Consider the following 576,716-nt stretch of genomic DNA (forward strand, 5'->3'; position numbering starts at 1 on the left):
ATTCCTTCACAAGTCCTCCACATTAAACAACATTGGTTGAGGTCTGTTTAGGCACAAAAACGACTTGGTTAGTTTAAACGTCGTCACCTCACTTCGCCAACTATATATCTCTTCATACCAGCAGGTGGCGGTAGTCTCCATTCGTCATTCAAAGAGGAACCCAGCAGCGGGGGTTTTGGTTTGCCTCCTCTTGCTCGCATGGATTTGTAAAACAGCTGCTTCTAATCAAGAAACTGTCCGATAAGAAGTTGCAAACGATCCTTTCGGCCAATCAGAGTGATTTCTCTCACCAATAGCCTCTGCCACCGATTCAAAGCCACAGACGAGAGCCAATGATTGCCAACGGGCTACAGATGTTCATCGACCGCCTGACATTGGTAGATATCAGGTTCTTTAGATCAAAATGACTTTGTTAAAGTTAGGGGAGCTTTGCCATCATGTGGTTAACATGTGGTTAAGGTTAGGGAACAGGTTGAGGTTAGGGGTCATGCTTAAATATAATCAACACTGTCAGTTGGAAACAGGAGACTAATAGCAGTCTCCCATGTTACGGTCAAGGTTTTTTTTTACCAATCCATCAATGCTGACTTTGTCCCCTTTTAGGTTAATAAGGCCATCTTACTGCCTCATTTGCTCTTCACATAATTAGTATGGCTGCTTTGGGCCTTGTAAATTTCAGCTTAAGTCCTACTAAAGATTTGAAAGTTTGCGAGTCTGTTGAGAGAAAAAAATAACATCATCTTCCACCTAATTCCTAAGCAATAAAACAACATAATCATGTTTCTTCCTTCAGTTTTGTTGCTACAGATTTCATTGGCTATGACCTGTAGCTTACTTTAGAAAGATGCTGTGAAACTGAGATACTGAGTCAGTTTGCTAATAATTCTACATTCTACAAATTCTACAAAATTTCAATGGTTTATTACAAAAGTAAAATATGAAGTAAACAAACCATGATAATCTGTGACATGCTGAATTTAGTGCATCAGTAGTTCAAGCAAAGAAGAATAATAAAGTCAGCACAATATTGTATTTTATTGCTTATGAATTCTACTTTTCATTTGTAAGAAGAAGAATGTGTTATTTCTTTCTTTTAAAAGATACATAGTCTTGCTTTAAGTCCCCAGTGTATTTTATCAGCTCTTGGATTTTGTTTAAATGTCCTTATGGATAAAACACAAGATACATTGTGGTATATTTACTTTGATAAATGCAGTAGCTCCCTTATACCGTTCCAGTTTGAACATTTTATAGCATTCTGGTAATATCTGACATAAATATTGTAAAATGCAATTAACCACATGGGGTTGAAAGTGTAATATACTGTAACTTTCCCCATTATCCTGACTGTGTGACTCATGACTATTAAAAAGTCTTTCATTGTTCTTTTCCTTTCAAGGGGAAAATGTTTCATGGTTGCCGTGTAGTAACAGTACAGCTCATGATGAAATCCTCCCTGAAAATGATAGAATGAACTCAGGTGACTCAATGCAGCACTCTGTGGAAAACTCTGCTGACTTGACTTCTTTATTACATTTTCAACCAGCAAATATTTATACAACTACGGTGATGCACGAGTCGGAGATCTCTGCAGAGAGGCTCCCCTGAGCGAATAATGAAAGAGCAGAAAAGCATTTGGGGATAAGCTTCCTTCCTTTCCTCTATATTTTGACTGAATGGGGTCTAAATCTCACTGATGGTATGAAGGAAACAATAATAGCACTCATCTGAAGCATAATGGTAATGGTGAAAAGGACAGGAAGAGACCGACAAAACAAGAGCAGATTTGGAAAGAGGCTTAAACAGCCACGGTGTTACATAAAAAGGAAATAAACCGGGAAAAGTGGAATCAGTTCTGGGAATCTTTTCTCAGAGCATGCATACAGAAATATAAAATAAAAAAGATTCCCAAAGCAGAATTATGAATTTATGAACCTTGTGGTTGTTTTGACGAAGCAGAACAGAGCAACTGAAATATTTCTGCAGCTGAACACAAACACACGATATTCACAGTTACTAACTCTGAGCCTATAGCCACAACACACCCAGAAGCACAGAGCAGGTCTTTAATTGCATTAAATATTCAAATGTAGTCACATCAGCTTTCTTAAGCCTCACTATGACAGAAAACACAACCTGCTTTGCTTTTTTCAATGGGCATTGCATGCTAATAAACCATGTGCTGACTTTTGCATAACTCTCAGTCTCATAGGAGATGAATACAGGCCTCTTGTTATATTGCTATGATTTAAAGTATGCTTTGTATTCTGCACCCATGTGGATGTGCACTGAATGTGACACCCTTGAAGTTCGTTTGTCTTGTGCTTGCAGTGCAAACTGTTGAAGAGCTCTGCCTCAGTAGTGAAAGAAAGAGCAAATTTACATTTCAATTTAGCAGCGGGTAATTAAGCTACACAGCAAAGCTCCTCTGTAAAGTCTGACTCAAGTTAATTGTAGATTAAAAATAAAAGCACTCGCATTAATGGACCCCAAAACATTCTCTCAAACCACATTTGAGACCTTGCACGCCAAAAGAGAGGAGAGTTGATGCTCAAATATTAATGTCAGCACTGATTTAGTGTTCAGAAAGCATCGTCCTCTTTGTGGTGCTTTTGTTTTGTTATTTCAGTAACCTGCATCCCTGAAGTCAAGAAGGGATATTAGCTGCATGATGAAGGCAAGTTGGGTCTGTAATGAATCCTGTACAGCCTGTCATTTCTCTTGATGAACACTGTGCTTCATGCTGGTTGATGATGGCTTATTTATTTATTTATATGCCTCATAAAGTAAATTTCATAATCATTACTCTTCTAAACACAGTGTGACATGTCATTAAACAGAAACTTGTCTAGTTTCACTGCCTACTTATATTAATACTTTCTGATGAAACACCAATGTTGTGGTGTCAGTGAACAGACTCAAACAGGGTCCCTACGCGTCCAGGAATATCTGGAAAACCAAGAAATTTAGCTTTCCAGTCATGGAAACACCTCAGAATTGATTAAAATGACCAAATATCCTGGAAATTAACTATGTTGTCCTAGAAAATGGGAATTGTATTTTAGCCCCTCACTCAAAGTGCATTCGTTATTGTGGTTCACTTTTAATAAGCTAAGAATGTGAATTTTTCTGTAAAATAAAATCAATTCTGCTTCATTTGAACTGTTATTTATGCTCTGCTGAGGCTGTGGTGAGCCAAGCGTGCCATGAAAGCGAGCTAATGTGGAGTGTCCCATAAACGCTGACCACCGCTGTGAGCAAGTGCTGTCCTGTCCTGGAAAAGTCCTGGAAAATGATTCCTTAAAAGAGTGGGAACCCTGTCAAATATTTCAACAACTATGAGATGTATTGCCATGAAATTTTGTACATACATTCATGGCCAGCAGGATGAATCACATTGACTTTGTTGATCTTGGGATTTTTTTCTCATGAGCCACCAGCAGATTGACATGTTAGTTGTTTTGTGAAATATCTCAACGGCTATTAAATGGATTAACATGTACCTCAGTCATGATGACCAAACGCCTGCAAAACTAATGACATTCCCATCAGCTTCAGCTGCACTTTGTATTTAGTGCTAATTAATAAATATTATTATGCTAAACTAAGATGGATTACAAGGTAAATATTATGCCTGCTAAACATCAGCATGTTAGGATTGCCACTGTGAGCCTTTTAGCATTCTCATTCATCATTTGGCTCAAAGCACCACTGTGCCTATACGGCTGTGTTCATATAGGCAACTGCACTGCATGAAGAAAAAAACTCAGCATCCTCATTCATTTGAACGGGACCGCTGCCTTGGCTCAGTGCGGCTGCTGACAGTGAGAGGTCTGGCAACAAACGCAGAGTCATCTGGCAAAAAGTTTAACAGCTTTCACGCAATGCAGCATCATCCGGCAAAGGCCACATAGGTACACGCACATTCCCTAGTAGCGTAAACACTGTGTTTACACTGTTTACGTCGTGATTGATGAGACAAACGAAAAAATTATCAATGCCCTAATAACCATACAGGGTTGTTAAATCCTGTCTCAGAGTATAAAAGGCTTTTTGTTGTTTAATAAGCCTTCAAACTTACAAATATACAACTAAAACCATCCCTCTTTTGCTTTGTCTTAAACTAAAGCAAGTCTTAGTCTTGTTTTCATCTTTTCTGGGTTTGAGTTTGATCTTGTGTGAACTTCTGGTCGGGATTGAAACACACATTACACAACACTGCCATTAAAACACTTAGACATGTTTATGTGATATTTACTTTGCTTGATATAGAAGGTCTAATATCTCAACAGTGATGAAGTCAAACGTTGCAACCACACAAATGGAGTAAAAAACAAAAGGTACTTTATGTAAGTCACGCTCTTTCACCTTCATGATGTACAAGCACAAATGGAGCACTGATCCTGTTGTTAAATGACCCTCCGTGGGTTTCCACCAATTGTCCAGTTTCACAGGATAGACTTCCTATTAAAAAGCAGCAGCTGGAAAATGAGCAATCTGAGTGAGGGAGCCCAAGTGAGACATTAATGTAGAGAGTGGGAAAGAGAAATGGTTTGCAATTTTCTTCACCCACCTAACACATGCACATGCACATGCACAAACACACACGCTCAATACACAAGCTCCCTATACATAAGGGAGACCGTAACTCGTGTTTCAATCAGTGGTTGAACTATTAAAAAGATATTCAGTGTCCATAGGGGCAAGGAAAAGCTACTTCACTGTCTGACATTTGATACATCAACCCCATAGCAGTTAGAAATGTTAGTTAGGGACTCTCTGAACATTTTTGGGCAGAGTAATATTTTATTTCATTATTCTCTAACAAGATTTATTGTAATCATACAAAATTTTAAAAAAGAGATCAAAGAGATGTTTTTGTGTGAGACATAAAGGGGAGTTAGCAATCCTCTCTCTATATCAGGGCTTTATTTTCCTCATCAAAATCAACTAGCTAGAAGGACAAATATGTCAGTTCTGAAAACACAAAAGACATAAATCTTTTGTTATTAGCGGTTAAACCTGTCTCTCCAGGGAACGCATCATTTTTCATCAGCCTGCAGCTCCACTTTCATTTCATTCTGCCTCATAACAGAAAGCAGCGCACAGCTTTCTCTCTCTCCCTCTCTTGTCCCCACACTGGACTTTAATTTAACAGTGTTTTGATATCCAATGCCACTCCTCTTTGGATCAGTTGTCTGGAGGACAGTTCTGCAGCATACCTGGCCATGCGACTCTACAATTCATCATACAATTGGTTTCATTATGAGGGACAGTCAGACAGATTTGTTCGCTTTATTGGCCAGTTATGTGCACACATACAAGGAATTGGACTTTTTGTTAAGTTGCTCTCAATGTGCTTGCACTCTGTTCCAACAACAAGACAGATAGAAATGGGCATACAGTGAAAAACAAGAAAAACAAAACAGAGAGGTAAAAATAAACATGAGCTGTTATGTACATATAAATGGACAAAAAAATTTATTTATATATAAAGATATATAAATAAGATAAGACACTGTTTGTACCGCCCTCCAGATGCAAATTACTTTCATGCAGTCCCTTAAAGGCCCAGTGTGAAGGAATTAGTGGCATCTAGTTGTGTAGTTGCAGATTGTGACTCTGTCGCTTTACCCTTCCAAATGCAAAGGACAGACTACGGTGGCTACAAAATGCGCAACACCCCAATCTAGAGCTACTGCTTGGTTTGTCCCTTTTGGGCTTCTGTAGAAACATGGCGATCCAAGATGGTGGACTTTGTAGAAGAGGACCCTCTCCATCTGTAGATAAAAAAAGCTCATTCTAAGATAATAGAAGCACTAATGAAAACATACTTATCTGTCATTTACAGCTTTCAAAATCAATGTCCCAAATCTATACATACTAATTCTAAGCAGGAGTATGAATGTGTCATTTGTATGAGTACAGTATACGCAAAACAATAAATACACATACAAATAGATTTTTGTGTGATCAACACAATACTAAGGAAACGGAGGAGCTGCTCACAGCTGGCAATAAATTCCTATATATGTTTTATATTAAATGTGTTTTATATATATTAAATACATATAATTATGTAATTATAGACACAGAAATCTTCGGGAAATAGTTATTCTAAAGTCACAGTACGACTGACAAGTATTTGATCATTTTTTGTCATGCAAGTATGTTCATTTCTTGTATACCTACTTCAAAACAGTATACTTCAAAAAATAGTGTATAGTATATACTGTATACAGTCAGTTTATTGGAATCGAGAAAGAATTTATTGAGTTTATTCTTAGAAGAAAGTGATGCATTTGTGCTGTTACGTAATCCTGACGGTGATGCAAACATGTCTTGTTAGAAACAACAGTGTAAGTTTGTATAAACTACAACCTGATAAGTTAAAAGAAAAAAAGTTTTACATTGAGCCTTTGTAATAGGTTGCAGTGATGATGTATAGTCCCTCTGACCCAAATGATAAAGGATAATTGTAATGGAGAATGGGAACATAGCCAGAAGAGACTACTGGCTTTATCTTTCCGAGGGTAATATTTCTGTGGATTTGTCTGAAATGTGAGGAAGGTCATGCAGACACAAAGAATGCAGAGGAGAGAAAGAGAAGGTTACTTTAAACAGTAATAGAGTGGAAAACCAACTATCTTGATTCAGTATTGAGGACATGAACTGTTGTTTCTGCCAGAAAACATCCATTTGATGTAATGAAACACTTGAACAACTGACTCAAACTCATTTTGAGCTCGTCCAACAGACCTTTGTTTTTTCATGAATAAAAATCAGTGCAAATGTCTTCCTAGTGTATAGGGAACTTGGGTGAAAACAAGTTTCTGGGGGAGATCAGCTGCCAAAAGGAATCACTGTCTCTCTCACGAAAAAATATATTTTCTGAAACAGTAAGCCTTTTATTTAATTTATACTCGTCCATCCATACCCTTTGTTCTGTTTCAGCACATTTATATACGACAGCAGATTAAGAGAGTATCAAGGCTTTCTAGTGTGTTCACTGGGGACTTTAGGCTGAACCAGCAATATTCCACCAACTTCATATATCAGCACAGTGTGCGGCATTTAAAAGAAGACTACTGTAACATTGGCCTATCAGACAGCTTTTCCAATTAAAAAGACTGAGACCAGCAGGAGTTGGTTGCTTGGGGCTTGGATAAATTAAGTTGTCAGTGGCCACTCCGCGTGATTCATAGGTTTACAGGCCATTTGTTTGTAGTAACAGATGCTGCTTCTCTCAGGCCTCTCATAAAACACATGACATGTGAAGAAAGACCTTATAGTAAACACAGCATCCTCACAGCTACCACAGAGTATGATGAAAAGATATGATGCATTCGTGGATGCTTCCCAAGGGGGCCACAATTTTCCACTTAATGATGGCATTATGGCAGCTGGGGGTAAAGCCTTGGCATGAATTCAGTATCCACAGCAGATCAAACCGAACCCACATTGTAGCTGAACCATTAAAAACTAAATATATATATATATTGAAATATTTTCAAGTTGCTTTAGAAATATTACAAAATTGATCACAGAATTGTTTCATATCTGGAATATTGTTAGCAAGAAATCACTTTTATTACTTTTTTTAGATTATGATATTTAAAAGAACAACAACATCAGCATACAACATAGCTTAGCTTAGCATAAACACTGGAAACAGGGAAACAGTTATCAGCACTGCACGTACCATTATATCTCCACTGCTTGCCTGGCAGTATCACTGTGATGACATGCTGAGAGGATGTCACTGCACTCAGCTAAGATATAGTTCCAGCACACCCTGTAAGAAAAAGATTGCGTGTAATAGACCCACCGATCCAGTGGATACAGTCCATCTTTGCAGGAAGGATGAAACTAATGCACCACTTATATCCAGGAGACTGCTGTTCTAGTCTTGTGTGAGTCAATGATTTTGTCAGGTACGATTTTTCCTAAACCTAACCTAAGTTTTGTTGCCTGAACCTAAAGAAACTGCAACCTCAGGAAGCTTTTGAAAGTGTAGCCAGACATTAAATATTTTTTTATTGCTAACTTGACCACAGAATGAGCACGTCTTGAAACCGTGATCACGGATAGTCTTCATGCTAAGCTAAGCTAATTGGCTGCTGGTGTCAGCTCATAGCCCGTAGTGATATTGTCTGACTTTGCAAGAAAGCAAATAAATGTTTATTTTCCAAAATGTGAAACTATTCCTTTAAGGGAATAAACAGACAGCAGTTTAACATAATTTAGCTTAATCTACTACTCTATTTATTTAAATGTTCTATGTGTGTTGTAATGTAATATGTAATGTTTTAAATGGAGCACGTTTGAATTGACTGAAATAGCTACTTTAAAATGTAACTGATCTGACTTTAATCAAACCAGAAATGAACTAGATCAGAATTTATTCCAGTCTTAGGTACCAGCCCTCATCATGGGTACCCATGTCCACTGGCCATAGTGCACTTACTACATTTTAAAAGCTGACACAGATGGAGGTTTAAGTGCAGGGATGTTGGCTTGTTGTGGTGAAGACTCGTTAATCCTAATTAGTGCCCTTCACTAATGAAGCCATTAGCCCTCTTTTACAGCCAGAGGCACGATGGACCATGCTGCTCCTGCTGTTGCTGCTGCTACAGATGCACTTGTTTTCATCTTGTTCTGTTTTACCTTTACAAGTGGCCTCTAATAGACAATACATCTCAGTCCCATGCACTTTAATTTGGCATATAAATCTTGTTTTATAAACAACTGTTACGGATTATATGAACATTCAGGGTTTTAGCCTCATTACTCCACCACACTTTAACTGATTTCACATGCAACCAGTGCAGTCTGTGCATCCTTTAAAAACCGACTCTGAAAGCCACAAATTGATTCTTGAATTAGGCGACACCTCTGAATAGCAACTTTTGTAGCTGAGGTTTGCAAGGACGTTTGTTTGTACTTGTAAGGAAGGGCGACAGTTGGCCTGAAGGCTGAATACTTATTAATCTATTGGGGAACCTAAAATGCTAATGAATTAAAGGCTATCTTGGCAGTGAATCTGCCTATACTGCACGTTGCCGGAGAGTCACAGAATGAATTATTTGGTAATCAAGCATGATCATGAAGCGGCAGAGGGTGTTTCTAAATCAAACAGACGCCACAGCACAACAGAGTTATAATAATTAATCAGTAAATTATTAAATTATCTTTATGTAACGTTGTCATTTATGATGTTCCCACTGCTCTTCACTTATAAACATTTAATATATTCTGTTAACCAACCTGTGAAGCCAAAGGCAAATTATATCAATTATTATTATTATTATTATTATTATTAATATTATTATTAGTAGTAGTAGTAGTAGTAGTAGTATGACAGAAAACACAACCAAACACTAAAAGCATTAACGCAAGGTTTGTAGCACATATCTATAATAACTAATGTGACAGTAACTATGGCAACAACTTGTGTTTCCATCAGTTTTTCATGCTTCGGTTGTGTTTTCTGTGTTTGTTGTGTGAATTTGTATTTGTCTGTATTTTGTGTTTGTAACAGATTTTTTATTTGGCTGTTTTCCTCTTTCAGTATTTACTTGTGTTTTCTATATTTCTAGCAGTCTTTTGTATTTGTCCGTTTTCTGTTGTCATTGAAAAGTTTCTATATTTAATTGTTTTTTTTTTTATTAGTAGAACATTTTAGTCTTTGTTTGTTTTGACCGCATTTCTGTATTTGCTTGTGTTTTCTGTATCTGCAGCATGTCTCATTATGCTGCATACAGTATTCATTGTGACAGTGGTGAAGATGTTTCCTTTGCTTTTGTTTTGTCTATTTTTTTCTAAGCTGCAGTGTGTTGAGCTCCCAGCCAGATCACACCAAATCCAGTTTGACAACTCCTCTCAACTATTTTGATGCTCAAGACTATCATGACTTCAGTTGCACGGAGATTGCTCTCTTCCTGCCCTGATGCTCAAAGAAACTCCATCAAGTAAGAGCTTGTGCAAACCCGGGGGCCCTGAAGCCTCATAACACCTGTCTCTGTTTGAAATTGGCCAGACAGTAACGTGGATCTCTTTAGATCGGGCCCGTGCGCTCCAATATCCCATCAGTCTCTCTTTCTCAATATTGATCGCCACCCCTGCGAGTAATCACTGGATGGCAGCGAAGGGGGGGATGACAGCGGTTCTTACATTCTGCATACGGATGAGATGTAATCTGTCTGCCATCTCCAGCTGGAAGTGCTATCTGGCAGCCGCGGGCACAGGAGCGGAAATGACTCTGTTCTGTTCAATCATTGTTCTCTCTTGAACTGGGTCTCTTGGACATAGTTGAGAGCTGAAAGATTTTGCTTTCACACACACACACACGCCCACACACACACACACACACACACACACACACACACACACACACACACACAAGGAGGAGGCTGTCCCTCTTGTGAGCAGTATTCAGTGTATATAGTTTCAAGGCGGCAGTCTTTGCGACCGCTGACCTCTTGATGTCCATTTCTGGTCCTGCTTCATTTTCAGAGAGATCTTTTTTTTTATTTCATCACCCCTGACATTAGAGTTCTGCATAGAGCGAGCGAGACATCCTCCCTCAGGTTGGTAATCTGCAGAGAGTCGCATGATAAAAGCAGCTCAGACTCAGATGTGACATCGCGTGTGCTCTCTGACACAGAATCGAATGTAATTCTTTACAGTGAGACTAAAAAAGCTTGTTAAAGTAGCTTTTCTGTGTGGGGATTTATTGAAGATTCAGACTGTTTGCCAAGTCCATTTAAGATTCTGTCTGAGTGGTTCAACTTCAAAAAGAAATTCAGAGCCAATCCACAGCACACCCACCAATCACTGTCAAAGCCTCCCTTGCTTCTCTTTGCGCAACAGCTTTGGAGATCTCTTCTCCGTCTCCCTTCTAGATTTGGATGGAAGTGTGATTATGGTCTTTCCGGAGTGGCAGCAACTCTGCACAGTACAGCTTCAGAGGACATGAAGATTAATTGCTCCACTTTGCCCTCTTGCTACCTTTGCGTTACGCAATTTCAACTTTGTCTAGCTTTATAGATGTCAAAACAAAAGTCTCTTGGCACTGTTAACACAGGACTTTCTCTCTCACTTCCCACAATGTTGCTGCTGATCAAAACATTTCAATAGCTGTCGGAACACTTTACAGTTGTGCATTATTCAGTGTGGACGGGTGTTCTCATCTTCTGTGCAATGTGGCATGTACACTGGAGGCATGCGAAGTACACGCTGAGAGCAAGATGCGCAACAATGATGTTGCTGCCGTAGTTTGTTGTTACATAAAACAGCATGTTATTACAAGATCAGACAGGAGGCAGTGGATGTGAATTATAAAAGTAAAGGCAGTGACAGTAATTCACATGCAAAACACAACAAGCCTCATGGCTAATTTGAAAATTCTGTCAACTCTGATGGGATCAGATATTTAGTTTAATCCCCTCACATCGCCCCCTCTGTCACTTACTCCCTTCTTCTTCCACACACGTCCTCCATTCGCACCCCAAATGTTCTCTTTCCCACCATCTGACAGTGACATGTAACACAAGCAAGACATGAGTATCGCTTCTGCGTCTTCACTTATAATTATCTTCCACTGTCTGGACCAGCAATCAGGTTAATGTAGAATGTATGGTAGGCTATAAGAAGATGCTTTACTATAGTAAAAGTATTGATACCACAATGCAAATGTATTCTGTTACAAGTTAGTCATGCATTCAGAATTTTACTTTAATGTATTATCAACAAAGTACTCATTATGCAAAATTGTTTTACTGTTAATTGAATTAAATAATTGGATATTCGTTATAGGATACATCAGGCAGCACTGTTGAAAGCTGAAGTTGAGAAGACCTGGGAATGAGAACGGGCTGTGAAGTGTGTTGGAGAAACTGCGGTGGCTGAAACTCGTAAAAAACATGAACGGCCATTAACTCCCTGAAAGGCAACCCGTGGCACCTGTATTTAAGACAGCTCATTCTAAGGTAACAAAAAACCACTGAGTCTGTAACAAATCATCATATTTTATAAGTTGGTTGTAGGTTTTGTGTATAGCACATATCTGCGATCAGAATGTTACAAATTTCTGTTTGGTCGTGTTTTCTGTATTTGTTGTGCACTTTTGTATTTTGTTAGTTTTCTGTATTTCTTACACATTTTTTTATTTATTTCCTGCTTTTGTAGCACACTAGAAGTATTAGAAGTTGCATAAAATGTAAGTACAAGTACTGAAAAATGGTTCTCAATTATAGTACTTAGTAAATGTAGTACTTTAGTTACTTTCAGCCACTGAGGGGACAACAATTAAATCAACCATGACAATACACAAGTTAGGATGTTTTCACAAGTGAGTCTTGTTACAAGCTGGTAAAGAGGTGGGGGAGTAATGTTAGTGGGCTCTGATCTGAGGCTTCAGGGGGTTATCAGCAATATCTTTTCAACAGAACAAAGCACGGCCTCCCTTTGATGGCAGCCCTAAGTTAGGAAACATGATTAAAGTGCTCTACTTTCTGCTAATCCTCTAAGGGGAAACTTGATAAATCTACTGAGCAGTAAAAAGGACGTGAAAGGGAGCAGAGGCAAAAAAAAAAAGAAGGAGGTGGGGGTGTGGAAGCAGCATTTCAAAATCTGTCTTGTCAGTCAGTATTTACATGTTAAAGACCAAAACCAAAGATGCCTACTCTTGCTGGCATTTAGTAATTAATGAACAAATAAGCTCAGTGAAATGTTTTCAACTGTGAATCCAAAGAATTTCCTTCTAGACCGTCACCCTTCACTGTCTATAGGAATGAAAAGAGAGATGACACACTCCACATCTCTCTCATCCTCCGTGGTAAATGTCTTTCATGGAAACTGAAGTGCTGTTACTAGCAATTATCATCCCCATCCTGCGTCTCAATACTAATCATTCCCTATTTTCCTGTGCCTAAAACCATTTCAGGCTCTCTAAATCTGACATTTTTCATTGTACTTAAGCCTCAAATTCTTTTTGTAATTGTTTACCACTTACACTTGTTTTGTAGCTCAGCAGATGTATTTTGTCTCAGGATTTGCATGTTATGTAACGAAGATAAGCGCCTACATCTGGGTGGTCGGCAACTTGATGAGCTACACCTGCAATGGTGTTTCCAAATTACAAAGGCCCTGCACAGTAGTGATTAAAGACAGAGCCAACACAATGGCTCACTTTAAAGCATCACATTTATTATTCAGGGGACCAAATGGGCAGTGGCAAGCCTGATTTCATGAAACAAGAATGTATTGCACTATTTATTTGGCTCAGCTACAGTAACTGGATACGATGGTTTCAGGGGCAGATTTAGAGAACTATTTATGGGGTGGCAAGAGGTTGGCAGAAATATATGCTGATTTAACCACAAATAATCACATATGTGAACATTTTGTCCAAAAAGCCCCCAAATGAAGATATTTTTACTCAAAAACATTACATTGTTTTACATTACATTACGTTGTGTAAAGCATTGAACAGAAATATCTAAAGGTGGCATTAAAAATCAACACAAATTTTTCCAAATAGATGTCTTTTTTCAACAGACTTAAGCCTAATTAATCTAAATGAATGTATTAAATTTGACAGCATTCAACACTAACGTGGGGTGGCAGCTGGGGTGGCTGATTTATTTTTTTTTTTTTTTCTGCCACCCTTCTAGATCTGCCCCTGGATGTATTTCCTGCTCTTGTCATGCAGTGCCACATTCCTGACTCCATGTAGTGGTTTTTGATATTCAGCTGTGCTCTCTCAGGTGTTCACTGCCAAAACTGTCAGGATGTAACACCTGAGCTGTTCATCTCCATTTAGCCACAAACTCTTCTCAATAGACAGGGGGAAACAAATGACCCCATTTCAGACGTAATGGATTTTAGCGCTGACTGGTTGTAAAACCTCACAGCGTGACGGCCAAATTATGAGATAAGATAACTATTAAATTGAGGATTCTGTCTAATGCAATGAGAATCGACGACTTATTTTCTGTATTAGCTAATGGTTCGCTTTGTCTCAGGTTTGAAGCTTGCCAAGACAATTGAGTCTGAGTGCTGTGTTTTGTAATAGTCTGAACTCGAGTGGCTGATTCAGTCACTTAGCCCACTCATTATCACGTGGATCTGTCCTCCTGTGAGACCAGCATCTATATTTGGTGTCTAAAACAGCCATCAAGAATGCTATATATTATGAAAAGCAGCAAAAGAAAAGCTTGACTGCACAATAACAATGCAAAAGAATCAGAGAGGGGATATTTTTTGCTATTCCCTCTGTCCATTTCTCTTTAAAAGTTGCAGTAGTAAGGATTATCCTTTCTAATTTAAAAAAAGAAAAATCATATTTCAGCCATTTGCCTCTGAGCCAATTATTCCATCTTCTGCATATTTTACACATGCCTGTTGTCCCAGATTCAGGAAAAAGCCTCTTGGCTGGTGCCATGTCAAAGAATTAAGGAGAGAAATAGTAAAAAATGAAATAAAGTGCATTAATCTCTGCAGGGTTCAGAAGAGAAAGAAAGCAAAAAGCAAAAGGAGGGCTGTTTGTGAAGTTGAATGGCTCTTTGGTTTTGAAGAAAGGTCCGCACAATAATCTGGTCACGTTTTCATCTCAGCTTCTGTCATGCCTCGGAGCCTCCTGGCATCCCACTGAACTCAGACAGTTGTCTGGCCTCCAAGTCTCTGCACCTCGGCTATAATAAGTGTAGAGGACCATGCAGACAAACACTCTCCTCTCTATGTCCTGCCCCCCCTTCTCATTCTTCCTCTAATGAAGCCTCTCCAGCAGTGTAAAAACACTTGCTATATTTTTGTACATTCATCATCATTTTGATTCAAAAAGTATGATGTAATGTTTTCATGTGCAGACACAACACTTCAGAGGAAGGGCTTATTATAATCAAAGAGGAGGAAGTGCCAGCAGGCCTGCACCTCATCTGTTGTTTTTCTGCTCCTCATGCTTTGATGATCAAATGCCCCCTGGTGGTTCAAATCAGTGATGTGCATTTTCATCTTTTATCCTCCACTACTTCTTGTTGTGACATCTTTTGGAACCGTTATTATGTTTTCCTATCTATTAACAAAGCTTTCATCTTCAAAAAGTTACCTGAATAATAGGATGTCTTTTTTCAGCAGCAGGGGATTCACCAGGGGTGCCAGTAGATACCTAAACGCACTGGTGCACAGTTTCTAGTACAGTTTTGAGGTATTTGTGCTTTACTTGAGTATTTTCATCTTGTTCTACTTCACGATTCTATATGTTTCAATATTGTACATTTTTAATCCACTATATTTATCTTACGGCTACTTCAGATATTCAATATTTTGCATTAAAATGCACAAGATCAACCTATAAAATACAATGGCTTGTTAAATATTAAACCAGTGGTTACCAACCTCTTTGGCTTGTGACCTCTTTTAAAAAAAAAATATGCCTAGTTGGGGCCCCTTGTTACATTTCAGATGTCTATGACTTGTTGGGAGAGATATTTCCTCTCTAAACTTCTCAGATGTTTTCACTGAAATAATTATTTGACTCAAAAAGAGGTTAAATTATAAAATATTTCACAAAATTTAGTAGTAAGACTTTGTACAGCTGATGGGAACAACTGGACTAAACTACTTAACTGCATATAAAGTTGTTCAAACAGTCTCAATCAGCAGTAGGAGTTTTCCTGCAGAAATGGTACTTTTACTTTGAATACTTTAAGTACATTTTGCAGTTAACATTTCTATACATTTACTTCAACAGGATGTTAAATGCTAAGTTCTTAACTAAAAGATATGATGTACTTCTTCCACCACTGCCTGATTGTAAACAGTACTGTGCCACCCATACATCAAATGTCTGCCCGAGGCATGAAAGTAAACTTTGCTGTGTGACACATATTGGAAAATAATGGATGCTGGTGGCCTAGTTTGGGGAAAATAAGCCATTATAATTGTAAACCATGTTTTGTCTTCCGAGCTGCCACAAAGCAGAGTCCGCTGGGAGAAGCTGTTCGTGGAATGGTCACAATCAATATTCTTCTACATGAAACACACAAAAACCCGACAAGGGACGTATCCCTTTGTGAGCCAGTGAACATATAGGGAACTCTGAATCAACCATGTCAGGTGATATACTCTAACACTCCCCTGAGAGGCCTTCTCATGCCGGAACAAAAGAAATCAGCCCTTATGTAACCAAGCCTGTAAAATCAGAGGGATAAAAGCCCTGAAATCTATCAATCACACGGGACACTGACACACCCATCATCACAGAGCAAACAGGGCTGAGCAGGGCTGAGCAGGGAAACCAGAGAGGCCTCTAAAGTAGGCCATCAACTATTCATTCTGTTGTGATACACTGACACCTATCAGGTGTGACGCAGTCTGTACTGATTTCCCCTGCCTTAGCCTCTGCTCTTCTTTACGGGAATCACTGCTGGCTGAGGCAGCGGCGCCTCAGATTGCTCAGAGGGAAGACTGGCTCCATGCATATTTCATGAAGGTAGTCCAGTTTTGGGATAATTCATCAGCTGATTGAGGAAAGCTAGTGACAAGTGACCAAGAGTTACATTCTATACCAGAAGGGATCGCTGTAGTTTTTAAAAATTAATCAGTGTAGTGCCTTATTAATTGTCCCCCTGTAATGACTTTGCGAGTTATCTATCCAAACAACCTGTGTAATCCGTTGTTAAAAGTCTCCACTCAGGGGCAAAGAGCGGCAACAAGCCTGTAATTGCAAATAAAGAAGTCAGAGTGGGATGATCAGTACTTTATTAAAGTGTATAAAACAAGAAAACACTCCAGTTCACGTTGTTGTTTTAACACACTCACAATTTCTCTCTCTCTCTCTCTCTCTCTCTCTCTCTCTCTCTCTCTCTCTCTCTCTCTCTCTCTCTGTTAACCTAATCCCATGCATTTGCTCAACTCTCACACTTCAAGGTGCTTTATTCATAGTGCCAGGTTTATAACGCCACTCCATAAATAAACCCCATGAAATTGGCAGTAATCATTGACTCACTAATTAAACTGAGGACATGCTCAGAAAAGGCAGCTGTTTTGTCTTCCTCCACCACACACACACACACACACACACACACACACACACACACACACACACACACACACACACACACACAGTATATAGATTCTTAATCATTGTAAGTGCGATAGTTCACATTTAGATTGACGGAAATTCTGTATGCATTAATTATGGTCTTAAATTCATTAAATGCATCAGTAAGGAATAAATCAATCCATTTGTGTATTATTAAGCTTGCATTCAATATTAATAGAGAGGATGAAAAGCATGAATTTTACCATTCGATGTTTGTTTATTGCAATCCAATGCAGCAAACCCACAAACAACCCAACACTGCAATCTGCAACAAACACATTTTCATTATAAATTCATATTATTGTGTGGATTGATGATGATTATTCTCTTAACTGATTAATTGTTACATCGGTAAAATAATGAAAAAATGTCCACCGTGATTTCCTCGAGCCTGAGGTTATATATTCATATCCAAAACATATTCAGTTCAGCAAAGTCTGTACCCATCAAATGATGGCTGATTTTGCTAGAAAAATTTAAAATAGTTGTTTTCTAATCATTTCTGTACTAGTCTTAACAAAACAAAAAATTGCAAGCTTCACAAAGGTAGTGTTTTTGCAGAGCTACTGTATTGGATTACATTATATTGTACAGTTGTTGCTGTCACTGTGTCAATCAGCTGTTCACAAGCATTGAATGCTGGTGTGATGTTTGATGTTGTAGCACCGGTTAGACCTGCTTTATTGTGCATGCACTTATTTACAGCATTTCCAGTAGTTCTCAATGAGGCTTTGAAAGCACTGATTTTAAGCAATTTAAGCAATTATATGGCACCTCATTCTTGATGTTGTGGAAATGGTCAATATGTCCTGTTTTTGTTTTTACCAGAGGGTGTTGGTGGATTATCTATCACTTGTTTTTGAAATGCTGTCAACAGATCAACAACAGACATGATAAATATTCAAGCTTTAAAACTTAAAGGAATAGTTTGACATTTTGGATTAAGCACTTTTTAATTTCTTGTAGAGAGTTAGAGGGGGAGATGCCACTCTCATATCTGTCTGTTCAATATGAAGCTGCAGCATGGAAAAAGTTAGTTTAGCTTAGCACCAACAATACACATAACCCCTGTAAAACCACAACGTAAAATGGATGCAGTCTCTGTGACGTCACTCAAAGGTGATATAGGTGCTCTGAAGAGCTGTTGTGAAGGGCAGTGTGGCTGACTCTGGGTGTTGCCAACTTAGCTTCCGTCTCCGCTGCTAATCCAAAAATGGGCAAGGATGTAGAGCGTGGGGGACGGCCCAAATGACGCTTTTTTGCTGAAATCAGCTACCTGTAATAGCACCCACCTGTCACTCACAGCAGCCACGCTCTTAATTACGCATAACTTTAATTTGAAAACGGGTGGGTAATTAATCCACTGTACGGTTGTCATGAGCGAATTAGAGACCAAAACTGCTGTTTATACCAGGCTGTAAACATGTTTATTTCTGCTTTGAAGTTGGATCATAATAATTGATTTAAGTTATGGATATCGACTCGCTTTTGGAGCCAGCCTCACGTGGCCATGTGAGGAACTGTAGTCTTTGGCACTCCAGCGTTGGCTTCATTTCTCAGCCACAGAGGTTGCCGCTTGGTGTTAATTAGTGAACTTTAGAGGAACTGATTTTGTTACTATCGGTCAGAGCTTTTTCCTCTGGTTTCCAGGCTTTATGCTAAGCTAAGCTAACTGGCTGCTAGCTGGAGCTTAATGTAGCATACAGACTTGCGAGTGGTATAAATCTTCTCTTCTACTCTTAGCAAGAAGGCGATAAATCACATTTTCCAAAATGTCAAACTATTCCTTTAATACATTAACATATAACCAAATGTACACAAATTATAAAAATAACATCAGATCAAAGAACTGAAATGCAAATGAAGAAAGTCTTCACTTCTCTTTTTTTTTTTAAATCTCTGTACCACTGGGCTAATTGTTGTTACACCTGCGGTAGTAGCTAAATACAGTGTTGTCTATCCACCTGCGATACTTAGACACAGTTGTGTAGACTCCAGGAAACTGGGCATCAGCACATCCTTTCCCCCAGGACACCACACCGTAGACCCGGCCGTCACATACAAGCGGGCCCCCAGAATCTCCCTGAAACAGCATGAAAGAAGGAAACATCAGGGATGACTTCCAGACTTCCTACAAGAGTCACGTTTTACTGAACAAGAAACTTATTCTGTATTTATTTATTTTTTTTATTATTGTCAACAAATTCCATAAAAAGTCAACAGAATTGATACAACAATAGTATTGTTTGTGAAATAGTATGTTCCTCTGTGCCAAAGACCTCCATTGTTTGTTGCACTGGGTGACATGTTCCTTTATGTCCATGAACACACGCAGTGTAGTTTATTTAAACTCATTCCCACATACAACATCCTGCTGCTGTTCACTATTGCACTAAATGCTTATTTACTTAACAGCTGAAAATAACCTCCAACAAATGCAAATTTTACTCCTGTTGAGTAGCCTTTACTAAAAACTACAGTTCCCAGCTATTTTAGGCAATAACTGTATTACTTTATAAAATGACACTGTGTGCAAACTTAAGACCAGTGGTGGAAGAAATATTTAGATCCTTTGTTCTCCTTAAATACTGCACTTGAGTAAATGTACTTGGGTACATTCAACCGTTGTTTATTCACATTTTTAAAGATTTTCTAGAAGTAGAAAGAAATGCACTTTAAGCTGAGTGCAAGAGACACGGTAGCGAAGTCAGGATGAATTGAGAGACTATGTGAGCCTTATCCTTTACAAGGGGGTCATTTTGTAAATGTAGGAGAAAGGTCTTGTTTTAAAGACATAATAAAGTTGTATCTAAGAATACAAATTGAGGAAAATGTAAAATCAAAAACATGAATATTTAGACACTTATATATACTTATACAAAATCCCAATTGGGGCAGTTTCTTTCCTTTTAATCAGACAAATATCTAGTCCCAATTTAAAAATAAGCTGCTTTTATAAAACTGCTTTTATTAAAACGGTAACATATCCAAACACTGAGCCCCTCTCACCTGACAGGCGTCCTTTCCACCTGCACTGTAACCTGCACAGAGCATGTTTTCTGTGATGCTGCCGTTGAAGGATGTACTGCTGTTGCATTTTTCTGTGGTGACGATGGGGAGCTTGACAGTGCGGAGGGTGGAGGGGATCTGGCCTCCTTTGGGGTTGGTGTAACCCCAGCCTGACACTCGACACACTCTGCCCTCTGCTATTGTGGCGCCCTGCCTGGGCAGCAGAGCGATGGAAACGTATCCGTTCAGATAGACCGGGGCCTTCAGCTGGAGAAACGGTGGACAGTGTGATCAGTAAAAAGACTGATACAGAAGAAGAAGAATACTTTGTGTACTCTACCTTTATAAGCATAATGTCATTGTTGTTGGTGGTGCTGTTGTACTCGGGGTGGGGAACCAAAAGATGAGGCAGGATTTCTTGCTCTGTGCCCTCATAGATGGTCAGAGAGTAGTCCCCTGCCACTATCATCATTTTATTTACCCTGCAGAGATAAAAAGCAAATTAGAGTCACCATGTTGTAATGCTGTGATAATATGTTAGCTTAAAATAATTCTCATTTATCTTAATCTTTTTGGGATCTATGTGTATTTTTCCACATCTGATATACAAGAGAGAGCTGAAGGGAAACTGGAAGTTTGTTCCAGACGTAACAAAAACTCAAAATCCCATTGATATTAGGCTAATAACTAAGGGCGGTAGTTTCTTGAAAGACAATCTAGTATAATTGTTTGTTCTTTAATGAACACAATTTCCCATAAGGCCTAGACCTTCACAGGCTAAGTGTGATTTAATGTTGTTAAAATTAATGCAGGTTTCATTTACATGCGTTGGGCTAGCTCGCACTTGATGTCAGGACTATGACTCTCTACAAAACTTTGTCCAGAGTAAATCAAATATGGTCCAAGCACTGAATTAGAAGTAAATTGAGAAATACAGTTATAGCAGATCAAACTCCGAATAAACATTGGACCATGACAATCCAGAACAAACATACTTTTTATAACGTCCTTCAGTTATAAACCAACAACAAGCTGATGAGATTTTACTATCTAATCAACTACTGGATTTCCTGGCTACTGTAGATTATGTGTTGTAGTTGGAAAAAAAATTATTTTTAACATAATAAAATACATAAAAGATACAACAATATACTAAGAACAATATTATACATAAGAAACATACTAAAAAAGCAAGATACATGAAAAACTAAAACTAAAACAACTAAAAAAATGATATCATAATTTAACATAACTGTTTTCTATTTCTTTTATATATTTCCTTTTTCTAAGTGATGAATGCAACTGCAAAGTCCATATTTAATTTTGATCACTGCCATTCAGCTTCTTTCACTGCACACAATTTAACTTGTCATAGAAGGAAAAGCACTGGTGTAAGTACTGGCAGGTTAATGGTTCTGGCTCTGTTCCATTTAGGTGGTCCAGGAAGCTGTGAGAGTGAACCATCATGCACAATACCAGGTTCCTGGAACTGAAAAACCTCATTTGAATTCAGCCTTTATTAAAGTTAATAATTACACCTCCTTTTCTTTGCTATGATGTAAAAATGTCACAACAAAGGCCCACTGGGATGTCACTTGGTACTGTATATTCCAACAATACAATCTTAGCTTAACACATTGTCACCTTGTGAAGCTGTTGCAGGAAAGCTTGTTAGCCACCAGCTCACACACACACACACACACACACACACACACACACACACACACACACACACACACACACACACACACACACACACACACACACACACAGCAGGTATAAAGCAACATTAATCTTCATTTGAAGTCATGTTTTTTGCCACCTGACAAATATTAGTTCAATATTCTCTGTCCTTTGGCTCTGTTTTTCTCTAGCTATATGTTCCACTATGTTCCCCAGCTAGACACTAACTTCGTCTGGTTGAGAGCAGTGAGTGTGAGCCAAAACAGTAAAGTTGCGGGCTGTAAAACCAAAACAATGAGATGAAAGATGCTAAAATCCTGCATGGAGCTAATGGGAACTATGGAGTAATACATTCAGTCTGGCCCATTGTTAATATAGAGCTATTGAGTAGAGCAGCTTGAACTCTTCAGCATGTTTTTGTAGCAAATTACAAGCTAACACATACAAAACCATTGCAAACAATGGTAGATTTTCTTTTACCATGAAAGGATCATTTTTTTAATGCGCAGTGTGACACCATTGTATACTACATAATTGTTTGTAAACTTGGGGGTCTGGGGGCCCTCGGGGGTCCTTGATGGGGTTTCAGAGCATCTGCAGGGAAATGGGGAATATTTTAATCTTAATATTTTTTCATTGACTAGACATTATCCCAATGAGAGAATGTATAAAAATGACTATTCTGTTCATAGGTTGCACACTCTTCACTGTTAATCTGCCAATTTACACTATAGTTATGTAATAACTACATTTTATCAAACAGGGATTCCTGAGACCACCTCTTATCAATTATGGGTCAGTGTTTCAATTTCATCAATTTGAGGGTCCTTGACACCAAAAAGGTTGAGAAGGACTGTTCTTTATGACTTGTGTATGGACATAACAATGAATATGAATATTTTCCAAAAAAATACAAAGGACTCAATAGTTACACATCTCATCAGTCTACTCCGTGTCAGAAAATAGTGAAAAATGACCAACACTATTTCCAAGGTGATGTCTTCCAATGTTTTGATTTGTATAACCAACCTTTGTATGAAGTAATAAAGTAATCTGGACAATATTACTATTCCATCAAAACCTATTTTCTTATGCATATTAGTAGAATATATATACATAAAGATAAACTACTAACTACTGTTAAGTAGGAACTTGACTGACAATCCAGTATATGTCATACAATGAAAGGCCAGTATCAGTTTGTTGTAACCACAGAGTCTGGAACAAACGGCAAACAACATCGTCTGAAATTATTGCTTCCTTACGAGCCAAACTGTTTGTAATCTATACGAAAGTGTGTTGTCAGTGGGCCTTGAGACCATAATATGCTTGTGTCAGATTTCAGCACCACAGAGCTCCATTGTTACCGGTGAGCTTGTATCACTTTCTTGGGCTTTCTCTCAGCCCTGATAACTTGCACAGATGACTATCTGATATGGCTTGAAATTACTGGATCTTCTAATGCAATCCTTTATACACACATTTACACGCAGAGAAGTCAAGTTGAGGTCATCACATGTCAATAGGCCTTTTATTATCTGCTTACAACTTCCTTACAGAATGCTAAATCAGGACACAAAGGTGTACACTGTTATCTCGGGTTTGTTTTACCAAGTTTGTGCTTCTGCCTGAGGTTAACTTTTATACTCAGTAGAGGAAAATCAAAAGAAGAAGAATAAGCTCACCCAACGTTACAGTGTGCTGCTGTGACTACCCAGTATTTATTTATCAAGGAGCCTCCACAAAAGTGCCGACGCTCTGTTGTCTGTATCGACACAATGTACTTGATTGAATGTGGAACCGGTGCGTATCCTCCAACAATACGTGCCTGTGGCACATCTTGACCTGCGACACACACAGAGGGGAATAAAGATGAGCTTAGACGGGATTCGGAGAGACAAACACATAAAACAATCGATTAGTTTTTTGCAGGGAAAAACATACACTACTGCAGCTGCAGTGTCAGCAAGAACAACGCAAGTCATAAAGAAAACAACAACAGTCGACTTCACTGCACAGATGTTTCTCAGCAGATCAATGAAAAGCAATCTCATCTCTGAGGTACATTGATTCACAGTGAGGATGAGTCTGACCATCATTATCTATCTGATGTTAACACACAGTTTGGGGATGACACACTCACTTTATTTGGATCTAATAAAATAGTTAAAATTACCTTCAACTTAACTTAATACATCACTGAAAAATGTAAGTTTCGTCATACTAATAACTGAATCGTATAATGTACATAGTGTAACATTCACACGGGCCATTTTTCTGAATTTGTAAGTACTTACTGTTGCTGATAACACTTACATACTTTTACTTAAGTTATATTTTCAATGCAGGGATTTTACTTGTAAAGATTTTTAAATATATATATCACAGTATTGCTACTTTTATTTAAGTAAAGGATCTGAATACTTCTTCTGCCATTGCTGAATAGTGACTCTTACACTCTTACATTCAGTTAGGTTTAACCCTGACTGGGAGCGTCTTGTGATTGGTATCTTTTTAAGAGAAAAATGACAAGAGATGCAAAGGACTGACATGGATCAGCCCCTTAAAATGTGTTTTACTTAGACTAAAGCAGAATTAGACTGTTTTTTTTTTCTTCAGAATTTCTGACATCCTCCTGGCTATAGCTATCATTGATTAACCTGAGGTCACATCTTCTATATTCTCTCCAAGGAGTACTTTATGCTCTACAACTACACGTTTTATAGGCTGCTTGCAGTACAGACTGCAGACACAAGCGACCCAAATCAGATTTTTTTTTTCCATATGTGACTCAGATCTGTTTCTTTCATGACAGTGTGAACAGCACAAATTACATCGAATTTGATCTTTTCAGTTCTAATTTGGGTCACTTTCATGTGCGGTTCAAGTCAGACACAGGTCTGCTTTTCTGCAACTTGACCTCATTGTGATGAATCAGAATTCATGTGACTTTTACGTCACTCTAGACTGACATTGGTCATGAAATCTGACATGAGCCACATAAAGAAAAAATGAGTGAAATGAGTGCTGAGGCTTGCGGCGTGAACGCAACCTTGAACTAGGCAGCAGAGAGCAACAGACATTTACATTAGAAAAAAAAATTGCCAAACAGGCAAATTCTGTTAACAGAATAAAAAACATATGAACAACAATTAATTGAGGCACTTAGACTCAGTATTTAAAGATCTACATGGCAAACATTCATGTACATCACAGTGACTAAGAGCCATTTCAGACACAGACATGCTGTCAGGAATGAAACAATACCCTCTCATTACTGTCCTAGATTTTGATCCCAAGCCATAATTAGCAGCAGTGGTGTGTGTCAAGAGCAAAATAGTAACTCTATACAGTATTCTGGGTACCTCACGGACTTGGTGTGTGTGTGAGATAAACACACACACTAAATGAACATTAGAAAGCGTTATGTAATAACTTTGGAATTGAACCTTGAATAATTGGTCTCCTATTGTGTGTCCTATTGTGCTCGACTGTACATTGTAGCAGGTGACTGATATGTAATTTATAGCTTACTGCTAATGTAGTTAGCCATTAATGTAGGCATATCTATTTTTTTCCCCATAGACTGTCCATATTTTCAAAAACAAGCTAAAAGAAGGTCTCCAGCATTGTCCCAGATCCTAAACCTGTTTCAAGATGTTTATCAGAGTCTCCTTTCACCTTTTAGCTTTGCGACCAGCACAAAAGGGGGTGTTGGCCACAATTACTTATTGTTATTTTCTTCTTAGCCATCATCTGTTCCTGAGGTTTCAAATTCTTTTGGTGAATAAGCACACTTTTACTGCCCTTTTCATTTCAAAAGATCTTTATCTCAAAAAGATATCTTTGTTGTAACATTGTGCATGTTATCGGGACTTTAAACAATATCAGGAATTATACCGAAGTTTTAAATTAAACTTTAACATGTAAACAAGAAGATAAGCAAATTCAACAAACTGTAATCAGGTGTATTTGGCAGAATACAGCCTTTTATCACAGACGTGTCATTGCAAAGGACATCACAAAACCAAATTATGCTCTGTCCATCTTTTAATCTATGCCAAGTCTCCTTTTACCCTATTACTCTGCTAGTGTGATTTATGACTTAAAGCACGCAGAAGCTCTGTCATTGCCAGATGAAAATGGCTCTGAGTCACACTTTTAGTCAAAAGACTATCTCAGGGGAACATCAGGATCAGAAGCCACAGCTAAAAGGGATCTTTTAAAACATTGATAGAAGAGATACTAACAGGGGTGTAGTGTTAAATACAGTTTACTGTAGGGTTAGATCTAGATCTACAATTCCTGTGAATCAACTCTCATTTCAAATAGATGAATAAACTTTACTTGGGTTTACCCCCCACTACGTCCCTTGACGCTAATAACATATCAGACACACATTCAGCCCCTTTAAACTGAGAGTTTTTTGTTTTTCAGAATGTTAGACTGCATCCCAGCTTTCCTGTCACTGTAACCCATAGGCTTAACTTATCTTAAACCCCTTCCGTGCATACATAAATGAACCGTAAATTCAAGTTAAAGAGGCTTACTTACAGTTCACAGCCAGGACTTCGAACAATATACAAAGCAATAAAGATGGCAGGTCCATAGTGAGACAATGGGGAGGACAGTCTACACGCAAAGAGAGACCTCACCTGTGTGCTACTCGTCTAATCTTAATGGGAAGGCATCGCTGCACTCTCGGGTTTCTTTTAGTTCCTATTTCCGTTTCCATGGTCACCTCCTTGTCCTGGACCAATATATAATTGAAGCTTCTACAGCACGGCCCCTTGTCTCACCTCTTCCATGACTCAAGCTGCCCTATACCTCTATAATTGTTTATAGAATCACACAGTTTACAGAAGGCCCATTCACTGTAACGTAAAAGGTGAAGCATGCACTATGCATGCATTGCATTGTGTTGTCATCATTCTGAGTGTCAGGACCTTCTGTGGAGTTTATCATGTCATTGTGCCGCTACTCTGATGCCCTGTCAGCTATGTCTAATATCTGACATCTTTCAGCTTGTGATTGTAGCTCTTAATGTAGATCAAATGATACAGTAAGGGGTCTCTGCATCTCTTCATCATTGTACAATCTCCCCTCACTGATTTCCCAAGGAAGTATTAACAAGGGTTTTTTACTGATGACAAGCAGCAACACCTTCTTTGTACGTGACCAGGTCGAGGCAGCACTACACTCCACATCTATTCTAGAGCTGGGTGTCATTAAAAATGGAGCACAGCTCAGGCAGGTCTCATCACTGCTACCATCCCTCTGAGGAGTTCCTGACCTCAGCTGGCTAATAGCCCTCTCTGTTGCCCTCCATGCTGCTGATGGCTACAGCAGTGCTCTTGGTACCTCTCACATCCCCTGAGTGCTGACCACTGCCTTTTTTTCCACACGACCCACTCCTCAGTCCAAGAGCTGTCATCACTGCACATTACTGCCAGCTCTCACATTCATCTATCAGGCGCTGGAATGAAAAGTTATCTGTACATCACAAACCAGAATGCTCTAATCCCTAAAATCTCCTGTTTTAATACACTGACTTCTATATCATTTAAGTTCATTATCAATAGAGGTTTTCTTTGTATTGGTAAGTTGAGAGGCTTTTAATTTCTAACAGCACAGCAGTATTTGATGTTATTACATGTGAAGATTATCATGGTCGACACATTTCTTGAATGATTTAAAATGTACTTGAAGATTGAAAGTTGTCTGTTGTAGTTGTTTTAATTACTGACATGAGAAAACTGAAGTCACTTAGAAAATAACTAATTCATGACTTTGTAACGTGTTACACTGGACAGGAGACATTTAGATTGTGAGATAATCTTGGTTTACAGTCTTTAGACTGGGGTGTCACTGATGTCTTATCGGTGCCGGTATCAGTAATGGTCCCAGTGACTCAGCACAGGTTTCCTGATGAAATCTTATGCAGTTCCTTCTTGGAGAAAAGTTGATAGTTAAAGATCCAAATCTGTTCAGCTCGTCAAAAGGAGGATTCCCGTAATTGAATAGTTTTGCTCAATCTCATAATATTGGGTGTTATACCAGTATAGTATTACAGGAAAGTAATTCCAGTGAAGTTAACTGAAGTAAACGTGTCAATAACAGTGTAGAAATACACACGGTAGTCTTTATGCCGCCTCATTTCATTGATTTGAAGGGGAATCCGACTCAGTGGAGGAGCTCATGAATGAAAGTGTGAAATTGAAAGTACAAAACTACTAGCCTCAAAATATATATAAAGCACAAAATCAAAAGTACTAATGATCCAGAATGGCCCATTGATGCATTACTTTAATGTTGCAGCTGGTAACAGTGGGGACGTCAAGTCTTATTGTATCTTAACCAATAATAATAATACATCCATTCTTTGAATAATTTTGTATCAATAACCTAAATGCAAACTGATTGGTTACATAAATGATCAAATAAATGTAGTGGAGTAAAATGTTTAACAAGTAAGAAGTTAAGCTTCTGAAACAGTTAACATTATTTTGGACATTAGCATGTTTTGTAATTTCACATTTTTGTGAAATGTAATTTAAAATCTTCCACAGCATTTAATCAGATATAGGTTATCAACCTTATTCCAAGTTGTCTCTTTTACTCTTAACTGATTTCCCCCCCTCTACAATCAAAGTATATTGAATGTGTTGGTGGCTAGTTTGTCCACATTTTTATGTCAACACAACTCAAAAATGTTGCAACTTAAAAGGTTTATCTAAATGTGACCAGGGCATCTAAAAACCCTGACAGCAAGTGCAACAACACCACCCTGGGACTTTCACCCAGAGAATACCCACTTTCACAGGTTCTTATAGTACAGAGAAAAAAGGAGCAGAGATGTGAATTTCCAGTTTCAACCACTTATTTACACAGATTTAATTTCAGACTCATTAAATAATGAAATTCGGGACAGGTTAAAATTTAGGATTTATTACCAAAACATATTTGATTCAGTAAATAGATGCCACTACAGTAAGATGATTACCAGTGCAAGGGGGGGCTGTCAGGGAGGCCTACAGGAGTGAGGAAATGGGGGGGGGGTCACCACCACCAGTAGGTACAGGGAAGAGGTCACACACTGCCAAACAACAATAAAGCACATAGTTAGAATACACAGCAACTTAAGCATGCACATAGAACCCAGACAGGGGAAAACCCTTCACCTACTGACCCACCACCTGCAAGCATATGACAGCCCACCTGCACTAACACTAAAAAGAGCCCCACTATATCACAAGATTGGTTTATAAAAGAATGAATCAGACTAAATTGACTAAGAAAACACGGACCAGCTATCAAAAATTAGCAGTCTACACAATAAAACAAGGTAACCATATACAATAAATACATTTGTAGAAGGGCAAAAACAGCAGTAGCCAGAGGACTAGGTCATGGGAACGGACATAATTTTCTAGTTCCTATTGTAAAGAAAACACATTATACAAAGTATACAGTGACATCACATATACAATATATATATATATTAATCCAAAAACATATGCTTCAGTAGTTACAATCTAAAGACCACTGATGAGAATATTAAACAAAACATACAACTTAAAGATTAACATACCTGCAAGTTACATGAACAATTTATCCAACTAGGATCTGGCACATACACACCACACTCTTCTAGTGGAGGGAGCAGCAACTACCTTCAATTAGCTCCCATATTCCTGCAATTACACCTGCACAGATGTGAGGGAAAAACTTAATGCATGCATCCACTATATGACAGCCAATTCATAACTTAGTTGGACATCAGCCTCCCTCAAACAAATGTGGAGTCAGGATAGGGTGAGGCAAAACCTACTGCTGACTGCTACACAGCTACATTTAAGGACTGAGAAGTGATTAGCCTCACCTGCTGACAATCAATGATTGCAGGATGTGGCTAAACTAGAGTGGGGAGGGAACGCTACCCATCACATAAATCAATAAATGAGAACGTTTATCTTGCAAACATGCATTTAATTAAGTGGTGGTAGTAATGAGTCTTAGTTACGTAACAGTCACAGTTCAAGTTACTGGGTTTAAATATTTAGTAGAAACAATTCTCAAAAAGAAGTGAATCGTGTGCAACAATCCGTTTTAATTCAGTGATGTGTAATTCTCCACTTATGTAATCATTACATTACAACTAAAGCAACCAGCCCCTGCAGTGGCTGACGTCCCAGGCGGATTCGTTAGCGCTGGGTGTTGTCTGCTGGTGATTCCTGCAGGCTGTCACAGTGAAGAGGGAACTGCTGCTCCTCCCTATTAAAGAGGACCCAGCTGAGGTGATTCAGGCATGTGATCTCAATGCCTTCTGACACCTTATGTGTCTGTCACCTCGCTGTGGAGGAGGAGGAGGAGGAGGCGGCGGCAGACACAGACACAGAGCACACCAGAGGTATTACATATGTTCAGTGCCTGAATTGGCCTAAAAACCTAATTCAGTGATGTTTTCTTAGTGTTATGTGAGCTATGTGTTTACAAAGAGATGTGTTATGCGGGCATTAGGAGTACCTCACCAGTATTGATGTACGCAGGGTTTTAGAACCAAAAAACTGAACTTGTTGTGGTTGGTACTCAGTACTGGTGAGTACCGCCCCATTTCAGGCACTGCCTACGTTCTGGGGAATGCCTCAGGTCCCTCAGGATGACATAGACAGTGTGGATGTAGATCTCGGTTACCTTTTGTGAGTCTATGACCCTAACCAGATATATAACATGCAGTACAAAATGTTCAAAATTATGATTTATGATTACAACATAGGTCAACAGGCCAAGAATCTTTAGGGCCTACTTTTTGGTCCATAACAGTTTCTCATACTCTGCTATGAACACAATATAGTTGATCCTATGAAAGCATTGAGATTCAACAACATGTATCCCAGCAGGAGCATGTAACTCATGTTTTAACCAACATTTTACTGGCTCTTGTGTTACCCATTTTGCATGTGTCGTGCAATGTTCATCATTTTATAATATCATATACATAACATTATGTGCAGTATATACGTAAAGTAATATTGTATTCAGAATATAGTTAGTTCCGTGTTCTGAGATCAGATGAACCCTGTTGGGAGCTTAAAGCGACCAATTTTAAGTAGATATAAAGCATTCAGGATATTACATTTAATTAGAAAATATAAAGCTGCAAACATTTAAACACTTAAAAAACTTTATTTCAATTAATTATTTTAAAAGCTATTTAGAACTAGCAAAAAAGAATGATGAATAGATCATTAAAATAGGTAAACCTTACTAAATAGTAGAATCAGTTTAACAGGGTATAACAAAACCAGGGCGTACAGTAGAACTATTGCGTGTCAATTCCTGGCAGCCTATTGTAATGGGGAGAACAGAATGTACCGCAGTAAACCGAGAGCCATTAAGCTTAAATATCCTTTGAATTACCTATATGTGATTCATATTCATATAGATTTCAAAAGGTAGGTTAATCAAGGGATAACATCTTTTACCTGGTTTTAATCGGTGTTCTTTATTAAAACAAAGGAAAAAAGTATATATGCAAATAAAATTGTCACTCTGACTTTTCTTTATTATATACAGACACACAAGAATACTCTCATCATGGCAAATGAATCATCTGAATTTCATCCCATCAAATAGGTTCTAAACATTCATTCTGTACGTAGCCTGACTGTGTAGAGGCGTTCCCATCCCAAATACCTTCATATCCCAAGGTGCAAGCAGAAAAGTAGAGCTTAGAAACAAACATAATACAAGAGAACGCATCAGCTTTGTCATGTAGTAGGTCACTTTCATTGTTGCAGCGTGAGATGGTCACAGTACAAAACCAGACGAAAAGATAATTTAAACAAAAGATTTGGACAAGGATACAGTTACGCTATATAAGGCCACAGGAGAGCATTGAGGCCACCAGTTGCAGATACAGTGAAGGCTGCTGTTTGGGCTTACAGGTAAGTAGAAGGTGATTCTAACCCTTTTTGTTCAAAATTAATGATTATAATATTCAGTGGTCAGCCTGGATTTCAGGTTAAGATGGTGTTTTTCAACAACAACAACAGAAACAAAAACTTAACCATGTGTTGAAGTTGTATTAGAATATTCCTTTAGTACTCTTGTTTTAAAATGAAATGATGGTGCACTGACACATTACATTGAGACATTTCACACACTTAAAATTAGGCTGCAAAGTTGTACACGTGTATTCCAAAAACTCCATAATTTGGAATAATGCATTTTTACACAAATAGTCAGAGTAATTAAATTGCTTGCCACTTACTGTTTATAGAAGCTGCTAAAAGTAATGTTTCTGCATTACAGATGGCAACTAAAAATATGGCTACAATGCTATGTTCTACAATGCTGTTGCTTTTGTCTTTGGCAGTATCAGGTGAGTTCCTCGGTCCCAATATTTTAATTCTTGGGTGCTGATAAAATGTATGAAATCCTAGACTCAAGATATAAAACCATGTTGAAAGGGACTTTTACAGAGCGCTGGCTGAAACGAGGGCGAGAACAGAAATGTATCCACATGAGGAGTAATGGATATACTAAATCTTTGGTGACGTGGCCTTAAGACTGCCTTCAACCTCTCTTCTGCAGTGAATTAAGATTATTAAGACCATAGAGTGTGAAATATGGCAGAAATTTGACTTTTTTTTTGTAAACCGGAAGAAACACAAGACAGCTGTTTTAATTATTTTGCAGAGACATTTACAGCGAGGATCATTGGGGGTCAGGAGGTCCAGCCATACTCTATCAAATATCAGGCATCCCTGCAGACTGAGAAGTTCCAACACTACTGCGGAGCAACCTTAGTGCACCCTCAGTGGGTGGTGTCTGCTGCCCACTGCTGGAGGCCGTAAGTACTGACAGTTACAGTAATAACGTGGATGTTCTGAGCAGTGGTGGAGGAAGTATTCAGATCCTTTATTACTAACACCTCACTGTAAAAATACTCCATTACAAGTAAAAGTCCAGCACTGAAAATGTTAAGTAAAAGTATGTAAGTATAATCTGGAAAATGTACTTAAAGTATTAAAAGTACTCATTGCAGAAAAACCACCTCTGTGATTGATTACATCATTCTATTATTATGACTTGTGCATTAATTTGTAGTCGACTGACGTGGAGCTAATTTTGCACTATTTTGTAAACGACTGCTTCTAATTATTTTCATTATGAATTAATCTGCTGATTATTTTCTCCATTAATTGATTGTTTGGTTTGTAAAAATAGTGTCACAATTATTAAAGTAGTTGCCAATTAACTTTCTGTCAATTGCTTAATCAACTAATTACCTCAGTTGTTTTATTGTCATATCTTTTGTGTGCAAAAATCTTAATTTTAAAGGTCTAGCGTGTAACATTTAGGAGGATCTATCGGCAGAAATGGAATATAATATTTATATTAACTGGCTTGAGGCCACTGCTGGCCTTGTCATCATATTTCACAGTTAAAGGGTAAATTCTGAAGCACCTTATGTTTGTTTGTGGCCATCAGGAGCACTCTAATGAAGGTGGTGCTAAGTGAACACAACCTGGAGACAGAAGAAGGCTTTGAGCAGGTCTTTAATGTCTCAAAGATACATGTCCACAACTATAACTACAGGACTTTCAACAACGACATCATGTTCATCAAGGTAGGCAGAAGAATAGTGGCCTGAAATACAAGATATGGAGTTCTTGATACATACACTCTTCATGCTTGTTCATGGATGTACAGTGTGGATTTTTTGGTCAACATGTTTAAGCTATGGAGCTGTAACTTCTGTTACAGCTGAGTGAGCCTGCACAGATGAATGCCTATGTCCAGCCGGTTGCTCTGCCTGATGATAACACTCCTCAACTTTATAATAACGACTGCACAGTGAGCGGCTGGGGTGTGACACAGGTTTACAGTAACTACCTCTCCCCTGTGCTACGTGCCGTGGATGTGAAAATTATGCCTTACTGCTCTTATTACTACTGGGGGAGGATCACCTCAAACATGCTGTGTGCTGGATCCCAGATGGGTGGCAAAGACTCCTGCCAGGTACAGACTTTTTTTCCTTTGTTGTCTATTGTGTTGCATGCTTTGTGTGTTGAACGGTTGTGTTGACTACTTCAGTCAGTACCTAATAATGTTGTCTTGTATGTTACATATTATTTCATTATAATTGATATTTCCCTTTGTATTGCTCTGCATGCTGTGTATTGTATAAATGAAATTTAATGACAAATCTAGTTGTTGAGATATTTCAAACTGGACTTTTAACTAACTCTGGTACATTCATAGCAATGTGTATACCATTCAAAAGTGGAACTGAAAAGATCTTGTACCAAAATATGTGTGTTGGTGATCCACAGGGTGACTCTGGTGGTCCCCTTGTCTGTAATGGCAAGTTTGAGGGTATTGTCTCCTGGGGTATCAGCTGCGCAAATGCATACTATCCTGGAGTCTACACCAAAGTGCGGAACTACATCCAGTGGATCAACTGGGTTATGGAAAATGACACACCATGAACAGTCACCACAATCCTCGATGAGCAGCCCATTCACAACATTATTTTAAATTGCCTTTTTTTATTAATAATAACTTTACTTTGTTATTACTTTGTAAACTTTACACACTAAGTTTAATTGCAATTTATAATGTTGGGGTATGCTATATAGAGCCAGGGTTATCAGTCATTTCTAGATCTAATGTTTCCTGGAAATATGTTAACATGCTAATTATTAATTGCTTTTCATTCATTCATTCATTGCTCTGAAATGAGATACAGAAATAAACCCATTATTATTACCATTATTAGTAGTAGTAACAGGAATAGTAGTGGTAGTAGCAGTAGTTGTAGCACGATGTTAACGCTGCATTAATCAGTAGACCAGGGCAATATGGTTAAAATCAGTAATAATATCAAAGTATCACCAGGCCATATTCAGCATTTTTTTAAAATTTTATTTTACATTGAATGAAATGACATATTTATCTCAAAGTGACAAATCTGACGATCCCACAAGGAAATATCACCAGACTCTGCTGTTTATGTCAGCTCTACAGACTGTTTGTTTGTCAACACATTTCACATTACATCTCATTCACATTTACTCCAATGTAAATATCCGAGTATTGATTGGTGTAGCTTTAAGGACATCACACCAAAGTACTGGGTCAATAAGCTGACTAATTGTACCTCTTTATTCTGGTGTAACATTAGGAAAGTATCCCCAGTCAGTGAAATATTTATGCAGTTCAGCTGGGATAAGCTTTTCATTGTTACATATCTTAACAGGAATTTCAATATAATTTACATAACTGTTTTTTAAGGTATAATGTCATAATCTGACCTACTAACCATCAGGATCAGCAGGAGTGCTTGTAAAGGTGTTTGATTATAGTATGATTACACTAAACTCTCCTGTCCGCATACTTTGTGTACCCATCGTTTTGGATTTACATGTTCAACTATCAAAAATGAGTTTGAAATGTAGGTGTCCACATACTCTGACCCATGCAGTCTATGTTGAGTTTCAGTCTGTTTATTGTGGATTTAAAGTAATAAAACTGAGTAATTATCCATTACAGATTGTTTAAGTTGCACGGTATATGATGGTCGTTGAGATAATTGAATAAAGTCAAATATTAATGTAACTCATAACATTGCAAATTGACAATTGACGTCATACACACCAACACTAAACAAGTTAGTTGGGTATTCAAACTTCCCATCTGTTCATCAGATGTCATCAGATTTTTAGATGTCTCTAAAAATAAATGATGAAAGTTAATTTTATTGTTAAAAATGAAGATTATAAATGAACCAGAGATGATCGGAAAGGCAGAAGAAAATCCCCTGGCTTCAGGTGTTGTTAGTAACTTATTTAAATAAAGCTTGTAATAAAAGAAATGGGAAGAAAAAAATGTTTCTGAAGTTTTTAAACTGGGTCCTTGTGAGTCCAGAAGATAATTGAAGTTATTTATTTATTGATTTATTGATACTGACTGTTTACTGTAGCCTATTGAGTTTGTTTGGAGTCTTTCTGTCCCTACAGTGGTCCAAAACCACTGAAGCTTTGTATCACTAGTTTTAAAACGTCCATCATGAGCTGTTTATGCCAGGAAAAGCATATTTTTCCCCTTCTCCTCGCCCTTTCCTTCCTGTTTCATGGCGAATTGTTGAAACTGGACGCCACGTCTCGGGTGTTCAATGGAATGTCGCAAATTGCACAACTTTTAATCATGAATGTCTTTAGATTTCGCTGATTAACAAATGGAGAACAGACGTGTCACTCTGTTGTTCTTTTTATTAATGGTAAAAACACAGTGCGAAACTTAAAATGTGCACTACATTTGGATGGAAATAAAGTCTATATAAAACAAAACGCTAACCTGAAAGTGTCAGAAAAAGCCACAAAACACTGAGGGATGCACAATTATTCTGATGGAAAATGTCCATTTGTTTCTTCTTCAAAAACACACAAACATGGACAAATGTTTGCAAACACTTTTCTCATTCACCTGTTTATTATGTCACTAAAGACATAAAGAGACGATCATCACAGTGGAGCAATGTAACATACTTGTTAAAGCATTACAAATATTTCTTGCTTTTATCGTAACAAGAGCCACCCACACACACACACACACAAAGTGTCAGCAAGGAATATTTCCAGTGAAATTGAAATTCTTTGTACAAAGTTCATTGATGCATCAATTAAAAGCACCTGACCTCCACCTACAGAGAACACAGAGACACAGAGGAACCAGACCAGTAAGAACAGATTCCAAAGCCAAACCCAGGATAAAGTGGTTCAGTGAATGTGGTGTTGAAGGTGTGGAGGTGGATCAGTGTGTCAGAGGAGACTCTGTAAAAGGACAAAGTGCCAGCAGGACAGTCCACATACACTGCTACTCTGTTAGGGACAGAGGAGGAGGAGGGGGAGGAGAAGGGGGAGGAGGAAGAGGGTCTTCTGTCATTATGACAAACAGAGAAACGACCATCAGAGCAGTTCAGTCTCCAGGAATGATCATTCCTTCCAAACAAAGAGTCTTCACTGTCTCCTCTCCGCCTGATTACTCTGTAAGTCACTGATATAAAAACTCCTCCTGCCCATTCAACCTCCCAGTAACAGAGACCAGTCAGACCATTTCTACACAGCAGCTGAGGCCAGTAGTCAAATCTGTCTGGATGATCAGGATATGGCTGATCCTCCTCCACATATGTTATCTTCCTGTTGTTGTCAGACAGTTTGAGTTTTCTGTTCACTGTGTTTGTGTCGACTGTGAGTTCACAGGAATCTGATGGAGAGAACGAGACACAATACAGCTGCAGTTATTGATCTATCATCTGATCATTGATGGACACTTTGATGATGACATCAGAGCTCTGAATGAGTGATGTCACAGTGTGAAGATGGTTGAATGTGTGCTGCTTTGTTTTCACACTTACACTTCCTCAGACCTGCTCTCAACCATCGGACTCCAGCAGGCTCCACCCTGAAAGGAGGAGGGGGGTCAGACCAGCACATCCTCTTTCAGCATGCAAACATGGACATTACATCAGTGTCATACACAGATACACAATCTGTAAACTCTCCTCATACACAGAGTGAGCCACAAAGATGTTGGTGTGTGTGAAAGAAGGACAACATCCAACATTACCTCAACAACATGCACTGTTTGCCACTTTTGCATACAGCATAAAAACTGCATCCAGCAGTAACATGGCCTGCATGTAGTCGACTGATATGGAGAGCAGGGGACAGTATGTCAGAAGACATGAGAATTAACTGCTTTTTTATAATATAATATACATAACGCTAGCCAATAACTCTTTGGATGGGATTAAGAGTAAACATCTAGAAAAGAAGATGATGGGGACCATGGCTATCTGACTGATTGTCTGTGGCTGCAGCAGGCATCTTCCTACCTGAGAGTGTCCAGTCTCCAGTGTGGATCCTGCACTCCCTCAGACAACATCTTCACTCCTGAGTCTCCTGGATGATTGTAGCTCAGGTCCAGCTCTCTCAGATGGGAGGGGTTGGACCTCATAGCTGAGGCCAGAGAAGCACAGCCGTCCTCTGTGATCAGACAGCCTGACAGCCTGCAAAACACACAAAACAACACACACGGCAGAACATCTGAGGGTACTGCTGCGTCCAATACAAGCAGAGACCGTCTCAAAGTAAATGAATAAAAAATTCAGTAGTATTTAGTAGCTAAATACTAAGATCAACATGCTAAAAAGCTTACAGTGGGAATGCTAAAAATGTGTTATATAACATGTTGGTCATCAGTTGACTGGGTTGATGAATCCTGACCTGAGAGTTTCCAGTGTACAATGTGAACTCTCCAGTCCAGCAGACAGAAGCTTCACTCCTGAATCCTGCAGGTTGTTGTTACTCAGGTCCAGCTCTCTCAGACTAGAGGACTGGGAACTGAGAACTGAGGACAGAGCTTCACAGCTTCTCTCTGAGAGGTTACAGACACTCAGTCTGGAGGGGAAATAATGAAGAAGAGACATATAACATTTCTGTTAAAATGTCCAGTCTGGTGATACAGTATACATAAACTCTTATAACCATATTAAATCCTTGATGTTTGATTCAAAACATGTTGTATATGTAACAAATCATGAGGGAATACAGAATAAACAGACATCCAGTAATCAAAGTCACATGCAGGTCACCTAAACCACTGTCATACATAAGGACAGCAGTACCAGAACAGGCATACAGGGCATGACAGAGGAACAATTAACCCCATTAAAAGTCAATGTAGTATAAAAACAACAATCATATTAGCAGACACAATCCTACACACCATAGCTGTTTATGAACTCATGTTAATTAGACTTTAAGTCATTAGTTTACAGGGTTGATTAATCCTGACCTGAGACTTTCAAGTGTACAGAATAGACATTGTAGTCCAGACAACAGAAGCCTCACTCCTGAATCCTGCAGGTTGTTGTTACTCAGGTCCAGCTCTCTCAGACTAGAGGACTGGGAGCTAAGAACTGAGGACAGAGCTTCACAGCCTCTCTCTGAGAGGTTACAGCCACTCAGTCTGGAGAGGAAATAATGAACAAGAAGAGATATAATAATTGTCCTAAATGGTGAGTCTTGACTGTTTGTGATAAAGTATATACACTCTTCATAGGATATGTTAAAATCCTTACCTTTTTATTCTAAATATGTTGGAAACATAACAACAAATCATTCCTGAATCAGTATTAAACCTACATGCAATTATAAACCGCATGGTATGAAAACATAAAAAAGGTACTCCATCTGTTGATATTTTGTGCTGTACAATATGTGAATATAAATTTGAACAAAACACATTGAAAATTCAGATTTTCTGTGCTGTGAAATTTGAAATCTTGATATGAGAGTGGCTGTTCAACTTAAATTGAGATTAAAATTTAGAGAAATAACATAAATGTGACTTGATCTGACCTGAGAGTTTCCAGTGTACAATGTGGACTCTCCAGTCCAGCAGACAGAAGCTTCAGTCCTGAATCCTGCAGGTTGTTGTTACTCAGGTCCAGCTTTCTCAGACTAGAGGACTGGGAACTGAGAACTGAGGACAGAGCTTCACAGCTTCTCTCTGAGAGGTTACAGCCACTAAGACTGGAGAGTTGACAGGAAGGAAGTTGTTTATTCTTTTCTCCTGTGAAAGATCACTGTGTATTTATTGATGAAGAAATCCAATTCAGTTTTATTTATATAGCACCAAAACATAATAAAAATTATGTCAGGACATGTTTCATATCCACAATTCCCATTTCCCAATTTCCTTCCAACTAGCTTAATACATCCCACTTACAGAGCTTCGTCGGAGGCTTTGACCACTGGCAGCCCCAGTGTGTTTGGGTATGTCACCAACGCCTTAAATCATAAGCTATAGTTATTATAGCCTGTGCTATTAGTGAGCGAGATTGAGATTGCATAATGATTTTCTCAGTTGTTTATTTTGGAGACAAAACTGAAAACGGATACACAAGTATATGTACATGCCCTAGTTAAAGACAGATCTTTGAAGAAGTCAGAATTTAACTTGTGACTGTGACCCATTTAAGATAAATAAACCAATTGAAATAATGCAGGAAAAACAAAGATAAATGATCTGACCTGAGAGTTTCCAATGTACAATGTGGACTCTCCAGTCCAGCAGACAAAAGCCTCACTCCTGAATTGTGCAGGTTGTTGTTACTCAGGTCCAGCTCTCTCAGACTAGAGGACTGGGAACTGAGAACTGAAGACAGAGCTTCAAAGCTTCTCTCTGAGAGGTTACAGCCACTTAGTCTGGAGAGGAAATAATGAATAAGTATGAGAATATGGATATCAGGTGATACAGTAAAGACAATCTAGGCAAACAAAGACAGAATTGGTGAAGTACATTCATTTATTAAAAATGTTCAAAACCTTAATACTAACTTTAACTAGGTTAAAGACTTTCACTAAATAGTGAGTGTAAATAGTGAAACTCATCGGGGTAAGGCAGATAATCACACAGACAGGAAAACACACAAAGACAAGAAGTGAAGTTACTGACATAAGAGGAGAGGTAGGTGCTATAAAATAAAATAGAAAATACTGAATGAATAAGATGATACAAAGAAAAGCAGAAACTATGGAGCAGGGTAACTATAAAAAACTTAAATAATTTGAGACACACTGTGGCTTAATCTGACCTGACAGTTTCCAGTGTACACTGTGGACTCTTCAGTCTTGTAGAGAGCAGCTTCACTCCTGAATCCTGCAGGTTGTTGTTACTCAGGTCCAGCTCTCTCAGACTAGATGACTGGGAGCTGAGAACTGAGGACAGAGCTTCACAGCTTCTCTCTGAGAGGTTACAGCCACTCAGTCTGGAGGGCAACAGAAAGGAAACAAGTAATATGTTTTTTTTGGTCTTGTTAAAAGATAGCGCAGTGTATTTATTGATTAAGAAAATCCTATTTACAGAGGTTTGACCACTGCCACATTTTTGGGTATATCATCAAAACCATAAATAAGCTATGTTATAGCCTGCAATATTAGTGAGTAAACAAGATTGCATAATTATTTTTTCTGTTGTTTATTTTGGAGACAAAACTGAAAATGAATACACAAGTACATGTACATGCCCTAGATAGATCCTTGAAGAAGTCAGATTTTAACTTGTGACTGTGACCCATTTAAGATAAATAAACCAAATGAAACAATGCAGAAAAAACAAAGATAATTGATCTGACCTGACAGTTTCCAGTGTACACTGTGGACTCTTCAGTCTTGTAGAGAGCAGCATCACTCCTGAATCCTGCAGGTTGTTGTTACTCAGGTCCAGCTCTCTCAGACTAGAGGACTGGGAGCTGAGAACTGAGGACAGAGCTTCACAGCTTCTCTCTGAGAGGTTACAGACACTCAGTCTGGAGAGATGACAGGAAGAAACAAGTAATAAGTTGTTTATTGTATGCTCCTGTTTAAACATAGCAATGTAATTATTAGTAAATACAATTTACAGAGCTTTTTTGGAGGTTTTGACCACTGACAGCAGCCCTATGTTTGGGTATAGCACTAAAGCCAATAATCATGTCTTAACACAATGTTGTCTTGCAGCCGCCTCTCCTGGCAGGAGTTGCCTCCTGTGGCTTCTGTGAGACACTTGGCATAGTTGGCATCTTCCTAGGGCAGAGCCTTGTACTTCCAACCTTTTGTGAGTTTATTGGGCTATTTAAGTGGGCACCCCCCTCACCGGTGTTGTTTGTTTTCAGCTCAATAGTAGAACCAGCGTACTGGAACCATTGCTTAATCCCTTAGGTCTCAACACTTTGCTCTGCCCCCCTCTTCTCTGCCAGCCTGGGTGCACCTTTTCTCACTCCTATACTGAGGCTTTGACCACTGGCAGCAGCCAGATATGTATATCACCAAAGCCTTTAATCAAAACCTATGTCATAGCTATATAAATCAAATTACCAAAGTTCTCAGTTGCACAAAACTTAAAATTAATACATAGAGTCCATGTACATGCCCTAGATAAAGCCAGATCTTTGAAGCAGTCAGATTTTAACATGTGACAGTGGCACATTTAAGATAAATAAACCAATTCAAACAATGCAGGAAAAACAAAGATAGCTGATCAAACCTGACAGTTTCCAGCATACAGTGTGGACTCTCCAGTCCAGCAGACAGAAGCTTCACTCCTGAATCCTGCAGGTTGTTGTTACTCAGGTCCAGCTCTCTCAGACTAGAGGACTGGGAGCTGAGAACTGAGGACAGAGCTTCACAGCTTCTCTCTGAGAGGTTACAGCCACTAAGTCTGGAGAGGAAATAATGAGTAGACAAAGGGAAGATTCTTTGCATTTGAAACAATAACAGCACATTTAATTCTTTCTGAAATGAAAAAAAATTCTACACACTTACAGAGCTTTGTTGGAGGCTTTGACCACTGGCAGCAGCCTCAGAAGAGCCTCCTCTGAAGCAGAGTATTTCTTCAGGTCAAACACGTCCAGATCTTTTTCTGATGACAGTAAGATGAAGACCAGAGCTGACCACTGAGCAGGAGACAATTTAACTGTGGAGAGACTTCCTGATCTCAGGGATTGTTGGATTTGCTCCACTAGAGAATGATCATTCAGTTCATTCAGACAGTGGAACAGATTGATGCTTTTCTCTGCAGAGGGAGTATTTTTGATCTTCTTCTTTATGTACTCCACCAATACCTGATTGGTTTTTGAGCCACTTCCAGTCTGTGTCAGCAGACCTCGTAGAAGAGTCTGATTGGTCTGCAGTGAAAGTCCCAGGAGGAAGCGTAGGAACATGTCCAGGTGTCCATTTGGACTCTGTAAGGCCTTGTCCACAGCACTCTGGTAGAACTGTTGTTTAGGTTTGTCTCTGAAGAATTTATATTTGTGGGTTGTTGTTTGTTGTTCTGCCAGCAGATTGACTCCAGAGCGGATGAATGTCAGATGGACATGAAGAGCAGCCAGAAACTCCTGAATACTCAGATGGATGAAGCAGAAAAACTTGTCCTGGTACAGTCCACTCTCCTCTATAAAGACCAGTGTGAACACTCCTGAGTACACTGAGGCTTCTCTGACATCGATGCCACACTCTGTCAGGTCTGATTCATAGAAGATCAGGTTGCCTTTCTGCAGCTGCTCAAAAGCCAGTTTTCCCAGAGACTCAATCATCTTCCTTGTCTCTGGACTCCAGTGTGGATCCGTCTCAGCTCCTCCATTATACTTGATGTTCTTCCGTTTGGACTGAACCACCAAGAAGTGGATGTACAAGTCAGTCAGGGTCTTGGGCAGCTCTCCTGTTTTTCTGGTCTTCAACACTTTCTCCAGAACTGTAGAAGTGATCCAGCAGAAGACTGGGATGTGGCACATGATGCGGAGGCTTCGTGATGTCTTGATGTGGGAGATGATTCGGCTGGCCTGCTGCTCATCTGTGAACCTCTTCCTGAAGTACTCCTCCTTCTGTGGATCAGTGAACCCTCTCACTTCTGTCATCAAGCCAACACAGTGAGGAGGGATCTGATTGGCTGCTGTAGGTCTTGTGGTTATCCAGAGGCGAGCAGAGGGAAGCAGTTTCCCCCTGATGAGATTTGTCAGCAGAACACCCACTGAGGTGGACTCTGTAACATCATTCAGGATCTCAGTGTTGTGGAAGTCCAGAGGAAGTCGACACTCATCCAGACCGTCAAAGATGAACACAACCTGGAACTCTTCAAACCTGCAGATTCCTGCTTCTTTTGTTTCAGTAAAGAAGTGATGAACAAGTTCCACCAAGCTGTACTTTTTCTCTTTCAGCACATTCAGCTCTCTGAAAGTGAATGGAAACAGGAACTGTATGTCCTGGTTGGCTTTGTCTTCAGCCCAGTCCAGAGTGAACTTCTGTGTTAAGACTGTTTTCCCGATGCCAGCCACTCCCTTTGTCATCACTGTTCTGATTGGTTCATCTCTTCCAGGTGAGGGTTTAAAGATGTCTTCTTGTCTGATTGTTGTTTCTGGTCTGTCTGGTTTCCTGGATGCTGTTTCAATCTGTCTGACCTCATGTTCATCATTGACCTCTGCAGTCCCTCCGTCTGTGATGTAGAGCTCTGTGTAGATCTGGTTCAAAAGGGTTTGGTTTCCTGCCTTAGCAATCCCCTCAAACACACACCGGAAACTCTTCCTTAGGTTAGATTTGAGTTTATGTTGACAATCAGAGTCACTTTCTGAATAAAGACACAACAAAGATTATCAGAGTTGCTAGTATTTTATAGCATGAAATTTTACTTTTTCTCCTGTTTCTCCTGTCTGCTTCTCCAAAAAGTGTGACTGACCTGAACTGGTGTCTGGAAGACTCTGCACCAGATCGTTCCTGGGAATCTTCTTTAAAAGATTATTGGTCACCATCAGAGCTCCGTGAGGTTTAAAGGTGTTCAACATCAGATCCAATGTGTCCAACCTTTCTGCCTTCTCCAGCTTGGATGTTTTGATGGTTTGGTAGCCTTCAAGGATGCCAGGCTGCTTCAGATACCATTTGAATTTCTTGAATTCCTCGTCTGTTAAATCTTCTAGTGTTTTCAGCAGGTCGTCAGCCGTCATTGTGGTCCCCTTCTGAAGTCCGCCTGAAAAAGGAGTTCTGGTGGCCTAAACAGGAGGTGGTTTATTTCTGTGTTGCAGGTTTTACTGACTTTAGCATTTGTAATATTTGAGATTTTGATGTGTATATGTAACTCCCATTAACAGGCCATTAAAAAAACTATTAGAGTGAAATATTCATATCTCAATAACTGTAACCAATATCAAAAAGATGAATAATAGCTTGCAGCAATCCCATAAAAAGTAGCAAGTCAGCATTTTGAAAGGACTAACAGGAAACATTAGTATACTGCTGTGTGTGACCTCATGCTGGTGGAGACGGTTCAAAAAGCACAATGTAGTTAGTTTTCTAACAGCTGAATAAAGGAAACAAACATCAGCTGTTGATCATATTGTTTGATTCCAGTCAATCAATAATCAAACAACATGTAGATTTCTCTTCAAACACAACAGTTGAACTCTGTCCTGAAATAAGAGCTGAACAACTACTACAAACATTAAAGAGCATGCACCAAAGTCTAAAGTGAGTGAAGACAACCTTGTTGTTAAACTATCAAACATGCTAACTTACAGTTTCAGCAAAAAGTCCAAAGTGTTGATGAAGAAGAGTCTCACTCCACGACTCAGAGAAAAGACTTGACCAGCTGTTTTTGGGAACGAATCAGAGCCCTGCAGATAGGGAGTGGTTAATAAAAGAAACAGAAAACAAGCCTTATAAGTTATTAACTACAGTATATCCCTCCCACGACCCCCATCCCAATCCCATCCGTTCTCTCTCTCTCTCTCTCCCCCTATATTTATGCTGGTTTGACATTCGATTCAATATAGTGGGAATTCCGGCTCTTTTTAGAGAGTCGGTTCTTTTGGGTCGGCTCACTAAAAAGAGCCGGCTCTTTCGGCTCCAAAGTGGCTCCTCAGATTTTTTGTTGCTTAAATTAATTTATTACCAAATCATGTGTAAAATGGATTACTAACGTAAATACATACATTATATCAAATGTTTATTATTTATATGGCTTTATTAATATACTCAACATGGAACAGAGTGCTACAAAAATAAATTATAAAATACAAAAACAAAGACCCATCTCAAGACAAAAAGCTGCTCGATATGAAATTTTAACTTTGCACTCTACATTTCCTGTCACTCATTTTGTCATTTTTTTAAAGTGTTCAAAAATGGGAAGAAAAATAATAATAATTCCTACAATTACAATAGGTCTTAATAATAATAATAATAATAATAATAATAATAATAATGTGTTGTACATTCACGTAATTATTATTAAGTTTATATTAAGTTCGTCTGTAATAAATCTAAATAAAAATAAAATAAAGATATATAGGTCGCCTGTCACTCTCGCGCATGCCCAGTAGCAGCTGTTTTGTTTACATCATACTGCTAGAGACAGCTGAGGACTGCGGGACACCAGCGGACACAACAAACAGCTTAAATTACCTTTTCCGGGTAAATTATGTCTGTAAAACACGCCATTAGCCGGGGGCTCGAGTTGGGCCGGTCTGTCTTTCAGCTGGGTCTCCTTAAGTCGGGTGGCCGAGTCGTAGCAAAGCTCCGAGCTGACCGTTTTCGTGTAGGCCCGTCGGTCCGCACCGTTCAGCCTCAGGCTTTCCTGCCGTCTCGGTACCGCTACTATCGCACCTCGTTGAAGGGCCTGGCAGCCCAGCTTCAGTCCGCCGGCTTCAGGAGAAGGTTTGGCGGTGGCTCCCCGCGAAACAGGGCCGTGTTTCTGGCTTTTGGTCTCGGCGTGGGGCTCATCGAACAACAGCTTGAGGATGATCGAAAGAGTGCTGCGACCTGCCAGGAGATCCAGGTAAAGTTAGTGCATCAGATCAAGTGTTTTTAATAAAGTAAAGTTGTGTTGTACTACTTGTGCTTTGTGTATTTCCATTGTATGCTACTTATACTCTACTACATGTAACTTTTACTAGTTACTTGCTGATTTTACATACAAAACATGGTCCATTTATGACATTTTATACATTGTTTAGATTAAATTACCAAACAAAGCAGTTAAATGTTTTAATGCTGTACCAACCACAACACTAAAATGCTGTTTACATGTTATCAATAACAATAATCCAATATTAAATAAAATGTATTATTATGCAGCTGGCCTCATTAACAAGGCCCGAACCCCCCATTAACCCTGTATATATGCATAACATTAATGCACTCCCGTTTTCTGTACAGTTTTCTTATCTTTCTTATCTTTATTTATTTATATTTTAAAAGTACTTTATTTTTATGTGATTTTAATGCACCAAGACAAATTCCTTGTAGGTGTAAAAACTTACTTGGCAATAAACCTGATTCTGAATAGTAATATAACATTCTGCATAATATTGTTGCTACTTGAATATATTTAGCTGATAATAGCCTGTTTTTGTACTGTACCTAAATGTTTTTACAATGTGGTATAACCAGTTTTCTTTTATTACAGGATTTTAGTACTTTTCCCACCACTGGTAGTTCAATTATTGGGTCATATCATGGATTATGTGTCTATTAATAGATATAAGTTATCCACCTACTTTATATGAATCCTGTATATTTCCCTTTTACTTCTGACATGGTTAAACCATTGCAAAACATAATGCATTTGACTTTGGTTAACCTGACTTATTTACAAATATCTAATGATATATTATTACATTATCTACATCTTGCTCTTATGTATTAAGAAATATGTCTAGATTAAAGCTGCCAAAACTTTATTGTACTAAAAAAAAGGAAACAGTTTTGACTTTACTGAGTCTTTGTGAAATATTTAAAAACATATAATTTGATTGTAAAAAATGTTTTAGGGACTTTAATCCAGTGTGTGGATGCTCTCTATTGACTGAATTTGTCCTAAGGATATCCTAAGTTTGACCCTTAGGATGTGCACACAAACTTTCTGCATCTTAAAAAATATATTTACACGATCTACAGGCTGTGTTTAGCAAGAAAAGGTTCCAGACCCCACTCAAGCCCTTCACCTCTGGATATAAACTGGAGGATTACATTATTGGGAATCAGATTGGGAAAGGCTCCAACGCCGCCGTGTATGAGGCTGCAGCTCCGTTTGCCCCACCAAAGGGGGGGGAAAATGGATCCCTGGTGCAGCTTAGGGAAGATGAAGAGGAAGGGGAGACCAATCGGTCGCTGACGTGCTGCTCGCTAAAAAAATTCCCTCTGGCTATCAAGATGATGTGGAACTTTGGGGTGGGTGTTTTTACTATATCCTACACATTCCCCCACAATTTAAGGCGTTTGTCTTGTGGACGACCTCGAGTACACATCAGTACTTACAGGTGTTTTTTTGATTTGATTACAGGCAGGGTCGTCAAGCGAGGCAATATTAAAATCCATGTCACAGGAGTTGGTGCCTGCAGCTGCTCAGGCCTTAAAGCAAGAAAACGAACAAATCACTCTGGATGGGTAAGTATTATACATTCAGTGCACTCATAGTTCATTACTAGTCCTGAAGGATTGAACGTGTGTAGGAAAGTTGCCCATGAATGACTGTAATCTCTACACATGCAGACATTTTGGAGTCTTGCCCAAAAGAGTGTCAGCACACCCGAATGTGATCAGAGTGTACCGGGCTTTCACGGCGGATGTCCCATTGCTACCAGGTGCCGAGGAGGAGTATCCAGATGTGCTGCCAGCAAGGCTCAACCCTGATGGTCTGGGCAACAATCGCACCCTTTTCCTGGTGATGAAGAAGTAAGACAATGAAACAAAAGATGAAACACAGGACATGCTACATCATTTCCTGTGAATGCCTCGTCCGTGTGATTTGAATCCCGTGCGTAAATGGCGGACCCCACCACATAAATAGCATCAGAAACTGTCCTTGATTTCATGAAAATCTTAAAGATTAAAACTCTTAGCAGGTGTATGTGAGACAGCTGAAGGTATGCAGTTCAGTAGCACTAGCATCTTGTCCTCTTCTGTTATAGCTACCCTCGCACACTGCGACAGTACCTGGAAGGGTCCACACCAAGCCGCAGGCAGGGCTCTTTGATGATGCTACAGCTCCTTGAGGGGGTCGACCATCTGTGCAGACAGGGTGTTGCTCACAGGGATCTCAAATCAGACAACGTGCTGTTGGAGTTTGACTCTGGTCAGTGAAATATTTAATTATTTAGAGAACAGTTCAACATTTGATTCCATTAGTTCTGCGTAAAATTTCTATTAATTTTCGTTTTTTGCAGATGGTTGCCCTCGTTTGGTGATTACTGACTTTGGATGCTGCCTGGCCCAGAGTGACTCTAGTCTACAGCTCCCCTTCAACAGCATGTGGGTCAACAGAGGAGGAAATGCCTCCCTTATGGCCCCTGAGGTAGGCTTAAGTAGCTCTTTATTGTTGTTAAGTAAAAGAAAAATGTCAAAAAGAAAGGCTGTGTGTAATTTCTATTATTTTTATGACATGTCCGCCCAAAGGTGACCACTGCAGTTCCAGGGTCTGGTGTGGTGATTGATTACAGCAAGGCGGATGCCTGGGCTGTGGGTGCCATCTCCTATGAGATATTTGGACAGCATAACCCGTTCTATCGAGCCGTGGGACTGGAGAGCAGGAGCTACCAGGAGAAGCAGCTTCCTCCTCTGCCCGCCAGTGTTCCAGCTGATGTGCAGTTAGTGACACGACTGCTCCTCAGGAGGAACCCAAGCAAGGTATAGCAGGGACTGTGAAGGGTTTGTTAGGATACTGTGTGCTCGGTCAGTGATTGATAGGACCCAAGAGGGTAATCCAAGGTGGAAAATTCTTAAAAGCAGGTCATAAATTAGACAGTTATGTATACAATTAAATCAATAGCTATAAAAATAACTTTAACATCATTATTTATTTATTACTTTGGCCACTTGGGGGCAATGCAAGAAGCCGTAATCACAACATTGGCATATTATATATTGCTTATTTATATATCCAGCAGACATGGAAAGCAACATTTGCATTTATTTGATAAGATAGATAAGATAGTAAATTAGTAACTACAAGTAGCACTAAAACCCTGTTACTGTACAACAATTTTGAGAAAACACTCATAGTGGGAAACTTATAAGGTGATACGTCACTACCAGTGACTCCTTTCACATTACACATTTTTGCTAAATGTTAATACAAGAATATTACTCGGTGGAGCTAACCAAGTTTGCACTCACATATGTACACATGTAATAATTGCCCAATTGTTCTGTGTGGTAGTAGTCTACCAGCACTCTGGTTATATTAACAGTTGACTCTTTTGTGCTACAATTCTCATACATGTTATTGTTATTCTGCAGCGCCCCAGTGCCCGTGTGGCAGCTAACATGCTACATCTTAGCCTCTGGGGACGGAAGGCCCTGGCCAATCAGGACAGCATTGGCATGAAGAAGCTGGCTGATTGGTTGTTGTGCCAGTCTGCTGTGGTTCTCCTGAAAGGCTGCAGTGGACCCAGTGGGTACACGGTGGAGGCGGAGCTTCAGAGGAGCTTCCTGTCTAACCTGGACCTGGAGGACCTGCGCACCGCTGTGGGTTTCCTCCTGTATGGGCGAGAGCAGCGTCAGGCCTGCATTCTGTCAGCTTAGATCCACTCTCACTCATTCAGACACATAGTCATTGATATTGATAGTCTAGAGTTAAAACGTGCTCTGATATTCAGCCTGACGTCTGTATTTGTAATATGTATAGTCTTAGCCTTTACATCTAATGGCTATTAAAGGCAAACTCCACTGACACTGTACTCTTACACCGTTCTACATCCTCTGTGACATTTATTGTTAATTATCACATGGTGTAATTCACCTTTTCGGATTGCCCGATCTTTGTTAAACCAGGCTGCTGAAATTGCTGATCTGCATTTCCCAGATTGTGTTCTCCCAAACTCAGCATCACTACAGCACTACAGCATCAGCAGGAGTTAAAACAAACTGCTGCTAGTGTCCCTAGTGCAATGCAAAATGCAACAGGTCTTGTTGGTGCATTACATCATGAGGCTGCTGCTGAAAAAACCTTGTTATTGCTGTTTTCTATGATTATTTTTTCCTGAAATGAGTGTTGTTTGTTATCACCAAACAACTAAACTGGCCCAGAAATGCTAGGTACCAATGGTTACTGGTAATTCTGTTATAAGAGTTGGCATTTTCTTTAACATGCACTTTTTAGATATTTGATAAGGAAGACCCCACTCATACAGTAGTTGTTTGTTGTTGTTGTTGTTAGAGTAGAAAGTACACACTGTACTTGTCAGAACCTACAGTGTAGGGCTAAATTAAGTTTTACATATTCGCAAGTAACATGCAGCCTATAAACAGCTCGTACATGCATCAAACTGTCAGCAAAAAACAGATTGCCAGTGGGTGTCTGTGTAAGGTTGTGAGCCAAATAATCATATATTCACCCATTCTGCATAATGCAGTGCATGTAAAAACCTCTGCACAACCTACTACGCAGTTATCACAGTGATGATGGTAGATAGCATGGAACACGCAGACTATTGACCGACTTCTAGGATGTGATTGTGTTTTGTTCTCGTTCCTATGGTTTGCACTTTATGTCCATGTTTGCACTTGCTGGTGTTTGTTGGTTGCCAGGTTTCCTATAATACTTCCTATATCATTGTAAATTATAAAATAATTATGCCAAATCCATGATTTGAATAGAGTGGGTTAATCCCCCACACTTCACCATAATCGGTTCTCAAAACTAGTCACATTAAGTCTACAATTTTGACATCCTTACATGCATAAATAAATATAATCATGGGGTCAGTGAGGATTACAAGGGATATGTTTTCATACTAAAGATGGAGAGAAATATTTTGGATATATGTAGATTTTTCTGCTGTGAATAAATAAATCTATCTGAAAAAAACATTGAAAAGCATTCTTCCTGTTTATTTAACCCCTCTTGTTTCCATTGTAACAGCTCTGTTAATGATAAGATGATTTAGCAACAATAGTCAGGAGGAAAATTCAAGACATGCAAGGCAGCTGGACTTGTGAATCCTGCATGGCTCTGTGTAACAAACCATCTGGTGCAGTCCTGTTAGAAATGTACTAAAAACCTGTTAAATATAAACTACACTTTAAGCTATAATTAAAAATATCTATTTAATATGCAGTGGGCTCAAATATAATTGAAATGATGCTCACAGACCCACCCTGTCTCTCCTGTCAGAACTAAATGTTACAAGATACTGTTTTTATACATTTTAACTTTGGAGTTCAAGCTTTACTATTAATCTGAACTCTGAACCATTGGAAAAAGCTTATGCTAAAGCTAAAATAGGATGTCTATTTGAATAAGTACAACATACTTAAAAGTAGAATGCAAACATTGTGTGTACTGTACGCACTCTGCAAAACTTGACATGTAATGTACAATGTTTTCTGTTGGTCTTTGTCAAATTACTATTACCTACAGTTTCCCCATTCGATGTCTGATGATAGGGGATTTCATATAAGGTTTAGTTTAAAGGTTATGAAAGACAAATCACATGCAACTAATTCATGTAAAGTTCAAGTCAAAGTATTGTTTCATTAATAAAAAACACAAACGTTCAAAGTTCACATTACAGGAATTTTATTTAGGACAGAGCAAAACTGGCATTTTAAACTTTACTCTGAACAGCCAAACTGGTAACTAATAGACAAACATTTCTTGTATTGTATTTAAGAACTTTAGAAGTTTAGCTAATGCCTTTGTGTCCCTTTTAGTACTCCTCTCCTTCCTCCTCTCCCTCACCCTCAATGGAGTCGACTCCAACCTCCTCATAATCCTTCTCCAGAGCTGCCATGTCCTCTCTGGCCTCAGAGAACTCTCCCTCCTCCATACCCTCACCCACATACCAGTGAACAAAGGCACGCTTAGCGTACATCAGATCAAACTTGTGGTCGAGCCGAGCCCAGGCCTCTGCAATAGCAGTGGTGTTGCTCAGCATGCACACAGCCCTCTGGACCTTGGCCAGATCTCCACCAGGGACTACAGTGGGTGGCTGGTAGTTGATACCAACTTTGAAACCAGTGGGACACCAGTCCACAAACTGGATGGAGCGCTTGGTTTTGATAGTGGCAATGGCAGCATTCACATCTTTGGGCACCACATCACCACGATACAAAAGGCAGCAAGCCATGTACTTGCCGTGGCGAGGGTCGCATTTCACCATCTGATTGGCAGGCTCGAAGCAAGCATTGGTGATTTCAGCCACTGAGAGCTGCTCGTGGTAAGCCTTCTCAGCTGAGATAACAGGGGCATAGGTGGCAAGAGGGAAGTGGATACGGGGATATGGCACCAAGTTGGTCTGGAACTCTGTCAGATCAACATTGAGGGCACCATCGAAGCGAAGGGAAGCAGTGATGGAGGACACGATCTGACTGATCAACCTGTTCAAGTTGGTGTAAGTGGGGCGCTCGATATCGAGGTTCCTACGGCAGATATCGTAGATGGCCTCGTTATCCACCATGAAGGCACAGTCAGAGTGCTCCAGGGTGGTGTGGGTGGTCAGGATGGAGTTGTAGGGCTCCACCACAGCGGTGGACACCTGAGGAGCTGGGTAGATGGAGAACTCCAGCTTGGACTTCTTGCCGTAGTCGACAGACAGACGCTCCATCAGCAGGGAGGTGAAACCAGACCCGGTGCCACCTCCGAAGCTGTGGAAAACCAGGAAGCCCTGAAGGCCAGTGCACTGGTCAGCCTGAGGACAGAGAGGGAGAGACACATATTAGATCAAATACAATCATTTAGTTTGATATTTTCAATAAAAATTAGGAATGGATCCCTGGTATCAAGTTCCCCACCAGTTTGCGGATCCTGTCCAGCACCAGGTCGATGATCTCTTTGCCGATGGTGTAGTGTCCGCGGGCGTAGTTGTTGGCAGCATCCTCCTTGCCGGTGATCAGCTGCTCAGGGTGGAAGAGCTGACGGTAGGTCCCAGTGCGCACCTCATCTAAGGAGACAGGTTGAGTCACAAATGACTTAAAGGGTTTGACCAAATGAAATCAAGACAACTATGGCATCTATATTCAAAGAGAGTTTACCGATGACAGTGGGCTCCAGGTCCACAAAAACAGCCCTGGGGACGTGCTTTCCGGCTCCAGTCTCGCTGAAGAAGGTGTTGAAGGAATCGTCACCTCCACCGATGGCTTTGTCGCTGGGCATCTGTCCGTCCGGCTGGATCCCATGTTCCAGGCAGTAAAGCTCCCAGCAGGCATTTCCAATCTGGACACCGGCCTGACCCACGTGGATGGAGATACACTCACGCTGGGGTGCAGACAAAGAAGATTTGGATTAAACAAGCTGAATCTGACGAAGGAAACAGACCTTCCAAAGCAGCTGTTGCTAATTGAAGTTGAAGAATTAAACAGGGGCCAAAATTAAAACAACTGGGCCTTTCCTACGTGGATTTCTCCAAAAATCAGCATTTTTTCCTCCCATCCTTTAAATGAACTGCAAGATGCTGCAGATAATAACAAACGGCTTCAGATAATTCTCCCCACCTTGCATGAAAAGCATTTATTATTCCACCTCTGGTCTATTTCTGTGTTAGCTCAGTCTACCTTTCATTGTAAAGGGTGGGGTAGGGTGGGGGGACGCATTTTCTGCTGCGACATAAGACTGTGCCTATTGCGCACAGGATTACTGTAGGGAGAGAGGATTATCTAGGTCAGACATTTGCAGCGTGCTGTTTCTTTAAAAAGACACATACACATTCTCACTGAGGTTATTTTCCAATTTATATTTCTATTTTTATTATATTTTATTTTTTTCTATTTATTTCGAAATTATAGGTGGCTTTGTTTTATGTAGCACGTAGATCTGAGAAAAATCAGAGGGATTTATCATTTCTCACAAAATGATCTTTACAGCAAGAAGCAGTGAATTCTAATCTCATATATATATTTATATAAAGGCTGCATAAATGGCCAGAAAATCAGGTTGACGAACACAATGGGGTAAACGGTGTGGAACCAGTGGTCTAACGATGCTATCTAAGCTGATTTAGAAAGGTTATGCTGGAAGAGGATTAGAAGTGTTTAGTGCATTGCATTAATGCATTAGACTACGTGAAAACCTGCTATTTTTATTTATTTATTTTGTCCTACAGCATTAATAAAAACCATTTATAGTCACGAACGGCTACAGAATATAGCAGACAAAGGAGGCAGAGACAACTGGAGAAATCCCACAGGCACGACCTACTTTCCTCCCCATCCCTTCTGATACTGGATTAAGGTTAGACTCTCAAAGCAAGGCATTTGGATATACAATGCTAGAAATGATATTTAAAATCGCACTTACCATGATGGCTTGTCGATATTATGCAATGTAATGAGACAAGCTTGAGGAGTGTTTTGTGTCTGAGATGTGCGGGTGTCTGATGATCTGCTGATGCGCCACAGTCTGCCTCTTGAGGAGGACAGGTGAAGTGCGCACATTGAAAAAAAAACCCCTCCTCCGTCTGCCGCAGTAACTGTTTCACACCCAGAAGCAAACCGAGATGCTGCAATTCAGACAAAAAACCCCCCAAAAAACTCATGTGGAGGATGTGTTGATGACATGATACTGGTGTGGTGGCTGCAAGTGCATCAAATGCTGAAATAGGGGAGTTTAATTTATCCTGGTTAAATTGGGCTGAATTAAATATTGTGAATGGTGTTTGATGTATACTATTGACCCTGAGCTGTAAATAGAACTATAACTTTAACAAGAAACATTTTTGTACCGTTTTAAATCGAGGTTGCTACTTGTTATGCTATACTTTCTATTCCCTTTCAATAGCCTAATCTTTATTTCTAATACTTTAAATTACATGCAGGAGTAGAACATATTGTATGTCTAGGGGGGTATACAGACACACAAGTAAATAAAGAGATTATACACGCAAGTTGTGTCTGCTAGAGAGAATTTTAACAGACTTTTTGATCAAATTAGATATTTCCATACATACAAATCATCAATTACAAAAAACTGAAAATATGAAAAAAAAAAATTGTGGAAATACACAATTGATGTCTTGTGAATTTTATTTTTCAAGAATCTACAGAAGCCCTGAAAGATGTTTTTTTTCACATGTGAAAACTGGTGATTTTTCCCCCCTTTTGTTTGTAGTTGTAGTACTCATTTTGGCCACCATCCCATGTTCTAAACAGGAAGGTGAGTTTTAATTTCCCATACACTTTAAACACAAGGTACATACAGTCTGTTAGCAAGTTATGTAACTGTCATTATCTTCTGCCAATAAAATATATTTTAAGGGACCAGTGTGTAGGATTTAGTGGTAAAGTAGCACATTGCAACTATAACTGAACACTGCTCACATCTGTGTTTAACTAACAATTGGCAGACATTTGTCCAATCATAAGACAGTGGATTACAGTTTTGACTTATCACGAGTTTTTATTATTTCCATCATGCATGAGGCATAAGTTTTGAGGTACTTGTTGACAGAACTGGTCTTCCACAGTCCGCCCCTCCCACCTGTCCAGTTACTCACTGGACTATTGCACTGCTGCCTTCACGCTCACAACCGGGTCGGAACTTTGACAACCACGAGCACGATCCGACATGAAAAGTAGCAAATGTATCTCATATGAGTTCATGTGACACTTTGTAGCGTTTATGTGAAAAAAAACAGAGAGGTTGCATTAAACACAACAACGTATTGTCACTTAACTAAACCACAAATACTACACCTGGTGGACTTTACGGTTAAAGCGGTACACAATGTTACGAGCTTACGAGGAAACATTGAAGGTGTCAGCAGAAGTGAGTCCCACCGCAACTCACAGTGCTCCATGTTGCACGAATAAGTGTCAGCAAGTATGTTTTCGTTTTGGAGAAACCTGAACGTAACTCGCAGTGTTATTTCTACGTCTTACAATGGGGCTGCAGCGGACTTCCTCCTCTCTCTACGGCCAGCTGTGACTGTCTGCACAAATCCCAACAGGAATTCCTCAGGGAAACGCTACAATGTGCCCCCGAGCGCCGAGTTTGTTGCGAGGGTGTCAGGGATCCCCACCATGGCCAAGTTACCCTACCAGGAGACAGCGGACGGGCTTGATGCGGCGTTTATCGGCGTCCCGATTGATACCGGGACCTCCAACCGACCTGGAGCCAGGTGGAGTTTCTCTCTGCAGCTGCTGTCCAACACTGTGGGCTTGTTGCTGCTGGCTGTGAGAAGCCTGTGTCGTTGCAACAAGAGTCACTATTACATTACTCTTTTTAACAGTAGCGCAACCTAAGTTAAAGTACTAATGCCACACAAAAAATATTAGATTACAAGAAGAAAAGTCCTGCATTTAATTTCTAGATTGAGTAAAAGTATGTAAGTATGTGAGAATGAAAATGTACCTAAAGTATTAAAAGTACTCAACGCAAAATATTAGACAGCATTGGGCAGTAACTTATTACTAGTAATAATACTTTCTCTTGTAACTAGTAGTGTAACTAATTACTGATACATTTAAGTAATATTACAATTACCACCCAAAAAATATTAGTTACAACGTTACTTTTGGTGTCAACCCAACAATCCAACAGTCCAATCCCATCCTTGGATTCATTGTTTGTCATTGTGGAGGAAAGTAGCTTGGAAGGTGGAAACGCTGGAAACAAAACTTTAATCGTTATGAGTCTGAATTTTGGGGAGAAATGACACAATTACCAATTTTTGGGGGAATAGCAGAAAAGTGATTTAACTAGTAGAGTAAATAATTACTGTTGGCAGGGAGTAATAAGTAAAGTTATGCAATTACTTTTGAAAAGAGTAATGAGTTATACATTTTTTGAGTAACTAGCCCGACACTTTTATTCCACCATTATTAGTAAAGCATTAATGTAAAAGCAGCATTTCTTCTGCAGTAGTTGGTTTAAATGGAGCTACTTTTAAAGACCTGGGAACAAACATGTACGTCTGATTATTTCCACATTATAATCCATCTACTCCTTCTATATCATAAAAAATTCCCAAATCTAGAGAAATTGTATTCTTTCTAAGTTTTCCTGCTGGATACAAGATTGCCCCTGCTTCACTGTATGTGCACTGGTAACTTCAAGTTTCTTCATCACACAGTTAGACCACTACTAGACCAGGATTGACTTTCAGCTCTACTTTTATATACTGTTTGGTACTTTAATTTTTATCAAAGCCACATATTTTATAAGCTCTATATATGTTAAGTAATTTGCAACCAAATGCTGTCAAATTAATGTTAAAAAGTACAATATTTCCCTCTGAAAGTAATAAGTGAAGTACCTCAAATTTGTACTTAGTACTTGAGTAAATCTACTTACCGTAGTCACATTCCACCACTGTAATTCTCATGGTTGTAAAGATAAATTCAAACATAATTCATAAGGAGAATAATTCTAAATAGATATATGAGTCAGATGAACATGATTTGTACGTGAAAAGTAACTATTAGCCACTACTATCAGTTCCTCTCAAAATGTACAAATGTAGTCCAGAGTGTGAAGTGGCGTAAAATGGAAATACTCAAGTAAAGAACATCAAATCGGTACTGTAATGATAACAGTCCAAAACCAGTTTCCGTCACAGCTACACTGAAATGAAATGTATTTCCTCCACTACCACAGGTTTGGTCCCCGGCAGATCAGAGTGGAATCTGCCATGCTGAGAGCTTACAACAGTGGCACCAGGGCTGCACCGTACGAGTCCCTCATGGTGGCTGATATTGGGGACGTCAATGTGAATGTGTACGACCTGAAGGACACCTGCAAACGCATCAGGGAGGCCTACAGAAAGGTCCTGGCTACTGGCTGTATTCCTCTGACTATGGGTGAGAGTGACTGGCGGTGTTTACATTTTTTTTTTACTTCTAGACAGGTCAAGATAGCTCTGTGATTGTTTTATTACAATGAAACGAAGCTATGTCTGTACAATTATTACCCATTCAAATTGCCTCGATCAAAGGTCAGACATTAAGGAGTTCTTTATGTCTGCAGGTGGCGATCACACAATCGCATATCCAATCCTGCAGGCTGTTGCTGAGAAGTAAGTAGGCCATGAGTCATTCCTGTAAATCCTGACCAAGTTACCAAGTCATCGATTGGTCAGTTATCAGAATTGTTGCTGATTAACCTTCTTCGGCTCCAGTAACTAATGAATTGTTTCAGATCTAAAGCAGATATTTTCATATACACGTTGTTATGCATTAGTAATATTATTCTGCTAACTAAATAAACTGTATGGCTTTTTGCAGGACTGTTCATTTTTTGTAGATGTCTGCCTCCCCATGACAAATCAATCATTATCTAATTTCTCGGCTAAAACCTAGACAAATTCACATCTACATTAACTACCTCTTAACCAGTTCAAACACACTCAATCTATTTGGTAATAATTTGCCAGGCATGGCCCTGTGGGTCTGGTCCATGTGGATGCTCATGCGGACACCAGTGATGTGGTCCTGGGGGAGAAGATTGGACACGGGACTCCATTCAGACGTTGTGTGGAGGAGGGGCTACTGGACTGCAAGAGAGTGGTCCAGATCGGCCTGCGTGGTTCAGGCTACTCTGCAGATTCATATGAATGGAGCCGGGCGCAGGTACCTATTACCTACTACTGCTAGAATACTGTATGTGACATAAAGCAATGGCTCAGACGAATGCCAACAGTCTGGTTTTACTGCATAGCCCAAGCAAAGTACTGAGATGTAAGTAAGCCAAGTATGACAATTAGGTCACCATCCATTAATTACTCACCCCTGTGCTTTCCCTACTGCAACATGTCAAAAGGCATATTATGTGCTGACATTCTCAGATTACTGTGACTACTGTGAAGTAACTAATGACAATTCTAGAAACATTACAGCATCTAAGAAAAACGGACAAAACGGAAAAGGACACCGAGTAATCTGTGCCCATTATAAACCTCAACTGTAGCCTGTTAGCTTAGCTTAGTATAACGACTGGAAGAAGGTGGAAACAGCCAGCATGGCTTCTTCTTGGCCGGGTGCAGTGACTTAAAACTCTGTGTTTCCAGTCAGCTAAGCTAACTGGCTGCTGGCTCCGATTTTCGATTTTCTCAACCGACTCTCGGTGGTGAATGAGACCTGAAAATAAGTATCGTAGGGGCATTTTCTGCTCTTGGGAAGTAATGATGTTGCATATTGTCCCCTTTTAAGCAAAAACTCATGATTGTCTTTGAACCAGCAACCCTGACTTGTACATTGTGCAGGGTTTCCGTGTGGTGCAAGTGGAAGAGTGTTGGTTCAAATCTCTTGCACCTCTGATGGCTGAGGTCAGGGCTCAGATGGGCAGTGGTCCAGTGTATCTCAGTTTCGACATCGATGCTCTTGACCCGGGCTTTGCCCCTGGAACAGGCACACCAGAGATAGCCGGACTTACTCCCATACAGGTAAACATGGTGAAACAGGCTTTAATCCTTCTAAACTATTTTCTGTCTTCAATGAGTTTAATCTGACACAACATTGTCATGTTACAAGTCATATAAAGAATTTACTGGTATTGTCTTTTTGAATATTGATATATTTTTATTATCTGTGTTGGCTCTAGGGAGTTGAGATTATTCGGGGCTGTCGTGGTCTAAACCTTGTTGGATGTGATCTAGTGGAGGTGTCTCCACCCTATGACACCACAGGTACTTTTCACACTTTACTTTTCATCAAATTAGTTTTGATTTAAATACAACCATTATTTATATATATATAATTTTTTCTCCACAGGGAATACTGCACTGACTGGTGCCAACCTCCTTTTTGAAATGTTGTGTGTCCTTCCAAAAATTAAATACCTGTGATCGGTACAGACCACACAGAATGGGACAGGGAGTTGGTTAACAATGAATACAGGTACTTCAATGGAGGAAAAAAGAGCAGGCTGCCCTGCTGAATAAACTGCAACAATTACAATTTAATGTTTTAATCAATAAACATTAATCATTTTATTACATCCATCCAGATGATAAATGCATGGTTCTCATGTTGGAGAGGTTGGAAGAGTCGCCTTGTATACCGTGTTCTTGTGTACTAAAACTAAAACTGGGTGACATGTACTTCCAGATTAATGTATGTTTTGTGTTGACAACCAAAGAAAGATACATGTGAAGAAGAAAACAAGATGATAAATGCACTATTGACGAGTAATTGAAATGTCCAACTGTAGCAGACATGATGTACACTAAGTTGTAAATAAAATTTGGATTCAAACAAACACAAAACTCACCCACAACATTTTGATAAATCCATGTATCTTTAAAGTTACATACCATCAGGTCCTGATATGATTATGTACAATGTTTACAACTCCAAATACCAACAGAATTATATTAATTACATTTTTACAGTCATGTTGACTAAACAAATAAATAAATCAAGCACACAAAGTTTGACTTCATTTTCATGTATTTGCTTTGTCCATACTTCTTGCCATTTGGAAAACATTCAGAATTTGAAATTGATGGATTTATGTTAACTACATACAATATATCGAGCCTATACATATATATATTACAAATGAAGCAAACATTTATGTAGAACTGGCAGGCAGCTGTTTTGACATACATTATAAGGGGGGTTGTGGTGTTTACTGCACTGTCCTTCTCCAGAAGTCAGTGGTTGCTGCTGGTGGAACTCACAAGAAAATCTCAAAATTACTGAAAAACCACTAAAAAGAAAAGCCGAGGGTCTCTTACTTCCTTCATCTATGGTTCAACATGCACAGTTTTCTAGCATGCAGAGAACAAACATAACCATAGTGAGTAATTAGATCAAAATGAACGAAGAGCTCCCTATTGTTGTGATTTATGTCAACTAGCTTATCTGTGTTCACTTTAAAGACCAAGTGGCCTCTTAAAGGCCTACATAGCCTTAAGTATAAGCAGTCCTTATAAGCAAAACCTGTCAGCTGTGGAGATGTAGAGATAAATTATTGATGTTTGTGTTAGTAATGCAGTTACTGTGTCAGTGGCACCTAAGGTATATGAAAAATGCAATGCTTCAATGCCTGACCTGACAAAGGTTTTGAGTCAGTGTTCAGGCATTACACTTTTCATTAAAGCTAATTTCCAGTAGCCTTGCACCTACAAGTGATGTGTATACAACTTTTAAAATGCCTATACTATGGCTGCACGATGGTAAAAACATCTTATTGTGATTATTTTTTACAGATATTGCGATTGCTTAATGATTCATGATTAGTGTGGGAGTGATCATCTTAGCATCACAAATTTTCAATAGAAAATTTAAATCATGAAGATGTGGTTTGTTGGGGTCTGTAGATTTGTAGGACAGGGCATCTCTTCAGCACTACTGTTCTTCACACATTTGACCTTTATCAAAAAATTTCAGCTTCCTGCTATTTGCATATTGCACTTGACCATATTGTGATTTTGATAATATTGTGATTAATTGTGCAGCCTCAGTCTGTACACTGCTTTACTTTGGATATTCACCCACTCCATAAGTCTCTAAGGGAGAAGTTCTAGTACAAACGGTCCCTTGGCCTCCTTTGCCACAGCATCATGAAAAAACGTTATTTTGCCAGAGATGACTTTTAAGTATTGATGGGGTGCTATGAGCGCCAAGGTGACTGGCTACCCATCTGTCATCTACCCAAGACAGGGTATCTACAAACACACACGCATCAACCTTTTCAATTTACATAGAGGACAAGGCTGCTGAATAATTGTGGATGATTTACAGACTCTCCATCTCTGACACCACCTGTTTCCAGACAGGCTGGATATGGATGCAACATAAGGACCAGTCAGAGGAGATCTTTATCAGGTATGGTTTTGTCAGCCAAGTCCCTCTGATTCATGCTTCAGGAAGGAAAGTTGAAGAAAGACTTGTGGCAATGACTGCAGAATGTCACAAGTCAGTTGGCACATTGTCTTTATTGGATAAGATCTAAATGTTGAGTAGAACAGAAATCAATATGAGCAGCAGACATCCTCTTCTTGTGCATATATGTTGGGGATTTTGGCACAATGTAAAACTAAAGATTGCACACTACTTGCACAGCAGGTTGCTGAATAACAATTAAATGACTGACCTTCTAAGATTTAGTAATCTTGATGAAATGTTTCACTGGACAAGAAAGGTATGAAAAATTATAATCTGAAAAGGTAGTCAATTTCCTTTGAGATATAGTGGATTATAAGTATAATGTATAACATGTAAATACTCTACAAGTACCTCAAATTTGTATTTAAATACATTACTAGACATAATTCATAGTAGGTGTATTTATAAAATATATGTATTAAAACATGTTGCTAGTTTAAGGTTGTTCATACCTCCAAACCAAAACCTCCATGCCTTGTCATGGTAAAAACTAAATATGAGGAACGTAATTTGGCAAGCTAATTGAGTGGCAGCGGCGTGCGGCGAATAAAATCAAACGTACCCTGTTGCGTGCTCTTCAGTTGACCAATCACAGCAGGCGGCGATGTAAACACGGAAGTACTCATTCAGCATCGTACAGATGCACGTATCTTAAAGCAAACTTATAATATTTATACACGAACAAGGTGTTATTTCACTTTCACAAACGTGTAGTCAGTAATTTGGCCTGCATCAGAGCATACTAAACTGCTGGCAAATGCATATCATTTTTTTGTTTATTATTTTGAATATAGTATAAGTACTGCCCCAAAGACCCAGACCCTATGAAAGCCCCTTTTCTATTATGATCACTCACTATGGTGTGATTTGTTACTCATCAATGTGATCTTTATTTGTTTAAAATCCAGAGCACAATGCGATCTTATTTAGGTAAGCACCATTTATTGGGAATAAACTCACAATGGACAGAAAGACAAAGGCTGCTGTTGAAGAGAATGCAATTCAAAATACTTTATTCAAGCCAAGCGAGCACGTAACCAGAAGTACACACAGACAATGTAATTTACACACATAAAAAACTCATCTAAAACTACAAATATGACCCATGCTGTACACAGGGATAAGGTCAAAAGTGCAGGTGCAATAATCAGTCTATACACAAGGTAAACTGACCTTTTTTGTACTGCACCTGTTCACAAATCTAATGGACTCTGCAATTCTGCTTTGTTTAACCTTAAATTATGTATTATATGTAACTATAAAATGGATAATTGCCTAAGTGGAGCAGTGTCTTCATCATAAACCATGTGGCAAGCTGGAGAAAAGATCCACAACACATGAACTGGCAGCTTTACCTAAGAAGTATTGTTCCCAATATGACTGCTTTGTGGTTATCATGCTGTCTCATGGTACTGAGGGAATCCATAATGATTGCAATAAAGAGAGCCATTCACAATAAATGTTGTTACATCATCTGGTACGTTCCAAAGTCTATTTCATTGTGGTTATCTCAGCTTAAGCACGGAGACTACGAATGTATAAAAAAAGTCTGCTTTACAAACTGAGCACAGAGTATAGCAGAAGAGAAAGACATGGGTATTTATCAGGCAGGTGTAACAAATAACACTAGAAGTGTAGGATCTAGTCTTTTGGGGGGTTTGGAGACATATTAGGGACTATCCACTTCATTCACTGATAAGTAATTTTACTCTTGGTGTAATGTCCTGTCTTACTCCAGTAGAGGGCACTCAAGTGTATTGTGTTTAGCTACAGAGACCTCTTTTAATGAAGTCTACTTCAATAATGCAGCTTTTCTTAAAAACACCTGGAACTACGTTTCAGGAATGGAAGGATTTTGACAAATATTTGATTTGAGGGCATAAAAAGTTCAATCAAAGAAAAAAGACATATCACAGAGGATAAGATCTAGTCTTCTCTGTTTAACTCTGCTGTAGTGTTTTGGACCATTCTCTTTTAAACATTCCTAAGGAAAGTCCCTCAACTTTATAGGAGTGCAATACTAAATTGCTGGAGCATTCATAAAATGTATTCCATCTACTGACATAACACTGATGTAATAAAATCCCTCTCTGTCTCTCCCCAGTGACGTGGATGTGGACGAACAGCATGTCCCAGATCAGCACATCTGTAATGGAGGAAGCTTACAAAAAATAAAAAGTAATGAAGACAATACAGACTGAGTTACAGTAGTCTGGCAATAAGAGAGGGGCAGACCTGGCTGTGCTGTCTGATGAGGAAGCTGCTGAAACAGAATTACACTATTTCACACAATGTCAAACTTATAGAAACCTTAAGGAGGAATTCTTTCCGAAATTTTAAAAATGATTCCCTGTCTTTCAAAGTTTAACAGAACGGGAGACATGACCCTTCAATCTGAGGGAAAAGAAAGAATGTGCAGTGTTGGCTGCCAAATCTGTCACTTCCTGCCACAAAAGAACAGCCAACCAGTGGAAATAGATACATCTTCATTATCTAGTTATTTCCTTAACTTCTTCTATTCATATAGTTTTTGTTAATTTCATTAACATTGTTATTATAGTAGTTGTGCTTTGGCAAAAGATGTCAAATCATGCCAATTAGGCCAATAGAAATTAATTGAATTGAATAAAGCATGTGTAAAATACATCAATACCTACCAAACCTACTACTAAACCTACTACATTTGTTTTTAAAATTTGTGTTTGTCTTTGTGGTAAAAGAGACATTATGTTTAGAGGTTTCCCCCTGATGAGGATACACTATCCATTAGTGGACCAGACGCATGTCACTGCGATATCATCCAGCAGCAACTGTCTGAGCGCGTCCGATGAACCGGACAGAGCCATCCAGCTCACCCCGAGTGAGTGAGTTTGCGTTCGAATGTGTGTATGCGTGCATTGTGTTCATTCATCTGTATTTATTTTGGTTAATGCTGGCACAGTCTTTGGGAATCAAGTCACAGCTATAGATAGACTTGACATTTTATGTATGTCCTCCCAATGGCTCTTTGACCATGTGACAAACACAGGCAGTGTCTTGGAGAGATTCAGACTCAGGGCTCCTGATACATCAAGACACTGGACTGTATCTTTGAGAAAGATGCTGACACCAGTGACTTGATGACGTAGTTATGATAGTGAGCTCCTCTCATTATACCAGCATCATTAGTTAGAGCCCAACTGAACCCTCTTGACTATAGCACTTTTTATTTTACACATCTGATTGTTGACTGTGCTCATCTCCAGGTTAATCATGAAGTCTCCCAAAGCTCTGCAAAGAACTTTACAAGAAAATGCCCAGTTCCTTTAACTTCCTCTACAAACTTTCAAAATAAAGCAATCAGCTTGTCAGTACTCACTCTCATTTTTAGCTAATGAGTCAGTTTCACCTCATAGGTTGTGATTGGAATTTTCTTGGATTATGTATTTTATCAACTTTTCTGGTTTTTGATACCTAGTAGCTATCATTTTAATTCAATAAAATTCATTAGTTAATTAAATGTGTATTTGTGGAGAAAATGAGGGTGAGGCAAGGACAGATATGACCAATATAAGAGTTAAATTAAAAAAATAGGGGGTAAAAAAATATATCCTGTGTTGCTTAATGTGTACCACAGTCCAAGGGCGTTGAGCCCCACTGAGAGCGGAAGTATTTCATATTCTTTGGCTGATCTGTTGCTCATTGTCACAGCTGTTTTCTACAGCTGCACAGTCCAGCTCCAGTTGGCAACACACTCTGTGCTACAGTTATTCTAATGTAATACACAGAGCTAGCCAGCGCTACAGTGAGTCATCTGACATCTTCCCCACCATACCTCATGTCTGAATCTAATAACGTGTACAGAGTGCAAACACAGCAATAAAACTGGGAGTCAGTCAGATATGGCTTGTGCTCATAGACCGTTCCGTAACTTAAGATTATGCAGGATCAGCTGGATAAAGTTGTCTTTCAGTAGTGACATAAAGCTGTTAATAAGCCTGACAATAATATCAGGATTTGATTATTTGCTTCTATTATTTATTCAGCCCTCTACCCCAACATAAATCCTGTGCCAGCCAGAAAAATGAGTACATAAAGCTTTTGTTACGTTTAGTTATGTCTTACATTGTTCTGAGCATATCCTTCATATACTGTAAGCAAGCTCTAAACTCCAAACACTAATAGATGATGTTTGTAAGCCACAGAGGACTTGGTCAGTGTTGGCAACACACAAGTGGAGGATGCCGCGGTATCCTGAACATTCTGTTGAATGGTACATTGGTTTTGGGAGCTATAATAATGGGTTGAGACAGTTTATACTAAACATGTTTGACACAACTTTTCCAGGAACTTTTCTGCAGACAGGAGGCAAGGGAGGAGTCCCTAAATCACACCACTGTGGTCAGTGAGATGCTTCTAGCATGCATTTACAGTCAAAGAACAGAAATGATCTCTCTGTGGCATTGAAGAAGAGTCCAAAGAGCAAGGGAACAAACTTCTGCCCTGAGGCCTGCAGTTTACTTGTGATTCAGCCTCTGAGAAGGAGCTTGTCATTTGTATGTTGCGGTCTTGAATATCATATCAACTAAAAAAGCTCAACCTCCCATCCTCTTTGGCTTGTGACCCTTAAAAAAACATGCAATCCTTTCTTACCCCTTGCATATGTCTACCAGTTTCAATAATTATAGAAAAATGCTCTTGGAAACAGAAAATGATTCATCATTGTGAAATAAGTGGAGCTTTGGGTGGCAGATATAGTTTTCTTTTGCTTTTCTCTCTTATTAATCATCTTATGACCCACAAGATTTATCTTGCGAACCCTAGCAGAGCCTTCACCAATTTCCTGCTGTTGGCATGTGGAGTATCTGTCTAATCCCCTATGACTTCTCCTCATCATGTTTTGGCCGAGTCCAAATTTTACACATGCCACCCTCATTTATCCCTCACGTTACAGCATCCACCACCCACCTGGCTAATCATTCTTTTTCTCGTTTCCTTTTTATTATGCAGCTATCACACAGGACACAGAATTCAATTTGGATTGTAAGATTTCTTTTTACATCTTACTACTAATTTAAGCTTTAAATCTGACATATTTTTGTAATCTAATTAGACTGTAAAGTTTAGAAAAAGAAATGAAAAGTGCTGCATTCATAACATACCAACCGACTTGATAAGCCCATTCTGTTTATCTTCTTTTTAGACTATTTTGGGGAACAAATGAGAACATTTCTATTCAGGGTTCAGTTTTTAATTGGCAGCAGCTGTTCTCTCAAATCTCTGAGTGTTAAAGTATGCTCTTTACAGTAATTACATGAATAGACACAAAGATAGTCTTACTCACAGCTCCTGACTTCAGTCCTGATAACATATTTCTGTGTGTGTCTTACATTTAGGACATGTCTCTGACGGGACAGCAAGACAGGACAGTTCATTATGTTTTTATTTTTACTTGAGGCTTGAGTTGGTCCTTTGTATGGAGAAGTAATTTTTGTCTTAGGTGCAATTCCCCTTCTTTCTCCACCAGAGGGCACTTAATCCTCAAGTATGCTGTGTTAAGACAGAGTCTGCAACAGTAGTTCTATTATCTACCAAAAATAAGAGATTCTCAGTCTTTTAATAACCAAGAGCTTTCCATAAAAAAACAACAACATATAATTGGCATTATTTCTTCAGTAAAACACTGAGAGCGTGTTTCAGGAATGCCAGTAAGGACTTTAAAAAAAAATATGTGTCTTGAGGGCATGAAAAGCACACATGTGGAGCAGGTTTATTGCCCAATCGAAGAGAAAGCACACATCTCTGTGGATTACATGCAGTCTTCTTTGTTTAACTTTTTAGAACGATAAAGTTAGTTGACAGGATAGAAAAACCACAACCTTAATCTCCACAGTTACATAGTTACCCTGCAGATACATATATTGCACATTAACTGTATGATTCGTTTACAAAATAAATATGATGCACCATAAAATCAATAATCGAACAATACTGTCTTCCAAAATGTAGTGAAGTACCCAAACCTCTAAATATTACTTAAGTAAATGTACTTAGTTACTTCCCACCACTGCATATCTACACATAGTAACTATAAAACCTTTAAAATGATCACTCATAGAAACTCAATGAGTACTTGTGATAGTTTGGCTGCTGTGCTTTTACTCTCATTACACACATTTTTTCTTACTTTATCCTTACTAATACTTCCACTACTACAATAAACTCAACATTTAGTGCCACAGACAGACTTTACCTGATATGATATGAACACTACAATGCATATTTTCTCAGGAGGGGCCACGCGTGAGGAGAGTGTGGTCATGTAAAGCGCGATCATGAGTTTACTAGGTGGCGTCTCCCCACACTGGGATTAGCTGTCTTCTCTTTCAGCACTCCCTGAATTCCATTCCGCCTTTTACTTTTCCGGCAGCTCTCTTTCTCCCCTCTCTCTCTCCTCTCTCTCTCTCTCTCTCTCTCTCTTTGCTCTATCCCAGCACAGGACTTCCCAGTGACTTTGCAAAGGCTGCGTTTAGCCCACAACAAGTCCCAAGTTTCGGAGCGCACAGGAGGAGAAGCAAGTTTGGAGAGCCGAGTCGATATTTCCCAGCAGGCACGAAATAAAAACTAGAATAAAAATACATTTAAAGAAAAAAAAGCAAACAAACGCGAAAAAGGATCCGTGTTACCTGTTGATGAAGTCCCACCGGGTGTGGGACGCAGAGGAGCAGCCGGGTGCCTTCACGCAGAAGAAAAGTCTGAAAAAGGTGCAGACATCTCCGCGCTCCAGTGCCCAGGAGGAGTGAAGGACCTCGGGTTTTCCTTTTCCCCCAGCATTCTGCAGCCTGTGCTGGGTTGGTGGAAAATGGGCACCACTTCGATCTGTGGACTTATCCTGTCTTTGATACTCACATGCCAGCTGGTCACTGTAAGTGAGCCCGAACTTTACTCTCTTTACAATCTCTGTTCACTTTTTAAACTCTCCACTGTGGGGTTTGATGATTCATTCACTCTTAAAAAACAGACCTGTAAAAGTATGTATCCCCCCCCCCAGAGGTCAAGTCAGAGTTACAAATCAGTGCTTTTATGTCCTATTAAAGGCACAAAAAGAGAGGAGGTATGGGTTGATGGTACTATTTATGCTCAGTAAATAGTGTGGTCTGCTGGTGCAGGGCTGTTCGCATGCAAGTGGGGCTGTATAACAGATTCCAGCCCACACAGTCATATCAGGGTGTACTGTAAAGATGCTTTTAAAAGTAATATGACAAACTAGAACCTGCTGTTGAGTGAAGCTGGGCTAAGTTTGTCCATAGAAACAAGCTATTCATAGTCTCCCTGGAGTCCTTGACTCCTAAACCTTCTCAAACTTAGTCAGGCCACTGTTTGCATTGCCTACAGTGGCTCTTTTTTCTGGTATTACATTTGAATGGAGTTGCAAAACATATATGAAAATGTGGATTTATTATTAGTATGTGTTTGTCCTTTGTACTAGAACAGATTTCTTTGTCCTTCTTCTTTATGAAGCAGTGTTGGAAATCCTTTAGAATAAAAGTTGGGACTCATATGCAAAATATAGGCTTTAGGTTGTAAAAAAGAAAATAAAAAAGAAAACAAGTGTTGAATCCACTTGCCCCTTCCATTCACTGTAGTTGAGATAATGCACCATATTGGGAATTTCTTGCAAAGTTGCATCCTCTGGTTTTATTCATGCAGCCTTTATTACCGTGCAGTATACTATACAGGGCAGCAACCAACATTTATTTTATTATTGATTATTTTTGTCATTTTTGATTATTTTTTTTATTATTCGGTTAATAATTTAGTCCATAAAATGCCTCAGGGCAAAATGCTTGTTTTATCCAAAAACGGCTAAAAACTCAAATATTAATATTAATGATTTAATGTACAGTGATATACAACAGGGAACAGCGGCAAATAATCACATTGGAGAAGCTGAAAACATTTAATAAATGACTTTACCGCTTAATTAATTATCAAAATTGTTGCAGATTAGCTTTCTGTCTGTCAACTGGTCAATTAATTGTCTCAGCTCCAATGTACTGCCCATGCACTGTTGGGTATTTACTAATTAATTAATGATGTTTCAGTCTGAAATATGTTTTACTCTTCTATATCTGTAGTATGAATCATATAGAGGATGAACATTGCCTTGCTGCTGAGAATAGACCACCAGCCCCCCCACCCTTCAGAAATCCCGTCTGGTTTCTCACCTTTATGCCCTCCAATAAACAGAGCTGTCATGGTTGAGATATCTGTGACTCCTCTGTGTTGATTTGATCTGAAGCAAAGCCTTTTTGAATGATGGGACATAGTTGAGCCAGCAGACATAAATCTTTCACCTGCTGGATATAGAGTATATGAGCTGTAATATTCCAGACGTTTGAAAAGCTATAGTGTTGATGACTTCAAGGTATATTTAACATCCAGCGGTGACATGCTATCGAGCTCCGAGCCTTCCCTGTGGATGACATGATCCATCACTTTGTGCCGGTTCACAAAGCTGAGACAAAAGGTGCATTACCTGCATCCTGAAAGCCAAAAGTCATGTATCTTCAATAGCATCGATCCACAAACCCCAGTCCCCAGAGGGCTAACGCCGTGTGTTGTGCACTGATGCTGGAAGGTAATAGGAGATGGCCTCTACACTGTAACCACAGCCTTGATTGACTGCGAGGCCAACAATACCAACATAATTGAATTATCTGGAACCACTAGCATCTGTTTCTTGCATCATGACTTTGAACTACAACAGGCGGACTGTCTCTTGATTCAATTAAGCACACGTACTGGTGTTACTACGGGGGCCTCCTTTCTCCCCACTGGAATGTCAGGGTCATGCGCATCAACTCAAACAATCAAAGTCAATAAAAACTCACCGTGGGTAAGAGCTCTCCATCACAAATGAGTCCCCCATAACCTGCTGTGAACCACCACCAGCGGTACCAGAGTGAGAGCTGATTCGACTCAAGTTTTTACAGCTTAATATTCAATAAAACCTGTAAATACTTCTGCTCTCAAATCTGTTCTGGCTCATATTAGTGTTTTACAAGTGAAAATGAATTGATAAGGTCAGCGGTCTGTGTAACTTTCTGGTCTTACTCAGTCAGATAAAAGAAAGTGAGGCCACTTTGTTTTCTTATGTATGACATCAGACCTACTGTGAGCACCACCGCTGACAATTTTGGCTCAGAGATTTCTCCCAGTATAGACTGTCATAAGTGTCCCTTGACTTCATTGGGGGTTGGACTGGAGTTGGGGGAAGGGTGGCCTGGATTCCTATGACTATATAGTCTGCAGAGCATGTATCGCTCATGTAAATTGTTCTCCCTCTCTTCTGTGTGTACCTCAACCCCTTCCTTTGCTGCTAAACGCTATGCAGCGACAGTTTGATCTGATGATTTATTTAGTCTATGCCGGGTGATGTACTGATTAGGCGAGGTGGTTGGTCTCTCTGTGTGGCGCTTTGTCGTTTCAGCCCCGGCTACCTGGTGTTTAATTCCCATTCAGAGTCGATGACGACTCTATGGAGTTGCAAAGCACAGCAGTGCAAACACCAACTCCACTCCACAGTTTGAACAGTAGGGATGGGTCTGCCCCCACCAGACCCATTCACATAATTGCTTGAAGACTGGGTTCAGTAAACATTGCATTGTTGAATTATAGCCCCAGGAGAGAGGCCATCTTGGCTGATGGGACAATGGTGCACTGAAGTGGCTCGCCCCCTCCTCAAGCACATTGGCACATATGGAGTGCAGGCCGGCAGGCAGGCATTTGTTGACTCTGCAGTGAGGTGTGACTTGGGCCGGTATAGAGGTCAGAGAGGTGAGGACTCTGAACCTGACTCTGTTTCTCAGCTCAGCGGGGGTTCCTCGTGATTTATTCGCAGCACAGATTAGCTCCAACTGCACAGTTTCCTAAACTTTTCACTTTTAATTAGCGTATGCAGTTGCATGTCATGCTGCTCTTGTTTGAGTTCTCACCATTTGTATTTGCATGTACTAGGGGTGCACGATATTGTAAAAATAATCATTGTGATTATTTTGATGATATTTTACGATTGCTATATGATTCACGATTGATGGGAATGATAACTTTTGCATCACTGAAAATATGCTGATGTGACAGTTGCTGAGGTCTGTACCAAACAGAGAAGATTTGTTGGCCAGGGTAGCACACCAGTACTTCATTGGTATAGGTGGACGAGGGACTGTGCCTGACTTAAAGAAACATAGCCTATTTTTACACCACTTTCCTAATTTTATTACCTTCTTGGCAGCCATAGGCTTCCATTCGTTTAACCAAGGGCTGGAATTCAGTGCTCTTTTTCTGGTCTTCTTCTGATTCCATTTGCAGCTGCAGGCAATGCCACTGTCTATTGTCTTATTATTATAATTTAATCAATGCATACTATCTCTTAACCTTTGAGATCTGTGTGATATGTGTGCTGTGATGCAAAGTAGGAATTCATGTTGCAGAGATGCATCAAAGCCTTAAAGGTGGACAAAATATATTTGGGTTTTCCCCCCACCCTCGCATTGGACACACCCTGACACACACAAACGAATGTCTTCTTACAATAGTCCATGTTCTGCGGTTGCAGTAGCGTTGCGCTTTCATGCCCAACGTCTCGTCCGTGTCGGACAGAAGAGCCGACTCCAAACACAGCTGCACCTGAGCTGGTACAGCAGCAACGCGGTGCATGTGCTGACATGAGCAAGCATACTCTTGAGAATCGCCTGTTGTAACTAGAGTCCTACTCTTTCCATTCACACCTCTTCACACATTTACATTTTGCTCCTCTGAAGCATAGGTCCGGGGATGGCTTTTGTTTCAAGCCACAGTTTAACAGACTCTATGTATCATCCTCAGATCAGTCTGAAACTTGTCAGGCCTAGTGCCATTCTGTAATTAAATCTTCAAAGCTTTATGTGGGAGAAATGTTAAGTTTGAATGTACCTCATTTGGAGGGAATAAATTTGAAGCCATCAAACCTCTCCGATTACCACATCTTTTCTTTTATTTTCACTTTGATAACAGTACATTCAACACACCTCCAAACACAGAATAACATCAAACATTTTTTGATTATTTTTTTTTATCTTCAACAATACTATTATCAGTGTGGAAAAGTGTGGCTGAGTGATCAAAGTCATTCTTTAAAGTCCCAGTGTGTAACATTTAAGAAGATCTATTGGCAGAAATATAATGTAATGTTTTCATTAGTGTATAATCAACCGAATATAGTGTTGTTTGGATTAGAATTGTTTCTGTTACCTTGGAATAAGCTGTTTATATCCACAGACGCCATGTGTTGCCTTCCATGGAGTCTGCGTAGTTAAACTGCCAAACACTAGATAGGGGTGTTGTTGTTGTCTTACTGAAGTGCCTGCAATCAGGTAATTACAGCCAATTTCTGGATTTTCCTCGATAGTGAACCTTGTAATGTGACCCCATTACTGAGCAGCATCTACTCAAGTGACTTCCTGGCAAGAATCATTAAAATGGCATTTTCCCCGTCCATGTTGTGTGATATCTAATTGTTCATATTCAGACGTGGGGGAAAGAAAGATCGATAGCAGACAGTTAAGCGAGTGCCCTCGGCCTGTTTTTTGAGTAAAACATGCTAAGAACGGTTCATTCCTGTGTTAAGGAGTTCATGGTGAGGTCACAGGATGTCTTGAGGACACAAGCCAGTCGACACCACAAGCAATGAAAAACAGCTAATCGACAGAAACTATTTATGATGGCAAATGACAAATTGTCTCCCTGGCCAGTGCTTGTGTGAGGAATATTGAATTATCAATGATATTCATCTGAAAATTCAAAAAGAGACTTCTATGTTCAGTTGGAAAAAGGTTACGTTTTTTTTCTCCTTATTGCAAGATGAGTGGCTTGCAGGTCTTTCTTTGGATATACTTTAATGGCAACGGTCACTCTGCTCCACCAGAAATACTGAGCTTTAAACCTAACACAAGTCACTCAGCTTGATAAGAAGAACAAAAGACTGTAATAGACTGGTACAGACTCTGACTGATTTCCTCATCTTAAACAGCCTTCTTCAATCTTTTCACATTGTATTGCCGGGCTTTTTCCCAGGCTGTACCCCAGCTCGCGCTCATTAGAGATTCATTGAAATGCTAAGTTAACTGTATTGCACTTTCCCTTTGAAGGTGCTCTATAGTTGTCTGTGCCCTATTGAATCTGCCATTGTCTTCGCTAGCAGCATTGATGTGAAGTCACTTGGGCGTTCTGCTTTTTGCTCAAGGGAGCTGCTGCATTGTCTTGCATGGTCCCTCCCAACTTATACAGCTACTCTGATGGGGGTCGCTGCCCTTTTCACCAAAGACGTTTTTTGTGTGTTGTGAACAGATTTTTTTTTTTCAGGGTACTTAAGTTTGCGAAAGGAATGCTATCATTCTTTTTTCCTCCATTGTCTTTTAAAAACCAGGTTTGACCCTGACATCCTGTGACCACCACCACCACCACCCTGCTATCTTATCAGAAGAGATGATTTCTCACTCTCTGAGACTAGTAGCGCCCTGCCTCGCTTCCTCTTACTGTACAACAAGTCTCTACCTGTGAAACCGAAAGGCTTCCGTCATTGCGAGACTTTATTGTAACCTAAGAAGATGCAAATTCACCAAAGCTTTTGTTAAACCCTTAAGGTTCACAGAGGGAGGTCGGAAAGTGGATTTTTGCAGGCTTTAGGGTGTAATGGCTCAGTGAAAAGTAAATAGAGGGAAAAACAAGTCTTCCCCTTTCTGCTCGCTCTTATTTAATTCAACTTGTTCGAAGGCAGCCATACAAGTCTGCTGCTCTTCAGGAGCCCAATTAGATGACTCCACAAATTAAAGGTTTTGTATGTTTTGAACACCAGAGCTGAGGAGCAAGAGCTGACTGTGCAAATCTGAAAATCTGTGAAAACTAAAAATCAACTAAAAATCAATTCAATTAAGACAAGAATACAAACTAAATGCATAAAAAATGTATCTTTTCCTCATATTCTGGCATTAGACCAAAACGTGTTTTTTTCTATTTATTGGCTTTGGGAAAGTTAAAGTTGTTATCCTTTCTTATGTAATGTTAAAAGTGAAAACATACGGCTGTACAATACAAACAAGACTTTGAACCCACTATGAAAATGTATCCCATATTGCTTCTGGTTTATGGAAATGTTCAGTTCTCAGGTACTGGGCCCTCACTGTGCCCCTCACAGAGGCTGCGGAGGCCCTTAGGAGAGACAGGAGGAGAGCTGCACCAGTCTGGTCTGTGTTATCATGTCAGCTGCACCGTCCCAGGAGACATAACAACTCTTTTACTTTGTTATACACACAGACACGTACGTGCTTTGTGTTCTCACAGGAATTTTTCACCCTGTCCTTACCTCTTTCTGCTCACTTTTGCTAGTGGCTTTTATTGCTCTCTGAATCCTTCCACATTGTAAATGGGTGGTAAACCAATATCAATTTCTACCCACTGTCTATTCCTCCAGTGGCAAGGAAGGCAATTTTAACAAGTGATTGGCTCTGTGAGATATATATAGAGCTGAGAACCAAATGAATTTGTGGTCAAAAGGTTGCCGGCAGTCCATTGTTTTGGTGCAGTGGTTTGTGATGCTCTAAAACTTTTGTCCCTTGCTGAGTCACCATCCTGTTGGGGAAATGAAACCTGGAACTATCTACAGGGCAAGAGGACCCCACTTCCCCTGAAGCAAAGTTTATTCAGGCTTTCCTGTGTGCAGTTCAGATGTCCTGCTCTGTATATGCTGAAAGAAATAACCCAGTGTAGTTGTTGTTTTCCCAACCCCATACCAACTTTATTCCCTACTTAAATCTTTTTTCTCTCTGAAGTATGTTTAGACTTGAAAAGCCCCATAATCTGTAGTCATTCTAGTTTTTCATATCTCAACAAGTAAGACTTATTTAAACATCTCCCATGAAGTCTTTTTTTTCCTGCAGTTAAGATAGAGGCATTTATCACAGGTTTTTATATTTTGCACAGCGAGATCTCCTCCATTTCAGTGTCCGTCAGCTGGTCACAGAGTGGAGTTGCAAAACTGTGCAGAAGTTTTCACAAATCTTCATAACTTGGCAAGTAACGCGCTGGAACTACGGATTAATGAATTCCCCTGGACTTAATTATGCCAAAGTACAAGCCCTTGTTTTTATTTTCCTCTCTCAGCTAGAATGTGATATTTGAATTTCCATCACAGTGTGTTTCAGCTGAGCAGAAGTGCTTGGTTGGAAATATTTTCCATCCAGGTTTGCTGCTTTTGAAGATGTATGTTCCATGCCAAGAGCCAAACTGTGTTGTCATGGAAAAAGTCTTTGATTCAGACACACACTAATTTGCATACTGTATTTTTAATGAAAAGTAAATATTACACCAAATCATAGAGGCTCAGCAGCAAACTTGTATCCATCACCAGAGTTATGCAAATCTCAATCTTGGGTTGCATCAGAAGTGACACAGTAATCCATCCTTTCTGCTTATGATGATATATCAAATGATATAATATAATAATTAATGTTACATTAAATTTAATAAACATACACTGTTAGCATGACCTGTTGCTACTTGCTCACCTTGGTAATTGACCCTTCACTAAGCTCCTCCCCCCTTAGTTACTGTTGCTATGCCTGTCAAGCATTCCATTCTTACCGTACACAGCACTGCAGCTTACAGTGATAACGGTGGCAAACATTTACATTTTTTAAACAATGTTTCCGTAATTTCAGACAAAGACAGATAAAAGCAGGCTCCTCATTTCTAGTCGCCCTTCGATTTTGCAGCCGAAATGACGACAGCCGCTGGCAGATTGTATGAGCTGTAGCTAGCCAGCTGATGAACTCTGTGAGTTGGTTAAAAAACGCTGTTTCCACCTGACTTGTTTTAAAATGAGAACCCCGTCAAAGGGGTCTTAAATATGCATTTTATGAGTACATGATATTGTGCTAAAAGACTGGGAGGGAAGCTAGCAGATAATCCGTAGAACTAAAGGAGCAGCTTTTTTCTTATATTCCAGTGTAGTGCTAGTGTACGATAGGTTGAATGAAAGAAAAAAAAGTAAATTATAAACAGTGACATGTCAGACTACTCTTGCATATTTAGCTCACCCAAAAAAGGGCCAGCAGAAGCTGATGTGGTCTTCATGACCCTCGCGATCAAGAGATGCATTTTTTTGTGTGGAAGGTGTACAGCCGCACACTAGACCGTCACTACTGACTGAGAAGTTGTATGACTGAAAACCAAGCCACTGATAAGAGTGGAATGTGGACCCTGTTAGTGGTTGAGCGTTTCGCTAGATTAAAATCACAGTTTCTTGTATGCTGCCTGAAACCTTCATCATTGAATCTTCTGATCATTTGCAAATACACTGCGCTTGAAGCGGATCCAGAACACCCTCAGGGAGCAGCTGAGTGAAGGATTTCAGATTTTTATCTTTATTCTTGAAGAGTCTTGCCAACCAAATACAGAAAAATACAAAGACTCCTTAACCACCACGCTGACTAAAGTAGCTTAGCATTCATCATGTGCCCAGAGGCTTGACAGTATGCAAGTCTACCCAGTACCTGGCAGGCCTATTGAAGAGGAAGGTTGGCCTTGTAAAACAGTTGGTAAGGCAAGGGGAATTTTTTGTGGCTTTAGACTAAAGTGGCTGTATATAATTTTCTCTCCACCCAAACCATCTGTTGATCCCGTGGAATGAGGAGTCATCTAAATACTCAGCTTAAAGGCTTGTTTATATACTTCTGAAAGTTGCAGTTTACGGTTTGATCAGCAATGGCGCAGATAGAGACACCAACGGAGGAGGAGATCTATTGGATAAATACTATTTTGAAACCCCACCAAAAGTTCATCACTGTGTATGTGCCACATTTCTGACATAGCAATATTTGAGTTCCGTTGAAGCATGAGTCAGCCTGTATTCTCAGTTGAGACATACAGTTTACAGTAAGTAGCTGGTGACCACCAACAATGCCCTTACAAAACCACATCACTCAGGACCGAATTATGGGAACAGCAGCTGTCGAATATCGCTGATTTCCTTTTAAATCGATGCACAGCTGTTGGGATATTGGTCACATTTTGACACTCATGAGTACGTTTCGTAATTCGTTCCTCTTTTTATAACCATGTGAGGTACACATATGGGATTTGCTCATCGAAATTACAGATCATCTTTGACCTTGATGCCCTTCAGTAATCATCAGAGACAGTAAAGGCCTCACTTTTCTTTTCGTCTTCATGCTGGCAGCACCTCCAGCCAAGTCAGGCAATTATTGCTTTAAAAGGGGTAATTAAATGGTTCTTCCCCTGAACTGAGGGACTGCATGATTTATGTAGACCGTGAGCACATAGAGGAGGTTCTTTCAGCTGTGCCAGGATGAAGAGGCCCTGTCTTCTTTACCAGACTCCACCTGCTGAGGCTCTATTATGACCCTGTCATGGGTACAAGGGGTGTAGATGGGGGCTAAAATTTGGCAACTACACTAGACTGCAGACGGCAGTCAAATTCTCTGACACAGACATCAGTCTTGCCTTTTGGGCACATGGTTAACTTCAGTCTGTTGTTTCACCAGGGCTTTCCTGGTGCAGTGATAATGGAAAACAAGATTTGAGGGAGATAATAGAAGAATGAGAGCAGAGTTGTTTTTTCATGCCTATTTGTTATTTAGAACAGGCCGACCAGACAGAAGGAGATTAGGGTCTGATCATCCCCTCAGTGCTGTGTGTCTGAGGGCAAGTCAGCACTATTGCTGCAACCCAGAGGTGGAGTTTGTTCTTCTGATATCATATACCCAGCCATAATATACAACTAGTCCACAACAAAAATGTATTTAATATTTATTAAGATATCCTGCTGCAGACCTGTCTCTGTCTCGCTGCCTGTTGCTGATAGCGGTCGGGGTCAAAGGCCCCTGTAAATACATTTCAAACTGGAAAAGAATGTCTGTTGTACCTTCCTTTGCAAAGCATGGCACCTGAATCCACAGCGCGTATGCTCAATGTAAAACATGTGTATGGAAGTTGGCATTTAAAGTCTGACTTCAAAATGTGTCTGCGGCAACAGATATTTCCACTGAGTGGTGGAATGGCAAGAATGACCTGTTGTGTCCCTAAAACATTTTAAAGAATGCTGTAACAATGAAAAATAGTCAATAACAATAATCACAACTTTTCATCTATTTTCTTCAAAATACCGGTAAATGTATATTTCAAGCATAAACGTTTAATTTAGAACAGCATAATTGTCAATCATGGCTCATCCTGCTCCCATCCAGCCCCCTGGGCAGGAATACTTGGAGTTAAGCTGAGGAATGAGTGTTTGATGATGTGAATACCTTAAGTTTCACTTGAAAAAAATATAAGCCAATGAAATTACAATTCTTTTTTCTTTCTTTATTTGGGTAAAAATTGCAGTTATGTTCTTCCTCATTGTCTGAGACACAAAAATTTTGCCATGAAGAGAAGAACTGTCAGCAAGGTCAGACGGAGTGATGCAACCTCACTGGTGAAAGCTGAGTCTTAAATTATCTGCTTTCTGTTCTTTTTTCTTTGAAAGGTCATGAACTGGCCTGTGCTGGCTTGTCCATTAGCACAGTGATGAGTCAAAGATAGACTGCAGTTAGTTTCACGGCCTTCTCTCATATACCTGACTGGTTCACTTCGCTGATTAACCACCGGAGCTCGGTGTGTTTTCACACGAACACACAGAGCCCCTTGCCTATAATTACCTCTTATTATAGTAGGAAATGGATCCCTCACATCTGCTTCCAATGAATGGCCAGGTTAGCCCTCCTGCTTTCTTGTATTATTGCATAAACTCCTGGCAAACAGATGTCTTTGTAGGTGTGAGCACACCTTCAAATTAAAGCCTGTTGTTGAATTACGAGGACAGGTGAAATTTGTCTGTCAACTGTTGGGAGGAGGATGCTCCCAGACTTTGTTTATGGTTGTCAGATGTCGGCCCTCGGATTTGTTGGGTAGTTGGTACAAAGCCAACCACATTCTCTTATGTCTCTATATGAGTTGAACGTAGAGTGTTATTAAAATTAATTATCTGCTAAAGTGCTGTTCCCCCTGCAGCATTTGTTTAAAACTGGTCACTCTAGAAAGAACAAAATTACAAACATTCATGGTCCTGATCACAATTGCAGGCCATTAATAGTCATAGAACATGGGTTTCAACAGGAATACAGACCATGTAGACACTTGTGTTAAGGGCCTTAAATAATGATCATTTTTTATACTTGGGTGATCCATGATTCCTTAAAACTTCATCTCTAGTCAGGTATAATTAACAACTCAACAGCTAAATAAATGGAATAAATGCTCCTGTTTACTTGACCCTCCTTTTTTAGGTTAACTGCTGACTTTTATGCCTTCTCCTGGCTAATTGTAACATGAGCCTTTTACAAACAACAGGACCAGGATCGTTAAAAAGCCTCTGCTTGCAAGGTAAATGTCTGCAATGAAAGAACCTAATAAAGGTTTGTGGTTCCAATTAGCTTCCCAATGGTGAGATTATTACTGATGAGTTTAGACACAAACATAAAAGCACATTATGGGGTGTTTGCATTTCAGTCACTTTGAGAAAAAATCATTTAATAGCCATCTTGTCTATTGATTAAGATAGCAATTTACCCATCAGTGTCACTATATAAATATTGGCACTAGTACCTCTGCTAGAATGGCAGACTTACAGCTAAAATTATAGTCTATGTAGATGTAGGGACCACTCTCAGCACCTTATTGTACATCCGGGTCTGTCTGTATTGCTGCATCTCCCTATCTATAGAGAAAAGAAGAATACAAAAATAAGATCCAGGTTGTGTAAAGTCCTTCCAATTGTGTGTATAGTATAACTATTTAGCATTAAGTGTGCATCATTTTCTTCATAGTTACATATAATATTCACTAACTTAGAAATAGAGATGTGCTATATTTGCTGACATGCCATAAACTTATCATTCCTTGTGATCCAGTCTGTTTTCGTCTGTTTACTCTGTAGTGAAGGCTGTATTTGCATTTAGTTATTGTTCTTGTCTGAACATGAATGCAGTTTATTTTTGGGACTATCTTGTGGAGGAAGGGTAAGTGAAGTAAAGGAAGTGTTTAATTTAGCTTAGGGATTTTATCTAGCTCTCAAAGCGTAAGACCCAGCAGGCGTGGTCCGATCTGGGGGAATTCCTTACCCCCCCAAAGTCCATCAAGGAAAATGGGATAGCTGGAGTGCTCTTTTATCATACTTACTATCCAGACATACATGCTGGTGGATTTATCAGCATAGAAAAAGGATGCTTCCGGCTGTCTGGGGGGGATTTAAACCCGATGAGCTTTAAATTTTGAGATTTATAGATTCATTTTATGGATCTGTTTTTTTCGGAGGGGATCATTTGCTTTTTTAATCAATCTGTGAAACACGACAGCTGAAACCACATCAAAACCTGCTGTTATGTCTGCGATAGATAGACTAGTGAATGATCCCTGCAGGGAAACAGTCTAGACAGGAAGATTCCCAGTCTAGGTGAGTTAATATACTGTAGGTTATTTTGCTGACACAGCCAGTAACTAAATACAGAATGTTACAGCTTTTAAGCATTATCGCAAGTTAAACAGGATAAGTAGTGATGCTTAATGGAAAAACCATTAAAAGCAATAGCTTCAGCCATTGTGTTTGATGGGGTTATTGGTATATACTGTAGGTATAAATGTGGTTGTGTGTGATTGTTTCAGCATGTTTTACTAATCAATGGTAAGATACTGTGCCAGACGTCAGGCCTGCAAAACGGTAAATGATGCAGGAAAAGTCAGAGACATCTCAAGAGGCTCTTGTTGAGCCCCTTGTTGACCTTGGACAAAAGTAATGACGGGACTACTGTTTATCTCTCATCCAACAGCTTTTCCCCCGGCCCTCGTTCATGACCATATCTTCTTCCTGCACTCTCGCAGTTTGCTTATCCAAAGTCTGCTCTGAGACTGACTAAGGTTTTGGCTGGCTTGGATTTCCATACTTGTTTCTGAAGTTGGAGGCACTGCAGCAGTATAAGGAACTTCTTGTACAAGCCTTCAACTGTTAAAACAACAGCTGCCAAAACTTGTTAAAAGTTTTAGCCAAGTGATTTTCCCATAAATTCTTCCTATTAACAAGAGAGTGGCTGACTGCTTCTGTTCAGACAAATTAGATATAGATATAGAAGTTGTAAAATAGACATAGAAGTTGTAAAATACAGGAAGGATGAAAATGAAACTTGAGCTTAATGGAATGGCCAGTGGTTACCCCGAGTAATACAGGTAAGCTAATCCTATTTATAGGGTTGGAGTTTTCTGACCAGCCAAAACAAAAGGGCTTTACACCTGGAGAAATCCAACCTTCACATCGCTCAGATTCCCCAGATCCATCTCCTTGAACCATTCTCCAGAACATAATCTGGTTCTTTGCAAGTGTCTTGCCCCTTGATCCTTTGTCAGGAGGTGACAGAGGGAGTCTGAATCAAGGGTTTAAAACTATGAATGGAAAAGGTGAGAGCCAATCAGAATGAAGGCATTTTATGCCGACAAAGTGGGCACCTGATCCTCTCTCACATGCCGAACCCAATAATTGGCTTCAGGAATGTTCACATTTCTCTGCTTTAGGGTATCGTTAAAGAGGTAAAGCTTGCCGGCCTTTTGGAGGGTGGTTAAGATTTGCCTTGATCCTTGGATTGGGGAAAATAAATGACTTCCTACACCAAACATAGCAGACAACGTGCAGGAAAGTCCCTTGTTAGACTGAAGCTTAAGGTCACATCTCTGCTAGCCAGAGTGTGGGCGGATTTGCTTCAAAACATTCATGTCTATTTTTGGTCATTAAAAATTGGACACTGTCAAAACAAAATCGCTAAATCACTCTATTCTGGAAAGCGAAAAAAGCAAAGTTGAATGAAGTATAAACAGAGAGCAGTGTCTCTTCTAACTGAACCACATTTCCATAGACTCTAAAGTGCATGATCTTACCTAGTTTGAGGAAACTGAGAGTTGTGTGCTGCACAGTTGTGGGTGTGCCAGTATGCTGTGCAGCAGTTGGCTGTGCCTGCCACCACTCAGAGCATTTTCTGAAACATGGCTTTCTTCAGTGTTTATTGGTTTTTGTCCAGACCTAACCTCAATTGGGGAGGTGAGGGGCCACAGCAGCAGACGGCCTACTGTACTGAACCTCTCTGACGATAGATCTGGAAAATGCATGTGTAGAGTTTTACATTGGGGAGAGCCCTGCACAAAAGCATCTTTGAAAAAGTTGGCCAAATAGAATTCAAGTTAGTACGCACTAATGCAGTAGCTAGAAGCTCTGGGGAATGTGCAGTGACTTGCAGTCCCTGTCATTTAAACAGTGTGCGAGGTAGTAAGTGACTACAGTTTTTTTTAAGTATAGATGTTATTGCAATTTAAATCATGAGGAACTGAAGCAAACACGACTTGTCTGAAATGGTACAAAGGTCTGAAGACGTTTCCTCACTCGACCTTACCCCCTGTTCTGTCCTGCACCCACTCTGGCCACAGGGTCTCTGGAGGAGGGTGTAATAACACCTGCAGCTACGCAGCTCCTGAGGTATTTTTATCTCCCTCTAGAATTCCACCTCTGTTCTTCTCGTAGAGCTAAATGCATGGGAACTCAGTCGGTGGTGGCCCTTGACATAGATTTTTACAAGTCACCTGCCTTGCTACATTCTTGCTGACATCTTGCTTAAATCATCGTTGGACCCACTGCTGCCTTTGAGAATTGTTAATTGTGTTCACGAGCATACAAACAACTTTCCATGATCAAAATGAGAGCAGTGTTATATATTGGTATGATGTAAGCCGCCAGCAGTGGTTGAACTGCTGAGGCAAACACACCTCTGGATCGGAATTTCAGCTCCGAAGTTCTCCCAGAAGGCATGGGCAGTGTAGGGCTGTTCTGATCGCCAGAATAATGAAATATTTTTTTTGTGTGTTGTACGGTGTCCTCGAGTGCCCAGAGAGGCGCCTCTAATAATTTAATGTATTATTATTATTATTAAATACCGTGCTATTGAGAAGCCAACCATAGGGGATGGCGAGCATCACAGTATATTCAGTCTTCAGCACAACCTACAAGCACTACAATACCGCACAAGAAAAAGTCACATGGCCTCCGCCTCACTCGCTCTGGAAAAAGTCCCAACTGGAAACACCAATGGTCTTGTAGAAACGCTGACTGGTCTGCTAATTATCCCACTTTGCCATAGCTGTGGCATTTGTGTCCCACGGTTCGCCAGTGTCTCGGTTTAACGACTGACCCTAACTGGCGACTTTCAGACGAATATGTTAATTTACCGGCAACATCTCTCAGTGGGCGGGATGACTTGGAAAATAATATGCTGGCATTTGGAACGGAAATGGCAAATACATAAATGGCTCAGTGTTTGTTGCTGGTGATTTGGCATTGTTCTGCCAAAACCTGGCAACAGCTGAGGGCATTCATAATGAAGTTACTTGTAATAACTGTGACTACTTTAAATGAGGGTTCAGCCTTAGTACTTTCTCATGTCTGTTGTGAATAAATTCATTTTATCTGTAAGAGAAAGAAGAGCCAGTGTACTGTCTGGGGGTAGCCAGGGTCTTTGTAGTTAATACAGTATTCATACTTTCCCTTTGTGTTGTCCCTTTCAAAGGTGTAATTGTCTACAGCTGTACATGCTGTAAATTGTCTACTGTAGGAGTCGGTTGATATGGACATTAAACACAAAGAATAATTTACTCGACTCTTTCATCACTACCTTAATTAGTCACATCATGCATAATAAGAAAGCAGGAACACCAAATTATTCAAATAACAACCTACAGTAACGATGAATGTTGTCTTTTATGTCTGTAGACAAAAATTAGTCCATCTTCCTTTTCTTACTGTAATATCAAATGACCCTCCAGTGCAAACTACCCATTGTAAAGGGCTGTAAATATGTTTCAGATTTCTCCGTAATCGCTGACTGTAGGCAACTACCCATGATTCTCACATGGGTATTTTTTATCCGGCAATGTGAGATTGATGTTAAAGATTAGAGAACCCTTTTTATGCTCATCTGTGTGGGCTGTGATGAAAGCTGACCTCTTCTTGTTGCCCATGGATATTTTGTGCTGTTCTTCAAGTGAGGCCAGACCAGATCTGATTTCTCCTACTCTTACTCCCACATTCGCCTTTCCCGTGGTGCACAGGTTAGCGAAAAACAGCTGTCAGGTAATTTCCAGTGGGTAGGATGGAGGTGGCCCTTGAAGGACAAGGATAACCTCTGAATACCTTCTCTCCTTCCTCCCTTTGATGATTTTGTTAATATTAGACTGCACTGTCTTGTTTGTTTTGCAGTGCAGAACATCTGGAGGGGAGCATAGCCACCTTTCTGCTACAGCCCTATTATGTTTATATTAATGGCATAAACAGCTGAGAGAGAATATTTTTGTTCTCACAGAGCATCACTTCTGTGGACTTTTTTTTGGTCTTAGCTTTGGCAGAGAGAGTATTTTTGAAAAAGTTGTGGGAAAAAAGGAAAAAGACTTTGATGTGCAGATGGCGCCCAACAAAGAGTTCTGTTCAGTTAACAGCAGGTTTTGTTGTGATGTTATAAGCTCGAAGTTCATCTTGGGTTACCAAACAAAGACTGTTCAAGCCTCATGGTTTGAGATGCTCAACATGTTGGAACTGCTTTGCGTTCCAAAAGCTTCACCATGGTACCCTGCCAAATCCCAGTTAATTATGAGATTGCCATCACGGATAGCATGACCTTGGGAACTGGTGAAAAGTGGCTTTACCAGCATGAAATTATTCCCCCCGGCCAGGACGCCTAGAGAGTATTCTCTCCCTGGCCAAAGGGTCTGGATGCTATTCTGTTCTCACAAAGTCATCTCATGAGCAATCTGCTATTGTAAAGATGCAAATAATCATTTCTGCACCTCAGTGGAAAACTTTACATATGCTGCTACTCCAAGGATCCAATTAGTTCCAGAAATTGTTGCATGAGCTGCGTACTTAGAAAGATTTCGTCTACTTAGCCTACTTTTCCCACACAGTGTAACCATGGACTAATCGAATATGATACACAGGGGGGAAGTGAGTTGACAGACTGAGCTAGTTCTGGCCACTGATTATATGGGACAATGTGAGTGTGGCCAAGTCAACAGGTGGTGTCAGATTAGTTGGTCCTGAGGTGAGAATGAGCGAGAGAGGAAGAGAGGAGGGTAAATCTAACACTGCCGCTGCCACCAGCGTAGAGAAACCAGAGCTTTATCACAAAGCCATGAAACAGCTGCTGCTACTTCCTTTTCTAAAGCTGAACTGCCCACGGACCTTTAAATCAACTCAGCAGAATCTGTCGTTATGTTTAAAAAAAGATTGATAAAAAAAAATTGCATTTCACATACACATTAGCCATGTTAACAGCATGGCTCTTGTGAGTCTATTGGTCCACCACTTTGTTTCAGACTAATATATCTCAATAACTGTGGGATGGATTGTCATGAAGGTTTGTACAGATTTATGGTCCAAAGAGGATGAAGCATAATGACTTTGGTGATCCCTGACTTCTAGGGCCATCTTCTTTAACGAAATTTCTCAACAGTTGTTGGATAGATTAGTGAAACCCCTATGGTGTCCAGAGGATGAATCCTGATGACTTCCGTTATTCCCTGACTTTAAATCTAGTGCCACTGGCAGGTCAGAATCTACGAGGTGAACTGGCAGTGTTGCTGTAGGAATGGCAAAGTATGTTGGTTGGTCACCATTGTAATCCAGACTAAAATATGGCTGGACATAAATTAAATTTGGTTTAAATTTTTAGTTTGGCCAATAATTTGATTTATAATGACATTAGTGATGTTCCTGTCAGCTTCAGATGCACTCTGTGTTAAGTGAGATGATGAACATGTTAAACATTATACTTATATGCGATACGATACGATACAATACAATACAATACCATACAATACAACTTTATTAGTTAGTTTACAATCAGTTCATTTTGCATCCCTGGGCAACTCAGTTCAAGACATTTGTTCGTAGATTGAACATACAGTTACACATATGTCACTTTTAAAGACAAAAAAGAAAACACATCAAAGATCATGACGACATGACTACACCACAGAGTTGCAAGGCTGGCTGTAGATTTTTAGTCTTGTTATGATGTGGCTAAAAAGACTTGTAGATGATGTTCAGATTAAATCTAATGCAGTTTGTGCCGGAGATTTTGGAAACAATTTATACTTGTGTTGTATGCTTTCATTTGAAGTCATTTTTCAAAGCAATTTTCATGTAGAAATCCATTTTTGTGTAAATGTTTGTATAGTTAGTAACACAGTGCCATTGAGCATGAAATTATGAAGTATAATTTTTTTCTTCAGTGCCAGAAGCTTTACAGCTCAGGTCAGTCTTCGTCCTGAGGTGTTCCTGTAGTGCAGTGTCAGCTTAATCGTAGGGCACCTCAGATGCCTGATCCCTCTGAGTTCTCCAGTGGGAAGAAAAGCAGACATCTTAAGTGACACAGCAGCGCTTTCAAAGGGTCTCTTTCTGTTATAAATAAACAGGCCGGGGCTGGCCAACCCGGAGCTGCTCTTCCCCTCGGAGCTGCCACCAGTCTCCGCACCTCGCCTGTCAGCTGTCGTCTGGGGGAACTAGAGCTGGCCCCTCAGTCCCCTCCTCCCAGCAGGTCACTCTCTCAGAAATGTTACCGGAAACACACACACTATTTATAGGCCCTACGAATTACTCTCACAGTGTTTATGTTTGATGTGACATGCAGTTCAGGTGAGACAAGATTTGGTTGCATTTTTCCAGTTACACTTGTCATTTTTAACCATTCTGCTCTCTTTTTTGTCTTTGCTGTAAGACATTTTAGCTCTGCCTTGTTTTCCCCTGTTGGAGTAGAAACATTCATTGGGATTTCTTTCTCACAATAAGAGCACCAGTAGTTTTAAGAGCTAAACCTCCAATCCAGTAAATTGGCCTTTGCCACAAACCACAGAGCCCTATTAAAACAGAATAGGTTCATTCCTCGCTGAAACAGTCGGCTGATAACTGTGTGCCTGTTAACAAGGTGTGTTTCCAGTGTTTGTGTTCATGTGTGCAGCCGTCCGTGTGTGTGTGTGTGTGTGTGTGTGTGTGTGTGTGTGTGCATTTCTTAATACCTGCATGTGTAAATAAGGGGGTGGTTTCAGGGCTTTTGTTCATTGATGGTGGGGGCCTTCGCTGAACGAGCTGTGGCCATGATTCTAGGTGGTCTATTGACGCAAGGTCCTGCTGGGGCCCCTGCTGGGGTGATAATTGAAAAGACGGGGCTTCTGAGGGTGTCAACTGGGCCTTCACGCCTAGGGACGTTTGGGTGGAATGCGTTCATGCTTTATTATCCCACCCACAGTGTAAATGTGATACAGTATAGCTTTTAAAAACATTTTCAGCTACCTGTAAAGTAGCCTCAAGAATATTATTCACTGGAAAAAACATCATCCTCTGTGCTTCTTTGAAACTTCTAAAATTAGAAACACAGGAGAAGAAAAGAAACACAAATGAACGGACTCATGAGGCTTTGCTCTACTGCTCTTTACACAAATTCCAAGTCTTGTGATTCTGGTATCACTGAGGCTGAAAAAAGCCCATCAGAGATAGCATTTCAGTTAGTGTTAGGCCGGGGTGTCTTGTTTCACATCCCGCTTACGATCTCTGCTCTCTGTCTGGTCGTTGTGTCGCCAGGCTGTGACCTTTGGCCTGAAACACAAATATCGTGACTCACCCCCAGTTTGCAAATTGTGCTATTTGGAGCTGATTCATACAAGGGCAGAGATTACACACACATAAAGTACAGATTAATTTGAAATTACTCTAAGCCTTTGTTTTAATCAATGTGGGGTTTCTGACAAAGATTTACTAGGTGCATCAGGAGATTAGTCAGTCAGAGAAATGTATGCTAAATTGTTTCGAAAATACTTTTCTGTGACAATTTCAACATGTAGGAAATGTATGTATATTAAACACCCAACATCTAATGCACCAAGCATGAAAATCAAAGCTAGGGCTTGTTTTAATCAGGCCTGGTGTTAACTCACATTGCAACTTGCACGTACTTACCAGCATGTGCAGCCGTACATGTGTGTACATGGTAGGGATTCATTAATTCACCCTCCTGTTCCTTTGATCCCAGCCGCAGAGCGAGAAAAAAAAAAAAATCACCAACAAATTGCATTTCTCTTTTAAATTGTCTGTAGCCATCCTCTCTCACCCCGTGTTGCTGCACCACATACACAAGTCCGCACAGGCTTGATGCTTATTTTGACATGCCTCCCTAAACAGTGAGCTTTGTTATAAAGGGAGAGGAGTGTGTTGTGTTGCGATGCTTCGTAGCTGGAGGCACAGCTTTGTTTCCACTGAAAAGTTTTGAACCTGGTTGTACCTCACAGGGAGAGATGGGACTGATATAAAAACACAGACTATCTCATTGCTTTTTCAAGGTGTGGTGGGTATGATTTTCCATGCTTATATATAGCAACAGAAGTGATTTAGATCTGTCATAGTTTCAACTTTTTCCAAATAAAGGAGAAGTCCACTCGTTATACACATCAAAATGTGTTTACAGGTCTTTACAGAGTACTCCTGCGCATTTGCTCATAGCCGCTGCTAGCACAACACTCCTGAATCGCCCACTGAACTGTCTGTGATCAAGTTACATTGTAGGTATGCCATTGCAATGCACTCTGCTGCATCACATTACAGCAGAATATATCTAAAAAGGCATCATGCGTGTCAAGAAAGTGCGGGTTCGAGTCCCTGTTTCCAATGGGAGACCAAGCTTATTATAAAATGCATGGCATGAGCGTTGTGTGGGAGAGAGAATGAATGACCTGGGGGAAGATGGTTAGGCAGGCACTCCAAGCATGTGTTCAAAAATGCGGACATATTCTTCAATTTCTAGTCCCTGCCCCCTTTCCCCCCCCCCTTTTTTTTTCTGAGAAAATCCGACATGTTTGTTGCACCCACAGTATTAGTCATGGAACACTGTGAGAAGACAATCCGTGCACATTGTCAAAGAGTGTTTGTCTGTTGAATGAAGAGCCTCCTTCCACTTCCTCCCCGTCCAATCACTTTGGATTAAACCCTGTAGAAATGTCAAAGAGCTGCAGAGAGCAGAAGGGCCTCACTCATCGGGCCCTTTATGCACCAGGGGCCCAGGGAGAGGTTTAGTGTCAGAAATGGCAGTTTGTCAATTCACTGACCAAGCAAGGGTTAAACACATAGGAAACTCTGTCTGTCTCACACAAACAAACATACACAAAGCTGCTTTGTTGCCCCAGTTTTGTTAAAAACTTTGAGACGTCTGTGTCTCCTGTACCTGCAAGTGTGTGGAAAAGAAATATTTATTTTTCCTCCTTGTCTTTCATCACCCTTTTACAACAGAAGGCCAAGAACATAACAGCACCCCCCACCACACACAAACATGAAGAGCTGTAAAACATGCTATGGTATCAGTTAAAACCAACATTTTCTTACAATTGTACTAAAGGAATCTCAGAAATTGGGTACAATAGGAGTTTGCAATATAACGCTGTGTACACCTTACACCTATCTTGGGATTTGTACATCAAACTCCCTGTGTATACATGGGCACACATTATTTATTTTTACATTATCAAGGTGCTGTAATGGACCTGATTTAATGCAACCTTGCTAATACTCCTGCACCCACTCCACAGATAGCAGCGGGTCAAGTAAAGGGAGTGCTAGGGTTCTGCAGCTCAGTCCTTCTTGGTGCCTGGTAGTGCTTGGCAGGCTCTTTCTTTTCAGCCTATTCTACCTAAAGAGAAGACTATGTGTCAAGCTTTCATCCACTTAATGCTCTCTGCAGTTTACATTCCATTCCTGTTTAGTACATGCTGCTGCTTCAAGTCTAAGCAGATATTGTTAGTCTTTAAGAGGGGAGAGAGTAAAGGAGAGGGCAGGGTGGTTAGGGAGGGATGGAGGGTCAAGGAGGTTGGGAATTCATCTTGTGAAGGTTGTCCTGTGAGGGCATGTCCACTGCTTGCTTGAAAGGTCACAATTTGGTGTTTGAATCAATTTGATTGGGATGAGGAATACAGCGTCCTGCCTTTTTCAGCTTTCATCTTTCTGTGTTTGCCTATCATGGGGACAAAAGCAGATACGTTGTGTGATCTCAGGAGATGCTTTAAATGCTAAACCTTTGCAGCTGCTGTCAGAAACAGCACTACATATTTTCATAAGAGACCATCGCTCCTGGGAGACTCTTGTCTAGTCTGAACTCGGCCCAGCTTCTTATTTTCTGTAACACATTGGCTATGCCTTTAAGATGTTTCTCACAGATTGTCCTGCAGCTGCATCAGTGGGTTTATTAGCAGAGTGGGCGAATCAAGTCCCCTGAAGAATTCTTCTCACACTGCCTCTGACAGTCTCTGGCTGTCACAGAGATGTAACCAGGATGGGAATGCTGGAGTGTGGGTGTATAATAGTGTCTGTTTGTGGCTACCACATGTTAGTGTCTGTGTGTGTGTGTGGGTTTGTGGACACCTGCATTTTTATATTTATATGTTTGAATGATCAATCCGGTGGTTTTGGTTGTTTGGATCCATCACCTGCAAATCATTTTTCAAAGCATACCATAATCTTTAAACTCACTTTAAGTTCATTTGGTTTCATCATCTTCCACTAACTTACTATACTCACAACATGTAATACATTACAACAAACATTTAGTCACTTTTTATCAAAGTTACTGCATCATTTATGTGGGAATTTAGATGCGAGGCCTGTTTTTGAAAAGGTCATGCATCACAGGAAACTGCAACATTTATAAGTAGCAGTGGAAAAGCAAGAAACTATCAAAGTCATAGTATCCCTCATAGCCCTCACAAAATACATGCATCCTTATTACTTGTCCTCTGGATTCGATTTCCTGAAGAAATTGCTTGTGAACGTTTTTTAATAGCTTAATCGGAAATTTCTGATGTGAAGGCTTAAAGGATAAGACTGTATTTTTGATTTTTATCAACAAATCCCATGAAAAGACCAAAACCAACAATGAATAGATCCTGATAACAAGTGTTGCCTGTTAGTCCTCAAGGTGGGATCTGTTATGACAATGACAATAATTTTATGACAATAACACAAATATCAGATACAGAACAGATATGAGCAGCCTTACCTTTTAAATGACCTTTTAAATGTCCCACCAAGGAGCAATTTTCTAAACCCATGCAATATTCACTATGACTGAGAATCTTAGGAGAAACTGGTCTGACTCTAAAAACACACAGTCAACATTAATGGGATGAAAAATGCAACAACACCAGAAGAGTCCATAGTCCATCTTACTTTTCATTGACACTGTGAGTAACATGGTAGAACATTTGCCCCTCTGACAAATTGTGAATGATGCATACTGTTATCTATGTAGTTGTCTAAAACATCTATGAACAGGTGTAAAATATCAGTTTATGTATTGTTGTTAGTTGATAGTGGACACAGCCATTCTTAAGGCAGTTATGAGACATTTGTTCTTGCGGTCTCATAAATAAAAGCTGTGGAGAATTGGGAAGCTTTGAAGAGCTTTAAACAGCTTCTTATCCATTTCAGATAACAAAGAAGCATGTGAATCTGATTGGCTGTTAATAGCCAGTAACTGTGACATGAAACAAATGGGCTTGCAGTATAAATGTGCATGTTGAGGACACCGAATTTGTTTGGAAGTGGCGTCTCCAGCTGCAAGATGACAGCTGGTGGTAGTAGACTGATGAAAGGATCTTGGCTCAGTTATTTCAGCCCGATCAATGTTTTTCCAGAATTTACTGCGTCTGTCCCATTTCTTATTAATTGTTCACGGACCAGAACGCAGTTGTTTCTCTATGTCCTTCCAAACAACAGCTGGGCAAACATAAGGCCCTTCCGCAGGCTTCTGTATACTGTCACATGTCATTCCTTATCCATTTATTCGGTTGTTCCCTCTTTCTAGGGCTGCTACTACTTTGTCTCGCAAGGCAAACATTGTGCATTGTGAGCAGAGTAATTCATAAGTAAACAGTGGAATTCCTTTTGGTTGGAATGTGTGTGCTCGTCTGTGCGTCACATTGTGTGTATGATATTGATGTGTATGCACATGCACAAGTATATACCTGGTTGCCATATGTCCCAGTGGAAACTGCAACCAGTTACTAGAGTGAGGAGAGCTTCTGAGGCCGTGTCCTCTGGGTGGGGTGGAGTTCAAAGAATTAGAGAGTCCGTCAAGACGTTTATCTCGAGGGAGAGATAACTTTAACACAACGGACATGCCTCAACTCCTAGACTGAGAGTAAAGGTCACGGTAGACTTTTGAAGTAGAATGCAGTAGCATAGTGAGAAAGCAAATTCATATGTAGTTCCCAACTCTCCCCAAGATGAGGCCTAATCGACATTCTCAAAGAAGTGTAGCTTAACATGCTAGCTTTAACATGAGGCGCAAATATGGACTCGTCCATCATAGGCTACTCTGTAAGTTTGTGGTGGTTTTCGGCCAGATGCCATCCAGCATGTCCAGATGATACCCCATCCCAAGGGAGTGGGAAGCAGGAGATGATCACACCAATGGTTGGCTGGTCGGCACCACTGAAAAGAATTTCGTTAGTCAGCAGTTTCCCTTTGAAAATGGCCCGGGATTGTTGTTGTAAGGGTGTTCAGTCAGGGAAGAGAGGATTTGGGGGGATAGATCTAGTTATTTATTAGCTGGAACCATTTAAATGGGAAAACTACCATGACAGTGTTTGGTGGAAATACGAACTGGCGGGCCATGCCAACTGGAAATGCCAGGGATGGCATCGTGCCAGAGTCGTATCTAAACTTAAAGCCAGACTCTGGGCAGTCTGGATGCTGAGATGGTGAGAGCAGAGATAATAAACCCACAATGTGCTCCAGTCGGGCCGGCACACTGAACTTTATCAAGATAATCAGATATGAGAGTGGCTGGCTAAGCTTTGTGTTTCCTCATTGAGAGTGTGTATGTGTCTGTCAGGTGTGTTGTAAGAGGAGCGGTCTTTTTATTAATGTCATTTTCAGTGGTTTTGCAAGAATTTCCATTAGATAATGTTGTGATTGAAATCTGCACTCATATATTACTTCAGTAGATTCATACATTATTGCTCCACGCTGAGACTATCTTGCTATACTCTGCTTCTGAGTAGCGATTGGTGTCATGGAGTTTTGTGATTCCAAAACAACACTATAGAGGATTGTTAACTTGTTTCTCTGTTGGTCAAATTTCAACAACTATGGAACTATCTACTTAATGGATTTCCATGAAATTTGGTACAGATGTTCATATGCCTCTCAGGTTTAATCACATCTATGAGTCATTTAATGAGATTATCAGGTCTAATTTATAGGTACAATACTTTGTTTTCTGACCAAATTCGTTCACAACTTGCATGCTTACTCACATGCTAAACTTAGAAGCCACATTTTTCAAATTTTAAAAGTTGTCCTAACACAACTAATGGCTTTGCCTGAATAAAATTACACATTTACACATTATACATTTCGGTTTTTACCAAAAAAGTATCAAGGTCTAATTTTCAGCCCTACTGCTGCATATGCTCATAGTTTTAAATTTACCTTACTGTGGCCTGGGGCCAGACACTGCATTTTCAGGTTTACTCCCATCCTTCAGTCACACTCCTGCTGTTGTTCCATTCATATAACATGCTGAATGACATGATGATCACAGATTTTAAAGCAGCCTGTCCTCTGAGGTGCTGCATTTATTTGGGGTGTTTTTACTGCTGCTGCTGGTGACATAATGTTTCCGTGATAGACTCCTTCCTAATTCCAGAGCGAAGAGTTGGCCATAAAGGACGAGGACTGGTCGTGGTATGCTGGAAGGGACGACGTTTAAAGCATACTTAAATAGATTTGTGTCTTGCAGTCATTCTGATCTCAGCTTCACTCTGGCTTTGAGAGATTTGTGGAGTGTGCATGTGTGATTTGTGTGTTTGCTTGTACTTGTGTGTGTGTTCATATGTGGGTCATTGCAGTCAGCTGTGAATATCTGCTGCCAACTTCCACCATTAATATTAGAAATACGTACAACATCAAATAATTTCTTTGGACATTTGTGCAGTGAAAAAAGGTCCTAAATGAGCTACGTTCACTCTGGCGTCATGAACTTTTATTTGCATGTGAACTCTTAGGGCCTCTAAGAGATAATAAATGGTAAAAGTAAACACACCACAATGCCCCGTTTCCTGTCTCAGCTTTTGTTTTCCCTCCACCCTTCCAGGGTTGCTGTATAGCACTGGGTGTAACCTTTCTCAATGGAGACTTCAACCCCTATAAATCTCTTTATGTTTGCTGCAGGTGACTCAGGCCTCCAAGGTGTGGGGAGAGGTACCTTTGCCAGAAGACTTGGAGGCGGAGAAAGATGTCAAGGCGTCCCAGAGCTTACTGGATGACGACGAGGACTTTGCTGCTGATGAAGCTTCAGGAGGTGGGTTTGATAGAGGCTGGATATCCAGAAACCACAGCAACAGCTGCCCTTAATTCATGGGACATGCTTTTAATTATGCATTCCTTAGATTGTTAACCCATCCCCAAAATTGAAAATGAGGGAATGTTGCTCAGAGTCACATTATGAAATACTTATTCTTATGATTTCCACCTATATACTAACTTGCAGGATTCATGTTTTTTCAAGAGGAATATAGTGCTCCTGCTAAGTAAATCTAAGCATGGTTTTTTTTCTGACCATATTCCTGTACTTCTGTTTCTGTCTCCAAAGATCTGCCCAGTGGAGAGGATGATGGAAGCACACCGTGGCCTCCAGTCTCTGTGACCACAAGTAAGGGACAAAAAAATCTAGTGAATCTTACAGTTCTCTGTGACAGATTTTGTTTATGTGTGGCAGATCACTCAGCCCTCTAAAGCTCCCCCATCTGTGACTCTGACTTCAGTAAAGGCACGCAGCATTTGTGTGTGTGTGTGTGTGTGTGTGTGTGTGTGTGTGTGTGTGTGTGTGTGTGTGTGTGTGTGTGTGTGTGTGTTTGAGCATGATTTCTCTCTGTGCCTGAATGATGATGCCTTCACACCCTGCTACACCCTCTCCTCCCTCCTTGCCAGCTTGCCAGACTCTGGTCATAACACACACGGCTTCAGCTTTGTCTTTGAGACATAAACATCTCCTCTCCTCTTTCATCTTTTTAACCGGTGGCAGAGGTGACAGTACAATAAGATACATGAAAGCACGATGAACAATAAAACCTTCAGCAGGGCACCTCTGTATTGCGTTCCATTCGCTATCCATTCTCCATTTTTCTAACCTCTCTTATTTTGTGTAGGCTTAGGAAGCATTTAAATGCATGCCCCCAATATCTCACGTTGTGCAGTAGCCGGGCGAAAAAATATTTAAATAACAGATTGAAATGAAGGGTCTAACTCTTTAATCATGCCTGTGGTTTGCTGCTGCTAGATACGCTTCTGTTCTTGATCAATTTTTCTTGTTTTTGCCGTCCCTGGGTTTCTTTTTATTGCAGACAGCGTAATGACTAAGAGTTACTGACCTTTTCACTGAATATGTCTGCGTGCAACTTGGCCTTAGCCTCCAAGGATGCCTTAGGAGTACCAACTGGTAATAGTTTATTTGGATAGACCAATACTGATACTCCCCACCACATTGCATGATGGTATTGCAAGGGACCGGGCCATACCGTGCTTTAATTATAGTCCCCACAGTAGCTTTGTTTATACTTTTTCATTTACTTTGTCATATATGTGGTGGTGGGTTACACACATACTCATAGAACAGCATCCAGGCCATGTCTCATTAGTGAATAGTAGTAGTTGCTGCCTGTCTTTCTCTTTGATAGAGAGCAGTGATCCAGCAGAAGGTCTGCACTAAGGCTTTGCCAGATGTGTGTTACTGAAAAGGAGAATACAAGTGATTCTTTCTTCAACTTCCTTAATGTTGTCTTCACTATCGACCATCACCACAGCGTCAGAAACTTGTCACCCAAATCACAGTTGTTGCAGCCGACATGTAGTATGTCCCTAGTCATTCATTATAATACCTATCCCTTTTCCCTGAAGTAAATTATTTTAACAAAACAGATAAATGTTAATATTCTGACAGGTGAGATCATTTCCATTCTTAATAAAGACAAAGGCCTGGTAATAGCTGTTGCTTCTTATTTTGTCCTTGGTGCCAGACGCTGGCACTTGACAGGTTGGTGGATGTGGTTACATCATGGTAGAATAATTGTTTTGGAAGCGGCATTGCAGGCTGACATCAGAGCTGCGGCATATAGCATCATGTGCCTCGCTCACAGAAATAGCACTGCCGCGAGGCCTCGCTGCATTTGGGTGGTTAAAGGAGCCCATGAAGCTTTTAACACAGTTAATGCGTATGGTGTTGACAGCATGTGATTGTGACCTATTAAGGTTTAACTGCGGGCTGAGTTAATGAAGAAAATATTTAGTTAATACCGACAAAGAGTGATTGATTAAGGCATAGTTGTGAGAAGTCATTTGTTCTTGCAAACACAGCTTTGCAGATCATGAAAGTTTAATTTTAACCTCCTGCAGAAAAGAATGTGAAAGACTTAAAACACAAAGCCAGTTTGTGCTTTGTTGGCAGCACATTTTCTGTTAATGTGCTCACATTTTATGCCTGCGTTACTTTGTTTTATTGCTTCAGTTTCCATAAACTTCCTGACTTTTGTAACCACAAAAGGTCAATGTTGCTTTAATGTGGCAATGAAATAGGAGGCTGAGATTATGCAGTACTTTCTTTTATATATTGTCTTATCTCAGAGGTGGCTAGACATTTGTAGTCTCCTCAGTATGATCAAAGAGCTATGATTGGAGAAGGCAGGGGATTTCCTTATATAGATCTGAGCAGGACAGCAATGGGAAGGAAATTTGGTTTCCTGTGCTGAATGCTGAATAGTATTCTGAGTGTCTCTGTCCTGTTGGCTGTCCAGACTGTTCAACCAAACCTCTACCTTCCTTCCCTCTCCACTACTTTAAAGTGGGAGACGTACATGGCACAGTTGCCCCCATTATGCTTTGTATCCTGTTGTGTTACACTTAACCGATGGTTAAGGAATTCCCATTTCCTGATGTCTCAGCGTCATACGTTGGAGCTGTGGAAAAAAACATCTGAAGCCTAAACTGTTGCTGAGATGAGGCTATTTTGAACCTCTTTTGTTCATTGTTGTTCTTTGTTCCCCTTAATCATAGTCTGCAATCTTCTCAGGAGATATGGAAGTTGCGTCCAATGTCCTCCTAACCTCTTGTCTTGACCTACACACTCAGATCCCTGCAGAGATTTCTGGGAGACAAAACCCAGCTTATCTCATCTGTGAGAGCCTTTCCTTGTCCACAGGCTCAATTACAGACATTCCCATTGCACCAAGGATATTAGCCACTTTGTTTAGAAACCAAAGAACCAAAGGTTACCATGTCCACTTATTAATGGCGATGGTGGTTGGTAAGGGTTTGCTGGGGTTAATATCTTCCCAGTGCTAATTTTGGATGAAAATCATGAGAAATCATATCTCTGCACTAGTGTATACATTTAAAAAAGTTTCCCTGTGTTTAAAACAAGACATTTTGTGATAGTTTTCGAACATGACACAACAGAAGAAATATCATATCAGAACACAATTTTTTGGCCCATGGTTGCCAGTTATTGTAGTAACATAACTTTACGCAGCTTGTTAGTTTCCCAGATGCACAGCAGTCAGACATAGCGACTGTCAGAGCAAGCGATGGACAGATTTGTCAATGTAAACAAACCTCAAAGAAACGCTGATACATTGCAATCTTCAAAACGTATCAGTCTGTCTCAGTCAAAACATGAACCTGCCGGCCCAAAGAAATGCAACTTTATAATGAGCAGATATCATTTAAACATTGCATATCGAGTGAGAAGACGGACTAGACTAAATGTTTAAATTGAAATAAAATAAAGGACTTTTCAGTATATAGTGCCATAAACACCCTTTGAGTTACTCGGTGCTGTGCGACGTGTTGATTGGAGATTAAACATGCAGCTTGAAGTTTCTCAGTTGATTCGGGGAAAGGATGAGCAGAGAGTTCTGTGTTTAGTCTTCAGGGACGTTTGACTTAATCTCGAGGGTCAGGCTGTCCTTGATGCACTGGGTCTTGAGTAAAGGCTGACTCACAGACAGGTTGCTGCATTCCCGTGTAGCCTCAGCTGGTTTAATCACATCAATTGCTAGTGGGCGGCTGCTGAAAAAACACAATCCAGTTTCATATTCTTCCGTTATCTCTAGAGGAGAACAGATGTTGCAGCATAAGTGGACAATACATCAGGGTAATGTAGCCTGTCTGTCAGTCTGGCTTGGGCAGTGGACAGTCTGTGGCCAGGCCACCCACTCTGTATTTCTGCCTTTTTCACGGGCAGTTTTTGAGACGTGTGTTTCAGTGGCACTGCCTGTGTGTGTGTCCCTGTGTGTCATATACTGGGAGACTCTTGGGTAGTTACCCAGAGGGATGAGTGCTGGCAGCTGCAGTTATTTTAGTGAGGTCTTTGTTGTTGCACTGCTGGGGGCCCCTCAAGGTGGTCACACACCGACCCCAGAGTACAGGAGAAACTTGCCTCTCGTTATAATCAGATGGCTCACTCCCTTTTGTGGATAAGGCGGTTGTAACAGAGCAGACAAAACCACAGAGCTGTGTTGTTCAAGGACATGTTTGTCAGCCACTGATAAAAGCTTCCATTTTCAAACAGTTAATTGTCAGTATGACCGTACAATGCACTCAGGGTGGGCATTGTAGTGAAAGACTACTGCAGATAGGTCTTAGTCTCTGACTTGAGCCTTATTATTACACCAAGCCACATGATGATACACTCTGTTGTACCAACAACAAATGTGTTGCCTTGGAGAACTGGCTAGTGCCGCTCTGCTTTAGGAAAGAGATGTTGAGGGTTTCATTGAAAGAGAGCATGTGCAGCTGCATGAATTACCTCTTTTTCCTCACGGCAGTGTCAAAGACAGGGCTGGAAATGATACATCTATTTATTTTGATAACCTTCATGCTAATGTACGATGTAAAAGAAGAGAATACCTTAAATTGGTGAAGAAGAAAATGGTTTGTTTGGTTATAAAACGGATTCTGGATTAGATCTTGTGGTTTTTGGCAGGGTTTTTAGTTGTATCCTAGTTATTCCCAGATCAGAGAGTTTATTTGGATTAAGCTCCACAGTGACTTCCTCGTTGAACACTAGAGAGTATCTATATCAAATAATTCCTCTCCTGGGATTTGTTAAACTGTTCCGTAGGATAATACATTCAATACATTTGCTTACTTACCATATTACTCTTAACTTCTCTCCCGATGGGTAAGAGGTCCATCTTTGTTTAGTTCCTCTGTTGCTTTGTTTCAGTCAGTGATCCTGGCCTGATTAGCACATAAAAGAGTGGAGATTAATAATGAAGCTGTTACCCTCTTCCCTGTGGCACTAACTCCCGTTCTGACTCCGACAAGGATCACAACATTTCTGCATCCTTTGAAGTAGCGGATATTTCATTAGCTTTAATTAGTCTGGGTCAGTATTCTTGGGGGAGACCTCAGATGGTGTGGGTAGGGCAAGTTCTCTGGCAACGGTTTCCTGGCTGGACTTTGTAGACTTTAAATTGTTTTGCCCAGTTGGCAGTATTTAGTTCTGTGACTTAAAGGTCCAGTGTGTAGTATTTAGTGGAATCTGGCAGTGAAGTTGCAGATTGCTACTAACTGAACACACCTCGCATCTGTATTTGATGACCTGGGAATGAAAACGGGCTGTGAAGTGTGTAGGAGAAACTATGGTTGGTCCATTCTAGGCTACTGTAGAAATATGGGGGTTCACCATGCGGACTCAACACACAGTATCTATAGATAGAAACAGCTCATTCTAAAGTAACAAAAACGCAACAATTCCTATATTCAGGTTATTATACACTAATGAAAACATACCTATGAATATCATATTGCATTTCTGCCAATAGATCCTCCCAAATGTTACACACTGAACATTTCCCTGCTCTTCACCTGACTGTAGCACTAGGAAGTAGCAGCTACGGTCCATCTAAAAGCAAGACACCAAATCTGCGCTCCTCTGAAAGACATGCCACAGCTACAGTAATGATGTATTAGGCCATATGTTTTTTTGTGTGTGCAGCTGTAAAACAGCTGGATCCAGCACATTCACTTGATTGTGAAGGAGCTGTTGTTTTACTGCGGTCTGTATAGGTTTATGGAGTGGACTCCAGAATCTGGATCAGGGTATGATAAATCTGTGTTGTCAGTGTTTTACTGAATACTCTGACATGTACTCTGAAGACTTGTATCTCTTAAAACCCCTTGGTGTTGCAGAGCGATGGTAGAGGCCTTCCTCAGGTGACATTTCAGAGCATGCCCCACGCTGTAACTGCATCCAAAGTAGTGGAAGAATGAATGAGTCACCACAAAAGAGAACATGGTCATTGTTGCCCATGCCAGTGCAGAGGGCTTAACATTTGGTTAAAAAACCAGTTATAATAGTTCTCAGTTCTTTCCATTTAGGAGGGAAAACAGGAAGCAGCTCCTCCTTGCTTCGCTGCAAAGCCCCAGGGTGGATGTGAAGATATGTGAAGAGCAGGGCGCGGAAGTGTTCCAGTGTTCTTAGGATATCCTCTTTGTTCTGTTGGACTGAAGAGGAGTCATTACAAAAAGAGATGCCTCCTGACCTTTTCTCCTTGACGCTGTCATGCAAGCACACTCTCTTGTGTGTTTCCAGACAGACACTGCTTGGACTCATTAGTCAACAAAAACCACAGGATCCATTGTCCCATTCAGCATGAGTATCCACAGCATGCGGATGGTAATGATTAGTGGGACAGTTGATAATGCTTAAACAGAATTGATGTCGACATTTCTAGCTTCTCACGACATTGCGATGACATTCATTTCTTGCTGTTATCTTGGCTGCATTCTTATGTTTATTTCACTGATATTTTGAACAGATATATTCTATGTGCTGTGTTATTTAATTCTCACCAGCTCTGTTAATTTTCTTGATTTCCTGTTTCTGTGACAACTCTTATGGCAGTCCTCTTTCTGATTGTCACTTTCTGTTTTCTCTCCTCGCTTCCAATCATTTCCTTCCTAACTTTCCTGAAACGTTAACCTCTCTGCACCTGCCTGGCTAACTCGATACTTCTCCCTGGTCCTTGTGTCGCTTTTCTTGTCTGATCCTTGACCTTTGGCTCCTGTTTGTGCCCCATCGACCTCTGCACCACGTCTCTTCCCCCTGTCTCTTGCTCCTTGCTCCTTGCTCCTTGCTCCTCGCCCCTCATTGCTCGCCATAGCACGCTGGTTGGATTCTTCATATCTGGGGAACATACAGAGCCCAGTCGAACCAGAGGACAGTAAGTCTCCAAGAACTTCTTTCTTTTCTTATGCTGCTTCTCTCCTCTCTTGTCTTTGGCACACTCTCCTGTCACCTGCTTCGCTCAGTTATGCACTCTCATTTCCAAACACACTCTCAGATAACATTCCAAGGAAGACTCAGCTTGGGCATGCAGCGTTTGAGTCCAGCGACTCTGTTTTTCCAAGTGTCTCGCAGGCGTCTCCCATAGTGTTTTCTGATGCCAGTGGAAAATGATGAGATTGTTCCATCGAGTAATGTACTGTAGTTCATCGCACATGAATGACAACACTCGCATTTCCAGCTGAAAACATCTTTGTAAAGATATGTTGGAATTAAAAACAGTGTTCATCTCTGTGGACAACCAACACTTGGTTCCACGATATTATTAGAGAAGCGCTCATCCCAGTGATACGAACCAGCTGTTTCACGGAATCACTACAACATGAGTATTAAAAAAGTGCCTTTTTTATACACAATGGTGGGTTTTGATGCTTACATTGCAAGCCGTGGGAGAGCACAACAGGTCAAGCTTAATAGCGAAGCCAGAAGTTATTCTGAAGAGTTCCCCAGAGGGCAATGAGTGGACTTGGAGACAGAGTTGTTTGGCTGGCCACCAGCAAAAGGGTTAAGTAGCAGGGGTCCTGTCTACTAGAGTTAAGCTGAGAAAGAGGCAGCTGGCATATTAATAATTACACTAAGGGAGAGAGAGATTGAGAAAGAGAGGGCGACACTAGAGAGAGTAAGAGGAAAAGCCCAAGGAAAAGAAATACATGTATTATTAAACATTTTTGATGGGATAGCTGAGGCAATGTGGTTTGGACTTTGTTCTTATAGATTCTGGCTCTCCCTCACTCCCTCTCTAAATGGCTTTGGTGGTGTTGGGCCGATGCCGTGGGCGCTGCCTTGGGGGTTGAAGGTCAAACCCAATGCGGCTAGGCTTTAAAGGCCAGCCTGGGCTCACTACTCAATCAAGTCTTTGTCTTCTGTATAGGCCTCTATGTGTTCAGAGGGGGCCCATTGCACAAAGCCACCACAGTTCTACTGAACAGCTTTAATAGCAAAATAAGTTTGTGAATTAAGAGTGTGGAATGCTCCTGTTTTTTCATCCCATCCATCTTGTCTGCACTCTTGACAGTTTCATCACTCTTGATGGTAGCGGCGCTTGACGAGGGGATTTCCCCCCCACTGGAAACAGTGAGTGATGCACAAGAGATTGGGTCTTGGAGTAAAAGAGCCGCTCGTTAGCAGCAGGGCACAACCCGGCACTCTAATCAAAGGATCTCAGGCGGCGGCAGTCCCACACTCGCCAGTCCGTAACGTCAAAGGCGGCAAGCACAGAGAGAGTTGGGCCTACGAGCTGCTGTTGACCTGGCGGCGAGTACCCACTCAAGTGATTAGATTATATGCGGGTCAAATGAGGCGCTTTGATGACTAACTTTGATGTTGCCTGTCTTCTGGTTCTACATTCAGGCCGAACAATTATTCCTATAAGTCTGACAGTAACATTTTGCAAAGCAAGCACTCAGGCATCCTGCCAGGCTGTGCCGAACCCTGCAGTTCTGTTCTTACATGTTCACCTCACCGTGTGTTTTCATAGGCAGTGCTCAGTTTTTTTTGTCATAAATGAGGCCTTTCCTCACCAGGAATGGGATGTCTTGTAGTGCCAATGCTTGTTTAAGGAAAGAGAATTTAGCAGAGAGGACAGCTGTTTACCAGCCAAAGCTCAGGCAGTGGAGCATAAGGCAGCAAGGTTCCCCACAGGCCTTTAACACAGAGAACACACAGTGTGAGATGCAAAATCTTTACCTTTTAATTAAGTAGCTCCTGGTAAGCATGATAAATGTCTGCTGTCAGTGTCCACATGTCTAGAGATATGTAATTATCAAAGGAGAAGGGAAAGGGAGGAAGCGATATACACAGAGAGTGTTGATATTTTCTCTGCACACTGTAAATGTGTGTGTGTGTGTGTGTGTGTGTGTGTGCAGATTTATTCTTTTGCACATATTTGGGCATGCATGTTTGTAACTAGAGGCTCAGCAGATGCCTACTTAGAACATGACTCTTTGCTTTTGGCATGGCAAGTAGCATCTGACTGCAAGAAACAGTGCAAATATTGACTTCCTCCCTAAACTCACACTGCCAGTCTGAAATCAGAGGCTGGCAGGCCCATCCTAACAAAGTGTTGGCAGGAATGTGAGAACGGGGCACCCTGCGGGCCTGGGCTATTTTAAGTTTCATGGGCTAAGTCTGTGACATTGGAATTATAATAGTACAGCTGACATTTTCGTTGATAATGAGTTACTTATATAGCTCATCAATATGTTTTATATCGGCAGTTAGCAATAGAATTGAACAATGTTTTATAAGTCTATCTGTAACTGTAGTGGAAAAATTGATTAGTTGAATAAATCTTTTTGACATAATCCATGGAAGATTATAAGATAAAAATTATAAAGCTCCAAACTCAACACAACTTAGGAAACAGTTGATCCTGTGAAATGCCTGGCTTTTCAGATGTGGAATTGAAAATGGCAAGAAAGTGGAGTTGGTGCCACTGGTTGCTTACCAGTGAATTTAAATAAATCAGCATGACATCATGATACATGTCCTGTCCTAGCCCACATATGCGGCAGATGGGTGGGGTGTTTTTATGCAGAGCAATATGAGTCCTAGAAGAGAGGGGAAGAGAAAAATTCAAAAAGAAAGTGAACCTTGTCTTTTTTCGCTGGCTACAGTGATTAGAGGGGAAGGTCAGGCAGTGTAGCAACTTTCTGCCTTTATCAAGGACACATTAGCAGAGACAATGGGTACAGTAGATGTAAAATGAACCAGCTGCGAGTAAGGTTTAGAATGTGAATCAGTTTACCTGCAAAAAAATCTGGATTGCTCTAATGGAATCACCCCATTTCACCCATCACTCCAGGCAAGTTAGAACAAAGGGAACTGATAGCAGCTTAATATGGAGTGCCATACTTTCCACCATTTCACCGATATGTTTAATGACCAGTCAGACCAGTTATCTGTAGACCATTGATATAACCCCAGCTGCAACCCCCTCAGCTGCTCTCCTGCCTGCTTTATGTGTTTGACTTGATACATGTTGAGGGAGTGTTGAGGGCTCCTTCCATGGTCATTCACAGAGGATTTTCTTCTTCTTCCTCTGTAGCCTCTGGCACAGCAGCGATGCTGACTCAAACTCCCACTCACTCTCTGATATCATCATTCAATCAGGAGGTCTGGTGCAAACTTGTGGCCTTGCTATTTTGGCTGATATCCATGTACTGTGTATTTCAGTTTGCATTGATTAGGTTTCAGACAGTGCACTCACTTCTGTGTTTGCAACAAAGGGGCTTTATCAGCGTCTGTCTCCCACTATTTGTGACTATGTGTCTCCATGCCCATGACACATCCAGAGAGCAAGACAAGCCTAGATACTGTAAGTTATATTTGAGTGGGCGAGAGCGTTCCTGTGTCAGCGTGTGCCTCTTGTTGGTGCAACGCTGCAGTGGTTGGTTTTAGCACAGACCCGACCACAATTGAGATATGGAAATAGACGCCATAATTTGTATGTGGCTCTTATTTAAGCCACAGTCATGCTCTCCAGTTTTTACTCTCTGAAACATTCAACCAAAGGCTTTCCTAAGGGAAATAATTCCCAACACAGTATCCCATATCACATTGTCTTTAATAAACTTAACAGCTTGAATCGGGCTTATAATATCCAAACCCGGCAACAGATGGACATTAACGCTGAGCCTGTGGTCGTTGTCTGTTATTGTGTGGTTTAGCTGACAGGTTCTCCTCCCGTCTCTGTGTTTTTAGTTTATTACAGAGCTCTCGTCAACTTCACTGACTCCCTGGTATACACCCCAGACCTCGAGGACATCTTTTCAACAGCCTTTAATGAGGTCTCCGAAGCAGTGGTGGACACGGTATGTCCTTTTTTTCATGAAATAAACTCTAATAGTAGTCATGTACAGTACGCTAAGGCTACCCATGGTTCAGGCATGTAATTTATGACTTTGCTGATTTAAGTATGTGTGACCTTATGTCTAAAAATAAGGCCCAGGTTTGTTTATTTCATCTTAACCGAGTCTGATTTTCCCTCCACAGCTGGAGTCGGACTACAACAGGATTCCAGGTGTCCAGACAGTCAACGTGGTCCTCATTAAGTAAGAACACAACCCCTTTAAATCACGCCTTGTGACACCCAAAGTAGATACCCTACAGCTGTGTGCTGCTGCTGCCTGGGTGTCTTACTTTGGCCAGGTGATATTTCTTTTCCTTTTTCCAAACTGCTCAAGGCCAACAGTGTGGGCCTGTGGTCAGTAATTCGTCAACACTGACTACTTTCTCTAAGGCACACCCAAAGAGAAACGTTACCTCTAAAGAGCTTTCCTGTTGAACCATCTGCAGTGCACTCCACACGGTTTGTAGCCTCACCAGGTCTTTCTCGATCTTTACAGGAAGGTGATCAGAGACGATGGCGTGGACGTGTTTGTGGAGTTGGACGTGGGTTCTGACTACAACACCAATGATGAACAAATCCGCAGCGTGTTGTACAACGTGGTGAAGGAGGGAGCCATTGCTTCCTATGTCACATCAGTCCAGGGCTTTCAGTTCAGACGACTTGGGGAAGGTAAGATCTCAGGAAAGAGGAACAGCACTTATCACGGCTGCAAAGTGACGCAAGAGTTTGCTGCATGTTTACAGCAAATTAAGTTCCAGCCGGAGGCGGTTTCCTTAACATTTCCCTCTGGTTTCTAGTTCAACCTCTGCCTTCAGTGGAGCCTATAGCAGTGCCAGGTTTGTACTGTGCCATGTGTGGTGCATGGTGACTGAGCCGACTGTACTGTAGAAACTGTAGAATGACTGTAGTGCTGTAGAAAGGACAGTCGAGCATTTCCTTCTTTCTGATGTTGAAATTTTACAATGACCTTTACTTTGGCGTGTTCAAGCAAATGGTCATGTGGTCTGGAGGAATGTTTTGCATGGAAGCACCAATGTAAAGTAGATTTTGAAGTATGGTCCCCAAAGTCCAGTAGCGCACAGTGAATAAGAAGGATCTTTGCATGGCATGAGGTCTGATTAGGAATGCTGCTGTTCACTCTGATCTCTGATTTACCACAAACTCCGTACACATGCATTGCAACTGATAGGATAGGATACGATAATTATAACTATATTTTCAGTGTCAGTACTAAGATGACAGGGTCCCAATCTATTTGTCTGTCTAGTCTGTCTGTGTCTATCTGCCTTGTCTCGTCTTTTCTAGCCTGTGTGTCTTGGTTATTCTATACTAGGTTTTTCTAGTCTGTCCGGTGTTGTCTGTGTGTTTGACTATCTAGTCTGTGTGTCTCTCTTAGTCTGTATAATCTAGTCTGTTGAGTATAGTTTGCGTTTCTCTCCAGATTGTCTAAATAGTCTTTGTGTCTAGTTTGGTGAGTCTGTTCTAGGCTGTTTGGCAGTCTATTGTTGTCTGTGTGTCTATCTAGTCTGTCTATTATGTCTTGTCTTATTTATCTATCTATCCATATAGCTATCTATCTTTACCTATGACAGTTAGACAACATGCCTGAGTTACACTGACTCTAGTGACCTGATGGCTGAGGGGTCAGGGATGCTGTAGTTTCTCATCCGACTTTGTTTTATTCGTGCTGTGATATGACATTAGCGTAGTGTAGTGTGTTTGGCCGTACTGTAGCCTTGGCTTGCATGTCTGTGATCCTTCAACACCACTCCCCCCTCCTTTTTTACCCTTTGCATCTCTCATAGTAACCCCCAGCATCAGAGCCTGCATGCCAGATGAGCACAGGTGTGGTGATGGAACATGTATCCTGATGGAATACCTGTGTGACAACAGACCAGACTGCAGAGATATGAGTGATGAGATCAATTGTGGTGAGTGGCTTCAGTTTGGCCAGCAAGTTGTAACACGGTCGGCTATAGCATGGAAAACTGGCTGGATGTGAGATATGTTCACTTACAGTAACACAACTTTGCATGTTTGCTAAGTTTAATCAGAGATTTGTTTTAGACACAAAACGGACGGTTCCTCCAGTGTTCACCACCACTCCCACCACAACCACCACCGTTAAGAAACCTCCGCGGCCCGTCAGCCCCCCTGGACCTTGCAGAGCTGATCAGGCGACATGCCAGAGCGGAGAGTGCATCCCACGAGACTACATCTGTGACGGGGAGAGGGACTGCTCTGACGGAAGCGACGAATTCAGATGTGGTAAAAAACACAGCCTAGCACATGTGCACACCCTCAGGCAACAACATGCACTTATTGTCCTCTCATCTTTTCACAGGTACTCCATCTCCTTGTGAACCCAATGAGTTCAAGTGTAAAAATGGTCGATGCGCCCTCAAGCTTTGGCGTTGTGATGGAGACAACGACTGTGAGGATAATTCAGATGAAACAGACTGCCGTAAGTCTCCTTTTTTCTCAGCATTTCTGGATACACGCTTATTTGCTTTTTAGATTTGAAGCTACCGCCAGAAGACAGTTAGCTTAGTTTAGTATAAAGACTGAAAGCAGGGGAAAAAAACTGCTTCTGGCCAAGAAATAGTTCCAGCACATAACCCCCATAAAACCACAACTTGTCAGATGACATATGATATGGTCATTTTAAGTGAGTTTAGAGGTGTTAGTAGGCGTATTTGGTTACCTTTGGACGGAGCCAGAGTAACATTTCGACACTGCTTCCAGGCTTTATGCTAAGCTAAGCCAAATGACTACTGGCTTCATATTTAGCGTACACACATGAAAATGGTGTCTCAATTCTCAACCTTAAATTGATGCAAAATGATTTAAAGTCGCGGTAAATCTCCATTTTGTCGTAACTACAGCCACCAAGGGTCCTGGCGACAGGTGTGCTCCTGAGCAATTTGAATGCCTGAGCGATCGCACCTGCATCCCAGCCAGTTACCAGTGTGATGAAGAGCCAGACTGCCCTGACCGCTCTGATGAGTACGGCTGCAGTAAGTCTCACACCAACAGCTCTCTACAGCTCTCTGCTCCTGCAGTCTCTCTCTCTCTCTCTCTCTCTCTCTCTTTTCCACATTTCATCCACATTCTTTCTTACTTTTTACACTCTCTCTCTATGCTTCTTTGACTCTCCTCCATCGTCACCCTCTGAGTTCCTTTGTATGCTGTGACTAATTTGCTGTGAACCAGGCTCTTTTCACACATGTGTTGACTGAGACACAGAGCTTTTTGTGAACCATCCATTCCTGAGAACTGAAAGGGAATTGTCCATAGCAGAGAATTATGTTTCCTCTGACTGTCAGGCATTTATGAGCTTCACTGGATTGCCAAATTCCAGTCACATGCCAGTCTTTTTGTACATGTGCATTTATTATGAGGTTAAAGCAGTTGTCATGTTCTTGACACATTACAGCCCCTCCCTCTGTGACAAGCCCGCCAGAAGAGTCCGTTCAGGCAGCGCGGGGGGCGACGGTGACGTTCACCTGTCAGGCTGTTGGAGTGCCAACACCCATCATCACCTGGAGACTCAACTGGGGACACATTCCTGTCAGCGGCAGGTGGGTTTGATGAGAAATTGTCCACACTTCCTGACTTCTTATTACTGTAATTAAAATTAACGTACAAACTAAACTAACTGATTTTGACAGTATTACAAACTATTCATTGTTTATGGAAAATGCTGTCCAAATAATCTGACATCTTTGGAAGTGATATGTGCTGGATGTTAAATTGATTTTTGTTTGTTGCTACTTTCGGAAAAAAGATGTCTCAAACAAAACATCTGCAACTGGTGAAAGCCAGTCTTGCCTAATTGATTAATAGCAGACCATGAGGATTTGAAAATGACTATGAATTTGTCTCGCCTTCTTCTGTTTACACCTGACATGTGATGATTGCTCTTTGAGGCCACAGTATAACCGTCGACAGCCCTGTTAGATTAGTGTTTCTATGCTGACTCATAATTGTATTCAGACCTGTGATTTGTGGTGGTGAGATATTTGTGGTGTGCTCCAACTCCAAAAATTGCTGTTTCAGAATGTTCCTTCTTGGCGTAGTCTGTTGTGTGCATGATTTGACAATCACATAAATTTTACGTATTTTTGTGTAACAATATTTCTGCACATTGTTACAGTGAGAATCAGAAACAGAAGGGTTCCTTTTATGGTCCACGCCATAGCTGGCAAAGACCCTCAATTAATTACTGTAAAAATTATAATTTGAGCTGCATTTATGTGTTTCCCAGGATCTCCATGACCAGCGAGAACGGCCGTGGCACCCTGACCATTCGTGACGTGAAGGAGGCGGATCAGGGGGCGTACACCTGTGAGGCCATCAACGCTAAAGGCCTGGTGTTTGGTATCCCTGATGGAGTGCTAACTCTCACATCAAATCCAAATCAAGGTACTGACACATTAATCACCACAAGAAATACTTCAGTTTTTTACAACAAACTGTGTTTTAGTTACAATAAGAGTATACTGTATATTGACGTGTTTCCTGTGTCGTTTCTTGTTCTCTGGAGGCAACTGTCCTGATGGTCACTTCAGTGTGGAGGGCCGCTGTGTCTCCTGCTTCTGTGCTGGAACCACCAAGAACTGCAAGGGCACCGGTCGCTATCGCAACAGGATCAGCCTGCGTTTCACTGAGGAGGAAGACTTCAAAGGCACTGAAGTCATTGATGCTTATGAAACCGATAGACAGCTAGCAGAGCTAATTAACTATCAACTGAAATACCTTTAAAAGTTTGTATAGTTAGACACATTGAGATCATAAAATAGTCTAAGTGCGTGTTGTTTTCTTATTTCCAGGAGTGAATGTGACCTACCCCTCAAGGCCTGGCACGCCTCCTCTCTCGTCCACTCAGCTCCTCATTAACCCTGAGATGGAAGAGTTCCAGCTTGTCGACCTGTCTCGTCGTTTCCTCAACCTTGACTCTTTCTGGACCTTGCCTCGCCAGTTCCTGGGCAACAAGGTAAATTATTTACAGATTTTAGTTTACTTAACTAATTATCACACCTAAATATGAAAATAATTTAATCTATTTTTAGATTGACTCCTATGGAGGATCCCTGAAGTTCAAGGTGCGGTACACATTGGCCCGTGGTCTGTCTGAGGTTGTGGAGAAGCCGGATGTAATGCTGGTTGGAAATGGTCGCAGGCTTGTGTACCGCAGAGGCAGCACCACCCCTGCCCGAGTGGTCAACCAAAAGGAGATCAAATTCACTGAAGTAGGTTTTTGGTTAAGAAAAATTCTACTGGCAAAAACAAGTGCAGAATCTGCACAATCCTGTGGTGAAATCGTGATGATTATATGTAATTCTTCAAAAAGATAATAGAAAAATGCTGTAGAAGTTGTCTGCAAAACTGAAAGATGAAGAATAGAAATTTTGACCAGATTTTTACTTATTTGACTCATTGTAGCGTATTAATCCAGAGCTATATAGTCTCCTATTAAATTTGTAAATGTACACACAACAGTAAACCTGCTCGTTATTGTCTCAGGATAACTGGCAGCACTCCAATGGCCGCCCTGTGAGCAGGGAGGAGCTGATGATGACGCTGGCCAACATGGACAGCATCAGCATCCGCACCATCTACGACAACCACATGGTGAGCGTGGCACTAAGTGACATTGTCATGGATACCACCACTGTGGAGTTCAGCACTCTGGGTCATGCTAAGGATGTTGAAGAGTGCAGGTAAGAAAATACAAGCAAATCCTGAAGTAAAGATTCCAGCATGATACTGTGGGGTTGAGTAAGATGGGAGGTCCTTACAAGCCGTCAGTCACTAAAGTCTATAATCAAAGCAACCTGTTGGGACGTTTCCATCATGTGCATATTTAGAGTGAAAAGTGCTGCACAATAATACGGTTACATTCATATGTGTAATGTAATTAAATCAATACAAAGATTTTGAGGCACAGCTTGGTGTCCATGCCCCCAAAATATGACGTCCCAGGTTCAGTTGCATGTAATTCCCTTCTCTCTCTACTTGTGTTTTTTGGCATTTTCTCCACTGTTACTATCTAATAAAAGACAAAATGCAGAAAAAATGTTTAAAAATGTGGCTTTAGTCAGCTGTTTTTTATTTACGACATTAGCAAAGTTTGCAGTTTATGGTGTTGTAATTGGATTCGTCATAGTTGTGTCATCAAAACAGTTGGATTTAAACCCTGCTTGATGAGACCCATACTTATCATTCCCAGATGTCCCCCTGGATATTCAGGCCTGTCCTGTGAGATGTGTTCTGCTGGTTTCGAGCGTGTCCCCGGTGGCTCCTATCTTGGCACCTGTGCTGGTTGTAACTGCAATGGACATGCCAGCGCCTGTGATCCAATCAACGGACACTGTCTGGTAATAGCTAACTCCTTCTTGGCAAGAATGGCTGTCAGTCCCTTATGATAAAATTGGGATTTGTGGATAATCACGTCCTGACTGTACACCATTAAAAAGTTTTGTTTGTTAATCATAACAGATGTTTGTCATTTTAAAGGCAATACTCTTATTTGCCAAGAGTAAGTTGATGCTTGAGTTTGTACACCAAAAATGAAGTTAGAGCCAGCAGACGATTGGCTCAGCATGCAATAAAGACTGGGAACAGCTAGTCTGTAAAAACACAACTTGTTGTTTTCATATTTGTGTTTGTATGGATTACCAAAACAAGATATAACTTGTTAATTAATTAAATTTAGAGGTTAAGGCTAGCTGTTTCCCCTTGCTTCCAGTATTTATGCTAAGCTAAACTAAAGAACTCCTGGCTCCAGCTTCATATTTAGAGTACAGACATGAAAGAGGTAGAGATTTTCTCATCTAAGTCTCGGCAAGAAAGAAAATAATAAGTGTATATCCCAAAATTGCAACTATTCCTCTTAAACTATTTTGAGTGGAATGTAAGAGAATGACCATGGTGTTCTCCCTGCCACAGAGCTGCCAGCACAACACAGAGGGCCCTCAGTGTGACAAGTGTCGGTCAGGCTACTTTGGTGACCCGAGCAGAGGTCGCCCCGAAGACTGCAAGCCATGCCCCTGCCCGTACTATGAGACCACACGCCGGTAAGGTCACAGACCCATCCAGACCACACACACACACACACACAGTCACAAAACGGGCCGTACAGCCATGACAAAGAAGGGAGACGCACACAACCAAGCCAATTAGCTAATTATTTATTTAGGCAAAGATTAAAACTTAAACTGCAGTATGTGAAATCAGTGAGAGCAGTGGTGTAAGTGAGTGTATGAGTGCAGAAGCGTATGAGTGCTATGTTGTAAGTGCAGCAACATTAAACATATTAAACCGTCACACCAAAACCAAATCTCAGGGCGTAGAGGGTCGTCACAACACACGCATACAGTATTCACCTACATACCACACACAAGGCATCAGTGAGATGAAAGAATGAATGAATTTTTCGGTCAGATTTTTATTTCAAAAAGCTGAGCTCATTCAGATATTTCATTGCTGGTTTATTCATTCAGTGTGCTACTCATTTAACCACTGCTTTTCTTTTTCATTCGACTTTGTAGGTTTTCTGACACCTGCTTCCTGGATGTTGACCAACAACCAACATGTGACGCCTGCAGGCCCGGCTACACAGGAAGACGCTGTGAAAAGTGAGGAAACTGATATTGTTAACTGTGCCTTTGAGTTGCAGTTCAAATAGTTTGGAGATGGCAGTTATGTGGTTTATGAGAAATAGTAGACTAGGGATTTCCTGCACAACCTACTTCCAAAGTGCACAAAAAAAAGTCTGCAGAGGTCAATTTTGATGAATGAAGATTTATTGTAACAAGCAGAATCAGCAGAGCTATAACACATGCGTGTGGTAAATAGGTTAGTCATATTTCTTACATTTTTGTTGTATTTCAGGTGTGCCCCTGGTTACCAGGGTAACCCCCTTCTGCCTAATGGAAAGTGTGTTCCTAACCGTGAGTATACCTTTAACAACATTTTTGAAATTCTCATTACAAGGCATGAAATTGACAGAAACTGTACCTGGAGTGTTTTATCTGTTGTACTCTTCAGTCATCCAGTGATATGACTATGAGGAGGTCTTAACCCTGTGTAATGATTACTATAGCTTTCCCCCTGGTGTCACAGTAGGCTGTAGTATGTGATCATAGCTCAGGTATGCAGAATGGCTGGAACACTCCCAGGTGCACTTTCCTCCCCACATGTCATCTTCTTTCTACTGCTCTCTCCCTGCAGAAAACTCCAAGTGTGATAACAGAGGAGTTATCAGGTCCAACAGCAGGCCATGCAGCTGCAAGGTATACATGCAATATGGCAGATTGCTCACTGAAATGAAACAATTATATTATGATAATTTATTGTGAAATCTGTTGTTCATTTGTGGTTTGTGAGGCTGACGTGTCTTACTGTTTGTTTTTTCTTCGATGAAAGAAATGTGCTTGACAGGCAGATGGATTACATATGTGCATGTGTTTGTTTCTGTGTGTATGTGCAGAACAACGTGGTAGGCACTCTGTGTGACGAGTGTAAGCCCGGGTTCTTCCACCTATCAGAGGCCAATCCCGAGGGCTGTCTACGTTGTTTCTGTATGGGTGTCACCAAACAGTGCGCCAGTTCCACTTGGAACAGAGATCAGGTACGTTGCCAAGCTACTAATGGTAAATAGAGGGCAGAATATTTTTGGTATCAAGGTTTGACTCAGTGTTTGTGCAGTCATGCTGTATCAGCAAATCCTTTCAGATGGTAAATGCTGAAAAGCAATGTGCAAACATTGATTGTGCTCAAGTGCAAGGACATAAATCTCAGTTCATCTCATTCAGACAATTGTTTCTGTTTACCAGGTGCGAGGAGGGGTGAACGGGCAGCTCTTCTCCCTCTCCAACGGAGCCAACACTAAAACTATCTCTGAAGGCATCTCCCAGAGGGGCTCCTCTGAAGTTGTCTACCGCTCCTTCTCCAGTGTCCCTAAAGACATCTACTACTGGGTCCTGCCTGAAAGCTTCAGAGGAGATAAGGTGAGAGAAAAACAACAAAGTAGAGAGCAAGCAAGGGGAGAGGAGAGGGAAAAAAGTGAAGTGTTTGTCAAAATTGATTTCTCTGCCCTTTTTGTCGCACTCACTCATGCCTCAACATGTTGTCAAGTGAAAAGGCTGCACTTATCCACACAGCGAGCTTCCTTTGAACCTCTGGCTTGAATTCACAGTCAAGCCCAACATGGGTGTCTTGTGACTTCCCCCACATTATCATAGGGGTGAAATACCTTTCCACTGTTCACTTGTGTTGAGATGAGCTTCTCTTTTCACCATGTTGCTACCAGGTGACGGCCTATGGCGGGGAGCTTCGCTACACAGTACGCTTTGAACCGTTTCAGCGCTCGCTGGTGATTGACGGTCAGCCAGATGTGGTTCTCCAGGGCAATGGCATCTTCCTGGAACACTACTCTCAAACCAAGCCTCTCCCACGTGTCCCACAAACTGTCACTGTGACCTTCAGAGAGGTGTGTTTCACTGTTCATAGGGAAGTAATGCTCAGCTAAATCTGAATCCTCACACAATGTTAGTAGACTAACTTTTCTCTTTTCTCCATTCTCCATCCCTCTGGCTGACAGTCTGCATGGCGTCGTGCTGATGGGCAGCCGTGTACTCGCGAGCACCTGCTGATGGCTCTGGCTGATGTCACCGTCTTCATGATCAGGGCTAGTTATGCAGACAACATGGTTGAGAGCAGGTATGGTGAAAATTTACTCTGTCACCGCTCATTCATACACCTTTAAAATAATCCAAGATGGTTGCACTTAATGGTAAATATAAAGAATATTGTTCATTTTGTGTTTTTTGTGTTGAATAGTATCTCAGACATCAAGATGGACATTGCTGTTCCCCAATCCACTGGTAATGAACGTGCTCTGGAGGTGGAAGAGTGCGCCTGCCCTCAGGGATACAGAGGACCCTCTTGCCAGGTACACATGCAGATTTGGGAGAAGTAGTTTCATTAAAAAAATAAATAAACTCAATTTAAGGTCCACATAGCTTATTTGGAGCTCCATCACCAGATGGAGCCTGCACAGTTGTCGTTGCAATGGGTTATTTGTTATCAGTATGGTAGGATCACAACTGAGCTATCTCCATGACATTTGAGCAAACTCTATTTGCTGATGAAGACTAAGAGATTATGTTAAAAGCTAAGAAAAAAGCTAGAAAGTGTACTTGGGGGTAAGAATCTATTAGCAAGGTCAAAAATAAACCTTCATGCTCTAGATAAGTTTAATTTAGCTTTAGTTTGAAAAAGGAGTGTAAGGCACAGATATGCCTAATCTTGTTAAGAATAACACAGTTAAGACTTTTCCATTACAGTCCTTATAATTGCAGTCTGGCTCCCTGCTGCAGTGGAACAAAGACACTTCCTCTTCGTCATCACTTGTCTCTCACCTGAGGTGTTTTTCCACGTTGTTACAGGAGTGTGATGAAGGTTACACTCGGACCAGCTCTGGCCTTTACCTGGGCACTTGTGAGAGGTGCGATTGCAATGGTCACGCCAGCAGCTGTGACTCAGAGACCGGCAGGTGTCTGGTAAGTTTTATTCTCCTCTTCTTCTCTCTCAATTCTTTGACAACGGTGAACCTGCTTTGATCTCATGCATTGGAATGCACTAATGGTTTCTTGGCAAATCCCAACATGTGGAAACACACTGTCACTTGCAAGTACTGTATATTCAACTGTTCCATGGATCTAACCTTCCTTATTTGTGTATGTTCTGACCAAAAGCAATGTCTCCATAACACCGCCGGGCCAAGGTGTGAGCGCTGTCAGTCTGGTTTCTATGGAAACCCTGTAACGGGAGGTGCTCAGGCCTGCCAACCCTGCCCCTGTCCTGGAACAGCTTCCAGCAACCAGTGAGTTCATGTCTTAAAGTCTTTTCAACTTGTGTCAGTTTTATTAAGTCAAGTATAGACTGTTAACCATGTTGTTGCTTAATGCTAGACGAGGCAAAGTAAACTGTGTGCCCAGAGATCAAACTGTATATGAGTACTGCCAAAACGAGCATCCTGATGACCCACAGATTCTCCCCGACCTGTTATCTGGAGTCTGATGGTCAGCCGACCTGTGACAACTGTCCCCCTGGATACACTGGCCGACGCTGCGAAAGGTAAGCACACCTACTTCTGTTTCTGCGTTTACTTTTCTTCTTTCTTCCTCTCATGGTCCTCTGGACACTGCTCAGTGTTTGGGGTTACTGGGCAGGCCGGCAGCAAGGTTAGCAGGGGATGGCAGTAGCACCAAGTGGTTTCATTCACAGAAAAGGGATATAAGCATGTTTGTGGTTCGCATCTATCTTGTTTATTTCCCGGCAGTTGTGATAGAGTGGTGGCAGTTGAGGGATGGGAGATGCAAACTGGTGCCACCCATTCTGATGTACCTGTAAAGTTTAGGACTGTTTGGGACTTCTGTTTTTCCTGATCTGTTGGTAGATATTGTTTTCTTGAATTTATTGATTTGCAAAATGTGAGGTCATTTCTGGTGTGGAAGAACAATGTATCTTTGTTATAGGATAAGGGATCTTTGGTGGTACTGAGAATGTCATCACCCAGATTTTATTGTTCGTGGAAAATAAATTTGCCAAAGAGGCATAAAAGTGCTGTATGTCCTGTGGAAACCTTAAGTTTAGTTGGCTTTAGATCATACTTTTGCTTTCTTCTGTCCTTTGCTTTACTGCCAAAAGCCTTCTCAGAGGTGGCTTTCTGCTTCAGCTTTGTGCTTCGCTAGTAGTGAAATTTTAAGGTGTTGGCTCGTGTGATCTCTGTTTGTGCACAGACCAAATGTATTTTCTGGGTCTCTACAACATAAATGTAGATGTAACATTTATGAGGACACCTGTCTGGCTAATCAATCTTTGCCGCTCCAAGGGCAAAGATGACGAGGTGACTTGGGTGTAAGACGAAATATACAGATAGTTTATTGTTTGAACGTCTCTGCCTGCCTCATGCCTGATTCTACTGTTTTGACCTTAAGAGAAGAGAGACCGTCTGCAGACAGTTGTGGGGATCCCTTCCTGGAGAAGCCGATAGAAGGCCTTCTACCTGTGGGATGTGGAGCTGAAGCAGTATTCAATTTCAGCTGGGAGAAAGAGATAGTACAGTATGGCAGTGGAAATGATGATGATGATGACATTAACTACCAATGGCCTACCACTGCGGGATCAATCCTCATTACTACTAGGACTTTACTGTCTACTGCAGCTCACCGTCGCACTACCCGTTCCACTACAGCAGCTGGGGTGGGTATTGTTTCAATCGCCGCCAACAGATCAGCAACCAGACACCCACCACGTTTTACGCCCAGCCCAGAGAGCAGACATTCCAGCTTCCAGCAGCTGCTCAGGATTCACATGAACACCTTCAACCAGCGCCTGAGCATGCTAGAAAGAAACACGCTTGATATGAAGGAGAGCATTCACAGTATGGAGGACCAGCAGAGACATCTTAGCTCTCAGCTGAAGGAACTCATTGCTATCCAGTTGGCTGGGGAGAAGAGCAAGAAGGTTAGCGAGCTGGAGAAGAGCTACACAGACATGGATGCCCGTCTGAGCAGACTGGAGGGAAGGCTGGAGATCCTGATTGACGGCTTCACTGCCCTGGCTCAGGAGATGAACAAGATGAAACGTGCTAGACACACTTCCCGTTCGCCCCAAGAAAAGAGGGCTCTGCCTTCACTCGCCACAGTCCTTGCACTCCCAATGTACTCAACACCTCAGCCTCCAGTCAGAATTATACCTACTAAAAAACCATTCACCAGTAGAGCCACAGTACCCAAAAGCATACCTACCCCAGGCCTCCCCGCGAACAAACCTACTTCTGCTCCACAGAGAGAGAAAAAACTAAAATCAGCAGCCACCACTTCATCAGTAAAAAACAAGTTCCCATCAGTCACTAGGTCCTCCAAAGGTCAAGTCTCAACAAGGTCAACGATCAAGTTGAAGACCACCCAGAGCAAATATAGGACTACTTCAAAATCTAAATCGCAAGCTACGGTAAAGCCTCGAACAAAAAGGCCAGATGTTAAAAAGGCCACTGTGACAGCTAAACATGTTTCCCAGCCAAGCAAAACAAAACCACAGCAAGTTAAAAAAGAAGCAACAATCACAAAATTTCAACTGGAGCCACCGTCTCACAAATCAAAACCTTCAAAGCCTGACCAGGCTAATAAAAAGGGTTCTGCATTACCCATCAAAAACAATGGACGCGTCAAGGCATTTAGATCTGATGCACCAGTTCCACGAAAAGTTCAGGAGGGTGGAAGGTCTTCAGAAGGTGATTCAAAGAAATCGTCAAAGCAACACAAGGGTAACTTTAACCAAAATGAGAAAAAGACTGAACAGAACACATATAAGATAGTGTCTCACAAAACAAAGGATTCCACTAAGAACACAGTTACAACCACAAAACCTACCAAAACTTCTACTGCGAAGAAGTCTAACACAACAGTAAAAAGGAAATCAACTGCCCATAAAACCAAGGCTATTACTGCAAAGAGGAAGTCTAACACAACAGTAAAAAGGAAATCAACTCCCCCTAAAACCAAGGCTACCACTGTAAAGAAAGTTACCAAAAAAACCCATCAGAAAAAGAAGACAAACCATCATTCTGGTGTTTTGGAACTACTGCAGCTGTTAAATGGAAATCGCAAGACTGCAAAGCAGAAAAAGAATCAAGAGGGTTCTCTTCATGTTGTCTTGGGAAGGCTGGCCATTCCTATCAAAATTATCCCTGATGACTAGGGAATTATGTGTTGTTTCATTATTGTATTTTTTTCCTTTGTTTATGTCTTGTCTCTGATCCTGATATTTATATCTGCTACTGCAACCATGTCAATGGAAGTTTATGAAGGGACTGATTTAATGACACTGTGTTATTTTAGAGGGGCTTTCCAAATGTTAATGCCATCATGATGTGGTGCTATGACTTTGATACTAATGGCTTTTAAGGTGTATTTTATTATAATTAGAAACTATTGCACAAAATCCTGCTATGAAGAGTTAGCTTAGCAGTGGAACCTCTTATGTGTATACATTTTGTCCATTATGTTATGGCCAGACTACCTCAAGTTTTACAAGCATCACCCCCAAACATTTCATGCTCATCCTTGCTTCCTGCATTCATATGGGTATGTTTCTAATAGTATTTTCAATGATATGTGTTGGTGTCCGGAAACATTACATCTCCATGATTTTAAGGACAGAGTGACGTGTTATTTGCAGTGTATGCTTTCTGTGCTGAATGTTTTCAAAGAGCCCTAACATGTTCTACATTTTGGGTTTTATTTTTATATTGTCTTAAGAAGATTAGTTGAAATGTTAAATTGTATGGATGAAGAATCAGCACATAATAAACAAGACTAACAATCCAAAATCCTGCTACATGTTGCAATAATAATATTATATATATTATTATATATATGTTATATGCATCAATATGAAAAGTTTGAAAGAGAAAAAAACATATTCTTATCTCGTTATGTCAGTGTCAATCTGTTGATCCCCCAACTCGGTTCAGACTGATGGATTGCCATGAAAATTGTTACAGACATTTATGGTTCCCAGAGGAGAATTGTAATGATCTTGCTGATTCCCTAACTTAGTGGAAGGGGATCATCCTCTGTGGAACATGACATTTTACTGCAAATGGTGCATTCAATATTGATATTACTTATGTAGCTGTTAATATTTGGGTCCAATGGTGGCAGTAGAAGAAAGGCCAGATGCACCTGAAAGCAACTGGATTTATTTTGTGGGGACCATGAATATCCATAGTCAATTGCATGGCAATGTAAGACCAAAGCATTGGATGATTATTGCTCAGTATTTCCACTAGCCATATTTGGACTATCACCAAAGAACTGTCATTTCATCAGCATTTAGCGAGATGTTATTATACATAGACCCAGACCAAGATCTATATGATTTTAGAAAAGAAGTCCAAATTGTTTGTGAGACTGTTTAGTTTAATTGTAATGTGATAGGAAACCACATTGTTTTTCATGTTGTGTTTATCATGAGCTGTATGTCCTTTCTTAATAGCCTTTAGTTAGTCAATCTTTTTTGTTTTCACATGGTCATATCTATTTTTTTTATGTATTTTCTATTTCCCAAACAACACTGGCTGGAATGACCGAGTTAACCACACTTTAGAAACTACTGTACATCTCAGAAGTTAGTTTGAATAGGGTTTTCCAAAGCAAGTTGATAGCATGGAAGTTCTCTTGTTGGCTGTTGACCTGCGGACCTGCCAGAGGACAGGTGAGGTAAGACTGACAGCGGCTGTCCTCAGGGCAACCTGCACAGATCTGTGGTTGGATTAGCCTTTGCTCTGGTGGCAGTGGCGTTGTTTGCTTGGGCTAAAGGCATATTGCTTTGCTGTATCACAATATCAGAAATAACTTTACTCTTTAGCAACTTAGCATCTTCTTCTGCATCTCAGTATATCAACTCATTTCTGCCTTTCCTCATAACAGTCATGTATTTGTGAAGCTTCTATTTTATGGTGATATTTTCCTGATTCTCTGTTAATGTTAACATGTCTGTTCCTGTGCAAAGGTGTTTCTTAGTTTCAGCTGTATAACGCTCATGTGAGAGATGGAATCAACATTTGAGACATGTTGAGTGTTTTAGCAGTGGCTGTGCTTCATCCATCTTCCGTGCAAGCAATATTTCATGATCTTTTTTTTTCTGGGAAAAAAGCTTGGTGACAGATTTTTAGGTCAAGAACTTGCTAGATGGAATAACAGAATAGTTTGTATGTTCTTTGTTTGGATGACTCAGTCCTTTGTTCGTGGTTGATGTCTGCCTTGGGTCAAGAAGACTCCCAGAAGGACACGATTTATCAAATGTATCACCTCTTGCAGACTTCCCAGCTTCCTGCCTCATTGTGGTTTGGGGTTAAAACTTGTATCCTCCTTGACTGGAAATATTTACTCAAAAACATTGTGTATTTTTATTTCAGATGTGCTGCAGGATACACTGGCAACCCACTGCTTGGACAGAGATGTAGTGTTGGCAGCAATGAAGTCAATGGTACACACTTTATTTTGATTCAGGAACATGACAGATATTGCTCCATCTTCATATTATTATGTTATCAAAAGTTGCAAAGATTCCCTTCATGTTATTAATCTGGATTCAACAGTGTCATTAAATAGAGAACGGCTAGCAATATAAATCTTCTCTTTTGTCCTATTACAGGTAACTGCTATAACTGTGACCAAAGAGGAAGTGAAGGCTGCAGTGGTGGTGTGTGCCGCTGCAAGGTGATCAAACAAAGACACTTGGATTTTGCAGAGTAGAATGGATTGATTGCCTTGTATCTCATCCTTAATACTGTGTTGCAGATGAACGTTGAAGGCCCATCTTGCTCCAGCTGTAAGTCTGCAACCTTCCATCTCAGCTCGGAAAACAAGGATGGCTGCCTGTCCTGTTTCTGTATGGGCGTCACTCAGCAGTGCTCCAGCTCTACCTACTACAGAGACCTGGTAAGGCCTTTAAGTAGTACATGACACAGCAACAGTGCAATGGCTCATACCATTTAAACCTCTGAACAACCAAACCAAATGTAAGTTTGCACTGGATAAAGCATCTAGTATGCAGTAGTGAAGATTATATCAGCAAGTGAGTTAAACATTTACTTCAGAGAGAAAAGATGTGTGTGGTCTAAATTCAGGAAAGTTTAAATCCGCCCTCATCACACCAGCCTTAAGTGGTTCCAAGCCAGTAAAATCACATCCATCAGTGGGGTTGGCCAGAGATTGGCAGATATCCCCCCATGTAGGCAATTATTTCTGCGCACCCACTCTCTCCTGCTAAGCGAATATCAGGGTCACTTCTGACTTCTTGTCTCTCCAAAAACTTCCACAATACAAATGGGTGAAGAACATGAAGTCAATAACGGCCCATATAAACATCACAATTAGAGTAAGCCTTACACATGCAAATAAAATAAAAAACAGCTTAATGTGTTGGCAAGCAAAACACTGTTGCTTCTGCCTGCATTGAGAAATGAAGTGAGAATTATAACACTCTTTACATTAGTGGATAGTCACTTGCTAAAGAAATGATAAGTCAGTCATTATGACAGTCCGCACATTGTTAGAGGTCAGTCTGATAAATGCAAGTATACTTTTTGGAATTAGTTATTACATCATCTTTCTTAACACCACAATCACTTCAAGGTTTTGACTGTTGAACTTGAAGTCCCCGTGACATCACCTGCAGGTTTCTGAAAAGCTGTTTTGAGGTTCAGTGTGGTCAGCTCTGGTTGCCACCATCTTGGCAGTGCCCCCAGCTCCTGGCTAATCCAATTGGCAAAGACATGAAGCGTGGGTGGAGCTGAAGCAGGCCAAATGAAGCCTGGTTGCTGAAACTAGCCACCTGTGACAGCACCCACCTGGTACTCAAAGCGGTCACGCCCTTAATTATGCATAACTTTAAGCCTTACAAGCCCCCTTATACTGCTGTCACGGAAGAGGAAATTAGCTATAGAGACCTAACTGTTTTTTGAACCAGGCTGTAGACATGTTTATTTCTGCTTTGAAGTTGGGCATTTTAACATGGGGACTAATTGAGACTAATTCACTTGTGGAGCCATATTGCTTAAATTAGTGTTTTACTGTATCTTCTACTCGAGCTTGATGGCATTTCAAATGTGCTCTTGCAGGTGTCCTCAGTCTTTTCTCCAGGGAACTTCCAGGGATTTGCTCTGGTGAACCGTCAACGCACCAACCGCATCTCCACTGGTTTCACTGTGGAGGTTTCCACCGAAGGCACTCAGCTGTCCTACAGCAACTTTGACTACCTGGGACAGGAGCCTCATTACTGGCAGCTTCCAGGGGTCTACCAGGGAGACAAGGTCAGTGTCAAAGAACACATAGAGCTGCTAAATCAGTGGAAGTAGCTCAAGCAAGACCATGAACCCCTTAATGATGTATATAAGGGGCTGAGCAGCACTCATCAGAAACCGTAGACCACTCTTATTCTGTGGCTGTCTCCATTTTGCTGCTTTGTCTTACTTCAAACCTCAGCCAATCTCTCTTTTCAAGCAAACTTCTTTTCAGACTGCCTTTTCACTCTGTGTGCAACTTCTTTGCTGCCAATGCTACATTTTGTTTTCATCTTCTTGAGTCTGTGTTCACAGGGGAAAATGATGTGCACAGATTGAATGGCCCCAGTTTTCACTTACATAACATAGCTGTCCGTTTTTTGTGTTTACCCCTCCACTCTCTATAGAAAGATTCTTATTTTGCTCGCGTGAAACGAGCAGAGCAGGTACAGTAATGTCAATCAGGTTGTCATGTTGTGACTGTAGGTTTTGTTTGGAGTACAGTATTGTTTGGCATGTTTGAAATAACTATTGATATGGCATTGTGTGACATACTGGATGCCATATATTGTAATTTTTATGTGGCGCATATTCATATATCATGGATACACATTATGTGTGATGTTGATTGATGTTTACTGAATTATTTATTAGAAGCATGGTATTTTACAGCAGTGTATGAAGTTTGCAGCCGAAAGTCGCCATCGTAGTGCATATTGCAAACAGAAATTGCTTTCTGCTCCACATCACATGACCCTTGCAAATGGATTGATCATTAATGGTCCATTTAAGAGCTTCATACAGCTTAACTTTGCTCGAATAACACAGCCATAACACACCCAAATACCATCAGTTCAGTGATAAGGAAAGTGATCAAAGAGCTTGCTTTATCCACAACAATAGAGTGACTCGCATTTGCCAGAGGAGCAGCTAAGGAAGGATGCTTCTATTTGGACCCTAATGGCCTCTGGACGTAAAGACACCAACAGATCCAAAAGAGCTAGCCAGGTATTTGGTATGAACGTTGCAGTGAAGGCAAGACTCACACGTCTAATAAGAATAATCCATGCACATTGTCGTTATAAGCTAACACACTGAGAGTTTGTGGACATCTATGGAAATAAATCCCCACGGTTCATAGATGTAGCAGCATGGAGAATCACCTCGGTCTGATGAAGGTCGGAGCATGTTGTCAGACTCTGCGTGTGCGATTGCATGTGTGTGAATCACAAAGAGGTCTGAGTTGTTACGCAAAGTCACAGGAAAGTTTCTACAGTGCAACAAAGTGGTTGATTTAGGTGTTTTATCAGACTGTTGGATGTGAGAGCAATTCACCAGAGCCTTGTTGTACAGCACATCTGAGTATCATAGACTAGAAAGCATGATTCAGCATGTTCACCTTCTAACAGTGATGTACATCAATGTACATTGTGAAAGAACAAATTTCTAAACCCTGCCTCCTTCATTTTGACTGTTCCTGTGGTGACGTATCTTTTGTATCTGCGGTACCACACTTTTCCGGCTCCCCAGGGTGGTGTCAGACAGCTGGATGATGAGGTCTGGGCGCTCCTCTCTAACTTCTCCAATAGACAAGCTGGTCCCCCTCCGTTCTTTCCTTCCTCCTCCAAATCCTCCTCCTCTTTCTCGTCCTCTTCTTCTTCTCGTTCTTCTCGGGTCCCAACTTCTTCCTCCTCCTCTCACTGGTCTGGTTTGCGTAACCTGAGCCCCCCTTCTCCTCCATCTGGTATCTCCTCTTCAGTTAAACCAACCAGACCCCAACCCTTTTCCCCGGGCTACACTCCTCGTCTGCAGGTACATTCTGTCAGAGATTTCAAGAGGTTTACGAGCCTTTTTGTTTTTTCCTGGCCATATTGGTGACTTCTGGTATTTCTCTTTGGGGTCTGGCCCTGCTGTGGATCAACAGAGCAAGAACACACTGAGCAAGACTTCTTCTAGTGCTTCTGGGACAAGCAGCAAGGTAGACAGTGGCATGACTGACTGGCTGACATCGTTTTTTGGCCTTTTAGGAAACTCTAATGGTGTCTTTGACTTTAGCTTTAAAAGTTAATTAGATAGATGGATAGATACTTTATTTATCCCGAGGGAAATTCAATTAACAACCAACTGTTCTCAGTTTGTCCAGGGCAGTTAATGTGTAGTCCAGAACCTGACAGATTTAAATTATGATCTACTAAGTAGTGCAGAATATACTTAGTTTATTGTTACCATGAGTGGATAATTCACATAGTTCCAGTGCTTGACTGGGTGGTATTTTCCTTTGTTAGGCAAATAGCTCCCACTCAGTGCTGTCACTGTAATTGTCCACTTTGAGAGAAACACTGGTTTTACAATGGTCTGTCATTATACTGTTGTGTGGTTTTAAACAGCCTCTTAGTGAGGCACATCTTAAGCTGTCATTTTTTCATTATTGACAGTGGAAGTTGTTGTTTTAGTTGTCAGACAAAGCACTGTGCAACTTCTGTGCTGTTATCAAACTGTCAGCGGAGCCTTTAATAGCACTAGTACGAGAGAACATGTAGTTAAAAGAGTTTAGCTGCATGTCACACATTTGTCCCGAGATTCCTGTAGGGCTTTACTCTTGGCCATGCTTGCCTGCTTGTACTGCTTCTCTGCCTGCTTATGATTTAGTTTCGCTGCCTCTCTCTTCATCTGTGGCTTATTTTCTTATGCCTTTCCTTCCTCCTCTGCCTCTCAGTACACTCTGGTCTACAAAGGTTTCAGCTTGCACCAGGATGATCTGCTCTACTGGCAGCTCCCAGCGCAGTTCACAGGGGATAAGGTAACTGTGAAAACTTTGGGGTGATGTCCCCTCCTGACTTCTGGTCAACCCTTCTAGCTCACAGAAAAAACACCACCTTTAGTATCCCCCATCCTCCCCACTGTCCTTCAATCCTCATCCTCCCTTCCATCCAGGCCCTCCCATGCCCACACTCCCTGTGCCCTCTTAACTTTGTCCCAGCCCTCCCTCCAAGTGTCCTATTGACTTTCTACATTCCTCCTCTGTAGTAAGAGATGCTTGTGCTATGTTACCATGACAAGTTTTTTTTGTTCCACACACTTCATCTGTTACAATTAAATATAAAAACTACAAATAGTCCTTACAACTCTTGAGTTTCACCTGCTTGGCTGTCCATGGTTTGACGTTTAATCCAAGAACAGCTCAAATTACAAACGCCAGAAGTCTTATAATTGTATTCTGTCTCATTAAACGGTTTCTCCAGTGATGTGGTATTATTTAATAGTATTCAGCACAAATTTGGGGGACTATCTCTAGTATTGATCAAGCTCCAAAAACCTTGTGTCCTACAATTCCCATAATTCAGTGGGATAGCATTTTGAATGAGAACCCTCCTGCGTTCTAAATGCCCACTTCATTCAAACCCCACACCCCCAGTTTGTAACACAGGCTTTATGTCTAAGCCTGAACCCAAGCTCAGATAACCCCACTCAATGTCTGTATTTAGGCTTTAGAAAGCTTCCTTTTGAGTCACAGAAGACATTATACAACTGTTTCACAGGCTGAGTGGTACCCTCCATGACAAATAAACTAAATCCTGTTAACATGGTCACCCTCACATATGCATCGGATTTGATGCAACTGCACACACTGTGTTGCTCTAAGTAGCCATCTGGCATTGATGTTTGCTACGTTTAATGTTTCTGTTTCATCCTGGGAATTGCACCGCTGTTTGACCTGGCAAAAGATCTAAAGCCTCTTCCTTGCTAACCATGTTTTAGGTGGGTTCCTACGGCGGTAGGCTTAAATACACCATCTCCTATGTGGCTGGTCCAAGAGGAAGACTACTTGACGATGGTGACATCCAGATTATTGTGAGTCTGCCCTCATGCATAAATCACTGTTGTCTCCCGTGGTTACATGCATTTGTAGCACTTACTCATCTGTCAGTGTTGTTCTTGCAGGGTAATGACATCACTCTGGTAGCTCATCTGCCCTGGCAGAGGAGAGTGCAGGGCAGCAGAGAGACTCAGCAGTTTGAGATTGTCTTCAGAGAGGTGAGTAACAGCACTGCTGAACAGAAAGTGTTTCATCAAGCATCTGGTCTTTTGAAGTGGCCTGTGACCATACTTTCTTAGAGAAAGGCAAGCAAAACGAAGATTTTGCTGATGGAATAAATAAATTATAATGATAACTTAATGTTTGTATTGCAAAATACACTTCATCCAACAAAAAGCTTTCGTTTGGTTTCTCAGGAAAACTGGCGTCGTCCTGATGACATGCCCGCCACCCGAGAGCACCTGATGATGGTTTTGGCTGACCTTGACGACATCCTGATTCCAGCATCCTACTCCACAGAGATGCGGTCCTCCAGTATCTTTGATATCAGCATGGAAGTTGCTGTGCCTAACTACAGTGGCTTGGCTCAGGCCCTCGAGGTGGAGCAGTGCCGCTGCCCACCTGGATACCAGGGGCTCTCTTGCCAGGTAATTATTCATTCAGAATTTAGCAAAATTCTTCTTAATTGTTGACTTCACTGGAAGCATTGTGGGCCCATTGTGCTTCATTATAATCCATGTATCATTTTCTAAATCACAATGTCTCTTTAAGGACTGTGCACCTGGATATACTCGCACAGGAGGAGGTTTATACCTGGGCCACTGCGAGCTCTGTGAATGCAATGGCCACTCTGACTCCTGCCACCCTGAGACTGGCATCTGCACGGTATGAAGCACTAGACTGACATTGGTCTTGTATAGCACCCTGATGAGATGGACAGAGCTCTAAACACGATACGTTACTCCTTTCAGAGTTGCCTGCATAACACTCAGGGGGAGCTCTGTGAGCAGTGTGCTCCTGGCTTCTTTGGTGACCCCACTGTTGGCACTCCAGAGGACTGCCAGCCCTGTGCCTGCCCTCACACTGACCCAGACAACCAGTGAGTACTGGCACAGATACCAAGACATTCACATTCCACCTCCATTTATAGCTCAAGACAACTCTGTATCTGGCTCACTTGATCTTGTTTACAGCAAATTCTGCTGTCTTGTAAATCATGGAACCTTATTCATTTCTGTATCTGTATCCTGCCTACTAACTGAAATATTGTACATCCTGTTTCCTACTGAAATCATCGGATTTGGTATCCTCACTGAAAAGCTTCAGTATATTGAAGAAATCTTTCAGTAAAATGGGACTTTTCCAGGCAGTTGGTTTTAGTGCAAATCCACAGTTTTTTAATCAAGCGTCATAATTTGATTCCTTTACCCTACTCCGACGTGTCACAAAACATTTATAGTTGTGTCTCGGAAACTTCCGAAACACCTGAAATTGTCTTATATAGATTTTTTCCAGTCAATAAAAGATCAATGCGATACTAAATTACTTGTGAGGTTTGGTTGATATTAAACCACGTCTCTGCACCAGAATTTACCTTCTTGTTTGTGTGTGTCCCTCTTGTAATAGGTTCTCCCCCACCTGTGAGAGCCTTGGAAATGGAGGCTACCAGTGTACGGCCTGTCAGCCTGGGTACACTGGCCAGTACTGTGAACGGTAAGAAAACCCAACGTGTTCTCTTGATGTGGTGGTCACTGAAATTGTTCTAAGCAGTTCCTTTTGATAAATTGAACCTAGTGTCACAATAGGACAAACTGCAGTTTTCACTAGTTCACGAGTGCCATGACAAGAATTTCAATCAAAACCTGAGATGGATGAAACATTGTCATTGACTTAACTCTGTGGTTAAGTCTTGTTTCTGTGTCTGTTTTTACCTTCATCAGTTGTGCTCCTGGATATGTTGGCAACCCACAGGAAAGAGAGAAGTGTCGTCCATACGATGGTTAGGCTACATTTTGCTTTACAAATACTCCTCATGTTCATGATAGAAAATATGAAAAATGTCAAGATTGTGCTTTTGTTCCCAAGAGAAAATAAAATGCCTGTGCTGTGCTTCAAATATTTACTGTAGCACAGTGCTGCTGAAAATGAACCTGCCACAAGGGTATTTCACAAATGAGACTAAGAACTTAATTAATTGTGACTTCACACTCCTGTTTAGATCAGTTGCAGTAACCTGTGACTTATCCTGGTACAATTAATTAAGTTTGGCATGATTTTGCAGGACACGTGGTTCTGTAAAAGGCAGGCTTATTACGGGTACACAAAGAACTATCCAAGGCAGAAAACACCACAAACAAACATCCCTCACAGCAAAATAACAATGCAGTTTAATGAAGACAAGCAGCCAATCCAGGGATGCAACCTGGCAACCACAGAATCTTTACATTACAGTGAGGTTGCCAGTCAACCAGCAGAGACTCCAGGAAGTCATTGCACCTAAGAAATATTCCAGCACATAAACCTGAGTAAACCACAACTTCTAATGTTCATACTTTGGTTTTTGTACGGATTAAACAAATAAGATATTATGTGTTAATGTCTGAGCTTTAGAGGTGCTGGTAGTCGTATTTTTTACCTTTTGATACAGCCAGTTTAGTTATTTCACCCCATTTCCAATCTTCATGCTCAGCTAAGTCAACCCTCAACCGTAGCCGTAGCTTCATATTCAACAGAAAGATAAGGCAGTGTCAATCTTCTAATCTAACTCTCGGGAAGAAAGTGAATAGGAATAGTTCCCAAAATGTCTAACTATTCCTTTACACTTACCCCTTGACCAGGTTAGCTAAAAACACTAGTCACCATTAAATGGTGCCCAGCTTTGCTTTGTGAGAAAAAAAACTGTCTAAATACTGTCTAAACTGTAGTACAAACATTAATTTCTAACGTTTCGGTACTAGACCTTCATCAGACAAATTTATCTTTTCTACTTTTGGATGCTCATTCCACTCCTACGCACCTGCCTCATGAAATAGATGTGCAGAATTTTTGTGTCTGTTTTGAGAAATAAGAAGCGTAACTTTACTGTCTGAGCTCTCTCTAGCACTCTGATGCCATTAGTTTTGTTATTCTAAGAGTATTCCTGATGAGTTTGCTATGACCTTTGCACCTTGCAGCTGCAGCCTCCCTGGTGGTGAAGGTTTATCCAGAGAGGGTCCTGGCATCTCAGGGTGGCCCTGTCACTCTCCGGTGTCAGGTGTCCGGCAATCCTCCACACTATTTCTACTGGTCCAGAGAGGATGGACGACCTATCTCCGGCAGTGCTGACAGACGCAGACAAGGTATATCGCACACTTCAACAACATGACTAGTGTGGCATGGAAAGACATACATTAAAATTTCTCTTTCTTTTAGTTTGAAATACAGTTATAAAAGTTCTGACTTAACTGATCTGAACAAATTGCATATAATTCATATACATAGAATGACATGTTATGTGTGAATACGACACCTGTTGCTCATCTGTGCGTGCAGGAGCAGAGCTGTACTTCCCCAACGTCCAGCCGAGTGATGCCGGCGTCTACGTTTGTACCTGCAGAGACCAACGAAGCACCAACAGGAGCCGTGCTGAAATTGTTGTCACAAGTGTGTATGGGCTCACTGTTGGCGAATAGGCCTTTCTGTCGTGCAGCTTATTGCAGCACACTAAATAGAGACCATCCGTGGTTCAACACATGGGTTTGCTTATGCATGGATTATGTAAGACCTCATTCTTCAGTTTAGCTGACTGTGGTGTGGCTCATTCTTGTTATTTGGAGTTTTGAAGGTGCTGGGGATAATATATGCATAATAGAGCTAGCAGTAAGAAATTAACTGACGAATTAGACGTGACCTTAAGTTGTAATAAGGTTAATAAATAGATTTTTTACTAGTGTTATCCACACATAAAAATTATATAATATATATTAATATAATTATTATTATCATTAAAATTTTTGTTACAGGCTCTATAAGTGTTGGTCAGTTTGCTTTTACTTTGTAATTTGAAATACTATATATATATTTGTGAGCATAAGTATAAACTGGTCTCTGCATTTCACCAGGTCAATCCAAACCCATTGAGGTGACAGTTGAGGAGCCCAAAGCCCAGACTGTCAGGGTTGGGTCTACTGTCAGCTTCATCTGTACTGCAAAGAGCAAGGTAACACTAGTCGATGATTATTTTTTAATAAAAACACTTAGGAATAGTTTGACATTTTGGGAAATACTCTTTATTAATTTTCTTGCTGAGAGGCTAGTTTTAGTTTAACTTAACTAAATGTTTTGTATTATTACTAAAACTGTGGTGCATTGCGCTGAAGTTTATGTAGAATAGAAAGTACATGTTGGTAGTGTTGGTGCATGTTGCCATGATGCTGTAAGCAGATACAACAGAACATTTAAATTTGGTCTGCAGCTGAACAACAAGAACATTTTTCTCCCATGTTTGAGACTGCATGCATGTTGTGATTTATGCATCTTTGTCTGCTCATCCCCCCGACAGTCTCCAGCCTACACCCTGGTGTGGACCCGTATGGGTAACGGGAAGCTGCCCAACAGGGCCATGGACTTCAACGGCATTCTGACAATTCAGAATGTCCAGCCCGAGGATGCAGGCGTCTACGTTTGCACAGGCTCCAACATGTTTGCCATGGACGAGGGCAATGCCATCCTCTATGTGCCAGGTTCGTGATCCTCGGCACCGCATTCCGTTACCCATCACTCCATGCTACCCCACCAGCTATGGCTCCTGTAGTTTCCCTCCTCCCTAAACTTGAGTCTCCCTCCAGCTTGCAGTGGTGCATGCTTCTCTGTTTTACTGCATTTCTCATTATGCACTATAAACACTCAGCTCTGGGTTAACAGCATAATAAGCTTGCAATTCTAACTCCCAATGCTTTTGCCCTCTGCTCTCAGATACCAACATAAAAGCCATGTTTTACTCATATTGCCAATCCAGCTCTTCTTACTGCCTTTTTTTTTTAACTTGCTGTCTTGTATGTGTCTGATCAGTGTTTTTTTCTGGACTTCTTATGAAGAAATACAGCTTGTGGGTTTGGTTAAAACTAAAACTATAGGGTATAAAGATAACATATAGGGTCAAAAAAGCAGATTTAGATTTAACTAATGGGCACTCAAATTCATGACACATTCACTACACTTAGGCCAAATGAGCTCTCTTTTCGATCAGTGATTTGCGGGTAATGCTTTTCACCAACACTCTACTGAAGCTACTGCAGGCTTTCTTCTTTTTTATTTTGTTTTCACATGGGTAGAATTAATCGGTGGTGGTTTGGTTGCTTCTTGATCACTGGTAGAGTCGCTGGTTTCTGCTGTTAGAGGTTTCACAAACCGGGTGCTAAATTCTGGTGTCTGTAACTTTGTGCTCCTGGGGCCCCTTCCTGCCTGAGCTGTAGTTTGTAATGATGAGGAGGAATGTGGATGCCACGATTGGTGCTTAGTGACTCTGCGACTGACATTCAAAGAGGACTTCAGTGTATCTGGAAGAGGGGAGAAGTAGGAAGAACCCCACTACCCCGCCTTTGTTTGTTCTACTCCATAAAGTGTTCCCTCCTGAAATTACTACATCATCATGATCAATGAACAAAACGGTGCTATTAGCCATGCAGTAGGTTAAACCTATGGTTGGATCCACTTTCTCAACTTGCTGTAATACTGCTGTAATATCACTCCTTTATTCCTTTAGTGTCGGTAAAGGTTGGTCTTGTTTGTATCAGTTGTTACATGTCAAATTTAATTGGTAAAGTATTCGAGATATGACTTGAAATGCAGAAGAAAAAGGGAAAAAAATGTTTTTTTAATTCTAATTTTGTCAATAATCATCTAAAATTGTATATTATGGTCTTATTATTTACATCATATCAATGTTGTTGGCACATTCTCTTTTTTGATTGACTGAAATATGATATCCTGAAATGTTTCCATGAAATCAAATATATCAGAAATGTTAGAATTTCTTTTCTTTTTTTCAAAGGAATTGGCCATGTGAATGCAATTACCTTGCATGATGTGTGTTTACATTTAGGCAATTTCAAGTGTTTTTATAAGAAAATATTTTTTATATATCTATGAGAACATCTTACACCTCAACAATCACAGGTCACATTTAAAACCTTTTCTTTTTTAAACCTTTGGTCTTAACTACTTTACAATGGCTGTATTTTCTTTATTTGTTCATTCATGACTCAAAGGCTATATGATTGCAAATATACCCAAAGGTGCTTCTGTAAAGATTTTAAAACATTTAACATTTCTTTTTTAAAGAATACCTAACTGATGTAATGTACACATGTCACATTGTAATGTATTTATCTTAACTGTGAAAATATTTTGTGAAAGAGAAAAAATTGATTAAAATAACGACAATTGATCAGAGTGATTTGCTAATTCATGTACGGGGCTCATTTACACATTATCTTGGTCAGTTCAGGATTACCACAAGCTGTATGTCAGCTTTTTAACAGCTGAAATTAAACTAGTGTTGCAATGTTTAAAACTGCTTCTCGCTACTAACCTGCATGTCTCATGTGTGGCTACTCTGCATAACTTCATCCCTCCTTGTGCTCCTGCACAGTTTTCATGATCTGCGACTGTGTGTGTTGTGTGTGTGTGTGTGTGTGTGTGTGTATGTATTTTGAATTCACAGCATAAGAGGCATTTTGGAGTATTGTTGTTCTTTGTTTGGTTGATACTCTGTGAGATAAGCATGAACTGTTACAATGCTCATTCTAACAAAGGTAAGTGTGAAAGTTGAATGTGCATAACTGAATTAAATGGCACCAACTAACAGGATAAACAAAAATCATGAAGTAAGCAGGAAAAAAGAATCATGAGCTGAAATGGAATTTTAAAAAAAAGTTGGTGCCAGTTTAATTTTATTTTTAATAACGTGTGTGCTGCTTTTCGGAATCAATTGGACAACATCACGGCGGCCCACATTTGGAGAATGTGTCTCCGGGGAGATGGGAGGTAAACTGCTCTAACCCTGAAACCTGACCTGTCAGTTTACCTGTCCCCTCCCTCCCTCCCCTCCCTTCCTTCCACAACTCCAGAGGCCTCACAGACTCAGATGTTTTACACAGCCTATGAAATGTTTGAAGGACACAGAAAGCGTAAGTCCGCATGGGCATGGTTTCCTCTGTGCCGGGCTCCCTGGAGGGACCCGCCTCTCCTTCTCTATGTCATGCATGCACTCATCTTCCTCAGCATGGATATACTGGTGGCCTGGTAGCGCCCATGTACAATCAACCAAGCAGCAGCTGCAGAGACTGTCTACACCCACTCTCACACATGACAGCCCTGAGCATCCGTGCTGTCTTACATGCTGTTCGTAAGCATCTTTAGTTGAATTTAGATCTAAAGATGGTTATTAATTCTCACTATATCTACATTTTAAAGTCCTGTCTTTGTTAAGAGTCGATGGTTGGATTGTACATGAGCATTACTGGCTCCTACCAGGCTCTATGGGTTCATTGGGGTCCATCACTGCAGGAAAAAGTGCATGTTCATTCTTATGGGCAACTCCTCATGAATGTTGAGTCCTCAAGTTTCCATTATTAAAAAAGATCACAGTCAGTGTTGTATGGTAACTACAGGCCTCACTGTAAAAATAGATTTATATTTTTTAAATGCACTTATATATAATAACTGTTGGAAAATGCATTAATTGATATGAAAAAATATATATAACAAAAAAAATCACTTTAGATTAATGGAATTAAATTATCCAGCAACTTGCTGTATTACATAAGCAGGTTTAATTACCCTTTTTATTATATCTTGCCAATGATTTAGTCTGTTAGTTATTACATAATCTGTAGCTACAGGCTCACATATTTTCTGGATGACAGTGTCTCCACATTCAGAGACAAGAGATGTCCCTTTCTCTTTTTTTCCTCTTTGCACTTTACTTTTTCTCCTCAGGAAACATGCTGTACTGGGAAATAGCTGTCATCTGGGCTTCAAACATCATACTGTGCTTAATACATCCTATCACAATATCATTACATCATAGCTGGCTGTGGGTAGCAGACCTGTGCCCAGTGTGAGATGCCTAGTTTCAGTGCATCAAACAGATGGAAGGGTGCTTTAAATAACACAGTTAACGTGATATTATTAGATGGAAGTCAAACTATATTGCATATGTTATAAAGGAGTTCAAGATTTCATACATCCAAGGAAAAGAAAACACATTTTCCTTCCTTATCTATAGTGGTATCTAGCCATGATGATAGTTTTAGTTTTATCTTTCCAAATGTAGAGATATCTGAATTGTAACTTTGGTGGCTGATACTACCTAAAATAAAGACATTCCCATACTAATTAGCTAATGTTAGTATACCAACACAGTAAACTAAGACAGTGAACATATTAAACATTACACCTACTACAAGTCCTCATCGTAGCATTGTCATTAGCAAATGTTGCTGTGCAGTACATCCTCACAGAGCAACTAGCATAGCTGTAGACTCTTAGTCTTGTTTAAAGGGCCAGTGTTTAGAATTTAGGAGGCTCTATTGGCAGAAATGGAATATCATATTCATATGTTTTTATTATTGAACAATCATCTAAATATAGGAATCAGTTTTTATATCTACAGATGCTGCAGATCGTCTTCTATGGCGTCCGCCATGTTGGACCACTATATTTCTACAGTAGCCCAGAAGTGACACACCAAACACTGGCTCTAGATAGGGCTTTTTTTTTTACATGTTTCTCCTACACACTTGGGTAGGGTGAAACGAGGAAGTTGCAATCTGCAACTGCATCGCTAGATGCCACTAAATCCTACAAACTGGATCTTTAAACGTAGTTTTTCTCTTTTCGGCAGCACAAATGAAATTGCATCCACTTCCATTGTATTGTGGGGCTACCAAACAGACACCTGGACAGATGAAACTTAAGCTATCCTTTTGGAGAGATATCACTGGAGGCAGTGAAGCGAGAAATCATGTTTTTTCTTAATCTGGGTGAATTGGCCCTTTAAGTTTCATCTCCTGATGCACTGATTCTACCATAGATCATATTGTAGGAGTATTGGTGTCACTTAGGCCAGAGAGTCAAAGCTTGGCCCAAGCTACAACAGTCCTAGGGGTTTTCAGCCTGCTTAGATAGCCTCCTACTCCTCCCTCCCTACTGAATGGGGCCATTCTATTGCCCACTCTGGAATCATACAGGATTGAATAGAAAGTCTAGCAGCCAGCCAAACTGGCACAGACAGCAATATGCCCAGAGGCCATGCCAAGGTCTGCCTGCCACATCTCATCTGCTTCGTCTGCTCTGAGGATCCAGACTGCCAAGGGTGAGGGTGGGGGCACAGACAGCGGCCATCACTCTCTCTCTCTCTCTCTCTCTCTCTCTCTCTCTCTCTCTCTCTCTCTCTCTCTCTCTCTCTCTCAGTCCGATCAATTCGTTGTAATCAAAAGCATTCCCACAGCTTAATATAATGCCCAAGCTGCTGATGTAGACTCCTGACAAGGTTTCATATTACACTTCACTACCATACGAAGCTGCATTATCACGCTTTATTTCCCCATTTGCTTCTGGGAAGTCTCACTCTCTCCGTTTTGAGCTGTGTTTAACTGATGTGTCTCCTTCTGTAGCTGCAGAAGGGGCCCAGCCTGTGGCCACCGTCACTCCCTCAGTGCTGAATGTCCAGCAGGGCCAGCGGGCAGAGTTTCGCTGCACAGTCACTGGCAACCCAACCCCTGCCATTGAATGGATCGGTATGACCACTTAGACCGCAACTTTTTAAATGTTTAGTGCTGGCCTTGTTGGGCTATATATTTTCATAGTAATGTCAATGGAAAGGCCTGTTTCTCTATTTCTGTTGTATGATTTGGAGAAATTCAGTCCAGTACAAAGTACAACCCTAACCCTACAGGTCTCAGTGACAAGGTGTAACTTTGTGATTGTTACAGGAGGTCCAGGGAACAGATTGAGTCCCAGAGCTGTGATACGAGGTGGCATACTGACCTTCTCAGCAGTGGACCCAGCTGATGAGGGAGAGTACACCTGCAAAGGCCTTAACACTCATGGGGAGCACACAGCGCGGGTTTCCCTCTTTGTCCAAAGTATGTTTTGTGTTTATGTGTGTGCAAACCTGTTTACACACTTACATTGTGGAAACTCGTCTCCCTTTTGGGGACAAAATGCATTTCCCAGCAATGTATATCATTTGATTTTATGGTTAAGACATGGTTTAAGGTTCGGGGGTAGGTTAAGGTTAGGACAAGGTTTGGGGTTAGGAATGTAGTAATTATGGGTAAGGTTAGGTAGGTTGGGTTAAGTCTTCAGGGAGTTCTTGTGAGTCAATGCAATGTCCCTTTAAGTTATGAAAAAGGGTATAAGAGTGTTTTCTATTTTCTGTTCATTTTCAAAGTTACAAGGATTTTTTGAAAAACAAATAGCTTTATTATTAAAACATATACAGATATCAAATGAGGTTGATTAGCTTTAGCGGCACAGTGAGCCAGTTAATTTCCTTTTAGGATTCTTTTATATTTGCACTGCTGCAAGTCTACATTTTAGCCAGAAAACAACATCACAAAAGTAAAACAATAAGTTAACAACTAAATTGGTGAAAATTGAACTGTCAAGCTCAAGTTATATTAATGGTTATATTTTGTGTTTAAATGATCACAATGCATTTTTTTGGGTCAGAGTCTAACCCAAGTGGCCTAGGCACTCAGCCCCAAGTCCAAGTCAGTCCCCAAAATATTGGAGTCCATGAAGGCGACACCTTGAGGTTATACTGCCGAGCAACAGGATCACCCACCCCGAAGCTCACCTGGCTGAAAAACGGAGGACAAATCCCTCCACAGGTGAGACACCTCCTGGTGTGCCTGACTGATGACTTTAACACAGGTTGATGAAAACTGTATTTACATTTCTGCTGTCCCATATCTCTATCTTGTACTTCAAGGTGTGTCTGGTGCCGGTGGTATTTCATCATACTGTGTCAGTTTTTATGACTGTTTCAGCATTTTGACCATTTACCTTTATTTTTCCCTCCCTTCTGTTTGTCTCCTCCCCCCTTTTTTTTTTGATCCCACCCTGTTCTGACGTTTGCTCAGGCCATTCCCTCTCACGGTTTCCATCAGTTTAAAAGCAACAGTCTCGATGTGTTACAGAGACGTATTGAGGAGCTGCAGGTCTGTCCATCTGTCCGCTGTCTGTCTGTCCTGTCTCGTAGTTCACATAAATTGTCCTCTACTGACCTCGTCTTCACACATTGTCGACTAAATGCATGATCAAATGTGTCCTTGATTCACACCTTGTAAATCCTGTTAATTTACCACAGCTGCTCATTAAGTCCCTTTAGAGCTGATGCCAAATACATTAAAACCAACTAGCCTGAGTCTGGTTGACTTCTTAGTGTACTTGCATGCAGTACATGTTTTTATGTTGCGTTTTATTAATTAAAGTGTTCCATAGTCTTTCGTTTTGTACTGTCCACATCATACCATCCCTGACATGTTTGGGCTCTCAGCACCCAGTTGACGCTCATCATTCCATTGAGTGTATTAACAGGACTAAATATACAGTAGGTACTGTAGGTATTTCAGACATATTTTGCTCAGTGCCAGGCACAGCCCGCTGCCCCCCTGCCCAAAGGGGTATTGTGTTAGTCTGGTTTCTGCACAGCCCTCCTCGGCTTGTTGAGGGCTCCGGGGCCTGTTTAGTTCTGCCTCAGAGAGCCACTGCGTTGTGTCAGCCTTTCCCAGGGGGAGCTGGGCTCTGCCGTGCGACCACGCAGAAATTCTGTATGCTCTAGCAAACGGCTTGCTTTGAAAACTCGTCAATGGGTTCAGACACACATTGAGCCGAGGCCCGCCTCAGCCACTGCTCGGTTTAGCCTCCCTCACGGTTGAATGGGCTGGAGCTAAGCAGCTTTGTCCATGGATGCCCCAACACCCCCCGGATACAGTAATCCCTCCCCAGACCCTCCCCTCCTGATTCCCCTCCCCTCTGAGGTGTTTCCAAACTTTATGAAAGCTCATTTTCAGCCTTGCTGGGTCTCTGACTGCCATGTGGAGTAGTGTACAAACAAGTCATGTTGTTGATTGCTTATGAGTCAGAAAGTCATGAGAGTTCTGAGAGTGTTGAAAGTTCAGGTTTTGGTTCTTACTCAGTATTTGCTCTCAGATATTTGATGGTTGACTTTAACTTCCAGGGCACTGGTTAGTGATTATTCACTGATTTTGCTCTTAAGAACTGCTTTGCAATGCTTATCAAGTAACCTCCGGCTCAAATCAATGTATCACAAACTCTCCTAATCTTCCCATCATTTTGAAAATCATCAATCATAATCTTTTTTTTAGAAAAAAGATGATACTAAATGTAATCACCACTGATCATGATATATTAACAAATCACCAATCACCAATCATTGTAGAAATGTTGGCACTACTTCGTACACAATTTCATGTACAAAGTACAGTGTCATAGAAATCATAAACCAAAATCCATTCACAGAAAGACTGAACTGTAGCAATAACAACTCTTGTCTTGTCTTAAAGATCTACGCTGTAGTGCTTTTGTGTCGCTATTAGCTAGTATTGTCATAGTGTCAGCAATGTCATATTTGTGTAGTTTCAAGGGACATGAGACGGGTAAGTGATGTGCTTTGTCTTCAATAAACTGTATGAGTTATGTGTGTTTTTATACTGTACATATTAATAAAATCCTATCTTTGAAATGTAATGCACAGCAGTTTATATCAAGAAAGCCACAAGGTGGTGTATTTAAGATAAGTATCTAATCTCGTCACTTATTGGTGTGTCTTCTCCAGGCCCGCATGGACCGCACAGACATCGGCACTCTGCTCATCCCCAACATCAAGATGTCCGACTCAGGCACTTACATGTGTGTTGGTAGCAACAGCATTGGCTCAAATAGTGCTCCCATTAAAGTGACTGTGTTCAAAGGTGAGCCCTCACAGTAGCCAAATAGAATCAGCCCACCAAGTTTGGTTGATTCAGAGGTTGCAATATTACATTTGATTTTGTTGTCTGACCTTTGTTGGGTTGTTTCTGGTGTGGTGGATATATTGACATGAGAACATTTTATGTGTCATAGTTACATTGAATTAGAGAAAAAATACATAGATAAATAAAACACGCCAATGATAATAGTAATAGATAGATATGAACATACATACACATACAGGTGCAGGTATAATACATAAGTACCCATTTACAACTGACTTGTTCCTTTCCTGGAGAAATTTGGCATAATGATAATGGAGGTTATATTAAAATAAAACTTCCCTCCCTTCCAGACAAGCCATAACTTTCCCCCTCCATGCTTTCACCTTATCTACCAATACCCTGCCTCCTTAAGGTCACCCAGCAACTGAGAAACACAGTAACATGAACAGTAGTTTCACAGTAATAATGACCAGAGCACTTATAACTTTATAATACACCACAAAAAAGAAAAGAAATAAACAATCAGTACTTCCTGTAAAGTCATAAGATTCAGAGTGAATCTTTTACAGGAAAAACATTATGAGGTGCATCTGTTTGTGTTTGTGCAGCCGACCATAGCTCCTCAGTGGTCAGCATCCAGCCATCTATAGCTGATGTCCAGGAGGGCCAGAATCTGGAGCTCAACTGTTTTGCCCCTGGAAATCCTCCTCCCCAAGTCACCTGGACGAGAGCCAGTGGACGCCTCTCCTCTAACCACCAGGTAATCACACTAAGATGTGAAGGTGAAATCATTTTGCCCCAGTTTGATCAGACATCTGTCTTAAATGTTGGTAAAGGTAATTTCTTAATCTTTGAATGTGATGCAGCAGAGAAAAACCTTTCCAGACCCCTCAAAATTGTGGTAATTCCTAAAATCCATTTTTGTGCAGAATTCTCCCCCAACCATTTTAATATTAAATCCCTTATTCATATAGATTTCATGGGCAATATTGGGAAATATAAATATCATATGCCAGTAATAGTAGCAGTAGAGGTGATAGGAGTATTAATGTGTAAAGTATAAAGTATAATGATGATTTTACTTGTAAGATGAACTGAAGAGTCTCCATTCCTTGTCTGCTGTGTGCAGGTTCTGGGCAGTCAGCTGCGTATCCTGTCAGCCACTCCAGAGGACTCAGGGGAGTATGTTTGTCGGGTTCAGGGCAACACTGGGAACCCAGGATCTCACGTCCACCAGGCCTCTGTCTCTGTGTCTGTTACTTCATCTTCTTCACGTAAGTTTAGGACAGGTGGCATACTAACTGACATTGCAGACAGATCGAAAAAGTATTTTTCATATTAAAACAGAATAATAAAATAGAGCCAATTTTGATATTTGCTATTTTTTTCAAATGTTCCCGCTGTTCTTTTACTGTGCTTGATGTACGTCTGATTACACTTGACAGTCATTACCGTCTCACCAAGGAAATTACAGTTGATGGCAGCATCAGTCAGAGGCTGGGAAAAACACATTAAGGGCAGGGCATTACATGGCAGGGTGTTGTTCTCAGACTAACACTGCCTCACTTCATGAATGAACTTTCCAGTCGACTTTCCAGTAGAGCCCAACGTGACCTCAGATTGAATGATTTTCCTCGCTACTGTCCCATGATCTAATCCTCTTTCACTCCTTCCTGGACTTCTGCCAGTGAAGCCAATAGCCACATTGAATAGTAATTTGTTACTTCAGGTTTCTGTGAATAATAAGTCAGCTAAATGAAGTGAGATCATGAAGAATAATGTTCAAATAGAATCTGTCCGGATCCCAAACCGCTGGTTTCTGCTGCAGGTCTTCAGAGTCCAATCATCGCCATTGAGCCCCACAGTGCTGCGGTGCGTGTAGGGGAGTCTGCCAGCTTCAGGTGCAGGGTGTACAGCGGAGCCCAGCCTGTTAGACTGGAGTGGAAACTGGCCAATAACCAGCCGCTGCCAGGTAATTACCACACACACATTGAGGAATAAACCTGCTTAATGAGTTCTGATTTTATGATGTCATTATTTACAAGCATTTACAGCTGCAATCCACCCATGAATTACTCCTCTGTTACTTCATTTAATTTAAAACTCATTTTTTTCCCTTTTCTTTAGACTTTTGAGGTTTTTGCATTTCTAAAAGATTGTCGTTTAGCCTAGTAAAGTTACTGACATGATGGCTCTTTGAGACTTTGCTTCTCAAAACATATCAGTGCTTTGTGGTGTGTATTCAGTAAATAAATTAAATCTGTTTGTTTAAAAGAGTGAAAATACGATTGACTGAGCTAGGCTACTCATACTCACTCACACAAGATTTCTTTAGCTTTAGACATCTTACCCCTAATTATGAATATCTGCAAGGGGGTTCTTAAACTACTCAACATGTCTTACAGGGCTACCCCAGTGATTTGGTTTTGCTCTCCCATAAAATTGGGGGACTGACATGAGACAAATTAATGCAACTAAAAAGCATCTGTCATTAAATACCCTGCCTCCGAAATGCCCACTTCAGTTTAAATGTAGACTTTTCGTTAAACCAATTTAAGTCTGAAGCCCAAGCCAGGAATCTTTATGACAGGGTTATATTAAAACTTTAGAAAGCTCCCTCCAGAGGCAAAGAAGACATTATACAACTGTTTACAGAGGCTTAATAGTGCTAACCATGATGAGTGAACACACTTTTATATATAGAATTGGTGGACCTTTAAATTGCAGCATCTACAGCGGATTTAATGTTTCATTTTCTCCACGTTTCTGCAGATAATGTTAAAGTTGGACCTGATGGTTCGGTTATTACCATTGTCTCTGTCCGCCCTATGAACCATGGTGCCTACCGTTGTGTGGCTAGCAACCCGTTCGGCATCACCCACACCATCGTGTCTTTGATTGTCAAAGGTAAGCTACAAACAAGAACACATTCACACATTAATTTTTGCTACAGAAGGACTTTTCACATTTCAGTCCTTACACCCCCACCCCAAACCTGTAAATTAAGGGTTCCCTCTAGTGGCTCATCAGATAGAAAGCCATACCTGTACTTTGTGCCCTCAGAGTCTCCTGTGGCCACCGTCACTCCTGCTGGACCTGTGCGTGTTAGGGTGGGAGAGCCCATTAACCTGGAATGCCAGGCGTCAGGAGAGCCCCGCCCCACCGTCTCATGGCACAGGCTGGACAGCAACCGCAAGACCATGCTGAGCAGTCCTGTACCCATGGAGTCCAACGCAGTCATGCAGGTACTGATACATCTGACATCACTGTCAGCAACTGTAGAACAGTTTAAGTTATTTGAAATCAGCTTTGTTTGGAAACTCCATGTTTTTGTATGTTAAGGTAAATCCATTTTTCTTCTTGTGCAGATACTAGTAGCACGTCCGGAGGACAGTGGCACGTATGTATGCACAGCTCGCAACAATGAGGGCACTACTGAGACCAAGGTGGAGGTCACGGTTGAAGGAGGTTCTCAAGTGCCCACAGTGCCGAGGGCCTTTGTTCCTGAACCGCTGATGGTTATGGTGGAGGGACAGACTGCAACACTGCGCTGTGAGGCCCACGGTAATGATGGCTCATTTATACCACTGGAATTCATTTGAGGCTTTTTCTTTCTGTCCTGTTTGTGTGTGGCACTTTTTATGTTGCAGAACTTTACCAAAGACTGTCCAAAAACCCCTGTACAAACTATTTTAAATTAATGTTCTGATCTGCTATTTGCCTTTCTAGGTTTCCCGTCCCCGACGATCACCTGGTCCAAGCTGCGCTCTCCTCTGCCTTGGAGACACAAGGTGGTGAACAACAGCCTGGTGCTGCCCAACGTGGGTCGCCAAGACTCTGGAGAATACATCTGCAGTGCCACCAACAACATGGGCACCACTGAAGTCACCATCATGCTCGATGTAGAGAGTGAGTGTTTGTTGTTATATTTATTATTAATTAATTTTAAAGTATTCATCGACTGGATCTAGAATGGATGATAGACTACAGTGAGTACAAATTCCTAATATGTCTTGTTTTGCAATTATATCTCTCTTTTTATCCTCTCTCTAGCTCCTCCCTATGCCACTTCTATGCCTGATGATGTGGCTGTCCGGGTAGGGGAGGTGATCCGGTTGCAGTGCCTGGCTCACGGCACTCCTCCTCTGACGTACACTTGGGCCAAGCTGGATGGAAACCTGCCCCCGAGGGCCCAGGTTAGCGGCGGGGATCTTCAGATCAACCTGGCCACTGCTGAGGATGCTGGGAGTTACAAGTGCGTGGCCAGCAACAAAGTGGGCAACAGCGAAGTGGTTGCTAAAGTCACAGTCAGATGTAAGTTTGCTGATAACGTAATGATCTGACAAGGTTTTACATGTTATAAATAATTAAAAGCTCGATGTAGATAGCACATGTTTAGGAACATCTAAAGATTAGAATTGAAAAGAGATGTGTAGTAGTGATAATCTTTTACCACATCAAGGTTAAATCATGTCTCTATCCTTCCCCTCTGTAGCTCCCTTGGCAGTGCGTGTATCACCCCAGGTGGAAGTAAAGGCCCAGGGAAGCGCTGTGGAGTTCACTTGCTCTGCAGCAGGTGGTATAGAAACCAAAATTGAGTGGTTGAAGGAAGGAGGAGCTCTTCCACCCAACCACCACGTCAAGGATGGGGTGCTCAGGTGACTCATACGCACCATATGTATGGTATGATGTACATATGATGTTAAAGGAACGGCCATTTTTCCACATTTTACCCATTAACAAGTATTTATAACTGAGCCTATTCAACATATTTGGCGCAATTTGTAAATAATATGCACTTAAAGGATAATGGCAATCTACTTTATTTTATTGTCGACACATCACATGAGTCTGTCAATACTTTACGACTTCCACAGCTGTCTGTAGCTCTCAGAACCAAGTCTGTTTGTTCCCTCTGAAGATGTAAATCTTCTAAAAAGAGTCTTTTTTTTAAAGGCTAAATCATTTCTTAAAACAGCTGAGCACTGTCACTTTTGGCAAAAGTTGCTCAAACAGGACTAAATTTACTATTTTCAGCCATATACTTGGTGCTCTAGCAAGTATTTAAAGCAGCATAATGTGTTTTTATTCTTGATGGACAATAATGGCAGAGATCAATAGACTATATGAGAATGAATTTGTTGTCTTTTCATGGGAATCGATGACAATAAGATCTTTTCTGGTAAAAACCATACTGTGGCTTGTTTTCATGTGTGTAATTATTTTTTTTTATGCAGGATTGAGAACCTTGAGCAGAGCAATGAAGGTGTTTATATCTGCAGAGCCAGCAGTGGGTATGGTCAGGCTCAGGACACTGCCAGGTTGACCATCCAAGGTTTGTTACGATCCCAGCAAATACATTAGTATACACCCTGCTGCATCAAAGCCAAATATAACGTGTCATTTCTCTGCTCTTTTCTTTTCAACAGCCCTGCCGAAAGTGATGATCAATGTGCGTACCTCAGTGCAGACTGTGATGATAGGAAACTCAGTGGAGTTCGAGTGCCAGGCTGTTGGTGACCCAGAGCCCACGGTTCAGTGGAGTAAAGTCGGTGGGTCTCTGCCCGCTCATATCATGGTGAAGGGTGGCATGCTGAAGATCGAGCAGGTGACGGAGGCCGATGCCGGGCAGTACCGCTGTACGGCCACCAACGACGTAGGCTCAGTGCAGTCCCAGGTGGTCCTTAATGTCCAGTGTGAGTGCACAAAAAAACACCACATTAAGTTCCCTCCATCACACTTGCAGAAATGCATGCACACACACTGCTGCCATATGTTGTCAATTAAGCTGTTAACACCAGCCACATTGAAATCCTTTGCCTGTTTGCACAGCCCTTCCTCAAATTGCTGCGCTGCCCGAAACTAAGGAGGTGACAGTTGGGTCTGATGCAGTCATGCCCTGTGTGGCGTCAGGATACCCTGTACCTGAGATCAAATGGTCCAAGGTAACCAAGATATTATTGTTGTTCAATAAACTTAAAACTAAAACTAAAATATGGTCTCTTTTTAATACTCTTTGATGTCTGTAGTCTAAATGCCAACTCATCTGGCTTGAAGAGAGTAACTTTTTTATTACTGTTTATGTGTCCAGCTGGATGGAGAGCTTCCTCCTAAGTGTTTCCAGGAAGTCAACGTGCTGACAGTTCCTGGGGTGACCCATGAGGATTCTGGGACATATGTCTGCACTGCCTCTAACAAACAGGGAAAAGTGGAAGCCTTTACTACACTTGAAGTCCACGGTTAGTCTGCAGAGATGGGAATACTGTAGGAAGGGATGTTGATAAATAAAAGAAAAGCTTGAAGTATAAACTGTATTGTTACCTATATCTAACTATGAGATTAATTTTCTTTTTCAGAGAGAGTGATGCCATACTTTGCCCAGCAACCCTCGTCCTACCTCACCCTGCCCACCATCAAAAATGCCTACAAGGCTTTCAGCATTAAGATCAACTTTAGACCCGATAATGGTGATGGTAAGGAAGTGCAACTCTAGATTAGCTTTACAGTTCAATTGTATAGTGTATTATTTTACACTGTTTTCTTGTTGAATCTTGCAGCGTGAAAATGTTTTTTGCTTTTTGTACTATGTTTGTTATATTTCCTCATGTATAATTTCACTGCGTCTTCTGTCCCTTCCCTCTCTCCCTCACCTCTTCCTCTCACCCACGTGGTGGGAAGGTCTCATATTGTACGCTGGTGAGTCTCAGTGCTTGAGATCCTCAGGAACTCAAGAGTGATGTTGGCAGTTCTGCTTCTTGGCTCCATCATATTTTCACATAATGCATCCAGCTCAGAGCTGATTTAAAGGCTGTGAAAGAGATGCCAGATGGTGCATGGCCTATGTTTTCATACAGGCTTTCTGGTCATGATCACAAAGCCACTTCTCGGTGTATTACAGTCATCAGCATAATAATAGCTTTTTACAATTCTACTTTTACATGCCAGTCTACTTCGTCATCTTCTATACCACCTACATAGCAGCACTGCTGTTTAAAATCACAGTCTTTATATGGTTGAACTGTATAAATGCAGTGCTACACATATTTCTGTAGGTGTTTTTTTATTTAAACATCACTGCAGTTCTGAAAATAAAGAGGGCTACAGTTAAATTTGCAAGAACTTATATGGTTTCTTTGAACCTACCCATAGTTAGTGCTCTGTAATGACATGACAGCAAAAAGAATAGACATTACAGTGAAATGTTTGTTAAATCAAAGGAAAATATATGGCTCTTGTTCTCTTTATATTGACTGGCAAAGCATGTGTTTAGCAACAAACAAGCTACAAATGATTCACAAACGATATTTGAACACACTGTTTAAAGGTGTGAAGTAGTATCTACAGCATAATATGATCATAATAGATAATAGATGACTCCTTTTCACAACTATCAGAGATGTTATAGATAGATGTGTGAGAGGGCATGCTCCCACTTCCCGTGAGCCTCTGTAGCTCATTCAAAGCATGTGTTCCCAGCATGTGGAGACAGACAAAAGAGGACTGGCAGTATGGTGTGACTGGTTGCACTTGGCAGCCCAGTGATGCCCAGATAAGATGACAGGTTATAACATGGCTTTGGTTGGCTTTATCTTGCCTCCCCATGGCATGCTGCTTTACCATCCAGCTTTCAAAGAGTTTACTTTCTGTGTGAATGGATCTATTGCAAACAATATCCATCCTAACAAGTCACTTACTCTTATTTGGTATAAAATCTTTTTTACACTCAAGATTTTGCAGAAACAAATGGCATTATTTTGAGACAAAGCTGAAAAAGGATATTGTTTCACTATTGACTCAAGGAAATTCTTGAAAGAACATAATGTGCATAACAAATACTGTGAGATTCCATTTGTTTAAATAAATCTGCTAGATTTATGGACTTATTAAGATGGATATTATTGTTGGGGAATGCACTGAGGATTACGTTTTTACTAGTACTCACTCACCCTGTATTTGTGGTATAGGTATGATCCTCTACAATGGCCAGAGAAGGACCACAGGAGCAGACTTTATCTCTCTGGGGCTAGTGGGCGGACGCTTAGAGTTCAGGTAAGTTTTCACTGATATTTCTGCTAATTAATTCAAAACACAGCTTGATGATCTTGTCGATAATCACCTGCTATGTTGACTCAGGTTTGACGTGGGCTCCGGCATGGCCACCATACGTGACCCCAACCCTGTCAAACTGGGAGAGTTTCACACGGTTGAGCTGTATCGCAACCACACCTTGGGCTACATCATTGTAGACGGAGGGGAGCCCATCAACGGCAGCTCACAGGTACTTCTGTCAATGTGAATGTAACTCCTATTGTCACATACGTATGTGTATTTTAATTTGTTTATGCCAGTTAATATGTTCCACAAATGTATATTTTCTCTTCTCAGGGCAAGTTCCAGGGCCTGGATCTGAATGAGGAGCTGCATGTGGGTGGTTATCCCAACTTCACAGTCCTCGCCAAAACTGCTGGCATTAAGACTGGTTTTGTTGGTAAGACATCTCTGTTTAGACCTTGACAGGAAATATACGATGGAGAGAAAAGATGTTCTTGGCGTCAAGACTCATCCTTGTTTGACATTTCTTGTATGCAGGCTGTATCCGTCAGCTGGTTATCCAAGGTGATGAAGTCATCTTCAAAGACCTGGACCGCAGCTCTACTGGTGTCACAAACTGTCCCACCTGCAAAGACCAGCCATGCCAGGTCCGCTACATCCATCCACTTGATGTATTTGTGGTATTGGTCTTGTGTTTAATCCCATAATTGATACATATTTTCTGACATGTCATCATTCAGAATGAAGGGAGGTGTGAGGACTCAGATGCCAGCTTGTATAAGTGCAGCTGCCCCAGAGGATTCACAGGCAGCAACTGCCAGCACCATTCATCCCTGCACTGTCACTCAGGTACGATCTCCACCTGACCACACAAATATATATAGTGTGTATCATAGTACCTGGATACTGCTATCAACTCTGTCACTGTGCACATTTAAGAGTGCAGTGTTATACTAGTAAATAATACAAATAAAAATTGTAAAATAAGTGTTTTATGTCTCTGTTTGTGATCTGAACTCCCACAGAGGCCTGCGGACCAGACGCCACTTGCATCAACCGCGCAAATGGCCTTGGCTATGACTGTCGCTGCCATCTTGGCAAGTCTGGAAACAAATGCATGGATGGTAAGACAGGAAATTAATCTCATCTCCCATTAAGACATTAAGTATTTTTAGGAATATATACAATGCTGGTATAGATAGGTTTCATGTGTAATGAAATATCCATTTTACTTCACTTTCACCAGGGGAATTGGTGACCACTCCACTGTTTGATGGTGAGGAATCATACATAGCCTATCCTCCACTGACCAACATCCATGATGACCTGCGTGTTGAACTAGAGTTCAAACCCCTGGAAAGAGATGGCTTGATGTTCTTCTGTGGAGGGAAGAAAATGAAGGTGGAGGACTTTGTCGCCATCTCCATGGTGGAAGGACATGTAGAGTTCAGATATGAACTGGGCACAGGTAAATTATCAACACAAAGCTATAAAAATTTCAGAAAGGAATGTATTTGTCCTTACTGTACTGTATGTGTCTTATAAGTTATAATTTTATAATAAATTGTAAAGATTTTTAATGCAGTTAAAGAGTTGAAGGAGCTGACTGAAAGAGGATTCAAACCCCCCACTTCATCCATGTTTATTTTCAGGCCAGGCAATCCTTCTGAGTTCAGAGCCAGTCTCTCTGGGCCAGTGGCACAGAGTTGTGGCCGAGCGAAACAAGAGATCCGGCCACCTGAAGGTGGACCAAGGCCCAGTGGAGAGAAAGATGTCTCCAGGAAAAGCCCAGGGCCTCAATATCCACACCCATATGTACCTGGGAGGAGTCCCCAACATGGAGATTCTGCCTAAGCCTGCCAATGTCAGCGAAATGTTTGAGGGATGTATAGGAGAGGTGAGATCTCTAAGAAAGGAAATAAAACAAAAGTTCACAAACATTTTTCTGTATGTGGTGGCTTAAACTTGTCTGCACTGCCTGCTTAGGTTTCCATCAACAACAAGAAGGTGGATCTGTCCTACAGCTTTACAGAATTCAGATCTATCCGCAAGTGTGTGGACAACAGTCCCTGTGACCGCCGGCCCTGCCTGAATGGTGGTCACTGCATGTCGAGTGCTGAATATGAGTACCAGTGCCTCTGTAAGGACGGATTTGAAGGTTAGTGGCGAAAGTGCTTGAAGTCTTCTAAATAATGTAACACAGCTCTGGATTCTGGTGCCTAATCTGCACCGCATTTCTGTTTTCTGCCCATTTTTCACTTCACTTTCTATATCTATTACTTTTCTCCATCTATTTTCCCCTGGTCCTTTGAACTCACCCTGTCTTTGGTATGAACTTGACCATCGACCTTTCACCCCTGACCCATGCCTGGTATGTGACCCTGCAGGTGAGCGTTGTGAGGTGGTGAAAGACGTGTGCCAGAGCAACCTTCAATGCCAGAATGGCGGCAGCTGTGTCGACGGCAAGTGTGTGTGTACGCCTGGCCACACGGGTCTGAACTGTGAAGAAAGTAAGTATTGACTAGCTACACAAACATGTATACCAAACGTTGTATTGAAATCAAAGCCATAAAAAAGAACAAAATGTGAGGGAAAATTGTTTAATTGTGTTGTTCTATTGTCTTTAATATACAATATTATCTTGAAAACAGTTCTCCAAATCCCCAAAGCATTTGACCCCCTACAGCGCCTATCACTTCCTGCATACACATGCATCCTATAGACAAAGATATTCGTCATTAAAGTAGAAAGACTAGACAAACAGCCAGAAATGAGTCCATATGACTCACATTCTCCACAGTATGAAGCCCCTCTAACATCAGACAGTTGACTCCCCTGCAGTGCATGCTGGGAGGGTCAACCCTAAGTGATTACGTATGTCTTACCCCTGCACTCTCATGGCTATATCCTGCACACACAGGCCATGTCACCAGCTTGCTCGAGGCCCAGTGGAATTTGGAAGCTAGCGAGGCAAATGGTACAGTATCTCAATATTAAGTCTGCCTGACACGACCGTGACTAACAGGGGCCCGTCTGAGCTCGAGGGGCCCCACGTTCCTTCTAAGCTCAACCCGAACTGTCTATTGCCTAACACATGTTCGCACATAAACACAAACCAAACATGCGTCTGTACTCAACTGGCAACTGAGGCTCTTATCCCCATTGGAAAGTTGGGAGAGGGGAATTCTGCATCTACATCAAAAGGTAATAGGGTGGTAGACTGTAGCCGGGAGATCAACTAATTTGTGCTCCCTGTTTTCGGACCCAAATGAAATGTGGAATTCCCCTTGTTCTTGTTTTTCCTTATCATCATGTCTATGCCTGTAAGATGGCTACTCACAACATAAAATCATGTTTCCGTCTACCTCAACAATGCTTGTCTGTAAAACAAGAAAATACATGAAAATACATGTCTTTCTCTCTGAAACTGTCTGAGTCAGAACATTAAATCTGCTACACACATTTGCGCTGTTACTAACAACTTCAACTGTCTGTTGAAAGCACAGTGTGTTTGGGTGAGTTGAGATGTATTTCAAGCATATTTTAATGTGGTATTCCTGCATGGACGCATGGTGCGTTCAGTTTGATCTCTGTGAAAGGTCAGACATGGTATAGCGTGTGAGGAATGGCAAATAACTTTCTCATGTGTTGACTGTCAAATGAGTTTGCATCATGGAGCCTGGTTCGGTCAGATTTTTGTTGTTTTCGAAATTGCAGTATTTGCATATTGATTTTGGGCATATAATCAAATTTAGGATTGTGATATTTTGTTTCATATGTGTTTAAAGTGGGACTATGTAGCTTTTAAAAGAATAAATAACATTATCTTCCTGTTACAATTGTAAAGGTGAATTCAATCATAAAATCCACAATAATTCAACGTTAAATTGCTCATTTCTAGACACAGGGGTTTTGCTATAAACGTACTTTGTCTGATATAGCTTCTATTAGCTAATGCTAACAAACCTTACTGGTATTGCATTGTAACTGACATTACTGAGATCTTCTTTTACTTACTTTTATGCTATATTTTAGCATGTTACAAAATGACAGAAGTAAAACAAGAAGTTAACAAATCAGATTTATTAAATTTATGAACAGCATGCCAGATACGATTAAATCTCTCTGACATGCTTAGACATAATGACACAGTAGCACAAAAAAGAGTAATAAAGTCAACAAACTAATTCAGTAATATTGCAATATCTATCTAAGTAAGTCAGGCTGTAGCAGACAATTCCCTGAGAGTATTAAACTGAGCATGAGTGCGTTTTATTGCTTATAAATTCAACTTTTCATTGGTAAGAGGAAGAATGTGTTATTTCTTCTTTTAAAAGTTATATAGTCTTTAAGCTTTACACACCCACCAACAAATAAAATACGTTGCTAAGTGATTCAATCTCACTTAAAGAATATCTCTTTGACTACAACTGTTGTATCTAACCAAGTCTTAGCAGGGTTTTCTTCCATGCTTTCGCCACTGGAGGGCACCATAACAGTGAGGATCAAACTTCACAACAACCTCACTATTATCCAAATGTCGTCTTGATTTGTATTTTCTGTATGTTTTGTAGATTCACCGTATCAGTATGCAGCTCATTTCCACAATGATGGATACATTGGCCTTCCTAAATCCATTTTCCCAAGAAGGTCAGTGTAGTTTACTTTTCTACACTGTTTTACTCTCACAGATTATTATTATTATTATTAGGAGTTGATGTAACATGCATCAAGAGAAAAATTATTGTTATTTTTTATGTTTTAGTGCCCATGATTCACCAGAGACCATCGAACTGGAGATCAACACTGGCTCCTCTGAGGGCCTGATCTTGTGGCAGGGAGTGGTGAGTCCTGGTCCTGGACTCATCTGTAGGACCAAACCATATAATCCAAACCTTCCCGTCCACTTTTTTCATCCACACCCTAACTTTGCTACTGCATTTCAGCACTCTTAATCATCACCATTACCTCATCTGTAAAGACGTGACACTCATTAATGTTCTCATAACAGTCAGTGAGTTTTGGACTTGCATGTCAACAGTAATACATCACTGACACAATACTGTATTTTATTGAGCAGCATCGTCATCACAATTCTAATTCATACTCGAGCCACAGAGGCTGTAACATTGCTAGGCATGTTGGCTGTGAGCACGGCTCTGTCTGACACCACTAAATAAATGCATGTTGCTTCTCTAACTCCAACTCCATTTTCTTCAGGAGACCAATGGCGCACGCAATTTGCGAAAGGTGCATGCTAGTAAAAAGGTATCCACTCAAACACAAGACACTCCTTGTTTATTTGGCATGTTTCATAATGTGTGTTTTCCATATGTATGTATAGTAGAACAATAATGAGATATTTCAGGAGAATCATGTGATTTGAAATTGAAAATATCTGTATTGCACATTGTGCATGATGGCATCTGTTAATATTATTTCGCATGGAAGGTTTTATGTCAAACTTATTCAAATACTGGGATCAATCTGTATGCATTGCCTCATGTTTGCTATTATGACTCTTGGTGCGGAAAATGACTGCAGCTGGTCAGTGGTTCACCATATTCAGTCTCACAACCTCTCCTTCCCTTGCTGACTAAACATATTTATTTCCAGGAGCACGGAGAACACGGCAAAGGCAAGGACTTCATTAGTCTCGGTCTACAGAATGGACGCCTTGTTTTCAGGTGACTCAGGCCTGTAACCCCGTAGTTCTGCTGAAATCTGGATGAGTAGGATTATTTTCAGCTCATATTAATGTTGTAGTAATACTGATGCTTTGTGTGTTATCCAGTTACCAGCTGGGCAGCGGAGAGGCACAGATCTTGTCCCGGAAGCCCATCAACGATGGTAGATGGCATAAGATCACAGCAGTCAGGTATGATTGATATTATCAACATTATCTGCAATTTTCAGATTTGTCTGTTCAGTGCTTGATATTGAGTTGTGTTCATTTCATTATTTTCCTATTTTCTTGCAGGACTGGAAAACATGGGTACATCCAGATCGATGGAGGAGCCGCGCTACATGGACAGTCTAAAGGCGGAAGCCTCATGGTCAACACCAAAGGCAGTATATACCTGGGTGAGTGAACTGAAAGTATGGAGCCCCATCACTGACAAGTTAGATATATAACCGTCACCAGTGAATAATAATATTGTTTAAATCATCATATATTATAATTATTATTATTAGCTTAATAATTTTCCTTTAACAGTTACTAAAAACAAAACTTTATTATCTTTATTTTTGAAGTGTTTAAAGTTAAAATGAAACCAATTTTTTTTTTTTTACTCCTATATTTAATCTTTCATTAGTTAATTTTATTTTTAAGCTCCTTCGTTTTCATGTGTCTTTGTTTTGGCTATTTTTGGTCTTGGGACACATTTAATCATTTATCTTGTATGATAATTGTTAGATGGGTGTGTCTATGTCTGTCCATAGCTGTGACAGGGTCCAGGGCTAAAACACACTAAACAACAGCTAGCGTTACTAACTACTGCTACACACTGCTGTAGAATCACTGTATAATCTCAGTCATATAGTTAACAGACACAATTTTTTGTGTGTGTTCTCATGTGACAGGTGGAGCCCCAGACATGGCTGCTATGACAGGAGGGAAGTTTTCATCGGGAATGACAGGCTGCGTGAGGAACCTGACACTGATGAACGCTCGGCCGGGACAGCAGCCAGCTCAGGCCATCGACCTGCAAGCCCACGCAGCCCGCGGCATCAACGTGCAGCCGTGCTCTTCATAGATCGCAACACACATACACGAACACACATACACAGACACACGCGTACACACACAGAGACTATGGAGTGATGTCATACACACAGCAGACTCACACAGAGAGACTTACACACAAAGAGGCTGACACAAACTTGGTGCTTTGCTGCTACCAAAAACAAAAACAAAAAAAGATGACATGACAGGATATGTTTCTCTGTGTGCAGTAAAACCAAAAAAGAGAAAAAATGATATTAACAAGTCTTCTCTTCCTCAGTGTTGTATTCTCAATGAAGGACTATTAACACAGGAGAACCAGTACAGTTTACATACTTCCAGCAGTAGTTTTAGCCATGAGAAGAGTAAGAGTAAAACTATTAGGCCTTCTACGATGGGTCAGATCCTATGGAGTTGGACATGTTTTTACAGCACTGAATTTTTATTTATATACATATGAATATATATATATTATATTTGTGGGGGAAAACATGCAAACTAACCATAACTGCTCTTCAACTTTCCTAGAGCTTATTCTGGGTTCTAATACTGTGTGTCCAGGGCTTTTTATAGGCCTAACTGTATTAATACTTGAAGATGTTTAGGCCTTCTTTCTTCACTTCTGTAGAGGAACCTTTTTTTGTTGTTTTTTTTTTTTTTTGCGCGAGCATGCTTACAGTTTTGTTGTTGGGAGAGGAGCGCACACGATCACGGTCACATGCAGCTTCAGTACACAACTCAGGTCGTCAAATACAAATTAATAACCGGAATTGTCACGTTTTTTTCTTTGCAAGTCATTCACAGCACTGTTGTGTCTTCTGTGTCTGTATTTCTTTTTAATGAAAAAGAAAGAAACCTTGGTGCTAATGTCAGACATGAAGATGCAGCACATAGTCGTACGGTTTCCTGTCAGTCACACGTAGAGGTGTCTTTTAGTAATTTGGTTCTTAGATGAATCTAAAACAGTATACACTAGTGTCACATTTGTGGATATGCATGACATTTGAGGTTGATTTTATAAGAATATGGCATGATTTGTTGCCTCCACAGCCTTATTTGATTGAGTAGATCTCAAAAAACAGTGAATTGAAAAGGGTGTAATTTTTTATGTGTGGTTGTTGAAGATATTGTTTTATGTGTTACACTATCTGCCAGTCAGGTAGATATCTATATCAATTAAGAATGAGTGTGTATGCTAGTAAATGTGTTGGTTACATATGTCCCAGCCCCTTCCATTTCTCATAGGTCACTCTACTTTAAGCCCCAGTGTGGAGTCAGGTGTGTGTGTGTGTCAGTGTGTGTGTGTGTGTGTGTGTCATTATCCATATCCTCAGGAGGATCAACCCAGAACTGCCTCAAGATGTTGCTTAATTTTCAGGTTTGGTAGCTTTAGTGACAATTCAGTAAGCTATAAAACTCTGAAGGCTCTGTGGTTCTGTGGGTTGTTTTCTCTGCAGAGGGAGATTCATCAAACAGCAGTAGGACACAGTTGGGATAGTGTTTGGTCATGTGGGAATGCAGTGGAAACCTCCTGCAGGTGCTGTGACCAGTAGTGTAGCTCTAATAAAGCATGCTCGCCAACCTTTAGTCAACCACACCACAAAATCACAACGGCACGATCACTTTGGGGTTCACAAACCTTTTTCTCATTTTTGTAAGCTTAAAATATTTGTATTAATATCCTAAAAATGAGCACTATCCTTTCTCTTAGAGTTGCTTCATTTTTATTTATTTTATGTTTTTTGTTTTTCTTTTCCTCTTTTCCATCGCTTTTGTTTCAAGGCTTGATTCTGCTGTTTTAGAGCAATCACAGAAGCTTGCTATTTTCTTTCCTCTGGTTATTGTGTATTGCCTCCCACATCCCCTTGTTTTTCCCCTCTTGTTAGAGTTTGAATACGGCCCCCCGGTAAGTTCTTCAGAAATCCCCACTGTAGTTCCATGAAGGGTTAAGTACCTGACTGGAACTGCCTGATCAAATGGTTGGAAACTGGTCTTATTATTCACTTGATGAAAAAAGTCTTAGACTCCAAATGCAACAAATAAATTATTTATCTACACAGAAAGGTGTCATCATGTTTGTTCAAATATGAACATGTGGACTGAAAAGAGCCACTGCTGTGGTCCAGGTTTAGGACACTGAAGCAGAGAATGATGTTCTGCTCTTAAACTGGATTTCCATATATACACTGTACACTCACGCCCAATGCAAAGTTGTCAAGAAACTGCTTTTTGGTTGTTTTTAGGCAATTGCAAAATATGAAAGCTGCACTTTTTAGTAATGATGGAAATTTTTATTTTCAAATGTTTTAAACATTTTACTGTTTCACTTCTGAATGGCAGAAAAAAGCAGATAACTCGGTTAAAGAAATGAAATTGTACCAGATGGAATATTGTCCCCGTCAGGGCGACCTGACAATCCATTTCCAGTGTTGAAAAGACGCTCCCCTTGCCCTTGGTGTTTCTTAATTAAAAACAAAATTCATGTGCTATTTGTAATCTTGTGAGTTTTATTTTTATTACCTCTGTGTTGCTGTGGTTTGCTCTGTGCTGGGAGGTTTCTCTCTAGGTGCAGTATTTTTGCACCCAATCACTTCATTGTTCCAAAATAATCCATTGTACAGGTAAGCCTTAAACTGGGTCCCTGAACAGAGGCTGATTACACCGCCTATTAAGAAAGTCAAGACCTAATGTTCTCTTGTTAAGGTTACACCCAAATCAGGTTTCTAAAATACACCTGTCCCATGGGTACAGTACTCTCTTCTTACACAGTCTATTGTATTTTGTTTTCCTTGGCAAGGGGCGCCTTGATAGCTCACCTGGTTGCGCCCCATGTACCAAGCTGAGTCATTGCTGCAGCAGCTCTGGGTTCAAATCTGACCTGTGGCCCTTTGCTGCGTGTCATTCCTCTCTCACCCTTTCCAGTTGATCTTCAGCTGTCCTACTCAGTAAAGGCAAAAAGCAAAAAAATGACCTTGGTGATGCATAGATACATAAAGTACAAGTGTCCTACATCAATGTACATTATGGACATATTGTACAAGTGATTCATTTCACTCTTCCAAGGTTTTAGAAATATAGTTGTCTGCAGCTGCTCGTAATACAGTGCAAACGTTATGTAGAATAGAATCAAACAATTCATGAATTACTTTTGACATCCTGAAGCAAATGGAACAATGTCAGTCACAACGGGGTGCAGTTATGTACCCTGAAGAGAGGGACCCCTTCAGGGCTGCAGAGGGTTACCTGGACCTACAGAAACATGAGGACTAATCGTCTGTCAGAGGATGACAAGACAGAGGTGGGTTTGGAGCGGCTCAGCTTTCGTGCCCATTATGTTCGTCATGTACGAGAGGGTTACTTGTGTTATAAACAATGAACCCCAGATATTGTACATGCCTCACGCATCTGCTAGCCTTCAAAAAGGTGAGGCCTTCTTACGCTTGTAGTGTCTTTCTCATTTGCTTAGTTAGAAATGATAAATAAATCATCACTCTCACACAGTGTGTACACTATTAGTCTGACTCATTTCACACATTTCTTGATGATTACATTACAAAATAAATTATTCACCTTTAAGACATTATTAGATACAGATAAAATAAGAAAAATAAGAAGAGTATGCTTTCAGTTTACTTTTAATAAAATTATAAGTACACTTGGCTTATACTGACAACTATACAAGAAGTATGCGTAGGCGTATACTGTACTTGTAATTAATCTTTTCATCGAGATATGGAAAGCATCAGTATTGTTGCCTTAAAAGAGAAAGGTTAACTATACTTGGCATATGGTTGTGTTTACTCTTTTGATCAAGTGGCCTATTAAATACTTTTTTTCACACATATTGGCTTCTTTGAGTTTGAGGTAGTACTCTAGCATATGGTTTACATACTCTCTTCTAGATGTACATGTTCAAGTTTACAGTAGTGTGGTTTGGGGTGGAAAGGCTTAGATTAAATAGCATTTGGGTAGAACTGAATCTGACCTTTTATGTACATGGTGTTAACCTACACAGAAACAGCTAATCTTGATTTTGTTGATAATTCTTGGAAGATATGAGGCAGAAAATGTCGAGAAGTAGCCTACAAACTGATTATGGGCAGCAGGGACTGAGCCCGGAGAGGCTTCTGCATGACACAAATTACAGTATCAACTGTAGCAGTCCCTCATTCTTTCGTACACATTTCTTTCAAATCATTTTAGCTGAATGTCAAAAGTCTTCTGGGTTGATTGGAGGCGTATTCAGATCACCTGTCGCACAGGGTTGCCTCCTCAACAATGACTGAGAGCAGCTTGGTGCATTCCCCTCTTGGCCAATCAGGCTGTGACAACGCCCATTCTTTAGGGCATAAGACAGGTGGGGAACGGTGCACTCACAGCGTTCTGAACCTTCCTCAAGTTAGTGCCGACAGACATTTTTCTTTGCTGTCTCTGTTCCTTCTGACTGAAAGTTATTTTGAGTATCGTGGAACTGAAACCCGAACGCTTTCCACTTTGCTACCTGCGGCAGGTTTAAGTGTCTTTCATTAAGAGTCTCCTAACGATTACCTTCTGCCTGCAGGCTTTATGTAGAGTTTTGTTTCATACCCATCTTTTACTTTAAAAAAAAAATTATTTAAGATGTATATTTTTTAATTATTAAAGTACTTCTGAGATTTTTTTTTTTCTCCAAGTGGATGTTTTTTTTTTGTTTGTGTTTATTATGTGGTTGGGAAGTAGTTCTCAGGCTCTGTGCCTCCTCAACTGAGATCTGTAGAATCAAGGTAAACGTGTCCTGTTGTCATGTCATGTCATGGGTTTGTAGGATTTTCTTTTCTCTGTGCCAACAACTTATATATTTAGCTTAATGAGTGCAATAAGCCAACAAGAATTAGCTTCATGCTACAAAGTGGGCTGTGCTGTTTTTAAATTCCATTATGAGAAGTCTAGGATGAAGTGTTTTTGGAGCTTAACACATATTAGGGATTAAAAGTGTTGTTTTCTACTGCTTTGATTTTGACAATTCTTTTGTTAATTTGAATCTTTAAAGGTCACTAACCTATTGTGCCCTAAATCTCCAGAGTATGCCTTTAAGCCACCATGAGCTATTTATTAAAGCCCAGATAATAAAACACAATGCAGACTTTTCAAGCATCTCTAGAGTAAAATCACTAAATAAGTAAAGGGAAACTCAGTTAAGGCCCGTTAGTAGTGTTTAGGAAACCTGACGCACTGAATTAAAATCATCTCCCTGACCTCCTTTCTTCAACACAGCTGAATTACTGTATGCACAGTCCCTCATGTCCAGCTGTGTGTCATTGTCTGAGCTGTGATCCTAAAATTCATTCACAGTAGAAATGAGATCCCATTCGAAATGTGGCCAACATTTGGAACATAATTGAAAATAAACACAATGTGAACATAATATTGACACTTGAATCATTTAGTCTCCATTCCAAGAAATTCCATTAGACCTTTTATCACATCACAATGAAATCCTGTGGTCACTTAATAAAATAATAATTTTCTAGCCTCTGGATGTGCTGCATCATGCATATAACAGTTATTCTACACCAATCCTGGCTATTATATACTTTTCTTTCACTGACATTTAACAGCAGGGCCTGGGGTTATTTGGTCAACACCTGAGTTGTTGTCTATGGAAACTCAATAGTCACATTCAACAGATTAGCTTTCGTCCGCACTGTGCAGGTACAGTTTACCTGCCTAAAGCATAAGAAAGACACACTCTGGGCGGTGACTCTCTGACCTTTTCAATTGAATGGCAGGGAGACACAAGTCTTCAAGTTTGCTATCAGACAACGGAAACAAGTTAAAATCATCATCATTTTACTTTGTTTTGTTTTCTTTAGTTCATAGGTTCTATATTAATCCCTTCAGCACACACAGTACTGAATCCATTAGGTGGCCTAACAGATACTTATAGATATTTGCAAACATGGTTGTCAAGCTCACATAGGAAGAGTGTGATCAAGTTGCTCTTTCTTTCCAAGCCTCAAGGATTGTGATGAAATCCCCCTGCCCTCAAACTGGAGTGACTTACACAAGTGTGCATCATTTGTTCATTTACACACTGCTGATCTGGAGGATTTGTTATGTTGGCTCAATGCTCAGCATCGGGAACAAGTCAGAAGCTTCATGAAAAAAGAGAGTAACTAAGTATATTGTTTAAAGACAGTAAACCTTTCACCCAGTAAAACAAAATCTACATTGATTTGGTTCAAAAACCAAGAATGAATGTATATTAATTAATAAATAAACAGATGCTTTTATGTATAATAGCAAAGAATGAGAAACAATTACCCTGTGTAACCCTTTTTATAGATTTTGTGTAAAATAAAGTTTATAGGACATGCTGTAGGTTTTTATTTACTTTGGTATCCTGGTGATAGAGATATTTAAAAGCAAGATATGTTTTTGTTAAGATATACATTTTTTTGATGCATTTAGGAGGCAGAGACACAATGCCACCATTTCTATGAATAAAAATCAACAATCATTTTGCATTTAAACAGAATATCCATTATGGAAGAAAATGACATTATACAACACTAACAATACACTGATAAGCCACACAACAACACATAACATAGAGGGTTACATGTTACTGAAAAATAATATTAGGCTCAACCTCTGTGGGAGGAGCAGGAATACAGAGAGATTGACATACAACAGGCTGCCCAACCCTTTTGGTTGGATTTTAACAGATTCTTCTTCACATGAGACCAACTCTGAATAACATCCAAAGGACATTTTATTTTCACTTCACTGGATTTTTAAAAAATATTTTCTCTCCTTAAGATCACTAGTTAGAAAACCATGTTGATCTTTCAGGTACTCTGACTTTATTTCCAACTGATTAAAGTTGTGTATTTCATTAAGGTATTTCATAATAGTGATTTATTTGTCTTCTCTTTGAACTTTATTTTAGAGCTTTGTAATTTGGTGTCTTCTAGTATCAGGTAATATAATTAACGATTCATTAATTTATTCTTGCCATGCACACAATAATTTATCAGAAATAGAAAACTAAACGATAACTGATCAAAGACTGATCTTGTTCCATCAGACCTTCAGATTTTTGCCACTGCGTTGGAAAGTAAGCCCTGTATTATTGTTTGCCTGAATCAATTGAGAAATTAAGCATTAATGCCCAGCAGATTGCTGAGATCTAACCTTTCCCTCTCACAGCCTGTAAGACAGCCTGGTTGGATGAAGGGGATCCTTCCACATATGGGGACTCAGAGCTCTTGAGTGACTTGAGAAGGAAGCACTGGACGAAGATCTGCTCCAACCCAGTAGACATGGAGGCTCAGACGGTTGCTGGAGTCAAGTCGCAGTACACCAGGAACACCTTCCACACGTAAAGTCTTAACGTTTCCACTACTGATTTGATGTCAGGGAGATGTGATTGAGGATTTATGATATGGTGCAAAAGTCAGAGTCAAGAACTCTTTCTTTCCCTCTTTTTATTAATATCGAACAAAACATTTAATCATGTTTTAGATCTAAAAATCTAATTTACAGACTGTTTTACATGCTTTTAATGTATTTCTTAAAATAATTAGACTTTATTTGTCTCTCAGATATTTACACTTGTATGTTCCTAAAACACAATTTGAGTTGTTGTAGTCTTCACAACAATGTTGTACTGTTGTTAAGATATTGGGTGATATTAGTATATTCCAAAACAACTCGACAAGGACAAAACAGGTGCAAATATTTTGCACTGGCCATAAATACTTGTTTAGGTTCATAAAAAATTTAACATTTTTTAGCAGGGCTGGCAAAAGTGGGGCCTGTAGGCCAAAAAGCCATATGGTTAGATGATGCAGATGTTTCTAGCAATTTTTAAATGTTTTAAATATCAATAGCTGTTGTGTTTTTGCACAAGGTAAAGTGTTCTTTAAAAATGTAGAATCCTTAATTAATAATATTTTTTCAAGATCTGAGCATGGTGAGCAGAGTGACACTTTGTGCAGGAAGTTAGGATATTACAGGAACTTCGGATCCTAGTGTCATTTTGCATCTTAACAATACAATAGAGTAGGTGTTTACTTTTGACCTGCGGCCCACCATTAAGTTTCAGTGATGTCCCTCCAAAGGGAATCAATACACACTAACATGAATTACTTTTGAAAATGAACTCAAGCCAAGTGTAATATTAGGATGGAATGATTGTATTTTGCAGCTACAGTGCATCAGAGGGCCTTTTGTGCCTTAACACAGAACAGAAATGGAGACAGTGTGACGATTATCAGGTCAAGTTCACCTGCACGGGACAGTTCTGCTCAGGTATGTGGTACAACAAAAAAATATACAGTATTATTTCAAGGAGTAATATGTAGGGCTGAGCTCCCTTTTTATTAACAATACATATTAACATGCAGGCAAATCAGGTTTCTTTGATTCCTCTTTATTTATAGAGTGTAGGACGCGCTGGTTTGATCATGATGACCCAACAGGAAATGGAGACTATGAGGTCCTCAGTGACTTCCTAAACATATACCCGAGAGAACTCTGCCCTGAGCCAATAGCCATTGAGGTCCAGACCATCTCTGGAGAGCCTGCCTCCAACACCTCCGATACTTTTCTAAAGTGAGTGACAACATCAGTCAAAATTAAAACAAATAGAATTAATGGGAGGGGCGAGCGGCTTCACTCATCACCTTCTTCTCCTCTCTGTTGCAGTTATGATGCCACCTATGGGTTTGCCTGTGTAAATGCAGATCAGGGAAGCCGGACTTGTGAAGATTACAGAGTCAGATTTACCTGTCCAAAAGAGTTCTGTGAAGGTACTGTGTAGGTCCTCCAAAAATGTTTATTATAAATATTATATATTCTGCATAATGAGTACTTTTACTTTTGGTGCTTTAAGTATATTGTGATGCTAATACTTGTATACTTCTACTGAAGTAGTTAAGTAAGTAAAAGATCTGAGTACTTCTTCTACCACCGGAATGTAATAACATACTAGTCCAAGGCTGAAATAAAATCTAAATAAGAAAGTAAAAATGTTCCACTCAAAAAAGTAAGACAAAAACAATACCCTCCTTCCCAATAATTTTCATACAGTCCCTAACAAAACACATTCTTGCTTTTGCTGAAATACAGTTTTAACAAACATGTATCCATTTGTAATTTCCACTCAGTGTCAGAGCAGTGTCGAACTCAGTGGCTGAACAGTGATAACCCGTCAGAGGAGGGTGATGTGGAGTCCATACTTCGGTTACTGACAACTTTCCCGGGTCAAGTCTGTAGAAACCCGATCAGCATTGAGGCCAAGACAGCAAGTGGACTATCTGCCCTACGCACTGGAGACACCTACCTGTCGTAAGCATGTGAAGTTGTTATTAGATATAGAGGTACGATGTGGCTTTTTTTCATTCAAACAACCTTTCATAATAAGTGTTTAATTCTGCTCTTTATTATATTCCAGCTATGATGTTACTTTTGGCTTTGCATGCATCAATAAAGAACAGAGGAGTAAACAATGTGAGGATTATCAAGTGATACTGACCTGTCCTTCAGATTTCTGTCAGGGTAAGTTTTCATACAGGTAGGACTCATTTTCCTACAACTAGTCTTGTGATTTTATTTTATAAAGGTGTTGATTTTTGAGAAAACATAAAAGAAAAATGCGGATTACAGCAAGAACAAACATATGAGCCTTATAGATGTATAAAATGATAAAAACAAAAACAAATATCACAACCTGTAAAACCCAATTAAAACATCTGAATCTGATGTCAATGTCTCCATATGCCTATTTTGTTTAATGTTTTTCACTGGCAGGTTGTAGGACACGCTGGTTCGACATGGACAATCCCACAGGGCAGGGGGACTATGAGACCCTCCTCCGGGTGCAGCTGATATATCCCAGTCAGGTCTGCTCCCAGCCTGTGGCCATTGAAGCCATGACAGTGTCTGGCGTCCCTGCACACAAGACTGGTGATGTCTTTCAAGTGTAAGTTATAGGACAGGCAACGAGACTGAGTGTGAATACATAAACCCAGTTTAGCTTTTGTCAGAGGCTAGCTGTTTGTCCCAGTCTTTATGCTAAGCTAAGCTAACCTGCTATTGGCAGTAGCTTCATATTGACTGTACAGACATGGAGTATGTCTGTTGTATTTCCCAAAATGTCAAACTATTCTTTTAAATATGTGCTCCACCCATGGATTTTCAGACTGAGATGTTATCTACTTATGGCAAGTGAATTTACATTCATGTGTAAAAAATGAGTGGAGTGCCCCTTTAATAGTTTACTTATTATATATGTTGCAGATATGACGCTACTCGTGGCTTTTCCTGTGTGAATGCTGAGCAGCCCGGTGGAAAACACTGTGAAGACTACAAGATCCGCTTTACATGCCCACTGGATTTCTGCTCTGTTGTAAACGATCAGTGGTCAACACTTTTTTAGGGGATTTACTGTTGGTGCAGGACATTTAGTAACTGTTAAGACAATATGTTAAATCATCAGCTAACATCATATTTAGCATTTGTTAATGTATACTGTATAATTATTTCCAGACTTGGGGAGTAACGGATTACATGTAACTGAGTACCGTAATCCAGATACAAAAAAACAGAAAACAGTTATTCATTGCAGTTACATAAAAAAACGTAATCAGATTACAGTTACATTTAGCAAAAATGGGGATTATTTAGCAGGCTTACAATTTTAATATACATCAGGTTTTCTTTAAAAATACACTGAGCAGATGACACATGTTTGATGCTAAAAATCTTTCCATTTTCTTTTCACAGATAACATTGTTCTGTTGTCTTAAATACATTTGCATCCATACTACTTATTGATATTTCTTTTCTCTTGTTTTTATTTACATACTTGTTGTTGAGGTAATCCAAAAGTAACAGAATGCAATCAAGTTACATTACTTTAATATTGTGATACTTGGATTAGGTTACTGACTACCTTTTTTAACATTTAATTAGAAATTGTATCCGATTAAATTTTTAAAGTAACCCTTCTAACCCTGTTTATTTCAGTCTTCATACATCTGTGGATAAGAGGGCCACTTCCTTAGAAATAGGATGTCTGTGAGTTCATTACAATTAGAGTTGGATGATGCATATCCATGAGTAAATTTACAGATCAAAACTTCAGTGAGCAGAATTGTTATTGAATTACACCTGAATATCAACAGATAACAAGATAGCATTCAGCCTTGTGGTTAATACAAGCCAAACAAGGGTTAATGTTTTTACTGCAAACATCAGGTCATGTGACACTGAGGCTTAGAAGAGTGTCTAAGTGTGGTATCTGTGCTCATGTGAATCTGTTTAATGAACTGAATTAGCAAACAGGGACTGAAGGTGCACCTTGTACCTTTAAAGACAGAAGGAGGTCAGCCCACAGTGCTAGAAATTTCTTTAGTTCACCAATGAAATAACTTTTACTGGAACCCCTTTACATATAGATACAGTTCTGAGATTGACACTTAATCAACTTATAGGAAAACATTTGCATGTTACACTAAAATGTGTTGTTCTTCATTCATGGCTAACTAATATACTGATATAAAATGTATGTGTAACTGTAACAGCAGTTTCACCTCCTAGTTAATTCGATCATCCGGTAACATGAAGTCATTTATTAACTTAGCAATAGAACAGTGGAACTGCATCCATCTACTCAAGGAGACTACAAATTTGAGGTACTTGTACCATACTTGAATATTTCCATTTTATGCAACTTTATACTTCCACCTCATTACATCTCAGTGGAAAATATTGTACTTTTTACACCTCTTAATTTGCCTGACAGCTTACTTTTTTAGATTACAATTTTTGTACCTTTTCTGTCCAGTGGAAACCGGGTATCTGCAGATGTTGATGTTGATTTTGAATGTCTACGATAAATTGAAGGATGAGAAAATTCACGTATTTCTACCCAACAGAATAGAAAGTAGTTAAAATAAGCTCAGCCTTAAACATCAGTAAAATGCAACACACACATTATAATGCAGCAGTAATATTGATCCAATAACATTCAGAATAATAGTAAAACAATGAGAGGGACCATTTTACTGCGCAACAAGTACTGTTACTTTTGATACTTTGGTACATTTTGAGGAATACGTACATCAGTAAGTGATCTGAATACTTCTTCCACTACTGCAAAAGAATATTGGGTTTAAAACAAAGGGAACATGTAGGTAATAGTGGCAGTATGTTGGACACCATGAATAATTAAAACTGTAAAGAAATGTGACATCATTTTAAAGTATCAATGGCCTCATTACGTATCAGCCTGATGAAATATTTCTATTATCCCTCCCAGGGAAAATAATATATAATGATTACTTATTATAGTTAATTATTAAACTATAATGTGAAAAGTGGCATTTCCACTGATCCCCAGAACTTTTAGATTAAAAAAAGGTAATAATTCTTAAAAACACCAGCCAAATTAGACAATTGGAGCTTAATAATTAATTATTTGGATGTCAGTAAGCACAACATGGTCTGACTTTACTACCGGTATTGGACTTTGCTCAAGACTTGACTATGTCACAACATGCAGCCTCCGTCCTGTTTTGCCCATTCTGCCCCTCTGTCCCTCCCTTCAGCCACATTCCCACTTCCCCAGGCCCCTGCATTGTCCATCCGACCACCAGATGCCCTTAGACTGTCCCACCAGTCACCCGAATCCACCTGCTGACCTGTTTCTCATTTTCCAGTCACCCTGTCAGCTTTTACTCTAGCATCCATTCCCCAGTCGGATGCCAGAGGCCTTCGCTTTCTAGCCACCTGAGCTTGAACTTTAACCTAAACCCTAATCAAAACCTGCTTGCTTGTACCGTTTACCTGCCACATTCCATTTAACATGTGGATTCCCAGTCACTTCTGTTTGGATTCACACACCCATATCCACTCACTTGTGATTTATTATGATCTAAGACAGTTTATTATGGGTGCAGAAGTGCATTGCAATCATTTAGGTAATCATGAGTCTGTAAAAAACAAATATGAAATGAAAAGTGAAGAAATATTGAAAATATTTTAGGCTAATAACATTGTGTATTCATTTTACAGGGACATACAGTGATGCTCTGTGCATACATTTTTAGTAAATTAACTCAAATATAAATTATATTAACTTCTGAGCCTTACAACTTTCAAATATGAATTAACTCCACTTCTAAACCTTACATTTCCTCCCCCTCCCACAAACAAAGTCCCTGTTTCTCATAAAATAAATAAGCAAACAAGTAAATAAACAAGTATCTGTAAACAACAACAATAAAGCAACAGTTTCACTTCAGAATATAGTCTCTAAGGTATCTGGGAGGTCTAACTGGACTTCTCCCAGGGCGTAGCGAGGAACCAGAACCTTGAGGAGTGGAAGAGGGGACAGTGTCAAACTGCCGTACTCGGCCAGAGGGGGGGGGCAGACCAAGACTGAGTCAGGGGGGAGTGGGATTGGGGCTGTGGTCGGGGTCGTGGATGCCCAGTAGGAGGGGCTAATGAGGGAGTACTGCTGTGGCCAGATAAGTTGTAGCTCTTTGTGGCTGTCAACTTTGAAGGTTTAAAGGGCAAAGCACCTGACAATGCAGTCAAACGAGGGAGTTGAGACTGCAAAGAGTCACAAGTAGGTGTCTTATGTCCACGATCTGGCACAGGAGCATGGTAGGGTCTGAGACAGTTGTAGTGGACAATCTGGGACTTATCACACTGATCCAGGAGGTAGTGAATCCTGTACGTCACCCCAGGAGAATCCACATCAGATCCAAGGCACTGTAATACTTCAAAGGGGCCTTTCCAGTGAGGAGCGAGTTTTTGCTGTGGTGGGGTCATTTAACCAGACAAGGTCTCCAGGAACATAGGGAGTGTGTTTAACACTCTTGTCATACTGTTGTTTTTGCTGATTGTGGGCAACAATCTGTTCTATGCAGCAGAACTGAAAGCGGACTGACGTTTCTGCGTCAATTGTGCAACATAGTCAGCAGGAGAACCTGTAGTAGATGAAGATGATGGTGTGTTGTTAGGTAACAGCATGTTGGCAGGCATCCTGGCTTCATGACCATGTGAGAGGAAGAATAGTGTGAAACCTGTTGTAGAGTGAGGGTTGGTATTGTAAGTCAAAGCAACTTGGTTGAGGTAGTCATCCCATTCACCAGGCTGTTGAAGAAGTGTCTTGGCTAACTGATCAATAAGTGTCCTGTTGAATCTCTCAATCATGCCGTCACACTGAGGATGATATGGGCTGGTTCGTGTTTTCTGCACGCCCAGCAGTTCACACAGATGTTTCACCAGGTCAGACTCAAACTGACGTCCCTGATCAGTGTGAAGCATTTCCGGGATGCCATGTTCACAGATGAAGTTTTCAAACAGACATTTTGCAACTGTTGGAGCGCTGGTCTGGAATGGCATAGAGGTTGACATACTTGGAGAAATAATCTTGGACAACAGGCACATACCTGTTTCCACGACTTGTAATGGAGAGCTCAAGTAGTGTCAGCTGCAACCTTTAAGAATGGCTCAGTAGTAGTTTTCATTGGAGCTCCCTGATGAGGTGTGGGACTCCGTCTTGCGTCACACGGAGTACACTGCTTGCACCACATCTTGATGTCACGTGACATAAAAGGCCAGTAGCACAGTGGCTTTGTATCGGTACTGCAGAAGCTGTGATGTACAGAAGTGACAGGACTAGACAGACTTACAGGACTTGGACTAGAACGTCTCTTGTCAGAGTGTGGATTACCAGGAGCACTGGAGAAGGTGCTCTGCTCCGTTGGTCTGATGTCAGCAGGGCGACGTGACATTGCATCTGCATTGAGGTGACTGTGGCCATCCTTGTGAATTACAGTCCATTCAAAAGGACCAGTTCTGTCATTGTCAATGGGTATTTTTCTGAGACCCAGGAGAGATTTGTGGTCGGTGACAATAAAGGTAGTGGCGGAAATGTCCCACGGCCCAGACAATGGCCCAGAGTTCTCTGTTATATGTTGACCATTTTCTTTCTGCTTTTGTGAGGACATGACTAGCATAAGCGATCACTTATTCTTGATTTCCTTGCCTCTGAGCAAGCACAGCACCAATAGCAGAGCATGAAGCATCTTTGTAGACGGAGAATGGCACAGTAAAGTCAGGGAATGCAACCACTGGAGGGTTTGTGACATTGAAAAGTCCATTGGAAAGGTGCATTCTTCTCTGTGAGTGCGTGTAGGGGGACACTGTTATGTGCAAAGCTTCTGATGAACTTGCGAGAGAGGCAGATTAAACAGAATATCCTGACTGTTTTAAATATGTAAACATGTAAATGTGTAAATAATAATTGTGTAACATAAATATGTAACTGACTAAACATTGTAAATACATTTTTAGTAAATTAACTCAAATATAAATTTTATTAACTTCTGAGCCTTACAACTTTCAAATATGAATTCACTCCACTTCTAAACCTTACATTAATAATAACTATAATAGAAGTTTGTTGTATTCATTTCAGATTAGGGATAATTTGTTTTATTACAACAGCTTTTGTTTGTATGAATGAAAAATGAAGGCTGGGTTCTAAGGAAAAGACAATTTCCTACTTGCGTAATTATTCGAGCCCCACACATTCCTAGTACTTTTTTCCCGAATACTCCTTCCAGTACAGCGGTAGCCATCAAAGAATTTCCCAACAATATAATGGTTGCACACAAAAAAAAAAAAAAAAAAAAAAAAAAAAAATACAAGCAATGGAGGCGTCATTTCCGGTGGAATATTCCAGCTGGTTTATCCTTGGTCTTAAAACGGACGCGCTGAAATAGCGACAGGTAAACAGTCTGATGTTCTGCATGTTCCATTGACAGCGTAGCAACTTCAAACACACAAGACAGTTAACAGACAAAAACAGAGACCAGTCTGCGTGAAAAAGAAAAGAAAGAGAACGAAAAATAAGATCCTGCGTATACGTGAGCGTGTAGACGTCTCCACCACTGGATTTATCTAGATTTTGTAATCTTTGGAGATCCTGTCAGGTAAGATGAGACGCACTGAATGTGTGTGTGGTAGATGTATCTTCATACGTATAGCCTATGATGGAGAATAATGTAAAAATAATGTTTTAGGACAAAATATAGGCCTGTTTTGCATTTTTCGGTTCATTTGGCTGTGACGCAGTTTCGCCACTTTCATCCCAGCCTTTTTACGAAAAGGATGGGATGTTAGTCAGATCCACACTGTAACCTGTCTAGATCAGTTGACTGTTATTTTCATGCCTCTGGTGATGTTTTTTGTACAGAGGGATGTCGGCTGTCCGGCGCTGCAGTAACGTATAGAGGACTGTGCTGAGGATAGAGCGTTGCGCATTAAGGCCCCCGCTCAGCGGTTGTAAAGTGCAGCAAGTGGTTTTTGGAAGCAGAAACACGAATCAGAATCAAGAACAATTTGGGAAGCAAAAAAAAAAAAAACAAAATAAAAAAAGAACACTCATGGCTGAATTTATGCAGCATACAGCCCCTTGTGTATTTGAGATTTTACCTGTATGCTTTCAATAATTAAGTAGTGAGACATGAGAGACAGGCAAAGATGGGCTGCTGTTAACGCCCACGACCCACACCAAAACGTTAATTACTGATTCAGCCACAATGTGACTGTCCAGCTATTAAATCCACAACATGTCTAACAAGTCAGTTTTTGAAAGTGACGCAGTTGAGAGAAGCATTACTTTAAGGAAACAGAAAAAGTACTAGAAGTAAATGTATCAATACCACAATGTTGTTGAAAATGTAATTCAAAATGTTACTTGAGTAAAAGTACCGTCAAGTATTTGAGTCAAAATATACTTACGTACCAACAGTTGTTTCATAATGTCTGTTATAGTATTAGATCATAATTATGTTGCATTCCTGTGTACATCACTTTAATATTGCAGCTGGTAAAGGTGGGGTTGATTTTAATGAATGTACCTCCAATAACAATACGTCATCATCAGATATTTGTTGATTATATTTTGTATTATTAATCTCAATCTGTACACTAAAGTTATCAAATAATTGTAGTGGAGTCAAAAGTACAATGACCGTTGTATTGTAGTGCAGTAGAACTATAAAGTAGCAGACAATGGAAATACTTGAACACTAAATATAAAGTACAAGCACCTTAAAATTTAAGTACAGTACACTTGAGTAAATGTACTTAGTTACTTTCCGAAAAATAATCCCATTAAATCTTATTAAGATTTGAGATTAAGTTTGTGGGATGATGATGTAGTTAATTTTTATTTTTAATTCTTCGTCAAAATGTATCTTATATGCTTAAAATGGTTGTGTTTGTCAACGTCGTGTATGTAATGTAAGCGCTTTTCATTTGTATCTTACAGCTGTTGTGTTGTGAGCCAGAGACAATCATGATCCTCCTGACTCCATCCTCTGGTAGGTACTTGTTTTGCAATCTCATGTCATAATCTGGATTACTGTATACCTGCACGGCCATGGGTGCCAGAGATTACAGACGAAGTCTGCGTGGATCAAATTAGGAAGGAGAACAGCCACTGCTGTGCTGAGGGAGTTTTAAAAATGCTTGTGATAAATAAACTGGGATGGGTTTAATGTTTTAGTGTTGTTGGATATGACAGTTGCTCATCTTAGTATACGGTGAAATTACATTACAGATTCACAAACAACACCCAATAGAATGTATAGGAGTAAATGTTGTATGGCTGTTGTGCATTATTTATAATTAACTGCAATTTAATTGCCATTTATTTTTCACTATATCTCATTATCACAAAACAAAATTAACAGGTTTAAAATGTAAATAATTTATCTTGTTCAGTTAGATCACTTGAGATTATCCCTGTTATGAATTGTTTACTTTGTTTATAGTTTAGTCTGTAGTCGTTACCAGGTAACATAGCAGGGCATTACATAACAAGGGCCTTCCCATCATGCTTTGCACTCACAAGGCAGCAATCCAGAAATAAAGACTTGCTTGAAATTGACAGTGTGTCTGGCTCTGGCTTTATCCTCTTTTTTTATTAGTGACCAAGACAGTGTATTAAGTAGTTAAGTTGAGTAAAACTTGACCGCAAGAGCTGCAACCCCACACACTTTTATTCACTTGGAGCTGCACGTGTTGCTTTGTAGTAGTATTTATTTACTGTGACAAAAGTGAATGAACCTGATTATTCATTTAGCAAACTTGGCAATTACATGATTGTCAAAAAATGCAGCATGCTATCTGCATTGACTGATGTGTTTACCCATGGAAAGTTTTCAGATAGTAATTCAAATACCAGGTTGTACCTTGTGTTACAGTCCAAAATAAGAAGTAAAACGCATGCTATCAAGTAAAAGTGTAAGTTATTGTTGGCTTTTTGCTGTGTCTCATACGATGTTTTCTTTCAGATGAAGAGTCTGTTGAACTCGCCTGGCTTTGGAATCACAGGAAGTTCAGGGTGAAAAACACTTGAAGGGTTGCTACTGCAACATTTAAAAAATATTTAAATTTTGCAGGTCATTATCTGTGCATTCTGTCTTGGACAGTACTATGACTTGAGACAAAGTAATAAATTCACAAGAAAGGAGGCCGACAGGAAACAAATATTTCTTTGTTTGACTTCATTAAAAAACATCACAGCTTTGTGGGGGCAGAGGCAGTTTTTGGCTGGAGCGAGGCAGTGTCAGCAGTCATTCCATCTTGCTGACAAAGAGGTAGTTTTTACTGTCCTTTACACTGGAAATGTTGTCTTCAAAACAAATAAACAATATCAAGATAACGTTGTGCACTTTGAGGAAACAGAAAGCTTAATAAAACTTTTTCAGTATGATTTCATGCAGTTTAATAACGTAAACTGCTTGTTATAAAGAAAGGCAGACCAGGAGAGGTTGTAGATTTATTTGTATGCCACAATCACCCTTAAAGCCTTGGCTGCAGTGGTATTAATAGATTTGAACAGTTAGCTATGTGAGTGCTGCTGCCACGTCCTTGTCTCAGGTCACTACGTTTGATCAGAGATAACAGGCTAATTGATCTCACGTCTGGTATGTGTCAGTGCAGTAGGTCCAACTCACTCTCACTATAGCCAATGGTGTATGTGGTAGTCCCCTATATTCATACTGTTCCCCACACCAGTATTTGTGTGTATTTACCCCCTGATTAAGATCACAATTGAGTGCACTTCACATGCATCCTCTTCAGACATTGTATCCTTTTTGACATTCTTTTGACACAATATTAGCTATATATATGAAAGTTTACTGCATGTCATTGTGGCAGGTTTTTTTTGTCACAGTTAAAATATGTGTAATATGTTTATTGCATAGAAATAACTGATAATGTAATGAGTAGATGATGATGAGGCACTCTTTAATGTTGCATGCTGTAGGCTGCGAATGAATAAATGTACATGACAAATGCATTTTAGTGATCTGAAAGTGGATGAATGTATCGTAAGGTTGGTCTCCGTCCAATAAACGTACGTCTTGGTAAGTGATGCTTCTTTTACATAAGACGGGGGAATCAATTTCAAATGAATATTTTGCACATTTTGAATACAGTAAAAAACACAATATGGATTCCCATTAGATGGTTTATTTCTCAGTTATGCCTGGTAAAGTATTATGATTACTTTCATACTTTTTTTCCACATTTGTCCTCTCTGTACAACTGAGGTTTGACTGAAGCTGGGATATAATTAGTAAACTATTCCCATTCAGACCTATTCACCAAAAGGTCAGCTGGTATGGTCTCGCAATCATAGTAGGGATTTAGCTTTTAGCTTTAGCTTCTTAAACCTCAGCAGAGGTTATTGACCCAACACAGACAACTACTAACTGCTGTTATTTTGTGGTCTCAGGTCTCTTCCAGTGTACCAACAAGTTCTTTCTGAGTGATCAGGCCACAGGACTGCAGATCAAGGAGTTTGCACGTAAAAATGCTGCTAATGCTCTGTCAGTTGCCAACATGGTCATGGGCATGGCCTCCATTCTCAGCAGTCTTAACGGGTGAGTGAACGCACCATTATTCGATGTTACTATCTGAAACTTTGGTCAGGCTCACTCAACTGCAGGATGGACAAAGTCTATAGCTTGGTTGTAATCATTGTAATCTTTTTTTTTTCACTAAAAACAAACAAACAAAATCCCAAAAAGTAATTTCAATGAAAATTAAGGGTTTGGCTAAGGTTTTTAAAACCAAATGTAACATTGGACGAACAAAATTTTACAATACAAAACCCCATTAAAGTAAACACAACATTTAAAAAAACATATTAACAACATAGAAAACACAGCAGTGTGCCAAAAAAACACATTAACAAATTTAGAAAACACCAAAATACATTTCGCAAAACACAAACAAATTCGAAAACACATTCGAACAACATAAGAGAAAACTAATTAACAAAACACAACATTTTAGAAAACATATTACCAAAACATAAAACACAGCAACATAAATAAGAAATTTAAATAATAATAATAAAAAAAATGTTTTCATTCTTAATCCTTTTTTCATCATGTTGTTGTATTTTGCCCTTCAGGGCCACTGTACATTCAGTTATGCTTATTCATTTATAATGCAGTTTTCTGTACTTCCTAGATGAGCAGTACTAACCATAGTGTAAAGAAACATAGGCAAGCATTGATAAGAAAATCAAATATCAATATGAAACCCGAGCTAAAGAGGATAATTCACTATCAGAGAAAGAACTTTTTTTTTTTTTAAAACTTTATTTGTAAAACTGTTGGAAGTCTAACAGCACTAGCTATTTTCTACCTTTGAGAATCTGCCAGTGAAATGGGTTGCTGTCATCAAATAGCTAAACCTAACTCTCGTTTTATTCAGGCACCATCATGCTGCATGTTGGCTGGTTCTGATTGGCTACCTGCTGGATTTGGCAGACGGAGCAGTTGCCAGGCGACTCGGTGCCTGCTCTGAACTGGGTAAGTGGAGTGTTCAATAGCTCTTACCAAAGATAAACTTCAACTGGGGTGTTGGCAGGGCTTGCTGCACAGTCCTTTGTCTGGACTTTTTAATTTGGCCGCACGAAGTCATAAACAAAAGGAACCAGTGAAAGGAAACTCTTCCACTGAAATACTCTGGATAGTCTTACAAAGTTTCTAAGAGAAGAATCATACATATTTAATGTAATGTAATTTGAGCTTCATCAAATCTGCCGTGTTAACTGTTTTTTATATGTCTAAGGACTCTGCAAGCTAAACACTTTTGAGATTTGAGTGTGAACAGCATGACCTTTCTTGCCCCGCCTCAAATAACAGGCACCCAATGCAAATACATATAAAATGTACCACTGTGGCTTGTTTTCAAAAGATCATACCACTGTAGTAAATCAAGTGGCACAAACAGCTGTTCTAACATTGCTTCCAGTGTGAAAGTTCAGATTTATTCTGAAGCCCAAAATAGCTCCCAGGTGCATCACAATACATCGTTGGCCGCACATTTCAGGGGGCTTTGTTTCCCGACAGGGTTTTTCTGCATGACTTTGCAGGTGGATGTTGTTGTGCCCCCCACGTATTTTGTCAAATGAACAATCACTTTCTGATTAAGCAGCCTAATTCCACGGGATCATGCTCCAATTGTCTATTTTATCCTGTTGCTTTGGGTTCTCAGCATATCTGAAATTGCTAAAATTGTTGACCCTGGGCTGTGGAATTCCACCTCGTTCATTTGAGCAGTGGCCTGAATCACCTCGTCCTCATCTGCTGAAAATATGCTCCGTGCTCCTGAGGGATAAAGAGACAAGGCAGTGGAGAATGTTGTTTGTAGAATGGCCGCCCGTTGGGCTGACACTGAAATTTCCACATAGAGATTTTTGCACGTACGCATGCCACCGTCGTCACGTGTCAGTAACATTGGCAGTGACCTACTGGAGAGATGATAACATATCTACCCTGGCTTTAATTGAATGTTAACCCATGACTAAGGCACTGTCAAATTGAAAGAAGTTTAATAATAGGACAGTTGGCGCTTACTAGTAGCCTTTCTATTCAGAATTTAGATTCATATTTCAAGCATGGGTAGTGTCTGTCAGCAAGTCCTAATATCTATACAATTCATATGCACATCACAGAGAGGCATTTAGTTTTCACATTTTTCTTTTTGATGTTCAGGTGCCAAGCTGGATGATTTCGCTGACTTCACGACTTTCGGGATTGCCACATCGTTGCTCCTAAGGACATCGGACCTGCTGGACAACATCCTGTGCATGTGTTATGTCCTATCTGTGTTTGTCCGCCTCTGTTTCTTCACAAGCGGTAGGTTACAAAATGTAGTACTATGTTCTTTTCATTTGAGTCTGTCATTTAACTTTATTATTTAAATGACTTACTGGAGAGTTATTCTCGTTTGGTCCTCAGGGATCCCATTCATGTACCGCGGCCTGCCCTGCATCTACTCCTCAGCCATCCTGGCCAGTGCCTCTCTGCTGTCAGGAGGAAACATGGCCATTCTGCGGGTCATTGCAATGGCCATGATCCTCTTTATGATCAGTCAGAACTTCTACCCCCATGACAGAGTGCTGGAGTCGCAGGCCTGGAAGAAAGTAGTCTATGCTGGAGGTAAAAAATCCAGTATGATTCATATCTCCAGTGTGTAACAATTAGGAGGATCTATTGGCAGAAATGGAATATAATATTCATAGGTATGTTTTCACAAGTGCATAATCATCTCAATCTAGGAATCAAATGTGTTTTCGCTACCTTAGAATGGGATTATCTACAGACCTTCCATGAAGTCCGACATGTTTCTGCAGTAGCCCAGAAAGGAAAAACCAAACTGTGGCTGTAGATAGGGCCTTTCATATTTTTGAGGAGTTTTGTAGCCACCGTAGTTTCTCCTACACACTTCACAGCCCATTCTCATCCCTAGGATGTCGAAAACACACGCCAGCTATGTTCAGTTAGTTGCAGTCTGAAACTTCACCACTAGATGCCACTAAATCTTACACACTGGTCGTTTCATTTTTCCAAATTAAACTAAATTAAAAAAATGTAATTTAATTTTTTTTCTCCTTTTTTTTCAGGAGTCGTCATGTTGTTCTGCTCTTCCTTCCCCCCTGCCTGTGTGTACTACCTGCTGTGGTCTGTTTCATACATTTTGTTTCCAACATCCCTTTGGAGCAGTAAAGTGTAAAGGGGTTCTGGCTTTTCCCCAAACTCCTAAATAGGTTTACCTCTGGCCCGTATGGGTGAACTGAGGCTTCCTGCCATGGAGGATCCAAGCTGAACATGCTCATGCACCACAGGGGAACAGTTGCTCTATTTAACCTTTATTTTGATGTGACACCTCTAAGACAGAACCCAGATCGAATAGAGTTAGTGAGAGGGACGAGAGGGACATTTTAATGTTACTGGTAAGGATTAACCTTCATGCTGTTCTATGTCTTTGCAGCATTTTCACTGGAGCCAGGGGTTGACTGGCTTGTTCTAAAAACTGAATTTTCATCAGGTTTATCTCCTGTATAATTCCTCTACTTCCGTAGTAATCCAATTTTTCATCAATGTTGTGAACACGTGGCAGCAGAGCACATACTATAACCAGAAATGATTTCAAACAAAATAATTACCATAATTTCAAATATATGTTTGCCTCTAATTTGGTTTTTAAAATGTTTAGTTTTGTGATCACACAGGACATGATAACTCTTATTATGATGTCCACAGCGTAAAGCATACCATAGCTTAATGTGTAGCTGTTGGAGTGCTACGGTATGTGGGTAAGGCCTTTCTCAGCAGTATTTTCAAGATTTTAAACTGTTGTTTCTGGCTTATCTATAACACAGTAATCGGCATTCATTCAACACTATGACCAGTCTTGTGTTAATTGACTGTTAATGTTTGTGTCAGGGTTGGGGTCGCTTCACTTTCATAGCATTCAGGATGTGGGTTTCCTTTAATATTCCACTTTTTCCATTTTGTAAGTGAAACACACAATGTTGCAGTCATTCTAATTATTTGATTTGCTGTTTGAATGTATGTTTTAAATGAGTTGAATTGAAAGTCAATGGACCCCAACCTTGGATTTTTGAATTTGGGACTTATTTTTTTTTACTTTAAGCTTTTTACCAAGTTGTGACTCTGTCCAAGAAATGATTTACATATTTCTTTATGTGTGATTTTATTGGGCCATTGTATGTGTTTGCCTCTGTTTTAAGAGGCATTGCAGTTATAATAATAAATCTACACTGGATCACCATCACATCTCATAGTACTCCTCTGGCCACAGCTGGATGAGTGATGTCACTGCAGGTGTTTGCAGTCACTTGTCAAACCACCTGCAGTGACATCAGTGGTGGATGTGGAGTCACAACATTTAACATGAGTAGATGTTGCAACCCATAAATAGCACTGCAGCAGCAGTTTTCTGCCTCATGTGGTTGAATTTACCCTTAAAGAGCAACAACACACAGGCTGCAAATCCTGCTTTTTCTGCCATCTAGTGGGTAAACTTTCACCTTGCTGAAAGTTCTGCCTCCACCTTGAAGTTACTACAAGGATGTTTTTTTAACTGGCTATGAAACAGTGTCCATGTAATACTGATGCCTCTATGAGACCTACAGAAGCTAATGATAAGCGAGAAGATGGTTATTATTATTCTAAATGTTTGTCACTTGCAGTGTTGGGCAAATTACTTTACTGTCTCTGTAGAGTAACGGGTTACTAATTACATTACCACAGGAGTATGACTAAGATGGAAGAGGGTAATGTTGTTTCATAGCGGGAAATGAAAGCACAAAAGCTCAAGTTTATTGCAGTTCTTTACAAATCCAGTAGTGGGCTATATTGTATAGCCTAATGAAGGCGCTCCTCTGGAACACGACAGAAACAAAATAACACTCACTAAAACCATCTTGGTCAGTCTGTCCACCAATCCAAGAATCACAAACTCTGGTTTCACAGAGTAAGGTGTGAAAATATTTAGGCTCTACACCGATATACACGTAATCGTCCAATCACCCAACCCTAGTGGTAACACGTCACTTTATATTACTTTGTTTCTGGTAAAAGAAATATATTACTGTAACACACAAGTACACACGTAAGTGGTTGGTCAAAACACTGGTCACTGGGTCCGATTCCTTATCAGGAATCAGACAATCAGACAAATACAATTTATGGCACGCAGACCAGTAGAGGCTACATTTTCCCAGACAAAGTTTCGCAATGAGTTGTACGTTAGCCAGCTAAAAGGAAGCAGGAGGAGGTTTTTGTTTAATTTTGACATTATATATCATGATTATGGCTGACACTGGGACAGGATCATAATTTTTCTTTCACTCTCAACCAAAATAATTGCATGTGCTAGCCAGATCAAGATTACAATGCAAGGTGGTGGAAACGCTACCGCTTTGTCCCCAGGGGCTGCCAAAATCAACACAAAATGAAACTTCCTTGTAGTTATTTTAAAAGTGTTGTAACACTGCACTATTAGGTTGATATTGACTGTACTCACAAATGTACCACTGGAACGTAAACTCTATGAGTGCAAGGAAGGAGAGCAAGTGTGACGTTACTCTTACTGGAGTCAAATTCCATACATGTGTACACTTGGCCAGTGAAGCTGATTCTGACTTTAAAGCTGATCCTGATTTAACTTGGCCAGTATTCAGTCTGAGGGACATCACTTTTTGTAGTTCAGTCCTTTTTTAACAAGGACATCACATGATGTTTTTCTGTATTTATGCCTCTCTGCACAGTGAGTGACAAATGGGAAGATTATAGTCTTGTAGGACGTTGTTCAGAATAGCACAGAGTAACAGGCAAAAACATCTCAACCCTAAAGGCTACTGATGCCCCCTAATTCAAATTTCGACTCCCTCCATACGTTCTGAAAACTGTAATCCTTGAAGATGTAATCAGAGGTGTCAATTTATGGATTATCTAAATAAGTCTCCCTCACAGAGTCGCAAAAACTGAGCAGGCTGAGCAAAATTTCATAAATCATGATAATTGATACAAAAGGTCATGTCTTCAGGGTCTGATATTTATTGAAACCCACTGTGGTTCTTGACATGATTTATGAGGACCAATGTTATGAAGAAAATCAACAGTGTAAAGTGCATACGCAGACTGACCACAAATCTACATTCAGCAGTGCATTCAGCTTTCCTTTGTGGGTGTTTTGGTTTTCAAACTAAAGCCACAGTAATGTATGCATGCCAAGAGCATTACAGATACTAAACTTTGCCCGGTGATAAAATAAGACAGAAGATGGATAATAAGATATGTGCTTTTAAGTCTGTACATTTTTGACAATAAAGAGGTAGTAATAAAATGACTTGCTTTTGCTGTGTTTAATTCATCATATCAAGTTACATAGCTTTCGTTTGTTTTATCAATAAACCAATTCATTGGTAGAGATTCAATAGCCTACTCAGTGGATGTTACATTGCAGTCTGAAAGATAATTACACTTTATATGTTAATATTTCCTATTTGTGGGTGTTGCCATATTTGGTAGCACATGAGCCTATGAGAGCAGTCCTGCCTTTCTGTTATACTCCAATATGTCAATGACCTCAGGAACACAAATGGCTTTAGTAGCCGCTAGATGCAGAGAGGACTCCAACAGCTTTATGATGGCCGAGAAAGCAGGTCGGTCTTTGAAACTCCACATCCAACAGTACTTCATCAGATCATACCTAAATGCATAGAAAATGAATGTAAAATACATGTGATAAAGGATACCCAGAGTATTCTTTCTTGTAGAAATCAGACGAGAAGATACTACTCACATATTTGTCTGAGAGTTTTATCAATCTTCTTATTAAAATAGTGATAAAAAGGTGTATTTCCGAAAATGTCTATTTCTTAAACTATCAATATGCGGTGAATGAAAATGTGCTTACGCTACATAAGGGACAGTATAATACTCCATGTTAAGTGGGCCTATTTCTTACGAGTTTACTCACAAAGGTCCACCACAATTATCTGGTCTCTTCATTCGATAAGACCCCTGTAGCTTTGGAAGCACAGACAGAGGCTCCAGCTCAGGATATGGAGGAGAGCCTGAGACAAAAAAACAAATGAAGTATTCTTGAAGAAACAAATGTGACTTTAATGTCAATGTGTGATGCTGACGATGATGTGTGAGGATGTAATCGTACAGATTGTAGAAATTAGGACATTTAAAAGAAGCTAATCTGAAAAGGCACAAATACTGACAGATTGGGGCATGCGGCTTTACCTAAAGTAATCAGTTCATACAGTAAGATTCCAAACGACCACCTAGGGAAAAGACAGTGTTAATGTTTTAACTCATACTAAAATCATTTTCAGTCAGGAGTCATGAAATAGCAAAAAGAGATGATGACAAAACAACATATTCTAGTTGTTTTGTGTTTTTCATTTTCCTCGCCATAACTCTGCCCTTACACGTCGCTCCTGTCGATGCTGAGCTGCATCATAATCCTCTCTGGAGCCTGCCATTTGAGAGGCACCTCTGCTGCCCTCTGCCTCATTGCTGAATCCATTTTGCATCCTCCAAATGCAACGCCCAGCCCAGACACCCTGGCTGAGAGGCCTGGGCCAATTAAGATGCTCCTGGCAGCAACATCACCATGAACCAGCCTGTGCTCTGACATCAGGTAATCCTGAGGGAGGAGCCAGTTAACACCACACATATCAATCTTTGGTTGAAAATTCAACACTTTTCCCTTAGTACATGAGTTCATTGTACGGAATGGCATCTGCAGTAGAGCATGGTGTCTAAATTGAGTTCATTTTAGTGTAGTTGTTTGTCTGGAATAACTGGTAACTCAAAAAGTGACTCACCAGCCCAGCTGCAACCTGCTTTGCCACCAGAAACACTGACTTCTCAGAGAAGTTCAGCGATGGATCTGCTATGCTCGTATCCCTCTAGAAGGGAGAAACATTTCCTTGTGATTGCACTAAATTTAGAAAACTAAATTTAAACCAAAGCTGTGTACCACCATTACATTTCTGAGTGTCCAGAGGAAGTGAAGGAGGTTCCCAGGGCTGTAGGCATCTAAGACCAGATACATGGGCGGACGCTTGGTCTGACAGTACAGCATCTGCACCACATTCTCATGTTTACACACTTTGGCATGGAAGCGGACCCACTCCACAAACTCCTTAGCTTCAGGCTCGTTGGTGCCATCTATGTGTTACATGAACGGAGGGTCAAATAATAACAGAGAAAGCAACCGTATTATCCGTTTTTTAATTATAATTACAACTTTATTTTAAAGCCTATTTAACATACTTTAACTGTCATTACACACAGAGGACTCCCATTATGACAGATTCAGGCTGTACCTCGGAGGGACTTCACCACCACAGCAGACAAGGCTCCGTCTCTCTTCTTCAGCAGACCTTTACAAATGGGGCCATGGTGACCTCTCTGCCAAAACTCTAGTCCCTCAAGAACGCACTCCTCAGGGATTTCCCAGGAATACAAAGCTGCCTGGACCGTTGAAGTGCTTACAGAAGTTGCAGTGAAGGATACACTCTGTTGGCCTGCTCATAAACACAACCAGAGATAAATTAGCACCTGGCATTGGTCTCACTGATTCTGAGGGTGTTTTTATACAGTTATTGCACTTCATACCATTTGTGAAATGGGCTGAGGTGCTCTGTGCTCTTCGTTTGTTCTTGTGGAGACTGTAGAAAATCAGAGCCACCACCAAAAGCGTGCTCAGAGCCAACAGACAAGGGATGATAATGACAGCAAATAGACCTGATGACTCCTCATCTATACAAGAAGGGAAAGAAGCAGGTTCAAAATAAAGAAAGGTACGCAATGATAACATACGTTTGCAATGCATCAAGTGCCATGTGTACAACTTACAGCACATGGGGAGCGAGGTGTCGTTGCTACATCCATGAGGAGCAGCCGGCATTTTTCACATATGAGAGAAATGGCAGATCATTTCAACAGATGAAATTCAAAAATCCCCACCTGAAAAGTTCATCCCTGTGTAGAGTAAAACTGTGAAGTGACTGAAAATTGAAAAGTCAAGCAAGACATGAAGTCAAATTGCTACAAGTAAAAAGTTTTCCTACCTTACACCTGATGCCACAATGTTCAAGTGAACGCATATTTACAACCTTATTGTAATATAAAGGAACAGCAGCAGCGTTTGAGAAATTACAGTAACAGGGCTGCAATCAGCTGCTTTTAGAGTACGGCTCAGCTTTGTCTGTTTGCCTGCGAGGGCACTGACCGAAGAGGTGAGTTGGAAAGTTTACTGAAGGTTAATAATTAACAAATCAGCAGAAACGATAACATTAACAGGTGTCTTTCTCACACCTACCACTGACTTAACAGTTAACTGATTAAACTGTAATTAATATGCATACAAAAGTGTAAAGTTCAGATTCTTTGGGTCTCATATGAGAAATTTGGCTCTGCTTAATCAGACAGTAAACAGAATAGCAAAAATAACACACAGTAACATGAATAAGTAAAAACTCATAAAAACTGGTAAAACCAACAAAAACAAGGACACAAACACATACGCAGGTTTTGTGTGTTCTGGCGTCTAGTTATTGTACTGAAAGCACAATACCTCTGTGTGTCTTTGTGCTACAAGGAATTAGGAATTTATAGTTGTGTAGTGGCACCAGTGTTGCTCATAGACTCTAGGAATGAGGTGCCAGACTCTATTACTGGCTATTACGACCACAAGGGGGCAGAATTGCGCAACAAATCGCCTCCAGCAAGTCTCCTACCTCTCAGTTCTGGGAGCAGGAAAGGTTACAATTCTCTAAACGCATTTAATGGACCTGGAACTGCATTCTAAAGCTCAAGACTGACATAGAGGTTGCAGCCCACTGCATAAAGAATACATAGACAGAGACAAACTGTAGGTCGACTGTCCTGAACTTACAATAAACATTTCCCACGTGAAAATATGAGTCCCAGTGCCGGAACTCCGCCTTGCTAAACACACCATAGAAGCAAATCCAGCGCTTCCCAACCACAGACGACCCGCCTCTTGCTATTCCCTATTGGTTCAACGGGGAGGCTTTAGGACCGGCCCCCAATCTCTGAGTGGACAGAAGCCACTGCAATCAGGAAAGCAACACGGAAAAGGATAAAAAAAAAAAGTTATGGAGTGAAGCCTAATCGGATCACGTCTGTTTCATTCTGCTGCGTAGTTTTTAGTTGGAAAATAATCCCCACAGTGCCTCTGGAGACGCAGGGAAGAGCGCACAGCGCGTAACGGAGAACAAGAAGCAGGGCTCCAGTGTTTGAAGGAGCAGAGAACCGCCCGGCTCGGAGGAGAGCCAGGTATGTTTTTCCGTTTCCAAGGACTGCCTTGCTGATGTCACCGCGGAGGAGGGCAGGAGGGGAGGACAGGTGCGCGCAGTAAAGTTGCCTCTCTGGTCGTGTCTTGGATGAAGAGCTGTCAGTGAGCGGAGAATTACTCAACAGCTGATTAATCTGTCTGCAGATCAGTTTTTGGAAGTTTCCCAGTATTTGTACAAACTCTTTTCTGGGCAGTTTGATCAATTCAGGCAGGAATTTTCCGAAGTGGAATATTTACTCCACGCTTTTGGAAGTGAACAGGGTTCTCTCTCTCTCTCTCTGGTGCGCACCAACTGCGGGGCTCACAGGATCCGGATCCTTGCTCTTTAGTATCGGGGTTTAAAGTCGTGGAGGAAGCTGCTATTGTTTTCAAAGTGCACACTGCTGTGAACTGGGGTTCGGGGGATCTAGACGCCCCAGCATCAGAACCAGCACTTTCCGCCTCAATGCGACACTGACGCAGCTGGTCTCGCATCCCAGTCGCAGACAGGTGATGCTCGAGTAATTCAATGGAAGGATCGCCTATCAACAGAGGGAGTTTGATCTGAGAGAGAGACTTCATTTCCCTGGAATGGAATACAACACAAGAAAGCAGCATCAACTTCTCTAATCTGCAATGGTTTTCCCGTGAGTCATCGCGTATTAGGATCAGAAACGGGTTTGTTTGTTTGTTTTTTTAGCGCTGAAGGACGATCGTTCTTGGACTTCCCTCCGAGGTTTAACAAGAGCTACCAACAATGTCCAAGACACTGAAAAAGAAGAAGCACTGGTCCACTAAAGTACAGGAGTGCACCGTGTCGTGGGGGGGTTCCGGGGAGTTGGTCACGGTGGTGGAGGTGCGAGGCGGCGCTGAGCTGGGAGAGTTCCCCTACCTCGGACACATAGTTTCGGAGGCGTTGGTTTGTCACGCTGGGAGGTTTCCCGGCAGCGGGGACGTGCTGCTGGAGGTGAACGGCACTCCAGTGAGCGGACTCACCAACCGAGACACACTGGCTGTCATCCGCCACTTTCGGGAGCCCATCCGCATGAAGACTGTGAAACCAGGTGTGTGCCCAATTTAGCATTTTAGAACCCCCCCCCTCACACACACACACACACACACACACACAACCAAACCTGCCCTGTGTGCCATGTGCTTTAAAATGGTTTGTTACAGCACTGTTACCTGAAGATTGGGGGACCTTAGGACAGGTCTGACTAGTGCCATGAATAAATAAGTGGGACTTGAGGATACAGCCTCACAGCTGAGCCCCTGTTTGCCTGTAGGGCAATGTGCTGAAGGATCAGCTGTGTGTGTGTGTGTGTTGTGTGTGTGTGCCTGCAGTCTTATGTATATTTGGAAGCTAGTCCACAGGTCAGTTCTGTCTTTTTCAGCTACGCATATCTAAATTGTCTGTCTGCATTCCTGTTATCATTCAGGTGGGGACTCAACATTTTCTACAGCGCCCTTGCTGCAGCAGTACAGTGCTGCCAAACCGTATAAGTGAGGGACATTCTGTATTTAAGCATGTTTGTTCATAGTGCCCAGATCAGCATGCACTACAACATAAGCCACACACAGTCATTAAGCTTGCAGCCCTTTGTCTGAACTCACTCTGTAATCTTCTTTGCATCCATGCACAAGTGCTGCCCGTTCTGCTCTGGGATTGTGTACAGTAACAACACACTCACATAGTAATCACACACACATGTACGCATGAAGGCGCGCACACACACGGCTTTAATGCCGGTGAAATTCTCTGTCTGTGAGCTAAAAGCTTATTGATTGGATTTATGTGTCTCCCATTAACTGACTTACGAGCAATTCGTTTGTGCTCCTTCAAAACTACCGGACATGCCTAATGAATGTGTTAAATGTGCCTAAACATTCTGACAAGTCAAACTCTACCAGTCCTGTGGGACAGAAGGGGCTTGTGTATTTGTGTGGATGGATGGATTTGATGGAGGCACTGCTGAGTGTGGCACTTTGCACAACACTTAGCAGGGATTTGTTAATGGTTGCTCTGTCAGCTTAGGCAGTGTCATATACTTGCAGCATTGAGGTGAGTCCAAGTCTAATTGAATCAATTAGGCCCATATACTTAAATCCCCAGGATGCTGTGCTAGCCTGGCGACACAGTTTGGCGCCATGACTGTCAGGAAGCAGATTGGCCCCTGTGCTATACATCAGGTTTACCTGCTGAGTAAGGTTAAGGCATGACGTTGAAATCAATATCACAATATTATCAAGAATGTTTTTTAGTATTGGTGTTAAACGCAATGAGCTGGGTTTGACTTTTATGCGTCACACGAGACCAAACCTTTCAGTAGTTGTGGCACATCAAAATTGGAGTGAGGCTGCACAATTAATGGCAGTGTTATCGAGATCGCAATATGGGCAAGTGCAATATCCAAATAGTAGAAAGGTGATATAGGTGATGTGGGATAAATGTGTCACAAAACAGCATTATGATGACGTACTGTGGTCTACAAATCTTATTCCCCAGATTGAAGAAAACATGTTTGTGCAGTACAGACCTCAGTTAATGTCACAACTGTTAAATTATTTAAATAAATAAATATATCCCACTAATCGTGACTCATATCGCAAAATGATGTATTCCCATATGGTGCAGCCCAACCTCGGGGGTGACTTGAATTTGTGTTGTATCGTTTAGGCTGTTTAATCGTCTGTTTTCTTGTGTTTGGCTACTAAGTGTGTCTTTTCTCAGTTCCACAACATTAGCTCTGGTACAAGGGTTTGAACGTTTTGTCTCGACCTTGTGTTATATAATGTTGTGATTCCTGAGCCACACTTTGGCGTATGCAGGCTGCTTACCATAGGTTCCTCTGCTCCCCTTGGGGCCTCACTGTGTGTTTTATATCTCTGTCCCCTTTTCTCATGATTAATTCATGCATCATCCATCATTAATGACTGCTCCGTGCAGAGATGAGGTGGCTGATGGGCGGATCAGATGTTAGCGGACTGGTGTGGATGAAACTTGTATCCTCAGAAGTGACGATAAAAGCTGAGAGTTTGGAGTTTGTTAATTTTGGGTGTGAGTTGTGTGTCTGTGGACTGTGCTCACAGAACAGTGTTGCATGTGTGCTTTGTGTTTGCACAACACAGCAAAAAAAAAAAAGTTCCATCAGCCTGAAAAAGGAAGCATTTACATTATTTCGGTTTGTCTCCCTCCCTGCTGCCTAGTTCGTCTTTACTTTATCTTCTCCCCTCAGCAGATTATGCCTTATCATCACATTTTGCCAGCCCCCCTCGTCTCTGGTATTTTCTTTCCTTTGCTACATTATTCTATATTTCACTCTGATTCTCACTTTTGCCTTGGTACCCTTCCTCCCACTCCTATTCCAACGCCAGTATACTGTATATTTTCTTTATTTTTTCTCTCCAGCCACTTTATCCTCTAATTAAATCTAACAAATGGTTTAACATTTGCACAACACTTCTTCAGAATATTAAACCTTTAATGATACCCACTGATGACACCTGTAGCTCCTAAAACAAGCGGGATTTTGCGCCCTCACTGCAGCTGGGACTTCTCGACACTTCTCCCGCACGGCCAGGACAGAAAACAGAAGTTTGTCTTGAGTGGTCCTCTGGCTCCAGACCAGCCGATGTGCTCAGTATGCAGCTCCCATCCTGAGAGAGGAGCGAGGCAATAGGCAGTAACCTTGAGGGGGACCGTTGAGAGTCGAGGCGTAGTGATCGCAGATACCTATTGCAGCTTAGAGACTTGTGAGTGGGCAGCTCATTGATTAATGCTGTAAACAGACTTAGATCTGCTTGTTTTTGCCTGATGGAGCTTAATGGATGGACCATTTAGCTCTCAGGTCCCGGAGCACCCTTGATTCACAAATCAGGTCTATAATGGAAACTCGGAAAAGAGTTTTTAAAACCTTTTTCCCCCTCTTTGAAAGATAAATAATGGTAATGATATACTGAGCCAGGGCTGACACTGTATAGTGCTACTCCAGAAACTATGTATGAACATAGTATATAAATACATCTCTGAGGGCAAGGTCTAGATGGGAAAACTCTTATCATAGGTCAAAGTATTGACTTATCTGATGTCAAGTGTACTTGACTTATCTGATGTCAAGTGTTCTTCTGTAAGTTATAGTCTGAAAACGTGTCAAAAATTCTTATGGTAACTTTGACGGATAAATGCTCTTCAATGCTTGACAGTATGAGCTACAGTGGCATTATGACCATACCTCGCTGCCTTCATGTGAAGTCCTATACATTTAATACACATGTAAAATGATGCCAGTACATGAACGTAGGGCAGTGATCATCCTGTGGAGCTGTGTAAAATCTTTATAAAAGTGCCACGGATGTCTACTAAATGAAACCTAAGTGTTTAAAGATATTTTTATTTTCAGTCATATTTATTTTGTATTCAAAAGATGAATGAGTCAGTAAGAGTCTTGAAAATCCCCGGGAGCCTTCTAGCTACAATAGAGTATTTTTATTTCGAGCACTTTGCAGCTATACCTACAGTAGTGAGAAAGGAACTGCAAACGTGTTATTTTCAGACAATCACACTCCACTTAATGCCCAAGGAGGGGCCATAAAAATGAGTTTTTTTATTGACCATTTGTGTTTAAGAAAGGAAGCTATGGATCTCACACAGGTCTTTTATTCTGATATGCACAGTAAACAATGAAGAATTCACCCACTGTTTTTAGTTGTCGTTTTGTATCTAATAGATTCAAGTGTATCCTTTGGTTAAAAAAAAGAAGGATAAAGAGTCCAGAAAGCGATCACGAGGACCAGTTATGCCATAAGGAGTCCAGGTAACAATCAGCTTAAATAATTGAGTGCGAGAAAATGACACTGGGTTTTTATTCCACCTGTTCGGCTTTCTTCAGCAGAGACGGAGTCAAAGGACCCTCCTCTCCTGCTTGGATCCTCTTACACTGTTATACCTCACCAACCTGTGATGTTCAGTGTGTCCCTGGAGTTTCTTTGTGATGAAAGGTTTTAATTTACCATCTTGATACTTCCCCTCCTACCTGGAGGGCTGGACCAGGCAGTTGAGGAAAGTGAGAGTTGCAATATTTCTTTTGTTTTAGGGCTGCAATTTTCATTTTCATCAATTATAGAATAATCTGCACATTATTTTCCCAATTAATTGCTGAGTTGTTTTTTTCTAAAAAATGTCAGGAAATACTGAGAAATGTATGTTATAAATTCTCACAGCCCAAGGTGATGTCTTCAGATGTCTTGTTCAACTTTCCAAAACCCAAAGATATTTAGTCCAATTTAATGTATGACAAAGAAAAGCATCAAATCCTCACATTAGAGAAGCTGGAACCAGCAAATACTCGGCATGTTGCTTAAAAAATGACTAAAAGGATTATCAAATTATTATATTGCACTGCTACTGAGTTGATTTTTTTTTTTTTTTTTGGTAATTTGCTAATTTTTTCTCTCCAAGGTAGGCAATCTCAGTTTCTTTTCTTTTTGTCTCGCTTGTGTTGTCATATTGAGCTTAACACATTCATACGTTTGCCATCAGCAGAGCAGTAAGGGCACAGTCTCTGTTAATGTGGCCCCCCCTCCATGGTGCAGTCAGGGCTTCCATGACTAAGCTGCTCTATACCAGCTGAGAGGAGCTGTCAGGATCTCTCAGGTTCTGTGGCACCCTCTCCCTACGGTAAATGTAACTTCTGTTCCAGTCACAGCCTTTGTCATATCTGCGTCTGCAGTGAAGGCGAGGTTTGTCTCAGAATTTAACTTGTGAAGAAAGTGAAGAATTCACTGTTAGAAGACAAACTTAGGTACAGGAGTACAGTCCTTTTTATTTTTATGCTTTGGGGTCCACAAAAACCAAAACGTACATGTAATCGGAAAGTACAATCCGCAGCTCCTCCTGTTACATGTCGAAGTATCCTTGAGCAAGATACTGAACCCCAAATTGCTCCCGATGCTGTGCATCGGTATGTGAATGTGTATGAATGTGTTAGTTTCTGTTCGATGGGCTCGCTGAGTGAATGTGTGAAAGGGTGAATGTGGCACGTAGTGTAAAAGCGCTTTGAGTGGTCGGAAGACTAGAAAGGCAACAGTCAGACATTTTTTAATGAAATACCACTTCAACTTTGTTACAGTCAAAGGTCCTGGGTTGCAAAATAAACTTCCTCCTCTCACCTCACGCTCCTTCAGCTTCTCTAAACATGAAGGTCATTCAGTATTCCAATTGCAAATGAAGCTTTACTGGCACCCTTCTTTTCTATGCTCTGTCTGCTACATCCTATTTTCTCTGTGTGTGTGTGTGTGTGTGTGTGTGTGTGTGTGTGTGTGTGTGTGTGTGTGTGTGTGTGTGTGTGTGTGTGTGTGTGTGTGTGTGTGTGTGTGTGTGTGTGTGTGTGTATAGTATATACACATCTCAGCTGTACACCTGATGTGACATCCACCCCTCATCCCCTCCCACTGGCTGGTCTCCCAGCTCATTCCCCAAACCTGTCACACTTCTCCGCCTTCCGCCCTGCCCAGCCCATCAGCGGCGAGGGACGACGGCGCTAGCGTATGGGCATACTGAAACCCCCAGACGGCCACTGCTATGAATACCAAAGCACGCCTCTTCTACTCTATTTTTTTCCCCTCCATTCCTCCCTGGAGCGACCCTCTCCTTCTGCTACTCAGCTCTGCACCTCCCCACAATCTCCTAGTGCACTCCCCCTGTCTAACAACGGTTTACACCTTCTGCCTCCTCCTGTCTTGCATTTCTTTCCTCCTTCTCCTACAGTGCGTGACAGACACAGTCAGTCCAGTGAGGAGGGAAGAGCTGAATGTTGGTTGATGGGGAATGACGGTGTGCCCAGTATGATTCCTCATTCAGTGATTCCAGCATCATTTTTACAGTCTTGGAACCATCAGCATTCACTGAGTAAATCCAAATCTGCCCCAGATGTTTGGTGACATGGGCATCACTCTTCCCTCTACCTTGCTACTGTCCACAGAGCTGCAATGCAGTAATGAACAGGCCAGCAACAAAGATGGCATCCTGAAATGAGCCAGGCCACTCACTGGCAGGCACCATGACGTGGCAGGCACGTTTAAAGGCAGCGGAGATGAGTGCGTGCTGATTCACCAAGACTGCCCCTTTCTACTCACTGAATGGTCGTGCTGCGTCGTCAGCAGCAGCAGTGTCTCCAGGTTGCTGCTGGTAGAAATGGATGGTGTACGTTAGAGATGTGCACACACACAAACTCTTCCTCCGAGACTCCTGCCCTCCTTTCCTCAGCTTGACTCCTAATTGGTCTCTCTCCGGCAGTGAGCCGTCCCTGCAGCTGTTTATCCCTTTTGAGATAAGATGAGGTCAGCTTCTAAACAGTGCATATGCACAACAGAAACCAGAGCATGGCAGCTCCTATATCATGAGCGATGATAACTTCTGCTGCTGAGCTACATGAATACGGCTCATCCTTTTTCATTTTCACCCATTTTTACTGAAAGATACTCACTGTTTGATTTTCACTGTGATTTCATGTTGCCATGAACCTAAAAGCTATGTTTTTTGTTGTAAAGGGACACTGATCAACATAGTTTGACGTAAACATATTTTTGCAATGTTTCTTCTGCTAATTAAATAGTGAAGAGAAAATGGTGAGAGAACATAAGAAGGAGTTGCGGTCTATGCACCAGCCAACATTCGTTTTTTTGCCGGATGAGGCATTTTACCCAATTGCAAATCTAAAGAAAAACGATGATCATCATCCCTCTAAGATGTATGAAGGTAGAATCAGTGCTCCGGCAGTTGCTTTAAAAACATGTTATACTGTGACTGGCACAGCGATGGTGGGTTAGAGATGCAATTGTTTTGGTAACTGTTGTCTATTTTGCCCTCTTGTCTGCCACTGCCACTGACTTTCTGATTCCTTATCAGAAAGTCAGTTTGTGCCTCCCGCCTGAGAGAAACAGCAGGGGGTAGCTAATTGACCTGCCATCACACAACAAGTGGTTACGTGTGCTTTTAGCAGAAATGCACTACCATGTGACCCTGATGTGTTCGAGGACAGATTGGCCACAGGCTGATTAACTAAGACATTTTGTGTAGCTGCGAGCAACAGACAGTAACTTGGTTCCAAAAAGGGAAATGGAGCCGGCGTGATGGAAATGGACTGTTATGAATCAATACGCAGGTGCAGATGTGGATAGAGGGATACAGGGGACAGATTATCTGATAGTTGATTGAACCGAGTTTCCTCCAGATGCACACTCGCTGCCCTCTGTGGAGAGCCTATTTGGGGACTTTGTTTCTGGCTGGTTCTTTATGAAACATCCCCACGGTGTTGCAGCAGAGGCAATAACAGCAACAGAGAGGAGAGGCAGCTGGCACATCGCTGCCTCAAAAAAGAGGGATTCTCTTTTGAAGGATGTATTGTATTTAAACTGGGAGAGAAAGAGAGATGATTAACAGGTTTAGAGAAAATAAAATGGGGTCAAAGAGGGAGGAGTTGCTGACAGGGAGAGGAAAGAGTGAGAGAGAGCAGCAATAGCAGGAGAACAACCAGGATTGAATAGGTAGGCACAGGTCAAAGAAGATGAGAGAGCAACAATAATCTCCGGACTGAAAATGAATTTGTTACCATTAATCACAATGATAGTATTGATTCTCTGTTAAGAATGTCTGAAATGATTCTGCCCGCTGTTCATCAAGCCAACACTTGCTATTTCAGACTAACCACACGGCCGGTATTTTCAATCATGTCTGCGGGTAACAACTCTGTGTGAGCTGCCTGCATACGTATGTGTGTTCAAGCAGGCATGATAATGAAAAATTATGGCACATCTGAATTGGTTTCCACTTTTGGCCCTTTGAGGCTACAGTCATGGAGAATAACTGGTTGCTTTGAATGCAGCCAGAGTGTCTTCTCTGTAATTTTACTCATATTCCTTACAATATCTCTTTTCTGTGACAATGAAGGAGTATGTTGTATGCAGTAGGTAGTGCTGTTTCTACTTCCTTGGATTGATTCTCCCATAGATCTTAAGAGTTTATATTTGAGAGTAGTGATAAGACTAAGACGGATTGCCTGTCTGTTTAATGTGGACTTGCGCATAGCTCTGTTCCTCCAGTTGGGATCTGTCTTTACACTCTGGGTAATAAATCAGTTGAAAAGACTCAATCTCAGAGTTCAATCTCCTGGTTGGCTGTGGTACTTCATACTTGGCCCTATGCCCGCGCTGATGGGCCTTCGTCAATACTCATTCTGCCAGTTCAGCCCACTCAGCTGTTTAGTTGTGGTACTCCACCTCAAAGAATCGATCAGCCCATTCTGCTTGTGCCTATGACAAGATCTCATATCAAACGGATATAAAGCCCACCGCCCTCCTTCACAGTTACCTTCACAGTAACCACCTACTCAGCCAGCTGCTGCTGTGGCCCCTTCTGCTCTCAGAGCTGCAGCACTGCTGGTGTTTCTGCCAAACCTCTGCATGAGAACGGTGAGGGGAGGGAGAGTGTTTCATGTCTGACCATGGAAGCTTCCGCATTCCTCTTTTCTATGTCTCCCTTTGTCCCTTTGAAGAATAAAACAAGAATTCTGCTGCCATTTCTTGGATTTATGATCAGGTTATTATATAGATGTTATTACTGGCTAAACTGAGCTTGCATCATTAGTTTGACTGGACATCAACGGGGTAATGCTGTTTAGACATGGACAGACAATCTGTCTGGATGAAGTCACCTTAAGACAAATGGCTGCATAGATTCACATGGAGTCAATGTAAAGACGCATTTGTCCTGCTGTGGGACATGGGAGGCAGCCATTTCCTCACTATGTCATTAATGCATAGTGTGTACTCCTTCTGCACTCCATGGTGAGATGTCATGCTCTGTGGAGATGAGGTTCCGTGAGTGTCCTCATTAGAATTCATGGGTGTCAGGATCTCAGCCCGGCCAATTTAGCTTGCTTTGCTCCTTAGCTTCTCTAACAGGTTATTGATCTGGTCCAATCTCATCCCTGTTAAGGCAGCCGACGCATCCGGAGCTGCTGTGTGTGCTCAAGGGCCTGATCCTTATGAAAAGTCAAGGACACCAGGAGGACATCTTGCTTACAGTGTATTTGGCTCACCCTCGTATTTATGATGTTTTGTCTTTGCGGAGGGTTCTAGTGAGCGCACAGTGACCAGTGATTGTATCTGTTATGACAGCCTGCCTTCTCTGTATTCTGCTCATGAAGACTTTTTCTTATTTTCTGCTAATAAGCCAATCCCAGGACACAAATTGCAGAATCTTTCTGCCCCTGCAATGAAAGGAGAACTTGCACGCTCTGGATTTATGAATGTGTGTTTGGTTATCAGATGTTTGGCTTGTTGTTTTCTTTTGAGGCCAAAGCATTTTGTCCTCCAGGCTTTGGCAGCAGCCTACCCGTCGCCAGCTCTACCTTGAACAAACTGACTCAAGAGATCACATGCACATTACTCACTGTTTAAAGTAAGCAGAAAGACGTGTCTTGCTGCAATCCTGACATTGCAGTGATGCAATTGTTGAGTATCCACTAGTACTGGTCATTCAGCCTGTCAAACAGCGAGGCAGATTGTCTGAGTGTTCAGATATGACGCATTGCTACAAATCAGGCTCCGTTGGTTGGAGTGGTTTTCTGTCTGCCCTGCTTTGAGTGGAATACCTTCACCTGCCTCAGGGGTGATGACCAGGTCATGTCTTGTTTATTTAAGGCAACAGTCCTTGTATATTGCCCTTTGACCTTTTGACCCGAATGCACACTAGTGTTCAAAACTTGAGCAGCAAGTTGATGAATCATTTCCTGCAATCTTTTCCAAGGTACATTTGTATTTCCTGTCCTCATGATCACCTTCAGCACTGTGTGGTTGTCAACGTGTTTTCTGCCGTACGATGTTTGCTGAATAAAGATTGTCATTGGTTTTGGCTCCGTCAGCTGTTGTCTGTCATTTTTCCAGGAATCTTTCCAACAACCGCTTCAGTAAGAACAATTTGTTCAGTCATACCATCCAAACACTGGAAAAATACTTTACTCCAGCAGATCATGTTTCAAAAGTGTCAGTATGGATGATGTTATTACGGTTTTATTACATAATGAGTCGAAACCGGTAATGATGACATGGTTTGAAACAGTCCTTGATTCCATAATGCTTTGACAAATGACTTTATTGTTGTGGGTGCATGTCCTGTTTGAGTGTTCATCTGGGAATGGCGATCATGGGTGGAATGCAGTTATTTTGGATTTGTTGAGCACAATGAGAACTGCTATGAAGTTCCACCAGTGTATTGTTACCAACAGGTGCTTGTTCTGGCAGACATTTCACATTGTTTCCATGTCACCTCTCCGTGCCAGGAGACCACAGTGAAAACTTGTACTTCAAGAAGACAGTTGCTTCTTTATGAAGGCATTTTTAATGGAAATCTCATCTCTTTGGCTTAAATTGTTTTCTAATCATTAAAGACAGCGCTAGATAATGCTTAAATTCCTAGAAGGCCCATATTTGAAATTAAATCACATTCAATAATTATTATTGTCCTTGGCTCCAGGTTTTTGCTGCGTGTCATCCCTTTCTCGCCCTCGCCTTTCATGTCTCTCTCTCTCTCCTCCAGCCAATCAAGCAAAAATATTTAAAAGAATGTTTTCAGTGTTTGGAAAAAAGTCTGTCTTTATTTTGAAAGTTCTTTGGTTCCCGTTTCTCAGATACACCTTCTCTAAAACCGCATCAAGCATCCAAATGCTGGTCATTTGTATGCCAGTCATTCATCATATCTCTTTCACATGTCCTGTAAATGAAAAGTGGTTTCAAGGTGACTCTTAACCTATTATGATTCCAGTCGAGCTATCACACTGCAACATCTCAAACAACTCTCAACTGGTTAATTCCCTAAAGAGCTATGCGGTCCAACTGGTGTTACTGTACCGTAGATGTACAACCGGTTTTCTGCCTCTCTTGTAAAAATGAGAGTTGAAACATTTTTTCCTGTATGACCTGATGACAATAGGCCGTTTGGATTCAATCTAGTATCTTTACTCCACAATAATTATTAGATGAATTATAGAACTGACTGATGTATCTCAGGCCTTAGAGAGTTGCTAAACGAGCAAAATGGCCCGCCTTGGCTGAAGACAAAATGAAAACTTGAGGAAAAGAACTGGCACAAATCTGTTGACTTGAAAGGTCTAAAATTTGGCTTTGGATGAGGGAGTTGCCTTGAGCTAGGGCTGATGGCCAGGCCTGTCCTACTCTCATGATATCAGACTTCCCCTTCACTGGTCTAGGGCTTAGCAGAGCTGTTACGGGATGGCATTGCTGCTGTCTGCGTGCCCAGGCTGCGTGAGAGCCAGTTTATCAGGGGGCTCCTTAGGAGCTGGCACAGATCACACTGATTCAACACTTCTGTTGACAGGCGCCACAGCTAGGTTGAGAAGTAACCACACATGCAGACACAGGCATGGGTGCTCAACATATGCATGTATACACACACAAATACACACCACGTGCACAAATGATGGATAAAGATCACATTCTTCTTGACAGCCCACCCACCCGTCTGTTGACCTGCATGACCCCTCACAGTGGTTTAGCACGAGACGGCTCCAGACTGGACATACTGGAGTGAGAAGAAATACATGAAACATGCAGACTCTTGTTTTTCAGCGGTGTGATCACAACGTGCCGTGTCACGTGAGATGTGTGTTTTATGCTAATGTATGGGCTTTGTGCTTGCTTTGCAAACATTGCTTACTAGTGTGTGTCAAATGAAGGTGTTGCCTCTCTAGGCTTCAAATGTGGCAGAAAATCATCCTTTTCTTTTTTGCTGAGTTATTTCGCAGCACAGATTGAAGTAGAAAACCCCTGATTACAAGAGTGTCTCTTGGCAGTTTGAATTCGAGGTTTAGCTGTAATGTATAAAATGTTGTTATCATAAGCATATCATTATCCTTTAGTATGATAATGGCACTCTGTGGTTCTGTTACCCCCATCAGAACCGAAGGAGCTCAGCTTTGTACATAATATCTAATGCTTGCTTGTGTCTGGTCTGATCTGGTCACTGGTCATCAGCTTTGTTGATTCATCATACTACTCATCATACTTCTGGCAATAGGAAGATGATATGCCCTCTGTATAACAACTACCCCCATCACTCAGCAAAAGAGCCAAAATCTAACCACCAACTATACATACAGCAGTGAGAATCTTTGCAAAATCGAAGTGCCAGAAATGGAAATCAAGCAAAGGGAAAGCACTCAATACAAATTCAAAACAATACGTGACACTGTAACATCATTTTCTCTCTCCCTGCCACCGGAATGCCTGGCGAAATAAGATGAAGGCTGAGGCAGTACATCTCTATCACACAGACTCTCACAGGGAAGGTTTGTAACTTTAAAGCTGCTGTTGTTTTGCAGTGATGTAGTTGATGACTTACTCACCTCGGCTGTGAGTCACACATCCAACTGAATGGCAGCTCGTTTATGAGAAGGAATCTTTTGTGACCATGAGACCATACTGACTTACAGGAATTCTACATCAGTGATGCTCTCATGTCGCTGCTTATGGTCGATGATCAGTCATGGCTTACCACAACCTTGAAACTTCCAGTACCAACAACACAGTACTAACTAATGATTGTTTTTATTGCATATACATTTTTTTACATTCCAGGCAATCTTTGGTTTACTTTCATCTCACTTTTTGACAATTGAGCTTCATGTTGACGTGTTCAAGGACTCTCCAACATGTTAGATTTGAGAGCCAGCCACCATTGACGAGCTACAACATGTTGTCAGAAAATCAATGTGCTGAAGAATGAAGATGTTTGTATCTTGCGTTAGAAAGGTGGCTGTTTTGTTCTCAGCTCTGTTGCACACAATGATGCCCCATTAGAAATATAGAAAAAGTGATGAAATGATTACAGCTATATAAGCAATCTCATTAATCTCCTTTTAAATATGAGTAGTATGATAGCTGCCTAAAAGACGGATATTGGTGATTCTATAAACATACAGCAGAAAATATCCAACAGAATGTAAAATATACCAGACTCATTAAAGGTAATGGTCTAAAACATGGAAACCATCAGTGTAATCCTTAAATGATGTATGCAGATGAGTTAGAACTGCGCGAGCTTACAGACTGTGCTGGTCCTCGATACCTGTGTTTTTCTCTTCCATCTCAACCCTTCTGTTCTCTTGGTGCTCTGTTTGTTCCAGCCATCTGTTTGTTTACCCTGATTTATTGTCCATTTTTTATCTCCATGCTACAGCGAGCACCACCACTACGATATGCAAATATATGGCCAGCTTTGTCTTGAGCAAATAACCCTGTGATCCCAGGTTTGAATGAACAACTGATGATCGTGTGTCACGACAAGGCGAGAAAAAGGAGCACAACAGTCTTTGTTTGACTTTGGTGTGGACGAAGCAAGCTGTTAAAGGGCTGAGTTGCAGTCCGTGGTTTACAGATTGTTATTTACTTGCTGTTTTCACTCTATTTCGCAGGCCTTGAAGCTGCCGTAGAAACGGAGGCACGCATCCCCTGTAGGTTTGCTGCTGAGCAGTTTGACAAATGAAGCCATATTGAACTAGATAGAATTTAACATATACACATATAAATATACTTAGAGGCACACATGTACCCTCATGATTCCCCAAAAGCCTGCTGTTACTCCGCTAATGAGCCTGCTTGGTGTCCAAGTCGTTTCTATTATTGGGATATGCTTCCATTCATCCATCATTGGCTGCTTGGTGATGCAGGGTGGCAGGGCGCATAAGTAGCCCCGCACTTCCCTCCTCTCAGCCCTCTGTCAAAACCACCTCCACCACCCCTTCCTCCCTTCTTTCTCTTTTCATCTCCACTGTCCTTCTGTTTTCCTCTTGCTCATCTATAGATGGTTTATGTGGGAGACTGGCTAAAGTAGAGCAGGCTTTATACTCTTTGTCTGACAGGCTTGCTGTACTTGCCTCAAAGGAAAGGGGGTCCATTGATGGGGTGGGGAACAGTGCCCCTAATGGAGTGCATGTAAACATCATCAAAAGATGTCATGTTCAGTAAATCTACGGTGGTGACTCAAGTGTTGTTTTGTAGTAGGAAGTTGGGAGCAACAGCGCAGTTAAGGACATCATTTTGCTCATGGGGAGCAGGTGCAGTATAATGTAGTTATCTACAAATCAGTTTACCTCCTCAGTCTCATGTAAAACTCATCAGTGCCTCTCCTTTGTCTCCAGAGAGAGGCTTGCCTATTAGCCATGTATGTAAAACTAGCCTCACTTGTTTGTTGGTTTCGGGGGAGTTTCTAGGCAGTATTGTATTTCCAACTGGAGCCTGTTTTTCCAGACTGAAGGAGGATGATGATGTTTGCCATTGCACGTGAGTCGCTTTGCTGTTCTAGCAGATTGCACATGGTGGTAACCGTCTCACCCTGCAACTCCGAAAGCCTGTTGTTTGTGACACTTAACTGACTGAGTGAATTCCATCTGATGCTGTCCTTGACAACCAGTGTGGCTGATAGCAGTATCAGGGATGAAAGTATTGAGTCACGGTGCCTAACTACCAAACAGTATCAGTTACACCTGCCGGCATCCAAGTCCTGGGAATGGGGATATAGTGTATTCTCTTTCTCCTTTTTAAAGATTTAAAGAAAGGCTGGCGGTGCGGGGTTTAAAATGACACAAACGCTTACATCCGCTTTAACCCCACTCACGTGAAGACAGGTAAACTGAATCCTCTCAGACTCAGACCATCGCAGTGTAAGACCACCACTGTATGAAGGAGTTTTCGGGTTGAGCTCAGAACAAAGATGAGTGCTGTAGGGTGTGTGTGTGTGTGTGTGTGTGTGCGTGTGTGTGCGTGTGCGTGCGTGTGCGTGCGTTTGAGAATAGGGGAGCAGGAGGAAGACAGTGCAGTGAGACCAATTAGGTTGTTCCTTGATCCCAGCCATACTGGGGATCTCTCTGGGAGCAAGGTCTGATTTCCTCTCTGGCAATGCAGCACTGCAGCTGTACACATGCACGTGCACACACATGCACACAGACACGCTTGCTGCAGTATGAAATTTTATTCCGTCAAACCATACATCCCGAAAGCTCTTGCTTTGTGGCGTTTTTCCGCTTGTGATTAGTTGTCAAGCTTGCGAATGTTTTTTTCTGAATCTCTTTGATCTGCTTCACACCCAGTATTCTCTCATATTTTTTCTTTATTAACCCTGCTCCAAGGTGTCTTGTGTAGTCTATTTTGAGCCTTCCTTGCCGAACCTGCAGAATCAAAGTCCATTTGATGATGCATTAATAATATATTTCTTTTGTAATAGCAAAGGAGTTAGTTGCTGAATTGCCTGCACCAGCAAATCACTCATAAACAAAACTGGAAGAGCAATGAGTTTATTTGAAAAACTGTGTAAATATGAGATGATAATAATAACTCCACTCTAAGACAGTAATGTTTGCCTTTGTGTTTGGTAGGTAGCAGGGGCGAACACTGGAAATACATGAGAAATAAATGCGTTTTGGTGGAAAGGGCGCCACGGGAAACTCTGTAATGAGGACGAGAAGGCATTTGACATTCTCTGTCGCAGGCTAGAGGCCGTTTCAATTCAGCGCAGAAGTAGAATAACGGAGAGAGAGAAGAGGAAAAAAAACCATGAGGAAGGGCTACAGGGGAGAGAAAGAAGAGGATTAGGAGGCGAAGAGGTCTGAGCTAAGCCCTACACCCCATCTGGGAGGAGATGAGCCTCGCTGTCTGTTAGCTATGGGGAGGGCTAAATTAAGTCATCAGCAGCACCACTGAATTACGTCCAATTGCAGATAATGGCTGGTCGGAAATGTCACAACAATCATGTGTTGATTGGCGCCACTCCAGTCACTCAGCGGCGTCTGAGTCTTGCTGGGTCATTAAGCTGGAGAGCAATAGTCACTGGACTCTGAACTTCAACATGTTGGTGTATTCGTATGTGTTTTCCTGTACACACAGATGCACAAAGCCACGCGCTGCTGGCAATAAATTCATGTTTACTGTAGCCATTCTAAAGCCTAATTGAAAATCAGTTTCCTGTAGGGGTGGCTGTCTTGAAATTGTGTATTTATTGCGTGTGTGTGCACGTGTCTCTGTAGTAAGTGGGAGTTTCCATGTGTACGTGGGCGGGTGCAGTTCTGTGTTTGTGTTTCAATTCAAGTCCAAGTGTTGTCTTAAATGCAACTAGTCCACTGTTGATTGAACGGTGTTTTCTTCTCTGCAGTTCATTCCCTGATGTATTTATTATTGAGCATGATTGCCACATGACATTAAATTAAAAGTAAAATTGCTTTGGAAGGAAATGGTTGCCTGCAGCAGTACAATACATACATGTCAAGTGGTTAACATGTATTTACCTTTTAGATTACCCTTGAAAATAGACTTACACATACTTGCATGCTTTAGTCCTTTTGGAGCAAGATAACATGCTCTGTGTAAATATTCCAGTGCAAATCCAAGCTGAAACCAAGCTCAAGTGTTTGCTTACTGGTGACAGCCTGCAGCTACAGCACTATTTCAACATCTCAACCTTTCTATCCACATTTAACTCTTTGGGCAGTAGCTTCTTTTTCCACTCTCAGAAGACATCTGTTATGTTCTTTTAATCATTTATGACACCGTTTTTTATATCATGCTCCTATTTCATATACCACAATACTTCCTTTGAGGAAATTCTCTTTACTGATTAAGAGTTTGCCCTTGAGTCTGGACTTTGCCCTATTTGACAGCCAGCCAGCCAGCCAGTCATGTTTGATATGAATATCAATGATTTCGGATTAGCCTACACCAGCACAGCATGAGGGCAGCATGTGATTGTAAAACACATCTCATATTTAATGTGTCTGCCAATCACGACAGATTACTTCTGACCGGTCGAGCGTAAGTTAAGCATGTGATGGTTTAAGTCCGGCGCTCTACGTTGGTCTGCCGGTCACATGCTGGGCATTGGGTTTGAGCTGCTGCCCACGTGGTGCAAAAACAGTGGCAGTATTCTCAAACATGACTGCACTGTGGCCATATTAAGGGCACATTCACTTTGAAAACCCTCCAAGTTATACAAAATCCCATTGGTGCAATGGACCTGTTTTTTGTTTTTTTTAAGTGGTTGCACTTTGAAATGCCTCATAAGAGCGTCTGACTTGAGAGCCGTTTCTGTCAAAAATGCTGAGGTGAAGAGTTGAAAGGAAGTTGATAGCGTTTCTTCAGCAGTGTGATGTGAGTCAGTACTGCTTATCTGGCTGGCATGGCATGACACATAGAGACACGGGGGAGAGTAGTGGCCTTGATGATTTAACAGTTTGCATTTTTTTAATGAAACCTGCCCGGCATGGATGTGTGTGTGTGTGTGTTGTATTCGTCAGACTTTTAATCTTTATAAATATTCTTATAAAGACTTTAACCGAGTGCATTTAAAGCTGACCACATGTTAATCTTGAGCCCTTTTAAGTGCACGATTTATCAAATGTGCCCAACAACAAAGTGAAAGGCATTTCTTGCTTTTTAAGTTAGATTTTACTCTGCTCTGCTCCCAGCACAAGCCAAGAGGAGTGGCTCACACCCGGTGGCAGCCAAAGAGTCACTATCGTTGCCTTCGGGCCAAAATCTCTTCTCTCAGACAAGTTTACACAATTTTGGTGCTCAGGGGTGTTATTATTCATTCAAAGTAATTACACAACTAAAGGAAAGATCTCTCCTGAGAAAGGGAGGGAACCGAGGGTGGGCTAATGGAGCCTATTGTTTTCCTGATCCAAGTTCAGACTTCAGGGAGGGAGGAAGCACTTTGGAGTACATCATGTGCATATGTGTGCGTGTGTGTGTGTGTGTGTGCATATATGTGTTTATGTGGATGGCCGGCTCAGTCAGGAGGAGTTTAGGGTTGTGTGAGGTGCAGTGCGTGCCTGGCCGAGCCTTGTCTTGGGGGTCAGGAAGAACAACAGGAGTGTGTTATGCTGCACTCTGCTGGAACCCAGCTGGGGCAGTACTTAACCCACACAAACACACACACACACACACATACAGACATACTTTGTTGTAGTTCAGTGAGCACAGTGCCAAGTCATTGTTAAATGAACTATGGATTAGAGTGCGTGTGTGTGTGTATACTGGGGTAAGGGGTAGCTTTGTCTGCTTGTCGGAAACAGCCGCTTCTGTGAGCAGCCCTCTCCGTGTGTTTCAAGTATGAACCGCGTGTGAATTGAAGCATCCATGTTGCATGCATTATCTCAGCTCTCTGTCTGTGTTTGTGTCTCTTTCATCTCACTGCTTCATTTGGCCCCCTGGATCTTACCTAATAAATCCCAAAGAGAGTCTACTGATGCAGAACAATGGAATGAAAAAGCCGGGTGCATTTTCATTGTTAATCGTACAACAACAGGTGTGTGCACAGGTGTGTGTACATGTGTGTTGATTAGATCTGTCTGTGTTGAGTTTTGCATGGTTATCAGCATTGTGTGTGCTCAGTGGAGGCAGCTGCAGATGAAGAAATGTCTCCAGATTCCGAGAGATTTTCTTTCCATCCAGATTTTCTCTGTTTTCCTAACAGATCTCCCAGGCCATTCGCGCTCCAAGGCTCACTGATTTCAAGACCTTTTTCCACGCATGCCTCAGTGCTGTTTCACTCTCTGTTCCCCGACTAGTGCCTCTCTGGAGATGGGTTAAAAGAGAATATGGAGCTGTGAGTTTTGAAACGGTATCCTCACAGTGCTTTATCTCTAATGCTTGAAACTTGTGTAGGATTAGTTTGATTCGTTATACTGAGACATTCCTGTTTATTAGTCTGTGTGTGGTATGCCCACCAGCTAGTTTTTTGCCTGTGTGCATGTATAGAGTGTGCAGAAATGTGTTCTGTTCTCTGCACAGAGCAGTATTGATTAGTGGCGGTGCTCTTAAGTACCGACCAGTGTTGCAGTTGATGGTCAATACTGCATCACATTTTGGCCCTCCAGAATCCCTAGCTGTGCAGTTCTACTGAAGGGCAGAGTAGTAGTTACAGTCCTCTCTTGCATCTTAAAACACAAAGGTGAAACATGCACGATCCAGCGCTGACCTTTTGTACAACATTGCCATAACATGATGCAACACAACCAGAGACTATACCCATCTCCAGGTTCTTTACATTTTACCTTGAGACTCCGTTTGTCCTCTATTGCCCTGTTTTTCTGTCCTTCTTCTCTGTAGTGCCTCTGCATTCTCCCTCACCTCTTATTCTAGGTATTCAAAAAACCCTGAATATTTAGAATCATAAAAAGCTCCTGTCTCCCATCCAGCTTCTGACGTATGCAACCACTCTGATATCTTTATCTACCTCTACCCAGAGCTTCCCAGAGCTGTCAGCCCCCAGCTCAGCCAAGCCAGTAACCTCTTCTCTTTGTCCTCCTACTGCACAGAAAGATAGAAGCAATTAAGTCTAAAGCCTTCACTTGAACTCCTTTTCTTTTCAAACTTGTGCACAGTTTGGATACTAACTTTATGAGCAGTTTTTGCTTTGTGGAATCTGAGCACAGAGGGAAACAATCCGCGGGAGAGGCGCTCAGCATTCCTGCAAGTGCATGCCTGTGAACAATAGCACTTTATGTTTGTCCAAGCCATTGTGCAGTCCAAGTGTCAACAGAAAAATAAGGCCTGCTGCTAGAGAGCATTAAAATCAATCAGGGCCTTGAAGCAGGGAACTTCTTGTTTTTTTTCCAGATGTTTTGCATTGGTCGAGGTTTCTGTAGTTGCTAAGTGACGACTGAAAGACCCTTTGAAGCCTGACCTATAGTCTGAAGTTTAAATATTTCTAACTTCTATTATTCTTCACACTGAGCGGCAGAAAAATATGCAGTGCTTCAAGGCATGTGCTGCAATATTTAATTGATTAGGAAAAAGAAGCGACTGCTTCTTGCTGCCGATTTTTTATAATGCATGCAGAAGAGGCGGAAAGTAAGCACAGCTAAACTAATTCTAAACTTGATTTTGTGGAATATAGTTTATTAACAGTGTAATGCTGATGTAAACTGAGTTGGTGGAGATGTGCATCATAATAAAAAGTATGACAGTGTTATATATTAAACTACATTAAGATACATTGCGAGTATTGAGGGAAAACAAAATATCAATGACCTTTACTTTTGGTCTTGCATCTGTATACTGCACAGTGAAGTTTGGACTTCACAAAGACTTGTTTGTTGCATATTCAGAATGTGAGTAACAAAGCCAGAATTGATTTTCTTGTGCTTTTCAACCTATTGTAATGAGCAAAAAACTCATTTCCAAGCTGCACTTTGATGTCAGTAAATTGATGATTTTCAAACAAGTATTGCCTGATCAAAAACACCTCTGGCCAGACAGCGTGTCGGAAGCCTGAACCTCGCCAAGCTAAATTGGTCCCCAGACGTAGTGATCCGACCACATCAATAAAGCGGCCACTAGATGTTTGTTTTGTTTCATTCTTTCCTACCTGACTTGGTGTGAGGAGCTACATGGGTTGTATTGATTCTTTAGAAGTGATTGTGCGAGGGAAATAAGTTTTAGTACTTTGCTACCGTAATCTTTTATATACTGGCCTCTGTGCTCAAATTTTCACTGCAGTAAAAAATAATAAAAAAAAACACCAAGGAGAGGTTTTTGTGATAAAACAAATGTTCCCGCTCCTCTCTCAAGTGTCACCAGCAGAACCAGATAAAACTGTAACCCTTGAAACCTCAGCCTACGGCACAGGCTCGCTTATCTTAACCTCTGGTGACACCGCCCTCTTCGGCTCTTCCCTTGGCCTGTTATTCTTCTGACCTCCCCCCACGCTGCCCCCATCACCCCCACCCACACTCCCTCTCGGCAAGTCAGGTAGCTGCAGTGCCCTCAAGGGTTTAACCACCAGTTTTCATGACCATAAGAACAGTGACCTCGACCATTTGAGAAATGTCCCCTGGGACATGTAGATAAAAATAAATCTACGATCCACGACCTATAGATTTGTAGCCATAGGAGGTCTGTTTTCAGCACTCAGGTAATCAAGAAAACTATACCTCCCACTGTTCTCGGCTTGAACTTGAAGAAACAGGATTTACGCAAAGCAGCATTTACAGTTAATGCTCCGGGGGGAGAAGATTGATTGTTTGGATGCCGTGCATCGGTGTGTGAATGCGTATGAATGCATTAGTTTCTGTTCAATGGGCTTTGCCATCGCTGTGTGAATGTGTGTGAAAGGGTGAATGTGGTACGTAGTGTAAAAGCGCTTTGAGTGGTCGGAAAACTAGACCTGTACTATATAAGTACAGGTCCATTTACCATTTATCATCCAATGTTGGCTAATATAGATAATAGAGTTTATCAAGAGCGAAACAAAAGGCCCATTAGGTCTCCATCCATCATCACCATCGCCACCCTGCTGAGACAGAGATACGATATCAGTCTGCCATCTCCACCACGTGAAGGTCGCCGTGCTCCAACCTCCAGACCTCAAGGTGGCAGGTCACAAACGGCAATCTGTTGCACAATCATTGCTTGCTGCTCCCTCCCCGCCACGCAATTTGGCTCTGAGGCAGCTTTTATTACTGCAACGGCGGCTTGCTGTTCGGTAAAGCTTGCCGCACACAGAGAGATTGGGATGGGGGGGAAAGGATGGAAGGGGGATAGCCGAGAGGGCAGGAGAGGAGGAGAAAGCAGCAGAAGGGATAAGAAAGAGCACAAGATGCACTGAACGAAGGTGTGAGACAGTTGAGAGGAGAGTGCAAGACAGTAAAACTAGTCTTGGATGTGGGACTATGCCTGACTGATAAGGGCCCTGTTCTCTGTGTGGCAGCGTTGGATTTGACTCTCTGTCTGCTTCTTCTCTCTGTTCCCTTTCTGATTTCTTTCTCTTTCTTCTGCACTCGCAAACCACAGACGGCAGCAGGAAGGCCAGTTAATTCAGACAGGCAGCACAGGGATAATGCACTGGAGATTTCAACCACATCTCTGCACAGAATATGCAGGTGAAATCAGAACACTGCTGATAGCTCAGACGGGAAGGATCAGAGAGGCTCACTGTTTGTTTGTCAGTGTGAGGAGACAGCAACAACCCTCTTCCCTCTCTCTCTTTTCTTCCCTCTCATCCGTGTTATTTATGCACAGTCCCTTCCATGGCAACACCTCTGGTCCTCCCACTCCCCTCTGCCACGTTCCCCGGAGAAGAGATAGTGTATTTGCTGCTCATCCTAAAATTAATGGACCGTTCTATTCATCACCTTTGTAAATCCCAAACTGAAACTTTTCAATCATGCTATTTGTCTGTCTAGAGACATACACATGCTGCATCGCTATGCAACACTACAGATAATGTGAGAACACCACACAGTGAGGACATCATTTTACCGTTGATTAACAGCAGTTAAGAGAAAAACTAATGCTGGTTGCCCTGGCTGCTCTCTTTTCCTTCTTTGACTTTTTCTGTTCCTTTTTTCCATGTTTCCTTTTTGTTTTACCCCATCCTTGGTGCTTTTTTCCACATCATCTGTCATCCACTGGCTTCGGCTGTGAGGGCATGGGGGTCTGCAGCACCATCAGGAGACACAGGGGCATATGTCCTACTCCTGATCCCTTTTATGTAAGGGGTTTTGGAGGGAGGAAGCGCTTGGTTAGGCTTGGGTCATAAGCCGAGGCTAATTGGCAGCAGGCGACCGGGACCCCGTGGGGACAAAAAGAGAGGTGAGGAGGGCAAGGGGCCACACTACTCTCAGGGAGGGCTCAAACAAAAAGCCTGGTCCTGTTAGTTCCAACTGAGGGAGGGGGAGGAGGAAGATGTGTTTGGGTGCAACACTGAGTGTAGCAAGGATGAGAGAAGCGGGGAGAGGGAGGCAGAAGCACAGATGCAGAGTCTAGTTAACAAAGGTTGCCATGACACAGTGGTTGATAACGCCACCAGCCTGTTGCTGTGTGTGTGTGTGTGTGTGTGTGTGTGTGTGTGTGTGTGTGTGTGTGTGTGCGCGCGTGTGTGTGTGCGCGCGTGTGTGCGCGCGTGCGTGTGCGTGTGCGTGCGCGTGTGCGTGCGCGTGTGTGCAGATTGATGAATAACTGTAAACATATTGTAAGGTTGAAGATACTATGATTCTCTTCTACAAGTAACAATTTAGGTATGTCTGATGTGAGTATAAATTAGAAAACATTCTGTATGAAACTGATAAATGTTGTTTAAAAATCTGTAGCGTTCATCCAACCAAATACAATTTTTAAGCATTTTGTCATTACTCTCCAAAGGATTACTTATCTTGCATCCGTAACGCAGCTCTTGTGTAATCAAGTTGAGTCCCGGCTGGCTAATAACGTCTGTTAGACTGATGTCTTGAGGCCGCAGCCAGTGAAGCGTGAGAACAAAAAAATCTGTCAAACGTGTCTGCGTGTGGTTAAAAGGACAGTCACCACAAGCGGTGAATTATGAGAAAATATCCCACTGGATTTGTTTTGGATTAGACCAATTTCCTACAAGACGTCAGTAATCCCTAGAGGACGCAGGTTTTAAGTCTTTTCGAGGCTGCAGACGCGCAATCTGGTCAACATCATTCCCCATCTGTGGCTCTGCACCATCGATGGTCTGCCCAAGCACGATGCACAAACTGCCTGCAAAAGCAGATGCAAGCTGGGGAGAATTTACAACAAATACAACTTGCTCGTTCCTACGATCTTCTAAACCAAATATGCCTTTATACTATATGTATTATACCTGGTATACTGGCATCAAATGTCTCCATTGCTCTTAGGAGTGAGTATGAGGGGAAGAGGGATTAAGTGACCAGGCCTCGTAATGCTCTCGGTCCACACATTGGCCAGATTATGACTGGGCTTGGCTCCAAGCATTCTGTTCCATGCTAATTGCAATTGACTGTTATATAATACCATTTGTAGAGTCAGGTTAACATAAAATCACATCCGCAGCATTATGATACATCACGATTTTCATGATGTATGTAAATTCTGCAGCATGTGTAAGACTGTTTTTTTTCTCTTTGGTTTATTTCGTGTGAGCCAGTTCGTGTTTCCGTCTGCTGGTCCCCAGATTTATCTGTCCAATCTGTCTTTATCTCTCAGTCAGCCTGTCTAACCATCCATGCATTCCCCCTATCCATTCTTTTCTCCATGCGAGCATCCATAATCCTGTGCTTTGTCTGGCACCAGGGATCGGATTGATTGAGCATCCATTCCCCTGCAGCTTCCTGCATCCTGGGCTTGTTTTCCAACTTGGATCGATACTACGTCATAATAATCCCCACCCTTTTCCTCCTCTGTCTCCCTGACGCAGCAGCAACACCTCCTTCGTATATCTCCGTCTTTAGGCATCTGCATTTTGCACCACAGTGCAGCAGCACACAAATGAGTCTTGTCTGACAAAAGCGCATCGATTTCTCCTGAGCAACGTGCAACGCTGGGGAGCATTGATCCAGGCTGTGTCGAAATAGTGTTACTTATTGAGACGTGATTACGTGCTAAATGGGGTTGTCCATAATGGGCCATTTGGACATACAATAGAAAACTGTCATGTAGAACTGCTGTTCTGTGTAGGCACACCAGGGTGATGTGTTGCCAGCAGTTCTGCTGCAAAAGGATGCTGATTTCCCACTCACCAAAGAATACCATACACTGACATATCAATCTGAATAATTGATAGCAAGTGAGAATATAGAGGGAGCAAAACAGTTAAGTGCTGAGTCAAAAACTGTTTTAAATGTAGATTCAGGGCTGAAAGTGCATCATCATTTGTGTCCTTTTCCTTTATTCAGTACACCTGTGATTTTCCCTGGTGTTGGCTGTGGTCTGTTGTCTGTGTCTTCATTGTGATGTGCAGACGTATATCCTACCGTACGGACAGTCTTTGCACACTTTAAGTGTCCTGTAGCTCACCTAGGGACCATCCTGTTGATGATGAGGTCAGGGCAGACACAGGTACTCTGTGCTGACAGCTCAGAGCACTCTCACACCGTCTGCCCTCTCCCATGAGTGCTGCAGAGAGGCGAAAGGACAGGAACACGGTATGGCGGGTAATTGCTTTGGTTTTGACGCTTGCTCGTTCTCCTCTTTCTCCCGTCTTCTCAATCAATCTCTTCTTATTGCTGCTTTCGTCTCTCACTCCAAGCTCTTTTTCCTGTTCGGCCTTTGACTCGTTCCCCTCTCTTGCTATTCCCCCGCCTTCTCCGTCAGCTGTCTTCGTTTCTGAAATTCCTTGAATTACCTTGTTTACCTGTTTCCACTCCACCCCCACCTTCCTGTCACCCCCACCTCCTCTCTGACTCCTGTGCTCGTGGCTGTCGGCTGTTCTGTTGTTCAAGAGCTTTTGGATGAAAATGCCAAATGAGGAGTTAATTGTCTCATTACCAACGTGGTGTCTGGACCACCTTCATTAATTTAAGAGCTGATGAGGTAGTATTGACCCGTGTGTGTGTGTGTGTGTGTGTGTGTGTGTGTGTGTGTGTGTGTGTGTGTGTGTGTGTGTGTGTGTGTGTGTGTGTGTGTGTGTGTGTGTGTGTGTGTGTGTGTGTGTGTGTGTGTGTGAATCTTTTCTGTCCTCCTTTCTCTTTGTGTATGTATCATGGGTGTATAGACAGCATCATGTGACGGGCTTGCATGAACCTACCTCTAGTTGGAAAATCATTACTAATAGTTAAGAAAGAGCAACATGAAATATGTGTTTATACCGAATCATTATTATATTTAATGACAAAGAATATGAAAAAAAATCTGCCTATTTTTCTGGAGTTTAAAACTCAAATGAAAAATATGTTATGTCTGTTCGTTGTGTCATCTGGGTGTAATTGTGTCAGTGAGAAATGTGTGATCAAAATTTCATATCTTCTTGCTCAGATCTCATATTCAGGTTATACTGTAGCTACAGGTTTTGAATCAAGTACCATTCAGCCACCAGATGCTGACATCACATTAGCGGATTCTCAGTGGATTTTAGGGGTGCAGGATGGATCCAAATTCAGATCAGTTGACGTGAGGGTCTAAGGATAGAGGATGTCATATGCTGTCCAGCTTGTAAAGCCCTCCGAGGCTATATAAATAAAACTGACTTGTGCTGACTGACCCGAATATGAGCACAGTGGAGATTTGTGTGATTCACTTCAGAGCTTGTTCTTCAAGTTTAAAAGGGAAAGCACTTTTTCATGCTTCTTTTAATATATCAAAAATGCATATTGGGGTCTTTTCACTAAACCTATATTTGTAAATAGTTGCAATAGAAAATGCACAGATCACAGACAAAAACAAACTATTTTTACTGCTTAAAGAATTTTGCTGAAAAATTGTTGTAAATGTAGTTTTATATGGACTTACTAACACTCTCTTGGTGTTTTACATTCTATCCAGTAATTCACCTCATCACCTCAAAGCAGATTTCTCAGGGAAATTTGATGTAATCTCATTAGTGTTGTACAACTATTGTTATCAATTACTCACAGGGCTTAGATCCAGGTGCCTTATCATAGCTGCTCCCCTTTCAGTCTTTTCCTTTCCTGGCATTGGAAGGAGCTCTTTTGCTGTAGCGCGAGTTCTTGAGGAGCGTCAGAAAAGGATGTTGCTTTGTGGAAATGTCAAGGCCTTACATCATTACCCAAGATGGAATCGAAACACGTGCTCTCTTTTGCTCACACATTATATGCATTGGTTTGACTCTACGTTGTAGGAGAAAGTTATTTGGCTTTCAGATTATTTGGTTCACTGTATTGACTAAGCTGTGAGTTGTATTTAAAAAAGCATCAACAGACCAAGGTTACTCCATTTCTTTTTGTTGTTGTCCCAGGGTTCTCCTTTGACCTTCATATTCTGCAGTTACCTAAACGCTCTAGTGTAAATCAGTAGATTTTACCTTCTCTGTTGCCCAACTGTGACGGACTCCTCCACACTTAGGAAGGCCCTTTAAAAATCTGAAGGCCCTCCCAGCAGACTTATACTAAAATATATGCAATTCTTTAATTATCAGAGTATTCAATTAAATAAAATTCATAAAGAAATGATATAGATGTTTAACATGTCTTTCCCAAACAATAGACTTTATCTGTGTTTGTTCTACTTGGAGTCAGTGACAGGACATTCACATTGATTTCACATTGACTTGCAATGTAACAGTGAAATGAAACAGGTCAGAGCCAACAGTGTTGACAGTTGTAGAGGGTAAATATAAGGCCATTGAGGCTCACCTCTCCTCCACCTCAGACACTCATACAATCCACATTCTGCTGCCTGTCTCCTTCTGTTTGCTCTGCCTTCCACAGGCCACTGCACCCGGACCTAATTACTTTGGAGCTGCTGATCTGAACCCTGAGGATCATGGGGCAGGGCAGACCCTCTTGCTATGAGACCAAAGGGAATTCTTCTGTGTCATTCAGTGTCACATAGTAAAAAAAGGTGGCTACATGTTTGTGTTTTGACAGATACAGATGATAAAATGAAAGAGTGAGTAATGGGTTTTAAGGCTTATCCAATGCCTAAGCATTGCACAGGATTTAACAACTTTAACAGCATTTTGTCATCTGTCTTGGTGATTGTGAGTTTAACAGTATTGGCAAAAATGTGTGCATGCTTTGGCCAGGCAAGTGTGTTGTCACATGAGGCTGGATTTCTATCTACGTGATTACCAAAGGGTTAACAGTGTTCACCAATAGATACCAGTGGCGTGGGTTTAATTTATGATTCAGTACTGGATTTCTCCTGATGGCACTACCAGAAGATCAGAGAGATAGATGTATTGTGCTTTAAATATGCCATGTGTAGATTATTGTAAACAAAGAAAGGTTGCATTGTGTTTATCCTTGAGCTCTAACAAGTGTGTTGACGGCACTTCCTTCCTCAGAAAGCGTTTGCAAAGCTGGAGAGCTTTCTAATCCTGCATTGTTTACATCCATGTTACAGCTTGCAGTCTTCCTCCTCCCTGCCTTTGTCGGCACATTAATGCCTGTCGCTGGAATAGTGTAAATAGGGTACTGCCTCACCACATGCACAAGAACACACATGTATATGTGCACTCATAGAAAAACAGCTCCATCGCTCTACTAGGAGTTGAAAACTCCACAGGGAACTATTATATTATATTCCCCACAGTAACTGCATTTACTTTACGAGATATGTGTTACTGGAAACGAGGAGACTCCAGAATCTTTCTTCAACTTCCTTAATGTTGTCTTCACTATCAACAATCCCAGGCGGGGTCAGAAACTTGTAGGAGAAAACACAAGCAGCTCAGACTGACCGATCACAGCTCTCATGGTCCCCGCTATCTCTAACCACCGTAGCCCCGACATGTAGTTACATTTTTTTAGGAGGTGCGTATCAGCTATGTTGTAGCTATAGTGGCTGGGTGCACAGCCTCTGTAGCTATGGCTGAACCCCTTAATGCACAACTATAAATACAGTTTGACATTGTATTGTGTTGCAGCAAAAGTGGCGCTACTGAAATTAATGAGTTGTTCTTAATGTGGCCTTGGTCCAGCAAGTGCCAGTGATCTTTTCCTTTCCCCCACCCAACCGCACGTGTGCATGGCAAAACAGTCTTATCAACCTCTGTAATGATGGATCAGGTCCCCCACATTGCACGTTCCCATTCTTGACACATCTTCGCAGCAGTTTAACATAATTGGTCCTGTTTAAATGCAAGATGTTCGCCAGTGCGATCCTGCTCCCACCTTCCCCACTAACCACTCATGCCCTTTTCAAAGAATTCACCCCACTCCCGACCCAGCCAGAGCGTTAATTACCAGCTGAGGGCACATTGTTGGTCTTATCTCGCTCTGGCACAAGGACTCGTCAGACAGTCATGACATTTTTGGGAAGGTCATTTCTCAAAGAGCAAAAGCAAATGAGAGTGACATCCTGTGAAAGGCCATGATATAACACAAGATCTACAGCTGACACTTTTACAAAAGTCATTGTATCCCAATTACATGCAGCTCTTTGATGCTTTGTGTGACGCGTGTTACTCTCAGGCAGGGCCCGGTGATCTTATAAAGAGCACAGAGAGGCAGTGTGGCTCCGTATGCTTGACCTTGACTCCTGCTGTCGATACGTGTCCGAGCGACTGAGCAGAACGCACATGCCTATCCATCATGAACACGCCCTACACTTGACACATCTCAGCACTTAAATGTGCATTTACATCAAAATGATGTGTGCGAGCAGGCTGAATAGTTGCTGACAGGAAGATTAGATTAAGTGTGTGTCTGTTTTTGTGGGCAGCCAATGAGGATATATTTATTTACGGGGGGGGGGGGGGGGGTGTGTGTGTGTGTGTGTGTGTGTGTGTGTGTGTGTGTGTGTGTGTGTGTGTGTGTGTGTGTGTGTGTGTGTGTGTGTGTGTGTGTGTGTGTGTGTGTGTGTGTGTGTGGAGATGAAGGAGCTTCAGATTCTTGTGTTTAGTGGGAGAATGGTTTTGGTTATAAAGTGGAGGTTTATGTGTAGGAGAGAGCGATTCACATGGAGACCTTGAATGTGTAGCAATGAGTAATCGTGCAAGCAGCAGGTGCAGCAAAATATCCAGGTTCTTATGTGGCCCTCATCCTTCTGCAGTCATCCATCGCCGATCTAAGACCCGTCCCTACCCTGCTTCCTCATTTAACCAAGGCTTCAGATTCACCCCAAGGCCTGGGATTGTTTTTGAATTACTCCCATGTCTGTGTTGGCAATCACATCTCCAGCCTTTGCTTTGAATATAGATTACAAACCAGAATAGGCGGACAAGTGACACGCTGCGGAATCAGGTGTGTGCGCTTGCAGCAGTAGCTCTTGTCACGGCTGACGCCGATGAAATCACGCCTCTCACATTAAAAATCGCTCGTGTGTATTTTTGGCTTCTCATTCTGTTTTCTTTCTTTTTTTTAATTCAAAACAACCCACCACTTTTTTCTTTTTTTTCCTTAGAGCCATCTTTTGCTTTGGTGAATTTATTCATCAACATTTCCTTTGGGTTATGTGAGTAGGATGACATGAACATTTATTATATTTGTCATTTTTGTTCTTAAACAGTATCCAAAAAAAGAAAGAAGCAATGGCCTTTGAGGGAGACGTGTTCATGTGTTATAGTGGCGATGAACACGTTTGAGAGACTGAAATCCTGGCCCTTTCCTCTCAGTGGATGCCTTATAGAAAAGTACATTTTGTGATAAAAGTTACACATAAAGGGTCACACTTTTTCACTTGCTGCCAGAGTTGACTTTATATTGCTGCACAATGGAATAATGAATAGAAATTGCAGTTCAAGTAGTTGATTATTATTAGAGTATACCTCTCAATATAAAACCTTTTCAACTGTAAACCTGGTGGAACATTTTCAATATTTCCACCTTTATGAATCTGATATCTTCTCAGGACGCCTCCCTCCATACTATCAAGGGAGGTAAAAGACCTTGGTGCTAGACCTGATTCTTATCATGCTGTTTTGGGTCAGCCTTTCCCCTCCCGTATTTGCCAGTTTGTTTTCAACAGGGTGAATAGAGGATGTTAGTCAGATACACCCACTTCTAAACCAGGCGGGAAACAATGAGAACATTGTGTAGTAGGGGAGTTGCTGTAGCTCCTTGACCACCTCTTGTTTGCTTGGTTCTGTAGACGGCTGAGATTGCTAATAAATCTTGTGGTGAGTGCCTTGTTACAGGAAGTACAGATAAAGAGGGAGAACTCGAGTGTAAATGCACTGGCATGCATCCATGTCTCCTCTCATTGGTGGGTTTTTGTTTTACCTTTGCCCTGAAAGTTTGACTCATACTTCTCTCAAGGAGGGGGCGCCCTGCCAGCATGTGTTTCCACCTCAGAGAATTAGTCGATTTAATTTAGGCTTTTGTAACCTTGAAAACACCATTCATCTTTCTCCTGTATAGATTTTTTTTTACTTGACTACTTGCCACTCTCTTCCCCCATACTGTTTTTTGCCTCTCATTTTTCTCCATAACACCAGCAACACTGGTGGCAGCCAGGCACGGTGAAATACAGACTGCAATTGGATGAAGTGCAGGGCTCCCAGACAGACGTGAGCGGGGTGAAAGGATTGGGAGCCCCATGCCAGGCAATCTCCCCGATAATGGAATGTGGCCGCCTAACAACATTCATAAATATTCAGATGAGGCGAAATGAGGCTGCCCAAGAGATTGTGTGGCGCAAGCTGTCAGCGGCATGCGCAAGAAGAAATAACAACAGCATCGCTGTGTTTGTGTGCTGTAAGAAAGAGGCAGGGCTCTCATTCTGTCATGTAGCAAGAGTCAGGAATGTGTGGGTGGTATTGTTCTTTTTTGTTGAGGTTTGTTCGATTTTAAATATGAACCTTGAGTTGAGCTGATCTCCTTTTTCTGAATGGGTAAAAACAAACATCCCGCTGGCTCCAAGAATTGATGTACGTGGGCAGATTGAGGCCCCGTTTTACCTCAACAATCAGCATACGCTGCAGTTTCCCCTCAAAGCATGTGTCAGAGCCACAATTAACATGGCAGTGGCTAGCCACATTTTGGTTGAGAAACTGTATCCCTGTGGGTCATGGACAAATACTGAAATTCTAATGACTGAATGATTCTTTGCAGGATAAGAGCAGCTGGAAAACAGTCATGTTAATAGAAAAAGTCATCCCCCACTTAATATTTGTGCTAATATCTTCAGCCTCAAACTGATTCAGTTTGGTGCTGTAGAGCAAATATGATCTTTATCTAATATTATCACAGCCATATCAGCATAGTGAGCTCAGGTATTAAGCATGTGGAAGGCATCTCCTTTGTTAATCCTCCTTAAATGTCAGTGATATTTTAGTAATAGAACTGAAATTGAAATATAAATGAAAAATAACAGAAGATTAGATCTTATCTACAAATAATGTAAATTAACTTCCATTTGACAGCTTTGCACTTTCATTTAGAACAACTATGAATAAAAAGGACACTACCACTAACTCTGTCTCTTTGGCCATAATAGCGACTGACCTTGTTTAACGTTATTGCTCTTCTGCCTATCAGAGCTTCTGTCAGTGCTTCTCATCTTTTTTTTCAGACATCAATAGATGTAGAAGTTTGATTGAGCATGGAGCATCGTTTGTCGTGCAGATGATTGTACTGTGCTGCACCTCCTTTTTTATTCTCTTATGTATACCCACTGCCACGGACAAACTGTTGAGGCGAAGATATGACATTCAGTCCATCAGCAGCAAGAAGAGCAAAAAGTGTTTAACAATGTGAACTTGAACCACCAATCTCTAATACCTCAGTGTTACTTTGTACTGTGGATAGATAGAAATAATTCAGTGAAGCTCATCATCATGGGTATTTGGGAGCCGACTGATAATAGTATGTTATGCCCATTGACAGTATAGTTGTGCCTGATTGGTGATTGTAACAGTAAAGGATTCCCTTTTTCATTTTAGCACCACAAATTAGAGGCAGTGGGTGATTAACCCTCACTTGATTGGACATTTCTTAGCCACACTAGCAGGGTAGTTCATAGGTTTGGTTCAGACAGAAGGAGGATCTTAATGACTTTGGAGGTCTCATGACTTTTTCTCTAGCTCCATCATCAGGTAAAATGTATTCAAAACTTGACTTTATGAAGTGAATCTTAACATAGGAAGCTAAGATAGCATGCTGACATTAACATGTAGGATATGTACAGCCTTACAGAGCTGCTAGCATGGTGTAGACTCTTACCATCTGGCAGTGTATATGTTCTATGATATTCATTTTTTTGGTGGGGTACAGTTTCAGAGTGAAACCTTCAAAGTATGAATTCGTACGTGTCAGATAGCACTTTGAGAACCATTGATTTCAAACAAAGGTTGATCGATCATGCTTTACTCTGAGATTGAATGTGAAACCTTCTAATGTGCATCAGTGGCACTGTTACTGAAAGCTGTTTTATGGAGGAATTATTTGACCGAGTCAGTCCCATTTGTGACATTTGATTTGGTGTGAATAAATTTGACCACCTTGTGTCACAGGAAGGAAAGTGTGGGGATATCTCTGTGTGTGTATAATGTGCATTTGTCTCTATATGCATCTGTTGACGTTTGCTGTACTGCTAGTTGCCCTTGCCTGTAACTTGATCACTAATTCTGTGCTATTCATGGGACCTCAAATATTTAGGAACACATAGCGGCCTGGAGTCTCCCATTGTTAATTATTATGTTAATTGTCATTCAAATGTTATTACCAAAGGAAGAGCCCTTGCTGAACTAGTGGCTAAGAGTTATGATCTCTGGAAAAGTGAGCCAGAAGACAGGACTTCATCACTACAATTCAAAAATTGATGAGCACTTGTGCCAGTGTTTGTGTATATGTGCGTGTGTGTGTGTGTGTGTGTGTGTGTGTGTGTGCGTGTGCATGTGGTTACGTGAGCTGAGGAGGGGGATATTTTGAATGATATTTTTGTAGACCACTGTGGTGTGGCTGTTCCTCTGAACCTTGCTTTAGATTATATGTTTAGTCAAACAGCCTCAACAGCTCTGCGTCTAGAATATCCCAAATTCCTTCCAAGGCAAACCATTGCTTAATCTCTGAGTGAGCAACTATTTCATGAAACGGCTCCAAAAAAGAAGAAGAAAAAGCCCAACCGGGCAAGATAAGAAAAAAAAAATCCTCATTCCATTTTCTTATTTTGTCAAAAAGTGCCCCCACTGTGGGACAAGCGTCGCTCTGTGCTGGCACCCAGATAAAGCAGATCAGCTGGCATAGAAGAGGCGTCCATGTCCAATCTCTGTGTTGCCCTCCCCAACAGCGTTTTATTATTAACTACCTACTCAGCCTGCTGTACGGAAAACAGAAAAACGAAGAGGAGGATAAGAGAGAGAGAGAAAGAGAGAGAGAGAGAGAATGAGCTGCCAAGTGAGCCAACATGCCACTCTCTCAAGGACGATGACCCCTTTGACTGAGGATACCGTTGGTCAGACCTCAGGGGGTGTGTGTGTGTGTGTGTGTGTGTGTGTGTGTGTGTGTGTGTGTGTGTGTGTGTGTGTGTGTGTGTGTGTGTGTGTGTGTGTGTGTGTGTGTGTGTGTGTGTGTGTGTGTGTGTGTGTGTGTGTGTGTGTGTGAGGAGGCGTTGGAGCCGTTGGGTCCTCCGTGTGCTTATTTTTAGTTCCTAGCCACTATAACTGGGCAAATCTTAAAGCTTAAACCATCAGGGGGCCTCAATTAGGAGAGGAGGAAAAAAGGCAAAGCAGCTCTTTGGTGGGGCTCAGCAGTGGCAGAATGCATTGCATAATGATGGGTCAGTAGTCACTCATTAGCTAATGATGGCTATCAGACCAGGAATTAAAACCCACTTTAAAACTTAATAGGCAAATGCACTTTTGACCCTCGTAGTTTGGGTCATGTTTCCATATTTCTACAAAATGCATTTTTATCTCTCTATTCAATATATTGTCTCATCCATTATACAGCAGAATGTAAATGTGATCGGTGGCAGTGATGTGATGACTCATTTAATGAACTCTGAGTTGCTCCACTGATCAGATTAACACCTCAACAGTGACTCCAGACAAAAGCTCGGGTAAAATCCGTCGACTCGCAAAGAGGGGTAAGAAGTTCAAGCTGCAATGATTCTGCAGTGTTATGACTTCTTAAGATACCAGTAATGAGTATTCTTTACATTGCAGATAAAGACATTGATTGATGTTTGGAAGAGAAGTGGCAGAGAGAATAGGGCGGCAAAAAAAAAAAAAACCCTTATTCACTGCAATGGACAGGAACAAGATAACTGGGGAATGAAAAAGCTGGGGACATAGAGAAGGGTAAAAGGAAGAAAGGCACATCATAGAGGTGGTGAGAGCTCTCAGTGCTGCCACAGTGCGAGCTGAATGACAGCATATCAGATAGCAGCCGAATCGTGGAGCCCTTGCTGAACTCCTCTGCCAGGGCTGTCACAGCCATGACTGGAGAGTAAAAGACACTATTGCATGTGCACACAAATGCAAGGCCTACAGTTCTGCATACACAATGCATTCTGTACCCTTCACGGTAGCACAGGGGTGGAATGCTAATTGGTGTAATCATATATGTAAATAAAAACATAAATGTAGTTTGTTGCACAGTGAGTGGCTTATAATATCACGTTTACAATCTTTACATACTTTACATACAGCATCATAACAGGACAAAGCAGAAATTGTACACATTTTAGGACGGAAGAACTTTAAAGATAACTTTGGATAATGTCATCATTTTGGTCAAGGTATTGTAGTGGAGCCTTATGCGGTCCTTCATTTCTCCTCTCCGTACATCCATCAGGCATTGGCTTGCTTTGTGGCCCTCTCAGCATGTAATGATACCAAATGAGAGAAAAGCAGTCTTGTGAATTCAAGAGCACGTGTGCATATACCCCAGTGGATAAATGTTTCCCCTTTCCTGTTTGGCCGTCAACCTGCATCTTTTTGTCTAGCTCTCTCTCTCAGGCCCTGCTCATCCCCTTTCTTTACGACGACTGCCTGATACACTATTGACAGGGCCCAGAAAACAGCCTAATGACTTGTATAATTCCAAAATGGTTTCTGTAATTAAATAGCATCTTGACACTAATTAGTTCGAGCTGTTGATAATACAGCCAACCCAAGTTCTTTTGCTGTGTCTTCTATTTAATTAACCAAATAGACTGATAAACAAGGAGCCGGTTTCTGTCAGTCTTGCCGTGTTAACTAATGCACTTTCCTCAAACCAGCTCTTCCTGACTCTTCCTGTTACGGGCTAATGGCCGGCTAAATGGGGCACTTGGTCCGTCGAAGGGTGCTGCACTAACATAGCTTACACACATTTATAGCACTGTAGTTTTTCTTTATTTGGCCCACTTACTGATTATAAAACAGTTCACCAATAAACCACCGGGTCGGGATGTTTCACAAGCATTAGGTCAACTTTGTAATTTGGCTAATACTTCGCTTTATTAACAAGTACCTAAAAACTAACAGCATTTCCTAAAGCATCAGCTGTACTTTGTGTTTTATGCTAACTAGCAAATCTTAGCGTGCTATCGCTAAGTTGTTGAGCGTGGTAAAAATATTTTACATGCTAAATAACAGCACGTTGGCATTGTCTTTGTAAGCGTGTTGCCATGCTAGCATTAGCATTTAGGTTAAAGCAAAGCCTCACATAGCTGCTAGCATGGCAGTAAAGTCTCAGTCTTGTTATTGAGTCACATGCATAAGAAGTTGTAAACATCGACTATCATACAATTGATGAAACTTAATTTTGTTGTCAGAATATACACACATATATTATGTACAGAAGATTTGATTTTGATTGAATTAAAATGGAGACAAAGAGGTCCCTGCCTCCACCTCACAGTCACTATATCTGTCTCCATATCTCTGCTGATTCTTATGTGCTTATTGGCTCTCTGTCCACATCTCTCAGCCTTGCCTGGCCTTTCTGTCTTCCTCTCTCTCTCTCTCTTCCTCTTCCCTCTGTTCCCTCCCTTCCTTTCAGTTCTCCTCTTAGAGATTCAGTTCATGGCCACCTCTGAGGTATGCTTGGCTCTTGACATACAGTATATGACCTTTAAACCATTTGTCTCCAGAGACGCTCCGTCTCCAAGCGCTCTCCGCTTACACATCAACCTGAAAGTGCTTCTGTTTACTTGCAGTTGAGCATTAACATTGCAACAGAGCACCTGGCTGACGCAGTCGACTGGTTTGGATTGAAAAACCTCCTGTGTGTGGGGGAATCAATGATTCCTCCTTCTTCTCAGTTAATAAACCAGAGTACATTTTTCACCAGTCCCCGTAGCATTAAAATGAAGTCATTTGTGCTATTTTTCCTGTTGTATAATTAGACAAGGCAGCTCTGCATGCAACACAGTCTTTCTGCGGAGCTCAGGCGAAGCAGTAGGGGTCCCCCAGGATGCTGCTGGCTACCACTGCACCCCGCTGTACGAGGGTAAAATATGACTGCATTAGTAAGGCAACACCCACAGCCCTTCTCTGTGAAAAATCCTTAGTGTCTCTTATGTGCACTCTGAAGCCTTTTGCAGGCTGTCATTTTCAGAAGATAACTGATGTGCAACAACAGCAAACACGTACAATAATTTAAAAACCTACCACAGTGCCTTGTGGGAGAGGCGGTAGCCCACACTCCTCTGTGACGGATGGTCTTAGACAGGTGTTGGAAGTGCTCAGGAATGTCGGACCAAATGTCTCACCCACATGAGCGTTGTGAGCTGTTTGTGGAGGATGTGTTGTGAAGACAGTGTCTTTTGTTCAGCGCTACAAAAAGTACTGCAAACCCAAAAGACTCTCTCTTGAGCTTGTCACAAGAAGCTTAGCAACTGGGAAGTTATTGTATCGTAAAAGGCAGAAAACCATGAGTAAACGCAACCATTTTTAAGCAGTGCTTCATAAGCTGTTCCCGGGCAGTCCCTCTTTTCTGTGGCTATTGACTAGAGTCCAAATCAGCCTGTTTTGTACCATCAGCCGAGAAAATGGGGTGTAATTAATGATGTGAGGTAATGACTGGTATTCATCAGCATCTAGTTAGCATACTGAAGTTAAGCAAAGACGTGAGATGAGGTCGGTAATAACCCTGCACAAAGGTGATGGAGTTATTAGCCCCCTGGCCTCTTCTTAAGCACTGTCATTACTTCACACAAATATACACACACACGCACACACATGCACACATCATACACTACATATGCTTCCTGTAAGCCCTTATGAACCCCTCAAAATATGTATGCAAGCATTATACGGGGTGTAAAACGTGTGAATATAAACTGTTGCGCCATGCTGTGTGATTTATAGCAGGATGTGTCTTGTGCAGACTTAGACAAGCACAGGTATGTGCTCTCTAATTCACAAAGGTCATGTTTCTTCGGTGAGAATGAGAGTCTTCACAGGAGCTGTTTTCAGGGCTCATCCTTTGTCTCGTTATACGAACAGCCCATCCAACCACGCTTCCACTCAACATTGATCTTAATGACACATACAAGATATTGCTAATGCAGCTGGGCGCACAGTTCTGAAAAATGAACACTCTGCCTGCCTTGGAGCAATCGGATTCTTTTCCTTTTTTTGTTATGTCGGGGCTGATATTCATTTCCCACTTAAATATGTGGAACGTGTGGAGAATTTAAGAATGCGGAGAAGCTGGCCCTTCCCGCTGCAGTTCCTTGCATGCCTTTCTCTTGTTCACACCAGTTTAGGTTTCTTGTTAGACTGGAGAGTGCATACATCACATCCCCGGGTCCTTGTTGATGTGGATAACCTGGTGAGAGAGGTCAAGGATTGGTGCAATAGTGTAATAATGTGACTAGATCAGATTTCAACTGGGAAATCTAGCAGGCTGACGGCCACTGCTGTCAGTGAAAATGCATTCCATCAGAAGAATTCTTTGTAGCTCTACGCACACCACAATTATGTGTCCCTTTGTTTCCCATGTGCATTGCATTGTTTTAATGATTGATTTGTTTATTTGAAGGCCTGACTATACTCCCAAATGTCCTCTCTTTAAATTTAAAAACATATATATGTCTCTGTGCAGTGATCTTTTTTTGATTTGAACATAGTTTCTGAGCTTTGGCTTATTCCCAATCTCCTCCTTCCATTGTTCCTTATGGATCTTTAGTAGTGTTTGTTTGACTGTATTTATATTACACTGCAGTTGACGCCTGAAAATAAAATGTTAATCAGAAAATATGCCAGCAATAATTCTTGACCAAAGGCAATTTTGTACTCTATCCAGTTAAATATCTTTGGCCACACTTTATTCTGGCAACTGGACAAGGCGGTTCCACAGCGTATCCATTTCACATCTGTGCTTTACAAGACATGACTCCTATCCCATGTCCCTTTTCACTTGCACTGTATTTCTGTACCCTAAGAAAGCACCTAATGGCTTCACTCAGGATAACATTAATATCAAGCAGCATAAAACAAAATTGAGCCTACCATTGAATCATAAAGTTTTGAAAAACCAAGCTCTGGACGAAGTTTAATTGTATTCATCACAGAACACTTTTCCTTTTGTCTCTGCCAATGTAGTACAAGTTCATAGCACAGTAACTGAAATGCAATATTACTAACAGTCCATGTTCCTTCAAGCAGTTCATGAGGGATCATCAGCTCGCAGCTTAGAAAAATATACATCTAAGCTTTACACTTACTGCCTGCCTGCCCCCTGCTGTACAGTTTAGTGCTTCTGTTTTTTACAGAAGTGAATCTCATCCTGAAGCATGAATTGATGCCTCATGCAGCCTTTATTTGTATCATATCTCCCCTTACGAAAGATAGATGTTAAATGGAGGAACTTTGGCCCTTCATAGGGAAAAGTGGCTATTGTCAGCATTACTTCTTTTGCATTACAATGGTCTGAATATATGGCTAAATGCACTGCTTTTGTTTACCACTCGCACTTTCTTAGCAAATGCATTCACAAGTGACAAACCTAAAGCGATAACCACAGGTAACCAATGCTACAAACCTAGCAACCCTACTGTAGGTGGGAATTTGATACTGAAAGGTTTTGAGTTTCACTTTAACTGAAAATTTTTCTTCAAAACCTCACAAGAGCTTCTGTAGAATATGAAATGGATCTCTTCAGCTATCACAACAGATCCAGAATAGAAAGGTGGATGATCTCCTGAGCTTTCCATAGAATGACTTCAAAGAACTTTGCAGTGATTACTGCACATAATGTTGCACATTCACAGCTCATGGGATGGTTGCATCTGCAGTGTGGGATTTTCAACATTTTCACAATTTAACATTTTAAATGTAAAATAAACAATACCAATCTTCATCTAATGGATTAGGAGGCCACCTTGTGCATATGTTTAAGCATTCTAATGGCTAACTAATTTGATTTTTCAGTCAGATTGGGGTGGAGTTTCTTTATACTATTCATCCATTTTTAGCAAAACTGCTAGCTGCAAACTAACTAGCACCTGCCAAGGGAGTTTATACACATATCTGAGATGAAACTTCTGTATAAATGCAAGTCCAGAAGCAAAACAGGCCCAGATGGGTATGATTAGGAGGACTTGACCTGTGAAATGAAAGCTGAAGGGATTATCAAAAGTCCTGGTGAAGGAGGTCAGCCTGTAATATTGAGAATCTTCAATACTACTTTGGAGAGCAAAGAAGAAAAAGAGGTGGAATGGGTATGTGGTATTGTGTGTCACTGGGTTCAGGGACAGGTTCTTAAAGTCTTTCAGTCACAGACATTCATATCTATCATTATCTTTCCTAGCAGACGTTCTGATCACAGGTCCATCTGTGTTTTAATTATGCTTCCATAGCTGTGACTCCCTCTTCTGGGAGGAGATAGCGTTTAAACAAGCCACAAAAAAGAAATGTAATTTACTAAGACCATGGGAGGAGATGGCTTACAGGTTTGGGATGGCCACCTTCCAATCATTTAACTCTGGCTTTGTTTCATCACATCAATGGAAAATTTAGAAATGCTTAGTGACACACACACACACACACACACACACACACACACACACACACACACACACACACACACACACACACACACACACACACACACACACACACACACACACACACCCCTTTTTATGTTTTTATTTCATTAAGCTCCTGCTTGGCCATGGCATCTCTTTTCTCCACCCTCCCCGTAAACTCAGTAATGACAACAGCGAGCAGAGCCATTAAACACCCTGAACATCATCCTTTTTGTTCGGCTTTGTAAACCCATGCATACAATAGCCAACAGGAACAGATGGATCAGCCTTGATAGCCTTTCTATCACATGCACTTCAAAAGGCCGGTGCAGTATCTGCACACTCAGACCCTGTTCGGTTGAGACGTCTGGCTGGTATGGCCCAGCCACTCTGCAGACAGCTTGTCAACATGCTGAGTCACTGGAAAGATCAGGGCTGACAGGCCTTTGAGAGAGCCCCAAGCAGAGCAGCCCCAGGAGAGAGGAGGACGAAGGTTGGAAAGCCACTCAATAGTGGTTCTCATAGAGAAATGCAAGGGTAGCTCGGAGGAACACGAGTGGCCAGCAAAATAGAAAAGTATGACAGGTGATGAGCATCAACGTTTGGCCAATCAGTGCAGGTTTGTCCAAATATCAGTAGCTGCACAACTGTTTGTAATGACAGGTCATAGAGGTGGGGCCAATGGCAACGTACCAGTACCAATTCCATTTAAGAATATACATTTTTAACTTCCCAGACAAAAGGAGACACAATCATATGGTGGCTTTGCGTCTCTTTGTGGCCATTTTACATATCTTTGTAGTCATTAGGGTCGTTTTGTGTCTCTTTACAGCATCTCTTTGTGGCCATTTTATATCTCTTTTTTTTGCACCTCTATATGGTTGTTTTGTGTCTCTTTGTAATCATTTTGCTTCTCTTTATAGTTCTTTTGTGTCATTTTGTAGTCATCAGGCATCTCTTTGCTTTCGTTTTGTGTTACTTTGTGGTTGTTTTGCGTCTCTTTGTGGTTATTTTGTGTGTCTTTGTGGTCATTTTGCTTCTATTTGTGGTTCTTCTGGCCCAGAGGCCAAAGAGGTTAGGGGCTTGGCCCGTTCAGTAATCCATTCATGCATATCTTATGAACTTAAGATAGAGACTTCATTTAAAGAGATCAGAGGCTTAGTCATATACTTAACTCAGTTGGCACCCAAGGGTACCCACTTCTTTTAAGATTAACTTTAGACTTCTGTGGCATGTTTATGTAATCTGAACGGTCTGCGTGACTGATGCATCTCAAACTGGGTTTTGTGTTTGAACAGGGAACAAATGTATTCATATAAACACCTTCATCCAGGTTGTTGAGTTTAATCAGACTTAAAGCAGTTGCCATCAGCCATTTCTGTTTCGATAGCTCATCTTTCTTCGCAGTCAAAACAGTTTATTATTAGTTTAGAGCACAAAGAGACAAACAGCGCCTCACACCTCGCAATCAGAAAGATCTCTCAGCATTTTCTCTTAACTCTCTCTCTCCAGTTTCCTCTGAGGGGCTTGAGCTTCTATTTATTCCTGGTGGTTCATTTGAGCTTAATCACATCGCACCAACTAGCAGCCACCTGGGGACGGGCAGAATTAATGAGTGTGAGGGATGGCTAGCAGATGGATGGGGGACCAAGGGCCCTGCTAGGAGTGTGCAGAGAGCGCCTGCTGGTTAGAAAAAAACTTCTCTCCCTCCCGACTCTGTCAGAGTGCGAGTAATGACAAGGAAAGGCTGTCTGCGGGCTGACTGATTGTTCAGAAATCTTAGGGCTCTGAGAAAGCTGGCATCTATCTATCTCACTAGTGGGACCTAAGAAAAACTGCACTGCATAATGAAACCTGACTGATATTAGGATGAAGACCTGTCGGATAGAGACAGGGGTCACCACCCAACGGCAGAACAATTCAGAGATGGTAACTTATGAGTATTGTCCTTGATTTTGTATGGATATACTCCCTGGTAAAAGAAGGGACTGAGAACAATTTAACCACAGTAGATGACAGCAGGTCTTCTCCTCTCTGCTCCACTATGTCACCCCAGCTGCACTTTCGTTGTGGTGAATTCTTATAATGAATTTCTGAAACTTGTCATAAACAAACGGAGGTCGAGTTAGCCTCGTCCAAAAGAAGTTTCACGGTACCGAAAATCTTGAGGATGTGCTGTCACTGCTTGTTGTATTTTTTAAACTTGGGGACATTTACTGCTAGAAAGAGTTTGAGTGTCTCTGTAGACGGTTGCTATGCAGCAGCTCATCCACAATATGTTGTTATTTTGAGTGCATTAAATGAAATAGACTTATTTCAAGGTTCTGAAGGAGCCCGAAATAGACCTTGATGCAGAGGATTATACAGGGCACCTTTATTACTGTGCCTGTACATTCCAATAAATGTCCAGTTGAAGCTGCCAGTTTATTGTAATGAGTATGAATAGTGCTTGTTTTCTTTCTTAATTTGATTCATATAACCTGTCAAGCGTCCTCTTCATGGTTTGTGCACACATGGCAGATTTCACGTCAAATCAATTCATGCCAGTATAGAAGGTTTTGTTTTTTTCTATAATCATTTCAGAAGGCGTTGGACACTGCTCTCTTTTGGAAAAGGGAATAATATTAGCTCAGAATTCAAACCAATTCTTATTACGTCATTATGAGTTTCACCTGTCCCACTTCTGTTTCTGTGTCAAGTTATTATTGTCTTGAAATAGCTCAGTGAATGTCTTCAAATTGTTTTTGTCGCCTGACCCATAAACTATAATGAACTTCTAAATTCCAGTGCCATAGAATATAAAGCTGACTTCGGTGATTTAATATGAAATAAATGTTACATTTACTTTATCACACTTTATTTGATGATTGACTGTTACATGTCTCTTTTTTTTTTTCCATGCGGATCCTTTTCTTCCACCAATTCAAAATTGCCTGTGTTCATATCAGGTAAGAGCATGTTCTTTTTCGCCTGTTCAAAATATGTCTTTACTGTATGTTTGCTGTGTCCTTGTGTTAATTTGCACAGTGAGAGTGGCGTTAAGCTTGACTCTAGACCAGTTTTGTCTTTGCACAATTGCTTCTTCTTCCATTCCTTTTACATCCTTGACCAGTGCACCCAAAGATTAACTGAATCTCAACAGTAAAATAGTGTTTTCATGCTTTTTACTGCTTCGGCTCAACTGTAGCATGATTTTGTTTATTTTCTTTACTGACTGCCTCCCTGCCCCTTAAAAGCAAGTAGATATTTTTTTCTAAGTAGGTTAACTCAGCATGCTCACCTCTTTGAGCTGTGTTGTTGTGCTGAAAATGGTTATTTCCATCTAGTTATGTCCTGTAGTGATTTGACTGTCAAGGGGAGAACAATGGCGACCTGTCACAGCCCTGCTGTTTCCCTAAGAGGAGAATTTAACAAACATCTCCTTGGGCCAACTCAGCCCATTACTCAGGAGACTGCCAGTGAGGTGTGATCTCTGCCTACTTTGCAACCTTTCCACAACCAATCACATACAGAGTTTGGCAAACTGCAAGCCCCAGAGATCTGATGATACCTTGTAGCCTGGGAATTAAGGCCTTTTGCAGCTTCTCTCATCCAGCCAGCAATTATGGCATTGTGGAGTAGCGTGGTGCCAGCTTTCAAGGACAGTCAGAAGTTAACTTGGCCTCTCTGCATGCAGGCAGGTTGTCTGATTGGCCTCAAGTACACTAACTAAAGCCTCTCCACTGTGTATTAAAGACATCCACTCTAGCATCAATCATTCTGCTGTATACAGACAGGGAAACAGGCCATATGGTTATATAGTTTAAGTCCTTGGTTATCATATGTATGAATGGCAGGACTTGTTATGTGCGGTATGAAAGTGGCTTGTCCTCGTGGTTTTTGTGTCACAGTCAAGTTGTTGCTAATAGTTGGAATGAGCAGGTTGCAGCATCACTTTGTCAGCTGTTGTCCTAGCAGCATTAAGAGTCAATGTAATCCTCTAAAGGCTTTTGTGTACTCCCAAAGAAGTGCTGTTCCGACATTCTGAAAGTGGCAAAAAGTGTGTGTTGGACAATTTTTATGTTTTTCCAATCTGACAGCCACACCTGGGAAAATGTGCAGAGCTCAGGGCGCCGATAGGGCTTTATTCAGATTATTCAGTTGAATCAGATTTGGCTGTTCAATACGGAGATTCTACTATTCGTTCCTGTTTTTTCTCTTCAGGGCTTCACTAAACTCCTAAGTCAGCAGTTCCTGTTGTGGAAACAGGGCTACATGAGTCTCATGTTTTAGCCTACCTCATGTTTTAATGCCTTTCTTCATCATCTGTGAAATGAAAACCTCAGATTTCCACACAGTCAGAGAACTAAAAATGTGCGTTCTGCTCATGGTTAAGCTATAAAATCCCAGCGCACCACAGTGCATCTCTCCTGCCAGGCTCGCCGTGGAGTCACTCATAGTGGACGGCAGTAAACTTCCCTGACGGCGTTGGAGCAGCCTCTGCCCCGCTGTGCAGTGTCTAATTTCTTCAGTCTTCAACACGTTGGGAAACGATGCCACCTGTGTGCTATCTGTAAATGCAATATTTCTTCAGGCTCTTGTACCAATGATTCATTCTCGCTTTAAATTCTCAACTTCGGGGAAAGGTAATTGCTCTAAAAAGGTATGCACATGGTGAATTGTGTTGTCCACTACTACTACTCTGCAGTTATGAGACAGTTATGTGATTATGTGATTTACAGTCAAGTAAGATTCTTGTTATTGTTGTTAGAGGGATTGAAAGAGCCCAATTACACACATATACAGTAAGAGCTGAAGATGAATTCTACTCTATTTTCTGAAAGAAAGTCTGTAAAAATCAAAAGATGCATTTGTGGAAACACTTATTTCTTAGAGATCATGTTCAGTTGGACATTAGCAGAAATGTGTGTTAGGAAATATAAAACCTCTTCAAAGACCAAACAGCAGGGTGATCATGTTTGCAGCTCTTTCTAATCTTTTGCATCACCATCACAGATAGAGCTGTTTTCCAGAAAAGTGTTGCACGGGGGGATTTAAGGAACAGAGAACTTACCCAAGTTAAAACAGATGTTAGTTAGCCTGATTGAAACAGAATAAAACATGTTCTGTCAGCACTATATATTCCCAGCGGAATGAAGAATTGTGCATGACAGTGCTTTTACTTCTTGACAAAACAACCTGCACAGTGTATCCTGCACAGTCACCAGGATTGAAATCCCCCAAAGGCCTCAGGATGATTGATGTTTCTCTCTGCTGATTGCCTTGCTCTTTTCTTTTCTCCACCAAACGATTGTTAGGTCCGAATGCAGGCTAGTAATGAAAAGACACCACATTGTAACCATCCTGGCCCTAAGCTGACATCACCACTCTGTGCTACTCAAAGTTTTTTCATTTTCTGGCAAATGACTGAAGACTACCTTTTCTCAATACAATAATGTAGACAGTCAGCTTTGACGTCTGTATTTTGACTTACCCTTTTCCTTTTCCTTTTCCTTTGTCTGACTCTGTCTATGTCTGTCTTTGTTCCGTCAGACAGCTTTGCAGCATAGTGAACCTCTTGCTCTGTGTGCACTGCATCTAATATTTATATGGAGTATGAAGGCGGATAGCATGCCAAGCAGCCAAACGCCATGTGAGAAGCCAGTGGAGTTTTGATTGAATATATGCAGTGTTGGAAGGCTGGATTTGACACAGTGATATCATTGCACAGAAGATGCAAATCTTTGATACTCTGCCTCTCGCCTCCCTACTGTCTGTTTTCTATTCTTCATCATTATTATTCTCATTCAAAAGGGCCCTACAGCAAGCTGCATCCAATATGAGCTGGCGTTCCAACATTTATCCTTGCAGAATTCAATTACGGTTTTCCCTTTTTGCCTTTCTCTCTCTCTCTCTCTCATTCATCCAAAACCTTGAAACCGCTTTTATCATTTTTCATAACAATGTCCCAATATCATAAATCTGAGCCAATGTTCATTTCACACCATGTTCAGCATGATTGTGCTAGGGGCAGGAGGGGAGGACAGATATAAGTGACATCAATCACAGGCTGGTTCCTCATTTGGCTTGCCCTCGGACACAGCGTTTAGAGGAGAGCAATGCTGCGTGCTCTCTGAGTTGTTAGTGTTTACAACCTGTGTCTGCTTTTCTTTTAAAGCTGGGTTTTATCTCCTATGCGCTTTATCAGTCTGAGGGACCTTTCCCATGGCTGGTTTCTTATCTGATCCAGGGGTCATAAAAGAAAACTCCTATCCCAGTTGAAAATAAGACATTCAGTTCACTTCATTTCAGTGTATGACTTAAAAGATCTTAGTCCTTGTTTTGAAAGTATTTCCTGACTTTCAATTTAAAATAGATTTTTTTTTTTTGTCACAATAAAGCAACTACCAAAAAACATTTTGAATCCTTTGGAACTACCTGATTTCCTGGTGTAATATCATATAAAGTGTGGCTTATTTTAGCAGAAGTCATAACAGTTACACAATGTGAATACATTATACAAAAAGGATAATCCTTTTTCACATCTGTAAATGTGTTATTTTGTTATATAATGTAAATATTTGTATGTTAATATGCATATTTATTGTGTCAAAGGAATGAGTATAAAGTAAGCACATAGTTTTGTAGCCATGCTAGAGTGTCGTTCCGTACACCCCTTGGGTGCCTCCAGCAGTTTGATAATGTTTGCTCTGGGTGTCTTGATTGTCTTGGATGAATGGACAATGAAATTTTGTACAGACATTCATGTTCCCCACTGGATGGATTGTAATAAGATTGTAAATTGCCTCACTTTCCATCTGCTGGTGTTATCTGGTAACATTTCCACTTTGATCAACATTTTGGTTTATGACCAAATATCTTCAAAATTACAATTTTGTTTAATGTTAATTATTGCTAAGTATCATACGTTATCATACTAACATGCTATACTAAGCTGCAAAGCACCACTATGCCATAAGTGCAACCTCGCAGAGCTGACAGCATGGCTTTAACTATTTTTTAACTGTCCTTCTATAACAGAACAGTTGGTAGAGTGTGCAGTGTTTTCTCCCTTAAAATAATATTGTTCCTTATTTGTGCCCAAAAGTTAAAGTTTTGTCTCATCTGTGAATAGAAAATCCCACAGAATTGTTTTCCCAGGAACAATCTGTGTCTTAGGATCTCTTCGTGAGATAAACAGCCTTTTCTGAATTTCCTCCATTTCTTCCATATCTTGACTGCTCACTGACTTTTCTTTTGCAGCCGTCACCGGCTTTATGAGCTGCCACAAACTCTTTCTCTGAGGTCCAGGGCAAGTTTCAGCTATAACATCAGGCCTGTTTTAACAATGTTGCCTGACTCCTCCCAAAATGTGTTTCTGGCTATGGGGTTGCTGGATCATTTCCCAAGTCAGTTCTTCCCATTCATATTCCTTGTTTTCCTTGTGTCACATTGTACATTATGTATCTGTTGTTTTGACTGAAGCTAATACATTCAGACTAATTAAAACCATGTAGGTAATTTCAAAGGCTTTACAAACATTTCACACTCGCAGTTGTAGGCATCTTGTTGGTTTTAGTGTGTGCCTGCCTCTTGGGCCTGTTTACTTAATACTGACGTTTGCCACCATTTGAGTACAGTGTCAACAACTTATTAATGGCTTTGAATAGAGTAGAAATATGGTTTTAATTTATGAATGAGACAGTTTATCATACATCAACATGTTTTTTTCCTTCCTCTGTGACACTTCTGTGACGCCTTTATGCTCTATAATAGAACAGGTCGAGGGGTCAATAATCTCATTTAGCCATCTTAGAAGTAATGATAAGAACTCGAAATACACCATACATTACACAAAGTTCCAGTTGTCCCTGGCAGGCCTAGTAAATTTCATGCTGAGATAATTACGCTGGTTTACACTCTGGCAGGCCACATACAGCAGTTTCATTATCTTTGTGTATTTGATCTAAAGATGGTGAGCAAAGTCAAAGCAGGCCGGCGGTAGAGACAATTAGTTAAAAGTCGTTAACGCAACAATGAGTGATGCCTCAGTCCGAGTCGGGCTATGGGATGAAAACTGGACTGTTGTGTAATGGCGTTTCCTCCACCATCTCTGCTGGCTAATTGAAAATGTATTTATTCCTCTGAATTAGCGCCTGCTCTCAGCTTTCCCTCCCTCCCCATTAAGAAGATTGGCTGTGAGCGTTTAACTTTGTCCGTCCACTTAGGAGTGAAATGGTTTGAAAAAGACTAATCATCATTGCCATGGGTTTGTGTCGACTTGATTAAGTGGCAGAATGCCTTTGAAGTGCCAAAGTTTGATTTTTCCACATGTGCCGGCGTTTTCCCATGAGGGGCTTTTACTGGGGCCGGGTAGGCCAAGATGTTGTGTGATGTCAGTTCATTTCAACGGAGCAAATTTAGTTTATAATTGCTTCTCTCTGTTCTTCCCTCTTCACTGTTGATACTGATTCAAATGAGGGTGAATGGTGAAGTTACAGACATCATAGTGTGACCTTGTGTGTCTTTTTATAATTTAGGACATTTTTCCCGATAAACATTTTCTCACAGAAATGTGTCGCTCGCCCCTCCTCCTCTCCCTCCTTTTGCTTGCTACAGTATGTTAACCAGGGCAAGCTAGCAAGAGGTGGAACAGATGTCATTATGCATGCCTCTGTAGATTAGCTAATCACAGGCACCACCTGGGTGTGCTGATTATTATTAATCCACTATTGTAATTGAAAATTAGGGGTTGCACCGCATAAACATGCTGTCTCTTCATTGGCCCTAATAGATTCCTTACGCCTGCTTCCTGACGGGCTTGTCATTCACACTGAGAGCAGTAATACAGCATCAAGCCCCGAGGTGCAAAGCTGCGTTATGACTGACATAATCTCTTATTACAGTGGTGCCATTTAATCTCTTTGACCATTTCACAATTAGTACAACAGTGTAAATACAGGGAGCAGCATTTGCAGGCAGGGGCAGGAGTGGTAAACTGTTAAAAAGTCTTTCCAGAGAACATACAGTGATACTGCAGCAGACCTCGCCTCCACAGTTCAACCATGAATATGAATCAGTGTGTATAGTAATTGATAATTAATTGATAGTGAGGCTTTTGTGGACGATTCAAAGTGAAACAATGAACAGAAGCACAACACTACAGTGTTTATAGACAGTGTCAGAAACATTTTTTTGCTATATGACTTCCAGTCCTCCTCAAAAGTGACATTAATGACTTGTGACTACTGGCTGTATTATGACGGGTCAGTTCCCAGTACAGTTTTTCACTCCCCTAGGCACCAGCGTTTTAGCAGGCAGCACCCGTCCAAGAGTTGCCTAATGGGAAATCCTGCATTCTCTGAACGATGCCCTGCCACTCGGCTCAGTCCTCACGCTGCTGCCAGCTCTTTGCTCCTTCTCCCATTGATAATCCTGTTCAGAAATATTCTCCGGGAAAGCGGATTATCGCACAGAGTGGTATGAATTCCCCTACAGTAGAATCTCACAGTTAATTAAATTTATCATTGTCTTTATCGTTGGCATCCTCATTCTCTTTACTCTCGCTGGGACGTGAGCTCTAATAAAGGGACGTCCTGTTTGAGTAATTAAGCCTAATGGATTCCCTCACCTGAGGATTCACATCATTAATCTGCTCATCCACTGTGGGCGCGTGTGTGTGAGTATGTAACCGCAGACAGATGGTTGATTGGTGTTTCTGTGTTCATGCTTTTTGTCTTTTAGCAGTGTTTTTTTGTGTGTTATTGCACAAAATAACATTACTCCCTTGCTCCTGTTAGGACTTGCATAGATTTGAAACTTTAATAACCAAATATCTTCTCTTTTTTGTTCTTTGATGCTGGTTTATAATAGCTACCATTTTCCACTCAGGGAGAAACCCCTTGTCAACACCACAATAAGTTCTCTAAGTACCTGCTGTAGGTCCAAAGATTGCAGATTCAAGATTGAAGATCTTGCAGTGTAAAAACTGAAAGTAAACCAAAAAACAAGTAAGGCTCGTGGTATTCGCTTTAATAACTCGGGTTTGTGTGCAGCCGTCACTCTGCGCTGTCACGTCGTTCCCCTCTCTTCTCCTTCAGTGCTGCCAGCGCCAAACTTGTTTTTCATAGCACTCGACACATAAGAGCAGGGTTGTTTTGATGCAGAGCAAGACACACTTCTCCACGCTAAGAGATGGCAAGGCTTTCAGCTGTCAAAAGAAACCTTGAGGAGTGTGTGAGGAGAGCACAAAAGAGGCGAAGAGCGTTTGTCTCCGAATGCATCGCAGTGCACCTCCAACTCGAGCTGTGCAAGGGGGCGTTGAAGATGGACACAAGAGTACACCTACTACATATGGAGCTGTATTGAGTCTCCATCAATCCATAAATAAACACATTTTTTTCCTTCGTAACCTCTCCTGCCTCTATCCCACATTCTTGACCTTTTATTAACCCATGTGTGTTGTTCTCTGCATTTGTACTGTTTGTCTGTGTTTTACAGTACAGCACATCTCAGTTTGGTTGTATCAGAAGAGCATCTGAGGCAAAATAACCCAGATAATTATCATTGAGTGAGTCAGTGGGAGTGAGTCAATGTGTTTGTGGTTAGGAGTTGCCATGTCCTTAAGCATTTATTGACATTTCAGTGTGTCTCTGAAATAATATCTCTGTGGTTTTGTGCTTGCATGTGAGGTTTGTCAGGAGATGTGGTGGTAAGGGGATAGGGGTGTCATGCTGGTTGATGCCGGTCCACTGAATCAGGAATCAGTTAAATTTTTATTAGGCTTACTCACAGATCCCCCCCCCAAGGCCCCATTCTTTTGTCATTATTGAAACCACCCTGTGCTTCTTAAGGTTAACCTCACAGGTCACCCCTGTCCTGTTGTTTGTATGTGTGTGACTTCATGCCAGCAAAAATGAGAGCAAATCTCACCGAGTCAGCAAGAACTATCGCACATGGAACAAATCAGAAATCCCAAACCCCCCCAACGGAAAGCTCCGGCGAGCTATCTCTCTGACATCATACTAATAACAAAGACCTATGGATGAACAGGGAGAGGACTCTGCTCTATTAAATCAGTTCTGACTGGATCAGTCCCTGAGCAACACAACACCATGACTCACCCACTCATGCTGGGTGTCATTACTACCACACTCCCCATGTGCACTGTTCATTCCTGACAGAAAGCCCCTTATATTTTCAAGATGCTAATAAAGCAGCTGGGGGCTTCACTGGATCATTGTGACATTTGTCTGTGGATCAACAACTGTTTATGTTTTCCTTCGGGCACACACAGTCACAGCCTCTTTCTGCACCACTGTGTCGCTTCCTATAGCGAGCAGAGTTGCTGTTATGCATGAGCGTTACCTCTTACCTACAAACACATGCACAGATAGACACATGATGTGATCCCTCCAAACACTGTGTAGCGTTTAGAGATGGGGTGTTGGCTGACTCAGTCAAACCCCATTTCTCTCGTAACAGCAGCAAGCACACAGATGTTTGTTTTGATTCGCTCCAGTTCACCCCCCCCATCCCCTATCCATGAGTCCATCGGTCATGTGGAAGAATTATTTATTAAACATAATTAACGTCTGCTATGTGCAACTGGAAGAATACAAATTGCAGTCATCAGAGAGAGCCTCAACAACAGCATGAGGTAAATATTCAGTTGACATTCAGTGGTTGTAGGGAGGTTTTGCCTCTGATTCTCTTCATATCTGCTCGCCGTTGTCTGGCTGCTAAAGCCTTTTCATCTGCTGTGAGTGACTGATGTGGCTGGCCTCTCCTCCCTGGGCATCTGCCCAGCTTATTGAGCAGCCCCTTGTGTGTGCCTTCAAAGAGATACAGATAAATCAGGGACTAAATGTCAGTATCCAGTGGCCGAGCAATGTCCATAGGCTTCAATAAGCTAAAGTCATACACCTACCCTTGTGCTCAGTAACCCTCCACTATAACTCTAACCATTCTCTGCACACAAACCTGCATACAGTCACACACACACACATACACACACCCACATCTCTCAGTAAGAGGGATGTGAGGTGGACATAGGGCTGAACTGACTGAAGTCCAGCCAGCTGACTCATTTCACTGATAGGCGAGTATCCTGTTCTGCAGCCAGAGGCTCCAGCACATGATGGATGGATGTAATGTAGGAGAGTGGTTTCTCTTCATGCACACCATCCCTGCCCGACCTCCTGGAGATGGACGACGGGGATCAGGTTGGGACTGTGTGTGTATGTGTGTGAGAAGTGTAGTGGATACACCATTCTCTCGACCTGGAATTACTTTTTTAGTCGCAGCCACTGACAGCAGGGAGTGAAATGAAGGACCAGCCAAGGATCTCCGCAGTGAGGTGTTTTGGGTGATGAAATGGTCCTGCAGAGGTTATACTAAATACAGTATATTGAGTTTGTTCTTCTGTGTAAAACACAAATTTAAGATTAATTTCCCTTCAGTCTTTTTTGGTATCTTATTAATATTAATATATATATTTTTTTAATATTATTTTCTTGACAAAACAGCCTCACCACAAGGTCTGTTTAGAAGCTGTGCTTGAGCTTCCTCAGCAGATGTTTTAATATTCTTATTTCGGGAGCAGTTTAACGATTTACTCATCCATTTTGCTTAAAAGTTGAAATTTGTTGAAAGTTTAGTCTTGACTTTGGAATCAGCAGTTGACAAAACAATCATACCTTAAGGTCAATTCATAAGTTGTTCTGGAGCCAATCGATCAGCAGTTTGAGTTTGCCCAGGAAAAGTCAATTCAAGATTCAAGGTTTCTATCTCAAATTTTAAACCAACATGAATGAAAAGTTCATAATGTTAGGGAGGACTTTACTATTAGGCAAGGTAGGCAAATGCCTGGAACCCCTAACTAAGAGGGCTCCATGTCACAGTGTTTAGATAAAAGCACGTCAAATTGTCAAACTGATCTGCAGCAGCTTACTAAATGCACTTAAAACCCTTCTTTTATCATCGTCAGTGTGCCACTCCCTGTGCATTACATAATAGTCTATTTTATCATTAGTCGGGCCACTGCCACACAGTATTGAATCATCACAAAGAAATAACAAGAGGGGAAGTAACGCATTCATTGTAAAACTCCTGAAGGTAATTCTTTGTAGTTTCCCCTGAAACCACTCGCAGTTTTGTTCAAGCACAGAAGACTTATCAGCAAACAGTACTGAAACTAAAAGTACTAATTAAGTACAAGTGCCAAGTGTAGTTTAATAAATTGCCATAATGAACAGTTCGCTGGCTGGTCCAGTTCCTGTCAGGAAAAAAAAAAAAAAAAAAAAAAAACAGGTAAATAATTGCATCCAGAATAACCAGTAATAGTCCAAAACCTTAATGGTATTGCAGTCAGAATTATATAAATCAGAGAAGTGCAAGCAAATGCTGGCATTATAAAACTGGCTGGTGTTCTCACTTGATAAATGGCTGTAATAATTAATCGATTAATCAACTAATTGATTCAGCTCTAATGTATGCAAATATAGCCCTGGTGTGTGCCTGTGTCAGCAGGATGCCATTTGAAGATATGTGTGAGAGTCAAGGACCAAGGCAGCATCTGGGTCATCAGCAAGTGCAGCTCCTCAGGCTTTGCTTTCCAATACAATGCTTTCTGCGCTGTTGTGCATATTATTAGCAGACATGCCTAAAACATTACTGCTGACTACCCAAGGCCTTACACACACACACACACACACACACACACACACACATTTGCAAGCCCATACAATTACACAAACAGCTCATGTGAGTTGGGGAACACAGCAAATACCTCAATAGGTACCTGTCCCATGAAATTCTCTCCTCATGCATTTCATACCCGCAAAGACTCAGTTATACTGCATCACAAAAATCTTTGATCTTTGAATTCTGACCTCACAGCATCCTCTTTTGGGGTAAAAATTTTAGCTGTGTTTGTGTGTATGTGTGTGTCAGAGAGAGAGAGAGAGAGAGAGAGAGAGGGGAAAAAGAACAAGACAGAGAGACTTTTGTGTCCCCTGGGGTTCTCTCTGATGCATCAGGCGGCATATTGTCAGTGACAGCCCAAGTTATTGAGGCTAAGAGCGCATCACTTTAGTTGCTCTGCAGAACTGTAATCCACAGAGCTGCAGTAGCTGCTCACGCTGCTCCATCTATCTCCATATGGTTCCTCTCCCTCACATGCTTCAATAATACACTGATTGATCTTTCCCCATGTCGCGTCTTTCATTCCCTGTGATCCGCGGACGACAGTGAAACCCTTTGTCTCCCTCTCCATGCGATTGGATGTAAAGATCACTTCCTATCATAGAGATGAGGCGAAAAAGATTGTTCCACTCTTTGATCTGTTTCTCAGTCAGCCCCCCTCGAAGCTGTTGCGTGTGAGTGTGCACATGTACGCTCACGTGCAGTGTGAGGGGGTATTTTTTGTTTGTCCGTGGGTTTGCACATTTGTGTGCGTACAGCAGGTGTATGTATGCGTCTGTGTGCAAATAGACAGACGGAGGTTTCAGACCACAGCGACGGCAAACAGCAGCAGGCTTTTGATGATGCACAGCACAGAAGGGAGCTTCTCCTTCTCTGCATCACATCCAGACGGCCTCCACACAACAGATCAGCCAAATGAACAATGGGGCGAAGAAGAAATGTGCGCGGAGGATGTGCATGGGCATTACACACAGACACACACCATACTCCTTCCCTCCTGAGCTCTGCTGCATTATGTCAGCATTTTCATCCAGTCATTTTATCTTGTTTGTATTTCTCGTGAGGGAGAGAACCTCGCTGTTAGAGGTTTAAAGCGGTGCATTTTAGAATGGACCAGAGCTGCTGGGATATTGGAGCTGAGAGATGAAAGAGAAACCAGTAGCTAAAAAGACAGGTGCTAAAGCCTGAAGACCTTGGTCTTTTCATCCTCTTTCCTTTTTCCCCTCTTCCCTTCGGTCTGCCTGGTCATAATACTAGAAATGCATGCTTGAACAATGCCTGTGGCGGTAGTGGACAACAGAGGTCTCTATGGCTTGTTAAAGTCTGTCTTGCTGTATTGACCTGTTTTTTTCTTTCTGTTGTTTTGTTATTTTCTTCTTTTGCAGTGCTTCCCTGAATAGCAGCCCCTACACAGTGGGACAAAGTGCACTAGTCTCAGTTTACGGTTCTGTATTGAGCTGTGAGAGTGGCAAACAGTCCCTGCTAGAGATGGTCAGTACATGAGTAAACTGAATCATTAGTGTCACTGACAGATTATGTGGCTAATCCAACAGCCATTGTTAGCTCAGCCATGATGTACATTATTCAACCAAAGGCACGCAAGTAAAAGATAAGATGAGATATTCCTTTATTTGTCCCACAATGGGGAAATTCCAAAGAAGGGTGAGCACCTTTTAAAGAGAAAACACGTTTTATATTGTGATGTTTGACATAAAATATAGCCAACAGACAGTTAGGGATAAAAAAGGGATTTCAGGGATTTTGTCGCTGAGGTTCACATCACATGCAGTTAGGACACAGTGTAACAATGCTCACTATAACAATGCTAACATGCTTAGATAATAATGTTTACCATCCATTTAAGTTTAGCATGTTTTAGCACTAAACGCAAAGTACATCTGAGGCATGTCATTCACTTTGCAGGAATTTCAGCATTGGCAAATTAAACTTATTTTAAACTAAATTGACCCAGTGTTGACACTATATGAATAGTTAAGGGCTCACCAAAGTCATTATAATTCATCCTGCGGGGGACATGAATTGTCTGTATCAAATTTCATGGTGATGTATCAAATAGTTGTCACTGAAAACCACAAATAGCGGGGTTAGATAAAAAGTTAGGGGACCACCAAAGTCGGTATGATAACTCGTCTGGGAACCATGAATTTCGGTACCAAATGTTGTGCCACTCCATTCAGTAAATGTCAAGATATTTCTCTGAACATTTTTTAATAGATGATACCAATGGGCAGCAAGGCGCTAACCACTGTAGTGGTAGTGGGAGTGTCCACTGAGCTCTACTGGACCTGAAAGATTGCAGGGCTGATAGCAGTGCTCAGGGAAGCGGTTGGACATGGATACTGGGCGAAGGAGAGGTTAATGTCATGATCTGTCAGACTGCTCAACATCACAAGAAGTGGACAGGAGAGGGGAGAAGGCCCCGCCCGCTCAGGATGACCGCAGGGTGGCTGTGACTGTTCTTTCACCTTCATGCCCCAGCTAGGTATCCAAAAGGGACAGAAAAGATGGACGAGGCTCGACCTTAGCTTTATTTCAGCGTTTTGTTAAATGTCTTCCTCTAAGCCACAATAGGATTAGAAAGGACAATTTCAAGGTCACTTCTCACTGTCTGAGGAAAAAAAAAAAAGCTTGACACTTTGGTCACGTGCTGTAACACAGTGACTGTGGAGGACACGGTACCTTGAATTAATGTGAAGTCACATCTCTCAGCAGTAATTCATCACACCCACCTACACACACTCGCTGGCGGCTCTGAAGTTCTAAGATTGTAGACACACATACTCCATATAACAGAATAGGTGTGTACTATTAAATGGTCCAAGAAAGAACTGAGACAGTTTTATCTCAAACATGTAACTAATGGATATTTAGTACAGTCAGCCAACAATAGCAGGCAAGCCATCCGGAGCCAAGAATATATTTCTGAATGCCGAGTGCTTTGGGACACCATCTGTGTCTATTGCCAAGTGCGCTGATGATTATCACATTGACTATAATAAGCCCGCAACATTAAGCTTGCACGCAATGTGTAGCAAGACCATTCCTTTCAATTATCTGCTTAAAGAGTTGATCGTGCTTTTCTGCCAAGGGTGCAGGGATAATGCCATTGTCCTTGTGGCAGAGCAAGCTCAAAATAGTCACTTCTCCTCTAGCACTTCATTTTCTATGTTGTGTTGTTGATAGGAATTTGATACTCATTGCTTATGAATCCTGCTTTTAAACATGTTGAGAACATTTGATTCAAAAATCACAGTGGACAGTTTTTTTATTAGTATACCAAAGACACAATTAGAAAGGTGGATGTTGTATTAGGAGTTTTTCAACCTGGTCATTAGCCATTTTATACCGAAATTACCAGGCTTGTGCAGACTGACCTTACGTTGAGATACAATCCCACTAATTGGATTTTAAGAAGGATGTGTCTACCCTGAGAGGAGAAAAGAGCGATTGGGGACATTGATTTCCTTCATGTAACATTTTTCATCCAAAAGTCTACCTCCATCCACAATTAATCTCTTGGGCTCTGCAGCTACTAATTGACTTCACTGACTCTTTTTTTGCCGGCCAATTACAGCTCTCACCTTAAACAGTGGCCATGAGAGCAACAGAGCTTGTCTCAGACAGGAAAAACACACCACCTCTCGCATTTCGAGGGAAAATGTTGGAAGGGGACTGATAGTAGTTCTACCACCATCGCTTTCAGTGAACATGAGCATGGACTTCGGGGATAAGGCCTGTCTTTCTGTGTTTGCTGCTTTTTGAAGAGAAAACCAGAAACTGTAATCTCATTTGTCTCTCTGCCATTTTAAGGAGAAAGTGAAGAATCTGGGTGTCCCTCAGATGCCAATAAACTGTTGATTCTCTCTCTGCCTGTCACACAGAATGAGGCAGGACATTCTGTTACCCTGAGTTGCCAAATGAACCTAACAAGGTGGTAATTAGCAGATGGCGGGGGCTTTCTCGCTGTTTCCAGAGCTGCACTACTGTCAGAGAATTGCCTCATTAGACGCCCACTGACACCCCTGCTGGTGATATCTCTGCATTGCTTCGGCTCTCATTTATGAAAAGCATTGTGTCTATGCAAGCTCATTGTAATTTAACTGCCCGTTTACTGGGTGCCTGGTTAAATATCTTTACTGCTAGTCGATTGTTTTGGCCCTGGTGAAGTGCAGGCATGCTGGTGTGCCAAGAAGTGAGCCAAACGGCAGGCATTTAACAGAAGACGGATCTTTTTGTGCCAAATTCAAAACACTAAGACTGGTCGTTTAAGCTGAGTATCTAGTGTGCAAGCTTATTCGCCAAAAAAGTTTTCAATATTTTCAATATTTATCTCGTTGCCAACCTGTTTGGTTAATTGCATTAAAATTCTAAATCATGAGCACAATTTTAGCCTCATCAGTCAGTCAGTCCACCACTTCGGTCCGGTCTGAAATGGCTCAACAGCTGAATCAAATTTAGGACAGACATTCATGGTCCCCAGAAGATAAAAGTGACTGACTTTGATGATCCCCTGACTTTTCTTTTAGCACCACCATCAGTTGAGTTGTCATGTTTGTATTTTAGTGAAATACCTCAACAACTATTGGCGCTAAATATCACATTAACATGCTAACATGCTAAACTAAGATGCTAAACATCATCATGTTGGCATGCAGACGTTAGCATTTAGCTCAACGCACAACTTTACCCAAGTACAACCTCACAGAACATGCCTGCAGATTCCTGTTTGACCTCAATTTTGCTGTAATGCAGAAAAAAAAACTAAACCTCATTATCTTCTCAAAAGCTTGTGGACATTTTAAAGACTTTGGTGTACTGTAGACTTTGTCTGTGTGCCTTACAGCAAATAAAGTTGAGTCAAAAATGGTGCTGCTGCTAAACCTGCATTATAATAGTTGACGGGCGTTTGTCCGGTGTTTGGCTGAAAAACAACTTGTCTCGCGATGAAAGACTTTTTGCAGAGCACTTCAATAGTTCTGACATCAGTTACAGAAAATGACAGATGGTGAGGTGAGCTGAGAGTAGCAGTTTCCCATGGCAGATACCAAAATGTAAGTGTCTTAAGGGGACTGGGGAAAGGATGATGGGCAGCAGCATGTGCTTTGTTTTCATTTCTGTGTGTGTGTGTGTGTGTGTGTGTGTGTGTGTGTGTGTGTGTGTGTGTGTGTGTGTGTGTGTGTGTGTGTGTGTGTGTGTGTGTGTGTGTGTGTGTGTGTGTGTTAGAGAGACAGATTTTTTTTTTTCTCCCTTTAATGGATAGTGACAGCTGAAGGCTGGGGGTGACACGCAGCAAAGGGCCACAGGTCAGATTTGAACCCTGGACCGCTGCAACAAGGACTCTGCCTTGATACTTGCGTGCAAGCTCTACCATGCGAGCTAACTAGGGCGCCCTGAAAGTGCAGGTTTTGTTGGTACATCCATGCAGTATGTTTTGTTGACCTCTCCTCCCCTCTCTTCTTCTCTCCACCTCATCCTCCCATTCATTTTAGACATGTGTTAATACTGAAAACTAATAGCAAATTTTGCCAGAGCAAGAGCTTGGTTTTTATTTACCTTTATCATACTGTCATTGGTCTTTATCCAGACTGATCTAAGAGGCAGAAGACAGGCAGAGAGGGGCAGCGGTAGAGGCAGCGACAGGTAGAGGAAGGCAACACTTGAAAGCGAATGCTTGAGATATGAGAGAAAACAAAAGGTTAAGTGGCTAGCAGTGGAAGAAAGAAAAAGTGGAGATGCACGCAAGGCCGATAGCTATTCAGCAAGTTATCTCAAACATAGGTGTGAGGAGCCCTGTGGGGATCTGCCAGGGCTGATGAATCTCCACAGCGAGAGAGGCAAACACGCACAGTCAGAGACAGAGCGAGAGAATAATGATGAAAGGGCAGGAGGAGAGAGGCGGGGTGGGTTTCCACGTGTGTTCACATGCATCATCATTACTCCTCTCTGCAAACATTCCCCTCCACCCTGCCCTCCCTCCCTCCCTCCCTCTGTTTTTAATGATTTGCCATCCTTGAACTGCAGCCCCCTTTTCCCCCACCAACTCCCCCCTCCCTGTATGAGAGAGTGTCTAATAACCCAGATGACAAGGCACAAAGGCTTCCTTTGTGTCCCACATGCCTTGTACTACCGGCCTGGCAGGCCAGTGATGCGCTGCCTTGTAACCTAGCGGGAATCTGAGAGTTGCCGCTCCCTCCTTTTCTCTCTTTCTCTCTCCGTCTCCCTAGATATGATGTAGCCCGCTAACGCAACCGGACAGGCGAGCCACAAAGACTACCCTATTAAGCACTTGAGTGGGAGTTTGCTTTGGACAGGGGAGGTGATTTGCATGTGTTTGCGTGTGTGTGTGTGAGAGAGATTGATTTTGTTGAACCAGTGGGGTGTCTACCCTTGGTTGCTGGAATCCCGTGGTAACAATTAGCTCCATCCATTGTCCATACTGAAACCATCTGATCTTTCAAGGCAGTGTGTGAAAATGGATCCAGGGTGGCATTCCCAAGCATGATGAAAGCCCTGGTAAAGGCAGAATCCCTCCCACCCCGTTTAACATGGGAACAGGCCTGACGCTTTAGGGGAGGGAAGGGGATGTGTATTGTTTGTGTGTATTTTGGGGTTTTTCATGTCTCATAGATTCTGGGAACATGGACCGCAGGCTTGTGGCTTTCCAGTTGCAATGCGCAGCCAGACCCAGCTTTTGTTTCTTTGACCTAAATTCTTCACATTCATTGTGCCAGTAAAAAGTCTATAGAGTTACATAATGGAGAGCCATGCTTCTGTTGGCCCCGGCCATCACTTGTACCTCAGGCTTTCTGCAGTTACTGGACTGTTTCAACTTAAGTAAAGCAGCAGGCACACTTGAAAGCCTCCAAATACCAAAATCACTTGAATTATCAGCTCGTGTGTGAGACTGCAGAGCGAAAGTATTGAGTTGTGTTGAACACCCACTAAGCAAGAAACCGAAAAATGCTTTTAATCAAAAAATATTTTCAACAACACTTTTTGACAGATGTTAAGGGGGGGGGAGAATCGATCCCCTCAAACAGGCAACATAATCTCCAGTCCCAGCGGTAGTCATTTTATATCCCCTTAGGGGATGAATAAAAGATCTTCATTTAATTTACAATAGTTTGGGATTTGATAGGCAATAGTTTTTTTTTCCCCAACAGCCAAGTTTATCCTTCAAAACTTCCTGCTGAAAATGGCTGTCATAAAAAATAGTCTTCAAGTTTCAGAGTAGAACTCTTGTAGAGTGTGGGATGCGTGGGATGCTTCTTACTTTGCATTTTCATTTCATTTACTGTGGCAATATTTCTCTTTGTTACTATGCAGTGTGATTTCTTTTTTGCCAATTTCTGTGAGTTTGAAATCTTTTCATGTATCTGTATATATATATATATATATATATATATATATATATATATATATATATCCCAGGCCTCTGGTAGAGGACCCGAGCTTGAGGATGACACACAGATACCACCCCAAGAGGGTGAGAGGGAAGTTTTTTTTTTTTTTTTTTTTTTTATATATATGAATAGATTTGAGTTAAAAAACTCTTTCATATTGAAATCAAAGCAAGTCTGCAGTGACTTTTGGGTGTGGGGTTGATCAGAGAAGTAGCGAAAATAAGAAGTGTCTGGCACACTAATGATAAAATATTCATCAGAAGATTAGCCAACAGCAGAATTAATTTCACAATGGGTAAAATTATGTATTTACAATCTCTGTAGGTGTCTTGCTGGGAGATGTGTCTTATCTCACTAACTGATGTTCCTCGCAGTAGCTTAATGCAGATCTCATTCAGTCTGGATGACATTACTCACAGCCTGACTGCGGCTTGATTTTGATTTGTCAACATTTTCTGATCTGATCTTAACACTTGCATCAGACAATCTGGCAGACGTTGACAGAAAACATTACCACATTCTGGTCTCCAAGAGCTGTGTTTGAGACCGCACAAAAAAGAGAAAGCAGATGTAGAACATGAAACTATTTTGACAGGTATTGTTGCAGCTGACTGTGAGAACTGCTACATGATGTTTTATCTAGATAGTGGGCCCTAGTGCTCAGGTTAATTCTGTACCTCCTGCTAGGAAGCTTTGAGGATAAAGCGCTGGTTATTGATGCCCACAGTGTAACTGAAGTCATATTCAAAGCACACCCTGCGTGTCCTTTCCCAAAGAAGGAGCCCCACAGCTGGAGTTCACACAGAGGAAGAGTGCTACTGTAAGAAACACAAGGGAGCTCTCTCTCTGTTCTGTTCCGTCTCTCTTTATCTCTCTGTTTCCCCTGTCTGTCACTCAGAGGAGTACATTCCCCTCCCTCTTGAAGATGACTGTGCCGCCCCTACATTTGAAATGTTGTTGTTACCGGGAAGTAACAGTCCTCGTAATGTGTAACTCCTTTTTATAATGCATGCATCTGGATTTTAATGAATGAACCCAATTAACGTTTCATCCCATACGACGCCTTCAGTATGCCGTCCTTGCCACTTAGCGCCTAGCCTTCTTGGGTGCAAGTAATTGCTGTCCAGGCAAGGACCCTTTTGATATGTGGCTTGTAGCGCGTGTTGTTGTCTGTCGGAGGAGCGTGGTATAGCTTGTTTTGAATGTACGTTTCAGAATGTCTTTTTAATTAGCTCAAAATCAAATCATCAGAGTGGGTGTTTTGTAAATGAGTGCCATGTAGATGCCCTCCTACGTGATTTAATTGTCGGACTGACCCATATTTCTCATTCCTTTCCTCCAGGTAAGGTGTTGAATACTGATCTGCGTCACTACCTCAGCCTGCAGTTTCAGAAGGGCTCCCTGGACCATAAGCTCCAGCAGGTGATCAGGGACAACCTGTACCTGCGCACCATTCCCTGTGAGTAGCTCCCACAGTTTTGGGAACCTCAGTGTCCTCTCTCTCTGCCTGTTGCCCCCTGACCCCTCCAGATGGAGGCTGGACTGTTCTCATCTGTAGCACTATCTGCACCATACTGCTTATTTTCCTGCCTGCATTTCCTCCATCTCTTTTTGAAAGCAGTAAAAGAACACAGTCTTTGGCTCAGTGTAACTCCTTGGAAAACCTGAGTTGATTTTAATATGGGAGGCTAACATTACCTAACATGAGTGCAATACGCTTTAAGTCTTCAGGGCTTGTACAAAACAAACTGTAGTGGAATTGAGGGGACACGCTTTCTCAGGTTTTGTGTTTAATTTAACAAAGTGAGTTTTGTGGCTGAATATATAAAGTATTGAATTAAGGGAGACATTCATTTTCAGTTTTTGGATTATAGTCCTTGGTTATCCTGCAGTTAAAGGTGTGAGAGAGAACTTTTTCGTCCTCTCTCTCTCTCTCTCTTCATTTTTCATCCTTTGCTTTCAATGCGCCTTTTTAAAATAAAAGAATAAATAACCAGGACAGAGCGCTTTGTTTTCATACCCGAGTGGTTTTAAAATGGACAACAAGGCCAACAGGCGTAAATGAAAGAGCAGCTGCAATTCTGTGGGCTGCACAGCTGACTTTTTAAAAGAAACCCAACGTTTTTTTGCCATTTATGAACGCTCCAGACGTTGTTTATTATCCGTCTCAGATAGCATTTTCGAAAGCTCTCATGTCTGACATTTTAAAAGGCGTGTTTTGAAGTTACAGTAATGTGCAAAAACGCAGTAATGATTAAGTGGATATAATAACACAACCAACAGATATTTCTTGCAGAATGAACCTGCCCACAAATTTGCTGTAGAAATGTATAACAACACAGTATGGGTATCAAACACTAAACAAGGCCTCAGTGCTCCTAAGCTATTTAGTTAAGAGAGAGTATAAAGATTTAAAACCAGTAGTATCTCAGTCTCTTACATCTCAATTGTTGTGCTCAATTTCCTTCCATCATCAAGATGTTTTAAGCACTGACAGCACACACCATGCTCTTGTTTTGCCCAATTCGGAACATTTGAGTCTGCCTTGGAAAGTCAACATCGAAGATATAAAAACTTGTGCCATTCATATCCCATGCGAGACATTGCAGTCTGGCTTCAGTAGCTCAGCATATGTCCCCTGTCCACTCTGCTCATGCCAGCCTGTGCCAGTGGCTTATCACAGCACACTGAGCCGCAGTGACCGCGCGAGGAGCCTAAATAGCCACTACAGCATGATGCCTGTGCTCATTACAGCAGCCCTGAATGGCATCTCAGAGTGAGAGAAGCATGACTTCCTTCTTCCACTACACACAGTGAGGCTTCATTAAGTGTCACACTTGCCACCCACAAAAGATGACAGGCGCTCAAGACAGTGCCAGGGGTCCACCACGAGTTCCTTAAAGCTTGGCTAAATCTCAACCCCCAACTCCACCGCCAACTCTACCTCGATTTGTCTATCAATTCCCTGGGCATTAATATCCGGCACAGCACAGCAATCAGCTCTACGAGTCTCATTGCCAGATAAAAAAAATACAAGAAAGGATAGTGGAAATATAAAAAGAAGTGCCCCAGGTTTTCTATCCGCGCAATTTTTGTCTTCTTTTTTTCTTTTTGAGAAGATTGAAGAGGGTTCCTTTTAAGTTTTTAAGCCATGAGACAAAAGACAAACTAGCAGAATATAGCTTTTCATTGATGTTGCTCATTTTGGAATCTTTGTCCTACAACAGGGAAAAAGTTCAAGGTAAATCGTAAAAATTGCCTACGATATAAAGTAAAGTTTTCCTTAGGCATTTCATATAAATTTATTTCATTTATCAGCAGGGACCTTTTTTTAATATAAATGCAGGCCAATAAGCCTCAAGAAATAAATGGAGGCGTTACAAGGTGAAATGCAGCTAGCCGCCTGATTTTTTTATTTATTTATTTACACTTTCACATCAAACCTTTTCACTTAATTACACAACCTTTATCATTCTATAGCAGCGCCTCATACCACAAATAATGTGCATTGTGATATAATCCCTCCATGTTGTCAAAGAAATTATAAAATGATATATATTTTCAGTATTAATTATTACTTTGGTTGAATGCATGTAATGCAATGCAATGATCGCACAATTCACCATAGTATCATGAATTAAATGGCTCATAAGAAAAAATGACATCGGTGTAAAGCGACTACCTGACCTTACGCTTTCAGTGCTCTCGTCATATAATTTCCTGGTTGTCATTTTGTGTAGGAGGGCTTCTGCTTCTCGTCCTCCGACCAATTTTACAATAGAGCGTAGAGATTTTGTGTTCCACGGCAGACATATAGACATGCTGTTTACATAGCAGTGCTAACTACATCAGTACTGTCTAACAGCACTGGGATCAGCTGCATGGTCATGTGTTGCTGTTATAACTTTAATGGTGACTGGTCAGAATGTGTCAATATTTGTATTTCTAATGTGTACATATGATAACTGATAAAGTGCATAGTGGAGCTTGATTTGGTTATAGTTGCATTATTACACTACGCAGGACATTTATGTGCATCTGGTGGATGCATATCAGAGGAGTTATCTAACCAGGGCGTGTTTTACCATCTAATACGTCTGGATGACGTTCAGTAAATCACATTTAATCGCTCATCAGTTATCCATTACATGGACGTGTTGTTGTGCAACAACCTCATTATTCAAAATGACCTTATTGATACAATAAATATTAGGTTATGACAAACAAAGGAAACATCAGCTAGTTCAGTAACCGTTTGTGACGAATGCAAATAATAATAATAATCACTTAATAATAACGTGTCATTGTATTGATAAGTTAAGCATCAATGAAGACACAAAAGCAGTCATGTTTCTACAACCTTGTTTCATTGATTTCATGGAGAATGTGAGAGAATCCGACCCGGTGGCAGACGTTAAGAATAATTATACAGAAATAGCCCTCTCCTCACCTCTTTGTTTATGTAGTTAATATAGTATAGTGGCATCAGTATTAATTGAAGACCGTTTGATAACCAGTTAAAAACATCCTTGTAATACTTTAAAGCTGCTGCTGCAACACAAAGTAATCTAGTTGAGCTAAGTGAGTTAAAGTTGGTAACTTTGCTCCAAAAATCATCTTTTTAATCTGATATCTGCTGTAAATGTTTTAGTTTCAGGCCAGATGTCCTCCACATAAACATGGAAATGTGTTCCCAATTTTGAGAAATGAATAGTATGCTGTGTGGTTCGGGGGCTGAGACTTCTGTCTTGTGTTTACTGTAGGCGGCAATAGTGACCAAAAGTGGACAGCTTAACATCAATATTATTGCTTCCCTTCAAGTTAGTCTTCTGATTTATTGTTTATTCCTCAAACATTACAGCCAACATCCAACAATATCCTGTCCTCCTAGTAATTTAAAGTTGGCAGTGCAGTGTCTGGTAATTGTTTTTTCCTCTGTTTCTTTTCTCGTTCCTATTGTTCAGCTACAGTTAGCAGCTGGGAGCCTCGTTGGTAAATGCTTGTCACTTGGCTCCTGGTGCCCCACAGAGTGGGTGTTCAACCTGCTACGCACAAGCACACAAAAATAGAGTTCACACATAACACTGGAGCGCTACATTGTGTTGTTAAGCCATGATAATCCCAATAGACCTAGTAACTACTAGTAGTTTTTTGTTTTTCGTTTGACACGTTTGTCCTATATTGTTTTCATGTGGTTGTTTCATCTTTTCAAAGAGAGGCTTGTGAAGAACCACACACAAGATGGAAGGTAAAGCAGTACGCTCTTTTCCAGTGAGAAATGGCGGCAAATCTCCTCTTGTCTTTTCTTCAAAGCTCCTTATCCCACCGCTCCTTCCCAGATAACGGTTAGATTTCTAGTTTCTTAGCAGTCTCACATCACACGGCTGGGGTGTAATGATACTCTTCCTGCACTGCTGTCCAGGTGTGGAGACTGAAGAGATGCTTTGTGAATTCACCCATCTAGAACACATCAGTGCAGATAGCCCTTTCCTTTTTTAAGCTGTAACCCTCTTGTCTTTTAAAATCCCATCACCTCTTATGCCATAGCAACACTTGAGACATCACACAATGTTACTATTACAGTGGTGCATTATGGCTTTATAAGACTTTAAACTGTAAGGTGGTAAAACCACTTCAACTTATATAAAAATCTTCAGGTAAAGTAGCTGAATAGACAATAAAAAGCTCAATAACCACATTTCCCTATACCTTATTCCAAAAACAAGCTCATATTTCCTCTTTCTGTGGCTTTACTGGTCTCCTCTGATTGCTCTGTTTGACATAATAAAAGATTGTCTTTGCTACAGACTAAGCTGTTTCAGATGTGATGGCTCACACTGCAGTCAGGATGGATGTTAACACAGAAAGAAAATGAAGAATGGGGATAGGTTCCTATTAAACTCTGAGTTAAAATCCCTTGTGCCTGCAGCACAGCCAGATAGTAGAGCGGTTCAGCTAAGGTACTGTAAAAGCCCTGATTACATCTAAGATGACGGTAAGCAGAGTCGGCATGTTGGGGAGCATGAAATCATTTTCATAACAATATGTTTTCAATGTCTCACAGATGAGAGCATCAGCAAGGCAAAAAAAGACTATTTCTTAACCAGATGCAGCACTTATGGTAGATTATGATTTAATGACTCTACTTTGCATGAACTGGAATAGAGTGTAGAGCTTTACTTTTGGAGTGGGAGTGTGTTTTAGGTGAAAAAAGTCAATTTTTAAAAGGAAGGGAGGAAAAGAGAAAAGAGTTGGAAGTCATATTGTAACTGTTGATTCAAGATGGTTTCAGACTTCATCCATCCTAACATGAAGGAAACAGTACACTCCAAGACCTTGGAGAGTTAAGCCTCGTTTTTTCTTTCTTTTCATGCCACATTCTACTCATACCCCACTACAGCGCAGAGGGAAATATTGTACTGTTTACTTCACTGCAATTATTTGACAGCTTTAGTCACAAGTTACTTTACAAATTAAGATTTTTGAATGTGAAAAGCTTGCTAAATATTATGTTACAAATAAAACTACCCACCAGTATATAAATATATGTATATGTATATAAAGTGCAGCTGAAACTATTTGATTAAAAAAAAGATAATTAATTATTTTAATAATTTTGAGGTTTAGACTATTAGTTGGACAAAACAAGCATTGATAATGGTCTCTGGCATTTCTCACTATTTTCTGAATTTTTACAAACCAAACAATCACTCAGTTAATGGAGAAAATTGGCAGATTAATCCAGAGTGAAAATAATCATTAGTTGCAGTCTGATACAAAATAGTTTTGTTTTTTTTAAACTAGCTCCATCTCAACCAACTACAACAGTAAAATCCAGCTTTTACATTAATGCATGAGTGATAATAATTTAATATATAATATATAATGGTATAACAGTCACAGGGACCATTTTTCTGCAGTTACTACTTTTACTTTTAATACTCATTATACTTGCATACTTCTACTCAAGTATAATTTTCAATGCAGGACTTTTACTACTTTTTTAGTATTTTTACAGCGTGGTATTAGGGCTTTTTACATGATCTGAGTACTTCCCCCACTACTGTAAGGATCTTATTGGAAAGGACTTTGACAGTGATGATCTGGGGGCACAAATGTATGAGTTAATTGTATGCGTTCACAAATTCATTCTTTGGTTTATTGCAAATGGAGATTGCTCAAAAAAGGTCTGGTATAAACAAGATTTTTACTTAAGTAGCATTATGCTGACAAGTCACCAATATACCCTTATGTTAAGTCATTATATTCTATTATATTGCCATGGAAACCAAGGCAGTGTGTGGGATTTTGAGAAGAAATTGCTTTGTTAAGTACATGGCAAATGGAAAAGCAGTGCAATTATTGAACAAGTATGCAGAAGGTCAGCAGTGAAGTTAGATTTCATCCATTCATATACTTCCTAACTTAAGTTAGGCTTCCCTAATTCTCTTATTTATTTATTGCATTCATATAGTGTTTAATTGCATCCTTAAGGAATAAAGGTTCTGTTGTACACAAGTAAAAATAAAAGTGTGCAATTAAACTACTGTTCATTATCATTACCATCAGTTACACTTACTCTGTATTCTGACAGCAGTGCTGCTGTGTGCTCTCTGTTTCATATTTTAATAATGGATTCATAACTTCGTGGTCCCATCTCTGTTGACTATTCATGATGTAGACACAGATGCACCCCTGAGTGCTGTATTTGGACTTGACTCACATCCCTATGGGCATGTTGGATACAGTGTCACTTCCAACCCCCCCCATCCCACCCCTACACTGGTGATTGACACATTCCACTTGTTTGGATGTTCCCTCTGTCTTAAACTGTGTTGTTGTTGTTGTTGTTGTTGTTGTTGGCAGGCACCACTCGGCAGCCCAGAGAGGGGGAAGTTCCAGGAGTGGACTACAATTTCATCAGTGTGGGGGAATTCCGTGACCTGGAAGAAAGTGGACTGCTGCTGGAGAGTGGTACCTATGATGGTACGTCTCAACACAATACATACTACAACTATCCAACACTATAGATGGTGGATACATAGGGGAAATGAATTGAAAGAGTTTAAGAACTACATTGATATGAGTTGGTTTGAATTAGTGGCTGAAAATCTGTCATATATATATATATATATATATATATATATATATATATATATATATATATACCTACCTGTCTTGACTTTCCCTGTATTACACATTGAACCTTCATGCTTTTTGAGTTCCATCCAAGATTTGTCAAGTATTGAATGTTGTGAAATACTAAAAGTTGTTATCAGATGCTTCATTAGACTCTGAGCCTTGCTTACTTAGTCCTTGATAAGAATTATAATATTTTCTGATCCACACCATTACCTTGCTAATTTTATTTAGGAAAAGCAAAGTTCTTATATGGCCAATTGTGTTAAGACAACACTGATGAAGTTTTGCATATTTTCTGAAATATGTTTGTTTAGCTGTAGTATCAAAACATTGCAAATTGCACCACTTTTGGTCAATTCATTGCATCAAATCTGACGGCAGGTCATGCCACACTTCACTGCCTTTTAACGTTATACGTATATTTATGTTCTCACTAAGCTTACCAAGAAATAACTGATAAAGAGCATTATTAGTCAAGACTGCAACTTGACCTCATGTTATGAATAATGAGGAACAGGATGAAAAAGAAGCGTCTTACCACCATATTATGGGAAGGATGGGAGGATACTATTTAATGAGTAACTGCCAAATACATTACATACTTCAGATACAAACACACAACCTCTTTAACTTCTTTTCACTCTGGGATGCACCAGTTAAAAAAAAACACGCTTACAGTGTATACATGTCACCATGGTTACCAAATGATCTTACATAAAGAGGCTTTATATGCTTCTTATACAGATTGCAGATGGGTTTAACTGTAGTTAAGTCTTGGAATTCATACTAAAATCCCATATTTACTACGATAAAATCCTGTGGTTGGTCAATTTTGCTGTCTCACCACAAACAAACCGCACCAGAGTTCACTCTTAAGACCGCAGAGTGAGCATAGAAACAGCATACAATACAGCACAGTATAGTGTAGTACATTGTCCAAGTCTGCCCTGGGGACATGGCTGAATTCCCACGTGGTCCCCTGGTTATTAGTTGTCTTGTGAATTTGCTGAGCTGTGCACTATTAGGTCATCAGGTGAAGTCAACACATTGCACATGTCATCAACCTGCCAACGTAAACATGAAAGAACCAGAGATAATATATTCCCAGATGATTTTGTTTGACTTCATCCTGGTCCTATACACATTCTATCGGAAATGTGTTGGCCATGTAAGAGCTCTCTAGTCTGCCCTCTGTCCCACATCCACCCCTGGGAGACCGACCCTTCATCCCTGAACCTATGAACCAGTCAACAGAATGAATAATGGATCTGCTTTGCCCTTCCCTGCTTAGTGTAACACAACCGTATGTGTACTGAAAGCACAGATTCAGAAGCCCTCAGAAAGTTAATTATTAATGTTCAGGCTTCTGACCTCTAAGTCTCCACAGATAAACTGTTCGATAAACTTTTCACACACGAAAACAGATCTACAGACAGTCAGGTAGACACTCTAGAATGCAGGGAAAGAGAGTGAGAGATATTTACCACGCAATGAATGATGTCCACATGAGTGAGTTAGTGCTTGATTAGTACAGACCTGGTACTAGTTGCGACAGCTCATATACTGTAGATTCTGAAATTAGTCCTAAGGGCCCATTCACACAGAAAGGCATTGGTGAAACATTGTATGGCTGGTGGTGAAAAAATAGTTTAGCATTTGTGGAGACACTGCCTGGATTACCTGTTTAATGAATTCTACATCACCCCCTTTTAGTCAGAGATGCAGGTTTAGGTGTAAATGCTATATGCAATAAACACACCTAATTTAAATATACCATAAACTGTGTGTTGGTGGAGCCTAGCACTTTTATCTTATCCCTGTTTTCATTTGTTGCCATTTTTAATATAGTATCCACATTTTTATGTCTTCTGTTGTTTTGTTGTGTTTTTTTGTCTCCATGCTACCCTGCTGCAAAAAGAATTTTCCTCTTGTGGGACAAAAACAGAACGGAACTGAACTTGGAGTGTCGAGGGCTCAGGGAAAACCACATTACATTCCAACCTACTTTTTCATTGCAGTCAGTCATTCATCTCTCTCTCTCTCTCTGCTACATACTCCGCTTCTTCAGTGCAAGTTATGTCTCTCTGTCTGGACGGGGCCTCACTGTATCAACCTGGGCGGCCGTGTTCACAGCTGTGACTAATCCTCCAGACCTGTGAACAACAGGGTCTTGATGTATTCACAGGTTAATCTGTAACCAAGAGTGACACTCATTCTCACTGCTCTGCTGGAGCCAATATTTGAGACAATGAGCGTTTCATAGATTGTTGTCATATCGCTCACCTATAATAGAAAGTTATTTCAGGAGGCTAAGATTAGAAAATACCTAACCAAGCATAATAGAAGGAAATTGTGTGTGTTTATGATTACTCCTCAGCGTCAAACCATTGCATTTTCATCTCCCAACCGTCTCACTCTTTGCATTCCAAGCAGGTCTAAGTTGGTGAAGTGCATGGGAAAGTTTGAACTGCACAAAACAACGAGATTAGTTTGCCAGTTTTTGTTTTACAGAAAGATGGAAGTGTCAGGGTGTGAGTTATACTTGTTACCTTGGCTGTGCTGAATCTCTCCAGAATTAGATTTGCGTGTGTGCAAGTGTGTGCATGTATGTGAATTAGGGCATATCCAATTTTCTACCCCTCACTGTGGACGCTGCAGGAAAGCCAGTAGTATGAATCATTCATGACAGAGACAGGGTGCTGAAATGGACAAGGAAAAATTCAAGGAAGGCAGGTGTCTCTGTTGAAACTCAAAGCTAGCAGCAGTAGTGTGCAGTATTTACAACAAAAGTTGATGTGAAGATACCGGCTGGAAACATGGAATTGTGTTAACTTTTATGTCTTATTATTCCCCAAGTTATACCATTTATTTAGTATGTATTTCATATGCCATTATATCACAGGCTTTGTTTTCTAGTAGTCTAAAGTTGGGTGGTTACAGATCAGCAGACTTTTTACTCTCATGCTTAAGGAACTGCATTAGGCTAGCTACCTGCACAGTCAATGTTTACATATCAAGACTGGCATGGAAAAGCCTCGATTACATGTTGGAGGTTTAAGGTAGTGAGTCAGTGCGAAGGTGGCCCTCTGCAAGGGTGCAGTGGAGATATAAAATTGACCACGAATGAAGCATAAAAGGACAAAGAAAAAAGGACATGGACAGGACAGTGCTATGGTACATCCATTCTAGCTGACAGTTACAGTCTGCAGTTGTAGGTCTGCTAGGGGCCAATTTGATATGGGAGCAAGATGATGAAATCCCCTTTGTGCAATATAAAATGTATTCCCTTTGAAAATCATGGACTTCACTGGAAAAGATATGACCATTTACCATCCCCTTGTTTTAGACCACATTGCCTACAATCATTTTATAATAGGGTCTTTTTTGGTATTATAGGCTTTGTGAAGTTCTGAGGCAAAGCTGCATAGCTGTGGATTAGATCAAAACAGGGCAACGGGCCAGAAGCCACAGAGGAGGGAGGGTGCAAAGGTGCTGCGCTAGCAACAGCTGCCCACTCCTAGGAACTGGCAAAACAGAGGCTTGAAAGATTAAGAAGTACCTCAACTCTGCACGGCTGATAACATTAGAGTTGGATTAGTGTTGTTATGCGCAGAACAAAAACAAAAAAAAGCTGAGACAGAAAGTGGAAGACCAAAAGATAGTGGGATAAAAAGAGAGGGATTTGGATGGATGACAGCAGCTTAATAAGAAAAATAAGGATGAAAGTAAAGATAGGAAGGGTTTGTAATTTATATTGGGTGTCACTACACAGACTGAGGAGATGAACATAAAGTGGAGAGGACGTTTATTTATGAGAGGCAAGTCATCTAACAGTGGATTGGGAAGCTGTGCACCACAAACACGCACGCACACAAGCACAGGGAGTAGAGGAATGCAGGGTTGACAAGGTTGGCTTGCAAAGTGTGGGCATCCATGCCAAGCAGGGCCCGTGCCCTGTGCCAAGGCTGGCGCACAAGATGGGCTTCACCCGCCTGGGGCACTGGCAGTCAGTGATGAAGGCCTGGGCAAAACTGGGCCCTGCCCAAGAGAGTGGAAGCCCATCCTCAATGATTAATGAGGGTCTGTGACTGTGGTTGGCAGGTTCAAAGAGGCAGAGGGATAAACGCAGAGAGAGGGTGGGGGGTGGGGGGGCTTTGGGAGAGAGTCGGTGAAGGCTGAGCCAGACCTTAAACCCTTGAGAGGTTTTCCCAAACTTCCACAACATAAGGAGTGTCTCCAATTTCCATTTGTGTTTGAAAACATTGCCACAAATCCATTTGCTTGCATTTCACATTGCTAAATGACCATGACCGCATGAATCTTTTCTCTCTAGCATTTCCCTCACAGCTTATAATGAAAGTTTATTCTGAAGGATATATTGAGATTTAAAGATGTTATGTCTCACTGCAGATGTAACCCTGGTCACAGCTGAACTCACATTTTATTCAGATTCTCACGAGTTGGAGATGAGATATGCTGGCAGCTGCTGACTAAAACAGATGACACACACACACATGCGTTCTTTCTCACCCATAAATGCACATGACCTTGGTTTCTACTTGGGATCTCTCCGGGCACAGCCTTTTAACGGGAAGTTTTTTTTTAAATTGACATGAAACTACTTCTTACTGGCAGCAAACACAACCCTGTATGTGTAACATGAGTGAATGGCTGTGTACTGTAATTCACTGACTGTGCCAAGCAAGTGTTGGCCCAGGCTGTTAAAATGAAAAGGGCTTTACTTTATACCATCCTCCCACCACTCTCACAGGGCTGCAAAAAGAGCTTTAATGTAATAACACCATGCTGAAATTACCAGCCCTCCGCGTGCACTGTTTCTGCTGCAGTTACCTTTAACACGTCTGGTACTTGTCATTTTGCCACCGAGTGACAAAAAGGGAAGCAAGATTGAATTTACATAAGCTGTTGATAACCAAAAATGTTGAATTTTACAGTGTGATGAGCTGTAATGTTTTTCAGTTACAGTAGTAAAATGCGTGTTGTGTACTGTATAATTTCTCATGTAGCTGACATTTTTGTGAGTGGGCGATTGACAGCACAGCATATTGTAGAATCCCAAGGTCGGAAATTTGATCCGTCATTAGAGAACAGCTTGTCGGAAGAATGATTCCTTCCAAGATGTTCCAGTAATTCTTGCTGTAACTTTTTGCTTTATTTCTCCAGCATGTTGACGTGTTGATTCAGTGCCCATATCAACAGGTGTCTATTTTCGTCACAAATGCACATGGTCATGGGGAGCCGGTAGCATGGTGAGGCTTTTTGCTTTCCCTTTTTTCCTCTCCAGAGTGAACAGCCTATTATTCTAAGGAAGTAATTAAGGTGGAAGATTTGAGGTGGCCACTCTGACATCATCGGGGCTGCCAAAGGGTGACCAGACACCCTATTCAAATTAGGACTGATTTTAGAATTTGTCCTGGCGTCCGGGCAGGGAAGGTCTTTGTCCCCGTTAATGAGACATTGGACATCTTTTAATGAGGCATAATTATATATCAGTATCACAGACAGGTTAGATCAGCGCTCTCTTGAAGAGAAGATGGCATCAGCCGTGAGAGAAAGCGTAGCAGCAGCCTTGACGTCACTAGATGAGCTGTTAAGATGGGGATGGTTAGGCAGACAAAACTACACTGGAATTAGAAGATTATTGACTCATTCTGGACCACACATTTTCAGTAAACTATCTGTTAGATTTGGCTTTTCCTTCCCCTTTTGCTAAAATTGTACTAACCAGCCAACAGCAGCAATGTAAGATGATGCTTTTTATGAGCACAAGCCATATGTGTTTTAAGTTGAAATAAGAGCCATATACAGTACTGTATAGTATTCTCAATACTTAAATGTAGAATGTACTAAAATAAGTTCAGTCTGTGATCTGCTTTTATTATTTCCTGGTTTTAATCTTGTTTTTGCTCCTGTCACATGTCAAGTATTATTTAATCTGATATTCTTCAGTTGTTCGTTCACTGATTTATTTATGATTTATCTATTAGAATCACAAATATCCATCTGTTTGATCTTGCCAATTTTTGTTGCCCGCGTTCTGGCTTTTTTTAAATAATTAAATGGAATTTTTATTGCCGGGGCTAGTTGAAATCTTTGATATGATAAAACATACTATACAGTTGTCACATCAAAAGAAGGACGGGGGACTTTTTTGTCACATTAGAATATTAATAGGATTGAGCACTCTAATTCTATTAATGGGACTGTGGATAATTAGTAACTACTACTGTGTATTACAATGAAATTATACATTGCACTAAATGAAATAACAGACTGACTGCGTGTGCCCCACAGTCACAGGATATTAATGCTAAATTAAGCGCCATTTTGTTAAAATAACTTGAAGTAAAATTAAATGAGGAGCCACATGAGATTCACACAAAACAGCTCAATTAATGAACATAGCCCAAAGACCCGACTCTGCAAAGAGACATCTTACTTAATTCTTTAGGTGAAGTTAAAAACACCCAGCCTCCAGTCTTTTCACTTCTTTTTTTCTCAGTTTCTATGCTTTTACATCCACACTGGGTGAAGTTATAAATTCTCATCAGTGACTGCTTTTCAGACTGTGGCTCATTAGTACAGTATAATTACAGCGCGATCTATCTCAGTGCACTTCCTTATTGTGGCCACTGTCTCCCAGCTCTTTGCTAAGAGGTACTTACAGAGGCTACGTGTACCTTTTGTGTGAGCTTCAGAAACTGAGGAGTGCACAGAGCAAATTACCACTTCTAATTTAACTCCCTCGGTTTGCGTTCCATTAGAAAGCATCCTATTAATTACAAACCTAGTAAAGGATTTAATGGTTTTTAGTAAGGTACTGATATTAATATTTCATAAATTAAAACAAGGATTAATGTAATTACCTTAATCATGTGTGACTTTGTATTCAAATGCGAATCAGTCGGTATCCAATCTTTTTTGTTGTACTTTCAATATGGCAAACAATAGTTTAATAGGCTTTTGAAAATATTTATTTAAATGTGAGAAATTAAACTCTAACAAATAAAGATTGTTCCCCCATTTTTCTTTGTGCGGAACCTTAATTCCCTTGTCACAAGATTTCTCTTTTTCTCACTCCGGTCCTTTGTTCCCATTCTCGTTTCACTCTCTTCCTCCCAGTAGACTCCTTCGTCACAGTATCTGTCCACTCCCTGGTGTGCCGTTTAACTGTTACAAAACAATGTTCAGCCACTCAGACACAGCTCAGTTTTAACCACGCTGCAATCCCACACAAACACATGAGGACTGTGGTTTCACAGAGACAACAACAACCAGCTGACCAATATTTGTACTTTAATTTCCCAACTACTATATCACCTCTTGTGCTTTTAAGTTTTCATCCTTTCTGTTATTCCTTATTTTCTAACACAAAGAGAGAAGGTAGTGAGTGGTAAAGTGGGTCACCTCTCTCCTATAGTTGAGGAAAGACGAAGACTCGCTCTGTGGAGTAAGGCTGTTTGCTGCCTCAGGCACCAACATGACAGCAAAGGCAAGCTGATGGACTCAAAGGGGCAAATGAGTGCTTGAGAAGCTACTTTGGTATAAATGCTGTAGTCACAGTTCCCCTGAGAATAAAGCAGTAAATATGACAATGCAACAGTCCAGGCTTTTTGCTTTGATCTGAGAGGCTACAGTAATGAATCATAATACTAGAAGATAATAATAATAACATATAAAAGCATACTTTTTGACATTAAATGTTATACTGTATATACAAAATTCACTGCTGCTAGATCTCGCACTAGAGCACGCAACTGCTCACCAGACTCCATTGACAAAACCACTAATTTACCTCGAAGATAATCATAAAACACTCATACAATACAAATACAAACTGGACAGAAACAAAATAAAACTCTCTAAAACATTCTTTCCAACAATCACCAATGCTCGTTTGGTTGAAATAAACCCATAATTCATTGCAAGGGATCATGTTAATTTGAATACATTACAAGCTCCTGTTAGATGGTAGGTGCATCTAATCTGCAAGTTTGGGTCTGGGGAGACAACATGACTCTCTCTGTGTGCTGGATGAGACATATGGTACTGTGAGTAAACTCTCCCTGAACCAACAGTGTGGGTCAGTAGTGACAGTGATAGTGGTACCCAATGGGAATGATCAAATTGAGGGGAAGAAGCTGAGGGAAAAAAAAAACACCATTCCCTTATGTAGGAAACTGTTCCAAAACCTGAGCTATGACAGCAGATGCTCAGCCTCATTTTGTTCCAAAGAGTACTCAGCCAGATATGATTTGTCCTCTGTGACTTTAAAGAAATTTAAACAACTGCTATAGTTGAGGTGAGACGGTCTCCTCTTGATATGGTATCAGCATAGTGGTTTTGCTGCTGCCCTGGTGCTGAGTTGTCTCTTCCTATTCTGTGGTGTACTGCAAAGCCAAGAAGAAGACCAGCAATTCTTTCCTACAGTATTTAACCTTTAAATATGTGTGTGTGTATTCTGGTATTCCTGTACTCATGAGGACCAGATATGCTCAGAAAAGTAGAAAAATCTTCCAAGCAAGGTTATTCAATAGTTTCAAAGTCCTCTCTTCCATGAGGATGATGTTGTGGGGTTAGAACATGGGTCGAAGATTAAGATTAGAAATAGATCTTGGGTTAGTTATGTTATTTATTAGTGGAGGGTACTTTAGTGGTAAGTTAGTGTTATGGAAAGTCAAAGAAAGCCTTTACATGTTATGTAAAAATTATTTACGAGTATATTTTGCTGTCTCTGTCTGTACCCCTCCAGGCAACTACTATGGAACACCTAAGCCCCCTGCAGAGCCGAGCCCCGTGCAGCCGGACTTGGTGGACCAGGTTCTCTTTGATGAGGAATTTGACACCGAGGTCCAGCGAAAACGCACAACGTCTGTCAGTAAAATGGACAGAAAGGACAGTGCCGCACCAGACGAGGAAGAGGAAGAAGAGAGGCCTCCTATGGTCAATGGCCTGGCTGGTGAGAGATGACAACTTCTTTTCCCGCTTCTGCAATTCTTACAGCTCGTTGTAATGCAGCTGTGCTCCATGTGCTCTTGATTAATTTTTTTTGCCAGGCAGTTCATTATATTATTCTCAGAATGCAAAACAGCAGGACCTTTTTTCTTTTCCTCCTTATCATCCTTTTCTCCAAACAAACATTCTCAGGATTAGCTGTTCTGCATGCAAGGTCAGCACTAAATCACCGCCCTGCAAAGTCGAGACGGAGCCAAAGTCTGTCAGAGATCAATAGAAGCAATCCCTCTGTTCGAGGCATAGACTTTGTCCTTGTTTGATTCCCCCACAAGGATGTCCTCATATGGCTCACGGCACAAACAAAATCAGAACATGTTTCAGCTAATAGTAAATGGTCCTTCTTGTAAAAGTGGTTACAAAACCTTTAACTGCAGTGTGTTATTATAAAACACTAAACAATAAAATGTTGATGGTCCTAATTATGTATGTGCATGCCAATATGTCACAACATGTTACATTACAACTATCCATATAAATTCATCATACCATTCCCCCTTTTAAACCAGCCAACTGAATAAAGTAGCAGCGTCTGGCCCCTTTGCTAGAGCAGGCTCCTGCAGCTGTTCTGTCCTCTGAGCAGCCTCAAACTCACCCTGGCCTGGTGCACTATGGCAATGCCACTCCAGATTGTCAAATGCCAAATGAGCCACTCTACTCAAATGACCCAGTGCTGCAAAAACAGCTAATTACAGATGCATATTGCATTACATTGCGAATTTTGTTATTTGGTGTATTTTGGTGATTCTAGTCAAAAATCATGTCAAGATATCAAGATATTTGCCGCACAAGACATTTTATGAAATAATTTTTATTGCCATGTTATTGCTGTTATTGTCACTCATCACATACAGTTCAGGTATGTCATGGAAACATCAATAGACTGTCAAATTCAATAGCAATCGTATCGGCCTGCCCACACTTTGAGGAACATAAAGTCTAATTCAACTCATAAAACTATTTGTATATATTGTCTACCACTGACAGGAGGAAGACACATCATTGTGAGACTAGGTTACATATCAGGGGTCTGAGAGGAAATTAATTTCAAAAAACCAAGTGCTCAGTGGGCATGTAACTGCTCGTGTCACGTCCAAGAGCCACAGAAAGAAACACTGTCAGAGACACATCATCTCTGTGGCCTGGGGCAGTAATGGTGGTATGATGGAGCCCAGCCAAGAAAAAACACTCATTGTAGAAGGATGTCACTCCTAATTCTGTAGTTCATGATTTGTCTGATCTCAAATGCAGTTTGTCATACCTTTGTCAGCATGTGGATGAATTGGATTGTTATAGTGGTGAGGATGTAACAAAATGGGTTACAGACATATTACCATGCCTTGAAGGCAGTTTAATAATAGCCATGCATTACTGTTAACAGCCATTTTTCTTTTGTCTCCTTTTAGCATTCTTGTCAGTTCATGAAGCCTGCATACCCACGTCTGCAACAGCCCAGTTTATATTTCTCTGCAAGGGCTGAAAGCTGCTATAGCCTAGAGCAAGTGTCTGTATGTGGTCATTTATTCTGACTTTATAAGTGCAGAAACCCCCTTCTGGTTCCATCATGAAAAAGTGGCCCCAATTTCAGTACAAAAAAGCTCCTGGCTTCTCCCAGTCAACAGCTGTCACTTTCCATTCCTGCCATTCAATTACCCCAGCCAAACAGACTGAGCATTCAATGCCATGATGAAGCTAGGTCATACACAGCTAGATGAAAACCTGCAGATAAGAGCCTCACACAGACAGGCACATACACACACACACACACACACACACACACACACATCAAGATTAGGCAAATCACACACACACACACACACACACACACACACACACACACACACACACACACACACACACTTGCAGCAGCCTGTGTACTACTAATAGTGTTGTGATGTGGTGCTCGCGGCAGGGCTGAAGCATTGGTCAGAGCTGCCCTTGCCTGGGAGGCAGTTCCTAGTACATTGCTGCTGACATGCAAATCCTATGGCAATTGCTGTGCTTCCGTCCTCTCGCTGTGTACTCTCCCTTTCTCTCTCTCTCTACCCCTTCCTCTCTTGTGGATGTAACCGTCCACCCAGTGTACAGAGGAAGATCAGCTCGAGCGACAGCAGCAGCAGGGAGAGATGCAAGGAGCCCAGAGGAGCTCCAATGGCGCCACATTCTCACCTCCTGTCTCTTTCTCCTTCTACCATCTCCCATACCCCTACTCACAACCCATTCCTCTTTCTGTCTCCATGCCCGTGTCCCTCTCCCCATGCCGGGCCACAGAGCACAAGGACAAGGCGGAATGGAGGAAGACGGTGCCCAGCTACAACCAGTCGGCCGGGGCTATGGACTTGCGTGCATGGAACACACAGGACGACAGTCAGGAGTCCTTGCCTAAAAACTGGGAGATGGCCTACACAGAGACGGGCATGGTCTATTTCATAGAGTAAGTAGCCTCTCTACTTCTACTTGCTTGCGTTGTTTTGATCCTATTACACTCCCATTACATCAGCATTGTGCTAATACCACTCCCAGTACTCTCCCAATTCATCATTTTACCGCCATGGTAAGCCAGATGTGTTGAGAGATCTGGCAGCGAGTCCTCTCTGCTCCCCATCCAGCGCATTCCCTTGTACTGTATCAAAGCAGGTGTTGGACGTGGAAGCTCTCTGTAGGCTTTGTACGGCAGTTGTGTGCTTCTCGATTAAGTTTTTCTTTTATTTCCCCTGTGTTTGATGTCGGGTTTGTTGGCTAGTGCTAAAAGCAGCAGGCCTGCATTGTTTACCTGGCCCGTTAGTGTGGCAAGCAGTCAATGCTGAGCCGCTGACAGAGCCAGGTGCTGCTGCTCGCTGCTAAATCAATAGCTCATTCTGCCAGCCAGAGAAACAACAGGCTAAATGGAGCCCGCCACCCCTGACCTGCTCTCTCAGTTTGGCTCTTTATGATCTCCGCAGCTGCTCACTCTTTTCTTCCTGTGGTCCATGTATTCCACCTTAATTCTACCGCATTCTCTCTCCTTCTCTCTCTCTCTCTCCCCCTCTTCCTTTTACCTCCCCTGAGCTTTGTCAAAATTGTATTAATGTTTTTAAAGACTTCTTTAATAAGCCATTTAATCCCAAAAGATTAGAAGTTAGCCACACTTTGTGTTTTCAGGGAGATTTCAGCTCTGTTTGTTTGTTAGAGCTGGTGGAATAGCTCCTGGGTGAAGAGGCTCCTGAGAGTTGCCAGTGCTAATTGCTCAATTGTCACGGTATCTTAACAGTTTTTTTTTTTTGCACCTAAAGCCCTGTCTTCTCTTTGTACTTCAGTCATAACAGCAAGACCACTACCTGGCTGGACCCCCGCCTTGCCAAGAAGGCCAAGCCTCCTGAGAAATGCGAGGAAGGAGGTGAGAAAATATCTTAAGATAGTTGTGGTGTGGTAGTAGCACTGCGTGGGCCCTCAGTCCCACGCATACACTCTCCTCCCTACCCACACACACTTACACTTCATCCCAACTCCCTGCTGCACAGACCAGTGTGTGCATGAGCCACATCCCTGCCTCTCTGAAGAGGGCGCTGGCTAACAGACGGCGATTGAACAGCTGAACGGGCCTGGTCACAGTCGTGCTGGTGACACAGCGCAAACCTCCGGTCTCCAGCCTACCCCTCCCCTCCTAATGGCTTCTGGGACACATGCAGGGAGCTCATCAGTGCAGCATCTCTCAAAAGGCAATTTTCTATGGCCCCTCTTGCGTAAAGATCTCCTCTGAGCCGCGTGTGTTTGTCACACAGCAGCAGAAACTCAAGATTTTGCACACAGACACACTGCTGGAGAGAAAGGCTATTACTTTCCAGGGAGGCTGTATAAAAACTCAGCATTTCTCTCCTTCTCTCCCTGACTCCTTAACAGTGTGTATTAAGCCCTAAAGACACAGTGACAAATAAAAGCAGGCCTCTTGTTTTCTATGTGTAGGTAAGCATGCTGTGAAGCTGCCAGTCAAAGCACCATGCCTCATTGCATGTGTCCGATTGTCCATGTAGTGCCTCAGCAGCATCTGAAGTGATTTGCATCTGCCTTTTCCCTGTCTGTTCTCCCTCCAGAGTTGCCCTACGGCTGGGAGAAGATTGAGGACCCCCAGTTCGGCACCTACTACGTAGAGTGAGTAAACTTCTCCCTGTGCCTGAAGGGACCCAGAGGGCTACAGCTGTGGATTGTTGTGCAGGATATGGCTTACTGCAGGCTCATATTCAGTCTCTTTGTATCTTTGCTGAAGTGAAAGTCAAAAGGCTCATACCAGGGCTTCAATCAACCTGTGTAGGTCCTCTGGAGCTGTGGCTGCATGTTTGATTTCACTATGATACACTTTTTAAATGAGTTGTGTCATTATATTCACATCTCAACTTAAAGCTTGCATCGCTGAATTACAATGGTATAGAAGTATTAAATGTGGCATTATTGAACCTGAGGGGACCTACGGACTACTGTATGTGATAGTGGCGTGTGCTATTGTCCATAAGGTAGTTTCCCACAGTCCTGCAGAAACCAATTATGCCAGTACAGATAACACTGGCGGGTTACAGCTTTGTGTGTGTATGTGAAAGAGACAGTGAAGACAACAGACAATGGAGGTTTAGGGTCCCTGAGAGGGAAACAAGGGTGAGATTCCATTCTGATCAAGAGTGTAAACAAGAGCACAATGTTTCATTTTAGTCCCATTACTGTGGACAAAGAGGGAGAGACCTGCAGGCAGAGGGGGACATCAGCACGCCTGTTTATGCAAGAGGGTCATTGAGAGGCTGCCTCTCTTCTGTCTCTGTCTCTTTGTCTGGTAAATTTCGTTGTGAATGAACGACCAACTGCATCGACGGCACATAAAGTCTCATTATTTCCTCAACTGACAAACAAAACATGAGGTGTGGCAATCAAGGAGTGAGACAGAGAGCAGCATAGGAAATGAAAGAGTGGAAATGAAAGAGAGGGGAATGTTTATCTCTCCAGACTTAATGGGGAGGGTATCTCTGTGCATGAGTCAGACGCAGCAAGAGTGCAGTACTTTTTGTTGAATACGCACACACGCACATGCACGGACAAACACATATATACCATCAGTGTCTCAGCATGTGGCTGATTCACTATGCAGCATCAATGCATTTTGTCTTCCCAAGGTGCTGTCATGACTGGGATTTACAACTGTTAAAGCTCATTACGCAGATGAGCTACCTCTCCATTACCATCTAACTGTGGAGGCACATTCTCTGGGTAGCAGGAAATGTTTCAGCACACAGGTGTGACCTGCAAATCATTAATTTCTTTTAGATTGAGTTTGGTGTGAATTCCCCATATTAAAGCCGCTGATCCTAGGTTAGCTAGATTGTTTATTTTCAGAAAGGAAAGATCTGAAAAGAAAGACATCCCTGGGCATGTAATATAAAGGGGGCTTTTACATCTATTTACTGTTAAATCTTTGATCCTGGGTTTATAATGCATTGAGCAGATTTTAATCATATTATGCGATGTGGGCTATCACAGTAAAGATTGCCACTGATCCTCTCTATCCAATTCTCTGTGAATTCACAGGTCACTCACTTTTTTAGTTTTAGGTTTAGACTTGCTCTCAATCCATGTGTATGTGTTAAACCTTTGTCATAGACAGGTTTGGGTGTGTGGTTTTCATACTGTATTAGAACCGCCTGCATTCTATGGGACGTGTTGTCTGCCCAGCATAGGTCATGTGACACTTAGCCCTCATAGTCAAATCACAGGTTTGCATGACAGACAAAGAACAGTATCACCAGCATGGACAAGCTGTGTTTGTGTGGGGCCAAAAGGTAACACCACAGACGAACACAAAATCAGAAACATTGGCTGGCACTCAGCCTGTGTGTAGTCAAGTGATGTAAGTAGCTGAATGAATATAAATAGCAGGATGTGTGATAAACGTATAAAAGTATGCCAGAAAAAACAGGATGGAAACATATTGCCTATGCACATTACAGCTTCCTTTAAGAACTTGCTGTACTATTTAGAGCTCTTGTTCATCTAATGTTGTTACCACCTCCCTTGTGCAGCCACATCAATCAGAAGACCCAGTTTGAGAATCCAGTAATGGAAGCAAAGAGAAAGCTGAGCGTCGACATTCCCACTGCAGTACCGCCACCGGCTGTCACGCCCTCAGGTAACTGCACCCTCAACCATGCCCTCTGGAGCAGAAACTGCAAAAGTGTTATTTACAGCACTTTGCAAGTAAGGAAGCATCTCCAGTGGACTGAGATCATTCTTGTCTTTTCTAATTTCCTTTTATTTTTTAAATGTTATGTGAACAAATTGAAAGATCTATAGTCAGTTCTGCAATGTTCACATTAAATGTCATCGGTTAGATTGAGCCAGGAAGTTTTTCTCTAGCTGGTCATCAGGGAAATGGACAGGAAGTGAAATCATTTGCTCTAAATTGCATCCTGGAATTTAAGAGAGAGAGAGGAAACACAAACTAACACATGATGAGTGTATATTTTCTGTCTTTGATCCCTAAAAAGAGAAAGGAAGTATGTATGTTGAAATGTGATAACTTTCCATCTAGCACCATCATCAGGTCAGAATTCCCATCAGCCTCAGCTCTACTGTGTGATGCTGTTTTGCAGATGTTAGCGTGCAGTCAAACTGAATTAGGAACTAACAAGAGAAGATGCATGTGAACACTTTTTCACTTTGGAATTAAATTAGCAACCTCACAAGATCTATTAAAACCAGACTTCAGCCATAACTATGCAACATTTATTACACATGAGGGTTTTCAAATATACATAATATAAAAAACTGGCTGTCAGTGTGGAGTTAACTTATCAGACGAGGGTGATATTGATAAGCAATGTCAACAGGTTAACCCATTGTGCTTTACACTTGTAACTTTTACATCTGGCTGTGTTTTTCCAACTCTTCTTTCTGCAAGAGAGCACAGGTGACAGCACTATTAAGAGTCGGGACACAGGTTGTGGCTTTATAGTTCTAGCTCTTTGTTCAGTTAAAAAAAAAATTGTATAATAATGTATTAGATGTGTTATCCAAATACTCCTTCATGCTGAGATGTCTGTCTGGAAGATGTTCTAACAGTTGATAGGCTACTGATAAACAGCCTGTAGCATCTGAAGCCATGATATTCAATTTGAATAATGGCGCAGCGGTTCACTGGGCGGCAGAATTCATTTTGACAAGTAGATTATGAAATAGGGAGGACTCTTTGAAAATGCATTATTCCCCAGTCATTCACCGCAGTTCAAAGATCTCTTTAGAACAGTGTGAGGGTAGAGACACAGAAAAGGAAGAAGAGGTGACTGTGGTTGAAAGTGACTTATGTTCATAAATTGCATCTCTACTCGGTCAGCTGTTCATCATTTACCACCTGTGGTGAATGCTGCTGCTCGACTGGTCTAATCACTCTCCTCTCAGTCAATATAAAGGTCTGACAAGGCGGAAGCCCTGTGTTGTTGTAAAATGAGTATGAATTATCATAAAGTCCCGTGCGTGCACACACAAAGCATGACCACATTAGTATTCAAACCAGCCTCTGTATTTCCCACACCCTTTGGACAGAACTGTCTGCCTCACTCTGCAGACCCCACCTCCCACAGCTGAGCCTCTCTGCAGTCTGTGGATGATATTGCCTCTGTGTACAGCCGCCTCCAGCTTCGACGGCCTCCCCGTGTCCATTCTGCACCTTCCCACCCTTGTTAATGAGAATTAATGGCTAGTGGTCTTGTGCAAGTGTGTGGACATGCGTGAGGTGGCATCTAAACACTGTTTTGACAAGGATTGCTAGCCTGACCTCCCAGACAATGCCGCAGAGCACAGGAGCAAAGCACAGCACTATGCTCAGCCATAATTACAGCGTTGACAATCCTGCCTGACATTTCATATAATCACTTCACCCCTGAGAATACACACTGTCCCTTTGTGGCCCACAGCTTAATCAAGACCATGTAAACATGGCTTTGGTTTGTAGCCCACTCCCCCCTCTTGCTGTACTTCTCTGTCAGTGTTGCTTTCATGGCGATCATGTAAGAAACAATGTCGACAGTCTCTTGATAGTGTGTGAACATGAAATGCCTGGGCGGTCTGACGTGACTTAATCCTGTCAAACAACATAAATGTAACACACATGGGCACACCTTAAATAGTCATGAGGAATTGCATGTTATTGCACCTGCATACATATAGTTACGCAACATGACTTTACATATAATCTGGAAAATATCTCACTGACAAAGATCCGATGTGGGAATATCATGTTAATCATAGTTGGCATAATTTTTTTCTTTTTTCTTTAGAGCGGTCACGTTTATCAGCCAATTGCAATGCAATTATGCAAATCACCATCCCATGACACATTGAGAGTGGTGTTGAAGGGACAAGGGGGGGACGGGGGACTTCTATCTTTACCCTCCCTAATGAGATTGATGTCCCACCATCTATCAGTGTGGGAACTGCCAGAGAAGAAGCCCAGTATGCAGGGACACAGCATATAACTCAAAATCTCATAGGCTTGCACCACAGGGAAGGGCGAGCTAGGATTTAGTTAGAATTTCCCTCTTTCTGTCAAGGCTAACTCTATTTCTCTCTGTCTCCAACGCTCTTATCTCGCTCTCTTTCTCTCTCTCACACACACACACACACACACACACACACACACACACACACACACACACGCTGTCTAATATAATTCCTTTCCTGTCTTCTCAAAAGTTGCCCCATTTACACATCTTGCAGGCACCACAAAGGGAATTTGCAATGAAAAGTTTACCTGGAAAATGTCAGGCACATTTCAGGACGGATTTATCACTGCAGTGAAAGGAATTGGTTGTTTGCGGCGAGACTGGTACAAAATATAGACATTTTGCAATAACTGGATGTTTATTGGCTTTGCCAACAGGGCAGTAGACTTGCTGTGTGTGTGTGTGTTTGTGTGTGTGTGTGTGTGTGTGTGTGTGTGTGTGTGTGTGTGTGTGTGTGTGTGTGTGTGTGTGTGTGTGTTATTTGTTTGAGTTTGCACTTAAATTATGATGTTCTTTAGAGTGTTCATGTAATTACTAGCAGTGAGTGACGTGCTGTCAGACGCGTTGTCACTGTGCGAATGTTGTTGTGATGGAGACAGATGGAAATTTATGAGCAAGCTTTTCAGTTTCTCTTCATATCCGGGGCTCATTTACACATACACGTGGCTTACATGCCACATAGACAGTCAGAGCACGTGAACCTGTGAACTTTAAAGATGTGCTGCTCTCTTCTCAAGAATTAATGCAACTGTGACTTCATTTCAAATTTAATATGAAAGCTGAATTTTATATCTCATTATTTATTGTTAGAGTAGAACTGTTTAATATGTTTAAAAAAATTGAAGCAATTTAGTATATAGTAATTACAGTAATTAGGTCGTTAAAGATATTTTCCACATTTCCCTGAGCATTATCACTTGCCAAGCTCTCCTCTCTTTTTCCCACTTCATTCCTACAACAGAGGAGCCTGGCAGGGGTGTGCGGGGCTTCACGCGAGATCCATCTCAGCTGCAGGGCACCATCCTGCAGACAGCACTTAGAAAAAGCCCCCAGGGCTTTGGGTTCACCATCATCGGAGGAGACCGGCCCGACGAGTTCCTTCAGGTCAAGAATGTCCTTCCGGATGGGCCTGCTGCACACGACAACAAAATTGCCTCCGGTAATCTTGCCTCACAGACCTAATGTTTCTAAAAGTGCACACCAGTATCTGGATTACACTTTGTCTTAGCGGCTAAAGGCAATCCTACATGTCCCCATTGTAAAGTCATACAAAGAGGAATCGCTAGAAAGAAGAGTTAAGGAGAGACAAATAGGATTATTTGTCTAAACAAAACATAATCCAGTGTCACATTCGCATGTATGCCGTGCAGACAGTGACATTCTGCTTGGCATCTGCATACGTACTGTGTATTAGACAGTTTTGTGTACCCTGAGTACACACAAACAAACACATTTAGAGAAAAAACACAGAACAGGCATATTACTGTGAATGTCACATTGCTTGATCAAGCGAAGGCAAGCGTTTATAGGCAGTGTTCAGTGGAGCAGCTCTAAAAATAGGAAACTTACGTCAATAAAGCACATGTTCAGTTTATGGTTGACACCCAGATTTTATATGCAGCCATATATTACAGATTTAATAGGCCTGCGGAGCGGTTGTCTTTATATGGCTGACGGATGGCAACCTGCTTATCTGAAGTATGTGCATATGAAATGTATGCTACATGTGGCATTGCCAGTCTGCCGACTATATACTGACTAGCGCTACTGTAGTAGCACCCGCATGTTAGTTGTTCAGTAAATTTCCTTTTATTGTCTATATAAATACTTTGATCATTGGTGATTGTAGTAATCTGAATTACTGTTTTTGAAGTGCCTCAAGGTTCATATTACAGTAATATTGATTGCATTGAATGCTCTTGAAGCTACACCAGTGCTTCTGCTGAGAATCAGCATGAAAGTGGAACAGAGAGAGAGTAATTATTTTCAGTGTTTCATTACTCTTGAGAAGGAGGGTAATTGATTAAACCAAAAAATGAATGTAATTAATTTCATTGGGTTATAATAGGGAGCACTACACTATAACAACTTCATGGAGCCTTCTTTTGGATTTAAGACTTTCTGACAGGCCTGGCGCTTTTTATTTATGCCGCTGACGGTCGAATGTTTTACTTTTCTGAGACTCTATGTTTCACTTACAATATCTCTATTATTTTGTGGATGCTCAGTAGTGCAGTTGTAGTGGGTCTGAACAGGCACTACATTAGGGTGTGGAGCTCATTTCAAGAGTGAAACCTTAGCTGTGTTTGCTAGGAAAGAGTATTGATTGTGTAGGTGGGCTGAATCCTCCACTGGGCTTTTAGCCAGCTAGCCAGTCAGCAATTCAGCCGGCCATCCAGGCCTATAGCTCACCCAGGCAAAGGGGGTTGATAGTCTCCCCTGTTACAGGAAGATGAAAGGAGGAAGAAGAGAACAGCGTGTCAGTGATCTTGTTCTATTTTATGTTCTTGCTCCATCTCTCTATCCCCATTAACATATTTGAGTCTTCTAAAGAGAGAAGGAGAGGATTCTACTTATACAGTCCAGCTAGATGATTATCATTTCACTTATTGTGATATCTACACCAGAGACATTAGTGTCTCTTCCTATAAAATACTTCATTAAAATTGCCTTTGTAGTGATCGCAGTCCCCACTGTCAAAGTTGGACATTTCAAAATGTGTAAAAGCTCTTTGGTCTTTTAGGTGACGTGATTGTGGACATCAATGGGATGTGTGTGCTGGGGAAGACTCATGCTGATGTGGTGCAGATGTTCCAGTCCATTCCTATCAACCAGTATGTGGACATGGTCTTGTGCCGCGGCTATCCTCTGCCTGAGGACTCCAACAGCAGTGAAGAAGCGTCAGGAGGCCTCGGCACGTCCAAGGAAACTTCCCCTTCCCCCTCGACCTCCACGCCACAAGACACCCACTACACAGTCCCAGATGGAGGAACACTCCCCAGGCAGACTGCTGCAGTACCACCCATGACCAATGGAGGACGCCACCACCATCCTCATCCTCACCAACACCTCCACCACCTTCCTCACCTCCCCAACCAAGAAGGCCCCGACCCCACTCTGTTACAGCCAGAGCTGGTGAGCGTGCCCTTGGTGAAAGGCCCTGGAGGTTTCGGCTTCGCCATCGCAGATTGCCCACTGGGCCAAAAGGTGAAGATGATCCTAGATGCCCAGTGGTGCCGTGGCTTGTTGAAGGGCGATGTTATCAAGGAGATCAACAGACAGAATGTCCAGACGTTGAGCCATTCCCAGGTGGTGGACATTCTGAAAGACCTGCCTGTGGGCAGTGAGGTCAACGTGCTGGTGCTTAGAGGAGGTGAGTTGGCAGAAATGAGACTTCACATTGCCAGAAGTATACACTGCAGCCGCAGGTAAGCCTGCAACATTGAACTAATCCTTAGAAGTATGTCGCAGCTGGCAGGGTTACAGTGCTGATGCGGTGACATCTCTGTTGGTAAATCGCTGCTGTCTATATTAATCTGCTCAGGTTACTATTCAGACAATAAACAGGTGTTAGAGCCCGGAGATAGTCTAGTGGTTTCGTCCCACGCATCTGTATTTATTTTAATCCCCAAACAGCTCCGTCGTCTGTCCCTCTTACTTTGCCTTTCTCCCAAAAGAAAGCAATGAATGAAACAAGAGAGGTGAGAAGCCCACCCGCTTGCATTTGAAATTAATTTCTTAAGGGATAAGCGCAGCATTGCTGCGGCGAGATTTTACTTCACATGTACAGTGTTTTAATTTATAAATAACAAAATGGGTTGTAGTGTTCTGTTGGTATTACTTGGACACACAGATTCTCCTAATGTTAAATAAAGCAATTTCACGCTCTGGTCCACACCAACTCTGCATCATCCGCCATGCACCTTCCCAAACAGGGAGGAAGTCATGCTTAGTCACATGGTGAGCTGTGTTGGTAGGGCGAGGAGAGATGGCAGTTTCAGTGATTCACTTGCTGCTTGGACAGAAAGAGAGCAGGAAAGGAGGAGAGACGGGGCATGGTGGGTAATCATTGCCCTTCTTCTTACTTCAGGCTTTCACTGATTTGAAGGGCTTGTTCCTTTTTGCCTGCACTGCAGTGCAGTAGCCTAGATTCAAGAGATCAGTGTTGCACCCACATATCAGATGTACTCAGCTGGGCTCTGCTCTGAGCTCCAGGGGCTTGTCCTGTGTGTGTGTGTTTGTGTGTGCGTGCGTGTGCTGCTGTTATTAACTTTTTGCCCATTTGTGCCAGCCATCTATGTATATACATATATGCTGGGTGCGTGTGTGTGTGTAGATATCACAGCTTTCCAGGAGTAAAAGGAGCAACGCTGCAGGGCTTCCCTCGGGTCACCCTTAGACCAGGATTAGGTTGGGCTTTACTCCCAGCCAGGGGCTAGAACTCCCTTCTGATGACAACAGCTAAGAGAAATGAAACAGGAAATTATTTGGCCCTGATCCCTGTTCTGGATTTAAATCTGGAAATGAGGCATATTCCGCCCTTCCCCCGTGGAATATGCACTGCATTCAGGGCCTAAGATATGAAATGAACAGGGACATGCTGTCAGTACTTTTTCATTGCTAATATGTGAAAAGGAATTAATCAAACCTATTACAAAGTAGTTTCTCTCAAACCTGCACCAGTAAACATTCATTAAAGCACAGAATTCTGTTGATGCAATTAAAAAAAACCTGTTTAGGAAAAGCTGCAGACAGTGAGAGTGTTTACAGTGTTCCAGTTTGTTTGCTACACTGAACAGCTGGCAGGTTTAACCTGGAGTGCATGTTTCCAGTGGCTTAGGGTCACCTCTGTGTCTCCCATCCTGTAGTGAGTGTAAACCATTTTGTTACTGAAGTATACTGCCCCCTACTGGTTGAATTACACTGTGACTGACAGAAGAGGAAAGCAGGACGATGTATTAAAATACGGCCACAAAACCTCTAGGCAATAAGTTCACTGAGTGTACGCAGAGTATATCTGCATAAGATGTGGGAGAGGATGTACTGAGCCTGGAGCAACGTGTAAAGAAGGTAGTCCAGTAGCATTTTTTATCAACTGAGGAATATCTCTGAAATTAGATCAGTTCTCTCCTTTAGAAACAGAGAAAATTATACATGCTCTTAAATACTCCCACCACGATTACTGTAATGCCTTGTTTACTCACCTAAACAATTGAGCTTTGGAACAGCTCCAAATTGTTCAACACTCAGCAGCTAGACTATTTACCAAAAAATAGCGATTCTCACACATCAATTTTGGCTTCACTGCATTGGCTTCCAATCTCTTTTAGAATCCCTTTTAAAGTGCTTCAAATTACATATAAAGCACTGAATGATCAGGGACTAGAGTATATAACGGGGCTCCTGACACCGTAATGTCTGAACAGGCCCCTAAGGTCTGCTAGTTTGGGTCTTCTAACTATTCCAGAGTCCAGGTTTTATTTGCAATACTGGCTCCATGGCTGTATATGCATGTATGTATGTACAATGTGGTTGTGTATGTATGCTTGTATGTATATGCACATTTCATTATTTACCTATTGAAATTGTCCCTAGTGTTGCTTATGTTTTTTAATTTTCTGACCTTGGATAGCACTTTGTGCTCATTGCTTGAAAAGTGCTCTATAAATACAGAAGGCCAACATGTCAGTGGAGTGAAGAAGATATTCATTCTTTAAACCTTTAAGCCATATAATTTAGTAGATGATTCTTTTAGTGTTTTCTTATTTAACTGAATTTTATATTCTTCTTCTCGGCTCACAGGTCAGACGTCTCCTGTGAAATCACTGAAACCAGTAAGTTGAAGCAAATCTTCGTAATGTTTCTTCCATTTTGTTGCATGGAACAAAGTATATACTGATGATAAAACTGCTGCTGAATTATTAAACAGAAAAGGTTTTATCTTTGTCTTGGTTACCCGCAAGCACCACTCAGTGTGTGTGTGTGTTTGTGTGTGTGTTTGTGTGTGTGTGTGTCTTGTGGAAGCTGTTGTTGGCTACATTATTCAGTGAGCCCACATTAGCCAGGCTGTTATTTCTGGAACTGCATGTGGGTAAATATGCTGGCTCCTGGCAAACAGCAACTTAACATCCCTCTGTGTATGGGTGTTTAAGATGATATGCCACGTTCAACAGCTTGTTCCTGTGCTGCTCCTCCATGCTGCACTTAAAATAGAGAGGAGCTGCGGCAGCAACAGGCTTACTCATACTGTTTTATTCGTTCAACAGAGAATTACAATGTGCACTATTTTTAAAAATGAAGACTAGTGCACAAGTGCAGTTGTTTGGCATTGTCTTTCTGGAGGGTAGCTTACCTTAAATCAGTTTTCCTGCCCTAGCTACATTTCTACACAATTTATTGGTATGATAAGTGAGTTAATATGTATTATTAAATATGGTACATTATACAGGGATAAGAATATATTCACACTGTTCTGTTCGCTGATCTGTTTATTACTACATCACAACTCTTGTTTCTGTGTTTCAGTGCACAGCTCCAATGTCCCAACCCATATCCCAGCCTACTCCTCAGCAGACCCCCCACCCTGTACCCCAGCAGTTGCCCCATCCGTGCTCCCAGCCGATCACACAGCCGCAGCGACAGGAGATGATTAGCAGCACAGAGACCCTCGGCCCTCAGCCCTGCGAGGTGCCCCCCAATCCACTCCCTTTCCCTGCCAACACCCTGCGCTCGTCTTCACCCAAACCAGACGCATCTGAGCTCTACCTCAAGTCCAAGGCCATGTTGGACAGCAAGCGTAAGTGAACACGATCTAATGCATCAGTGGTTCTCGGCCCCTGTGACTCAGGACTCCTGTTAAGAGCAAAGGGCCACCCACTTGCCACCATTCAGCATCATCTTGGATACACAGGCTTGTGTTGAGAGCTACTGATTTTTTTTCTTATGTATCTAGAAAAAAAAAATTTCAATTCATCAGATATCAAATTAATACTTATTGTGAACTTTTTTTATCTGATATAAAACAACAGTCTTTTAGCTATTTGAACCAAATATTTCTTTATATTCCTGGCCTTGGCTGCAGTATTGGAACCACTGCATTACACACACCCACATGCCCAAAAACACATAACACACAAAAAGCATAATTATTGTGTTCTGTCTTGCATGGCTGTTTTGTATAAAAAAAATTCTCTCCACTCCTCTTCTCTCTGCAGCTCCTAATACCAAGGACCTGGATGTGTACATCAAAAGGAACCAGGAGTCAGGCTTTGGCTTCAGAGTCCTCGGAGGAGAGGGACCGGATCAGCCGGTAGGTAGCAGCCCCAGCACGGTCAAGCCATTTACAACCAGGCTTGGCGTGCTGCTAGAATCCCAAACCCCTCAGATTTTCTCCTCAGAATGTCAGTCAGACACCAAGCAAATCAATATTTGAGGTGCACGCAGTTACTTAAATAGCCTGAATTTCTACTGTTTATTGGTGTAGGACAACAGGGAAATAGATCAGCTAAAAAAGACAGCAAACCTCTTTTTGCGCCAAAGAAATGAGGTATAGCTTCCCAAAGCAACTGAGAGGATTTCCACTGATTATTAACTGTAATGCCAGTCAATCCTTGTGCTCACTCTGGCTCAGATCAGTGCGTCTAGCTGTTTCTCTCATTTCCTCGTGCTTTTGCAGGTGTATATTGGCGCCATCGTGCCACTTGGCGCCGCCGAGAAGGACGGGCGCCTGCGGGCAGGGGATGAGCTGCTTTGTATAGACGGTGTGCCAGTCAAGGGCAAATCCCACAAACAAGTGCTGGAGCTCATGACCAATGCTGCACGTAACGGCCAAGTTATGCTCACAGTCCGCAGGAAACTGGCACTCTCAGGTGGGTCTGCTCTTGAATATTCAGCTCTACATTTCTCAGTCAGCACTTGAAGCTTTTAAGCATGGTTTCTTGTTTAGATCAGTATGCTGGAGGAAGACCTCTGAGCAAAAGCTTTGATCTGGGATTTTATTCTCTAATCCTTTAAATTTGTTCTGGATGACTTCCTTGCGGATAAATCTGAATAAATGAAGTTTGAACAAAATTGACTTTTAGGGTGTTATTCTATGCATGACATTTTCCTGAAAAGAAAAATAAAGTTTTTAAAGAGTATTCTGCATTTAGTCACAGGAAAGTGAATGGAATTTTTTCAACCCACCAAAACAGGAAAAAATGAAAACATCAAAAGTGTCTCACAATTAACAGTTGAAGATTGTTTTCCTCTGTGCGTTTCTGTCAAGGCTGATTGGAGTTGTATGAAGGGCAGTGAAGATTAGATCAGCTGGTAGAAATGATTTACATCTCAAAAGATGTGAAAAAAAGAAAAAAAAAAAAACATGCTGAGTTTTCTTTTTCAACAGTACAAACCTCTTCTGCATTCAGGCTTGTTTACCCCCACAAATAACCAATCCATGAATAGTACAAGCACTTTTTGAAATTACTTTGGATTTGATGTATTGCAACAACAGCTTTGATCACATTGCAGAAATTAAGCATCAATCATGTAAGGGTTTATGCTTTCAAAGCAGGGGTTTAGAAAGAGATTCCCTGATGCCGGCTGACAAAACAGGGACTCAGCAAAGCAAACATACAATGAAGAGAGATTGAGGTAGATCCGCCTGGCTTATGAATAACAAATTGTAAAGGGCTTTCATCTCAAGTGTAGAGTTGACAGTCTTTTATTTCAGGTGTGCAGTGAACATAGCAAAAAGGCTGTCTTCAATAAAGCCGCTGTGTTTCGGATTATTTATTGAAGGATCACAAGAATGACAAATTGGGAACATTTTGATGAATAATTGTTCCCGGATTAAAACGCATGTCAGCTAAATCGGAGTGACCCCCTGCTCAAAATAAACACAGTTGTGCTGTTGGTGAAAATGACGAATTGTAATGTCATTTTCCATCTGAGCTGACCCTGTCCTTTCAAAAACAATGAATAGACATACAGTATCTGTATTTTGTAACCAGTCTGTTCAAAATGTGTCATTGTAAGCATTCCCTCATGTTTCTGTGCTTCGTCCTTTTTCAGATGGTGAGGGAGAGGAGGAAGGCAGTCAGCAGCCCCAGCAAGTAGCATCCGCCTTGGTCAATAGCTCTCCCAAGATGCCTCGTGTCGAGTTTCCGAACGCCGTCCAGCCCGTTCAGTCCTCTCGGCCGGAGTCCTTTGACGTTACACTGCATCGCAAAGACAACGAGGGCTTTGGCTTTGTTATCCTCACGTCAAAAAACAAGCCCCCACCTGGAGGTCAGAAATAAAGAACACATGTTATATACAACTTAAAAAATGTGAGATCACAAACACATAAATAAGCAGGTCTAGGAACTATTTAAGTGAATAGCTGATGGATAATGATTATTCAGTATTAGCCTTGCTAGAAGCTAGGGATGTAAATATCTATCGGATGGATTGCCATGAAAGACTGGTTAACGCTTTGTTATTGAAAATGTGATATCTTGATGTTGGGTTTATTGAATCAGTGCTGCTCAAACATGCAAAAACAACAGGTTGTCATTTCTCTGTGTTTCCCTGTTTCAGTTATACCTCACAAGATTGGCCGTATTATTGAGGGCAGCCCCACAGACCGTATAGGTCAGATGAAGGTGGGAGACCGTATCTCTGCTGTCAACGGCCGGTCCATCATGGAGCTGTCGCACAACGATATTGTCCAGCTCATCAAGGATGCCGGCAATTCTGTCACGCTCACTGTTGTGCCTGAAGATGGTAGGTTGGCACAGAGAAAGTCTGTGAAGAGGAGTTCTGGAAACAATATCTGGGGAATATTCTGGGAATAAGATAATGGGAATGTTCATGCACTTTCAACATTTACAGAAAAGTAGTCCAAAGGAGATGCGTTGTGGCATCCAATATCAGTCATACTAAATGCGTGTGTTGCATGAATGGTATTTTTACAGACAGCGCTCCTCCATCTGGAACAAATTCAGCCAAGCAGAGTCCTTCGGCACAACACAGAGCAATGGGCCAACAGCCTCCCAGCTACCCAGACAGGTACACAAATACTCCCATACAACGACAAAAATTCACACAAGCTTGCCAGCATCCCTCTCAGACACTGAGTCCACTGGAGACAGTCTAATACAGGTTCTGCCACTTGAATCATAAATTAGCCCCAATCCTCTCAAAGCAGGCTCTGGTTTAAGCTACAATGTGGCCTATTACCATCTCTTGTGGCCCGCACTCTCCTTGTTATCCAGAAAGACAGAAAATCCCCCCATGGTCACTGTTTGGATGGCAAAGCAAAGAATAAGAGACAGATTAATAGGGAGTCTCGCTTGCTCTTTGATCTTTTTTTTTAAAAAAGATTACCTGTGTCAGACTTTTTAATCCATTGCTGCAGCAGCAGTTCTCCACCATCATTCCTCGCCCTCGCCCGCTCCATTTCGCTGCCTATTAGCATGTGCTCCCCTTCTCCTCATTTAGCCCTCTGTCCATTCTTCAACAGCACCCTCCCTCCTCTCTGTCTAATCTCCAACACATGCCTTGGGTCAGCCCTGGCTAGATATGAGCCGAGGCCTTCAGCTTGGCTGCATAAAGTGTGTAAACTCTTCTCCATGCCAGAGCTGCTAAGAAGGCCTAAACTCTTTAGATAGTGTGTCAGCACAGCTAAGTTCCCACAAAGGCATTGTAATGAGCTCTGTGAAGCATTAAAGTATGCCCCCGTTATCTGCCACTGAACTGTAAAAGCAACTCGGCTCTTTGAAGGATTTACGTTGGTCTCTGTGCGTGGTATAATGAAACCAACAGAAAGAGGCTCATGCTGCTGTAATGAAGGCGTGGCAGGAGAATGAGACTTATTCTCTACACTCATCACAATATAGAGCATCTATAATTTTCATACAGGGCACACATACAGGCATTACTGCTGACGTGACAAGCTGCTGGAAGAATATACAAAGCACCTTAGACAACACTGAGTGCATACATTTGCACTTTTACTGACTGTGTGCTGACATGTGATTCTCATCTCAAGAAGAAATACAAGTACAGTATGTCGGTCACATTTTAATGTGTTTGTGTCTTTTTGGGGTTTAGGAATGGTGACGCTGAAATGAAGAACTCTCTCCTACCAAAAGAGATGGGAACACTCATCATGTCTGGCTCTAAGCAGGTAAGACCATAGCCAAGTATTTCTCAATTTACATTATAGGATGGGAGTAAGCTCATTCTGCTATGGTGTCAATTGGTCTAAGTAAATTCTTAATCTGAGGGCTGTCTTGTTATGCCACTGGACTAAATTCAACCATGTAAAAGTGATTGTTCAGGTTTGACTACAGCCTTTACGTCTGTCAAGACACACTCCAAAAAAAGCCTATATTCTTCTCTGTGAACTACAGGGCTGCTTTGTGGTGGAGCTGGAGCGCAGCCAGAGAGGCTTCGGCTTCAGTCTGAGAGGAGGGAAAGAGTATAACATGGGCCTGTTTATCCTGCGACTGGCTGAGGACGGACCTGCTCTCAAAGACGGCAGGATACACGTGAGTTTTTTTGCTTGTTTGTGTCTGTCCTCAGAATAATTGCTAATACTACTTTGCAATATTGCACTTTAAATTAAATCGATAGGTCTTCCTCAGTGGGATTTCAAAGTCTGACACTCTGTCCACTTTCAACTCACCTCACAGTTTGAAACCTCTATTCTCACTTCAAAGAACAGTACTCTTACTCTTGTTTAGTCAATTCTGAAAGACCCCTGTGGTTGTGACATGTAAGAATGGACTATATCTGCGTCACAGGTTGGAGATCAGATTGTGGAGATCAACGGCGAGGCCACCCAGGGCATCACGCACACTCGGGCAATTGAGCTCATCCAAGCAGGAGGCAGTAAAGTTCATCTGCTGCTTCGACCTGGCCAGGGCTTGGTCCCTGATCACAGTGAGTGACTGCTGAGAGCTGCATGCATGTACACACGTTGTTGCCACTGCATATAGATCTATGCAATAGCATATTAACCATACATATATAGAAGCTTTTGTATGGATATGCTTTTTAGCAGGGTGCTGAGTTTCTTTATTCTCATGCATGTGTTGCGAGCTTCTCTCTTGACCTTTCTCTCCTCTCATTCTATCTCACTACTTCTATCTTGATCTACCTCTTGTGCTTTTTATCTGCTCTGGTTTTCTGCACCGGCACGCCTGTCTATTTCTACCTATTATTCTTTTCCTCCTATAGGTCTGAACTCTTCTTCCACCCTGTGCTTCTACATGAAACCAGAGCATCACTAAAGGCCTCACTGCTTTTCTTGGTCTGTCCCTAATTACCTTGGTAAACCTTGTACTCCTCCTACTTTTGCCTTTGCCCTCTCCTTTCAAAGTGATTCATTTCCCAGATTTAAGTGTCGTTCTCTGTCCCTTCCTTCATCCCCATGATCAATCTGAAATAGATCAGTTATCTGTGACTCAGTAAACACTCAATGTATCATAAGCAGAGTTACTCTTCCCCTGGAGGGCTAAACCAAAGCAGTGAGTCCTAGAAGTACGAACAGACCTGCAGGAGTGCTGGGATGCTTCAGAGCCCCGCAAGTTATTTTCTAAGGGTATTACAAAACCTGGGATGCCACTGAACACACACCTCATCCTGAGCCTGAATGAAGATGGAGACCTGGAGATAAGTCCTTAACTAGATATTGATCAGTGAGTGACAAGTGGTAAAAGGATCTGTGTGCTTTCAATGGCATCAACCTTTCAATCCAAAGACCACATTAGAATGAATTTCTATGAGTTGTTGCTCCTAGAAATCCAAAAGCTCATTTCAGCACCACTAAGTCCATCACTCTTCTTTTTCTCTCTCTGGTTTTCTGCTGCATATATCTGCTCTCAATCACAGCTATGCAATTCTTATCAGCTTGGGGGGAAATTGAAACGTCAGTGCTGGGTGAACGCCAGCACCTTTTCCATTGATGGCTATGTCGTCGGCTGATGCATATCACAGACAAGGCAAATATTTAGAGGGATATTACAGAGGGTTATTCCGGAAAGCGAGCAAGGTGGAAAACGTCTCTTTTTTTTTCACAATATGAGGATATTCTGCTTCTGTTGCATGACATGTTTAATTATCCTTCATTTTTGCTGAATGTGTCAAATATCCCATGTGAAGGATGTTTTAGCTTATGCAATTCCCTAGAGTTCATAGATTGTTGCTCAGCTAGAATCGTTTCTTACTTTGCACTGCTTGTTTCTCAGGTTCGAAGGAAAAAGTAACCATTCCAACCTCAAGCTTTCCCAGGCTTTCTGTATCTGACGGGCCGTCATCTCCAGCCTCTCCATCCTCTGTCTCCCTCTCTACCTCCGAAATGTCCCCATCTTCACCCAAAACAACTGCCCCCGATGAGTTCTCCGGGGGTGATCCCAGGGCATCTGGATCCCCTGGTGCTGGACAGGAGCATGGTAGGCAGGCTAACAGATCAAGAGGACAGCAGCTCTCTCACCAGAACCATAAGCGTACCACCAGCCCCAGCACCCAGACCAGAAAAACAAGCAGGAGCGACTCCAAGCCTGCTAGTCCCAAGAGAGCCACTGAAGGCTGGGCAGATCATGTAGAGCGCTCTCCGAGCCCCAGAAAAACAGAGCGAGGCCCCAGCGGATCACTGGAGGATATGAGCAAAGAGAGAAAACCCCAAGGGCAGCGAGACCACCGCTCCTCTAGTCCCAGGAAGGGCTCCAAGAGGGAACATGACCCTGCTGTGCCTTTGAAGAACCTGATGGAGCCCCAGAGTCCCAGGCGTCCAGCTGGCCAACAGCCCAGCGTTGCTTATGGAGAAGGGAAGGACAGGAGGTACAAGGAGGAGGATGCAGCCTACTGGCAGGAGAGGGGGCCTACAGAGAGTGGAGACAAAAGCTTGGGGACCAGTGAACGCCACAAGAAGAACAAAAGGGCCGAGCAGGAGGCAGCGGCACAAAAATCCCATTCCCAAATGCACAGGGAGAGGGCAGGGTCGGATGCCGACAGCGGCACCTTGAGCCGGAGGAGTGGAAGAGAGAAGGGGGATAAGGAATATCGGGAAAGCAAGTACCATGGGCCAACTGAAGAAGCAAATAGAAAGGACCCCAGAGGTTCGAGCAGTAGCATCCAGGACCCCAGCTGCAATGGGACAACTACCAGCAAGAAGACTCCCATCACCCCTGGTCCATGGAAAGTTCCCAGTTCTGCCAAGATCCAGTCCCATGTGGACACAACATACGCGGATATCTGATATACTCCCAGGACTCTCTGGGATATTAAGAGAAAACTGAGCCTCTGAAAGATGGACATTCAAAATGGAAGGATTTTTTTTTTTGCAATCTCGGACAAAGCAGATCACTGTGTAACCAGCAACATAGCTTCTCATTGCTTAGGATTTTTTATTTTTATTTCACCCAGTTTGCCTCGGTCAGTTTGCATCAAGCTCCTGATGTCTGATCTGACATGCGTGCTTGTACCAACACGAGTATTTGTACTGTACGATGATGTTTGGACGTGTGTGTGTAACAGGTTGGTTCTGAGAGTGATTTTTGGATGTGACACTGAAGTCTATTTTGTGCCAATCAGGGACTCCGGTTATAAAGAAGCTGCTCTGTATTGCACTCACTGTGAGACTGTTTGTGGGTAATGAGATGAACCGCTCTCCCTGTTTATCCGTCTCAATGAAGGATTCTTCTCTTTTTTTTTGTTGTCACTTTGAAGGTTTAAGACATATTCTTGCAATCACTCAGCTTTTATTCCTGGCGAGACTGATTCACTGTTGCCGTCACCGATGGATGTACTAAAAAGTGAGGCTGGTGAGTTTCTCTTAAAATTGGCTGCAAAGGGTGACAGAGTGTCTTCTAAGTCATTTATTGTCTGTTTTTTGAAAGCCCTACTAGGGTTGTGAACTGTATGTGTGAGTGTATTCAGACACATGAGACTCTCAAAACCTGTTTCCATTAGCCGAGAGGGTGGTCAGACAACCCTGGAGCTTTATATGCATCAATCAGCAGACCAGATACTTGTGGTTATAGTTCTAATGTTTGTTACATGTGTGTTAATAATAAGCATAATGTAATTTATTGAAATTATATGTAGACAAAACTGTTAGTACACATCCATTCAGAGTCATTTCACTTTTAATGTGGACTTAATGATAGAAATAGAATGTGTCGACAAGCATCACCATCTATATATACTAACACTATACAAACGGCAATCTATACATTCTATTTCTAAGATTTCATGGTCTCTAAACAGTCACGTGAGCCTGATTCATAATGTTGTCTACTGTTAGCAGCTGTGTATTTAGGTCCTCTGGCTATGTGTGTATGTATACAAGCTGACTGGTAGGCCTACGTATTTTAGATATCGCTGTAGCATCGACTATACTTAATCCAAAATATTATTTAACAAAGTGATTACACATATATTGACACATAATTTAGATGAGTTGAATTAACAGAGCTTGATTGTAAGAAGTAAGACATCTGCCTTCAACTTATTAAAACTTTAAGAGGTATTTGTATTTTTATCATCACAAATGTAGGCACAAAAACATATCGTTTATCCTCATTTTAACCTCCAAATCTATCTTTGATCATTTTTTAAATTTAGTGTGTGACCCTTAATGTGAGAAAAAATAGTATGTACATTCTTGCTTAATTGTTAATCATTACCAACATCGTGGCTGTCACGTTGGTGTTAAAAATAAACTCAGACTCCCTAAGAGTGCAGTTAATTTTCCACATAAGAGACAGTAATCGCAGTATGCTGCCCTTTGGTGGTTGCACACAGTGCATAATGTGAAAATGGCTTGACTGCTCCTTTGGGAGTCTCATTTGAACTTAATCTAACAGGGATTTAAATCCCAGATGAAAATATACATATATATTTTTTTAATTTATTGGGATCAGTTGTGCCCCGCTCTGAAGACAAAATTTAGTGTTGTTTCAGTGTTTCAACTGTGGAGTACAGAGACATCTAGTGGTTCATTAAGTGCTTTTCACAATCTAGTCATTGCTTGAACCGTGCCCTCATCAGCCTGTTTAAGGATGTGAAGAAGTAACACATGCATCTATTGGTCTGTGAGACCACTTACTAATTTATTGTCCACTTTATTGTTGATATGATGGGCTACTGTATTATTTTTCTGTTCATGCCATTACCATGTATGATACTGTGGCCTTGCATTGCTCCAACATATAAAAAAAAAGTCTTTTAGTTTTGACATCATGGTAGTTGTAAATGTTTATAAATTGTACAGCACCTGTATAAATATTTGCCTTCATGCAGAAAAAATCCTCTGTAAATCGTTTCATTATTTTTTTAAGGGAAGTGAGAGGAAATGATATAAAATGGGTGAAAAAGAAATAATCTGGTCATGGCATTCTGTTCATGCACTGATAAATAAAGGTTTACTGAATAAACATGACTGAGGTAGTTTCATTTTATTGCTGATTTAGGGAAGCCGGGGATATTGACAAAGTATATCCTACTGATCCTGTACTTATCAGTAGGATATACTGATACTGTACTAATTCAAGTCATTCACGTTCTTAAATGATAACTAGGTCCCCATATGTACACTGACAAAGGTTTTGCTTGTCGAGTCATTCATCTAGTACATACTTTCCATTACAGGATCCCTTCCTAATCCGCTTCTGATGTTAGTGGAGAAAATCCAAAGTCCTTGTTGTGTGCAAAAATATATTTCAAATTAATTAATGAGGCTTCAGCAGTCTGAATTTGTCAAACCAGGTTTTGTATTTCTGTGTTTGGCTGCAGCGGTGTAGGGTCACATAAAGCGGCAATGCTGCACTAAAAAGACAAACTCTGGAACATACTCACTTTATATGTGTAACTCAGAGTCCTGAAACCTCATATTCACTTTTGATACACTTTGGAATATATTTTTGCACATAACCGGGATAAAAGGAGGATTTTTGTCCCACTTCACTTACATGACACACCAGGAAAGACTGGCCAGTGTAGGCCTATAAATAAAGTAGAATTAATTACGGCAAGCAAAAACTGGGGGGTGTGCACATGGAGGCCTGACTATTGTTTTAGAAAAATGTGACGCCATCCTTTAAATGACCCTTGTTGGGTTCCTCCAGTTAGCTATAATATTTATAGATTTAACAGTACTGTGTTCTGAAATGTGAGATCTTTGACATTTTCTAAATCCCCTCCTGTTTTTGAATGAAAAACTTTGCACATAGATGAATGAAATGAATGAGACACCCACAGCGCCACCCTGCGGGGAGAAGCGCTGCCTCTCGTGCCTCTGGGTAAATTCACCATGACGTCAGCTGAGCAGAAGTGAGTGCGTGCGAGGCAGCACGCATTCAGCCCGGTTTGAACTCCAACTCCCTTATAGCTTTGCGACATCAACAAACTACACTCCCCAGAGCTGCCCGCGTTACGCGTGCGCAACAGCGCCAAAACATTGACATAAACTACAAATTAACGTCAAGAGGACTACAATTTTTCGGAGACCTGCGCAGTAGGAATCCCGAGTCCTTTAAATGTACTGTACGTGCAAAGATGGCAGCTCAAGTCGACTTGCTCCGTGCGAAAGTAGAAGAAGAAAGGCTGAGGGACAGTCTTGAAAGATTCATTAAAGAGAGGAAAAGGAAGAAGAAAAGGGACTTGTCGCCGTCAGCTGACAAACGGGAGGGGGCTGAGAAAGAGGCGAAGAAAGTGAAGCTCCATCACCACCAACACGCTGAGCACCGGAGCCACCGGAGCCACCAGCCGCATCAGCTGCAGCAAAATCCCGAACCCCACAACTTCAGCGCAGGTAAACATGACCTGCACAGCCACAAACACAGCCACCACCACCACCACCACGACCACGACCACGGTCTCAGCAACGGCACGAAAAAGAACCTGCAGCCGACTCTGCCTCCTCCTCCTCCTCCTCCTCCTCCGCGGAAGGTACCAGAGCAGCTGCAGAAGAAGCGAGCGGTGCCCCCCGAGCCACCTGCGCTGTTCACTTTCACGCCTCTCAAAATGGTCAAGGCCAAGCCCCAGGATTTCAAAGAAAAGCATCGGGATAAAGACCTGAAACTGAAGCTCAAGAAGGAAAACACCGAGGCCAACGTGAAACACGCTGAACTGAAGAAAAAGAGGGGTGAGCTTTATTATTATTTAGCATATTCAAAAGGGGGGAGGGGAGGGGGGGTCCCTATTTAGAAATAGAATTGGGTTTTTAATGGGTTCCCAAAGTGGTGACCAGGGACCAGCATAAGTCTGTGACAAGTACAATTTTAACTCAGTAGGATTTAGTACTGTAACAGGGTATACAATTATAATTTAGGACATAGGAGATTTTAATCTACTTGTTACTTTTTACTTGCCCTCTTACAACAGAGGCTGCTAATAGTGCCATTATAAAAAATAAATAATATATCTCCTTAAAGTCTTATTAATTTGTGTTGTGCAGTCTAAAAAGTGTAACTCATTTGGTAGTGCATGACAATAGATACGTTTGGTAGCTCCTGTACAATAATGTTGTGAGACTGGGTAGCACGCCATTATGAATTAAAAATACTAATTTAATGAATTGTACATTGTTTAAAAAATAATTTGATGTAGTGTTCAGCAGGGGCCATGGGGCTAGATGCAGTTTCCCCACCATTCTTTACATGTACCCTGCCCCCCCTGACTTTTCCTTATTTCTGTACCTGTAGAGCCAAGGCCCCACAATGAGAATGTCAAGTCTCTAACGCTGGAGGAATATCTCCTGAAGAAGAAAAAGAAGAAGAAGAAGCATCGCGAGGATGAGCACAGTGCCAAGAAGGTCCGATACATGCACAACAAAGCGGTTCAGACTGTATGTGCGGGGCTTGGAACCGACCTTACTCCGCCCATTTGTCCTGATCCGTCTCTGCCGGGCGCCATGAAGCACGAAAGCAATCGCCAGGCTGTCAGAGACACTGTCGGCAACCACCAACCCTACCTCCATGCTCTCAAACTGGGACACGTCCCCTTCCTCTCCCACCAAGACCACTACATCCGCAGCTCCTGCCTCCAGACAGGCACCTGGTATGGACGTTTCATGCATGAGGAGCGGCAAGCCAATGGTGGGGGATCAGTTCTGCATGCCTATGCTGATGAGCTAGCGAGTCTCAGCCCTGCTGAGATGGAGTGCTTTGCCCAGGAGTTTCTGGAGTTGGCCTTTGCTGAGAAGCCCAGAGGTGCAGCCTCCTATGCCTTGGCAGTGGTGCACAGCGCAGCCTCCTACCTGCCTGACTTCCTCGACTACTTTGCCTTCAACTTCCCCAACACACCAGTCAAAATGGAGATACTGGGCAAGAAAGACATTGAGACCACCACCATTGCCAACTTTCACTCTCAGGTATTTATCACATCTGAATTCATAGATCATAGGCACTGAGGAGAGCAGTGGTCATTTGGTTGGTTTGTTTAGATACAGTAAAAACAACATCTACTCTTTCTGGGGTCCACATCATGTTTTTACAATACATTAATGTTTTTACAATAAAAAAGTGACACCTAACATCTGACATCTATACAAGACAACAACACTCTTGACCAACACTAAGATGAAACAATACAATAATTCTAAACCTTTAGCAGTAATCCATGACTATGTTTGGCATGATTTACTACTTTCTGTGGTCAAAATCCTGGTAAGGAATTCAATGTCACCATTGCTTGACCATTTACTCTTCCCTGTAATGAACCACTTCTACATGGGAGCAATACAAACCCTCAGACCTTGTAAAATAATCATGTCTGTCTGAAAAGAGCAACAGGTTTCTGTAAAGTATCTCTGGAGATTTAGTTATGATTATATTTCAAGACGGATGGTATTCATTGTAGCTACTACCCTCATTCTGTATGGGCAGTGAAGTGTGATGTGAGCTGGTATGCTTTGCTCTACCTGTAACCTGTTTTAAATTGCTTTCTGTTGTATTTGCACATATTACTGAACAGTGATCTAATTGTTTAGACTAATGCTTAAACCAACTGTTTTATTAAATTACTAGGCATGAATTTCCTACAGTGTTCTGTAATTGTCATGCTTCTGCCCATTTTTGTCAATATCATATCTACTCACCTGTCCCATGTCACTTCACTCTCAATTATAACACTCGAAAACATTGTTTTCGGTAATTTTTTCAAGAGGGCGTGATTCTTAACCTGTTTTGAACCAAACACCATATATTTAGTCTTTTTTGACCTTAAGAACTCATACACATTCTTTAACTAATTTCAATTCCGCATTTAAGACCTTTTTCTAGTTTTTAGTTCCCAGATGTAGGTGCTGATGTATATATTGTGGAATCATCTGCATATGTTGCAATTGCATTGTTCAAAATTAATGGAAACTAATTTGTAAAAATGAATAGGAAACAAAAGCGGTCCTAAAAAGCTCCCTTGAGGCACACCACATTGTAGTGCTTTTACCTCAGAATAACTTCCATTAAAATATACTTTATATAAGATAACTTCTGATCCATGCAGCCCCCAAATGATTAAAAGCCGTAATAATCCAACTTCAGAAACAGTATCAGTTTTTCACATTTGAAAGAATTTGCCTTGGAACATTGGTGCATAAGAATCTAAATCAAGCGTAGAAAAATATAAATAAAGATAAAAAGATTTAAAAAATAGAGACAATAAAACGGAGCCACTATATACAAATATAATATTCTGTAACAACTTGATGGTCAATTATATAATACAGTGTCAATGTCAATCAATGTCTTGATCAATCAGCCAAGTTACTCTTTCGAATCTGATTTAAAGTTGGGCTGCACCTAATGATTATTTTCATTATCAATTAATCTGTCAGCTACATTATCATTTAGTTGATTATTTAGTCTATAAAATGCCCAAGTTGATTCATTCATTTCATTCATTCATTCTAATTTAGTAGAAATTATAGAGTAGAACATGATTAATGGAATAATCATTCCATTTCCATTTAATTGTCTAAATCAGAAAATCCACTAAATGTTAACATCGTTTTCATATTGCTGGTAAAGTATACAAGAGTGCAATGGCATAGAAAAGAATGCCCTCAGATAGAAAATATACTGTATTAAGGGTGGTCTCTAACTGTATTAAAAGCTGTGCAGTAGTTTCTCTGATAACATTGTAGTAAAGTACAGCAAATTGAAGGCCAACCCACAGCCCAGGTACACGTTTACCAACCAGTCTTTGACTCTGTCCAAAGTACACTGCTGTTAAGTCTAAAATCCTGTGCTGGTGCCAAGTGGTACCTGCGCTTAAAGAACGGAGCTGCTTTGGTTCTGTGATTATTAGAGATTATACTTTCACTGCCTGAGAAAGATGGCAGAGAGGAGAATGAATGAGCCAGGATTTGCATGTGTGATGTTAGATCTGCAGAGGACACAGAGAGCTCAGTGGCTTTCTGTTTATGCAGGGAATGTAGACCTAGTTTGATCATTTCAACACTGCAGAGTCCAGAGAATAAATTGATGCTTTGAGAGCATAATGATTGGACTAAAATGCTTTGTTATATCTGCTGCACTTTTCTGGGTCAGCGCTGTATGCTGCTGGATAGAAAACATGTTATAATCGCAGCAGTGTTCACATACCAGGAAAATAATGTTATGCAGATTCATGTAGCCTAAATACTCACCTGAAAAAAAAAAAGAAATCTGCATTTAATAGTAATTTAATAGTAATAGTAAACTCACCTGCTGCTAGAATCAAAGTGCAAATTCTACCTCTAATTTGAAGGGTTATTTCAGACAAAAGTAATAGTTTAAGTTACATACTGCCTCCGTGGAGCAGTCATTTTGTTTTTTTGCTCAGAGTAGTACAGTGATGACCACTCGAGGAAGTGAGGACATTTTAGTATAGCATTAGCAATTATATCTCGTACTGTAAATACAGCATATTTAAGACAGAGGCTAAATTGTCAAAATGACAAGAGCTGTGTTCCTTTTGTACACTGCTTACTAAACCTGTGCAGGTTTTGAGGAAAAGTGACAAAATTAAATATGCAAAACAGTCAGTATGGATCTTTTTTTGTGTACACTAACTGTTAAAACTGTATAGAATGACAATTAGTATACAGTGTATACAGTTAGTGTGCAGAATCAAATGGGACACACTGAATGACAGAAGCTGTGTCTCCACTCCTAGGTGAGCCGGACTTACTGTTCAGGAACGTACCGGTCTGGACCCATGAGGCAGATCAGCCTGGTGGGAGCCGTGGATGAGGAAGTTGGAGACTATTTCCCAGAGTTCCTTGACATGCTGGAGGAGTCGCCCTTTCTCAAGGTCAGAGGAAGATTTATTTTTGGGGGAAAAGTTGGTACTTTAGCTTACATTAAAAAAAAAGTTCTGTAACTTCAGGCCTGATGAAGTGTCCTGACCCCTTGGCGCAACAGTCACAGCCGAATGTTTTATGCTCTAACATACCCTGTGCACCCTCCTCTAGACCTCAGGCTAGAATCACTTAATATGCTAAATTCAGCATGTTTCTGTCAGGAAGCTCATTAAGATGTACAAGTACTACAGGCCATAATAACTCCATTGCAAATGCATTGTTATTGCTGTAACATCTGTTCAGTCTGTTTGCATGTTTCATAAACAATATGTAAACACAAACTAAATAACATACAGTATTTTGTCATAATATGGTGGCTTGGAATCCCATTTTTCATCATTTGCAAAAACATACTATTTCTGTGATTCTAGCATAAGCCCATGCCCACAGGTTTAGCAACATATAGTATACTATATTTAACTGGTGGGATCCCACTCTAAGCTTGTTTGTGGAATTTGGTTGAATTTCATAAAGGTAAAAATTACAGCTGTGTGTGTGTGTGTGTGTGTGTGTGTGTGTGTGTGTGTGTGTGTGTGTGTGTGTGTGTGTGTGTGTGTGTGTGTGTGTCACCATAGATGACTCTACCATGGGGAAGCCTCTCCAGTCTGAAGCTGGACTGTCGCTCCCAGAGTGACGATGGGCCCATCATGTGGGTGCGACCAGGAGAACAAATGGTACCCACTGCTGACATGCCCAAGTCGCCTTTCAAAAGACGCAGGTACAACCCCAGCTGCCGAGGAAATATAAGAACCCAGTTCCATATTCATAGAGGATAGAATAATAATTGTAATGGGAAAACATTTGAGTTTAGGCAGGACTGTGAGAATACAGACTGAAAACCTGTCTTCCCGTGCTTCTCATATCCCCTTCCATCCTCACATATTTTTGTCTAGGTCCATGAATGAGATAAAAAATCTACACTACCTACCGAGGGCCAGTGAACCCAGAGAGGTCCTGTTTGAAGACCGGACTAAGGCCCATGCTGACCATGTAGGTCAGAGTTTTGACTGGCAGAGCACTGCTGCTGTCGGGGTACTGAAGGCAGTGCACTTTGGAGAGTGGTGAGTGTCCTTTCATATGCTTTAATTCTTCTTAATCACATAAGGATATGTGATAAGGAAGGAGTATTAACCTGTGTTTTATGGTTTTTATAATCTATTGCAGGAATAACCGACCTCGGATAACCAAAGATGTAGTGTGTTTCCAAGCTGGGGACTTCAACGAAGTTGTCCAGAGGCTGCAGTTGGATCTGTACGAGCCCCCAGTGTCTCAGGTGAGAACCCGAATTTTCATACATAATCCATTTCATACATAATCCCGCCACATATTGGATTTCCTGGACTGTGTGTCATATGCCAGAAAACATTTAAAACATGAACCACTGTGTATCTTTCCAGTGTGTCCAGTGGGTGGACGATGCCAAGCTCAACCAGCTGAGGAGGGAAGGCATCCGCTACGTCCGGGTCCAGCTCTGTGACGACGACATTTACTTCATCCCAAGGAACGTCATCCACCAGTTTAAGACGGTGTCTGCAGTCTGCAGTCTGGCCTGGCACATCCGCCTCAAACAGTACCATCCAGAGGAGAAGAACAAGGAGGAGGAGCAGCGGCCAAACGATCTCAGCCCCACCTCAGGCCGAGTCTCTTTTTCCTTCCCCGCCAGGCCTGACGCCACCGTAACCCCCTGTGCGCGACCACAGGGAGACAACACCCAAGGTGGGGTGGCAAAGACTGAAGAACCAGAGTTCCAGAGGCCGGCGACACCTCCCAAGGAGCCTCAGCCAGCCCCTCCACAGCCCACCAAATCTGCTCACTTACCGCCGACATACCTTTCCTTGGAACCAGTCCACTCTGGATGTACACCTTCAAAAGAGCCCACTCTTCCAAAAGTTCTCGGCCACAATTTAGACTTCCCTAAATGACCTTCCTCCACCCCCCCACCCCCTTAAGTCTCTCTTTCTGCCCACTTTGGGAGGAGAAGGAATTGTCTAAAACTGACATCTGTGTCAATCAGGAAACATTTCAACTTAAATTATTCTTGGCTTTTTGTTGTCTTGGTTTAGTGTTGGTTAAAATGTTCAGCCAAAGTATTCTGTTTAAAGGTCCGGTGTGTAGCATTTAGGGAGATCTATTGGCAGAAATTGAATATAATATTCATAAGTATGTTTTTTTGTGAGCATTGCAAGCCACCGTACTTTCTCCTACACACCTGGAATGAGAGGGTGAGGCGAAGGGATTGTAATCTGCAACTACACCGCTGGATGCCACTAAATCATACACACTGGTCCTTTATTATGACTATGTAACACATGTTTTTGTATTTGACAGCACCTGAACTGGAACTCTTTACTGTCTCATTCAAAAGGTGTGTACCATATACAGAAAGTAGTATTTTATAAGTTGCCACACTTACTGTAGGAGACAAAATCTTTAATTTATTCTCAAGGCTCAGCTGTTTATTTTTTGGCAGAATTATTTCATGGAAGATGGAAGTCTGGGGCAGTTTTCACAAGTGCAGGTGGAATGATTGTTTACATACTTAATGTATGATTACTCTGGAAGCATGATACTGACATTATACTATCGTATTCATTTCAGTGGTAGAGGCATAAAGACTAACCTTGTGAAGAAGATGCAGTTCACTTAGTTTCATAGACAGATTTTCTGAAAAACTGGAACTTTTCCATTCTAATCAAAAGCCTGGCACATATTGGATTTCCTGGATTGGTCACAGCCAGTAAACATAGGATAATCGAAAGGAGTAAATGAATGTGTAAGGATGAGTAATTAAACTACAAACACGTAAAACCTTTTTTGTCAGCTTCTTAAGTTGCAATTTTTTATTTAAATGCCATTTTATACAGCACCCTTTTTCTTACTGTTGATACTGTTTTTGATATTTTATTTATTTTCTTAAGATTGAGCTCAACATAAAAACACACAAGTTTATAAGGTGTGATGAATATTTAAGATTATTATCTAACTATAGGGGCACCTCTAAATGACGAAGGAATTACGGCTATTGCATTTAGCAATAATTGTCTGAATCTTTTCTTCAGGTGTGGAGTATGTCTTCAGAATTTGGTATGTAAATATTATGTTGTTATATGTGAATGCTGTTTGTGCTCTCAAGTCATTTTTCACTTCAAATTCATCTTCACCTTTAGTTTTAGCTGGTAATGTCACTGGGTTGATAAAGGCACCGTTGTAGAAGGTCACTGTGGTTTAGTGTAATTGTGTTGATTTAAACTGCGAATGCCTCGAGTTCGTTCCAGCAAAGTCTGAAATAATGAAGCCTCCTACAAAATGATCCGAGGCTGAACTGTTCCGCAATGGAAGTGAATTTCACATTTCTTTCAAAAATGATCGATCCTAAAAATATCTTCACTTCATATTGAGCGTGGTTACCCAGAGTTTCTGATCAGAGATCTACACTTCACCTAAACCTCACACAGGCTTTCATTATGTGGTCTTCTATAAGCAGTCTTCTGTAAAGGAAGTGATCATGTGATACTGCCTTTGCTCTACCACTGACTACGTCTTAGTGCCTTGTACTGTATTCAATTAGCCTCATTTAAAACTGTGAGGTTTATTTGCTGATGAATTGGATGGTGAAATGGGTATTGGCCAAGCAGCCATAGTGTATCTTGTTTCTTTTATTTAAAAAAATGTTGCTCGCATTCATTTTGAATTCTACATCTGCATGTCACCTGGAAGCAAACAATTACTACATCCTAGTGTTATTGGAATTTCTGCCTTTTATACTAGATCCTTTTCAGGAAGCAGGATACTTATTTTTGTTTGTCAGAAATATGACTGTCATAGGGTCTTGACTTAATAGCTCAAAGTAGAAATAAATGAACAGTTCCAATACTGTCACATCAGCCTTTTGTCATACTTGTTGCGATGCTCTGTGTTTAAGAACCAATGATTGCTGTTATTAATGTTTGTACTGAGATGATTTTTATACTTTTTGTCAGTTTCCTGAGTGATCAGTTAGAGACATTAGGGATCTGTTACTAATAAGATTCAGTCTTGTTATGTAGGAAAAAAAATGCAATGAAAATACATAGATTCCCTATATTTTTTAATAAATACTTTTTTTGTGTAACCAGTGTAACACAGTTCAACTATACACTTGTATCAGATGCATGTTCACTATGCATTACGTTCTCTGTACCCAAAGACATTCTGTCCAAGAGGTTGATGGTCCTTCCTTTTTAAAAGATAATCCTTTTAGAAACTACTGAATTATGACTCAGAAACAAAACTAAACATGGTTAACTTAATGATGTAAAGTCTATTGTCTTTATAACAGAAGAAATGACATGCTGATGAACTAAATGCAATGTTATACCCGTTTTCTTATTTCATATAAGAAGCACAAACTCGCAGATGCTTGCATAACTAAATATATTCCTCATATGCCAACAGTTTAACAGCATTGCCTTGAGAATGAAAACAAGAAGTGTAAAACTTCTCACCGCAGACTGCTCACTTCCTCAAACTAAATATTCTAGAGGCTGACTTTTTCTTTCAAGTCATTGGTCCGAGTGGCTGTCCGTGTTGTTCGACGGGGCAGTTCAAAATTTGCACCAAAGCTGGTAACAAGGCACTTCCTGTACTCTGCTGAGGGTGCTACTGTGCTGTGCGAGACAAAGAGAAGCAGCCTTCAGTGCAGTATCTTCAAGGGATACTTGTGATAAACTTCCAACAGTCCCAGGTCCCAGGCGTATCCCGATCATTAGAAGAACAGGTCCAATTTGTTTTTACGTTCAGTGAGATCTCAAACCCAGGTCTGTGGATAACTCCTGGGGCCTTTTGGCTTTCCAAACCGGTTCCCAAATCCTACGAGAGATGAAGACGGTGTCATAAAAACTGTATATAACATTGTAATATATTTGAATGTTGCATCAAAATAGATGCAGGCCTACCAAATTTGAATAGTGAAGATGAGGCACCATGTGATGGAGGTGGTGTTCCAGGTTGAGTGGGAGGTGGTGGAGGAGCAGTTTTAGCTGAGAATGAATTTTTTTTAGACGTTAGTCCTTCTTTTCTCATAGACATTAGTGCATTTATTGAGCTGAAATGTAAATAACCATCACTTACGTTTTTGTTTGTGTCTAAAAAACTTAAGACTCTGCAATAAGGAAAGAAAAACAGATTTAGTTGGCTGCACATCCTTTGAACTAATAACTAGTGGTGTGTAGCTCTTATCGTACCTTTGTTCTAGACATGCTCTTCTCGTTGCTTTTTTCAGATATGTTTCCTGATGTCTCAGTGTTCAGAGAGAGCCTGTGGTTCAAGTCATGCTGTCCCACTTGTGCTGATGAATGCAGGAACAAAACAAAAAAAACTGAAAATGTTCTTTTCCAAAATTCCCAGATGACAACCCTTTTCAAACTTTACTACATCAAGGCTTTGTAAGAACAAATAATTAACAATTGATTATTATTATTACTGGAATCACCACAGCCATAGATGTGTGATGTATGTGGTTGAATGTTTTTCACATGACACGGTCCTGCATACGTGTGTCTAATAATAACAGTATGTGTGAAAGAGGCCATTGTGTCGTGTGCAGCCCCTTTTAATGCTTGAAGCTACTCACCACTTCCTCCTCCAGCCACGACCACAGGAGGTATAGTGAGCTGCTGAACTGCAGTAAGGGGCTCTGAAGTAGAAACGTAAAGATAAACTACCCCCAATATAGGAACAATGTTTTAAATTAATTATGAACACACTTGGCATTTTACTAAGCAAGCCTTCACATCTTGTTTTGGTAAAGGAGGCCTCCTAGTGGTGAAGATATGTACTTCTAGATGCTCATTTTAACCTGCATGCTGTTGTGTATACTCAACAAGCACAATGCAACTGTGCAGAATGTGATAGATTACAGACAACAAAAACATATTTGTTCACTGACCTAAAGTGCTACATTAAGGGACTGTCAACAAATTCAAGGAAAAGACAGAATCTAACAATGAATTATTCCTACAAAGTATTATTTGTATTATTGTATTATTAGCCTGATAGACCCCATTCCTCTGTGCCAAAGACCTCCTTTGTTCTCTAAAAGCTATTAAAAAAAACACAACTGAGCCACATCACTGACATTTTCATTAATCAAGATAAACATGAGCAATGTAGTTTAAGCTGAGTCAAACATACACCCTCCTGCTGCTGTTAAGTCACTAGAGCACCAAATCTGTGACTGATAATAGAACCCGACTAATGCACTGTTTAGTAACATTTGATAAAGCAACGGTGCCGAGCTGATTTAGCCCTTTTTGAAAATGAAAGCAAATATTTTTCATTCAATCTTCAGTAGGAAAGAACAGGCTTGGGCTCAGTGCGACGGAGAAGTCAGCCGGTTTAGAGATTTCAGGTTACGTGAAATGAAAGCAGAAGAGAAAGGAGTTTTCAGTAGCTTACCTTGTCTTGAACTTTTAGCTCGAACACTCTAGTGTGAATGATTGAAAGCAGAAATATTAATGCCTAACAAATGGAAACGTATGTTAATCACTATGAGTCAGTGAGTGTTACTTTTTTGCGTGCTCTCTGTAACCCCCAATTTCTGATTTATTTGATTTTCATTACCTTGCTCCTGCTCTTAACAACGTCGAGGAATTTCTTAGGCTGAGAGGTGCCATCCCACTCGGATGACAAGCCTACCCTTGGTAAGGGTTGTGTTGTTTCTGAGGGCTGCAGGCAGAGGGCGGTTGGAACTGTTGGAAAAGAAAACTTCACTTAGAGGATGAGTACTGTATGAGTTAAACTTTGTGTCTCTGTTATAAGGAGGCCATGATAAACTCACTCTCTGGTGTGGGAAGGACAAAGGACTCGGGGGTTCTGTCAGGAAGGGGAGGAGTCAGTCTCTCCTCAGCTGCACAACCAAAGATAATCAACAGCAGCTAAATGTTACACATTTGTACACCTTCTCTTCAAATGACATAAACAGAAATGTTGGTGGATTTGGCTTTGGATAGCGAAGGATAATATCAAAGCAAAGATCAAAATTAGATCATAATTCAAGTCTGGTCGGCTTACTTTGAGGAAGCAGAGGAGTCAGTGGGCTCAGAGGTGGACAGAAAGGGTGGAGGTTTGAAGTTGTATTTAAATCAAGATCAGGATGTGTTACTGGTGCTAGAAATGTCACATGAAAATACAATACTATTGAAATGATCACACATGTAGTTATTGCAGATAATGTGAGGGTTTTTTTGCAGGTGAAAAACAGTGTAAATGTTACAGCAGTAAATTTGAACTAATCGTCATATAATTGCATCCTATCATTTATTAAACAGTCAGCTGGTTTAATTATCATCTGGGGCATATGCATTAGATCTGAACACTGTGTTACTATAAATATCTTACCTGTGAAGGTCATTTTTGCTCTCAGACTCTACAAGAAAGAGAGGTATATTGCTGTTACATAGCTGCTGTGATATTTGTAATGCTCCCACTGTACAGTATGTTTATACAGAATGATTTCAGAAACCTGTTCGGGTGTAAATTTCAGGTTTAAATCTCCTATTATTTCAGCTCCCATTTTACAATTCATGGTTTGGGTGACACATTCACATTAACATTCTCAATTGACTACAAGTGTCTGTCAAACAGATGCTGGCTCATTCTGTCCATGAATAATGTGAATGTATATAATTTATCATTCAGTTTATCTTTCAAACTTGCAGAACGTCACTCAACAGAGACTTAATTCTTACCTTACTCCTCGACCAAGTTTTAGTTTCATTCTGAGATGCAGTGGCAGCTGGCTTTGAGTTACAGAACCATTCTGAAGACATTCCTACTCTGTTCAGGTTCACTGCTGGTGTGACCTCTAAATTCTGCTCCACTGGAGCTGAAAGGCAAGCAACAATAATCAATTTCATACCTAATTTTAAAGTAAAACCTACTATTCACAATTATTATATATATATATATATATATATATTTATTTTATTTCATAAAGTATTGGGATTTATGATATTCTGAAGTCACCTTCATCAATAGCCAGCTCAAATGATTGTGGGGTTCTCTCTGGAAGTGGGGGGACAGGTGAGGGGGGACTGCCTGGTAATATAGAAATAATTTCTATTAATTCAATTGCATTTATTAAAGTTAATTCAAACATTCTGTGCGTGCTATAACAGGTTTTAAATATTTGTCTTAAATATAATAATTATTATATATTTGCTCACCTCGCAAGTCCCTGACAGCCTCAGCAGCAGCATTGTGTGGAATGATAACCATTAACTGTTCACAGGGGTCTGAGTGCTCTGAATGACAAAATCCCAACATGTTACATGTATATGCTCTAAAAGTCCAGGATATACTGTATTAGCAAGTGTAATATAACAGGGAGGTCATGTGTGCTTCCTTTATTGTATACAGAATAATTAGATGATCAGAAACTGTGAAATATGAATTTATAAAATAAACCAAAGGAAGTGAAGAATATATGAGTAAGCCTGATAGAAGCTAATGGTTTATATCCCGCACTATCATCTGCACTAAGAGCACTTACCTGCATCCTCAGCCAGAATATAGGATTCAGGGGTTCTTTGAGGTAAGGGAGGAGGTGCCTCTTCATCTGTATGAACTTCAATAGTACCTACAAAATGCACATCAGTTTAGAGAAATATCTACAAAATTAAATTCTACAACCCTGCTGTCTGTGTTATAAGACTAACACATGCACAAATATAAATGTTACCTGAGGCAGGAGAGTTAAGCTCCAAAGTCTCGCCATTCAGACACACTGAGGGGGTGCTGAAGATGGGGCTATCTGTCTGTTGTTTGTCGTCTTCAGCAGAGTCCATTGGTGCGTCCTCTAAAAGAGGGGAGCTCATTGGAGTGTCAAAGTAGGGGTCTTCCACCATCAAACAAATGGCTGCTGCCACAGCTGGTGTGGGTGGAGGGTTCAGTGATGGTATGTCGTCACTCTCCTGTATCCTCTCCTCTACTGCATGGGTTCTCTGGCTGGTATACACCAGTTTGGGTGAGTTCATGGGTCCCTCCTGCAGGTCTTGGGTGGTGGCCATAACCTCAGGAAAGGTACGGAGTAGATCCCATTGTTGGTGGTCCCAGTGCGTGTCCTTGGCCCTCAAGGCAATGAGATTTTCTGGAGCTGAAGGCAAGGGAGCGTGGTACTGTCGTAAAACATCCCTTTCCTCATCGAGCAGCTGCTGGAGTTGTGGCAGCAAATCCAACTCCTCACTCAGGTCGCTGTGCTCGCTTTCAGTGTCAGGTGTAATAGCAGATGGGACCACTGTCACCTGGCCAGTTTAACAGATCATAGTGAGTCACAACAGCTTTTGATAAATGAAAAACATTTTCATGTTAATGCCTTAATGCTTGGCAAATATGAAATATGTATGAAAACATTTAGTATCTTGGTGTGAGCAATATTATGAAGTATGCAATCACCCAGCCTTTGATTTGATTATTTTCCACTTGGATCATGTGACTGAATTCTATGTCATTGTAACCGAAACCGCAAGAAAGTCTGCCACAGCTGTTGTTTCTGCTTTGCTGGCTGTGGTGGTTGTGCTTGTCTGTTGGTGTTGGTGGAGCATGTATTTGTACATTTCCAGTGTTTTTATGTACTCATTTACAATGGAGTGTTCCTGGTCACTCACCTTATTGCTGCAGGTCTGTGCATCCAAGGACTGGAGATAATTCTCAAAAAGTAACCTGATGGTTCTGTAGACCAGCTCATATTGTTCCTGAGGTTAAACAACAAAAACCTGCTCTGTTAGGCCCTGAGGGCATCAACACAAATCCTCAAAACATATTTTAAAGAGGGAAGCATCTGACATGAAGAATTGCCTGAAATGTGGCTCTGCTTGTTGGAAGATTTTTTACATGTGATGCTTTGTTAAGAGAAGAGGAAACCACAACTACCATACCTTGGTTTGAACAAGCGAGGGCCTCTGGGTTCTCATGTTTTGAACTAAGTCGTAGATGTTGAAATCTGGTGGGATCCTCTAAAAACAAGCACAATACAAATTCGATCTTTCCGATTAAATTAATCAGACTTAATATATATATATATTATATATATAATAATAACAATGTGCAGAAAGTACTGTGGCAGGAATATCTCACATGGTTCTTGAGGAGGTTCCAGGTATAATCAATGACACACAGGGCTCCTGTTCTACCACAGCCGGCACTACAATCACAGCAGCAAAAAGTCACATTTCCACCAGCTCAGGGAGCTTAGGGACAATTCAATATGATTAGTCAAACAATTGTTAGTTATAAAGGGGCTGAAGAAGGCAGACAACAGATTGTCTAACTCTGTGACATGATTATCTTGATTTTCTGGTACCAATTTAACTGCATTGCCTAAACCACACCCATCCGATAAGCAGGTTTAAACAAATGCTGATAGTCATTTCCAGTTCCCTAATTTAACCAGCTTTAAAATGCCTATGTCAGTGAAATTCAGAGATAAAGAAAAGATAAATAAATAAATAAAAGAGGCTTTGACTCAAAACCTGACAGTATACTGTTTGGGTTTCCATGAATTTGGTCATTAATAATGCAATACGATTATCCTCTATAGTACCCCTATGAGTATAGTATAATGTCATCAATAAACCACAAGGGAAGGATACATTATAAAGTTCTGTTTTAGGAAACAGGAAACAGAAGTTGACTCAACTCCTGTTCTTGAGGCTGCAGAGAAGTTTGTGAAATTATGCCCTTTTCCTGTGTGCGTCGAGGAAGAAAATCACATTTTGTGGCTGGCTTTGTGTCTGACTGTATTTTTTTCAAACAGCTGTCTAGTGGTGATATCACTCAGAGGTGGAGTGACTGCCTGCTGTGTAGGTTGGATCTGCCACTGACTCAACATTCCATTTCTGACACGTCATTCTCAAAAGACGTGGGCATTTTTCTATGGTATTTTATTAGTTATATAAATATATATGTGTGTGTATATACATATAAATATAAAGGTAAACACATGCAAAACCAAAAGAAAATTCTGTTGCAGCATTATATGTACTTCAATATACTTTCAAATAACATATATTTATTTAAAATAAAATAAAAAGTAACTGACTAATTTAAAGGTCCATCCATTTTTGAGAAATACATTTCCTTTTTGTACATATTTTCATAAACCACACTATAATTATCATAAACTACGCTTATCTTATCTTGCAGTGAACCTCACATGGGTCCTATTCCCTACCCCTACAAATTGATGTATATTTGTGCACACAAAAAATATCCAATGTCACTTTTTTGCACCAATTCACACCCCAGCTGAGTTTCAGTTAAACAGTAGATGTGGGTTTTATGAGCCAGAGTGTAAGTGCTGGAAAAACTGAGGGGAAATGCACACACAAACACTTAAACCTAGTGGGTCGTTGGCTACCCACCTACGCACACTTCCTGTCTTAAAGAAAAGGGAGGAGGTACCTAACCTCTAAGGCCGAAAGCAGGGGACATATACATGTTGCCCACAGGCAATATGTTCCCATAGTAACTAAACAATCAAAACCAAAGGTTTCGATTCAAGTTATAACACCTTAGAACTGAATAGAGAAATGTATCGTTACAGTTCATCTCCTGATACTGCAACAAAGCAAGCCCTGTCCATCCAGTAATTATAATAATCATTGTACACTTAATTTGTAATAGCACATTTCATACAGTACATGATCTGCAGCTCAAAATGCTTTACACACATTTGCATGAAAATGTTTAAAACAAATAAATTAAAAGATGGTAAACAAATAATTTGGTACAAAACCTGAGTAGAAAATAAAATATTTCAATAAAATAAGTGTGGTAACAAGAAACTTCCTTAAAGCAAAATTCAAAAATATGAATTTCACTATGTTTTTTTCATGTGTAGGCGGTTACCTCCTAAGTCTGAAGGTACTAAAAAATTCCGAGCCTTGTAAACTACTGATGTCATTTTTAAACATGCTTTAAAAGAGAGAGGGAGCCACTGAAACACTGCTAATGTGCTGCCAATTATTAGTTTAGTTAAGACTCTGGCATGGCGCTGGCGCAAACTGAAGTCTATTCACTGATTACTTGGGTAGTCCAGTTAAAACAGCACTGCAATAAAGATACGACCAAAAGCATAAATCCATTTCTTTTCATCAGAAAGTCCAAGATATGGTCTGATTTTCTATATTTCTAAGGGTAAAGAATTTGGTCTTAGTGACAAAGTGACATTTCTGTAAATGTAAGTCATAATCTATAATATATTATACCCACATTTGAAGTTATAATACTCTTTAAGCAATCAAACTATTTAGACTGTTGAGATTGTTAGGCGCGGCATATAGATACAATGGTGTGTTGCATACATAGCTATGAAATTTTACACCCATTTGCAGAGGTGGCAAAAGCACACACATTCTTTACTCAAGTAGAAGTACATATATGCTACTAATAGACATTATAATATTTTAAACACATTTATCAGCATTGACAAGAAACTCTCTTACAGTTAAATGAGTGTGGAACGTGTCTAAAACCCTTCTAGAAAATGCAACTAAATGCTTTTGTCAGTACAGTATGATCAATTGTGTCAAACCGAGGAGGACCAGGAGATACACATAACCCTTATCAGCACTTTCTCTGAGGTCAATTAGGATTTTTACTAAGGCGGTTAATGTTCTATGACCACTGCCAGAATGATATTTTTCATGAATAATATTATCAAATTATTATTAAATATATTGAATTGTTTATATACTGCAAGCAGGCTAAAACAGGCCTAAAATTATTCATCATAGATGAATCAAGATTTTTTTTCTTAAGCAGAATTAAGTTCCATAAGGAATCCTGACCTGCAGTGGATGCAAATGGGGACGTCATCATGGACTTGATAGGAGCGCATCTCATTTAACATTTCCAGAATGGGAGGGATGGAGTCTGGTACACCGTGATCTGGCCAGTTGACATAGTGCAGCTGTTTCAAAGTTCGGCTACACTGGATAAATAAAAGCATAGTAGACAATTATAATGCAAGTCTCTTTCCAGAACACATTTAATAAGGTCATATATCAGATCAAGTCAAACATAATCATCTGGCTTTTTACTATGTCACTGTGATAGCTGAAGAGTTAAATAAATAAAATAATTTTAGTAGACGTTGTGTCTCAAAGATGTCAAATATGACCACATTAGTTTTGAGATTTCAACAACTGCTTCTAGTCTTTGTAGCAGCTAATAACATGCTATCTGATAATCTCTTGGTTGTCTCAGGAGAATTACCTCAACTGTTTTTCTCACAGTCAGAGTATAAACACTACTTACATTGCGATAAGTCACCCGCAATGTCCTTGTCAGATAATCTCCTTTAGCTTCCTCAGAATCCTGCAAAAAGAACCGCCAGCAGTGCATCTTTAAGCTGAGTACTTATTCGTGCTGTTTAAAAAAAGGTAAGTGTTGCATGACACAGGTGTCATGTGAAGATAGTGTGAAATTAAGTCAGCATATGTTATGGAACTGTTCTAGGAACCGGTCAAAGTAGGAAGTGTGACTTGTGAGAATAAAAGTACTCACACAGTAAACTGTAAAAGGCTCACAAACAAATGGCTGCTCCTGCTTCTGTGGCCAGTAGCGCTCACACTTTTTCTACAAAAAAAGCAAAGAAAGCGCAATTTCTTTCACATTTTACTTTTCACACAGTTCTAAACCATCTTACAAACTTTGATGAAATACAAACTATACATCTATATGTATGCAACACAGTTTGACTGTTGAGAAAAAAAAGTAGAATATGGAAATGCAAAAAAAAACAGTAGTTACCTTTCCCATTTCAAACTCCCGACAGGCCATCACTACGATCTAAGGCCAAACATAACAATACAAATTACAATGTACCAAAATATAACATGACCATATCTTTACATAGGGGTGGGGGAGTTCAAAAAGGCCAGTCTATGTAGCCAGTCATTTTTGATCACTAAAGCACATTAATAGTTTTTTAGAGAGCAACATTATGTCTTAAAACACCTTGTTGTGTCCAGGTCATACCTTGATGTCGTACTCCCAAAGCATCCTGAAGAAGTCCAGTACTGTGTGAGGCAGAGGACCCTGAGTAGCAATGTAGGCCCTGGAACCTGACACTCCCTGAAGATAAAACGTAGCTTATAGTCAGAGGATGTTGCACAAACCACATTAGTTACACAAATGGAAATATACTTCAGATGCAATTTATGTCAATAAAAAAAGATTCTCTTCACAAGGGCACTGTTAATTTACCTTGATGAAACTGGCGTTGATGTAGTCTGTGTCATTTTTAGCTGTGGTGAGAGTGAGCTTTACCCTGCTGTGGTCAACTGAAAGGAAAAATGTAATTATAAATTTTAATGTTGCACAACTCAGGGGTCTTCGACTATGCTGTACCTTTTCACACCCTAATGGCAAAAGATGCATTAGTATTTATTAATACTAGACATGATCCACACTGTCAAATGTTAAGAAATGTAAGAACATATAGTGATTTCCAAAATTAATCAAATATTATTCATCAAAACAGTTACACTATACTGCATTATCAACCTAGTATACTTTTTTTTTAGCTCATAAATATAACATTGCATAATTTTCAGGTCATCTGCATCATAGTGTTTATGTATTTGCGTCTAAATATCATGCAGTCCCATGTTACTGTAGACTCGTAAGATTCTTTGATCCATCTACGATCATTTTCAGCATTAATGTGTCAGAGGTATGAGTATATAGAAGTCAAAGTTATGGTTCCTTATTATTATCTTATTATTATTAGATATATTATCTGACACAATCTTTACTACCCTGATGCAGATTTCTTCTTATAATCTTGTGCAGGAATATAAATGACAAACCAAAATTTTCATGAATATGCCGTGAGCAAAGCTTACAGGGAACAATGTCCTTGTATCGGTTCTTCTTGACGTTATCCTGTTTTTCTGCTGTCTTGCTGGGGTAGGTCTTGTCAGTGCGGTACTTAGTTGACTGGCTTTTCAACCTCTGAAAAACAAGAGAGAAAGAAATGTATTCCTACCACATACCTTTACAAAATATGTGTCAGAGAGGTTCAACTTCAAAACCTTATTTTATGGTGCTGCTGCTGTTATAGATTCCCTCACATTATAATTAAAAAATGATGTGCACATGTGTATTTAATACAACATTTTTATAGGGTGTAATGTAGTCTGATGTTTCTTGCTAATGCAGGAATGTAGTCAAGTTTTTGAATTTTGAATGAGCAAAACCAAGTTTTACAGTAATTCATTTTCAATGCAAGACCAGTAGTATGAAAATTATATGAGCCTCAGGATATTTGGGAATTGTTTCTTTAGGTCAAATGCTTTCAGGTCACAGCTAGCTTAACTGTATTTATCCCCACCTTACTGCTGTGACACATATATACGATAGTTATGGCACATTTGTAATTTTAAAATATGTTTTCAATCTTACAAGAGAGTTGGGAAAAAGAGGGGGCCAATTTCATGTGACCAATTGCACAATGGTCACACATGGTCATTTTTTATGTGATTCAACCCCGAATGACCAGAATCTGTGACTCACTTTACAAAAACTGACACGATGTCTTACAAACTGAAAGGATTTCCATCCGGAATTTACTGTGCGGAAGGCTTGACACTCAGAGTTAAGTCATGACACGTCCATGCTGACAGGATTTGTTAAGACACTGGTCTTTTTGTTCAGGGCAGTTCTTGCAGCTCCAAACAGTCTGCTAAAGGCCTCGCAGACCATCTGCACTGCTAACACCACAGAGTGCTTTTTGTTCACAAAGGAAGTGATGCAACAGACCCCTTGCTCTGGAGTGGTGGTGGGGGGGGGTCGGTAGCAGCAGCATGACACCAGAGGGACAGCATGTGAAACACACGGTGCTGTCCTCGGGCTCTGGCCTGTCACTCATCACCATGGCAGCGGCCCACAGATGATGTCACCCTGAGGCTTGAGACTTCTAAGGAAGAGTTTTTCAAGCATATATATATGTGCGTGTGTGCCTTTAGGTGTGTGTGTGGTGTGTGTGTGTGTGTGTGTGTGTGTGTGTGTGTCGTTGTTGTATATATACAAGACTACTAAATGATAAATGAACAAATGATAGACTGATTGAGTACTGTTTGCTAGTTGTTAGATGTTATAATGCATTTGGATATGGGTCTTCCTCATTCATGTTACTTCAGTGACAAGCATCGGTGCAAAGAGGAAGCACAAAAGTGGCGTTGAAGACATTATCACAACAGCACTGTGTTACTTCCCTGAACATGATGAACATGATGAAATTTGGACGTCTGGAAAACTTTCCTTCTCATTGTGCTTACTGACAGTTGATTCAGTATATACAAACATACCAGTTTTGACATGGTTTCGAATTATGTGATAATGAAAGCGACAGGAGAAATGAGTCTTCTATGTGGAGGCTTCAACTACATTACAACTCACAACAGTACTTCAACAAGAGGAACAAAACACTTACCGTAAACTCCCCAGCAATGCCATTGGGTGCCTCCTCGTCCACAGCCTCCTGTCTCACAAGCTGAGCCAGGAAGCTCCTCAGTATCCAGGCTTGATGCTCCATGACTGGCTCACTGCCTGGGATAGGGCACCTTTTACAGGCATATCAGGACACAAAGGTCCTTGTCCACCTTTCATGGATTAGAGTCGCCAAGGCTCGTGTTCAGGGCTGTGCGCTTCTACTGCACAGAGCACTTCTCTATTGCAACTCTGACATCAAGGAACTATTGTAAGGGAACGTGTGAGCTGTCTTAGAGGAAGCAAGAGTAAGCTAACAGGTTCTGTGGTCAGATTAAAAAGTTTGCCGCGCCCCCTGTGTGTCTCTCACTGGGTCCTAAAGTCACCCGGGTGGTTATATGTATGACAATGTCACAGACAGACTGAGAGGGAAACACCCACAAATAGTGGGCCACACATGTATGCATATACAGGCACACACAGCTGTTCAGAGTGTAGGGCAGGCTGTCTAGCCTGTTGGACAACATTCAGGACCCACAAGAGGAGTGGAGGAGGGAAGTGGGTAGGGATGGAGGCAGAGACAGAAGGAGTGGTAAAGAAAGAGGGTGTGTGAGAATCCTGATGTTCTGAGCCAGCAACCCATTTATGCCTACTGTATCCCCACAGTAGTGATTTGTTGTGGTTAAAACAAACTCACAGTAGTTGGGATGAAATACTATACTAAGTAAACTCTGCCATTTTGGTCAAATTCAAATGTATGTACTTACTGTAATTTGTTTAGTGGGTTGGCTGTTCAGTTTCTAAGTTTACTAAGTAGGCTTTAAAGAGAGATGAGGATGAAAAAAACAGTATCATGATAAAGAAAAACATACTGAAAACAGACTTACCATAAAAGCTGCCGTACAGTTCATGTGAGAGGAGGGGGAATACTCTGCCTCAGCTATATGTGAAATGAGAATGTTTTTTGTCAGATATGACATTATGAAGAAGACTGTGTTGCACGCTGCATTCAGCAGGTGTCCGTACATCAGTAGCATGGTGACCTCTAGTGGCTTTGTGGTGAATTAACACAAAGAGTCACTGGCATGAAAATGAAAATGAGTGGCTTTATTCAGTGGTTTTCGTCAAGTCTTATGTTGCAAATAGAATCCCATTTAATTCATTAACAATTTATGCAGCTGAGTGAAATGATTATGCTATTAGCTCAAAAGATGGAGGCTTTTACAATAAGAGGAAAACGAATGTGACCTATTTGTGTGGTATATCATATTCTGTGTTTAGGGCCTAACAGCATGAAAGTATTTCTTTACCCCGCAATGCACCTACAGGAAGCTGCCATCACCACAGTCCATCAGTACAGCTTCCTGAGCGCACACTCTGGTTGTGAAGATTTCGTACTCTTACCATAACATCAAAATGAAGATACTGTGTCTAATTTGGCTTGTTCATGGTGAGTGAGCTTTGATTCACAACTTCATAATCGTCTTTTTATTTATTATAACATTTCTAAAACTGAAACAAATTTCTATTCCTTTTGAAAAAATTAATTTACATTTAAGTTTAATTTAATCAGTTACTGGAAAATCAAAATGTGGATAAGCATCTGTGATATTCTTTAGTGGCACTGGAGTAACCAGTGCCATCCATTGTGCCATATTTGATATTTGAAAATACATTTTAGCAAAGGAAGGTTTTGATGTGTTTTGGATACGTCGCATATTTCACATTCACATATTTTATATATTCCACATGAGGAAATATTTGTTTTATACACTTTCGAATATAATAGTATTTACAGATCCAAATGGTATTTTTCATACGAGTCATTTCATAAGTTAAGGCCCGAAGAGGACAATGTGCTGCCAAACCACACGCACTTTTCATTTTACATTAGGTTTTTTCCATGTGGCCCATTGTTGTTTTTACATGTTTTTGTTTACAAGTTTCACAAGGTTCTTATTAATATTTGGGTCAAACAATGATGTAAATCAGCTAAAAACTAATTGTGGCAGCAAGAGCATTTATCTGACTGCTGTGGTTATGAGAAGTTTCATTCTGATTGGACTTTTCCTTTCTTTTTACAGCAAGTCTTCAGCTTCAGTGTGACAAAGATCAAATATCTGCACATATTGGAGGTCAATTCATTCTTACCTGCAAGTATGAAACAAACCGTTTCCTGTACAGTAAAAAGTACTGGTGCAGAGGGGACGCCAGAAGCACCTGCGAGATTTTGTTAGATTCGGACGGTGTTGCTAAAACTAAATATACACACAGGTCTCACATCATAGATGCAAGGAGTAAAGGGCTGTTTGTGAAAGTCACTGATCTCAAAATTGAGGACACTGGAGTGTACTGGGTTGGGATTGACAAAATGTATGCTGACATCATGACTTTAGTTAATGTGGCTATCACTGAAGGTAAGAAAATGTATATACTATCACAATATCAATCAAACATTTATGGACTTATTTGGATATTTAGTCCTCTATACTGCCAAGCTAACTGAATTCAAACATATCACTTGCTTGTTTGTGCCAGTTCCAGTGTCTAAACCCAGACTTTGGCCCTTGAGCTCTCTGGCGGACAGGCCAACATGCTGGGGGCAGCCGGTGACAGTGCGCTGTGGATGTACAAAGGGCACTACTGTTCAATACACCTGGTATCAAAACACTCCCCACAAGGATTTACTGCTTCACCACTCATCAGACTTATACGTGCACTGTGGCACAGTGGACAAGGACAGCAATTACTACTGCATTGCTAGTAATGCCATAAGTAATCAGCGGAGTGATATTCTGTCTGTGCAGGTTCTGATGCCTGCAGACAACAGCTGTATCTATGTCATTAATATGCAGGGTAAGAACAGATGGGATTTCATATTCTCTCCTATAAATATCAGTGCAAGAATGGGTAACACGTTTAATGAAGCCTGTGTTAATAGTGTTTTATGGATACTGTCAAAATGCCTCATAACTATGAATTATAAGAAATGCTTTAATACATCATAGCGGCATTGTTTTAGAACTTATTTGGATTCAAATATATTAAAATTTGACAGTAAGTACTAGTGCAACAAAAATACATATGTCTAATGTCAAGTATGTTCATAATACCTCACAAGAACATTAATGTCCCTTCTACAACCATAATGGATAATGAGTGTAATTATGGCATGTAAAAATGATTTTATGACAGCTCACATGGGTTTCAAGTTCAAAGTAAAGTGTCAGTTTATCAGTGCTTTTATACAGTGCTTATAGGTGCTGTATTCTAAGCTTGTACATGTTGTTGTGTGTCTTTGTGAAAGCAAGAGCACATTTGACAAGTTTTACTGTACAGTTATAAAGGTCAATGCGAAATAAAACAACCTATCTTTATGCTTTTATTTTGGCACTGGACAGCTTATGGGTGGAAGAAGTAAACAGGAAGTCAAGCCACGAGATGCTGAATTATTCATTGACACACAATTTATGGGTGTTCAAAAGTATGTCTCTGTGTGTGTCCTAGTAAATGAAAAATTTTTCAGTCAGTTTTTTACTATTAATAGGGCTGTGCCTCTGCTTGCTCTGTAACAACACACATGTGACACCTATCACTTGTGTCAGCAACACAGGGTGATGGTTCTTGCCCAAATACAACCTTACCTCACTTCAATAACGGAGTATTGGAAAACCTTAGAGACCTTGCAGAAAGGGATCTTATAACATCTGATTCAAAATGGGTGATTGCGATATTGTAAATGACTGAATACTGATATATTTCATCATTATGAATACTGTTTTTTGAATGACTCTGGCGTACTTATATTATGGATTAAAGCCCTTGTGTGTTTGACTTTGGCGACTCCTAGTGGTCGTATGAAAAAAAGACACTGTGGCAAACAGCAGTGTATACCAACCCCTGCCCCTCATTAACCTCGTAGATGTGACCCCCCCAAAAAAACACGCCATCAGTATCATATTTTAAAGATTAAAAACTGGACATTCTAATAAAAATCCTAAACAAACTTTTTTAAGCTTTAAGTAGGAATACTGAATATCATAGGCTACATTATAAACATGGGCTTTATAGAATATATGGGTCTGATTTGTCTTGAGACTGTTGTGAAATCCTTATTGCACAAGGTACAAGATCGCCATTGTAATGTCTTTTCTTTTAATCATCAGGCCAACCCATTTATGACTGTGCGGACAGAATGAGCACCACCACGGCCAAAACTACACCTCTGACTACCTGCCAAGCTACCATAAAAATCCACTCTGACACGAAAAACCAGTCTATACAAATCAATCAAACTGATCTGTTTTTCACCAGGTTAGACAACACAGCTTTTGTTTTACTCAACTTGATGAATGAATGGTTAAAATGAGATTCATTTGTTAGAATGTCTTAAAATGTTTGCTGAAAACTAATCCAATTTTTGTTCTTTTCAGGGCATGGACAGGGGTGCCATTTTGGTATATGTTGCTGCGTTGGGGTTCTTTTGCATCCTTACTGATTTTCTTGTGCATAGTGATCAAATGTACAAAAGTGAGACACAAACCTGTCAAGAGGAAGGGAAGGAGAGGAAGGCCCAATTTGGCTTAGTGACGTGAATTTCACAGTGGTACTTCTTTGGAAGTCATATCAGACCCGTGGCGCTGGGTGGTGGTTTTATTGACAACACCTGATGGCTTGTCAAGAATCTGGGTCAGCATGTTTAGTTTCTTCTTCATTGTCTTTCTAACGCCACTACCAACACACACAAGTCAACCCAGACCTTTGCTTTCTTTACCAGGATTTCCATTTAATATATTTAAAGAGGTAAAAAAAGAGGAATGAATTTGTCACCATGTTTGCTCAAAAATACTATAGCATTACTGTATTTGTTAAATAATGTATTGAAATAAAACTATTTCAATAAAATTAAGCAACTACAGTACTTTTACAATACCAGCTGGGAATGATGACTAATGATAAATCAGGCATTGTTCTGTGATGCTCTGAGAACATTTCCTTATTTGTAAAAATATGAATTTACTTCATCAGACCAAACTAATAGCCTACGGTTAGTGTTTATTTTTCTTCCATTCTTCTTTGTAATCACGTCATAGAACATTATGAAATAGGGGGCGTGTTTCAGAGCCTGGTCTTTTCGGGAAGCCAACCCACAGATCCTGACCTCAAAAAACACGACTTTCATTGCAATCATGTTTGAACCATCTAGGCCCAAATAAGATACATGCAGTAGTGTTGACTTCTAGTATGGCGGCTTTATTTTGATACATAAAAAAGTGTAATTTGTGTGTGTAAATAAACATGTAAATGTATAACTGGGCAGCGATTATTTCAAGTCTATTCTACGCAAAAAAAAAAAAAACTAAGTTTTAATATGCTTTAAATGTAAAAATAATAAAAAAAATTGTTGTAAAAATGTTTGTAAGTATATTTAGCCACATTAAGTAATGTTTGATTTTGTAGAACTCATCAGTGAAATAAAAGGGAAAAAAGGACTTTCTAAAGAATCTCTACCTTCACTACTGTACATTTGATACAAGGGTTTCAGTCTCTTTTTCATCTTGTTGATATGTAATTTAGGGGCAGTACATATAATACACATACGTACAAATACAAACAAAAAAAAAACATTTCAATGCTATCTTGGTAGCATTGAAATGATGGGAAATTGCGACACATCAGTCTTTCATTAATGTCCCAACAGTAAGCCCATCTTGATGCCTTCTTTTAAGGTTAGTGCTCTGTGCTGGCAACATAAGAGAGGAAGAGATAAGCTTGTGAGGTATGTGTAATTATACACAAGCTGGTGTTTGGTCTTGCATTAACTTGTCCTTACTTTCAGTGTCCTCTGTCTTTCTTTATTTTCTATTCCATTCTATTCTCTGATTCGGAGCTTTCTGGTAAATAATGCCATTTAAACGCTTTTTTGGACTGACTGATAATATCTAGTGACCAGTCTGTTAAGTCATTTGTGCATAATGATATCCAGTAACTTTAATTGAATCTTTACATGGGTTTTCTTTTTTGGTTTTGGTAGTTGTGGTTCTGCTGTAGAAGTGGAAAATGTTCATATTGATTGTTGTTGTTGTTTGTTGTTAAAATTGTGGTCACATGCGCCCCTGGGTTCATAATAAACGGATAACTCTGATGGTTCATGTTCAGAGAATTTATTTAAAAAATGTACAACGGCTGTGTCCAACCTGTGGCCTTTTACTGTATGTACCATCCCCTCTGTCTCTTCCTCTTTCTTGTCTATCTTCAGCTATATTCTATATATAGTTGCTGTTTAGCTTTTTTTTTTATTTAAAATTTTTGGGCACAGGTTTGAGAAAGGGAGTGAAGGCCTTTTCTCATGATAAGAAATTTCCATATCATACATATGTGCCGCTTCCAAATTGTGTGCTTCCTATTGCTGGAACAATCCAGTTCATTTAAATTGGCATTAAAGCATGAATTGATAATATATCAAATTATTGAGATAAGATATGTAAGTTACTGTAACAGTACAGATAATTACTCCAGTGTGTGTGGAATGTATTTTAACTAGTTTCACAGCATTTTAATTACATATAATCACAGATCCTGAGTAGGTTGGCTTTACTGTGATACATACATGAGTGTGATTTGAGAGATAAGTCAATGAAGGACTGTCCGTAAATAAAAAATAAAAATAAAGCTTGCTGTTGTTGGTGCTTTTGTCTTAGTGAGTGCAAACCAATTACGTACTAGTGTGTGGAACTTTTATGAGGGCTATAGAACAAAGATCGTTTCCTCAGAATATAGAGAGATGCAAATGCCTCACCAAGGTATTTGAAAACTAATCTTGTGCACAAACATTGAATCAGCAGTGAGGTGTTTTATGACATGGAAATATACCGTCTCAAAAAATTCCAAGTGTAAAAGAATATGAATATGTTCAGCGCTCATCCTGGACACAGAATCATCATCATCATTGGCTATCATAAGCTAGAAAGCAGAGCTATTGCTTGAAATCTGACCCATACTACTCACATTGTATTGTAGAAACTGTGTGCCATGTTGAACTATTTTGGCTTTTGGATTTGTATGGTTTTTGCAAAAATATTTATTCTGCATTATTACAACTATAAAGATAAAATATGAATTTAAATGTCAACATAATAAAACTTTGAATTCCCAAATTTCCTGTGCAAAGTCCTGTGCAATGGTTTTGGAGGCTCTTTCATCTGGTTTCCATTTAATTATGAGAAGGAAGAAGAGAAAAAATTGTGAAAGAAAACGTTTTTTTTACTCAGGGAAGTACATCACTTCCTCATATTGAATGTACCAGGGTTGGGCCCATTACATCACCCTCTATGAATTCCTTGTTCCATGGTCTACATGGTTTGCACAGGGATGGCAAATTGTGGTTCAATGGTTATCAGAAGACACATCAGTCATAATAACCATGTATGATTTATATAGAAAACAACCTTCACATTCACCATAGAGATCACAACAGTGAAGCCTTCTTTACATCTTTAACGTTAGTGCTCTATACTGACAATATATGAACCCACCCAACAGCAATATAGGGGATAGGTACTGAAGAGGGGGGCCTTCTAGGCATCTATTCAATTCAATTCAATTCAATTTTATTTGTATAGCGCCAATTCATAACAGAAGTTATCTCAGGACACTTTTCAAATAGAGCAGGTCTAGACCGAACTCTTTAAAACATTATAACAGCTGTGCCTATTGGCCCAGGATCACATAAGCCATGTGCGGTAATATTTTATACAACAGCTAAAAAGACTTTTGGAGACAGGTTGTAACACATTGGACGGTCTTTACAGACTCAATGATTGGAATCGTTTTTTGATAGCCTAAATGAGTCATCAGCATTCATAAATGTGCAAAGACTTATGTTTTTGTGTTGTTTGGAGTTTATGTTAACTTATCTAAATTGTGATCCATGTGGCTTTTTTTTTATTTAGTACTTCAATTTCATTTCGTTTGGGTGTATTTGTGGGTTAAGTAGTTGTATACTCATTAGTAAACCTGATGAAGTTTAGGAAGTGCGTCACCGCTTACAAAGCCACGCCTGTTCCCACAAAAACCGCAGGCGTCACGGACTTGGCTTATTTCTCCACTGTGAAGGCAGCGGCAGACGTAGTAAGGATTATTCACTAACTTCACATTTACTGGGTAAGTCAGAAGTTGATTCCTTGCTTTAACAAACTGCGCTATCAAAACTAACCACAACCAGAACGGCGATAACGCCTTTGTCGGGACGTTGACGTTAGCTAACTGATAGCTAGCTAACGCGGCCATGGCTCTTTTGCGATTTCAGGAATTTAGTAATGTATTTGACATGAGCAAACGTAAACACGCAGTTGAACACAGATTAACGCATTCCCCCCCACCATGAGGGCCTACCGGACATTTCGGCACATGTCGTATTTGAGTTAAAGTTAGATTTATATGTAAACGCCGTTAGTTTCACTGATGCGGTGACGCCCACAGTGTTTTAACGTTAGATTGAGGAAAATGCAAGTTAGGAAGTAACGCGAGTGATCTCGTAGTTTTGAGAGCTGATATCCGACTGCTGTATTGGCATCTTGGTCTTTATCTTATTTAAATATATGCCGAATTTGCCAGTCGAAGCTGTCGCTACAGAAGAATTGTGAATTAACTTAACGTCAGTTCGGTAAGATTGGACACGTTGGCAGTGTCACAATACTTCTCTAATATTGACAGATTTTGAATGGAGTTTGGTGTGATGTTTTTTTTTTTCCATTAGGCGACAAAGCTCAAGGCTCAGCGCATTTAGCCATGACCAGGAAACGCAGATTTGAGATATTTATTGTTATTACTGATATTGGGTATTTAACCTAAACTGAACTAACATAATAATTCGATGTAACGTAATAACGTTTGTAACGTTAACTCGCTGTTATCGATGACTTTGATAACCCAGGTAACGTTACATGTCTGTAATCTAACAGCTAACCTAGCTAATGTGTTCCGCGGAGAGGGCCCTGCTTGAATGGAGTCGACGCTAGTATCAAGCATCTTAACCAAGGAAATGCCCTTATTCTGTTACTCACTTCTTTGTTTATCTTTGCCAGAGAGGCTGACTTGACTTCAGCCGAATTACCAGATCCCGCCATGGGCGTCACTTACTTCCTTTTGTGCTGTCTCAGCCTCGCCATTACTGCTCAAGGTGAGCGGCAGTGCCCATAAGCCTGTCACATATTGTTTTATTACACACACAAGCTGGTGTTTGGTCTGGCGTTAACCTGTCCTTACTTTTAGTGTTCACTGTTCTCTCTCTCTCTCTCTTTATCTTCATTATAGCTCAAGACTGTTCCAGACCAGTTGGAGGACCAAACATGGTTTTGAAGGACAAAGACATTCTTTTAGAAACGTTCCCAGATGGGACCCAGGTTACTTTTGCCTGTGAGGTTGGCTACATATCTGCAGGAGGGTCTGCAATCAGTATTTGTCAAGGAGGCAGTTGGACTCCTGTCAGGCTGAAGTGCGAGAGTGAATATTACCAATTTCTATTCTCCATTCTCTGATTTAGAGCCTTCTAGTAAAATATTTATCTTTCAACATATACGACAACACTCTTTTAGATTAGTGACTGGTAATATATTGTGACCAGTCTGTTGTCGTTTGTGCATAATGATATCCAGATTTTTTAAAAATGTATTTTTTCTTGTTTCAGGAAAGAACTGTGGTCCCATTGGAGAAGTGGAAAATGGAAATGTTGATTACCCCGAAGGGACGGAGTTTGGTGATAGAGCTGTGATCACTTGTCACGATGGGTTAGTAATAAACTGATAATACTGATGGTTCAAGGAATTTATTTTTAATATATAACTGTGTGTAGTGTATTTAAACTATTTAAAAATATCAGCACCCATTATGTTTCCTGTCCAAAGTCTAACTTTTTTTTTTTTATTCTTAGTTTTATACTGGTTGGTAAAGATAAAATATATTGTCAAGACAAAGGGTGGGCCAACAGGTTGCCTGTATGTGAAGGTTGGTAATCAGTATTTGTTTAATTCATGGCAGATAAATGAATAAAAAAAACCCGTCTGTTTCCGTTCTAAGAGATGTCATTTTTATTTTGCAGTGGTGAGTTGTGATCCGCCCCCTGCAGTGGCAGATGGCACCTTCAAGCCAGTCAGTGAATCCTATTCCTATAGAGACGTTGTACAGTACAGTTGCCAAAAAGGTTATACACTCAATGGATCAATTTCAGCCTCATGTTCAGATGATGGAACGTTTCAGCCTGCTCCTCCCTCGTGTATCAGTAAGAGTTTTACATTTACCCCCCCCCCCAACCTTTTCTCAACAGTTTCTCAATTTAATCTCAGCTGTCACTGATGCACTCACATACTCTGGAAAAGGTTATTCTGGACAATTGTATTAATTTCTTATATTAATTTTCTTTTGTATGCAGTGGTTCGCTGCAGTGATCCCCAAGTAGACAATGCTGAATTGACAGAAGGTTCACAACGCGTTTATGGATACATGGCTACAGTGACATTCAAGTGCAAAACTGGATTTATGATGACAGGAGCGAATTCCCAGAGGTGTGAGATAAACAGTCAGTGGTCGCCTCCACTGAGTTGTAAACGTAAGTCAAATGAAAAGTACTACTTGATTTTGGTCTACAAATGTACACTACTCACAAAAAGTTAGGGATATTCCACTTTTGGGTGAAATTTATGGAAAATGGAAAAAGTTGATGCTATAGTGATATTATATCATGAAAGTAGGGCATTTAAGTAGAAGGTCAAATTAAGATCACCTGGAAAGGTTATAGTGCATTTTATGTACATTCTGAAATTTCATCCGAAAGCCGAATATCCCTAACTTTTTGTGAGTAGTGTAAGTGAACCTGTTACTATCTTTTTCGATAATTAGATTAGATTTACTGTGGTTAGTTTTTAGATTACATTTGCGTTGTTTTTTTTTTTTGTTTCTTTTTTGCATGTGTTTTAAAATTCAGGAAGTACCAAAAACACGTCGGCAATTTTTTGCTCTTGCTCAAATGACTCATAATTAATAATGTATATTTTGAAATCACTACAGTAGGGAAAAAAAAAAAATTCAGGATAAATCCATAAAATGACAAAACAATGAACAAATGACCAATAGCAGCAATTGATCACAGCCAGCTAGTAAACTTGCAGTATTCTGTGATTTTTGAAATGCATTACTTAGTCTTAATAAAAACTCTATTTTCATGTCATTTTTATTTTGCAGTGATAACTTGTAAACTACCACCTACAGTTGAGAATGGTTCCTTTAGTCCAAACAAAACGTCCTATAACTATGGAGAAGCTGTACAATACAGTTGCCAAAAAAATTACACACTCAGTGGAGCAAAATCAGTCACATGTTCAGATAACGGAATATTTACACCTGGTCCTCCAACATGTATCCGTAAGTGTTTTTATTTTTTCCTCCCAATATAGTTTCAGCTGCGATGGTTCAGTTTGAAGGTCCTAATATTGAAAATGCTGATTAAATTTATGAAGTTATGAAATCACCAAAGCTGAAAATGGATTTATCCTGAAATTTTTAATGTGAAGTCGTCTAACACACGTCCTCTGTTTTTAACAAATAACTTTCAAAAAATTATATAAATATTGACTTTACATATGAAGGAGGTTTGAAGTAGCCTTCAGAGTCTGAGTCATAGACTAACTAGTTTCTAGAACCTATGTATAAATCAATAATGTAATTCAAGTGGTAAAAGTACTACTTGATTTTGGTCTGCAAATGTAAGTGAACCTGTTATTATCTTATAACATGAGTGTATATTTAGATTTACTGTGGTTAGTTTTTAGATTATATTTGCATTGTTTTTTTTCCTTTTTTTTTTCTTTCCTTTTGCTAGTTTATTTAAATGAAGTGTTTTTAAAATTCAGGAAGTACCAAAAACACTTCGGCAATTTTTTGCTCTTGCTCAAATGACTCATAATAATAATAATAATAATGTATATTTTGAAATCACTAAAGTAGGGGGAAAAAAAAATTTCAGGATAAATCCATATAATGACAAAACAATGAACAAATGACCAATAGCAGCAATTGATCACAGCCAGCTAATAAACTTGCAGTATTCTGTGATTTTTGAAATGCATTACTATATTATAAAAACTCTATTTTCATGTCATTTTATTTTGCAGTGATAACTTGTAAACTACCACCTACAATTGAGAATGGCTCCTTTAGTCCAAACAAAGCGTCCTATAACTATGGAGAAGCTGTACAATACAGTTGCCAAAAAGGTTACACACTCAGTGGAGCAAAATCAGTCACGTGTTCAGATAACGGAATATTTACACCTGGTCCTCCAACATGTATCCGTAAGCGTTTTTATTTTTTCCTCCCAATGTAGTTTCAGCTGCGACTGATGTTCTTTGGCTGCAATGGTTCAGTGTGAAGGTCCTAATATTGAAAATGCTGATTGAATTTATGAAGTTATGAAATCACCAAAGCTGAAAATGGATTTATCCTGAAATTTTTAATGTGAAGTCTTCTAACACACGTCCTCTGTTTTTAACAAATAAGTTTCACAAAATTATATAAATATTGCCTTTACATATGAAGGAGGTTTGAAGTAGCCTTCTGAGTCTGAGTCATAGACTAACTAGTTTCTAGAACCTATGTATAAATCAATAATGTAATTCAAGTGGTCGCTTCCACTTATTTGTAAACGTAAGTCAAATGAAAAGTACTACTTGATTTTGGTCTGCAAATGTAAGTGAACCTGTTATTATCTTATAACATGACTGTATATTTAGATTTACTGTGGTTAGTTTTTAGATTATATTTGCATTGTTTTTTTTCCTTTTTTTTCTTCCTTTTGCTAGTTTATTTAATTGAAGTGTTTTTAAAATTCAGGAAGTACCAAAAACACTTCGGCAATTTTTTGCTCTTGCTCAAATGACTCATAATTAATAATGTATATTTTGAAATCACTACAGTAGGGGAAAAAAAAATTTCAGGATAAATCCATATAATGACAAAACAATGAACAAATGACCAATAGCAGCAATTGATCACAGCCAGCTAATAAACTTGCAGTATTCTGTGATTTTTGAATTGCATTACTATATTATAAAAACTCTATTTTCATGTCATTTTATTTTGCAGTGATAACTTGTAAACTACCACCTACAATTGAGAATGGCTCCTTTAGTCCAAACAAAGCGTTCTATAACTATGGAGAAGCTGTACAATACAGTTGCCAAAAAGGGTACACACTCAGTGGAGCAAAATCAGTCACATGTTCAGATAACGGAATATTTACACCTGGTCCTCCAACATGTATCCGTAAGTGTTTCTATTTTTTCCTCCCAATGTAGTTTCAGCTGCGACTGATGTTCTTTGCCTGCAATGGTTCAGTGTGAAGGTGCTAAAATTGAAAATGCTGATTGAATTTATGAAGTTATGAAATCACCAAAGCTGAAAATGGATTTATCCTGACATTTTAATGTGAAGTCTTCTAACACACGTCGTCTGTTTTAACGAATAACTTTCACAAAATTATATAAATATTGCCTTTTCATATGAAGGAGGTTTGAAGTAGCCTTCAGAGTCTGAGTCATAGACTAACTAGTTTCTAGAACCTATGTATAAATCAATAATGTAATTCAAGTGAATAAGTTTATCAATGTGAATCTTGACACACCGTTGATTACTCATGTTTTTGCAGGGTCAACAACACCTCCGACCACCACTACTACTACCACCACCACAGAGCCGCCAACAGGTAGAGTTCATGTTAATGCCTAAGAACCATCTAAAGCCCTATAGTACAGCATGTTCGATAGATGAAATGCCGCAAATTGTTTTGGGTGATCGTTTAGGCTTTTGGTATCAATCATCTCACAGTATCAAATCTGTTGAATATGTCATGGATCAAACTGCTGTCATTGTGTTTGTGTGAAGGAGTTACAGTTTAATGATCCTGTTCATGGTGTGTGTGTGTATATATAGTTAAAAGCATAAACAAGCCTTCTACTAGATTATGATATATCAATATGAAATCCAATTACAGATTTGATCTATACAATAGACTCTGGAAATAATTACAGAATTTTCCTTTGCCAAGAAATCTGTCTGTAACACAGATGTGTTACTGCTTCTGTTTGTTAGGGCTGAGCAATATTAATGTTTTCACATATATTGCTTTTTACCTTGTACAAAATTCCAACATGCCAACTAATTTTAAAAATCCCAAAAGTTTGAAATGTAACAATCGCATTAATCGTAAGTATACTGCCCTTTTTTTGAAGGCGTTTTTAAGATAAAATCTCAACAGATTTAATATAATAGAATTTTCTGAATATGTATAAATCATTTATGCAGTCCAGTCACACTATTGTTAAAACTCTTGTGCCAGCCACTGCCAAACATCATAACGTCCTACACCTAACATTTTCCTCAAAACATTGCTCATCCCTAGTTGATACAGAATATGGACTTGGTTTTCAAGCTTTAACTGTACATCTCTTCTTCAGCTACTCCTGGCTCAACTCCTCATAGTAATCCCTTATGTTAAATTAGTTTCTTTTTCTGTAACAGATAAGCATTTTGGTGTAATCAAACAACCATTTGACACAATTCTGTCCTTGTTCTTTTTACAGGCAATGGAGAAACAGTCAAGGTGATGCTGATTGTTCTTGGTAAGTTTCATCCTTCATTCTTGAACTGTAAATCAAAAATGTCAAATACTATTGAACCAAATAAATTCACGATGGCCTCAGAAGAACATCATTTTTATATTACAGTAGACTAAAGAGTTCTTCTGGAGGTATCCTTATGTGGTAATTGATGGATGTGTCACATTCCTGTCAATTTACTGTGGCTTGTGTTTTGTACAGGGCTGCACCTAACTATAACCTTTTTTTTTTAAAATCAATTAATGATTAATTTATGCTTAGTCAAAATATGTTATTGTATTATAACAATTAATTTACTCAAACTAAATATTAAGCCATGTCTCATTAATATTTCACTCATTTTATTCAATTACCATCCTGAAAAAGATAAGCTACAGGGGGAGCGGGTCCTCTTCCACAGAGGCTGCCATATTTAACTGCCATATTTCTACAGTATCACACAACGGGCAAACCAATCACCGGCTGTAGAGTTTTGCAGCCAGCATTATTTCTCCTACATGCTTGGAAGGCTGAGCTGTATTCAAATGGTTGCAGTCTTCAACTTCACTGCTAGGTGGCGCTAAATCCTACAAACTGGATCTTTTTAAAATCAGTCTTATTTCCTATATTGTTGTTGTAGTAGTCGTAGTAATTATTATTATTATTATTATTATTAGAATATTTGTCAAATGGCTGGTCAGAAAACCTGTGATTGTGTCGTGCTGGGATGTTCGGCTTTGAGCAATGTTGGTGGCACTTCACATTGCCTCTTTTCAGAATGCCCGGGTAGCCAAGCAGCATTTTTATTTTATTTTTTTTCCCATTTAATTTTCTGTCATTTCATTTGGGTTTTTTAATGGTCTGCCCCCAAGGAACGGACGCCGCTGCTCAACGAAAGGCGCTCAGCAGCTCAGTTCACACACTGAGGCAAAGGGCGAGTGAGAAACAACAGCTGTAGAGCCACAATAGATTCACACCGTCTCTGTGAATTAGGGGTTTATTTCAATTCAACACATTATGCAAATTGTTACGCACATGGACCTATTTCTGTAATTGATTATGTGGACAACTCTGCCATGGATAGAAAGCGCTGTATTGCCTTACCTTGCGTGGCACCCTTTGCCATCAGTGTGTGAATGGGTAAATGTGACCAGTCCTAAGTCCATTTACATTTGTTGTCCTCATTGGTCTCATGACCAATCAACCATCTCCGTTTTTTTTCCCCCATCAAAATAGCTGTCATCGGCACTTCCGGCATCTGCCTGCTCTGCGCGTTCTGCATCTACAAAAAAAAACGAGGGTAACATGTTTCGAATGTTTTATTTGTCTATGCAGACTAACTCTTTAACAGTTAATGGCATTAACAATGCTTGATCCTTGTCCTGTGCCTTCTCCAACCTTTTTGTGTCAGTGTTGTGCGTTTAGCCTGATGCTGAGCTTTCTGTCTCTCAAGTGTTATTAAGTGTTGCATGTTGCAATTGTGTGCTTTTGTATGGCTTTTTGATAAAGGTTTTTTTCTACCGCAGTGTCAATGTTGTCATAAGGAGGCGCTGTAATAAGCTCTCAAAGCACTCCCCTACACAGAGCTGTAGGCTACTCAGAAATGGCTCTGCCCCAAGTTCCTTACGGTGGTTTTAATGAAGTGTTGAAACACTCATTCAAATGTGGAGGTCAACTGGCAACAGATTAGTGTTGTTGTCAACACAAACTCTGTTAAGTTAAAATACAATCTGTAATTTCTGTTTGTGTTCACTAGTTTTTATTTTTTATATCAGCTAATTTTAACTCTCAAACAGAAAGTAGTGGTTGTTGGTATTTCACATTTCTCTAAATGTTGGGGTAGAGTTTGTGTGTAATGCCTAATCGACTGTATAGGAGGGTGTGTCTAAAAAAACAAACAATTTACTTAATAAACCCTGTCACACCACTTCTTATAAAGTTGTTAAACCTAAAAACAACTTGGTACCCCTAGGCCCCGAAATGTCTGCCATCAATATTTGGTCATGGATAAAAAGACCAGTGAAATTAAATATGAGAAAAATGTGACAACAGAACATTTGGTGGCTTAGTCATAGATTTCTTTGTGCAGACGAGTTGTGTGTTCTTTACGTTTTAATTATAAATACAAAATGTGAAGAACACTCACTGACTTATTTTTTATTTTATCCTGATTTCAAATTTCCGAACACCAGGCCACATGATATAAATATAAATATAAATATAAATATAAAAAGGTTATTTTGCAGTGCAACAACAAACTCCACATGCACCTTTCTGTGTGCTTGATGTTGCTGTGGTGACCTGTTTTCTGCTCTTAGAAATGAACAGGTACTGTTTTGCATCTCACATATAAATTTGGATATTTCGGCTGTGAGAGACCGATAATGGCATCAGACAGGCCTGGTGTTTGTGTGTGTGTGTGTGTCTGAGATGTCTTTTTGTAAATGGGTGGTCGGTAGTCTTACGGGTGAAGAGAGTGTCTGGGCTTCCTGGAGCTCTTCTTGTCCTTGTCTGCCTGGTCATACATAAGCTGTAATGTTGACCAGTTAATATTGGATTACAGCTCTGGAAGAGGTGGTCCTGACAAGGAAGCTCCCAAATCTGAAGAGGAAGTAGCACTCTCGGTAAGAAGATAGACCACCAAGTGCGCTTGAACTCATTTATTCCAAATGAACCGATAATGTAGTGACGAGCAAGAATAATATGTGACAGTGTGGCCAGAAGCTTTCCTATTACTTCACACTGTATTTGCATGATGTTTTAATGTTCAAGATTTTTTTTTTCCTTCCATGTTATCCTGGGCACCCAACTAACCTGCTGGACAACATCCTTTTAAACCTTTCACAGTTCTTTATTCCTCTCTTCCACAGGGTTGATCAGGTTTTCACACTTTGTTTAAAATGTCTGATTTTAATAACATTTCTATTTTTTTTTTTTTTTTCCTCCTGCAGTAAGCGGGCCACTCCTGTTGCTGCAACATTACTGCGTGTAAAATGACGGAAGAAGAAGGAATCGCACTGGACTAGTCCTTGAATGTATTTGTGCTGCCTATGTGCTTGCGGGTGGCACAGGCATACGAAACCCTGAAAAATGTTTCTCAACGGCAATCTGAGATTAAGCAGTTTGAACTCAATCCTTATGCTTTGAATGGTTCTTCTAATAATAATTTCCATCTCTGATAGACTACTCATAACTACTACTTTCCTTTTCTGAGTAATCAAATTGTTTTATGTGGGATTCTTTCACTTTTACAACATCAACAGTTTTTCTGTAATCATGAAAGAATGCGTTTTTATGTTGATCAGAGGCCATGTTGATTTAAACTAGCACTATTTCTCAGAGCACAGCTCACCTTGGCCAATGTAGCTCAGTTACACAGCTGGTCTAAAAATAAGCAAAATGAAGAGCGAATGTTTGCATGGTTCACCTTAAACTAACTCCTAGCTAATAAACCAGATATCTAGTCTTGTAGAGTCAACTTCCACCATCACAGATATCAGTGGGATAAATTAAAGTCCCTAGTCTAGTGCCTGAATATAAGGCATGTTCCATATGCCTTAATACAGAAAGCCAAGTGTTTTAGCTTGTGTGTCACTTGTGTGTTTGTCTGTGAATTATATACATGTTAACACAGTTGTTTGGGTTTAACTGGCTTAATTGTGAGCCTTCCTTAACTTAATGTTTATGCTAAGGAATTCGCTCTGTTCAATGTTGGCACAGTGTTTTGTGCCATCCAGCTTCACGAAATTAAGTTTCTTCTTTTTCTTTCGCAGTTTATTTGACTTTTTTCCCCCCTCCCTTCAAAGTGTTTTGTAGATATCTCTCTTGTCCACTGTTATTTTCAGTTTAATACCTTTTTAATGAGAGGAATACTTTGAGTATCAGGGTGCATAAAATGCATCTGTTACATAAGGATGTATAGACTGTGATCTTGTAAATTTTTGCACTTGCCTGGCTTTTTAGCTCTATTTATTGATCGTGATGGTTGAACATCTTTAAGATTTTTGTGTTTTGAGGAGACGGGTGAAGAATTGCTAATACAATTGGCACTACTTTTGTAATCAATTGATGGAATAAAACAACAAAGACGACACCAGTGTATTCACAATGTACTCTTTATATATAGTTTACATACAATATGTACACAAGATTTCATTAAATCTAGTTTTATCCTGCTGTGGAAATGTGCTATTAAGCAGTGGAGCTTGAAAGGTTAATACATGTTTGTCAACCCTTCTGCATATACAGAAATTACATTAGTGAGAAAAGTATTTTATCATCCATGTGACAGTTGAACCATCTGATATGCAGTATACATGTGTAGCTATGCATGAATATGCTACTGTATATAATACGGAGGTTATCTGCTACCACTGTACATTTATCATGGAGAAATAAGAAAAAAAAAAGTTCACTTTAAGGCTCATAGATGCTAAAAATTAAAACTTGTGGACATGGTTTATTGTCCCAAATATTTTATGGAAGTTATAACATCTTTTAATAATGATAATTGAATCAGTCTATAGCTACTGTAGAAATATTTTGTACTGTGGGTACAAAGACTACTCAAAAATAATTCCTCAAATATCTTCTCTTAGAGTGCCACCTGGAGGATTTGACAGACTAGAAACGCTCCATTGATAAAGTTGGCATAGAAACGTCCAGTGGTGGGATGTTACAAGTCCATTTACTCAACAGTACTAGAGTACAATTTTAAGGTACTTGTACAGACTTATATTTAGTTAATGCTTCTTTATAGTTGCATCACTACATTTCAAAGAAAAATATTTTACTTTTTACTTGACATTTATTTGACTGCTGCATTACTTAACAATAAATAATTGTTAATAATAAATGAAGTCAATCAGTTTAGACATCAGTGAGAGATCCAGCTTGGATGGAGAACTCAAGAAGCTGGTGACCACTGTAAGAGTAAAACAAACTTTCACTGCAGTCAATCGGTCCGTAAAATAAAGAGCACAGCGTAGTTCCAAAATCCTCCTCAAGGTACGATGAGATCTGTCCTTCACTGTAACCGATTTCAAATGGTGCTAGAAACAAAAACAGACTCTGAACACCGAAAGAAATCGGTCAACCTTGGATTCAGGACAAAAGAGCTTGAGCTGTCAAAACATCACTGTAGACTGGTGGATAGTAGTCCACGGAGTAGAGCCTCAGGGAGCGATACTTTGAGAGAAGTGAAATTGTCTCTGGACACCTCTTCACAGCTGCCTGATGCTGGCTAGTGAAATACACTGCTCACCCTTAAGTGGACTGCATAGTTAAAACTAGATGCAGCGTGTGTGATGTCTCCCATAGATTTCTGAAGGGTTTTTAATGTTTATTTCTGCTGTAAATTTGGACATTTTATATGGGGCCTTAAGGAGATTGATTACTTCTGTAGCCAGCTTTAAGTGGCCATTGGAGGAACTGCAGTTTTTGATACTTCCGTGTTGGCTTCATTTGCCGGCAATGGAGGTTGCCGCTTGTTCCCACCCCAAGAACACTGATTTCAAATGGTGCTAGATAGATGACAATACTCTAAGCCACCATCTGAAACCAGCTTCCAAGGGGGGCTCTTCTGACAATAGGCACCCTTCTGTGGCGTAAAACACACTGAATCTAAAAAATAATGGAAAATAGTGGAAAACAATTAGTAAGAATAGTTGCTAGTTTGATCAAATAAAACACGATTCTCAATTATAATGGCTGTGGTACAACTAGGAAACATTTCAGTTAGAACAGGAAATGGAAAGATATTTGAGTGTACATAAATAGTTCAGATGCAGCAGTGGACACACCCAGCCTGATATCTGCATGTACTGTAATTAATACAGAGCCTAAGAAAGATATGGTAGATGTGAAGCAATTACTGATATGGCAGTAGCGTGAGACAAAGCCCAGACTTAGGAGCCTGAAACACATGCAAACTGTAATAGTTTCATTACTGGAATTAATACTTTGAAAGGGGGAAAAGGTGTTATGGAAACAGAGGTTGAAACAGCTTGGGATTCCTGAAATCCAGGCCCACGCAGCGAATTCTCTAAAGTACGCCACATTTTTAGATTAATTACGTTGTCGTATTTGTCGCCACTGAACTAATTAATGTTAAGTATTATTTATTTCTCATCCGGCACTTCACTTTTAACACTCATCACCTGAAATTGTAAAAGTGGCACTGAGAAAATAGAAAGACATCTCTCATGGAACGGTCGAATGTAAGCAACTGTAAAAAAAATAAAAATAAAATGTAGAAACTACCCATTGGATGTTCTGTTTGCAGATTTGAATTATGCATTAAACAAACACCCACAATAATATGACACAAGTATGCGTGGCATTTCATCATAATAGACTTACACTGGTTCCTTCTTTCAGTGGGGAAAGCTGACTTCAATAAAATATGTGAGAGGACACTGAAAAGATAACAGCTGTTAGAGGGATTGTCATTAAGTCTTCATCTGGAGGTCTTACCACTTGCAAATAGAACAATTATTTAAACAGTGCCTCATTGGTATTACACTACACAACCTCATTACACTTACGCATGTCAGTAAATTAATAATAGGCACAGTAAGTTTTACATTTTGTCTCTCTACTTTGCTGTTGATTGGACCAAGATGATCATCCAGGGAAGCCTGGCAGCATCTTGGAGACAATCAAGAGACCTCAAATGTAATGTACTCTGGGATGGTTTAGGCTCATGGTTGTGCTCAGAAAGAAGTTTAATTCACTGCCCTGTTTCAGGCCAGAAAGCAGATGGAGGGAGAGAGAGCGAGAGAGGGAGAGAGAGATGTAATGGAAAACCACTGAGAAAGCACCAGAATACCCCTCTCTCTCTCTCCCCCAATCTATGTCTCTCTAATACACCCACACGACTGATCTGATACTTGATCCAAGCTTCGCGGATGTGTGAGGGGCCACACAAGAACAGACATACAAAACACTGCCACTGCATGTCTTTCACATACAGGCTCACCTGCAGCGCTATGCAGACAGACCTCGATAAATCCTCTCCGTTGCTCGGTAGAATAGTGAGGACGATAGCCCGTTGCTCTCCAGCCACTACGAGGGAAAAAGCAAGGAAGTGGCAGTCAGTCGCTGGGAATGAGAGCCATGACGCAGGCATGCAGCTACCATACACTGAGAGGGTGGGGCAAGGACAGGTAGTGGCCAGTTCACTGACTTCTTGCCAAGTGCTTCAACAAAGTACAATACTACCCAGCCTATTCTAATATCCCTTTTTCCTCTTGCAGTTTTTACTCTTTGCATGGAGGTAAAAAGACAACTGCCAATTCATCTTCCTTCCTCAAACCCCTCTCCAGAGGACACACAAAACAGTCTGCCTTATTTTTCCCATGTTTACAATGACAACTCCCATAAATGCTACTTTTCTTGAAACTGATTAAAGTCCAATCAGGGAAGCCTAACCCCAGCCTCAAAACATCAGATGCGATTTACTTTGATTTTTACAGTAATCCCCACAGCCCTTATCAGGCTTCAGATGGGCCAGGCTAAGCCATTTTTTTGTCGGGGCTGTGTGTGAGAGTGTACAAGTGTGTGTGTGTGTGTGTTTGCACTGTAGTCACAGTGACGACTCTGATCAGAGGGCCTGTCTGTTCGTAGGTGTCTGGTTCCTTTGCCTGGCTGGCTCAACCCAACCCTGTCAGTTTTCTTTTTCGGGTTGTTTGTTGCTTGTGTGCCACTGGACCTGTTGTGTAATGCTTATAAAAGATTTAAAGGGACAGAAGGCCTTCAGATAGCAGTCAACGACAGGATCACGAAGGAACTGTGAATCACTGGGGAAACCCATAGGGGAGAATATGTTCACAGTGGTCCTTATTTAGAGAGAAACGGGAATATTGCTGAGTGAGCAAACTGCAGCAAAACATGCACAATAAGCAATTTGTTAGCAAGTTAAAATCCAACTTACGGTTAAAAAAAAAAAAAAACGTGTTATGAATCCTCTATGAATCCCACTTCTGTCTCTGAATGTGTCACGATTATGCCTTGTGTAGTCTACACTGGTAGACTGTAGTGTAAACTCATTCATAAGGAATGACCCCACTAGAGGTGAGGTGACTGGGGGAGAACTGATGCTAAGAATTGTCTTCATCTTTATAATCATTTAGAAAGGAAAACTAAAAAGGTAGCAATAGTACATTATGCCATCAGCACATTTAGAAGAGGGCAAGTGAGAAAAAAAGAGACACAAAGACGCTGACTGTAGAAGCAGGAGCTGCAATGCAGACCACGGGCAGCCACACTCGCTCTTGCATCATCTCAGAAAGGTGGCATCTTTTCGACGTTGGACAGGAGAACGAGAAGACCTCTCTAGTCAAGGGGTTTAAATCCTTCCGATGACTGCCCCCCCATCACAGGTATCAGAGTGCGTTCTGGAGGACTGTTCTATTGGTACTCTTCCTGTTAATTAATTCCAATTAACTGTTGGTGCACAGCAGGTCACATGCACAAATGCGATGTTAAAAAGCAAATTCAAGCATTCTTAACTGTTAAAGGAAACAAATATTACCAATTTTAACAGAAATTCCCAGTTAACGTTCTACAACGTAACAATAGACCAACAGCTCCACCTATATAAACATCCATTGTACCCATGGAACCATGGAAAGGTGTTTTTGGAACTGCCAAACCTTTGTATAAGAGAACAATGATTCTTAACCAATCAGATGTTGAACTCCAGCTGCGTGCTTATACTAAGCCAATAAAGCACTGCTGTGCAGCTTGAGGAGCCAGAGGAGCTCCTCCCATCCAATGAGAACCCAGATTTGGCACGAAGGCCTGTGATGCAGCAGCTTTAGGAAGTCCAGTGCATGTGAACTGGAGAGAAGCCAAAGCAGAGTCACCAAGAGAGCAAGGTAAACAACTCGTCTGTCTTTCTCCCCCTTCTCTTTCTCAATCTCTCTCTCTCTGATCCTGAGCCATGACATTTAGCCCCTTCTGTTGTCCCCTTTCTCCAAGAGAGAGACAGATAGAGAGATAAACAGATAGAGAGAGGGAGAGATACAAGCTGGTTGAAAAGAAGTCCGGCCCAGAAATGACTGCGTCACCATCTCTGTCTCTCCTAACTACGCAGAAACAAATGTGTCTTGGGAAGGGTTCTGCCAAATCCCAGTGGCCCTGGAGGGTGAAAACAAATCACATGACAAAAGTGCCACTAGCCACAGACATCAAGCTGATCTGTTGTCAGATGGCAACATACAGCTGGATGCCAACCAGTCTGCCTAAATACACGCCTGCCTCTCTCTCTCTGTCTCTCTCTTCATGCTCACTCTTTCCTTTAACTCCATTAAGAGTTAACCACAACAAGTAGGCCAACAGTTCAAACACAGGAACATATATGTACATATGTAGTGACATAAAATATCACCCTGTTGGCTGAATTCAACAACAAACTTATCCTGTAACCTTTGAAGGCTGCTGTAATGTCCACCTGGCTCCACACCCCCATACGATGGTGTACTACACGTATAATACAGTTTCATAACAGGTCAGACGGCACCATGCATGACTGTATTCACCTATTTGCGGAAATCATCCGTATTCCTGAAGGTGATGGTAATCGAATACCTCGATAAAACATTCCTGACTGAGCTTCGCTGTGATATTAAGAACCTTCCAGAATATTCTTTTGTTAACCCCTTTGTCGCACCTCTGGCCGCCCAACACACACACACACACACACACGCGCGTACACACACACACACACACACACACACACACTATGCTGTCAAAACAAGACCTAGAGAAACTGTGTCACATCATCAGCATCCATGTTAGAACTCCCGATATCAGCTCACAGGAACTATACAGCACACACAGACACACACACACACACATATATATAGTAGCGACAGGCAGAGCTGATCAAAACTACCAAGGAGGAAGAGGAAGAGGAGGAGAAAGCCGAGGTTGTCCGAAACCACTGTGTCGACTTCAGGTGGAAAACTCGATGACTCTGGGCTTCTGTTATCTCAGCTTCTGTTTCTCCTGACATGAAAAAGTGACGTAGCAACTAATCCAAAATCTCTCTCTCTCTCTCACTCACTCTCTGACTTGCTCTCCCTCCCTCTCTGTATCTCCTCTCTCTCCCTTTCTGCTTGCCTCTCAAACACACGCACTCTTTATTTTCATCTGGTTGCAACAGCATAAACTGCTATTAGACTGCTACTTCGAACTGACACATATGCACAGAAACAGAGACACAGAAACGCACGCACACACACACGCAGTCGTGCACATGCGCGCTTGATCACGCTATTCCTCTGCCCGGGTGTGACGCAGCACTTAATTCTCTGTGCTTTTATACCAGTTGTGACTACACAACCCAACTTCTTGATCAAGCTGAGCCACAAACACACTTGCTAGCTGCCACACAAGGCCAGTGAGCATGAGCAGACTGCAGTTAAAGGGACCCTACCACCATGGCTCCCTGTCCCACACTCTGTGACGTTGTTGTGTTCCCATTTCCCCCTATGTCCCCTTATAATTGGGTCTCTCTGCCTCTCGGCTGCCCTCCTCTCTGGCGATCTCCTCTGCTCTCGGCTAGAGACACACTCTGTGCTCCTCTGTCTGTGAGGCCGAGCTGACTGAGTCTCCTCGATCACCTGACATCCTACTGGTTTTAAAGGCACATCACCAGCTTAGTATCAGTTGCATAAGCACTCAGATGGTCTTTTGGCTTTTTAAATACAGTCTAATGAGGGATTCCACTTATCTTTGAGTCTGCACCAAAGGGAATATTTACACGGTGCTCTGGTTTACGTTGTTTTGATTCTTTTGTAATACCCATATGTTGGTTACTATAGTGATTTCTGAAGTAGAATACATGGTGTTCCACAGTCAGTGTTACTACTTTTTACCGCCAGAGTGGGGCAAGCGTTGAAAAAAAGTATTCACTGTGAGGTGATCAACCATCATAACGACACTCTGACTCTTAAGCATGAATAGAGCTACCCCATGTGCTTCCTCTTTCCGTTCTGGCTGCTTCCTACCACAGTTCTGCTCTAAAGGAAACAGAGCACCGTTTTATCCACTGTTTCTATTCAAAGTAACACTGTTATCCAGTTACAAAATCATGAATCTTGTAAAATGATAATAAGATTTAAAAAAAAAAAAAGCATGACTGTCAATGAATACATGATAGTTTAATATTAATGCACGTGTATTAAATGTAAAGCAGGAATGTAGCTGTTCCTTTAAACGGACTGTGTTCCTGTCTTATAAATAGTCTGTTTTAGTTCAGTCGAACATTAGCAGAGTTTATTTTAGGAACTTGGGTCTTTGCAGTTTTATCTGATAGTTCACATACCTTGATCAGATCATTTGTAAATCACAGTTGGAGCTGAGGGAAGATGAAAAGACAAAAACACCTTTTAGAATGCAAAACTTTAAAAATTAATGCCCTGAAAATGAACAATCACTGAATGTGAGTCAAAGGACAGTGCTGCAGGTTATTTGGGCTGTTGCATGACATATGAACAACAAAGGGGTCAAACTATACTAGGATTCTATTATATACAATGTTCAAGTCAAGATAAATACACTGTGAATGAATTCTCACAATCTACATCCATAATTTGTCTGGGGACAGTCCAATGAAAGAAAATGTTTGAATCTGTTATAGCAGAATATAATTAAATATGTCAAATTATCCCATTTGTGTTGGTGTAGCTTTAGCAGCAACGCTGAAAACAGTGTCCAGCGGGGCAATAAGAGGAACAAGCTCGGTTCTGTCTCTTTCATGAGCTTGTCTGTTCTCAACAAGGCTGTGCCTATTAGGTCAGTCTGCATTTCTGAAGCATAAAGTCCCCTTTATATGCTAAGCTGAAATAAAAGCTTTGTCTCAGTTAACAAAGGGTAAACAAAGTTAGCTCACAACCACATTTATTATAGAGATATATGACAATGTGTGCATTCAACAAGTGCCTCAATAAATAATTCAGAATTTTAAAAACTTAAAAACTTGGAAGAATACTTCCACAGGGGACAATATTTATTCCAAACATCAGAACTGCTGGTCTTAAATTTTCGATTATCCTCTAGTTACAAGTCTAGATTTTCATCTGGCATTTTATGTGGCCGTAAATTTTCTTCCCTAAAGCACTTGTAGTTTGTGATGTCCTAATTCCCCACCAGAGCCAGGGGATATGGAGCCCACAGCTTCACCTTACAGGACTGAGAAAGGAGATCATCGGTAAAAGAATCAGCTTTCAACCTCAAGCTATATGGGAAATGTAAGGGATCTGAGGGATCAAAGCATGTTTGCTCTGAGCAGACTGGTATATGCTGAGGGTATTGATCGGAGCATTGAGGTCTATCTGCTCTTCTAGTACAAAGACTTCCTCAGTCTATATGTGCATCCCATGCCCGATAACTACAATAGCACGAAGGAATAAGAATGCAAGTTGAGCACTTGGCTGTGTTCGGTGCTCCGTTTCCTCCTCAAATCAGATTAAAGATTTACATTTTAAAATGTATTACTTTGCACACTTTATCAAATAACTGATGCATTTAATGTGTCTTATATTAAATGCGATCATATGCCTGTGGTGGTTCTACTATATCCATACCCAGTGATTACAGATATTGCAGCATTGCTGACAACTTCTTGCTTTTTCCAACATACTACAGCCTGTAGCATCTAATGAGAATATGTGGTTTTACTTTGACAGTGGTTTGTGTTTACACTGGCACACTACAGCTTTAAAGATACATCCAAGTGCTGGGCCTTGCTGCCTGCTATTTATGCTCCTTATCCAGTGGGCAGTGTGTTAATTTTAGCCATGTCATCTATCAGCCATGCCTGTTCCACTTCCTAAACCTTAATCCCTCCTTTGGAAAGGTGCCCAGTCAGCTCCATTGATATTGTTTTTGGCTGTATTGGGAACAATGGGCATTGCTCCTGAATGCACCCACACATACATTTGGACAAAATGACAGTTTTTAATTGAAATTAAACAGTGTCATCTTTTTCGGTTATTACCTGGTTAGCAGTTACCACTCAGAAGTATACATACAGGCTCTCTCTGGGGATGTCAGCATGTGTTCCAGCATCACGCACTGCGTGATGAAAAAGGTTGAACAGGTGCGATGAAGAAAATCATTTTTTTGAGACATGTCAAACATACAACACAGTGAACTGTAATGTTTCCCCTCAGCTCAACAGTCTCTAGCATTGTTGGACAAAGTCAGACAAAAGTGACCTTTGTACAGATATAATGTAAAGTGACCTTTGTACAGATATAACACTTTGATGCTGTTTTGTTTCGTAAACTTTGGTAATTTATGTTGTATTTATGCACATGACTGCTGATCACAGGCCACATCCTGTATTTAAGTAATGCAAATATGAAGCTGGCCAACTGTTATTCAGTTTGGACTTTTTGACAGTAACTGATATGAACAGTGAGCTGCTGCACTGTTGTGCCGTTCATCCTAGATGTTGCTGCCTGTGTTTGCTGTGAAGTGTTCTGGCTCAGAGGCTCTTACCTTTTATAGAAAGTTGAAAGTAATACCTTATTTCCCTCTGTGAAAAGAGGAATAGCAATATTTATCTGGAATGCAAGCAATTTCAATTTCTGAGCTTAACTTTGTTGTTTAGTCTCCAATATATTTATTTCCTTAGAGCCCATGCTATCACACCTTTGAACAACATTTTCTCTTACTGTTCCTTTGAAGCAGTCAGCAAATCAATTGGTCAGCCGACTGCAGTCAGTCTGGAGTTTTGACGTCAACAGATCTCGGGCCATTTTTTCCAGAGCACATCAGATGGATGTGCCAGTCCCTCTGTCAACAAAGTTATGCGGCACAAAATGAATAAACACATACATTCACTGGCTCTCATTTATATGTGCAAACTGCTGTTTTACCTTCAGTGTGTAGTGGTGCATCATTACTTCCCCATATAATATCTGACTCTGATAACTTCATCTTCAGTAGAAGATCTAACCCTGCAGAAATACGCCATCCAGTGTTAAATGAGAGTATTGCTTTTGGAGATTTGTTTACATCAGGAATAAAAAGTGCGTATGACATAGAAACCTCTGGATGGATGAAGCTGAGTCAAGGCACATTGGCACAGCAGGCGAACGCACTATATGTTTACAAACAACCAAAATGAGCCTTTAGAGAAAATCAATAATACGTATTTAAAAACTCAATGAATGAAATCTATTTCTGCAAATGAGCAAATGGGAAAAACAGTCTTACATAAATAAAACTTTAGGCCTACACACAGCAAACGGCTATTGAATGAAGTGGTAACTAATTTTACATTTCTTTAAACATGTTACAATTAAAATACAGTACGCTTAGCTGGAAATTATACACAGCAGGACACACTCTGACAGGTGCACAATAATAACACAATTCATAGTAAGGAGCCTAGAATATAAATCTCCTGAAAAAGTTGCAAAAATGTAAAGATTTCCTTATGATTTTTCTTGATAATACCCTTGTTTAAAGTATTTCCTCCCTCCTATGTAACTTTGAATGAAAAATAGTATCCTGCTACTTATAATCTTCACATGAAAAGATATCAAGAGCTAAATCAATTATATTCAAGTCTACACTTCTAATAATAAACAAAAAAACAACATAGATACAGACAATAACAACACCTACCTCATAAATTAAGCCATTACGCAGTACCGCATGGATGCACAGACCACTCACTCCTGAGGTAAATTGAAGTGCGCAACATCCTCCTGCAGCAAGCATCCAGCACACCTCTCCATCCCACCCTGCTCCCTTTTGCTTCTCACTGGCTCCGAGGATGAGAATGAAGCACAAATACGCTCAGACATGTTTTTATAGGGGAAACAGCTGAGAGCAAATACCTTGCTTATTTCCGGGTAACGTTGGATACAACGCTGGAAACTGCGCACTGCATCGTAACAATCAAATCACGGGCATGCGTAATTCTTGTTTTGCCTTTAATAAGAAAACACCTTCTAACAAGTTAAGAACAATTAAACATTTGACAAATGACGCGTGATGATTGTAACATTATGGAAACGTCATAGAAGAAATCAATTAAATAAAGCACATAATTAAACGTTACTTAAACGGCCTAACGCCCACCATAGACGCACTATAACCTATATCCATACATATGATGGTAACCTATATGATTCACTGGAACAGACACTGCATGCAAATAAACAGTTCCTCTTGGAAGGGGGGAGATGACTTACCGAAAGCACCTCTTTCGCAACACGTCCGGTCAATTCACTATTCCTGCTCCGCCACCGCTGCCAGGACCCCCCCTCCTCCCATCAAGGTCCCAGTTCATAATAATACCAGAGTGGTCCTCCAGCACCGATAAAGAAAAAAAACAACCTTGTCCATCGACATTTTCACAGCAACACAACCAAGCCACGCCCCTCCCGCACACACCCCCGTTTTCTTATTGGACGTCGACCCGAAAGGCGTCGATCGGATCACGTGCTTTTGACAAGTGTTTACAAACAGGCGCAGCGCGAGCCGGAGAGCACAGTCGCCGCGAGAGCATTCACTCCTGTGCCCTTCCGGGTTTAGGGAGAATCCCTATCACTAAAAAAATACGTGAAGTTAATACAAAATACCTATTTGTTATTATAATGAATACACGAGTTCAAGCGCTCCTAATGTAGGAAGGCGCGTGGACTCCTTTCTTATTGATCTTGGCAATAAAAGGTTGCTACGTTTTTTTTCTCCACCTTTCAGTCGATTGGAATAGAATATCAATGAGAAGACTGTAGCAGTAGATTTTGTGGTTGATGTGGAAGTTCCCGGCGCTAAAGTCACTTTTCCTCTATTTCATACACTCACCTGCCCACCGCTTCTTGATAATGCGATGTATTATTTCCAGATGGAGCACCATTCGCTAATGTATTAATAACCAGAAAAACATAATGTGCCCTGTCCCCTATATCATATTTATATAGAATAAATTAGACTATATAAACAATGCATCCATTAGGAAAACTGGGTTTAAATCTACTCCACTAAATCTCGCTGATATTACTGTATTACACCAAATAAGCAATAATCCCAAAATTAAAGTTGGGGGGGGGGCACAATTCAACAATCATTCAACAATCCCAAAACTTAGTTAATCTGTTTAATCAGGACTGATTGTGTAGCCTGAACAAATTGGACTCACAGTGCTGGCAACATTAGCAAACAACCCCACAGCTGTCAGCACATTTGGATTCAGATTAAGTTAAACTGTATCTGGTGCACAGAAACATGTGACATTACATTTTTCCAACTGAATCCGGCCCACTTCAAAACAGCAAGAAGAAGAAAAAGCAAAGTCAAAAACACAAATAACGTAGAAATAGAAAAAGAAAACTGTTCAAAATTGTGTGTTCATAAATGACCCCATCACTGATAGAAGGAAAGAAAAATACATTTTCAGGGCCTTTGAAAGAATACGATGTGACTTGAGTATGTAACCCAGCAGCTAACAGCAGGGGTTTAAATCACCTACAGGACTACTGACACTGGAAAATAATCTAATGTGTACTGGATGTCTGGAATGTATGTTTTGTTTCTGGCATGTAAAATTGCCTAAGAAAGCAACTCTTAAAGTATGTTAAAGTTATTCAGATACTTTTAGTTAGCCACCACCTGACTCCATTGCCTCTAGTGCATTTCTTCTTAAAATTAAAGTGCAGTTGTTATATTTAACTATTTCTTGTCATTTTCTCACTTCTCTATATATTTTTAAAGTATTTTTGGGGGCTTTTTATTGCCTTTAATTGATAGAGACAGCTGAAGACAGACAGGAAATGGGGGCAGAGAGAGAGGGGATGACAAGCAGCAAATGGCCGCAGGTCAGACTCAAACCCTGGGCCACTGCAGCAGGGACTCGGCCTCGGTACATGGGTCGCCAGCTCTACCAACTGAGCTAACCGGGCGCCCAGCTGGTCTTATCTTTATCTGATCTTATCTTACTGATATTCAATTTCATCACTAGCTATTCTCAACTGCACATATACCTGGAGGCTGAGGGTAGACCAATCAGCTCCTTCGGATCCAGTGCCAAGGCCACGGGATTCAGAATGGAATATGTCTGCCCCCATAAGGCCTGAACCATGGTGTCCTCTGCTTGCAGACCACACCCCTGTGAACCGGCAGAGCATAAAGCTTGTAAAGATTGGATTGCTAATGAGACTATAGAGACCTGCAGGTATTTTCATACTCTCTGCTGACATACAATCCAAATAGCGTGGAATTAACAGTGATGACTCACTTCAACAGATTTACCAAGCAGTTGCTGTTGATACTGTACTGAATATAGTTCATATAATGTGTATGAGAAAAGAATATGGATTCCCACAAGTCTGAAGTTAAAACTTTGGTTGGGTCAGGTGAAAACTAAATTAGATTTCTTTTTCACTTTTGCTGTTTCTAGTGTGCCCCCCAGTTTGGCCCTAAGGCCACAGCAGGGGGCATCCTAACCCAACAATATCACATTCAAACTTCAGGTCCCTTTGCCTGCTTCACTCTATCTAAAGTTTGGATTATTTCAATGTGGGCTAATGGAAATCACTTATTATAATTGTATGTATGTTGTTGTTACTCATGTACATTTAAATTAAGGTTTCAGTTTACGTATTTAGAGGCTACAGTAATTAACACCCCACCTTTTTATTAGCCTAATAAATTAGACTTTTAGTATCTCGTGTTATTGTGCAATTTTTCTAGAATACTCAAATCAACTTTAGTAAATTACAATTAGTATGCAATCAACTGCGTGGTCTCCAGTTAACTACAGGGTGTGATGTGCCTTCTGTGGACAGTTGCATCACTGGAAAAAAACAGACAATGCCTTCCAGATTGTTTCCCTCGGCAGATGTTGGGAATAGACGACAGCACAGAGCAATGTGCAGGAAACAGACGGGATATCAATTTAAGTTTCCGTTGTTATTTGCTGTTTAGGTGTCCATGGAGACAAAATATAAAATCTGAGTTTCTCAATTTTCATGATTTGTTCATTAGTACATTTGTTGTTCTCACAATGCTGCTCAGTCCCTTCATTTTAACAGTGATTTTAGCTATTTTAGATATTCAAGAAAGGTGCTATAGAGCAAAAAATTCAACAAAAATACACATTTTAGACAGATAATAAGAACCAGCAGTTTATTAACACTAATTTTGTTGTGACTTTTAAGGGCTGAAAGTGTAAACCGTCGTTATACAAGAGTCAATTAAAAACTGACCGGCCTTTGACACAGCTGTCTAATGGGACAGTTACATGTAGGATGTGCCTGGTCACTCCCTCATGTGCGCACATTAGTCAGTGGGGCCCCATATTTGTCTTACAGTGGACCCCTCCCTTAATGTGGATCCCAGCTTTGAAACTGCATAGTACATTTCCCATGATGCATGTCTTTTATTTTATTTTATTTTTTTTTACTTTTTGTTAAAAAAATGTGAAAGTATATTCAGTTTTTCTCCAGTTGTCATGAGCTTTGAGAGAATGTCTATGCGAGTGGGGGTGAATGCATACTGTTGTGCTCATGCAAGGGTGTTGTGTGAGAAAGAAAAAAAAAAACCCTTTGACCGCTGCCAAGATGTCAGAAACATAAATCACTTCATCAAGTTCAAGTGGAGTACACTTCTGGAACTTCGTCTTTTCACGTTCAGAGACCCATTCAAACTGTTCATAACTTTATTTGTGAATGAATTAGTTAGCTGACTGGTTGGTTGGTTTAGTCTTAGAATTGAGGTGTTAACTGATTCTAAGTTAGGGTTGATTGTGCCTTGGTTATGGTAAGTGTGTTTTTGATCACAGATCTCTTGCTTTGATAGAGTGTGTGATTCATCCTCTGAAATCATGCATGCTGATTCACAGAACACTGAGATTAAACTGTCCAGTGCAATTAACTCAATTGTTTTGCTTACTCTCCTCCACAGTAACAGTATATTTACAGATTTGTGCAGTAACTTCCTTTTCCAGGTCCGGATTTCAACATGCAGCCAATTCTCCAGTCACACAACTCTATCCAAGGATTCAGATTCAACATTGAGCTATTATCTCTCTATAAAAGCAAGAAATCTCTGTCTGTCTGTCTTTCTGTGTGTCTGTGTGTGCCTCAAATATCTCTGCAGATCAGTATCAGACTGACCTGAGAGTTTCAACATGGCTGCTGTGTGGTTTAAGGGTGTGCAACGTCGGCTTTGTTTGGACTACAAAGATACCGTTAATAAATGATTTCATAAATGATTTACGAATTCCGCTAGCATTATCAACCATAGCCACCATAGCCACGTGCGCACCAGAGCCAGTCACTGCAGAGCCCACCCCCACGACACACCTTAAGAAACACGCTGATCTATACCTGCAGCGGCGCCAGCAGCTTTATACCTACACCGGGTTTTGCCGGCTGTTCGGTCCCGTTCTGTGCATCTAAACTGACTGTTGTGGATTACTGACACTGAACGAGTCCGGACCGAGTCTGTTCCGGTCTGAGGAGATCCGGATATGCGAGGACAACAAACTGGAATCGGAATCTGTGGATGTTCGTCTGTAGCTACCTGCTACACCTTCAAACACAACCTCATTTGGCCATCCATGAAAAAGCTACTTAACCTCCCACTTTTCTATAGCAATACATACTTCCCACGGGCACTGCACTAGTATTATATTATAAAGCACCGATCTATTTACTTTAGTATGTGTGGATGTAGGACTTGGTGTATCTTGGTTTAGCCTATTAAGGAAATGCAATTGCCTTATTTGAGCTGGTTTTAGGCCTTTCCTTGTGCGTGTGATGTTCGTTTGCCCTGCCCTGTGTTTTTATTTCTACTTTGAATTGAATTGGAACTGCTGTGCTATCTTGGACAGGTCTCCTTCGGAAAAGAGATTTCAATCTCGGAGGGACTTCCTGTTTAAATAATAAAAATAAGTTTGCTATTCTTCACTTTTTGGCCATTTCCTTCTAGCCTACTTTTTTACAAAGAAATGTGCGGATATTATAACGATTACGTAATGTATCACTTGAATTGATGTGAAAGGGGTTGCTCAGAGTAACAAATCCAAAAAGTATTATCATCTCTCTCAGCTCTACTGAGCATTTTACCATCTTTCAGCTCATTGTTTTGGTTTTTAATCCCTACAACTTCCAATGTTCTGCTTCTCTCTCACCCATCGTTTTCAGATACAGTAGGCGGCTGTGTTCAGTTAAATAACAACCCTTTGCTAAGTTAACTGTATGCCACCAACCAAGCACCAAATAGAAAGCAGACAAAGTTAGCAACTAGCTGGTAAACACTGAGCACTTAGCAGCAGCTAGCCCCACTTTGTGCCTCTCGTGTGCCGGCCTATGTTTGGGTCACAGAGGTAACAACAATAGCCGTCGATTAAACCCTTCATTAAAAGCACTTACCGCTATTCTGGTGGTATTTCCAGAATCCCAAAAAGACTCCTCTCCAACCATTAGGATGAAAACATATTCCGCCTGCTGCATTTATAAAAGACATTTAACCAACGTTTCAAAGGTGGGCTGCCATCTTTGTTTTGATTTGGAAACAGAGGCCATTCAGCAGACCTTCTTTTTTTTTTTTTTTCTGTGACATTTATTTTTTATCCAGATGGTTAGAGTAATTTTCTCTGCCAGAAATACCCTCAGATGACCTAGGCTTTTCCAAAGTTTGCTGGTTAATTATCTTTGTGAAACTGGTAGTTAGTGACCAAACAGCTAGATATCTAGTGGAAACCAAAAAGAGTGAGTATTGGACTTACATTCACCAGCCAGCCAGGCATATCACTCCAAATCAATGCTAATGTTGCTCTGTATCTGCTGAACTGTTTGCTCATAAATTCTCCCATATCAAATACATTTTATTATCGTGTTCAAAGCTTGTTTCTGCTGCCCTCAAGTGGCTAACAATTAGTAATTGCAGGTTTATTGTATTTCTTTATTTGCTTTCCCTGGATTAAAGACTTTCTTTCTTTTCCAGAAGTGTTATGAATTGCTCTGGGAGTAACTATGTACATGGTCCCCACAATAATCACTGAATATAACTTATCAATTGTGGGAAGACTCACTGTTTTTCATTATCAACACCAAACGTGGTTCCAGAGAGGAATTAACATTCCTTATTGTATTTTCTCCTCAAATAGGAAAGCGAGGCAGAGGAGAGGCATGATGTAACAGACAGTTATGAGGGGTTTGCCGTAAAATATTAATTTCTATTAATCTTGCATGTTTCCATTTTGTGGAAAAAATCATTGCAGGATAAAAGACTTGATGAACTGCTTTGCTAATACAGCCTCTTTGCATTGCACGTAACCTTTTCACGAACCTCAAAGCTTATCAGTTTTTAATTTTCATCACAGAGGCTCATCGGCAGACCACACCCTTTGACCTCAGGGTCCCATTCAGTCTTGTGTGTGCTCTCCTTTACCTCCCACCCTTCCATTCCACCCAATATTATCTTACCATCAATGAGTTTAGAAGGGGCGTGCTTTGGCATGGAGAAGGAAAACATGACGTATTTGGCAGCTGGAACTACGCTGAGGGGGGAGCCACCCCACAATAAAAACAACCAGCTGAGTTTTTTTCATAATCCCAGATTCCACTGCACATACACTACTCTTGGCTGGATGGAGGAGTAGAGGGGTGGAGAAACCTAATAGCTGGATGGGATGAATGATGGGAGGGAGGAGAGCAGGAAGGAGCAGGGGGACTTGTGTGACATTGAAGAAAAGCTGTGGAAGAGAAGATTTGGAGTGATATACTGTAGGGGTACAGGGGCCGATAGGTGGAAGATGTATAGGGTTGGTTCACCTAAAATACAAGTAAACACTTTTCATAGTATTTCCAATAGAAAAATGTTCACAACAAGGTCAATGGATTATGGAGAGACCAGAGAAAGAGATGTTGATGTCGATTTTTCCCAATGCTGCGAGCAACACAAATTCAATTCAGTTCATATCCATTGTATTGGGCCGATGGCTGAAAACCCAGAGATGTATATCTCAAAACCTGGGTGAATCAAACTATCTTCTTGGCAAGGTACTATTATGGATGAGTGAGAGAGTATGGATTTTTATTGTGTGTGTAATTTGAGTGAACCATCCCTTTATGTCTGAAAGGAGAGCCTGAGGAATGCAGAAAAACAATCTAAAGGGAAGTGAAATGGATATTCTAACATGGGTGGAGTCTGTTGATTTATTTAATCTAGAGATTGTGTGTAAAATAATATCTTGTTTGCTGATGATTCACCTCCCAGAGTTTAAGGTTGCAAATAACAGAGATGTCTGAGTGTACACAGCAGCGTTCAAGTGCACCGGGATTTACACCTTTTAAATTTGCACTGTGCAGCAGTTGGCCAGTCTTTAACCCAATATATTTATGTCTGCAGTATGAGCTTTTTGTGACGGTTGTGACATATTGTGACAACAGGATTGTTCTACAGCACTGCTCGATGGCCTTGAGGAAATATTTTCCTAGTAGGGTGTGGAAAGGGGACAGGGCAGGGTAGGAATTCACCAGGGCATTGATCTTGTGATGAAAGAAGGGTGTGAGCAGATGGGAAATAAATTAGTCACACTTTCACATACAGTGGATGGTGACAGAAAATGAGTTAAAGGTACACATATATGAACATGATGATGTGATGATGTATGGTGAGTCGTCTCTGGACTGGCACTGCGCTCATTAATATGTCCTGTGGCGTTTCGAAAAGACAGCTGGTGGATGTTTTCAGGGCCCCACCCAAACTGTGAAAGACAAAACAGTGTGAACTGATGTCATTACTACTGCTTATGCAAACCAGCTGTGTGACCTTATGGGCTGTATGGGATTTTAATTCAATGTGTGTTAGAGCACAGATGTGTGTAAATGGATGTGCAAATGTTTCTGTCGTTATAAACTCTATTGATCCTTCCACCCACTCTTATGATTATAGTATTTATATTTATGTAGAAATAAAATGAGGCAGAAAACCTGACAATTAATAAAAAGTTATTTATTTTTTGCGTTTTATTTTTTCATGTTAAATCCAATTTACACTACAGGATGCTAGTAAAATGACAAGAGTCACATTGAAATTAGTTAGCAATGAAATTACACAAACTTGATCAGACAATATTTCTGTGTTCCAGTTCAATTAAAAAACATTGCATTTTTCCTTTTGTGTTTAATCTCAGGAACAAGAAAATCACAGATCTGGGCCATTAGATGTTTTTTTTGGAACAGTCATAGCCCTTGAACATATTTCTTTTTGCTGTATGACCTGGATCATAATTTGTAATGGTGCCACAGAGGTACATATTTTAGTAGAACAGAAGCTGTGAAACGAAATCCTTTGGCACATAGAAGGAACAATACAAGTAATAAAATCAATACCAAAAAAGGCACAATACTATACATACCGCTCAATAGAATAATGATAGTAAAAAGAGCATATACAGTATATTGAAAAGAGAATAACACTGACAAATGGACAGAGCTGACAGTAAGAGGCTCTGTGTCTGAGGCCTTTATGAGTCTGTTGGTCACTTTCTTTATTTTCTGCAATGACAATGAAGCCACTGTCAAGATGCCTGCTGGCGTTGTGATTGATTTCACCACAGTTTGCGACGATAGATTAGAGAATTCCTTGCAGCTACACCTCTTCAAGAAAATGGTGTGATTAAAACTTTAACACTCTTTCCTCCTCACCATGGGGACCAACTGCAACTCTGTGAGCCATCACTCTGTCAACTCATTTTTACAAAATTGTACACTTTTCATGGCTAATGTCACATGCACATTCAGACTCATCATTCATTCACAAACTTAATCAACATCAATCAACCACTTGCCATCAACCAAACAAACATACAGTAAACAAGCTTAAATGCACATATGGATATACTGTACATACAGTCCATGCACAGTACAGATGCAAGTTAACACACACACACACAGGATTTGAAAGCAGACACACACATACACACATTCGCACACCAACAGATCAATAACTCAATCAGACAAACAATATCAGCGCCAAATTGATTTTCTCAAGTTGTAGTTTGTAAACAGATTTTAAGGCAGTGTGTTTCATTTTCTCTTTGTCTGTCATGGCTTTAAAACAAACTTAGAAACTATTTCATTTATGTGCTTATGCTGTTTTACTAGTGGAGGTTTGGTGGGAGCTTTAAACCTGATGACATGCAAAGACCCTGCTGTGTGTTGACAGCATATATGGCTGTGACTCCAGAGGCTGCAGTCATCATGGGAACCAGTGCTGATTAATGCTAAAATACACTCTCTTTCCACCCAGAACTGCCCATCTCCCATCTCTTGTTCCCAGGCTGACTGCCGTCAACAACCCAGGGACTGAGCCTTCGTCATCACTGACATAATTCATTGCTGCCATCATCGTCATCAGACTAGTTTTCCTGATGTGTATTGAGGCACATAGCCAAAAGGAGCATAACAAGAAGAGAGTTGATGTAGGACATTGGTCTAGTCCCTGAGGTCCACTTTGCTGAGGACTCTCTGTGGTTGGGCAGGCGTGGATTCAGAAAGGGAGGTGAGTTTGCAGAGGCATGTGTGTATATGTGTGTGTGTGTATGTGTGTGTTTGTGTGGGTAATTCCTGTGCAGAGGTTATTTGTAGATTGTTTCACAGCTCGGTGTCTGCTGTCTTGGTGGTGGAGTGGCCGTTGGTGGGAGGAGGAGGCTGGGTCTTGGCTCCCTCGGGGGACTCTCCATTTACACTGGGTTTCTCCTGGATTTCTGGAGGGGGGTTGAGGGGGGCCACAGACACAAGAGTGTTCCCCTGGTTCTCCTGATCTACTGGATAGGCCTCCTCTGCCTGCAAATACACCACAAATGAACAACTCGTCATGGAAAGGCTGAAATTAACATGAAGCTCTTTTTATAACATTATAGAAGCATGCTCAATCAAATGAAGCATTTGTTTTTTGTTCAGGCACAGTTCTGCCAGGCATAGAAAGATGCACATGTACACAGATCCATCCACCCCCACACCCTTCCACTATTGCTTATAAACACACAAACACATCCTCTAATGTGGTCTCTATCATGTGATACAGCTGTATCTGGCTAGTAGATGAAACAGTGAGCTCTGCAGAGGAATGAGGCAGCAGAGACCGGGCGTAGGTCTTTGGATAATGCACAAACACTCTTTCTCGATGTATACTCTGTGATAGCTGGCCAGCAACATTCCCTAATTGAAACTCTGGCAGAAATTGATGCCAAAGCATGAAAATGATCAGTTTTGATTTCAAATGTAGTAAAACATGAACCTTGCCAGAGAATATCTAAGCATAGTGTTACTGAATTAAAATTGAGGGAGAGCTGCAAACACATGGTGAAAAAAATACATATTTATGATAAAACACACTTGCAGGTCATATGTTCAGTGTTAAAAATGATATAATTGAACCACTTAAGGTGAACAAATTGGAATAATTGCAAACATGATCTAATGAAGAATTATGCAGCGTCTACAGAAGAAAAGGCAATGATTTTCAATTCACGGGCTCTGTGCTGAATGATGCACCACTGACAGGCAACTCCTGGGGAGCCAGCATGGCCATGTAAACCAAAGAGTAAGTAAATGGAGCCCACAGTGGAAACATATAGTATACTGAATATCCATTCTTAACGGAAAATGTGCTTACCAGCCTTACTCCCTTGGTGTCAGTCCTGCGCTGGCATTTGCAGTATCCTACAGTAATTGCAAGGGCAGCAAGCAAACCAGAGACCAGTATTCCCACAAACACAGAGGAACCGGATGATGATGATGATGATGATGATGATGGGTTCACAGCAACATTTGTAGCACCCAGCTGCAAACAAGTTGAAGAGATTGTGGTCAAAACAAGTATCTCTGTGTGAATTTGAAAACATTCAAAATCACTATTCTTGGGTTCATTGAAAAGAAAAGTAATGCCTGTGTAGAGTCATCTCAGTTATCCACGATGTAGACAGCCAAGTTAACACCCCTATCAAGAGCCAGTGTTTGGTTTGTTTGGTTACTCTAGAAACATGGCGGTTTAACATTGTGACCGGACTCATTCTAAGGTATAAGAAAACATAATGATTCCTATATTCAGGTGTTTATACACTAATGACAACATACCTATGAATATTATATTGCATTTCTTCCAATAGTTACACACTGGACCTTTAAATAAATTATATATCACTGTAGCTCAAGAAAAATCCTAGAAAACAAAAAGTATTAAATCTTAAAAAAGACATTTCACTTTTACTTTCTTTAACTGGCAGTGTCATTCCAAAGCTGCGGTTTGATGTCCAATATTGCATGATTTTGTAATTTCCTGTTAGTAAAAATGGTTAAGTATGTTGTACTTTTTTGTGTACTAACTGCTCAAACAGTATACTACGACAAACTGCAGTGGAGGATTTGCCCCATGGGTTCATGGTTGTTTCACCTACACACCATCATATTCAAGCTGGTAGCATATAGTGCTATCTTACCTGGTCATTCAACTGAGTACTCTGGAGAGCTTTTAGCAAAGTAGACAATGTAGCTGCAGAATGAATATGAGAAATATATCAGTACATCATTATCAGGTCTATGCAGTATTTTGCTGTGTCACAAATAATTGAAAATGTGAATTTACAAATTATTATATACTGATAGATGCTATCAATACCCACCATCATCACTGGTCAACTTCATCGAGTTTCCATCTTGAAAGATTTTTAGAAGACAGTTTTGTTTTTGGCACCAGGCTGCAGGATTCTCCTGAATAATGCGTTTAGTTTCTTCCTACAAGAAAGGATTTGTATTTCAAAGGTACATATTTGTACTAATTTACAATAGCTTTCTCAATAAGAACAGACACAAAGACTTGATTTTCACTTATTTTGTGCAGTACATTTCATGAAATAATGTAAAGTGTATCACGTATTACAATACATTTTAACTATGAATATTTTGAAAAAAATGAATTCCCTGATTCAGAGAATTAAACACAAACTTAACTCAAAAATGAAAAAACCTGAAAAACTTTCACATTTTAAATGTACAGCTTAAAACATACATAGACATTTGATCTCTTTTGGGTCTCATTGGGGCCAACAATCAAATGTGTGTCCCTGATTTTCCCCACTGACCATCAGCACACATAGGTCTTTGTGTGCGTAATGGAGACAAAATGCAGTGGGATGGAAAACTTGCTGACCACACCTTCTTTTTCCCACCTTGACCGCAAACTATGATATCAACTCATTGCACAACTTTTGCAACTCTGGAACACTCTTCATTTTCTGTAATGTGATCCAGACAGCTCTCAGTGTTCCCAGAAGACCCCTTTGAGCAAACCCCGAATCCTCAGTTAGTTGGGAGTAGGCCAACAGCTGGACTCTGTTGCAACACCCAGATCTGTGAGGCAGAGAGGAAGGAACTCCGGAGGGCTGAATTCGGACATCAAATTCCCTCCAGTGGAACCTATTCTCTTCTCCATCTGTCTGTGTCACTGGTGGTGACGCATCACATGTTACTCTCAGGAATCCTACATTGTCTCATACCCTGCTTTGCTTGACCTTATGTGGCCTCCTGCACCCGTGGCTGGAGTTTAGAGTTACAGTAGGTGTGCATATGAACACATTTCGCAACACAAAGATTTCATTTGATAGTGAAATAATTTGTGAAGAAGGCGAACAATTAGATTTTCAGTTTGACATATTAGACATAGTGGGTTTACAGAGGGTTTACATTTGTAGTTTACAGAGTGCTGTGAGAAGGACCTTTCATATTTTCCACTACTTCAGAGCATTGTTGCTTTATTCAATTTGTTGCATTGATACATACTGTACAATGTAACAGTGAGTTCTATTTGAACATCATGTGTTTGCTGTGGTTTGAGGCATCATCTAACTGCACATACAACTAGAAGGGCAATCAGAGAGCACAGACCTCTGCCAAGGCCAACATCTCAGTGTTTTTTGATATATTAATCTGCAAGCGCAACCACTATATACGTCTGTCTGTGTATCAGGCCTGTGATTCGGATCCACTCCAAAATTGAATGGGTTCTTTCCTGGTCCATGCTACACCCTTACATCAGGCTTTATGAAAATTGGGCCAGTAGTTTATCCACAATCTTGCTAACAGACAAAAAACCAAAAGGCAACGAAAACATAACCTCCTTGGTGGAGGTAATAATTAGGATTTAACATGATAGGGGAAAACTATAATTATGTTCTGAGATAGCTCCAAATATGACATTTTAAAGTTAGATTTTTATTTTGTAAGGGTGAGAGATATCTCACCCATTCCTGATGTGAAAAAACATTTAAAAAAAAAAACACCTCTGTGTTTTTTAAAGGCTACAAAATCAACCCACACCCTTACTGTTCCTCCTTTTGTCTTAAGGACCCAAGAGCAAGAGAGGAAACATCACCCCTCCTCTTCATTTGTCTACCGCCAGGAACACAGTCTCAAGATTTACAATGCCTGAGGAATGTCTGAGAAAAGATCTGCCTTTATCAGGGCCATATTTTTAACTGTAGCGCTTTAAAACAGATCAATCTTCATCCTTTAAGTGGAGTAATCCACTTCCTCTGGACCCAACGTGCAGGGGGCCAGATAAAGGTCTTGCTAAAAGGAACGTGTCACCAGGAGTTCAGCAGGCTCAGCTCTCTGGTCTCGTTTCACTGTGGTCTTAAATATTGCATGCCAAAATCTCAACCGTTGGTAGTTCAATACTGACTGTGGTTGGCAGGGAGGAGAGGAAGACTATTGTCACAAGCTGAATGATATAAAGGTGGTGGTAGGACTCATACTCACACAATTAGTTGTTGCCACTTCAGCCATGATAAATGCATCAGAGATGTCCTCTCCAACGCACTTCACGTCAGGCTGTGGGGACAGGAAGCCAGGTCAGCTAACATATTAGCTATAGTTATAGATAGACAAATGAGGTCAGGGAAAGACATGCAAATACAGACACACAAAAGGGGAATATTTTACAGAAATATTGGTGAAAAGGCCAAACAGCATAACAATTGGCATGTATAGTTTTTATTTGAGTTGTAAGATTTTATGCAGATGCCAAAACTCCAGATGTTGAAAAGTTAAAAAGTAGGGTAGCACTGAACATGATACAGGCAGGTACTCACCACCACTAATTTAATAACATGACTGACATCTAGGACCACAGGTGGTGGAGTGGGGGCAGCAGTGGTCCCTGAGGTGACTAGGGCATCTCCAACCTGGTTTGGTCCAGTGGTCATTAGGACTGAGTCAATTCCAGGAGCAGCAGAAGAAGCAGATTTACCAGCAGCGTCACCGACAGTGGTGACTACAGGTGGGGTAGCAGCGTCATCTGAAGCTGTCACTAATAACACAATCCAAGGACAATACTATTACACAAGGTTTGTCACTTGACATTTCACTGTGGTATTATCGCCTCTCCTAGAAATGGATATAGAGTGATATAACCTAAGAAAATCTTTGAAACTTTTAAAATAACTTCTCAAGTCTCCAAAGCACAAGGCTCCTACCAGATGTAGCTGCAAGTGCATCTGCAACATCAGTTTGACACAGCACCTCATCTGCAAGAAAGGGAGAGCAAGTGAGTACACAGAGGGAGACTGCAACTTAAAACTTTGTCTTGCATCTGATGAATCAATGCTCTTTGATGTCTACAGAAATTAAAGACACCGTGGGACACCCATCAGACGAAACTGTGCTACCCCCCACATCTTGTAACTCCTATCATTATTCTTTGTTCTACTTCAACACGGGGGATAATTATGCCCTACATTTTGGAACTAAAGTTTTCATAATTTGGGGGCTTTGGGAACGTAAACAGGAAGTACAATGTTGCCATGGTTGCAGTTAGGACTACAACTTGAGCCCTGGTTTTACCCCATATTTGTTTACATTTACATTACATTAAATTTTTTTTGGCACAATTGGCTGATTTACCTATGGATGTACAGACAACATTCACTATATAGTATACTTTCATACTGGAGAAAATCTGAAAATTCTCAGGCAAGTTCTGGAGTTATAAGGATCATATTTTTCTGTGAATTTAAAGCAGACTTATGGAAGTGTCACACTAAAAAAACTAAAATATTTGCATCATGTCTGTGTTTTCAGATTTTACTGAGTTATGAAGCATTTTGACTCAAATTGCAGCAATCAGGCACTAAGGGTTTTAAAGTACCTCAATTTCTTCCCTTAGTTGTCACAGCCTCTGCTGCATCTGGTCGTGTTGGTGTGAGCCAAATTGGCCAAACTATAATAACTAACTTCCTGTTTTGTTCAGAACACTGGTGTCGAATGTGTTTCCCCATTGATATGCGTTTCCCTGCACACATTGCTTGCACACAACCTTATCGCCAACCAATTATCTCTGCTACGCCTGACCATAGTCTAAAGTAAGCCCTAACCCCAACTGTGGAGGGGAGGAGAGGTTAACAGGAGGGAAGCACTACTCAAGGAGGAAACAGAAGAGATGTATGGTATCTCAGGATAAAATTTCTAGCACACTTTCAGTGGAATGTTTGTGTGAATGAGGTCAGAGCACAGGGTTGATTTGAACAGCTTGGGCTGGTGAACCAAACCTCATGCCCAACCCAAAGATGCCAAACCAATTTGCCATGTGTTCTCAGGGGCTCTATCTAATTACTAGTCACATATGGGCAAATTCTCACTGTCTGCAGCCTATGCAAACAAACAGCTCAGTGAAAAGGTCATGGCCTCCTGATTACACATCCATCCTCTGGGAGAGATCCTGTTTCTGTAATGATCTTGGGATTAAGTTGGGTGGTGCTAAAACCTTTCTGACAAAGGAAGGGTTAAGAAAAGCAGGAAAGCTCTTATGATGTTTTTCTAGGTAAATTAATGGATCCAAGTCTAGTCCAGTGTCAGATTAATATAATAATAGGTAAATGTCTGTTGATGTAGCCAACTAGATACTGTTAGTAGACTGCCCTGTTCAATTATAGGGCAAGAATTTTAACTTGTGTTGTTTTATTACACTCATGCACGCACAGATAGAACTCTTTCTAGTACAGCCAAGCCCATCATCCCTGCTCCATCACAATGCCTATCAAAAAGTGAAAACTAATTTAACCAGATACTAACAAGAACTGCACTGCAATCCAGTTCATTCTGCACCATCATTTCTAAACAATTCCCTCTGGAAGGAAACCAATACAGCGTGTAAACAGTTTAACATCTAACCAAAACTATGCCGCAATCAGAAGAAAAATGTGTTTGGTGCAGCACTAGCATTATTTAGTTAATCACCAGATATATTTATATAAATGAGGTGTATTTAGATGTTGAGTGTGTGTTTTCAGTCCTATAAACATGACTGACTTTAACACACTTAACAAATTTTTTTCCAGCTAGCAATTGGCCACCATGATAGAATGCATCCAGCACTGTAGTCCAGGCTCTGTAATATATATGGCTCCCTCCTGCAATACATTTCCTCTTGACAGTGGCGGCAACTGGCTGAACATTGTCCAAAGCTGGTCATATGCTGCATTTTAACTGCTGCAAGTGGGCATAAATCCTAATGTTTAACTGTGCTATTAAAGCCTCCGGCTAATTGCCTTCGACTTGAGCTGATATTTTTAATAGAGCAATAATGTGGGACAAAAACTGTTTAGCCTCCACCCCACTGAATTAACCTAGTACCTCAGTGTATGCCTCATAGGTATAAAGATTTTATTAGGACAAATAGTATGTATGGAATTTTACAGCATTTCACTGTCTAAACAGTTAAGTATTAAGTGTTGACTGGAATAAGCATGATTATATATGTTCTAAAATTGTTACCTCCCCAGTATAAATGATTGTATTAGTGGGTTCACTTGTTTAAACTTGCATTACATGCACAGATAGAAATATAGACAGACACATACATACACACCAATCTGCTCACTTTAAACTGTCACATGCTGTGCACTATGTCAGAAATGTATACGCAGCACCACTCCAACAGTGTGGACACAGACACTTCAGACAGTTGTGTGAGAAATCTCACTGTGTTTCCAGCCAGGCCCCTCACCATCAACATGAAGCCCTAGGACCTGCAGTCTCAACACAAACATAGAGAAACATACATAACACTCCTACTCCATAAACACAACCTTGATCTGTCTCCAGAGAGATTTTAATGGGCTCAGAGAGCATGAGGCCAAAGCTGTAGACTGTTAGCTCTGGGTTCAGTCCTGCTCTTCACTACCCTCTTCACTACTGAACTACATCAAGTGGATTTCCTGCCCTGGCTGTCCTCCTTGAAGCTTTCCACCTGGGTGTTCCAGTCTTTGACGTGGTGTGTGGTGTGTAGCCATGCCAGATGTAAAGAACTAAATCATAGGTTTAAGAGAGGATACAATATATGCTAAGGATGGTGAGTGACAGTTCAAATGCTGCATTTCTTTGCTTGTGGTTGGACAAATCAACAGCAATTATAAGGCAGGACAAAGCCAGATATTTCAAGAGCCTTGAAGCACCGCCTGCTTACATACTTAGTGCATGTAGCCCCTGACATGTGCTTTGCTCAGTCTATGAAGATTTACAAGACCACAGGCGATATTGTTGACATGCTGCTGGAATGTGTTGCAACCCTTTGAGTTGGTTGTAGGCTGACCCAACTGTACTTTATACACTTCACTCTAAGCACCAACGATGTAAGCAACTCCTAAAGTCAGTTACACTCTAAATATATTAGATATTAGGTGCGTAAATGAAGCAATGTAGCAACCCTAATCCCCTGGCATATTGGCAAAAATGTCTCAACTGACTGTAGTGGATTATATATGGAGAAATTGGAGAAATTGATTTAGAAAGGCCATTACTGAACTGACAAACCTGTATTTAACATAATCACTTAGAATGCTTGAATTCCAGGATCTAGTCCACACTGAAAATATATCATATTACAAGGCTGAGATCGACAAAAAGGCATAAAAATGTTCTGTAGCACTCGAGCCATGGTTGCATTGATGCATACATGAGGGAGTGATGAGATTGGTGCAGATGTTCCAGGGTTTCACTCTGTGTCAGGTGGTGAATCATATATTTCCAAGACATTCAGACTATAGTAGACCCAGGGGAGAGCAGAAAAGAGAGATGATAAGGTGGAAGAAGAGACAGTGTCTCCTCATCAATTTACAGTTGTTTTGAAAGCCAGACCCTACGTTTTTACATTTGGTTCTGTTTCCTTCCTTCCTTTTAAATCCTCCTCCTCCTCACTGGGGGGAAATGCTGATACTATCCTGGTAAGACAAGGGAAAACACACACTATGTTACTTCGGATGTTTGTTGTGTGTTTAGTCTGAAATCTAGTTTCATGTCTAATCCTGCGGCACACAGCTTGATTTCAGCATCTTGCACTGACGCTTTTCTACTGCTCAGTAGGTGCATTCCTTTCTCAGACTGGTGAAGTAAATGTATAATTCTATGATCGTCTGACTACTTTTGTTTCTTCCTGCGTTGGACTTGTTTTCAAAGATGCTACCTTTTTCTGGGATCTCAGCAATGACTGTTGTGAGGAGGCTACAGTGTTATCACAACTGGTAGAACCTACCTGACAGAGCTACAGACATAAAACCCAGGTTGTAAACCATAGCTTTTCCTTTTAGCATGGCACAATTTCACCCTTTTCACAAGGTTTTTGTCTCTGTGCCAGTGGACCCTGCAGTGATCAAGTTTAAGATCAGTGAGCTCACCCTCTGCCAGAAAAGAGGCACACTATATGATTGGATTGTTACAGTAAGTGCACACAATGCTCTGCCTACCTTTATCACCCTGTTTCAAGCAGCTGCAGCCAAACAGATGTGCGTGTGCACTTAAGATAGAGGGTAAATGAATTCTGAATGGTGCTATCTGGTCCCATACTCAGTCACTCATCTGTCCCAGCCTTCCCTATTCTCTTCCTGAAGTGTAGCAGTCATTGTAACTGCCATCGATCACCCTCCCTCTGATTTAGGGTGGGGAAGAGCAAGGAAATGGCAGTAGAAACAAACATTGTCGCACATTAAACAGGCACAGTCAGTATGAGCAGGGGACAGCAGCTGCAGTAAGTCTCCTTAGGGAGCTCTTTCCCTCCTTGCATATGTGCAGTACTGTCAAAGTGCTATGAAGTCTCTGACATCATGCTTAAGGGGAAAAGCTTCAGCTCTAAATCTTGGGACTTGCATTTGACCTCCACCCAGACTACAGAGACAACACCTTGGCTGTAGTGATGTGCCACACCCTCCTCTTGTTACTTATCCATGTCCTCTGCTTCCAGATGTTCACAGAAGACCCTAAAGTCTTCCCTCACTCCTTCCTTTTTTCTCCCTACTAGGAGAAATGTCACTTCAGCTTAAGTCAGGAATTCCTTCAATCTAACAGACCCTCAAGGGAATTCTGGGACAAAGAAATGCTAAGGGAGGTTAGGCTTAACCAAGATGGAGACATGAGGCTTAGACTGCAACTATTTATTTTTATTATAGATTAATCCATCAGTTATTTTTTTTATAACCAAAAAAGGCAATGTCTTTACGATGCTTGGCTAAAACTCAGAGGTATTCAATTTACAGATAAAAAAGAACAAATCTTTCTATTTGGGAGGGCGGAACTACTTAATGTAGTTGAATGAATGAATGAATAATGAAAACTATTTCAGCACTAGATGAGACACAATCGTTTGTCTGCATTATAGGCTAGAATAAAAGTTCCTGCAATAACCCTAATATTACATTGTCCAACTTCTCGGACTGTATGAAAAAAATCAAACTAGTGTATTCATGGAAACCAAATACAGTCAACTTGCTACTACATGCCATTCCAGTGACAATCAGAAAGAAAATAACTCCCAGATATACCACTCAGGTTCCTGAACGTGATAAATATTTTTGTTTCTGCATAGACGGGTGGCAAAAGTTGACTTTTCCACCCTGCCCACGCCCTTGGTGTTTTTAAACAAAACACAAGATAGTTTTGAAAAAAAATTAAAAGGGATTAACAACAGGTTTGTGGAATGTTATCCATGCACATCCTAGGACAGGATGTGTCTGCCACAGCATGCGGCATGCAGTGACCTCTCCGAACTGCAGAGGTCACATGCTGGGGGCTACAGATAACACACACACACTGGCTCTGGAATACAGACACACACTCCTGGAGGGGGATTAAATACACCCTACTGTTATCATGGAGGTACTGTGTAGGGACTGTCCTCTGCATGATAGTGGCTTGATGTGGTAATTCAAAATGTTACTCCAATTTAAACCTTTATCTTTCCTCCAAAGGCTGAGAAAAATCTTGCGAAGCACAAAAGCAAAGCACGAAAAGGTAGCACTATGATTAATAGCAGCTACTGACCAACTCCAATTTAGTCATTAAAAAAGTTTCAGCAGGGCAGTGAAACTTTAAACCTGTGTTTCCAAAACAGTCCATCCATTTTGTTGCGGATTAGAAACTGGAAACACCAGCTGCTTCAACAGGCCGTAGCATCAAGCTGCTCTCCTCTATGTCAGAACCAGCACTGGGCTGCAGCAGCAGATGTTCATGCACTCATTCCATGAACTGTGTGGGGAGAGGTTGTAAAAAGATATCAAAACCTATAGCCTTAAACAATCTGGCTCTGATATGATCGAGGCTAAGGAGCCAAAGCCAGAGTGAAAGATTGAGAAATAACAGCAATAATCTGCTAGCCTTCCAGATACAGCTAACTCTGCCCTTTGGTCTTAAGAAAGAAATAACCTGCACAGAAATGGTTTATATATACACAGTACAAATGAAAAGGGTATCTAAACCTAGGACCTTCAAGAAGAGCAAAATGGCACAGTCTTGTGTTTTCAATTAGAAAGTATAAAGCATGGCTTCAACGACATGCTTTTTACTGAACATTAATTACCAGAAGCAATTATTCTGGCAGTCAAAGGGCCTCAGCCGAGGCTCATTAAGTGCTTTTATTCCCCAGGGTAAACAGTATACCCCTCTATAAAGACACGGCCCTGCCTTGTTATGCAACATACCCTGTGTGCTACAAGTGCTTTCTGCTGGTGTTTGGTATGACTTCACCGTAGCTTTGGATCAATCAGTGTGAGGAGGATCACTGAGCTGTAGAAGTTTTAGTTTTGGGCCGGCGTGAAGAGAGAAGGGAGGGAAGACACAAGAAGCACAGAGTGCTTCCAAGTTCTTGTTTTGGAATTCACACTATAATCTTGGGGCTGCTCATTAGCTGAACATGGCGGGGGGGTTCGATCTGAGCAGCGATATATCTGGAGTTTCTCTGCCTCAGTGTTTGTCCCGCCAAATTTTCTGGGCTGAAAATGAAGGAGAAACTGGAGGAGAGGCCTTTTTTTCCCTTTCTTTATGCTGGTAAAACCCAACAGCTGTAAAATTGCAGCAGGGTGCCAGGGGAACAAGGAACAATAAGCTCACCAGAACAGCAGTAATTGGAAAAGGAAGATTTGAATGCTAACACAGCGTCTGCTTTTCATTAAGACTGTTTCACTAGGTAAATATTGTTGCTAGACGATCTATTTCTCCAAGTCAACTGCTTTTCAGGGATGACCATTTAGTTAGTGGCGACAGTGGCTTTGTTTTCCTATCATTAATATGTTTTCTTTGGAAGAGAGTTGTCTTCAAATGAAGATAATTCAGAGAGAAAAAATACATTTTAAAATGTCCACCCCTTGTTATTGTGATTGAGGGCTAGCAGACGAGGTAACAGAACGGACACTTGTGACAGGCAGTGTTTGTTAGAATATTTTACTGACTTCAACTGCAGCCTGACCTGGCTCTCTCACATGTACAAATCAGTGAGGCAAATTGGCAGTTTGACAGAACACAGGCTCCAGGTTTAATTACTCTGAGCTCACGTGGCTCCTCAGCCATAACTTTGGGCCCAAGTGGACACACACACCCTAGACTGACATAAGGCCACTATCTGCCAAGGCTTATATAAAGGAAACACACCCTCCAGCAGATGACGTGAATCAAAACTTCACCATCACAACTTGGGACTGAAAGAATGCTGGTCAATAGCCGAGGGCCATGAGAAAGAGAGTGGCAATATTCTGCCCATGTTTACGTTGGCAGGGCGAAGCTGCTGTCTGAGAAACAAAGTTTATTACATTTGTGCGCAGAGCGATATGGATGATGATTTCTACTCTCTGTGAAGTCTGTGCAATCTTTTTCAAGGTTCTAATCTTGACAATTTCTCACATTTTCTCTAAGAGAATTCAGCAGTCTGTGATTTATTGTGTCTCCTCTTCCTTTGTATTCATTTAGTTCAGTTTATGCCATCTCAAATGACTTGTATCAGTGAAGGCCACGTCTGTGTTGTACAAAGAATACCTACTGAGTATTAATGGCTTTGCCTTCGTGCACACACACGCATACAATTGCAATAGCAAAATTTGGAATCTCGCAAGCACGAGCGAATATCTTGGTTAATGTGGTATATTCTAACAGCAATTGTCACAGCTCATTTAGCTCTGCCTGAGGCCCTGACGTAGCAACAGAAACAGTCATTGTAGATGACAAGCTGAAATGAGCAAGACAAGATGTTTTTCCCTTTCTCCAGAGCAGATTTAAAGCTCGGGTTTTCCCCCAAAATCTTGAGAGAGACAGCTTATAACATACTCCAAGAGGCGTTGAATGACATCATGCAACATAGCAGTCCATGCCCATTTCAGCGCTACATATTTACACGCCTGCATAACTACTGAATGACAGCCATGGGAAGTAGGAGCATAAACTAAACGTGTTTGCCGAGCAGTCAGGGTGGTTGGACTGCTTATATATGACAAAGATGTTTGCTCTGATAAACACAGTTAAAAGCATTCACTAATCAAGTGCATCAAAGGCTCTCATCCTGTCTCTCTTGGATCCAACCCCCTATCCACTCATCCTTCTGCTCTTGTTTGCCTGAATCAGTGTTTCTAACCAACAAATCTAAACTGAGATGTTGGTCAGCTGCAAATGTTTGTAACTGAGTTTTAGATATGCACAGTTGGAATTTATTGCTCTTTTCAGAGACTTGCAGCTGCAGTCTGAAATTACGACATACTGTATATTCTGTCCAGCTAATATCTTGATGCCACATTGTCTTTGACTTAGCCCAGTATTTGAAATTGTACATGTTTCCCTCCATAAGTAGCATCGCATTGTATCTACTTCCATGTATGTTGCCGGATTAGTGGTAAGCCCAAGGCCTTTATGAGAAGATTTAAGGATGGAGCTCTTTTACTGTTTTGTACAATACTACAAAGCATGTTTTTAAGACAGAACTAGGATCAGCTGCCTCGCCCCCTTTGCCCCTTGTGAGGCTGATGACATCACTGCCACTAAATCTGATGCAACATTGATTAAACCTCCTGATTCACAATGATTCTGCACTGAGAACAAGACACAATAAGACAGTAGTAGTGCAGTGGAGCGCTTCTGCATGAGGGTAGAGTGACATAAAGAGTCTTCTTTATGTAGATCGAGACAGCCATAAAGCAGCGTGAAACATTAAAATTGTTTGTATCTTTGAGTGAAAACGTCACTGGGACCTGACCTCTGACCCATAACCCACAGCAGCCACATAGTCCTATATTGTAAAGAGTCAATGAGGAGACAAATTGTCTCTTGTGACTTGGCTGGTGGTACAAAATGTATCAAAACAAAAACAGTAATAGCCCAACAAGCATGCAGATGATTAACAAAGAACAGTATAACTGTCAGGAGGTGGACGCAATAAAACATTCCATACATTTAAGTGAGAGGTTTTCCATTTTTGGATACATGGACCCATATGTGACCATGCCTCTGCAAATTTGCACCACAATGCCAGTTGGACACAAGTGTCAACAATGTAGCAAGTCTGTGTGATCGGAGGAGCGCTGTTGGATGTGGTAAAGAATTGAGGACGGGTCAGCAGACTTGAGGCAACACCCTTGTGACAGTCTTAAAGTAGAAATCAGACGGTGTCTGCTAAAACCGAAAACAGAGGCAACAGGTCCGTGCCAATATAAGATCTATTATAAACAGGTAAAGATTATTAAACAGTGGCTGGTATAGGCAGTATGCAAACATGGCAAAAGGAAAGATGGGCATGGCTGTAATCATAATAAGGAATGGCTACAAACAAAATCCTAATTACAGAGATAATAAGATAACAGAATAGCTGTTTTTCAATCAACAACAGTAATAAACAAAGAATACATGGTTGATTATTAGTCGTGTCTTGAAATGTTGTCCCTGTATCATGGCTTTAATTTCTTGGTGGGGAGTGCCAGAGTAATTAGATTTTCATGTAAATCTAATTACCATCTGTTAAGCTGCTGCTGATGCAGACGGTATGTGGTGTGCCTTTTTATTGTGCAAACTACGAACATGTTCCGCCATCTCATGATCTTTTCCCTTTTAAAGTAAAACCTTAGCTATTTTAATCAGTCTAGGGATACTCCTCCTAGAACTTCCCAAGGTCACTCCGAACATTTACCACCCCTGTGACCATAGATGGGGCCTAATGGTTCTGGAGAAGTCGTTACATTGGGCTGAACTAGATCCAGTCCTGCTTTACAACCAGCGAGGCAGCAACACCATCCAAGCCATACATCGCCCTGCAATTAGTAATAGGCCTCAGACTGGTTTGGAGTGGACTGCCCAGTGAGTCCACCCACACAAACAACCCCCCCCCCACACACACACACACACACACACACACTTACTCTTTTACTAAATCTATTACAGCTTTCTGTTGAATCCTTGTGTTATGTTCATCGTTATATGTAGCACGTTTGCAGCTCACACACACTCATATGTACATGAAATATCTTTATAATTCACTGCAGTCAGAGTTAGCATATGGCACTGTGCAACAGAAAGTAACAAACTCATCCTATTTTTAATATAAAAATACATTCACCCATTTTGAGGCTGTGTTTTGTATGTAGGGTTTTAATTGTTTTACACACATTAGCTCCACCGAGATGCACTGCAGGACGTAAAGCATAATTATTCTCAACTGCAACTTTCCACTCCTGAGCAGACCCTTTGTGTCTGCAGCCACCCCACTGCCTCTCTGCATGGTTAGCAGAGAGGCATGGTAGAGCACATCAAAGCAAACCCCCCTACTAGTTAGTATAAGTATATATATAGTATTTGAACACAATAATATTAGAGAAAAACAAAGGAACAGCAAAAAAGTTAGACTCTGAGAGGATAGATAACTTTCTAAGGTGAGAGTGAATCAAAGTTGCAGAACTAACTCAATAATTATAAGTAATATATAATAATATACATATATATGTACTCACTGCTGAGCAATAGAGCGCAGAGCACCAGAACTCCAGCCATCCTTCTCCAGAGCCCATTCATTCTCCACATGGGTGCAGCCATCCTCTCTGGTCAGCAAGCCGGTGGGACTGTGTGCGAGAGTAAAAAGTGTGGTAAGTGATAATGTGTGAGGGCCGGGGGAGTAGGTTTCCTGTGAGGTCTAAGTGAGCGGGACAGACAAGCAGGATAAAGCCTGGCTTGTGTTCTGTTGCTCTTTATATGGCCCCACTCCTTTGGCCTCTCTCTCTCCCTGCTCTTTCCACACCCCTTTTCTAACTGCCTGCTGTTAACCCCCAAATGCAGCCGTCACTGCCTCCTCCCTTGTCCCTGTGTGCATGCAGATGTACAGCAAGCACCAGAATGAGACATGACATCCTGTTGCACTTTGTCTTTATTTCAGTTTTGTTTCCTTGTGAAAATGTTGGGAAGTCGTTTGTACAGTTTGTGTGCTAGAGGTGTAACGGTTTCTGCAATGTAGCGGTTGTGGTTGCTCTCCAGGAAAGTGGCAGGGGATGCTCTAGTAGACAGGTTGCTAATACAAGCTGTTTCCAGTGGAAAAGAAAGTACACTGGCTCAACACTTTTCAGCTAATTTGAAATAAAAATGCAGATTTCTCTTCAACACAACAGGCTTGACTGACTGTTTGACTTGTATAGAGGTGTTAAAGAGCTGAGTCTATCCTAATTTTTTTAAGATGCACCTGGTATAAACAGGAAGCACTCTTCCTGTCTCCTACATGTCGTGTTCATAGCTGAGAGGCCAGTAAAAGCACATGGCGTCACCCACAACTCTTGGTCTTGGTTTTTGTGTGTCCCTGGACAGATGACTAACAGCTTATAGTGAGTCATCCATTGAACCGCAAAAGCACACATGCAAGCTTACATATACTACATGTACACGCCTTTTCTTTCCAATATGCTATAACACAAGAGCACTGACATCATAGGCGAAACACACATGCTATTTCGTAATCACACTACATCTGCAGAAAGCAAAACGTTTGCACTGACGTGTGGTTTGTTGTAGGAGTATGATGCTGGGTGTTCACTGTTAATCTTCACTAAGAGATGTGCTGTTCCAGTGATCCAGGCAGGCCACATCTGGAAGCACTGCAGTCCCACCGCTGGGTTTTTTAGCACTGCCTCGAGACTTGCTTGTCAAACAATGCAACCACATGAGGCTGAATTTTGCCAAGATCAGGCTGGTGTCTGAGAACAGGCACTCCTTTTGGTCACCCCCTATGTTTTCAGACCAGATACTTTGTTAAGGGGCCCTTGAAATCACATTCACAATTATTACACCTGAAGCTACGATTTAAAAACCCACTTCACACTATAGTTACACACATAGAAATATATGTATTCTGGTCTTTTTATATTGAAAGACGTTGGAAAAACGAGTAATAATATTCAAAATAGGTCCAGTAGAATCAAATTATACTGCCAAACTCTAGTAATTTCCTCTCATTATCACACTAGATAGATAGATAGATACTTTATTTATCCCGAGGGAAATTCAAGTATTTTAGATCATTATGAAGGGGTAACACTTAAGCTGCCCGAATAGGAGTACAAACCTCTATAAATGTCATTTAAATATATGGATATATTCACCATGTTTTCACATCCATCTTCCAACTTCTCCTCTGGCATGATATTTGTTTGTACAGTACAGTTACACTTATACACTACATGAACACTGTATGAATGTGAAGCATGTGTCAGTTTACAGCTGGAGAATCCTGATTAGCTCAGCCTGGCAGGGGAATATTTCTGGCAGATCCACCCCCCCTCCCCCCCTACTCCAAACTAACATTTTACTTATTATGGTTGAAATGCACAAAGAATCTCTGTGCAGCGAGGGGGGCACTGCCAGGACATCACGAGTATCAGCACATGGTAGCAGAGAATCATACCCTCTGGGACATGTTGGGGGTTTTTTTTATAGGAGGTTTTGGTGTTTTGTGAGTCTTAGAGCCAGCTGGATGGAGCCATCATAGGAGCATGACTGACACATGACGGTAAACGCTAACAGGCATGATTATGGGGGTAATATCAGTTACACTAAAAGCTCAATTTTTGCTACAATGCGTGAATTTGAGATCACAGCAAGAGATCCGGTGGCTAAGTTGTTGCTGTTCCCAATAACAGTCCCTTGTGGTGGCCTTATTTTCCTCATCTGTCTCCTAGACTGTCTTAAGATAATTTTTGACTGTATGCTTTAGTTCAACTCATAAAAGGTATTGAGGATAATCTTGCTTACGCCAGTTTTAAGAAGCCCATTTGTAACCTACGCACCAGTGAAATTAAAGGTCACTGGAGGATCTATTGGCAGAAATGGAAAAGAATATTTGATGGTATGTTTTCTTTAGTGTATAATCACCTGAATATACGAATCGTTGATTCGTTGAATACCCCTACATAACCAATAGGAAAATCACTTACATCGAGTCATGAGGATGCTTAGAGATAATTTCCACACCATATATACATATATATACGCTAATGAAAACACACCTGTGAATATAGAAATAGATCCTCCTAAATGTTACACACTGGATCTTGAAGATTCAAATTTATCATAAGTTTGTTCAATAAATGAGGCCCCTGCCCAGTCATTCTGCTTGAATGGCCAAAAAGAATTGTTTTGTTAATGCTGTTTATTCTCCATGTTTTCTTATCTGGGAATTGTGATTGATCTGATGAGAATGCAATGACATTAAGCCTGTAAAAGAACTCAACGTAAGGTCATCTGGGTCAGTATGAGATCTGTGCCACAACAACTGAATCAATTTATTAAGATCAAACTATTAACAAACCTTCCTGGAAGTTGAGAGGCTTTCCTGCTAAGTGTGGATTAGGGGAGTGAATGCAGACTGACTGTTTGGAGAGACTTCCCAGGCGCAGACATCAGTAATGATTTGACCAATGGAGTGGAGGAAACAGTGAAAAATCCTCCCTCTCTGTCTGATGACACTGCCGATGCTTCTCCATTCAGTCTTATGGAATCCACTCCTCCCTCGTCATCCTGTTGACCTACCCATCTATCGCCACTCCAGCATCTGAATTCCTCTTCTGTTTCCTGCCATTCTGGAGACAGAATCCTGGCATCCACCCTGCCCTGTGTGTCCAGGAGTGTGTAGACAGACCCAGCAATGACCCTAAAACCAATGAAAGATAAACATGGAAATGCATTTATATTCCCCCTTAACCCTGTTGCTGGTGGTATCTTGATAGCCTTCCTACCACGTCTGTTATAGTAAGACCGTGTGAAACGGGACAGACCTGACCAAATGTTTCAGCACTAGCACCAGGTCCAGTTTCTCATCAAGGGAGCTGGGTGGAAAGAGCAACACAGGAAGACAAAATGGAGGCAAGAACACCATGTAACCCTACAGTCAGACCTCTGCAGAATACTCTAGAGGTCTACTCAGGTCTGGGGTAGGTCGGATGTATGAACAATAAAGATATACTTTATGAAATCTAATGGTGCTGGGATCAGTTAGAGCATTTCAGCCCAGGCAGTTATGTAAAAAAAACTTGATCCCACTTCACCCACTAAACCCAAATAAATAAATAACTAAATAATAAAGAAGACACAAAGACAGCTTTCATGAAATTATGTCACCATAACATCTCAACACCACTGACAAATCCTATCGAGGAAAACAGACTGCCAGAGGAGACAGAAGCAAACAGTTAACATAACAAAGGTCTCAACCTCTTTTGTTATTACATCATGCTCTAGGAAAGCCAAAGAATGTCTCTGTGTAAACACAATTTTCACACAAAATACTGTTGAATATGTCCTGCAGGAAGAATAAACTGAATATCTGACAGTCTAGATAATCTAGCACAGAGTTGGAAAAAGGTTCCCTCTCCTATTTGTTTAGTTCTGATATGCATGACCTGCTTGCTTTATTGATTGAGAGGTCTGCGCTGTTGTACTTTCCAAAACACCAATGTGAGTCCAATGCCAGAAAATCCTCCCTTTCCTTCTCCTCCCACCTTTAAACTCTCCTTCATTCTCTCCGTTGCCTTGATGCCATACAGATGTTCTTCTTTAGTACTCCCCTCCTATTGTTCATAAAATCAATCCCATGGTCCCGGCTGACCCAGCCCCAACGCGCAAAGCACGCACATACTGTGTGCAGCAGTTTCACGAGCAAACAATCATGCGTACTCAGTCTGGGACACATATGATCAGACACACATGCAAGGAAAGTTAGTCAACATAACACAATTTCAGTGCTTTTGCAAAATCCCAGAGGAGACTAAACTTTCTCTGATCCTCTGTCTGAGTCTCCTTTTTATCCCCATGTCCTTTCCCTTTTTTTGTTTTTTTAAAGGGTTAACTCTACAGGCCTGTAACTAGCCCTAATTGGCTCTGATTGGTTGGCTTGGTAGACATCTTGAAGTGATTTATGCTCAAGGTCGAGAGGGTTGTGAACGTTGGGAGTGCTTTGGTTTCTCTGAGATTTTCATTCATAACCCCAGGAGCTTTAAATCCCTGATCCAGATTTTCTTTGAGTGTATCTATTATGGGTCTATGCATATTAATGCAGAAGAAAACACAAGCAGAGAATGAGACCAAAACTTTATCTCCTTCGAAACTCACATGTCACTTTGATTTGTAGCCTACTTCTAGTTTTTGCAATCACATTGAGCAATCACTTATTAGTCCTTAATGTCCAAGTTATATAACTTTTCTGATTTTCATTTGCCACAACAGCAAAAACAAAAAAACAAGGGGAAGAGGGAGAAGAACAAGAAATGCAAGCATTTCACCACATCACTTTCATTAGCATTGATTCATACAGCACTATGTTTTACAGACAGTCCTTGTTTTGATGTCCGATTAATATCCTATTAAATGTTTAACTTTAAGGATCAGGACTTTTCTTTTATCCATCACAACAAAGAGGGACCAGAGAAAATGAAACGCTGCTGTTTGCATGACACCAGACGAGAGCACCCCATAGTATTGGCATCCTGTAAGTACATAATAAACTGTGTGTGTTCTGGAAGCACATGGCCAGATAAGGTCTACGGGATTAATTCATTAGAGTGCTAGTTGCCCAGATGGCTCTCATTACATGTATCTGTTCTATTCATCTCTGGAGTACTTTCACATAAGTCAAACTGTCGGCAGTAATAGTGGTCTTTCAGCATAAAACTTGGTAATTCTAGCCGGTTGTAACATTTTTGCCAAAGTCTGATACCGACTGATATTATGGTCTCTAGAGGCCCCATTAAAATTTACATAGTTCAAAATTGTTGAAACAGATGTTAGACATTTTTTTTTATTATTAATTAGTTTTACCATTATATGCAGGATTAGACTTATTTAAAATGACTCTTACTGAACTGTTGAATGCAGGTGTTTACATGAGATTAATAGTTGCAAGCTCCAAGTTCAAGTGGTTTTATTTCTGTTTAGACTTTTCCTAAAATTTCAACTACAAAAAAAGCTACTTCACACAGCAATCCATGAGATGGCACTACAGGACCAGGCTTTTGGAAGCATCTCATGTCTGTCACAAAAGGAAAATACATTTCTGAATGACTCAACTCTGCACTCTTGTGGCAACAGGAAAAACTAACGATATCCTCTTGTGTTACATTTTCCCAGTTCTTGCCATAGAAAACATATGGAGTTGACTAATGCCATGCCATGAACCTGTCAACATGTCATAAATTAAGGTTAAGATGAGAGCCAGAGGAAAATATGAGAACATGAACAATGCATGCAAGAAAGAAAAAAAAAAAAACCACCCATTTTATTGTGGGAGACCTTGAAGAAAAACTAAGACAATGGGTAAAGGAAGATGGCAAACAAAAGAACAGTCTCAGAGAAACAACATCTAATATCAGATCAGACAGCCTCCAGACTTTACAATGCAGACCTTTTCATTCAATAACGCACCATAAAACATCTGGAGCGTTTTTGGGGTATGGTGATGAGTGAATGGGGTAGAGTGTGTGTGGATGTGAGCTTGTGTGTGTGTGTGTGTGTGTGTGTGTGTGTGTGTGTGTGTATGTTTTGAAGCAGGGAGCTATACACCTCACCCCAGTCGTTCTCTGAAGTGTTGCTCTGGGCACGTCGGGAGACGCTCAGGTCCTCCACATCAAATATTCATTTCACAGAAACTCCTAAGCCTTAAATAATTCTCAAAGAAGTGTGCCGAAAGAGAGCCCTTGCTATCCCAGGCACGTTTCTATCTGGACAATGGATTCAAGGGAGCACGAGGACGGAGACAGAAAGAGGCAGGGGTTGAGGGGTGGCAGAGAGAGAGAGACAGTAAGTGGGAATTGGATCCATTGTATGGGCCCATAACAGATGGCTTGCTTTAAGAGGTATCAACTGGATATACAGTACAGTATTCAAAAGGCCATATTTAATTACAACAGATTGTGGTTAAAGGAGATTAAGAGTAATGTAAAAATGTAAACATGTTGCTTTGTAATGACACATAAAGATCATGGGAGTCAGTGTTAAACATCCTGATTAACCACCTTTTAACCACCATGAAGGGCTTAGAATAAACCATTCTGAAAATATCTGATGGATATTATCTATTGATTTAGTGGACCAAGCCTTAATTTCAAGGTTTCTGAAAACGTGCTTTCATTCTAACTGAATAGACCAGGCTCAACCCTGTCAGTCCATGTGATAACAACCATCACCTGATCTCATCTGATCTGACCTTACTCTCATCCAGCCCTTTATTCCAACCACAATTACACCATACCGGATGGATAATCTCGCACTCATTACCCCTCCATATCTGAGACCCTGACTGAACGAATCTGTCCCCTCTGGTGAGTGTGTGGCAGGTGGTGTGTCGACTTGGCCCCCGCCCCAGTCCTCGGCCCTGGCGCGCTGATAAGAGCTCAGCGTGGAAAATCAGACAGCGGCGCTCTGGCCTTTCAGAAGCGAGCAGGAGAAAATGAGCCATGAAGGAAATCGGAGGTGATTATCTTTATTATCAGCCAGGGGAGTAACTGTGGAAACGGCGACCTGTGGGGGGAGAGAGAGATGCACAAGCTGTTCCAGCAGTCTGCTGATTGGCCCATACAAGCTCCAGTGGTAATTAACATCTGCATATGCAAACGAGTGCTCCAGCTAGGGAAATTTGGCAGGCGTTTCTCACCTGCACCCTGCGCCTGAAAGCAGCAGGGTAGTTGAGTTTGTGTCACTGTGTGTGCGTGTATGAGAAGTGTGAGTGTGGGTACACAGGGTGCGCAAACACACACGAACAAAATTAAATTATGTGTGTTCTGTGACTTCATATTCATAACACAACCCTGTTCCTGGGTACGCTTGTGTATTTTAATGTCCCTGTGCATTTGCATAGCTGAAAAATACTTACGCCTGCACTTTTCGGAAGCACAGTTGGTATGGGTTCACTGGGGGCACTGGGTCGAATGGACGCCACCCACCCACCTCTTTGTTTTTGCTGTGCGGTGCTAAAAGAGATGAAGCCACACAACAGGAGGCTGTCAGCGGGCCTGCTGGGAGAGCCTCATTACCATGTCAGGGAGCAGGAACAAGTCGCGTCCAGAGAAAGCCACTGATCGTCAGCCTCGCCTGCTGATAGGAACAGCCACAGTGCTCAGAAAAGTGGAAGAACTTGTTGTCAGCGGGAAACTTTCTACACGCCTATGCATGAGAGAAGCAGTTAATTAATAGCTTTTTTTCTCCCCTTTTTATTTGAACATATATGTTTGTATAATTCCCAGGTCTCATTCTGCTGATTATGCACACAACATCGTACTATTCTCTGTATGTGTGACTTCTGCCAGTGTGTGTTTGTATGTGTGTTTGAGGCTAACACATGCTGCTGAATGAGTCTCTGACCTGTGAATTATGCAGAGCACCCACTGACGTGGTCGGTGTATGTTGTGCTGTGGAGTTCTAATGAGAGAGAGGCTAGCGGGCGGCAGGCGAGACGGGCTGCAGAGCACACTGAGAATGACAGCTCTAACAGCGGGAAGCCAGACTATAAATAGAGCCTGTGCTGAGAGCTTAGACACCTGGATTCACATTCGACGCAATTTTCCTCCATACAACTTCCACCACCACCCGCTTCTCTTTCTTGTGTTCTGTTCACAGGCTTTGGGAGTAACGGATTACACAATATTATTGCATATCATGATAAGAAACTGTTATACCATAAAAAAAAAAAAAAAAAAATACCATAAAAAAATACCATAAAAGCAGGTTTCCAATTAGATGCAGGGCTCCTTTGCTAGCCTGGTGTGGCTACACGTTTGACGCAGGTCTCAAGTGGTCTTGATTTTACTCAAATTCTTTGGATTTATAAAACAGTTGTAAGCTTAGATCGCCTTTTTCAATAGAGAATAGTAGATTCCTGTTCCAAGGTTGAGTTTGGTGATTGAAGCAAATAAAAGCCAAGGATAATTGAAGTTTTCAGTATTTATAACTTACGTTTATCATGGTGAATTTGCATTATTGGGATAATCGGTAATATCCAGACATAAGTCACTTGAAAGAGCTTTCTAGCTTGCTAATGTACAGTCCTATACTGATTCCCCGATTTATGCTGAATTGCCACAAGGGGAAGCCTTGGTTTGTCCATTGTATTCCCCACAAAAAATATTTGAACTAACAAAATGTAAGATAATGTGATTCCAGTATGTTTTAGTAGTATTTTAAGAGAGAGTATATTTTGATGATTATCACAATAATTGTGCCATTCCTCCAGTTGCCAATTCTCACAAGAAGATATAAAAATTAATCAAAATATAATCATCCCAGATGCCATGATAAATCTAGCTTGGATTTGGCCATAAGCAGGTGTGTTAATCAGCTTTAATTTATGTTAAAATAATAATAATTATTTGAAGTTGAAATTGAGAAAGAGAAAGTAAACAGAGACAGACTGATGCACTGTTGGTTTTGGTTAGGATCAGTTGACAATAACCCAAATATTCAACCCCACAACACTTATCCTTTTAAATACCAGCCCCTCTGGGATTTCACTGGCTTTTTTGGGGAGATTGTTGCAGCCCAAAATGCCTGATTTCATGGCAGCTTTTCAACAAAATTGTGATGCATGTTGCAATGTTTTTCAGCATTTTTTACGATGAAATAATGGTTGAAAATAAAAAAAAAAAACAGTTAGCCTAAATGTTTGGTGACATATGGCTCAGTGTTTTGGGACTGCTATGATTGGTGAAAACTTGCAGGAAACTACAACGATTGGACAAAATTGCAAGGTTGTGGACAATTAATGGGCATTTCTTGAATTTGGATTAGTTGTTGTGATGACAACATGGCAACATCCTGGGCTGAAACACAGTTGTAGTTGATTCCAAGCAGAATAGAAAGATACAACATATGTATTGTATATGTACTTGCATGCAAAGTCCTAAATGATAAAGGAAGTGCAGGTGTACAGTTGTGGTTTGTGAAGAACCTTATCAACCTATATTATTCCATGCACTTATCAGAAACAGCTTGGGGTGTTTGTTCAAGGACACTTGGAGTTGTTGATCATGAATAAAACCAATGTGAGTGCTTCTGGGTACAGAAGTACAACTCTACAGGTCGTCAACTTTTCTTGATAATCAAACACATGGCTACAAAGTGAGAGGCGTGAGCTACAAATCACCAATGCAGGGGTTTGCCTCACTTTGCCTAATGATGATCTCAAACAAAAGACATTCAATAACCATCAGGATCAGAATTATTATTAAGTACTGAGGTCCAACAAGGTGTCAAGGATTGTTTCAATGTGGAAATTAATAGTCTACCATTCTTCGAAATGGGGCTGAAATCACCCCTGGCATCCTCTTTTGCCAACTCACATTAATTATTTCAGAATTTGCCTTGTAATCCAGGCTGAGAATCCTACCCAGAACGAATGGGATGTCAGCTTTATGCAACTACTTGTAAAGGCATTACAGAGCGTTAAGTCCCGCGTGGATTTGAATTGGTCTCAGCAGCACAGGATTAGAAGCAGCGGGGATTAGACCTTCCCTAGAGGAAATACAGAGGCAGGGGTGGCCGAGGGACTCAAGATATAGAATACATATTGCTCGATAATGGCTGCACCAGAAAGTTGAGAAGCACCGTTTACACCACAACTCCACCTCAGTAAGCTCCGTCAGACTACACCTTTTCATTGGTGTCAGTGTTATGTAGAAAGGAGGAATGACCACTCCTCCGTCTGTCTGTACAGCTCTGACACTGTTAGGTATTCATATGGTGCAAAATGGTGCTTTTGGTTCCTTTCTCAAAGTGTGGATGATGAATACATCCAACAATCACAATGACCATGTAATGGCCATTACAGAATTATAAGAGATGCAGTGTTTAGCTCAGAGACTTTACTTAATGTTTACGTGGGCAACTGAACCTTCTTCCTGCTCTTTCCTCTGCCTACTTTCTTCCCCAACTGTTTACTCTAGATAACTCTAATAATAGATAGATGCATTAAAAAAAGTGCACGGTTATAAGAAGAAAAAAAAAGTATGAGCTTGTGCCTCAGTGGTCATCCACAGTCGTCCTCTGTGGAATCACTGACCTCAGGGCCATTTCATTCCAGCTAAACACACTGACCCACACCTCCATTAGCAACCTAATGTGATTGCAACCCCTGTGGTGGCACAGAGAAGCTGAGCCCAGTCCCAGCTAACAGACTTGCATGAAGACAAACGACCACAATTCAACATGTTACAGCCTTGGGTTATTGTGTTAGGCGCTAGCCAGGAAGTGAGAGGCAAATGCAGGATCTCAGGATGAACCCAGAGCTACAGGGGATGGGAGAGAGATGGAACTGTGTCTCCCTGAAGGAGTTTGGGAATGTGCCTGTGTGGAACAGGTGTATGCTGGTGATCTGAAAAAACGGCCAAGTTATTGTGTATCAACACAGTCAAAACACAGACAAAACCGGACTCCTTCTCAAAGTCATAAATCAGTCAAATCTAAACACACAGACATAATACACACGTTTTTATATTCAGTTTGACTTACACTTTCCCAGGATAGCATTATTTCGTCTGTCGTGTATAAACGTCCATATATCCCGCTTAGAAACCACTGAAAAAAGACGCTCCTTATAACTCCAGATCTCGCCTGAGAATCACCAATTTTTTTTTATTTCTTCAGTACTGAAGTAATCCAGTGATGGTTTTCTGCACATCCATGGGTACATTGCAATATGTACCAAACTGCTAATAATTAATTCGGCATACTTTTAATTTTTCAATTTGTCAAAATGTAAATATAGACTAAAGAAACAGACCAATCATGTGTAACTTACTGAATCTTTGGCAAGGTTATACTTCCTGTTTAAGAATTATGGGAATTGTAGGTCCTGAACTGGGAGGTCATTCAAGAAAAAGACATGAATACAGATTTTGGCTCTATGCAATTTTTAACCAGCAAAGTTTATTTATATATAACAACAGTACAAAGTGAATCCTTGGCTTGCAAAATAGGTGTGCTTCATATTTACAATAGGTACACAATAATATATTATCATAACAAAACCAAAGCAAATAAAAAAACAAGAGAACAACCTTTTTTAAATACTTTAAGTTTCTTACAATTTTCACAACACTTTTATAAAACAAGAAGAACAGACAGCCATTATTATTATCATCATCATCGTCATCATCATCATCGTCATCATTGCCAGTAATTACTATTTTACAGAACTCCAGTGTCTACAAAGGGTTTGTTTACAATGTGTTTAAAATGGAAGGATACTCATTTTATACTTGGTGATATTTTGACTTGGGAGTAATACACAGATCTGGATTTCAATTCATCTGTCTGATGCCATAAAGCAAACAAAAAATGCTGATTAAATGCTTTGTTTTCTAGGAATGACACATGCCAGTCAAAATCACAACACCATCTCTTCGGCAACACCTTACACTGAGAGCGAAAAAGTGCACAAAGCATCTTCAATTAGCAATCAGCTTGAGCTGAAATGAGGTTGTGTTTGTGAGCATCTATCCATATCTCACACAACTGGCAGTCAAATGGGATTCTGCGCTGCAGAAAGAGTAAACAAACTTTTCTTTTCTCAGTTCAAACTGAATTAAAATACTCCCAGAAATAAGTGTACAGCATGGAAACAAGCTATATCTAGTAACAAAAAAAATCTCTTTCACAAAAAAAGGTGCATTCAGCTGTGATTTAAGACGTGTACAAATGGGCTTTCCGGGAAGAATTGCAGTTAGACAAATGACGGTGCGGATCGATATGGAATACCAGGCAGAACTAAAGCATGAATTAAAATGCATGCAAAAATCTCACACAAGACAAAAGGAAACATCCTGATATAAATGATCTCTGAGAGAAAAATCAAAGCCACTTTCATCCAATTTGTGTGCCTCTGATAATGTTTGTCACAATTCTGAATACAGGGGAGCTCATCTAAGAGTTGGAAAGACTCTAATAGACATACATTTCATCCCTTGCAAAAAGGAAAAGGCATTTAGGTCCCGTTAAAATGATAAAAAGCATTACTCCATACAAGCAATGTGAGGTATGAGGAGGATACAATTCTATTTGCTGAAATTGGGAAGACACCTTAATCAAAAGGAAGAAGCTTTATGTTTTGTGTATGTGTACTGTATGCGTGCGCCATTGTGTACCTATAGATGTTTATTAGGGGGTGAGGGAGTGAGAAGGTGCTTTTTTAAATGAGGAAACAAATTACAACTACTTTTCCCCACTTCTGCCCCCACTGGCCAGACACGGTAATAGCATGTCAATCATCACCTCATCCTACATTTCTCCTCGCCTGTTAGTTTGATGTTTTTTTTTTCTTTCTTTCCATCTCCTGATCACACTGTGCACACAACTGACTCAGATCAAAGAGCAGCTTCAAAGCTGGAGCAGGAAACTAGAGCTAAAGGGGTTCTCTCTCTTTCTACCTCTCCCTCTCTCCTCATTTCTCGACACTTCTCTTCAAACAGCTCAGGCGAGCCGAGTGCTGAGCGAGGCAATGTCTGCCTGAGCCAGGCCGTACCCTCTTCACCTTTCCTTTTACTTTATCTCACTAAGACAGTCCTCAGCAGAGTGCCATGGCCAGGTATCGCTGAAAAACCATTGGGCTCCGAAGCAAGGAAAGGACTGTGCCCGAGTCGAGGACTAATAAGATCAGGAACACTAAGCAGGTGGGTATCTAAGGCCACAGAGAAAAGAAGCACCTTTCACCCACTACTGGTGTTTGTCATGCTCTCAACGCACACACTTGCAGTATACTGTGCAAACCTTTATACTACTTATTTTCAAGTACTTGATGTAAACAACAAGCAAACATGTATCTCGGAAGAAAATGAAATCACCTATCCAGAGGACGGAATCTACAGTTGTCATCCAGCTAGAAGGTTGGAAGGTTACATCAGCCTTTAAGCTTGTGACGTTTTGGTTTAAGTCAGGAGATGCATCCACATGACATGAAACATACTCGTCACATCTGTATGTGTTTTTCATGTTTTGCTCCTCATTCCCAGATCTCTTTTCTCCTGCTTATGTTTCGTACCTTTCATGAGTCTCAAACTCACCATTCCAGTTATGTAAGATTCAACTTTAACCGGTTCTACACTCCAATATGAGAGCTTTGCTCCCTCTGTAAAGCATAAACCGATTTTTGACACATTAGTGAACAATTTGAAACAACAGGATCTTTTGGCACTTGGTCAAACTAGACCCACGCAGCTAGGCTTCTTATTGTCTGTGTGAGGACATGAGTGGTGGTCGGGTGGTCGGTAAGATCTCCCATCAGCTAACATCTCAACTGGCCAGCTAGAACTGGTATGACTCATTGGCACTTGATAAAATCAAAGATGGACCCTTAGAACACTTCTGATGTGTGATAGCATGCATGCAAAGTACACATAAAGTTGATCAAGTTCCCAAAGAGACATAAACTGCAGTTATATAACAGAGAGTTTTAGCCTACAGAAACCAACTGCTCTCGTCTGGTCTCTACTAACTGCTAGCTGTACATACTGTGCTGTATGAGCAGCGGAGTCACAGCAGTGACAGCCACAATGCAGACAATACACACTCTCCTCTAGCAGAAAAGCGATTTTGGGTAAATAATGTTTGGGAAGCAGTTGGATGGGTTGGGGCCAGGACGGACAAATGGAGTTGTTCACTTCACGAGCTACTGCAAATATCTATGGGGCTCAGTTCAACTGAGCACCTTTCTGTTTGCAAAACTCAAATAGACATACAAACAAACAAATAAAAAACATTTGTACATTCACATACACTGATTGGCAAGTATCAACTGGTACATACACAGATGACCTAACTGCTGAGAAAAGCGTTGGACACCAGAGTGATGCTGATTTAAGGTCATCTCGTAAATACACTATAGACTTCATTGCCGCCATCCTCAGTTTAGGTGCAAGCATGCTGGCTGAACTGTGACCACCACGAGTGGAGTTCGATTGACTCTTAGATGATGAGCACGAGTTTAATGTTTTCCTGTACAGTTCTGATTGGATAAAGAGCAGAGGTTTTGTCCGTGTCATGAGAAGCATCAGTCCGGAGGGAAGGAGTGAGAGAAGACATGGACTATGGGCCTGTTTTACTATCACAGTACCCTGATGTAGTGTTAGACTCTTTATACAGCAACACTTGTGGGATCCTGGGTGGATATTTCAACTGCAACTGATAATATTCAAATGTACAAGTACAAAAATAAAATCTTAGAAGAAGAAAATCTTAATGCAAACTCAGCTGTCCAACATGAGATCTGCACTTCTGCTCTTTTTTTTTAATCTCCATCTCACACTCAGATGTGAATTTCTGACTGAGTAGAGTAATAAATCTGTTTCTCCATTTGCTCTCACAGTCCTGCAGGAGTCTTCATCAGCACAACACAAACACACACTCATGCATACCCACACACACGCACACACAACATACAATTTCCTATCAAACTGAGAGAAAATATCCTTTGAGAAAAAGAAAGAAACAAAAAAATAATAAATACAAGCCATGTTGTTGCCTTCTCTTCTGATGTTCCTTCCTTATGCCATTATCAGCCCCAGCTACAGGGCCTCTTTCTTAGTCTTTGGGCCCTTAGCTGGTGCCATCATGGAAGGAGGTGGGAGAATTACAAACTAAAGCAGTTGTATATCTGTCCGGTTGTGGATACAGAGAGATCCCAGGTCTGGTTCATGGTTCTAGCTCCCACGATGAGAGGTAAGTAATGCGGGACCCTTTTGGGAGGTCCTGTAGAGATTGTGGTCCTGTCTCTCTTGTTCTCTCTCTCTTTCAGTAGGGGGTCACTCTCAGCTCTCGAGGGACATGGCAGAGATGAGTTGCTCCACCTTGTAGGCCAACCTCTGCTTCCTCGCCTGTTCATCCTGCTCCAGGGCTGCCGTGATCTGTACAGAACAGAAAACTGTGTTAAAAATACCAGCCATAAAATACACAACACATGATGTGGCTGCTTCCATTCTAGATTTAGATCTGATACCATTTAATAGAAAATAGAAAATAATGTTTTTCTTTATGGAGCAGAGCCTGTTCTTTTATGTTTCTATATGGACATCACATGAAAGAAAAAGAAAAGAATTACATCACTGCCTTTGTCTTTGACAACATCAAGAAATATTTGTATATTAGCCTTTCCCGTTTTATCTCCCGAGCCCATTTCTTGTAAATTTGGCATTTGTCAAGTTGGGTTCAAAAGGGATTTAGACAGGCTCTCCCCTTCGTTCTCTCATCTAGTGTCTGCCTTGTCAGGATGAATCTATATCAGAGTGACACCAACACACATGGCAAAGACCTTTAATATGAATATAAAACAGGAAAAAAACTACAATATGGCCTTTTTTTTTAATCACCTTTGATATGGATCTCTGTATCCAAACACTCCTGCCTTTGTTTCAACATATGGTCTTTGGTTTGCTACCGTGTATCTGTTTGCCACTGTAGATCTATTTCACATCAAACTGCACTAGACTGGAATGCAGCGTCAATAATTGATGATTCAAACAAAATAATTAATTGACCCCTCTTATGCAATATGTAACTTAAAAAACTTCTGAGGTAAGAGATAAATAATAAATGCATATGGTTGAAAAGTGTGACCCACAATGCACCATTTAACCATGTTGACCGACATTTTAGATTACTAAGGAAGTATTTTGCCACTCATTGTCTTTTTCTATTTATTCATACTTAGGGGTCACTCAGATGTCAGCAAATTCATGAAAATACATCAGTAATAAATAATGACAGAATATCTGCTTCGTACAAGCATTTTGTGAACCTTAACTAATAATTACCTACTGCTGTAAAATACAAGTACATTTATGTCCTTCGGTCAATCAGAACCACACTTTAAGTTTTTAGGTGTTTGGTCCAGTTAGGTTGCTCTACCACCTTCCATGCATTAAAAGCTGACTGACTGCTTGTTGTCGGTAAAAAACATGTCAGCAACATTCTTGTTCTCTTCTTTTGCAGAGCCTGGCAAACCTTTGTTTGCTGCCTGTCCTGTTGCTGCACACATTATCTGTCTGCCCACCTAAAATCTTCCACTCATCTGCTTAAGTGCTCTTAAAGGCTGGCAGCTACAGGCAGAGCGTTTCCTCCTCCTCATCGGCCCGATAGCAATCTATTATTAATCTGCAGCACTGTATGCAGGTGCAGCTCCCACTGCCATCTCCCAAATCCATTTAAGTAGGCTGCAGCCCTGGCCTGGTTAGACTGACACACAGCCCTTTGTTAAGGACTGAGTAAGAATGAACAACTGTGAGCGGTGCTAGGTAAGGCTTTACGCACTGCACTCTGGGAGACAGCAGATACTGCAGGAGTGATGGGGTACATGTGCAGTGTATGCGTGCAAAACGAAAGTGTTTGCATATGTCCTACGCATGTGTGCATCAGACGGCTACAACTGCAGAGGCAGCAAAAGTGAATGTATGAGATTCATGGAGAGCAAAGGGGAAGCTGACTGGATAATGGGTAAAAAGAGAAGGAATGTGCAGGAAGGAGGGAGAGAGAAAATAAGAGATAGAGAGTGAGAAAGAGAGAGAGATACTGTGGTCCAACATAAAGGTCAGACTAATGCCTCCCAGAGGAGGAGCTGACATTAGAAGCAGAATGTCTCCATAAATGCACTCTCTCTCTCTCATCCTTTCCTATCTTCCTCCCTCCTTTTTTACACTTCCTGTGATCTGACAGAATGTGTGTGTGTGTGTGTGTGTGTGTGTGTGTGTGTGTAGCCCATGATTCTGCTCATGAGAGCCCTATATAACAGATAGCCCACTCTAACTCAGCACAGGCGAAAGGACAGAGCAGCATGCTGAGAGCTTGTAGACATTCACTTTCTACTCTACAGATCAGACACACTGCCTTGTTAAGCTCAGGTCTCACTAGACCTCTGGGCTTTGGGGAAGTCTACTGAAGACTCTGAACTGACCTCACTAACCTTTGTCAGTTATGAACAGTCTGGGAACACCAAGGGCTAGATATACGTACATTAAAGTGTGGGGCAAATTTGCGGCACGCCTTTTGTTCAATTTGCGCTTGCAATCTGCCCGTAATTAGCAGCTGATTTACTAAGGCAGCAGCTCATTACACAATCAGCGCCTGGGACTGCCCTCCAGGTAAAATGTGCAAGTGGAGGAGCTTAGTATGTAGTTCAGAGGATGGATTTATCTGAGATCACTGAGCTCAAAAAAGAAATTATGCTGCACCGAAATATAGTAATGAAATAACAACATTCCAAAACTTGCACTAAGGGCACAGTTCAACTCCACCTGGGAAGAAGTGTCTGTTTTATGTACTATGAATGATAATAAAACCTATTTGTAGTAATTTATACTATTAATGCAACAGGAGTCATTAAACGAAAAAGGTGAGCAAAAGAGGAAAAAGGGAAATAAAAAGAGGCTGACAGACAGCTGAGCAGAATAAAGCAGCAGAGGATCAGAGCAGAGCAGTTGGAGGACGGAGATGCTGATATGGACGATGTTTCACTGGAATACAGAGGTAAATGTCTTATGTCTCAAATTTAATGAGCAAAAAACACGATTTCCAATCTTCTCTTTGTTTGGTGTTGTAAGACAGTCATATGTTTTATAATTACAGCTCTCATTTTCTTTCTTTGTATAATTTGTCTGTCTTTGATTTATATATTTCATTGCAACTGACCTGCTTCATGATTATTTTCCCCACCAACTTTGTACCAGTACTGTGCTAATTTGTTGCTCAGGATTTTTTGTGCAAAACTGAAACTTGTAAAATGCCGGAAGCTTAGGGATTCCTGCAGAATGCGCAATTAGCTACACTTATCATATCTCCTTCCGCTATTTACATGATTCTCCCACAAATGTACATACATTAGAAAGGTTTATTGCTGACTCTTCAGGCGAACTGGGCTGATAAATAACATGCACAATGCCCAGTGCGGAATGCATCAAAAACAACTGTGCTCAAGTTAGGTGTGTATGTGCAAGTACAATGTGTGCATGCAAATATCACTTACCTCCTCACTGTACTTGCTGACATAAGAGTAGATCTCATTGAGAGCACTGAGCATGTTGAACTCTGTGGAGTGGAGTCTGGCCTGTTCTGCCAAATAAGCATTCATGTCCTGGTCACTAATGGCTGGCAGCCGGTTGATGTCAGCGTAGTACCTGAGGACGCAGACAAGGGGCAACATTTGGCATCACTCGCAGAGATTCACTGAATCAATGTAATAGCTCAACTGAGGCTTAAATTCTTTATATAGTCAAAATTTTTGAGCCATAATATCATTTTCACTAACAATGCACGCCTGTATCAAACACTCTCAAAAGGCTTTTACAGAATCTGGTTGAGAAGTGCAGGCAGGAAGAAAGAGAATTATGAATCAATTTCCCCGAAGATCCCAGTTTTTATTGTAAGAGGATACAAAAAGGATATGACAGAAGGGATCAGAATTGTGCATAAAGCGAGAGTATCAGCGCCTACCTCTCTACCCAGCTCTTGTAATTGGGGATATCTTTAGCGTAGAGCAGCTTATTGGATGGGGAGTCTTTGCCCAGGCGGTGCTCTGAAGTGGAGCAAGAATCCATAAAGGTCTGAGCTACAACAGACAGACAGGCGTCCGTGATGCTGCTCTTATGGATGTCAAACACAAACTGTGGGTTCTTGATCACGTTCACCCAGAAACGCAATGGAAGGCTGGAAGATGGAGACAAAGAGAATATGTAAGAGACGAAGCTGCCAATTGAGTTTTACAAGATTAAAATGTATATATTATTTGACATTAGAGCAGTTATGCAATGATATAAGGACCAACTGTATGAGATATTAATTTTATCTTTAAAAAAGGCACTTACCAGTTGCTTTTCCACGTGTGACGTACGTCTGTGTCATGGATGCCATGTTTGTCTGCCTGTTCATCCAGGAAGTCAAACATGTATTTGATGGCGAGGGGAAGAGTGCTCCCTCGGTGAACTGTGCTGAACAACGTCTCGAATAGATCGTCGACAAATTTTTGTAATGTACCCTGGGAGAAGAAGATGACGCTAAGATTAACAACGAGAGACAACACTTGACCCAAAAAAAGCACAGCCTGAATGCAGCACTGTCGAGAAATACCTAGGATATCTGAGCATGTGCTAACGTCTCTACAGATTCAGACGTGTTAACACATAGAAATGCATGGGACAATATTGATATACCTTAGTAGCTAGCAGCCTGGTCAGATAAATCTCAGAGACCATCTTGCTACCGCGGTCTCCTTCCTTCTGGTCTCCATGTTCATGGTTCTTCACTAGGTGCCACACCTTCACACCACTTTCTAGATCAGGGGTGATCATGGGAGCACGTGAACGGAGGCTGTCGGGACTGCCAGTGTAGCGGAATGAAGAGTCTGTCCATGGAAGAAGACAAAAAGAAGAAAAGAGACACACAATTATTAATGAGCCTAAATGACAATGATTGCAAAAGCCTCCCCTAGGTGTAGCAGCGTGTAAATTAAGAATAAACACGCAACCGCACACACACATAACTCACAGAAGCATACGTACATACTCTCACTCATTTTCATCTCTACTTTGTAACTCATTACAGAGCCAAATCTTTTGTGTTCGCCTCCTGCTCTAAGCCATATGCTGTAAAGGAAATTGCAGTGGTGGGTAATTTCATAGAACAGCAGAGTAATGAAAGGGAGGGGAAGTTGTGCTCTCTGCCGTCGCATTGATTAGTAGTGGCCCTCTTGAAACTGGAATCCTTGATGACACACAAGATGGGTGAAAACGACCTTGACCATTTGTCTTATTACACACAGCGTGCAGGCAGGACAGAGATATTTACAAAATGCTACATAGTCATTCTCAGTTTCCTTCTTTTCTCTCTGTCATGAATTATTTGATTATTGTTTGCTTGTTTCTTTTTTCCTCTCTTCCTTTTCCCTCTTTATAAAATCCCTGCCTCACTTACTGAGACATACTAGTGCCTGACTCCTCTTAAAAGCACTCATAATTGGCTCTTCCCTGCCTCATTGTACCAACGGCACATTGAAAACGTCCCTGTCACACTCTAATCAATGCATCAAAAGATCCCTAATTTGTTAAGCACCGAAGCCACCCGCCTTCATCCATACATCCTTCTCGTCTCTGCTCTCATGTTCCTGCCTCCTTGCTCCTCTCAGTCTGAATGATGCTGGTTTCAGTTTCCCTAATTAGCCAGCATCTACTCCTGGCAGCGGGGTCTCTAGAGATTCAGGATCTGAGGATCTCAATGAGGATCTCTCTGACCTGGCTTCAAAGGCTGAGCTGAACAACAAAGCTTTTTGCTGCCAATACAGCCACTTACACCTTTCAAATAAGACCAACCTGCCCCTCTGGAGTGGCCACTAGGGATCATGGCCGGAGTAAGGGGGGTTTCGATGTATGTGCTGGTTTGCATGGTGAATTGAGGTCCCAAATCCCATCTTAATCCAGTCACTGTTTTTTTACTGCTCTACTATTTCCTCATCCCCTTCATCCTTCCGGCCCCCTCAGACTTTTTCCAACTCCCCTTACACTAAGCAGCGACCCGTGGGCCCTTCCCTCTTCCGCTGCAGGTCCCAGGTCGAGGACACCGCAAGGCAGTAGGGGAGTGTGTTGTGGCTGATTTTAAGGCTAGAGGGAGGTGCCGGTGGTGTAAATTGAGTCAAGATGCTAAGTGTTGAACGTTAAATTGGTATGAATCCATCAGCAAGTGTCGAGGTGCAGCTGTGCCTGCTGTGCCAACCCATGATTGATGAGGGACGAGCACATGCCAGCAGAGCTGCGGCTTTCTATGCCATGCACGTCCAATTCCAGTGGCTGAGCACTCGCACACAAAAAAAGAAAGAGGAAGAATGCAAGACTACAGCCTCTCAGCAGCTCATTGCAATTTCATGACAGATTCAAACATCCCTTGTGACTAAGATATTTGAGAGTAATTCGTTGTAACAACTATCTATGTGTAAAACTCGAGAAGCAGACGGGGCTAAAATTAAGCTGCGATATTAAAATAACAATAATAATGCAGACAATGGTTCCTCCCTATTGTTACATTGGTAATTATACTTAACATTAAGATTACCTTGATCCTCCATCATCTGTTTAAAAGAGAGTAATGACTGTTTGCATTGTCTTCTAAAAGTCATCATAAATAATCTTTATCGAATGCCACTCCACATTGTTTTGCTGTACACACACTTAAGATACAGGTATTTTTGAAGCAAAGGTATCCAAATAATAAATAAGTAACTGCTTGGAAGGATAAGGATGCTGTTAGCCCATTTTCTGAGTTAGGCAGTTTAAAGGCAGTGTTCACTTTGAACTCTGATAATTGGCCATGCTCACTTATCTTTTTCTGTTTGTGTGAAGTATCATTCACACAGAATAATTAGCAATCACAAGTTTCCTGGTGCTGCTGTGTGTGTCTGGCAAAGGACCAAATTTGGCATCCAGCAGCACAATCTGCAAGCACATCTGAAGCATGTGTGCGTTTGCATGCAGCATTTGCTTATCACTTCAGGGACTATATGCATGTGTGCAGCCCATTGTGTCCTGCACAGAATCAATCTTTATTATAATAATATTATGGCTTTAAAATCAAACAATGGCTGTATCCCTCACTCTCCTCTCCTCTTCATCCCTTTCTCTCTCTTTCCATTCTTGTACCGTCCAACAGAGTTTGGACCTCAACTGTAAAGCAAACTGGAGCAAACACGGTTGGAGAGAAAAAGGTTGCAAAAAAAACCCACTGCAGCAAAAAGAAGAGCAGCTCCAAACAGAGCTGGCCATTGCTTTAGGGAGAGTGGATCTGGCTTTGTTCATATCTGAAACAACTAATATAAAAAAACATTTTGATGTGTCTGTGAGGCAACAAGAGCAACAAGATTACATTTGCATGGAATTAACTGTTGAATAGGCCTGCAAACGCATGCATAATTGGCTAATATATATGCTGTATGGCATTTTGCAATCATTGCAATCAACGTCAAAGCCACAACAAGGGTATGAAAAAGAGCAATACTGACTCACCATATCTGCTGATGGAGGTGCGGGATATGCTGGCTGAGGAAGGGATGTTGTATGATGAGGTCTGTTTGGGCACCAAAGCCACAACACAGCGGTCTGACACCTGTGTGAAGAGACACGTATAACATGGGTCTGCTGGTATCGTAATGTTTTGCTGATATCCATTTTTTAATTCGGACAGAGTATTGGTGTTTAATCTAAGACATTTTATTCCTGAAAATGTTTACGTTATAGTCAAGTAGACTGCTTAAGGAATAAGACTCCTACACAGCCAATCCCTCCCTGTCATATCTGTGCACCCTGCTGTTCTCTACCACAGCCCTGTGGCTTTTTTTTCAGCAGAGCAGAGTGCTGTGGCTGCATGATGGCTGTACTCAACATGACTGTCATTGTCATCCCCTTCACAAACATTAGAGACATGGTGTAAGCTTTGGAACTGGGATAAGATGCTAAGAGGGAGTGAAAGAGAGAGAGAAAGAGAGAGAGGAAAAGGGAAAAAAAGACTCAGAAAGAGAGAGACAGAGACTAGAATGCTGAATGTCTCATCTCATGTACACTTCACACCCTTAAAGAAAATGGGGTACGCAGGTATAATAATAGCATTAAAGCAGCACGGAGTCAGAGTCAAAGAGAAAGACGAAGATGGTGTGTCATTAATAAGAGACAGACACTGAGGTTCATCCTTATCCCCCTCTGTGGTTTATATTTACAAAGGGCTCTTGGCCCTGTGTGATGTTCTCCAGTCACTTCCTGAGAAAAACTGCTGTAAAAAACATTAGAAAGGATGGTTTTGTTTTAAAGACCCTTTTAAGACCTTAAATCAGTCTAACAGTGTGATTAGTTCATCATGAAATGGCATTTAAATCAGAATTCATCTCTGAAATGCTACTACTGTTAGTACAACAAAACATCACATTTTAGAAAAACACAGCCAACAAAACTTGAGGTTCTTTTATGAAAGCCAAAACAACAAACAGCTTGTTGGCTGGCATTTACAGCCCACCCTGAGGAGGGATTTCTGCTTCAGACCCAGCGAAGAAAAACTGATGAGCCTCCAGTGGAGAAATAAACAAAAGGCAAATGCCAGGCTCCAAAAGGAATACCTCAAAGAATCTATAGAAAAACAGAAAATTCTTCTTTTCATTAGCTTTAGCGGGAACAAGCTCTTCTCCATCCCTTGTTGGAAAATAAGCTAGTCGAATTTGGGGTGGACATTTGTAGAGTTCCCCCTTGCCATCGAGAGCAAAAACAACTCTCATCCTCCCCGAGTCTTGTCCTCAACCTCTTTCTCCCACTCTTTCCAAACTAATCTCGGCTGTGCTATTAGTTGGAGTTGCCATCTGGCCTCTACTGGCCACACTGGAGAGACACTTGAAAACGGGGATGAAATCTGAAGGAATCCTCTTTAAAGACGCAGCTCTTGGTGGGAAATGAAAAATGGTTTTCCTAGCCCCCACCCCACCATCTTTGACCCTTCTCTCTCTCACCTCACCTCCTTCTCATTTGTCTCCGCTTTCCTAAACCTAATTTCTACGGCCTCTCCATCATATAGCCTCCTCTTGGCTGACGATGCACAGACCAACTCTAATACACCAACAGTGTGGACTTGCGTGAAGTTTCCACTGCTATTCCTGTGATACATTTTCCCTGGGGACCATGAAATAGCCTCTCTGTCCCCCCTTCCCTTTATACCTCCCTCCATCTAGCTCTCTTTCTCTATGCTTTTTATGGCTGACAGAGGGGCTAGAGCAGAGATGGGTCCTTGTGATAGAGTAAATGATTGAAGGCGTGCAGATTCGCCCTTCAGGGATAATCCAGTGTGGGGCTGATAGTGGGCAGGTGTGATAAGGGCTGTGGGCCCTGCCTATGATAAGACCTTCCATTAGACAGTGCAGAGCTGGCCAGGCAGAGAGTGTGGTCAGCCTGTATCTTTCTTTCTTAGCCCTCCCCACACAACCAACAGCCATGGTTCTAGCCTGTTTCCCCTTGATGTCCCATCTTTCCTGGGCTCATGCCCTAAGATCGTGATGCTTATCATACCTGTTGACTCTGCCCAGTAGCTTGGAAATACACAACCTGTCCATATACGCACTTCTCGGCAGGAATGACGAATTTGAGCTGAGCCATTGTGTGTGAATATAACTCTGCCAGTCTTTCTAATGGAATTTCAGTTGGATATTAATCAATGAAATGGCCCACTGAAGATACAGTGTGAGTTCTTACAAATACTACTACTCCCAGTGCTGCAGGATTAATCAAAAATCTCTTTCCATTTCAATTGATTTTTTGGGGTATTTTAACACTATTTGTTAAAATATTTACTCAGAAAGTATTCTCTCTCCTAAAAACATATTTCCCATCTATCTGAGATTTGTATTCAGGTTTACAAGGGGGACCAGCGAACCAAGATAGCCTCAGCATTAGATTAATGAACAGACAGCAATATAGTAGTATCTGTTGTGTCTGGGTCTGTTGAAAATAGCCCAAAATGCCCCAAGTGATGTCTGCAAGGTGGGTAACAGGATCTAGCTGGCTGGCTCTCCTGGTGTGGTCATCAGTGTCTGCTCTCCCTGTTCCTTCACCGCAGAGAAGAGGACAGACAGAGGTCACCAAGCAGCAGGGGAAGTTTCCAAACTGACTTTACTTTATATTTTTGACGCAGTCTCAGCCAAAGAGAAAGAGGTAGCAGTCTGCCCTTTACTGTCACTTATCTGCACATTAGGAATGACATTCCAGAGAAAACACACACTGCCCATGTGTCCCCACAAATGAATGTGGCAAACAAATATTAATATGCTCCAAAAGCCATAGTCCACCTGTTATGAATCACACTTTGTCAAACATCATCAATGTAATTACTCACACAGCACTCCGGTGAATATGGTGTGGGTCTGTTAGCAGTTTGAATCACCATAAATAACCTAAGCAGTCTGACAACTTCAGTTAATGATAATGTCTGGTTTATGAGAATTGTTAATGCTGCCCTCTCTCCAAAGTGACTCGAGTTTATAAGACTGATTCATGTGGCTGTGGAACTTGTTGGGATCATTGCTTAGTTTCCGTATACAATCCAGCAGGAGCAAGGTTAACACTACCGTGTCTCAAGATGACAGAGACGGGGGAGGTGGATACGAAAGAGGGTGTGATTAAATGCTTTTCTTTGACAGGATGGAAGATTAAACAACAAAAAGATCCAAATCAGCAATCAACCAAAAAACTCTCCAATCTCATAAATCTTTTATCTCAACTCCTGTGTTTGTCTGTGTGTAAGCATGTGCAATGTGGATATGCGCTCTGTGTGTGTGTGTGTGTGTGTGTGTGTGTACACGTGTGTACACATGCATTGTGTGTATATTTGAGGGTGCTTCTATCTTCTTCTATCTTTATCTATGCAAAAAAGAGTGTAAAATATACAGAAATAGAAAAAGTGGAGTGGGAGGATGGGAGTTTAGTCCCCTGGCTGTGAATACCAAGGTGTTGAATAAAGATTCTGAACTCATTTTAAATGTGTGCATTTATGTTTTTAATTTTGGTGTAGCAGGGAGCTGGGAAGGTGTACATTTCCATATCCAGGTTATGTAAACTATTATTTCCCATGTGGCAGGGTAAATAGCCAATGGGGTTTCTTGGGATGCTGTGAGCCCGATGAATTTTAATGCCTCTGTCTGGTCCCCGTGTCTCTACTATGGGAGAATTAGCAACGACTCTAGGTGATGTTCAGTCTCACTCTGCATATTTCAGACCCCCTTTCAATACTTTTTATTTTCCTCTTCCCATTTTTTTCTTCAAGCTTTTCCCTCACTCCAGGGCCTAATGAGCTGTGTTCCCTTGTTGTGATAGGCAGCCAGATGTGCTGTCGCAGCTGCCAATGCAATAGCATGGTGTATGTAACAAACACACACAAGTTCACAAACAGGGGCCATTGCCAGCTCATCAAAACAGTAACGATGCACAAGTGTCTATGTTATGTTCCATCCTGCTCTCATCTCTTCTACCACCAACTTTTATTCCTTCACGCTCCTTCTCTTTCTCCCTCTGTTTCTCTTTTTCTCCACGTTGCCCTACAGCCCGCCGGCATCTCCTCTGAAGCTGCACAGTGTCGGGCCTTACGTTCTGCGCAGGGACCCTTAGATCCGTGATCAATAGCAGTCCTTAGATCTGCTATTGAGCAAGCGAATAAGTGAAGCGGCCACACGCGTCTTACTGTTTGCCCCGTAGCGTCTCCCTTGGCTAACGATGGGAAACAGACTGTGACGCAAAGAATTGCAAAAAACAACAGAGGAGCCCATTATGGTGTGGAGGCAAACACATTGCACCGCTTCATCAAGGATTAAAGCACAGCAGAGACCAGAGAAGATGAGGTACTCAGACCATGAGATGAAGAAAGGGAGAAAAGAGGGACTGGAGAGGAAAGAATTGCTAGTCAGTGGGCGAGAATGAAAAAGGATGGGAAATGGGTACGAAAAATGTAAACGAGATAGAAATGTGAAGAGAACATTTGAGAAAGTGGAGATGATGAAGGTGAGGACAGAAAGGGGGAGGACTATGGAGGGAAGACAAAGGGGAAAGAAGCTGCATGGTGCCAAGTCCTTTGTGAAGGACACTCCGGTGTGTCCCTTCTTCTAATGACTCCTACATCTGTTAAATTATTCTGCTCGCTCTGCTGGGGCAGGAGTTCATGTTGACCCCCCAGCGTGAGGGCTTGAGCCTCGCCGACCTCGTCCCCATTTTCTGCTTCTAGATGGAGCTGCATCTCCTGGCCCCACGGCCCCTGTCTCCAACCCCAGCCACAGCTGCATCTCAGCCCTGACCAGGTAGCCCAGAATCGAACCTCATGCAGTCTTAAAGCAGATGGTCCCCCTTGGCTGACTAATGAGAGCTGGCTGAGCATGCACTGCAAAAGATTCATGACCCGAGGAGATGGCTAACTTCTCATTCTGTCTTGGCTGTTTCTTCTTTATTCCTTTTATTCCTCTTTATTATTTCTCTCTGGCTTTATTTCACCCCCCCTCCATCTCCATCAACTCAACAGCCATGCATTCTCCTAAGAAATTCAGAACTCCTCTTGTTCTCAGTTTTCCTCCTTTTTAGCTCTCTATTTTCCTCTCTGTTAAACAGAGGGCCACAGGTAAGCATGTATAAGCCCTAAAATTGTAGGGTGTGGATCAAGGTTCTACATATGAAGAGACCGAAGCAGGCAATCACAGCAGGACTAATTGTTGCCAGCGTAGAAGTCAACAGGGCAGAATGAGAGAGAGAGAGAGAGAGAGAGAGAGAGAGAGAGAGAGAGAGATGCTGTCCTCCTGACTGGAGCAGCTTCCTCTCTCCAGGGAGGAGGGAAAAGTGTCGGCTGAGATGCTGAAGGTTCATCTCTCCTGCCACCTGTACAGTAATTGTCCTCTATTCTGTCACTTGGATTAGACCAGGCAAGGGCATGCAAATGAGGAGCTGAAAATTGGCTGCCTAAAAGTCAAGAGCAGGAATATCAAAGTTTGGCGAGGTATGTGGTACAATTTCCATAATAAAAGCCACAGCAGAAATTGAACTGAAATGAGAACTTTCTTGATAAAAAAGGTGAAGTTTGAGAGTTAATTAGGGAAAACATTACTCTAAAGCTGAAGTGCATATTTACCTGGTAGTGCATGAGAGTGTTGAGTCTCTTCCAGTCATTTTCTATCTTGGTGGTGATGTCTTCATCCTGCAACACCACACGTGCCAGTCGCCCCTGCCGCCACTCTGGGAACACAAACACACTGAATTATACATAACTGCCTATGCAAAGTAAAAATTGTATGGACCCACAAAGAATGTAATTTGTCTTGGTTACAGTGGAGAGGTTTGGCGTGATGGTGTTTGATATATACATATGAAAACCACCATGTGTTCAAGATGTGCATCTGCTTTGAATTAACCTGTGGGTTAAGCATATGGTATGTGCTTTATGCATCGCTTGCAGAACCAATTTCTCTGCATGGCAGTTTTAAATATATCAAAATCACCACGACTTCCTTATGACACAAAACAAACTTAAAAAACCCCTTTTCAAACCTCATTTGCCTTTCAGTTGGTGGAACATCAACCTACATGACTCCCAAAGAGAGCTCTCTTCACAAATTACCCAAATGAGTGGATAACGGCAGCCGGTGTTCTTGTATGGCTCTCTGCATGTGTACCCCTCTCACAGACTTGGATTGACACGCATCTTAATTAAACATTACACACGAACAATTTCAAGATGTATATGCAGGCAGACTGCACGCTTTAATTGGTACTTGTGTCGTGGAAATGGCGTTCCATTAGCATACGCAGCAGTCGGCCCGTCAGGGTCAGAAAGAAGATAAGAGTAGAGCAGACAAGAAAGGATGAAAAAGGGAACTATGAGAAAATCACCTCCTTTCAAAAGAAAGAAATAGGAAGCAGGGGGGAACAGTTGGGAGCTATGCAGTGCTGGTGGAGGACAGTGGCTGATGGCTCGCTGTAGGGTAATGAAATGATAATAAGGGTGTTGACGGGCAAGCGGACAGCCATTGTGGCTCTCGTGCTGGGAGTGATCATTGATTTTCTCCTCTGTTGACTGGGTTTTATTGCTTTGTGCCTCTGCCAGGTGATCACATGATATCTCTGCCTGGCACAACATCCTCCCCGAAAAGGACTAACCTTACGCTTGACAGAAAAAAACATAACAAAAAACCCTGAAAGTCACACATATAGACAGAGTCTCACACAGACTCAAGTATTTTCAAGGTATCAGCGAATGGGTGAGAAATGGACAGAAGAGATCAAGGGAGAGGACAGTGGATGGACAGAGAGCCATATTGTGGCTTGATAGACGACGTGTTGATTTGCGGCAAGCGGGGGGGGGGCTTTTGTTCTATCCACCCATGTGAAGTGAGAGAAAATGAGAGGGACAGGGAAATGGGAGGCAAGGTACCGACAGGCGAGGATGGAAGTGGCAGACTGCGTGGGAGTGGAGCCCGGCATGAGGCTGTTGAGCCCGTCTGTCAGCTCTTACCTGGGTCAGCCAGACAGCCACGTCACAGACGCAAAAACACACACACACACACACACACATAAAGACAAGCACACTTCTCTATATGGATCTACTGTGTCTTATTGGCACTACCAGGCAGTGGAATCAGCCAGACGGAGGGATACACCACACACTGTCAGTCAGTTTGATAGAAGGCCTGGCAGCAGCACACTGAGGCTGGCTGGCTGGCTGGCTGGGCTGCTGGAACACAGCTTTTATCACACTAATGCACTGATAATCTGTACACATGGCTAGGTTTTCTCTCACTGATACATTAATCTGTGGGTGTGAAGGACTTTACATCTGCCAACTGCATCTGTGAGTGTCTGGATTGTGCATTTGTGTGTGTGCATGTGTGGGTGCGTGGGTGTAAGTGCATGTTTGTTCCATACCGAGGTCCATGTCGACAGCACGCGGCCGCTGAGAATAGGGCATGTTCTTGTAAACAGCGTCAAGTATCTTCTCCTTCACTTGGGTGATGGTGTCACAGTTCAGCACCTTTACTGGAATCTCTGGACTGTTTTCATTGTCTGGGTTCACACAGTTTAGGATCTGGATTGTACAGATGGGGAGAAAAGGAGAGAGAATAAGACAAAAAAAATCACAGAAGGAAATGAGAAAGCAGGGGAAGAGGGTAGAAGTGTCCTGTTACTGCCTGGTCTTGGGTCCAGCTTGAGGCTTCGCTCTCATTAGAGTCTCCTTGGAGCATGGCAGGAGCTTTGAGAAACCATTTCCGCTCTCACTGGCAACCCAAAATCTAATTTCACACCTTCGGCGGGACACCAATTTCCAGCTCTGCCGGGGTATTAGCACGTAATGAGCCAAATTCCCAGTCGGAGCAATCAGAGCATTGTCATGTCACATGCTGGCTGTGTGAGTGTTTTTTTCTGTGTGCGTAATGTGCGTATGTGTGTGTGTGTGTGTGGGTATAGGAGGCTGTTTGGTGTATTCCAATCTCCACAGCCACCTACCCTGATGTTGGACCAACACTGGAGCCTGTGGGATCATTAGTTAATTTTCTTCCCATACAGGAAGGAAGAAACCCAACCCAGCAGACACAGCTATGTCCCTTTGAAAATGGTTTGTGGGGGAAAAGTCAAAAAAGTTTAGTTAAGAAACTGTATTTGTACACGTTGTAATTTTCCCTGGTCCTATATTACGGCAAAAAATGAGTGTGGGCTGTTGTGTGTCTCAGCTTGGCAGCCTTTTGACTAAAAGCAAGCAATTTTCAATTTAAGACCTACCTGTGGTTCTACCTGTGTGTTTGTGTATGTCTGTAAAAGACTTCTTGTGTGCCTCCTGGAGTGTGACATACCAAGGTTTTGTACTCGATCTGCTGGCGGATGAGCTTGTCTTCACTCAGGGAGTAGCGGGCCTCTCCAGTGATGGCGTCGATGGGCCCCTTTTCCATCTGCTGCTTGATGGCGCAGTACAGCATGAACAGAGGCTCCCCAGCACACTCCTGTAAACACACACAGCCAGAAGATCCCGTAGATTCACACATGAGAGAACATCACAGCATAAACGTAAAAAGTCATTTGACTGCAAACACCTACAAATCCATGTACAGTAAGTGTGCAATCACACTTTTAATTAAGAAACGCAACTGATAAGATAGATGTACTAACCTTGAGGAATTTGTGAAGGAGGAAGGCGAACCAGTTTGTAAGCATTTTCTCTGCAACTGACTCTGTTCTGAAATTACATAAAAAAACAGGAAAAACAAATTTGAACTCTATTTTCTTTCTCTTAATATTACAAAACCTTTAGATTTTCATAATTCATGAGGTTATGTGCAAGACATGAGGGAGGTTATCTTTGCATCCTTGGTGCATCCTACCGTTGGTTTCACTTGTGTACTGCCTGCAACACTGTGGTCACAGTGAGTGAGCAGAACAGAGCAGAGCAGAGAGGGGGCATCTTTGTGTGCTTGGTATGTGTGTGTGCACATGTTAAAAAGAGTGTGTGTGATTGAGTATGTGAGTGTGAGCGAATACGTGCGTGTGTGGTACGTGTGCGTATTCACGTGTGGTTGAACACAGCGGGACATCAGCAGCTGTGACAAGCCTCAGCTGTTGAGAGAGACGAGTGCTGTCACAGCCAGGTAACGCCTGATCACAGCCAAAACTATCTCCTCTCCTCTCATTTCCTCTCTTCTTCCTCCCCTACCTCCACTGCCTTCCCAGTCAATCACACATGGAGGTGAAGCTTGCTGCTGGGCTTGATTGGGCATGAAAACACACAAAGTGTGCAATGACCTCTCGACTATTTCTACCACAGAGAACAGGAGAGGGCTGTGTGTACCTCTTTTATAATTCTTATTTTTTTTCAAATTCAAATGGCTTTCTTGGCTGTATATTTCGCCATAGCAGTAAGATATTGAAAAGCTGAACATTAATTAGAAAACATACTATAGCAAAGAAAGATACTACGAGACAAAACTAACAACTTGTCATCAAATATCACAGCAACAACGTGAGTTGGGTAACTGTCACTCTGTGTCCCTCTGTTTATGGCAGGCAGCAACATAGACTGCTGCTAACTCACAGCTCTTTGAGGCCTCCCTTAGTAGGACTGGTACACCCAGTGTGTGGGATTTAGTGGCACCTAGCGGTGAAGTTTCAGATTGCAATCAACTGAAAACTGCTCACATCTGTATTTGATGACCTAGGAATGAGAACGGTCTGTTAAGTGTATAGGAGGAACTTGCGAAAAACACAAAAGTCGAGTCAGCCAGTCTGGTTTGTCTGTTTTGGGTTACTGTAGAAACATGGTGATTCAACATGGCGGACTCCATGGAAGGTGATAGGCAGCAGGCTAACAAAAGTGCATGTTTCCTATATTTAGGTGATTATACACTATTGAAAACCAACCTATGAATATGATATTCAATTTCAATCCTCAAATTTTTTAAATAGGCTTCTCCAAGATGCTTAGCTCTGTTTCAGGTTTGCTGAGGGTGCAATGACAGCACAGACTTTACTCTGCAGGGAGCCAGGTTTTCCTGTCCCTTTTTCATAGCAAGGCTGTGCTCACTCAGTCTGTACTTTGTTAAGGTAGTTGTTGATCAATCACCTAAAAAAATCTGCTATGGTTTGCCATCCATTTAGAGCCAGATAGCACTGCATTTTGCTCTGGGCTTTTGCCAAGTTTGTGCGTGCCAGTAGATGATGTAATTTTGTTTTAACTGCATTGTAATTTGATTGAGTCTGATTGGTGCTGTGTTCTGTTCCTGAGGTGTATTAATAGAGCAGGTTTGTGGACTGTCTCGGGATCAGTTGGGTAAGGGGTTCTTATTACTCCTCAGCTTTTGGCATTGAATGCCAGACAAACATCCCTCCTGCCTCATTACCACCATCGTGGAACACTAGAAAAACAGAAGTTAAAAAGACAGAATACCAAATAGCCAGGTGGGAATGGTTAACAAGCATGAAGCATAGATGAAAGGGTTAGTTCTGTGAAGCTCATGTGGACAGGCACCTGAGGTGAATAGCAACAACAAGCTCCCACCTCAACTTACTAAAACGCTTCTGCTCTGCTCTTTCTTCTTGTCGGTTTGACTACTGCCCAAGCCTGCGTGCGGACAGAATTAAAAAGGCTGCCTGAAAGACACCAACACCAAACAGCTTTGGATTGGAAACGGATTTTTCCTATCAGGCAGCTTTTGGTCCACACCCTTATCAGTCTCATTACTCCCGCTAGCTCTGACATAGCTACTACATACACTAATCATAAGTTAAGATGCCATGGTAAAGTGTCTCATAGACTGTTTGCAAGAGTGTGACAGCTTGTGACTGTCGCATGGCCGCGACTGATCTCTCTCTGTCAGCTTGTACATGAGCGTTCCCAATTTAAATGGCAATGCATTGAAAAAAATGACCCTCTTAATGTAGCAGGAAATTACTGTGATTACTCTGGTGTGCATGATGGAGGGGCCTTACAGTGCACTGTGCTGAACTGCGGATTAGCAGGAATCGAAGCAGGTAGGTATTAAAGACAAGCTAGAAGGCTTCCGTCTCCTCAGAGCTAAATAGTGCTTGGGATAATGATACATATTCAGGCTCTGAATGGACCTAAAGGAAGATTATGACTATTATGGAGATAATTGCGTTAAGTCGTGTTTGAGGGCTATAAGCAAGAGTCTGGGACGGAAGAAGAAGTCCCAGAAGGCTTGTCTGAGCAATGGGAGGTTACAACAGCTAACATTTTAGTCACTGAGAAAAGAAAAAGTGTCAGTCATTCTCTCTGTCTCATTAAATTGAGACAGAGTGAGATTTGGTCTCTCTCTTTTTCTTTCACATGCAAATACATAACTTTTTCTGCTCCACTGTCCTGCACTGTAGTTGCAGGACAGTGGAGCGAAGGTTATATTTTGTTTTGAATGATGTGTGGCTGAGTTGTGATGTTGTCTCCCACGCCTGGAGGCTATTCCTCTGCGAACGAGACTGCTGGCCAGTCTACTGGCAGCTCGTTGAGAGGATGTAGAGCTGGGTGACAGCCTATTTGAAGTGCGATGTGCCAGCGGGAAGGAGTGGGGGGGTTGGTTGGGGGATGTAGATTAGTTCACCCAGTTTCAGCTACAGGATGAGTGAGTAAACATTGCTGAAAAGCTGAAAGCTAAAGAAGTGCATGCTCGTGTGCATGTGTGCATCCACTCTGATGGCACACGCACAGTGATTCTGTGATTCCCACCTCTTTGTCATTCTGACATATACAAACACACAGGTGAAGGTATAAGAAAGAAAGGCACACATACAGTATTCACAAGCTCAACCCTGCAATGCTGCACAACAAAAAGTCTTCATTCGAAAACATAATAATGAGCCACTACGAGTGCCTGAGGCTGTATTTTCACGCTGAATAAACCTAAATATATTGTGGATTTCTTGGACAATACCCCAAATCCCTCAGTAATTGCCCTCCTTCCTCTACAAGAATTCACCTCTCTTTGCCCCCCCACCTCCCTCCCATGCTTACTATACACCCCTCCCAGCCTGTATGAGACTTGTGTGTTAGAAGTTAATGGAACCTATTAAGCATTTTAATAAGCTCAGCAAGTCCCAAAGAAGGAAGTCAAATAAAGCCTTTTTTGTGGGGGCTGTGCTGACTCCCCCTTACTAAACTCCTTTTTAATGTCGGGTGGGGGAGGTGGGGGGGAGGCGCACTTTGTTCTCCTCCTTCTCCTTTCCTCCTTGTCCTCCTCCTCATCTGCCTACACTTCCGTCTTTCTATTAATTGAGTTTCATTAATGAACATCAGGATTTCATTATCCCACATAGTGTTTAAGAGGGGCTTCGCATCCCCCTCATCTCTGTTCTCCTAATGGCAGCCAGGGTGGAGGAAGGGGGTGGGGGGCTATATTAGCAGGCAGTGGAATGTCTTTCAATGAGACTAATGCCAAACACAATACTCGCTCTCTTAATAACTCTGTACTCCATTGCTCTGCATGGGCGGAAATCTCATTACAAAAATGCTGAGGAGAAAAATAATACAAGATTGAAAAGTCTCAAGGTGATAGACGCAATGTTCTTTGATTCCATTAAAAGAACATTACAAAGAAGAGAACGAAACTGGGTGAAGAGAGTGGCAACTTAAGAAGAAGATTGAGAGAATAGAGAATAGAGTTTAATGTGTTAAAGAAGTGGCTGGCTAGTCTATAATGTTCTGGTGGGGGTCATTGTACACCAGAGGAGCTACAGTAATAATGGACAGGCAGAAAGAGAGGGTAATGCTGTAAAATAACAAAAGACGTGTGGACTCTATTATTGGGAGGGTTGGGATAAGCACTAGAGAGGTAAAACACAGAGAGAAAGCGAGTGCAAGAACATATTTCACTAATGTAGCAAAATACAATCCAAACACCATGAGGTGCTGCATCAGTTCCACTTAGCGCACCGGAGGGTGAGGAAATCAAACACATTGTCAAAGCTTAGATATTGCTTTCAAAAAGCTTTTAGGAGAATGTAAGTGTCTGCGAGCTAAAATCTTTCCCCATCAAGACAAAGAAGGTGAAGGCATCTCAAATCTTTAAATACCAAAGAGACCAGAGTTTCTTTGAAAAACACGCCACTGAAGAGCATGAGTGCACCCTTCAAACATAATTCCAGGAACTTTACTGACTGGGGATATTATATTTCTGCTACATAAATGCAAGATACTGTACACGCTATAATTTGTTTTCGCTGGACTGATGTGATGGATGGTGAAATGGGATCGAGCACTGAGCATAATAGGAAAAAGAGTGTGTGCCAGAGAACAACTACAGCATGACGTATACAAACTGCCCTCTGGCATTCAAACACATTTTACTCAGCCAATGACATGAGCCAATGCATTTGTTGTATTCTCGCTAACTATTATGCGGTTAACTACTTCCTCAAATAAATGACAATGATTTGTTTTCCATCCTGCTTAATCTGCCAAGAGGCTTTTCAAATGTATTCCGTTTCATTCTACAGTATACCATTTCAGCCCATTCAACTCCGTTCAGGAAATTCAAATGAATGGAAATTTCATGAAGCATTCAAGTGAAATGCATATTTATGACCTATGGTAAGAATATTAGGTGCTACAAAGTCAAATACACTGTCAGCAAATATACCAATCAGATGTTGGCAGACACACAAGAAGAGGGATGTTGTTTTAACAGACATTTTATCCAATCTACCTTTAGCCCTGCAAAGTAGGTGAGAGAGCCACATTCCTCATTGCTTTGTTATCAAAAATCTGAAATTATTATAGCCATATCTATAGTTAGGACTCTATATTAAGCTAAGAGTGTAGTGACTGCAGACTGATATAACTTAATCTAATATTATCCTTCCCAATAAAGTATAGATAGTACATCAGCAATTAAACTCTCAAATATGAAGAAAAATGCTATCAGGAGATAATCTTCCAATGTGAGAGACAGAGTATTTGTGAGAGGAATGCAGAAAAAAGGTGTGTTGAAGGCATACAGAGCTGGTGAGAGGCAGTCGGGGACGCGGTGTTAATGTTAATCAGACAACTAGTTTACATGCAGCATCTTCGCTGTGCTGCCCACGTAACTTGGAAATATGTCTGTGGATGCGTTTGGAACCTCCATTTAATTTGCTGAATTAATGTTTATTAGTTGTTTAACTCTAATTCCATTGTTGACTCCCACTCCTCCACTGCTCTTCCACATTTTCAACCTTTCCCCTCATTTGCGCTTCCCGTTCCCTCTGTGCTGTGGCTAGTGATGGCATGGTACTTCATCACTGGAGCTCACCGCAGAGAACAGGGCTCAATAATTAAGGGTGCCTTACTTTGCTGGATCAACCACATTGTACCATTGTATTGCTTCTGTGTCCTTCTGCACCCTGTGCACATACTGTACCTACACTCGCTTATATGAACTTACACTACTTGGAATACTTTTTACTGTAAAGCTTTAAAGCTGTAGCATTTTGTCAAGCCTTGCACCAAAATACTGGTGCCATAGAAATCCATTGTTGAACTGTTGACCATTGTGCACATGATCTGTGGCTAAAAGTAGTCCCTAAACTGTTTGAGTAATGCTTGCTAAAAACTATAGTGCCCAGCAGTTCAAGGGAGTTATTTAGTCTTTTTTGTATGAATTTACATTAACATCTTCAGTATGAACAGATGTGTTTTTTCCACAGACAGGCTGGGGAGGTTGGAAAATACTGACAGACAATACTTTGTTGGTTTTGCACTTTTCATGGCTTTTTTTGACAATAACAAAATTATAGAATATCGCCACTTTCCCCAGCCTTATCTTTTAATAGACAACCATTTGGATTCATTGTACACAATAAAATTTGATTACTATTGCAGGCCACTGAGGGAACATGAGGATTAACGTCCTAAAACACCATGACCGATGGATATATTTTTGTGCCTTCATCTGCAATGCTTCTATGATTATGGTTTTCTCTTAAAAGGTCGAGCATGCTAGCTTGTGGACATATTCCCCTCTAGAGAAAAGCAATCAATGACAGCTGAGCGAAGCGAGAGGAGCAAAGCTATTTGCTACGACTCGACTATGTCTTGGGATGCACTTTCAACCCACTGTAATATAAATGAGAACAGGAAGTGGGTTGGGTGAGCTGAAGGTTCTTCCTGTAGCCATGTAAACTTGGTCAAGGGACTGGAAGCTCACTAATAATTCATTTGGAACAACATTCAGAGTGACCCCTATTTATAATCTAATGAAAGCACACTGGATTTCAATATAGGCAGCACAGCTGTATTCATTGCACCAGTGCATATGGATACAAACACAGTCCAACCGATACCATAAAAAGCACAAAGATCTGTTTACATGCTGCTAATTCATTAAAACGAGAAAACAGAGGGGAGTCCTAGCCAACATAATAGCAAGCATTTCACTATCCTATTATATATGATAATAGACTGAGGAGAGCCGACAGAAAAAACAATTCAACGCGAAAATGGCAACAAAGCACAGCCCAGCAGCCTCACTCTACCCCCGGCACAAATACAATTACTGCTTAGAGACGCGCTCAATTTGACTATCATCACAGACATGTGTATGTGTGTGTGTGTTCGTGTGTTTGTTGTGAGTCAGCTGGCTGGCTTGACTGTCGGCTTTTCTCTAAATAGGCGATGAGGAAGACAACAACAGCAAAGAGCCATGTCAAATCGATAATCCCTTAAATTCTTCTGAAAATGGGGAGGGAAATGTAAAAACTATAGGACATTTAGCCCTCCAGGCTGCAACGGCAGGACCAAAGGATTATGTACCACTGTGTTCCTAATAAGAGAGGATAATGAAAACTTAAAGGTGACGTGGGGCCCTGCTGTCATGTGAAATAACAGCTTAATCCAGGTCCATTTGATGCTGTGTCAATTAATTTCTCTGTCTTTCAGCCCCTCTCTCTGTTTGCCTCTATGCGCAGCCTTTCCTTTCAGTTATTTACAGACTATTAATGTGGATTTTTTAAATAGAGACAATGTGAGGGAGGGCAGTAGTGGTTAGTGAGGAGGTTCTGCCTTTCTGTGTGAAGTTTAATCTTTTGTTCTCTTCGTGCCGGTCAGTTTTCTCCAGGTGCTTTATCAGAATGAAAGTGTTGTTTGAAAGTATAGCAGCTACCTGCTCTCATTGTGTCTGCTTATTAATCATGTAAATATAATCAAAATCATGCACAGAGCAGTCAAGCTTTCAGAAAGCCTGTTCACACAACTGTACTTTGTACATTCTGTATCTTTTCAGCTGAATATTGTTTTTCAGCCCTTTAACCCGTTTCTATACCTACAGAGCCACCAAAGCAGCTGAGGACACTTGGGCAAGGACTTAGCAGGTGTTTAAAGTTTTAGCACATCATCCCAACTCCCCCGGAAAACAATGTACACTGGAGACACAGAGAGGGGAAAAAAATAGTTAAGTTGAACCACTTCTGAATGTTTTATAAAGGAGCCCGAGCCTAGAGGATAAGTGAGACTGACATTGGCATTGAGAGAAACCAGGGGACAGACAGAGTGCGAGGGAGAATACGGAATTATGCATAGAATTCAGAGGTTACTCATGATGTGAATGAGTGCATAGCGTTTGTGTCAGCATACTGTAGATGTACTGTAGACGCACTCATTACAAGCCTTATTCTGTGAAGCCTCTACACAGGAACACGGAGAAATCAGAATGCATCCACCCACAGTAAAATAGGGATGAACATACAGCTACATCAATCCCCATTCAGCAGTCTATAACATCTTTCTACAGCCTTGCGCTGGTTTACATGTTTTTAAATGAGGATTGTGTTTAAAGTATGTGCATAACTATCCTCTGGGCACAGGATCACATATAAACGCATATGCAGCAATATAATGTATTTTCGACTGAAATTAATTAAGTCAAACAACTGAAACGGTGTTGTAGATCATACACAGTTACTGAGGATTAAGAGATTTCTTTTAATATTGCAATTCCTATGTATAATTTGTTTGTTTACTTTATGTTAATTCATTTGTCTTTCTTCTTTTTAATAAATTCAATGTCAAAAAAGGAACATTAATGTCAATCTAATTTAATTTCAAATAAAGTTAATACCAAGTTTTCCTTTGTTGACTGTTTGCTATAAAAAGCTTTTTGGGTTATATTTACTTTAAATCTAATTCACAAAGTTTAATTAAAACATTAAATAAATTCCTAAGTCCTCATATTAGTACTTATCACCATGTTTGTTTTTTTACGTGTGCTGTGTTTACCTGCGCAGCAGCAGTTTAGGATGGTTCTTGCTCTCCAGGTTGCGGTCGATGAGGTCCGACAGCAGGTGCTTTAGGACGTCGGTGGCGTACTCCAGTCGCCCTTGCAGGGCTGTCATGATAAGTGAGGCCACATTGCCGCGGTCCCTCATGGAGAAAGAGCGCTGCATTTCCAGTGTTCGGATGAAGGTGAGCAAGAACACTTTGTTGTTGATGAGCTGGCCAAACAGCTTTAGGGCCTTCTCCACATTCTGCTGGCCATTCCCTGACACCTGGACAGAAGAGGGAGGGAGACCAGTGCATATTAGTGCTAATACATTTCTAGGACTAATTTTAATAATAAATGTCCAGTAATAATTTGCTAATTTACTCATAATACTATGTTTTTCTGTATTTGAGGTGCTGTGTCTCCTCTTGGCAGGAGACACCCACTTTTGTCACGTACACTACCAGTCAAAAGTTAGGACACACCTTCCCATTTAACGTTTTTTCTTTGTTTTCATGACTATTTACATTGTAGATTCTCACTGAAGGCATCACAACTATGAATGAACGCATATGGAATTTTGTAGTAAACAAAAAAGTGTGAAAGAACTCAAAACATGTTTCATATTTTAGATTCCTCAAAGTAGCCACCCTTTGCTTTGTTGACAGCGCTGCAAACCCTTGGCCTTCTCTCAATGAGCTTCATGATGTAGTCACCTGAAATGGTTTTCACTTCACAGGTGTGCCTTGTCAGGGTTCATTTGTGGAATTTCTTGCCTTCTTAATGGGATTGGGACCATCAGTTGTGCAGAAGTCAGGTTGGTACACAGCTGACAGCCCTATTTGACAACTGTTAGAATTCATATTATGGCAAGAACCAATCAGCTAAGTAAAGAGAAACGACAGTCCATCATTACTTTAAGAACTGAAGGTCAGTCAGTCCGGAAAATTGCAAAAACTTTGAATGTGTCCCCAAGTGCAGTCGCAAAAACCCTCAAGCACTACAACAAAACTGGCTCACATGAGGACCGCCCCAGGAAAGGAAGACCAAGAGTCACCTCTGCTGCTGAGGATAAGCTCATCCAAGTCACCAGCCTCAGAAATCGCAAGTTAACAGCACCTCAGATTAGAGCCCAGATGAATGCCACACAGAGTTCTAGTAGCAGACACATCTCTACATCAACTGTTCAGAGGAGACTGCGCGAATCAGGCCTTTATGGTCAAATAGCTGCTAAAAAAACACTACTAAGGAAAAGCAACAAGCAGAAGAGATTTGTTTGGCCCAAGAAACACAAGGAATGGACATTAGACCAGTGGAAATCTGTGCTTTGGTCTGATGAGTCCAAATTTGAGATCTTTGGTTCCATCCACCGTGTCTTTGTGCGATGCAGAAAAGGTGAACGGATGGTCTCTACATGCATGGTTCCCACTGTGAAGCATGGAGGAGGATGTGTGATGGTTTGGGGGTACTTTGCTGGTGACACTGTTGGGGATTTATTCAAAATTGAAGGCACACAGAACCAGCATGGCTACCACAGCATCCTGCAGCATCATGCCATCCCATCCGGTTTGCGTTTAGTTGGACCATCATTGATTTTTCAACAGGACAATGACCCCAAACACACCTCCAGGCTGTGTAAGGGCTATTTGACCAAGAAAGAGAGTGATGGAGTGCTGCGCCAGATGCTCTGGCCTCCACAGTCACCTGACCTAAACCCAATCGAGATGGTTTGGGATGAGATGGACCTCAGAGTGAAGGCAAAAGGGCCAACAAGTGCTCAGCATCTTTGGGAACTCCTTCAAGACTGTTGGAAAACCATTTCAGGTGACTACCTAATGAAGCTCATCGAGAGAATGCCAAGAGTGTGCAAAGCAGTAATCAAAGCAAAGGGTGACTATTCTGAATTATCTAAAATATAAAACATGTTTTGAGTTATTTCACACTTTTTTGTTTACTACATAATTCCATGTGTTCATTCATAGTTTTGATGCATTCAGTGAGAGTCTACAATGTAAATAGTCGTGAAAATAAAGAAAACCATTAAATGAGAAGGTGTGTCCAAATTTTAGTAGTGTATGTACTTATTAAACCTGCCCAGTTAGGCAAACCAAGGATGCTTGGTTACAATGAGCTGAATGAGATTTGAAAAGCATAGCTGCTCTTCAACTTTCATCTTGACCTTGTCTCACACAAAATAAAGATTTTTCCAAAGGCACCAAAAGCCTCACTCATGTTTCACTCCAGGCAGACAAAAGTTCCCACTCATGGTGAGTAACTGAGAAGATCTTAATCAATTATTGACCCGGGTCTGTTAAAAAGCATTGTACTCTGAGTTAGCTGCCATTTCACTTTCAAGTCAAATGTCAAATAACTTGCCTGGGTAAGACAATCTCAAAGTGACAAAACTCACTTTCTTTGGATTTGTTTGAGAACACGTCACTGTTTTTCAAAAGTTTGGAAATCCAGTTTGGGTCCTTTTGATAGAAAATCCTGTCACACAAAATGTCTAGCTTATGCAGCTTACTGAACATCAACAGACATTGCCTTTGACCTCTACCATACAGGGCTAGTCTGATCTGAACCACCATTCCTCTACCTGAGCTGGTAAACCAATCCCGTCCTTTATCATACACAATCTACAAATAAAGTGGTGGACCTTTATCATGACGAATCTCTTTATCCTTGATAGTTTCATCCTCTGGGCTCCACTCTGTGTGTTCCACATAAAATAAACTCATTGCCCAGCACAACTCTGGCCCCATGAAGAGGAGTGAAAAGTGTTAACCAGCCAGTTTTTCCCCCAGTGGAGGAACCCACAGTCCTGCTTGAGGATTGGGAATTACTCAGTTCATTACCCCTCATACTGCAGCCACTGGTGGATGAAATAGCCATGTGCTGGGACCCTGTTTTCCATGAGGGAGCTTGCATTTGAGGCGTATATACGTGTGTGTATGCTGCTCAGCATGAATGGCTATATGTGTGTACGTGTGTGAGACCAGAGGGTAGAAAGGGTAAGTGGCATACTGGTATCCTTTCCCCCTCAAGCACTTTGCCGCTTATGGAGGTTACCCTGCAGGGAGAGTGGTAAGGGCAGACACAGTCTCTCCCTATATCTCTCTCTTTTTTCCCCTTTTTTTCCCAGTTTGACTTTCTCTTGCCCTTTCTCATTGCATTCGTTGCTTCTACGTCTCAGTCATCTTCTCCTCAATATCTCTCTTTCTGGCTCTCTGTCTTTCTCTTGTTACCTCCAGCTCTCTGAGGACAGGATGATCCTCTATGCCAGGGAAGAGGACCCTCATAGCATAGGTCCTGTAGTCCAAATGGGGGATACCAGCTCTGTCCAGGTCACTGGTCAGCTCATTGATGTCGGTCTGCAGCTCGGCAAAGGCTGGGAGAGAAGGAAGACAAGAAAGAGATAGCAGTTGGAGGGAATACTTGAGGAGACATGCTGCATAAAAGTAAAACCGTTCTCCCCAAGGACCAAATACATGAATCCTTCTCATCTTCACGGTGTTTACTAACGTTATGATGAAGCTGACAGTTAAAGCCCAAGATAGTCTTCATGTCAGAGAAACTCAATATTTCACATCTTTCCCTGAAAAAACACAGACCTCTCGCTCTCTCTCTCCCCTCTCTCACACACACACACACATCTCTTTCTCACTCATTTTTATCTACCAGGCAGTAAATTGGCTGTAGCTCAGGCCCCAAAGAGTGTGTGTCATCTCAATGTGAGGCTGCAGGTGAGCACTAGTTAATTGGCTCCATCCTGACTGACTCCTGTTCAGGCCCACGGCTCTGTCGAACTGCTTCGCCGCCCTGGGGGAGGCTCCCTGTCTGCAGCCTATCACAAGAGCAGCAGCAGTCCCCCAACACCTTCCTCAAAACTCCGCCATCTCCAACCAGTCTAAGCCCTCACCTCCTGGCCCCTGGCCCCCTGAGACTCCTGGGTTTACACACCAACACATGGGCTCACAGGCACACATGGAGTGTATATACTCATAAGGAGGAACCCAGGTACCCATCTAAATCCATCCTGCAGGGCGGCACACTCCTGGCCACTGCTAATGGTTAAAACATTAATCTTCTCCTTTCCCAAGGCTGCCTGTGTGTGACTGATTCCCCCTGTTTTCCTGCTCTGTCTATCTGTCTGCCTGTCTGTCTATCTGTCATTTGACCATTCTGGAAGTTTGCTGCAATAGGATGTTTTTTTTTGTCACTGCATGATAACACCGGGAGAGCCGATCAGGGTTGGCTGGAGGGGATAAATAATAAGGTCCTCTACGGCTGATGAAATCCGCTGCACACTGTCATAATAAGCCTCACTTTTGCCATCTCAGTGATTGGCTATAATGACCCCGATGATGACATCTGGGGCCAATCAGCACTGCTTATTTGAAAGGATTCATATAAGACTCAATGTTGCAACACAGAGCTGCTGTTTGGAGTGGTAGTTAGAGCTCAGCCTGAGGTTATCTGTGGTCCTCCCACTGGGCAGAATGTCAAAGGTCAAATGGACTACTGCGCCCGCTGTTAACCCTAAATCACAAGGGAGGAGTGTGTTTCAAAGCAGCTGTGTGTTCAATACTGTATCAGTGACACTGACTGCAGGACACATGCAAACTCAACTTAAAGCAGGTATAAAATCACACACATTGCATAAAAAGATAAATGTGGAATTACCCTTACAGTTAAGACTAGATTAAAATGTAACATGCATAATGTGTCTCTCTCTGGGAGGAGGTTGAGATTACTCTAATGAGAAACTCTGTATGTATGTGTCAGCTTGTGTGCGAGTCTATATCCAGAATGCAAACTAGAAAGCAGTAAGAACTGCAAGGACTCAATTCATGACAAGACGGGTCACTTGCAGGGTAAACTGACTTAATCCATCTGTTGTAATATATAACCAGGATGATTCACTGACCCAGATTTAGAAAATTTCACTGCATTATTTAACACACACAGATCACCAATAATTTACTTACTGTACTATATCTGCAAATGTGCATTTGTGACTGTTATGTGATTACAGTCTATCAAAGTTAAATGCATTCACCAGCCCCATTCAACTACATGAGTGATAGAGCAGCCTGTAAAATTACTGGCTGTAAATGGGATATTCCAAGCAAAGTAGACCCATAATCACCCTCACTCTGCAATTTGAAGTCTAACAATAGGCTGCTACACAGTTCTGCACTTGGTCTGCTGACCATACTTTTCTAACACTAACCTTCTTTGCACTCGAGGGCAACTCGTGACTCCAGGTTGTCCATTTGCATCTGCAAGCGCTTCAGGGTGAGGTCATTTTCACGTGACTTTCGCTTGTAGGCAATGAGGACGAGGATGACAATGATGAGGAGGAGGCCTCCACCAGCAGCGATGCTGACGATGGCTGGCAGGGTCAACAGGCTGTCAGACATGATGTGGACCGCACCAGGGGAGACATGGAGACCACCTACTTGGACCTTTGGAGAGACACAAGCACACATAGTCACAATTAATCTTAAATCAGGGCAGTTTAGAAGATTCTTAAAGCTAAAACACAGAAGGAGATCACATCATTTCCTAATGTTTCAACAGAGACCAATCACTGGTCTTGAGATCTATATCACATGATAACTGATACACAGTAATGCATAAGCCAAGCCTCAGAAATCCTGCAAAACCGTAGGTAAATATTGTCTGCTGAAATTGATACTGAGTGCAAACACATGCAGCCACCTGCACGCTGACGCTGAGAGGGAAATAGTCCGGGGCTTGCACTCAATAAGCGAGCAGGCAACTAAAAATAATTGCAGTGGATTCTGGCAGAACCTTTTGACAGCTAGAGCACACTCATGCTGCTCTCCCTTTGACCTATTTCCTTCAGCTGAATGAACAATGATGAGAGCACGAATAATGGAGTTTAGAGGCCAACTATTATGAAGACGAAATCACAAATATGGGGATAGACGGACACAGAGTGAGAGAGAAAGTTAGGAAGACAGACACCAACAAACACACAAACACAGACAGACCATTACCCATACTGACCATGACTTTGTATTGTCCGGTGAGGTTGGGTGGCTCACATAGCAGCTGGCTCTCAGACACAGTGACAGAGCAGGGAGTCTCTCCTATCAGCACAGTGTAGTTAAGCTTCACCCCACCTGACGCTGGTGGAACCAGGTTTCTGCCCTGTGGGCACGTGGAGATGGACAGCAGGGTGCAATATTAGGAGAAAAACTCGGACACACAAACACATGGCTCAATGAAGATCAGACAATTTTACAAACCCACAAAGCCAATATGTCCCCTAAATACGCTGTAAATTAGATCCTTAGATTTGGCCCCAGCTGCAGCCAATGTGACTCCATACTGAGATCAAACAAGGCAGTATCACAGTGGCAGTAAGTGGGAACAGCTGGCAACCAGGACAAAATGTCAACGTCTTTCAGTTACGAAACGTCTTCAAACCAAACAAAAAACATAAATTATATATATTTAGTTGATTTTGAAGTAACAATGATTGAGCAATAAGAGGAGTCAGTCTCTTGCTCAAATACACTGTAATAAGTCTGTTGAGGATGTTGAACCAGTAAATAATAGACTTAAATGCATACTAATCTATATTTCTTGTACCTTGAGAATGATGGGTGAGCCTGGTTTTTGCTCAAGGACACCTGTGGTGCTGAGGGGCTCAAAGTAAGGGTTTGGGTAATAGAGGAGGTTGGTGTTGTTGTACACCAGCAGTGCCTGGACGTTGTTGAAGATGAAACCAAACTCGTCTGCGTGCTTTACTGTGTCCAGACCTGGAAGGTACTCTGCTATCAGGGATGGAGCGAAGCAGCTCATACTAGTGGTGTTCAACACTTTACACACCTAGGGAGGATGAATAAAGACAGGAGAAAAAAAGTGTTAGGGAGAAAATCCACTTTTTGCTGCTTTTGGGGATGGGTTGCACTCTACACATCATGCTATGATAGCCTGAGCACCCTGAAATGAAACAAGAAATGTGGTTCAGTCATCCAGGATAAACATAGACAGTTCAGCACAGCTGAGACGTTTGGTTTTCTTTTTCTCTGCCTCCAAAATAAAAACACACGCAACACAAATGTTTCAACCTGTTCTGTTGTAAAACCCTGGTTTGTTATAAGTGTGATCTTAACTGAAACACATTGATGTCAACATGGAGCCTGCAGTGAGCTCTGCAGCCTAATAATTGGCATATAAAATCCTCATTCTTTTTAGAGAAACAGATTTATTGTCTGTCATTAAATCCATCTTTATTGGAGAGGAAGCCTCCATAAAACCGAAAATAAATTGCTGCTACTGCTTTGCTGAAAAACACTGGAGGACAACAACCACAAAGGATGGAGGCAATGCTCCTCTATCTCCTCAGGTAGAGGTTGAGCTATGGCTCTTTTATTACTTCTCTCCAGTTTTCCCAGATGAGAGACCTATCTTCCATCCATCCTACCCGGCTCAGCTCTAGAGGGAAGGGGAGAAAGGATTTATTGCTGCACAGCACTCTGCTCAGAGAGGTTTTTATCTCCTTTCACTCCCTCCCAGCTCTCTCTCTGGGGGAGAAACTTAATTAGAGGTAAATATCATCAAAGCTTGTGAACGCGAGCGACTACCACGCCTCCTACCTGTTGTCTGCTGCTCGGGAGCAAGCCGGGAGATCGATGCAAACTCATTCTGTGTACGCTACACCAATTGTATTTTGCCAGCATGGTGCAAGGTGAGTTGTGTGGAGGAGTGTGATGGTAGAGGTGGAAGGAAGGACTGGTCTCCATATTTACTTTGTTCTTAGATATACTAGACTAGAGAGTGTTTGTGTGTTTTCGTCTTGTAGAGCATCAAATCTGAATGTGAACAGAAATTCTAACTTATACTTGGGTATACTTTAGGCTGTTTATGATTATTTCAATAAGCAATTAATCTGTTGATTATTACTAACTAAAAAAATCAAGGCTTTTGGGGGAATGAAACACAATTTCAACATTAAAACTGCCACATCAACATACACAGCAAAACAGCTCTACCAGTCTGTAGCTGCACTACAAGGCCTGAATGCTCAGTACTAACTTCCCCTAGTCTTGTGACATTCTTCTTTAGAATTCCCACTTTACAAGCTACAGTAGCAGCGCATGTCAAGAGCTAGAGGATAAGCCCTTTTAAAAATAGATAGCACAACTGGATAGAAAACCTGACACACTTTCACCAAGTTTAGGTTCTGCGAATGCATGGGCGTCACTTCACTGTAAGCCAGAAGTGACTAACAGAATTTGAACAGTGTTGTTCTAAAAATGTAATACCCATATACATATATAAAACCCTACATACTCATAACAAAATAACTAGTAAAACAATGCATGATAACATTGCTGTTCACAGTATAACATGGATGCTTTTTAGAAAAAGCTAATGAATGAATAATTAATGAATGAAAAATGTTTCTCATAATGTATGTACAGCAATTACAAGAACAACTCATATGATTTTTTTTACCCACTCATCCAGTTTGTTCTCCAGCTCCGTACATAGGAATTAAAAGGTTTAATGGATAAAAGAGTTCAAGTTAAGTTTGATATGAGCGGCTGTCTTACTGTTGGCATGGTGACATGTTATATAGACAGGCCCAGATGCTCCGGCAGCATCCTCGTGACTGTCACGTTGGAACAGCGAGGCATTTGCAAGTCAACTACAGCTCTGACTACCATCTGCTCTGCCAGGGATGGACACAGTAGGGTTTTTTTTTCTCTACACTGTCCTCACTTTCTCTCTTCTTAACTCTCCCTTTTTTCTTAGATAAATCCTTTCCTTCACTGAATCCTGTCAGGATAAAAAAACTGCTGCTATCATATAGGATATTTTTCAGGCTGAGTGTGACGTGTGTAAATCCAAAGTGATGAGCGAGTAAATAGTGATGGGTAAATGGGACGTTGTGGGATTTGATAAGGAAAATGGGATATTTGGGTTCTTCTGTAGGTGGGGCAATAAACGGCTGTATTTAAAAACACCATTACACCTTTGCATGACTTCCTTCCAATAGATGGATATTATTAGTGTATGGTACATTCTGTTTACACTACAAAAGGATTTATTCGGCTTACTGGATTTCCAAATTCTCTGATATAAAATACTGAACCACAAATTGCTACCAATCCATCTCTCAGCAGAATGCTACAATATACAGTCATGACGTTACACTGCTTCGTTTCCAAACGTATTTTTTCTCTATCTCTAGCACATCACAATAAAAACAAAATTCAGTATATTGCCAAATATACAGAGTATACAATAGTACACCCAGTCCTTTAGGCCATGTGGGGAAAGAAGCTACACATTGTTCAGCATTGATAAAGTGAATTGAGGTCAACAGATAGAGAAAATAATTGGAATCTTGGCCTCATCTGTCTTCTTTCTCTAGTGTTGGACAGAGCCAGGGTGTTTTAAGGCAGTAACACTCCAACCCCTCTGGCTGAATACATTACCATGATCTACTGTGCCGCTACAGCCCACTCAACCATTCAAAGGTCTCTGGCCAGGGAAGTAGTGAGAGACACAGAGGGAGAGGGTGCGAGAGGAATAAAGCTTAGGATAGACTGGCTGCGGCGATGTGCGTAGGAGTAATGCGAAGGGTCACAGAGTCAAAGGTCATCCAGAGGCTAACATTCGACAGCTAGTCACTGTTGGTGCACTTTGTTACTCCTACACTGTGTCTATTTTCCTGCCTGCCTGCTCTTCCAACCAACTGCCAATACTGGCATTAATTCTACCTTCAGCTCTGATCCGTCCATGAAGGATCTGTGTGGTATATAAGCTTGCGCAAAGCCAGAGCTAGTAGTCATTTTCCAGATGTGTGCCACCCTGGAAGTGAAGAATCATGGCAATGGTTGCCTCTGTGATGAGGGTGTGACTAATTTCAAACATCTTCTGTAAGCACTGCTTCATGCATTAACAAGTGTCTTTTTTCTTTTTAAGTCAACATCGAAGCCACACAACAGAGATGTCAAAGGGCGAACAGAGGTGCCTCTCTAGACTGTGGGCACTCAAGATGTCATGATGATTCAATGAGCCTCTCGTGATGCTGATACAGTTGAGATGTCTTGCATTGTAAGACACATGCATACAGCTTAGAATACAAAATCATTATGAACATGTAAACTGTAAGTTCTGAGTGCCCATTATAATTGCTGCTCAGTGTACCAGACAATCAGCATGATTGGCCTAGGCGTGATAGGAGCCTGGCACACCCATGCTGAACAATTTCTGTGATTTGCAGCAGCTGAAAATGCACCTGATGTGCCAAGCCTGACACTCAGTCCAGGCGTCTTAAGTGTGGCAAATGCGGTAGATGAAATCTTTCTGGGACAGGGAAATGTTCTGGAGCTGGAAAATAACCCCCTTTAGCTTTAATCAAGATTATGATAAATGTTTCAGTTGTGAATCCGGTGACAGATACAGAGCAATTCACAAAAAAAATTGTCCTTTTTTTTCTCTCCCAGTTTCTTTGTAAATCTGTGCAGGTGACACAAGGGAGGGAGAGAAGAGAAGCAATTTAGTGTGAGACAGGTGATCATTTGAAGGCTGTCTGACAGACAGCAGCTCTTATTGCTATAGGCTGCTCTGCTGTTTGCCTTCCTCCAGTGACAAAAGGGGAAAGGGGTAGACGGGGGGGGGATGAAGGACGGGTAATTGTAACCTTAGCATTTAATAGAAATTCATTCTCTGTGGCTGTGGGGCCAATCAAGACGGTGACACAGGCTTCTTTTGCAAGGCGGTGGGAAGAGATGAGGCAGGGTGGAGATGAACAACTCTCTTTCAAAGCCTTGGAAACTGACAAATCAGACAGTACGGCACCCACACACATGAGTCAAATCCCATTTCGCCAGGTCTCCAGGAGTCTCTCACTCATCAAGTGTTTTTTTTTCTCTTCTCTAAACATGAAACAGCACAGATCTATCTTTTGCTTGTAATTACTAGGGTTTCATAACTCACAAAGGTCTTTAAGGGAAACTGTGTCCTTACGTGAGGCAACACTGCAGCACAAAAAAGCCCAAGGCAGAGTTATGATTTTTAGTAAAGGAACATTCACTGAGCTAGTCAGACACTTAAGGCCAATTTTAGACTACTAATGTCGGGGACGGGAAGTTGGAATTGCAGAGGGGGAGTAGGCATTTTGGGACAAATCTATGTAGAATTCATGCAGCATTGAGGAGGTTTTTGATGATGTAAATGAGGCATGAGATTTACCTGGCTATGTATGCAAGATTGTAATGTGTGAGATTGATTACAGTATCAACTTGTATGTTTCTCAGTTTTTATGGTACAGTACAAATGTGCATGTAGCAAATGAATGAGCGTGCACGTGCAGTTTGTATTTGTCAAGTTACCTGATGTATGTCTGCAAAATAGAGCCCTTGCCATACATTAAAGCAGTGGTTCACAGTTGGAGGTCAGGACCCCCACACAGGGTCATTAGATAATATAAATAAAATTTTTTTTTTTTTTTTTTTGACTTCTTTTCTCTAATCTTTATTTTTATTTTCTGCAATACTGTACAGCGTTACCTCTACAGTCCTATTATATATCATTTGAAAACTGCATATTGCTGATGCCTACAAAAATAATTCTAATTCTAAGGGGTTACAAGAAAAATGGTTAGGAACTATTCTATTAGAAAGTATTTTTGTATAGTGTTAGTACAATGTACAGTGGGCACTATTCTTTTACCTATTCTCTTACCCAACCCCTCTCACTCTCAATCCTTCCTACTGCCCTTTAGTCCATTTGTCTGATCTCCCCACCTTTCCCCAGACCATGGAGAGGAAATCCCATCCTTTTAATTAAACAAGGAGCCCCAGGACAGGGGCTCAAATGCGATTTGTAACGATTTCCCACAGCCAAGGCTTTGATTATACAAGGGCTCTTTATGCTGACCAAAGACTTCTGACCACAGTTAATCTTCCATTGAAACCCATTAGGAGTCTTCTTGCCTCTGATCATGCACACCTCCAACATTCCCCCTGCTGACCCACCCACACCCATTTCAATCTCAAACACATCTAGCCAGCTCCATTACAGCAAAAATATCTAATATATATATTTTTCCTCAGACAAGTTGCTGTTCAGGATGACTAGTGTGACAGTAAAACACAACAGGGCTTAGCAGGTGGGGGGTTGGGGGTTGGATCTGAGATTTGAAAGGGTCTTTTAGGAGAGATAGTACCTTTTTTTTAAACTTAAGGTAAACATCACTTTGCTTGCTTGTATAGCGGTATTTGGTGAGTCAAGCAGGACATAGTTAGCGTACATTTGTTAGCGCGTGTGTGTAGTACGTGTATTCAGGGAGTGTACTAACTCTATGGTTACGACAATATAGTGATTCTTACATTGACAGACTCTCTGCCAGCGTATTTGACCCGGATCCTGGGCTCCTGAACCACGTCAAGATTGGTCCCTGTCACCATCAGGGGGGTATGGCCACTGAGTAAAAACACAAGTAGACAAAATTTATTCCACAGGTTTAAATAAATAATCATTATTTGTAAGAGAGAAAAGAAACAAAGCAGTTCAAAGGCAATTCTAGACCAAACTTTCTAACCCTGATGTACCTCTTCAGAATATTCACCATCAGTCGAAAATAAGCGCATCAAACCGACTTTCATCCTCGGTTTCTTTTGGGAGATAATAGCCTTTGGAGTGGAGGATGATTAGAGATGCTTTTTAACTGACTTCACTTGCTACAATCAGCTGGTGCAGATTTGGGTTTGAAATACCAAGGCAGCTCAAGCGCATAAGGATGCACTGGTGGTCCTGAGCATCATAACACATCGGCACAAACAAAGCATGCAAAACAAAGCAGGGGGGGAAACTGCTGGATATGCGTGGGTCTCCCTGCAGCTGTTTGGGTTGTTGTTGATGTTTGTTGCTTTTGTTGTTGCGCTCGTCAATGTGGCGTGCTGAATAAATGTGCCAGGCAGGAGTTGTTGCAATTAGAAATGTCAGATGGGTCTGTGCTATTAGGCTGTGGGTCCAGTTTAATCACTCACTCATTCTATCTATCTATCTATCTATCTATCTATCTATCTATCTATCTATCTATCTATCTATCTATCTATCTATCTATCTATCTATCTATCTATCTATCTATCTATCTATCTATCTATCTATCTATCTATCTATTTAGCTATCTGTCTGTCTGTCTGTCTGTCTGTCTGCCTAGCTATCCCCCACTCCCCACCCTGTTCCCTCTGTGCCATCATACTTCTGCTGCAGTGTCCCTTACACTCGGTCTCTAAGCCCAAGCCATCTGCTGTGGACTCGCACCTCTGATAGCACATTGTTCTACAAAGCCTGTATTTCATTTTCATCCCTCTCTTCCTTTTAATTAGTAGTGTATAGTGCATGTGTATCTATCTGCCAAAGATCCTCAACAGATGGATCAACATTGATTTCGATAGGAGAATCTCAGTCTTAACAGTGTCTGTGCTCTCCAATCTGTGAGCTGTGGCACTTCTATCAGATCCAGACTAATTGGAAGAGAACCGAACAGTAATTGAAAGTGCAATATTGACTTGTGTCTGCTTATTGCCACTGGCCAGCACTGGCTGGCTCTAAATCCTTAGTCTGGGTGACAGAGACTCAGAATTGGTTGGTGAGGATGTGGCTAAAATAACATGGTGCAATAGGCATTCTATAAGATAAGTGTTATGACTTTACCTTGCAATGCTCCAGTCTGGTTCAATGCGCTGGACAGTGGGGTCTTCTATGTACTCAAAGGTGAGGCTCTCCCGGATTTGGGCATGGTCAACACTCACACTGATCTGCACTGGGCCGACTCCAGACAGGGAAGGGGCGGAGTAGCACACGATCTCTGTCATGGTCCGTCTACAAGTGGAACATAATCGGAATTTTTAAAATCTGTATCCAATACAGTAAAAATAAAAAGCAATATATGGGTGCGGAAAGTATCAACATGTTTTGAGAAGAAAACAACAAACGAAATGTACACTTGAATGGACAGAATATTGTATGCATTTTGTACTAACAACCCTGTTCTGTAACTATCTGAGTTAGAACACAGCAACAAAATCTGTCATTCCAAGGTAAAAATAAACAAGAGCTCTAATTACTGCATTGAAAATAGGTAATACAAACCCTTAAACATGGAAACATTTTCAGAGACCTTTTAAAGACTTGTGATCTCTCTGATCCAGCCACAAATACACACAGTTGCAAAAGGTGTACATACAGGTATGTGCACTAAAGCTAACACACAAACAGTATCTCCACCACTGTCATATGTGCTTCTGTCCTTTGCCCTCCCTCTCCATGCCTCCATGTTCTACCTGCCCACCCCCTGAATTTGTCCCAATTCATTAGCAGAGGAGTGCTTGTAGCAGAACAGCCCCCCATCCTCCTCTTCCTCTCATGCCAGGAATACAGTGGAGAAACACAAACCAGTAATTAGCCCCATATCTCATTAAAGCTGGCTTGACTCCTCAACCTTACAACATTACAGTCATGCTACCATGGCAGGGCTTAGATGCCTACAGGAGGGGAAAGTAGAAGGAGGGCGTGTGGGAGCAACTAAGAGAAGGAAGGAAGGTTGGGTAGAGTGAAATGGAAGGAAACTGTGAGAGTGAGAGGCAAGAGAAAAAAACAGGGGGGTAGGAACAGATGAACAAATTGCTGGAAAGGAGGGGGGGTGGATGAAGAAGAATAAAGATCCATAGGAGCTCCAGGTTTTCCAGAAGCTATTATTACAGGGTTTGATGCAGTAGGTCATCAAAACCTTATTAAGATTTACATAAGTTTCTGACAGGGAGAGAGAGAGGCTTTCCCCTGGGGGATTTCTCAGTAATATCACATGAAAAAAACGTGAAATATAGAAGCTTATTTAATGGGAATAATCCACATCATCTTGGGAACAAGAGCTGTTGTTTTTATTCTTTTTTTCATTTGCTCACAGCATGCCATATATCTAACATTTTCTGACAGTGATGTATGTAGCAGCTCGAAAAAGTTTAAGAAACACTGAGTCAAAGAATTGTGTTGCTATCTGTATATATTAAAGGCATAAATGTTGTAGGTGTTACAAAATGCAAATGCAAAAATGATTCAATACTCAGGGTATTAGGAAAAGGTGCCAGCATGGCAGAAAACAAAGACAAATGGACTATGAAATGTTTCTGTTGCTTTTCACTCTTTTGTTTTTTTTACATACTTTTTTAATCACTCACAGTAATGTAGGTGACAATTGTCAACAATTATAGTGAGTGGATTGGTTTCACTTACTAATATCCACATTATACTTTAAAGTTGGCCCTGTAAATTGTGAAATTCAAATTTGTGAATTCACCTCATCTTAATGTAGTACAATAAAAAGCCTTTCTCCATGAATAGTCTGTGTTAAACAAAAGCCGATCATGCAGGCTGTTTCAGCAAATTAAATTTTATGGGCTACTAATAGCACTTTTATGGTATAAATGGGTGCAAGAAGAAAGTCTCACCCAAAGAACTCGCACGTCTGGTTTCCAAACTGAATGTTGACACTGCTGCCGGCGCCAAGGTTTTCTCCCATTATGGTTACTTTCGTGCCCCCAGACTCTGGACCTCGGCTAGGGGACAGACCCGTGACTGTGGGAGTCTACAAAACAGGGAGATGCAGAAAAAGAGTGGTTAAGAGACACTGTGAGAGCAAATTAAAGGGAGAGGGAAGGAGCAAAAAGGAAAGGACAAAGCGGGCGACCAAAAGGCAGACTAAAAGATGGATATTTCCTAAGATAAAAAAGGGCAGCATCTGTGTGCTACCTCTTGAAACCTTCATGTATTATCACAGATCCCCAGCAAATTACAGTTATTCATATTGCCAGGCCGATGGCAGTGGAGTGCAGCGATGGTGAGAGAAAAGAGGATAAAACCTGGAGCTCTTAGAGTCCCTAAGAGATCCTCCTCCTGTGTGTCGTGTATTGCTGGGTTGTGTCTGAGTGAAGCTTTTTAAAGACAGTCTGAAAATAACTAGTGTTTACAGCTGCAGGCAGCTAGCCCGCCGTCACACAGACAGATGGAGAAATATCCAAGCAGACAGCCCGTCATACAGAGAAACACACATGCAGCAGTACACACATACACAGACACACGCATTTGAGTACACGCATCTCTATGTGCACAAACATAAAACAACAATTTAAAACAAGCTAAATGCACACTGTCATTTTTGCTGCCCCTTTGCCAAGTGTTTAACTATCTACTGGCTAAAAAAGACGATCACATAGGGGTGTATCTTGTCAGGAAAATTGAAGAATGCCTCTGTGATGGTGTATTGTTTTTTTTTCTATGTGGACGGCAATGCAAGGGAATTGGAAGTGGTGCCAATTCTAGGCTCTGTGAAGTATTCCTTGAGGAATTCTACTGCTTCCCAGAGTAGCAGCTGTAACACTGGTGAGAAAAAGTAGCCGAGGATGTACTACAGAGCCAAGAGCATCACACTGGCAAATCTCAAAACTGTCAGCTAAGTGTGACTTCCAGGATACAGGCTAAAGCAGGTACCCTGAAAACAAGAGTAGTAATTACTGGCTGCTGTTAATTGTTAAGGGAGTGCTAATTGTGAAGGTGTGATACAGCACAAATGGAAAAGTAGATTATATTTTAGCTGCAGGCTGGGCAGACAGTGGATGACAGAGACAGGGAAATGTGTACGTCAACATGAGAGAATGGGGAGTAAAGCATGTTTACCTGCCGAGTGGAGGGCAGCTCTCCATTTTAGGAGCTTGTTTGTCCATTTGTCTTTTATTTTTGTCTTTCTCATCCTCTCTCTTATGAACCCCACCCAACCATTGATCAAATTTGGTTAACTATTTTCACTTCCCAGTTTGTACGAGCTGTTGCTTATGGAACTTTCAAAAAACACCTCAAACACTGCAAGAGCTCTCAGTGCAATATACAATACAATTATACAAAAATACAAATACCTCCAAGAAATCTTCAAATATATTATTATTTTTTACATCCTTTGAGTAATGCTTAACTCAATACAGTTCAGCTAGTGAGTTGTAAAGAATATATTGATTTGCAAAACTATATAGGCCTAGTACATGAGGCTATATTAATTTAACTTCATGATCCTGACTCAATAAAAGCCAGCAGCATCTATAACCAGAGAGCTGCAGAGATCATTAACGAAGACCCCTTGAAAACCTTGTATAGTTAACAGAAGTATGTTATTTGCAAAATAACAAGTAAGCATACACAGAGCTGCTTAATTGCACTACATCGGTAGTCATGGAAACTCACACATCATTATTTGCCTGTGGCGCATACACAATTACTTTGCAAGAAAAGTACAAATCAATTTTAATTGAACTAACTATATATTTTGTATCGCTTTAATGCAGCTCTTTAGTTTGTCTCATACTAAGTTCAGTACACCTTACTAATGTGCATTATATTATATGAGGATAAAGAGCAATGTGGTGTAATTGCGGTCATTACCACAAAGGAGTAGAGTTGCGATGAGCGAGCCCTGAGTTCTGGTCTGCACTCTCCAACACACAGCTGGACAGGACCAGGTCTACTTTCAGCAGGAGCAGGGTCCATTTCACATACAATCCTGCAAAACACACAAAATAATTCATTAAAATCACTGTACATAGTTTTATTGAAAGCAAAAATACCCACAGCAACTTGTAAAAGCTGGACTGGAGCGAATTCAATCTTTCTTAAAAATAACTTGAACCTCAGAAGTTGTCTATATGTTTAAATGCTTGAGCGAAGTTGGGAGAAAGTAATCAAAACGCTTCTCTGCTTGATATCGATTTATCTTCCAGTCTAAATGCAATCTTCTTTTGTTGTCTCACTCATTTCATTACGGGACACATCCAGACATCGACAAGGACCCCCTCGATGACAGTCTGTAAATGAGACCAGTGCTCCTCCTCCCTTGGCACCCCAACACACCCAATCAGAGCGATGTAAATTTCCCACCAACAACCAGGCCCCCGACAGCGCTGGTGCTGTGCCAGTGCGGTACGTCTAATGTAAATCACGCAGCAGGATCAATACAGCTTTATCATACCATGTGATCAGGTGTCACCCAGCGCTGCAGGTGACTAGATCAAATGACATAATAAAACGAGGACGTCTATTGATCGGTGGTGCCAGGGAGTAATAAAGTACAAGAAGCAATCACAATGTGGAAAGAAAGATAGAATATGTGGTGAGGCAGATGGTAGGGGCAGTCAGGAGTAAAGCAGATGAAGCAGAGCAGACGTATTATTTCTCCAGCGCTGATCATCTGAATTACAACAAATGACTCAGGAAGATTTGTTTGATGAACTATGGGTAAAGGAAGAATTACTCACTGATAGAACTGATATTTTCTTCTCACTAGGCCTCAATAAAACAGAGACTCACTTGCTTCTCCACCTGAAGGTTTACTGTACTGGTCCTTTGAGAAGTGAAACATTTATGAAAATATGTTTGGCTTTTCAAAACTGAACATTCAATTGTGTGTTCTCTGTCCACCAAGAGGCCTGCTCTTTCCATAAAACCTGAGGGTTACTTTTAAACTGAATTCTTACTAAACAAGGACTCAATTTGGCCACTACAAAACTGCTGCAGAGTAGCATCAGCCTTCAGAAAAATGTACTTTCTGACTGCTGAAAAACACAAAAGTTGAGACTGTTTCTTCAAAGCAGGAGCGGCTTTCACACAAGCCTCTGAAGTAGTAACATAAAAGACGTATAAATATGTATGCTTTTTTCTTTTTTGTCCGATCCAGTCCAGTCTTCCATAGGAAGCCCAGTGACTGAATTAAGAGTCGAAAACAAACAGCAACAGTCAGATAAGGACATGCATATAATGAACCTAGAGCCAATATGACCCCAAAAGGCTCTGAATAAAAGTCCAGCTCAGAAAAGCCTCACGAAGACTGCAAGTTCGACTGCAGGGGTCATAGGTTAGTTTTTTAATTTCGTTCAGTCTATTTTTTCACATGCCATATAAATGAATTCCCTAGCTTGTCCCCAAATGGATTAAAGTGCTGTCAGATCAGTACGCTGCTGACAAATTGTCCCCTACAGCCAAGTGGCACATTGTGAATTTTAATTACAACTTCCCAGTAAAGACCCACAGGAACCACAGACATACTGTAAGCTATATTTTTCAAATAGCACAAAAAGTGGGAAACATCCTGATTTAATTATCAAAATAACCAGAAAGTTAGCCGCAATTGTACAAGCACATGTATGTGTGAGTATAACGTATGTGTGTGTGACATATGCACTGTAGCAGCACCATAAAACTTAGTGTGTGAGTTACAGCGATGGTGCAGTGTCTAGCTGTTCTCTTTCTGAGGGCAGAAGTAGGCCAAGGAAAGAATTAGGGTTAAAGGGTCCTTTGAGAGCCATGACTGTGATAGCCTACGCGTGTGTGTGCGTGTGTGCGTAAGTGTATGTGTGTCAGCCATGCCTCAGTGCACAGCTATATAGTTAAAACTTTACACTATTCTGTAACTGATTCCAGCACAGCGGAGGAAGGATTCTTTCTATCTATTTCTAAAGGAATGTGTGATGTCACTGAGTTCACAGTGGCCATGTTGTACTACATTTTTATATTTATATATTTTCCACATAGTGTATTGATTTTCCATGGTGTGATTATTTAATCTATAGTAGGTACATAATGCGTATTTTCTGCACTACTGTAGCTGTACAGCCTGTACAGCATCCTTAAAAATGATTATAGAATTAGATTTTTTCATAAAGAATTGCATTACCTGCAGCAAAGCTCAATACCCAAAGGCAATCCAACCTAATGCTAATCCAAATACATTAATATATATTTAGAGTAAAGCATCTTAGCAGTATGTGTATGTGTACATCCATGCCTTCCCTTGCAAGGTCTGCATCACCTGGGGAGGTTAAACAACCATGAGGCACTGGTTTCTCACTCTACACACGTCTGCGTGTCTAGCCAAGGGGGGAGATGGGCAAGTTGTGAAGCATGGGCAACGTTTCATTAGTTCAGGGTGAATGGGACAGGCTTTAACGTGATGTATGCACAGCATGGGACAATTAGGGAGGTAAACACAAGTAAACACGCACAGCTGTTATGGGATCGTTGCTGACTAGATGAGCTACAGAGAGAGTGTACTGGGCTAGTGTGCTGCAGGGAGAAGACAGCAATGTCAGGGCAAGACTGTCTGGTCCTGCTCCAGTCTTCATTTAAGCAGAGATAGTTGGGAATGCAATTGTCACAATACACACATATTGATCAGAGTTTGTTAGCTGTTACACCCCATACATACATTTATGTACCAAACCCCAGTCTAGATGCTCAGTATTATAGTATTATTAATAACACAAGTTTACTATCCTAAAGCTCTGTATTACATTTACTATCGGGAGATTTGGTAAACAAATTGTCTTGTTTACAAACTGGAATAATTAATAATAATTTCCATTTCCATGCTGCATTGTAAACAAAACATGGCAAAACATTTCCCAACTGCTTTCAGTAACTTGATAGAAGAATTAAGTCTTCAATTAATAGTATTAGTATTTATAAAAATCTGCATTAATTGAATTGTGTGTAGTTTTCAATCAGCATATGACCAATAACAACAGTTTTAAAATAATAACACTAGCGCTTGTCCTGTTTGTGTGACTTACTGTTCAGCAATGATGTAGCCATCCTCTACAGGGGTACACCTCACCCCTGCAACCTCCACATTGCCCACCATGTCCGAGAAAGCCAGACCAAGGTTCGTGCCATGGATGGTCACCCGTGTGCCTCCCTCTGGGGGTCCAGCCACTGGGGTCACCTACGGCACATGAAAAGCCCCAAAAAAACTGTAAATGCTTTTGGTGAAAAGTGACATTAAAATATGTTCTTCTCTTCAGCTATGGATCATACATGAGCACAGGTTTCCGTGGATGCTCAGGGGTAAATATGCTCTTACGGTCCAGGTGGCTGTAAAAGCAATTAAGAGCAGTCCCACGCCCGTTTCCACAGAATGTCAGAATCACTGTGCCAAGAGCATGCGCTAATCACAATAGTAGCTAACATTTTGTTGCTTTTCCTGTCTAAATACTGCATAACATTCATACACAAGCAATCACGCATGAGGACCACACTTCTAAACTTTGTTTTTTTTCTACAACTCCTTCCTATAAACTATACAATGATAAATACAATATAAAAACTTCACAATTAAAAAAATGAGATGGATTATTAACATTCTGCATAGGCGCCTGATCAGAATCTACTGCTGTTGCCATGGATGATAAATCTAACAAGGGGCCATATTAATGCTTAGTGCAGACCACCTACTCATAAAATACAATATGGCTGCCCAGCATGACCTTGGCACAGGGTGGCACACTGCCTTCTGTGCTGCAGAGCCCTGTTGAGGCTCCGACCTGGCGATCATCCAGAGCTCTAAACAAGAGAGTAGAAGAGGAGGAGGAGGAGGAGGAAAAAGGAGTAAGAGCATGCATAGAGAGAGAAAACCGAGGAAGACGATAAAGAAAGATCAAGAGAGTAGAGAATACTGTTCACTGGACAGGGAGGTAAACGATGGAGGAGACACTAAGAAAGAGGAGGGCAGAGGGGAGGAGATGACTGTCACTTTGCTGTGTGGGACTGCTAGTGGTATGTAAACAATCAATATGCTATTACTGGCCATGCAAGCAGAAGGGAAAAGAACAACAGTCAGTTGTGCCCGCTTACTGAGCCGAAAAGAGCTGCGTGATAGCAACCCTTCCAGTGGTGCTGTACATCCTCCCGTCCCTACCCCCGACACCCACTAGGGCATTGCGACTCCCCTGTGGGACATCGGCATTGTAATCTAGATTCAGTGGACATTAATTGCTCTGGATGTAAAGTAAGTGTGTCACTGCACTGCCTGAGGGTCCTGAATACATGAATCTTTTAGCACTGCTTGGGCTTGCAGGGTATAGAGGGGGGGAAAACATAATGGCTAAATATATCCATGTCAGGCGATGGCAGCAGCTATTCGAGTAGACTTAGTGATGGTTACATAAGCAATGCAAGGGCCTGAGAGAGAACAAGAGAGAGGGGAGGAGAGAGAGGGGATAAGAGACTATGAGAGAGAGAGAGAGAGAGAGAAAGAGAGAGAGAAGAGTGAAAAATAGAGAGCAGAGGAAAGAGAAAGGGACTGAAAGAAAGAGGAGAGCAGAGGAAATGGGATGAGCCGTAGAGGGAATGTGGATGCCACTCTGTTCAGTCCTATCAGCCATGATGGATGACAGGTGAGGCAGGGATGGCGACAGGACAGCAGTGCTGTATCACAGATGGGCATGTTAAAAGCTTGGGAGACCTCCTCCTTCTACCCTTGAGGCTGAAATGGACCCCTTCCCACGGTGGACCAAGCACAGGAAGACAGTCTAATCCATGCATGAAACCTGTTTGACTGAGCTCCCCATTGGCAGATAGAGCCTTGATTCACCAGTGGATCACAGAAAAACCACCACTTCAAAGGCTCATGCCACCAAAGTCTCCAGGCTGGGAGGCGTGAGAGAAGGGCTGCTCTTTGTGTCTGTGTCTGTATTTCTTACACAAACAAAGGAACTAAATCTATAAAGGACCCTCCTTGTACACAAGACTTTGGTTTGATTGCCTGTAAACCAGATCCGAATGACCTTTACAGACCAGAGGGAAGCCACTGCAGTCATGTACTGTAGATAATCTTTAGAGGGGCGGCATTTGTCTTTATATTTCACTGCAACATCCTCTCTTCTATGCATCTCTTTTCCGTCTTTTGCTTTCTGTCTTTCATCATCTCATCTCCCTCAGGCTAGGTGACACATCCTCCTCCTCCTCTAAGCACCAGCTTGCTTGTTTGTCTTATCATTCAGACTTTATGAGGGAAGAGGAAGAGCAAGCCTCATTGGACATGCATGCACATCCTGCCGCCCTTACTCCCCCCGTTCCCACCCAGTGCTGCCATGCCATGCTCCCTGTGTAATCCTTTTAGGAGCAGTGCTGCTGCCCGCCTGGCATTGTCACACTGTCAATAGAGGGTAATTCCCAACAAACAGCCAGTCAGCTCGCACATCGCACACTCCCTGTTCCTACTCTTGTGCTTTCTGTAGCATAATCTATTTCTCCAGCTCAGGGGATCAGAGCATTGGCCACTTACCACTACTACTCCCTGAGACATTCTGCCAGATTTGCCAAAAACCATAAATAGACTGAAGAGGGGTGAGAGGGCCTAAATTGAGAAGAGAGGCATTCTAATCCACAAGAAAGACATTTCCAGAAAGGGTCTAGTTTGGGAAGATAATCTGCTAGTTTGAGCAAACTATGGAGACGGAGCGAAATGGCTGTCAATGTGAGCAGCCTGGGGATGTCTGTCAGTGCACTGTTGACTTATTCAGCTGAAATAATGGTGGGGAAAGTTGTGCTGATGCAGCCAAGGCTAAACTCAATACATACAGCAGAGAGCAATACACCACCCCGGCTGCCTTCAGGCTATGCAAGCCTAGCATGTCGCTGTAACTACAGTAGCTGACCGAGCTGAATGGCATTTTCCAAGACAGTTCAGAGCTAATAATATTTAATCACACCATACATTGTTAAAACATACAATGTCAGCATTTTTACTGTATATTCTTTATTATCAACCTCCATTTTACAATACATTATAACCGAATTGTATATCCTTGAAGCTCTCATGAGATTCTTCCAATTACACTACACAACAGTAGATGTATTTCGATTCTTGCCATAGTTGGGTTATTTTGCTTTTGAAATTAAATAGCCCTTGATACAATTTAGAGCTTGCAGCTAATCTCTTCGTCTTTGGACTCCGCTCAGACTAATTCGAGCATGTCACATTTAATTGTGAGTAGCATTTAATGGGCTTGATAAAACCCTACTGATCACTTGTTCCAGAACAAGCTACATCCTAAATACTTTATGGGGTCTTAAATGTCTTGTAGTCAGCCAAGAGATACGGGTCATGATTAAAAAAGAGTTTTTAGTGTGTTAAGAGGAGAAAACAAGAGACAAAATGATGGGATGAGAGGTGTATTTGTGGATGACTGAGTTTTTGTCAGTGAGCATACTGATGCTGTGTGTTTGAACAGGTTATTTGCGACAACCTATTTGCAAGTTGTAGATGTGTGGTCTTTGTTTGCGTGATACTGCATGTTGTCTGGCTAGAGGCTCACTGTGCAACATTTTGTTCATCCCTCTATTTCCTGGTTTAATGAAGGGAAGCACACATACTGTACAGCAACTCTCTTAGGGTTACAGCAGTGAGGAGAGTTCAGTTGTACCATGATACTGACTGACAGGCCCACCATCCCTGTGGTGTTCAAAATATCAACAATAAGCTTGCATACACTGTGTGAGGGAGAAAGAAAGAAATCCTACACTATTTTATATCCTAGGGCAACAGCTAGATGTTTATATACACTGTCACTGGGAGGCAGGGAAGCCCCTTTGCTATACTTTAAACTCGTACAGAAGCCACGGCCAAAGCCCATTGAGGAGATGCTTTTCATATGCCCATCCAACTCCCAGCTTCATTTGATGTCGTTCCCTCTGCTGTTAGCAGGGGCTTACATCTCTTCAATATTAATGGCCCATGGTGGGAGGCACCATGGCACTTAATAGAAACATTAATTATTCACAAGGCCTATCTGGTGGTAGGCACATCTACTAATGTGCTAGTATGTATACAAATCAGCTCATGATGGGGGCTTTGGTGCATACAATCAAAACCAAATTTATTAATAAATTCAGCCCACCAGGGGGATGTCTGCTTCTTAAAGAAACTGTAATCACTGAGAGACGGAGGGGGTGGGGCACAACACAAACGAATGCCGACTTCACCGGCAATGAAGAGGAGAGATATTGGTACTGTGTGTATTTGAAGTATGTGCTCATGTGAATCATCTAAATTAAAGCGGAGTTGGTTTTGCCACCTACAGCTGTAAACAGACCTGAGTTCAGACAGCCACAGGGGCTCCATTTCCCTTTCCTCTTCCCACTCTTCACTCTTTCCACCTTTTCATGGTTCAGTTCCTGTGCTCTGTCCTTTGTTCCCTCTGTTGCCTCTCTTCACCCCACTCAAACCCTCCATACTCTCCTTGCTTTCATTCACAATTATCCTTTTTTCAAAGCAAAGATTCAATCTGTAACACTCTTACTCTGTAATCTATCATGAGTCAGTAAGGAATTATTTATTATTATTTTGCTATATTTTGCCAAAATGCCTTTTGATAGCTCTCCTGCAACACTGAACTTTTTGTATCGATCTTTGGCTTACTCACTGTGTGTAGATTTTTTTCTACTCAACCAGACAACTCTAGCTCAGAATGTAAGTTTTCAGCTGGTGTAGGTGGACAGATTGGTGTGCCTTTCCCTTCTGCCTGGTAAAGTCTGTATGCCCTTACCATGATTCTGACAAACTGACATATAAACCTGATGTTCTCTGTACATAGTTGAGATGGTTGAAATGTTGCTGTAGCTCTTCTGAAAATATCTTGAGGTTATATCTTGTCAGTTAAAACAGACTGGGAGTTATGATCAGTACACCATTGGAAAACAGATAGATCCAATAATTCAATACATATTATTATTATTGCTATACTGCTGCCAACTGTTCAAGTGTACTTTAAATTGTTTATTTAATAATTGCTTTGCTGCTCAATATGTGATTGGGCCTAAACACCTGCCTTACAGATGAATGATGAACTAATTTTGCACATTATTAAAATTAGGAATTTCTCTATGCTCAAATGGAAAGAAAAAAACACAACCCCTTCGTGTATTCTCCTCGAAGTGTTAAAGTTTCAGGCTTTTTCTGAATCCCCCATCTTTTGTCCCTTGATGTTTGCAGAGTGACAGATGAAGGTCTGGGCAAGTGGTGGCCTTGGTAAATTGCATACTGTGATCGTAACTCTAATGAAAACACGGAGCGGAATGAAGTATGTCCCACTGGATGGCAGTGAGTATGTGCCATAGAATGACAAACTGAAAGCATAATGGAGTTATGCAAGTGCATAATTTAATTCACAAAGATGAGTCAGAGATAGTGATAGTGAGTGAGACACACACAGGGAGGTAAGACGACAGACAGAAACAGATAGGCAGAGTGATGGAGAGGCAGAATTAAAAAGCAGGGATGGCCTTCTTCTTCATCCTGCCTCTCTTTTTCTGCCTTATCTACATACAGTATAGCAAATCAATTAACCAAGTCGTTAACTTCACTTTTTAATTGGCAAGAGTTAGATGTGAGTACGCGGTGGAGGAATGAGTCAAATGAATCAATGCAGAGGTAGAGGGGTCTGGTGGGTTAACCACAATGCACTGGTGCGTTACCAAGCCTAATTAAATAGTATGTCCTCTCAGCCTGACTCCCCTGTGACAGCAAACCCACCAGGCGGGATGAAAATGTGGCCAGAGCAAGCAAAGGCCTACTTATGGGAAAACAAATAAGCACTTCCAGGTCTTGACCCTGGTGTTGCTGAGGTGGATGATATCCAACCATCGGGTTGGGTTGTTGCAATGCCTGAGAAGGCTCAGACAGTAGGAAAAACAAACGAGAACCACACATGCACCTCCTTGTTGTCTTTATAAATAGCAAGATAATGAGGCAACATTATGCAACTATTTTACCTTAAAATAACAGCTTTAAAATCATTTTAATGCTACACTGACCCGTACACCTGTTCTCACACTATGTAACTTCGGTGGCAGATCACGAGAACGGAGAGAGTGACCGGGCTAGAGGCGGCCGACTAAGAGTAAATCTTAGCCTGGCTTTTTAGTTGTTAGTGAGAGCTTTGCAAAATAAAAGGCTGCCAGACAGACACAGAACTGGTCTTCTTGCTGTTGAACTATTAAGTAATATTACCTGGTTTGCTATGTCCTGTTTTGTTGCAGTTGCTTGATGTTTGGCTGTGTTAGCAAAGTTGTAGACTCAATTGTTTTTTATCTTAAGTAATGTAATTATAAGAAATGTACATGCCCATATTTAGAACAACGGTGTATGTGAACTGAACTCTAAAACTGGGGGCAAAGAAATACCAATTATTGCATAATGTGGCTTTAAAAAGACCTATAACTGTAAGATAGCTACAATAGGAATAGCTACTTACTCATTCAAAAGGGGCTGTTTTTCTTTTGTTTGAGTGTTTCTTATATATATATGGTTCCCGCTTTAACATTTGTTGGTGCCAAAGGGCTGGAATAACCTTGTGAGAAGACAAAAGACATTAAAATCTATGAGCAGGCATCTGTGCATACTGCACAAAGAGAAGCCAGATGACAAAGAGACAGGCCTTTTAAAACTGAATGTTTCTGGTCCTGTTTGTGTGTGTGTGTGTGTGTGTGTGTGTCACGGCCCTTGCCCTTGGATAAACCCTGAAGGTAAGAAGAACTATGCCAAGAATGTGCATAAACAGATACATACACAAGCATACACATAATGCAGTGGGGTATATGCTTGTTTTGCTCTTTAGCGAAAACAAACAACAAATGCTCTCTCAATTAGAGAAAGACATACAAAAAGAAAAAGATAAGAAAGTAAGTCGCTGAACATTTACAAATCTGAAGGAATTAGGTGGGTCCAGAGGGAAACAGACTTGCACAGCTGCTTCTCATGCAATTTCTCTCAATGACATTTCATTGTCAACCTACCCGTCTCTTAAGAACTGTGCTGTTATCACTTCTCATATTTGTAGGACTGTTTCAAATAAATTGAGCATGCCGGGATCATGTGATCTGGGTACACTGTGCTTTAATGGTCATGGTGTACAAAGCAAGTCTTTAACTGTGTAATAGTTCTTATCAAGTTGCTACATGCTGTTATAGCTGTTAACTTTTGACTTTTAAGTATAGTCCCACAGTATCAGCTGAGTGCCTCGCAATTCTTTACGAAAAACTAGGACGAGATCTAACAATGTGGTAGCTGATTATTGCACATTGATTGGAGCTAAATGTGTGTGGGCAGGCAGGAGGGACGTTCAGAGGATTATGGGTACTGACCTCAGTGATGCGTGGGTTGGTGCATTTGACATTCTTACTGGACAGGTTCAGCCAGCGGGTGGTGTAAGGGTTGATGGGGGGGCAATGGTGCCGCAGTGTACACCTTCCCTCTCCACTGCACCAGCCACACTGAAACTTCCTCTCTGCCTTCAGGCACATGCCACAGCTGTCCCGCTGGGCTGCGCACTTGTACAGGTGCACTGTGGGATACAGGAAGCAGTTGGGATATACAGTGAACACACAACAACTGAGAAACCTACAAAAGTATTTGGAGAGTATTTTATCTAAGGAAAACAGACAGCAGGTTTGTTATGAGTGAAATATCCCCACAGGCTATCGCTTCTTTTTTTTTTTAAATCTCCAATAGCAGAAACAATTGTGATTAACATACCATATAAATATACACACACACTATCTTTAACTCTGTTAAAAAAAAGACAATATCTGAACACAGAGAAAGAAAATGATCTGTTAAGTGTTATTTTCTGTCCATTGTCATCCTGTTTCCTGAATATCTATAAATCTCCCATTTTGGACCAGCATCTCTTGTTCTTACCTTGGATATTCTCTGGGTTATCAATAATGAAGTTGCCGTTCCACACCACCGAGAAATCCACAGGCAGCTCACTGATTTTCATTCCCTCATACAGATACTGGAAGATGGTGAGGAAGTGGGTGGTAGAGAGATGGGGATGAAGGTGGAAAAGAGACAAAAAGAGAGGAGGATTTCAATGGGAGGTTTGGGAATTTGAATTCCCACGATTCCTTGTGGATGCAGCGCTATGTCCTTCCAAAGTTACCCCAAAGTTACATCATCTCATCATCAGAGAGCTGACAAAGTGTGAAGCCACAAGAAATGGGACAGCTGAGCAGAAACTTGAACTTCCCTTCTGTCCTTAACTGCCTCCTATGCCCTTAATTCCAGCCTGACTTTCATTGTCCAAGAGTGTGTATTTGTGTGTATGTGAGAAAGAGAGAAAAAAAGGAGAGAAAGAAAGAGGAGAGGAAAATGTGTAAGTCTGCGCTTCCTCTGGGAATACTGCAGAAGTCAGTGCGTGCTTGACTGGAGGGCAGAGCCATGCTGCAGTCTTCTCCACTGTAATTACATAGGCTGCATCTACTGTGTCTCCACTGACTAAATGACACACATATGTACACAAACACACACAAACACACACTGTGGCAATGTGGGATGGCTTTATACAGACAATAACTACCAACGTACAGCATCTTCTCAGCAGCTTCTTTCTGCATGATGAATTCAAACATGTACGCAAATAAATGATAACTAAAACCAAAAAATCACACACCTGCAAAAGAAAATATGCATCACCAGTTACACCTAATCTGGCACAATCTGGGCAAGTGTCACCCAACCTACCGAGCTGTTCTGGCACTGCACACTGGAGCTGTTGAAGCGGAGGGCAGTGACTCGGTGGCTGACCCCCTGGATGTTGAGGACACACTCGTAGCCTCGTTGGCCAGACTGGGGCTGGGGCAGGTTCCTAGCCTTTAGGGTGATAGGCTTTACCTCCCCCGCTGGGATCAGAATCTCCTCAGAGCGCACCAGCTGGGGACAGTCCTGAAGGAGACAAGTACAGGGCAGGGAGCACACATCAGTGCCAACAAAACAGAAAAACACCAGAGTGATAAATAGAAGGGATAATAAGAAGTTTGAAGCACAATGAGTGCTGACAAAATTGAAGTTTGAATCTGAAAGTGACTCTTATAACCTTGGAAAGCACAACTCATTATCAAGAGTGGAATGTGAAACTGTTTAGCTGGTAAAGAGAATGAATAAAAAGGAGCATAGTGGTTTACAGAACAAGGCAGCAATTTTGAGGTCAATAATGTAAGCAATATACTGTGAAACCAACATTGGCACTAAGAAAGCTATCACAGCAGCATCACACATTGTTTTGATGTTGGTGTTGAACACAGATTTATCCCACAGGATCCTCTGAAAATAGTGTGGTGCTTATAGAAAGGGAGATGCCAGTCTTTATTCAGAATACTGATCTCATTAATGAAGTTGTGTGTCCAAATATGTTTACTGTGGTGTGGTACATATGTGGTACATATGTACATTGTAGCAAAAATACTGTGTACATAGCCAGAGACACACAGACCCAACATACACACAAGTTATTAAGTTAACACAAGGTATAAGTTATTTCAAACAGTTTGTATCTACTGCTCGATTGACTGGGTCAGAGTGATCCTGTGTCATTGTTAAGACACGCTAAGCTCAATAACTCCAGAGATAATAGAGTGTTAATTGCCACTGTAGAGAACAAGAGCTCTGAGTGAGAAACGTCAATTCGGAAATAGAAGAGCTTAGATGGCTGTCTTTCTGAAGACATGCCCTTAGGCTGACACAGAGCTGGAACACAGAGCAGGATGCAGGCAGAAGGAAACAGAGATGGGGAATGTGCAGGAGAGAGGAAAAGAGAGGGGGGGAAGATAGGAAAGAAAGAGAAAGTTGTGCTAGCAATGTGCTGCTTTTATGCATGTGTGTTTGTGCATGCGTGAGATCCACCAACCTCAGAGGCGTTGACTCGTCCCTCCTGGAAGGAACAGCTGGAGGGGTCATGAGTACACAAGTTGCGGTACTTGCACCAGTGGCAACGGAAGGCACTGTTCACACATGACAGACACCTGCATGGACACACACACACACACAGAGGGAAAGAGTCAGCGTATCAAGGAAAGGCAGCGAGTTTGCCAAAGTGGGGGAAGTGCCACAGAGGAAATGAGTTCAGATCCCAAGTGGGCACCTGCTGTTGTTATGCCCTTGTGGTTGGCACAGTACCTAATAGCTGCTGGGCCAAGTTCCCCTGCATATATTTTCCACTGCCGTATATTAATACTGTGTGTCATGTGCGAACGGTAGGCTGCATATTAGCCCTCATAACCAGAATCAGATGGAGAAAGAGAGACAGAGAGCGAGAGAGTGGAGGAACGTTGAGTAATGAGGACAAATAAGACATTGGCGCAGCTTGATCCTGCAATTACCATTAGCCCTGCATTGTTGGAGTGTCGCTGTAATTACCAGCTGTTAGGTGTGTGTTTGTGTGTGAGCCTTTTCATGTACGTGTGTATGTGTCACTATAGGGGTACATACCGTTTACTGCCAGTGGTGGAAGAAGTATTCATAGTCTTTGCTAACGTAAAAGTATCAATACTATAATGCAAAAATATTCTCATTACAAGTAAAAACTCCTGCATTCATACTTAATATTACTTAATAATTAATAGCAAATGACCTCAGAATACTACTTCGGTTTGAATGACTGTATCTTCCAAAACTATATACTGGTTACATGGATGAATGAATTGGAGAGATGAGCAAACGGACAAGAAAACAGGATGAAGTGACATCCTGAGGCTGCAAGGTATAATACTCTATGCAAAGACAACATGCACTTTTAATTGATTGTGATGGCATTTACTACACTGTGTATTCATGACCAGTGGTTCGGAGAGTGTATTGTAGTCACACTTGACTCTCCTCTCTTTCTCTCTCTAAAATAAGGTAGAGTTATGCATAGTTGGTTATTGTGAAATATTCATCAGTGCAAAAGCATGGGAGGGATCTCTGGCAGGCACACTAATTCAGAAGAATAGGGCTGATTCACCTTCTGGCAAATAAGAGTGTACAGTATGTGTGTAAGGGAGGGAGAGAAAGACAGAGCACAAGTTGGCATCAGAGCGTGCGAGGGAGAGCGTATGCCCTTTTCAAGTGTATGCATCTTTCTTTGTGTATTTGAGTGCGTGTGCGGCTGTGGCTGTGTGCGCAAGCATGTTTGTCGTCGCCGATTAACTGGGCTGATGTGAGAGCTGGTAATTGCTTTCTGTGCTACTCAGACAAGGTTCTCAGACAGCAGACAGCCATATGAAACTATAAGGCAGTTTGTGTTTGTGTCTATGTGTGTGTGCGTGAGAGAGAGAGAGGTGGAGAGGGAAATGCAGAACAACATTGCCTGCATTAATCTGGCAAAGGAGGCAGTGGCTACAACATTTTGTTTTAATGTCAAGGGGATAGTGAAAGGATAAAATGATGACATGCTATGAGTCCTGGACTCCTGCTAGCGTCACTGCTGCGATATCCTTAGTCTCCCATTCAGTGATACTCCCAAGTCACCGAGGTCTTTGGATCTAGCACAAACAGAATCTGCCACACTGGAATGAAGCGAGCAATTGCAAAGGCACCGCCGACACTGAGATCTCCAATCCAGGGATTCAATTCAACATCACTCAATCAGGGACAGACATGGCATGAAAGCGGGCATGAAATCCCTACTGAAGACCTGTTAGGCAGAAAGCTGCGTGCTTTGTAGCGCTGTGTGTCTGAGAAGAAGGCTTCATTAGCGAAACAGCACTGGAACTTCCTGTTACGGGGCTCAGGGAGCAACCAGCGATCAGATTACATCAGTCTTTACAGGAGATATTTTTAGGGGACTGGGGCCGGCTAAGGTTGAGGACAAATTGTAACTAATTCCCAAAGCATTGATCTAGTGGTTTTGGGGAGCAGGTCTGGGGCATTGTTTTTTAATAAATGAAAAGAGAATGAATGGGTTCTGAGAGGGATACTCACAGTTGGTGGACGCTGCAGTTGTAAAACTTGACCTCTGTGCTGATAAGCATCTGACCAGTCTCCTTAGAATTGAGCCTGAGCTCAACGCCTGACCAATCTGAAAGAGACAACAGATGAACTATTACTGTAAGCATGTGCATTATTATAGTGCAGCCCATTTATATTTGCATTACTTTACTTTATGGTTTTGAACAGCAGACATAATTAAATCTTAGAATTAGTTAGCTGTTTTGAGCTGGTGATGTTGGCAAACAAGTGAACAAAACATCCAGAAAGGTAGCATTTCTCGCATGGTATTGTGTATTCGCAAGCCAAATTAAAAGACGCTCACGAATATATGTGCATACAATTAGCAAATTTCAATCAAATACAGAGCCATTTAATTTGATCAAATTGTATTTTCCTGCATCTTGCTGAACAGAGTTCTGGCTGTGCTTCTGTTCTCTGTAAAAACGGCCTCTTATCTCTCCCCACGAGAATACAGACTCCATAAATATGTGTGTGTTTGTATATGTGTATGTGTAGAGCAGCCTGAATTTCAGATGACATTCAGTGTGTAGGAGGCTTGAATGACCCTCCATGCTCTGTTCTCTCCACAGCACCTGTTGGGAATCAGGCTCTGTTTCACACAAGCAAGCAGGCTAGGCTCATAGCTGACTTCTACCATTGCACATTTGTCTCACAGGATCTTGGAAACAAAGTGGTAAAGAGTTCCTGTCCACACAAAACCTCCTCTAGGGTTTTATTTTTCCTTAGTGGAGAAGAGTGCCAGCTATTTTCTTATTTTCAAGCTCAACATTAGTCCATTGTCCTCGCAATTTTATCCTAATCTCTCCTTCTACTCCTTTTCTCTTGTTTTAATTTTCTCCTCACTGCTTCCCCCCCCCTTCTCCACTTTTAATCTAATTTCCTCATCTTATTTCCTCCTCTCATTTCCTTTTCTCCTCTCCCCTCCTCTCCTCAGGTCATCGGCACTGCGCGGTCGATGTTGATGTGCAACAGATAGAAATGCTTGCTAGGGGACAGGAGATGGAGGAGGATAGTGGGGAGGTCAGGAGGAAGAGGCTTCGGGGGATTTAAGTGGAGTAAAAAATGGAGGTATAAACAGCTGGGAGAGGTAACAAAAGAGGAAGGAGGGACAGGGAAGGTGGTCAAAAGAAAGGAGGGTAGAGGGAGAGGAAAGGATGGATGGATGGATGGATAGCTAGATGGATGGAGGAAGGGCTTATAGGGGGGATTGGCTGACATTTACCTAGGGGAGAACATTCATATTAGCGCCTGATGCACCACTCCCCATGGGAGCTCTGGGCAAACAGGGCTGTCATTTACTCACAGGGAGGAGGATTACCAAACCCCCAAAATACACAGTGATTTCCACACACTGCACATAATATATTATTCAGGGTGTTTGGTTTTGTCACCCTGCAGCCATCTTGGCTTGCAAACAACAGGTATTTATTGTCAAACAACAGGTGTTAGTATTCATAATGATTTATATGTTTGCAAATAAATAAATGCCAGTGGTATATTTATGGAAATATGCTGGAGGAATGCTTGAAAGGTCATGATATTTCTATGAATAGTATATTAGAGGTAATTAGCATATATTTACTCCTCGAACTAAAAGTTTTCTTAAGCAGGGTTTAGATGTGTTTTACTCAACCCCAAATATGTTCTGTTGTCTAGATTTTGTCTGATGGTGTAAAATTGGCTGATTGGACCTTTTAAACAACTTCTAAACAACAAATATAATGAATTACTGTGATGGATTACAATTATTATTTATTATATATTTGTTCTTTGCGTATTTATCAAGTATTACTGAGGAGCAAACAGCAGACCGGCTCCTTGTGTCTTGGTTATGCTAAGACACTAATCCACCGCATCAACTTCCCTGTCGTCCCTTCAACTAAATCGTCCCTTGGCTGATTGAACCTACATGTTAGACCATAGCCTATTAGCCTTATCTGAGGGCAGTAATGTGGTGAGCTGCAGCTCAGCCACAGGCCAGGGGACCTCAGTCTGATCCTCCATCAGCTCTAATGGGGCCTGGCCTTGTGTGTAGCACACTTCACAGCCAGACAACTGATCCTGGATCAGTCAGGGCTCGTTATGTGGACGGTACCTGCTTAAACTAGAAGTGTTGAATCAATTTGTGCGCACAGATGAACAGTTAACTCGCAGTATAAATAGCTGAAAGAGAGGGACAAATAGGAACCCTACAAAGGCTGCGTTTAGACCAGATATGTGAAGGTTCTCATCTGATCGCCATGACCAGATCAGTGTAATGCAGACTACATAAGAATACAATTTTCTGGAATCAAACCAAATCAGTTTGCATGGATGGTAGAATGTGTTTGTCTGTTTCTTTTATCTACCTTGGTCGGTAGGGATGAGGGGGACATCCTTGGCAGCAGGAGACACACAGAGTATCTGGTTGCCATTGACCCGCCCCTCCACCTCCGTCAGGTTGCCAAAGGAGCAGGTGATGCCTGCAGAAAGGTCAGGAACGTGGCTCACCTTCACCAGCAGCTGTACAAGGGTAAATAACATGACAACAATGTTTATATGATGTGACAAAATTTGGTATTTCCAGTAATTTGAACATGGATCAAAATGGGCAGTACAGTTGACAATATGTCAAATATTCCTACACAGTTTGGGGCCTAATGCATATATGAAGATACAACAGTCGGATGTGTGATGCCTCAGCAACGTTAGCAAACTTAGCAAAGAATCATGACAACAATTCTAATTGCACAACCCTAATAGCATTAGCGCTAGCATTTTTGATAAAGATGAGACATGATAGGCAAGGAAACATTTGAAAAACACAGTGGCTTGAATGCAGCAGTTAAATTAGCTCCAAACTAAATTGAAAAAGAACACGCTGCTACTGGCAAAGCTGTCCATTCACTTTGCCAAGAAATGTTGCTGTGTCTCAAAAATGTTATCAACACCATAATAAGGAAGGTAAGGCTGTTTAGATCTTAATCTTGCATTTGAGTGAAGAAGATGTCATACAGACAGACAATGTGATCCTATCAGTGGTCAATACTAAGCAGCATAAAGGAAATTGGGTTAAAAATTCTATTTTTGTTTCTTCTTCCTCTGTCCCTCACAAGGACACACAGATGTATGAAATACAACCCCCCTACCCACCCCACCCCAAAAAACTAAAAAACAAAAGCAAAAACAGAACAAGACACAATGTACAGTACATATGCAATATAACACACACATACAGATACACATAGATGCGTTTGAAGTCATTCTCTGGAGAGCAGTGACACCGGGGCTGTAGCATTCAGCTGCTCTGCCTATAAATAAATGTATTCTGCGCACAGGGTGTGTGATCTGGCTCTCCAGCCAAGAGAGGCAGCCTGGATAATTATCACCATGGCATTTCACAGCCTTGTTCCATTAGCTGTTATTTTTGGGCCATACCGTTTGAAGTTTCTCTTTGTTTTATCTGCCTCTCACTAAACACCGCGGGGCTACTGGGACAGGCAAGGCAGCTGAGCAGCTTAACTGTAGGCCTTTCAAGAGATGCTGACTGTCTCAGTAGCTGACTACACTGCCTCCCTCGTTAGCTGGCTTACTCTGGTACCCATTGAGAGGATGGATGATTTATTTTTTTTTCTGCTGAGGACCTCTTGTCTTCCCCTGTTTTACTTTCACCTTGTTTGTGTTGCTTCACTCAGGTGTGTCAGAGAGATCCTTGATTACAGCAATCACAGCAATCAATGTCTTTTGTTCAATGTAGAATTCCCTGAGTAACCTCTCACATTAATTAGCTCTCATCGTTCTGTCAAGACACACATATACAGATAAACACTCAAAATTTGCTCATGCACATACACACACCACACACACACACACACACACACACACACACACACAGGCAACAAGGCTGCTACAGAAAGTAAGCTTGTCTCAGAGCGTTAGCCTTTGCTCTTTTTGTTCTCCTGTCCTCCCTGATGATGACGGTGGTGGTGAGGTTTTTTTTTGCAGCTTGGCAGCAACGACCAGCCTAATTGGTGGCAGAGTTTTAATAAAGGTAATTTGATTGTTTTCTCTGTGTTTCTATCGCTCCCGTTGCCCACGTGAAGAGGCTGTGTTGTCATGGCGATAGCTGCCTGCCCCAGTGGAATTATGATTTTGTGAGTGTTTTTGCGGATGGTCTAGTGAGATGACCCTGTTGCTGGTATGGCTCACATGGAAACAACAACTGTTAACATGTTGTCTAAAAAACTGCTGTTTATAAACTGGACAACAGGGCGAGGTCTACCAAGAGCGAGTTTGAGGATGAGATATCATACGATGCAGGGTGAGTCACTGCCAAAGCTACTGGCATATTTAGCAAAAAATTATTTATAACTATAACTAGTTAGATTTAAGGGTGATCTTACCCAAAATACAAGGAAAAGGAGTATGTGTCTGTGTTGACTATCAACTATCCTATCAAACCAGGATATTGCAATTTGAAGAGGTCTGGAGAAGTCTGCTGTAGTTATGTCTGTCATCATCCCATTACCTATGAGTAGGATTTGGTTTGTAGGACTAAATTGCCTACATCTGAGCAGTTTCACCTGGAATTATATTAAACTGTATGACAAATATCTCTATAAACAGACAGGAGAGTGCCAGTACTTATAGACTAGAAGTGCACACTTGTACTGGAGATGTAAATACAGAGCTCACAAAGCACCCTTAAATAATAGCTCAGCTAAGAACCACCCAGTATAGTGTTTCAACCTACATCTTCTTGTGTTACAGGAAACGTGTACATGTCTTGTCCATACAATTTACAGAAGTAAATTGACTTGGATAGATTGCAAAATGTGTTTTCTTTTGTGTTTTGGATAAACTGACCCTTAACAGAGTGTGTATTTAAAGACCTAAGGTGTGTCCACACGTGTACACACATTCCCCAGAACTTTCACTGATGCTCTATCTGCCTGTTTTCGCTCAGTCCATGTGGAAATGCAGCACTGTACTCAGCTGCACTCGGACAACTTTAACACCTACACACCCACCCACACAAACATGTCTTGGCACACATATTGACTGCTCTGTACCAAGTGAGCATATGCACGCTGAAACGCCCACGTAGAGCTCTTATGAACCTTCCCATCTAATGTTTATGCATCAACCACAATCAAGACTAGGCAAACTGCTATGTGGGATCATTTAAAATCTTTCTGCCTCTGCCTCTCTATGTGGGTAGGAGAATATGTAAATGGGAGCTAATTTTTCATTGTAATGTGTGCAAGTAGCGGTTGAGATTGCAGGTGTTTGGCACTTTGTGTGCGTGTGTGTACTGTATGCAGGAGAGGTGTGTTTGTGTGTGTAAACTTACAGGTACACTGGGCTCTGACACTGCAATACTGTCTGGGTACACAGTGGCCTTCACACACTGGTTGAGAGATGCAGCAAAACGGTACGGCTCATCTGCACGCTCACACCGGTTCCTCTGAGAACAGCTGAACAGAGAAAAGAAGGAGGGACAGAGAAACAAAGGGGTTACTTTTCAGCAGGAACATAAAAATACAGATAACTATTGCCTTGAGGGAAAAAATTTTGATTAGATTGCTACCAAAGTTATAGCTAAACCTAAGTCACACCATAAATGAATAAATTATAGCAACACAAGGTGTTGCCAAAGGTATAATGGAAAAAAGATATCAACAATGAAAAGTGGAAAAAAGGTATAAAAACAATAAAACAATAATGACAATAAAGATAGAAATGAATGCTCATATTGCAATAAATTCTGCGCAGTGGGACAATATAAGGTGTCATAAAGTGTGTAAGTAATTGCCAGTTTTGTAACAGAAATCAAAACCCTCTCCAACAACAGAAGGAAGCAGAAAGATGCGGATTAAAAATGTCCCAAACACTAACAGTTAACATCGTCAAATAAATTGTCTGTTATATTAAACAATGTCATAATGATAATAATGATGATGACAATCATTCATCACCTTTGTCTTAAGGCATGTGGATTGCTCCCTAACTGTCTTTGGAATTTACACCACATGCTTTGGGATTCCTTTCTCCGTCTGTCTCACTTTTTGTGCTGTCTGTATTAGTCACTTAGATTTATGGGTTTTGTGTTGATTAAGACTGTAAATGTGACATGCTCTAGAGTCTGGCTAAGTTATGTAGACATATGGCATATTAATAACATTATATGGACATTTTGCTGTTTTGTTGGATTGCCTAAACATCAATTACAAAACAAAGCTCACTCTTGTATAAATGTACATTTCAACAGCTGGCATTCTAAGACATGTAGTTCTACAACATAGTAGGTAATCATGGCCCCCAGTGGGCTATGCATTCCCGATAAACCATAGAAACAAGTGGTGGCACCAGCAGCGGTACTGCTGCCTCCAGTAGGTAATTTAATACAACTACGAAGCCACAGCACTAAGCACTGCACACCCAAATTATCACCTTCAATCACAGCATAACTTTGGACATGTAACTAGTGCAAATTACACAGCGTTCACTCATAAGAGATCTTAATGGTCAGACAGTGTATCAAGTACCACATGACACCCCCACAATCCGCCACATCCCTCATTAAAACTCAGCCGCCTCCTCCTTCTTATTAAAACTGTGTGCTCCCTGCAGCCTATTACACCAAAGGCTCTCTATCCTCATCCAACCCAGCAGTGTGTCTGGCTAACTGGCTGTCTGGTCACAGCAGCTCTAATTGGACTCCGATGGGTCAGCCACTGTCCATGGTGCTGATGTGCCACTACAAGCCCTGTCCATTCTCCCCTGGCTGCCGACTGTGTGTGTGTGGTGTGATCTGTGGGGTGGCAGTGTGTGTTAGGGCCCATATCATGCTTCTTAACCACATACTCTCACACATACTGACTCTAAGCTACATCTTCATCCACAGCCTCTGTGTGTAATTATGTTGTCAGAAGTTCAAGCCATTTCCAGCAGACTCACATGAACAGGCACAAGCACACCATGGTTCACATACACACACGCAGGCAGACACACACCCACACACATACAAACACTCATATGCACAGTACTCCCTTGGGATTTTAGAGAGTAGGAAAGTGCAGAATTAGTGTAGTAGTGTGAATCTCCCATTGGGAAAGCGGGGGCACTGTGGCAGGATTTGAATTTTTTATTCAAAATTATTACCTGGTACCCTTTATGATTTTGGAAACTCAATTTCTACATTTAAAATGTGACATTTTTAACGTTATTCCTGATATGAATTCTCCTAATTTTACAAGTTTGACTCTATTACAGCTGCATTTGCCAGATTTTACTCTCTCGCTCCACTCTCCGTCCATGTCTCTTCCTTCTGTCTCACTCTTTCACAAGTTGAAATTAGCACACCTTTCTTAGTCAAGGTGTTATTCCATCCGCAATTTGGCACTTCTTTTACATCCACAATGGCAGCAGAAAATGACACTTTATGTGCTTTCAGGTGTGGGCTGTGGCACAATGTTTTATGCATGTCTCCAAGCTGTATGGGTACGGATGCAAAAACCTGGGCAGTCATTAACTGACAAAAAGCCCTGCATTGATTTTCCTCAATGTGATTTTTTTTTAAACAAAATTCATTTCGGTGGGGTGAAGTAAGATGAGAGCGCAGCAAGGGGGTGGAGGATGGCTGCTGTTGCCATGGTTTCAGGAGATGGCCATTATCTCTGTGTAGTTAGAAGCTGACCCCTTGCCTCTCTCATTAGCTGAAGTGCATGCCACTGAGTGTTGACTAGAATTCTGCCTTCCTCATATTCCCCCTCGTGACCCCCTCCCCTTATCCTGCTGTCTGGCCCTGGCCTGTCACTCAGTAGTTTCGCCGATGCTTTGTGTTCTATCACTCACATTCCTGAGGGGGGGCCCTCACACGGAGAAATAAGGTGTTAAAGAAAGTGTTACGCACACTGGATTTCTTTGTTACAAAAAGAAATGCACACACACACACACACACACACACACACACACACATGAATACACACACCCACAAACATGAACACATATGTACATGCCTCCATGTATATCCACTCATTGACAACACCAATGCATGCAGTTCTTTGAGCCTGTCTCGTATAATAAGCAGCTCATAGCTATTTTCCCTCCAGTGGCTGCTGGAGGCAGTCGGCCTGGGTGTTATGCTCTCTAAGCCCTGTCCATGGTGCTGAAGTAGCTGCTCGTACTTCCATCATTACTCCTCTCTGGCATCTACAACTCCGCTGCAGGGTATGAATGCAGTCGTAAGTGGCAGCAGAATTTCATGCAGTCATGTAAGGTGAGTGGGGAAACAAAAAAACATAAACATAAAAAGCAAAGGAGAGCGAATTGTTTTCTCCTGTGGCAGTTTGTGTGGGCTGCACTGTTGAAGCTGGAACTCTCAGGTGCAAATCAAGCCTTGACACAACATATGTCATCTAAATCAGTAACCTACATCTAATGTACAGTGTAATTTGCAGTGTTGTGTGGCTGCGGAAGCGGACGAGCATGAGGGTAACAGAGGCCAAACCTCAGGGTCCGTTCCATCAGTTCTTGCTTTTTATTCTGTTGCCATAGACAGGCAATAACACTGCCGCCTCTGTTGTTCCAGGCTTCGATAGACACCCAGACATATGAATAAACACACCCATTCGCACACAATAAAACACACAGACACATACCATAGGGCACCATAGCCACAGAGAATGAATACACTCCAATGTGCATCCATATAAATGTGAACAAACACATACACATACATAATAACATATAGTCCATCACACTAAATCCTTCACACAGTTATGCACACCTCTACATACACATGCACACATCCTGCCCTTGACAGCAGAGCAGGAGAGGCAGGCGACAGGGAAAGATGTCTGTTCTTCTATCCCTCCTCCCCTTCCCTTACCACATCTAAGGACTTCAGTGAAAGTGTGAAGGCCTGTCTGATTGCAGCTCTAGCTGTGAGTACCATGTTTAAAAACAGGAGGAGAGAACAGAGGGGGAGCCATTTTAAAATCACCTTCCTTCCCTCACTAGAGACAGACCACAAAACGCCACACAGAAAGGAAAATGAGAGGAGAGGAGAGATGCTTTGGTGGCAGGTTGGGGGGTAGGGTAGGAAGATGTAGATACAGAGAGGATGAACTATGTATATATTGAATATTTGAATAAGAATAAGTGGGAACCGTTATGTTTGAGAATCCCTGGCATGATTTGATTTGGTTGAATGGAACCCTCACTGGGGGCTGAGGGCATTTCTACAGAAACACATGTTAATGTTAACATGTATGAAGACTGACTGCACTGGGACTTTGGTTCCCCAACATGAAAAGAGGAATCATTAGGTGAGCAGTGATGTGCAGGGCTGGGCTGTGCTGGGCTGCCTACACACACACTACCTCCTCCCTTCAGTGTTTTATCCTCAGACTGAGTGATTCAGGGCATTTGTTTCTTACTGCTGCATCCCTAAAGTGTGAGAATATCCATTTAAATGCAGACCACAGGAGGTAAGAAGGCAAGTGAAGGAGGAATAAAAGAAACACAGACAAAAAAAAACAGGGTTTTCAATTTCAAACCACCACACAGATGGTAAACTTCAACAGCTCAAGTTGCAGTGTGGGCTTGGGATGACATATGAGGGCGCACTTTGAGTTCATGTCAGGGGTCAAATCAACCACAGCAACTCATGGTGTGTCTCCTGTGGCGACTGATAATGTCACTGCACGACAGTGGCAACAGGACACAGAGCACAGTATGGCCACAACACACTTACTTCATCTTCACATAGATCGTGAAGGTATTGTAGTGTAAACTAGAGTCAACAGTGAATCACACTCACAGGCACATGTGCACACACACATATAGAGTTTCAAGCCAAAGTGTGTCAGTCTCTGTTTAAGATATTGAGTGAGGGTAGGGGAAAGGAGAAAGAGAGAGGAGATAAAGAGAAAAAAAGATTTACAAAGAGACCATTGCTCAGTGCTCTGCATCAAGCTATAGCTTTACTTGAGTGGGCTGAGCAGAGAGAAAAAGGGAACAAAAGGCAGAGAAAGCAGATGGAAGCGTCTCAAAAATAAAATAAGTGAGCAAGCAAGAGATACATACCCACTGGGTTTTTAGGATCATTAATTGTAATATGTAGCCTGCCCACTCATACTTTACACACTGGTACAGTATAAGCCATCGTGTAGTCAACCTGTACTAGCTCTATGTGCTAGTAATCTATGGAAATATTGATAGACCTGCATGTTCGTGATCGATATCTCATTAGGCACAATTGGGAAGATGGATGCAGCTTCCCTCTGACTGCTAACTGTGGCTGTAGCTGATGAGTCGGCCATTAGACACACAATCTGACATCTACAATGGGCTGAAGCAGCCATTTTCATTGCTAGGCTAATTGTTGTTGCCATTGGTAAATTAGAGGAGATTTTATGGTCGGATTCATTCGTAACCGCATAAACAGTCTAAAGAAGCAGTTGTAGTTATAAAAATAGGGCTTTAGCGTGTGACTTTATTTTTAGTGACAAAAGGTAAATAGTAGCACAAATTCATCCTTCTACAAAAAAATTTATTACTATTTCCTGTCTCTTAAATCCTGCGGTCACATTGAAATAAGATCACTCTATTAAAATTGGCTGTGTCCAAACCCTGACTCCTTCCTGTTGAAAGTCAGTTTGACAGCATTTAAGCTTGTAACACAGATCTGTGAAAAGTGGACAGCTGTGCCATTCAGGCTGCTGTGTGGGTTGTTACTGAAACAGATCTGAGCAGTTCAGCCACATGCAGACTGACAGTACAATACAATACAGTATCACAGTGTAGTAGTGATATGTTATTCTGCTCAGAGCAGCCCTCAAATGCTGACTCACTCTCTGCTGGGGCCTACTACACCAATAGCCCTAAGCTGTCATCCACACAACAAACTAGTGCTGATTTTGACATAGTGAAAAGAATTTCCTATGTACATATTACATAACTACAACCTATCATCATTCACTACTTCAGTCGAAATGTAATTCTTCTAATAAATAGTACTTCTTAGAGAAACTCACTCTACTGGTTAACTGCTGACCTTGGCACTGGATCACTTGTCCAGTCTCAGCCCTTGGACAGAAGTCAGACTAGCGACTAATCCTGACAAATCTCAACAGAAACTCCCGTCTTCTCCTGGAATTTCGGCGCAAGATGAGAGGATGAAGGGAGAACAGAGTGATGTGGGACATTTTGAGATGGAAAAGCCTCTTTTGGGCATGATTAGAGAGCTAATCTAACAGCGGCAAGAAGCAGGCTAAGGGATAGAGTGAGCAGCAAGAGAAAAAGCGTCACCATAGCTCCATGTTTTTGGATTGTGGTCAGACGAAGGCTGAACTACCCATTCACAGGACGGCGACTGAAGAGCGCTCGAGATGATGAGCTCCCTTTGAGCTGCAATCAAAATGCTGCTCGGTTTTGTGGGCCGATGAGTGTGCAACATCAAACACTCTCTCTCTCTCTCATTCTCTTCCCCTCATTCTTATCCCTTCTCTTTTTTTCCCCCTCTCATTCTTCATGCATTCAGTGGATGCCTAGCAGCTGCTGGTAATTAAAGGACTTTAGAGTCTCACACCACACTGAATCAGAGGAAGAAGAAAGAGAGTAAAAAGACAGGGAAGACAAAGACGCCACTCCTGGCCAGCTCACCGCCTCACTCTGCCTCCCTCACATTCTCTTCTTCTCCTCATCATCGCAAACCAAGCTAATGTCCCTCTATGTTCCCAATTAGCCACCTTAGAATGCTGCACTTCAGTGAGTATACACGCACAAACATAAAGAAAAAGGGGATGGGGGACACAGTGTTTGGAGGAGAGGAAAAGAGGATGGATATTGTGGATGGCAGCTGTAAAAGGAGGGAGGGGGGTGATCAAAGCGAGGGGTGTTTATGTGTGGCAAGCCAACCATCTCTGGAGTGTAGAAGAGCCGATTCCAGAGGGAAGAGTGTCTAAATGGGAGACAGCACAGTAGTGAGCCGCGTTGAGCTGAGAGGAGATGAACAGCATAGCTGAGATGCTAGCTTTGTGGTGAGGGGAGTGAGGGAGGTGCACTCAGACATGGGAAATGGGGGAAAGATAATTTTATAAAATCAACAATGGCTTAGGGATGGATGATGAAGAACTGGAGAAATGGAGGGAAAAGGGGGCAGAAGGAAGCAGTAGTGATCACAGCTGTGGATGGCACCACGGCTGGCAAGAAATTTAATTTTGTGTGTGTGGGATGATGGGAGCTCTTCACCAGAAGGGTGCAGCTGCTTTTCTCCAGCAGCATTTGACAGATACTTCCTTCTACTATCTGTACATCCATGCTAACTTAATCAATGTAGCAAAGCCTTCAGGTTTACAGGTATTATCTAACCGTTTCCACCAACTATGTTGCAAGTACAGTAGTTCAATAGGACTTGACGAGATTACATAATTAACTGAGCACCTGCAACTTATCACATTTCATTGCTGCTTCCCACATAAGATGGCATTTGTATTATTTTTTTATTAATTATTTTGTCTTTCTATCTATCTTTGCGTACCCTGAGGTGTTTTTATCAGACACTATGTGACAGAGAGGGAGGCTACCATCTGGATTGGACTTGGGAAATGTAGTTATGTCAACCCAAACTCTCCTGCTCTTTTCATGCCTTATTTCTTGGAGATTTTCTGGTGGAGAGGCAATGTAACTGTGAGTGGCTGTATGACATTGATGCTTTCCCTGCAGTAGATAAACCTTAATCTATTTCTGCCACTTTATTGCATCTTTTCTTTTCCATATGCCAACTTGTCCACCTCAGCCAATTCTTTATTAGATATTTTGCATTCCCCCTCTGGTAATCATATACACATTTAAAATGTACATACAACTCCATAGAAGTCCACATGAGCAGCATCAAGAAAAGCGAAATATTCTTCTTTTAACTTATTTTCCTCTCTGCAGTAACTCAGCCAGAGCTGACAGGGGTCCTGCCAGACTCACTGCAGGGTCAGGACAGAGAAAGGGGTATTAGGACCAGAGACAGGTGGTACGAGGGTCTGCTGTGTTGAGAGAACAGATGGCTGATCTGACGTGAATTGGGGTGCTGACCTTTTCTCCCCACGGTACAGTACAGCAGTCCGCACGAGTGTTTGTGCATGTACACCAAAATCAAACCAATGTGCATGCACACATGCACACACACATGCATGCAGACGCAAGCCCTTGCACACACATTTACACACCAAACAGCTGTTTCCTCCTCACAGCTGCCTCCACCATAACAGCTCCAAAACCCATTCACCTTTTAGCATCACCACCTCGTTGTGGATTTGAATGCCTACAAACCTGAATTATTCCATTCCCTACCACACCTACACAGAAGCATATGATTAACAGCCTAGCGCAGAGGCTAATGTTGTGGTAAATGATCCCTGTGTGAAGGCACGCAAACTGCAGAGAATACAGAGCTTTAGCCAGCCCCTCCCGCACCTCCGCAGGCACATGCTGAATTACCTTGTCGCTAGGCAATTATTTGTCCTGTCCCAGCTTTGGAGTGATGCAAATTACTTTAAGTGCACTTTGTCGGGGCCGCCATCACGATAATGATGATTGCGGCGGGGCTCTGACACACACAAATATTCAGCTATACCTTTAGAGAGAGGGGCTGCATTTAGGAGGGGCCGTAAGTGGGGAATTCAAGACAGCAGCTAAGAAGAAGCTCAGACTGATGAGAGTATGTGTGTGCTTAAAAAACAAAGAGACGGAGCAGACTCTCTTTCAGCTTCTTTAGTAGTGTGTTGTATTCATCTTCTGTCCTCAATATAACCTCTCCATCATTTCATCTAACTTAAGTCAGTACCACAATGAATGCCTCATAGTCAAAAAACAATAACTATACATGTTTTTCCCAGCTCTTTTCTTTTTTCTATTGTTTTTTTCCCACTTGGCTTTCTAGAAGTTTGTTCTGTTGCAGTAACGTTTCAGCTCCAGCAGGTGTCACTCATGACTTCTATGCTTATCTGTATGGCTGCTGTTGTTACAGTGGAAGGTAGATTTTCCCTAACTTGCTCAAAGAATGCCCAATAAATATAGATTGACTCCATCAGATTCACACCATGTCCATTAAACACTCAGAACAATAGATATATGACAGCTCTATGCAGAAGAACTAGTCAAATAATGAGTCTCTTTGGTCTTCTTGTCTGTCTTTTCAAATTCCAGCAAGTCCTACACAGACTGAATGGACTCATTTCCTGTTAATATCAAGTCATGTCAGAACATGGCAGCAGTCACTATGGCTGCGGCAAGTAGCCCTGAACCAGCTCTGCACCTTTAAGGCACAACTCCCCGTTTCCAGACAGACACTGTCTCCTCTCCTCAAATTCAAACTGATCTGAGATAAACACTAAGAGAAAACCTGCCTGCCTTTGAGAAGGGCAATTGAGGGCCATTTTGGGAGATGCCAGAGCCTGTATGTGAAGTATCTGTAAACTGACTGGATGATGATTGAGGGTTACTTACATATTATGCAGGACACACCAGCCGCAGTGTGGGTCTCCAGAGCTCAAACACTCTCCACAGGTCCCGTACTGCTCACAGGACTCAATGGGAACTTGGGTAACCTGAAAGCACATGAAAGGATCAGGGTCACAATGCAGCATGACACACATTACAAGATGCACAAAAAGAAGCCTCTGGGTGTGTGTGTGTGTGTGTGTGTGTGTGCGTGCGTGCGTGCGTGCGTGCGTGCGTGCGTGCGTGCGTGCGTGCGTGTGTGTGTGTGTGTTTGTGTGTGTGTAATAAAGGAATGCTCATTCAGTCACACACCAACAGATAATTGTATTTACCACATATATTAAACAACAAAAAACCCAAAACACTTAATTCATTGGTAATATTTAATATAATAATTCTATGTTACAATATGTTACACATGGTTCCTCTGAGTGTACGTATTACAATGTTACTGTTTAATGTTGACCTGATGTATGGCAAAATGTGCCTCACATGTTTGGGTGCACTGTGCCCCCTGTATGTCAGTGTGTAAGATGTCAACTGCACAGGCAACTGTTGCCTTTATCTTAAGCCAAAGAAACAGTAGTGAGCAGGTGGGATCAGTTGGCCAGAGAAAGCTGTTTCTCTGCCATCAATGGGCTCTTGTCTGTATCAGGGCATCTGTCCACCTAGGTTGAGCTTGTACAAACACACCTACACATGGAGGAACAGCGACAGATGCCTTTCTCAAGAACATGTGCAAAGTCCAACTTGATTACAAAATGTGAAATTGCCATGAAGAAGAAACAATGACAAGGCAAACTTTATTAGGAAAGTATAACTGCAGTAGAAAAAGTAAAAAAGTGAAGCTCAACTTTACAAACTTTTACAAATTAAACACTGCAGCATAATTGCAAAACCGAAAAGTAATTATTATGGGTGTGCTGTAAGTTTTAACATATGAATAAATGGAGTAAAACTGGTATTTCAAAGCCCAACTTGAAAAATGTCAACAACAAAAAAATTGTATAAGCACTTTCAGTGCAAAGCAAACACACTCCACACCCACAAATCCACACAGGGCTGCTGGACTGCAGTCATTTGAATAAAGAACAAATATCCTTACACAGCTTAAACAAATACAGGGTTGAGAATTTACATGAAAACAACACACTCAAGAACATAGGAATAAAAAATGCATCACCTCAGCTAGACTAGCTAGCTTACTACTGCGTGTGTAACAGCTGAGTTGTTGTGTGATCCACAGACTGGGCCTGTTTTAAGTTACATTACATGCACTCATCCTTCTGCTATATATATGTGTGTGTGTGTGTGTGTGTGTGTGTGTGTGTGTGTGTGTGTGTGTGTGTGTGTGTGTGTGTGTGTGTGTGTTTGTGTATGAAAATCTAGCTGTGTCTGTCTGTCTGGCAGGCAAGTTTCTGCTCAACCACATAGCCCTCGGTCTGTTTGTACAGCACAGCGGTCTTTCAAATCCGGAGGTACGTGTGTGTGTATAGTCTCTAAGTGTCCCGTGGGGCTGCCCTGCTCACACCTGCATCTCACTGTGTCAGCAGGAGTAAACGTACACACCCTGCCACACAATGCAACACAAGAAGAGCGAGGAAAAAGTGTATTTCAGTCTGACACAGATTAATTTTCAGTCCTGTCTGTCTTTCAATTTCCTGGCAATTGCCTCGTTGGATAATGACAGCAAACTCTGACAGTGTGCGCTCTGTTCAGCTCCAAACCTCAGGCTCAGATCAATGCCTAATAAGTGGCTCCTCTGCAAAATGTGGGGGAGTGAATGAAAGGTGCAAATAACACCATTTAAGTGTTTTTCGAACCCTGTGCAAATCGCCCACAACTGGGTGATATTAATTGCTGTTAGCACCATGAGCTGGAATTAACTGTCAGCTAGGAAGAGATAACAGCTGGGTGTCCATCAAAGGCTTTTCTTTTATTACAATGTATCAAATTAAAAAAAACAGCTGACAGCAAAATTTGTAACATGTGACTATGAAAAGTTGTAGTCAGCAGAACTGTCAGCTGCTGTTAAAACTCTGAGCTATATGCGTTCAAGCCGATTTTTTCCCCTTTTGTTTTGTCTTTGCTCCCCAAAAGCTCAATAACCCTCCACCTGTCTGCCTGGTCCTAAACCCTGAGGCAACAGAAAGACGGGCCCAGGGGACAAAGAAAACCATTGACACGGTGGGACGCTGACAGTCGCTGTGTTGTGTGGCAGCTCCGCCATGGACACTCCTGTTAGATTAACCCCCTGTCACCTCAACAAACTCTATTTGTATGTGTGTGTGTGTGTGTGTGTGTGTGTGTGTGTGTGTGTGTGTGTCTCGCCTAGCTTCGGGACAAACAGGTGGCATGCTGTAATGAGCTGCAGACGGGGTCACATCAGCAGCAGAAGCCGCAACTGATGACAAACAAGCCCACCAGGAGCGAGAGTTGGCTGGGGAAACAGTCAACTCAGTCTGTGTATGTAGCTCAAAGTCTCTGAATCCCTCTTCACCCAAAAAAGCCTTCAGATCCTTCCCAAAACATGTGCGCGGCTGGTGAAACTTTATAGTATAACTTTCAGAGGCCCAGATCCATGAAAGGGTTACAGTGTGGAGACAGCTGTCAGCAGGGGGAAAGTCAGAGAGTAGTGGGGGGAGCTGGGGCTGTCCCTTATGGAGCGGTGTCTAAAGACAGACAGACACAGCACGCTTCAGCTGATTCAGACTGAAACACAGGAAAAGGTAGGGGGTAATATGGAAGGAGGACAGCCAGGTAAACAGGCGAGCGAAAGCCTGAGAACTGAAAAAGCACAGAATAATGGAGAACGTGTGTTTACCTCTGTGTTGTATATATCCTATGTGTCTGTGTGTGTGTGAGTATATTGATGTTTAGATCAGCATGGGCCAGTAGTGGAGGTGAGGGGGGGCGGCGGGGTGAGGGAGGGTTGCGGGGGATCACAGCAGCTGTTGCCCAGCACACGCTACAGTCACTCAACACAGCAGGGCTGCACAATGAAGCCCCTTCTCCCACTGTGTGTGCATGAGTGTGTGTGTGTGTTTGTACGCACACATGCACAGCGCCATAACGGATGTGCAGATTGTTGTTCCTGTGTTTTCAAGAAAGACAAAGAAGCGCTGCATGTGATCTGATATTGCCTCCAACTTTCTCTGCTCTCTGTCTCTTTTTCCCAAGAACATATTCATACTCACAGCTGACCCGAGCTAGACCGAACGTTGTCAGAGAGAAGTACTGCGCTCTGGTAAATGAATGCTAATAAAATTCCCGCTTAAGATGACCTTAGCGGGGGGTTATTCAACCAGAGGGGCTATAGTGGAGTCGCATACTGGAGCAACCTGGGTGACTGACTGACAGCCGCGGGTTAAAACAACAGCTTCCTCTCTTTCAAAGGCTCATGCTGAATAGGCTTCAGCTTTCATTATTACTGCCAAGCCTTCACTAATGCAGGACTGTAGCCTCCGTTACTGAAACCTATAGCTAGGGATTTGGGCTCTAGAATTAATTCCCAATCATCATGTATCACTGGGCAATATTTTCATGCAAACATGCAAAGTTTTTATCAACCTAAATCACAAAATGAGCAGTGCTCTGAAAATATATAATAATAATAATATAATTCTTTTTTTATTGTAACCAAACATGATTTTTGTGTAATGAAGTCTTCTAAATTCAAACTGGCACCTCTTGCTGCCGTTCTGGGCCACCAACATGAGAACTTTCATTGTGTATCTGTTATAAATAATGGATATAGCTTATTTTTGTTGCAGTTGTGTCTCGAGAACAACAACTTCAACAACAACAAAAACCAGGAAGGTGACAGTATTGTCACAGAGAGCTAGAGGTGCGGGCATTGTACAATAAATATGCTGCTGCCTTTCTCAAATATAAAGAAAAGAGGCCAGAGGATAAAATTCCCACTGTACATATTTTCAATATTTATTTCTGGCCACCTGTGAATGGTAACTCCATTATAGCTCCTCTGCCCTGCTGCCTTGAGACTCAGCCATGCTCACTGCACCTCTGTGATGGATGGGGGCACAAGGGCAGGACAGGAAAAGAAAGACGGAAAAAAAGGTATATAAAGGAGGACAGAGTTGAGTGGAAACGGCCCATTGCTTTGTGTTCTGATGAGACCTAGTCTCTGCGGTGCCAGATGTGCCTCGCCATGCTGAGCGAGAAAGAAAGCAACAGAAAGAGAAAAATCCCACCGTCACCAGTAATGCAGAGGAAGCGATTTTGCAAGCTGTTGCCAAGGCAACAGGCCTGGCTCTGACCTCAGGAACACCCCCACATTCACCACCACTCCCCCCAACCTTCGAAACCTTCAGCAGTGCACGGTAAACAGCTGGCACCTCTGGGAGTTCCTGCCACCTACACCTCCTTTTAAACATGTATAGACACAAACACACACACATACACATACACAAGCACACACACACTGATGGCGCCCCTACACCCTATCCATTTTTAATGAGAGTTAGCCAGGCTACCACGTCACTGGAATGAGGCACATCGATCATGAACACAATACCCATTCCAGCAGAGAGAGAGAGGGAAAGCATGGAAGGAGTATTGTGTGTGTGTGTGTGTGTGTGTGTGTGTGTGTGTGTGTGTGTGTGTATTTGAGCGGGTCTAATGACAAAGACACAAAAGAAGAGCAAATACTTGCTGCTGAATGAATGAAAACCAATGAAATCTACATGCCCCTCAGTCTCTTAGTCCCACAGTGACCGTGCAGTCTGTGTTTCCTGTGTCCAGGCTGACTACACATGGACGGCTGAGCCATTTCCCCGACCGGCCATTCTTTAATCTGCTCTAGTAATCCCGCTGAGGCTCTTCCTAAGGACAGCGTCCACATCTCCCTTGTCTTTTTCTCGCGCTCTGCTCCTCTTTCTGGTCCTTTTTTCCTAAACTCACAAAATCCCTCTACTGTACTCTCTAAAACCCAAACAAATCCACTCCTCAGTGTTGTGGCGGAGCCATCTCATCAAGCTTGTTGACATCAACCCACAAGGAATGGCATTCTCTCATAGTAACAAAAACACTGAAAGAAAACAACACTGCATTGAAAGCAAGGGGCTATCTTATCCCTCTATTAAGACTGAAAATGAAAATATATTTATCTAGGTGTTTTTTGCAGTATGAAACTCAGGTCAGTCAGTGGTTCAACCCAATCATCAATATCCAATCCTAAGCCTGGAAGGCCCTGAGCAAAAAGGTGAGGGGTTCTGTTGAAGTGCTGTGGCTAGTCCAAGGATAATCAGGCCTCCATGCTCACACCAATTACACCCAGCTTGATTAAGGACAGAACAGGGGCTGTTGGGGGTGCACGGGTGTTGATCCCATGGATGCCTTGAGTTGACAGTGCAAAGACACCACAACAGCTGGAAGCTTTGGTGACGGCTTAAAATCCACATTCCAAGAGCAAATGTGCAAAAGTAATTAATTACAGCCACATGTGCACATAATAGCTGCCCATAAGAATCCTCCTCATCATAGACATAAAAAAACTACAACCTTTATCCCCTTGAGACGTACCGTTACTATTTGGTGCTCTGTTCCATGCTAAAAGGAATTGCTTTTAAAATGCTTGTTTTTGTTGTTTTTCTTGTTACAGATGTCAGAGGGCTCCCTCACAAGTCATTTGAGAGAAACAAGTTTTGTGTAGAAATACACAATATTGATTTTCTTCTACTGTATAACATTTATTAAAGAACTGTCTACAGCACTAATGCAGGATAGGTTCTGGATAAATGGAAGTTAGGAGGATTCAATGGGATATACAGTACCATTGTGTGTTAGTGCTTTTTCTGAAGGTCAGACGCTTTTATACTGGGTGGGTTTCAGAATAACTGATTTTAAAGTAGAGGAGATAGCATTCAGAGTAGATATTACTCATTGATTTTAAGAGGCTAAATCTGGAAGGGAGAAACGGCCGAGGCAAAATGAAATGATACAGCTTGCCTCATCTACAAATACTGCCATCTCCCATACTCCAAAATGATTTGGTGTAAAAATGGGAGCTTTTAACCTTTATTGTCACAGCCAGCTCTCTCAGTTCATCTTTTCCTTATTTATTTCTCTCTGTCTATTCACCCACTCAAAGACACACAGAGACAGGCACACATTTATTTTGTTTATTGGATTTGGCCTGAGCTCCTAGATTTGGGTCAATTGAAAAACATCAAGACACTGTACTATACTGTACTGCTGTAGCACCACAAGGCTGGGTTGAAAGATAGAATGGGGGGAGGGGATGCAGCTACACTAACTCTTTCTGAATTGATACTAGATTATGGTGGATATCTAGCTATCACAGTTTAATCAAGCAGAACTGCTGTTTCCAAATCCCCATGCCAAAGAGCATCGGTAGCCCACCAACACCCCTACCTCCACCCCATATTAGGGCTTTAACTCCCCTCAGTTCTGGGCAGGCCTGGTCCCTGGCACCTCATCAGAAGTAACAGACTGGTAGGAGACAAACTGCCAGGCTGGAGAGAAGGGGAGGAACAGGTCAGGCGTGTGCCTTCTGACCGTAGTTTGAACTCTGAAGCTGAGTGGCCATTATGTGTTAACGCTGACCCAAGAACCATAACTATGTATTTAAAGTGGTAATAATACACTGTTCTTTTCATGACATTTCTTGTGATAAAGAGACATTGTTGTGGTGTCTGTGCTGGAATTCATGTGGTCAAGAGTCTTTTTCTCTGGATACGTGTTCCTGTACGGGGCGCTCATGTGTTTGTCTGTCCAGTCCATTGACTGTATATGGTCCAGTCCTGGTGGCTCTTGCTGCTCAGGCTAAGCTCTTCTTCTGTTTATTTCAAATGATAAAGTACTGCTGGTGCCAAGGGTGAAGAACACATATGCCATTTCTGGAGGGATGTTTGTGTTACCCTCAGTCCCATGCCCCCATTATTCAATCCACTCCAAACATTTGTCCATGAAGACTCAACTATTCATCATTTACTGATCAATTTCACAATATATCAAAAATGTTTATGTTTTGGACATTTTTAGGACCTTAGAACCCAAAAAATATATATTTTTTAAATTCTTCTCTCAGCTATAGTAAGTAAGTATCCCCTTTCCCCCTTACAGTGCCCCTGTGTAAAAGCACAGATAAAAATCCCTTTTCTCATGGGCATTATGGGCACACACAATACAGAACACACACACACACACACACACACACACACACACACATCAAATACTTACACAAACATGGCATTAAATTTCAGCATGTCTCCTGGACTGATAGCCAACTGTATGGATTAAAGACAAAGCCGGGCAGAGAGCAATAAGGAAGGTGGAGGAGGGAGACTGGACTGTGTTATAATCTCTGTTTGTCTGCGTTTGTGTGTGTGTGTTTAGGTATTACAGACTCGAGGACTTAAGGGAGGAGTCACAGGGGGATGTGAGGCAGTGGAGGGAGTGCGAGCATAGAAATAATGGAGTGAGGGAATCGACCAGTGAGGAGGATGAAAAATCTAACCAGTCGATACAGCTAGGAGTGTATCAATTATGTATGGCCTCAGTCCTCTTTTTGGGCAAGAAGAGAACGGGAATAGGTTAGACCGAAAAGTGTGTGTAGTTATTTGTGTGTGTTTTGATTGTGTGTATGTGCTTCGACTGTCTTTGTATATATTGCACACCACTGTGCCGACAGGTTTAAAATGCTCCCCAAACTGTTCAATAACTTACATTAGAAAACGATGTTCATAAAAACACAAAAGCATGGCGAGACATCTGATTTTCAGATGTTATTCTTTTTGACAGAGAGACATGACTGCATTCTTCACTCCAAACAACCTTAATGGACTGGCACTCTGCCAACTAATAACCTGAGGAGAAAACTTGCATGGAAAAAACATTAATTTACTTGTGAACGACTTCACAGCTTCACTTAATAGCACAATGTCAAGCACAGCTAATGATACTGCCACAGCCTTCTACTGCTTTCCAGATCTCATGTGCACCCTCTTATAGAAGGTAAAGGTGTTAAGATGGATACTGGTGATATGATCTGAAAGTCCACAGCTCTTTCCCTGGCCCTTTCTCGCCTCTCTTTTCTACTTATCTCCCCATCTCTTCCCCTACTCTTTTCCCCCTCCTGAACCCACTCTTCTGCGCACCCGTGTTCTTTGGGGCTTCCAGTCGAGGTGGCCTCTTTGCTCAGTAATTCAGTCAGGAGGCTAAAAGGAGGAAATTACACCCATGCTGCCTGACCACTTTGAACTCACAGCCCACCCCCCTCTACCCTGCTTGCTCACTGGCAACTGGTTTAAAGGCCCACACTGACATTTAAGAGATGGAAACACGGAGCTGTGAAAGTGCCTAAGAGTATTTATACATTTGTATGTGTAAGTGTGTGCACTCATATGCAAAGACAGCTACAAAAAGTGACACACTGACATACCAGGATGGCATCGTTTAAATTGCTGAAATTAGATTTAACCTTATTTTAGTCACAATGGACTGACAATGCTTAACACTGTAGATACCTCAGTTTTGGTACTTTAATTCAGTTTAAAACAGTGCATATCTCTGCATCTTGGTACTTTATGTAGTATGTATATTATGTGGGCTCAATAAGTTCCGCAATTTACTGCAAATGTAGCCTGTGAATTGCGATTTTGTTTGTCTAATTAAGGTCTAGTGGTTTTTCTGTCAAGCTGAATTCATATCTGGATACCTGCCTCCACTCAGCCACCATCAGACATCATGAGAAACTGGGCACTAATGCTAATGGTATAGTGTGTCTGAAAAGCAGCCACTTCAAAGCTTAATATGACTCATTAACATTAGCAGTGGGTTGGAAAATCTTTAGTCACTTCTGAAATTTTTTTTGAAGTAGTGAAAGAATGGAGTTCAAGTGCGCTTAACCATCACTAGAGGGAAATTAAGGTATATAGCGGAATTCACATAAATTAGTTTGTTTCTATGAGTGATACTTAAGAGTACAGACTATATTAACAACATGTTACTTTTAGTTTCTCCTCCTCTTAACACCCGCATTCTCTTCCACTGCTGTATCTCTAGGTCAGTCCACGTCTATGGTAGTCAAGGTCACAGTGTTTGTCTACAAACCGTCTCACTTAATATTATGTTTATTTACATCTTCGCTTTTCTGTGCACATTCAATTGAGCATTTTTTGACTGATTTTCTTGTCTGTCAATCTACCTGCCTTATCCCATTTTTTTACCCATCTGTCTGGACTGCTTGTCTATGCAGCCTTCTTTTTGTTTGTCACTTCACTGTACCTCTTTGTCTTTCTGTGTATCTCTGGCCTGTCTGTCTTAGTCCAGCGTGTCTGCGTGTCCCTCAGCGGGATCCCAGACTGTCAATGCAGCCAGTAATGAGGTGTATGCTTCAGTCAGCATGTGAGGAGTTAATAAGGAAGCAGCAGAGGCCATCACACATCAACAGGCATGAGTGTGTGTGTGTGTGTGTGTGTGTGTGTGTGTGTGTGTGTGTGTGTGTGTGTGTGTGTGTGTGTGTGTGTGTGTGTGTGTGTGTGTGTGTGTGTGAGATTGGGGAGCCTCCCTGGCACACTTACGGCTGTCTGTCGACCAACGGGGGTATTGATTTGGAGGGGAAGGCAGACAGAAATGAATTCTGATCCACAGAGGGACTCCACAGTGCATGTCTGAGTGTGTAAGGTTTTTTTGTGAGCGTATGTGTGTGTGTGTGTGTGTGTGTGTGTGTGTGTGTGTGTGTGTGTGTGTGTGCATGCATGTGAGCATGTTTGTTCTCTTTGTCTCAGTGTCTCTCCCAGTGTACATGATGTACATACAAATGAAGGGTTTGGTTACACCCCACTGCTCTCAGGGCTGTTGCTTGTGCATAAGTGTAAGAGTGTGTGTGCCTAGATGAATGTTAGTCTGTGTATGAGAAGGAGAGACAGAAAGGGAGGAGGGGCATTGCTAACTAGGCTCAGGTGGTGTGGGACACTTCATGTAATCCCAAATTGGGTGTGTATGCATACATACACGTGTGTGTGTGTGTTTATGTGCGAGGGGCAGGTTTGCAAGAATCCATGCATGCATACATGCACATGTGTACTGAGGTTGTTTGCATGTGTATCACGTACAAAATACTCCTCACCTAGATTTTATTGGTGATATGTTACAGTAATAAGAGGCTACAAGTATTGCTGAGTCTGAAAGACCTCTTCAGAGCCTATAATAAAGCTTATGATTTAATTCAATTTGATTCCATAAGAAATATATAGAGACAGAGGCTATGGGCAGACACGTTCCTGCAGGGAAGAGAAAAATATTAGATTTGCCTATAAAGAAACTCTGTGGGGTGAGAAGGAGAAAGAAAGCAGTGACTGATCTCCAGTGGTGTGTCTAAAAGTGCCTGGGTGTTTTTGTTTGGCAGAAGAGGAAAAATCAACATAATGAGCCCAAACTGCCTTTGTGTCTCACTCTCTTCGTCTCTCTTCTCTCCACCCTCTGTCTCTTTCTCCCTCTCATCCCACAACTCTCAGACAGCTGCTTCTGTGCAGCCAAATTAACTGCTCCCCAGTTGCTTTTGGAAAATGTGAAATAAATAAGCGTTTTGCCTCTGAGGGATGCAGTGTTTTTGGTTCCACATATGAACTTTAAACAGCTCTGGATGCTGCCTCCATTCAGAGTGTAGGTAACACTATTTGTCCACCACAAACCTGCCGTGTCGTTTTTCCATCCAAATCCCCCACACAGCCCCATCCGTCACTCTATGGCCCTATCTATTACCACCATGTGATCCTTCTGGCTGCAAATATCCGATTTACAAGTCAGCAAGAAGAGTAATATTTCAACAGGCTGTCGGCAGACGCACTGTTTAAATCACTGGCCTTATCTAGCCTGTGCTCTTTCTAATATTTTTCCTCAAATATTGCATTAGAGATATGTTATCCATCCCTGCACATTCATCTTCGTCCTTTAGCCGAATGTGTGTCTGCATATGTACGAGCAGAAGCCATAGATAAATGTTTGTTTGTGAGTGTGTGTTCTAGCACATTTGAGGACAGCTTTCAACACCATCATAAAGAGAGACAGCAAGCATTTTCTCTAATATTTGTCTGTGCATTGCACTTGTGCATGTGAATGTTATCATTTTTTCCTTAATAAAAACACAGACCTAGCCCTACATAAACTCTATTTCCAAATCTCTACTCCCTCAACATCAAATAAAAAAGGTAGAAGGGTAAACAGAGGATCTGGGTCACGCACATCTGTAAATTATATATATTACCATTTACAGATTTCCGTGCATATAAAGCTAATTTTACTACTCGGCAAGAGTCCAAAATAGAATACCAGACTTATTTTACCATTGAAAAACACATACACACATGCACTGTACAATACTACATCCATCACTAGGGCTCAGGCTGACAGCTTTGTCAAAGTGAGCCGCAGGGGAGAGGAGAATGGCATTGTGGGATTGAGTCCTCCCATCGGACGCTGCACTGACAGGAGAGAAGAAAGGGGAAGAAGAAAAGAGAAAGGGGGGAATGAAGTGGGGAAAATCGGGGAATGTGTTGCAGAACCCCAGCAACTGGAGAGAGAGAGAGAGAGAGAGAGAGAGAGAGAGAGAGAGAGAGAGAGAGAGAGAGAGAGAGGTAAAGAGAAGAAGAAAAGGGGTGAGCTGCCATGGGTAGCCCATCAAAACCAGCAGCTCTCCTGCTGTAGCCTGTTTACTAAGATTGGCCTCGTGAAGGACAGACAAAGAGCATATTGCAGACCTGGCAGCATGACTGCATCACACGGCAAAACACACACACACACGCACACACGCACGCACACACACACACACACACACACACACACACACACACACACACACACACACACAAAAGACCTCCTGAGGCTCTGCTAGATTGCAGCAAATGAACCAAGGCTCTGGTTAGAACACACAGAGTAACAATGTACTCAGTGACAAATGCACGTAAGATACATGTGTGCTCACAAAAACACACTCACATTTATTCACCCCTTTAGAAGGCAGCTGGAGGTGTAGTGAAGTGAGCTGTCAGCCCCTCTCAAACAGGAAAGATCAGTCCATAGAGTCAGCCTGAGACCTCTAAATAAACACCTTTACCACAGCGCTGGTGACCGAGCCTGCTGCTATCCACTGATGTGTGGGCTCAGCTTCAAAACAGACTACTCTTCACTTGGTGATTGCAGCCCCATCTCAGCGCTAAGGAGGTAGGCAATCGACAGACACAAAAAGAGACAGCGAAAGCGAGAAAGGCAGTGAGACTTGCAGACATGGCCTCCCCCAATTATAGACCAAACATTGCCACTCTATTCACTTTACTCTTCGCCTGGCTCCTGACAAACCCTGTCGCGATTTCTTCAACCAGCACTCGTGTTTCTCCCTGACACTCTCTAGGCTCTAATTAGGCTTGTAAATAATTATTGCAATTAAAGCCTACAATTAGGAGGAGTGAAGCACTGCCATTAGTTTCACAATAAATGTCATGAGCATTCTGCATAGGCGCAGGGAGGAAACAGACAAATGCTGTGCCATTATAGAGGCAGACAGACAGTGCGAGTGAAAGAGACAGAAAGAGAGAAGGGGGGTTATATGAAGGCAGTTGACATACTCACAGCTCTTAATTATAGAGCTGATTATTCTGGCAGGATGGCTCCTGGACTGTTCCTTTGGCTCACATTCACAAAGTGAGTGCACATTAACACACATAAACTACACACAAATGTGAAAAAAAATACACACCTACCTACATGAAAGCTCATATATATATATATATATATAATTCAGAATATAAACTCAGCAACACAATATCAAGTAGAGGCTGAAACTGGAGCTTAATCAGAGATAAATAGCACTGTTCTTAGATAATGAGGGGCTTTAAATAAGTTCAAGGACAGGTTTGATACTCAAGTTGCTTACAGTGATGATTTTCTAAAATCTATTTAAATACATAAATACTAAATATTTGTAATTAGTTACCTTTATAAAACACTGCCTCGCTCACCCACACTTTGCTACTCACACATATATTTATCATGTGCAGAAGAATCCCTCATGCTTCAGCAATGTAGCAAAAGAGCCAGACTGTAATGTAAAAATTAGAATTTCTTTTCAGGGGCTACGTTTGTGGCAGCAACAGTCAGCCGGCTAATGGCAAGCTCTGGGAGGCTGTGTAGACAGACACAGACAGAGGTGTCAGAGAGTCTAAGGATCAGGTATCCTTTTCCTCATTATCTCATATTATGTCAGGGGGGCAGTGAGAGACTCCTGTGGGAGAGGGGAGGAGGGGTCGGAATGGGAGACAGCCATGAGTTTTATCTGGTATTGAGGGATGTGCAGACACACACATAATTTAAAGCGAGACACCAACCCGCCATAGGGTCTCTCATGTGGGTCTTGAAATCCATTCATACTGGACTTGACACTATTGAGTCTATTTCGAGACCATTTCACCTGAAGCAGATGTCATGCTACACGCTGCTTGTTTACTGACAGCTGCATGGTCTGCTAACACTGACTGCTGGTATAGTCATTGAATTCACAGCTAGTACAGTGCGTTACCATGTATTGACCTCTGCTGATATGGCGGGGGACTTGGGTGTGAAGGTGGGAGAGGGGGGAGGGAGGATGGATGGAGAAATGGGAGGTAAGAGAGGGTTTGAGCTGGGACCTGGGTGCAAAGGCTTCTATTAATTAACAGCTTGATGGGGTCTGACAGGACGTGTGCTGCTATCAAATAATGAGGTTAGGATTGGCCAATGGTTCCAGGGCACAAAACCTGATTAACACTAATCCTGGCTTAAGTCAATTAACAATGCCTGCTCAGGGACTCATGCAAATGAGGTGCCTGTGTTAGGTGGGCTAGCACAGAGGGAGCAAACAGAGCTCGGCATTCAGACATGTAAAACATTGCTAGAACATAGCCGAAAGGGGGAAGGATACTCATATCAGTCATCTCGAGAAAGAAATAACTGACTAGCAGTGGTCAAGCAGATGGATGGATGCTATAAAAACATGATTTAATGAAGGGGCGTCTCAAAATGACCTGCTGAGTGACCCCTTCGGGTTGATGAACAGACTCAGTCAACCCTTGAACTTCCCACAACCCCTGACCTTACAATGCTGAAAGACAGCACATAAATGTATAAAGTGCACATAAACCTTCCAACACATTGATTCAGGCAGGAAAGAGGGCACATACAACATGGAAAACAATAAATGCATACAATAAAGAAATATGCTTTAAAATTACAAGAAAAAACTACTACAACACTAACGGTAAAGAAAATATACACTTAAGGTAAAATAATACCAAGCAAAGGTAACATGTAGTTTTACTTCAAGACACAAGAATAGTGGAAGAACACACACACACACACACACACACACACACACATAGATAAATATACAAATACACACATACAAAGCTCAAGATTAAGGGAGCTTGACAAGTGGGTCAGGGATGAAAGTGGTTTCTTCAGAATGAAAAGCTAAATGGCATCATCAATAACATTGGATGTGTGTATTGACAGGGGAATTTATCCTAATTTGTCCAGGTGTCAATATCAAGTGAAGCTGTTACGGAAGCAGCGAAGAATCTAAGCCTAAGGTTCCAAGCTGGAGCCCCCCCACCCCTTTCCAACTGCAGAGCACCTGGGTAAGGAAGCGACCGTGCGATTGATTTGCTGGCCCTCACCCCTATGGCTGCTAAACTGACCCTGCTGTCGCGCTTACATCCCAGATAAAACATGACGACCAATCTATCAAGGCCATTGTCTGTTGTCTGACTGATAGCAGGCTGTCCCAGAGATGTTTGACTGTTGCTGAGGTCTGTCGAAAAACAGATAGATGCCAGTAAGCTGTGGCCACGGTTCCCCTCTCATGATCAGCCCCGATGAGGGTGCCATGGGATGCAGATGTGTGGTCCATATGTTGGCACATGGCATCAGAGTTTTCTCATGCATGACAGAGAACCTTTGTTTAGGTTACGTCTCTTCCAAACATAAACACCGGTGCAGACTTGCCTGGGAATTAGGGAATTAGGGAACATTCAGGAACTTATGAGAGAAAGATATATCTTACACCCCGTGGGATGCAAAAAAGCATTTTGCATTCAAGAGAGGAGAATATACAGCATTCCAGTTTTTGAACCTCAGTTGGGTGAAAAATAGGATAGTGGGAAAAAACTTGGATAGACTGTGGGACTTCACAGAGTTGCTAACTGAATTCAGCACATTCAACTGATTGCTCTTTCATCCTGAAAGCTGCCTCTTGAATGTCCTCTGTGCTGTAACGGAGGGTAGTCGAGTTATTGGGTCTCTTTGTCCGAGTGTCACTGACGGACAGATTGGTGAGAAACACAGAGATAAGGGTCAGTGGTCAAACCACTGGTCTTGTTCACTCTCTGGCAGCTGCAAGCTAATCAGACCGCCCTTGGCCCAATGCAGGGTCAAGGGACAGCAAGGCAACACTTGTTGAGGTTGTGGTAGTTGCCGGAGACCCCATTGCTACTCAGCCCTGTCAGCAGACTAACAAAGAGTGGAAAGGAAGGAGGGGCTCAGAAGAAGTAGTCACAAAGCACTAATCTTTTGTCCCTGTGCCTTTTTGACTTTGTTTGCCCTACTGTTTCGTCCATTCTTTTGGCCTGAACCTTTGCCAGACTTCTTCCCTCACCACCAGATTAGTGTTGTTTTTACTATGAGAAAAGGATGTAAGCATCTTCCGGTAAGCTCTGAACTAGATGATTAAAATCAGAGTTGAGCTTTTAGGAAGAAAAAAAACACCAGGAAAAACATGCACACATACTTAAGTTTTTGAATGAGTGTCCTGGACATGAGCCAGTCCAATCTGCTTGTTGTGGAGGGTGTAAACAGTGAAACCAGGAAACAAAAGGCTTTCCACCAACACTGCTGTTTGTCGCTTTTTTTTAGTCTACACAAGCTGTAACACCTACAGTGCACAGTGGAAGGCCTGGCTATAAGCCATCATGTGTTCCATGCCCATTAACACATGAAATCAGCATGTCATACACACCAAAGTCCTGCATAATGATGAGCCAGTGGCATGTCAGCTAATCTAAGCCTGGACGAGGTGTGAATGAATCCTATTTCCTCCTGTCTTGATAACCACTGAACCCATTTCCTCCCAATCTAACCACACCAGCCAAACAAAGGTTCTGGGGGATAAGGGAAGGAGGGAGGGGAACGAGCAAAGTCTAGGGGAAACAAGGGTGGGGGTGCGTGGAGGGAGAACAGGTTGAGAAAAGGCCTCATACAAAAAAAGGTTTGAAAAAAGAAGAAAGAATCCATGCATGGATTTCAAATTTCACAGCTGAGCACCTGGAAGAAATTGCCAGGCTTGAAAAAAGAGGTCTTCTTTTCTTTTCTGATAATCTGTGAGCTGTAATGTTGCCGTTCCATACATGGAGCTGGGTAAGGGAGGAAGGATGGCGTACGAGGATTGGAGGCTGAGGGGGTTTAATGTTTGCTAAAGAGCCAAGGGTGTATTGAAGAGTGACAGCAGCACATGGCTGAACGCCTCTATAGGGGGACGACTGTGTGTCTGTCCATGAAAGACGAGCCTGTTTTACAAGCCAGCTCAGTATCCCTCAGTTGGTCATGCTAGCAAGAATTTCACAGTTATCCTTACAAAGAGCTGGCAATTAGAGGGCCACTATTTCACTGAGAACACTATTAAGTCTGTTAAGGTCTATTATGTACTCCTGTCTGCCACAGCCATAAAACATTACAAAAACCATTGAGCTCCATTACAAAGTCAACACCTGCTTCTTTTCTTGGGATTTAATTAAGACATGATAAAAAAGGTAACCACTTTTTTGTGTGTGTGTGGTTCCCCGAGTATTTTTTTTCTTTATTAAGGTGTTTTCAAAAACCTTTTCAGACAGAACTAAGGCCACGCCACAGGTATCACTTCAAAACCCTTTCAGATGTTAAATCTTGATTGTTCCCCATGAATAATACATTATAGCCTGGGCTCTGCGTACTGGCCGCTGACCAAAGCAACCGACATAATGCAGTCACTGATTCTCAACCGTGTGTGATGAGTGCTTGCCCTACTGCTGGGTGCCAGTGGCCATAACAGCACAATACACCACAAAGGGAATGAAAAGGCCTCATAAAAATGTTGATAATCCAGGCCCCAAAAGACCCCATTCGATACTGGAGTAGATGTCGCCATTTATCCCAGTGCGCTGCATTGTGTTGATAAACCGACAACAAAGAGAACGAATGCTGCTTAAGGCCTCTCGTGGGCCACAGTGTCAGGCATGCTTGTATGTCCCTCCGTTGGCTTGAACTCCCAAAATGCAGTACGGCACACACAAACATACACAAATACAGGGCTGGTCACTGTGTTAAAAGGAAACAAGTGAAGCCCTTCTGCATTCTCAGGCACACACATCCTGAAAAAATAAACACGGAGTGGAAGAGTGGAGTGGTGGGTAATGAATGAGACAGAGGGAGAAAGACACAGGCTCCAGTCGGTGGGGATGAGGCCAACACTCATGCAGATCCAACACACTGAATTTGCATGAGCTGGCAAAAGCACCAGTGGTTTAGCTCTGCTCCAGCTGCCATTCACACATGAATACTCTTTCTACCTGTTTGATTAGAGCCTCTGCTGCAATTGCTATGGCATTGGAGTACTACTCTAGGCACCGTCTATCTGGCTGTATGTAAAGTAGGACTTATAGATAAAAGTTAAAGCCCCCTGCTTTAACATGTAAAACTTAGGCAGATGTTATGTAGTACATACCCATGCCTGCTTTGTTACAGCAGTGAAGAGATGTGGTATTCAGTTTGAAATCTACTGCTTTTGATGCAATATTAAATGCAGTGAGGTGTTTTAGGAATGTAAGACATTTCAGGGGGCATTTCATATGACGCAGACAGAGGAAAAGACAGAAAAAGAGAAGAGAGAAAAAGTCGAGGATGTGTCTAGGAGGCAGCTCGACTGAATCTCCCAAAACAGCTATGACCTTTTTCTCTCCATCACAACGTCTGCCGCCGGCATTGCTACCCAGCCAAGTACCAAAATCGCTGGATTATTGGTCTAAATATAGAAGCAGTCACGCAACATGACTCAAACATGTGATCTGGCAGGAATCCATACAATGGATCTGCAGAATCACAGGATGCACAAGGACAGTTGGAAGACACAAAGCTCAAAGTGTGAGTCCTGTGAAAATCCAGAGATGATGCAACAAGCGTGTTTTTGAGGTTTTTCAACAGAGGCACCATAGTGGATATACACAGATGTCTGAAGATAAATCTTGAGATGAAAACCTCCTGCTATGTATTTCAGGACTGTCAGTAATGATACAGCACCCTACAGGAAGGCACACACACACACACAGACAGACACTCATACTGCTCCTGGAAAAGAGAAAGTCAGTGAGCCAGGTCTTTTCATCAGTTCCACTGCGCTGCCTCGCACTGGGTCAATCTCACCACATCATTAATATGGTGGATGCTATTGTCATTACATCTAAAAAACAAAAGCACAGTTTAACATGGCAGCACCACGGATCCAATATGAAACAGGGAGCTATTAAATATGTTTGGGGGTGAGTGAATGATGGTGGCTGGTGTGGGAGTGAAATAAAGAAACAAATGAGAAGGAGAGAGAGCAGAAAGTTCCTTCACACACTGAAAGATAACTTGAGGTAGGCAGTGGATGTTTAAGAGACTGAGACTGAAGAATATCCATACATATGCAGTAGGTGTAATCTATATATGCGGGTGAGAGAAAAAGGCTAGATGAAAAGCCTCTGAAAGCCTTATGGAGATTCTATTTGAATACTGAATGAGAGACTGCTGCTTGCATGTGTCTGTAATTATAGTTTTTTTGTGAGAGTGTACACGTGATTGCGAGTGCCAGTGCATTATGTCGGTACCTATGCAAATGAAAACAGAGGGAGCATGTGCTTCGTGTGTGTGTGAGAGTGCGTTTGTGTGTGTCCCTGTGGGTGCCTGCCTGCATGTTTGTGTTTACAAAGGCCTCGCACATCCCACGATTCTCAGCTTCGCCACAACACACACAGACAGGTGTGAGGACTGGAGAGAGCGAGAGTCCAGATTGTGGAGCATGGCCTCGCTGAGCAAATATTACTCTCTCTCTCATTCAATGTCTGTCTGTCTCTCCCTTGGTCTCTCTGTATTCTCTCTTTCCCACTGTGCCAAACACAGAGGGCCTCTTTGTTATTCAGAGTAGGAAATGCAACTGGAGCCAAATCTGCCCTGCTTTCTGTTTGATATCATCCCCCCTTTGTTCTTAGCGTCTCCCATCACCATGGCATGGCCTCATACGGCATCCGCCAGACACATGGGAACAAGTGGAGCTCAGACAAGATAGATCTCATGATGCCCTGAATGTCTGACTTCAAGTGTAGCTCGAGGTGACATTTAGGCTAACGATGAGATAAAGGTCAAATAGATCTTTTCCGCAAAATGCTAGTGTGAAAGGGCTGGTTTGAAGGCGGCTGCTGTGTGTTTTAGTGGATAGTGCTGGTGCTTTACTGAAAAATACAATGTGGTACCCTATATTATACATCGCAAATTCATCTCCCTGAGTAGAACGAGGTTACGTCAGACAGAATACACAATATATTACGCATCATGTCTCCTAACGAGGGGTGGATCTAGAGGAATATTCATGATTTAATTGCAAACAATTACATATATGAATATTTGCTTGAAAAAGCTTACCTTAAAAACATTACATTATTGCAGTTGGACATTAGTAAAGTCTAGTCGTTCATTCAGATCATTAACACATACATTTTTTAACATGTTATAAGATTTATTTAAATTAAGAACATCACAGATTAAATTCACATTTTCTGGATTACAGTTTTGTGAGAGAGAGCTATTTCATGTTGATTTAACTGTCCAGAATCGCATATCAAAAAACATGTACTTTCTGTTGAATCTGTCAATTTATGGAAAAAGGCTGAATGAGTGTGTGGCCACACTAAATCCCAATCCAGTTACTCTGTCAGGTGTGACTATCGAGTGGTATCCTTGAACATGCAGGGTAACATCCCCAAAGTAGTTGAAAGCATTTCAGTATGTGTGCGTGTGTCTGTCTGCTTCGATCCTCCCCAACCCCTGGAGAGCAAAACAGAAGAGTCTACAAGCTGAATACTAATAATATTCACCAACATCACTTCTCATTCAGATGACTAGCAGTTATGAGCTCAACATCAAAAGCTTGTTTCATCTGCGGAATAAATGGGAATAAAGGATTTGATAAATATGGGAAACAGACTTTAGACTCAGTACAAACTCCTCTTTACTTGTGGAATCTATGTCATCATCTCACTGTCAGATACATGTGCATATATTGTGTTTGTGCAAGAATGAAGCAGATTTAAGTTCTTATCCTGGAGATACCCATAAAAAGGCAATTAAATACTAGCTGTACAATAAAATATTTTGATGGCTAAACTGTTAATCAAAGAGAGATTTGAGGTTTTAAATAATTTGGCCTCTCATTTGTTCAGATATTATTTCTGTAAAATAAAAGCATCTCAGCAGTAATATTGGTTGAAGTACGGAGCTATTACTGGTACTATGATTGCAGTTGACATTGTTATATTTTTACTCTCACAGCAGGAAAGTGTCTGAGCAACTTTTAATTTTTTTTGTGTTAGTCACTGGAAAAAACAAATGTAGATTACAGTAAATCTGCTTGCTCATCTTTTCGCACCTCTCAGCAATAGACACTATTGTCTAAATAACTCCTTCACACCACATCCGCAGCTCCTAACCTGTAAGCTTTGGCCAGCCAGTTGTTGAGTGTGTTAAAAGCAGAGATAAGGAGAGAGGATGGCAATCTATCACCTCACACTGACAGCCTCGCGCGTCGTCTGTCTCTAGGGTTGCTGCGCTGCCACGCTCCCCTGCAGCTGCTCCTCCTCTCCTCTCCTCCCGTCACTTCTCTTCCACTTTTCATCTCTTTTCTGGCCTATCATGTTGTCCCCTCCTCTCCACTCATCACCTCACCCCTACTCTGTCCTTGTGTCCCTTTCCACCCTTTTCTGCCCTCGCCTCTTCTGCCTACTTAGTATGTCAGTTGCATTGATGACTATCGGCTGCTTCCCACCCGCCCTGCAATGCTGTGTCACTTCATTAGAAGTGTGAAAGGATGACCTTGCACTCTGTCTCTCTCTTTTTCTCTCAGTGTCTCTTTTTACTCTGTCTTAGTCATACGCTCCTCCAGCTGTCCTTCTTTCCCTCATCACTCTTCCTCCCATCCTCTGCCTCAGCCAGCCAGCCAGCCGGCTAGTGCCCTTCATCTTTCTCTCTCTCTCTCTCTCTCTCTCTCTCTCTCTCTCTTCTCTCATTCTACCTTGTCTTTTCCTTGTCTCTTTATTTCTTTCTTTCTCCCTGCCCTCATTGTTCTCCTTCATTATCAAACGCTGTCACAACGTCCCCCGCTGTGCCACCCAGGTTATTTATAGCTAACAGAGGGTGGTGCTGGTGATGTTGAGAGGTGGGCCATCTTGGGCCCTGCCAGAGCACACACACATTCACACCCTTTGCCTGACATTTAAACATATGCACACACACAGAGAGACACACTTAAACCATCCTTTCTCTTGCATGAGGGCACTTGTATAATAGCACAGGTTTACATGCAGGTGTCTTTCCAACACTTACCTGTCTGTCAGACATGACGTAGAGGTAGTTGCGGTCAAGGGAAAAGGCCATATCTCGCAGGATAGTGCTGCCGTCCTTGATGACCGATATTGTCTCATACTGGACACCACCGTGAGGAGGCCCGTCGACACGAATCTGAGAAACACACAAACACAAACAGGTCAATGTTTGCTATTTATATCAGTATGGCAACAGGAATGGGAAAACAGACGAAGAGTGATTGACAAGGGTGACAGATGCAGGTCAAATACTATTTGCAAAACAATCTATCATTATCATTTAGCTTGGAGATTCAGGTAGGTTGAGATACTTCAAGAGGGATTTTTGGATAGCTATGAATATCGAAGAACTGAAAACAGCAGAGAGATGATTAGTTGACTTTCAAATACTTTCATTTTAATTGCCAAAAAATGTGTGGCACTCGTATTATTTCACAGTATGACGTAAATGTAAAGGTTAGCCCCCTGTAATTCCATGTAGGATGGAGTTACAACAACTGTTATTTGCCGATATTATTAGGCCTTTGTGAAACCTTAGCTCTGTTTTCCTTTCCTCTTTCTCCTGATGAATGATTTATTCCCCCAGTAAAGCTTTGAACTTGGGGCCAAGACCACCTAACTACAAAAACAGTGGAAAAACATTCTAATGACTTATATGAGGTAAATGACCCTCTCTGACCCAAATGGGCCAATACCAGCCCGGTTTCTTCTTTATTCATCTGATCCTGTTGGCCAAATATATAACCAGTAAATCTCGAGGGGCAGCCTGGGTTTCCTGACGCTGTGCGTGAGACATGTCTCTGTGATGTCACATGTGAATGGGCCCTCCTCCACCCATGAAAGCTGATGGCTCTATCATCTGTCCATCCCCGCCTGCCTTCCTCCACCCAAACATTCATCTATCTATTCAAATGGTGACAGCACCAAAGAGCAGCCAGACTCTCTATAAAACATCACAGAGGGAAAAGTCAAGGTCATATGTCTGTCAAAAGGAGATCAACTGGGAGGGTATGTGAGCGAACATGCGCACACACATGCAGGCCTTTGTGTTTGTGTGAGTGAGTATGCATGTGTGTCAAACTGCTGGATGGTCAAGTAAAAGAAACATGATGTTAGTTCGCACAAAGCCCCTTGAGCTTTGCCTTCAAAGCTCGAGGGTTAGCTGAGTACTAGACAGCAGGCGGCACAGTTAAGGGCCAGAGCTCAAAGTGGTTGAGCCTTCCACGGCTGACCTATGTCTGACCTTGGCAGGCTAATCCAAACATCGAAAAGAAGACATATGTGAAAACCATATGTAGGAGGAGAGAGGCAGGATGTGGGGGCCGTGCCAGTCTTCATCTGGTTACTGACACTGCAGTGCGGAGGGAGACCTCAGCAAATATGCTCATCCATAAAGCATGTCGGCGCATGGCCAGACCAGCGCTGTTCTGTTCACTACTGTGTCAGTGTGGGTGTGTGTGCACCCGTAGGAGCAGACTGTCATGCTGTGATATGTGTCCTAGCAGGCCGCCACTAGGGACCACAAGATAACCTGACCTTCCCCCTGCATGCCTGCAGTTCATCTGAATCAGATCGCTATCACACAGTCTCTCACCACTGTCCAGGGGCCTCTAAATTCACATTTGGCCAGAAACACACACTCAAACACACAGCTGTCTTAGAGCGTGTCCAGAACAAAACCTCTACTCTCCAGGCAGGGGTATAACACTTCGTTACACACTACAACAAAAGCACTAACATACCAGGCCTAGCAATTACCAGCAACAGTAAACTGTCCTGTTAAGCAAACACATTTAATCAGGAGTGCAGAGGTGTGTACAAAAAGATAAATAATGAATGGAAAATGGAATCAACATAGCTGACAGTCAAGCACTCCAGAAGCACTCACACCATCCCACCGTGCACACACAAACACACCCACATGCAGTTGCTTTTCACATTAAGAAGCAGCTTTTCTATAGTAGCTGTAAATCTTGCAAAGTGTGTTACATTCACACATATGCAGACACAAACACACACCCACAACCTTGTAAGGAAGTGAAGAAATGTGAGCACGTGTGTGAGGAGGCTTTGTTGAATGTGAAGTACTTTGCAGGGCAGGCTCACCTCTGGGTGGCCGAATGAGACAAACAAGGAGGAAAATGAAAACCTTTGGCAAGTGAATGGAGAAACCAGGGCTTACTGGACATAAAATAATTCTGCCAAAACCTCTGTTTACCGCAGTCCCTCACTCACTCCCACACTACCATTCTAGCAGGCTACAGTATACTACCTGAGTAAGCGACTCTCAGGCACGAAGCATTCATTTCTTCAGCATCACTTTACTTCGCCTGCTCTCTCAGGTACTTAAACCTATCCCCTTTCTGTCCCATTTGACCCTCCATTATTTATCATGCTGGGTGAGAAGGCTGCTAACAGGTTGGATTCATACCCTCAAGCCCCTCTGACAGTATTCCTGCCCCTTTATTTTAGGAGGACCCATCCACAGAAACAATCCCTGCAGCCCCTGAGAGCTGCCCTTGGTTTAGCCTAGTCTAACATGGTCCCCCAGCCCCTCTCTATTGCCGGCGTCAGGGAGCTACAACTGAGTAAAGTAAAGGAGGGGGGAAAAGGTGAAGACGGATGAGAGTGTTGAAAAACATTCTCCATGTGCCCCAGGGGCACCGTGTCCTGTGTAGTTAATATTTGTGAAAAGAAAAACAGTGTAAAAATGATGGTCAGAAACTGAGATATTTCGATTCACACTTCTTCTAATATTCACATGAGGGATACAATATCTCTCATATACAAAGAAATCCAAACGGACATAAAGAACCATTGTGAAAGACGCTTGGAGAACTAAGGACAGAAATAAATATCCCCAGGCGTCACTGAGTAGGAGGACTTCTTAATCAGCTGGCTATAAATCCTGGAGCACACGCAAAGTCGCCATATTTAGTTTTCAAAATGCAAACCACTTTCACCACTTTTAAATAGCTTTGGACTACATTTTTTAACTGCAGTACTATACTGTATGTATAAATATTTATTTTTTAAATGCTACCTGTGACCAAGTGACCATGTGCACATTTATTTATTTCTTACCATGCTTGTCATTTGTTCATCCAAAGTTTAATTTTTATTCTGCAATATGCACATTCAAATAGTTAAATTATCTTGAAAAATATTAGAATTTTCCATTTTTGGTATTGAAACAATAATTGAACAAAACTTAAAATTCCAACACTTTGGATACTTTGTGATATTCATGACAGCAGGAGCCTCCCTGTAACCGATGGACCGAATATTTCACTACTCAAAAGAGAGGGAAAAGTTCCCAGGCTGCTCACATTCGGCAAAAAAAAAAGCAGATTAAAAAATGACTTTTGTTTCTATGTACAAACTTAACGTTGCAGCACCTAGTCAGGCGTAAGTGGGTAGGAGGTGGGGGGGTTTGGCCAGCAGGGAAGCAATGGCAGCGGCATCAGAGGCCTCCCCTTGTGGCTACAAGGGCCTCTGCCAGTGGGGTGCTTTTGATCAGACCATGTAAGCACCCTGGAAAAACGTTTGAAGATTGACCAAACTCCAATTCAAATTGCCCTTCCTCTTTCTCTTTCTCTCTCTCTCCCTTGGTCTCACTGGTTTTGAACACGGTGCCAGACACTGGATCCCCAACCGTGTGAGTCTGTGTGAAGCAATTTGCTGAGTGAAAAGTGCTGAATAAATCCAGGGTAAAAGTGCATCAAATGTGTGTTTGCAGTGCATTGTGGATGCTGCTGCTCAGAGATAGAAGGAAAAGGAAAAGCCAAAACTGCAGGTCCCCTTATAGACACTGTTACGCAACATTATGCAAAATGCCAAAATGACTGGTTTCCAAATTTTACAATCCTACACTGTATGTGAAGCGACTGAGACAGAAAATGACAGTGTTTAAATTTAGTTTTTAAAATGAAAACATTCTAATATAAACACATTTTTAGAAGCAAAACAGTGTGAGGAATGAATGCTGATTTACTGATATGGTTTCTGTTTTATAACTTGTCTCCAAGTGTTTGTTCAACATTAGCCCCTCAATTTTTAAAGAATGTTTCTCCTTTAATGACCACAGCTGCTAACTATTACCTGAGAGCTGCTTTCTTTTCAGATTTGAAAAAAAAAAGCTATTTTCTAACATTAGCCTTGAGGGAGGTTAGCATTTCTGAAACAGGATGCACGTTTACATGTGGCTGCCAACACCAATACAGATCCATCTGAGGGTGTACATTATTTCACCACCATATTTCAGCTGGCAGGGCAGATTGTAACCCACGCATGTGAACCTTTACCAAACCACAGTGTACAGCACACCCTACACTAACACCTTGTACCAGGACAGGATTAAGTCAAATTGTAGGTCTTCCACCTACACCCTGTACGAGAATAGCATGGGAGTTGATTTTAGGGAGATTGTGCTTTTATTGTTGAAACTCAGAAACATATTGTGCTCGAAGAGAAACAGAGAGAGAAAACGAGAGTGGAGAGTGAAAGTTGAACTCCTTAAGTAACCTATCTGGCAGCTATCTCCTGCATCTACACTAATCCAGTTCAACAGTCTTGGATGTTGAAGTGATAGGCATTGCCTTTATCTGGCTGATCCCACGCACTGGATTAGATTCTGCGAAAGCACACAACCACACACTCTCTCGCTCTGTCTCAATGCAATGACCCTTTACAGAGACACTATCGAGGAGGCTCTGCTGAGGAAAGGGGGGAGCTCTGTAGTCAAGTCTACGATTTGTGCCGATTGAAAAAGACACAGGTCAGAGGGATCTGACAATGACCATGATAAACCTTATCCAATCAAATCCAATATGTCTGATGGGACCAATCTTAGCCTCAGTAAATAGCCTTGAATTTGATGTGGAGATTGGTCGCTACCTTGGGCCAGATGACAGGTGACAGACTGCTGACAGCATTTTAAGAGCCAGTGAAGCTTGTCAGGAGACATCCATGATTTGAAAGGCTTTTGTGACAGCCATGTGCTCTCACCACATCAGTTTTGCCTTGCAAGCACAACTTAGAGGAGGAAAAATACATTTTCCCACATACTTGTAATTTGTCCTTTGCTTTTAACCTCTCCATGTTAAACATTCACCTGTGTTAAGGACTCCAGATATACAGCAAATGTTAGAGAAATGGCAGGAGAATGACTCCAATATTTATTGAAGTGAAAAAAGTAAAGGCAACCCATACGAACACTAGAGAGAGTACGCAAACCTGCACACATTGGATTGGATTCAAACCCAATATCTTCCTGCCGTGAGTCTCTGTGCTGTGCTTGTGTTATATTGTCTGTATACATGTACTTGAGTGTAAGTACTGTATATTACATGGGAGTGAAAAAAGGGTGACACTGGGGTATGAGGCTTTCTGACAGATCCATTGTCCATTCCCCTAGAGATGGATGTATAATGTCTAGCCCAGGATGAAGTCAGTCCCTTTGGGCGTGAGTTAGGGCTGCATCTGGGTGACTGTACTGGTAGTATGAGTCACTCTAAGGGGAAAATTTATCACCAACACACCAGAAGTCCAGTGAGACCACCCTTATTTCCTGTTTAACAAGAGAACAGAGGCACATGCACATGAATGTATCCCCATACACACAAGTACACATCTCATGAAAACATGAACATAGATACAAATCAGCTGGCTGTATTCGACAATTGGCAGAACACTGTGTACCAACCAGGCTCACCATCTCTATCTATTCGCATGTCTGCCCTGGAAACCCGGCTTGAAATGTAGCAGACTGCTATTGTATTTCTTTACTTCAGGTGGAATGGGTATAGGCTATTCAGCTGCCTATGTGTGTGTGTGTCTCTCCCTCCCTCTTTCTCTCACTTTCTTTCTCTGCGCACTGGGAGAAAACATAGAGCCTCTCTCCGCCTCGATAACGCATCTAATCCATCACCAGTGTCAGCCTGAAGAATTCTGGTGTCAGTAGCGAGCGGCATGTAAAAATGTGCTGTGTGTATGTGTGTGTGATGGCTCCCACCAGCCCAGCACGCCGTCTCTTTTGTTCCTGTTCCTGTTGTACAATATAAGCTCCCATAAGGCGCATGTTACCCTGCTTGCCTATATGCGCTATGTGTCAGTTCCCATCGGATAGACTGAGGCCGGAGAGGCCTCTCTGTGGTGATGGAGGAGAGGAACACAAGGAAAGGGAAACGGAGTGAGCGAAGAAGGGAGAGAAAAAGAAAATGGACAGATGTAGAGGAAAGCTAGAAAAAGGGAGACATAGGCTACATACAAAAGGGATGGATGGGTACAAGAGGGGCAAATGAAAGAAACAGACACATGGATCAAGAGAAAGACTCCACTCTTCATGCAAGTGCAATTCTCTTTCTAACCTGCTCATTTGATGGCACTATATCTGCTAAAATGGCCGGAGCCCCAAGTCAATACAACACACAAATTAAGCCTATTGATTTGCCTCTCTATTACATGAACAAAGCATATACCACTCTCCTGTACAACATAATTCCACATCTGATTAGACAGAGAATGTGGGAGATTGTACCCAACAAATCACACATGATAACTATTCAAATGACCAATTCTTGACCATCATTGATTGTCAGTGAATATCGAAAGCAAACACCATGTTAAACTGATTCCCAGCGATGTTAACAACCAATCTTACAACAGCTGTCTCTATAATCGCTCCATCCAAGACTCATTCAATTCCATTTTAGCTCTGTAATATCGCCATCTCTCTCAGTCACATAACTCACAACCCTAAAGATGATTATATCAGCACTTTCCCCTGTTTGCCCCCGAGTCCAGATAGAAACCAGAGACCGCGGCATGCATTAGGGGTCTGTGGTGGGATGAGATCAGGCTTCAACTCTAATCAGCCCAAACACACATATTAAGCACAGCAGCACAATGCAAGCCTATATTTAGCTCCACATTAAAACACAGTACAGGGGCCAGCGTGCTGGTGATGGACACAGGCCAAGGAGGTTCAGAGAGAGCAAAAACGGAGGGATGTGGTGGGAGGGATTTTCTGCTTAGCCCTCAAAAATGAGGTTTGCCAGTACGGAGAAACCACTGTTTCTACTCAATTGGCACTCGAACATTAAGAGAAAAATGGTTTATATACACAAACTAAATAGCTGACACTACCATAAGTTTTTCCTTTATTAGCTGACCCAACTGAAGAAAGAGACTGATAGAGGAACTGACACATAAACAGAGATGAGGTGGATTAAAAAATGAAAAAGAAGGATGTTTCAAAGAGTAGGAATGGAAATTGGCAACGTGTAAAGGGAGGTGAGAAAAAGGACTCAGCACTGTGGCTACTCCCAACAGAGACACAGCAGCATTCACACTTCAACCCTGGTGATGACAACTACTTAGCCATAGCTGAGGTTTAATGTACAGACATCACCTTCACAATATATGATACCAATACTAAAACACATGCGATTATACACAAACCCCAGTGCTTACACACATGCCGTTGTATTTAAAAATTCCACGATATCAGAACAGTTGCCTGACTTCTAATAATGGAGCCGTCTCTCCAGGGAAAATTATATTTCAAAGGTGGAGCTCTTACTTCTATGATGTACGTGTTGAAGGAAGAATGTGAGTAAATAAGCAAGGGACAAAGCAATCACACGACTATTACAAGCAGTACACAGAGCCAATGCACTGTTGGTTAGACAAAAGTTATTACAGGAATGTCAAACAGTCTGAACCAGAAGAAAATATCACACCTCCTGTTTTCTCCCTCGGCATACTTCAAAGTAGATCACAAAGATATGTGAATCAAAAAGTAGCTCAGGAAAGGTTCAGGTGAGGGCCAAATTAGCTGAAATTGTTTCAATTTCTCCCACCGGATTTGTGAGATTTAAATGTGGGACAAGATTGGCAGGTAGAAGTGAGATACTAGTAAATTATAGCCAGCGGGATCTGCACAGAAAATGAGAATATAAAAGCACTTCAATCAAGCCCACCTTTTACACCTGTAATGTGTGTGAGCTCTAATAACCTCCCTATATGTTTCATGCTGTGGTCGATGTTACCGAGATGTATTTGCCAGCGGTGAGTGAGCTATTGATGAATGTATTATATATATGAGGCTTTGACACCCAATGAAGTCTTCATCAAGGCCACATTAATGTGGGCCCTCTTTGACATGTGCTGGACCTATTACGGATAAGTATGTGGCATGTAATGAGGCATGAGCGTGAAGGGGCCTGGGGAGAAGCCCAGGACATAAAGAAAAAGAGGAAAATGTTCAGATGGAATAAAGGGAGATCCACAGTTGCAAGCATATATAGCATAGAAAGATTGATACATAGAGAGAAGACAAGAGAAAGATTATACCTCGGAACGGGATAATGTTGAAGCTGTAATCTTCAAGATCCATATTTCTATTTTTTGTTGGTGCCATCCTTAAGCAGTCAATACGTTGTTGCTGTGTGTTTTTTTACTGTGCTTGCATGCAGCCTAGTGTGAGTTATTTTTCCTTCCTTTTTCCCATCACATACACATTTTTCACTCAATGAGAACCAAAAGTACCAAAGTTGAAAACTTCAGATTAAATTGTGAGGCTGGATAGTGAGGTAAGAAACCACAAAAAGGCCCATCTCTCCTTTAAATGACATCATACCAATACCATAAAACCAACCCATACCACACATAGCTCCATGGAGACAGATGTCACAACCTTTCACCTCCTATTACATCTAACCTACCAAGTTCCCAGCAGCCATTGGATAATTAGATCTCCTCCTGTAGGTGTCCACAAAGAGACAAGGATAAGATGGACACCACACTGTGAACCTTTAACCTCTGTGGGCCAACAAAAAGAAAGTAGGAGGGGGGGAGGGATAAGAAAGTAGGATGAACTATGAGGGACAGGGGTTATCCAATCAGTCCTTTGCAGGGAGACAGTGATGCTACTGATGAGTTGGGGGGGTTGGATTGTCTGACCCCATTCAACATGCTCACAAGAAAAGCAGGCCAAAACCCCTGTGCTGGACAAGGGTTGCCATGGTAACCCCTCTCCCCCTGGGCACGAGATCAGCAGGGAATCAACTGAAAGTGTGTGCCTGTGTGAATGTGTTTGTGTGTGTGTGTGTGTGTGTGTGTGTGTGTGTGTGTGTGTGTGTGTGTATGCTTGGAGATGTAAAAACACAATTTTTTAGGCCATCTTTGGCTCAGGATGAACTGGTTAAGAGAGTGATAATTTTTTGTTCTCTGTCCTTCAGGGGACTTTTGGTTGTTTCACTGTTGGTTTTCCCCAGTGGGAACATGTGGTAACGTCAGCTTGCCAGGAAACACCAGCATTCCAGCACAAACACTCTCTTAGGATACAAACAGGATATGTTGGGTCATGACACTAGTTAAACCCAGATTTATCTTCATAGGTAATAGCTTTTTGGTGCAGTTACAACACCAACATTGTGACTTCGGTATCAGCCCACACATTTACTTTGTTTTCCTTGCTGAAACAAAGGCTTTCCTTCACATTTTCCATTTTGGAATTATGGTTGATGCACTCCATGTTAAAAATGGCAGGTTTGACCATCATCCAGGCACCATACACAAGTACAAATATATCTTGAAATTATAAAAACAATATTTAAAAGATATAAGAGGCGTCATCATGTTTGCATATTCCACTTTATCAATAATAATTTACTAAAATTACATATTTTACAAGCTTTCTTTCTCTGTAAAGAAGAAGAAAAAACCACAGCCAAGATGATAAAATAGCCACTTAACTAATGCAACCTGCGTCACACAATATTTTACATCGTTTGAAACACAATGATTAGATGAGTAAGCCTTTATTTGTTTAATTTTATTACAGCAGCACTGTTATTGATGCTATACTATACACATTAATGATAATGTGTGTGTGTGTGTGTATGTGTGGCCTAATTATCCAACCAATGAGATCAATGTACTTTGTATTAAAAGTCTGTGAGGGCATCGCACATGAAAAGTAAATCGCTAATTGAATTAAAAAATTGCTTTACTGTACATAAATAATTCAGCCAAGCCTGTGTAGTCTAGATGACATTTATACATCCACTCTAAAGTATGTCCAAGCAAGCATGTGTAATACTGTCTGCACATAAAACAAGCTAATGACTTTCAGGCATACTCGATCCATGTGAGAGCAGCAAACCAGGCCTTGATTCATTAATCCGCTAATTAGAAAACACTGTGAAGAATGACTTGTGGTCTTGTGGTCTGAACACTTCTATGCACATTTATGACAACACAAACAAATAATCAGACAGGCACATGCTCGTATACACAGGGACGACTCCATACACTGCGGCTGTGTATCTCTTTTTGCACATTATACATGCAAAACAGCAACAGGCCTGCGTCTTCCTGTAGACCAGGGGATCAGAGATACTCATCAGTGGAGACATGTGTTGGTGACAGAGTATCTTCCTTTATCCCCCAAACACACCCACACACACTCTCCCTCATCCTCTCTCATCCCCTCATAACTCATACACATCTGAAGCGGTGGGAGAGGAAAATGCTGTGTATGCAGAATAGGCGAGCAGCATACACTCAGGTCAGAGTAAGTTGAAAAAGAAGGAGAGAGACAGAGACAGAGAAGGTAGAAAGGACTGTGTGTGCCGGTGTGTGTGTGTGTGTTTGTGTGTGATGCCAGCACATTTTGTAGTCTATGAATCTTCACTAAAGCTCTTTAAAATTGCCCACCAATCTTGCGTCAGGATTTAATGCCTGCTTCTCTCCAGAAGGAATAGACCCGCCAGTTAAAGTATGCTAATTCAGTGGCACTAAATACACTGCTTTAAATGTCAACCTTCCATTATTACACACACTCTGCCTGCCTTAGGACCAGCACAGAATCATAAACACACACACACACACACACACACACACACACACACACACACACACACACACACACACACACAAATCAGCCCCCTGCAAGGACACAAGGAATATAAAGACTTATAGATCACAACCACTTTATAAAATCAATAACTGAATGAACAAAGGACGAAAAAAGGTGCATTATTAAAGCAGTTTTCATCTGTTTGAATGGAAAATGAGTGAGGAATAGAAAGATAAAGTATAGAGAAAGACAGAGTGAAAGAAGAGAAATAGACAGACAAAGATGTAGGGAGACGGAAGATAACAATAAGAGTCAGAGACAGGCCGATACAGAGTCAGAGTATAGCTACAGAAACAAGAAAAGCAGAAAGCAATCAGCTTGCACACAGCCAGTGAGAAGAAGCCTGGCACTCCTTCCCAACCAAGGGTGACAGCACCATTAATTCTATTAACCCTATTAGTATTCCATCCTCATCGCCTCACTGGGTCAATACACACCTCCATCACACTGCAAAGCTTCTGCTTCCTTTTTCCGTATGCAAAGGGAGTTGGGGGTTCAGGGATGGCTGGATAAATAGGAGCCCAGACAGTGGCACTTGCCCTGCTTAGTGTGCAGACTGTAATGACCAACCAGCTCTGTCAGACAATCTCTGTCTATGACACTAACACTGACAGACACACAGTGCCATGTGGCAATCAGGTAGGGACTGAGGGAGAGCAGCGATGGATACAAGCCCGCCAATTTGTCTGCAGGTCACATTTGGGAAATGGGTAAACAGGGTATCTTTTTTTGAATTAAAAGTAACACATTAACATAAACAATTATTCTAATACAAATTTAAATATTTAATTTATGTGCAACAACACACCCATCCTAGACAGGTCCCTTTCATAGCAGATACTTTGACTTGTCATAGTAGGAAAAGGACAGCTGTTACTAATAACATTATTGGTGGTGCAGTTCAGTACCAGTAAGCCATGACAGTGTGACAGTGAGCCAGCATGCACAAAACAAGGACTCTCAAACTGAAGCAGCTAAACAGAATTAAGCCATCATTCATTTTATCATTTATATCTCTGCAATGTATGTGACACGTCAAAAGGTTGTCTGCTCTGCTCATGTTGTTTTTTGCATTTCACAGAAAAATATTTTAATAATGTTATCACAAGTAATCAAGTCAAGACAAATTTAACTTATATAGCCCAAAATCGGAAATCACAACTTGCCTCAGGGGGCTTTATAATCTGTACATCATTCAACATCCTCTGTCCTTATACCCTCAATTCAGGTGCAAGTAATCACACTGTACCTAACTTGAAGTTACTTTTGTTACGGTTTTCACCCCTCTGTAACCTCAAAACTTATACACTGTAATAAACGGGACAAAATCCACAATCCTCGTTCCTGCATACAGCAGACTTCAGCAATCTGAATATCCTATTGCTTTATTCTGGCAGTTGCATGTAGGTTTATGGTGTTATGCCCAGGTAACAAACCTATGTAACTATCAGTACGATGTTTCTCCCACAGTTCAGTGTGTTTTCAGGGAATTTCATACTAAAAAGACAGTAAGACAGTTGAAACACAGCCACTCGATGAGGCCAACTGAGACTTCTGAAGCTCCACTGAACTTTGGAATGCAATTTACACTTAACAAGCACTTTGGTGGACTGTTGTTCCATATTTCTGTGTATTCAGTGTATTTGAATGTATGGTATCATAGCCACTACAGAGAGAAGGGATGATTACAGTGCTCTTTCAACATATATATCAAATGTGAGTGTTGTAGAAAGACTTGAAAAGTCTTTCAAGCGAAAAAGTCAAGGCGTAGGGAAGTTCAATGTGCCATTATTCTATAATTGCAGAAACAGTGTCCACTTTTCACAAAGAACACAAATTCAGATGAATGGAATAAATAAATAACACGGAGGGACAACAGGCAATTAAGTGAAGTGCAATTGTACTTGTTGTTTCTAATTTTAAAACTGGACTTGCAGCACGAACAAAACATTACTTGACTGTTGGTGCGAACAACTATAAAGACTCTTTTTCTTTCTTTTTATCCGAATAACTGTGCTTAAGAAATGTTGATGCTTATAAATTAAAATGAAAATGTGCAACACTTTATGTCGATGTTCAATCACTGTTTATGGTGAATCTATTCAATTGAAGCAGTTAATTCCTCAGTGTATGCTATATCAACTGAGAAAGCTGATTTCTCCTACTGCGAAATATGTTCTTATGACACCAGCACCGTCATTTGACCAATACAGTGATTTTTTTGGTATCAAGGAAGAGCTACGGGCTATTTCAGCTTCTTTGTAAATGTACTTTATACACATGTCCTGAAGGTAATGACAGCTACTTATGAGAAAGAAATGGTCAAACTGCAGGAATACATTTGCTTGGCAAAGTTGTGTAACTTTGATTAGCACCCAGCAGCTATCTTGCTCAGTGGGAGTCAGAAGCTCATGCACAATACATCTTGGTACACGTAGGAACTGCCGACATGGCTCCACTAGCAAGAGAACACAGCTTTCTCAGTCAATATAACACGCTTTGAGGAGTTTATTGCTTCAATTGCCATCAACATTGATTGGACATCCACATAAAACATGGCAAACTTTCCCTTTCAGATAATTTATTTGAAGATTTTCAGATCAAAGAAAAATAAGGAAATCGAATTAAATCAACCTCCTCTCTCTACAAACGGGATGGTCTAGCCTTAAAGCTGCTCCAGTGGCAAACTACCGAGCATGGGAAATGAGTTGAGGTGTATATGACAACCTAAAGTCAGCCCTCTCCTCCCATCTTGTTCCCCTCTCCTTCCCATCCGCCTCAAGCTCAGGGTGGGTGAGGGAGGTTGCCAACAGACACTAGCGTACCAAGTATGTAGGACAGCGCCATTAGGGCATTAGTGCCGGTCAGCAGTCAGCCAGTTTGTGTGTGTGCGTCATGTGTGCAGTGAAGAAATTTGGGATGTGCAATAACACCCAGGGCGAGGAGACACAATCTGATGCTGTGCTTGATTGGTGCATATTCTAAGGATCTCAAAATTAGACAGAAAGCAGCAAGGTGCCTGCAACTTATCACTTACTGCATCTTGGGTTGTATTAGCATGTATCTGTGCAACACTTTAATGCTGGTGTGAGTTTGCCTGCACATGCATACAGCCATGCAAATGGGTGTCTATTCTTTCTCCTGCTAGGCATATAATAAGCCCAAGGAATTAAACCAACAACCCCCCACCCCATATTCTCTCCTGCTCCAACAGCACTGCTACCACACACACACACACTGCTCTATGCTGTAGTCCTTGAGCTACAGCGAGAGGGAAAGTATAAAGGGTTGTGACAGCTCTTCCTCTCCCTCTCCTTCACATATACAGTACAGCTACAGCACTGAGGGGCTATCTCTGCTGTGTCTGGAGCAGAGAGAGGGAGCGAGCATGATCTTTCCTGCTGTCTGGTCTGACTGATTCATGCCCATATTACCTGAGGGATTAGCTATTTCCTCTGTATAAATCCACTTTTGTGAGGTAATGTCTAGCATTAGCAGCGGGGGCCGTAGAGGGTTTTGTTACACTAAAAACCTTCTGCCAAAAAGCATACAAGACTACCGTGAAATCCAAAAAGGAAGCATGTTACAGTATACTGCTATTTTCTCCTACTCTTGCTCTATCTTGGCCAGATTTACAATGAGATCATTCTCCTAAGAGGAAATGTTCATCTACTTTCACACATTCATGCTTTGAAATTCAAATTTCAAGGCTGGATGTAATTGATACCTTGATTTGAATGTACCACTCACGTCTGAGCTAAGCTGGCAGATCAGGTACAGTGTCCTTTTTTTGTCTTTTAATTAGAAGAAGAAATTAAACTGTACGACCCACATCAAACAATACTTGCTTGCTCCATTTTCTCTTTTTCATGAGCTGACCACAGACTCCGGCCAGACGGCTCCATGTTTTGGTACCTCGGTCCAGATCCCCCCATAACTCTTTGGCTTCCTGTTATCCCACAACTGGGCTTTCTGTCTCTTTCTGGAAAAATGCATCTCTTTTCTTTTCCCCTTCCTCTCCATGTCTCCCCAACTTGTTCTTTCTTACTGTAAAAACCACATAAATGTTTGGGTCAACACAAACCTAGAGGCTTGTTTTTCCATCTTTGAAGACAAGGGGGGAGGGTATGGGAGGCATGAAGGCCTTTTGGGAAAGATTCATAGCACATTGATATAAAGCATCTACATTTCTCCCCCCTGACCGCTGCTTACACTCTCTTTGTTCCCTTACAACAAGAGGCTAAATAACTGTGTCCATATGTGGGAAGTAACCACAGGGAGAATGAAGAGAAGGATACAGGAGGAGGGAGGAGGAGGGAGGAGGAGAAATGGGGTGTTTGGTTGGTTAACGGTTTTTGGCAGACCCAGGGAGGTATTTTCTTAGAGGGGGCAGACAGTGGATACCCCCTTGAGACACGCACAGACACACCCTCCCTGAAGGGATTGTTAAAAAGGGAAGGTCATAGGGCGTTCAAAATGAGTTATGCACTTGATTCCCTGTCCCACCTAGGATGGAGTGTGAGAGAAGAGAGACAGAAAACTGCAGATGGCAAGAGTAATAGACTACTCATCTCACACACTGCTGTGGTACAATATAGGCTACGGGCCAGAAAAAACAGTGTTAGGATCAGTTTCGGCTGGGTACAGAATATCCCACTGTACCTGAGAGAGGTAAGGAAAACAATCTGAGTTCTGTGCAGTCTGAACAGCTGAAATTTTAGCACCATGTACATAAACTCAATTAAGTTTTAGAGATCAGTATGTAAACAGTGAAGTACCGGTCATTTCAGTTTGGTTATGTTACACAGCAAACAGTAAAAAGGCTGAAGCTTTGTTATTAAAATTCTATAAATTGGGTGGTGTCCCAAGAGGATCATTTGTATGTATGAAGAGTCCTGGGTGTTAATGCTGAGTCGCAGATGTCATATGTTCGCTCATGTAGGTGTAAAGCCACTAGGGGTGTGTGTGTGTGTGTGTGTGTGTGTGTGTGGAGGGGGGGGGTCGTTTGAGGTCAAAGGGCGCTAAATCCCTTCATAAGCTATCTCATGTGAAAAGGTAACGAAGTGTGCTGGAGGGTCAAGAGGGAACATTAATGAGGCAGCTATGGTATCATGAACTATTTCCTGGTGGATATAAAGTTAATCCCTCAGATTTGGCCAACAGTGTGTCTTTAACCAGATTACCTCACGATAATCGGCTAAACACCACTGCAAAGAATTCTGTTTGGTGTCTAGCCATAATAGTTTCATGACATCAACCAATCCTGTGATTCTATATAAAATACAGTGTCTAATCTACAGTATATACGTAGGACCCAGACATCAGCAAAGCCAGGATCACCTACTGTAATCCTCTGGGTGCAGCACAATAGGGAATCATAATCTCAATTCCTTACAGAGGCATGGAGCTGCTCCTGAACAGATGACGAGTGTGTGTGTGTGGTGTGTGTGTGTGTGTGTGTGTGTGTGTGTGTGTGTGTGTGTGTGTGTGTGTGTGTGTGTGTGTGAGCGTGTGTGTGCGCACAGCGAGTCTTTGTGTGTGTAAACGTTCATACATGCATAAATGGTTGTCAGTCTCATGGGTGTCTCTTGGTCTGTGCCCCTCCACTGAACACGTGTGAGGGTTCGAGCTGAGGGGTGCTGGGGCCAGACAGTGGTAGGGGGGTTTAGAGATGGGTGTGAGGAATGCAGAGTCCTGAGGGCAATGACGGGATGGACCGGGGTGAACAGACAGGCAGCGATATGGAAAGACAGGAAACCCCCCACCCTGAGCTCTCCCCATATGACCCCCTCCAAACACCTCATCCGTCTGCCTCACACTTTCCATTTATTTATTCTCCCTTTCTCTTAATGCTTGGGTAATGCCAGCCAAAAGGCAAATGACTATAAATGGTGCATTCCTTTGCCATCTGAATGTGTGGGTCTTAGCGTGTGTGTACCTGCACGTGTCTGCACTTGTGTCTGTGTGTGCACATGTAAGGGATCCAAACGGCATGTATGCTAACTGGAGCTGGCTGAAGCTATGAGGCTGGGGGGTAGTGGGTGAGGAGGGCGGGAAAGAGGGTCACACATCAGCAGTTGTGTGAAGGCCTGCCGTCCCTACTTCCTGCCAGAGATCGGTCTGAAGGGAGGCCCTCCATAATTCAATAACAATAATCCCCAATGAAGGCCCAATAAAGCAGGCCGCTGTGGGGCGGAACTAACTGGCCGTGCACCTCCTCCTTCTCCAAACCATCCGGCCATCACTGATGGGGAGAGAGGCTGGGATGGAGAAATGGGGTAGCGTGGTGGGGGTCTGGGGAACAGGCCCAGCTGACATGCCGCCTGCAGCCAGCAGCCAAGCAGACAGACAGAGACAGAGATCCTGTCTATCCCTCCCTCCTCTCTAACCTAACCACCCTCCCTCCTGTCGATCCCCTCAGCCCACCTCACCCCAGTCCGTCCCCCTGCTGAGCAGGAGACAGATCCGAGGAGAGCAGCTGCCTCCCATAGTTCCCTGGATGACTGAACGGCCATGACCGCTAGCTTAGCCTGCAAACCACTGCACAGACACACACAATTCACATACACACACACACACACACACACACACACACACACACACACACACACACACACACACACACACACAATTGACACCTAAACAGGCTGGTGTATAGAGAAGCGTGTCTCAGTAGGGGTCACCTATCGATCATGTTTTGGTCAAATCAATCACCTGTCCTTTAATGTGGTGTGACAGCTGATTTACCTCTGGAATCCATAATATTATTATTTATGATGGTCATGTTCCACACATCCATGACCTTCCCCCTTATAGTCCTACCATACTTCACCTATGGTGATGAACTGACTGTGGAAAGCAGAAAGAGCTTATATAGAATCATTATATTATAAGGTTATTACTTTAAGGTTATTATGGTTAAACAGTGGAGCGTCTCAGTGCCCACAAGCATGATGTCTGTATGTGTTTAGTCTCTCTTTCTGTGACTGTCTGCATGATGATTACTTCATCAAGAGCTTGTGCATTGTGTTGCTGCACGAGATGCAATGTATTGTTTGGCTATCCATTTGGTTGCTTGGTCAACCAGTGTCTGGGCAAGCCCTTTAGAGTTATTCAACTACGACGACACAAACTATACAGTAAGTGGCTTAGATGAGACCAGATTGTCTCTAATGCCTTCATAAGGCCTAGAGATGTAATACAGCAGACAACAAACAGTAACTATGGTATAAGAATGTACTAATTAAAGTTCATTAAAGCGTGAGACTTTCTCATCTGTGTTATGTCTTGGATCTTCCAGAGGCAACTAATCTTTCATGCATCGTAAAAATTTATTACTTTTCAGTGTAAAAATGTCTTTCCTTTGGAAATGTAAACAAATGAAAATGGCATTTACTTTAATAGTCATCATTCAATAGATTGCATTTCTATGGACATTGTTTGAAAGGAAAAAGCTGTGAACTACCATGACAAAACAAGTATGTGTGTCTCTTAGGTCTGCTAAATCTATTACAGACATATGATAGCATATTAATTAATTTTATGTCCAACTTTGTCACATGTTTTTTGTTAGCATCATTCTACAACCATGGACAGATGTCTTTCATAAATTAAACAAGACTTTCGTATTTGCCTATGAAAGGCTGACGTTTACTCTTAGGTGGTCGTCTATGGAAATGAAGGCATTATTTTTAATGTCCTACATATTTAAAAATTAATCTGATGAAAAAAAAAACTTCAGATACAATCCCTGAGGTCATTAACTGGTGAAGTGCGTGTATGTACTGTGCACAGTATGTTTGCATCTCCATCCATACATCTGCATGTCTATGTGTGTATGTACATGCATGCCTTTGTTCCCGTGTGTGTCAGTAGGGTACTGCCTGTTGACAGATGAGAGCTGTGCTGTGAGGGGTCTCTGAGAGGCCTGACAGATCTGTGACAGAGTGTGCCTGAGGAGAGAGGCCTTCATGTTAATCCACTCTCATACATGTTAACTACACTTGGATAGTCCCATACTGAGCTGCCTTAACACAGCCTGGTACGGTTCGACACGGCCCCCAAACCCCCATGAGAGCCCCAAAACAAGCCTGCCGGAGTTAAAAACCGACCTCTTCGTCACATAATGCCGCAAACATTTGCAAACACAGGCATGCACGCTAGCTAGCAAGCACAGGCACCCACAATCACTTACACACAGTGAAAGTCAAAGGAAGGCTGTCATTAAGCAAGTAGACTGGTAGGATGAAAATACAAGCAGACACAGAGCTAACAAAGCAGTTGGAGGGGGACAGCTTACTTAAGCTGTCTGAAATAAGCAGTTGTTTAAATTATGGGGAGGCCATGAACTAAGACTGTGTGGGAAATAAAGACACAGCGTGCAGTCACTTTGTTTTTGTTTTGACTTGAAAACTCATAAAAAGGACTCTACAGCTATTTTGACCAGCACTGATCCCAAGATCGAGACCAGTTAAAGCAGAATATAGCTGTTGTGAGTGGAAAGAGCTATGGTTGGAGCTCTGTGATTGGCTACAGCTGGCATATTTGCATGGTGAGGACACTTCCTCTCTAGTGGGTCTTGTAGAGAATGGAATAGAATGTGAGGTGCTGGCCAAATGGGCACCTCATTTGGCATCGAAACCAACTCTGTTTAAACATAGTCTCGTGCCAGGAATAAAAGGGAAGCCGAAACATCTTCATTCAACTGGTCCCTGAGCAGGGTTTTAGAGTCGCTTCATTAATTTCTGAGAGTAAATATTGAGAACAGCAGGGCCAACAATGATTCATTTCTCTTTACCACACAGCGGGGTCAAAAGAACACAAATACTTCTTAAACAAAACTGACAGCACATGAGATTTTAAAGCTCAGCCATCCAGAGTGTTTCATATTCCCAGTGATCCTCAACAAAGTCTGAGCCAGAGAACGCTGGACTGATGTTGACATGGTTAGAAATGGAAGGCGTGTTTACTTTGAGGAGAGTATGTGCTGTCTAATCCACTTCTTGTGGGAACCTGTAATGCTGTCTGATACCTGTTAAGAGTGCCGACACGCAGAGGCCTCTGCGCTTTGCCCGCGGTCATGCCTGCAAATGGCTCTTCTTCACAATAACTCATTATGAGTCACAGACAGTCTACCGTCTAACCCGCTACATTAACGCTGTAAACACAGGATACAGTGATTGTGGTGAAGCAACATACACACATGCACACACAAGCACGAATACACTCATACACAGTCAATTAGTGAAAGGAAGACAAAGGGGGATCAGACAGTAAGAACAGACCTAAGGCAGTTTTTAGTCAGACAGAGAGTGCTGACCAACACAGAGCCACTGGAAAACTGACTGAGGAGACCATGAACTGGAAGGCAGAAAGACAAACAACACTGTCCTCACATTGCCATGCAGTGGAAGATTTTTATTACACTTTTTGTGTAGCTTGAAAATGTGCTGTAGTCTGCTGTATTTTGAATCAATCTCATCTCTCAACGCTTTTTTGTTTCTAAGTCCCCACACAGGCTTTATCAATAAGAAAACATGGCCAGAACAAAGGCCTCAGGAGGCGCCTGGGCTTGGGCCATTACCCTAGCCTGATTGGACAAACTGTGCTCTGCATGTTGGTGTGTCACACACTGTAAGGCTACTGTGCTCACACGCCTAGAAAACAAACACATCTCATCATACCGGTGCTCATGTCAGTCAACACCAGCAGAGAGCTGAATGCAGCTACCACAGTAAAGGAGGCCTGGCTTGCGAGTCGGCTGTTGATGTTTTAATTACATCTTTGCTATTTTGCATGTCATTTCACTGCTATTACTTCTGTGCCTCTCTCCTTCAGTCTCTCTGTCCCTAATGAAGAACAGAGAAATGTCAGGCAGCTAGAGAGGAGAGGAAGTATTATGTTGAGTCTGTCCCACATCAACATCACACAACAACCCTCCAATCAAGAAGAAGAAGTGGTATAATGAAAATGTGAGTTTGTGTAACAGTGTGCACAGGTGTGTGTGCACAGGTGTGTGTCCTTGTCTGTGTGTGTGTGTGTGTGTGTGTGTGTGTGTGTGTGTGTGTGAATTTGAAGGTGTGTTTGTGTATTTGAATGAAAGGCAGATTTCAATAGCCTGTACACTGAACAATAGGGCCAATCAGTCGCCTGATTAAAAGATGAGCTCACTGTAGGTGAGTATGTAGCGGTGATATCTCACCAAAAGTACAATGAGTCGCAGTCACATAAAGATTCAACACTCTCATCAATTGTTTCTATAAGGACAAACTGAGTGAACACTTGTACTAAAACAGCATAGAGAGCAGAGTACAAGAAGCCATTTCCCAAAACAATCTGAGTGTTCCATCTTGATAGCCTTGAAAGGCATGAGCAGAATAACAACTGGCAGTGTAAAACAGTGCTATTCTCATTACCCTCTGTGGAGTGAATAGAGAGAAAGACTGTGAAGAAGGCTAATGAGCTAGTTAAGGTGGCAGTAAATGTCATTCCTCCTCTGGCAGGCCCCAGGCTGCAGTACTGCTACAGGCCATTACCTGGACAGGGACACATAAAGCTTGCATCAGCACTTACTGTACTGCCTGGCATTCACGCATATACACACACACACACACACCTACACACCTACACACACACACACATGCACAGACACACACACACAAAGAGAGAGAAAGAAAGAAGAGAGAAAAAACTATATACATACTGTAACACCACCGCCCCTCTATATAACACACATTACATTAAAAGCCTAAGTGGATCATGTTGAGGAAAAAGTGCGTGAACTGAGGAGACACAGTCTTTAGTCGTTTTTAATCTTCTTTCCATTGACAGCAACTGTAATGAGTAAAGAGCTTTTCTGGCTGCTTTCCACTCAGGTGTTGACCGTGGTCGGCTGGCTTGTTAGCTGCTTGGCCAGTTAGTTTGACCTTTAGTAATTTATTCTCAAGTCCATCTGGAAGGATTGGAAATCCAAATTGGATCACTGTGAGTTTACTGAAGAGTGAACAAGGACAAAGTCTGAAGGTGTTCAAACTTTTGTCATGAATGGACAGTGGACGGTGGAGCAAATAACATTTGTATTTGTTCAATCAAGTCAATTTAATTGCTTTAAAAAGGAAGTCAGTGTCCTTTAAGGACAGACGGACACATACACAAACTATGCATGGTCGGCAGTACTAATTCTCTGCCTGTGGGCAAAGATGACCATGGTTAATTTCAAGGATACAAAAATAAACAGGAGATGCAAAGACGGTGTAAGAGAATTAACTCTATCGAGTTCTCATGAACCTCATGAACCTACAACACAGAAAGCTTCCTTTTCAAGGCAAACTGAGCACTTGAAAAAAAAAAGCAATATATATGTCAGTACCTTGTGGGTTTAAATATCAGAAACTCTCAGTGTGAAAAGTGTCATATTTATTTTACTCTGCTGATATTGGTGTTGTACTTTTTAGCACTATATGCTGCTACTTCTATGCTCACCTTGGCTGGAACTCTGAGTACATGCCAGCATTAGACAAAGATGATGTAAAATCAACTGTGTCTATGCACATACACACGCACACATTTTGCGCACTTTCACACCTTGAACCCAAGTGGACCATTAATCCAGCTTTTGTAAAAGGAGAGCCCTCCTGCACTCACTCCAATCTCAGAGGGCCTCAAACAAATAAACTTTCTTTGGTTTTAAATAAAGCCCTGAGCTCCTCTGGATTTAAATACACTCTGCCTCTGCTTCCCCACTGGTTTCAATACACCTCTGGGTCCACCGTATGGACTCGGGCTGCTGCCCATATGGTCCCCACTGGATTAGGCTAAGAAGCCCGGCTACATAATGGTGAGGCCCCGGGAACCATTAAAAACCCATTAATTGTGAATTTTGAAGATCCTTATGGCAGTGATATGCTAATATTTCTTAGCACTAGAGACTGACTGAAGAAAGAGAAGCAGCCAGACGTTAATAGAAGAGAAATACACTGAGTGAAGAGGAGGGTGAGAGAAAAATGTGAAAGCGGTGAAAAGAGAGCCTACAGACTGTTCCAGGTCGCTGTAACTCCCTAACATCCACTTGTCTGCCAGACACACTCCCGTACACACACAACACTGTGTGAGAGGGAGTACTGGAGAATAAAGAAAAGGGGAGAGCAAGAGGATAGAGAAACTGCAGGCAGCAGAAGACAAAGAGGTCAGTGTAGTGGAAAACATGGAGTCTGACATTAAAGTGATGCAGTTCAACTTACTCGCTTTAGCGCCAGAAATGCATGGTTGAGAGATCTACACGCACAGGGAGAAAAATGAAAAAACCGAGAGAGTAGGACAGACGGGGAGAGAAAAAAGTGAGAAAAACAAAAGTAGAACATGAAGTAACTGAAAATTTTAACAAAGATAGACAGCAAAACCTGCCATCTGCATATCTTTTCATCTCCCAATATAATAAAAGCAGTTGATAGCATTTATTTGTTTTGTGGCCAGGTGGCACAGTGCAGAGAAATTCTGCTTATCTCTGCATTCCTTTGTATTGCAGAGTGGACAGAGACACATTAGACAGGCTAAGTCCCTACCAAGCAGATTAACCAGAGCCGGCCAGGGGACCAGAACACAGATTTGGGATGCATTGCCCAAATAAGATTTAGGCTTTTCACTGGCAATTACTTACAGTATACATTTCAATGCGTAACCCCCGAATACAGCTGATGCTGCCCTGGCTCTGAAAAGGACTTTGACTAATCTGAGACTTGCCACTGTACCAGAAGCTTACAGTCTGTTTCCAGCCGAACAGAGCTGCTGTGTATAAGGGCTGGAGCCGTTGAATTCTGCTGTTTACATTTAGAACTCCTCTTGACTAACATCCTTTAAAGCCTGAAGCAGGGATACTTGGTATTCATGGAAAGTCACTTATAATTTATATTATAATGTGGATGTCATTATTACATTATGTGTATACTGTACATGTCACATTACAGCACAGCTGACGTGACTGAGAAATCAAGACAACAACATCAATAACCGCTGTAGCCACAATGAAAGAAGTATCACAAGAGTAGCTACAAAAGCCAGGCAATCTTGCATGTGCAGTTCTTCAGTATAATGAGTCATTTCCCTATGTGCATCTAGGATGCTGATGAAGGGAAAGGAGACTGGACTTGTCATTTCCCTGTTGGGCCCTCGGGAGCCAGGTGTCCCTCTTTAATAGAGGCATGTGGAGACTAACGTAGGTTAATGAGCTACGCAGGCCCCAGAGGAGATAAGCATTATAGGCTATATGAGATCCCCTCTCATCCCTTCATCCCTCCATTTGTGTCAGACCCTGGGAGAGAAACGAGGAACAAAGGAGAATGTGGTGGAATGGAAGTAGAGGTGAGAGAGAGACTGGGAGAGAACAGAGAGTGAAGCATAGAAAGACACAACAAAAAAGAGCCAAAAAGAAAAACAGGTCTGCCAGCCTTTTAAAACAATTAAGGCCTGGACGAGATTCACTCTAAAGGTTCCACTGCCAAGCAAGGCCCAAATGTGGCAGTAAAGGGAAAGCTCAGTGAGAGCAGGCTTAATCAGAAACAGATTCTCTACGACAACAAACCAAACCACACACACACACACACAGGAAAGTCGACACTTTACATATTAAAGCTCGGCAGGGAGGGAAAAAGCCTGTGGAAACATCAAATTGTAATGAGGAACAGGCTCAGTGAGCGCATAAGGAATAGAAAGGAAGAGACAGAAAGACAGAGAGATGTAATGATGACGAAGGAATGAGAGCTTTTAAATATAATGTAAGCCCAAACTGCAGATGCTCCATTGAGCCTGTTTTAAGACTGTTTGTTGTGGAGTTGTACTATATGGCTTTACTGCGTTTCTCTTTTTGTCTTGCTCTCAGATGTGGCTTAGTCTTTTGTTTGGCTGTCTGCTGCTGCATCGCTGTATAAGCTATGAACTGAGCATGAGCAACCATCTGAGCATGCTGCGTTTCTGTCCCCAAACGTGAATGTGTGTTCTGTTTAGATGCCGCCAAAAGACGATTGTGTGTGTTTGGTGTTGAGGTGTTTAGAAACAGAGGATACCGACAGATAAGAGAAGTGCAGCTGAGAAAAGGAGGAAGGAAGAAAGAAATATGAGGAAAAGAGGAAGGGTGAAGCTAGCAAGAAGATGGGTTGAGGGGAAATGGGGAGAAATGTGGGGAAAGAGAGGTGAGAGGAGATAAAGCTGCAGGAGGAGCAGAAGGGGAGAGAAGGGGGGAGGTGTGACCAGGTTTGTGCCCAGGAGCAGAGAGCAAAGTAAGGTTTGTGGCACAGCCAACGGAGAGAGGCAGCCTCACATTCCTCGCTTGATCCTGCATAAATCCTGTCTGTTACTGCAAATCTGATATGGAAATAAGAGGCCAGATGGGGGCTTCCACTGGCCTTATAAGGGATTGTGGCTTGGCCTGGATAGATCACGGGTGAGAAGCCATGGAGAATGGGAACGAAAGAGAGAGAGAGAAGGGCAGAGACAGGGGTAAGGAATGGGCATTTGAGAAAAACAACATGAGACAAACAGAGACAAAGATGTTGAAAAGTGGATCCGCGAGAAGGGAGAAGAAGAGATATAGAAAATAGTTGTAGACAGCAGCAGAGTATGAGACGAAGAACGAAAGAGAAAAGAAATGGAGAACCAAACCAAGACACTGCCTTTCTGAACATATTCTTGTTTTTCTCCTCCTCTGATGCTGTTTCAATGATCTCTGGTCTTTGAAGGGTGCATTCATCAGGGCCCAAGAACAGAAACAATTTCCTCCTCGTCACACAATAGCAAACTTAACAATAGAACCCAGCACAACTCGATTGGTACAATTCATCCTGCTACCATTGTATTAGACTGAGTCCCATAGGTCCACTTTATTGTAGGATTTTTCTCTACTGCCAGAAAGAATAACTTCGCCCTTGAGAAAAAACTGCAGATGCAGAAAACCAAAACTCGATGAACAAAAGGATAAATGTTTACTATGCTAAATGCCTAGGCTGTACTGATCACAAATGAAGTCAGTAAAATCCATGTTCCATTATCATCTGTTTCCAACTCAAGCTTAACAACAACTGTGTTGGTATATCCCTTCGTTCTACTCCCTTCGCTCTGTAGTGTGTTTAGTACTAACAGCATTTCCTAGTCAAGATGTTCAGACAGTGGGAGCCAACAACCTGCTGAGAAACCTGATCAGCCACGCTAATCTGATCAGCTGCACTTTGTTCAAGTGTGTCTTATTTAAAGAGGACAGCACTCCCAGCATGGAGTAACCCAAACACCGTCCTATCCCCTTTCAGCCAAGGATCCTGGGGAGCCGACACAGTCATCTGATCTACCACACCTTCCGATCCAACCACCCCCCCTTACCCTCCAATCCAGCCCGCAGTCTAAACACAACATACCTGCACCCAAATGTTCACCCAACCGCAACAATCTGGGCTTATTAGGGTGAAAACTCATGACACAAGTGTTTCTCGTTTCCTAATCAGTTGGAAGGCAAAAGCCCCCCTGCTCCCCAGTGTGTGTATGTGCGTGTGTGTGCATGCATTTGTGCGTGATGAAACACTCTTGAAATAGAGTGAAACACGTAGTGTCTTTTGAATGTATGATCAAGGGAGTTTTCGCACACCTCCCTCATACAAATAAGTGAGTAAAATCTGTATGTGCACTCCACCAAAGTATATTATGCCCATGAGTACATATAATATAATATTATAATAAAACACACACAAACATTCAACCTCATATATTGTGTGAAAATGGCAAAATAAAGAGAGAGATTCATTATACACTAAAGGCACAATACCTTAGGGAAGCAACATGCAAATGATGTAGACAAGATCTTTGCCATCTAATCCCCAAATTTAACAGATACAGGTCTAACCTAAAACTGATTTGTCTGTTTTCTGCTAATTCATTATCACAGTCAGCTAATATAGGCCAAACACTAGCACACAAACACAAAACACACCTCTTCCATCCATACACCCCACTGTGCCGACAGCTGCTTCCAGCAGCACCAAACTGTGGCAGCCAAATACACCAAAACACTTAACTATGACTGGCGGTAACAAGTAATTCCCCACAGAAATGCTTTACTCCCCTTTTAAGCAGAGTAAAAAGGGAGGAATGTTGACGGTTTGCCGCTGTGCTGCGATTCCATCAAATCATCACCTCTCTGCCTTGACTGCTAATCCAATCTGACACAGCGCACCCATGTCACCAAGCATGGGGATGCCTCAGTCCTGCTTCCAGCCTTGACCCTTACCTTTAGTCAATTTACCAGAGGCCCAGATAATGTTTTCCCAACCGCTAACCATTAGGGTTTAATGAATAACAGCGGTGGCCGAGCTGACCTGTGGCTGAAAGAGGCCTCTGGCTCCTGCTCTTTTTCTTTGATATCATGGGGCTCGTTAATGCCCTCTCGGTGGCCTGGCATGGGTTTTTTTGGTGATACAGGTGCTTTTCACAATTGCAAACATGCCCTCGCTATTTTTGCTCTTCCTTCAGTTCTACGCTTGCACTCGGCACTTCTTTTTCCTATTACACAGAATCTGTCAAGCCATCTGTTCTCCCACATGTTCTGATATACCACATATTTGTTACATGGACTATATATTTTTCCTATTCTATATCTCCAATCAAACAATATGTGGTGTGTGTGGCCTCTCACTATTTCAATCTCACCCGACAGTGTGTGGTTTGTAATGCCATTACATGGTTGTGACAGTGTGCTTTATGTGGCTGCTCTGGGGGTCAGATAGTGTCCCGTTCTCTGGAAGGGACATATTGAAAGTGAGCTCACTGATATTCAGGGAATATAATATAGACTTTTTTCTTTGTGAAAACATGAGTAAACCAGCAGTAAGGTCAAAACAAAGGAGACCATGCAGCTTGAGTGGATGCTCTTGCCAGTGAACACAACACACTGTACACTGTGTTACGAGCAATGCAGAAGGAACTGTCCAATCCCATTAGGACTGTAGCCGTCATTGCTGGACGGCTGGAGTATTAAGAGGGAGTCTAGGCTGACAGCTCCTCATGACAGCATGAGGCCAAGACCTGACATACAGCTGTCAAGAGAAAGAGATGCCCTGTGTGTGTGTGTGTGTGTGTGTGTGTGTGTGTGTGTGTGTGTATGTGTGTGTGTTAAAGGCGCAGAAGTGAGGAGCAGGTAAAGGCTGAGTGAGCGGAGATTACCAGTGGCTTGAAATATTATCACATGCTATTAGCACTGTATCACTGTTCATTAGGCTGATGGCTAGCTGGAGTTACTTGACAGCCCTGCGGTAAGAGTGCAAGAAATGGAGAGAGTGAGAGAAAGAGAGAGAGAGAAGAAAAGAAGATAGAGTGCGCACAGAACAAAAGTAGAAAGGAAATTGGAGCAAGAGAAAAATCAGGGAAAATGATAAAGGCCTGCTTGCCTCGATCCTTCACTGTCAGAGATTCAACATTCAGGTTTCAGAGGTAAGAAGTATCTCGAAGGGAAACGGGACAGATGTGGTATTTAATGTCGAGACAAGAAAAAACATGGCATTATACTACAATTCCTAATTATTACTGTCGTAACATCTATGATAAATGATAACCAGATGACTGTACAATGTCAAAAAGCATATATCAAAGAAATGATTTGTGTAGCGCAAATAAAAGCTTCCTGTAAACACTGTGTGATCATGGAAATACATTAAACAATGCTGTCACCCAGACAAGCTTAACTCTAAGGGCCCTGATAACTGCTGCTGTCTTGTATGAAGTAGGAGACAGAGGAGCAGTAAAGCTGTCTCCCTATCAGACAGAAACATTAGTCGCTGTCACACTCAGTTTGCCTTCGCACAGACAACAGTTTAGTATATCATCAAAGCCAAAACAATTCTCATTTCTGAGATCTGTTGGCGCTGTACCACTTGAAAAGGGTCTTGAAATGGAAGTACACATTTGCAAAGATGAGAGGAATGCTGTTTTGGTTGCTTGGGTAATCTAGAACCATTATGCATGCTATCAAACAGATAAACAATGCATGTTTTTCTTTTTTCACTCCGTAACTGCTTCTAATGAGGATGATCATTACGATGCATGTAAAATAGGGAAAATTCATCAAGAACTTCAAAAAGATTCCTTCTGTTGTGGGCCACTGTTAGAGTTTATGTGCAAGTTCACAAAGTAATAGTTTGCCTTTACTCCCCCTCTGTCCTTCGTATTCCCCCTTTTATCTAATTTTGGACCACTCTAAGAGCCAGCAGTAATGAATTGGCTAATCACAGTTATCTGGTCCATTCAAGTGCTTTGTAAAGCAAATCAATAAAGCCTGGCACTGAGCCAGCCATCCACTTTGACAGACGTTGCTCGCTAATCTATTTTGGGGTTTTTCTGTCCTAAAGATGTTTACTTGCTCTCTGTCTGTCCCTTTTCTCTCTGTGTACTTCAGCAAGGTCAGCGGGGAAATTGAAGAAGAAAAAAAAAACTCATATTCCACGCCAGCTGGCAACTCAGAGGACAAAAGTCAAGCACTGAGTACTTAAAGTTCATTTGAGGGAGAGAGAAATTTTGTCTTTGATTGGTAGAGCTGTTGGAAGTCATTGGAGCTCTGAGACTTACCTCAGGCAAGAAAAAACTAACAAGGCCTAAACCTGTACTACTCTGTTTCCACAGTAACAGATCAATAACAGCGACGCAACAACTGATAAGAATTTCTATGAATTTCAAATGTTCTCCCTGTGGTGCCTACATTGGCTGCAGACTAAACAGGAATATTGATAGGCTCTGCCCTGCCTCCCAACACAGCCCCCTTGCATAATGTTTTAGGCATATTTTTCTTTCTGTGTTTCTTGCACGTAAAACATTCGATTGCCAGGATGTGTGGGCTAGAAATACCATATTCATAAGAATGGGAAAGGCCACTTTTTACCAAGAGAAACATTTGGGTAAATTCAGTGTTATTTTCACTTGTTTAATCTTTTTTCTTAACTGGGAAGACATGGATTGGGGTAGTAAGTGGTGTTTGATGTGGCTTCCCACTCCTAATGACACTACTGCTCCCAACATTGGTAAAAACCACACAATCCACTGCCACAGGCATAGTATGACTCCCAGGCTCTGTATGTGAGCAATAGTGTAAAGGCAGTGCCAAGATCTATGTCTTCTTTTCCCTTTAAGGCCCTAAGTACTTCCAAACATGAGAAAATGTTCATGGGTAAAATAAATAATTCTGCCATCAACAAGATAAAATGCTGAAAAAACTGGATCAAAGCAATGCTCTATCTACACGTCTGGTAGAAATTGTCTCTACTACACAATGGGTTAATTAATCTCATTAATAAAGTTAAGTCCAATTATGGGACACACTCAACAGCGTAATTTGTTTTCCACAAAAAGAGAAGGCATTTCCAATAAATCTAATAAAATCGGAGAAAAAACTGTGATCCTGGTGGTAAATTAATGAAAGTGGTGTGCAACATATTTATGGACATATGTGATTCTGTCTTTCGGGATTTGGCTACATCGGCATGGTTGCATACTACCTTATATCTTCCAGCTAAATTAAGCCTACATGTATAAATTCCATCTGTAGTAAAAATGTATGCACTGTATGAGTGTTTGTCTCTTGTTGTTAGATAATGAAAAACGCTTCCTTCGAGACACTGGCAGAGAAAAGAGCAAGCAATTAGAGGAAGAGAATGGAGAGGGAGACCGAGAGAAGGAGAGAAAGTAACAGAGAGCTGTTTGAATGTGATTAATGAGATCACTGCAGGGTAGGCTGTGTCACTGTAATAGTCTAAGCAGGGAAGAGAAGGAGAAAAAGACTGGGAATGAGAGTGAGAGACCGAGACAGAGAAAAGGACAGGAAGAAAGAGAGGAGTGAGAGGGGGAAAGAAAAGAGTAAGGAAATGAGAGGGGACAGCCGGTTGACTCACTGCTATGAAAAGAAAGCGGGAAATGAGACATAGAGAAAGACAGAGAGAGAGAGTAAATCAGAAAGACTAAGAAGGAAAAAGCAGATATAAGGCTTGGATGAATGGAACGGCAGGGGCTCTCAGTCTTCCTCTGGCCTTTTAAAAGTGAAGGGTTTAGAGAAGCCTTGACCAGGTCTGGCAGATAGAGAGGCTTGTACTCTAAAGACAGCCATGAAAGACACAGCCTGCTGCTGAAGCCTGGGGCTGCCGCTGGCCACCTCTTTATCTGGCTCAGGGTTAAGAAATGAGCAGAAGGGGGTCAAGTGGAGGCCAGGTTCCAAAAGGTCACAAAGACATCCTACCAGTTCACAACTCAGTCAACAAGCTGGTCATTAGCTAGCTGGTTATGGTAATTTAACACCTACGACACACACACCCACAGCACATTCCCATACATATACAATGAAAATAAACTCAAAGCGCAACACGTTCACTGTCATACTTCTAATTTAAAATGCCACGAAGTGTGAATTGCATTACCTCAATAAAGGGCAATTCACTTTTGAAAATAAATCATAACATTTACTATGAAAATTGTTTCTACAGATAAGACGGAGGACTTAAAGCTTCAGGCTCTACTGAAGTTCTTCATGGATATTCAGTAGAGTTCAGACCACCTGCAGATCAGAGGGTGTTCCCCACAAAGCAGAAAAATGCCTTCATAAAGCACTTCACAGAACTGTAAGATAGTATTTATTTGTCATCCTGTCTTGCTATAGAGGGTAGAAGGACTTTTGACAGTCTCTCTGTGAGCTGGCATCTACAGAAGCCCTGAGGTCCAGGTAATGACAGAAAATACAATTTACCTCTATTTGCACTTTTCCAAATAGTGCTGGTTTTACTTTAGGACATTTGATTCAGCCTCTTTGAGGAAATGCTGCAGGTTGTTTCGGGAGGAAAAATGTTCTTTTACCAGCAAAAGTACTTTCTGCAGGCTATGCTTGGCTCCCAGCTGTTGCTGGTGGGCAAACTGAGGCTGTATTACTTAGTTAAAGATGATTAAAAAGATTGCAGGCAATCTAGCAGTTAGAGCCCTGAAGATGGCTGTAACAGACACATATTGGCAGCTGCTATCATTTCAACTAAAATGCTCCTTATGTCTCTACGCCACTTGTCAATTTGTCATTTTGCTAAGTTTGAAATGTTAGTTGCCTGCTTCATAAACAGGTGCACTGAGTGTGGTTTTCATTTAATTTTAAACAAACAAGGCTGACAGAACAAACAATGGTTTAACAAAAGGATGCAATTATTTGTTCTGTGTGGGATTAATTGGACCACACCATTCAATGTGAAACAAAGTGATGCAATGGTTATTATAGAAGGCATTCAGTAAGAAATGACAATTTGTGAGTATGATGATTGGAAAGAAATTCCACCTGGTGGCAATTGTGACAACGCTTTTCACTTGTAATTGTATTTCTTTTCATGTCAGCTCAAGGTTAATGCAAGTCATGCAATGACAATGGAGAGGTTTAATAAAGCCATTAAAATTATTAATTTTATCTATGTGCTTTTAGGTTGTTTATATGCAATCCCATGATGAAGCACTAATGACCAACTGGAAACAACAACTGAAAATTCTTGATAAAGTCAAGTGACCAGGGTTCATGTTCATATCAAACTTCATTTATAATATAGTGAGTAATAGTGAGTGTGTGTGCATGTTTGTGTGTGTGTGTATGTGAGACCCCTCAGTTCTGTTCTCAGAGTATTTCATACCCCAGGGGCAACAGGGTGGGCTTCCATTCAGTTGTTGCTAAGGACACCATCCACAGTTCTAGTTAGAGCTGCTCACCCTCTCACTCTCTTCTGGCTGTACCTGTCTGTCTATCACTGTGTCTCTCCATCTCTGTCCTTTCCCACCTGTCCTCTCTCTTCCTCTTTCTCCTTCCTCTTTCCCCTGCTACAGCAAACACAGAGCCCAGAGTGACAACAAATCTGCTTAACTGATCCCGCGCTTCCACATAAAAATCTAGGCCAGGCTAAGCCAGGTCACACCAAAGCTGGGCTTGAACAACTCGAGCAGGTGAGCAGCCTCTGGGTTGATAGGCAACAGAGTGGAAACGCTCCCAGATCTCGTTCCCTCTGAGGGCGACCAAGGACTAACTCTCTGAAGCTCATTGGGGGTAAATACAACATAGAGGGGTGAGAGATGGGTTGGAGGGACGGGGGTTCGACCACTTGTCCACCCGGGCCCTGTTGGAGCAGCTGTCTGCATTTACAAACCTTTCAAGTCCCCAACACTTTATGTGCTATGATCAGCTGCTACCCTCAGTAACACTCCAGCAATGTCTGTACAACACACATACATCCTGGCTGCTATTAAGACCAGTGTGGGAGCCAGGTGAGTCAGCTGCACACCCTTAACCAGTTCAACAGGACTTGTCCAGTTAAACACCTGAACCACCCTTTCAAGTTGTCCCCTTCAGCTGCCAGGGGCATCATCCAAACCAATTCCTGATTATTCATCAGGGCATGATGAGAAGAATTAATTAGGCCGAAAGCAGCACATCATCAAGAGCCGGAAGACATTTTTTTCATCCATGGTTTACTGCTGATACAGCCCACCACTAATCAACCCCTGACTTCCATTCAACATTCATATCCACCGCCATAATTTATGGCATTTGAATTAAGAAAACAAAGCAAGCAGTTCAGGTCAAAAGATTGAGGAAATAATAGCCTAAAACTACTGAAAAAATGTCAAGGCGTCGTGACTCAATTACATATATATAAATTAATACATTATCCTATATAGATCTGAGCAACTCTGTTGATTGTAGAACGCATGAGAGGCTGCCATCTGGGAACATATCCCTTTGGTCTCCAGTTCAACAGCTCTTAACCCCTGCTGCTCTGTATGGGAGAACTGGGACGGAGGATATTCATTTCCACTGTCTGCGAATTGACTCTGATTACCGGGGGAATCCTGAATGCGCCTCTGCTGAGCTTGCTTTAACCTCCCCATTCATCTATTGCTGGGATGTCTTTCAACATCCAATTTTACATGTGAAACCGTGCCCTCCATCTCCATCTATATGAAAGGCAGTGCTCCCTCCTCTCCTTCTCCTTAATGCCGTTGTTGCTTCCCACAGATCCCAGTCTCAATGTGGGATATGTCTGTGCTTGAGCACAAAGTGAACCACACACAGCCAATTCCAATTTAGATGATGCAATTCTTTGGTAATGCGTATCCAGAATAAACTGTAGCAGATTGCCTATTTCAATAATTTGACCCACAGAGCAGTCTTTTTGGTCTCAGGAAAGAATGATAATGTAGATGATGGTGCCTGGTGAGTATAATATACTGCCTGTAGAGTATCAATGTAAATCTAGGTCTAGAATTTAAATAGGACATTAACATGATTGACATGACAACAAGCTCAGTGGAACATATTCTGATGTTAGCTTAGAGTGGACTAAAGGTGTAGTTTTGGCCCTGTTTGGTCCTGATTGCAACTGGTTTCAGAGTAGTTAGAAAAAAGGCCTGGGATATCGATTGCCCCCTAGCAGCTTTCTGCTGAGGTGAACATCTGCTGCCCTCCACAATCAATCACTGCCGCCAGGGGTGCCACCCAGAAGTCTACAACCAGTTTCTGAAATCCTCATGCCACTCAGGCTAAACATTTATCACATAACTCTTGGATGATAGTATTAGGTTTCACTCTAGGATGTGAATGAGAAATCTCCACCTTCACGAAATATAGATTGGGTGGATTGATCCTATATTGCACAGTAAAATGTAAGCACTTCACACCCTGTACACATGATGATAGCGTGTGAGTGCTAATATACTGTATGAGGCTCACAAATGTAGTGCTATTGTTTCCACTATATATGCATTCCCCTCACCTTCGTGTCTGCTTACTCCCCTACCCTCTTAACCCCCCTTCCTCAATCAATCCCCTGCAAAAGCCGGCCACAGGCAGTGGTATCCGCCAACACTATCCCTCCTGCTTTGCCATGCTCCAGCAAAGCCCAGGAAACAGCAGCATATACAGGAGTTGGTCTGCAGGGAGAGTGAGAGGGTGGTGTGGGGGGGGGGGGAGCGGAATTGAATGGGGAAGCGGGAGATGGAGGGCAGGGAGGGGGGATTCTTTGGGAAGGGAGCCAATCCAATTACAGGCAGCGGTGCAGCCCTGGTTTCTTTGGCGGCACTAAATTCACATTTCAACGGTCTCTTCCTCCCTCCCCCAGTACCTTTCTCGTTCTCCTTCGATCTCTGCCTCTTCCTGCTACTCTTCTTCTTATTTTTTCTCATCATGGCTCACACTCACACCCCCTAACCGTGCAGCCACACACACACACACACACCACACCCCTCCCTTTCCCCATCTGTCTGTCTCTCTTGGTTGCATGAACAAGGTAAAGGTATAGAACTGTATCACCAGCATAGCATCTTGTCACCCTATAGCTGTGTCATGCTCGGATCCGAAGGAAGCCTGCAGCATTCCCATATGTGTCTTATACAACTATGTAGGAGTTTATCAGGCTTCTGCAGAGGAGCTGCAGCCAGGGCTCATCAGGTCACCCTATCCCTCTGCCCTGCCTGTGACACCCCGAGGGAGTGAATGGATAACACTCTCAATGTAAACCCATGCATATTTCAGATACACTGAAACCCAGGCAGACAACGTAACAATGAAAATGCGCAAAGTAGTCCTCTTCCTACCACTACTGTCATGCAGCATTATTGAGTATTCATTGCCTATAACAAAAATAATGCTTTCTTTTTCCACACTGGTGTTGACTGCTACAGTAGGTAGGCTAATTGTGGTCATTCTCTCTTTCATGCACATTAGGTGGAGAGTCAGCGCTTGTTGAATCATATGCCTGCATGCAAATCACGACTGGTCCTTGTCCAATAACGTACCTTCATGCAAATATTTTGCACAGTGTTGGCAGATCCTAATCAGATGATTTCAAACAAATTAGGTTCAGACCAAGTGTATAGAACAGAGGTGAAAACTCCTTGCTGAGAAAAATATGAAATGTTTCATTACCCTTAACATTGATGACTGCTTTCTCTCACACTTTCAAAATAGCTAATGTTGATGGCTAGTGTTCATGCCACCCTTTTCCAACTTCTATCATAAAGTGAACTTGCTGCATTTTCTCATCTTGGCAACCCCATGGTGAGAGGATGATAACTAATTAGGATGACAACAAATGAGATGATTGCTAATGTGTTGTTCTGTTGGTGCAAGTGGTATTACTACCCTATTATGTTGTCATGTGGATCAGTCTCTGTGGTTGTGTTCTACAAGGTTTCCTGTCTGGCCACTAGACTGAGTTGCCCATTCTCTAGGTACCCTTCTCATATTTTGGTTAATTCCTCCCCCATGTTAGCGTTACTGTGGTTACAGTCATGCCCCTCTGAAGAGCGAGCCTAAGTACACAGCAGCACGCAAGGCTATTTTGCATGGATTGAAGGCAGGCGGCAGCTACAGACAAGAGTATGGAAGGAAGCGGGGAGATAAATACAATATGCAAGCGCCAGCAACACAGTAGGGAAAACACTCTTTTCTGTCTCATCTAATTTAACCAAGTAGAAAAAGGTGCTAAATTATTAAACAGCTCAAGCAGGGGATTACACTGAATGAATATTCTCTCCACCATAGCCTGATTGGTGTATTGATTTAATTATGAATACATGAAGACCAAAATAACCCAGGCCAGCACCATTTGTGTTACATTGCCAGGCTTGAAATAACAAAGACCTTGCCAAAAGTGGTATCAAATTGGTTTTAGCAACTCTCTCTTTCTTTTCAATACCTTCCACTGAGCTTCATGCAGCTGTTAGTAGGGGGAGGGACGACTATATGAGCCAGTTATGGCCCTGTGACACACTCCTGCTGTCATTCAAAAAGGAACCCCCCACGCGCTAAAGATCCAAGTGAATACTGACAAATCCTTCAACCAGCTGTCTAAATGTAGTCTAGAAAGAACCATCAGTATGCAAGACAAACAACTGTTATGACACAATGCACACACAAATACATATTATCTACATTCAAATACATCATTATCATTTCAACATTCGACATATAGTCTAAGAATCAGCTGTATGGGGTGATGTCAGAGCTAAAACAGTGCAACAGCTGCTCTAAATTAATCTGCAAAATATACACACTTCTGATTGACAATCTCACTCCTCATGTGATCCAAACCCAAAGCATAGCACTTACTTTCCTCACTATTCAATCCTGTCAAAGAGAAGTCTCATCTAATACCTGGTTTCCTGTGGCCAGGGTGCAAAATCTATCATTATTAACCAGCCAGCAGCCCTTAACCCTCTACGGCATTTGTATTCTCCAACCAAGACTAGGAGGTTTAGTGCATGGGCCTGCTCTCTCTTTTGCCTCTCAGTGGGCCACAGGCAGAAAGGTGCCTATTAAAATTAATGGGCCAGTGCAGGTTATTCAACACTGCGGCAATGGAGCTCACTTAACAAGGAACTGGTAATGACCACTACAGTAAGCTAGCCATCGCCATTACCCTTCTCCGACACTGTGACAGCACGCATTAAATATTAAGGAGATAAGTTTCCCTGTGACCATGATCCATCTGCACGGAAATAGGACCACTTCACAGTGTCTGTGCCCTGTGGACCACTGGACAGTCTGAGTCCTTATGTATCACAGTGATAAAGTGAGAAGAAATCTCCAACAACAGGCCTTTAACTGCTGGGTAGGAAGAAGAAAGGAGTTGGTACTCACCTTCTTTAGACGTCCACTCTTGGTGCCCACAAAGGCTACACAGTAACCATTGTAGACATAGGAGGTTACAGAAGTCATGCGATCCCGAGTCTCTGTGTAGAGAGTGTGACCAGTCACCAGCTGAGAACCACCAAGTGGCTGGTTGATGTCCAGACCACAGAAAGAGTCGTCAATGGGCACCGGCTACAGACAGAGAAAAAAACAAAAGTTAAAGAATGAATAATAATAAAAAACGGAAACTGAAATACAGAAAAGCAAATGTGTCACATTAAACATAGAAACCTATGACATGAAATGTACTGTATGAGGGGGATCGGCAAAAATACCTCAGAGGAGAGAGTGGAGAGGCTGAGACGTCACACAGAGTATTATAAAAGAAGATGGCTCAGTAAGGAGGAAAGATGAAGGTGACAGAGTGAGACAGAGGCAGAGAGCGATGGTCAAAGTTGTGGAAACAGTGGCAGTGTCAGAGAGTGAAATGAGGGGGTGAGAGAGGTGAGCCTGAGAGAGAGAAGGAGGTCAGAGCGAGGTGGAGGTGTGCGAGTGAGTCTCCCAGCCAGACAAACGTTTGCCTTTCTGTTCCACTTGGCAGACATGTTTCAGCTTCGCCTGACTGAGCTCCACCTTGCTCTCACTGTGGCTCATTACCCTGGCCTATCATCACACCTCTGCAGGAAGACACATACTGCATGATAACTATGTGCACTGGCAAACACACTGCGTGATGACTGTGCTACCCTGAAATATGCACGTTAGCAAAGAGGCTGCAATGAACTGTATTTACCTATTCATTAGAAAAGAATCACTACCATAAAGTCTCATCAAGTTTGACTTCAGTTTTTAGGAAACTTTGAGTGCGATGATGCTATATGTATCTTACAAGAATTCCATTCGATAGTTCTTCTCAAACAAGATAGAAGGAGGTGGTGACTGAGGAGCGAGACAGTGGTCTTTCTGGTTGTGAATCAGGTCAGCTGAGACAGTGTGAGTGGCAGTGGCCTCAAAGTGCCACGTGGAGTAAGTGAGATGGCCAGGCTGAGCCCTAGCACTCCTCCCATGTACAGTATATAACCTATAGTTTCTTGCTCACAAACACTATCTTATTCTCCCTCTGAATATATATCCCCCTCTCTTCAACTCCAACTCATTAATTCTCTTTCTGTCACTATATCTATTTCTTGTCTGTCTCCTCTCTGTCTCGGTCTTCGTCCCTGTCAGAATGTTATAAGCAGACTATGTTGAATGACATTTCCCACTTTGGGAGGCAGCTCAGCCTCTCACTACACACCACGGCTGTAAAACCTTTCAGTACTACGCAGATTTTCATGAGCAGAGTAAAAGCAATAATGCTGACAGGGAATAATCGCCTCCACTCTTATAGTCACGCCCCCCACTTTATGGCATTTCCTTTTATTTCCTTTACCCAAAATAGCACAGAGTGCTAAGGGGTACTCCACTGCAGTATTTGAATTAGAACAAAAATCAGGTAAGTTGACATTATTTTTTTCTCTTATGGTTATAAAATCAAATGTACTATATATAACTGCTTAATGCTTGTTTTAAACATATGCTGATTAGACATGGACACACAGAATGAATCAGATGGGGACTCTAGCAGCTATCTTGAGAAACAGCCGTAAGTTCCAGACTTTGGCTTATCAATAGCTACTTCCTCAAATGCATGCAGCTATTCCACATATGGTCTGTTGGGCTCCAGAGCATTTGGTTCTGATTATATCTAGATTGTTTAGATGATGTACGCTTAGCAGACTTGGCAGCCAAGCCAAATCCCCCTGGACTCCATGTAGTTGAGATTTCTTTTGCACCTTGTTGCAGATTTTTTGTTTTGTTTTGCCCTGCCTGCCTTATCACAAATCTCACAAGCAGTGAAGAAATGTAGATTTGCCACGTCTTAGTCTGTTTCAAATGATATAATTTACATTAGTTATCTTTAGCAGAGCTTTGTAGAGACAAAAATAGACTCTAACCCTGTGTGATTAATCCTTATCGAATAACTCACAATACAGTATAATATTTCATCTCGGATGAAAAACAGTTACCCTGGTCTGCTTCAACATAATCTTGTTAAACAATGACATAAATTGTTCCATTTGGTGTGGAATTTGAATTTGAATGAATAAGATGTGGCAGGATATCTGCTCTCAGATTTTCCCTCCCAGGGTATATCGGTATTATCAATACTAGCTCCCCTTTGCTCTGACGAGTGGTTAATTAGTCGGTGGGGCATGAGAAAAAAGAAAGACAGGATGATAGTGTTAGTCGGAGAGAGAGAGACACACACACACACACACACAGACGGTCTGATACAGAAAGAACCCCATCATGGCTCTCCTCCTTGGGAGTGACTACAGAGATGGTGTGAATCTCCAGATGGCAGAAGGCTGGACGGCTGGGTGATAAATCTTTGATTGGCTGCTGTATCTGAATCCACTGGCTCTGCCTCAGTTCCATTCCCAGCCTTAGCCTTGGCCTGAATGTAAGCGTACACACACTGAAATGTCTGCAAGAAGGGAATGCGAGCCGTGGGTATAATTAAGGTTCTTTGCTTTGAGTTCACTGGCTACCTGCTGGTAGCAATGGACCAGAGGAAAGGCACTGGGACAGCATGTGTAATTTACTTAGAAACCAAGCGAGGTACTGTTAACAGTTAACAAAAAATACAGTCTCTCGGGTTGGTCTAGCCTTGTTTCACCTCATATTTTGACATGAGGTCTCCAAAATACCGCACATAGAGATTAAGAAAAACAAGATGTGAAACATGTGTGCACATTAAAGCAGCCACACTGCTTGAGTTGGGGATTTAACAGCAAGCAAACAATGTTAGCAGGGATGACATATCCGGTTGTTAAATGTAATTTGTATAGGCTTTAAGAGTTCCTCATCCATTGACATCTATCTGCATAATCCATATTATACTATGGATTTATTGGCTGCTCAATGAGCACAAGGACATGGTCTTAAGGACTGTATTTTACATCGTCTTATCTCTGTGGCTACACACACAAAGCTTGTGTATCCTTGGTGTATAATGTGAAAGGAGAGCAGAATGTTATTGGCAGTGCATGCCTAGAGAATAGAGTGGGAGGTGCTGCTTTGCAGGTAACGGCTGGCACCCTTTGGAGCACACTGAGATGACTGGGGATTCGTCTGAGGAAGCCGGAAAAAGGTTCTAATTTGAGCTCACACAGACAGAAAGCCTCCCAACCTCAGGATTGTCACCGCTATATACCACCATTTCTTCTTCTTCCGCCTACTCTCCTCTCCTTCCAATCTCGCCTTCCGCCTTCTCACTGGAGCTAATAAAACCCAACAGCACTAGTTTGAGATAATGTCTCCCTCCTCCTGACAATCACCTCTGACATTGTGCTAATGGGGAATTTACTGATTTTAATAAGAGTGGTCAATTGAGTGACCTGGGGGATTAGCAACAAAGGAAGCTGATCAGTGGCTCTCCTCATTGTGAGTATAGGGATATCATTAAATCCTAAAAACACATTAAGACCTACGGCATAGCTCCATCACACACACATATGTACACTTAGCATTCACAGACCTTTCCTACATACATGCAGACATACAGCACTCATACATATAAACACGCACTGTAACTGACTAGTGATACACTTAGCTAGTCTTAATTCTTAATATTCTTAAATTCCTATTAGCAATTACAGAATGAAAGCACAAAGGACTGCAGCCTCCTGGGAATGAGGGAAAATCAAGAAACTTAATTCTACTTGACAACATGTAGCAGATACATGGCCTTGTATTATAGCATAATTAGGGATTTAAGAAGGAATAGTCTGGTGTGTGATCTATGCTAGCATCAGAAGCAGAGTAACTTAAGCGACACAACACCCCCAACTACTTTTTCTCGCCGTAGAAAGAGAGTGTGTTTATTTCTATTCTGCTCAAGGAGAATATTGTCACTGATGGTTGCCAAGAAAAATAACTCATCCCTACTTTATGAACATATCTAACACTGAAATATACTTGAAAGTGTGAGAACCATTCTACGCAAGGCAGAAAAAAGCGTTTCCTTGTCATTGCTGTTTGTTTTAATTACAGTATACGCCCTTAAAACATTGAACGCTGTGGTTTCTAGGCTCATTGAGAAGCTTTGGTCATTCCCTTACTGTTTATCTTATTTTAAGGAAGGAAACAAGATGTAGAGTTTGCTGGACCATTGTAGTCTTTTGACTATTAAAATTAACAAAAGATTAAATATTATTTTCTCTCTCGATTAGTTGAGGGCTGATTACAACGCATAGTGAATACAAACGGTCTACTGCAAATCAGTGAGATCCTGCTTAACCTTAAAGTATATACAGATGTGCAAGAACAAACTGTGTAAATAACAATTTACATTTACCTATAAGATTATAGGTAAATTATTATGTGCAATAGCAGAAATGTCATCACATTGTCACTACATGGAAAAGGCATATCGGTATTTTGGTCATGATTATTTCCAAACTGTAAATGAGTACTAAGTTCATACTGTATGTCCAGTACATCTGAGTATGTGTTAATGTCTGTGTATGTCTATTACGGTAACTTACTGCTTTGGTGCACTGCACATCCTTCCCAAGCAGCCAGTTGAGCTCTAGGTTTCCTTCTCCCTGGTAGCAGGACTGCAGGCGCTCCTTGATTCGTGCATTGATGTCTCGGATGGTGAACACGCAGAGTGCTGAGTCATCTGGCGGACGATGAAACTGCTTCTGGCCCTTGGAGAAGATGGTGAAAAGCACATCATCTTGGGCGCTGATGTTGAGCGAGGCAGCGAGAACACGGCCTGGCTTGCCGAGGTAGGCAGCCTGCAGTAGCCGGTATTCAACACCATTCTTCACACAGCCAACAGGGAGAGAGACGTAGGAGTGAAACTTGCGATCATCTTTGCAGAGGCGGACAATGCGAGAAGTGTAGAAGAGGTCACTGGTGGATCCGCTTGATGACATGCTGTTCTCTGGTGTCTCAGGCTGGACAGTCAGGAAGTAAACAAAGCTACCACTGGCAAATCCGTAAACATAGTAGATGTCAAAGTGGGAGACCAGTGCCAGCGTGTCTGATGGTATCTTGATGAGAGAGGACACAAAGTCAGTGTGCAATTCATAGTCAAGCATAGCAGAAGATTCAGGGTCACGGGGCAGCTTTCGACTCGAGATGGTAGGAAAGTAGTCCTGTTTTCCATCCACTGCTGTGCCAATAAATAGGGTGCCATCCTGGCCCTGTGAAGGCACAATGACCCCATACATGGTCCCAGTCTGGTTGACACTTGAGAGGTAGTGCTCTTTCTTGTGGGAGGGCTCCACTAAGATAAAGAGGTCATCCAATCTGAGGAGTTTACAGACACCCTGGTAGAGACTGCCACAGGCCAGCAACCGATTTTGGGAATAATCAATGAGGAGAAGCTTGTTGACATTGTTGGTAGAGACAAGGGGCTCTGAACAGGGCTGGACAATCAGAGGAGGGTAGCAGGCCTTGTTGTCATCCTCTGGGCCTGTATCATGTGAAACAAGGAGGGTCAGGTTGCCTGACAGCTTGTACACACGGTTGACTGCTCCAATGTACAATGCTCCTGTAGTTTGGTGAACGGTCAGGTGGTTGAAGACCCAGTCCCGACGTTCGGGGTGAAAACTAGCAAATGTCTGCCCACTGCACAAGGCAGGCATTGCTATAAGCCAAAAGCCTAGCAGAGTAGCTGTAGCTCCTACTTTAGGGTCAGGTGATAAAGTCCTGCGTGTAGCCCGCCGGCCCTCCATGTTTAAAGGGCCTGCGAGGAAACTGCAGAGGAAGGAGAGAGAATGGATGAGGGGAAGAAGGGAGGAAACCTTCGCCTTTTGGTTGTTGAAGGCTAACTTGCAGGTCAAATATCCGCAAGGGTCTTCACATGTTTCTGGAAAAGAAAACAAGAAAGAGAAAATAGGTTAGATATCACAGTATGACTCACATGATGAAACACATATGATCAAATGGAAAATGCTCTTCATTAGAAATGTTGTTGCTTGAAAGGGTCAGAGTTCATCCTCAGCATGGCGATGAGTTATAAAGAAGAGGAGTGAAGGCTTAAATAGACAATAGGAGGAAACCATTATGGTGCACATTCCAAAGGAGTTGCTGGACACGGCAGGACAATGCAGGAAAGAGAGGCAGGTTACAGCAACGGAAATTAGCCTGACCTGACTCATACTACTGCTGCTGCAGTCCCCCACTCAGCGTGTGGTTTCTAAGAACAAAACGCAGACATTGCCCACAGACTCACATTTCACATAAAGGCTTGGAAACTTGGCACTGACTCACCAGACTTTTTGATAATTTCTTTTAAAACTTTAAAACTTTGGTCTTGAAAATTGAAACTCTATTTCATTGAGAACATATCTAATTGGGGCTCCTGGATAGCTCACCTGGTAGAGCTGGTGCCCCATGTACCGAGGTGAGTCTTTAGTGCAGTGGCTATGGGTTCGACTCCTTCCTGCGACCTTTGCTGCGTGTTATTCCCTCTCTCTTTCTCTTCCCCCTTTCCTGTCACTATCAATTAACCCACCCATAAAAGAGCATATCTAATTTACATACAATTACAATAGCATATTATAAAATGAGGCATTCATTTTGCTAGTCAGCTTTAAAACAAAGCAAAACGTAATAAGCCAACAATAAATGCCATACTAGATATGAAATAAGCACACAGCTGAAATTCCTGTGCTCTTTTCCTTTAAAATATCAGCCTCTTCATTTAATTTCTACATTCACCCCCTCCCTCACATTTTTTCTCTGACTACAATCCATCAAACAACATCCCTATCTTTTGTCCCCTTTCCATATCTATCTGTAAAAACATACATCAAGCAAAGTCTGCAATTTATGCAACCATGCTCAGCCTGGGTTGTAGAGATCTCTCTGTGTGCCATAAACCAAGAGACGGAGCTCTGTGCAGTCTGTCCCCAGGAGTTAATTATCTCGTCCATTGGAAAGGAAGGCCTGGATCTTATTACTGGAACAAAGTGAGAACAAATTGGGAGCCACTTCCACACATCCCTCCCCTTGCTCTCTGTTCTTTAAGGGGCCTGTTTTACAGAATCTGGATCTATTAAATATTATTTTCTAAATGTTGCTTTTGTTTTTTATTCTTTTATTCTATTCATCTCCTGCTGACATGATCAGATTGTAGAGGGATTAATCACTGGCGGCACAACAATCATCTTTAAATTAATCAGATACCGTATTAGATCTGTACTCAGCTCCCTAACAAAACCACCAGCCAACAGAATATACAGTATGTATGTGTATGTGTGTGTGTGTGTGTGTGTGTGTGTGTGTGTGTGTGTGTGTGTGTGTGTACCTCATTCCCCCAGTATTATCAGTGTACTCTATCAGAACCAAGCAGTGTGAGGGGCTAACAAGTGGAGACAATGGCAGTGCATCCCAAAATCAAGTATGATTAGGCGTAGCGATCCAACAAGGGTAATTACTGTGGAGCTGGAGGAGGTAAGCTGGGGAGCGACATGGGGACGCCAGGGGCTTGAACGTGTCAGAGACGGCCCTACATCGTTTGTCACGCTCCAGATTTGCATTTCCAGCAGTGAGGGCACAGAGAATCAAGGGTGAAAGATGTGGCTGGAATAATCAACGACTGCGCTTGAATTAACAAGCGCTTGCAACTGAAGATAGTAAAGGAGCGTTATATGGAGAGATACTGCATATCAAGGCTACTACAGCGACTGTGTTCAAGGCAGGTTTGATTTGCAGAGCCGATTTGGGATTCCCTCTGAACCATGACTGCCCTTTCAAAGACCTCATTCCAAATCTGGTAATGGCCATCTTGGGGTCCCTCCCCTCCCCCTGTGATCAACGGGTACGCTACTCAGCTCAGACTTAAATATAGACCCTTAGGGAGTGTATTGATCCATGTGTCCATAAACACAGGTCCTAAGGCCCAGTCAAGCTGTTCTTGGCGTGTGTGCAGGCAGAGGTGTGGGAGGTGCTCTGTCCCAGAAGCACTTTATTAGCATGGTCATAAAAGTGCCATTGCCTCTAAAAAATCAGCGAGAGCCAGACCCCCACCCTCACTTTCAGCTGCCTGTGTGCTGCCATGCTCCTTTGTTTGAGTTTGTACATGCTAGATGTGCAAAGTGGATCCCTTTGGTGGTATAATCAGCCTCCTGCTGAGCCAGCTTTTTGCTTGAGCCCGGCAGCCTTTTTGCCCTTTAGAGCTTTTGCTACACCCCCACCCCTTAATCGTATATGTGTATACAACATTTACTCCCATCCATCTTTTCTTCTTCGCTTTTTTTATTTCTCTCTTCTTCCCCAGTCGTTGGTAGGAATATATGCATTACTCCCTCATGTTGTGGCAACAGCTGCAGAGGCAGAGAAAGAGAAAGAGAGTGACTGAATGGTGTAAATAAAAGGCTCCACAAAGGTTATCCATTCATATTGCTTTCGGTAACAGAGGGAATGAAGTCTTTGTTTAAGTTGATTGCATGACCACCTCTTTGTTGCACTTGACAGAGACTTCTCTGTACTATGCAGCTGAGGAGTAGACTTGAAAAGAGTAAGAACAACACCGGATCACCCCTTGTGCTCTTTAGTTCAAAGCCATGTCTTTCTTTTGTTTATGAGGAGTCAGAATTACCGAGAAGGAAATTAACATATAAATGCAACCAGGAATGATTCATACTTAAACATAGTTACCTACTGACCTAGAAAAAGAAGAGGGCATGACTGCGTTGGTAGTGAATAGAATTATGGGTGAAGTAGAAGGCAGACAGCATTTTCAGCTTTTAATTGCAAACATAAGTCAGCAGTTTGACTATTTGCAATATCAGCAATTTTGTTTTACACACAGTGAACAGTTGTCTGTGTGTTTCAGACAACACCAAATACAAAAAGTCCTGGTTCTGAAATAAGTTCAGTTAGTTGATGCATCACAATTGTGGTGAGAAAGACAGATGGACTGTCTGGCATGATGACAAATTGTCAAAAGCTTCAGTGTGTTACATCATATAAGAATATAAAATGCCAAAATACTCTCATATCAAGGTCATTGTCAGTAGATTTCCATTTTAACACTCATCTGACAGTGTCATCTCTTTGGCAGACATGGAAGGCAAAAAAGAAGAGCATCAAGTCAAGAGAGACAGAAAAGCACTCGTATACCAAATGTTTTTTGCAAAACTTTCCATTCATAATGAATAGTCAGGCACACAAAACACTGTGTTGGCACACTCAGCCAGGCTGCTTCTGAGTGCTTGTTAAACAAACTGGTCCCACTGGCTGCCTGTGCTCCATCACTGTGGCTGGTTGTGGGTCCCTGTGCTGAAATGCTGGTGATTTCCCCAGCCACTGGGCAAGATGCAGTGGCCGTGCCAACTGTGGTCGAAGGGAGCTGCATTGTGGCCGATTATTCCATGAAAAGATGCTAAAGAGCCTCAGAAAGAATAGGCAAGGCAAGACATGAGAAAATGTGAGATGATAAGCTATGCAAACCATCACTGAGGGTTGTGGACACAACAGCCTGAGGGCAGTTCAGCAGCCAGCAAACTGAATCAGGAGAGAAAAGGCTTCAGGAAGTGGCCTCTGGAGAAGGAGCAGCTCTAAACCTCTGATAGCCTGGAATAGGCAGCAGGTCTTCTGCTTTTGTGCCTTTTTTAATTTTTGTTTGCTTTTTTGTCCCCACATGCTAAGCTTCTTAACAATGTAGCCAAATTTGCTTGATCTCCTAAATTCATATTTACAGCAATTGTATTGCAAAAGATAAAGAACATAAACCAAAATCCGTTTACGGTGCTAAATCCATTGTTGTTGGATAGGAAAAGGAAATGGAAGATTTTAATTTCATGCCTTGGATTAATGTGTTATTCCCTGAATGATTAATGTAAAGCGTGAAATCTTAATGCTTAAGTAAAAGTGATACGCTACAAATTAAAGAGACAACTTGGAACAAAAATCAACAAACCAGCTAGTCAAGAAAAGTAATAGGTTTAAAAACGCTAAACATTTTGGTCATTGCATGGTAAGCTTTTTTCAGTTGATGTAGCCCCTTGCAAAGTAAAAACAGAAAGTTTAATCTTCCCTAAAGGAATATCTTCTTCTATAGGAGCCTATAAAAAAGCGATTAGCAGCAGAGGTTAGTCCATTACTCTTCTCTCTTTGCTGCTATCAAGAGCAAAGATAATGAGAGGACTCGCTGGCTTCTTGAGTTGTTGAGTTATATTTATACATTCTTTTGTCTCAATAGGAAATGGATTTCTCTGCTCCAGTGCCAGCTCTATCCGTCAGCTTCCAAGAAAACTCAACATATCTTTGCGGCATCCATCCATACTTCCAGCCTCCACAAGGAAATGACACAGTAGCAAAGGGATAACACCCTCAGAAACCACAAGACCTCCGCTAACTGATTTCATTTCACTCTGTCTGGTTTCCTGTGCTTTGTTGGAGGGGAGTCATTTAGTTATTTAGGCCTAATGTTTCCTTCTGTGAATTCAAAATTCCATCACATGATGGACCTTAATACTAAATAGGAAACAGATGTGACATCACTGTCACCAAGACTTGCTCATAACGTCAGAGCAGTGCAAACACTGCTGTTACTAATTTAAAGCCATCACTGCACACATTTTTTAACATGGGCTTTTATAAACCGTTTTGTTTTTGTTTATCTTTAGACATGATATGTGCATGGCTCAAAGCTAAGGCTAAAAGAGTTGTATTTTAGTGGTGCATAGTAAATGAATGCGCACTTGTCCACGATTAAGCATGTGCTCTAAGGGCACTCTAACAGAGCACTTTACATTCAGTGTTTAATAGTACTATCTTTGTTAGTGACCCATATCAGTGCACTTTCTCATGACCATCTGAGTTTAGAGGCCTGCAGTGAGGCCTTCAATTGCTTTTCACTGAATTGCACCCATTGAAAGCAGTCACAGCACTTCATCCCGTCTCAGTCTCTCAAGAGTTATTTACTCCAATGAATGCATATAAAAGATTATTAAAACTCACCCCCCACACATTTTGAGATGTTCCACAAGAAAAAAGCATGTCATCATGACACAGGAATAATCGAGTCTCAGCATAGCTGCTTATCCCTGAATGCAAACAAGGGCACGTGCATCTAATCTTTCCCTTTAACCCTGTCTCTGCAGAGCCCCCCTCCTGCTTCACACACTTCAAACTCTGTTTGAGCAAACACACGCTGGTATTACGGCTAAAACGTATGACATCCACTGAGAGAGATTACAATGTCATTGTTATTCTAATGATTTTTGTTTCCCCTCCCACAGCCGCCACCTCCTCCAAACACATTCAGTCTTATGCGATTGTACAAGCACAGACATGCACGTATCCACACTCACAATCAAAGACATGTGCACATATAAACAGACGCACACAGACACACATCCAGCATAGACGTACATAAATTACCCCACTCTCAATCCTTGTTTCTGCTGACACAACTAACCGCCCTGTGTACTTTTCCTATTAAATTGGAGGTTGAATCCTGAGGTGTGATCTTCTCAGGCAGTCCCACTACCAGTAGCGATGTGGTGTACGCCACATTGCTGTCTGTCATCCTGTGAAAGCAGCTTTCTATTAGGAGGCATTTCCATAAATCTAAATTGTAAAAGGCCTCAGCGAGAAGAGGGATTCCTCGTCGGGAGAAGAAAACAAACAGAGCGGGATGCCACAAGAGGCCACAGGATCAGATATCTAACTCTCAGCTCACATACAAATTGGAACTGAATCAAGCTCTTTGATTGACACCATACAGATTTATCAAATCGGAGGGCCTATTCCTGAAGCCCATGCCGCACAATCCTGTCACTTTGAGAGTCAATATAATGCTATAATGAAAGCCATATGTGGAGGAATGCATGAAAGGCAAAGTACCTATGGCGTGTTTCAGTGTTGGTGAATTTAAAAATGCGTCATGTCGATATGAATTATTGAAGACAGGAGACACAGACACACAGCACTCAAGATCCTGAACACCTGTAAAATCTGAGTCTTTTTCAATCCAAAGGAATTTTAATTTAAATTTTAAATCCTTGCTGAGAATATGAGGCGTTCATTATGTGGCAATAGCTACAATAACTGGTAATTTATATGGAGGGGAGTGAGTAAGGCATAAAATGAATGAAATTAAATTCTAGGCAGTTTAGTAAAGCCACTAATTTTAACTGTAAACAAACTTCAAAATGGCACTTGCATGATACATTACTCATCTCATTTAATTTCTCATATCTGAGGCTACTTCTTTCTGGCCAAATCTTATGGCACATTTAAGAGTTGTTGAAGCAGACAAATGGACTTGGCGAACTGAAGAACTTGGCTGGTGCACCAGGTAGCAGGTGCAAAGGACAGCCAGAGGGGCATTGGTCTGACTGAGCAGGCAATTGCGCGTCCTGTGTGGAGTAGACTGGAATGAAATGAATGAATGGCTCAGTTCGTCTGGCCTTGCTGCAATCAGATTACATAAACTCCAGGTCATTAATGTGCTGCAGAGTTGAACATAAACAGAGAGGGCTAGCCATGGTGAGGGCAGCCTAGCCAAGGAGATACAGATGACATTAACCCAAAAAAGGGCAGGCCACAGCACGACCTGTGTGTGTGTGCATGTGTGTGTGTGTGTGTGTGTGTGTGTGTGTGTGTGTGTGTGTGTGTGCATGCGAGCACCAGAGTGTTGATGTATTTGCTTTCTTTATCAACAGACCCCTCCACGCAGAGGTGTTATCTGCCTGCTGCTGAACTCTGCTAAACAAAGCATGGACTCTGACCTTTGGTGTGCGGTTGCCCAATCAGAATAAGGCACCGATGGACTGAACCTTCTGTCAAATAATCATGCCAAATCCACAGTCAAGCACCACCAAAAGTACTCGTTCCATAGAGTGTGAGTAAAACATTGCAAGTTCACAGAGGCGGACGAATGAAGACGATTACATGAAAAAAAATGGCTTCCATTTCAGTAGCCACATACATCCCCGACGCATTCACTCACTCCCCTGCTTCATCATTTGTCTCACCGGGACCAGAGTCACGCTGGAGCACGGCTCAGTGGCCCAGTCGACTACTGCTGGTTGGACTGAAAGAAGGGAGAAGGATAGGGAGGCAAGAGGAAAAGGGGAAGGCGAACAATAAATTACAGCAAGAGAGAAACTGAGATAAGGGGACAGAAACAGTGAATGATGGTGATGTGAAAGTGAACGAGAAGGACAAAACAGCATTCCCCAGTTTGAGTGTGTGAGAGAGATAGAGAGATGAAAGAAAAAGAGGGAGAGCAGGGCAGACAGAGGAAAAGAGGAAGGAAGGAAGGAGAGGGAGCCATGCAGCCATTACTCCAGCTGGGTAACAAGCCATTACAGCCACAGCAGCAGCCACAACTCCACAAGTTGGCACGGTATGTCCACTATTATCTGGAGCAAATTTACACAGCCTGGCTGGCACACTTGAGAGTGGGGGGAGGGGTCCGGTCAATGAACGAGAGGAATGAGGAGAAGCAGAGACATGTCGAGAAAAAGGAGGAGGAACAAACATCTAGATAGTATTATTATTTTGGTCTAAATGTATACTGTATCTACTCATTACACAATGAGACCTGTTATTTCCCTCAGTAGACACCAGCCAAAATCTGGAATGGTTATGTAAGAGTTTCTGGGGAGAGGAAAAAAATATGGGAATTCTGTCAGTCAAAGTAATCCCTTCAATTTCTCCTGCTACTGTTTCATCTAAGGACTGTATGATATAGCCTGGTCTCGCTCTGTAATCACACGCTGGCTGAGAGGATGAGGCTACTCCGGGTTGGCTAACACCCAGGCACTGAAAAACGCAGCAGGAAACACACTCTTCTACTGAGCTCTCCCATCAGAAACAAGGTAAAAGATCATTGTGGATTGCTACCAGGCTTAGAGGGGATAGGCTTTCCAGGTGAGGAAGTATATGGTGTGGTGTTCCAAGTATGATGAGATACAATACCCATGGACCAGGGATGTGATTTAACAGTGACAATGGGAATTATGATGTAATACAGATATGTAACCATGAACACTTGCTGGGCCAGCTGCAACTCTGTCCATACTAAAAATCAATTATCTGTCAATGCAATTAACATGACAGCAGAGTATGCGCAATCTCTATTCCCCCACCGCTCTGAATCCTGGAACAGCTTAGCTGGCAGAGCGCATAGCCCTGGCACGGAAAGAAAAAAAAATTGTTAAAGCCCAGTTTCACGTCTTTTGATAAAGCAGGAGTCAGTCATTTGTTCATCTCAGCTGTCATGTGATTGTCTGATGATATCTGCAGCTGCAGTTAATGTGTGTGTCTGTGTACACAAGTTGCTGTCTCCCTGCCTGTGTCAGTGTGCATGTGGCCGATTTAATTCCTCACGCTCATCCAGAACAGCAGACAGTTTTCTCTGGAACTCTCTCCGCCGGGTTAATGATGTTTACAGCTAGCCACGCTCCTTCACTGACATTTTGACAAACACAGCACGACTGCATAAACAAACACTCGGCTTCCAGTCGTGACAGGTTTCCCGCTGTCACACAGGAGGCTTGGAAATATGGTTGTCACCAGGTCTACGAGTTGTTCTTCCAGTCCAAGCTCCAGTGCAAGTTTGTAGTCCACTCACAATCCCAGTCTGTTTAGGGTTAGCAGTAGCTCCAGACATGCACACTCAGCAAGCTTATCTCACACTCATGACTGTGACTTATTGCTATGGAAGCACTTGTGAGGAGTTAAACCGCCTAACCCCAATGACCCGCTCTTCTTCCCTCCAGACTGAGTGCAAGAGTATAAACATCTTGCCTTGTCCTCACATTGTCTGTTGCTCTGTCTTCTCACCAAACTCAATTAAGGGTCAAAGAAGGCCAGACATTGGAGTTTGACCAAAGCCAGATGGCCTGTGTGAAATAATAGCACAGATAAGATTTTTCATGTGAAAAAGTGAAGAAAGAACTGACTGTTTGTGATGTCTGTCTCTGTTCACAGTAGCAACGTTAACGACACTTGAAAACCTGAGGCCTGAACTTTATATGAAGATATAAATAGTATAACAAGCATTTCTCTCATAACATCAGGTAAATAATCCTGACATTTCTAAAGTAACAGTAAATTCCAGTTAATGTACAGAACAAATAGTACATTGTTTATTCCGTAAACTTTTAGAGGAGGAAGGAAACATTCATTCATTGTGTTCCAGACCTGCTGTGTAGTGGGGCCTGCCTCTCAGATACACTATCTGAGGACCATTAAGGGCTATTTTCAAGCCCTTTCTGCTCAGGCACATATAACAGATGCATTACCACACAGTTGCAAAGGGCTGAGCCTTTCTCCTGCTCTCTCAGTCTGTTTCTCTCTCTACCTCAGCCTGGTAGAGGCCCCTCTAATTTCATCAGAGGTGATAAAACACTACAAAATCAAGTCTGCGGCTAGTTACTTAGCCCAATCTCCCTTTGGATGAGAGGCAATAACAGCATGTGGTGAGGAAATTGGGTGCTTACTCACACAGAAGGATACATGCCTAGCAAGCAGAATGTACTGTTTTCTGTGAAGACTGCCCACCACAAAACAGAACAATGGTACTCATCTCTCTCTCTGTGTATACAGCAGTTATTTTAACAGGCAGCAAGGGGTTGAAAAGAGCCCATATGTGCCACTGTTGTAGAATTGTAAGTGGCCAACAACGAATAATTATCTAGAAAATCTTCACTTTTAAATAAATATACATGTATTAAAGAATTCGGTAGGTTCACTGACCAGAATATAATGTATTTGTTATATGTTATCTAAAAGAACAATTCATGGGTAATAGGGCAATCACCTCAACACAGAATAGCATAGACTGGTTTGGGACGCTTTCTGAAAATAATTCTACAAATGGTCTAGCACATAGCGAAACAAAGTTACAAAACTGCTGCCACAGACTCGCTCAGAGAAAAGCTTACAGCACATTTGTATGCAAGCCCAACTAGGACTTGCAATGAATATGAATAATAAAACAGTAGTGAGCGCTGCAGTAAGCATTAGCTCTGCCTTGCGCATGCTGGCTGTATAAAAATCCACCTGATCATCCTCTGGAGTGCAGCAGCCGCTGCCAGGTCATGCCAGGACAGGACAGAATAGGATGGGACAGAGCTCAGACAGCAAGCTGGCTGACTGACTGACTTGCTAGATCAGTGCTGAAGCGCACATGCATGCCTTCCGGCCTGTTCCGTGTGAACCCCGTACAGGATGCAGTGTTGGCTGGGATACGGTGGAAAAACAGCACTGGCTGGTTTCCTGTGAGCCAGTGTCCTGAGAATCTAACAGCCATATCACCACAGCAAACACCTTTCTATCAACACACTAGTGTGAAGTTTTCGGAAGATAGTTATAGACTTTGCCAAACATATCAGATTCTTATTTAATTACACAAGCACACTGTGCTACCGAATTGTAATACTTCACAAGCACAAAATAATTTGACAAGGCTGCACTAAAGTGGCCAACATTTTTCTCCTTATAAAAAAATAGAGGGGACGTTTTTGAAACTCAGCAAAAATAAGTAGAAAGGCTACTGTTCACAGCAGTGACATATAGCATGTGTCCTGGAGTACAGGCATGCACAAAATACTGTGAAGCATATTTATTACACATGTGGCACAACTGCACTGCACCTGCTTATAGTAGGATGGGTGAGCAGTGGGGAGGTGGGAGGTGGAGGGAAGGAATGTCATGGTGACCTAGAAGGTCTATGATGAAAAATAGTGTGTTGGCAATGCATGGCATTATTCACTATAGCTGTGAAGGTTGAGTATTGTACTGTATAATACGCAAGAGATGGAGGCAGCGTTTGTATGAGCATTATCGTCCAGCAGTGTGATGAAGCACGGAGAACAGCAAAGGATCAGAAGGGGAAGAGGTAGAATACTATACTCATTATGTTCAAAGTCACAGGGACAGGGGGGCAGGAGAAATGGCCCTCTTGGGGTTATATTTTGTGGCCTTAAACACACAGAAAAACCTTGGTCACCACAGAAAATTACTTTCCTAGTGTGCCATTTTCTTGCTCCCATCTCCCTTAACGCTCCTTCTTTTCCTCCAGTCATTACACCTACAGTAGCTCTGGGCTGGAGCTCTGCCCTTCTTGGTGAAGAAAAGTCAAGCAGCCTGAAATGAGGGGACAGAGGCAAGTGTGGCGATGATGTACAATGCTTATACTATGCAAGACTCCTGGCTGTCAGAGCCGCTCTGAGTCTGTCAGAGCTGTATGAAGAGCTACAACAGCCCGTCCACTACATCAGTGAACCTGGGAATAAGTGCTTCACACTCATTTTCACAGGCCAGGGGCTCCTGAATCTGTCCCCTGCTCTGCTATTGATATCACACGGAGATAGTCAGGCCATCCATACAATATAGACAGACACTAGAGAGCATCTTTTATATGTGGCCGCTGAGCCTCATACAACTGTCCGTCAGTATTCTTCTTGTACTACATCTTGATATAGGCACCCAGCGGAGAGGCCTGGATATCTGGAAAGCATGTCATAGATGTAATCACACAGTTGCGTGCGCATAAGCGTGTCTTAAGGGAAAAAAAACATTGACATTCATAGCAGGAATTGTCTACATGAAGCTCTAGTGTGAAATGGACTGTAATTCTTACAATGCTTTGACTGCACATCATGTAAAATGTTAGGCAAGAGAAGTACATGTATAGAGCTTAAGTGTAACAGCTCTCAAGTGGAGTATCCTGCATTGCCTTAGTCACCAGATCACATTTACAAGCTCAGCCTCTCTCTGAATGCAGCAGTTGCTTTCTGAGCATTAAGTTTGATCAAAGACTAATCTCTGCTAGTAAGATGATTAAAATTAGCATCTGTTTCATTGTTAAAGAAGCGAGGCTGGGACCAGATCCCACAGTGCAAAAGAGAGAGAGAGAGACAAAAAGACAGACAGCCAAAAAGAAAGAGGCGAGAGAAAGAGCAATAAAAAGGGGAGAGCGGGAAAAGAGCAATATCAAGAGAAAAAAGAGAGCAATAAAGAACATGAACAGACAGAGTAATAATAACTGAAAATAAATCAAAGAAAAGAGCATTCCCGTGCTCGGTCAGTATGACCAATGCCAAACCCAGGCGATCTGAATTCCTTTCTGGCGGCTTTTACCTCACATTAACTTTTTCCTTAGACCGCACACATAGATGATGAAGCGGAGGGAGAGACGCTGTGGCTTGACTGCTTTAAAAGCGATCATACTCGGCCACGGGTTTAGTGAAGCAGTAAAATGAGGCTTCGGCAAGCAAGCCGGCCCCTCTCAATCCAATTGAGAGATGTAACTGAAACCTCTCGATGATAAGTATGCTGTGGCAGAGGATATGATGAAATTGATGCCCATGTTAGAGTCAGCATAAACACAGCAGTGGGCAGCCTGAGTATTTCCTTCTATCACCACATTCTGTCATTTCTTAGTTTGGGGAGTTGGGGGCAAAACACGGGGTAGGGTACTTGGCAGTCACCCTTTTAGCCAAACAAAACAGCCCTGCTGCTGCCGCTCCCCATAAACTGCATCAGCAGTAGGCAAAACATATAATCATACTCCAGCAAAAAACTGCAATAACAGGAAAGAGAAAAACGATAAAATCGACTATTTGCTACCCTCGAGAAAATGTAACGAAGGGGAAAAAAAGCCCCATTCAGCATTTCATCAGTAACATAAATAGGAGCAGCTGGGGCAGACTAACATGCTGAAGTGGGCTAATTAGGACACTTGGTGGTTGGTTCGCTGCTGTTTCAGTCTGGCTGGGACTGACTAAGAGTCAATGAGAGCGTTTTCCCATTAGTCTGGAGTATTATACTTGCACACACACCTAGATCATCCAAAAGCCTATAACGCACATCCTGTGAGATTGCTGAAGCAGGGCTAGTTAGTCAGCTATTCCCCAAGCTTTCTGCTTTCCTTAACTAACCCCTATTCAAATGGTGGCACTTAGTTATACCTCTGGCTGGCACACACAGCGCCCTTGACTTCTATGAAAACAGTTTTGCCTTCCTGTTCCGTCCCTCCCTTCCAGCTTCCTCTCCTCTTCCTGTCTGACTCAATGTCACGAGTAAGAAACCCAGACCTCCCTCTTTCTTCCTCTGCTTTGTACCAGAGGCTGGTCATGCTGGATTTCAGTGCATTCTTACAGCCAACGCTCTAAGTGCTACTGAGAGTGACCCTTGAACTTGATCAGTCATAAAGGTCAACGTATGTGCCTGCAGGAGCAATATTCCAGTTTTTATTTTGCAGGTTTTCACTTTGTGTCTTTCTTTTTAAAGGTTGGTCATATGCATCCAATATAATATCTTATCATCACCCCGATCATCTAAATGCTATCTCACTAAAATAAATTATATCCCTCAAGTACAGAGAAATCTTGTGGATGACACATCGTAGTGTTGCTCAGTGTTTCAGTTAAATTAAGTCATACATCTAGGCTACTAATGCACTTTAGATAGTGCCGTTATTCTGCAGCTAATTCCTCTCCATTTCTTTTCATTTAAAGACTTCCCAGTAAAGACCTTTTATTGCCAAATGTTACAAGCAGCTCGGATATCGCATTATGTTAGAAACAGATTCCTTTTGTGGCTCTGGTAGTGTTATAAAGGAACTGCTCAAAAATAATGTAACAATGAGTCCCGCAGGAAAATCATTCTGGCTGTACTTCTGTCTACATATTCTGTTTTCTTTTCTTTCCTTTCTCTGATTGGTTTGCGTCAAAGAGTAGTGTACAAAGAGAGGTGGGGTTGTTTACCTTGACACAAAGCTACTGTACATGTTCAGCGCCTCAGGGAACCAGGCAGGCAGACACACAGAATTTCAGCTTTTCAGACCTTAAGCCATTGAAGGTCTACTAATGCTTTGTACGACACAAGCCATGAACACTGTAGCCTTGGCAAAATAAACAAAGGCAAGGTGTCCTTTATCAGACTTGTCAATGTCTGCACACATTGGAATCCATGAAGGATTTACGCTGCGGTGAGAATAAGTGTGCACGTGCACTCAAATAAGTAAGAATGTGCTTATGTGTACATAGTCAACACCGAGACGTTGCCCAGCAGCCCCTCCCTGTTTTAATACATGATTTTCAGATTTTTACTTTTTGTCTGAGGATGCACAGCAGAATGCGGGCTAAGGTCCCAAACGCAGGTGAATGTGAAAATGTGCTGACATTTCCCAGCATCTAAGCCACATGCCAGTCCCCTCTGGCATCCCTCCAGCCAGCTCACTCCCCCTGTTTCTCACTCTTACACCCCCCATATAAACAGGGGAGAATGAGGAGAGGAAGCAGAAGAAAGGGAGGGGATGACACTGTATGCTGTTAATCACCAGCTTTGGAAAAAACAGAGACGAAACCATTTACTGTACCCCTCAAAAAGAAAAGACTAACTGAAATGAATGTTTAATTGTGCTGATCAAACACTCCTCTTCAGCGATATGTGAAATTTGTTTGTGAATAAAAACATTCATTAGGGAAGTTGAAACCCCACAAAAGCAAATTGTTTATATTCAACATTATGTTCACAAAAAAGAATGCCTGAAACATTGTGCATGCTTTGTAATAAAATGCAAATTCACCTCACCTATTCACCCCTGTCAGGTTGAACATGTTCTCTGCGAAATGTGGGGGAGGGCTTGCGGCAGCAGAGGCAATGAGGCTTGTGCAAAGTACTTAACAGTAAACATTGTACCTACAAGCTCAGAGATGCCTTTTGCAATAATAAAAAATCTTTTTAATTCCCAGCTTTACTCTTGTTCTCTCGAGATGAATAAGGAAATAAAGGTGTGTCTGGTAGAATCGGGGCTGTAGCAGCAGTAACATGTCAAATATCTTTTGAATGCACCCTCTGTGTGGATCAGCTGGTTAACAGCATTAGCTCCCATAGTGTAAATCCCTAACTGTTGCAGATTAAGACAAGAAAGGATGCTCAATCATTGCTTTCAAGTACAAACCTGCCCAGTCCCATGCCTTTCCCCCTCTCTCCACTCACTTCCCTCCCTTCTTCTACCTCGGCCTCCCTTAGGCAGGCAAATGTTTCAGAGCAGTCATATTTAATCAACATCTTCACGGACAACACAAGGATTTCAAGTCCTCTGCTGCAAAAGCCTTGGCTGTCACACTCTGAATAATTGTCTTAGATACCCTGATTCATTCTCCTTAAACGCTACAAAAGAGACAATGCTTCTGACCTACATTGCGACTGATTTGCGAAGATGTAGTGATTTTTGATAATGTGTTTTGCACGGTGTGATAACACATTGTATCACTTACTCTACGTTAATAATTTTCCTGTCTATCTAATGCAGGTTACAAGAAGATGCTGCTGTCATGTTTCACATTTCATTGGTTATGACAGAGGCAGAATAATGTGTCTGCCTGGGCGAGCTCCCGCTGTTCCACTGAGTACATGCAGTGTTTCCCTTTGATAGCAAGGGGCACTAGGAAGTAAAAGTAGTGAAACAACAACATCTAACTTCCTCTCTGATATATTCATCTTGATAATGTTTGGCTGGCAGGAACAAATACCAGTCATTCAGCAAGCACACTGTTACAGTAGCTCAATTTAGTTTGTGCCGCATGATTCACAATGACCAGTTTGTTGATATCATTTGATAAGACGGGCTCCCAGAAATGCTTAGAGGGGAAAACAGGATTTATTGTTCCCACACATTCCACAAAGCCCTATGCTTATGGTGTACAAAGCTATAATCTTAAAGGTCGCCCCGGGGTCAAAATCAACAACAAAAGCAATTACATTCATAAAGTGTTATTAACGGTTTTGCCCGGAGCGTGCAGGAGAGCAGCTACACATCCTCACAGACTTTGTGTGGGCTCTATGACAAGCTGACTCCCTTTTTAAGTACCTTTCATCCCTTTTCTCCCACTGGCTTCAGTATGTGGATCAGAGTCATGTATTCATGCATAAACATAACTGTTATCCCAAGGGAGAATTCATTTCCCCTGGCCTGGACACTATAAATCACCTTGGGCCAAAGTAAAGAGTCTGGAGTTGCGGGCTGGCGGCAGTAGCTTTAGACATAACTTTTTTCATAATACATCCAAGATCCTTCCTTCCTAGCTACCGACAAAGCATTCAAGTTTAAATAATATGGACCTTCAATGTTTTTAAGTCATATATGTAGTTTTGCAAGGAGCAGTCGACTCATTCAGTGTAAATCATTTTTTTGCCTTACACTTCTATCAATATTGCAGAGAAATAAGACCCCACAGTGGGCCACATCTTATGTTTTGAAGTTGTGAGAGTTTCAAGGTCTTTCATCATCAATTTAGCACAATTTACTTTGGTCTACAGCTGTGGAAAAAGTTAATCAAGAGGATTGTGTGTGTGTGTGTGTGTGTGTGTGTGTGTGTGTGTGTGTGTGTGTGTGTGTGTGTGTGTGTGTGTGTGTGCGAGAAAAGAAAACAAGATAGAAGAAGAAGGGGGATGACTTTTTCCAGAAAGGTTTTCTGTTTGCTATCTCACTCAGGAATGAATTTGGAAGGCCACGTTTCCCTTTTTCTTTTCTTCTTTTCTCCTCTCTGCTAAGGGCTGAGGATGAGTCAAGGGTAGTGCCTCATGCTGAGAAGAGCTATCCACCCAGATAAGACCATGCCTCACTGCAAAATAGTTACAATGAAGAGAGCATAGGTGCAGGTATCTACTTGTCACTGGGCCTTGGAGCAACACATGGGAATTTGAGTGTTGTGTTGCCTACAGCTCCATAGGAAGAAAATTCAATACAATAAGCATAGAGAATTCAATTAATGTAAATACAGCAACCTGCTGGATTTTACAATTCTTGGGCAAATACTAGCATGTGTCAATCTTGTAAGAAAATTACACGCTGCTTTGAAATGGCTGAGAGAGCTAATGGCCATAATGGGCCCTTTTGAGTTAAAAGTGGTCCTAGTTGTAATTGGACGACAGTATATAAAGTAGAGGGCTGTTGGTTGGGCTCCCCTATGACACATGAGCAGACTAGACAAGCAATGTCTGCACCCCTTTTCCTGCAGTAACCATGGCGACAGTGGCAGGCAGGGGCATCCTCATCACCAGGGGGCAGTGTGGGCAGCGCAACATGCTGTTGCCCTTACTGCCTACCCTGGTGGCTCATCTTCCACACACACACACACACACACACACACACACACACACACACACACACACACACACAGGCACACAAAAGACACATGTGTCATGCAGTCAAACAAACATAAATTAAAATAGACACAAACACACGCAGCCAAGCACAAATTATACACACACACACACTGTCATCTGCTTCTGACAGCTGCCCCTTGGCGTCCAACACAAGCCCCCCCCCACTCTGCCTCTCTCTCCCGCTCCTTTTTGTTGCTCACTTATTGTCAAGTTTCCACCAAACAAAAACACACATCCTCCCATGACACCAGCTAATTGATTATTGATGGTGCCCAGCTAAACTGACTTATATTCAAAAGGATGTGAAAAGAGAAAATGGTTGGGACAATGCATTCAGAGCCTTTCATGAAAATGAAGTAAGTCAAGGCATTTGTATGTAAAGCTTGAGGTCTTTCTTCCCCCCTCTTTTTGTTGTTGTTGCTTTCATAAGCTCCTCAGGCTGCACTGGCCATCCTTGGGATCAGTTCGAGGGCTAAGGCGACTGATGGGAAGCAATGTAGATTGTGTCCTGGAAAACAAACTACCAGCCCGACAGTGTTTGGAGAAAAAAAAATCATAACAGCCCTCATGGCTCACTGGGGTGACAGTCTGACTTCCAACCGGTGTGAAGATCAGTAACAAACAAACAGCCAGACTTGTTATTCTGCGGGTCCCTGTGCCAGGATTGCTGCCCTTATCGCTGGCATCGCGTAATTTTGTTACACGTGGTAAAATATAGGATGGCTTGTGACAGCAGAGATCAGATAAAGAGTGAGAGCGCCTGGGCAGGGGAATGTGGAGATGGGGCTGAATGCCTAAACAGGCTGTTGTGTGAGGGGGAGAGACTGATGATTGTGGCAGGCAGATTGAGGCACTAAAGAATGGTAGAGGCGAGGGATCCTGTCCCATGGAAATGTGTCATGAAGGCAGTTCCATTAACATCTTAATAAAGGCTTCCCAGGCCCTGGAGAGCCCTCGTGCGCAGACTGCCTTCTCCGCTCACATTGGGGCCCAAAGCCGCTCTCGCAGCATGTCAACGAGAGAACATTTAAGTTCTGCCAGTATTGCATTGTGAGGGTGTTAGGCTTCCCAAAGGAGTAGCCTAAATGCCTACCCGCAAACATGCTCCACTAAATTCCTTTATTCCCCTTTCCCTCTACTTTCATTTACTGTCCATTTCTCCATCTGTTGGATTCAGCGGTCCTACAAAAGGCTTTGTTTCAGCAAGCTGGCAAGCCTTTGGGACAGCAGAGTGCACACTGGGGTTCATTGCTAACTTGCTGCCATCAATAGAGAGAGCAGGATCTGGACTGGCCACGGTTGAGCCTGGCAGAGGGACGACTGTTAACCGTTCCCCTACGGTCCTCTGATGAGACTGGCTGGAGCCTGTCTGGGAGCTACAGCCTTTTTCTTGCAAAAAACAGCCAACATCCTGACAGAGATGGGGAAACAAACTCTCTCAACAGGCCTATCAGAGGGGAAAAAAAATCCAGCATAGTAAACACAGCAGCAGAAAAGGTGGCCTTCTTTCAAGTACTCACAGCATTAAAAAAAAGTAGTCTCCCTGCGTATTGTGAAAAATGAAATGCAAAGGAGTGCCATTGATTTTTGCACTCTGTGCTATGTGTTGCTCATACTGTGCAAGCTGCTACTTAACAATGTAGTGGCCTGTAGTCATCAATTTAAAATGGTTTCAACGATTCAATAAGTCACTGAAGGCTACACGCACAACTACTCAAGATGATGAAAATGGCTACAGCAGCATGACTAGACCATTAAATGTTGTCCTTTGGTGTTTTCTAACATCTGCTATTGTGCGGAAATTATCAAAGAGTAATGCTGTATCTTAAGATCTTTGGTATCTGTATGTTTATAATATATTTACAAGAGGATATGCAACACTTGATTTTTGGCACAAGGCAGAGGGACAGAGTGTTGGGATGCATCAAAATTACATTTTAAGCTAATATAATAAATGAAAAATCATCTATAATTTAGAGACTGAAATTGATTTGCTTTGCTTTCCAGCATAAGTTCTGTTAATATCATGTTGTAATAATGTGGAAGCTCACCAAAGTCAGTTCCCAATTTTAGTCTGATAACCGCCCAATGTCGGAGTATCAGTATCGGAATCATTGCAACAAAGTTTTATGTCATCTTATACCAGATGCAGAGAGAGAGACTTCTCAGTTCTTTCACTCCTGAACAATTTTAGTAAATAACTTCCTCTACAACCAATAGCATCTTACAGTAAACAAATGTTTGTTAAGATAATCTCTGTCTGGTGAGACTATCTCTACTGCGGAATCTGGTGCTTGAAGCATCAGAGACAGGTAGAAAAACTCATGTTGTTTACAATTACCCAGAGAAGAGACGGCAAGCACAGACACTGTAAATGAATCCGCCTGCTGCGTGGATGAAGAGAAATAGGCAGTTGTGATCTTCTGCTTTCCACTGAAGCCAAACCCCTCTCAGACTGAATGTTCTCCCTGGCTGCACTCCACTTGATCAATGTCACCACAGATCCAGATCTCCCTTATGTCAATCCCCACACGTGCACACTCGCCATGAAACGCGGATTCCAGACACAAACATGCACATAACGAGGCAGAGTGAGTGGAGTGTGTGTGGGTCAAGATGATCGAGATCTGTGTTGTGACAGCTGGACAGTTGAGACGTTCAGATAAACAGCCCACAGTGAGGGAAGACGGGAGGACAATTTCATTAAAACAAACACTCGCTCACTATTTGTACACTCCAGCAGATAGGAAAGGGAGGACCTATATCTGTGGGAGAATGAGTCAGTGAACTCACAAAAGCACCATTATCTGCATGTGTTCGCATGTTTGCGTGTGTGTGTGTGTGTGTGTGTGTGTGTGGGTGCGTGCATGCAAGCAAAAGACAGTTGGGATGGTGGGGGTTGCTGTTAAGGGAAGGGGGGGATACACAGAATACACAGCCGCTGAAAACATTTGCAGTATTCACTCATTAAGAAATAGGTCAAGGATTCTGCCTGCATGCGTAGCGACTTGTCAAAATCTCTCAAGCTAAACTGTGGTGAGTCTGGCTGCCTTAAGGGGGGAATCCAAAGAGGAACAAGCAGTGTGCTGTGTGTGAATGCTGGTGGTGACACAGCACACAGAAAGGCAGTAACAACTCATTCAGTAGCAAATCATGCAGTTAAAAAATTAGTTAGTAATGCCATCATAGTTGTTGAGTGGTTTAAGTGGAAGGCACTGAACGGAAAGAGGCTGTGTGCTCGCATTGTGGCCCGATAATTAACTCAGCTCGTTGTTTAGGCTCTTTGCTCTTCATCAACAGAGGACGCTCTTGAGCCATGTGCGCCAATCAGCAGAGTTTGTCGCAGATGCTGAGAGATGCTGATGGTGACGGTGGTAGACATTAGAGGGTACAGGGTACTTTAGAGGGCCAATTCCTCTTAAGAACATGATATTTCATAGTCAGAGCAAGGTCAATTAAACAAATATAGCTATTCAAAAAGTCAATATAAAGGTTTGGAGTGAAGACAAAGTCCTGCACAATCCTGACTAAAATAAGTCTATCCTGTCTTTGAGCGCAGGTGTAAAAACCACTATTAAAGAACACAAGACCTGAATATTTGATCTGGATTAATGTGGTAGAACAGACCTATGCAAATCACTCCAACATCACAAACACTAAGTGCACAATACCTTGCTGACCACACGGCTTCACCGTAAATCCAATCAAAATATTGCAGCCCCCTACAGAGAGGTGAAGTGGGGAGGCAGTGGCAGAGAAACATCAACCGTTACTCCACAAAGCTCGATCTAAGTTTGTCCAGTCGAAGCAATTTCTCTCCAGCTTGGTGAGGTTAACCTTATTGATTGGATGAATGTGTGATGTTGTGGTTCTCGAAAGGCTTTCTTGGACAGCGTGCCTTCAAAGGCATCACTTGAAAGTGATTCATTGAGCAGAATTCTTCAAATCTTTGCTCATATCCTCTATTATTTAAAAAGGGAACACACTGACTCCATTCATTGCTTTCAGAATAAATTCAGAGTATCAACAAAAGCTTTGGAAATATTTTTAACAGCAATTCAATGGTATGATCTTGTCTTCAAGGGAATAAGTTTACAGCAATGAACATTTGTCATATAAGTTCATAAATTATAAAGAAACAAATTTGAGCCACAGCCGAAGAAGTGTAGAAGTGTATAAAATAGTAATTTAACAGCTGCTGGTCAGTGGGGCTTATTGCTCAGTGGCAGAACCACACTATGGGCGAATGTGGTTTTTTTTTTCTTCATTAAATTGGAGTTAATTAGGTGAATATAATCAGCATGTGATAATCAAACCAATGCTGAGTGCTGGTTTGTTCTTCCAAAGGCAGCAATTTCCACCCTGGTGGCTGCTTTGGGGTCAAACTGCTGCTTCACTTTGAGATGGATATTAAAATAATGATGTGAGTGGGTCACGCTCAGATGCACAAAAAAAAGCGTGATTTCACCAAGAAGGAACGGGTTTTGATTGCTCGGGCAGAGGAATTAATATGCTACCCGTCAGCCGTGGCAGATGTAAGTTATTTTCATGCAAATGTAAAGCAATTTTCTACTTAAAGCAACATTTATTTTCTTTAGAGTCATTGTCATGGGTGCTTGCCGGAGCGCTGGCAGTCTGACAGAGTATGAAGATTTGTAGGTGCATCTGCTCAATGGGACAGATGAGGTCTAGATTCAATCTGGAATCCTAAATTGACGCCAGTTGGCAACAATATATCAGGTTGCTGTTTTTTGTTGCAATTAGGTTTTTTGGTTTTACCACTTGAGAAGAAGAGAACAAATGAGTCAGGAAATGTATAGAATTTAGATGATGTGAACAGATCGTGGACCTTGTGAAACTAATTTACAGAGCATAGCCTATATTTAAATTAGTGAGAAATGTAACAGACTCAAGGTTCACTTGTTGCAGTAACACAGGTCTAGTTCTGTAGCCCTACTACATCTAAAAAAGGTTTTAAAAAAAGTATTCTATAAATATAAATGTGTAATTTTGCATTCACAATCAAGGCCAACAATTTAAAATCATTTTAGTACTGTGATGACTGCAAGCACTAGGACACAAGGACTCTAAAAATAACTCTGCCGGTCAAGTAACTTCATTAAATACTCTAGAACAAGATCTTACTAACACAAACCAGAAGCAGCTCATCAGCAAGAATGATGCTAACTGGAAGTATCATGTCTGTATAACAGGTTGTAACTCAATAATGCTGCTGTATTAGGAGGCAGCTAAATCCTAATGAATGAGAATAGAGCTTAAATGGTTGTAATGTAAAGCATCCAGAGCAACACCTGAGTGTAAAGCCCGCTGTAGGCGCAGGACTCAGCTCCAGTGAAATGATTTCATACGCACTAACAGTGCAGTTGTTAACCATGTATTTTATCACCACACATCATCATTCATTTTGGCGTCTTATTTCTGAGCTGTGGCAAAGCTACAATGAAATATTGAAGCAGGCAGCTTCCTTATCAGAGCCCGCAGCCAAAAAATAAAAAATGTCTCCAGTTGTCTCTCCGCAGTGTCGAAAATTAGCCCTTTACAGAACAGTGTGGCAGTTTTTGTTTGTGGCTCAAATGGCATTTGAACAAATATTTACACACCGTGTAGCAGATTACACCCAAACGACCGTGTTGATCGCCACTCACCTCTTCATTTAAACTGGATCTCCCGGTTATCCTGTTCCCTCCAGCTGTCTTCAGGGGGTTTTAACTGATGCGCTAGACTCACATCCACAGTAAATGAAAAAGATGTTTCCAAGCGCTCTATCTCGTCAAAGCCGGCGTTTCGGAGAAGCCTCAGTAATTTTACATTCACTAGTTCTTCCAGTTCCTTAAATACATCTGCCTAGGAAACCTGTTAAGCGTCGGCGGCGTCATTCATTCAAGTAAAAACCTTCATTACCGCGAGGAATTGCAAATTCAGTGCGTAAACTTCGCAGCGGAGCCTTCACCATCTGAGCTGACCTCCTAATGTTACTTTACTAGACCGTGTCAATGAAATGGCACATTCCTTCAGTTCGGGATTCAGCGTCCTCCAGGCTACAGTACATGCAGGTTATGTACAAGCTGTGGCCAGGCTTGCCATCGTCCGACGGTGTAATTTCGCAGCGTCAGTTCAGACCCGCAGCGTGGCTTTCTCACAGGGCTCTGCCGGACTGACACAGATTAGCGGCTCCATCAATGTACAGTAGTGTGTGTACGCTGCCACTGGCACACTGCGCGTTTAAACCCAGCCCCCCTCACACTCCTTCTCATTATGGAGTTTAACTGTTTCCGCCCAAAGAAAAACATTAACAATGAATAAAATAAAGAGACATTTTGTGTAGACTTCAGAAATTCGGCCTTAGAACAGCATTTAGACTATATTAAGAAGAAATATATATACATTTTTTTTTTTTTTTAGAGACAGCACTTTGTTGTAAACCAGATGGCAATTTGCAAAGCACCATCCCCCCTACCTGCCAAAAAAAAAGAACACCTTACAGAGAAGAGAAGAAAATAAGTTTCAAACATACTAACACTAATTTTGGATAACTCTATGTAGAAATATTTATACAGATTTTAAATGTCCTATCAATCCCTTGCTTTGGAAACCCTCATAACCGACTGAACTGATTAAATATCGATATCTAAAAAGTGGATAGTGCATCATATTTATGAAAAGAAATTTGTCTTACCCATCACAGAGTTTTGTCTGCGCAGCACACACTGAACAGCCAGTGACAGTCTCCCATCCAACTGTTTCTGTTAGAATACTGCCATCTATAGACCAAACTGTCAACCTGTGTCTCTCTCTCTCTCTCTCTCTCTCTCTCTCTCTCTCTCTCTCTCTCCCTCCCTCCCTCCCCCCACTGATTTCTTAATTTCTGCATTTGCCTTTTTCCTATTTCTCTAATTTTAAAAATATACATTTTGATTTCCTCTCCCTTTGTCTCTCTGCATTGAATTTATTGCACTCACAAGTGGAACTGAGCATCAGGATTGCTCCAACTTTGGAGATTACAAAAACAGAGTTTCCAAATCCTTTTTCCTTTCATTTTCCATGGCATCAGTGACATAGTGCCCTACAGCTCAGGGTAAGAGTTCAATCAGGGACAATCAACCGTACATGTAAAGCACTTTGGGTGGAAACATGCATGAGGTGGTATATAGAATTTCATCATGCATCTTCTCTTCTTTGTACTGTTTTTTGTCTTTAACTTTAAACTATTCCCATTCATGTTACTTGGGCTGTAGACACCATTAAATTAATTGTATTCATTTCAATGGGAAGGCACCCAACAAGTATAATTCCTTTTATTTTCTTTCATAAATTATAAATCTTCAGTGATCTCATACATGCCAAGTGTTGACTTGTAGCTTTTTAGCATGACTGAGACCATCAACTGGATCCAGTTGTTAAACAGAATGAAATATTTATATATTTCTCTATTTCAATCACGGAAAGACATTGAGATAGTTACACAACATACCAACATCAACCTCTTATTTCCTTGCATCTGTGCCCTTAGTGGGTTATAACAAAAAGTAGGCTATCCACATTCTCTGATGCATCAATAATGCAGAGTGGGGAAAAGGGAGCCAGTGTCTGCCATCAAAAGTATTGCAAAACTGCCAAGAGGAAGAAGATGTGGAACAACCAGTGTAAGTACACTAAAAGCACAGCGCCCACTTAAAGACAGGGTCAATAGCTGGAGGGTGTCCATATTGGAATTCCACCGCACTACCTCTCAAATGGATCTTAGTCAACCCTGGGCGGCAGGGGTAATCAAATACAGACTTTTTCAATTCATTACTCACGACCCTGTTTGGAGCAGCCATGTTTGGAACAAGCTGTGATTTGTTTGATTGGAACGTAACTCAATTCATATTGAAAGGAAAGGTTGCACAGAACTGTCTGGAAGAGGTTTTGCCTGTTTTGTGCAGAGAAAAATGATAGATTAAGTCATTTTGCAAGGCGAAGCTTGGTTATTACATACAGTACAATTCTATCAGTCATGTTTCACTTTAGGACACATATCGACTGACTGAGGCTGGTTGAAGATTCTAACAGTGAAAAAGAAAAGACAAGTAGGCCTACATTGTCTGAAATAGGAAAAATCTGTAGCTTTAATTATTAAAGAGTATTGAAAAAAATGATAATAGCAACGTCTGTTGCTGTAATTAACCTTTGGATCATCTTATGTAACATTTACATCATTATATAAATTTTTTAAATATCATTTTGTTTTCAATCAATGTGCACAAATATCATGACAGACAATCAAGCAGGAAAATATCCATACTTGCGTGTCTGTGTATCAAGCTCAGCTCTGTGTCTTTGCTCCTTCAAGCACCATAATTTAATGCAAAGACACAGTGTTTGCTTATTGATGTGCTCAGAGATGCATCCCTTGTCACAGACCTTCATTAAACCCTGTCTCAAAGGGCTGTGGTAAGATCGCCCAGGTTCTCAGTGGTACAACTCAGCCACTTTAAGTCCTGGCACCTTTCCACCATGGATCTGAAATCAAAGCAGACATCATTGGTCATGAAGGTGTTGTCAGATAGGCAAGCCGCCGGCCACTTTATATTTATGTTTACATATGGAATCTGGCCTGGTAGACAGAGACTGTTTCCAAGTAAAGAGGTGAGGCAAGGAGCTCGCGGCATTCTAAGTCCACAGTGGGTGAGGAGGTTAATTGCTGGAATTATGATTGTATGATGTGCAGTACCTACTGTTTATCTCTGGATGTGCAGGGCGGCTGGGTGCATGCAAAGAGGGGAAGTGATGCTGCAAGGCATGTGTGACGGGAGATAGAGAGGGGTAATTCGTGGCAAAGCACAAAGCTTATTTGTTGGAAGATCAGTTCAGTGAGCAAATCAAACAGTGGTCAGGTGGAGGGGTGTGCACAGAGCTGGGAATGAGGCTCCCAGCGGTAATGTGGAAAGATGGCCGGCTGCAGGGCTGCCGCTTGACCGTTTGCTGATCAAAGTGCTCACACGCAGTGATTTCATACTAAGTTGGAAGGTTTCAAAGGGGCCTGTAATTCACTCTCCCTCCAGCCATATTTGAAGATATCACGAGGGAATGTGGCAACCTGTCGACTCCACTGAAACTCCATTCCCTCTCTTCTCTGACCCGTGTAAGCAATCAGTGTGACTGGAGAGAAAAACAAATACCAAGAAACAATTAGATTAAAAACTAAACTGTCAATCTTATGCATGCAATGCCAATTATTTCTGTTCTGAGCTAAACCATGTCAGTTATTATGGAAAAAAATGTATGCTAACCTAATTATCAGATTAGTTTAAATGTAAAATTAACACACATGCACATACATGCCCAAATACAAACATACAGTATATTCTTGTATATATTATATATATTTGTGCTGCAAGTATGGAGCAGAGTAGATTTATTTTTACTTCTCATTGTAGAGCTGTAAGCAGAGAGTCCAAAATGTGCAGCGTGTGTCTTGGGACTTGGATGTGTGTGGCATTTGAACCAGGTCCATTATGGAAGTCCACCCCCGCTGCTTACTTCCCACCATCCACCTGTTAGAGTGGGTACCGGATACATACTCAAGAGGCTCTAGGGACTACTGCCATGCAATCAGCAATTGCACACATACACACTCTTACACACAGAAACCACATTCGTACAGGTGGCCCATTACATCAGTAATGGCCCACTGACGGAGCCTCAGCAGCCCACTACCATGTGGTGATGATCGTCCAGTTTTCCTGCTCTACACTGAGGAGAAATATTTCACACAGGAAGTTGCAAAGAGAGGAAACAAAGTAAAATTACACCATCATGCACAGTTCAGGTTTTAGTCTACAAATTGCAACTATTTGGACGACAGCAACAGTCACATCAGAGTGATGATCTCAATGAGGGTATTTTGAAGAGGTTTCATAGCTATAATTTCGTTTGCTGTTCCCTCTTCAGGACAAACAAGCCACCCTGAAGTACAATTGAACATGATATGCCTGATCTGTGGCCCAAATGCACATATCTCATTCGAAGCATCTCTTAAGCATGTCAGGATTTGTCAATGGAAAAACTAAATTAAAATAGCAATTAATTTCCACAGAGATGCAATCACAGGAGACATGGTAATTGCAAGCTGCTCTGATGTGTTTGCTGAGTGAGGCATTGTATTAATTTTTTATTATTATTATTATTATTATTATTATTTCGTCCTTGCTTGGAGGCATTCCATGAGCTGCAGCCTTGTGCTGTAATCTCACACATTAGACTTGTGGCAACAAATCATGGACTCAGATGCCATCAGTATGGAAACATGGCACCTCAAAAATAGCAACAGAGAGAGAGAGAGTGAGAGAGAGAGAGAGAGAGAAAGTGGCAAAAGTACAGATGGTCCATCTTTCAACACATCAGTGCCACAACTGAGCTGTCAGAGAAGATGAATAATGATGATATAAAAAAACAATTAAGTACTTTGTGCCCACAGCGCTCAGTAATTTACACTCCCGCTTAACTGCAAGGTGAGCAAAATCCAAAATGCCTAAAAAAATAGGTAGACTCCCAATTTGTTGCGCTGTTTATCGGTCATGCATGCACACAACCTCCAGCATGGATGCTAGCAACTACACACACGCACACACGTACACATAGGCTGGCAGGAGGATGAGAGAGAAAAAGAGCAATACGGGGAGAAAATTAGCAAAAGTCCTCCTACAATGCAAAGCACTTCCATTAGATAGTTGGCTGTTTTAATAAGATGCTTATCAGAATGTGAATCTCAGGAAATTGCTGGCTATTTATTTTACTGGGGCTGCTCACTTTGCCTCAGCTCTTGATAAAGCATTTTGTTTTAATTAGACACATTTCCACACTCCTCCAGGGATGACCTCTTATTATGGTGAAGTGGGTCTGCTTAGCAGAGCAGGCAGCCAGGAACAAGCTCCTCCGTGCATCTCAATCATTCCTCATCCATGCTCATCTCAGGGGCCCGGGACCAAATCAAAGGAGTCACTATTAAGCAGAACCAAATTGTTTAACGCAGTAATCTCCAGCATATTTTTCATTCCTTCCCCATTTGCAATTGGAAATGAGACATGGTGAAAAATATAATGCATTGTTTTGCATGCTAACAAGGGACCTTGGATATTATCCTTCACGGTTATGGAGGATAGTTTCGCAACAATGAGAAACACATTTTCTGACTCATGAGTGTTTCAGAGAAAATAAGACAATCACTTTATCCGTAGTATCTGCAGAGAAGAGGAGGGAAATACCGACAACTGACTGCGTTGGGTGGGATTACTGTTCTACCTTAGCTCACTTTTTCATATTGGCTATTTACACTCCCGGAGAGCAAGCTTCCAGAACTGAAACATGATTTTAGGGCTTATGAGCCCTGTTGAACACTGAGAGAGAACAACATATTCAGTCGGTATGCAGCATCTGCTACTTCCTGCATGGCATCAATATAAAAACAGTTGACTTGTACTAAGCTACCAGATGTATGTGGGTGAGGGAAAAGCACTGCCAGATATACTAACAAAATATTGTCGGATAGCAGCCAATCTGACATTTGCTTCTGGACGTGAGACAGAAATCATTGGGCTTTTTGACAGAAAGAGCTCATGCTCTCCTCGTGTGTCACCTCATTTCATTTGGTTACTTCCAACTCAGATAGGAAAAGAGGAAAAAGATAGAGAGAGGACAAAGCAATTATGTCCACCATTACATGGCATCACGCCTGATCTCCTAGGTATGAGAGGGGGAGAGCAGTGAAGCAGAGGGTGGGACTGATGAGAGCTTACCAGCAGCTTGAGACCTGCTCTGCTCCAGACAGGGATTTAGGTCTTCTGCCTGCCTGTCCATAAGGTAGCATGCAATCACAATGATACCTTAATCCAGCCTGGCCTTTCACATGGGGCCCAAGCTAGTGGCACGTCCAGATATGAAATGTAAATGGGGGATTGAAGATGTCAATAGGGAAATGCCAGCATCACAATCTGACATAGTCATTAACTCGTTCACTTTTTTCTCAGTGCCACAGGCAGAAAAAAAAAGACATGGACCCAAAGAATATGTGACAGAGGTAAATCATGAAAGACCGTCTTTACTTCATTTACATGCAAACACACAGAGGCACACACCTGAAAAGGGTTTGTGTTCAAACATCACATACAGACACATGGACAAAACAAATCTGTATTATGTTAATCATTGTCTTCACATGATCCATATTCATCATAGGTAATTACAGTACATGAGATATTTGCATGAACAATAACGTATGGTTTTCACAGCTGGAGATCTTCAGGTTTTGCAGTGTAATGTGAAGGTTCTGACTGGGCTGCTCTGAGCTTCAGCTTCCTGAAGAAAGAGCGGGACGCCAGACACAGCATTTACTTTAGCATCTGGATACTTACACCAGGTCCTTCAATCATTCTTCGCTTTGCCAAAAGATTAAAATTCAAATTAGATTAATTCAAACTTTCATTTCTTAATCATGAATTATTCACCAATGAAATAGCTCTGAAGCACCACCAAAATGTATCCTGTAGGAGTTCTGGCCTATCATTATCTATAAAAATGATATTAAAAATGTACGTCTTGCCTGAGGACTGCCTTTAAAATTCTTCATCTGTTCTCCCAAAGACATTTCTGGGACACATCGCATTTACAACAACTTTCACAAACTGCATGCAAAGCAGGTGTAACTGTAAATCTAAATGCAATGAAATGTGCATCAATTTCAGACATGCGATGAATGAGCACACTCTGATAGCCTGAGAATGAATTGATTCTGTGAATACAGAGGCACTCTGTTTCAAACCATTTGAAGTGAGGCTTTCAATGTAATAAACAAGAATGGAAATGCCTTTCTGGGATGGAGGTTGCTTTGGTGCTGTAAAGGGGAAAAAATTAAATCTCCATTCTTGGGACTGGGGACTTCTGACTCTGACCTTACCTCCCTCAGTCACTGTTGGAAAAAAATATGCACAGGTATAAAGCGTTACAACAACAGCACCATTTAAACACAACAGGCATACATGACAATTTCACACTGCTGCCACACACCTTGTATTGCAGAGTTTAAATAATTGGAGGTATTTACTTTTCTGCTGTGTATGCCTATTCAATAGCTATTTACTGTCTCATAACCCGCCCTGCATTACTGCTAATGCAATTACTCTTAGTGTCGATATTAATGCACACTTGTGCTGCTTTGTTTTCTCCTTAATTAATTACACTTTTCTCACTTTCTTATACCTATACTCTGTTTCATTACAGAGCCATAAATGTATTTTCATATCCTCTACATACATGCATATACATCTGCCATTGTCCATTGTGTGGGGAAATAGAGATCACTAGTCAATCTTCCTGTGAAGCTTCATTATTTTGCTCAACTTATCTACTAATAATATATATTTTTTTGGTATTACCACTACTTGCAAAGAGAATCAGACTCAGCTTTAGCCTAGTGTATACATTCAAGGACTCTGGTTTAAAGTTGCTGTCATTGCACTTACACACAGAACAATTTTACATGAAGATAGAAATAGACATACAGCTAAAGCGTTGACCTGGCCGGATGTCTCTGAAGCCTCACCTCAAATATCTTTCGTCAGCTGCAACAAAGATGACAACAACAACAGAGATGCCGCAGTAGCAGACCTTGCCTGTCCCTGAACATGACTTGCATCCTGTGCTCTGCCAGTGCTGCTTCTAGACACCAGGGCACGCAAAACTAATCTTACACTATGTCTACTATGTCTTTCTATCTTTCCCTTTTCTCTCCACCTCTATGGCATGGCTTTTGGTTTTTCTGCTTTTGTGTGTGTGTGTGTTGTGTGTGTGTGTGTGTGTGTGTGTGTGTGTGTGTGTGTGTGTGTGTGTGTGTGTGTGCATGTAGGTGTTTGAGAGACAGTCAGAGGGCAGATCAAGATGTCCTCCCCAGGGAGCCATGACCAGCCAAACCCCCATAAGATCCTTAGTAATGCTACTATTTTTGTGCAGCCTGCCCTGGCATGTGCTCTGTGCTGCACACAAAACATCGCTGATGGCAGGGAGTCTCCGGCATGATTTCCAGAGACAACCCCGGGAGCATAGATCCTTGCTCTTGTTTTCAGGCTTTTTGGTTGTTGTTTTTTCTATGAGGCAAACATGTTGTTGCAAGATTTGTGGTCACAGGAAATGTCAAATAGAAAAAAAATATTTAGCTGTCACAGCCACTTTCCGGAGGAAGGCAGAATAAGGCATCCTGCATGTGTGGCGGTGTGACAAAAAATGGAACCCAGTGTTATTATTGTTAATGCTACATGATAGTGTAGAAATGACACTGGGTCTGTTTTATCCCAGGATGTATTTTTCATTGTCCATTTTGTTTGTTTGTCTTTTTCTCTTTACACATATTTGGAGAAAAAGTTGCTGACATGACATGCAATTTGACTTTTGGGTGGATTATTTGGAAGAAATAGAATATAATATTCATTGGTATGTTTTCATTAGTGTATTATCACCTGAAATTAAGAATCGTGTCTTTTTAATGTAAGAATGACCTGGTCTTCTATGGAATCCCCCAGTAGTTTCTCCTACATGCTTGGTTGAGTCAAGGGGTTTCAGCTGGTTACAATATGCAATCATACAGCTATAGGCCACTAAATTCCAAACACTGATTCTTTTAAGACAATTGGTACAAAGTCTCACTGTAACAACATCTCCAGTCTGTGCTGAGATTCTTATTTCCTACAGTACCTTGATATGATATGTGTGCTGTAATGACGAATCTCCCACATTTGGGGGCCATAAGAGTTAGCACACCATCATCCGTCAATCCCCCTCCCCTAGCCATGTGTCCATGTGAATGATGGCTGAACCAAGCTATGTTAAATCACAACTGGATTTAGCTACTGCCATTATGCACCTCTGTGCCCAGGCGGCTAATGAAGTTTGAATGAGTTCTGCAGCAAAAATGAAATATAATTTATACTTGTTTTTGAATGATGTGTACAAAAACCGCCCTGCAGTGCCCAGGAGGGTGGGCATTACACCCCCGAACATGCACTTCGGTCGAACATAATAGTCTGTCTCTGTGGATGCACCATTGCCTTTGTGCGCTGTCTTTTTGTTGATACTTGTGGCTAATTACCAACTGCATTCTCAGTGGTAAATTACAATGTCAGTAATTTTAAAAAAGGGGGTTGTTAGGGACACCCAGTGTGTCTCTGCATGACTTGTAACAACTCTGTAAAATGGCAGTTAAATGTTTATGAAGCACGTCAACACAGGAGTTGGATCTGCAGCGGCATATGAGACAATGGCCAAGTTCAGCTGGATGGCAGCACAGTCATACACTTTCTCCACAGCCCCACAACACATATTATTTAGTGCCATTACCAGGAAACAGAGAGAATGGGCATTTAATTAGCCTTTTAATTGCAGTGTAAATCTGCATGGTGAACCCGACCATCAAAGTGTAATTTTCCCCTGAACCATGGTCCATCTGAGGCACCAATTATATGTAAGACTTTGCCTGGAGCAGATGGAGAAGCATGTTGGAATAGATCCCACACTTCAGTATCCTTCTTTCCAAAAAAATGATGATACTGGGGTCTCACTGCAGCTGTTTCAAATCATAGTATTGGTCTGCAAAAACTGGAAACCATCATCTGCTGACCATTGAAGTTGCACTTAACCCTAAGCCATTTTATTTCACACCAGTCATTTGAATGGGTGGTGATTCTTCCCATGTCTTTTCAACCACTAAAACAGCTCATCACGTTTCCAGTACACAAAATTCTATGTGATTTCTTTGCTTCACAGACAGACAGATGTGCAGGGGAAGATCAAGTTTTCTTAATATGGAGAGGGATGAGTTTGTGTGGGCATGTGAGTGTTTTTGATGTTGGGGAGTGATTCTGAAAAAGTCATAGAACCTCTTCTGCCTGCAGTTTGCAGCAAGGCAGTGTTCGATTTCTCCTCAATTCTCCACTGACAGACAGAATAAGCTGCCAGTCAGCCGGTCCATCCTGTCCACCTGCAGAAGTGTTGATTTGCCTGTAAGCCGCCCAAGGCTGATTGATTCCTGAGTGAAAGCTTCAGGCACATGAGTGACACCACATGATTACTGTTCACACATGAGTGCTGTTTGCCAGACTGCAGGCCTCATCACATTATGACCATAGATAGGAAAACAGCAAATATTAAGATATTGCACATCTCTCCTGAGTGTCACAGAATTTTACTTTCTCAAGACTGTTTTGCAGCTCATGTGTATTTTCCATGTCTGAGTATGGTTTGTTCAGATCCAGTATTTATTAACACTGAGATTTGCTAAAGAAAAGTCATTTAATGTGAAATCCATAAGGCCATATTCCTAATGTAGCATGAAGCTGACTTCCCTCTGAGAGTTATAGAGTTAATGGAGCCACGACCCAATGAGACATCACAGAAGGAAAAAAATGGGAAATTCACATTTCCTTTTGTTTGAAAAGCCTGCAGTCTGAGACCTATAGCTGTACATATTTGTTTGGGATTTCTGCAGTGTGTTGATGGGCGCATAGCATCATGTGTGTTTTGTCATGGATGAAAAAAGAAGCAGTGTACGTCTCTTGATAGTGAAGTAAATTATCCATTTCTAATGTCCCATTGCACCTCCTGCCCCCTGTGGAGTAGATAGAATTGGATCATAATTGAATCACTTGCAGCAATTATGATGGCTTGCCCTTGGCTATACAGTAGGACAGTGTCATGATGACAGTCTATCACCCATTACCACAAACACACCCACACACACACACAACCACACACACACACACACACACACACACACACACACACACACACACAAAATATGCAAAACCACTTGTGTACCAAAACTCCAGCGCACAATGAAAATCATCAGACCAACACCAGTATTTTTTTAAGATTACTGCTCTTTGCATGAGCCTTTAATCAGGAATACAAGTTTTATTGTGAGCTTTCAATCTTGCACTAGATGTTGTTATTCAATTCAATTCAATTCAATTTTATTTGTATAGCGCCAATTCATAACAGAAGTTATCTCAGGACACTTTTCAAATAGAGCAGGTCTAGACCGAACTCTTTAACATTAATTACAGAGACCCAACAGTACCACCATGAGCAAGCACTTGGCGACAAGGGCAAGGAAAACTGCCTGTTAAAAGGCAGAAACCTAGGACAGATCCTCCGGCTCTAGTGGGTGGTCGTCTGTCTCACCAGTTGGGGTGAGAGAGAGAGAGAGAGAGAGAGAGAGAGAGAGCGACAGACAGACAGACAGGTGCACAGCAACAACAGTATTGGCAATGGCAGTCAAGCAGGACCATGGCAGGAGGCTCCACCAGGATCCATGAGAACCTGCAGACAGAAAGCACAAGAACTCCGGGGAAGAAGTGGAGTTAGTAACATGCATTAAAGGGACATGAATGAGTGCAGAAAGAGAGAGGAAGAGAGTAGCTCAGTGCACCATGGGAAATCCCCGATAGTCTAGGCCTATAGAGCATAACTAAGGGATGGTTCAGGACTCACCTGATCCAGCCCTAACTATAAGCTTTATCAAAGAGGAATTCTTAAGCCTACTCTTGAAAGTGGTGATTGGTTATTGACATTGACATTTATAAGTTAAAACATCCATTAATCTGTGTTTCCCACCTAGATGTCCCAACAACAGAAAATACTTAACTCAAGTCAATTTTATTTATAGGGCCCAATCTCACAAATCACAATGGTTTTACAAGCTGTACAGCATACAACGCCATTTATCCATAGACCCTCGATTTGGATTTTAAAAAAAGAAAGAAAAAAATCTCTATGTGCACAATATCAGGGCAATAGCATGAAAAGAAGAAACTGCCTAGCTTGAAATGAATCCAGCCCTGTTCGCTCAAACTCGCCACCTTTTCGTTTAACCCTCCCCATTCGCCAAGCAGCTAGATATCCCCAATCACCTAGAGTTTTAAGGTTGCCAGGCAACAACTACTCGTGAGTGCTGTACACAGGCCGTACGGCGGTGCCTGTTCTGTTTGTTCACACAGATGTGACCAGCTGGGAGGAGCGGAGGCCAGAGGCAAACACATCTCTGAGAGAAAGGAAACACTGTGTGTGGCCCAGTCTTGTTATATGCTGATGTTTGGGAGACTTTTAATCATATATATATATTCATTCACTTAATTTTAGAAATATGTGTATAGCTCAAACGGAATACAGGACAAAATCTACTCTTACTGTGATTGAATATCTTATCTCAAAACACTTCCTGGAGACAAATACTTATAGGCAGTTGTAAAAAGGGACATGCAATTTATCTGAGCCTTTTATCTCAAATGAAGGAACATTTCCCTTCAAATTAGCATAGGATTTTGGTTAAGAACAAACAGGCACTGCATTAAGTGCAGAACCTCTAAATTAACATAATTGTGTGGGCAATTACGCTAAAAGTGTGGAGTGAGTCTTTTTTTGAAACACGCATGATCTTGTTTTAGGAGATTGAATTTGCTAATTTAGTTATAGGCCACTATCTTCAGCAGTGGCATTGACCCTGTGTTATGCCAAGCCACTCACTGGAGAAAAAGAGGGTGGGAGAGGGTGTCATGAAATTAGAACTGGAGGGTAAAGACTCATCCATTATATACATTTCCTGACATTCAGGCCCCCTCAGACTCTGAAAAGCCAAACGCTGAATAGCAGTTTTGTTCAATTATGGCTTAAATGACCAGTGCGTAACATTTAGGTGGATCTATTGGCAGAAATTAAATGTAATATTAATTTCATTCATATCATTACCTGAAAAGAAGAACCGTTATGTTTTTGTTACCTTGAGTGAGCCATTCATATCTACAGATGCCGTAGGTCACCTTCCATGGAGTCTGCTATGTTGAACCGCTGTGTTTCTACAGTAGCCCAGACCAGACCAACCAAACACTCGCTCTAGTTAGGGCCTTTTCGCATTTTTTTGTGAGGTTTCGCTGCCACTGTAGTTTCTCCAACATGCTTGGAACGGGAAGGTGAGGCGAGGGCGTTGCAATCAGCAACTACACCGCTAGACCCCAGTATGCTTGGAACACCCCAATTCTGCTCCAGGCCTGTGGGAGTGTACATGACTGTCGGTGAATAAAAAAGTGTTCCTGGCTGAAAACACAGTGAGGTGTGTGATGACTTGAGGTGTGTTTTTGTTTCCTTGAATCTATGTGAGTGCAAAAGTGCACGGGTCCATGGGTGAGAGAGCGGGCTGACAGGTATATTTGTTTTTCTTGGCCTCTGGCTGTGACCTTGGCTCCCTCTTTGGTTTGTTCAGTGTGAAACCAAATCCCTTAATCAATCCTTTAAACGGCCCTCACCTTTTCCACCATTAAAGCAATTACACTTTGGGCCATCAGCTTTTCAAACCTGATAATAACGGTGGGTGTCCTGCACCCCAACTCTGTTGTTTCAGGGCCTGTGGTACCAATAACTAAGGATTTGTGCAAATACTCCTTCAGCCAGAATTGAAGTCCCTGTAAAGTGAAGAATACGTGCACAGAAAAAAATTGTTTTAGGTTTTATTTTCTGGTGTCTATTAAAAAACAATTTCCATTTTGATTTACAGATGATTGTAGTAGAATTCATATTCTCTCATCCTGTGGTCGACTGCCTTTTCCCCCTGCAGTAAAATCCACAAGAGGAGCTACTATTAGTCACAACTGAGACTGCTGTTGATATAGGAGACTGTTGCTGCATTGCTGAAAGTCCCCAGGTTGGTAGCAAAACACATTACAGAAGGGAAATAGCAGAGTTGATTTTAGAAATGTAGCCTTCTAATGCAGATTTCCTTTTGAAATCAAAAATACCTGGAATTTTGCATCTGTCTTTAAAAAAGGAACCATGTAATTTAAAGAGGTTCAGTTGCCCAAAAAAATGCACGAAAGAGGGGTGACATTATCCCTATGTTCTTGCAACAGTGAATCTGTGTACAGGTCTACTCATACCTAAATCAACATACAATACTACTTCAGTTGCCTCTTATCTCTTTCATATCACGAATACAAATTAAAAATCATGCCCGACCTCCTCTAGTCAAATGATTACACTGCGAGAACAGATGTGGACTGTCTGTGCTTCAAATGTATCCATCTCACATATTTGCAGATACTGTTTCCCATTTAGCACGTGGCAATCTTGTTTCCCTCCTACGTAGCTGCTGTGCGAATGAGCATCTGACCTCTGCTGACCTCTGCCCTTCACGGTTCATGTGACTTATATTGACTCTGAGGATGACTGCCCCTGGTAACTGCACATCAGTGTGTCCGCTCACACAAAGGCCGGCTCGCCTGTTATCAAAAGTCAGATCTGGCTCTGACTACAATCCATTTCCCTCCTCGCTCTGGGTCTCCTTTGCCACCTCATGACAGCAGCTTTTCCAGCTCATTTCACTTGAGATAGCCACGTCACGCAGAAGACTGGGACATCTCTGCAGTGACCCTGCCTCAATCAGCAACGCTTTATTTGATTGAGTTCTGTAGCACTGCAAACAAGGAAGCGCAGATGACATTGTATCCTTGTAAACAGAAGCTGAGGAGACGCTATACTTTAAGGCACCGAGGTCTAAAGGGCATGCCAAGGATAAGTGTATTGCTTGATGAGCTTTTAAAAGTCAGTCTGGGTCCAAATCTCTTGAAAGGCTCATTTAACCCTGATCCTCCTTCTGAAATGGCAATTTGATTTGTCCGGTGGTTAATGTACTAGAGGACCCTTAATGTAATTTGACGGCAGGTGGGGGTGTTGGTGGGGAGATACAGACAAATTATTTTAAGTAAAACTCCACAAAAGACTGGAGTGCCTTACAGTTCACCACTAGCTTGCCAGAAGGAGGATTGAGGGCATCTTGGGCTCATCGGTGCAGCCTCTGATGGGACCAACAAAAGACGGCAGTCTTTGGCTTTATCTCACCAAGCAGGAGGACTTTGTTAGACCCTCCATAATAAACTGAATGCAGGCAGGCACTGGGCTCTAATTGAATTTCTTGGCTTGGTAACTTAGCTGCACACCTGCTACTAAACCATTGTTACTCAACAAATTGCACCTTCACTGGCCTAGATACTGCTGCCTCCATCTGCCCTTTCAACCTGATGAAGCAAACACTTTTCCACCACAGGGCTTGAAAACAATGAGATCTGAACAGCTTTGGGAATTACTGAGTAGTGTGTTGTGATTACAATTTTTTAAGTAAGAAAAACAGTATAAGGGATTCTGTAGTTACATTACAGTCACTAAACTGTCTCAGCTTGTACACTGCCTTAAAGGTGGAATAAGTGATTCTGGAGATTTCCAATGCCATGATATAGTGCGGACAACGACACAGCGAGTAATGTAACTAACACTGACTATGTTGTGTTAACATGCAGAGAGGATGAGAGGGATTCAGTCTGATCTTTGTGTGATCAGTGGAGACACACTTTGGGAGCGTAACACTGCCAGTGTGCATCATCAGGACTGCTTATTCGTATTCAGATATTGTATTTTAAGCCAGTAGGAAACCTACATTAAGGAGTCACGAGGTTCCGCGAGGATGGAACCTTAAAGTGCTGCGTGCAGTCAACAGTCATCGTCAACTGTTGATGGTCGATCCCTCCAAAACATAGGCTGTGTCTTGTTAAACCCTTAATGTCTCGATATAGAAAATGTGACATGCACATGTGGAGGCTTTATTGTTATTTATTGTTATTTAAAGGCACCTTTGACAGAGTTGGACTGAGTAATGAAAGTTATATAACCAGTTAATGTAGCTACTTACTTTGGCAGTGGAGTAATTAGTAATCTCATGACGACAGACAGACGATTTGCTGCACGACCCCCACCCGCAAAGAGAAGTAAAAACTCTTGTGAAGAGTGCTTGACCTTCAGGGAGCCAAGGTTACAATCCTGAGCACAGCTGGTGAGAGAAGCTGACAGTTTACTCGCTGAATTAATGATACAAGTCAAGGTCAAGTGCTAACTGATTATGCACCCCATATGCAGCCAGGGGAAAAAACATGCTGCAAATTCCTTTACACCTGGAGACGTGATTATGCACCAATTCCTAAGTCACATTTAGTTTTCTTCCCCCTTGCAGGGGGAAAGAGCAGCAGCGGGAACCAGTGGGAAAGGTACTTAAGGCATGTATGCTTTCATTGCATGTCTGTGCAACCTTTGCTTTCAGTTGGCAGGTTGGAGCCCAGCAGAGTGTGAGGAGATCGGTCACAGAGGCAGAGCAACATCCTGAAAACATGTAATCAGTATCTGGCTGCTGTTAATTGAAGATGTTAGTGCAGTGGAGTGGGTAATGACACAGGAACCTTCTTGTTCTGCCACAGATGGACTCCAGACCCACACACACATACTGCACCACACACACCACATCCATCCCACATCCATTCTTCTCAGCTTTTTACCAAAGATGACACCATGAGGGAGGGTGCACAGAGGCTACCTCAGTCTTAAAAAAGCTTTGACAGCTGAGAGGGAGAGACCAGAAAGAGGGACAGCAATGATAAGATGCCTGATTTACATATTAATTTAAGGTTAAAGATACCACAGAGTGTGAACATGTTCCCATCAATAACGACATCATTCAACTCTTGGACATTTAAGGATCAGCAGCATGTATTCTTAAACATGACCTGGATGAAAGGGCATGTTTCACACAGATACAAAATTAGTACTCCCATTTGTCTGACACCTCTGAACAAGCAGACTCCCACACTGCCCCCTTGAGGTCAGTATAAGTATTAGGAGCACGAGGGGAAAAGGTAGAGGCTGCAATGCAAAGGAAATAGGTTACAGAACGTTCCAGTGCTTTTTAAAACTGTATGAATGGATTAAAATAAACTTAATTAACAGGTATGAATTTGTGCATATCAGTCCATACGTCTTCTCACTAAACTGAAATGAGAAATTTTGTGATTTTCATGTGATTAAATCATGCTTTTTTTCCCACCCACATAAATGTCATATCCTTGTAAAGTATCCCTCTTGACAGATTTTCAAGAAAAATATCTCTGTGCATTCATACTGAGAGTGCAAGGCTCCATCACTGATATGTCAGTGTTCAATTTTCCTACAGAGCGCCTCAGTAGCCTTCACTCAGACCTAATGACTTGTCATAGACTCCTCTGAGCTCCTCTGCTCGGTGAAGAAGTTCATCCTGATTACCAAAGGGAGAATATGAAGCTACAGTGACTCACTATAACTCAAAAGAAAATCATTTGGTGAAAGCTGTAATTTAATCAGCAACTATGCTTCGTCTGCGTCACCCCTAGCAGCAGCAACAGCCTCCTGCCAGGCGTGGCATGCCTGGTGTTTATATGGCACGGATAGGGTGCTAAGGATTCCAGCGAACAAACCTGCCTGATCCTCATCTGAATAGAGACTGATTATCTCTACATGCAGCCCCAGCATGTCGTCAATACACGACCAGTGGAAGTCTACCAGACGCCCGAAGCTTTAGAGCAAAATAGACAGACATCAACCACCGTCCTACTGCTGCCACCAAAATCCACAAGCTTTAATTAGAAGCATCCCCCTCTCTCTCTCTTCCTCCCTCTAGAACTCTCTTGCTTGATTTGCTTGGATCTCTTACAGGCAGGTGACTTTTGTCTCCGCTGATAACAACTCTGGGGGGTCTTGTGAGAGCACCGAAATAGCTCCATCTACCAAATAGGAGACACACAAACATGCACATGCCACATGACACCGCCACCCCTGCTGTGCTGCATTGGGTGTCCTGTCAGGGAGAAAGAGGGGGAAACACTAATGCACAGCCGTCGGTGGTGATGACAGCCCATCTTTAGGCTGTAATGAAGCGAGGAAGAGGGTAATGAACTCTGCACGTAGGCCAAACGTACAACAGAAGCAGAACAGGATGCATAGACACACAAAGGCAGTGAAATGGAGATAAAAAGAGGGGGAGGTGATAGATAACAAGGCTGAGGTGTGACAAAAAGACTGTGTTAACCATGAGGCTGATGGCAGAGACCTTATCCAAGGAGTGACAGAGGAAAACACCCCCCGTTAATGCCCTCCCAACAATAGCCTCCTCTCCATTTCAGGCCATTCTTCTCACTTTCCTCTGAGACATGGATTCATATCTTCTGAGTGCAAACCTGAATGAGGCTGACTGAAGCCAACTCTAATGGGAATGTTCGAAGGATAAATAGCGGCTACCAAGCCATCTCATTTTAAATAACAATGCACACAGATGCATAAGTGTCGAACAGAAGTGCCTGTTTTTGGCTTCCTGGCTGGGCTGGAGGAGGATGAGGACACTTGGCTACAGCAGCCGTTTAATGCTCTATGTAGGCAGGCGTAACGGTGTGGCACGAGAGAAATTAGTCTATCATCACTTTTTTTTCCCTCCAGCGGATTTCATTCTTAATCAAAAAGCTCATTATAGCACATTCAGGTTGACTTGTCCTTCATATCCTGCAGAAATGTGATACGGCCACCTCCAGAAGTCGATGCAATAATTGACAAGCAAGACAGAAAAAACTATGGCTTCAAAACATTTTAACAGTTGCGTAACCTTAAAAATGCATTCCTGCTTGTGGTAGTGTTCTCTGCAATTCCATTTGATTTCTCATTACTCCTGGAGTAACAGAATGAGAGCCACAGACAATAATAAAGCCTCTTTGTTCTGGCCCGCAGCTCTGATGGCCATTTTCTGCAGTTCCTAAAGAAAGTCATTCCATATTGGGTTCCATTCAGCAAAATAGCCCATCATCATGATGCAATATATAACCCTTGCCCCAAATTTATCTCTCGCAGTCCCCTAGAAACCTGGATGCTATGTTTTGTGATCAAACAGCCCCTGGAGGCAGTGATAATGCGCCTAATGTATAGCATTGTTGCAGCTGAACCACTGTGCAAAGCAAGAAAAATAGACCAGAAAGCTGAACAATGACGTTTGTAGAAAATTACTTTCTAATTGAGGCATATGCCATGGACATGACAGATAAATTAGACATTGTCAAGGAATTCAGCTGTGGTGCGTCACTTTTGGCTTGTGTGTTATTTGTCTGAGCATTCCAGCTGAATGTTCTGTTTGTGGTTGTGTCTGTCTTTATGGTAATGTTTACCCAGCATTCACTTTCGAAACTCAGAAACTATGACTGCTAACCACATTTTACTGCTGCCACCTTTTCTGCTTCACTAACGCTACTCTTAATATTAAAAAAAACAATTCACCCCAAAGGTTAATTGCGTGTTAAAATTGCAATCCGATTTTATGAACAACTCTATGAATCAATCAGCAGATGCTGTCATGTGCTATCATGTGTCAGTGTTTTGTCATGCAGTACAAACTGAACCAGAAAATCTACTTAAAACCAACCAAGCCATAAATACTGAAATAACCAGCAGATTTTGATTAATAATTACAACACAAAGCAAATTCAAATACAGAAACACTAATGTGGTATTGTAAATCTTACCATCATATGTGAGAAAAGGGTTTGCATATAAACCATATTGAAGCTTAAAATAAGGAAAGGAAAAGGCTTTTTTTCAATTTCTTTCATATACCTGACTGTATGTGTATAATCTGATAGTCCATTGCAAGACTCTGCTGAAAAACTACATACACAAATGTAAATGTTTTCCTTAATAAAATCACTGACAATGTCGTCGATATAGAAGTTTTCTTTTGGTAAAGTGTTTTCTAAAAAACTCTTGGGAAATGTGTGTAACTACGAAGCAGTGTAACATTCTGTGAACCATCTGCTCTCCAAAACAACTGGGAGACAAGAAGACTCACATACCATGATGCTGATGTGTGCTTTTTTTTGAGGAAGCATGGATGTGTACCTCTCATAAAGAACAGAGATAACAAACTTGTGTATAGGAGTGTTTCATGTTTCTTTCTCTTAACAGATGGCAACGCAGCCTATTGTGCCATGAGTCTACCCAACTAACTTCTAAACAACTGGGCTGGGTTTACACAGTAAGTACTGAATGCTTTGGTGGAACTTGCAGAACAAACAAAACTGGGCACGACAGAAGCTTTGTGAAACCCAGCCAAACTTGTGAAGTGATGCAGCTGTTAGGGTGGAACCACTGTGGCTCTCAGGGCCTTGTTTGGAAGAGGTGAGCATTATCAGACGTGCCAGAGCTGCTCTATTGTTGCTTTCCTGCTTTCTAATGGGCAGTTTTGGGATTTTCTGTTCAACAATCACAAAATTCTGGCTAGTGTTTTTTGAACCATTACAGAAAGCATTAATACATAAAAGGCTCAGAGGGAGCAATGACTTGTTTAACACAACGTAATGAAACAGATGTGTTAAAAAGAGATAATGAAAAGGTGAGAATCAGTCATATGTGTAGTTTCATTGTTAAATACTGAGGACGTGCAACATCCCTCAACCACCTCATCTAGTCCCTGCAAGCTGAGCCCTTGTTTATACCCAGCCCATCGTCCCTCAGTGGGAGCTGTCGAGTCCCAGTCAGAGCTGCTAGGCATGTGTCTCTAAATGGAAGTAAGTGTAATTACAGTATGACGAAGGCAGGTAGCAGCCAGCCAGGCAATCATTTTCTCTGATTGAGACAGAAAGTTAAGGTCTGAAAGGCCATTGGAGTGTGAGCCCACGGCAGGTGCAATCTGACGCCTCAATAAACCTGGCTGAAATTACAAACTTCTTGTTCTGTTCTGCATGGCTCCTGGACGTAGGTGTGACTTCTTTCATTGATGGAAAGAGCCTGAGCTGGTATGATGATATCTTCTTTAATGTCAATAAGGCTCTTCCGTGTTTTAGTTACCGCTCCCCTCTGTAGCATTAATCACTTTGAAATAGGCAAAGCAGAGCTGTGTGAAAGCCAAGTTATTCGATGCATAGGATGTAATTGAATTTATTTATTTATCCAAAGCAATAACAGAATGTATTTCCCAGGCGGGATGCGAGTGTTGCATTTTACTGAACAGAAAAGGAGATTTACTGTGCATGAGCAAATTACAAGCATACCAACAAAATTCATACGTCAGAGCAGAGAGATATTCTGAATTTTAAAAAAAATCTGTGCCTTCTGAGTCACTGCAATAATGCAGTATTTTGTAACTAATTAATCATGACTCGTCTTTGTCTCAGAAGAATAAGTACACCTTAGGCAATATAAATAATTTCTGACGGAGATTGACACTGATCGTACTAATCCCTTTATTTATGTATTCCGCATCTAATCCAAGCAAAGGCAATGGCACACTCCACAGACATGCTGTACTACATGAAAGTGATGTTAAAATGACAAAAACACACATATACATTAAAAGAGAGGGTTAAATGTAATGCTTTGCATTGTATGAGTAATGCATTAGACACAAAAGAACCACGGTCAGAAAGGGTGAGTGCTTCAGTCCATCTGGGCAGCGTCAGTAGGAAACCAAAAAAAGCATTCACACAGAGAATGAGCAAATGAGCATAGTGACGACATGCCTTGCATGTTTATAAAAAGGGTCAGTTCACCTAAATTTAAAAAAAGAATAGCTCACTTACCAGCCATGCAGATAAATTTGGTTGTATTTTCTCAGGTTTTTCTCTCTCTGAGATTTGTACCTACACCACAATACAGTGGCGCTGAATAGTACTTTATTTGTGGTGCTCTGTCAACAGTCTTCAGATATATTTTTTACAGTTACCAGAACATTGTTTCTGGAAAGTGACTGTAGATTCTTTTTTTTATATACAGTAAATGTCACAAATGATATTCAATTCACTTCCACTGTAATAAGGTACCGGCAGAAATCTCAGAGCCAAATCTCCTTGGCAAATAAAACCAAAACTATCTGTACAGACAGATAACCTCCCACTGGATTTTTTATTTTTTTATTTGGATGAACTTATCATATAAAGACAAATGTAAACAAAAGGGTCGTCCCTCTACCAAAAGTCAAAATATTATACTGGATCCTGCTATCACTCTCATATTTTTTAAGCCTTTGGGGCCCCCTATACACAAAGCCACACACTATTATAAAAGCTAAAAGCCAAAAACCTCGGCCAGTCATTCAACACTGAAAAGCATTAATTTGAATTTGAATAGAAAAATGAGTCCAAATATAATGCTTTCTTCTTGTCAGTGGGCACTGGGGAAAAAGGAGCCCAACACTTCTAGTCATTGCACTTTAGTAGGTAAATTCATTTTTCATGGAAATATGCCCAATATTTAGGAAAGTTCTGTAAGCAGATTAAGAAGCGCACTTAGCTGCACATGGGTAGCAAGAGGGTGGATGTGGGTGGCACAGTGGGATGTGAGGGGTGTGGAGAACTCACTGGCATCAGGCACCAGCCTCCCCAGGCAACATATCCTCTTCTACATTAACCCCGTGCTGTGATGCTGAGCCTATAATTAATGAAGGGTGAGAGAGAGAAGGAGAAAGCGAGAGCAAAAGAGAGTGCAATAGAGAGGGAGCTAGAGGGCAAAAGGAAAGGCTCAGGGTGGGTCAGGAGTGTCCAAATAATGATCACATTTGTCACCAACAACTATGTACTATCTTGTTAGATACTGAAATTGATATTGAAATTATTAATCACATACCTCCGAATGTGTTTCCAAGCTTCAGTTCAATCCAGTGACTCAAAAGACAAAAAGTGTATGTAGGCTTTGTCATGCATCTGTCATAATATAGCAGTTTATGTTTGTGACACACTCTAGCCACTAGATCAAAAATGTTGTTCGCATTTTCAGTATTCCAATTTAAAACCAACCAATATCCAAAACAAGAGGCATCTTTTGTGGCTGAAGAACAATACAAGTATTGTAAGAATTGTTCATATAAAAAGCCTAGAGAATGTCATGTCATTTGTTGGATATTTTGTTTTTTTTGTAAATATGCCAATATGTAATTGTGAAATGCCACTACTTTAACTGAGAAGCACTACATGGAAATACTTACGATTATACTGTATATCTGTATACAATCAGCACCAGATTGTAAGTTTTTTAAGGCCCATGGTTGTGTTTTTCATGTTACTTTCATTTACTTCAAATCATGAATATTTTACATTTCAGAAGAAGAGTTTGTTTTAGGTTTCATAATATGTTTTGTACGTTCCAGGTACCATTGGTTTCATTACTTTGTGTGCATATAATAATTTGCTTTTGATAGATAACTCTGACGAAACTTGACTGAGTGAACATTTATTTTTAAGATTGGGAATGAAAACATGTTTGACACATGTCCTTTTACACTAAAGCCAACCCCATCTTCTTTTTGGGAGCAAAAAACAGCAGCACAAATGGTTATTTCCTTGGTACAACTCTCAGCAGAGAGCATTAGCCTAGTGACACCTTGGATTGTCTTCGTCAGTCACGTGACCCTTGCCTTCCAAAATTAGAATGCATTAGGGATGCACGATGATATTGGTATGACAACGCTATCAGCCCATGAAGACTATAAACATCTGCATCTCAAATTTCTTGCATTATGATGATGATATGATGATAAGATGACGCTTGAATTATACTGTTACCAATAAGTTTGACTCCGGTGTGGAGGTTTCCAAAACTGATAGCAAAGTTGCTATTTGAAATGATTGTTCAGCATTGCTCATTCCTTCAACACTACAAATTGAATGACCCATCGTAAGAGCTGTCATCGCGAACATTACGACCAATTTGTAAAGAACAAAGAGAAACAGGCGGCAGCGAAAGACACCTGACAGCAACTTCTTTTCCAGTCCTTAAACAAAGACAAAATATAAGACTGCAACCACCCCAGGGCCAAAGGCATCGATCAGAAACTGATTGTATTGCTCTGGACAACCAGTTGTTTTATGTTATCTGTCATCATATTTTTTAATTAATTAATTTAGTTAATATATTATATTATATTATATTATTATTATATTAGAGTTTAAGCAACGACATGTGAATCATGTAGCCAGCCTACTGATTTAGGCTCATTTGTTCAACAGTGTGAAGAAGAGTACACGTTAGTAAAAAATATGTGTACGGACAAAATCCATGTGAGAATCTGCGCATCTCATGCATACTTCAGACCAGGCATACACACAGTTTTCTAGTCATAGCTGCATGTGATACGATGAGCTTGATATAAAATATACCAAGGTGAGAGATTGTGTTATTATTTTCGCAGTCTACACAGTGTTCTGTGAGTGATGAATATTATCACTTTTTATTTACATTTGAGCTACCTGACAGATCATGTAATTTCCCTGTTCCCTTTTCATTCTATCCTTAATTGCGAAGCACTTTGTGAAATCTGTTTCAATATGAGCTCTATAAATGAATCATTGATAATCCTTCTGACATTTAATATTGATGATTGACAAACAACTGAGATGATTGTTTTTAGGTACATGATGATTTAAATGTACAAGCATTATACATTTATAAATATAAATTGCTCTTCTTCTTTGTGATTCTTCTCATTGACAGGCCTAATGGGTGGTGGAGCAGGCACAAGTATAGATATGCCAAGAGATGGCTTTTCTCTTTCCATTTATGGCCAACTGTGGGAGTAGAAAAGAGGCTTGTGCACTTGCACCCAGATTTATAAAACAGAACTGGGCACAAGTGTGTCTTTTTGATCAGACGAAACATTATGTATGCATATTTCTGTCTTTGTTTTATGCATCTGGCCCCTGATATCTAAGGGGCAATCTGGACCATGAGGGTAGGCTGGCTGGGAACCACAGTTCGAGGGAATATCGGTGCGAGGATTACATGGATCAACTTTTATTTTATACATTAAGTGCAGTGTACGGTTATTAAGAGGCAAAAACAAGAGGCCAAGAAGTTCATTTGACAGTTTACAAAGACAAAAATCTAATCCATTTGACATCTACATGAAAACATTGATTAAGTGGGAGAAATAAATGGAGGATAAACATTGATAAAATGGCAATGAGGCAAATGTTCTGGCAACATTTTCTGCAACAGCTTTCATTCCCAAGGGCAGAAAGGCCCCATGAACCTTGATAATAATGGACTAGAGGATGATGAAGTTTTAAAGTGGTTAAAACGGGTTTAGAAGAGCACCGCTTTCATACAATCAATTTAAGATGAGAGTGGAAATGGGTTCTGAGTATTGCAATGTCTTGATTGCTGTTAGAGAGGAGCACATTTGCTAATCAGTACAGATTTATAAAAAAGGAGCGGTCAAATGCTTATATATATATCACGGACACATAATAAATTCATAATTAATTATATAATTATTCAATTAACTACAAGAGTCACAAGCACCTTTTGTATTACAGTATTATACAGTTTTCCACTCGAATACAAGAAATAACTCCAGTCTAATGCAGTCAAGTAACTCCCAACCTGTGCTATAGAATCGAACTCTCCAGATGGATGAATTCTTTTTTCCAGATGATCACCTGTCTTGCATAGCCCAGTGTGACACCAATAGGCTTTACCTTCCTTGGCCCCTTTAACGCCATAGGAGTTAGAATAGTGCCGGTGTCCCAGGAGACAGAAGGTGTAGGAAATGCAACATGTTAAATATTGGTCGGGTTGTATATATGGGGCAAGGTCAAAAGGACAAAAAAACATCAGTATTCACAGCTTAAGTTGCAGGGGCATGCTATCAAAGAGCAATGAGTTGAGTGCACTCATGTGAAAAGTAGGACTTGATGGTTTTTCATCTTTAACTCCCCATTTTCCAGCGCCAATGAAGAATTCATGCCCCGTGAGCAATTGAACATATCTATACAAATGTGAAGAGACAGATTTGCTATGCACTACCAGCAAGGTTATGTAAAAAACAGGGGGTGGGCAATGCAGACACAATTTGTCACTGATGTGCCACATTTCCAGGCAAACCACTTTTCAAGTCAAGATAATGATGAAGCCCCCCCCCCCCCCCACCCCTAAAGATACACACTCACACACAACACACACACTCACACACACACACTTTGTCTAATACAGTACATCAACTCTCCTCGAGCTGTCATGAATGTAGACAGCCAGGCAGTGGCATCTATTCACAATCAATTCAAAATGGTCCCTGCCACTTTTATTGAATTTCACATCAACAGAAGGGACAATTAAGTTGATGAGTTTTGGTGGGCGGACAGTTGAAGAAAACCATGTGCCCACCAGGCAAACTGCCCCTCCAGAGTGTGCATTGCCCACTGTGTGGGACTGCACATGTAGGTGGTATGTGCTGTGCAGTATAGAGCTCATGTAGCTGCTTCACACTGGAGCAGTGGGTAGGCAGCCAGATCAGGTGGTGTGTCAAAATGTGTAGTGGTCATTTTTAAGGAGACTAGTGTGATAACGAGATCCTTGTCCATTTCCTTGGGTTATATTTTAGTTAGCTTTGTACATACAAAGAGCTGTGGGCAGCACTGTGAATAAAAACAGAAGAAAACTGAAACAGTTGCTAGTTTGACCTGGAATGAAGTTAAAAATAAAGAAAAAGATGTGATGTTTTCATCATTCCACAGAGTAGTGTACACACAATTTATCCAAACAATGGCAAATTCACTACTGATTTCTTCCTAGTCTGTCTTGTGTGTATGTTTTGTGGATGGATATCCATCAGAGGGAATAACACTGTGCAAACATTTGCATGTTATTGTATGCATTGTATGCATTCTGTGGTCCAACTAAAAAACAAAGTAAAAAATATGGAACACGTGTATGCAGTGTGGAAAACAGATAGCTGTCAGTATACAAAGAAATATAAAGTCTGTTTTGACTATAGCTGTACACAAAAACAGCATGAATGCACTTCTTCAATTTCAATAGTTTAACCCAACAGTATGTTCCACTGACCTTTCAATAAAACAAAGCCATTATTGTACAAAAGAAACATTAATATTTAGCTGATATCTGACTTTGGCTATTAAATAAGATCTATCAATAAAATATGTTGTATTTATGACCTACAGCATAGGGCACTCCAATAGCAGCATTACAGTAATATCAGGTTTCAACTGGTTGTTATGTCAATGATAGAAATGGAGGACACTGAGAGAGGCAGCCAACAAATGCAGTGACACAAACATAAAATGCTAGCCTTGCTTTAATGGTATGCCCATGAATAGCCAGAGAAAATGGCAACGTTAAGAGGCAGTTAAGTGACTTCTCTGTCTGCCAGCCTAGGGCAGAGACACTGGGGCAGAACAGTGAAAAAAACAAAGTCCTTGTCCTGAAACATGGATGTTTGTGTCCAGAGGACAACTCCTGGCCTCAGGGCTTTAATTTTACTCCATTAGGTGAAGTGACCTGGACATGATTGGGGCAAACATGCTGAAAGGACATGCTGAGAAAGACAGTGGAGAAAAGAATTTTTTTTCACTTTGTGTAGAGGAACATCAGTCCCTACACAATGGCTGCTGTCTGATGGACTGGCCCAAAGGGAAAACTTTTGTACGGGTGTATATGCATGTGTGTGTGTTATTATTTCTTTATGCGCGTGTGTGTTGTTGATATATCAGTCTCTCGAGGCTTGATGTCAGAGCTGTGTGACAGAACTTGAAATGGCCCCCAAAAAGCAAAAGGCCATGTTGGACATGACAAACAGGGATAAAACTCAAAGAGGAACAAACAAAGCTCTTGCTTCTACGACTCATGGCAGTGATTGTTGGTGTGTGTTTCTTTTTTAAATGTAATGTTTGTGCCAAGCACGTGGAAGACATTTATGTGTGCGTGAGTGAAAATAGATTCTAATTATTGTTGCATCCTCATTTTGCACTCTGTGGTTGAGTGGCCGAGAGTGACAGACACAGCTGCGAGGGTGTCAGTGGGTGTCTTGGATTAGTGCGAGGCACGAGGACAAGGCAGCTAAGGGGCCCTGCTTGACACAACACACAACACTGGCCTGATACCCCCCTTCTCTCTCTCTCTCCACTTCTCTGTCTCTCCCTTTTGCTATCCAAGCCTCTAGCCTTTTCACCCCGCTCTGATTAATGAGTCTCGTCAGGTACCGTCCGTTGCCACTCACACCAATTAAGACATTAGGCCTTTTCCACATGGCTTCCTGCTCTTAAACAAACAGCAGGACTGCCGGGTCCATCCTCCCGCTCGCTCTCGGCAGGCGCAGAGTCTCTTACCCAATCAGTGTCCCACTGACCCAGCGGGAGCTATGCTTGTCCTCATTGGGGAGGACAGGCCGAGAGACGGTCTTGAACTGGGCCTGTTAGCCTCCCACAGTGGAACCCAGCACCGAAAAATGGAGCAATCAAAGCCGAGTGTCAAACAATCCCTGTGTGACAGACAGTCCTCCACAGTGATCTCTTCCTGCTCTCTGTGCGTCTGCCTGCAGGACGCCACTGCAGGACAACGCCAGGTCTGAACCTAAGTCTTAATTGGATCGACCACTAACTGGCTTTAGCAGTGCAACAAGGGGGAAAGAAAATGATTAGCTTGACTTGATTGGATGCTTTTATCCCCGATTCTTACCAGGCCCTTGAAAGTTAATTGTCTCTGACCCTCTGCTGCCCATGTCAAGAAACTCTCAAAACCTTGATTGAATACATTATCCTCCCTCTGAAGTGGACAATAAAACATCTTTCTTCATGATGGAGTGTCTTGTGTTTGTGTAATCAATGATAATACCTAGTCAGTGCAGCTTCAATGGCAACCTGTCCCCTGCTCTGTGACATACCCTAATGAGATTAGCCATGGATATCAGCTAGTCACATTATTTAGTACAGGAGAAAGGGAGAAAGATGAGCTCTTAATGTGCAGTGATTCGTTCTGTGTGTCCAAGCGTGTTTCTGTGTGTCGAGGACAGGAATGCACGCCTGCGGTCTTTATGTTTCTGTGCCTGTGGTGTTCGTAGCCATCGCCTCACGTTAGGATGCCAGTCAATCAAGTGGCGGGGGCCTGTCTCTCATCAAGGTGCTATGCATGATTGCAAATGCTTGGATGCGCAGAAATTTGCACCTCCTTGGAGAGAGTCCCCGCTGAGAGGGAAGGACTCATCTGTCACACAGACCACCGTACCAATCCACAATGACAGATGTGCAGTCTGACTCAAACGGATGACAGCACAGTACAGGAGGCTAAACAGTAAATACATGTGGGGACACTGACATACAGCTGGCGTAAAGTGTTGGTCTACATGCATGCTAATGATATATAATCATAGTATATAAAGTGGAACTGAGGGATGTATATTGATTATTCTCTACATGCCCTTTTGTGTCAAAAAGTAGATTAATGATTTAAAATTATATAAATGCAGGGAGTGTTAGTGTGAGCATTTTATTCACAGTATTCCAAGTCTAGCAGGCAATGGTGAAGTTAGACAACAAACTTAAATCTTCAAAAACAAGCCAGAAAATATTCTCAGCATCTCAGGTTGTTCACTGATCCCCTTTGTTTTTAACTTTCTGAGCTTGGTTGTTTATGACACATGCAAAACAGCTACAGCTTTTCACATAACATTGTCAAAAATTACATTTGGTGCTGTGTATACTTCCTGTCTGTAATCATTTTCCTTTGTTGAACCCACTCACATTTTCATTCATTTCGCTCCCCGGTGTAGTGCCACCAGGCTTTTGGAACTTTTTCAAGTCTTTTGACCTGTAACAGAATGAAAAGGCAGAAGGCAGTTACTGCAGCACTCAGGACCAGGGAAATTAGCAGAGAGAGGGAGGGAGTGCAAAATAGAGGGAAGGATGGAGAGATGGAGGAAAGCAGAGGGGCCACAGAACTGCAGTGTGTCGGGGCGGGAGGGATGTTTTCTATGTCACTGCAGTCCCATATTGTCCCCAGAAAATGTCACTCTGCCCTTGGGAGGCAGCGCTCCGAGGCGAGACTCATCTGTCTGACCGCATTTACCGAGATGTTCTGTGGCCAGATCCAGAGGAGCCTGGGAGGCGTCCCACTGCACTTTGTCTGCCCACCAACACCCCTCACACTGATTGTTTCACACAAAACCTACAATGGACTTAATATTTCAGCCACACAATAGTATTTATTTTGGAAAGTTATCATGAATTTTAAATCATATTCATATTTCTATGTATACCAGCAAACATGGATGGATGTACACTTATTGGAAAAATCAGGTTCATTGTACATCTAAAAAGAAGTTCTCTAAAAGTAATCAAAATGTAAACTACATGCTCTGTAATGTTCAGTCACTTATTCACAATAAGTCAAATACTAATGGCCACTCCTCCCGTCTGTCTGCTTTAATGAAATACAAATGTATGCAAATACAAAAGTTAGCTCAACTGTGAAATATTAATGGTCCATCTCACAACATGTTTGGGAGTTTTACTTTTTGGCTTCCATTCAGACTGTTTTATTTTATTGAGTTGGGAAGCATTATTTTTTGGGCTTTTTTTGTCATTATGCAGTAAGTTGTGTGATTGCAGAACAACGATAGCCTGAATAATTACAATAATGGATGGAATTGTTTTATATTTCGACAAATACAATGACCATGAAAACATAGGTACACCTTCTAATAATCGCAAAGGGATGAATCATCCATATTGGTAATGTCAGTTTGTGAAACACAAGCATTAGATATGAACATTAAAACAGACATCAACTCTCATTCTCTTGCATTGGATTCCTAGAATGGCTTGTGTTCATAAATTAGTACATGAATACATAAATGCGAGTAATCCTCTAATCTAGTACATTTTTGTCATGCTGAAAGGCAAGCTGCGTTCTCTGCTAAGGATTAAAGCAGCTCATTAAAGAGAGGCATCCATGATTGAAATAGGCCAAGAGCTCTTTTCTCTGAACCGAATGGAAGACAAAGGAGCTCAAGGAAATGAATGGTTTATCAGGTCTGGGCAGAACCCTCGTCTTGTCTACCATAAGCCCCGGACACGACATCGGCTGCATCGACTCGGCTGAGCACCAAGATTAAATGGCTTATTGACTGCGACAGGACAGAGGCATCAAAAATGTAGACTTGTCGAGGGAGTCACCTTCAGATGTCATCCAACCAACAGAATCTTTGAGACACGCACAAGGATGCAGCGTTTGGTTTGTGTGCCAACATTTGAATTTGTTTTCGGTAAGAAAGCGAGTTCAAAAAGAGCTGCCACAAGTCTCCTCATGCACTTTGATTTGTCATCTTCTTCAATATTTACCTCTAGGTGAATGCGGTGTTAAAGAAATCAAAAAGAGACCATATTTAAAGTGACAGTCTACGCCATAGCATATGGACCCGGCATTACACTTGACACTTTATTAAATGTTGAAATGCCATCTATTTTCTTCTTTCCTCCTCTGAAAGATTCATAAAGGGCAGTTAGTGACTGTGTCACCGCTGAGAGCAGGTGGACTGGAAATGCGATGTGGGAATAGTGGCTTGTCTTTGCAACAACTGAACACCACCCCCAATCACTGACATTAGCTCCTTAACTGTAAGTTTCTCCCCATACTTTATTGGGTGGAGCTTTAATAATTTATAAAGACTCAGGGGCATCCATGGAAGCAAGATTGAATTTTTCAAATGCAGTTTATCTGGCACTTGCAGCTGGGGGCCTCTTGAAGGTGTGTTCTGTAGATTGTCAATATGCTTTGCCCGTATAGGCTGTGACATTAAATTAAATAGGTTATTGACTGGCAGGTGAGTTGGCAATGAGGCTGCTAGAATGCACACTCACTAGCTCACTGACCCAACCTGCTATGGATCAGTGGTCCATAAATCAGAGCATAATAGATCCAGATCTTTGCCTTCTGTTTCCCTCTGCATCCTTTATTTGTTTTTAATTTGTACTGATGGTAATCCCATGGCTCCGCTCAGATATACAGAAGCAATAACAGTGGAAATGCCACTGAGTCTCCCAGGGTGCTTGTCATCTGCTCACTGTGTGCGTGTCTTTTCCCCGTAAGTATAGAGTGGGCATGTTAGTGGACAAGACCTAAGCTGGTAATGCATTTGTTGATTGCTTCTTGATATTGCTGGGTTACATGATAGCTTGTGGAATCAGTCGCTTGTTCCCTTGCACACACACACACACACACACACACACACACACACACACGCACGCACGCACGCACGCACGCACGCACGCACGCACGCACGCACGCACGCACGCACGCACACACGCACAGAGAGAGAGAGAGAGAGAGAGAGAGAGAGGGAGAGAAACCATACAAGCCTAGACTGACATATTTGACACAACGTTTGCTATATTCAATATAAGTTTTCCAAATTGTCCAGTGCTGTCCCATAGGCCAAGGGATTGGTGGTATCTAATCTAGAACTGCAACTGTTCTTAAATTAATTAAATTATTAAACAAATCACATTTCTGAAGTGGAAAAAATTCAACTTCAAAGCATTAGCCAATAAATAATGGTTAGGGAAGAGTAAGGGCTTGGCAACTAAAACACTAAGCTTTGGGAAAGATTGTTGTTGGATAAATAAAAAGGCAAACATTAATTGAAATTCAGTGACAGGAGGCAAATTATGGTTCCCTGTATGATAAATTGGAAATACTACAAGCCCATCCACTGCCCCAATCCCCAAACCCTTGGTATGCACCTAACCAAATACAGGGCACACTCTTGTGTAACATTGTGCGTTGGCATTAAACATAAATTGTCAGGTGTAGATTTCCCCAATATAGATGTAATTCCTTCCTTTCCGGGCTAGAAAAAAAAGACCAGGTGCAGTGCCTTGGGAACAATGATAAACACCCTCTGTCCTATCCATCCCCCTCATTATTACTTTTTTTATTCCCAAGAACAACTTAACACCCCCTGAAAATCTTGTTTCAGTTAAACTCCAGTGTCTTAACTTCTCACCTTGCTGCAGTGATGATGATGCTGAAGTGTTCTGCCGTGTGCCGGTACGTGACATTTTATGTAACTGTGTAGTTACAGGCAGTTCTGTATTATCTGTGGGCCCTATAGGCTACGCATAAGGCCCACACAAGACCCCTGCCTCCCCCTCATGTTTACTACTTTGTTAAGAGGATGAAGCGGAACTATCCTCTAAAAAGAGAGAGAGAGAGAGAGAGAGAGAGAGAGAGAGAGAGAGAGAAAACAACGTGAGTGAATTGCAGGAACAGCAATCAGGTAAACTTCTCTCCAAGTTTGATGTTTAGTAAGTAACAGGCACATAAAGTAGTGCTAGCTTGCAGTGCATTTTTCTGTAGTCTGTCTAGCTGGGCACTGCTGCATCTTTTGGTCTGTCTGTGTCATCCAGGGCTGGGTTATGTGATTTTATGCCTGACAAAAGATCATTTATTACAGTCGATAAACTCTGGCAATGGTGTTTAGAAAACTGCTCCTCGGTAAAGAACCGCGTTGCGCATGATGCATTCAGATGCAGGAAATTAAACTTGCACTTT

The 576,716-nt window shown here is 41.5% G+C and overlaps 16 protein-coding genes and 1 long non-coding RNA gene across 50 annotated transcripts; 9 read left to right on the top strand and 8 right to left on the bottom strand.

The window, feature by feature from the left end:
- Positions 1 to 17,300: 17,300 nt before the first annotated feature.
- On the bottom strand, positions 17,301 to 26,462 carry zmp:0000001088 (trypsin). Its single transcript, XM_051426116.1, has 5 exons — positions 26,354 to 26,462; positions 23,485 to 23,644; positions 20,457 to 20,598; positions 20,117 to 20,383; positions 17,301 to 19,190 (listed from the first exon to the last, which is right to left on the bottom strand). The coding sequence occupies exons 1-5, from the start codon at positions 26,406 to 26,408 to the stop codon at positions 19,020 to 19,022; spliced, it is 795 nt and encodes a 264-aa protein (XP_051282076.1). The 5' UTR covers positions 26,409 to 26,462; the 3' UTR covers positions 17,301 to 19,019.
- Positions 26,463 to 30,167: 3,705 nt separating this feature from the next.
- On the top strand, positions 30,168 to 35,358 carry LOC127377063 (trypsin-3). 3 transcript variants are annotated; one of them, XM_051424638.1, is made up of 6 exons: positions 30,168 to 30,209; positions 32,114 to 32,183; positions 32,501 to 32,654; positions 33,296 to 33,434; positions 33,572 to 33,826; positions 34,141 to 35,358. In XM_051424638.1, exons 2-6 carry the CDS (start codon positions 32,114 to 32,116, stop codon positions 34,294 to 34,296), a joined length of 774 nt encoding a protein of 257 aa, XP_051280598.1. In that variant the 5' UTR covers positions 30,168 to 30,209; the 3' UTR covers positions 34,297 to 35,358. The 3 variants fall into 3 exon arrangements, with proteins under 3 accessions (XP_051280598.1, XP_051280599.1, XP_051280597.1); XM_051424639.1 differs by lacking the exon at positions 30,168 to 30,209 and adding an exon at positions 31,573 to 31,757; XM_051424637.1 differs by lacking the exon at positions 30,168 to 30,209 and adding an exon at positions 31,574 to 31,746.
- Positions 35,359 to 36,279: 921 nt separating this feature from the next.
- LOC127377058 (NACHT, LRR and PYD domains-containing protein 12-like) lies at positions 36,280 to 45,000 on the bottom strand. Of its 5 annotated transcripts, XM_051424629.1 has the most exons (12): positions 44,917 to 45,000; positions 44,084 to 44,393; positions 42,178 to 43,975; positions 41,900 to 42,073; positions 41,010 to 41,183; positions 39,907 to 40,080; positions 39,232 to 39,405; positions 38,666 to 38,839; positions 38,095 to 38,268; positions 37,704 to 37,877; positions 37,224 to 37,270; positions 36,280 to 37,072 (listed from the first exon to the last, which is right to left on the bottom strand). In XM_051424629.1, exons 2-12 carry the CDS (start codon positions 44,346 to 44,348, stop codon positions 36,510 to 36,512), a joined length of 3,891 nt encoding a protein of 1,296 aa, XP_051280589.1. In that variant the 5' UTR covers positions 44,349 to 44,393; positions 44,917 to 45,000; the 3' UTR covers positions 36,280 to 36,509. The 5 variants fall into 5 exon arrangements, with proteins under 5 accessions (XP_051280589.1, XP_051280590.1, XP_051280592.1 ...); XM_051424630.1 differs by lacking the exons at positions 38,095 to 38,268; positions 38,666 to 38,839; positions 44,917 to 45,000 and having other exon boundaries at positions 44,084 to 44,412; XM_051424632.1 differs by lacking the exons at positions 39,232 to 39,405; positions 39,907 to 40,080; positions 41,010 to 41,183; positions 41,900 to 42,073; positions 44,917 to 45,000 and having other exon boundaries at positions 44,084 to 44,435.
- Positions 45,001 to 45,721: 721 nt separating this feature from the next.
- On the top strand, positions 45,722 to 51,208 carry pink1 (PTEN induced kinase 1). The gene is made up of 8 exons (XM_051424634.1): positions 45,722 to 46,177; positions 47,299 to 47,571; positions 47,684 to 47,787; positions 47,893 to 48,075; positions 48,312 to 48,475; positions 48,567 to 48,694; positions 48,796 to 49,026; positions 49,639 to 51,208. The coding sequence occupies exons 1-8, from the start codon at positions 45,821 to 45,823 to the stop codon at positions 49,921 to 49,923; spliced, it is 1,725 nt and encodes a 574-aa protein (XP_051280594.1). The 5' UTR covers positions 45,722 to 45,820; the 3' UTR covers positions 49,924 to 51,208.
- Positions 51,209 to 51,902: 694 nt separating this feature from the next.
- Positions 51,903 to 54,756, bottom strand: LOC127377060 (tubulin alpha-1B chain). Its single transcript, XM_051424635.1, has 4 exons — positions 54,635 to 54,756; positions 53,374 to 53,596; positions 53,134 to 53,282; positions 51,903 to 53,030 (listed from the first exon to the last, which is right to left on the bottom strand). Exons 1-4 carry the CDS (start codon positions 54,635 to 54,637, stop codon positions 52,050 to 52,052), a joined length of 1,356 nt encoding a protein of 451 aa, XP_051280595.1. The 5' UTR covers positions 54,638 to 54,756; the 3' UTR covers positions 51,903 to 52,049.
- Positions 54,757 to 56,083: 1,327 nt separating this feature from the next.
- agmat (agmatine ureohydrolase (agmatinase)) lies at positions 56,084 to 60,701 on the top strand. Its single transcript, XM_051424636.1, has 7 exons — positions 56,084 to 56,453; positions 57,932 to 58,134; positions 58,301 to 58,349; positions 58,707 to 58,902; positions 59,535 to 59,714; positions 59,873 to 59,957; positions 60,043 to 60,701. Exons 1-7 carry the CDS (start codon positions 56,158 to 56,160, stop codon positions 60,114 to 60,116), a joined length of 1,083 nt encoding a protein of 360 aa, XP_051280596.1. The 5' UTR covers positions 56,084 to 56,157; the 3' UTR covers positions 60,117 to 60,701.
- Positions 60,702 to 68,605: 7,904 nt separating this feature from the next.
- On the top strand, positions 68,606 to 158,497 carry hspg2 (heparan sulfate proteoglycan 2). Of its 12 annotated transcripts, XM_051424161.1 has the most exons (89): positions 68,606 to 69,067; positions 95,537 to 95,666; positions 95,958 to 96,017; positions 106,413 to 106,522; positions 106,704 to 106,762; positions 107,057 to 107,229; positions 107,358 to 107,396; positions 108,366 to 108,491; positions 108,628 to 108,828; positions 108,905 to 109,024; positions 109,446 to 109,577; positions 109,997 to 110,141; positions 110,828 to 110,985; positions 111,107 to 111,247; positions 111,393 to 111,556; positions 111,633 to 111,812; positions 112,087 to 112,283; positions 112,793 to 112,940; positions 113,512 to 113,639; positions 114,114 to 114,200; positions 114,457 to 114,515; positions 114,796 to 114,857; positions 115,055 to 115,195; positions 115,401 to 115,574; positions 115,877 to 116,056; positions 116,168 to 116,286; positions 116,407 to 116,518; positions 117,015 to 117,128; positions 117,324 to 117,451; positions 117,619 to 117,705; positions 122,555 to 122,625; positions 122,794 to 122,858; positions 122,940 to 123,080; positions 124,262 to 124,453; positions 124,831 to 124,869; positions 125,327 to 125,431; positions 125,954 to 126,235; positions 126,348 to 126,401; positions 127,140 to 127,223; positions 128,183 to 128,275; positions 128,366 to 128,458; positions 128,657 to 128,887; positions 129,012 to 129,125; positions 129,212 to 129,339; positions 129,867 to 129,953; positions 130,181 to 130,239; positions 131,414 to 131,578; positions 131,772 to 131,882; positions 132,341 to 132,438; positions 132,781 to 132,961; positions 135,350 to 135,409; positions 137,900 to 138,022; positions 138,218 to 138,370; positions 138,960 to 139,120; positions 139,373 to 139,450; positions 141,091 to 141,226; positions 141,838 to 141,989; positions 142,359 to 142,503; positions 143,058 to 143,201; positions 144,002 to 144,136; positions 144,293 to 144,474; positions 144,598 to 144,793; positions 144,959 to 145,138; positions 145,283 to 145,543; positions 145,725 to 145,887; positions 146,467 to 146,564; positions 146,659 to 146,925; positions 147,062 to 147,174; positions 147,321 to 147,468; positions 147,586 to 147,702; positions 147,908 to 147,925; positions 149,194 to 149,278; positions 149,363 to 149,507; positions 149,615 to 149,717; positions 149,819 to 149,928; positions 150,022 to 150,130; positions 150,307 to 150,405; positions 150,528 to 150,749; positions 150,934 to 151,178; positions 151,268 to 151,439; positions 151,669 to 151,791; positions 152,202 to 152,258; positions 153,856 to 153,931; positions 154,047 to 154,125; positions 154,502 to 154,549; positions 154,898 to 154,968; positions 155,076 to 155,159; positions 155,262 to 155,365; positions 155,867 to 158,497. In XM_051424161.1, the coding sequence occupies exons 1-89, from the start codon at positions 69,005 to 69,007 to the stop codon at positions 156,037 to 156,039; spliced, it is 11,265 nt and encodes a 3,754-aa protein (XP_051280121.1). In that variant the 5' UTR covers positions 68,606 to 69,004; the 3' UTR covers positions 156,040 to 158,497. The 12 variants fall into 12 exon arrangements, with proteins under 12 accessions (XP_051280121.1, XP_051280124.1, XP_051280125.1 ...); XM_051424164.1 differs by lacking the exon at positions 154,502 to 154,549; XM_051424165.1 differs by lacking the exon at positions 152,202 to 152,258.
- Positions 158,498 to 160,424: 1,927 nt separating this feature from the next.
- si:dkey-205h13.2 (uncharacterized) lies at positions 160,425 to 167,006 on the top strand. 3 transcript variants are annotated; one of them, XM_051425046.1, is made up of 11 exons: positions 160,425 to 160,771; positions 162,940 to 162,970; positions 163,078 to 163,107; positions 163,200 to 163,371; positions 164,200 to 164,303; positions 164,435 to 164,606; positions 164,700 to 164,803; positions 165,161 to 165,341; positions 165,448 to 165,551; positions 165,804 to 165,975; positions 166,293 to 167,006. In XM_051425046.1, the coding sequence occupies exons 1-11, from the start codon at positions 160,685 to 160,687 to the stop codon at positions 166,429 to 166,431; spliced, it is 1,296 nt and encodes a 431-aa protein (XP_051281006.1). In that variant the 5' UTR covers positions 160,425 to 160,684; the 3' UTR covers positions 166,432 to 167,006. The 3 variants fall into 3 exon arrangements, with proteins under 3 accessions (XP_051281006.1, XP_051281008.1, XP_051281007.1); XM_051425047.1 differs by lacking the exon at positions 160,425 to 160,771 and adding an exon at positions 162,208 to 162,842; XM_051425048.1 differs by lacking the exons at positions 162,940 to 162,970; positions 163,078 to 163,107 and having other exon boundaries at positions 160,695 to 160,771.
- A 4,694-nt stretch (positions 167,007 to 171,700) lies between these two features.
- On the top strand, positions 171,701 to 182,264 carry tmem269 (transmembrane protein 269). Of its 6 annotated transcripts, none has more exons than XM_051426298.1 (8): positions 171,725 to 171,799; positions 173,347 to 173,398; positions 174,374 to 174,423; positions 174,606 to 175,972; positions 176,814 to 176,911; positions 178,100 to 178,243; positions 178,346 to 178,546; positions 179,011 to 182,264. In XM_051426298.1, exons 4-8 carry the CDS (start codon positions 175,932 to 175,934, stop codon positions 179,118 to 179,120), a joined length of 594 nt encoding a protein of 197 aa, XP_051282258.1. In that variant the 5' UTR covers positions 171,725 to 171,799; positions 173,347 to 173,398; positions 174,374 to 174,423; positions 174,606 to 175,931; the 3' UTR covers positions 179,121 to 182,264. The 6 variants fall into 6 exon arrangements, with proteins under 6 accessions (XP_051282256.1, XP_051282258.1, XP_051282260.1 ...); XM_051426300.1 differs by having other exon boundaries at positions 175,825 to 175,972; XM_051426297.1 differs by having other exon boundaries at positions 171,739 to 172,003.
- Position 182,265: 1 nt separating this feature from the next.
- si:ch73-206d17.1 (tyrosine-protein kinase STYK1) lies at positions 182,266 to 185,277 on the bottom strand. Of its 3 annotated transcripts, none has more exons than XM_051426293.1 (10): positions 185,011 to 185,277; positions 184,796 to 184,821; positions 184,556 to 184,699; positions 184,264 to 184,464; positions 183,924 to 184,105; positions 183,760 to 183,843; positions 183,361 to 183,578; positions 183,173 to 183,213; positions 182,898 to 182,994; positions 182,266 to 182,627 (listed from the first exon to the last, which is right to left on the bottom strand). In XM_051426293.1, exons 2-10 carry the CDS (start codon positions 184,800 to 184,802, stop codon positions 182,456 to 182,458), a joined length of 1,146 nt encoding a protein of 381 aa, XP_051282253.1. In that variant the 5' UTR covers positions 184,803 to 184,821; positions 185,011 to 185,277; the 3' UTR covers positions 182,266 to 182,455. The 3 variants fall into 3 exon arrangements, with proteins under 3 accessions (XP_051282253.1, XP_051282252.1, XP_051282251.1); XM_051426292.1 differs by having other exon boundaries at positions 184,796 to 184,906; positions 185,011 to 185,274; XM_051426291.1 differs by having other exon boundaries at positions 184,796 to 184,921; positions 185,011 to 185,271.
- A 748-nt stretch (positions 185,278 to 186,025) lies between these two features.
- Positions 186,026 to 290,795, top strand: magi3a (membrane associated guanylate kinase, WW and PDZ domain containing 3a). Of its 2 annotated transcripts, none has more exons than XM_051426287.1 (21): positions 186,026 to 187,303; positions 250,041 to 250,157; positions 256,565 to 256,684; positions 265,614 to 265,820; positions 268,145 to 268,307; positions 269,170 to 269,249; positions 269,944 to 270,001; positions 271,912 to 272,018; positions 275,351 to 275,548; positions 277,133 to 277,762; positions 280,192 to 280,223; positions 280,915 to 281,185; positions 281,604 to 281,698; positions 282,065 to 282,257; positions 283,444 to 283,659; positions 283,951 to 284,136; positions 284,328 to 284,421; positions 285,466 to 285,541; positions 285,768 to 285,905; positions 286,161 to 286,299; positions 286,597 to 287,600. In XM_051426287.1, exons 1-21 carry the CDS (start codon positions 186,997 to 186,999, stop codon positions 286,647 to 286,649), a joined length of 3,480 nt encoding a protein of 1,159 aa, XP_051282247.1. In that variant the 5' UTR covers positions 186,026 to 186,996; the 3' UTR covers positions 286,650 to 287,600. The 2 variants fall into 2 exon arrangements, with proteins under 2 accessions (XP_051282247.1, XP_051282245.1); XM_051426285.1 differs by lacking the exon at positions 286,597 to 287,600 and adding an exon at positions 287,607 to 290,795 and having other exon boundaries at positions 186,027 to 187,303.
- Positions 290,796 to 291,871: 1,076 nt separating this feature from the next.
- On the top strand, positions 291,872 to 300,583 carry LOC127377947 (lysine-specific demethylase 9). The gene is made up of 7 exons (XM_051426290.1): positions 291,872 to 292,504; positions 293,064 to 293,731; positions 296,518 to 296,655; positions 297,280 to 297,422; positions 297,598 to 297,765; positions 297,869 to 297,977; positions 298,102 to 300,583. The coding sequence occupies exons 1-7, from the start codon at positions 291,916 to 291,918 to the stop codon at positions 298,624 to 298,626; spliced, it is 2,340 nt and encodes a 779-aa protein (XP_051282250.1). The 5' UTR covers positions 291,872 to 291,915; the 3' UTR covers positions 298,627 to 300,583.
- A 191-nt stretch (positions 300,584 to 300,774) lies between these two features.
- On the bottom strand, positions 300,775 to 313,511 carry ptpn22 (protein tyrosine phosphatase non-receptor type 22). 2 transcript variants are annotated; one of them, XM_051426288.1, is made up of 26 exons: positions 313,182 to 313,511; positions 311,593 to 311,701; positions 310,952 to 311,028; positions 310,724 to 310,819; positions 310,496 to 310,534; positions 310,250 to 310,321; positions 310,001 to 310,060; positions 309,532 to 309,674; positions 306,818 to 306,884; positions 306,619 to 306,696; positions 306,349 to 306,435; positions 305,424 to 305,985; positions 305,235 to 305,321; positions 304,909 to 304,986; positions 304,709 to 304,780; positions 304,432 to 304,568; positions 304,082 to 304,109; positions 303,753 to 303,850; positions 303,522 to 303,597; positions 303,305 to 303,432; positions 303,140 to 303,167; positions 302,316 to 302,378; positions 301,927 to 302,030; positions 301,814 to 301,844; positions 301,639 to 301,722; positions 300,775 to 301,552 (listed from the first exon to the last, which is right to left on the bottom strand). In XM_051426288.1, the coding sequence occupies exons 1-26, from the start codon at positions 313,281 to 313,283 to the stop codon at positions 301,491 to 301,493; spliced, it is 2,568 nt and encodes an 855-aa protein (XP_051282248.1). In that variant the 5' UTR covers positions 313,284 to 313,511; the 3' UTR covers positions 300,775 to 301,490. The 2 variants fall into 2 exon arrangements, with proteins under 2 accessions (XP_051282248.1, XP_051282249.1); XM_051426289.1 differs by having other exon boundaries at positions 303,522 to 303,590; positions 303,755 to 303,850; positions 313,182 to 313,500.
- A 1,067-nt stretch (positions 313,512 to 314,578) lies between these two features.
- Positions 314,579 to 331,918, top strand: LOC127377239 (uncharacterized). The gene is made up of 20 exons (XM_051424961.1): positions 314,579 to 314,627; positions 315,262 to 315,594; positions 315,716 to 316,033; positions 317,344 to 317,491; positions 317,611 to 317,763; positions 318,879 to 318,956; positions 322,264 to 322,358; positions 322,493 to 322,681; positions 322,866 to 322,965; positions 323,109 to 323,182; positions 323,277 to 323,456; positions 323,607 to 323,783; positions 324,416 to 324,595; positions 325,345 to 325,524; positions 326,315 to 326,494; positions 326,877 to 326,933; positions 327,811 to 327,849; positions 329,062 to 329,125; positions 330,389 to 330,449; positions 330,777 to 331,918. The coding sequence occupies exons 1-20, from the start codon at positions 314,594 to 314,596 to the stop codon at positions 330,777 to 330,779; spliced, it is 2,643 nt and encodes an 880-aa protein (XP_051280921.1). The 5' UTR covers positions 314,579 to 314,593; the 3' UTR covers positions 330,780 to 331,918.
- Positions 331,919 to 334,674: 2,756 nt separating this feature from the next.
- LOC127377047 (uncharacterized) lies at positions 334,675 to 343,113 on the bottom strand. Of its 5 annotated transcripts, none has more exons than XR_007887607.1 (3): positions 343,044 to 343,113; positions 341,718 to 342,614; positions 334,675 to 341,634 (listed from the first exon to the last, which is right to left on the bottom strand). It is a non-coding gene; the product is annotated as an uncharacterized LOC127377047 (long non-coding RNA). The 5 variants fall into 5 exon arrangements; XR_007887611.1 differs by having other exon boundaries at positions 341,718 to 341,798; positions 342,472 to 343,113; XR_007887610.1 differs by having other exon boundaries at positions 334,675 to 341,798; positions 341,890 to 341,941; positions 342,472 to 343,113.
- A 7,686-nt stretch (positions 343,114 to 350,799) lies between these two features.
- cd34 (CD34 molecule) lies at positions 350,800 to 368,325 on the bottom strand. Its single transcript, XM_051425584.1, has 8 exons — positions 368,105 to 368,325; positions 357,338 to 357,388; positions 356,954 to 357,171; positions 356,622 to 356,693; positions 354,488 to 354,599; positions 354,305 to 354,357; positions 353,482 to 353,649; positions 350,800 to 352,649 (listed from the first exon to the last, which is right to left on the bottom strand). The coding sequence occupies exons 1-8, from the start codon at positions 368,184 to 368,186 to the stop codon at positions 352,458 to 352,460; spliced, it is 948 nt and encodes a 315-aa protein (XP_051281544.1). The 5' UTR covers positions 368,187 to 368,325; the 3' UTR covers positions 350,800 to 352,457.
- An 11,183-nt stretch (positions 368,326 to 379,508) lies between these two features.
- plxna2 (plexin A2) lies at positions 379,509 to 544,204 on the bottom strand. Of its 2 annotated transcripts, none has more exons than XM_051425086.1 (32): positions 544,153 to 544,204; positions 518,843 to 520,176; positions 514,260 to 514,442; positions 476,669 to 476,803; positions 454,997 to 455,097; positions 445,842 to 445,965; positions 442,858 to 443,011; positions 440,480 to 440,576; positions 438,426 to 438,540; positions 437,264 to 437,464; positions 436,439 to 436,535; positions 435,883 to 436,082; positions 428,532 to 428,683; positions 425,353 to 425,470; positions 423,372 to 423,508; positions 421,579 to 421,746; positions 420,249 to 420,342; positions 414,490 to 414,729; positions 413,902 to 414,045; positions 413,099 to 413,333; positions 411,111 to 411,253; positions 407,883 to 408,151; positions 399,299 to 399,365; positions 398,986 to 399,132; positions 398,063 to 398,222; positions 396,273 to 396,376; positions 390,644 to 390,743; positions 387,806 to 387,996; positions 387,461 to 387,630; positions 387,090 to 387,302; positions 386,623 to 386,773; positions 379,509 to 383,512 (listed from the first exon to the last, which is right to left on the bottom strand). In XM_051425086.1, exons 1-32 carry the CDS (start codon positions 544,154 to 544,156, stop codon positions 383,417 to 383,419), a joined length of 5,844 nt encoding a protein of 1,947 aa, XP_051281046.1. In that variant the 5' UTR covers positions 544,157 to 544,204; the 3' UTR covers positions 379,509 to 383,416. The 2 variants fall into 2 exon arrangements, with proteins under 2 accessions (XP_051281046.1, XP_051281047.1); XM_051425087.1 differs by lacking the exon at positions 544,153 to 544,204 and adding an exon at positions 543,122 to 543,678.
- Positions 544,205 to 576,716: the final 32,512 nt, after the last annotated feature.

The sequence above is a fragment of the Dicentrarchus labrax genome, unplaced genomic scaffold, assembly GCF_905237075.1.
Source record: "Dicentrarchus labrax unplaced genomic scaffold, dlabrax2021, whole genome shotgun sequence".
NCBI lineage: Eukaryota > Metazoa > Chordata > Actinopteri > Moronidae > Dicentrarchus > Dicentrarchus labrax.

What these genes read in the sequence shown, in the direction of transcription:
- LOC127377058 (XM_051424629.1), bottom strand. Translation starts at nt 44,348, where the DNA reads ATGACGGCTGACGACCTGCTGAAAACACTAGAAGATTTAACAGACGAG. An exon ending in TGTACATTGGAAACTCTCAG is followed by an intron (nt 39,406 to 39,906) that starts GTCAGATCATTT and finishes TCAACTCTCCAG; the next exon opens with TCTTAGTGGCTGTAACCTCT. An exon ending in TGTACACTTGAAAGTCTCAG is followed by an intron (nt 38,269 to 38,665) that starts GTCAGGATTAAT and finishes TTTCCCCTCCAG; the next exon opens with ACTGAGTGTCTGTAACCTCT.
- LOC127377063 (XM_051424638.1), top strand. Translation starts at nt 32,114, where the DNA reads ATGGCAACTAAAAATATGGCTACAATGCTATGTTCTACAATGCTGTTG. An exon ending in TTTGTCTTTGGCAGTATCAG is followed by an intron (nt 32,184 to 32,500) that starts GTGAGTTCCTCG and finishes ATTATTTTGCAG; the next exon opens with AGACATTTACAGCGAGGATC. An exon ending in GTGGCAAAGACTCCTGCCAG is followed by an intron (nt 33,827 to 34,140) that starts GTACAGACTTTT and finishes GGTGATCCACAG; the next exon opens with GGTGACTCTGGTGGTCCCCT.
- pink1 (XM_051424634.1), top strand. Translation starts at nt 45,821, where the DNA reads ATGTCTGTAAAACACGCCATTAGCCGGGGGCTCGAGTTGGGCCGGTCT. An exon ending in CTTTTCCTGGTGATGAAGAA is followed by an intron (nt 48,076 to 48,311) that starts GTAAGACAATGA and finishes CTTCTGTTATAG; the next exon opens with CTACCCTCGCACACTGCGAC. An exon ending in CCTCCCTTATGGCCCCTGAG is followed by an intron (nt 48,695 to 48,795) that starts GTAGGCTTAAGT and finishes GTCCGCCCAAAG; the next exon opens with GTGACCACTGCAGTTCCAGG.
- LOC127377947 (XM_051426290.1), top strand. Translation starts at nt 291,916, where the DNA reads ATGGCAGCTCAAGTCGACTTGCTCCGTGCGAAAGTAGAAGAAGAAAGG. An exon ending in AGGAGTCGCCCTTTCTCAAG is followed by an intron (nt 296,656 to 297,279) that starts GTCAGAGGAAGA and finishes GTGTCACCATAG; the next exon opens with ATGACTCTACCATGGGGAAG. An exon ending in TCGCCTTTCAAAAGACGCAG is followed by an intron (nt 297,423 to 297,597) that starts GTACAACCCCAG and finishes ATTTTTGTCTAG; the next exon opens with GTCCATGAATGAGATAAAAA.
- si:dkey-205h13.2 (XM_051425046.1), top strand. Translation starts at nt 160,685, where the DNA reads ATGTTTTTTTTTTGTTTGTGTTTATTATGTGGTTGGGAAGTAGTTCTC. An exon ending in TTTTGCCACTGCGTTGGAAA is followed by an intron (nt 163,108 to 163,199) that starts GTAAGCCCTGTA and finishes TCCCTCTCACAG; the next exon opens with CCTGTAAGACAGCCTGGTTG. An exon ending in ACCAGGAACACCTTCCACAC is followed by an intron (nt 163,372 to 164,199) that starts GTAAAGTCTTAA and finishes TGTATTTTGCAG; the next exon opens with CTACAGTGCATCAGAGGGCC.
- LOC127377239 (XM_051424961.1), top strand. Translation starts at nt 314,594, where the DNA reads ATGAAGATACTGTGTCTAATTTGGCTTGTTCATG. An exon ending in CCTCGCCATTACTGCTCAAG is followed by an intron (nt 322,359 to 322,492) that starts GTGAGCGGCAGT and finishes TCTTCATTATAG; the next exon opens with CTCAAGACTGTTCCAGACCA. An exon ending in GTGATCACTTGTCACGATGG is followed by an intron (nt 322,966 to 323,108) that starts GTTAGTAATAAA and finishes TTTTATTCTTAG; the next exon opens with TTTTATACTGGTTGGTAAAG.
- hspg2 (XM_051424161.1), top strand. Translation starts at nt 69,005, where the DNA reads ATGGGCACCACTTCGATCTGTGGACTTATCCTGTCTTTGATACTCACA. An exon ending in TCACTGTGACCTTCAGAGAG is followed by an intron (nt 116,057 to 116,167) that starts GTGTGTTTCACT and finishes TCTGGCTGACAG; the next exon opens with TCTGCATGGCGTCGTGCTGA. An exon ending in AGGTGCATGCTAGTAAAAAG is followed by an intron (nt 154,550 to 154,897) that starts GTATCCACTCAA and finishes ATTTATTTCCAG; the next exon opens with GAGCACGGAGAACACGGCAA.
- cd34 (XM_051425584.1), bottom strand. Translation starts at nt 368,186, where the DNA reads ATGGCTGCACCCATGTGGAGAATGAATGGGCTCTGGAGAAGGATGGCT. An exon ending in GTACTCAGTTGAATGACCAG is followed by an intron (nt 353,650 to 354,304) that starts GTAAGATAGCAC and finishes ACTTGTTTGCAG; the next exon opens with CTGGGTGCTACAAATGTTGC. An exon ending in ACACCAAGGGAGTAAGGCTG is followed by an intron (nt 352,650 to 353,481) that starts GTAAGCACATTT and finishes GTGTATTTGCAG; the next exon opens with GCAGAGGAGGCCTATCCAGT.
- agmat (XM_051424636.1), top strand. Translation starts at nt 56,158, where the DNA reads ATGTTTTCGTTTTGGAGAAACCTGAACGTAACTCGCAGTGTTATTTCT. An exon ending in CTGTATTCCTCTGACTATGG is followed by an intron (nt 58,135 to 58,300) that starts GTGAGAGTGACT and finishes TTATGTCTGCAG; the next exon opens with GTGGCGATCACACAATCGCA. An exon ending in CTGCAGGCTGTTGCTGAGAA is followed by an intron (nt 58,350 to 58,706) that starts GTAAGTAGGCCA and finishes ATAATTTGCCAG; the next exon opens with GCATGGCCCTGTGGGTCTGG.
- ptpn22 (XM_051426288.1), bottom strand. Translation starts at nt 313,283, where the DNA reads ATGGAGCATCAAGCCTGGATACTGAGGAGCTTCCTGGCTCAGCTTGTG. An exon ending in ATACAAGGACATTGTTCCCT is followed by an intron (nt 311,029 to 311,592) that starts GTAAGCTTTGCT and finishes TTTTCCTTTCAG; the next exon opens with TTGACCACAGCAGGGTAAAG. An exon ending in TGTCCTTCCCACACCAGAGA is followed by an intron (nt 303,433 to 303,521) that starts GTGAGTTTATCA and finishes CTTTTCCAACAG; the next exon opens with TTCCAACCGCCCTCTGCCTG.
- magi3a (XM_051426285.1), top strand. Translation starts at nt 186,997, where the DNA reads ATGTCCAAGACACTGAAAAAGAAGAAGCACTGGTCCACTAAAGTACAG. An exon ending in GGCATGGTCTATTTCATAGA is followed by an intron (nt 268,308 to 269,169) that starts GTAAGTAGCCTC and finishes TTTGTACTTCAG; the next exon opens with TCATAACAGCAAGACCACTA. An exon ending in CGTGCTGGTGCTTAGAGGAG is followed by an intron (nt 277,763 to 280,191) that starts GTGAGTTGGCAG and finishes CTCGGCTCACAG; the next exon opens with GTCAGACGTCTCCTGTGAAA.
- si:ch73-206d17.1 (XM_051426292.1), bottom strand. Translation starts at nt 184,847, where the DNA reads ATGCCGGCTGCTCCTCATGGATGTAGCAACGACACCTCGCTCCCCATG. An exon ending in GGTGGTGAAGTCCCTCCGAG is followed by an intron (nt 184,106 to 184,263) that starts GTACAGCCTGAA and finishes TGTAACACATAG; the next exon opens with ATGGCACCAACGAGCCTGAA. An exon ending in GTATGAACTGATTACTTTAG is followed by an intron (nt 182,995 to 183,172) that starts GTAAAGCCGCAT and finishes TTTTTGTCTCAG; the next exon opens with GCTCTCCTCCATATCCTGAG.
- zmp:0000001088 (XM_051426116.1), bottom strand. Translation starts at nt 26,408, where the DNA reads ATGGACCTGCCATCTTTATTGCTTTGTATATTGTTCGAAGTCCTGGCT. An exon ending in GCAGCACACTGTAACGTTGG is followed by an intron (nt 20,599 to 23,484) that starts GTGAGCTTATTC and finishes TTATCTCTGCAG; the next exon opens with GGTAAATAAAATGATGATAG. An exon ending in GTGGAAAGGACGCCTGTCAG is followed by an intron (nt 19,191 to 20,116) that starts GTGAGAGGGGCT and finishes ATGCTGTTTCAG; the next exon opens with GGAGATTCTGGGGGCCCGCT.
- plxna2 (XM_051425086.1), bottom strand. An exon ending in ACGTCATGTCTGACAGACAG is followed by an intron (nt 455,098 to 476,668) that starts GTAAGTGTTGGA and finishes ATGTGCTTTCAG; the next exon opens with GTTACCCAAGTTCCCATTGA. An exon ending in GACGAGTCAACGCCTCTGAG is followed by an intron (nt 437,465 to 438,425) that starts GTTGGTGGATCT and finishes TGTCTCCTTCAG; the next exon opens with GACTGTCCCCAGCTGGTGCG.
- tmem269 (XM_051426296.1), top strand. Translation starts at nt 173,374, where the DNA reads ATGATCCTCCTGACTCCATCCTCTG. An exon ending in CCTCCTGACTCCATCCTCTG is followed by an intron (nt 173,399 to 175,824) that starts GTAGGTACTTGT and finishes TTGTGGTCTCAG; the next exon opens with GTCTCTTCCAGTGTACCAAC. An exon ending in ATTCTCAGCAGTCTTAACGG is followed by an intron (nt 175,973 to 176,813) that starts GTGAGTGAACGC and finishes CGTTTTATTCAG; the next exon opens with GCACCATCATGCTGCATGTT.
- LOC127377060 (XM_051424635.1), bottom strand. An exon ending in CCTGGAGCCCACTGTCATCG is followed by an intron (nt 53,283 to 53,373) that starts GTAAACTCTCTT and finishes CTGTCTCCTTAG; the next exon opens with ATGAGGTGCGCACTGGGACC. An exon ending in TGGACAGGATCCGCAAACTG is followed by an intron (nt 53,031 to 53,133) that starts GTGGGGAACTTG and finishes CTCTGTCCTCAG; the next exon opens with GCTGACCAGTGCACTGGCCT.